At 31.1% G+C, this 567294-nt stretch overlaps 77 protein-coding genes, 2 long non-coding RNA genes and 2 other non-coding genes across 112 annotated transcripts; 39 read left to right on the forward strand and 42 right to left on the reverse strand.

Moving 5' to 3' along the window:
• The first annotated feature begins 7103 nt into the window (after positions 1–7103).
• Positions 7104–17583, forward strand: LOC130668141 (calcium-binding mitochondrial carrier protein Aralar1). 4 transcript variants are annotated; one of them, XM_057470270.1, is made up of 12 exons: positions 7104–7424; positions 10777–10833; positions 11457–11599; positions 11676–11791; positions 12801–13414; positions 13867–14061; positions 14132–14302; positions 14360–14500; positions 15209–15403; positions 15485–15587; positions 16030–16114; positions 17252–17583. In XM_057470270.1, exons 1-12 carry the CDS (start codon positions 7380–7382, stop codon positions 17439–17441), a joined length of 2055 nt encoding a protein of 684 aa, XP_057326253.1. In that variant the 5' UTR covers positions 7104–7379; the 3' UTR covers positions 17442–17583. The 4 variants fall into 4 exon arrangements, with proteins under 4 accessions (XP_057326253.1, XP_057326271.1, XP_057326245.1 ...); XM_057470288.1 differs by having other exon boundaries at positions 7105–7428; positions 16024–16114; XM_057470262.1 differs by having other exon boundaries at positions 7105–7424; positions 16024–16114.
• A 1397-nt stretch (positions 17584–18980) lies between these two features.
• LOC130675373 (scoloptoxin SSD976-like) lies at positions 18981–22972 on the reverse strand. Its single transcript, XM_057481009.1, has 7 exons — positions 22798–22972; positions 22556–22677; positions 20948–21035; positions 20708–20880; positions 20524–20621; positions 20367–20458; positions 18981–19397 (listed from the first exon to the last, which is right to left on the reverse strand). The coding sequence occupies exons 1-7, from the start codon at positions 22895–22897 to the stop codon at positions 19111–19113; spliced, it is 960 nt and encodes a 319-aa protein (XP_057336992.1). The 5' UTR covers positions 22898–22972; the 3' UTR covers positions 18981–19110.
• Positions 22798–28575, reverse strand: LOC130675379 (venom allergen 5.01-like). 3 transcript variants are annotated; one of them, XM_057481041.1, is made up of 7 exons: positions 28066–28575; positions 26801–26922; positions 25854–25935; positions 24905–25038; positions 24733–24833; positions 24574–24668; positions 22798–24499 (listed from the first exon to the last, which is right to left on the reverse strand). In XM_057481041.1, exons 1-7 carry the CDS (start codon positions 28142–28144, stop codon positions 24450–24452), a joined length of 663 nt encoding a protein of 220 aa, XP_057337024.1. In that variant the 5' UTR covers positions 28145–28575; the 3' UTR covers positions 22798–24449. The 3 variants fall into 3 exon arrangements, with proteins under 3 accessions (XP_057337024.1, XP_057337016.1, XP_057337005.1); XM_057481033.1 differs by having other exon boundaries at positions 24905–25053; XM_057481022.1 differs by having other exon boundaries at positions 24905–25065; positions 28066–28571.
• A 213-nt stretch (positions 28576–28788) lies between these two features.
• LOC130665028 (retinol dehydrogenase 12-like) lies at positions 28789–33288 on the reverse strand. The gene is made up of 6 exons (XM_057465275.1): positions 32942–33288; positions 30926–31004; positions 30593–30867; positions 30404–30523; positions 30050–30245; positions 28789–29336 (listed from the first exon to the last, which is right to left on the reverse strand). The coding sequence occupies exons 1-6, from the start codon at positions 33141–33143 to the stop codon at positions 29219–29221; spliced, it is 990 nt and encodes a 329-aa protein (XP_057321258.1). The 5' UTR covers positions 33144–33288; the 3' UTR covers positions 28789–29218.
• Positions 33289–33699: 411 nt separating this feature from the next.
• Positions 33700–34470, forward strand: LOC130678050 (uncharacterized). Its single transcript, XM_057485076.1, has 4 exons — positions 33700–33813; positions 33875–34111; positions 34186–34299; positions 34446–34470. Exons 1-4 carry the CDS (start codon positions 33728–33730, stop codon positions 34468–34470), a joined length of 462 nt encoding a protein of 153 aa, XP_057341059.1. The 5' UTR covers positions 33700–33727.
• A 1486-nt stretch (positions 34471–35956) lies between these two features.
• Positions 35957–37216, forward strand: LOC130675427 (uncharacterized). Its single transcript, XM_057481121.1, has 3 exons — positions 35957–36076; positions 36386–36622; positions 36692–37216. The coding sequence occupies exons 1-3, from the start codon at positions 35994–35996 to the stop codon at positions 36837–36839; spliced, it is 468 nt and encodes a 155-aa protein (XP_057337104.1). The 5' UTR covers positions 35957–35993; the 3' UTR covers positions 36840–37216.
• A 6969-nt stretch (positions 37217–44185) lies between these two features.
• Positions 44186–46652, reverse strand: LOC130675996 (uncharacterized). The gene is made up of 3 exons (XM_057481944.1): positions 46507–46652; positions 45911–46165; positions 44186–44412 (listed from the first exon to the last, which is right to left on the reverse strand). Exons 1-3 carry the CDS (start codon positions 46593–46595, stop codon positions 44259–44261), a joined length of 498 nt encoding a protein of 165 aa, XP_057337927.1. The 5' UTR covers positions 46596–46652; the 3' UTR covers positions 44186–44258.
• A 9928-nt stretch (positions 46653–56580) lies between these two features.
• On the reverse strand, positions 56581–122797 carry LOC130666495 (acetylcholinesterase-like). Its single transcript, XM_057467540.1, has 6 exons — positions 121379–122797; positions 84805–84947; positions 80445–80597; positions 71432–71595; positions 58640–58794; positions 56581–57156 (listed from the first exon to the last, which is right to left on the reverse strand). The coding sequence occupies exons 1-6, from the start codon at positions 122487–122489 to the stop codon at positions 57038–57040; spliced, it is 1845 nt and encodes a 614-aa protein (XP_057323523.1). The 5' UTR covers positions 122490–122797; the 3' UTR covers positions 56581–57037.
• On the forward strand, positions 63122–66099 carry LOC130666502 (lopap-like). 3 transcript variants are annotated; one of them, XM_057467552.1, is made up of 7 exons: positions 63122–63259; positions 63371–63501; positions 63791–63961; positions 64049–64961; positions 65038–65168; positions 65231–65401; positions 65487–66099. In XM_057467552.1, the coding sequence occupies exons 4-7, from the start codon at positions 64854–64856 to the stop codon at positions 65647–65649; spliced, it is 573 nt and encodes a 190-aa protein (XP_057323535.1). In that variant the 5' UTR covers positions 63122–63259; positions 63371–63501; positions 63791–63961; positions 64049–64853; the 3' UTR covers positions 65650–66099. The 3 variants fall into 3 exon arrangements, with proteins under 3 accessions (XP_057323535.1, XP_057323546.1, XP_057323555.1); XM_057467563.1 differs by having other exon boundaries at positions 63371–63431; XM_057467572.1 differs by lacking the exon at positions 63371–63501 and having other exon boundaries at positions 63128–63259.
• Positions 122798–142229: 19432 nt separating the features above from the next.
• On the reverse strand, positions 142230–146031 carry LOC130669968 (uncharacterized). Its single transcript, XM_057473139.1, has 11 exons — positions 145961–146031; positions 145167–145375; positions 144998–145084; positions 144822–144933; positions 144651–144750; positions 144445–144586; positions 143116–143243; positions 142832–142878; positions 142664–142778; positions 142451–142594; positions 142230–142380 (listed from the first exon to the last, which is right to left on the reverse strand). The coding sequence occupies exons 6-11, from the start codon at positions 144565–144567 to the stop codon at positions 142278–142280; spliced, it is 660 nt and encodes a 219-aa protein (XP_057329122.1). The 5' UTR covers positions 144568–144586; positions 144651–144750; positions 144822–144933; positions 144998–145084; positions 145167–145375; positions 145961–146031; the 3' UTR covers positions 142230–142277.
• Positions 146032–148321: 2290 nt separating this feature from the next.
• On the forward strand, positions 148322–150185 carry LOC130678221 (glucosamine-6-phosphate isomerase). Of its 2 annotated transcripts, none has more exons than XM_057485310.1 (5): positions 148322–148635; positions 148711–148843; positions 148906–149190; positions 149572–149930; positions 150025–150185. In XM_057485310.1, the coding sequence occupies exons 2-5, from the start codon at positions 148720–148722 to the stop codon at positions 150061–150063; spliced, it is 807 nt and encodes a 268-aa protein (XP_057341293.1). In that variant the 5' UTR covers positions 148322–148635; positions 148711–148719; the 3' UTR covers positions 150064–150185. The 2 variants fall into 2 exon arrangements, with proteins under 2 accessions (XP_057341293.1, XP_057341302.1); XM_057485319.1 differs by having other exon boundaries at positions 148322–148602.
• Positions 150186–150251: 66 nt separating this feature from the next.
• LOC130678231 (FGFR1 oncogene partner 2 homolog) lies at positions 150252–152229 on the reverse strand. The gene is made up of 3 exons (XM_057485332.1): positions 152097–152229; positions 151583–151971; positions 150252–151131 (listed from the first exon to the last, which is right to left on the reverse strand). Exons 2-3 carry the CDS (start codon positions 151967–151969, stop codon positions 150856–150858), a joined length of 663 nt encoding a protein of 220 aa, XP_057341315.1. The 5' UTR covers positions 151970–151971; positions 152097–152229; the 3' UTR covers positions 150252–150855.
• A 2290-nt stretch (positions 152230–154519) lies between these two features.
• On the forward strand, positions 154520–158841 carry LOC130678205 (regulator of telomere elongation helicase 1 homolog). The gene is made up of 3 exons (XM_057485284.1): positions 154520–154815; positions 154882–155350; positions 156381–158841. The coding sequence occupies exons 1-3, from the start codon at positions 154683–154685 to the stop codon at positions 158839–158841; spliced, it is 3063 nt and encodes a 1020-aa protein (XP_057341267.1). The 5' UTR covers positions 154520–154682.
• On the reverse strand, positions 158826–163390 carry LOC130678212 (T-complex protein 11-like protein 1). Its single transcript, XM_057485297.1, has 7 exons — positions 163147–163390; positions 162726–162843; positions 161327–161669; positions 160754–161269; positions 160166–160350; positions 159921–160087; positions 158826–159167 (listed from the first exon to the last, which is right to left on the reverse strand). The coding sequence occupies exons 2-7, from the start codon at positions 162800–162802 to the stop codon at positions 158920–158922; spliced, it is 1536 nt and encodes a 511-aa protein (XP_057341280.1). The 5' UTR covers positions 162803–162843; positions 163147–163390; the 3' UTR covers positions 158826–158919.
• Positions 163391–166422: 3032 nt separating this feature from the next.
• Positions 166423–174891, forward strand: LOC130668410 (sodium- and chloride-dependent glycine transporter 1-like). Its single transcript, XM_057470704.1, has 11 exons — positions 166423–166757; positions 168318–168554; positions 168934–169207; positions 169286–169444; positions 169526–169733; positions 170398–170569; positions 170641–170997; positions 171248–171457; positions 171519–171860; positions 171921–172131; positions 172994–174891. Exons 2-11 carry the CDS (start codon positions 168501–168503, stop codon positions 173137–173139), a joined length of 2133 nt encoding a protein of 710 aa, XP_057326687.1. The 5' UTR covers positions 166423–166757; positions 168318–168500; the 3' UTR covers positions 173140–174891.
• Positions 174892–175548: 657 nt separating this feature from the next.
• LOC130668422 (transmembrane reductase CYB561D2) lies at positions 175549–179292 on the reverse strand. 3 transcript variants are annotated; one of them, XM_057470731.1, is made up of 3 exons: positions 179102–179292; positions 178038–178288; positions 175549–176192 (listed from the first exon to the last, which is right to left on the reverse strand). In XM_057470731.1, exons 2-3 carry the CDS (start codon positions 178209–178211, stop codon positions 175668–175670), a joined length of 699 nt encoding a protein of 232 aa, XP_057326714.1. In that variant the 5' UTR covers positions 178212–178288; positions 179102–179292; the 3' UTR covers positions 175549–175667. The 3 variants fall into 3 exon arrangements, with proteins under 3 accessions (XP_057326714.1, XP_057326705.1, XP_057326696.1); XM_057470722.1 differs by having other exon boundaries at positions 179063–179292; XM_057470713.1 differs by having other exon boundaries at positions 179052–179291.
• Positions 179293–181477: 2185 nt separating this feature from the next.
• Positions 181478–183424, forward strand: LOC130678197 (uncharacterized). Its single transcript, XM_057485309.1, has one exon. It carries the CDS (start codon positions 181509–181511, stop codon positions 183378–183380), a length of 1872 nt encoding a protein of 623 aa, XP_057341292.1. The 5' UTR covers positions 181478–181508; the 3' UTR covers positions 183381–183424.
• Positions 183425–184545: 1121 nt separating this feature from the next.
• LOC130676065 (cytoplasmic dynein 2 heavy chain 1) lies at positions 184546–222574 on the forward strand. Its single transcript, XM_057482456.1, has 19 exons — positions 184546–184902; positions 208747–209420; positions 209489–209844; positions 209905–210125; positions 210189–210587; positions 210638–210879; positions 210955–213520; positions 213587–213830; positions 213904–214216; positions 214277–215044; positions 215113–215597; positions 215678–216401; positions 216456–216685; positions 216743–218400; positions 218456–218965; positions 219021–219734; positions 219793–220160; positions 220233–221199; positions 221922–222574. Exons 1-19 carry the CDS (start codon positions 184660–184662, stop codon positions 222516–222518), a joined length of 12279 nt encoding a protein of 4092 aa, XP_057338439.1. The 5' UTR covers positions 184546–184659; the 3' UTR covers positions 222519–222574.
• Positions 185685–187862, forward strand: LOC130677520 (uncharacterized). The gene has a single exon (XM_057484644.1). It carries the CDS (start codon positions 185744–185746, stop codon positions 187766–187768), a length of 2025 nt encoding a protein of 674 aa, XP_057340627.1. The 5' UTR covers positions 185685–185743; the 3' UTR covers positions 187769–187862.
• LOC130676754 (uncharacterized) lies at positions 189994–192179 on the forward strand. Its single transcript, XM_057483522.1, has one exon. The coding sequence runs from the start codon at positions 190028–190030 to the stop codon at positions 192137–192139; it is 2112 nt and encodes a 703-aa protein (XP_057339505.1). The 5' UTR covers positions 189994–190027; the 3' UTR covers positions 192140–192179.
• LOC130678270 (uncharacterized) lies at positions 194475–196408 on the forward strand. Its single transcript, XM_057485438.1, has one exon. It carries the CDS (start codon positions 194509–194511, stop codon positions 196369–196371), a length of 1863 nt encoding a protein of 620 aa, XP_057341421.1. The 5' UTR covers positions 194475–194508; the 3' UTR covers positions 196372–196408.
• LOC130678336 (uncharacterized) lies at positions 198704–200613 on the forward strand. Its single transcript, XM_057485533.1, has one exon. The coding sequence runs from the start codon at positions 198738–198740 to the stop codon at positions 200586–200588; it is 1851 nt and encodes a 616-aa protein (XP_057341516.1). The 5' UTR covers positions 198704–198737; the 3' UTR covers positions 200589–200613.
• Positions 202532–204469, forward strand: LOC130678430 (uncharacterized). Its single transcript, XM_057485650.1, has one exon. The coding sequence runs from the start codon at positions 202573–202575 to the stop codon at positions 204415–204417; it is 1845 nt and encodes a 614-aa protein (XP_057341633.1). The 5' UTR covers positions 202532–202572; the 3' UTR covers positions 204418–204469.
• On the forward strand, positions 206604–208542 carry LOC130678141 (uncharacterized). Its single transcript, XM_057485178.1, has one exon. It carries the CDS (start codon positions 206629–206631, stop codon positions 208501–208503), a length of 1875 nt encoding a protein of 624 aa, XP_057341161.1. The 5' UTR covers positions 206604–206628; the 3' UTR covers positions 208504–208542.
• A 2447-nt stretch (positions 222575–225021) lies between the features above and the next one.
• LOC130666360 (uncharacterized) lies at positions 225022–227070 on the forward strand. The gene has a single exon (XM_057467259.1). The coding sequence runs from the start codon at positions 225057–225059 to the stop codon at positions 226890–226892; it is 1836 nt and encodes a 611-aa protein (XP_057323242.1). The 5' UTR covers positions 225022–225056; the 3' UTR covers positions 226893–227070.
• An 881-nt stretch (positions 227071–227951) lies between these two features.
• LOC130675490 (uncharacterized) lies at positions 227952–230615 on the forward strand. The gene has a single exon (XM_057481229.1). The coding sequence runs from the start codon at positions 227992–227994 to the stop codon at positions 230557–230559; it is 2568 nt and encodes an 855-aa protein (XP_057337212.1). The 5' UTR covers positions 227952–227991; the 3' UTR covers positions 230560–230615.
• A 3577-nt stretch (positions 230616–234192) lies between these two features.
• Positions 234193–236855, forward strand: LOC130675527 (uncharacterized). The gene has a single exon (XM_057481273.1). The coding sequence runs from the start codon at positions 234237–234239 to the stop codon at positions 236814–236816; it is 2580 nt and encodes an 859-aa protein (XP_057337256.1). The 5' UTR covers positions 234193–234236; the 3' UTR covers positions 236817–236855.
• Positions 236856–248688: 11833 nt separating this feature from the next.
• On the reverse strand, positions 248689–259345 carry LOC130677202 (eye-specific diacylglycerol kinase). 3 transcript variants are annotated; one of them, XM_057483869.1, is made up of 8 exons: positions 257661–259345; positions 255395–255533; positions 253520–255314; positions 253301–253451; positions 252458–252808; positions 251790–252062; positions 251538–251701; positions 248689–250551 (listed from the first exon to the last, which is right to left on the reverse strand). In XM_057483869.1, exons 1-8 carry the CDS (start codon positions 258755–258757, stop codon positions 250502–250504), a joined length of 4020 nt encoding a protein of 1339 aa, XP_057339852.1. In that variant the 5' UTR covers positions 258758–259345; the 3' UTR covers positions 248689–250501. The 3 variants fall into 3 exon arrangements, with proteins under 3 accessions (XP_057339852.1, XP_057339861.1, XP_057339870.1); XM_057483878.1 differs by lacking the exons at positions 248689–250551; positions 251538–251701 and having other exon boundaries at positions 251920–252080; XM_057483887.1 differs by lacking the exons at positions 248689–250551; positions 251538–251701; positions 251790–252062 and having other exon boundaries at positions 252623–252803.
• Positions 259334–270919, forward strand: LOC130677422 (uncharacterized). Its single transcript, XR_008991599.1, has 2 exons — positions 259334–260134; positions 270640–270919. It is a non-coding gene; the product is annotated as an uncharacterized LOC130677422 (long non-coding RNA).
• On the reverse strand, positions 270700–281582 carry LOC130677313 (troponin T, skeletal muscle-like). 10 transcript variants are annotated; one of them, XM_057484034.1, is made up of 15 exons: positions 281423–281582; positions 279491–279533; positions 279264–279290; positions 278159–278179; positions 276188–276205; positions 275579–275606; positions 275395–275499; positions 273870–273966; positions 273761–273797; positions 273580–273679; positions 273285–273503; positions 272641–272733; positions 272479–272559; positions 272285–272363; positions 270700–271168 (listed from the first exon to the last, which is right to left on the reverse strand). In XM_057484034.1, exons 2-15 carry the CDS (start codon positions 279514–279516, stop codon positions 270939–270941), a joined length of 1161 nt encoding a protein of 386 aa, XP_057340017.1. In that variant the 5' UTR covers positions 279517–279533; positions 281423–281582; the 3' UTR covers positions 270700–270938. The 10 variants fall into 10 exon arrangements, with proteins under 10 accessions (XP_057340017.1, XP_057340025.1, XP_057340009.1 ...); XM_057484042.1 differs by lacking the exon at positions 272285–272363 and adding an exon at positions 271961–272039 and having other exon boundaries at positions 279264–279287; positions 281423–281580; XM_057484026.1 differs by lacking the exon at positions 272285–272363 and adding an exon at positions 271961–272039 and having other exon boundaries at positions 281423–281580.
• A 3756-nt stretch (positions 281583–285338) lies between these two features.
• Positions 285339–291034, reverse strand: LOC130677252 (twitchin-like). 2 transcript variants are annotated; one of them, XM_057483945.1, is made up of 7 exons: positions 290531–290624; positions 290292–290438; positions 289147–289350; positions 288937–289078; positions 288121–288320; positions 287896–288048; positions 285339–287026 (listed from the first exon to the last, which is right to left on the reverse strand). In XM_057483945.1, exons 3-7 carry the CDS (start codon positions 289227–289229, stop codon positions 285580–285582), a joined length of 2025 nt encoding a protein of 674 aa, XP_057339928.1. In that variant the 5' UTR covers positions 289230–289350; positions 290292–290438; positions 290531–290624; the 3' UTR covers positions 285339–285579. The 2 variants fall into 2 exon arrangements, with proteins under 2 accessions (XP_057339928.1, XP_057339921.1); XM_057483938.1 differs by lacking the exon at positions 290292–290438 and adding an exon at positions 290703–291034 and having other exon boundaries at positions 285340–287026; positions 290531–290618.
• Positions 291035–292263: 1229 nt separating this feature from the next.
• On the reverse strand, positions 292264–293802 carry LOC130677392 (uncharacterized). The gene is made up of 3 exons (XM_057484138.1): positions 293533–293802; positions 292543–292768; positions 292264–292474 (listed from the first exon to the last, which is right to left on the reverse strand). Exons 1-3 carry the CDS (start codon positions 293800–293802, stop codon positions 292326–292328), a joined length of 645 nt encoding a protein of 214 aa, XP_057340121.1. The 3' UTR covers positions 292264–292325.
• Positions 293803–294765: 963 nt separating this feature from the next.
• LOC130677415 (transmembrane protein 60) lies at positions 294766–295327 on the reverse strand. The gene is made up of 2 exons (XM_057484174.1): positions 295015–295327; positions 294766–294944 (listed from the first exon to the last, which is right to left on the reverse strand). The coding sequence occupies exons 1-2, from the start codon at positions 295228–295230 to the stop codon at positions 294768–294770; spliced, it is 393 nt and encodes a 130-aa protein (XP_057340157.1). The 5' UTR covers positions 295231–295327; the 3' UTR covers positions 294766–294767.
• A 1732-nt stretch (positions 295328–297059) lies between these two features.
• LOC130677375 (vesicular integral-membrane protein VIP36) lies at positions 297060–302164 on the forward strand. The gene is made up of 7 exons (XM_057484116.1): positions 297060–297343; positions 297567–297682; positions 299279–299476; positions 299557–299719; positions 300283–300449; positions 300537–300600; positions 301708–302164. The coding sequence occupies exons 1-7, from the start codon at positions 297223–297225 to the stop codon at positions 301857–301859; spliced, it is 981 nt and encodes a 326-aa protein (XP_057340099.1). The 5' UTR covers positions 297060–297222; the 3' UTR covers positions 301860–302164.
• An 843-nt stretch (positions 302165–303007) lies between these two features.
• On the reverse strand, positions 303008–303079 carry Trnae-cuc (transfer RNA glutamic acid (anticodon CUC)). Its single transcript has one exon. It is a non-coding gene; the product is annotated as a tRNA-Glu (tRNA).
• Positions 303080–303699: 620 nt separating this feature from the next.
• On the forward strand, positions 303700–307328 carry LOC130677236 (wolframin). 2 transcript variants are annotated; one of them, XM_057483927.1, is made up of 3 exons: positions 303700–303997; positions 304696–304800; positions 304867–307328. In XM_057483927.1, the coding sequence occupies exons 1-3, from the start codon at positions 303940–303942 to the stop codon at positions 307104–307106; spliced, it is 2403 nt and encodes an 800-aa protein (XP_057339910.1). In that variant the 5' UTR covers positions 303700–303939; the 3' UTR covers positions 307107–307328. The 2 variants fall into 2 exon arrangements, with proteins under 2 accessions (XP_057339910.1, XP_057339901.1); XM_057483918.1 differs by having other exon boundaries at positions 303701–303997; positions 304861–307328.
• Positions 307329–308252: 924 nt separating this feature from the next.
• Positions 308253–309191, reverse strand: LOC130678120 (uncharacterized). Its single transcript, XM_057485106.1, has 2 exons — positions 309138–309191; positions 308253–309017 (listed from the first exon to the last, which is right to left on the reverse strand). The coding sequence occupies exons 1-2, from the start codon at positions 309189–309191 to the stop codon at positions 308253–308255; spliced, it is 819 nt and encodes a 272-aa protein (XP_057341089.1).
• Positions 309192–311016: 1825 nt separating this feature from the next.
• Positions 311017–311088, reverse strand: Trnae-uuc (transfer RNA glutamic acid (anticodon UUC)). Its single transcript has one exon. It is a non-coding gene; the product is annotated as a tRNA-Glu (tRNA).
• Positions 311089–311315: 227 nt separating this feature from the next.
• Positions 311316–313291, forward strand: LOC130677397 (39S ribosomal protein L22, mitochondrial). The gene is made up of 4 exons (XM_057484150.1): positions 311316–311466; positions 311548–311773; positions 312716–312929; positions 313017–313291. Exons 2-4 carry the CDS (start codon positions 311567–311569, stop codon positions 313235–313237), a joined length of 642 nt encoding a protein of 213 aa, XP_057340133.1. The 5' UTR covers positions 311316–311466; positions 311548–311566; the 3' UTR covers positions 313238–313291.
• An 81-nt stretch (positions 313292–313372) lies between these two features.
• Positions 313373–315075, reverse strand: LOC130677409 (60S ribosomal protein L39). Its single transcript, XM_057484163.1, has 3 exons — positions 314925–315075; positions 314711–314814; positions 313373–313556 (listed from the first exon to the last, which is right to left on the reverse strand). Exons 1-3 carry the CDS (start codon positions 314925–314927, stop codon positions 313508–313510), a joined length of 156 nt encoding a protein of 51 aa, XP_057340146.1. The 5' UTR covers positions 314928–315075; the 3' UTR covers positions 313373–313507.
• Positions 315076–317012: 1937 nt separating this feature from the next.
• LOC130677300 (lipase 3-like) lies at positions 317013–320912 on the forward strand. Its single transcript, XM_057484001.1, has 8 exons — positions 317013–317389; positions 317479–317677; positions 318460–318571; positions 318659–318908; positions 319539–319709; positions 320297–320381; positions 320457–320599; positions 320718–320912. Exons 1-8 carry the CDS (start codon positions 317303–317305, stop codon positions 320895–320897), a joined length of 1227 nt encoding a protein of 408 aa, XP_057339984.1. The 5' UTR covers positions 317013–317302; the 3' UTR covers positions 320898–320912.
• A 1307-nt stretch (positions 320913–322219) lies between these two features.
• Positions 322220–327133, forward strand: LOC130677306 (lipase 3-like). Its single transcript, XM_057484013.1, has 7 exons — positions 322220–322962; positions 324403–324619; positions 324691–324805; positions 324881–325124; positions 326299–326545; positions 326618–326766; positions 326843–327133. The coding sequence occupies exons 1-7, from the start codon at positions 322861–322863 to the stop codon at positions 326993–326995; spliced, it is 1227 nt and encodes a 408-aa protein (XP_057339996.1). The 5' UTR covers positions 322220–322860; the 3' UTR covers positions 326996–327133.
• A 1530-nt stretch (positions 327134–328663) lies between these two features.
• LOC130677291 (lipase 3-like) lies at positions 328664–332272 on the forward strand. The gene is made up of 6 exons (XM_057483990.1): positions 328664–328851; positions 329528–329726; positions 329840–329954; positions 330536–330782; positions 330855–331098; positions 331911–332272. The coding sequence occupies exons 1-6, from the start codon at positions 328705–328707 to the stop codon at positions 332210–332212; spliced, it is 1254 nt and encodes a 417-aa protein (XP_057339973.1). The 5' UTR covers positions 328664–328704; the 3' UTR covers positions 332213–332272.
• A 751-nt stretch (positions 332273–333023) lies between these two features.
• LOC130677264 (lipase 3-like) lies at positions 333024–339021 on the forward strand. The gene is made up of 11 exons (XM_057483956.1): positions 333024–333273; positions 333337–333592; positions 333660–333732; positions 335354–335583; positions 335667–335755; positions 335824–335928; positions 335993–336191; positions 337051–337412; positions 337482–337640; positions 337705–337789; positions 338723–339021. Exons 1-11 carry the CDS (start codon positions 333166–333168, stop codon positions 339013–339015), a joined length of 1959 nt encoding a protein of 652 aa, XP_057339939.1. The 5' UTR covers positions 333024–333165; the 3' UTR covers positions 339016–339021.
• A 904-nt stretch (positions 339022–339925) lies between these two features.
• LOC130677193 (low-density lipoprotein receptor-related protein 4-like) lies at positions 339926–352881 on the forward strand. Of its 2 annotated transcripts, none has more exons than XM_057483846.1 (14): positions 339926–340063; positions 341529–341726; positions 341797–341997; positions 342066–342310; positions 342374–342557; positions 342654–342787; positions 343459–343564; positions 343644–343797; positions 343868–345234; positions 345301–345870; positions 345944–346455; positions 346521–346823; positions 346883–348862; positions 350675–352881. In XM_057483846.1, the coding sequence occupies exons 1-14, from the start codon at positions 340021–340023 to the stop codon at positions 350825–350827; spliced, it is 6150 nt and encodes a 2049-aa protein (XP_057339829.1). In that variant the 5' UTR covers positions 339926–340020; the 3' UTR covers positions 350828–352881. The 2 variants fall into 2 exon arrangements, with proteins under 2 accessions (XP_057339829.1, XP_057339839.1); XM_057483856.1 differs by having other exon boundaries at positions 350272–350817.
• A 452-nt stretch (positions 352882–353333) lies between these two features.
• On the reverse strand, positions 353334–358529 carry LOC130677225 (sorting nexin-25). Its single transcript, XM_057483907.1, has 4 exons — positions 357975–358529; positions 353981–356190; positions 353624–353906; positions 353334–353550 (listed from the first exon to the last, which is right to left on the reverse strand). The coding sequence occupies exons 1-4, from the start codon at positions 358227–358229 to the stop codon at positions 353497–353499; spliced, it is 2802 nt and encodes a 933-aa protein (XP_057339890.1). The 5' UTR covers positions 358230–358529; the 3' UTR covers positions 353334–353496.
• A 3811-nt stretch (positions 358530–362340) lies between these two features.
• Positions 362341–365498, forward strand: LOC130677272 (uncharacterized). The gene is made up of 3 exons (XM_057483969.1): positions 362341–362717; positions 362848–363349; positions 363858–365498. The coding sequence occupies exons 1-3, from the start codon at positions 362604–362606 to the stop codon at positions 365006–365008; spliced, it is 1767 nt and encodes a 588-aa protein (XP_057339952.1). The 5' UTR covers positions 362341–362603; the 3' UTR covers positions 365009–365498.
• Positions 365499–368167: 2669 nt separating this feature from the next.
• Positions 368168–371189, forward strand: LOC130677280 (uncharacterized). Its single transcript, XM_057483981.1, has 3 exons — positions 368168–368536; positions 368664–369165; positions 369252–371189. The coding sequence occupies exons 1-3, from the start codon at positions 368423–368425 to the stop codon at positions 370397–370399; spliced, it is 1764 nt and encodes a 587-aa protein (XP_057339964.1). The 5' UTR covers positions 368168–368422; the 3' UTR covers positions 370400–371189.
• A 696-nt stretch (positions 371190–371885) lies between these two features.
• On the reverse strand, positions 371886–379316 carry LOC130677365 (corticotropin-releasing factor-binding protein). The gene is made up of 7 exons (XM_057484110.1): positions 378018–379316; positions 375470–375560; positions 374627–374787; positions 373233–373440; positions 372939–373123; positions 372330–372438; positions 371886–372260 (listed from the first exon to the last, which is right to left on the reverse strand). The coding sequence occupies exons 1-7, from the start codon at positions 378129–378131 to the stop codon at positions 372100–372102; spliced, it is 1029 nt and encodes a 342-aa protein (XP_057340093.1). The 5' UTR covers positions 378132–379316; the 3' UTR covers positions 371886–372099.
• A 1700-nt stretch (positions 379317–381016) lies between these two features.
• LOC130677382 (uncharacterized) lies at positions 381017–383645 on the reverse strand. Its single transcript, XM_057484127.1, has 4 exons — positions 383499–383645; positions 382602–382915; positions 381542–381705; positions 381017–381437 (listed from the first exon to the last, which is right to left on the reverse strand). Exons 2-4 carry the CDS (start codon positions 382913–382915, stop codon positions 381130–381132), a joined length of 786 nt encoding a protein of 261 aa, XP_057340110.1. The 5' UTR covers positions 383499–383645; the 3' UTR covers positions 381017–381129.
• An 832-nt stretch (positions 383646–384477) lies between these two features.
• Positions 384478–390874, reverse strand: LOC130677218 (adenomatous polyposis coli homolog). Its single transcript, XM_057483896.1, has 3 exons — positions 390132–390874; positions 385169–388218; positions 384478–384874 (listed from the first exon to the last, which is right to left on the reverse strand). Exons 1-3 carry the CDS (start codon positions 390658–390660, stop codon positions 384629–384631), a joined length of 3825 nt encoding a protein of 1274 aa, XP_057339879.1. The 5' UTR covers positions 390661–390874; the 3' UTR covers positions 384478–384628.
• A 5688-nt stretch (positions 390875–396562) lies between these two features.
• LOC130677447 (ras-like protein 2) lies at positions 396563–401625 on the forward strand. Its single transcript, XM_057484214.1, has 4 exons — positions 396563–396946; positions 399397–399484; positions 399548–399759; positions 400267–401625. The coding sequence occupies exons 1-4, from the start codon at positions 396842–396844 to the stop codon at positions 400459–400461; spliced, it is 600 nt and encodes a 199-aa protein (XP_057340197.1). The 5' UTR covers positions 396563–396841; the 3' UTR covers positions 400462–401625.
• Positions 400802–404433, reverse strand: LOC130677438 (A-kinase anchor protein 9-like). Its single transcript, XM_057484204.1, has 2 exons — positions 403603–404433; positions 400802–402702 (listed from the first exon to the last, which is right to left on the reverse strand). The coding sequence occupies exons 1-2, from the start codon at positions 404263–404265 to the stop codon at positions 402190–402192; spliced, it is 1176 nt and encodes a 391-aa protein (XP_057340187.1). The 5' UTR covers positions 404266–404433; the 3' UTR covers positions 400802–402189.
• An 848-nt stretch (positions 404434–405281) lies between these two features.
• Positions 405282–407469, forward strand: LOC130677429 (cytochrome P450 9e2-like). Its single transcript, XM_057484192.1, has 2 exons — positions 405282–405427; positions 405490–407469. The coding sequence occupies exon 2, from the start codon at positions 405493–405495 to the stop codon at positions 407038–407040; it is 1548 nt and encodes a 515-aa protein (XP_057340175.1). The 5' UTR covers positions 405282–405427; positions 405490–405492; the 3' UTR covers positions 407041–407469.
• LOC130678129 (uncharacterized) lies at positions 407352–417717 on the reverse strand. Its single transcript, XM_057485118.1, has 14 exons — positions 417159–417717; positions 416355–416502; positions 416075–416281; positions 415816–416012; positions 415468–415706; positions 413874–414299; positions 413385–413797; positions 410863–411245; positions 410038–410185; positions 409825–409974; positions 409577–409761; positions 409268–409506; positions 407942–408364; positions 407352–407879 (listed from the first exon to the last, which is right to left on the reverse strand). The coding sequence occupies exons 1-14, from the start codon at positions 417690–417692 to the stop codon at positions 407465–407467; spliced, it is 4107 nt and encodes a 1368-aa protein (XP_057341101.1). The 5' UTR covers positions 417693–417717; the 3' UTR covers positions 407352–407464.
• Positions 417718–417948: 231 nt separating this feature from the next.
• Positions 417949–422088, reverse strand: LOC130669144 (uncharacterized). The gene is made up of 3 exons (XM_057471879.1): positions 421517–422088; positions 420691–420838; positions 417949–420618 (listed from the first exon to the last, which is right to left on the reverse strand). The coding sequence occupies exons 1-3, from the start codon at positions 422051–422053 to the stop codon at positions 420293–420295; spliced, it is 1011 nt and encodes a 336-aa protein (XP_057327862.1). The 5' UTR covers positions 422054–422088; the 3' UTR covers positions 417949–420292.
• A 1747-nt stretch (positions 422089–423835) lies between these two features.
• LOC130674794 (uncharacterized) lies at positions 423836–425985 on the reverse strand. Its single transcript, XM_057480214.1, has 4 exons — positions 425826–425985; positions 424793–425040; positions 424254–424697; positions 423836–424189 (listed from the first exon to the last, which is right to left on the reverse strand). Exons 1-4 carry the CDS (start codon positions 425979–425981, stop codon positions 423892–423894), a joined length of 1146 nt encoding a protein of 381 aa, XP_057336197.1. The 5' UTR covers positions 425982–425985; the 3' UTR covers positions 423836–423891.
• Positions 425986–430585: 4600 nt separating this feature from the next.
• Positions 430586–434684, reverse strand: LOC130673920 (FAU ubiquitin-like and ribosomal protein S30). Its single transcript, XM_057479138.1, has 4 exons — positions 434526–434684; positions 432025–432160; positions 431833–431888; positions 430586–430801 (listed from the first exon to the last, which is right to left on the reverse strand). The coding sequence occupies exons 1-4, from the start codon at positions 434598–434600 to the stop codon at positions 430670–430672; spliced, it is 399 nt and encodes a 132-aa protein (XP_057335121.1). The 5' UTR covers positions 434601–434684; the 3' UTR covers positions 430586–430669.
• Positions 434685–434738: 54 nt separating this feature from the next.
• On the reverse strand, positions 434739–437774 carry LOC130673912 (structure-specific endonuclease subunit slx1). 2 transcript variants are annotated; one of them, XM_057479132.1, is made up of 4 exons: positions 437481–437774; positions 437357–437408; positions 435973–436527; positions 434739–435022 (listed from the first exon to the last, which is right to left on the reverse strand). In XM_057479132.1, the coding sequence occupies exons 1-4, from the start codon at positions 437654–437656 to the stop codon at positions 435011–435013; spliced, it is 795 nt and encodes a 264-aa protein (XP_057335115.1). In that variant the 5' UTR covers positions 437657–437774; the 3' UTR covers positions 434739–435010. The 2 variants fall into 2 exon arrangements, with proteins under 2 accessions (XP_057335115.1, XP_057335111.1); XM_057479128.1 differs by lacking the exon at positions 434739–435022 and having other exon boundaries at positions 435146–436527.
• A 112-nt stretch (positions 437775–437886) lies between these two features.
• LOC130673968 (THO complex subunit 3) lies at positions 437887–439668 on the forward strand. The gene is made up of 2 exons (XM_057479197.1): positions 437887–438171; positions 438828–439668. Exons 1-2 carry the CDS (start codon positions 437983–437985, stop codon positions 439608–439610), a joined length of 972 nt encoding a protein of 323 aa, XP_057335180.1. The 5' UTR covers positions 437887–437982; the 3' UTR covers positions 439611–439668.
• A 140-nt stretch (positions 439669–439808) lies between these two features.
• On the reverse strand, positions 439809–442623 carry LOC130673973 (TD and POZ domain-containing protein 3-like). The gene is made up of 2 exons (XM_057479211.1): positions 442060–442623; positions 439809–441203 (listed from the first exon to the last, which is right to left on the reverse strand). The coding sequence occupies exon 2, from the start codon at positions 441201–441203 to the stop codon at positions 440358–440360; it is 846 nt and encodes a 281-aa protein (XP_057335194.1). The 5' UTR covers positions 442060–442623; the 3' UTR covers positions 439809–440357.
• A 1205-nt stretch (positions 442624–443828) lies between these two features.
• On the reverse strand, positions 443829–449522 carry LOC130667970 (uncharacterized). Its single transcript, XM_057469924.1, has 3 exons — positions 448161–449522; positions 445279–445780; positions 443829–445193 (listed from the first exon to the last, which is right to left on the reverse strand). The coding sequence occupies exons 1-3, from the start codon at positions 448272–448274 to the stop codon at positions 444658–444660; spliced, it is 1152 nt and encodes a 383-aa protein (XP_057325907.1). The 5' UTR covers positions 448275–449522; the 3' UTR covers positions 443829–444657.
• A 448-nt stretch (positions 449523–449970) lies between these two features.
• Positions 449971–453626, forward strand: LOC130667833 (uncharacterized). Its single transcript, XM_057469698.1, has 3 exons — positions 449971–452879; positions 452988–453308; positions 453414–453626. Exons 1-3 carry the CDS (start codon positions 452586–452588, stop codon positions 453561–453563), a joined length of 765 nt encoding a protein of 254 aa, XP_057325681.1. The 5' UTR covers positions 449971–452585; the 3' UTR covers positions 453564–453626.
• Positions 453627–478789: 25163 nt separating this feature from the next.
• Positions 478790–481132, reverse strand: LOC130670052 (uncharacterized). The gene is made up of 3 exons (XM_057473226.1): positions 480836–481132; positions 480244–480745; positions 478790–480158 (listed from the first exon to the last, which is right to left on the reverse strand). Exons 1-3 carry the CDS (start codon positions 480962–480964, stop codon positions 479014–479016), a joined length of 1776 nt encoding a protein of 591 aa, XP_057329209.1. The 5' UTR covers positions 480965–481132; the 3' UTR covers positions 478790–479013.
• A 3879-nt stretch (positions 481133–485011) lies between these two features.
• On the reverse strand, positions 485012–487307 carry LOC130669384 (uncharacterized). The gene is made up of 3 exons (XM_057472259.1): positions 487060–487307; positions 486471–486972; positions 485012–486385 (listed from the first exon to the last, which is right to left on the reverse strand). The coding sequence occupies exons 1-3, from the start codon at positions 487171–487173 to the stop codon at positions 485238–485240; spliced, it is 1764 nt and encodes a 587-aa protein (XP_057328242.1). The 5' UTR covers positions 487174–487307; the 3' UTR covers positions 485012–485237.
• A 1194-nt stretch (positions 487308–488501) lies between these two features.
• Positions 488502–490343, reverse strand: LOC130673756 (uncharacterized). The gene is made up of 2 exons (XM_057478934.1): positions 490216–490343; positions 488502–490130 (listed from the first exon to the last, which is right to left on the reverse strand). The coding sequence occupies exon 2, from the start codon at positions 490003–490005 to the stop codon at positions 488983–488985; it is 1023 nt and encodes a 340-aa protein (XP_057334917.1). The 5' UTR covers positions 490006–490130; positions 490216–490343; the 3' UTR covers positions 488502–488982.
• A 3772-nt stretch (positions 490344–494115) lies between these two features.
• Positions 494116–498575, reverse strand: LOC130668943 (uncharacterized). Of its 2 annotated transcripts, XM_057471515.1 has the most exons (4): positions 498269–498575; positions 496925–497426; positions 496670–496839; positions 494116–494760 (listed from the first exon to the last, which is right to left on the reverse strand). In XM_057471515.1, exons 1-4 carry the CDS (start codon positions 498380–498382, stop codon positions 494728–494730), a joined length of 819 nt encoding a protein of 272 aa, XP_057327498.1. In that variant the 5' UTR covers positions 498383–498575; the 3' UTR covers positions 494116–494727. The 2 variants fall into 2 exon arrangements, with proteins under 2 accessions (XP_057327498.1, XP_057327489.1); XM_057471506.1 differs by lacking the exon at positions 494116–494760 and having other exon boundaries at positions 495745–496839.
• Positions 498576–500304: 1729 nt separating this feature from the next.
• LOC130668589 (uncharacterized) lies at positions 500305–506041 on the reverse strand. The gene is made up of 3 exons (XM_057470950.1): positions 504680–506041; positions 501840–502341; positions 500305–501754 (listed from the first exon to the last, which is right to left on the reverse strand). Exons 1-3 carry the CDS (start codon positions 504791–504793, stop codon positions 500607–500609), a joined length of 1764 nt encoding a protein of 587 aa, XP_057326933.1. The 5' UTR covers positions 504794–506041; the 3' UTR covers positions 500305–500606.
• Positions 506042–507276: 1235 nt separating this feature from the next.
• Positions 507277–509292, reverse strand: LOC130672505 (uncharacterized). The gene is made up of 2 exons (XM_057477131.1): positions 508978–509292; positions 507277–508892 (listed from the first exon to the last, which is right to left on the reverse strand). The coding sequence occupies exons 1-2, from the start codon at positions 509279–509281 to the stop codon at positions 507745–507747; spliced, it is 1452 nt and encodes a 483-aa protein (XP_057333114.1). The 5' UTR covers positions 509282–509292; the 3' UTR covers positions 507277–507744.
• Positions 509293–511688: 2396 nt separating this feature from the next.
• Positions 511689–514043, reverse strand: LOC130663568 (uncharacterized). The gene is made up of 3 exons (XM_057462862.1): positions 513735–514043; positions 513143–513644; positions 511689–513057 (listed from the first exon to the last, which is right to left on the reverse strand). The coding sequence occupies exons 1-3, from the start codon at positions 513861–513863 to the stop codon at positions 511913–511915; spliced, it is 1776 nt and encodes a 591-aa protein (XP_057318845.1). The 5' UTR covers positions 513864–514043; the 3' UTR covers positions 511689–511912.
• Positions 514044–515840: 1797 nt separating this feature from the next.
• Positions 515841–517914, reverse strand: LOC130663642 (uncharacterized). Of its 2 annotated transcripts, none has more exons than XM_057462993.1 (2): positions 517757–517914; positions 515841–517668 (listed from the first exon to the last, which is right to left on the reverse strand). In XM_057462993.1, the coding sequence occupies exon 2, from the start codon at positions 516996–516998 to the stop codon at positions 515937–515939; it is 1062 nt and encodes a 353-aa protein (XP_057318976.1). In that variant the 5' UTR covers positions 516999–517668; positions 517757–517914; the 3' UTR covers positions 515841–515936. Both variants share the same exon structure in this region, with proteins under 2 accessions (XP_057318976.1, XP_057318986.1).
• Positions 517915–519480: 1566 nt separating this feature from the next.
• LOC130663576 (uncharacterized) lies at positions 519481–522226 on the reverse strand. The gene is made up of 3 exons (XM_057462874.1): positions 521919–522226; positions 521326–521827; positions 519481–521240 (listed from the first exon to the last, which is right to left on the reverse strand). The coding sequence occupies exons 1-3, from the start codon at positions 522030–522032 to the stop codon at positions 520093–520095; spliced, it is 1764 nt and encodes a 587-aa protein (XP_057318857.1). The 5' UTR covers positions 522033–522226; the 3' UTR covers positions 519481–520092.
• Positions 522227–524544: 2318 nt separating this feature from the next.
• On the forward strand, positions 524545–526424 carry LOC130663686 (uncharacterized). Its single transcript, XM_057463081.1, has 4 exons — positions 524545–524804; positions 524875–525206; positions 525954–526175; positions 526242–526424. Exons 1-4 carry the CDS (start codon positions 524750–524752, stop codon positions 526374–526376), a joined length of 744 nt encoding a protein of 247 aa, XP_057319064.1. The 5' UTR covers positions 524545–524749; the 3' UTR covers positions 526377–526424.
• A 1888-nt stretch (positions 526425–528312) lies between these two features.
• LOC130678158 (uncharacterized) lies at positions 528313–531065 on the forward strand. Its single transcript, XM_057485192.1, has 4 exons — positions 528313–528549; positions 529345–529743; positions 530225–530464; positions 530913–531065. The coding sequence occupies exons 1-4, from the start codon at positions 528475–528477 to the stop codon at positions 531063–531065; spliced, it is 867 nt and encodes a 288-aa protein (XP_057341175.1). The 5' UTR covers positions 528313–528474.
• A 257-nt stretch (positions 531066–531322) lies between these two features.
• LOC130663543 (TBC domain-containing protein kinase-like protein) lies at positions 531323–535332 on the forward strand. Its single transcript, XM_057462825.1, has 5 exons — positions 531323–533171; positions 533554–533813; positions 534222–534349; positions 534418–534586; positions 535122–535332. The coding sequence occupies exons 1-5, from the start codon at positions 531389–531391 to the stop codon at positions 535242–535244; spliced, it is 2463 nt and encodes an 820-aa protein (XP_057318808.1). The 5' UTR covers positions 531323–531388; the 3' UTR covers positions 535245–535332.
• Positions 535333–535472: 140 nt separating this feature from the next.
• LOC130663680 (snake venom serine protease BmSP-like) lies at positions 535473–537919 on the forward strand. The gene is made up of 4 exons (XM_057463065.1): positions 535473–535608; positions 536527–536867; positions 536930–537160; positions 537708–537919. Exons 1-4 carry the CDS (start codon positions 535551–535553, stop codon positions 537843–537845), a joined length of 768 nt encoding a protein of 255 aa, XP_057319048.1. The 5' UTR covers positions 535473–535550; the 3' UTR covers positions 537846–537919.
• A 97-nt stretch (positions 537920–538016) lies between these two features.
• LOC130663538 (protein broad-minded-like) lies at positions 538017–543193 on the forward strand. The gene is made up of 7 exons (XM_057462814.1): positions 538017–539974; positions 540293–540480; positions 540536–541057; positions 541122–541432; positions 541892–542069; positions 542127–542342; positions 542972–543193. Exons 1-7 carry the CDS (start codon positions 538027–538029, stop codon positions 543092–543094), a joined length of 3486 nt encoding a protein of 1161 aa, XP_057318797.1. The 5' UTR covers positions 538017–538026; the 3' UTR covers positions 543095–543193.
• Positions 542941–547952, reverse strand: LOC130663562 (putative apoptosis-inducing factor 1, mitochondrial). Its single transcript, XM_057462848.1, has 5 exons — positions 547728–547952; positions 545466–546812; positions 544247–544557; positions 543167–543456; positions 542941–543077 (listed from the first exon to the last, which is right to left on the reverse strand). Exons 1-4 carry the CDS (start codon positions 547816–547818, stop codon positions 543385–543387), a joined length of 1821 nt encoding a protein of 606 aa, XP_057318831.1. The 5' UTR covers positions 547819–547952; the 3' UTR covers positions 542941–543077; positions 543167–543384.
• Positions 547953–548649: 697 nt separating this feature from the next.
• On the reverse strand, positions 548650–554562 carry LOC130663612 (nucleosome assembly protein 1-like 1). 5 transcript variants are annotated; one of them, XM_057462948.1, is made up of 8 exons: positions 554427–554562; positions 552690–552849; positions 551872–552152; positions 551649–551802; positions 550365–550650; positions 550163–550282; positions 549170–549310; positions 548650–549026 (listed from the first exon to the last, which is right to left on the reverse strand). In XM_057462948.1, the coding sequence occupies exons 2-8, from the start codon at positions 552834–552836 to the stop codon at positions 549022–549024; spliced, it is 1134 nt and encodes a 377-aa protein (XP_057318931.1). In that variant the 5' UTR covers positions 552837–552849; positions 554427–554562; the 3' UTR covers positions 548650–549021. The 5 variants fall into 5 exon arrangements, with proteins under 5 accessions (XP_057318931.1, XP_057318913.1, XP_057318950.1 ...); XM_057462930.1 differs by having other exon boundaries at positions 548650–549310; XM_057462967.1 differs by having other exon boundaries at positions 548650–549310; positions 552690–552819; positions 554427–554550.
• A 1794-nt stretch (positions 554563–556356) lies between these two features.
• Positions 556357–564550, forward strand: LOC130663522 (transmembrane protein 131). Its single transcript, XM_057462789.1, has 6 exons — positions 556357–556736; positions 557317–557381; positions 558902–558930; positions 559007–559081; positions 559140–564027; positions 564097–564550. Exons 1-6 carry the CDS (start codon positions 556643–556645, stop codon positions 564175–564177), a joined length of 5232 nt encoding a protein of 1743 aa, XP_057318772.1. The 5' UTR covers positions 556357–556642; the 3' UTR covers positions 564178–564550.
• Positions 564551–564972: 422 nt separating this feature from the next.
• LOC130663701 (uncharacterized) lies at positions 564973–565712 on the reverse strand. The gene is made up of 3 exons (XR_008989238.1): positions 565588–565712; positions 565417–565519; positions 564973–565158 (listed from the first exon to the last, which is right to left on the reverse strand). It is a non-coding gene; the product is annotated as an uncharacterized LOC130663701 (long non-coding RNA).
• Positions 565713–567294: the final 1582 nt, after the last annotated feature.

A 567294-nucleotide genomic window follows, 5' to 3' on the forward strand; every position in this document is an offset into this window, starting at 1 on the left:
AACTTATGAGAAAATTTAAAGAGACAATTTTTGTAGGAAATTAAATTTCCTATAAAATTGGCCCTTTTCATTTTTGACGTATCTTCAATCCCTGGCCCACAATTTAAATTCCAAAGTTAAAAAAATTTTCCTTGTAAAATTATCATCTCAGAATCAATTTAAATTCCCAACTTTAAACTTGACAAAAATTACCTCATATTTTATTCTTTCACAGTTAAAGTTCTTAAAAAAAAAAGGTCTTTACGCCAATTACCGTTGCCCAATACGTACTTCTCGTATCGTCATCCCGGGCAAACCCCAGCCACGATCAAAGCTCCAACAAACAAGACCTAGTTACCTATTAATTTTGTTTGCTTACCGTAAACACCAAAAAAAAAAAACGTTTAACGACAGCGTTAACGAGTTTCGTCAACGAGGCTAACAAAAATAAATTTAAAATAAAAATTTTAATTAAACCAATTTTTCCTTTTTTTTTTACAATAAAAAAAAGTCTATTGTATTCAATACAGAATTAGGTCATATAGCTCGATGCACTTTAATGACGTACATAAATACTAGGTATATATATATGTATAGATATATAGAGAAGAGTGAGGCAAAATGAGACACCACTTTTTCAAAAAAAAATTTTTGTTGTGTTTATTACTAAGAAATTTAAGTTTTATGTAAATTTGAAAAATTAATAGTCGAAAATTACCAGCTATGACTTGAATATCGATATTCGATTTATTTTACATTCGTAGTTTAATTTTAATCCAGCTGGCGAAAAATGAATCATATATGACGAATTTCGGTATATAATCCTCGCATGCCTCATATGTATGGCAAATTTTCACATATGATCCATATATGTTCGATATGTGATTCATATACAGGCAAATTTCATATATGATCTACATGTAGTTCATATATGGTAATTTTTCATACATACTCTATATATGACCCATATGTGCTCTAAATATGCCCAATTTTCATGAGTGATCCACATATGATTCATATATTAACAATTTTTATATATGATCCATATGTACTTCATATATATGGTAATTTGCCATATATACTCTACATATGACCCATATGTGAGTGATATATACCCAATTTTCATATGTGATCTATATATGATTCGTATATAGACAGCTTTTATATATGATCTATATGTACGTCATATATATGGTAGTTTCTCATATATACTCTACATATGACCCATATGTGCTCTACATATGGTAATTTTTCATATAGGATCCGTATATGATTTATATAGACAATTTGAATATATGATCCACATGTACTTCATATATATGGTAATTTGTCATATATACTCTTCATATAACCCATATGTGAGTGATATATACCCAATTTTCATATGTGATCTATATATGATTCGTATATAGACAGCTTTTATATATGATCTATATGTACGTCATATATATGGTAGTTTCTCATATATACTCTACATATGACCCATATGTGCTCTACATATGGTAATTTTTCATATAGGATCCGTATATGATTTATATAGACAATTTGAATATATGATCTATATGTACTTCATATATATGGTAATTTGTCATATATATTCTACATATGACCCATATGTGCTCCAAATATGCCCAATTTTCATGAGTGATCCACATATGATTCATATATCGACAATTTTCATATATGATCCACATGTACTTCATATATATGGTAATTTGTCATATATACTCTTCATATAACCCATATGTGAGTGATATATGCTCAATTTTTATATGTGATCCATATATGATTCATAAATAGACAGTTTTTATATATGATCCATATTTACTTCATACATGGTAATTTTTCATATATATTACATATATACCCTATATATGATATACATGTGCTCTATATATGGCAAATTTTCATATATGATCCATATATGGTAATTTTTCATATATACTTCATATATGATCCATATGTGCTCCATATATGGCAAATTTTCACATGTGCTCCACATTTGCCCTACATATGCTCTATATGCCTCATATATGATCCAAATACCGCAAATTTTCATATATCTTCTATATCCGAGTAAATATAATTCATTTCCCACTGAAGGAAATTTTTCCAAGTATTAATATTTCACTATTACAGTTTTCCCAACCATGACAAACATTTTTTCAAAATCCTAACAGTCACATTACCCGTGACCAACTCGCCCCATATATTTTCTAGAGTACATATAAATATTTTCATCAATAAAAAATTTTTTTTATTTATCAAAATTGTATCTCATTTTCCTCGACTCTCTTCTACATATATATGTATATCTATATCTACATATATCTATATATATAACATTTGGCTGGATTTCTTCTCGCAATTATCTCCGGTTGCCTCAAGCAGTAATTTGGCTTTAGCTTATTTCTCTACAGCTTTACTTTACTCTTTATATTACTTACACTTGGGTTGACTTGGGTTAAATCTTAACTCAACTTAAATCTTTACGACATTCGCGGTTTTTTATTTTTATTATCAATATTAAATAAGAATAAACTCTCGAGTTAGCAAGTTAATACCTAAGGGTTCATAATTTGGATACCAAAAAAAAATATATATTTATATACATATATATACATATATATTTTAAATAAAAAAAAGAGTTTGAGATTAATCTTAAGCTTAAAATGTATAGAGAGGTGGGGGTAAAAGAGGAGAAGGGAGGGGGTAGAGTCAGAGGTAGAGGTAGAGAGTGGAGGGGAAAAGTAGGAGGAGAAGTGATTGGGGGACAATGGGTGGGTGGAGGGGTGACGAGGGTGGGAGAAGTGAAGAAGTAGGAGTGAGGGTGGGGAAGGGTGGAGAGGGTGACGAAGAAAGATTGTAGAGATGAAAATAAAAATAATATTTATTTTTCACTCTTGCAAAGTTAACTTGTACTTATTTTCAACCGGCACGGCATGGCACTGGTTTTACTTAACCCCCCTCTGGGTTCCTTAATACCTTAATTTTTTTTTATTTTTACAATCTTTATTTTTAATTACTGAGATTCGCAGAGATAAATCGGCTTGGGGGCATCGGACCTTATTACCGATACTTTTTTTTTATTTTAATTGAAATTAAGGACTTTTTTGGGGTTGCAGGGAAAATATTTATTTTGTTAATTAAAATAAAAATCGGGTTTTGAATATTTGGTTGATTTTTTTTATTAATATGATCAGGTACAGCATGTAATTTTGAACAATTTTTTTTTAGTAATCAATTAAAATTTTGAGATTTTTTTTTATGAAATTTAAATTTTGAGTTTTGGCTCTGTGCTTAGAAACTATTGTTTTTATACTGAAGTATGAAAATTAAGACTTCATATATTTTTTTTCGGAAAATGTGACTAATTTACTAGAAAAACTGTCTCATATATTTTTTCTCTCCGACCCATAGAAAAAAAGTTATAAATTTTTTAAATTCATAATTTTAACTCCCCAATAAAATATCGAAATCTTCATAATTTATTTTGACATAAAAATCAAATTTGACCCCCATAATATCAAAATTAAGACTCCATATATTTTTTTTATAAAAATATGATAAATTTACTAAAAAAACTGTCTCATATATTTTTTCTCTCCGACCTATAGCAAAAAAGTTATAAATTTTTGCAATTCAAAATTTGAACTCCCTAATAAAATACCGAAATCTTGATAATTTATTTTGACATAAAAATCAAATTTGACCCCCATAATATCAAAATTAAGACTCCATATATTTTTCTTCTAAAAATATGATACATTTACTAAAAAAACTGTCTCATATATTTTTAATCTCCGACCAATAGAAAAAAAGATATGAATTGAAAAACTTTTCCAATCAAACCAGAGGAAAAAAAATTATTCAATTAAAAAAAAAATTTTTTATAAAAAGGGACAGGACTGAAATAACTGGATCGATAAATGGAATGACACTTTAAAGTTTTATAAAAATTACAAACCGGACGAAGCGTGTTCGTGTACATGTACATTATTAGTATTATCGGATATCGGAAAATTATTCATGCGAATAAATATTGATTTTTCGGCTTATTTTAAACCTTTAAACTTGCCACCGAGATTAAATTTACTCAAACTACTTTTCCCCATTAACTAGAGGTTACTAAATTTATAAAAAAATCCCGCGCTTTAAATAATAAACTGGAAAAGCTAAAATTAATTATAGACTTAAACTTCAACAAGTTGCTGATATTTTATGCACGCCTTCAAATTCCGATATCTCGTAAACGATCGGGTCTATGTAAATTTTACCCGGCAATTATTTTGTGCAGAATTTAATTTCCTACAAGTTTTGTCATTACCCTAATTACCATATCTGTGATATTTTCCACATAATTTGGGTTTGAAACTTCCGAACACAAAAATTTAAATTCACACACAAAATTTTTTGACTTTCGTCATTTAAAATCATCATAACTCTCTTCCTATCAATCCTAGCTCAAACTACCTCATGACTTATTTTGTTCCCCATAGAATTTCCTACAAAATTATTCCTTACACTAATTGCTCTATCTCTCATATTTTCCCCATAATTACTCTTCAAAATTACCCAACTCCAAAAATATCAAATTTACACCCAATCTTCCGACTTCCTCTTCTAAAATTCCCCGTATCTCCTCTCCTATCACTCCCAGCTCAAATCATCTTATGACTAATTTTGAACCCCATAAAATTTCCGGCAAAATTACTCTTCACACTTTTTACTCTATCTCCCATACTTTCCCCATAATTACTCTTCAAAATTACCCAACTCCAAAAATATCAATTTTACACCCAATCTTCCGACTTCCTCCTCTAAAATTCCCCATATCTCCTCTCCTATCACTCCCAGCTCAAATTACCCCATTGCCAATTTTGATCCCCATAAAATTTCCTACAAAATCACTCCTCACACTAATTGCTCTATCTCTCAAACTTTCCCCATAATTACTCTTCAAAATTACCCATCTCCAAAAATATCAATTTTACATCCAATCTTCCGACTTCCTCCTCTAAAATTCCCCGTATTTCTTCTCCTATCACTCTCAGCTCAAATTACCCCATAACCAATTTTGATCCTCATAAAATTTCCTACAAAATCACTCCTGACCTCCATCCCTCTATCTCCCATACTTTCGCCATAATAACCTTCCAAAACGACCCGACCCAAAATCCCAAAAAAACCATCGCCCGCTTCTCCAAAAATCCCCCATATCTCCTCTCCTATCAATCCCACCGTAAATCACTCCCTTACCAATCTTGTAGCCCATTAAATTTCCCATAAATTCCATCCCTCGGCCATCTCCCAGCTCCACCCTGACCCGAACTTCCGTGAAACAAAAACCCACTACCCTTAAAAAATCGATATAAAAATAAAATAGCACAGATTTCCACATCACCATAGAGGTACTGTGCCATAAGATGCGTTCCCATTATTTTACATGGCGGGTTCCCCAGTAGGCCTACACCATGCTTAATTTAAATACCATAAATAAACTCCATTTCCACTAGTCCTTTTTATCGGACTAATAGCGCGAGTTTATAAATCGAATTTAAATTAAGAAAAAAAACCTGAAACATTAAATTATTTAAATTATGCCCTAATTTATTACTACGATTTTTATTTCTCAATTTTTTCTGTTCAATACTTTCAGATAATTCATTTATGATTTTCCATCATAATTATTTTTTTTTTATGAAATAATGAGTATTTTCTGCGCAAATAAAATTAAGCAAAGTTTTTTTTTGTTATCTTAAATCTAATGAATTCTTAATCTAGAGTAATGAAAAATAATTACCATTTTTACCTGACATTTTTAAGCTTTTTTTTATTACTTATATTTTTATATATTTTATATTTTTTTTTTCAAAAGCTTTCAATGCACTTACGATATATATTTGGATATATATGTATATATATATATTTTTTGATATATTTATCAATGAATAAATTGGTCGGAGCTGTGCAGATTTTTGATATTTTTGTTTTGTTTTGAGTGGACGCGAAAACCGCGACGCGGTTAAAATTGCCCGGCAATTTTAACCTGTCGATTAAAATTATAACGAACGATTGAATTTAAATTTTAAGTGTTTAACTATGGGAAGATAGTATATGTGTTGCGTATACGATATTTTGAGTGTACCGGCCGGTGCGACAACGTACAGTGAGCGTAATTGTTGAATTTTTAGAAAATATTTAATCGGTTATTGATTTTGTTTAAATTTCTTGAGCGCAAGTCCTGGCGCGTGCGTGTAAAATTTACGGGACCTTAAAAATTGAATTTGGAAGGGTGGGGGTAGAGCTGAGAGTGGTAGAGAGGGGGCTGGGTTGGTTGGTGGGGGAAGGGAGGGGTCAGGGAAGGGGAATTTGGAGCTTACTGGGAGATGGTACAGTAGTCGACGGTGGGTAAGAGAGAAAAGTGTCGGTAAGTCAGGAAAATGAGGTCTGGGAGGTTCGGTCTCAGGAGGTTTTTTGTAGGAAATTTTGTGTAGAACAAAAAAGGTAAGAGTTAATTTTTTTGTAACTGTGATAGTTTAGTGGGAATTTTCGGTTTTTGGTCGAGAGAGATGGAAATTTTTGGGAAATAGTTGATCGGTTTATTTTGGAGGGAAATTCTGGGAAAAGTATTGAGTTTTTGGGAAAATTGGTAGGGAACTTTTCGATAGGAAATTCTTGTGGCTACAAAAAAGGTAAGAATGTTTTTTTTTGTATCTGTGATAGTTTAGAGAGAATTTTTAATTTTCAGGAAAATAAGAAATTTTTTTCTCTACTCCAATAAAAATTACGAGGAAAATTTTGAAATTTAGGAAAATTTATAAGAAAATTTTTGTAAAAAATTGAATTTTCCCTCAAAATGTTAAGTTTGTTAACAATATAAATTTTCGTTGACTTCTTGACGAATAATTCAAATTTCCCGCCAGTTATAATTTTTAAATTTTCGCGGGATTCAAATATTCGCGCCTGCGCGTCAAAAAAAGAGCGCTACCTTCCGAGCTGTGGTCTAAAGTCTTTCCCTCCATCCTCCATCTTTAAATAAACCTAATAATAATCATATTACATGTCATATATTTGTATATATATACATATATATACATTACAGTAACTTGCGTTGCTTCCGTCCCGCACTCAAACACAGTTTGACTCAGAAACGTCACTCGCGCTCGCGTTATTTTTAATATTTATCCCACTAAAATTAAATTCAAACAAAAACAGACCGACTGCGATCCCCTTGACCCTCCCCCAATTTAAAAAAAAAGTTTCGCGAGTGCGTCGAGTTTAAAAAAATACTAGATCAATAATAAAAAACAAATTTTCTTTATCATCGATAATTTAATTTTTTAATAATAATAATAATTATTATTATTGTGATTTAATTAAAAATATTCTGTTCTTTTATGGGAATGTTTAGTGATTTTATTGTTAACGCATCCTGTCAAGAGGTAGGTAAGTTTTTTTTTTTATTTATAATTTTTTTTTTTTTTTTTTTTTTTTTTTTTTTTTATAAAAAAATGACTTTTTTCTAATAATTTTTTTCATCCTTGAGAGTAATGGAATGACACAAATATTGATTTATATATATCTATATGTATATATATATATTTTTCGAGGTCAGCGGAACTATCAATTGCAACCCTCTGATTGAATTTTTTTTTTTTCGAGGTCAAATTTTGCTAAAAAAAGTAGAATTCAATTTTTATACTGAAGTTACTGGAGGTCTGACAGTTTTTGAATTTTTTAAAAAACTAAACTGAAAAAAAAAATATTTTGAAAAATTGCACCTATAGTTTATTAAATTTCCTACATGTGTATTTTTTTAGTTTTTTTTTTTGTAATTTATTTGTTGAAAAAAAAAATCGAAAATTTGTAACTGGCTGCTAACTTCAGGATCAGAATTTTGAATACATATATTTCGTAAGTGATAAAAGATATGTAGATATCATGGGAGGTTTTTGGAAAGGGAATTTTGTAAGCTGTAATTTTTGATTCTTTATAAATTTTTTTAAAACCAACCGTTTAAAAGTTACAGTCAATTAATCATTAGTTAATCATTCATTATCTTTTTTTGACAAGTTTCTGATTAATGCCGTAAATTTGCGACTTTAGAAAATATATATATATAAATATATATGTATATATATATGTGTATATGGTATATATATATATATTATGTGTTATGTATAACTTATTGGAGTAAGTAAATTTTCTAAATATAGAATTAAAGCAACTGAAATTAATAAATATATAAATATATATATATATATATATATATATATATATATACCTTTCATGATAACTATATTTATTCAAGTCTGGGACAGTTATTTTGTTAACTTTGTTTATGATCTTCCTAAGCAATAATATTAATAAATCTGATAATGAGTACGAATGTATCAGGCATCAGACAAATTCAAAATTATAAATAAATAGAGTAAATAATTAAAAAAATAAAATTAAAAAAAAATGCACATTTCAAAATTTAAAAAATTAATAGGGTAGAAGTAGCATTTGTGGCCACTGCTCCATTTTTGGACATTTAATACTTTATTTTAAATAATGAAAACGTTAAAAAAAAAATTTCACTGCAAAAGTGTTATGAAAATATTTTCACACATCTAAAAAAATTAATTATGTTGTTGCGTATTTTACAAATTATTTTATTCAAAATTTCTAAGTGGCCAAAACTGGCCCTAAAGTGGCCAAAAATGGTACTTCTACCCCAAGTGCATTTTTTATAAATTTTTTTAATTATTTACAATTGAATGTTTAATTTTTATACAATTTTTAATTAAAAAATAAATTGATACATATATATACATATATATATGTACTCTGATTACGGAAGTTAAATCACTATTAAGTCATTAACGTAATATTTTAACGTCTAATAGCCTTGTAGAGATACTAAATATATATGTAAATTACGATAATTCAAGGTAATTTTATAAAAAAAAAATAATAATTCAATTGTCATATTTATTTAATTAAAAAAAAATATATATAAATATATATAGATATATATTTACAATAATAATATCAGATGTGATTATTATTATTTTGTTTTGATTATTTATACAAGTGATAATATGACCGTGATCTGTATTATGAGTTAAGAAGACTAAGACCCCCTGCAATTATATATATGACGTATATAAGCATATACATATATATATATATATGTTTGCGTATATCTCAAGTCGACTGGTGATAATGAATGAGAAAAAAGTCATAGATATAAAATTACACGTGTATCACATTATCACATCATACATATATACACATATATGTATATATATATATATATATATATATATATATATATATATATATATATATATATATATATATATATATATATATATATATACCCTGATTAAATAACTGGATTCGATCGAATTAAACAGAATTAAATTTTTAATTCAGATAAATTCTGTTAATTCGGTACCTAACTTAAAAATGAATTCTGTCTAATTCGGCAGGAAAACCAGAATTTGTCCGAATTAAAACGAATTTAAATGATTCTATTCGGTTTAATTCTGAATAATTCGAAAATAATTCTCCAATTTCTGGTTCTGAATCCGAATTAAACTGAATTAAAACGAATTTGAAATTTTTAAATCGGTTTTATTCTGTTTAATTCAAATTCAAATTTTCAATTCAGTTGAATTCTGTTTGCAGAATTCGACAGAATATAACAGAATTAAAATTTTTAATTCGCTCGAATTCAGTTGTTCAATCAGGGTATATACACATATATATACATATATATATACTTTTATTCTCATGTAGAGTAAAAATTTTATTTACATTACATAATTTTTACTACATAAATTTATAAACATATTTATACTCCGACTCAACCCTAATTTCCAGTCTCTCCCTCTCTCTCCCTCTCAATTAACCAGCATTCATTCTTCCCAATACAGAAACAGAATACCCACCGTCACCAACCAGCAGAGTAATTTATTGTCTACCATCATCGAACTATACCACTCGCAATATCGCGATCCCCATTTAATTCTCAACTCCACTCTACAGTTTACTAGCCACCTTGCCCTCGATACTAAAAATCCAACAAAATCTCTGTAAAAAAGCAAAACTAACCAGCCGACAGCCAGTCAGTAGCATTTCTGATATGATCCCTGCTACAATTCATTCCAATCCATATCTTATTCCTCGTTTCCTCGTTCCTCAGTTCCCCGTTTCCTCCTCCATTTTTTTACATTCATCGAACACAATTTACTCTACACTCTATACTCTACGTCATACATTACACATCATATATATACATATATTTACTAGTTACTAGTTAGTGTCGCGTGCATTGGCACCTTCATATAAATTTTATTTTTTTACTCCTAATTTTTCAAAATTTTTTTTACACTAAATCTTACAAGTTCATATATTTATATATTTATATTTATATATTTATTATGCCTTCAAAAGTACGTATGCAGTTTTTTTTTACATAAAAAAAGTTATGTCATGTGCACGTGACATTTAAATTTTTGTCTCAAAATTATTGGGCTCAAGGTCAAATATTTTTGAAAAAAAAAAAAAAAAATTTTTATTTTTTTCAAAAGTGACCTTGAAAATAATTGAGCCAAGTTCTTTAAGTAAAAAACGTGACCTTGCATTGCGATCATGAACCTGATGATTTAATTGTACAGCAGTCGAATTAAAAATAATTATTTTAATTGTCATTTAATTATAATTATTATTTTTTTTTAATTAATTGATTGATCGATTGATTGATTAATTAATTAATTGATGGGTTAATTATTTTTTTTTTAGGGATCTGGTTACTTGAAGAGAGCCAACACTGAACGTCTTCATGAAATATTTAATCAGGTATTTATATTTTTTATAAAATTGTTATTAATTTTTTATATATTTTTGTAACGAGGTCGAAGATCGATTGATAATTAATCATGTGGCGTAAATTGATAAGTGTAATGTAAATATAAAACATAATGGAAAAATTGAAAGTTTAAGTAAAAAAAAATTCATCTTTAAATTTTAATTTTTCATAAAAAAAAAAAAATTTTTTTGAGGCAAAGAAAAATGTTGGGGGGAATTTAATTTTTTATAAAAAAAAAAGAATTTTTTTGAGGTAAAGAAAATTTTTTTAAAAATATTGGCGAGAATTTGATTTTTTATAAAAAGAAAAAAAATTTTTTTGAGGCAAAGAAAAATTTTTAAAAAATATTGGGGGGAATTTAATTTTTTATAAAAAAAAATAATTTTTTTGAGCCAAAGAAAAATTTTTAAAAAATATTGGGGAGAATTTGATTTTTTATAAAAAAAAAAAAATTTTTTTTGAGGCCAAGAATAATTTTGAAAAAATTTTGGGGAGAGTTTGATTTTTTATAACAAAAAAACGAATATTTTTGAGGCAAAGAAAAATTTGAAAAAAATATTGGGGAGAATTTTATTTTTTAAAGGGAAAATAAATTTTTTTTTGAAAATTTCAGTATGCAACACAAGAAAAAAATGGCGAACGTTTTATGACCCCATCAGATTTTGTACGAAGTTATCTTGGACTTTATACAGATGCTGACTACAATCCAGATTCGGTTGCGCTGCTTGCGGGGATCGTTGACACATCAAAAGATGGGTATGAATTTATTTTAAAAAATAAACATATTTGTGGAAAAATTTCTGTTACTGATTATTTAAATTTATATTTACAGACTCATATCTTTTACTGAATTCCAAGCATTTGAAGGGCTTCTTTGTGTCCCAGATGCTTTATACAAAACAGCTTTTCAATTATTTGACACCAATGGAAATGGAATGGTTGCATTTGGTAATTTATTATTTATTAATTGTTGTTATTATTATTTCTCAAAAATTCATGAAAATTTGAACTCCCCATACTCGAATTAGTAAGATTTAATTATCCGTTTATGGAAATCTCTCAGGTCGCAAGCTCTCAAAAAGCTTTGCGTAATTAAAAGTCGAAAGCTCATACAAATTTCAATTCTTTAGGCTCAAATAAAAAGATTTCATAAATCTTTTATAAAAAATCTTCAAGGCGCGTGCTAACAAAGAAGCTCTACTAGTCCACAGTGACCCAAAGTCGCAAGCTCATGTAAATTTGAATTTCTGAGGCGTCAATTAATAAGAATTCATAATTTATTTGTAGAAATCTTACAGCACGCAAGCTCATAAAAAGCTCTACTAGTCCCTCATGACTCATAGCCGCAAGTCCGCGTAAATTTGAATTATTGAGGCCTCAGCTGATGAGAATCCATGATTTTTCTTTGTAGAAATCCTGTAGCGCACAAGCTCACAAAAAGCTCTACTAGTCCCCAGTAGTTGAAAGTCGCAAGCTCACGTAAATTTGAGTCACTGAGGCCTTAATTGACAAGAATCCATGTTTGTTTTTAGATATCTCGTAGCACGCAAGCTTACAAAAAAGCTCTTCTAGTCCTCAGTGGCCCAAAGTTGCAAGCTCACGTAAATTTAAATTACTGAGGCCTCAATTGATAAGAATCCATGGTTGGTTTTTAGTTATCTTGTAGTACGCAAGCTCACAAATAAGCTCTATCAGCCCCCCGTGACCCAAAGTCGCAAGCTCACGTAAATTTGAGTAACTGAGGCCTTAATTGACAAGAATCCGTGTTTGTTTTTTAGAAATCTTGCAGCACGCAAGCTCACTAAAAAGCTCTATCAGCCCCCAGTGGCCAAAAGTCGCAAGCTCATGCAAATTTGAGTTCTCGGGAGCTCAAATAATAAGAATTTTTATTTTACTCATCGAAATCTCTGACCACGCAAGCTCTCGCAAGCTCACCAAACTTTTTTATGTTCCTTAGATGAGTTCGCTGAGGTAATGAAAAAAACTGAACTCCACAGCAAAATGCCTTTCAATATGGACAGTAGTTTTATAAAGCTCTACTTCGGAAAAGATCGTAAGCGCCTGATAACCTACGGCGAGTTCAGTCAATTTCTTCACGACTTTCACGAAGAATACGCCACCGAGGCGTTCAAAAAATTCGACAAAGACGGGGCGGGATTTATATCGCTATCAGACTTTCAGGAAATAATGTTGAGTATAAAAAGCCATCTTCTGACAAAAGAAGTTAAAGAAAATTTAATAGCCGCCGCTACTACTGCCCACGGCGGGCGGAAAGTCAGTTTCCCTTATTTTATGGCCTTCAATTCTCTGCTGAATAACATGGAGCTGATCAAGAGAATTTATCTAAACGCGACCAATGGCCACAGGTACCAAGAAGTCACGAAAGAAGAATTTTTACACTCGGCTCAGATGATGTCGCAGATCACGCCATTGGAAGTTGACATCTTGTATCACTTGTGCGATTTGCTAGGCCAGTCAACTAAAATTATTTATAACGATCTGATTGCTATCACTCCGGAACAATATTTCAAACATATCACGAGACGATTAGCGGAAATAAAAGCCGTGTCTGTGAGTATTTTGAATTTTTATTCAATTTTTACTGCTGTCTCATACAAATTTTTTCATTTCCTTGGAGTTTTTTATTTTTTTCACGACTTGAAAAATTTTTTTTCAAAAAAAGAAGGGGTGGGAATTGTAGCTTATTAAATTCCGCGTAAAATGATATATATATGTCATATATTTAGTCTAGGGGAAGGGGCAAAAAAAATTAAAAAACGGCGGGAAAATTTTTTTTTTTGAAAATTTTGAATTTTTGGAGGGAAAAATTATTTTTTTTGGAAAAATTGAGGGTGGGAGGAAAAAGTTTAGAAAATTTTGAGTGAAAATGAGCCGAGGATCAGGAAAATTTGAGGCGGGGAGGGGAAGGGAAAAATTTAAAAAGCGCGGGAAATTTAAAATTTGAATTTTATTATTTTAAATCAGTGGCTTGGGGAAAAATTCTTATAAAATTTTACCTCTAGAGTCCAGACGAACGTGGAGTAGTGACTCAAATTCTCGAAAGCGGTTACCGATTTGTCCTGGGATCGATTGGTGGCGCAGTAGGAGCGACTGCAGTCTATCCAATAGATTTAGTGAAGACGCGTATGCAGAATCAGCGCACGGGTTCATTTATCGGTGAGCTGATGTACAGAAACAGTCTCGACTGCTGCAAAAAGGTATCACTACTTACCCACGTAAATCCTCAATTTAAACCCAGAAAAAAAATCTAACAAATTTTACCCACAGGTAATCAGACACGAGGGATTTTTCGGTCTCTACCGGGGCCTGGTTCCCCAGCTGATGGGCGTCGCTCCAGAAAAAGCCATCAAGCTTACGGTCAACGATTTTGTGAGAGACAAATTCATGGATAAAAACGGCAACCTCGAACTTTATGGCGAAATTATTTCCGGTGCATGTGTAAGTTTTTTAAAAAATATTTTTTTTATCAGAAATTTTATAATAATTCTTCTTTAGGCTGGAGGGTCACAAGTTATCTTTACAAATCCACTGGAAATTGTTAAAATCAGGCTGCAAGTTGCCGGCGAAATTGCTGGGACTCAAAAAGTTCGCGCGTGGGCTGTCGTCAAGGAACTGGGACTTTTTGGTCTTTACAAGGTAATTTTTTTTTTATTTAAATAAGATATTTGAGTCAAGCGGTAAATTTCCGTTTGTTTGAGTACCCACACGACCATATTTAAATTTCAAAAAATTTTTGGAAAAATTAAAAAAAAATTATGTATTTTCAAAGTAGACAAAAATTCCTTTGGAACGAGTACCCACAACCCCGTATTCAAATCAAAAAATTTTTCAAAAAAATTTTCAAAATACTTCAAGAAAAATTTTTTAAAAATTACATTTTTGGAAAGTAGACAAAAATTCCTTTGAAACGAGTATCCACAACCCCGTATTCAAATCAAAACATTTTTTTAAAAAATTTTCAAAAAACTTCCCAAAAATAAAAAAAAAAAAATTACATTTTTGGAAAGTGGACTAAAATTCCTCTGAAACGAGTACCCACAACCCCGTATTAAAATCAAAACATTTTTTTTAAAAATTTTCAAAAAACTTTAAGAAAAATTTTTTAAAAATTACATTTTTGAAAAGTAGATAAAAATTACTTTGGAACGAGTACCCACAACCCCGTATTCAAATCAAAAAATTTTTCAAAAAAATTTTCAAAAAACTTCGAAAAAAATTTTTTAAAAATTACATTTTTGGAAAATAGACAAAAATTCCTCTGGAATGAGTACCCACAACCCCATATTCAAATCAAAAAATTTTTTCAAAAAATTCCAAAAATCACTAATTCAAAAAAAAATTCAGGGAGCCAGAGCATGTTTACTTCGTGACGTTCCATTCAGCGCAATATACTTTCCAATGTACGCCCACACTAAGACAAAGCTCGCCGACGAAGGAGGTTACAACACACCCCTGTCACTTTTGTGTGCCGGTGCAATCGCTGGAGTTCCTGCAGCCGCTTTAGTTACTCCCGCTGACGTCATAAAAACCCGTCTCCAGGTAATTAATTTTTATCTCACAATTTTTCCTAAAAAAAAAATCCACGAGCCCGCGAAAATTTAAAATTCAAAAAAATTCTAGGTCGTAGCCAGAAAAGGACAGACGACTTACAGTGGACTCTTAGACTGCGCACGTAAAATTTATCGCGAGGAAGGTTTCAGAGCATTTTGGAAAGGAACGACAGGTAAAGATTCAAAATTAATTTATAAAAAAAAAAATTATTTATTTATCAGCAAAAAAAAATTTATTTTTAAGTCGCGATGAATTATTATTTTAATAAAATTATTTTTGTAAATTTATCTTACGGTTATAAAACAAAAATGGCCCCTTATCCTCATCTACTTCTACTTTTTATTTAAATATCAATTTGGCTTTTTTTAAATCAGTAAGTAAAAATTTATTAAAAAATTACAAATTAATGCCTGGAGTTTATTTTTATTCGTATAAATTTTTTTAATTTTATGTTCGTTCATTTCTGTCACCGTAAATAAAATTTTTAACATCAGTCTGTTTTTTTTTTAATTTACTAATTAGTGTCACTAAATAAAAATATTAATTACAATAGTGATAAGTAATTTTTGTTTTAATTAAATATTAAAATAATTGTGATAATTTGACAGCTCGAGTCTTCAGATCTTCGCCGCAATTTGGAGTCACATTATTTACGTACGAGTTATTGCAGAGGTTATTTGTCGTCGATTTTGGAGGCTCGTAAGTAGAGAAAAAAAAAATTATTTATACTTTTTTTAAATTTCCCGCGTAATTATTTTAAATTTGAAAAATTTATCGGTATAAAAGTTAGAAATTCAGGTACATATCGATATATGAAGATAGAGGATTTGATGCCCTTTAAAATGAGTACCTACAAGCCATGTTTATTTTTGATATTTTACAACAGATATATATAGTCTATATATAGAAATATAAATATATGGAGTATTAATTGGAAATAAATATGGCATGTGGGTACTCATTTTAAAGGGCATCAATTGAACTGTCGGTTGGAGTATTTATAAATTTTTTATATATATTTGTATGTCTATATATTTATATATTAATATATAGATATAGATAAATATATATGTGTAAAAATGTATGTCTGGAGATGGATAGAGATTTTGATGCCGTTTAAAATGAGTACCCACAAGCCATATTTATTTTTGATATTTCATAATAGATATATGTAGTCTATATATATAAATATAAATATATGGAATATTAATTGGAAATAAATATGGCATGTGGGTACTCATTTTAAAGGGCATCGATTGAACTGTCGTTTGGTGTATTTATAAATTTTTTACATATATTTGTATGTCTATATATTTATATATCAATATATAGATATAGATAAATATATATGTGTAAAAATGTATATCTGGAAATAGATAGAGATTTTGATGCCGTTTAAAATGAGTACCCACAAGCCATATTTATTTTTGATATTTTATAATAGATATATATAATCTATATATAGAAATATAAATATATGGAATAGTAATTAGAAATAAATATGGCATGTGGGTACTCATTTTAAAGGGCATCAATTGAACTATCTTTTGACGTATTAAAATTTTTTTTTATATATATTTCTGTCTATATATTTATATATCGATATATTTATAAATATATGAATGACTATAAAAATATAAATATGAGTTGGAAATTTAATGCCCTTTAAAATGAGTACCCACAAGCCATATTTATTTTCAATATTTAACAAGAGATATTTATATATTTATATATATATGTAAAAATAAGTAAAAAATAAATATGTCATGTGGGTACTCATTCAAAAGGGCATTTAATTTCCTATACAGACATATATTTGAAAATGTATATTTCTAGTCGACCAGCCGGATCCGACTTGAAAGTCCCATCGACTGGAGTAGCTGACGAAATGAAATCAAAGAACAGTGACCACATCGGCGGGTACGAAGTGGCAGTTCCTATTTTATCTGGTATCGAAACTAAATTTGGTCTGAGCTTGCCTCGATTCCAAGCTGCTCCACGACCAATCGTCAATAAAAATATTTAACTCATTAATTAATAATTATTAATTATCAAACAAAGTAATATATTTTTTTTTGCACCTAGTGCTTTCTTTCATTCATTTATAAAAATAATAATTAACGCCGTTACTGAGTTCGTAATTTTTCAAATTTAAAAAAAAAAATTAATATAATGAGAATTCGATTCCATACAATTTTTTTTATCGACAGTCGTGTGTTAATTAAAATGTAAATAATTAATAAATAAAACTGTAATATATAATTATTAATTAATGAACTTTTTTTTTTTTGAGTGAATGAGTACAAAAATTTTTAAATAAATAAATAAATTAATGCACGATTAAATTAGATAGTAAGTGCACGAATCAATAAAAAAAAATATTTAGAATTTAAAATATAAGACATAAAATTTTTTTTAAATTAAATGAATAAATTTTGAGTAAGTGGAATTTTTTTATTATTGACAATGATTTGTACATGTACAATAATTGGATGATAATAAATATCGTTATAAATATGTAACATTTATTTATTGAGATAATAATCAATTTCGTTGAATTTTAGGTTTGGTGGCAGTAGTAAGTTTTATCTATGGATTTTATTTTTTGCATAAGGTTTGAAGTGAGGGTGGTAGGATTTGTGATTTCCTGAAGAATGAGTACCCACATGATAGGGTTTTGGAAAAAAAAAATTTTTTTTGAAAATTCAAAAATTCATGGGTTTTTAGATTCATTACAAAATTTCCTCTGGAATGAGTACCAACAACCCAGTACTCAAATCAAAAGCAAACTCCAAACATTTTGAAAAACCAAAAAATTTTCAAAATTTCAAAAATTCATTTATTTTCGTGCTCGTCATAAAATTTCCTCTGGAATGAGTACCAACAACCCAGTAGTCAAATCAAAAGCAAACTTCAAAAATTTTGAAAATTGGAAAATTTTTCAAAATTCCACAAATTTATTCATTTTCGTGCTCGTCATAAAATTTCTTCTGGAATGAGTACCAACAACCCGGTACTAAAATCAAAAGCAAACTTTAAAAATTTTGAAAAACCAGAAAATTTTCAAAATTCCAAAAATTCATTCATTTTCGTGCTCGTCATAAAATTTCCTCTAGAATGAGTACCAACAACCCGGTACTCAAATTAAAAGCAAACTTCAAAAATTTCGAAAAACCAAAAAATTTTCAAAATTCCACAAATTTATTCATTTTCGTGCTCGTCATAAAATTTTCTCTGCAATGCGTACCAACAACCCAGTAGTCAGATCAAAAGCTAATTTAAAAAATTTCAAAAAACCTTAAAATTTTGAAAATTTAAAAAATTCACACGTTTTCGTGTTCATTACAAAATTTCCTTTGGATTGAGTACCAACAACTCAGTAGTCAGATCAAAAGAAAACTTTGAGAATTTGGAAAACCCAAAAAAATTTAAAAATTCAAAAAATTCATTTATTTTTACATTCAACACAAAATTTCCTCTGAAATGAGTACCAACAACCTGTATCGGAAATGAAAAAAAATAATTTAAAAAAAAAGTAAATAAATAATAAAAAGAACATGACGTGGTACTTTATGCACGATTTATTTAACAACTCTAGACTACCATGCAATACATATTTAACGCTACATCAATTTAACTTGAAAACATCATAACCGAGACTATTTTATAATTATTATTATTATCATGATTAATAATCAGTCACGCGATCTCCAGTAGTAGAAGATATTGTACATGGTATCAACTCTGAGATCTTTAACATAAACTCCGTCACGCGAACCGCGATCCTCAGGTGCTGCTACGATTGCATTTGATTGTCGGCGATCTTCCAGAGTGCTATCATCTTTTTCATCTTTTTCGTAAAAACCTAAATCTGCTGCCAAAGATTTCCGTGTTTCCATCGATGGCGGATAGCTTGAAATCGCCGAATTGATTGACTTATCATCGGAGTCTTCGCAAATTAAATCTTCGTGGTCGTTTTTACCTGCGGTAAGACAGAATCATTAAAGCTCTACCCTTTCCCTGAAGCTACTGCGGAAGCTTTGCACGAAAGCTTAAAAGCTCAACATACAATTTTTTGTCAAAAAATATTTTTTGCTGAAAAAACATTTTTTGATATTTTATGGCAGAGCTTGCGGGAGCTTGCAAGCTCTGCAAGCTTTTGAAAGTTCGGGGGTACTGAGGCACTTAAACAAATTCTGTGCACTGGGATAAGTTTATAAGAAGCTTTGATATTTATTATGAGCTTAGCAATTCCTGTGAGCTTTAAATGAGCTTTTAGATTTCCGTAAGCTCATAGTGAGCTTTGAGTTAATGACAGCCGATAAAAAAATTAGGAAGAATGTTGAAGTTTTTTGAAATTTTTGAAAAAGCTCGAAAATTGTTGCAAGCTCGCAGATATTTATGAACTTACGAGCTCAAAAATAGAGCCAATTAATTATCAGTAACGGCGTGAATCAAAAAATTTGCGAGCTTTCACAAAAGCTCATAGGTCGCAAGCTCACTGAGCTTGTGATTTTCAAGCTCACTAAGCTTGTGATTTTTAAGCTTATTGAGCTTGATTTTAAATTCACTGTATATGTGCTATAGCTGTTAGCTCACATGTGAGCTCAGTCGAGCTCAAAAGTGAGCTTGCGTCGTTTTGCACAAATTTCTGATATTTTATTCTCTAAATTCAAGTTTTATTAATGTCTAGTAATTCTGAATATCTTCGAGCTCTTTCACAAGCTCACGTTTATTCATAAGCATACGAGCTCAATATTGTATTCAATCAACTTTTAGGTCTCATATAAAAAATATCTGAGTTTGTACAACACTCTGCAAGGCGTGAGCTCACCGAGCTCGTTGAGCTCGCGAGCTCATTTTTACATTTTTTAATTTTTAATGCTCATTACTTCATATCAATTTTTGAGCTTTTGAGCTCGCAAATATTTTCAAAAAAGCTCATACTCACTACACAGCGCTGGGTAATTTACCGACGGACTAAAACCTTCTGGGCAGTTCAAATTTCCTTTATTATACGGAAGGTTGGCGAAAGTATTTCCACTAAAGAAAAATAGAGAAAATTAATTTATGACTTTTCCTAATTATTTTAATCAGAGTTTACTTACGCAGACCCATAGTGACACACATAGAGTCGGTAAGTGACGTTTTGGTCGCGATATCTAGTGAACCCGCAACCCACAAGGTAAGTGTTCGCCCACGCGAGCTTGTATAATGCCCAAAAAAATAAAAAACAAATATTTTCTACTAAATTACTGGTTAATAATAACTAATAATGATAATTATATTTACCTGAGTGTAATGTCCCGAATTCTGGACATCGGTCGGATTAATTGGATTGAAATGGAAGTAAATATTTTCGTCGAACCATTTTTGAATTTGGCGGGCAAAGTCTTTTTTGTCTGATGGGTGCAGAGATCTGCTGCGGGTTATGCCGATGTTTTGTCCGACCCTTCGGAATCTCTCTGATGATTAATTGATTAATTGATTAATTAATGGATTAAATGAGTGATTAATTGAGTGGTTAATTACCGACGCGACGATCTTCTTCTTTGTTGTGAGCGAACGTGCAGTGGTTGGCCCAGTCTTGGGCACCTTCGGCTAATTCGTCGTCCCAGTACTGGCCCAAAAATCAATTGACGGGTAAAATGGGTCAAGGTAAATTTTGAGAGTAGTATGGGGATGTGGGTACTCATTCCAGAGGAAATTTTATTTTTATTTTGAGTACAGAGTTAATTTTTGAATTTTTGAAAATTTTTCAAAATAAATTTTGTGACTCGAAACCTAGTCTTGTGGGTACTCATTCTTCTGCAAATTTTACTCTGAACTCAAAAATATCTATGATCATAACTTTTTTGAAATTTTGAGTTCCAAATTTTCAAAAAAATTTATTTGACCCAAAATGTAACTTGTGGGTACTCATTCTACAGGAAATTTCATTTTTATTTTGAGTACAGAATTAATTTTTGAATTTTTGAAAATTTTTCAAAATAAATTTTGTGACTCGAAACCTAGTCTTGTGGGTACTCATTTTTCTGAAAATTTTACTCTGAACTCAAAAATATCTATGATTATAACTTTTTTATTAATTTTGAATTCCAAATTTTCAAAAAATTTATTTGACCCAAAATGTAACTTGTGGGTACTCATTCTACAGGAAATTTTATTTTTATTTTGAGCACAGAATTAATTTTTGAATTTTTAAAAATTTTTCAAAATAAATTTTGTGACTCGAAACCTAGTCTTGTGGGTACTCATTCTTCTGCAAATTTTACTCTGAACTCAAAAATATCATTAATCATAACTTTTTTAAAATTTTGAGTTCCAAATTTTCAAAAAAATTTATTACCCCAAAATATAACTTGTGGCTACTCATTTTTTTGGAAATTAAATTCCTAATCAAATCGTACCCTCGACATAAAATTCCCGCCCCCTCCCTAAATTCTCTCCCAATTAAGGTCCCTTCGTATTCCCAAAATTTTTTGAACAAAGGAAAATTAAAATAAATATATAATAGTATGGAAATTGATAACTAATTTAAAACTTTCTCCAACTTCTAACTTCTAATTAATAATTTAATAATATCAAAAATAATAATAATATAGAGCAACACGTATGATTTAATGAAATGCGGTTTGTGGAAACTGTCAGACACATTACTGTAATCACTACTGTGGTTTTCATATATATGTATATATATATACACGTCCTATTACATATATCTACATATATGTACATATATTTTACATCTGGCATTCAAATATATATAATATGATTTCCGGTAGATTGACCACGCATTTCCACATGTCCATATTTTAAATTATAACACATTATTCATAGTCACATATATATATATATATATATATATATATATATATATATATATATATATATATATATCTAGTTGCATTGTAACATATAGAGAATTCAATGCACTTTAAAATGAGTACCCACACGACATATTTATTTTTAATTTCTATATATTTAATAAATATAAATATATGTATATATTTAACAATATATAGAAATATAAGTATATCATGTTGGTACTCATTTGAAAGGATTTTTAATTTTCTATACATCTAGATCAAAATATATGTATAAAATATATATATGTATACATATATATGTGAAAATTACCAGTTCTCGCATATTTGAGGCCGGAGGCTGTCCAGCAACAGATCCACTGGCGATTGAATTTCTCAGGTCGTTATGCATGCGTAGGATGTCCTCTTTTAAGTCACAGGAAATTCCTCCAGTTTCTAATTTTCATTATTTAAAAATTTGAAATTTTTTTGTCTCGAAAAATTAAAAAAATTATTACAGTAATTTTTAAACTGGTGGGAAATTATATTTTTAAAAAAATATTAATAATTACTCACCCAAAATTTCAACACCAGCACAATAAGTTTCCATTTCAGTGGCCCATGTTGACCCACAAATAATAAAAGCAAAAAAAAATATTTTTTCAAAATTTTTCATTTTTCGGTTCAGAAAATAAAAAAAAATCTTGAGCAAAAAAAAATGATTGACCGGCGACGAGATGAAAAATTGTTCGTCTTATATATATATGTGTATATATGTATGTATACATGTCATATATATATTTTATAGGTTGCAATTGGAATTGATTTGTCTTGTATTTTATAATCGGTAATAAAATTCGACATTTTAATTGTTTTTATTTATAAATACGTGACCAATAAAAAATATATTACCAATAAAAACAACATGGTTATATTTGTTTATAATTAATTAAGTAATTAATCAATTAAATTACTTTTATTTCCATTTAAATTGATTACAATCAAATTAGTAATAAAAAATTAAAATTTATGTTTTTTTAGTTACGGTTTGTCATTATGAGTTTGAGAGGATGTAACTTTGTAAGCATTGAGTTTTAGAGAATTTCTTATGAGGGAATTTTTGTAGAGAATTTAATCCTGAACAAAAAAGGTGTGAGTCAAAATTTCTGTATTTTCAAATTTTAATGAGTTATTTTGAGTTTAAAAGAAGGAAAGTCGAATTTAGTGGAAAAAAAGTTTTTGAAAGTTTGAGGGGCTGTAACTTTGAAATTTTTGAGTTTATGAAAATTTTTACAGAGGGAATTTTTGTAGGAAATTTAACTCTCTACAAAAAAGGTCTCTGTAAAAATTCCCAAAATCCCAACCATTTATGAGTTATTTTGAGTTTAAAAGGAGAAAAGTCGAATTTTGTGGAAAAACAATTTTTTTAAGTTTGAGGGGCTGTAACTTTGAAATTTTTGAGTTTATGAAAATTTTTACCGAGGAAATTTTTGTAGGAAATTTAATTTTCTACAAAAAAGGTCTCTATGAAAATTTCCAAAATCCCAACCATTTATGAGTTATTTTGAGTTTAAAAAGAGGAAAGTCGAATTTGGTGGAAAAAAAATTTTTGAAAGTTTGAGGGGCTGTAACTTTGAAATTTTTGAGTTTATGAAAATTTTTATCGAGGAAATTTTTGGAGGAAATTCAATTCTCTACAAAAAAGGTCTCTATAAAAATTCCCAAAATTCCAATCATTTATGAGTTATTTTGAGTTTAAAAAAAGGAAAGTCGAATTTTGTGGAAAAAAATTTTTGAAAGTTTGAGGGGCTGTAACTTTGAAATTTTTGAGTTTATGAAAATTTTTACAGAGGGAATTTTTGTAGGAAATTTAATTTTCTACAAAATAGGTCTCTTAAAAAATTCCCAAAATCCCAACCATTTATGAGTTATTTTGAGTTTAAAACTTAAAAATGAAATTTCCCTAGTATTTCCTCAAAAAATTATTTTTCTGTCTTTAAACCTCTCTACCATCCAAACTATCAATTTTATCACGAAATTCCTCATGACAAATTTTGTAGGAAATTTAATTCTCTACAAAAAAGGTCTCTTTAAAAATTCCCATAATCCTAACCGTTTATGAGTTATTTTGGGTTTAAAAATTAATTAGTGTAGACATGTTCTAGTAGTGCAACTTCCGGTAAATATATATCATTAATTATTATTATTATTATTATTATTATTATTGTTTAAAAAACATAACCACATAGAGCACCAAGATAATAAAAATTTCCTCGAGCTGCAACAAAATTTCAAAAATTAATTATTTAAAATTTTTTAATTTCAAATTAAAAAAATTTCTGATAAACTTACAACAGAGTCCCGCGTATCTGTTAGAAAAAGACAACCCATAGGCTGTGCATGAAGGCTGCCCAGATTGATATGGCGCGAATCCAAGAACGTTTCCGCTATTTTTAAAAATTCAATTTCTAATAAGTAAATAGTTTTTAAAATTTTAATTATCGTAATTACCTGGGTCCGTAATTACAAACGTAATTTTTGGTGTATCCTCTCGCGGGGTCGTAGAAAAATGTGTAGCCACAGCCGACTAAAAAAGTGTCGGCCCAGACAATCTGGAAATTTTTTTTAAATTACAATAAATTTAATTTTTACTCTGGGAATTAATTAATTTTTTTCAATTAACCTGCGTATAGTGCGCGGTATCACGGCCATAGCCTGTGTGATAGTACTGTACTTCATTGAACCAACCGGAAATTTGTCTTCGCCAATTTGGTTCTGCATCGTAAGGTCCTGGTGGTCTTGTTGTCCATGTACGGGCTATATTTTGTCCTACTGCGAATCTCCCTATATATATATGTATATATTTCAATGCGTAAAAGATAGAAAATTTGATGCCCTTTAAAATGAGTACCCACATGCCATATTTATTTTTAATAATTTATAAGACATATATATAGGTATACAAATATATGTTTGAAAAGAACATAAAATAAATATGGCATGTGGGTACTCATTTTAAAGGGCATTCAATTTTCTATCTTTTTATACATTCATACATATATATACATTTACATATATTTATATACTTATATATACTCATATATAAATAAATATATGAAATTTATGTAAATTTACAAAGACAGAGGATTTGATGCCATTTAAAATGAGTACCCACATGCCATATTTATTTTAAACAATTTATAAGACATATATATAGGTATACAAATATATGTTTGAAAAGAACAAAAAATAAATATGGCATGTGGGTACTCATTTCAAAGGGCATTCAATTTTCTATCTTTTCATACAATCATACATATATATACATTTACATATATTTATATACTTACATATATTCATATATAAATAAATATATGAAATTTATGTAAATTTACAAAGACAGAGAATTTGATGCTGTTTAAAATGAGTACCCACATGACATATTTATTTTTAACATGTCATAAATATCAAAATATATGATATAAATATAAATATATACATATAATATAATTGAAAATAAATATGGCATGTGGGTACTCATTTGAAAGGACATCAAATTCTCTATCTTTTCATGCATTCAAATATATATATATATATACATATATATATGTATATATATCAAAATTACTTACGAACATGTCGATTGTTATCATGAGATTCCGAGCATGTTTCCGCCCATTTCTGTGCTGTCGCCGCTAACTCATCATCCCAAATCTTTTAATTACATAAAAATAAAAAATAAGTACATAAATAAATTTATGATTAAAATTCACAATGCATTTAAATTGTCTCACAACAATAATTATTAAATATACTATATATATATATATATATTTAACATAAATTAAAAAAATTACAAGCGTTAAAAATAAAAATAAAATTAAAGCGCGCGACAAGTTAAATTTAAATGTATTTTAATCTTGGATTTAAATTTACAATTTAATCCATTAATGTATTTACTCTACTCGTTCCTCTTTTTACTCTCACTCTATTTTTTGTCAAGTGGAAAATAAAAATAAATAATTATTATTATGATTGGCAATGTTTACATTTTTTTTTTATTTGAATTAAAATTTTTTTTCTGACGGTGACATATTTTATAATTGTCATGTTATATTTTCTTTATATTTATTATTATTATGAGACGATATAAATTATTTTTTTTGGAGTTTCTAAAAGTATAAGCTTTAAAATGCTGATATCTTTGAAACTATTGATTTTAAAAAAAATTTCAAAGAATAACTTTTGATAGAAAATTAAATTTCCTACAAAAAATGTCTCTTTAAAAAATTTCCTATCTCCATTTTTTTAGGAGTTATTTAAGATTCAAACTTTCTAAATTAATTTATCTAAAATTTGAAAAAATTTTTTTTAACTTTGAAATTCTATAACTCGTTAACGATCACTTTTACGACAAAATGTGTAGGGATCAATCTTGTAGGAAATTAAATTTCCTACAAAAAATGTCTCTTTAAAAATTTTGATATCTCTTGTCTATAAGCCACAATTTCAAAAAATTCACTTCAAGTCATCAGAAAAATGCAAAATATCCCATGAAAAAATAAAAATCAATACCCACCATCTCCATCATATTTGCTGCTGGAGGCTGCCCATGGACTTGTCCTAATGCTATTAGCTGACGTAATCGATTGTGTTCATCCAATATAGTCTGTTTATCTTGACAAGATATTACTCCGGCCCCTTTTAGTATAAAATAAGAAAAAAAAACTAAAATTCCACGAGTAAAAAAATTTAAATATATACATATATGTGTATAATATATATGTCATGAACATGCGAGTTGTGATTTTTCCCACGACATAAATTCACAATTGATGTAACGCCTAGTGGCCGTGCCTTTTCCAATTTCCGTCTAAATATATATATCTATATATATATATATATATATATATATGTACATGTATACATACATACATTTATATTGGTCTAGTTATATAGAAAATTTGATGCCCATTCAAATGAGTACCAACATGCCATACTTATATTTACATATATATACATATATGTTTGTATATTTATATAAATATATATATGAATTATCAATTATACAAATAAATATGTCATGTGGGTATTCATTCGAAAGGGCATTTCATTATTTATTTTTTTTCCAAATGTGTTTATGAATAGAAATTTATATACATATATATTTATTGAGTATATATATATGAGTCATAAATTTTGAAATTAAATATATCATGTGGGTACTCATTTGAAAGGGCATTTAATTTTCTATTGATATATGTATATAAAAATATGTATATTCATATATATACATATATATAAATATATATATGTATATATATATATTTTTTTTTTTTTTTATAGAAAATTTTCAGAATAAAGTAAAAGATTAAATAAAGAAAAAAAATTTTGTTGTGATAAAAAAATATTGAGATAAAAATATAAATCCCTTAAGATCTACTTGACCTGGTAAGTATTTTTAAAATACTGTGTAGACACTCGTTGAGTCACACGATTATTCTTTACTGCATTTTGTAGTGCACTCTGTATAGGGTGTTTATTAATATATACTTATATATTTATATAAATATATATTTATTTATCTGTCGTGGGAGTTAAGTAGAAAAAGAGTTTGATAAAGTAAATGGGCTGTAACTTAAAAGCATTTGGGTCTAGAGTAAAAATGAAGAGGACTTTTTTTTTAGGAAATTAAATTTCCTACAAAAAGTGTCTAAATCATTTTTTCGTAAAACCAAGGGTTCAAAAGATATGAGCGTTTGAAATGAAAATTAGAAAAACTGGAAATTGGAAAAAAAATTTGATGGAAATAAAATTTAAAAAAAAAAAATGTTGAGTACTTACTCAGGATATTTTTGCCCAAACATGCTGATGAGAGAGACAGAGCTCCGGAAAAAATAACGAAAATAATAAAATGGCTCATTTGAAAAAAAAAAATTTTTTTTGACAGTTGAATTTTTTTCGAAAATAAAAATGAAAATTGATTGAACGTTAGTTCGAAGAATGTGTCGACAGGTTTGTCAAGTAAAATAGACAGGCTGGTGGATACATCGGCTTTATATCAATTCGATCGGCATCACGTGTGTCAAGGTGATGCTCAAATAAAAATAAAATAAAGTTAAATAGATGGGTGTGTTTTAGTGTTAGAATTTATTCCTTTAATTCTAATTTCTAGGATATTTACCAGTCATAAAATATATTTTTTTTCCCAGATTCTCGAATTTATTAGACCCGGAACAAAAAGGACAGTCTGATCACGTGGGCGTAATTAATGGCCAGTAATTAATTTACTTACAAACTCTGGTTACGACACGCGAAAATTCATTTTATTTTCTTCACAATTTATTTTTTTTCTTTGCTGGAGAAAGAATTCTAATTATTTCTAAATTCCACGAAAAAAAAAAAAAAAAAAAAAAATTACAATTTTGATTTTAAATACTATGGGGTCAGTGACTTATAATTACAAATTAAAAAAAAATTAATTATCTGTAATTAAAAAATTATTTATAAATTTTTTTATTTTAATTCAATAATTAAATTACAATCAATTAAATTATCATTAAAAATAATTTTAATTGTTACAGTAAAACTTTCATTTATATGTCCGTCTTCCCCTTCTTTTTACCTCACTTCCGACCGGTCACTATGGTAAGACTTCCCTTGCTTCTGTGCTTCCGTTGCTATGATGGCATTCCCCTCCACATGCTCGTTGCCATGGTAACGGCCCCTTCTACACGCTCGTTACCATGGTAACGCTCCCCCACGCGCTCATTGCCATGGTAACGCTCCCCCCACACGCTCGTTGCCACGGTAACGTCCCCCTCCACATGCTCGTTACCATGGTAACGTCCCCTTCTACACGCTCGTTGCCATGGTAACGCTCCCACTCTACGATCGTTACTATGGTAACGTCTAACTACAAGTTTCCCTTACTAGAGTAATAACCCCACTACCTACTTCTATCCCTACTAAGAATTTGTACTTTACATAGTTTAATTTATTTTAATGATAACAATGGCGAAGAATAATTTATTAGTTCTATAGTTTTGTTCCATAATTTTTCAGCTAAACTTGGACTCATTGCTCGTAGTGCCGGTGTTGTAACGTCACAGTTACTGAAAACATATTTTATATATATATGAATAAGTATATTATGTGGGTACTCATTCAAAAGCGTATTCAATTTCTGATATATTGATATATAAATATGTATATATACATACATAAATAAATATATCATGTGGGTACTCATTCAAAAGGGTATTCAATTTCTGATATAATGATATATAAATATGTATCTATACATATACAAATAAATATATCATGTGGGTACTCATTCAAAAGGGTATTTAATTTCTGATCCAATGATATATAAATATGTATATATACATATATAAATAAATATATCATGTGGGTACTCATTCAAAAGCGTATTCAATTTCTGATATAATGATATATAAATATGTATCTATACATATACAAATAAATATATCATGTGGGTACTCATTCAAAAGGGTATTTAATTTCTGATCCAATGATATATAAATATGTATATATACATATATAAATAAATATATCATGTGGGTACTCATTCAAAAGGGTATTTAATTTCTGATATATTGATATATAAATATGTATATATACATATACAAATAAATATATCATGTGGGTACTCATTCAAAAGCGTATTCAATTTCTGATATATTAATATATAAATATGTATATATACATATACAAATAAATATATCATGTGGGTACTCATTCAAAAGCGTATTCAATTTCTGATATATTGATGTATATATATATATGAAATGATAAATATAAATACATGTAATAAAGACCGGTTTGATGAGCAACTAGTGGACTGGTGGCACAGTAGATAGTAGTACCAGCACCTTGTTTGTTATTTTTTAAAATTGGCTCTATTAGAGCGGTCAATGAAGATGGGAAAAATTTATCCAAAAGTTCAGTTTTCACAAGAGATGGATCGACATCGTAGACGTGGATATTCGTTAAATTATTTTCTGTTAAATAAATAAAATATATTATCTATAAAATGAAATTATTACTATTATTTGAAAAATCTACTACTCCAAGTATCGATAGATTGAACTGTATCGATTACTCGAAAATTTGGTACATAAATTTTTTTAGTTAATCGATTGAATAAATAATATTTTACTTTGTAATTTACGTGTTAACTCTTGTGTGAACAACGAAATCGATAATTTACTTTGCGAGTACGCAAATACTGTACTGAATGGATTTTCTGTATTCAAATCGTCAAAATTTATGACTCCAACTGAAAAAAATTTTTTTATCAATTCTATTCTTTATATATATATAAATAAATGTGTGTGTATAAATTTACTATAATGTGAGAGCGAAGTCAAATTAATAATTCGCGCTTCATTAGATTTTGCTAGAGCAGGCAACAATAATAATGTGAATAGAAATGGCGACAAATAATTGGTCTGCAAATGAGTTTCGTATCCGTCAATTGATTTCATAAATTTATCAACGACGATACCAGCGTTGTTTATCAATATATCGATTTTTTCATAGTCATTGACTATTTTTTCCGCACAGTTGCGGACACTTTCGAAATTATTTAGGTCTAATTGGTAAATTATGAGATCGGCGGTTCTGAAAATTATAAGAATTTATTTTTGTTGATGTATTGAATTTTATTAATTTAACTTACGGGTTATTTGATTTTTTAATATCTTCAACGGCTCGTTGAGCTTTGGTGATATTACGTGATGGTATTATTACTTTTGCACCTAAAAATAATAACATTTAAAAAATACTAATGGCCGCTAGAATATAAATACTAGTCGTTAAAAGAACTAATCATCGATAGTAAATATACTAACTATTAAAAGTACTCATCACCATTAGTGAAAATCACTAACCATATTAATTAGTAAAAATACTAGTCATGGCTAATAAAAATACTAATCATTAAAAGAACTAATCATCGATAGTAAAAATACTAATTATTAAAAGAACTAATCAACGTTAGTGAAAATCATTAACCACGCTAATTAGTGAAAGTACTAATCATCGCCAATAAAAATACTAATCGTTAAAAGAACTAGTCACAGCTAATAACAAATGCTGATTATTAAAAGTACTAATCATCGCTAATAAAAATACTAATCATTAAAAGAACTAATTATAGCTGATAAAAAATACTGATGATTAAAAAGACTAATCAACGTTAGTAAAAAATATTATCCATACTAATTATTAAAGGTACTGATCGCCGTTAGTAAAAACTACTAGCTATACAAATTAGTAAAAGTACTAATCATCGCCAATAAAAATACTAATCATTAAAAGAACTAATCATCGATAGTAAAAATACTAACTATTAAAAGTACTAATCACCGTTAGTGAAAATCACTAACCATACTAATTAGTGAAAGTACTAATCATCGCCAATAAAAATACTAATCGTTAAAAGAACTAGTCACAGCTAATAACAAATGCTGATTATTAAAAGTACTAATCATCGCTAATAAAAATACTAATCATTAAAAGAACTAATTATAGCTGATAAAAAATACTGATGATTAAAAAGACTAATCAACGTTAGTAAAAAATATTATCCATACTAATTATTAAAGGTACTGATCGCCGTTAGTAAAAACTACTAGCTATACAAATTAGTAAAAGTACTAATCATCGCCAATAAAAATACTAATCATTAAAAGAACTAGTCACAGCTAATAACAAATGCTGATTATTAAAAATACTAATCATCTCTAATAAAAATACTAATCATTAAAAGAACTAATCATAGCTAATAAAAAATACTTATGATTAAAATAACTAATCAACGTTAGTAAAAATTACTAGCCATACTAATTATTAAAAGTACTCATCACCGTTAGTAAAAATTACTAGCTATACAAATTAGTATCTATACAAATTAGTAAAAGTACTAATCATCGCTAATAAAAATACTAATTATTAAAAGTACTAATTACCGTTAATAAAAATTACTAACAATACTAGTGATTAAAAGTACTAACCATCGTTAGTAAAAAAATACCAATAGAATAAAATTACCAATCACGAGTATCATTAAAAATACTAATTATAATAATCATTAAAAATACTAATCATGGTTATCAGGACAAATACTAATTAAAAGAACTAGTCACAGCTAATAACAAATGCTGATTATTAAAAATACTAATCATCTCTAATAAAAATACTAATCATTAAAAGAACTAATCATAGCTAATAAAAAATACTTATGATTAAAATAACTAATCAACGTTAGTAAAAATTACTAGCCATACTAATTATTAAAAGTACTCATCACCGTTAGTAAAAATTACTAGCTATACAAATTACTAGCTATACAAATTAGTAAAAGTACTAATCATCGCTAATAAAAATACTAATTATTAAAAGTACTAATTACCGTTAATAAAAATTACTAACAATACTAGTGATTAAAAGTACTAACCATCGTTAGTAAAAAAATACCAATAGAATAAAATTACCAATCACGAGTATCATTAAAAATACTAATTATAATAATCATTAAAAATACTAATCATGGTTATCAGGACAAATACTAATTGTACTGATCCTGAAAAATACTAATAATCTAAACAATTAAAACTACTAATAAAAATAAAATATATTGATCATCATAATCACCAAAAATACTAATAATAAATCAATAAATATATCAAGTTACCTCTCTGATAAAGAAATCTAGCAGTTTCTAACCCAATCCCAGAGGTCGCTCCAGTCAAAACAATTATTTTATCACTCAAATCAATATTTTTATCAATTTTAAAATCTTCACAGTAATCATTTAAAAATATCCCTTCACTCCAACCGGCCAAATTAGCAGCAATAATCATAATCCCAAGGAAATTAACAACAAATAATTTCATTTTGAGAAAAAAATAAAAACAGAATCCTAAAAAATAACGCGGACCAAATTCGCGACGAAGGAAATATAGAAGATTTTAATAATTATCGATGGGCGTTACTCTACATGAGGAACGTCAGTGTCCAAGTGATCATTGTCAAGTGCCATATGATCTTGAATGTTAATTATCGTCCTTTCTCTTCTCTGTTCAATGTCAGCCGCAGCATCTTTTTTCATCCTGGCAAATATTTTTCTACATACATACACTTATTTTTTAAATTGTGGCCAAACTATAAGAGATATCGCAAAAGTGAAAAGGATCAATTTTACAGGAAATTCAATTTCCTAAAAAAAAGTATCCTTATAAATTTTTCGTAAAGTTGATAGTTCAGCCAGAATTTAAATTACCAGCGATTAGGAAAAAAATTTCGGAGGTCGAATTTCGAATCTATAAAAAAATAATTTTTTAAAAATAAAATACTACTTCCGGTGAATTATTTTTATTGTTTTTTTAACCTTCACAAGACAAAACATTATAAATATGATACATATTTATTAACAAGACCTCAGTAAAGAAAAAAAAATTCACGGTCATAAGAAAAAAAAATGGATAAAAATTATAAATTATTTATTTTTATAATTATCTTGTGTATAATTAATTTAATAAGTGAAACAGATGCATGTACACCGAGGTATAGTTTTTTTTTATTGAACCAAAAAAATAAAAGTACTAATTTATAAAAAAATTGACAGCGCACCAGCGGAAACTGAAAATAGCAGCGCAATAATCGAGAGAACGGAATATTTAAAATTTCTAAGAGACGTAAATAAGGGAAGGAATAACATGAGACAAAAATTTAATAGAATTTGGTTCAGATATTTAGACTGCAATGGAACTTATGACCAAGAAATCGGAGACGTATTACAGGGCTTGTGTAATTATTGCGCGATGATAGTAAATGATTACAGTACAATTGAGTGGGATTGCATGTGAGTAGGAAATATAGCTCGCGAAAATGATATTTTTTCGTTACTAAAAATATTCGTTTTTTTTTTAAATTCAGGAATAAGTGCTACACGGGAATTGGACTTAGTGACTGTTCGGGTTACTATAGCAGAGAAATTGGAAAGACCGTAGAATATCTAGATGGTTTTGTAGAAAAGTTGAGTGGAAAAGAGCAAATTTTTATGACTTTCGATACTGAGTTGAATAAAAATTAACTTTTTTCTGCAAAAGTTCATATATTTATGGCCGTTTATCAGAATATGATAGTATGTGCTGATATATGACAATATATTCTCAAAATATGATGATATACGACAGTATATTGTCGTATATGACAATATAAGGCTGTATATGCTTATATATGATGATTTATGCTCGTATATGATAATATATGAGACTATATGTCAATATATGATGATATACGATAGTACATTGTCATATATGATCATATGTGGCTGTATATGCTTATATATGATAATTTATGCTCGTATGTGACAATATGTGGCTTTATATGCTTATATATGATGACTTCTGCTCGTATATGATAATATAGAAAACTATATGTGACTATATGATGATATACGACAGTATATTGTCGTATATGACAATATATGAAAGTATACATTAATATATGATATACGACAGTATATTTTCGTATATGACAATATGTGGCTTTATATGTTTCTGTATGATGACTCCTGCTCGTATATGTCGATATATGAAACTATATGTCAATATATGATGATATACGACAATATATTGTCTTATATGACAATATGTGGCTGTATATGCTTATATATGATGATTTATGTTCTATATGATGATATATGAAACTATGTTCCAAGATATGATAACATCTGATAATATATGACAGTATATTCTCATATTTGACGATATATGGCTTTATATGCTTCTATATGATCGTTTTTGCTCGTATATGACGATATGTGGCCTTATATTCTTATATATGATAATTTATGCTCGTATATGATAATATAGAAAACTATATGTGACTATATGATGATATACGACAGTATATTGTCGTATATGACAATATATGAAAGTATACATTAATATATGATATACGACAGTATATTTTCGTATATGACAATATGTGGCTTTATATGTTTCTGTATGATGACTTCTGCTCGTATATGTCGATATATGAAACTATATGTCAATATATGATGATATACGACAATATATTGTCTTATATGACAATATGTGGCTGTATATGCTTATATATGATGATTTATGTTCTATATGATGATATATGAAACTATGTGCCAAGATATGATAACATCTGATAATATATGACAGTATATTATCGTATATGACGATATATGGCTTTATATGCTTCTATATGATCGTTTTTGCTCGTATATGACGATATGTGGCCTTATATTCTTATATATGATAATTTATGCTCGTATATGATAATATATAGAACTATATGTTAATATATGATGACATACGATAATATATGCTTGTATATGATAAAAAAATTACAAAAATATAAAAAAATAACAAAAATTTATCTACACATATGTTTTTTGCTGTCGATTTATAAATAAGAAATCAATTGTAATTATTATTTATTTATCAGTATTTTCTATTTCTGTAAACATAAAATTTAACGAGTGGAATTCTTTATGTCTTTTTTATTATCAATTAATAGAATTAGAGCTATATTAGGTTTTTTTTTATCACTTTTTTTTTGACGTATTATCCAAATATATATATAGTATCTTAATTACTTCTGGGTTATTATAAATAGAGATAACAAAATAAAAATTTTCATGTTATCAAAAATTTTAAGCTGTTATCATATTGAGGTGATATCTGTTTAAATTTATTCCAATAAAAATGATTAAAAATTCATTATATTTTTTTTTTATCACAATTATTATTTTTTTTAATCTACACGATAGTCATCAGTGTTCGTCTCGGTAATTATTATTATTATTATTATTATTATTATTATTATTATTATTATTATTATTATTATTATTATTATTATTATTATTATTATTATTATTATTATTATTATTATTATTATTATTATTATTATTATTATTATTATTATTATTATTATTATTATTATTATTATTATTAGTATTATTATTATTATTATTATTATTATTATTATTATTATTATTATTATTATTATTATTATTATTATTATTATGATTATTATTATTATTATTATTACTATTAATTATAAAATATTCAAATTTTGACACTAAATAATTATAAAGCCAGGGAATACCGGAAGAAACCGAAGATAGTGTGATAATTGAGCGGTCGCCATTTTTAAAATATTTGCGTGATTACACCAAAATAATAAGTCATGAGCAAGCATTTAACAAACGATGGTTCCATTATTTGAAATGTAACGGCACTTATGACAAAGATGTCGGCGACGTACTGAGAGGATTATGTAGTTACTGTTCTACATTTAAATCAGATAATTTACGTCATCAGTGGGACTGCATGTAAATAAAACCTCCCAATAATTTATTCACTATTTTAATATCGGTTATGCAGACTTTATTTATTTATAGGAATCAATGTTACACGGGTTTACATTTTGGAGAATGTCTGCATGATTACAGAGAAAGAAGTGATGGTCAAGTTAAATTTGTTAGTAGTTTTGTGGAGAAACTCAGTGGATCTACGCCTCAATTCATGAGTCTTGCTACAATATTATAGAAAAATTTATAGTTTACTAAATAAATATTTATTAGAGCCAAAAAATGGGTATATGATTGCATTTGACATCTATATGACATTATATGACGATATATGACAGTATAAGATAATATATGACATTATATGACGATATATGACAGTATAAGATAATATATGACATTATATGACGATATATGACAGTATATTATAATATATGACATTATATGACGATGTAAGATAACATGTGACATTACATGACGATATATGACGGTATAAGATAATATATGACGATATATGACAGTATAAGATAATATATGACATTATATGACGATATATGACAGTATAAGATAATATATGACATTATATGACGATATATGACAGTATAAGATAATTTAAGCCAATATATGACGATGTGTGGTAGTATATGATCATATATGGTAATATATGCCAGTATATGATGATATATGAGAGTACATGGGAGTATATATGACATTATATAGATTATATGATAATTTAAGCCACTATATGACAATGTTTGGTAGTATATGAATATATATGGTGATATATGTCAGTATATGATGATATATAACAGTATATGATGATATATGACAGTACATGATAGTATATATGACATTATATAGTTTATATGATAACTTAAGCCAATATATGACGATGTGTCGTAGTATATGATCATATATGGTAATATATGCCAGTATATGATGATATATGACAGTACATGGTAGTATATATGACTTTATATAGTAGTATATGATAATTTAAGCCACTATATGACAATATTTGGTAGTATATGATTATATATGGTGATATATGTCAGTATATGATGATGGTGGTATATGACAGTACATGGAAGTATATATGACATTATAGTCCATATGATAATCTAAGCCAATATATGGCAGAATATGGTAGTATATGATTAAATATAGTAATATATGCCAGCATCTGACGATATATGACAACACATGGAGGTATATGATGATATATGACATTATCTGAAAGATATCTGACAGTTTCTGATAATATTTTATCAATGATTTGAAATAAAATTTTTAAAAAATATTCAAACCTCAAACATGTTTATATATGACGATATATGATATATTGAATTATATCCAGTCATATTTTTGACGTTTCCTGCCGTAATTTTATAAAAGAAAAAAAAACTTATATATAAGATTTTTTTTAAGACTCATAAAATACAAATTACAGTAATTGTATTTTAATAGTCTTTGTGACCGATGTTATCAGTAAAAATAAAAACATATATATTGATATCATTTAAAAACTTTTGATTTTACTAAACCTGACTTTAAATCTGTTTTAATTTATTATTAAAAAAAATGAGGGAATATTTATCAAATTTTTTTTTTATAACAATAATTATATATATTAACATTCATGGTGGCCATCAATGTTCAAAAAAGTAAGTGTTACATATTATTTTTCATTATATCGATATACTCTTATAAATAAATAATAATAAATTCATAGTTCGCACCGTGAAACTGTCGATACTGAAATAATCGAGACAACGCCACACTTGAAATATTTACGTGACTATAATAAAATGATAAGTCATGAACAAACATTTAATAGAGAATGGTTCGAATACTTGAAATGTCGTGGTACTTATGACAGAGATGTCGGTGACGTACTAAGAGGACTATGTAGTTTTTGTAAAACTTTTGGGTCTAATAATTTTGATTCCGAGTGGAATTGCATGTAAATACAAAACTTACTTATCGAATTACCAAATTGATATCAATAATCTTACAATTATTCATTTTTAAGGGACAAATGTTACACTACCTTGCATTTTGAAAAATGTTTACGAGATTACAGTGAAATGGCGGATCAGCCCATGGCACCTGTCCGACAGTTTGTTAAAAAACTCAGTGGAACTGATCCAGGTTTTCACGATTTTTAATCTTCAACACATTGGACAGCGATACTTTAATGTAGAAATGCATATAATTGTCAAAAAATAGGATATATATCGATATATGATCGTATATGTCGATATCTGGTCCCATAGGATGGTGACTATTTCTAATAAAAATACTTTTAGTACTTTAAAAAAGCTACAAATATGGTCATATATGATCATATATGATCATACATGATGATCTATGATCATATATGACGATATATGATCAAATATGACGATATCTGATCCTATAAAACGATATCTGAAACTATAAAACGATATCTGATCCTTTAAAACAATTACTATTTCCAATAAGAATACTCTTAGTGCTTCAAAAGCAACATATATGGTCATATATGATCATATATGACGATATCTGATCATATATGAAAATATCTGATCCTATAAAAGGTTACTATTTTCAATAAAAATACTCTTAGTGCTTCAAAAGCAACATATATGGTCATATATGATCATATATGACATTATATGATCATATATGACGATATCTGATCATATATGACGATATCTGATCCTATAAAACGGTTACTATTTTCAATAAAAATACTCTTAGTGCTTCAAATGCAACATATATGGTCATATGTGATCACATGTGACGATATCTGATCGTATATGACGAAATATGATCATATATGATGATATCGAATCCTATAAATCGGTTACTATATTTACTACAAATACTTTTCGTACTTCAAAAGCAACATATATGGCCATATATGACATATGTGACAATATATGATCATATATGACGATATATGATCTATGTGATGATATATGACGCTATATTGTGGTGATTAATGTTAATAAAATTACAGTTTAGTGTCAAAGCAACATATATGACCTATGTCATATAGCATCAGATGTGATCATATATGATCATTATTTGTAATATATTAAATCTATGCCATCATATACGACCATATATCGACATATATGTTCTTTTAACACTTTACTGGTATATTGTTGCGAATACTGATCGTCACATTGTATCAGATATCGTCATATTGCACTATGTACTGTCATATATCGCACATATACTGTCATATATCGTCATATACTGTCATATATCGTCATATACTGTCATATATTGTATTCAAATGATATTTTCCCGCGTAATTAAATTAAATTCCATCTGAAAAAATATTTCACGGCTATATGACGTCACATACGATCATATACTCTTTTTTTTCTGTATTCCTACGACTTATTGATAAAAATAAATATGAGAAGTCTATAAAAATTTATTTTTTTAAGTTTCCTGTCATATAAATTCTAATAAAAATTGTTTTTTACGTTTTTATTTTTAAAAAGTTATTAAAATTAACGACCGGAAATTTTTATATTTTAAAAATAATTATCGGATATTCGTTCCAATGACCCGTTGAATTTACAATTATAAATAAGTTTTAAAAAATATGATCAATCATTTTCTTCTCATCACTGACTTGAGCAGCAGTAAAACTCGAAAAAATGAATAAAAATTTATTAAATATATCTTTCATTATAATTTATATATTTTTCAAAATTCATGCAACTCATCAATGTTCCTCGAGGTATTTATTTTACTTTTTAATTACTTATGATTATTAATTTATGAGTTTTACAAGTAATTAAAAATTTTTTTTCAAGTTCACCCCCGCAGAAAAAAGTGGCACCCAAAGTTGTTGAAAAAATATCGATAAACACTACCGATATTATCGAAAGAACTCAGTACTTACGATTCTTGCGTCATTATGAGGCGATGACGAACCATCACGTCTTTGATGAGTCATATTTTTCATATTTGAAGTGCAATGGCACTTATGATATAGATATTGGTAAAGTATTGCATGGATTGTGTTCGTATTGCGTCGAATTGCAGCCGACTAAAAATAATGTTTTTTGGAGATGCATGTAATTATCACTGTTATTATTTATAATTCTTAAGTAATCGATGCTAGATTAGTCGATGAATCGATACAATCGATCGAACTAAAAAAAATCGGTCTATCGGTTAACCCTGCGGGCCAGCCCCAAAACTTCCCGCTGTTTTCGAGCTCGTTGAGCTCGAAAACATTATTGTGGATACATTTTCGAGCTCTTTATTAAGTTCTAGAGCTGATTAGATTTTAAAATCGAATGATTCAATTTTTCTGTAGATATCTGGAAAAAAACGTTTTTCACTATTTTTTTAATCAACGATATCTCGTAAACGAATTGACCGATTAAGACGGTTGAGGTGGCAATCGACGTGTTTTATTGAGGTCTTGAGCTGATAAAATTTTGGGAATGATTAGTTTTGTCGTTTCGACGATATTTGCAAAAAACCGTTTCCTACTTTTTCTTTCGTCGACGATATCTTTTAAACGGATTATCTGATTGAGATGTTCTTGGTGGCAATCGAAAGCTTTTATCGAGTTCTAGAGCTGATTAGATTTTGGAATTGATCGATCCAACAGTTTTCACAATATCCAAAAAAAAAATTTTTTTTTTTTTTCGTATTTCTTAAATATCTCAGAGTTCATTTGACTAAATGGTCTAGAATTTTTTTGAAAATCTAAGTTCAGAAAATATCTTTCGAATGCCGCAAGAACCATCTAAATCGGTTCATTCATCAAAAAGATATGAGAGGTTTACATCCACACACACACACACACACACACACACACACACACACACACACACACACACACACACACACACACACACACACACACACACATCCACACACACACACACACACACACACACACACACACACACACACATCCACACACACACACACACACACACACACACACACACACACACACACACACACACACACACACACACACACACACACACATACAGACATCGCTCTGAAAATGTCAGAAGAGCATCCTAGCACCTTCAAATGTCGACATATGATAAAAACCCGGTTTTTGAAAATCGGGGTGAAACCAATAACCTCGAATTTTTTGAAAATCGTCGATTTTCTCAGCGGGAAGTTAAAAATATTTTTTTATCAAATCGATAGATCGGGTTTTTATTAGAATCGCACGGAAAAAAACTTTTTGTAACCAGAAGACAAAAGAACTGTATTTGAAAATATTTGAAAAATTAAATCGTTTTTTATACGTCGATTCAAAACTATTCATTTTTATTTCCTCTTAAAAAACGATGTCGATTAAGTCGATTTAAAAGTATTCAAAAAGATTTAAAAAAAATTTTTTTGAATCGTTTCTTTTAATCAGGGAGTTGCCGGCTCCGAAGTAAGATGATATTGTTATAAAAATATTATGGCGTTTTCGTAACCAATCGACTAATCAGTTACGTCACAATTTCATTTGTTACCGTAAGCTTATCATGTTATCTCGTCTTCTGTTATGAGAACGAAACTTTTTTTCTTCGTGCGACATCTCAATTATGGAAGAAGGCGACAACTCGATTTTTTATCGTACTCAATATATCGATTTTTTATTAAAATTGATATCTCACTTTTTATCAAAATCGATAGCTCGATTTCTAAGAGAAGTCGATATCTCTACACTGTAAAAAATCTGGAGTGAATTGGGAGTGAAATTAAATCCGAATTCACTCCGGATTCACTCCACCACTCGGAGTTCCGGAGTTTTGAAAAAAATCACTCCGCATGCAGAGTGAATTGGGAGTTTTTTTTTAGCGGAGTGATCTCGGAGTGACGCGGATTTTATTTCACTCCCAATTTACTCCGGTCCGGAGTTTTAATACTTAAATAAATTTATATTAATTTATATGAAACTGCTAAACAATGTGTGTGTGTGCGTGTGTGCAAATGTGTGCATGTGTGCAAATTTGTGCGTGTGTGCATGTGTGCAAATTTTTGCGTGTGTGCAAATGTGTGCGTGTGTGCAAATGTGCGCGTGTGTGTAAATGTGTGCGTGTGTGTAAATGTGTGCGTGTGTGCAAATGTGTGCATGTGTGCAAATGTGTGCATGTGTGCAAATTTGTGCGTGTGTGTGTTCGAATGTGTGCGTTCGTGTGTGTGCGAGTGCGCGTGTGTGCAAATGTGTGCGTGTGTGCAAATGTGTGTGTGCGTGTGTGCAAATGTGTGCATGTGTGCAAATTTGTGCGTGTGTGTGTTCGAATGTGTGCGTTCGTGTGTGTGCGAGTGTGCGTGTGTGCAAATGTGTGCGTGTGTGCAAATGTGTGTGTGTGCAAATGTGTGTGTGTGCAAATGTGTGTGTGTGCAAATGTGTGTGTGTGCAAATGTGTGCATGTGTGCAAATATGTGCACGTGTGCAAATTTGTGGGTGTGTGTAAATGTGTGCATGTGTGCAAATTTTTGCGTGTGTGCAAATGTGTGCGTGTGTACAAATGTGTGTGTGTGCAAATGTGCGCGTGTGTGTAAATGTGTGCGTGTGTGCAAATGTGTGCGTGTGTGCAAATGTGTGTGTGTGCAAATGTGTGCATGTGTGCAAATGTGTGCATGTGTGCAAATTTGTGCGTGTGTGTGTTCGAATGTGTGCGTTCGTGTGTGTGCGAGTGCGCGTGTGTGCCTAAATATGTATGTGAGTATGTGTGTGCATATCAGCTGATCAATAATGTAATACGCGAATTTTTACTTCGATTTTATCGAGTGGAGTTATATTTTAATCATAACATTTTTAAAACTCCGCTCCGGAGTGAATTTCACTCCGAGGGGAGTGAATAATTAAAAATTCATTCACTCCGCGAATTTTTTACAGTGTATGTTATATTGAAATCTATATATCGATTTAATATTAATATCGATATATCTATCATTAAAATCGATAAATGTTTTTTTTTTCTAGGCATAATTGTTTCACGCCATTGAAATTCGGCCACTGTCTATCCAGTTATCAAGCGAGAATCGATCAGCCAATAGAACATATCGCATATTTTATTCAATTATTGAGTGGAAGCAAACCAAAATTTTCACCTTAATCTTCTCTTATAAATATCCATTTTTCATACATATATATACATACATATATATATCAATATATCAATGCTTAAAAAATTTAATTCCCATAATAAAAAATTAATATGACATATTTCTACATATTTTTCATTTTTTCTTCCCTCCATGGTTTAAAAATCCATTTTTTTCCAAATTACTATTTTATAGTTTTCAAATTCTTATCATACGTAAGCCATCGCACTTACAGAAAAATAATTAATTTATAAATATATATTTAGTTACTTATTTAATTACTTGATATAGAGAAATTAAATTTTTTAATTGCGTGAAAAAAACCCCAATAAAAAAAAACCCATTCCCCGTTATCGAAAAAAAAATAAAACGAGTCGTAAATTAAAACTAAAATTAGAATTTAAAAAATTGATATCAGATCATTAGTATTTTAATTAAAAATTAAAAATAGATTCTGTTTTTAATAAATTTTTATTGACGTCAGAACATATTTAAGTGGGTACTCATTCCAGAGAAAATTTTATAACAGTTACAAAAAAAATAACATCTCAAAATTTTATTTATTTTTTTTTTTTCACTTTTCAATATTCGAATCTTCAGTCATTTTAACTCCACTTAATTCTTCAATAATTAAGTTGGTCTCGTGTACGATGTTTCGGAATTCATCTGATGTATCGGCATGAAATTGTCTGCAGAGTTCGAATCGGTTTGTGGTAAAACAATCCCGCCTTTAAAAAAAAAAAAAAAAAAAATTTTATAAATGAGAAGATCCCCCATGAAAAAAATTTATAAAAAAATTATATATGTTGAAATATAAAAAAAAAATATTTTTAATATAAAAAAAATATATTAAAAATACATAAAAAATATATAAATATATATAAAATATGTATAAAAAATATATTTTAAATAGCTAACTTTTGGCCGATTTTCGTATATATTTTATATAGTTAAATATATTAAAAATATATCTTAGAATATATAAAAAATACATGTATAAAAATATATTTTTTATATTTTATTTTCTAGGTTGGTGATTAACTTAATAAAATATTACTAATATATTTTTTTTATATTTTAAATATAAGAAAAATATATTTTTTGTATATTTTTATACATGTATTTTTTATATATTCTAAGATATATTTTTAATATATTTAAAATATATAAAATATATACGATAATCGGCCAAAAGTTAGCTATTTAAAATATATTTTTTATACATATTTATATATTTTTAAAATATTTTTTTATATTTTAAATATAAAAAAAATATATTTTTAATATAAAAAAATATATTAAAAATACATAAAAAATATATAAATATATATAAAATATGTATAAAAAATATATTTTAAATAGCTAACTTTTGGCCGATTATCGTATATATTTTATATATTTTAAATATATTAAAAATATATCTTAGAATATATCAAAAATACATGTATAAAAATATACAAAAAATATATTTTTTTTATATTTAAAATATAAAAAAAATATATTAGTTGTATATTTTTAATTCAGCCAACAACCTAGGTAAAAAAAATATAGTAAATATATTTTTTATATTTCATTTTCTAGGTTGGTGATTAACTTAATAAAATATTACTAATATAATTTTTTCATATTTTAAATATAAAAAAAATATATTTTTTGTATATTTTTATACATGTATTTTTCATATATTCTAAGATATATTTTTAATATATTTAAAATATATAAAATATATACGATAATCGGCCAAAAGTTAGCTATTTAAAATATATTTTTTATACATATTTTATATATATTTATATATTTTTTATGTATTTTTAATATATTTTTTTTATAAAAAAAATATATTTTTTTATATTTTGAATGTAAAAAAAAAATATATTTGTTGTATATTTTTATACATGTATTTTTTATATATTCTAAGATATATTTTTAATATATTTAAAATATATAAAATATATACGAAAATCGGCCAAAAGTTAGCTATTTAAAATATATTTTTTATACATATTTATATATTTTTAATATATTTTTTTATATTTTTAATATATTTAAAATGTATAAAATATATACGAAAATCGGCCAAAAGTTAACTATTTAAAATATATTTTTTATACATATTTATATATTTTTTATGTATTTTTTTTATATATTAACATATATAATTTTTTTATAAATTTTTTTCATGGGGGGACATAAAAAAAAAATCATTTTTTTTTTTGTAATAATTACACGCAGTAGTACTGGACAGTTTCCATTTTTGGGTCGACTTCATAACAGTGATCACACATAGAAGTCAATATTGTCATGGCGTCGTTGTTAAAAATTCCTTTGCAGGATAAAGTATTGAAAAGTTGTAAATTATGCTGCCTGTTATGGTTTTTTGCACGACTTAGTGTCGAAGTCAGAGCAACTGAATTTTTAATAACTGAGTCTGTGATCGGCGCGTCATTTTCCCATTCATCAAATCTGTCAATGGCTGGTGCACTGAAAATTTATAAGCACTCATATTTTTTTTTTAGCCTAAATATAGTCTTGTGGGTACTCGTTCCAGAGGAATTTTTATACTGAACACAAAAACACAGTCATTTTTTTGAAAATAATTTTTTTTGAAATACGAATTTTGAAAAATTCGAATAGTCATGATGGTACTCATTTTAAAGGAAATGTCATGATTGACATGAAAATTGAATTAAAAAAAAAAAAAAAAGTTTTTTTGAAAATTCAAAATTTGAATTTTTTGAAAATTTGAATATAATGTTGTTGGTACTCATTCCAGAGGATTTTTCATAATAAATATAAAAAAAAAAAAAGTGTATAAAAAATACCTTGTCTGACATTCTTCAGTTGACTTCAATACGGAGACGAATATCAATAGTGAGAAAATTATGAACCTTTGACTTTTAATTCCCATCATATTTTTTTTTTAAATACAATTTGAAAATTTCCGTGAACAATTTTTTCGGCGCAATTCCTCGTCGGATAGGCTAGAAATAACAACTAATATGTGGGCTATTAAAAATTTTTAATTTATAGAGAAAAAAAAACCTATGTCAATTAAATTTTATTGTTATCGACTTGGAGCCACAAATCGAATTCGATCACTGGTTATTTTTATACTCTTAGATCATTGTACTATTTCGGTGATTAATTATACTTTAATCAAATAACATTATTAATATTATATTTTTTCAATTAAGAGTTAAGTGATTAACTAATGAAGTGATTAACTTAAAAATGTAAAGAAAAAAAACATGATATTTTGAGTTAAAATTGTCAGTAAACTATCGGAGATATGATAAAATTAATGGAGAGTTTTCTTGTAGAAAATGAAACTATAACAAAAATTTTATATAAATATATTATAAGTTTAATAATTAAGCGGATATTTCACAATTTAGAGTTATACGGGATAGAGTTTTCAAATATCAACAAAAATTATCATTTTGGATTTCACATATGATCATATCTGATATGTGATCATATATGATCGTATTTTATATGTGATAATATCTGGTATCTGATCATAAAAGATCATATTTAATATATGATAATATATGACCATATTTAGTATGCTCTTTTACGCTCATATGTGGCACGCGCACATACATGATCATATCTGATATATGATAATATCTGGTATGTGATCATATATGATAATATCTGATATATGATAATATCTGGTATGTAATCATATATGATCAAATCTGATATGCAATCATATATGATCATATTTAATACATGATAATATCTGATATGTAATCATATATGATCATATCTGATATATGATAATATCTGGTATGTGATCATATATGATCGTATCTGATATATGATAATATCTGGTATGTAATCATATATGATCATATCTGATATATGACAATATTTGGTATCTGATCATATATGACCATATTTAATATATGATAATATATGACCATATTTAGTATTAGTATGCTCGTTTATGCTTATATGTGGTATGCGCTCATATATGATTATATCTGGTATGTGATAATATATGACCATATTTACTATGTGCTCGAATATGCTCATGTGTGGTATGCACTCATATGTAATCATATCTGGTATGTGATTATATATGACCATATTTGGTATGCACTTATATATGATCATATCTGGTATGTAGCCATATATGATCATATCTGATGTGTGATAAATGATCATTGGTATGTGACAGCATTACATATTTGGTCATATATGATCATATATGATCACTGATTATATAGGACTATATCTGTTACGTGACCATATATGATTTTACTTGTTATGTGATCATATCTGTTACTTGATATGTATGATCATATCCGATAGTTGACCATATCGAATAATATCTAATACTAGATCATATATAACATTATATGTGAACACTAATTTCCGATCATATATAATCGTATCTGATATCATGGATCGTATCTGAATTATATCTGATCATATATGATGTTGTATAAAATCAGTTAGAATTTTTTTTGTCTTATTCAAAAAATATTAGTTAAAAAAATTTGTACACAAAACACAAATACACAAATTTTTAAAAAATGACAAGAAAAATTTTTGGACAGTAAAATTTTTATAAAAAAAAACGAAAACGAGTTTTCAAAAAATTTTTTATTGAAATTAAAAATAGAAAAATTAATTGCGGATATAAAAAAAAATACATATATTTCATTTTATTATTTTTGTCCCATTCAATTCCGCAGCCAAAAGTTCAAATTCGGTACGTAGATCAGTACCTACTGATTGACTGTAAATTTCAACGCACTTATGAAATTTATAAGATGAAAAACAATTTTCCCTAGAAAATTAGTTTTTTTTTAGTATTCTTTTTCAAAGAATGTCTTGATTATTTTTCTTTTTTTTAAAACTTACATGCATTTTCCTGGCAAAGCTCTAATAGACGGATGACCAAAAATACAATAATCACATAATTGGCCCAAAATAACTCCAACATTATCATTATATGTTCCTTTGCAATTTAGCATTTTGAATCGTAGAAATTCAAATTCATTACGATCGTTGGCTTGGCCGGTTGAGAGTAAACTCGAGAGGTAAATTGAATTTTTTATAATATCATCGACTGTCGGTTTTTTGATTGACTCCGAAGAACTGGAACTAGATAATTTTTTTACAATTTAAATATAGTCATGTGGGTACTCGATCGAGAGGAAATTTAGTGCCGAATACAAAAATAACGTTGATTTTTAAAATACTCAAATTTTCAAAAATTCGATTTCTGATTTTATTTTAAAATAATTTTAGAAAATTCCTTCAAAAAAATCAACAAGACAAAGCACTCAAATAATTTTAGAAAAAAAAAACGACAATTTGAAAAAAAAAAAATTTTCAAAATTTCGATTTTTCAAAATTTTTGGAATCTAAATATAGTCGTGTGGGTACTCGTTCCACCGGAAATGTTGCAAAGAGCTCAAAAAATATCACTTCAGACCACAAAAATTATTAGGGCTCACAAAAAGTTACCCATTAATCTACAAGCGAAATTAAAAATAAATGTATATTTAATAATAAATGACTTTAGTACCTTGACGAGCATTCTTCGGAGTATTTTGTTAAACAAAATAATATAAATATAGATGTCAAAAAAATTTTTATCACCATATTTTTTTTTTTTTTTAATATATATGACGTTACTGACGAAGTATTTTTATTCTCTGTTAAGACTATATATAATTTTATACGAAGTATTTTCCCACTATAAAATTAAATAGATCACCTTCTATTTTAGAAAAATTAATAATTTATCGCCTAATTTTATCAATTACTGTACAAAAAAAAAGTTTTTATGACTCCGAATTAATTACTTTTCAATTACTTTTTGATGATAAATTATTTTTTAGTGATAATAATTTTAAAAATAGCAAATAAAAAATAAAAAATTCGATTTTTTTAATTATTTATTTATCCATTTAATATATATATATATATGTATATATTTATATATATATTTATATATATTATTCTTAGCTACTATTACATTCACTATTACATACATTTTTTTTTTTAATATAATAAATTAATTAATTTATCGTATATATATTTAGGTTACTTATGTATACATATATATCTATATATATTAATATTATTGTTATTGTAATTCATTATAAAAAAAAAGGACATTAATAGTAAAAATAAAATAAATAATGGAAATCCAAAATACGGGAGAAAAAAAAAAGAAAAAAAAAAAATTACAGAGGTACAAACTTCATTAGAAGCCGAGATTGCACGCGAAGATCGTTGTGTTACGACCTTTAAAGCCTGTCGTAATTGACTATTATTATTATTATCATTTATCATTTATATTTATTCTTATACATATATGTTTTATAGTATATTTTCTATCTAATTATTTATATATATGTAGAGCGAGAAGGTAAAATTGATTAGAAATTGTCGATTGAGCCTTTGGCTCGGGCTACCAAGATGGAGCTAAACTCATAAAATTAGCCAATGTATATATTTTTTGTAAAATAACAAAAAAAGAATGAAATTTCACTACCGATTTTGGGGATATGAAGTTTTGGTAGCAAAAGCCGAAGGCTAATGCTGCCAATGTTGGCTGCAGAAGCCTAAGGTTACTTCTAATCCTTTCTTCAATGACCACGTTGATGAATTACATTGTCGCAATAATAAATACATCAAGTTTGTTACAGTAGCCGAAGGCTAATGCTACCAACGGCATAATAATTTAATGCCTTAAACAAATCTTCTGTTACTGGGTCCAAAGGCTAGTACTACAACTGACGACATACTCTAAAGGTCATTGCTACTATTTGGCAGCATTAGCCAATGGCTAATGATACTATTGGCAACGTAATCCAAAGGCTACTGTTACAATTCGTAACATAATCCAAAGGCTGCTGCTACAATTGGTAACATAATCCAAGGGCTACTGCTACAATTGGTAACATAATCCAAGGGCTACTGCTACAATTGGTAACATAATCCAAGGGCTGCTGCTACAATTGGCACCATAATCCAAAGGCTACTGCTACAATTGGTAGCATAATCCAAGGGCTACTGCTACAATTAGCAGCATAATCCAAAGGTTAATGCTACCATTGGCAGCATGAGCCTTTGGCTAATGCTACCAACACCTTCTATATACTCAAAATTTTACCTTCTCTTACTCTATATATATTTCCACAAAATTTTGTGCAACGTTCAAAATTTTTAAGATGGTCCCTGCCATTTTTTTTTTCTCCTAATTTCAATTATTATTTTTTCGCGTTACACAATTTATTTTATTGTTAATTATTATCATTATTTTATTCACAATAAAACTAACAAATTAAAATTATCATACATTTTAGTATTTTATAAACTAGCCAAGCATTTTCTTTATATTTTTAATTGGTTTTGTTTATTTATTTTTTTAATTTATTTAATTATTAATAACAAGCATTACACATTTGCTCATTAATTATTATTAGATATTTTTCTTTTTTTTAAATTATAAATTATTACAATTCATCATTTATAATTAATATCTAGTTGATAGTATCTTGCAAGCTCGACAGGAAATATAAATATATATATAATACATTTATTCATACATATTTATATATATATGTAGATATATATATTTATATATATATGATTTTTTACAATAGAATTTGCCTCATATAATTATATATTTAATACAATAGATTATTTTAACCCTCTGTGCACAGAAATACAAAATAAAATTACTGGCGGCCATTTTTAAATGACCGCCATTTTGAAACGAAACCGCCATTTTGTTGAGAATCAATCAGAATTTTGTTTCTTTAGAAAAAATCTAATTTCTGGCCGAAATATTGAAGATACATAAAAAATGTACTCTTGCAATTTTGTAGGAAATTAAATTTTCTATAAAAAAGTATTCATGCGATTTTTCTGTAAATTCGATAGTTAAGCCCGAGTATCGATTTAAAGATCGATAAAATAAAAAAATTTACGTACAGAGAGTTTATTATTTATATTTTATTCTGTCTTTTGACTTTGTAGAAGGAGTCGTGAGGATCAGCTACAATTATTATATATTTTGTAAAAAAAAAAAGTTATATATATTTATATATTTATTTTTTATATATTTTATACATAATTATTATCATTCATTTGATCCTCACAGATATCGAACTACGACTTTGTTTTTTAATATTTTTTTTTTTTTATTAAAAAAAAAAAGAAATGTTTTTTATATTTATATTGATTTATATATTTATTATATATATCATAAATATAGAATGCCGAATTCAAGCTCGTTATTTATCATTTATTGATTGTTGATTTTTTAATTCTATTTCGCGGGTGTGTCATAACTTTATATATATATTTTTTTTCTAATAGGAAATTTTGTGATCTACAAAAAAGGTCCTATCCCGCGAATTGATATTTTCAAAATTTAAAAAGTTACAGCATTTTTTTCAAAAACCGCGAAACTACTAATTAGTTTAAAACACTCATAATTTAAAAACTATCGATTTTAACGACTAAGTGCACAGGACCTTTTTTGTAGCCCATCAAATTTCCTACAAATATGTTTCCTTTAAAAAAATTAAAGACCAAAATTAACCTCCACTAGGCCGTAGCCAATTTTATTAAAACTTTTATATATTTTTACGCGCTCCCTAGCTTCCACACACTTCATCTCACATACTCGCGGCATAATACTTTTTTGTAGCAAATTTGATGTACTTTAGCCCTGCATAATTCAAAAAATAAAAAACCAACTTTTTTTTTTTTTTTAATTTTTGCGGGTCTTCTAACTTCCGAACCCTTGATCTCACAGACTCGCGGGATCGGACTTTTTTGTAAGAAATTTAATGTACTTTAAATCTGTGTACGTCAAAAGATTAAAAAAAACTTTTTTTTTACCCTCATAATATATTTGAACCAAAATTTTATAAAAAAAAAATTATTTATAACACACCCTAGTATATACAAGTACCCCATCCCGGTTATGATAAAAACACGTTTTATTTTATCTTGATGTTTAAAATAAAAAAAAAAATTAATAAAATAAAACAAAATGAGTGCATCGAAAGACAATGACACGTCGTAAAGTTTTAATTTACGTCTCACAAGTTCGTCTCGAGTCTCGAGTATAGAGCCGGCGTAAACAATGTTACGGTTTTTAGTTTTGTTTACTAACTTCTACACGATACAGAACAATACAATGCAATATACAATAGTACAACAAGGAGTTAGGTGTTTACGTGCTGCGAATCTCAGATAAGCTTTACAGTTTCATCTTTATTTGCTCGCTTTATTTTTTTTAATAATAATAATAATAATAATAATAATTATTATTTTTTTTGTTTACGGAAAATGAGAGACACAAACATGAATGATTTAGATTGTAATTACTTCGGGTATATCAGAGATAATGAGAATTATGAGCTAGTTGCTACATATAAATTTAATTAGCTTCACTTTCTAATTTTTTTTTCAAGTGGCCTCTAGTTTCCAAACATTTGATCCTACGGACTCGCGGTATAAGACTTTTTTGTGGGAAATGTATTGTACTTTTATCTTGCATTATTCAAAAAATTAAAATACTAATTTTTTTTTCGTTTAAATTTTCGCGAGTCTTCTAACTTTCGAACATTCGATCCCACAGACTCGCGGCATAATACTTTTTTGTGGCAAATTAAATGTACTTTGACCCTACTGGGTTAGAAAAATTAAAAAAAATTTTTTTCCAATTTTTGAATCTCGCGGGTTCTCTAATTTCTACGCATTTCATCCCACGGGCTCGCGGTATAATACTTTTTTGTAGCAAATGTATTGTACTTTAATCCTGCATTATTCAAAAAATTCCAATATCAAATTTTTTTTTTTCTACTTTTCGCGAATCTTCTAACTTTCGAACATTCAATCCCACCGACTCGCGGCATAAGACTTTTTTGTGGCAAATTTATTGTACTTTGACTCTGCATGGTTAGAAAAATTAAAAAAAAATTTTTTTCCAAATTTAAAATTTCGCGGGTTCTCTAATTTCTACGCATTTCATCCCACGGGCTCGCGGTATAATACTTTTTTGTAGCAAATGTATTGTACTTTAATCCTACACTATTCAAAAAATTCCAACATTAAATTTTTTTTTTTTTAATTTTCGCGAGTCTTCTAACTTTCGAACATTCGATCCCACAGACTCGCGGCATACGACTTTTTAGTAGAAAATGTAATCTACTTTAACCTGAGCTAGTCAGAAATTAAAAAAAAAATTTTTTTTACATAAAAGCCAGACGCGGGAAAAAAAACTTTGTATTAAAACAGGAAATAGTTGAAAGTTTTTCTTCAACAAACTTATGTTCATACAACACTAATTTCATATATTTTCCGAGATATCGCTCGTTATATTTCGAATTGAAATTATTCTTGAATATTATTATTATAAATTTTGTTATTAAAGTTTTTCAATACCGAGTAAATTTACATAAAAAGTTAAAAAAATATAGCGAGCAAACGGGACAATGAAAACTTATTTATTTATTTTTTATTATTATTTATTTTTTTTTTTTTATTTGGCAACAAAATTTAATCGATAAATTATCAATATTATTATAATTAATATTATTATTATATTCCTAATAATGTAAATAATCCGTTTTTCATAAACGAAAAAAAATTCTTATACATTTTAATATATCTTATAGTAATAAATATAAATTCAATTTTTTTTACAAAAAAAAAAAAATTAATATTTTTTTATCGTAATAATTAATTATCAATTATCATTCTTAGTCTACATACTCAGTCATAATAAACTTTTTTTTTAAAATAAAAAAATATTTCATCTTTCAAATTTGCACAGGCACTCAAAATTTTTTTTTTTTATCCAATTTTTCTCATAATTATTATTATTAATTAGATAATTAATTTTTTTAAATGTAATGCTCTATTTTGATGCACTAGTGATATGTGACAGGAAGTAAAGGCGGGTGAAGCTAATTTATATATGTATATTTATATATATAAATATATATAGGTGAGGGTAAGAAAAATTTTTTGCGGCCGATCAGTTTTTTTTACGAACCCTTAATTTTTTGTCAGCAGAAAATTTGCTCAGAAAAAAATTTTTTTCGACCCATTTTACCCCAGGTTCTAATTTCGATAATTGAAAAAAATTTTTATGGTGATTTTGAGAAATTAAATCAAAATATTTCGACAAAAAATTTAATTTTTGAGGTGACCATCTTACCCCTCTCATATATATGTATATGTATATTTATATAAGTGATTAATTAATAATTAATAGTAACAGAATATTTAAAATTTCAAAATTTTACAATCAATTATTTAAAAATTTTATAAATTTAATTAATTAATTAATTAATTAATTTAACACTAATTAATTTTTTTCTATTTATAAAATAATTTTATTCATCAACCAATCAAATAATTTTTAGTTTTATTTGTTAAGAAAAAAAATTTATGAGGTCCAGCCTCAGTAATTAATAATTTTTAATTACCAATTATGATTTTTTTTGTAATTAAAAAAAAAATTTTTATAATATATTTATATATATATAATTATTTCGTATTTTATTAGCAATAAATAAGTATAAAATAATATATATAATTATATTTTCTATATTTATAATATATTTTGTCTTTGACAAATTACACTAGGTCTATTATTTTTATATTTATATATATTTGTCATGTAACTATATATATATAAATATATATTAGGGTGAAAAGTAATTTAATTTCCATAAAAAAATGAAATATTGATATTAGTATTGGGTATCAAAGTTTTGGTAGCAAAAGCCAAAGGCTAATGCTGCCAATGTTTGCGGCAAGAGCTCAAGGCTCATGCTACCAAGTTTAAATAAGCCGGTAACTTCCGTCGACCTGGTAACTTTGCCAGAACTTCGTATTTGATACGCGACAATTTAATGGTGTCGTTTGCTGCACTAGCCGAAGGCCAATTTTAATTTTTTATCCAATAACTGGCTGGCATTTTTATCCTTTATTCTGTGGCCACGTTAATTAATTACACTATCCCATTCATAAATATACCAAGTTTGCTGCATTAGCCAAAGGCAACTGCTACCTAGGGTAGAATAATTGAAAGCCTCACCCTATTTTTCTGTTACTGAATCCAAAGGCTAGGACTACTCGCAGCATAATTTAAAGGTCAATGCTACTTTTTGGCAGCATTAGCCAAAGGCTAGTGCTACCAACGATAGAATAATTGAATGTCTTACGCAATCATTCTGTTACCAAATCCCAAGGCTAGTGCTATCACTGGCAGCATAATCTTAAGGTCAATGCTACTTTTTGGCAGCATTTGCCAAAGGCTACTGATACCAACGGTAGAATAATTTAATGCCATGCACTATTCTTCTGTTACCAAATCCCAAGGCTAGTGCTATCACTGGCAGCATTAGCCTTTGGCTAGTGCTACCAACGATAGAATAATTTAATGCCTTGCATTATCCTTCTGTTACCAAATCTCAAGGCTAGTGCTGCCACTGACAGCATAATCTAAAGGTCAATGCTACCATCTGGCAGCATTAGTCTTTGGCTAATGCTACCAATATTTAAAAAAAGAAGTTATTTAACCCTAATATATTCTCTATATATTCAATTACTTATTTTTTTACATTTTTTAAATTCTACGATTAAATATGGAAATAATAAACAAATTTATTAATATTTACTCTAAAATTATTATTTTTCATTAATTAATTATTAATATTAAAACATTTAATAAATATTAATTATATTCAACTTCATTAATATTTTTTTTTGTTATTTTTATTTTTTTAGGTGATATGTACCAAATGGAAGATTCAAGTTTACGCTTTTAATTAATTAATTTTCTTTTTTATATATATCTATATATATATTTTTTCATAATTTATTAATGATTAATAAATAATTAATAATTAAAAGCGTTTATTTATTTTTAGAACATTTATATTTGTCACTCTTTATAATCAATTAGGCATTAAATTATTAACTAATTAATCAATCAATTAATTAATTAATCAATTAATATAAATATTTATTTCAATTATTTATTTAAAAAATATTTTTATTTATTATTAATTAATATTTTTACTAAACTGTCTAATCTATACTAAAAAAAAATGGTTGTCAAATCCTACATCCGGATTAATGATCATCATTAATCATTAATCATCAATCATCATCATAATGATTTTTTTAAAAATCAAGACAGCAAATTCTGTCACTAAGTCGTTTGACCATTTAATATTTTGGTGCTTATTTAATTGTCTCGTTTAGTTCTGGTCTATTTGTTTTTTTTTGGTTAATTAATTTTTAGGTTATCAATGACCTGGAATTAATTATAATTCCCATTGTTATCGCGACCTAAATGACTCCAGTGAATGCTATCAGTGCAATCATCAGTAAAACGGTGGAACGCAACTTCCGTGCACCGGCAGAGACACTGGAGGCTATCGCGCCATTACAGGCCTCTGGTGATGGATCTGTAATTAATGAAATTGTTTAATTACACGATGAAAATTTTTTTGGGTTGTGGGTACTCATTCCAGAGGAAATTTCATCAGAAAAACTAATATATAGTTACTTTTTTAAAAAAACTAATTTTTTGAAAAATTGATTTTGGAAAATTTTGATGGTCTCGGAAACTAGGGTTGTGGGTACTCTTTCTAGAGGAAATTTGATGGAGAGTATGAATGCAGAGTCATTTTGAAAAAAAATTAAATTTTGAAAATTTTGATTTTTGAAATTTTTTTGGTTAATCAGAATGTGGTCATGTGGGTACTCGTTCTACTGGAAATCACACGGAGAACTCATAAATATGTAGTCTGTAAAAAAATTATTGTCCCCGTTGCCAAAAAGTAAAAGAATAATAATAACAATTTCCCAGTTGTTGTTTTTATTTAACAAGTAAAATTTAATGAGACAAAAAATTATTTAAGCCAAAGTATAATAAAATATTAAAAACAAAAGTAGACTAGGTCATCTCTAATTGGAACGCTCGTTATTTTATCATTTACTGATTTTTATGTCACGTCTTTTAAAAATAAAAAAATAATAAACTACTAGTGTATTCTTTTACTGGCACTTGGAAAAATTTTTTTTTTAACATGGCATTTAATAATGAAACCAGTGCCCACTCGACTGGCCACAGACAACTTAATGACGTACTTCTTCTCCCACCCCCACCCTCAACCCCCACTTTAATTCTCTCTCTCTCCCAACGTATTTATTTTGTCCGACACTATAAATAAAGAATTGATGTCAATCAAAACTGTAACATAAACCGATCAATCCTAGTATAAAAAAAAAAATCAGTTATTTATTTTTTTCGAACCGCGAAATGTCACCGCGAAATAATTAATTTCCATTATTTCTTACCCTTGTCGTGCTCAAAATCTAAAAACTTACGGGTCATTTTGAAGCTCATTCAATGTAAGATAGAGCCCATTTATGATTTTTTTAGAAAAAAATTTATTTGACCGCGAAAATTCAAATTTAAAAACCCGCGGAATTAAAAAATCATTTCGCGGTTTTTTAAAATCATTTTTTATCGAACTTATTATTATTAAAAAAATATGTTGTTGTATGTCATTTTACTCGACATTGAATATTCTACAAACTCTATATATTTATTTTGATGAAAAAAATTTATTTGACTGCCCAAGTCGCGTTTGAAGACGGAGGAGTTTTAAAAAATTCGAAAAAAAATCGTAGACTTGACTTTTCACCCCCATTATTATTATCATTATTATATTTATATTGACCAAGATGATAATATATGTTCTTAGTTAATATATATAAGATTGGGAATGAATAAAAAATTGAATTACGACAGTAATGTGATTTTAATGATAGAGAGAGGGAAGGGAAGGGAAGAAATTAGGAACTGATTTGAATACAAATTAATTTTCATGCTGAGGTATATATTTATATATGTCTATATATATATAGAGGGTGTATACATGCCTGGTACGCCTGCCAATCGTGGTAAAAATTCATTCCAGAATGCGCAAGCTGGAGACCGTGGTCCGGTCCCAAGTCCGGTTGTTTCTGCATTAAAAATATAATACTGAGGTTCGTCACGAGTGTAAGGTGGCCAGTCATCACCTTCTGTCGGTTTGCTGTAAAAATAAATTTTTTATTTTTTTTTTATAAAACTCAAAAATAAAATTTTTGAATTTTTGAAAACTCGTTAGTTTTGCGACTTAGTTCATGAAATGCCGATTAAAATGAGTACCCACACTGTATTTGAATAAATATTCAAAAATCATGAAAAATTGATTAATATTTAATTAATGAATTAATAAAATAATAAATGAATCAATTAATAGGCTGTAACTTTCGAACGGTTGATTTTAAAAAAATTTTGCAAGAGACAAAAATTGTAGCCTATTAAATTTCCTTTCCAACGATCATAAATTATATATATTTATCTCATATATATACCAAGATACTAATCGGTTTGTATGAAACTTTATTTTTCCTTGGATTAAAATGTTTTTAAAATAGACATCTGTTTATTTCCGGAAAATAAATAGATCGATCACTATTCTGCATGCGCAATCGTCTAAGTTTTATTTGTGTTCGAAAGCTATTTATCATCGGATTTAACCTGCATAGTTTTTTTCTTTAAATAAAATAATAAAAAGAATTCTAGCGAAGAGTAAAATGAGAAATAAAAATAAAAGAATGAGAAATACATGTGCGGCTCGAGTCTATATGTGCCACTTGGGAATTATTTCAAGAGAAATACTGTCGTTTAGCCACCTGCTATTTTTATTTTTTTTTCGATACAAAACTTATAATTTATTTATTTTCTCCTAATGTTTTTCTCGTTCCTTTATTAGCTTGTAAATCTTTTGCTGGTTTATTTATCCATAGAGAATTTTTCATTAGAAAAAAATCAAAATAAGTATAAGCTACTTTTACCCTGATGAAATTAACAAGTCACTTGAAACAATTTTTTTCAACTTAATCTTCGAATGAAAATATATTTGATGGCGTATTCATTTTTTTTTCTAATGGTTAAATAATAATAATATTTATGAATTAATTTTTTGTTAAGTTTCTTATAAAAGTAATACTGCGACCTAGTGCGCAAAATCCCGAGTAAAATGAGTACCCACACTCTTTTTCAGTACGGGCTTCTAATAATCAAAAACTTAATTAATAATAAATTAATCAATTAATCACTCAATAACCCGTTCATAACATAGTCATGTAGGTACTTATTTTACTCGTAATTGCATCTTCTATAGTCATATCCTACTATTTATTCAATCAAAAATTTTTAACTTCTAAAAACAATCGATTTATTGATTAATTAATTGTCAAAAAAAAAAAAATTTGCTCAATTTTTTATTAGATGACTAGTGCGACCTAGATCATGAAATTTCGATTAAAATGAGTACCCACACGACAGTTGAATAAATACTTTGTAAGTAAGTAAAGCACATTAATAATATATTAATCAGTTAATCAATTAGTGACCATTTCATAACAAAGTCATGTGGGTACTCATTTAACTCGTCTCCTCGCCTAGTATTCAAATATCCCACAAATTCATTTCGAAAAAGTCATCACAGGTCAACCGAATAAAAAAATGTCACTGTAAGTTGAATTATGCCCATAAATTTCACTAAATAAAAATTGAATATTTTTTTATTTCAAAAAATAATTAAGTAATATAATTTGATGGCTTAATTTTTCTTGATTGTTCTGTCCCGTCTCATTTTTATTCTGACAAAATATATTTGAACAAGTGGCTATTAAAATTAAATATATAAACCAGATATAATTCCGCGATACCTAGTCGTTTCTTTGACTGATCATTTAATTGAAAATGTTTTACGTCTTAATTATCATTTTATTAATCACAAGCGTTTTTGGTAACATTATTTTGCCCGGACCTTGTCCTAAAATAACTCCCTTTATATTTGATCTAGATAAAGTGAGTACTTTTAAGAGAAATTAATTATTCAGGTAGAATCGTTTTGTTCAATCAGTTACAGATCCTGTTTAATAATTTAATTATTTAGGTATCAGGAAAATGGTACGAGTACAAACGCAGTTCTAATGACGAGGGTAACTGTGAAAAATGCAACATCATAACAGTCAAGGAAATCAATCCAGATGAGTCATATCTTATCTACAATAGTTATTCATCAATGTAAGTCATATATATACATATATGAATATATATATTAGGGTGGTCGTTAAAAATTGAATTTTCTCAGGCGCCCCGAAAAAAGCTTTTTCGTAGTGAAAAAATACCTGGGGAATTTTTTTTTTTTTGTTTTAAGTAAAAAAAACACGTGCGTTGGGACGATCAAAGTTCATTTTTCGATACAGTCGCAGTTTTTTTGAAATATCTCATGAAATATGCAAATTAAAGGAAAAACTTATAGAAACAATTTTGTAGGAAATTAAATTTTTGACAAAAAAGGTCATGTTTGTTTTTTTTATATAATGTGTATTTACGAAGATATTTACAAAAAACTATTTTAGATCTTATCGAGCATTTTGTCTTACGAATGTTGAACAACTTTTTTCTACATATCTTCGTAAATACACATTATATGAAAAAAATGAACATGACCTTTTTTGTTAAGAATTTAATTTCCTACAAAATTGTTTCTATGAGTTTTTCCTTTAATCTGCATATTTCATGAGATATTTGAAAAAAACTGCGATTGTATCGAAAAAAGAACTTTGGTCGTCCGAAGGCACGTGTTTTTTTTACTTAAAAAGAAAAAATCAAATTTTCCAGGTATTTTTTCACTACAAAGAAGGTTTTTATAGGGCGCCTGAGAAAATTTAATTTTTAACGACCATCCTAATATACATATATTAAAAAAAATATTTAGATATTTTTGCTTTTTTTGAAAACTCATACTATAAAGATCGATAACTTCTAAGCTATTAAATTTATAAAGATTTTGTAAGAGACCTTATTTTTAGAAAATCGAATTTTCTATCGAAAAGCTCTCTTATAAAATTTTCATAACTATGTAAATTTAGAAGTTATAGATATTAATAGTTTAGAGGAAAAAAATAATGAAATTTCGATAATAATTAAACGTTTAATTTTTTTTTTAAGGATAAACTCAACAACAAAAATAGTTGGGAAAATTTCCATAAAAAATGATAAATTTCATGTCGCATACGAAATGCCAATTTTGGGAAAAACTGTCCTCGATTTCACGGTTCTTGAGACAGATCATGATAATTACAGCGTGGCATGGAATTGCCGAAAGAAGGGATCGAATCAGTAATAATATTAATTAATAAATTGATTGCTTAATTGTTTTACCAGAATATTATTTACGGTATTTCTTTTTTTTTAGTGTTGAAAAATACTGGGTTTTTTTGAGACATCCGAAGCCATGCGTAGACATCGACACAATAATACGTAATGTGTTTAAGAGACACCATCTCACTCCTCCGAGAATGATAACGATTAATAATGAAAATTGTTTCTAATGATTTTTATTTTTTGATAAGTCAAATTATGAAAATAAATAAAAAGTATTGATGAAAAAATATATAATGATTCTGAATTTATTTAAATATTTACGGCAAATAAACTTTTCATTGCAAAAACTTAAAATTTCAAAAACAACTGAATTTTTTTTTTCTATTCTGTATGAAACGAGATCTGCGACCTCGACCTTAAAATTCCGATTAAAACGAGTACCCACACGTCATTTTAATAAATACCTCTTAGGTATGAAAATTTGATTAATAATATATTAATCAATTAATCAATTGATGACCAATTCATAACATAGTCAAGTGGGTACTTATATAAGTCGCAATTTTTTCCTCTACACGAATATCTTACTCTTTATTAAATAAAAAAGTTTAACTTTTAAAATAATTGCTGCATATAATTAATTAATTAATTATTTTGAAGAAAAAATTTTTGCTCAAATTTTTTTCAAATGACTCGTGCGACCTAGATCATTTTATCCTGAATAAGTTGAATACCCACACTACACTAGAATAAAAATTTCTTAAGTACGTAAAGTTCATTAATATTATATTAATCAATTAATCAATTAATGACCATTTAGAAATATAGTCATGTGGGTACTCATTGAACTCGTCTCCTCGCATACTAGTCAAAGGTCCCACTAATATTTCTCACAAAAATTACTGTCTACCTTTGTAATAAAAAACGACACTTTTAATTAAAATATCCCGTCAGGATCCATATAGCCTAGTAATTTCTTAACTTATTAATTTAATATCAAACATTATCAGTCTTTTATTGCAATGTTTAATATCGAAACAAAATAATTGAATAACAAAGCTTAATATATTAATATTACTTCATTGTTTAATTACGTCTTGTCTGTTCACACTTAGCAAACGTGTGAAATATATTTGGACAAGTGCCTGCTAATAAAATATATAAACCAGCGTTATAGTTACGCGATAATTAGTCGCTAATGTAAGTAGACAGTCAAATAAAAAATGATTCGTGTCTTAATTATTTTTTTATTTATTACAACCGCTTTTGCTACAAAATTTAAACCCGGACATTGCCCTAATGTCACTGCAATTTCAGTCGATCTTACAAAAGTGAGTAGTAAATAAATCTATTAACTTATTTATAAGTGTCTTCAAAAGTGATCATTTAAAAATTACATAAATAATCCGTCGAATGGTTATCGCTGTTTTATATTTTTTTAGGCGTTTGGAACTTGGTACGAGTACAGTCGCAGTCGTGACAGATCGAATAAATTAGAAAAATGTAGTTATCTACAACTTAATAAACCTGAAGCATGCTCATCAATTACAGTTTATAATAGCATTTCTAAAGAGTAATTTTATAGTTCATATCTCTATATATATAAATATATATACACATTTTATAACTTAGAAAGACAGAGAAATGAATGCCCTTTCAAATGAGTACCCACATGATATATTTATTTTAAGATTATAATTTATATATATATATATATTAATAAATATAACTATATTTGTATATTAAGAAATAAGTATAGCTTGTGGGTACTCATTCAAAAGGATATTCAATTCCCTGCATGAATATATGTATAAATATATATATATATATATATATATATATATATTTATATAAAATTTCAGAATTAATGAACCTCTAACAATGGTAACTAATTTTACTGTATTCGATGGAAAGCTCGACATCACTTACAATTTACCAGTAGTTGGGAAAATGGTAAGAGAATTGACTATCCTTAATATAGATTACAATGACTACGTAGTAGGATGGCTATGTACAAACGTAGGAAGTAACCAGTGAGTTATTAATTTAAATCATAATCAATATTGTTATTATAATATACTATATATTAAGTAAAATAAATATTTCTGTCTGATTGACAGTACCGAGAGTGTTTGGGTGCTTACACGAGAAGCGAATCCTTCAAAAAATTACAACGACTTAGCGAAATGTGCGCTTAAGTCCTACGGGCTGAAGATGCCGAAGATGGTCAGGATGGATCAGAAATATTGTCCTTACTCGTGTCAGTACCTTTAATTCTTCGGGCATAAAAACTTTTTCATCATTTAATATTTTGTGTGTATATGAATTAATTAAGAAATGATTTATAAAAAAAAAAAACTTTTTCAGTTTTTTTCCTTATACATACTGCGACCTAGACCACGAAATGCCGATTAAAATGAGTACCCACACTACAGGTTAATAAATATTTATTAAGTAAGTTAAGCACATTAATAATTTTTTAATCAATTAATCAATTAATGCCTTTTCTATAATATAGTCATGTGGGTACTCATTTAACTCGTAATTTTGTCCATAACAAAAATTTGTATTTAATTATTAAAAAAAAAATTTCGGCTCCTTATTTTTCTCAAAAAACTTACCAGTGACAAATTTTTTAATTATTTTTGTTTACAATGAGAGTAAGCGATAATAGTTACCGTAAAAATGATAGGAAATATTTTTATAGAAAATTTAATTTCCAATAAAATTGTCCTTATACTTTTTAATGTAAATTTAAAATTTTGTCGGTTTTAATCGAAATTTAGGCCACAAAATTTTGAGTGACCTTAAAAAAATGTTCATACGTATATATATATTTATTTATTTGAACAAGTGAATAAAAATCAAATATACCGCAAATATATAAAAAAAAAAAAATCAAATTAACAATCAGTCGAAATAAAAATGTCGTGGGTCATAGTTATTTTTTTGTTAATCGCGAGTACTTTTGCTGAGCTTTTCAAACCTGGGCCCTGTCCTAAAATAACTGTCGATAAAATTGATTTGGACAGAGTAAGTACTTATTATCAAATTAATGAATAAAATATTTGAATGTCTCTGTAAACTTAAAAATTAATTAAATTATCAGGTGTCTGGTATTTGGTACGAGCACAAACGCAGTATCAATAATTGGGACGATTCCGATGAATGTGGTAAAATAACTTGGAATAAACCTGAGGCAGGCGTGTCGATTATTATTTACAATAGTTTATCAAAAATGTAATTTTGAATGTGGGATGGTATTTTTTTTTTTTTATTGAAATTTTCTTCATTTTTATTAGTCTTAATGTTACGTCGACGATGACCGTTGAAAGTAAATCGACTGAACAAGGCTTCATTTACCATTTGCCGATTGTTGGAAATATGTATCACGATCATTATATTCTTGGTACCGATTATGACAATTATGGGGTAGTATGGTTGTGTGAAAACTACGAACTAGAATCTATGCAGTAAGTTCATTAATTTTTTTTTTAGAGAAAAAAAAAGTATTCTGTTAAGAAGTTCTACAGACTCTTAATCAACATTTTCTTTTAGCATTGAAAAGTTCTGGGTTTTCACACGGGAGCCAGATTTTTGGATAGATATCGAAGATTCGATAAAAGCGGCATTCGATAGTCATAGACTCGAGAAGTCGAAAATGGTGACAATGAATAACCAAGAGTGTTCTCAGAAGTGGGACGATTATTTAGAAGATTAACTGTGCGACCTAGTTCATGAAATATCGAGTAAAATGAGTACTCACACTCTATATCAATAAATACCTCTAGTGTAAGAAAACTCTATTAATAATATATTAATCAATTAATGACCATCTCATAAGATATGCTTAGGGGTACTCTATTAACTCGTCAATCCTTCACCTAGACAAATATGTACCTCATTATTCAATAAAAATATTTTTATTTAAAGAATCGTGTTGCAAACAATTAATTAATTATTTTCAAAAATTTTTTTTTTCTCATTTTTTTAGCAAATAAATACTGTGACCTAGATCACAAAATGCCGATTAAAATGAGTACCCACACTATAATTAAATAAATATTTATTGAGTCAGTTAAGTACATTAATAATATATTAATCAATTAATGACCATCTCATAAAATATGCTTGAGGGTACTCTATTAACTCGTCAATCCATCACCTAGACAAATATGTACCTTATTATTCAATAAAAATATTTTTATTTAAAAAATCGTGTTGCAAACAATTAATTAATTGTTTTCAAAAAATTTTTCTTTCTCATTTTTTTAGCAAATAAATACTGCGACCTAGATCACAAAACCCCGATTAAAATGAGTACCCACACTATAATTAAATAAATATTTATTGAGTCAGTTAAGTACATTAATGATATATTAATCAATTAATGACCATCTCATAAAATATGCTTGAGGGTACTCTATTAACTCGTCAATCCTTCACCTAGACAAATATGTACCTCATTATTCAATAAAAATTTTTTTTTTTAAGTATCGTGTTGCGAACAATTAATTAATTATTTTCAAAAATTTTTTTTTCTCATTTTTTTATCAAATAAATACTGCGACCTAGATCACAAAATGCCGATTAAAATGAGTACCCACACCACAGTTAAATGAATATTGATTAAGTAAGTTAAGTACATTAATAATTTATTAATCAATTAATCAATTAATGACTTTTCTATAACATAGTCATGTGGGTATTCGTTTTACTCGTCGTTTAAAATCTTACAAATAATTGATAAAAAGACATTAAAATATTCATGACTAAATGAATTTTTAGTCTAATTTAAATTCATCTTACAAAATAGATTAGTATATATTTAAACAAGTGCATAATAAAGTAAAGTACATGAAGCCATTAAATAATTAATCGAGTTTGTCGTTAATTCGTCAAGTCATTTAGCCGAAAATGTTGTACGTCTCAGTTATATTCTTAATTATCACAAGTACTTTTGCTAAAAACCTAGAACCTGGACCTTGTCCTAATGTGACAGTACCTATAACCGATATTCATAAAGTAAGTAAGCATTTGGTAAAGTTTCGACGTTAAATTGTCGTAGAAATGCTAAATTACAGTTTATGACTGTTTGAACTTCTTATAGATTGTGGGAGTTTGGTATGAGTACAGTCGGAGCTGCAATATTGGAAATAGTTTCGATAAATGTCAACGTCTAGTAATTGATGAGCCAGTGCAGGGCTCATCAATGTCCATTTTCGAAAGCAAATCATTATTGTAATTATAATGTATATCAATGTATAGGAAATTAAATATGCTTTAAAATGAGTACCAACATGATATATTTCATTTTATATATTTTTCATATATTTGTATTCTTTTAAATATATGTTATCAAAAATTATTAATAGATATATCATGTTGGTACTCATTCGAAAGCGTATTCAGTTTCCTATTCAATAATATATATGTATATTTATATATTTTTTTTTTAATTCAGAAGTGACGTTAACACAACAATGGTGACTAATTTTAGTATGAACAATGATAAGCTCCATGTAAAATATTATCTACCTGTCATAGGAAATATGACAAGAGATTTTACTATTCTTGGTGTAGATCATGATAATTATTGCATTACATGGCGTTGTGTGGAAATAGGGTCCAGTCAGTAAGTGAATAATTATCATTTAAGTAAATAAATAAATTGTTTATTCATTAATATGTTTATCATTCATTTTAATTTTTAGCATCGAGACACTTTATGTTTTTAGTCGACAGCCAAATCCGTCAATAAATTTAGATGAATTAACGGCATGTGCACTTTTGACCTATGGCCTGAAGATACCGGAAATGGTAAAGATCGACCATGATAATTGTTGTTATTATTAAACTATAATTTCTTATTTCGAATATTTTTTATACAATTTTATGTCGATATCAAATTTAAAACCAATAAATTTATTTTATTCTGAAACCGAACACTTTTTTTATTTTTGTAAAAAAAAATTTATTTTGTTTTACATCTAAGACATACTGCGACCTAGATCATGGAAACCCAATTGAAATGAGTACCCACACTCTATATGAATAATGAACTCTACTATAAGAAAACTGGATTAATAATATATTAATCAATTAATAATAAATTAATCAATTAATGACCATTTCATAACATGATCATGTGGGTATTCATTTTACTCGCCATTTCACCCTCTATACAAATATCTTACTCATTTATTAATAAAAAATTTCCCGTACGATTAATTACAAAAAAAAATCATTTTAGATTAATTAGTAAAATATATCCAGTATAAGAAATATGTTTGAGACCCGATAGATTTTTTTTTTTTTCAAACATTCTTTATTAATTAAAAGTACATAATTAACTTGAAAATTAAAAAAAATATTAATACACATCACAGATTTAAAAACAACAATCGTTATCGATCCTGGCCATTTTCGGCATCTTCAGGCCATATTTTTTGAACGCACACTTGGTTAATTCCTTCAAATTTGCTGGCGGTTTTGGCCGTCGACTAAACGACCAAGATCTTTCGACACTAAAGAATTTAAACATAAATAATTTATTTTATTTTATACTAATTAACAGTATTAATTATTCGATAACTTACTGTTTCTTTCCAACGTTAACACAATTATATACCACGCAATAATTATCATAATCAATTTCCAGAATCGGAAATTTGTTGAATATTTTTCCCACAACAGGTAAATTAAAGTAAATTCCTGTACCTTCGTCGCTTATAAAGCTTTCGGCGACCATCGTTAGCGTCGTGTTTACTCTGATAAATATTCAAAGCTATTAATTGTCAATTAATCAGTTATTTTTTTAAAATTCAAACTTCAAATGACCATAACTTATGAATTAATGGTTTTATGAAAATTTTATAAGAATCCTTTTTTGTAGGAAATTTAATTTTCTATAAAATAAGTCCTAAAGTTAATCACTGTAACTTCGATAGTTCAGAAGTTATCGGCAGTTGAAGTTAAAAAAAAAATAAGAACTGAAAAAATTAGGAATTTTAAATTTCAAATGACCATAACTTATGAACTAATGGTTTTATGGAAATTCTATAAGAATTCTTTTTGGTAGGAAATTTTATTCCCTACAAAAAAGGTGCTAAGGTTAATCACTGTAACTTTGATAGTTTATAAGTTATCGGCAGTTGAAGTTCAGAAAAAGTTAAAAACTGAAAAAACGATGAATTTTAAATTTTAAAAATAATAAAAGTGAATTTAAATTTTTCAATTACAATTTTGAGTTCGTGGTATAGACAGCTTTAGTTACACCGTTAACGGGTTCATGCATGTAAATTTTATTACATCTGTCCAAATTTTGATAGATATTAGAACTGCGTAGAATTTCAAACCAATCTCCGGATGCCTAAAGAATTAAATATACAAGAAATTTTATGTAAAGTTTAAAATTATGTTTTGGATACTTAATAATTGTAGAATACTTGCTTTGCATAAATCAACTGGAGGCGCAGTGACATTAGGACACGGTCCAGGTTGAAGTTTTATAGCAAAAGTGCTTGTGACAAGTACATAAATAATCAAGACACGAAACATTTTTTAGTTTAATGTCTAGTTAAATTAACGACTAATTATCGCGGAATTATAACGCTGGTTTATATATTTTATTAGCAGGCACTTGTCCAAATATATTTCATACATTGGCAAAGTGTGAACATACAAGACGTAATTAAATAATGAAGTAATATTAATATATTAAGCTTTTTTATTTAATTATTTTGTTTTGATATTAAACATTGCAATAAAAGACTGATAATGTTTGATATTAAATTAATAAGTTAAGAAATTACTAGGCTATGGACCCTGACGGGATATTTTAATTAAAAGTATCGTTTTTTTATTACAAAGGTAGACAGTAATTTTTGTGAGAAATATTAGTGGGACCTTTGACTAGTACGTGAAGGGACGAGTTCAATAAGTACCCACATGACTATATTTCTAAATGGTCATTAATTGATTAATTGATTAATATAATATTAATGAACTTTGCGCACTTAAGAAGTTTTTATTCTAGTGTAGTGTGGGTACTCATCTTAATCAGGATAAAATGATCTAGGTCGCGAGTCATTTGGAAAACATTTGAGCAAAAATTTTTTCATCAAAATATTTAATCAATTAATTATATGCAGCAATTCTTTTACAAGTTAAATTTTTTCATTCAATGAAGAGTAAGATATTCTTGTATAGGGAAAAATTGCGACTTATATAAGTACCCACTTGACTATGTTATGAATTGGTCATCAATTGATTAATTGATTAATATATTATTAATCAACTTTTCATACCTAAGAGATATTTATTAAAATAACGTGTGGGTACTCATTTTAATCGGGATTTCAAGGTCTAGGTCGCAGTACTAATTGAGCTTGAAATTAAAACAAAAAATTTTTTCCACAAACGCCGATCCTAGTGTACGTACATTTTTTCTCTCAAACTTTTTCTTGCAAATTCGTAGATATAAAAATTTTTTTTTTTCTAACGATTGGGAAAAAACGTGCAATTGGTACACTTGTCTCTTGACAGAGTACACGTTCTAGTAAGACATCAGCTCAGAGTCACGTAGTATTAACTCAGGTGTCTTTTAGTACTTTTTATTGATTTTACGTGCGGAAAAAGTAAAAAAAAATTCATTTGTTTATTTGTGGTTTTTTTTTTCATTTTTTCTTTCCACAAATAAATATTATTGCACAATTTTTTACACTACAACTAACTTTTATTTTTCCTGAACTCAAAAATTATTTTAAAAGTCCGCGAAATTTTCAAATTCAAACTAAAAAAAATTCAATTTTTTTTAAATTTCTGATAAGTAATTTTTGTTTCGTATAAATATATATATGTTATTTATTTATATAAAATTTTTATCTACATTATATATAAGAAAAAAAAAATATACGAATGTAATAAAAGAAGAACGTGAACCCTAGTAAAGATACTAGGTAAATATAAACTGTTAAGACTCGAGTCGAGGGTTGGTTTTTTATCTTTAAAATAACGTGTCTACGGTTCATCTTATATCCCCTATAACACTATACTACACATATTTTTTTTTGCCTGGTTATATCTCTTTAAAGACTTTAATATATTATTTTTTTTTTATCATAAAAAGTAAATATTATTTTTTGCTGCTCAAAATTAATGTAACTTCCTAAATATCACTTTTACAAAAAAATTTATTTATACCTTTTTTGTAGACCACAAAATTATCTACAAATTTGTACTCATATATATTTTCGATATCTTTGATAGTTCAGTAGATATTTGAACAAAAAGATAAATAATCAATTTGATTTCGTGAAATTCAGGATTTTGAATTTGAAATTTAAAAAATTTAATTTTCTGACTCAAGTATTGGGTTTAGGAAAAAATTTATTGAATACTTTTTTGTAGAAAATTTAATTTCCTATAGAAAATTACTGAGATAATTTTGGTGTAAGTGCGATAGTTTGGATGTAATATCGTGATATAGATAAATAACTTACCCAGTGAAAGCGAAATTTGAAAATGCTGAAATTATTTTCATTGACAACTCGCGTTCTTTGTCAGTATATTTTAGTGACGTATTTAATGGGTGTCCAAATACATATTCAACTTCATCGCCGTGTACTACACCCATCCATTTACCCCACAAATTCGTGCTCGATCTCTGTAACATAAAACAATTTTTTTTTTAGTTTTCTATACAAAAAAAAAAAAAAATATACATATATATACATATATTTATATATAAAAGTGTAGAAAATTTTATAAGCTCTGAAATGAGTACCAACACGGTATATTTATTTTTATATATTTATTTGATACATATATCCTGACATATATATGAATAAAAAATTATCAAAAATATATACGTCGTGTGGATACTCATTTTAAAGAGAATTTGAATCCTCATTCATTTATGTAATAAAATATATATATTTATATATATGTATATATATATATATATTTTATTTTTTTATCTCATTTAATTTATTTTTATTTTTAGTGCACATTTCTAAAGAAGCCAATATTTCTATTTTATTTTATATATTTTTTTTATCACTACCGGGTTGAAAAGATAAAAGCGAGACGTGGAATAAAATTCAAGAATTCGCCTTAAAGAAGGATCAATCCTTCTCTCTTGAGTATCTAAACAAACATATAAATATATATATATATATGTATTATATAAATTGAAAAATTTTTCTTTATAAATAATTGAATTATAAAAAATAATTTTCTTTGAGCATTAAGTAGAAAAAAATAAATTGAGATAGAAAATTATCATCTTGAAAAAATTCTCATATATATAGATATATATGTAGATATTCTTCGATCTATACTGAAATTAATAATAATAATAATTCAGAAAAAAAGTTGACCGCAATTTATTTTTTTTTAAATTATTTGAATATTTTTCTATTGTTCTGTAATGAGCGTACATACTCATGATAGCAAACAATGATAAATATATATAAATATATAGGTATGTGTGTGGGTGGGTGGTTGCAAGTGGGGAGAGGGTGGAAAGTATTGAAGTTAAAATTCACATGCGGGCACAAAGCCACAAACTTTAAATGGATGCTTTTATTTGACCGCTTGATAGCGAGAATTTCATTATATTATCAAGCTTTCAGGAGGTAATTAAATATTTCATTAGAATTATAAACGAAAGTTTAATTAACTCATTAAAATATATAATTTACTTATTTATTTATTTATTATTGTAGAAATCTCCTCTTTCTTTGCCTTCCGTTTCAGCATAAATATTATAATCATACGTCATTCTGCTCGTTATTAAATTCTCTACAACTTTTGTCTGAAATTTTTTTTTATAAAAAATTTATTTCATCCCCAAAATCTCCTCCGATCCAAAAAGTTCAAAAATTCAAAAAACAGACTCCAATTCCGCGCCTTGGAAATTTTATTTTTCACCACTTCCGGTTCATAAAAATTATTATTGTTATACATGATTCTACTCGTCATTAAATTCTCTACAACTTTCGCCTGGAACTTTTTTTTCAAAAAAATTTAGTTCATCCCCAGAATCTCCTCCGATCCAAAAAATTCAAAAAATTAAGTCTCTAATTCCGCGCCTTGGCAATTTTATTTTTCTCTACTTCCGGTTGATAAAAGTCATCATTGTCATACATAAATTTACTCGTCATTAAATTCTCTACAACTTTCGTCTAAAACTTTTTTTTCTAAAAAATTTATTTCATCCCCAAAATCTCCTCCGATCCATAAAATTCAAAAATTCCAAAAATAGACTCCAATTCCGCGCCTTGGAAATTTTATTTTTATCCACTTCCGGTTTATAAAAATTATTATTGTCAGACATGAATTTACTCGTCATTAAATTCTCTACAACTTTCGCCCGAAACTTTTTTTTCTAAAAAATTTATTTCATCACCAAAATCTCCTCCGATCCATAAAATTCAAAAATTCAAAAAATTAAGTCTCCAATTCCGCGCCTTGGAAATTTTATTTTTCTCCACTTCCGGTTCATGAAAATCATTATTGTCATACATAAGATTACTCGTCATTAAATTCTCTACAACTTTCGTCCGAAACTTTTTTTTCAAAAAAATTTATTTCATCCCCAAAATCTCTTCCGATCGAAAAAGTTCAAAAATTCAAAAAATTAAGTCTCCAATTCCGCGCCTTGAAAATGTAATTTTTCTCCAGTTCCGGTTCATAAAAATAATTATTGTCATACATGAATTTACTCGTCATTAAATTCTCTACAACTTTCGTCTAAAACTTTTTTTTCTAAAAAATTTATTTCATCCCCAAAATCTCCTCCGATCATAAAATTCAAAAATTCAAAAAATAAAGTCACCAATTCCGCGCCTTGGAAATTTCATTTTTCTCTACTTCCGGTTCATAAAAATTATTATTGTCATACATGAATTCACTCGTCATTAAATTCTCTACAACTTTCCTCTGAAACTTTTTTTTCTAAAAAATTAATTTCATCCCCAAAATCTCCTCCGATCCCTAAAATTCAAAAATTCAAAAAATTAAATCTCCAATTACGCGCCTTGGAAATTTTATTTTTTTCCACTTCCGGTTCATAAAAATTATTATTGTCATACATGAATTTACTCGTCATTAAATTCTCTACAACTTTCGCCTGAAACTTTTTTTTCTAAAAAATTTATTTCATCCCCAAAATCTCTTCCGATCGAAAAAGTTCAAAAATTCCAAAAATTAAGTTTCCAATTCCGCGCCTTGGAAGTGTAATTTTTCTCCACTTCCGGTTCATAAAAATAATTATTATTATACATCATTTTACTGGGGATTAAATACCCTAGAACCCCCACCCCAAATTAAACCCTAAAAAAAATTCTTTCCCCTAAATTATACCCTCGATCGATTCCCCATTAAAACGACTCACTAACAAACCACCAATTCCTTTCCCCCTTCACTCCCTTTTCCGCGGCCCTGAACGTAAGAAAAAAAAAAAAAATAAAACTTAGGCAACACAAATCCAGTTATAAATTTTCCCCCAATCCAATAGACAATAATAATCCTTAGGGCAAACTTTGTCCTTAAGATTTTTATCAGAATTCGGTCTCGTGTTCCACGAGAAATTTCCCCGCGTCCCGCGATACGCGATCGCGTAAGCAACCGAGCCCTGGAATTTTCTACAGCTAAATAAAATAACTCAAGTCCAGATTATAGATTTCGAGTACCAGCATCAAGATAACAGTGATCTTGATATTAAAACATTTTTTTTTTAAAAGAATTTTGAATTTTACGCAGTCGCGTAAAATAAATTTGTTTATTTGTAAAATTATTTATAGATTTGATTTGATAATTAAATTAAATGAGCAGCGATAAGTGCGTGAATGGGTGCCATTAAGTTTATGGATAGGGTGAATAGGTGAGGTGGGGAAGGGTTAGGGGGAGAATAAGATTAGAGTAAGTAGCGGGTGAGTAAAGGCCTGAAGGCTTCGGCGGGTTAAGGAAATTCTAAACTCGGTTTAAAGGGAATTATCTAACTTTGAGAATGTTACTGTTACTGATACGGGTAATTACGGGTATGACCACCTTTTGTATACATATATATATATACATATATGTGTAGAAAATTTAATATGCTTTCAAATGAGTACCAACATCATATACTTCTTTTAAAATTTTTTTTCATACATATATATATACATATATAATATATATATTTTGAGAGAAAATTTAACGACCTTTAGAATGAGTACCAACATGGTATACTTATTTTTAAAATTCCAAAAGATGTACATATATTTTATTTTAAATGTATGAAAATATATGTTTATCTCATATATTAATAAAAAATAAGTATGTCATGTGGGTACTCGTTTTAAAGGGCTTTGAATTTCTTATTTAAAAAAATATATGTTTATCATTTTCATCGAAATACTCTCTCGAAAAATGGCATTACAGTTATATAAATTTTTTTAATTATTTTAATTCTCGCAATTTTATTAATTACGGCGGGAAGATCTGAGGCTTGGCCCACGGGGTCGACGTTTTTTTGCTCGACTAAAATATTCCGCTCTGAAAATTTTCTCCCTCCCCCTTCTCTGAAAATAACATATGCACCCAGCAGTCTGACACACTGGCACAGCGAGACTTAAATTTATAGCAAGTTATTGCCCAGAAACACAATTCTAGCAGAAATATCTGGATTTCTTGTCAGCGAAACCACTCGCGTTCTAACAAGATACCGCGTAATTTATGACTATACTGTTTATAAGCCCACGTGTGCTACCCGTGCACATTAAATACATCGTATATTATGTCCCTGTTATGATATGAAAATTTTCTTACCCATAGTTACACTTTTATATACTTTTTTATGTCTCACTATTAATAATCGCCTATTTTATGCCTTCAACTATTCCTTTTTTTTTTTTTCTACTTGTTTGGAGGGTGCCGACAAGTGTTACTTTCGCTCAGATAAGAGCTTCAGACACTCATGAATAAATAATAAATAATGATAATAATACATTCTTTTTTTTTTCGCGGATCCGCGGATTAAGTCCGCGGATCATTTATCAGCGCCATAGACTTTTTTTGGAAGCTAAAAAAGTGGGGAAGGAGCTGGGGAGAATGTCAATGAGCTAGAAATTTGAAAAAAAATTTTCGCGGGAAAATTTAAATTTTGGCGGGAAAATTCAAAATTCAAAAATTTAATTTTTGATAATTCTTTTTTTTACTGGATTTTTTGAAAAAAATGGGGGTTGTATCAGGTCATTTTACTCGGTATTAAACGCGCAATCACTTGAGCCATTAAATTTTATGTAAAAAAAATTTTCTCATACTTTTCTGTGCAGATTAATATAAATATATGAAAAAAAAAATTATTTTCCATTAAAAAACTTCAAATTCTGTAAAAGCTATTGCAGATATAAAAAAAATGTACAGGAACAATTTTGTAGTAAATTAAATTTCGCACAAAATAAGTATTTATGACTTTTAACATAGTTCTGATAGTTACCGCGTAATTTATATTTTAAGTCAAAAACTTTTTAATGAATAAGAATTTACGGATGAAAAAAAATCTTTAGGGTAAAAATTTTTAGTAATTAATCATTTAATAACTTTTGAGGTATTTGTGGTTTATTTGAATACCATGAGGTGTCGTTAAATATATACCTTCATATACATATACATATATAAGGAAATATAACCAGAACTAGAATAACTAAAATGGACAATTAAAGTCGGTATTTAAATTAAAACTTTGAAGTATTCAAGTGTTGGCTCAAAATCTTGGTATCCATTCAAAACTTTCCGTAACATATATCTCATATACATATATATGAAGTATATATGTATAACTTCAATAGCTTTGGGATCTCAGTAAACCGCGAAAAAGTTTTTTTTAGAGAATTTCAATTTTCTTTTTTTATTTCATCTCATGTGGATAAAAAGTTATTCCTTTGCATTTAGCGGGTGAATTTAATATTACGCAGTCACTCATTTTTCTTTTAAACTCTCTATGCTTCTTTGCGTTTTGTTAAACTTAAATAATAATTATATTTACTCATGTTATTAAAATTCCTTTAGATACTGAGTTTTTATTAAAAAAATTTTTTTCTTTTACAGGAAAAGTTACCGTTGAATTTTATTATTATTTCTAGAATTAAAGTTATTATCATTTTGCACGGAAAAAAATAATCGGTAACAGCTACTGGAATAACTGGTGGCAGCTACCGAAATAACTGGTTGCAGCTACCAAAATAATCGGTATCAGCTACCAAAATAATCGGTAACAGCTACCGAAATAATCAGTAACAGCTACCGAAATAATGAGTAACAGCTACCGAAATAACCGGTGGTAGCTACTGAAATAATCGGTTGCAGCTACCGAAATAATTGGTCGCAGCTACCGAAATAAACGGTGGCAGCTACTGAAATAATCGCTGGCAGCTACCGAAGTAATGAGTAACAGCTACCGAAATAACCGGTGGCAGCTACTGAAATAATCGGTTGCAGCTACCGAAATAATTGGTCGCAGCTACCGAAATAAACGGTGGCAGCTACTGAAATAATCAGTTGCAGCTACTGAAATAACTGTTGGTAGCTACCGAAATAATTGGTAGCAGCTACCGAAAATTGTTCGATTGCAGCTACCAATTATTGTGGTATCGGATACCGAAATAATTGGTAGCTGCTACCAAAAAGTAATCGGTAGTAGCTACCGATCGTTAATTAGTAGCTGCTACCGATTATTTTTTTCCGTGTAATTTTTAGTATTTTTCAGTCATCAGAACGTTAGTATTTTTTCCACCTTAGAAAATTTTCAATTTTTTCGAGTTTCGGCTCAAAGTTCCGATAAATTGAAAACGAAAATTTTCTTGAGCCAGGAAATCATTTTTTTCTGTCGTAAAATTTTTAAAAATTATTTAATAATCATAATAACTCAGTAACTATCAAATTTATGAAAAAACGTAATGAATATTTATTTTTAGTAAATTAAATTTTCTACAAAAAAGATCTCTACACATTTTCACGTAAGTTCAATAGTTTAGTAATTAACTACAGTAATTACAAGCTGACTTTCTTTCTCGTGGTTCTAGTGTTCATAAATAATATATATGTATGTATATATATATATAGACTTTTGTAAATTGATGGATGGAGGTTTAAGAACATTTAATTACAGCAAAATGGTGTATAATAACCTCCATAAATCTTCTGAGCAATTACTCAAAATAATTGAATAAAATCTTGTAACGCAATAATTAAAATAAATGTTTGAAATAAACAACAAAAATTAGACGAGTAAAATAATAAATAAAATAACAATATTACTTAAGTGAATCGGTTGAAAGTGTCTGCCGTGGATGATAAATTTAAAGACAAGATAACTCGACAGCAAAAGCTTTAACACAAAGAAGGACTGAAAGCCAGTAAGAAAATCCGCGATTTGGTCGCGGTCTTACAAGATTTAACTTGACATTTATGAGTAATGACATTTTCCCTCTTTGTCTTTACCTCTATCTCTGTCCTCATTTTATACTTTAACCATCTATTACTTTACCTCATTATACATAAATATATGTTACATTTTACCGCAAAGCAACCTCATCATCGTCATAATTTTAAAACCTTTTTAATTTTCTCGTGCACTTGATAAATTATCTAGTTTGTTAATTACTCGTTTACTTTATAAAAAAAAAAAAAAGTTAGAACAAAATTTTTTTTTTTGTGGAAAACAGTCGCTACAGTAGACCTAGTGGGAGTCCAAATGAAGTGGGGTCGTCGCTAGGGTAAGTGAAGTAGTGGGGAGTAAGGGTGGGAGACAAAAATTTTTTTTATTGGATGAAGAAATGAAAAAAAAAAAAATGAGTAAAATAATTTTTTTTATGAGGTACAGTTGCTATGGTAGTCGGAGTGGGGGTAGAGTGTAAACGGGGAGCGTTGCTATGGTAATTAACGGTAGTGGGGAACGTTGCTATGGTAACTAATGGTAGTAGGGAGCGTTGCTATGACTACTGACGATAGTAGGGAGCGTTGCTATGGCAACTGACAATAGCGGGGTGGGGGGGGGCGTTTCTATGGTAACTAACAGTAGCGGGGAGCGTTGCTATGGTAACTAATGGTAGTGGGGGGTGTTTCTATGGTAACTAACAGTAGTGGGGAGCGTTGCTATGGTAACTAATGGTAGTGGGGGGCGTTGCTATGGTAACTAATGGTAGTGGGGGGCGTTTCTATGGTAACTAACAGTAGCGGGGAGCGTTGCTATGGTAACTAACAGTAGTGGGGAGCGTTTCTATGGTAACCAACAGTAGTGGGGAGCGTTGCTATGGTAACTAATGGTAGTGGGGGGCGTTACTATGGTAACTAATGGTAGTGCGAAGCGTTGCTAGGACAGCTAATGGTAGTGGGAAGTGCTGCTATGACTACCGACGATAGTAAGGAGCGTTGCTATGGTAAGTAAAATAGGGGAGGGTAGTGGTAAAGAAAAAAATTGATTTTTCAAAATTTCTAGTACTTTTCAATTTCAATATTGAAGAAATAAATTAGAAAAAAATTATTTTCGGGAATTAAAAATTTTGGTTATTAATGAGGATTCAAAAAAAAATTCACTAGTAATTGATAATCAAAAAAATTAATTTTAAAAATTCGGTAATAATAAATGTTAATTTATTAATTTTATTTAATTAAAAAAATTTTTCACGAATCTAGTATCTCAATATTAATAAAAAATTTCTTCCGTTTACACAAATCGGAATGAAAAGAATAATTACCTTGTAAGCTTCAGCTTTATCTCTTGTTTAATAATTAATTTACTTTACTTCATTTTTTTTTTAAATATATCAAAGGAAAACTTCAGAGAATTTCATAAATTAGTCATGAATTTTTTTCTTGTTACAGTTGAATGAATTACTCGGTAAAGAATCAGTGATTTAATCACTAAAGTAATTTTTTTTTTCAATTTCCAAAAAAAAAAAAAATTTTTCATAAAAGTTGAACTGTTTTATTTGCGTACGTAACAAGATTCCTCTAGAGTAAATAGAGTTAATAGACATATATATAATATATAAATGTTGATGTTTACAGAATAAGCGCAAGCGCGCGTAGTGTAAACTTTTATAAAAAAGTAAGCGTTTGAAATGTAGCCGTGAGATAGAATAAAAATAGATAATATAAAAATAATAATGATAGTAATAGTGTGATAATAGAGATAAAAAAGTTGTACAGAAGCTGTCGCGCTTCATAAAAACTACTCCTTTTTTTTTTTTTATCATCGAACACTTTTAGAATTCAAATCAAAATTTCTCGTAAACTATCAGAGTTAGGCAACAAACTCTCAGAACTTTTTTTATAGGAAATTTAATTCCCTATAAAAAAGTTTTTGTCTTTTTTTTCGTATCTCTAATGGTTTGGATGGAATTTGAATTCAAAGATTCAAAGACAGTCAATTTTTGAAAATCGATGGCACGCGATATTGGAGTTCGATTTACATTATTAGTGTTAATTTTTTTGTTTACGTTATTGGTAATGGAAAAAAGTACTTACTTGTGTGAAGAAATAATAGTAGACCTTCATACCACGTTCAGCAAACAATTGAGCGAACAGTGTGGACGGACATATAAAAAAATAATCGCCTACAATATCAGCAATCGCTTTCTGATATCTGTAACCATCTTTAGGCCGTTCCCAATCGGTGTACTGTAACAGATAACAACAATTGTCTCTAATTAATCTCTGTACACAATAATCGTCTTAAAACATTCAAATTGCCGCTAACTACATCCGCAATTTTTTTTTTTATCTTTGAATCGACAAAAAAAAAATCACAGATTCAATAAAAATGCAGGGATAAATTTACATCGGAAGTATGAATCTTTACAAAAATGATTTCTATCTCTTAACATAAATCAAATATTTTATCATAAATTTAAAAATATATTTAGATTATTTTTTGAAAAGACGTCACTCGATACTCAAATAAAACTACATACATATATGACGCATGACATATATATTTTTGTGCAGGGAATTAAATGCCCTTTAAAATGAATACCCAGATGCTATATTTTATTCTAAATTCTTACATACATATATTTAGATATATATATAAATATCGCTTATAAAATATTTGTAATAAATATGGCATGTGGGTACTCATTTTAATGGGCATTTAATTCTCTACATACATATATATATAAATATATAAATATATAAATATATATATATATATATATATATATATATATATACATATATATATAAAATGATAAAAAATAAAATGGCCTTCAAAAAGAATACCCACATGCTATATTCAACTTTGATTTCTTTTATACATATATTCTCATATATTTCGATCTCGATATATATCTTGTAAAATATTAATAATAAATATGGCATGTGGGTACTCATTTGAAAGAGCATTCAATTCCCTACATATATATATATATAAAATTTGGATTTGCATAAAAAAGTAAAAAAAAATTTCATAAAACTATTCTGCATGTTCGACGTCTAATATCCTCATGTCTTTTCTTTCTACTCAACCCTTTACTCCCTCTACTCCCCCTCCCCCTTCTGACTCACACCCCTAATATCTTCACTTACATCTTTTTTATCATGACTTTTTACCCTCGTATGTCTCAATATTCGTTTTCTTCCATACTCTCAAAAAAAAAAATTCTCTACAATTTAAAAATTTTTTTTTTTGCGCTAATTACAAGAGAGTACTATAGACTTTAGTCAACTTGGCTAATGTATTTAAACTTCATTAAATAGGTTAAACAAAAAAATTCAGTGGCTAAAAAAATTTCAGAGTTAAGTGAAAAAAAAAATGTTTTCGATTAAATTAAAAGTAAGAGATCGTAATTTAAAAATTAATGAAATATATAATTACAAATCTAAATTGCGTGTGTGAAATCAGATGCCCTTGATTGTAAACACAGAATTAAATTACAGTGGCCTCTGGTGGCAATACAGTGTAAACATAAATATTTGTTGTGTACGTGACGTCATTGGTATTGAGAGTACTCAGGTAAATTTAATTAATACAATGTAAACAGAGTTTAATTGATTCGCAATTTATTATTTTCTGTAGCGAGTAAATTACGCAACAGCGAACAATTCCAAGCTTTTCATTTTGTATTAAAAATATACCACCAAATATATACAATAACTATACATCATATATGCTTATCGAATCGAAATTTTCCCGCCTACAATTTTTGTCTCTTTATAAATTTCCCTAAAACCGCCCCTTCAAAAGTTATCAGCCCGGGAAAATTTGAATTCAAAAAAAATTTTTTTTCCCGCCGGATTTTTATTTTTTAAAGTTAAAAATTTTGATTAAAAAAATTTTTTTCACTCTAGGTCACTACTCAGCTTTTGCCTACACACATTAAGCTTTCACCCAAATTTTTTTTTTTTACTCCACGTCAATTAGTCGCTTAGATATCGACGATTTTCCTTCGTGACATTTATGTCAGTGACATAAATGTCACGAAGGTAATTCTTAAATAACAGCAATAAATTCAATAGTAGACTCGAAATTAGCAATGAAACTTTTTTAACTGTAACAATAGACAATCAGTTAATACTCGATCAATTGTTTCGAAAAAAAAAAGCGATAATTGATAGACAGAAATAATAAAATAGTCAATAGTCAATTTTGAAGTAGGAATTATTTGCACACAAGCTGCACTTGATTACTACCATCAATTTTATGTTTCATATATATCTATACATATATATATAAAAGTTGAAATGCCCTCTAGGATAATGAAATAAGTTAGTACTTCTATTTCCGTTTTCTCTTCCCCCTCCCCCACCTACTCTACGCCACCCCCTTCTTCTTTCTCTTTACTTTCTCACATTCACCAACGCCCATTTCAATCGATTCAAATTCATTTAAACTATTAAATTCACACTAACAACACTTGCAATCTTTTTTCAATTTTATTCATTCGCTTTTTTTTTTTTTTATGAAAAAAAAAAATTAAATGAACTAATCAAAATATTTCTTATATTTGATATGAAAATTACTCGGTAAATATGAGAGATAGACAAAAATTTAAAGAGACCTTTTTTGTAGAGAATTAAATTTGTGATAAAAAAGTACTGATATGTTATTGTCATATTTTTGATATATAATAAGATATGTTGGTGGCAAACATTAATGAGCGAAATTTGAAGTTCGTTTTTCAATATTTTGGAAATTACTCTTTAAGAATGAAAGTTACGTTAAAATTACTCAGGGGCTTTTTTGTAGGGAATTAAATTTGCTACAAAAATTAATCGGACCATTTTTGCTGTAAATGTACAAGTTGAGCCGTAATGTTGATACAAAGAGAGAATAGAATTTTAGTAGAATTTTTTTTTTTTTGGAGTTAATTAATGTTGAATCATGTAAAGTACAATAAGTAATTTGTAAAATGTGTCTAGACTTAAGAACACACGAGACGTAAGCTAGTACGAGAGTAATGTCAGTACAATTACAAAGGAAAAAGGAAACTGAGCATTCTTAGCAAAGCTTGTCATTCAAATTCCCGCCGTTTTAAAAGAACAATGTCCACAGACCGGTTACTTACATGATTAAATTCTACCACCGAAAGCCTTAATTAACACTCGTTACCCAACAAAAATTTTTATAGCCCCATTCCAAACTCTAAAAAAAAATATCGACTGCTATTCTAAATTTTTCCTATTTTGAGCTCCACCAAATTTTTTTTTTTATAAAACTCATATTTTTATCTTAAGCTCTGTTAAATTCTGCGCAAAATGACCTACGATTACTTAAGATTCAATAAAACCAAAATTCCTAAATTTGAATTTAAATCGCGGGAACACAAAAAAATTCAAAAGGTCTCAAACATTTTTGTAATTTTTTTGGACTGATTATTGACAATCATCAATTTTTATCATCAATCATCAATCTACAGGCCCCTTAGTACCTATTCCATGGATTTTTATTTTTTAAATACCTTCAGAAGTACCCGAACTAGATATTTTTGAACTGTTACATTTATGTCAGCTAAAATCGTCAAAAATTGAAATTTCTCTAATTTTAAATTAAATTCAATTAAATTAGTTAATTTTTTTCTCAAATCACTTCTTGAACTCTGCAACCAGCCACAAATAAGCAAACAAGAATTTTTTCGCTAAAAAACATCCTTTTGTTAATAAAAATTGTTTTTTTTTTCAAAAAATGTAAAAGTCGATTAAAATCGTGCGTTAAAATATGACATCAACAGCAAAGGAAATTCGCTAATAAATAGACGTTAAAACAATAACAAACAAAAAGTCAATAATAAAAAAAAAAGATAACGATGGCCGTCTAGTCACTTTCGTTGAGCTTCCGCTCATTGTTTGCGTTCCGCTTTTTTTCTGCACGTTTATTCTTTTCTTTCTTTGTTATTCTGCTCTTTTTTTGTCTTTTTTTTAATTTTACGAAAGTTTGTACATGAGTTTTGTGCGCGGCTTCGAGAAAGAAATTGGACGCAACAACTTTTTTTTTTAGCTTTACTCGCGAACAATGAACATATTGTTCAAACATGCTCGTAAAAATACGCCAGTAAATATTCGGTAGAAACGAAAATAAAAATATTTTTTATTTACTGTTATTGTTTTTTCTTATGCTCATTGAACTTTATCTTTTTCATAAAAAAATTTAAAAAAACAAAACAACATTTTTTTTGAAATTTTTTTTTAAATCCTTAATTTTGAAAAAAAAAATATATCATTATAGGTCATTTTACGCGGAATCAGATACAGTATAGCCTCCAAAAATCCGTTTGTAAAAAAAAATTTTTCCCTAGTGGCTGTGACCAAAAATATAACTGTTACATTTATGTAACATATGAAATTTAATTTTTTTCTTAAAGAGATATGAAAAAAAACAAAAATTACTCACTTGGAAGGCAATAGCTTCTCTTTCGACGTCAGTCATGTTTTTGAAAATCGTGTTTATGATACTCAAAAATTTTTCTCGTTGCAGGAAACTCGGCTGGTCTTTTTCGAAGTAATCGATAAAATCGTAGAGTATAAAATAAGTTCCTGTAACAGAGTAAATTACAATAGTTACTACTATAGTTTTTTTTTACGCGAAATACGAAAATTAAAAAAAAATGACATAAATGTAATTTTTTAAAAATTTCAGTTCTCAGGAAATTTACCGTAAGATTGAAATTTTTTTTTCTGAAAAATTTTCTTATATTTTTATGTCTTCAATATGAAGATAATTTTTGTAGTAAATATTATTCTATTGCATGGAAAAAATTAATTTCTATTGGAAATGATCAAAAAATTTTTTTGAGAACTATATATTTATATATTTATATTTATATTTATATATATCATGATAGAAAATTAAATGCTTCTTAAAATGAATACCCACATGCCGTATTTATTTTCAATTTTTTTTTATACATATATTTTGATATATATAAAATATGAATATTCCTTATAAATTATTAAAAACAAACATAGCATGTGGGTATTCATTTCAAAGGAAATTCAACTCTCGACCTCTTTATGTATGCGTGTGTATGCGTGTGCGTGTGTGTCTGTAGATATATATATTTGATCGAGTAAATGTATGTGTAATAGAAAATCGAAGTAGAAACCCCTTAAGGAAATGGTTGAAAAAGATGTAAAGAAATGTACGGACTCGTGTTCAATCGATAAGAAAATAAAAGTATCTAGGAAAATGGGGATGCTCTTTCACCACCTGAAGGTACTTTACGTGCACTCTTTTTAGTTGGCTAGCGGAAAGATGCTTGTGACATATATTAGGTACAAGAAATGTCAACTCGTGCATTTGTATTCACAATATTCTAGGCTCTCTTTGTTTTCACAATTTCCTTACTATCTAAGAGTATTTCTCTTTGTCACTGGACGAGACAGAAATAACAAATTCTCATGAAATATTTTCAGTAGAAATAAAAAATTACGTAAATGTAACTTTTGAAAATTTATATTTCTGGCGATTAGTCAAAAACTTGAGACAATATTTGATCGAAATATTTATGAAAAGCTAAGTCTGGTCACGGCGTGTCAATTGAAAAAAAAAGTTATCGAAATTGGTCTACTAGTTTTCTAATTCAAATTTTTTGCTTCTAGCAACTGAATTTTTTTTAAGTTCCCAAGTAATCAACCGGTTTGACCAAAATTTTTTTTCCATCGATACGTCTCGTTCTAATTTAGAAGTCTAGAACTCAAAATAATTTGAAACTATTTTTTTTTTACATTAATTTTCAATTTTTTTTTAAAATGACATAAATGTAACTTCTTAAAAAATACTTTTTTAGCTCTGATTCAAAAACTAATGACAATATCAACTTGTAATATTTTTTTTATCTTAAGTTGGATCAAAGCGTATCGATTGAAAAAAAAATTGATTAAATTCGGTCTATTAGTTTCTGAGGAAAGCAAATTTAAAATTCTAAAAAAAAATTGAGATTTTTTATCCTAAAAAAAAATCAAATTAATTGGTCTCCGCAGAATTTCGGAGTAGTTAAACTATTACAACAAACCGTAACGTAAATTAGAAAATCCCTAAATCCATATACTCCTTTGGCCCAATAGCTTGGCTCACCACTCAATCAATTAATCCTCCTCAAAGCCTGTGAGATCTTGTTTCCTCACCATATACTAAACCACCAAACTATCCTCACCGCCGGTATACACTGAGTACTCGGGACTATAATATATATCTAGCCTCTAGACAACCCGAGACAACCCGACAGAAACCTAGAAGCTACGGCAAATTGAAATTAATGTTCAGTACTTCAGTAACATATCACGATCATCAGTAACGTCAACATCAGCTGCAGTCTACAGTCTGGGGCCTAAAGCTTACAGCCCTAGTGCTTATGCCGAACCCACTAACCAACAAGATGCAACAGTAACAGCAACAGCATACCACTCTTGAACAATAATGCTCGTTACGTATTGTCATCGTTATCTAGCTTATGATTATAATCATTATACCAAAATGTGTCTATCGTTTATCACAACCTGTCATTACAACCGACTATTCAATTCACTGGCAATGCATCATTATCACAATAAATCGTATTGATTTGTTTTAAATGTCATGTACACACTTACATTCATTTCACTCAACCGTTAATATTATTATTCAGGTTCGATGACATTTAGCTTGCAAGCTTTCAGGTTAAATATTAGTTTTTCCTGCAAGCTCGGTTATTTTTGCATTCCCCGGACTCTCTTCTACTGAAAACATTGCGAGCTTTCAAGACCGTGAGCTTTCTTGATGCGAGCTTGCAGCCTGAGCACTATGGGCGAATTTTCAGAATTAAAAAGTGTTATCACAATTTTTGGCAAAAAGTGGTCAGTTTCCAACGTCAAGCTTTCGGAGTTAAGACCGATGGGTTGGCCCCGAGCTTTATTGTCGCAAGCACGAAAACTCAGATATAGAAACATCTCATTTAGAACTTCTAAGGATCCATAAAAAAATTGAAGTTTGTTTTTTTGATAAATATAATTTGTACTCTTTGGATCGTAATTTCTTGTGCAAGCTCATTCATTTTTGAATTCTAGAGACCTTAAACTAAAGATTTCACTCTGAGCTTTTATCTTGACAAGCTTTAGGGGAATAAGCTTGCAGCTCAAGATATTTTATACAAAGTTTACAAAACTGTGCCAGAAATACACTGATTATACTGTGGAAAATGGGCTTGCGAGCTTCTAGCTCAAGAGCTTCCAGTTATCATCTGCGAAAGCCGCCTGACCTTCAATCATTTAATTATTAGCCAATGGTGTAATCAAATAAATCGTTTGAAAAATGAGCATCCTAAAATTTGAATTTTAGAGCTTTTGTGCTTTTAGCAGTCACTTTTAATCATGCTAACTAATATTGATTGCATCAACCGGTCAACTGCAGTATCTAAGCTGATACCACTCGACTATCATATCCAGTAATTATCCATGTAAATAATGAAGCTTGCAAGCTTTCAAGTTAATTATAAATTTTCCCTGTAAGCTCGCATATTTTCGAATTCCCCAGACCTAGTGCTTCACGTTAATGATCGAGCTTTCATGCTAATGAGCTTTCTAGCCCACAAGCTTGCAGTCGAAAAAAAATTTACTATTTTTTTTATTTTTATTTATGAACAAAAAGGCATCAGAGCTTCAATATTGAGTCAGACATTCAAAATTATCGGAGCGTTGTAATAATAGATTAGATTGGGTGGCCGTAAATGTTATCACATGCCACAATATTTGTACGCGTGTGTACATTTAAAATTATAAGCCGTGGCCAGAGAAAGTTATCGTAAAAAATTTTTTTTTACGAGAAATGCTTTCACTATTAAATAAAAATAATCTAACCCGAGTCAAAATTAAAACACTAATTCGAGCCTCAAAAACCTCATTTCTTTTGATGTTGTACCTACCGCTGAATGTGAAATACTATTTTGACCCTCACTATACTCAAAATAGGGTATGGAGGCCGAAATTCGTGTTTTAGAATAATATTTTCAACCTCCAAAACCTAAGATCGCTTTAAAACCCTATTTTTCGGTACTTCAGCCTACTAAGAGTATAAGTAGGTTAATTTTACGATTTCATGGAACATAGAATTTCGTCAATCTACAATTGTTGATCAACAATGTAAGGAAAAACATATAAAAAATATGTTTTTTACATAAACTTTTTATATTTCTTTTTCTATGTTGTTGATTAACAGAAAAACATATTTTTATATAATTTTTTGATATTTTGATAATTATATTTTTTATAAATTTAAAATATATTACGAATATATTTTTTTATCTCACTATACCTATATTTTTGTTATATTTACAAATATATTTTTATACATGTATTTTTTATATATTCTAAGATATATTTTTAATACATTTTTGAATATGAAAAATATATTTTTCTATAAATTTTTTTCATGGGGGTACATGGCCATATATAGAGCCTATATATTTTTTAAATAATTTTATACATAACTATATAACCAAAATTACACATATCACAATTACTTACACGCAGGATTATATAGCACACGAAAAAAAAATAAGAAATTTTTTTGTTATTACTAATAATAGATTTTCAATTATATTTTGCTGTTTCAAAAGTGAGTTATTCTTACAATCTCATATAGCACAAGTAAACTTAGCAGTCACTGTCGGTAGCGTAGCCTAGTCGTTAAAGCGTCGGTCTTTCGTTCGTTAGGTCCCGGGTTCGAATCCCACTGAATCGTGTGCGTTCGGTTGATATTTATAGCGTTTTTTCCCTAAATTAAAAATTTCTACTCGGTTAGAAATTAATATGATCGAAAATCTGATGCATCATCAAAAAAAAAAAAAAAAAAAAAAATACAGAAATGGCTCAATTTTTGCGTCTTCTCTTTCTAAAGTAATTTGATAATTTTAGTTATATTTTGTTCAAATTTCTGAAAATTATAATTAATAAATAAAAAAAGAATTTTAAAATTTTAAATTTTTCCTGCTCCCGGCAGCCATTTTGATTTCCATTCCTTCTCCTTTCCCTTCTTTCCCCGCACCTGATTCAAATTGTAGGCTTTGGAGGGTCATTTTAGGGTTCTGTAATACTAATTTCAGCCTAAACTTGGTAAAAGCGGACAAAAATACCAAGTTTAGGCTGAAATTAAGGTTTCGTTGTACAGCTTGGGCTTATCTAAAAAACTAATTTCAGCCTTCTTACCCTCGAGTAGAATTTGGAGGCTGAATCTAGTTTTTTAATTTTGACTCGGGAAATTACACATTTCTATCGACAAAAAATATTATCCACTCTACTCTAATATTGTACAGACCATTAACTTCTATAAATTTCTTAATGAAAATTCTCTGAATTCTTTAACGATTCTCTAACTACATGCTTCGTTATTCTAAGCACTAATTTCTAGTCTCTTAATATACCAGCCATCAGCTTCGTCCTTGAAACTTTTTTGTCATTATTGTTATTATAGTTATCGTTATTATTATCACAATAATAGACTACAGTATTTGAGTATTGAATAATTAAGTAAATTAAATTATATATTTATTACTATTCCTGTCCTGTCTCCAACTTGTCATGTCTGTTTATTGATTGAAGCTCCGACCTTATAAGCATAATCGTAAAATCGATAAAAACTTAACCTGGGTGTCTTGCAACAATTATCTAACGTCAATAAATAAATATATATATACATATTTTTATTTATGAATGTACAGAAGACGATGAATTGCCGTTTAAAATGAGTACCCACTGGCCATATTTGTCATATATACATATATACATATATATATTAGTATATATATTTTTGATGAAATATTGAAAATAAAAGCGGCATGTGGGTACTCATTTGAAAGGGCATTCAATTTTCTAATCAAATATATATGTATACATACACATATATGTGTGTATATATTCATATATAGATGTATGATACCACGTCCCAATTAAGCTTCAACCAATCCAATTACACCTACAGCTTCACTGACATAAGAATAAAATACATTCGCTACAAGAAAATCTTTAATTGACTTAAAAAAAAGTCCACAAAAAACTTAAACTAAAAATATCTGCAGCTTAGATTAAATATTATTTGTGAAAAGTAAATTAAAATATAAAGTATAGAAAATTTTCAAAGTCCTTGAGGATTTATATTTGATGTCTGTAATGCGAAGTTACAAAAATCATTTAATTTAAAAAAAAAATAATTGAAAAAAATAGAAATTACTGTGACGACGAAAATTGTTTCCTCAACTTTCTATTTATCTCAATCCTCTTATCTGAGGGTTGAGGTTGATTATGTAGTTGTGTGTATGTTGTAAGTTCGGACTATTTTCTACCATCTTCAATGTCTTTTCTTCTTTACAGTAAATACTTGAGTTTGTAGCAAACCTACTCTACTCAAACAACTCGAAGCTGATGCAATTTCAACTACTGTCGAGCTAAAGCACAAAACTTTCAACGTAAAAAAATAGTTAGTAATTTTTTTCTCAATAATTTTTTCCTCGCAAGCTTCTAATCAATTTACTATTTTTCTCGAAAGCTCGCGCATTTTTTAAATATACAGGCATCGAAGTACAGAATAAGTACTGAGCTTTCAAGCTTTCGAGCCTCCGCCTGAGCTTGTGAGTCTCGACTGCTGTTATTTTAAATGATGGATTTGACTGCCACTAAAATTGGTTGAAAGTTTATTTTTCACAAAAATTTTTTTGATCCGCAAGCTTTCACTCAGTTTAAGAAAAACGTCAAAAGCTCTTAGATATTCTGTATCTACGTGACCAGAACTACAATATAAGCTCCGAGCTTACAACTCCATAGCATTTTCCGAACTAGTAAGCTCTGAACTTAGTTCAAGTTTTAAAGCATAAGAAATCGATGCTCGGAAATTTTTATTGCGGTAATTTAAAAACAAATTTCCCGCAAGCTCTCACTCGATGCACTCAATTATTTAAAAGCTCTCAGATATTCGGATTCTACTGTCTCCGAACTATAAGATCAGCCAGGAGCTTTCAAGCTAAGCTCTCCTCATTGAAGGCATTTCAAAAAAAGTTTTCGAATTTTAATTGACACAATTAATTGTTCGCACTTACAGCGAAAGCTTTTGAAGAAACTTAATTATGAAAGCTCTATACGTGCTCAGAATATGTCTAAGGATGTAAAGAACCAACGGTAAAAAAATACCCAACTGAGAAAGCTCGGAATACTCAGGAGGGTCAGGTAAATTGGTGCGGTTCTACCTGAGTAATAATAAAAAAATAGAGAAACTGCTTTTTCTGTAGCTCAAGCTTTTAGGCTATTTGATGTTTTATCTCAGATGCTTCTAGGTATTTGAACTCTTGTACCGTACTTACGATTTCATGTCAAGCTTTCCTGACTAAAAGCTCCTTGGTAAGCTTAAATATTAGTAAATTTCAAATTTTTATTTCCTTATTTTCTATCAACTTTATTTTACAAAACTTATTGCAAGCTTTCGATCTTCTTATCGTTTTTTCGAAGGATCTTAACTTTTTCGACTCTCCACCATCTGCACTCGTGCTTCCAAGCCAAGATTTTACTACCGCAAGCTTCTTAACGTCGAGCTTGCAAACTTAAATTTTTTATTTTTAAATTTTTCTGTTTTACATTTTGAGCAAAACCTAATCGTAGCTTTCAAACTTGATGCAAGCTTCAAGGCTCTCCTTCATGTTTTCTCGCAAGCTCTTTAATTTTCGGACTCTCTGGTGACCCACCCTACGATTTACCACCGAGCTTTTGGGATCACTATGATTATTACGCTGAGCTTGCAAGCTCAGAGTTATTTTCCAATTTTATATTATTAGTCAAATTCAACTGATACTTTTAATTTTGCTGCAAGCTTTCGGCCTCGTTCTAATTTTTTCTCGCAAGCTCTCAGCTTTTCTGAGTCTCCGGCCTCTCCTACTGCGATTCCATATTGAGCTTTCAGGATCGAAAGCATCTCTGCGTGCTTGCAAGCTCGTTTATAATTTCGTTTGTAGATTTATGTTGCAGAGTTTAGACCAAAGCTTTTAAAATTTTGAGCTTTTGAGATTTAAAGTGATTATTTGTCCCGAATTTAAACGTTGAGTTGCGGTTTGTTTTTAAACAAAAGGTAAATGTAGTACGTACTTATAGTTAAAAGTTTAGTGTATTCAGTGGGAAGTAGGTTGGTAGTGGTCTACAGTGAATTTCTAGTGAATCGTTGTGTATATACGGGCATCGGGTATGATGGTCATGCTGGCGTGATAGTGAGGGTAAAACCGGGAGGTACGACCTTCTCACCTGCCTACAACCTACCCCCAGGCTCACCCAGCCTCTATCGATTCGACACCAGCAACTTGTTGGCTACCTCTAACACTTCCGTTGTGTTCGCTGGACTTTCTCTCCATCCCGAAATTATATATAACGTAATTTTTTTTTTAACATTCACTTTTTTATTTCTAGCTATTAATTATATTTTATCTCCGTGTTTTTGTTACCCGTGTAACAATTTTTATATTTTACGACTCTAAGTGATTTTTAAATATACGGCGGTTTTTTTTCTAACAAAGAAAACATTTTTGTTTTCGCAAGTTTTTTTATTTTTAGAACGGAAATTTACCGGTAGTTTATAAATTCACTTATTTTTATTTAATTTTCACCAATTTCGCTTTAGTTGTTGGTTTAATGCCACTTTCAACATAATTTTAATTTTGTTACATTTACGTCATAAAAATATTTATTTTTATTTTACTGCATTGCGGGGTGTAAATAGATAGTAAACCGTTGGTTAAACCATAAATGTCATTGCAGTAACGAAAAACATTTTTTTTTCATGACTTTTATGAAAATTCCATCTGTTACATTTATGTCATAAATTTTTTTTATCGAAATTTTTACACAAAAAAGTCGAAATATCGATCTGTGGCTCTCTTAAAAACAATATTCCTACCATACTAAGAAAAAAAATAATAATTTCCCCTGATTCTACACAAAAAATTTTAATCACATTTACGTAAACTTTTTTAAATACTCCCTCAAACATATTTATTTACCTTCCTCATATTAATGAAAAAATTATATTGAAACAATCCGGGATTGTTTTATTCGACTGTCATAAATAATTTTATTTTCACATAAAAAATTTTTTTTTTAATTACTTCAGTAAATAACAGCCGCATAAAAACATATTTAAATGTAAACAAAACAGACAATGGATAAAAATGGAGCTTTAAACATATTTTGAAACAATAAAAAAGTTTACACGGACTCGCGACCCACGGATGGGAAAAAATAAATTTTTTTTGTTTACTCGATTCAGTTCCACAAATGCAATAAAAAATGTCTTTTGATATATGAATACACATGTGTTGAAAGACTGTAGTAACTAAAGTTTTTTTTTTTTTTAACAAATGATCGCATTCAACTTGTCTGAGTAATTCCCAACGACAACATTTTTTTATTTCACATTATTTACAGCAGTTGGAAGCGTATCATCGATCCGAGCTATACATATACCTATACCTGCATTATATTATATTTTAAATAATAATAATTATTGTTATTATTATTCATTTATTTTATTCCATTTGTATTTTTTTTTTTTCAATAAAAATAAAAGGAAATTAATTGAATAGTGAATCTGAGAGATAAACTGAAATTTATGAGAATGAAATTGTAGGAAATTTAATTTTATGTAAAATTAGTTTACAGGACAATTATGGTACTTGTTATGACTGAGTGCGGACGTGGAAAAAATTAAATATGTACTTAAGTTGTACACTTTTAAATTTCCTTTCCAACGAGTACAAACAACATATATTTATCTATTATCAGTTTCACAAGAGTGTGAATCGACGGGATTAACCGAAAATGACCAATAAATTATTAACTGATGATTAAACGACTGTAATTTCTGAACAGTTGGTTTTAGAAAAAATTATAAAGAGACAAAAATTGTAGCTTGTTAAATTTCCGATCCAATGACCATAAACAACATATATTTTTTCCAGAAATCTTTTATGAAATCGCTTATTAAAGGCATTAATCAAAAATTCTCAAAAAATGATTAACTGCTGATTAATTAGCTGTAACTTTTAAACGGTTGGGTTTAGGAAAATTTATAAAGAGACAAAAACTGTAGCTTGTTAAATTTCCTTTCCAATGACCATAAACAACATATATTTATTTCATATAAATTTTCTGAAATCGTTAATTAACGGCATTTACCAAAAATTCTCAAAAAATTATTAAGTGATGATTAATTAACTGTAACTTTTAAACGGTTGGGGTTACGAAAATTTATGAAGAGACAAAAATTGTAGCCTATCAAATTTCCCTTCCAATGACCACAAACAACATATATTTTTTCTATAAATTTTTTATGAAATCGCTAATTGAAGGCATTAATCTAAAATTCTCAAAAAATGATTAACTGATGATTAATTGACTGTAACTTTTAAACAGTTGGGGTTGCGAAAATTTATAAAGAGACGAAAATTGTAGCCTATTAAATTTCCTTTCCAATGACCACAAACAACATATATTTTTTCTATAAATTTTTTATGAAATCGCTAATTGAAGGCATTAATCAAAAATTCTCAAAAAATGATTAACTGATGATTAATTGACTATAACTCTTAAACGGTTGGTTTTAGAAAAAATTATAAAGAAACAAAAATTGTAGCCTATTAAATTTCCTTTTCAAAGACCATGCACAAAATATATTTACCTCATATATTTCCAATGATTTATCAATATAATGTATGTAAATTTTTTCATCTCCATTACTCCCATTATTAATTACCATACTAATTATTATTAGTAGCAATAAATCGATTTAATTAAAATACCAATAAAAAATTTCGATTTATACTGCCATCGACCCCCAGGGACTTAAATATATTTTTTTTCCAATTTTGTTTAGTTTCTTTTATTTGAGTTCGATTTCTCTCCCCCTTCCCTGGTTCCTCTCGGGTGAATTTTCACTCGTTTCAATGCGATAATCGAATTTTTGTGACCTGGATTCTTTCGACAGCTTCAATTCTACTCTACTATATATCCACCTACCATTCACTACTCACTACTCACTAGCTTATAGTTTATCCCGTATTTATAATCTGTCAATTCTGTTATTTCTATTTTGATAAAAAAAAAAATCAACAAAATTAAAATTTTAATTAAAAAAAAAATCAATTGCATTCATTACGAAAAAAAAAATTTGACGTCAGATTGATAAATGAAAAATTTAAATGCATAAATTATTTTATCATAATAGAGTTTTATTATAAAGATATTACACTGATTATTATCAGACGGTTTATTTTCACGACCTTGATCTAAATATGGAATTTAATATTAATTTGAATTTAAATATAAATTTAAATTTAAATTCATATATAAATGTCAAGTAATTAGAGATTCTGTGAACCGAACAAAGACCGCGGGGGTTTGATATTATTTAAATGAGCAGACATTTAGTGTAAAGGGGGAAGGGGTAAAAGGAGGTTAATAATTTTTTTATGTTAATGTTACAAACTGTTAACACGCCGGCGTTTAAATGGATTTTATTATTTTTATTATTTCGGCAAAAGTTTATGATTATTTTTATTTATATATATACATATATATAACCCTTATAAATTCCTTCTGAAAAAAAAATCCAGTGGTCAAGTGTTCTCTTAAAAACTGCAAACCGCACTAGAACTCAGACATTTCAATGCTATTTCAAGTACCCAATTGTCATTCTTTTAAATATATATATATATATATGAGGTATACATACATATATATATTAGTAGAATAAAGACTGATGAACATCTACTCGACAAAAACGAACTCTTGTACTTTTTTTTTACTATCGGTCTTTATTTTTAATCTTTTGACTAGACATATATATATTTATATATAAATATTAGGGTGTTTCAAAAATAAAAAAAAAATTTGGAAAATCCAAAAGTGCACGCCATGTTATGTTTTTTGTTAAAAGTTAAATTTCGAATAAAATTGAATATTCCGCTCTTTTCCCATAGAAATTTCCATGGTAAATATACGGTAATAAAAGTAAAAAAAAAAAATAATAAGGAGAACATTCCTAATGAAAAATGGCGGCAGTGTGTGTTTGTTTACATGTAAGATTGCCGGTTTTAACCGTAATGATTTATTTTTAAAAAAACGAGAAGACCTACAGTAGTGATTTTCGAAAGGAACCTTCTTTGCTTATTTCTGAAAATTTTGAAAAAAAAATTAAGTAGTTTCGTCAAGTCGTTCTCGATATATCCGTACCACGCCGTTTTTTTGAATCACAGACTAATGGACGTCCACGATAAATTTTTTTTAATGAACTTTTTTTTATATTAATACATATTAGACAAATTAAAAAAAGTATCAGGATTATTTATTAGTGGTTCAGCTTTATATTGATGTGCTTCTCATAATGTGTAAGAGTAATAGAAAAAAAATATATGCACTTTAATGAGTGGAAATCGTGTGACCTTGACAGGTCGGTTATAAAGCACAACCTCTCCGCTTCGCTTCCGAGGCGTGCAATTGTTTTTTTTTATGGTATCTAAAAATTGAAAGTATAACTAAGAATAAAAATTTTGGTACTATTCCGAGCTCTTAATAATGATATTAAGGTTTGCCTCAATCTATTTTTCTATTTTCCATTTAAATAACACGGGAAAAAAAAATTTTTTTTTTTTAGAATTTTCCAGCTTGGAAACCAATCAATGGATTTTAATGCACAACAAATGTTTTTGTAGGAAATTGAACGCTCTACAAAAAAAGTCTCTTATCATTTTTTGATAAATCCTACTGTTCAAAAGTTACTTAAGCTTCAAGTCAAATTTATAGTAAATTTTGAGATTTTTTTACTTTTCCAGCGAAACTATCAGTCTTATCAAAAAATTCCATAGGAACTTTTTTGTAGATGATTTTATTCCTTACAAATTATTACGAATAAAGTTTTTCGAAATTCTGCGTTGTTTTCAAGTTATTTCCATTTCAATGTCAAGCTCTTAAAAAAATAGATTTCTGATTAATTTTAAGAGCTTGACATTGAAATGAAAATAAATTGAAAACAATGCGGAATTTCGAAAAATTTTATTCGTAATAATTTGTAAGGAATAAAATTACCTACAAAAAAGTTTCTATGACATTTTGTAATAAGACTGATAGTTTCGCCGGAAAAGTGAAAAGATCTCAAAATTTACTATAAATTTGACTTGAAACTTGAATAACTTTTGAACAGTGGGATTTATCAAAAAATGATAAGAGACTTTTTTTGTAGAACGTTCAATTTCCTACAAAATCATTTGTTGTGCATTAAAATCCGTTGATTGGTTTTCGAGCTGGAAAATTCTAAAAAAAAAAAAATTTTTTTCTTTTAGAAATTTTTGATGGCTCATTTTACAAAAAATTATTTTATGTAATTTTGAAAAAAAATAAAAATTAAGAATTTTTTACGGCCCATTTTACCTCAAATTATTAGAAATTTTTTATTACATCCGATTCCAAAAAAAAAATTAGCCGTCAATTTTCAAAATTTTGTACAAAAATTTTTTATGATAAAAATTTTTTTGCGACTAAAGGAAAAAAAATTTTTGAGGCGAATATTTAATTAAATATTCTGCGTAATAAAGATTATTAAATAAATATAATCACGCGTTTCGCGTATTGAGAAGCCGAAGAAGCGAGCACTCATTATTATTATATATATTATATATGTACGTATACACACGAGTAATTTTGATAGTTACACAAAACCACCTGATATGTAATGAGTTTTAAAAGGGCTCGAGGCATTTTCCAACATGTCCGTGGTATGTCCTGGTACAAAAGAGCTTTTATCATTCCCCCAGGTCATTTAGTGCTCCAGTCACTCGTATCAAAGCGTCATACATTTTGTTTGGTTTCTTTGTTAAAAACATATTTTTATCCTTTGATGGAAAATTTTTAATTCTTATTCACATATTTTTTTTTTCTAATACCTACTACAGATTGACGGGGAAGTCGCCCGAGTTCAAGTTGATTTTAATAATGGAGAAGAAAAAGTTGAGCGAAGATATAAGACGAGTGGAAGTGGATAGTGGGAAGTAAAGGGAAGAGAGTCGAGAGACATTTCCGGTTGCACTGGCATCCGGAATTGCTCGATGAATTATTCATCGGTTCAATATTACACCTGCTATATTGTGCGCTCGCTCGTTACATTATTGCATTCCGATGTCTTACTTTACTTTTTAATTAATTTATATTTTTTTCGGCAACTTTCAGTTTTTTTGAGCAGACAAAAATTTACCGAATTTTTTTTCATGTTTCGTGGTAAATATAGATGTAAGTTGTGAGTTATTAAATTTCCTTTCCTACGAGTACAAACAACATATATTTATCTGTTATCAATTTTACGAAATCGTTAATTGAGGGCATTAACCAAAAATGCCTAAAATTATTAACTGCTGATTAATTGACTGTAACTTTTGAACGGTCGGTTGTAGAAAAATTTTTAATGAGACAAAAATTGTAGCTTATCAAATTTCCTTTCCAATGACCATAGACAATATATATTTATCCCATATACATTTTCTGAAATCTTTAATTAACGGCATTAACCAAAAATGCCAAAAAAATTATTAACTGCTGATTAATTAACTGTAACTTTTGAACGGTTGGTTTTAGAAGAATTTATAAAGAGACAAAAATTGTAGCTTATTAAATTTCCTTTCCAATGACCATAGACAACATATATTTATCTCATATACATTTTCTAAAATCGTTAATTAACGATATTAACCAAATATTCTGAAAAAATTATTAACTGCTGATTAATTGACTGTAACTTTTAAACGATTAGTTTTAGAAAAATTTGTAAAGAGACAAAAATTGTAGCTTATTAAATTTCCTTCCCAAAGACCATAAACAACATACATTTCTTTCATATACATTTTATGAAATCGTTAATTAACAGCATTAACCAAAAATGCCCAAAAAATTATTAACTGCTGATTAATTGACTGTAACTTTTGAACGGTTGGGTTTAGAAGAATTCACAAAGAGACAAAAATTGTAGCTTATTAAATTTCCTTTCCAATGACCATAGACAACATATATTTATCTCATATACATTTTCTATAATCGTTAATTAACGATATTAACCAAATATTCTGAAAAAATTATTAACTGCTGATTAATTGACTGTAACTTTTAAACGGTTGGGTTTACGAAAATTTATAAAGACACAAAAATTGTAGCCAATTAAATTTCCTTTCCAGTAGAGGCAAAACCAGAATTTTTGGGGGTAAAATGGGTCACACATATTTTTTTTTAAATTGAGTAAAATGGGATTGAAAAAATTATTCTAACTATGGGGACATGAAATTTGTATGTAGAAAATTGAATCTAGCGGATTAATAAAATAAATAATGATATATTTATTGAAGTAAAGTTGACGTGAATGGAAGCCCTCAGCCCTTTGGTAACTTGATAAAATAATAAAGTAAATAACAAAATGTTGATAGTATAATGACATTAATATACAGAACTAAGTGTATAAAGTATGAATTATCATAATGAGGGTGTTGAAAGTTAAATCGAGGGTTATAAAGAGTATAGTCTAATCGTATCAGTGGGATCACAAGCTATCATCGTCATTTCCGGCGCCGCAACTCACTCTCGCAAAGCATTTTCTCATTCACTTGAGCCTCTTCCCACCTCCTCATGCGTCAACTTCCTTATTTTTAGTCATAAATTGTTGTGTTGTGTCTTCGGAACGTTCAATTCACTTTTTTTATCTGAGGCAAATTTTTTTTTCTATTTTTTTAAAAATATGATGACAACAAATTAGGTGGTATAATTATTGATTATCTAATTGAAGGCAATTTCCATGACAAATGAACTATTCTATTTCCTGTGTACTAACTGATATACTGTAGTTTATCAGACTAGTGCAGAGAAGAGAAGTAGAGACTAAACTATATTGCAATCTCCTGTACAATTTAATTTTCAACTTGTAATTTAAATTGTATGATGTAATTTTATGTACTAAGTGTATGACTACTTAGTCGTGTGTATGCAATTAATTGTATAATTTATTTTATGTAAATTATTATTAGATTTTTTTTTTGGAATCATCATTATCATTAGCACCGTAATCATCATGAAGATGATCATCGTGATGATGCTAATGATCGTGATAATCATCATGACGATGACCATAAAAATCATGATGACGATGACCAAAAAAATCATGATGATGATGAAAATGGTCATCATAATTGTCTTGATATTCATCATAATGATGATTATGATTATAATTTTCCTGATCATAATAATGATGATAATGATGATCATGTCTCTCATCATAATAATGATGATCATACCCTTGATCATGATAATGATAACGATGATGATAATCTTGATGATGATTATGATTTTCCTGACCATAATAATGAAGACAATGATGATCATGGCCCTAATCATGATAACGATGATCATCCCTCTGATCATGATAATGATGATCATCATGATTATCATGATAATCATGATCTTAATGATAATTTAATTTTCCTGATCATAATAATGATGATAATGCCCCTTATCATAATAATGATGATCATACTTCTGATCATGATAATGATGATCATCATAATGATTATGATGATGATGATCTCGATGATGATTATAATTTTCCTGAACATAATAACGAAGAAAATGATGATCATAGCGCTAATCATGATAACGATGATCATCCCCCTGATCATGATAATGATAATCATCATGATTATCATGATAATTATGATTTTAATGACAATTTAATTTTTCTGATCATAATAATGATGATAATGATGATCATGCGCCTCATCATAATAATAATGATCATGCCCCTGATCATGATAATGATGATCATGCCCCTGATCATGATAATGATGATCTTGATGATGCTCATCATGGCCCTAATTATGATAATGATGATCTTAATGTTAATTATAATTTTCCTGATCATAATAATGATGATAATGATGATCATGCTCTTCATCATAATAATAATAATCATACTCCTGATCATGATAATTATGATCATGCCCCTTATCATAATAATGATGATCATACTTCTGATCATGATAATGATGATCATCATAATGATTATGATGATGATGATCTCGATGATGATTATAATTTTCCTGAACATAATAATGAAGAAAATGATGATCATAGCGCTAATAATGATAACGATGATCATCCCCCTGATCATGATAATGATGATCATCATGATTATCATGATAATTATGATTTTAATGACAATTTAATTTTTCTGATCATAATAATGATGATAATGATGATCATGCCCCTCATCATAATAATAATGATCATGCCCCTGATCATGATAATGATGATCATGCCCCTGATCATGATAATGATGATCTTGATGATGCTCATCATGGCCCTAATTATGATAATGATGTTCATCCTCCTGATCATGGTAATGATGATCATCATGATTATTATGATAATGATGATCTTAATGATAATTATAATTTTCCTGATCATAATAATGATGATAATGATGATCATGCTCTTCATCATAATAATAATAATCATACTCCTGATCATGATAATGATGATCATGCCCCTGATCATGATAATGATGATCTTGATGATGCTCATCATGGCCCTAATTATGATAATGATGATCATCCTCCTGATCATGGTAATGATGATCATCATGATTATTATGATAATGATGATCTTAATGATAATTATAATTGTCCTGACCATAATAATGATGATTATCATGATCATCATCATTATAATCATTTTTATCGTTACTATTTTTTTATTTTAAAAAGCGGCCATAAATTTAAATATCTATTTGGATATAACTCTTTAATAGTCAATTTTACAATAAAATACAAAGGATACTTTATTTTAGAAAATTTGATCCTCTATAAATTCATAAGAATACATTTTTTCGATATCTTTGACAGTTAACTCGTAATTTAAAATCAAAGCCATCAATATAAAAAAATCACTAAAAATTAATTTTTTTATTTCAAATCCCTAAAATTTGAATTACCAGTAAACTATCAAAGATACCTCAAAAATGCCTGAACACAATTTTATATAAAATTAAATTTCCTACAAATTTTATCCCAAAAATTTTTTTTAATCTCCAGTAGTTTCAATGTAATTTTAATTATAACTTAGTACTTACGAACTTACTGAACACCTGCCTACGCATATATGCGTATATATGTACATATATGTATATATGAATGTATATAGACAATGATATTAATAACAACAAACATTAGCAATAAACTTATGATCTAATTACAGAAGCTATTCATCTAAAAAGTAACTTTAAACTACTTCAGCTCCGTAAACAACTTTGATGAATTTCCCTCATCCCTCTATCCCCCCTCCCACCCCTACCTCACAACCACTCGATACCCACTCAACTACCGTTTTCATCTTGTTAAACATATACATCTACATATACATCGCTTTATTTAATTATTCATTAAATTACAAGTGGCTCATCTTCATAAACTTCACTCTCTTCTTTTTTAAACTTTCCCGCCAATTTTTTTTTTAAACTTGAAAATTTTTTTTACATTCTATTTAATCTCTCCAATTAACTAATTACTTTATTACCTAATTCTTCAAACCTCATTAACGTTCAGAAATATTTGAAAAAAAAAAATAAAATGAATTTGAATTTCCCGCGCTAATTCCCGCCATTTTTGAATTATTTGCAGGCGAGCCAACTTTGAAATTTTGTAGTTGAAATTTTCGGGGGTTTTTATTGTTGTTAATTTAGAAAAAGAGGGTGAGAGGGTTTGTGGTAGATGTTGTTGAGAGCAACGTGTGGGCAGAAGGTCAAAGATGAGTTTAATTGGCGGGTAATTTGGACTGAGGCTAGAGGTAGAAGTTGGCGGAACTGGTGGCGCTGCGGTTGGGGAAAGTTTAGAAGTTTTCTCGGTTAAATTTGTTGGCAAGTTATTTATAATAATTGATAGTAATAGTTTTATATATATATATATATAAGTATATATATTTATATATTTATATGGATGTGTTTTTTCAATTATTTTTTTAAAACAACGAAAAATTTCCGAGGAATAAAATTTTTAATAAAAATCAACAATAAAAAAAATATATATATAAATATATATATGAATATCCCGGTTTGTTGATATGAAATTTAAATTCCGTTATATATTTAACATTCAAAGTGAATTTATTATGATGTGATTAAATTATTTAAATAACAGTCTATAATTTTGAATCCATTTGATTTTTGTTGGCTTTTTGATTTTTAAAAGGACGTCATGCAAATTGACGTTTGTATATATATTTTTATAAAATGTATGAGCTCATTGATGTTTGAAATGAATCAACGGATTTTTAAATTAAATTTAATCTCGATTCCGGGTATTTAACAACTCATGTGTGCTTTACTCGTAATAAAATCACGTGATCAAAACCATATATATATATATATATATATATATATATATATATATATATATATATATATGTGTGTGTGTGTGTATAGAATATTTCATGCCCTTTCAAACGAATACCAACAAGCTATACTTACTCTGAACATTTTTCATACATATATATATATTTACGTATATGTATATATATAAATTTTAAAAATAAGTATAGCTTGTTGGTACTCATTTTAAAAGAAATCAAATTTTCTGCTTATATATGTATATAAAAATATGTATATATGTATATATACATTCATATATGTATGTACATATTTTGAATATTAATAAATAAATATATCATGTGGGTATTCATATTAAAGAGCGTTAAATACTCTATCAAATATTCAAAAAATAATTCTAAAAATAATTTTTCCAAAATTCCTCTTAAAAAAAATAAATCGAATATTAAAGAAAAAAATTTAATTTAAATCTAGTCTCAGACCTCAAATCAGTCCAGAACTTTTCTTATTATACTTTATTTATTTATTTAATTCAAATTTTCGAATTAAAAATCTCATTAGTCGTAACATCTGCTTTAGACTCGCCCATAAATTAAATCCTTCGATAAGAAAATCAGCTCCATCTCCATCTCTATCCGAAGCTTCTGTGGAAACACAGCAGCTCTGCTGTATAGTGAACTTAGTTTAAGACATTTTGTGATTAAAAGTATGTCAAAGAGTCTCGGCAAGTGGAACAGGGATACGAGCTGAAGGGTTAAGATAGGGACGACGAGGATGAGGTTTGGAGTTAACGCGAGGGAAATTAATAGCAAGAAGAAAGAGGGTGAGAGAGAAAGGGATGATAGTTTAGGCTCAAGGGGTTGAGAAGCTGAATAGTAAGTAAATTGTTGGGGTAACAATAGAGTGCAATTTCCGGTGGCATACTACCAGACTCAAGTCCTCGGTGTCTTTTATCTGCTCTGGTTTATTTATTATATATGAATATATACATATATATTTTAACTAACAAGTATTTCCGAGACTCTTTCAGTTGAGAGCAACAATGGTTTTATTTATTTAGAATTTTTTACATAAAAGATTCAAGGGATGAAAACTTTTATGTACTTATGAAATTTTCTAGGGAATGAAATTGATAAATTTACATTTTTTAGCCATTAATAATAGGTGTCACGTGTATAGTTCGTTGATATGACGAAATACATAATTTTATTTCATTTTATTTTATAGAAAAAATATAAACGAGATTTTAAAATTTATTTGTTAAATTTTTACTTTAGAGGCTTTAACTCCCAAACGGTTGGTTTTAGAAAAAATTATGAAGATACAAAAGTTGTGGCTTATTAAATTTCCTATCCAATGACCATAAACAACATATATTTATCTTATTTACTTTTCCTGAAATCGCTAATTGAAGGCATTAATCGGAAATTATGAAAAAATTATTAACTGGTGATTAATGGACTGTAACTTTTGAACGGTTGGTTTTACAAAAATTTTCAAAGAATAGAAAATTGTAGCTCATTCAATTTCCTATCCAATGACCATAAACAATATATATTTATCTTATATACATTTCCTGAAATCGCTAATTGAAGGCATTAATCGGAAATTATGAAAAAATTATTAACTGATGATTAATCGACTGTAACTTTTAAACGGTTGGTTTTAAGAAAATTTTTAATGAATAGAAAATTGTAGCTTATTTAATTTCCTATCCAATGACCATAAACAACATATATTTATCTTATATCTTTTCTGAAATCGCTAATTGAAGGCATTAATCAGAAATTATCAAAACATTATTAACTGATGATTAATCGACTGTAACTTTTAAACGGTTGGTTTTAAGAAAATTTTTAATGAATAGAAAATTGTAGCTTATTAAATTTCCTATCCAATGACCGTAAACAACATATATTTGTCTTATATATTTTGTCTGAAATCGCTAATTGAAGGCATTAATCGGAAATTATGAAAAAATTATTAACTGGTGATTAATCGACTGTAACTCTTAAACCGTTGGTTTTAGAGAAAAGTGTAAAGAGACAAAAATTGTAGCTTGGTAAATTTCCTTTCCAAAAAGTATCAACAACATATATTTACCGTGTATATTTAAAGAGAAAACGAAAATAATGATGTGTAATTAATAATCGATTTCTCTGAAATAACCGTCTATTTATCTCTATTAAATAATTTAGTTAATAATGGAGCCTAAAAATAACTAATAAAACAACCAGAACAAGAACAACCCGGCAGCAATATCGCGAACGAGACGCAGATGTAAAGAGAAAATCAATATAAACCACTAATGCATTATCAACTAAAAACCAAGGACGAAAGGACATCCAGTGTCTATTTTTATTAAATTCACTCATATACCTTCGAGCTAAATTTTCTATTACTTTTTTTTTCGATTTCCAATTTTTCATCCGTCATTTTTAGTAGCGTTCTCCAGGCTCACAATAATTACTCGAATACTTTGGATTTTTTTATTAATAAAAAAAAAATTAATAATAAAAATTTTTAACATTCTAGCGTTCATATTTTATCGGAATTTTTATTACTCAACTTGGTTACGTCTGCCCACAATATATTTATATTTAAAATATATATAAAAACCACAGAAATTTTTATTTTTTGGTATTTTATAATATATATATATATATCTATATATATTGATATATATACATATGACTTTATATATAAATACAAAATTTAATTCTCTTTCAAATGAGTACCAACAAGCCATACTTACTTCTAACATCTAAAATATATATTTGTATATCAAAAATATATATATATTTTTTTTTGAATTATTAAAAATAAATATAGCTTGTGAGTAATCATTTCAAAGGGCATCGAATTCTCTTTCATATGAGTACCAACAAGCCATACGTACTTCTGACATCTAAAACATATATTTGTATATCAAAAATATATATATATATTTTTTTGAATTATTAAAAATAAATATAGCTTGTGAGTAATCATTTCAAAGGGCATCGAATTCTCTTTCATATGAGTACCAACAAGCCATACGTACTTCTGACATCTAAAACATATATTTGTATATCAAAAATATATATATATATTTTTTTGAATTATTAAAAATAAATATAGCTTGTGAGTAATCATTTCAAAGGGTATCGAATTCTCTTTCATATGAGTACCAACAAGCCATACTTACTTCTAACATCTAAAACATATATTTGTATATCAAAAATATATATATATATTTTTTTGAATTATTAAAAATAAATATAGCTTGTGAGTAATCATTTCAAAGGTCATTGAATTCTCTTTCAAATGAGTCCCAACAAGCCATACTTACTTCTAACATCTAAAATATATATTTGTATATCAAAAATATATATATATATTTTTTTGAATTATTAAAAATAAATATAGCTTGTGAGTAATCATTTCAAAGGTCATTGAATTCTCTTTCAAATGAGTCCCAACAAGCCATACTTACTTCTAACATCTAAAATATATATTTGTATATCAAAAATATATATATATATTTTTTTGAATTATTAAAAGTAAATATAGCTTGTGAGTAATCATTTCAAAGGTCATTGAATTCTCTTTCAAATGAGTCCCAACAAGCCATACTTACTTCTATCATCTAAAATATATATTTGTATATCAAAAATATATATATATATATTTTTTTAATTATTAAGAATAAATATAGCTTGTGAGTAATCATTTCAAAGGTCATTGAATTCTCTTTCAAATGAGTCCCAACAAGCCATACTTACTTCTAACATCTAAAATATATATTTGTATATCAAAAATATATATATATATTTTTTTGAATTATTAAAAATAAATATAGCTTGTGAGTAATCATTTCAAAGGTCATTGAATTCTCTTTCAAATGAGTCCCAACAAGCCATACTTACTTCTATCATCTAAAATATATATTTGTATATCAAAAATATATATATATATATTTTTTTAATTATTAAGAATAAATATAGCTTGTGAGTAATCATTTCAAAAGGTATCGAATTCTCTTTCAAATGAGTACCATCAAGATATACATTTTTCATATATTTTTTTAAATATATATGCTCACATATATTTTTAGAATTATCATAGATAAATGCGGCATGTAGGTACTCATTTTAAAGGGGAGGAAATTTCCTATTTCATGACGTAGTCGAGCATATACATTTATATATATTATATATATATATATGTGATTATTATTATCATTGTGTCAGACGTAGACAAGTGGGATGAACATGAAAATGTAGATGATGCAGGTGTTGAAAATAAACTACACGGTCAAAATGCTAAATGTTAAAGTTCATTTTCGTCATACTCTTAATCTGTCATAAATGCATGTAACATTTCACTTCATTTATTTTTTTTTTTCTTCTACTATCTAGTCGAGAGGTTTATTTTAAGAAGCGTTCGTGATCAGTTATTGTCTGACAGGATTAATTGATATATTATTTTTTAACCTTAAGTAAAAAAAAATTTCGAAAAAAAATTTTCCAAAAAAAAATTCAACCTCAAAATTGTAGCGGAAATAAAAATCCAATTATTTTTCAATCCTGGAATCCTATTTGATAAAAAAAAAATAAACGAAACAATATCCCAGAAAAAAAATTAATTACAGCCGCAGAAAAAAAGCAATTATCCCAATCAATTTTGACTCGTCAATTAACGAGCCCCAGTTCATCCAGTAGCAGTAGTAAAAATTCAATTATTCAAATAATAAAATGTAAAAAAAAAAAATAATAAAATTTACATAAGTGCATTGACAAATAAATAAATTTTCTGGACATTTACCTTTGGTTAAAATAAATCGATTTAGTAAGTGATTGAAAGGCCACGGGGTTACGGAGTGAAAAGTCACAACCACCTACACTTTACTCCCCCATCTATCCCCTCTAGAGAACACGGCTCGCCTACTATGACACGTCTAAGTAGTAGTGTAAGGTAAGCTCGCTGTACTAACGAAAGTATGAGCAAGTACTGTAACTACACTATGTTTTGCTAACAATTTTTTTCATATATATATAACTAGGTCGTATATATATTTTCAAGTATGTAGAGAGATAGATAACTTGTATAGACATGCAATTTTATATACCGGAAGTGTTTTTCTTTTTAACTATTTAGTTGTAAGTTCTCAGAGAGAAAAGAAAAAGGTTAAATGTCATGATGATTAAATATTTACTTTTTTCTTTTAATGTATTTTTCTTTTTAAATAAAAAAAGTAAAGGGTTGTATTTGAATTTAAAAAAAAAATGATGGCCCATTTGATCCGTCTCTGAATAAAAAATATCAATGCTTTATAAAATCCACGAGAAATTTTTTTATGGTCCATTTTACCCCAGATATAAAAATGCATAAGTCTCATTTTACCCACTAGAGAAAAATTGGATAATTGGTTCATTATACCCGCCCCCAAATTTATCTAATATTTTATACGGCCCATTTTACCCCAGAGTTTATAATTTAAAAGTCGACCATTTTAGCCCCAAAATTCAAATTTTATTTATGGTCTATCTTTCCCGGTGATCAAAATTATATGAGTGCCCATTTTCCCCACTATTAAAATTTTACTCCCCCATTAAGTTTCCTTGTGATAAAAAATTACCAATGGCCCATTTTACCCCGGTCAGTTAATGCCACTAATTGCTCATACTTCCAAATACTTCACTTAAATCCCCCGCCCCCCAATTTCCCTGCCTAAAATCTCAAAAAATCTGTCAGTCTACATATCTGTAACATTTGATTTTCCTCAATTTTCTTCTCAAAAATTTTCATTTCCACTAAATTCCACTGCATTTTCCTCAACTGAGTTCCCCTCTCCCACTTTTCCAAAAAAAAAATTCAAATATCCTAATTACATCACAAGTTACATTTATGTCACATAAGAATTTTCTTAAAAAAAAATTTCCATTTTCCTCTCGATTTTCAAAAAATTTTCCCGACAGCTTTTCCACCATATTTCACTAACCCTCCCTCCAAATTTTCCAGGCTAAAATCTCAAAAAATCTGTCACAGTCTACATATCTGTAACATTTGACTTTCCTCAATTTTCCTCTCAAAAATTTTCATTTCCACTAAATTTCACTGCATTTTCCTCAACTAACTTTCCCTCTCCCACTTGTCCAATAAAAATCTCAAAAATCCCAATTACGTCACAAGTTACATTTATGTCACATAAGAATTTTTTAAAACAAATTTTTTTCCATTTTCCTCTCCACTTTCCAAAAATTTTCCACTTGCAGCTTTTTTCCCATGAAAAAATTTCCTACTGGCCCCGCCTCTCAAAACTGACTGATTATTCCGAGCTGACATTTATGTAACACCGCATTTTTTGCCTATTGTCGGTAAAAAAAAAATATTTTGAATTTCTTATCCTCCAGATCTATTGTGCACTAGATACCCCGACTAATAGAGCCTCAAAAAAAAAATTTTTCACCACAGAAAGTCATATATTTCTAGAACTACATAAATGTAACAGTTATATTTATTAAAATATCTCGAGTTTGAATAATTAGATTTGAATTCTGACGCTTGGAGCTGAAGCGGGAGTTTTAACTGCAGCTTTTAGTTGACTTAAAAATATCAGGTATTCATATTTCATATATATGTGGTATATATTTGTTTTAAAAAATATAAAATTCATGAAAATGGAGTCTAGATGTTCAGTTAAGTTGCGAAATAAAATTACATCGGTAATGTAAGTTTGGCTCGTTCTTAATGCAAAGTAACATATATATACATATATACATACGTATATATAAGCCAGTGAAATATACTCGACCTACATCATCTTTATGTACGGCGGTAAGGTATTGCCGTAGAATCATGGCCTGGTAGCTGGTTACATTACTAGCAGCTGAATATTTTGGGGGATCCACTGATTGAGATGTTTGAATTATTCACGAGCTAAATTGGGGATTGCATTTATGTTACGACTTATATAGTTGACGCTTGACAGTCTTGGAAAAATGCTTCAACTTTTTTTTTATTTACACAAAATGGCCGTTTAGTCACTTGTTGACAAGGGGTAAAATCGGCTTGTTTGAAAAATATTTTTTATTATGGAGTAAAATCAGTTGGAAATTTTTTGGGGGGAGAGGGGGGGGGGTAAATGGACCGGCTATATAAATTTTAATGGTGGGGTAAAATGGGCCATTGATAGAAATTTTAATGCTGAGGTAAAGGGGACAGTAAAAAAATTTGAGGTTAAGGCTGAATTTGGCCACGTAAAAATTTCGTATTGGGGTAAAATGGACCACTGGAAAAAAAATTATCGATGGGGTAAAATGGGGCATCAAAAAATTTAAATAATTCAGTTAAATTTCCTGCTAGAAAAAATTTTAAATAAATATAACAGTTTACTTCTCTCAGTTTCCATGCTTAGAAAAAAAATATTTTTCTTCCGAATCCTATCTGAGCTACTTCCTAAACCTCATACCGAAAAAAAATAAAAAAGATCAAAGAAAAAATCTCAGCATCCCAAATCAATAGAATCTTAGACTCGGCAACAGGTTGCGCCGCGTTAAAAGTCTTCACAATAAAAGCTAAAGAAATTCAAACGTGAAATAAGCCTTAGATGAATCAAATGATCCGTAAATGCACATACTCTCACTGGAAATAATTTTAACGGTCTACCGCGTTTTCTAACCTCTTGATTACTTCGCTCTTCTCTCTTCCCTCTTCCCTTATAATTCGTACCTGCCCCCTGCCCTACACATACTACTTCTCTCCTCGCTCTAACTTACTCTTACTCCCAGCGCACCTTTTACCCCTCATTACTCAACCGCACCCCGCTATTATTTTTATCAAAAAAAAATTAACTTTATAGCTTTATATATAAATCGTGACTTAAAATCATTTATTTTTAGTTTTTTTTTTACTACTCGCCTCATTTATTTTAGCAAATCATTGAACTCAATCATTTTTAAATTATTTTCGCATATCGTAACTATGACTGAGATTAATTTCTCTCTCTCTCTCTATATATATATATATACATATATATATTGGACTTATCATAAAATGTCGTGAGATCTTTTTTGTAGACAATTTTATTTTCTACAAATTATCATTGATAAATTTTTTTCAAATTCTGCATTTTTTTCTAGTTATTTCCATTTTAATGCCAAGCTCCTAAAAAAGTAGTGTTCTGATCGATTTTAAGAGCTTGGCATTAAAATGGAAACAACTAGAAAACAATGCAGAATTTGAAAAAAATTTATCAATGATACTTTGTAGTAAATAAAATTGTCTACAAAAAAGATCTCATGACATTTTATGATAAGTCCGATAGTTTCGCCGGAAAAGTAAAAAGATCTCGAAATTTACTCTAACTTGACTTCGAGCTCCAATAACTTTTGAACAGATGGATTTATCAAAAAATGATAAGAGACTTTTTTTGTAGAGCGTTCAATTCCCTACAAAAATATATCCTGAACTTATCTGTTCAATAAGACATCACCGAGGTATAAAATTCCAAAATTAAAATTTTTTTTTTTCCCTTGTTATTTAAATGGAAAATAGAAAATCGTGAATCGCCACCTTCAAATATTAATATTAAGGTCTCATATTTTAACAGGGTCTTTGTCTAGAGATACTCTGTCGATTTTTCAATGTTCTTCAAGAAAAAAAAAAAAAGTCGATTTTTTGAGACACTCTAATATATATATATATATATATATATATATATATATATATATATATATATATATATATATATATATATTAAGTGATAGGAAATTTTACGCCCTTTCAAATGAATACCCACATGCTATATTTATTTTTCACAATTCAAAAAATTTATATGTCCGTATATATATTTCAATATATATAAATTTTGGAAAATATAAAAAATATAGCTTGTTGGTACTCATTTGAAAGAGCATTCAATTTTCTGCATTTCTACGTAAATATACATGTATATATTTTGATATATATATGTATATAATATTGGAATAGATTAAATATTAAAATAAAAAAAACGATATATTGGATTTCAAGTGATATCGACAAGCCATTTTATATTCGTTGGTTATGACAGATGTGACAGAATACGTTTCTTTTTTTTTTTTTTTGCTCCCACGGGGTATTGGGTACATAAATAATAGTATTGTATTATATATATGTAAAAATCAGTGATGGATTTTATCTGTAAATATTTGTCTATTTTACGTGCACGCTAATGGACATTGTTTGGGTAGATTGTGATTTCGGGGGTGGGAATGCAATTATAAAGGGTAGTTTATTTTATTTTTAATTTAACCTGATTGGGATAAGGGGTAAAGAGGCCACAGAACGTGATTCGGTGGTTTAAATTTCCAAAATGGGGTAAAGTTGACGGTAATTGCAAAAATGCTACTGTTACATTTATGTACGGGGAAGAAAAATATAATATTTATTTACAGCTTAAAGATCTAGTGAAATACAGAAATTTTTTCAGTAAGACACCGAAATCCAACGAAAGTTCTCGTATAAAAAATGAACAACCATCTGCTGGGCTACATAAATGTAACAGTCATATTTTAGCCTTTTTCTCCACTTCCTGTGGTCATTTCAGCAAAAAACTGAATATGTTGACCAAAGAAGGTCACTAGACTAAAATATCAACGAAACCATGAAACCCTCAGCCACAGAATTGAAATAAACAATAGTATAAATTTAAAGTATCGGTTAAAGTAATGCCTAAATTAAAGTATAGTGTGTTGGCTTGCGTCCAGATTCAACAGATGGGAACAATCAGCTTTACCCGACACTATCCAGGGACACATTGGACAGTACACCCTGTCTATACGGAGTTCAATACTCAATTGTATTAATGTTACAGGTGTCTTGACCTCTGGCCACTAAATATATAAATTACTAAATCACGTTGGCTCTGGCCTACGACCAAAAAAACGTTATGCTGATAATAATAATAATAAAGTTAATTTGATTGCTTTTGCTTTTATCGATCCAGACACATTAATCTTAAGAATATATATATATATATATATAAATGATGAAATAGAGTAGTACGCTATTGGTTAAATTGCCGGATTACGATTCAACCTCAGTTAAACGAGGTGCGGTCGATAAATTTATTTTACGTCTTACGTGCTTTCTATTCTTCGCTTAAACTGCAGAATATTTCGTTTTTTTATTCCTAACACTTATACTTGTTGATAAGCTTATTCATTATTTAAAAATAAGCGGGAAAATTCAAAAGTGACATAAATGTAACTAATTCTGTTTGAGGTATTCGGGCACTTCCGGTCATTCAAAAACACTATTTTGGGTGAAATTTCACTGAGAGCAGTTCTTAGAAGCTTTGTAGGCAATTTGAGCTATTAGTGAGCTCGAGCGAGCTCATGGAGAGCTTTTGGTTAAAATCAAAATTTGAAAAATTTTAGGGCTTCATAAATAGGGTAGGGAAATTAATCGACTTTGATTTGGAGAGTTTTGAATGATAGTAAAGTTAATTTGATTTTCGAAATTCGCGGGAAAATTTAAAAGTGACATAAATGTAACTAATTCTGTTTGAGGTGTTCGGGCACTTCCGGTCATTTAAAAACATAATTTTGGATGAAATTTCACTGAGGGCAGTTCTTAGAAGCTTTGTAGGCAATTTGAGCTATTAGTGAGCTCGAGCGAGCTCATGGCGAGCTTTTGGTCATAATCAAAATTTGAAAAATTTTAAGGTTTAAAAAATAGGGGAGAGAAATTAATCGACTTTGATTTGGAAAGTTTTGAATGATAGTAAAGTTAATTTGATTTTCGAAATTCGCCGGAAAGTTCAAAAGTGACGTAAATGTAACTAATGCGATTTAAGCCAATCGGGCACTTTTGAGTATTTTGAAAAATAAATTTCGATGAAATTTCATTGAGAGCTTCCTTGGAAAGCTTGATGAGCAATTTGAGCTCTTAATGAGCTTGCAGAGCTTTTAATTTGTCCATAATTTTTTGTAAACATGGTTAATTAAAAAGAAATGTAATTAAGGAAACAAAACTAAAAAATGAAAGAAAAGTAAAATATAAATTAATGAAAGCTCAGCATCATCAGCGTTGAGTGAAACAAAAACCTATACTAATTGCTTTTTGCCTCGGAAATTGAATCTTGCATTAAATCATCTGTAAATGTCACTGTGGAAGCTCCGAGGCTTAAATAAAGGCTGCTAGTAAAACAGGTTACACACGAGCATACTGTGTATGCTCGTGTGTACAATGCATTGTACTAGAAAATTGTTACAGAAACTATCAAAAGACTCTTTCCTCGTCATAAAACAAGAATAAGTAAAATAAGTTTCTTGATTCGCTTTTTCCTTTTTTTTTTCATCCTTTTATCTGTTTTCAGATGAATTCGTCTTTGTAAATTTTTTTTTACGCTTGATAGAACTCAAGGATATCTTCAGTGATATAATATCAAGAAGCTTGTATAAATTTTATGCAACTCGTAATTTTTTTTTTTATTTTTTTTAATAAAATATAGGTCACTTGGATTACGATTACTATTTTTATCTATAATTGTGACAATACGTCAGTTAAATAATATTTCTATTTTCAATAGCAGCAACCCCTTGCGACATTAAAAACATTCTGGATACACTCTGGAAATATTCTGGTAACACGATGCAACCATACGGACTCCAGAGTATTTCCAGAATGGTTTTGTGCCCTTTTCTGAGAGTGAACCCAGAGTATTTCCAGAGCGGATACGGAGTAAATCCAAAGTGTTTCCAGAAAGTATCCAGAGTGGATACATACTGACACCGTTATGCATCCACATTGAACACAAACTGATACCAAAGTGTTTCCAGAATGTTTCCAGAGTGGGATCAGAGTGAATACATACTCAAACCAGAGGGTATTCAGAGTAAATGAATACTGAAAGAAAAAAAAAATTTACCGAAATATATTATTTTAAGAATATTCAAGAGCATTTATTGAATACAATTATGTTTCTGGATTGTAAAAACAATTTTTCAAGAAAACAAAAATATTTGACATTATTGTCACAATGTAATATAGCATCTACTATATGACCGTCCAAACAGGCACTTGTCACTCTGTCAAATAACAGAGAAATACCCGTGACAGAATTATTTTTAAATATAGAATATAAAAACTCTGAAACACCTATCTAACCAGGAACAGGACAATCATAAGTTGGGCGCGATCTAGCGGCGAACACTGAACTACTTCCACTGCTGCTTAGCACCAGTGACTTTCTCCTCCTTAACATATATCTTCTCCCAGCAAATTTTTCTCTCAAGTCTTTCACATTAAAACCCGGGTCAAAGCAAAAATTTTTTTTTGGGATAAAAATACTTAATGAAAATAACAATTTTTAAAAAAACAATTGTTTCTTAAAAAATGTTTTTTATTGCTAAAAAGCGAATTTGCTAATTATTAATTTTTTTGTATTTATTAAAAAGTATTCATAAAAATTACTGTTATTCATAATTCCTTAAGCAATTGAGTTAGAGCTTCGGTTACAAGCTCGATTTGTTTAATGATTAATGGATAATGAAAAAGACTTGAAGTGTTGTAGTTGTGTCTTCAATAAGTTATTTTAATAACAATAGAGAAGAACAGAAAGGTAGCGACAAGTCCAAGTGTACAATAATTTAAAAAATTATATAAAAGATTAAAAAAAAATTTTTTCTACAAAATAAAACGCATGGTTATTTTTAGTATTTGAAAAAAATATTGCGTGAAAATTTATTTGTTTACAACAAATTGTTTGTTTAATAAACAAATAATAAATGAATGAAAAAAATTTTTTTTCTAATGTAACAGAACATGATTAATGATTATTTAAAAAAAATAATGGTTCTTTAATATTAATATTGAGTAAAAAAAAAAATTGTTAATTAGCTAAGGCGCTGTTTAGCAAAAGAAAATTTTTTTAAGAAACGATTTTTTTCTTAAAATTCCTTATTTTTATTAAGCGTTTTTTTCCCAAAAAAAATCTTATTAAATCTAATTAGCCATGTATTTGTTTATGACAATTATTTAAACAATGCAAGTAAAAATTTTTTTCAAATTATTGTTATGTAGCTTTCAGCAATAAAAAAACAAAATAATCAAAAAAGTAAATTTTCTTGATTGCTTTATTTACGTTTTTTATTTTTCAATGGCTTAGATTGTTAATAAAATCGAAATTTTTTTATTTTTTCACCAGCTATCTTTTCTAAACCCTTTCAAGAATAGCTTTAAGAAGTAAAAAAAATTCGGGGTTTTTAGTTTGGAAATAATCAGGGTTTTTATGTAAACTTTCAACAAGTAAAAATTAACTAATTAACAAAAGCATAGTTAATTAAAAAATTTGGGTTAAGATTGTTTTTCTGTGGATTATTATTGATTTATGAGTTTAGAAAGTACCTAATTTTTCTTTAGTCCTTAGTATTTAAATTTTATCGACTCTGAGCCCATTTTGAAAACACTTTGATTCCATTCTGGACTCACTGTGGGCCCATTCTGAAAACACTTTGATTTCATTCTGGATTCACTTTGAGTCCATTCTGAAAACACTTTGATCTACTCTGGATTCACTTTGAGTCCATTCTGAAAACACTTTGATCTACTCTGGATCAATTCTGAAACCACTTTGGTTTCACTCTGGAAAACGGGCACAAAACCACTCTGGGAACATACTGGACTTAGAATGTTTACATTCTGACTATGATTCCAGAGTGTTTCCAGAGTGGGTTGAAGGTCGCAAGGGCACTATGTCAATTTAAAAATATTTCTTTTTTTTTAATAACAGCATTATGTCAATTTAAAAATATTTTTTTTTTATAATAGCAATACTATGTCATTTAAAAAGTATCTTATTAAAATAATTTTTACTCTGTCATTTAAAGAATGTTTTTTTCAAAGTAGTAACACTATGTTATTCGAAAAATATTTTTTAATAGCAGCAATTTTATGCTAATTGCAAATTTTTTTTCAGAGATGTAACACTATGTCAATTTAAAAACTTTTCTTTCTTTTTATCGTAGCAATACTATGTCATTTAAAAAGTGTCTTGTTAAGATAATTATTGCAATATGTCTTCAAAAAACTATTTTTTTCGAAGTAGTAACACTATATCATTCGAAAAATATTTTTTTAATAGCAGCAACTTTATGCTAATTAAAAATATTTTTTTTCATAGTTATATCACTATGTCAATTTAAAAATATTTCTTTTTTTTAATAACAGCGTTACGTCAATTTATAAATATTTTTTTTTTATAATAGCAATACTATGTCATTTAAAAAGTGTCTTATTAAATAATTATTACACTATGTCTTCAAAAAACTATTTTTTTCGAAGTAGTAACACTATGTCATTCGAAAAATATTTTTGAATAACAGCAACTTTATGCTAATTGCAATATTTTTTTTCATAGTTGTAACACTATGTCAATTTAAAAATATTTCTTTTTTTTTAATAACAGCATTATGTCAATTAAAAAATATTTTTTTTTTAGCAACAGCATTATGTCAATTAAAAAATTATATTATTAAAATAAGTATTATACTGTAATTTTAAAGAAAAAATTTTCAAAACATTATCACTATGTGATTCAAAAAATATTTTTTTAATAATAGTGACTGCCGATTGTTTTTTTTATAGTTGTAACACTATGCCAATTTAAACTTATTTTTTTTAATGTTTTCATCTCTGCTATCAACAAGACTATTAAAGTACAATGCTGCGTAAGTCAACTCTGACGTTGCATCATTATCATAAAATTATATGTTTTGATAGTTTTCACTCAATTCTATCAGTAGCCACACTACAATAATACAAGATGACTATAATAAGACACTTATGATTGAAGTTTGACGTGTGTAGGGCTGTGTCGTCGGTAGTGTTGCTCATAGCAAAGATGTAATTGTGATTTTTTTTATAGTCGTAGCACTATGTCATTTCAAAAATATCTTTTTTTTTTGTTAATTGCAACACTATGTCATTTTTAAAATATTTCTTTCAACAGTTTCATCACTATGTCAATCAAAAAATAATTTTTTCAACAGTTTCACCACTATGTCAATCAAAAAATATTATTTTCAACAGTTTCACAACTATGTCAATCAAAAAATATTTTTTTCAAGAGTTTCAACTCTATGACATTTAAAATCTATCCTTCATTAATATCTGTGCGCTTTTGAAAAATATTCAACCTCTTCTATAAATAATTACTCCAATTAAATTTATAACATTTCTACCGTCTATTCAATAAAAAAAATTAATTATTACCAGTAATTAACAAAATCTATTTATAAACCAATTACAATTGGGTCACTATGTCATTTTATAAATATTGTCTTTCAATTATTAAGCCACTATGTCACTCGTAAGATATTGCATATCGATTACAGCCCACAATGACATTTTAAAAATATTCCGTCCAAAAATTACCATTAATCTGTGCTTGAAGCATCGATTAACGTTATATAATGCCCACAAAAAATATATATATACATAAATATACATAAATAGGTTGTATTGATCGATGAGTAAAAAAAGTTGTGCTTATGATCGTCAAGGGATTGAAAATGAGATTGGGTTATCTGGCTGTTCTACATTGACGACGATGAAAAGTCAAGATAGCTCAATGCTCAAGTTATACATATATATGAAAATATATTAAAAGAGCCTTTACAAAAAAAATACGTAGATAGCTTTTTATGAAAGATAAAAAAAAAACTAAGCCACTCCCTTACAATCTCATGTCGCTTATAATGTTATATCGTCCTCGTTATCGAATTTCATCAACAAGTAAACTCAACCTCGATCATTTAACCAGGTTATAATCGTGACCTTGAATTTGGTTGAATTTTTTTTTTTAGCTAACATATTAATGGGAAAAGATAAACCCGTAATCGAAATAAACGAAGTCACAATATGATGTATATATATTATACAATAAGCTTTTCTTAGTTATTGGATTACGGGGTTAAGCTGGATTTAAGCCGTGTCACTGTTGTATATGAGTAAACGGACTCGGACACAAGTGACCTATAGCTTTTCGATTTGTATTTATCCTAGTCATGGATCTAGTATCTAGCTTATTAATTAACTTCGCTGGATAATTTTAATGGCTTTATTATGTTGTAACCTGCGGACAGTGATATATTGAGTGCTACGTTTATGTCACATTAATCATATTTTTTTATTATGATAATTTTTTGTATAGTAAATAAGTTTATTGAACGGAAAAATATTTTTTTTTGGAATTTTACGTCAATGTTACATATATGTAACATTACGTTACATATATGTAGCATAATGTTACATGTCTCATATTTATTGTAGAGGTTCGGCAAATTTTCCCAAAGAAAAATTTAGCGGACCTGGAAATATGAACGTGAAATATTTTTTTATAAAATGTTACACATATGTAACATATATGTAACAGAACGTAACACATACGTAGCAGAACGTAACGCATATGTAACATATGTGTAACAGAACGTATCACATATGTAACATATATGTAACTGAACGTAACACATATGTAACACATATGTAACGTATATGTAGCATATATGTAACAGAACGTATCACACATGTAACATATATGTAACAGAACGTAACACATACGTAGCAGAACGTAACACATATGTAACAGAACGTAACACATATGTAACAGAACGTATCACATGTGTGACATATATGTAACAGAACGTAACACATATGTAACAGAACGTAACACATATGTAACAGAACGTAACACATATGTAACAGAACGTAACACATATGTAACAGAACGTAACATATGTAACAGAATGTAACATATGTAACAGAACGTAACATATATGAAACAAAACGCAACATACATGAAACAAAACGTAACAGAATGTAACATAGTGTAGTGTTTATGTAACTGAGTGTAACATACATGTAACCTTATGTGGCAAGCTGTAACATACATGTAACATTTTTGTAACAGAACGTAACATATATGTAACATTTATCACTGTGTATAGACACTAACTTTTAAAAAAATAATTGTTCCCGAAAATATGGACGGGTGACATTTAAAAAAAATATGTTACATTTCTGTTACATACGTGCAACCGAATTTTACGTATATGTAACACTTTGTGTGGCATTTCAAGACTTTTTTCAGCTAATTCTAGCTAAGCCTGCAAATAAGGGCGCCTAATATGTTTTAAAATATGTTACATTTGTTTAACATACTGTCACACATACGTAATAAAAATTTACGTATATGTAACACTTTAGTGGCATTTTGAGACTTTTTCAGCCAATTTTTGCTGGGCTTGCAAATATTGACATGTAATATTTTTTATAAAATGTTACATTAATGTAATTTATGTAACATATATGTAATACTTATTTTTAATTTTTTTTAATTTTCTTGAATAATGAATGAAATAATGCCTGACATAAAAAATTCCAAAATTAATATTAATGTGACAGAGTTCCCGAAATCATTTTCTTTTAATTTTTAATTAAAATTGCTCGAAAATATTCTGATTTAAAATAAAAATTTCATATTTCCGTTTTAATAATTCCTGAATAATTATGCAGAATTAAATAAAAAATTTACCTTCGTTCTGATTATTTCCAATAAGAATTTCAGTTTCCGCGAAATCAGCCTCTTTGAGCAATTCGAGAGGATGTTTTGGCAAAAAAACACCATCAATAGTAGGCGCTGATGGAAATCCTAAAATACCCCAGTAACTATTCCACTGTTGGACACTGATAGTCTTAGCATCGACGGACCTCAAACAGGCCATAACTCTGGCCGGATTGTCCATAAGCATGGTCGAGTTGCAGCCGCAGTCATCGACCAGTACTCTGGCCACATCCGTCGCCTTCTCAGCGGTCATGAAACTCCAAGGCGCATTTAAGGTCCCGCTCTGAAGCACTCCGCGTCTCACGAGTCCTCTAGTTACCGGGGAAATAAGATGCAACGACACGGAACCGCCTCCCGCGCTTTCACCGAAAATTGTTATCGCCTCGGGATCTCCACCGAATACAGCAGCGTTGGATTTTAGCCACTTTAGAGCCAATGCCTGGTCCCAGAGACCCATATTCCCGGGAGCTTCCTCATTCTGACCAAAGTACTTGTTCAAATACAAGAACCCAAATGCCCCAACCCGGTACTGGATCGACGCAATAATCGCGTTGCTGGTAACTGCCATCAAATCCGCGTCATAAACATCCAAGGTCGCGGTTCCGGTCATATATCCGCCCCCATAAATCCAAACTAGCATCGGCATTCCTCGTTTGTCATCACCCGGGGTCTCTTTATGACGAAGTCTGTATTTCTGTGGCACCCAAATATTCAAATACAGACAGTCCTCAGAGACATTGGTGTTGGGATTCCACATTTCCTCGCCTTCAAATCCCGGGAAATACTCGTAGCGTTCTTGAAAGCAACTGTTACTCAACGTAGTGGTGTTCAAAACTCCGTGCCAAGGCTCCATTGGCAGAGGCTTCCGGAATCGAAGTGGTCCGATCGGTGGCTTGGCAAAGGGCACGCCCAGAAAGACGTGGACTTCATGGTCCAGAACTGTCTTTGACGTGCCACGTATCAGCCCGCTGGTTGTTTCAACCACCATCGGGTCTGTACGTGAGTCGCGGGCACAACAGTTGGCTATTAGTCCTAGTAGTAGTTGTAGTAGCAGTAGTATTGACGGCTTTGTGGTAGTCATGATTCGAGTACGATGAAAATATTTATTACGATCAACAAGTTTGCTGGACCGGCTTGTTGATTAAGACCTTTTTTTATTTTCAACGTCAGTTTCTAGTCATTGCACTTTTTTTTCATTCAACACTATGTTTATTTACCAATTTTTTTTTTTTTGTTACACTACTATGTCGATTTAAAAATATTTTTTTTTCGTAATAACACTACTATGTTAATTTGCAATTATTTTTTTTTCAAAGTTACACTACTATGTCAATTTAAAAATATTTTTTTTTCGTAATAACACTACTATGTTAATTTGCAATTATTTTTTTTTCAAAGTTACACTACTATGTCAATTTAAAAATATTTTTTTTGGTAATAACACTACTATGTTAATTTGCAATTATTTTTTTTTCAAAGTTACACTACTATGTCAATTTAAAAATATTGTAATTTTTAAATTTCAACACTATGGCAATTTAAAAGTAATTTTTGGTAAGTGACACTACTATGTCAATTCAAAAGTGATTTTTAACAAAAGTTGCACTACTATGTCAATTTAAAAATATTTTATTTTTCAAGTTACAAGACTATGTCACTTAAAAATTATTATTATCACTAGGGACACTAAAAAAATTTTTGAAAGTGACAGAACTATGTGAATTTAAAAATATTTTCAAATAGTGAAGCTGTAAAAAAATTATTTATAATAGTAGTAGTCACTAAAATTTTTTTTTTTTTTTTAAGTATCAACACTATGTCAGTTTAAAAATATTTTTTTTACTATAGTAGTGATACTGTCACTAAAAATGATTGTTTTCGAACGCCGGGCACTAGAAAAAAATTTTTTAGTGACAATTAAAATTTTTTCGAGTTGCGACAATATGTCAGTTTGAAAATAAAATAAAAAATAAAATTCGGATTAGTATCTTATAAATAATTACAATATGTATCGTTAGACTTGAGCTGTTTATCGCGAACACGCGATACTGATACTACGACCGACATGCCGCGATGCACGGGGTCAACTGAACCAAGAGCTAGGCTACAAGGTGGATTGGTTTGTGTACATGAGTGGGTGTACGTTAGTACGTTCTTTTATGTGCCTGTGGGGGTACAAACTAACCGAGAGAACGAGATAGTGACTAAGTGAGTGAGTGAGTGAGCGAGTCACCGAGTGTTGGTTGGATTTGACGGTGAATTGTTAAGGGTAGGGAAGAAGCGTCGGCGCACGTTAACGTCTTTTACCTTCAATGTGAAGTAGAACTGCCACTGGGTTACTCTTACACAATTCAAGACTACTAACGCGTTTCTTTATTATTATTATTTACTTTAATTACCTTCCCCTTTATTTTTTATCTCAACTGATAATTTCTTTTTTTTGACATAAATGTAACAGATGCGTTTTGATGAATTTTCGGGGTTCCAAGGGTCAGATTTTAAAAATTCCAGGTTTAAATTTTAGGCGGGAGGCCTAAGAGAGAAGAAAGTTACTAATAATAGCCACAAAATTTAGAGGAACATTTTTTTCCGGGCTAGAAAAATTTTTTTTTCCGAAAAATTAAAATTAAATGCACGGTAATGAGTAAAGTAATTTAGAATAATTATGCTTTGAGTTAAGGCTAATTATGGCATTAATTGTGTATATGGATGGAATTTAAATGACATTAATTAAGTATTGTAATTTTGGGAATTATAATATTTCAGTTCTTTGAAACTGATATGAGACGGAATTCCGGTGAGTGTATTAATTTAAATAAAATTATGGTTTGTAACTTTATTTAGATGATGTAAGTGTTACATAAATTGCGTTATTTTGTTATAAGCAAAGACTTAGTTATTTTGATATTTTTTTCTTAGAAAAATATCTCACATAAATGCTCCATATATGTAACTTTCAGGTTCCACCCCTGAAAAATTACCTTCAAAAATTTGGAAACTCGAAATTATAAAATTACTTTTTTCAAAAAAATACGAAACATCTCAGAAAAAATGTTACACATATGTAACATTAAGAATGACACGCATACGTAACGCTATAAATGCTACATACACGTGACACTAAAGTAGCTACATACATGTAACACTAAAAATGCGACATACATGTAACGCTAAAATCATGCATACATGTAACACTAAAAACTTTTACATATACGTAACACTAAAAACTTTTACATATACGTAACACTAAAAACTGTTACATACATGTACCATTAGGAATGACACGCATACGTAACGCTATAAATGCTACATACACGTGACACTAAAATAGCTATATACATGTAACACTAAAAATCTGACGTACATGTAACGCTAAAATTATGCATGCTCGTAACCCTAACAACTGTTACATACATGTAATACTAAAAACGGTTACATACATGTAACATTAGAAACTGTTACATACATGTGACGCTTTGTGTAACATACTGGTAACCTTTTTGTTACATACACGTTTCATTTTTTGTGTTACTCACATGTAACCTTTTTGTTACATGCACGTCTCATTTTTTGTTACATACATGTCACATTTTTGTTACATACGCGGCTCATTTTTTGTGTTACATACACGTCCCATTTTTTGTTACATGCACATCTAATTTTTGTGTTACATACATGTAACCTTTTTGTTACATGCACGTCTCATTTTTTGTGTTACATACATGTGACCTTTTTGTTACATACATGTGACCTTTTTGTTACATACATGTAACCTTTTTGTTACATACATGTAACCTTTTTGTTACATACATGTAACCTTTTTGTTACATGCACGTCTTATTTTTTGTGTTACATACACGTCTCATTATTTGCGTTACATACATGTAACCTTTTTGTATCATATATGCTTATAATTTTTCGTTACATACATGTAGCATTTTTTGTGCGACACATGTGTAATAATTTGTGTCACATACTATATGTTACATGTGAAATCTAACAAAAATTACCCTTAAAAATCAAAAATTTTTAAAGCTTTGTCTAAATGTTTCTAGAGAATAATATCAAACATAAATGTTACATATATGTAACACTAAAATAATTCCACATATATAACCTTCAAATCCCAAAAAATTTGAAATCTCCATATCTGCCAACACATTTTACAAGAAAATAAAAAATATCTCACAAAAAATGTTACATGAAACATCAGTAAAACTTCCGCCCCAATTGAAAAAAAATTATTTCCCTATTATCTCGAAAAAAAACTAGCCCCAGGAAATAAAACAAACAATCTGCCCTGAATGCAGCATGTTTCCATTCAATTTGACACAATCCGTACTGTAAACCAATATTGCATTATATAATTCCATCGCCGACAAAGCTTGCACGCTACTAGACTACACGGCCACTGGATAGTAAAAAAAAATAAAGTAACAAAAAATAATATTTCAGGCCAAGTTAAAGGTCACTAATAGAATTAAATCGATGACCTCCAGCGCATCTCCCACGATGTCTTTATATGTTTTATTGCTTTATTTGTCTATCTACTATGTCAACTTATTTTTATTCCATTCCCTCAACTCACTCGCCCTCTTCTTCCCTTTCTCTCTCTCTCTCTTTCTCTCACTTTAAGTTATCACTGACACTCTTCAATATAATAATGATACAAATCGAGTATGAACGATTTAAATTGTCAGCGGAAGAGACTCGTTATGCCCTCAAGCTACCCGACCAATCGTTAGCCTGTTGGTCCACGATCATTGTCGAGATATTCGTACACACATTTATTATTTTCATGAGAGCGAGAAAATCGTTATCTTGCTCAAAATAATATTATGCATGACTCACACTACACTATTACCTATAATGAACCTCTATATGTAATATATCTATAGATATATATGTATATATGTGTGGATATATGATCAAGTCTCATGTTAATTCGGTACTTGAACAATCTCGATAATGTGACATTGGAATTTAATTAATTTACTTTAATGAGAGTCTATTTAATACTACAACTTCTGTAGTACTCCAATTAATAATTAAAATCGATAGAGAATTTATAAAATTAATCATTAAAATTTTTTTATCAATTCTCTTTCGAAAAAACCGCAGCAAGGGATAGGAAGTGGTTTGAGAGGGAATAACTTGTAAAGGGATGGTTTGGGAGAAAAGTTGACTGAAGCATTTTTGTGGGGAATTTTATGAGGAACAAAAAAGGTCATGTGAGTTTTTGAGGTAGGTGTGATAGGGAAGAAGATAGAGAGGATAGAAGGGTAAAGGAGAAAGGACTAGGGGGAACAGGAATCGCTTTGAGGTTTAGAAGGAAATTTTTGAGGAAAGGAGAAGAGATAGAGAAAAAAAGTACTGAAATGATTTTGTAGGAAATTTTGTGAGGAACAAAAAAGATTATGTGAGTTTTTGAGGTAGGTGTGATAGGGAAGAAGAATGAGAGGATAGAAGGGTAAAGGAGAAAGGACTAGGGGGAATAGGAATCGCTTTGAGGTTTAGAAGGGAATTTTTGAAGAAAGGAGAAGAGATAGAGAAAAAAAGTACTGAGATGATTTTGTAGGAAATTTTGCGAGGCACAAAAAAGGTCATGAGTGATTTTTACGTAACATCGGTAGTTTACCCCATAATTATGATTTTACCAAAAAATCCCTTTCCTTACGGACCTTTCACACTAAAACGTAAAACTCCAGCTAAACAATTGTAGATACAACAAAAACACTCATGACCTTTTTTGTTCCCCATAAAATTTCCTCTAAGAAAACCTCCAATGAACATATTTTCCTTAAATTTCCTTATAGCTGCACCAACTTTTCCATTTTCCCATGATAAAAAATAAGAATATGTCTATCTTACCCCACCTTCATTAATAAACTTCTTATTTCAACCCCACCACCCCTTTTTTATCTACCAATAAATTATCTTGCGAGCGTCAACTCTCTTTGGATTTCAAGCTCTTAAATAATTTCCCACAATGACAATTTTCCATTGAACGTCTCGGTGATTTTAAATTATTAGTTTGCTTTAGTTTGAATATGTAGATCGTAATACTTAACTACCCATACATTAACTTAAACCCGGTCTCTATCGACGGCCACTAATCATCAAAAAGTTTTCAGTCATCTCCGTCAGTAAAAATAAGCCCGAAAAAAACTAAAAAGAATAAAAAATAAATCGATGAGTGCAAGTCATAAATCACAAGATTGTACACTTTTTATAAGAACTTTAAAAACTATTTTATTTAAAATATAAAAAAACTAACTTTGAGTTTCATAAAAATCTATAAAGAATTTTAAATTGTCGTAGTTCTCTTTGCTCATTTTTTACGCGAAACGTGTCAGTGACATTTATGTCAGACTAATATCTAAAGTAGTTTATAATTAAAAAAAAAAAACTAGAGGAAATATTTCTTTAAGAAAAAACAAAATTAATTTATCGGAAATGCCGATCGTACTCACCCCCCACCAAGACCGCGAGCAACCATCTGGAATCGTATCAATTCAAATCCAAGTGGTATTCAAATCCAGCTGCACAACTCAACCATTACTGCAACTATCGGTGGAACTACGCGGTATATATTGAAATGTTACGGTGCATTTCAAGCTTGGATTTCGTGAATTTACTATTTAAATTGAGTTTTAAATATTGACAAGATGGTTGAATAATTATCCTCTTTTTTCTCATTTACTTGCAACTTTTTAAATTCGACTGGTACATTTATGTCATATATATAAATATATGTATATATATGAGGGAAAATTTTTCGTGTAATAGATACAGTAGTCGATGCCCTTTCATATGAGTACCCACATGATATATTTAAATACAAATATTCAAAATATATATATCAATATATATATATATATGTATATTTGAAAAATATTCAAAGTATGGCATGTTGGTATTCATATGAAAGGGCTTTAAATTTTATACACACACATATATATTTTCATATACATATATATATATATGTTTTATCCGAACCTTCAAATTTTGATATGAAGGATAAAAATTTTGTAAATGATTTAATTTTGGTTTTATTCGAAAACTATGGGATTTAGGAAGAAATTTGTAAAGACCTTTTTTGTAGGGAATTTAATTTCCTACAAAAAAGGTCTCTTTGATTTTTTATGTAAATTCAAAAGTTTATGAGTTATTTTGATTTTAAGACTGATGAAGAAATTTTGGTTTGAAGATTTATTGAAATGATGCTCAAAAAAAAAAATCAATTCTCAGATCAGAATTGCTGAGCAAAAAAAAATGTAATTAGAAATATCCATTAAAGCTGATTACTAAATCCAAGATCAATGAGCTCTCACAATAATTAATCTTCTTAGAAAAAATAATAATCCTTAACTATCCAGCGTAATTATAGTCACTCATCCACATCGCGATAGCTTATTACGCTGAGCTCAACATTGCAATACTCTTATCGTCCGAGAGTTAACTCTCAATGTTTTTAAATTAAAGCTCTTACACAAACATCAAAATGATACAAAGGTAGAAAGAAAAACGTAAAAAAAAGCCGCGAAAAGCCTGGTGGCTTCTCCAGAACCAGCAAACTCGAGACTCCTCTGACCCGGTAATTGCAAACGGGGCTAACTCAAAATAACCTAGGTCACCAACCAGGTCATTGTTTACGTCATTCGACATTGCAAACCTTTTTTCGGACAATTATTTACATCTTCATTACCCCCCACCCCTTTATTTACATTCCCCGGGTGCTTTCCTTCGCTATCTCGGGCGTTTTCAAAAACTTACATAAATATAACAGTCACTTTTTGGCCGTTTCGTGCCCAAAAATTATTCAAATTTGAAAAAATTTTTTTTCAACCGATTCTACGTCCAATTATAAGTCATAAATACTTTTAATATTAATTATTGAGTCGCGAGATATTTCAGTAAGGCCAAGAGTATAAAGCCTGGATTCGTAAGAAATCGATAGAACGACGCAACCTGCCACCTGCTGGCAGCATCCAATCCTGCAGGTCATTTTTTTATTTTGTATACTAATTTATTTATCGTAAAAATAATAATAATTATTTTTTTTGTCGTAGTAGGGGTGAGGGGAGGGGGAAAAATTTTTGAATAACGAATTTTCAGATAAATTCGAACGAAAATAAATATTCGAAAGCTGTATTATGGCAACTGACATTTCGATTCAAGTTCGGGTAAGTTATGATCGAGCTGTCAACATCAATGTTGCAGAGCAAATATAGGAAATATAGTCTTGCTAGAGGATTTAGGTGTCGAGAGTGAGTTTAACTGCTTTGAAATCATGGATCATTGTATTTTAATGGACTTTATAGTTTGAAATATCGTCTTGCAAGTTGGATTTAATATATCGGGTATATATTAGAGTGGCCCAAAATACCCACTATTTTTTTCCAGTCTCGTATGGAAATTTGTTGGTTTAAGATGTTGTAAGAACCCTCTCCAAAAATCAGCTTAATAAAAATTTTAAGGACAAAAATTTTGAAAATGATCGAAATTTGGGTTTTTGTTCCTTGGAATTCCAGGCAAAAGCTCTGATAATTTCAAACCTCGCTTGAAAATTTTTAAAGATTACGAATACGGACTTTTAGACGTTTCTGAGCGATATTTGAATATTAATATTAAAGCTTTTTATGTATAACAGTTAACAAGTCATATTTTTTCAATATATATACAAATATATATTTATGTAAGTGGACGTATTGATAGAGAATTGAATGCGCTTTAAAATGAATACCCACAAGCTATACTTTTAACATTTTTTGTAAATACTCATATATATATATTTATTAATATATATATAACTCTTTTAAATTTTTATGAATAAATATGGCATGTGGGTATTCATTTTACAGGGCGTTCGATTCTCTATCCATATATATGTAAATATATACATATACATATAATATATATTGACATATATGTCATTGTTATATTTATATAAATTTTTGATGTAAGAAATTTTTCTAAAAATTAAAAAAAAAATTTGTTTTAATATCACACATATGCCGCCCATAGAATTCGCTCGAAAAATTTACAACCCGACTTATGAATTTTTTAAAATAACTGTCGTATGTGTAATTTCATACAAATATACCATTCTATATATTTTTATACATCCTTAATACTTCCCGAATATTTATGTCTAATTTCCACTGAAAATTATTTGAACTTAGCCGACAAAATGAAAAAATGAAACTGTTACATTTATGTAAATTTTTTTTTAATTCATGAAAAAAAAATAAAGTAAACGTTGCAATATAATTTTTTATTTTACTTAAAGTTCCTTTACGCAAATGAACCATAAAAGTTTATAATAACTCAATAAAAGTTAAATAAAATATTATTTTAGAAATAAAAATCGCGAGTAGAAATCACGACTGTTAAATAGTTACTTTTGATGTTAAACTCAATATAGTTTAATCCACTGAGACAATTTCGCTGAAAAAAGTTACAACCGTCAAAGTAAAGAAAAAAAAAATAGTAGATTAATAAAAAAAAAATAAGAGAAATAGAGAAAAGAAGAAAGAAAGAGTTGAAGACGCATCACTTGACCTAGAAGGTAATCTGAAGACGGAGCTAGAGGGAAAAAAAAAATTCAAGATTCTTGGAAGCTGCTCAACCTGGCCAAACTTGTGCGAGATACGGATGGAAAATAAAAAGTTTCCAAGACAAGAGGGTGTGAGTAAAGGGTGGGAATTTGAGTGCGAGCGAGATATGACGGGAGTCATAGAGAGCGAACAGGAGAACGAGAGAAAGGGTAGGAAAAGTGAGATGGGAGGAGAAGGGAGAGAAATTGTGCTCCCGGCAGAGATATTGATCGGTTGGGTCACGCAACAGGCTGGTTGTCAGTTATACTCGACAGCCTCGCGAGCCCTATCCTGAAGGCCATCGTGCTTGAGAAGAGCTTGATGTTGATACTGGCGATACCAATTGTTGATAAGAGTGATAACGTGACGGAAAATAACAATAGGCTAATATAATTCGTTACGCTGTTGCGGAAAAATTATTATACATTTTTATTGTTTTGTTTAGATTGCGATTGAGATTTAAAACTGACGAATTGTCGAGGTAATTAATTTCACGCCCAGCTTTTATACAGCTTTTATTTTCTGAAAACGTTTTCATTGAAAAATTGGCCGAGTAATTTTTTTTTTCAATGGTAATTTTTGTTTAAAAAACGTCTAATGCTTCTAGGGGTGGAGCCTAGTAAGAATTATTTCGAAAAATTAATTTAGGAAAAAGTTTTCTTTGTTTGATTTGAAATTTTAAGTGAAATTTCAAAAATTTACGATTTTATTTAGACAACGTAATTTTTTTTATGAAGGATTTTGTCATAAAAAGTTGTAAGAAGGCTCTAGAAATGTCACCCCGTTGGAATAATTAAAAAAAATTAATTACAAAAAAAGTTTTCTTTGTTTAGTTTGAAAATTTGACTAAAAATTTGAATATTTTCAGTGATAACTCACTGCTATAATTTTTTCCACAGAATGTTTTGTATAGAAAATAGGCTTTAGGGTCCCAGAAGCTGCTCCCAGTGCCAAAAAAATACGGAACTCAATTTAAAAAAAAGTTATCGCCGTCCGTTTTTGAATTTTTGTGAAAAAATCAGCAAAATGCCAGTTTCGCTTGGTACAAAAATCACTTCAGTATCAAATTTTCTAAAAACATGTTCTTACGACTCCCCCCAAGGTCGAGAACTCAAACAAAATCAATTTTATACTTAAAAAAAAAATATGTCCTTATTCCCTAGTTTCTTTAGACTTTAACAAAAAATAACTTTTACCTAAAAAAAAATCACTAAAAATTTAAACTCCCCTGCGAAATTATAAATTATTAACTACCTCAGGGAAATTAAAGACACTAAAGATTCACGTTCAATACCCAGCGAATAAAAAATTCCCTCAATAACTTTTTTTTTTAATTTAAAAAAAAATTTCCATTAAACTGAATCAATTTAAGAAAAAAAACTAAATATCTTTTGAAAGGTAAGTAATTCACCGTCTCTTGACCCTGCGGCATTTCTAATATCGCATCCGGCCAGTAATCAAAGCAGCATTGATGTTAAATTTTCCCGTCATCAAAAGCTTGCTGCGTTTCACCCCCCCCCCCTTTTTACATACACCCTGAGACCTTAAATAACCAAGTAAAAAAAATCCCAAGCAAAATTACCGAGCACAAAGGCCGTGGGTCTAAAAAATATCGTCATATTCACTCAGAGTGACATAAATGTAACAGTTACTTTTTTTGCCTCACCGTCGGTTCTGATAAAAATAAATATGACTTAAAATTTTTTTAGGACACAGCAGACTCTTACCGAGTATTTAAATCACTTGGTTACATTTAATATTTATTATAAGAGCTGGAAATAATTTTAAAACCCACAGACGTCGATTCAGTTTATTTTAAGTCATATTCAAACCTTTTCATTTAGCATTCGTTTAATATCGATTTGAATTTATTTTTAAATATATAGGGATCGAAGTTAAGCTTTACTTAACGTAAGAATGTAAAATATATTTATAAATATACATTTTTTTTTAAGAAAAAGTAAAAATAAAAAATGCCGCAAGACGTCCGAGGTAATTTTTTTATAAATCCACAAATATCTCACGAAATATGCGGATTTGACAAAAACTTCACAGGAACAATTTTATAGGAAATTAAATTCTCTACAAAAAATGTTCTGTCAATTTTTCGAAAAAAATGTGTATTTCTAAAGATATTTCAAAAAAACTGCGGATTCGTAAAAAAATTCATTTGACGTCTTGCGGTTTTTTTTTATTTTCATTTTTTATGCAAAAAAAAAAAATGTCCGACGTGTTCTTACTCGAAAAATAAATTTTTTAGGGTGTATCTGGACAGGTGAATTTTTCCAGACGCTTCAATATATATTTCATTTGTTGAAATGTTACAATATTTTGAAAATTAGGTTAGCGTTGGGGGGCTGGGACTCGAACCAGATCAATGATAATCGAATTTCCCAGATATAGGTTATAATGGAATAGGTTTGTTGTTAGTACGGAGTTTAGCCATTTCCTGCATCTCTATACACACAATCGGCTGTTGGTTTATTCTAGTATCTCGTATATACTAACTAAGTTTCCTTAATTTCGTGTACTGCACTTTGTAAATAACAAGTGATTATATTTTACTGTTCACTTCATATCTTTAATTGTTTAGAAAATCTTCCAATTCTATTAAATTCAAAAATTTTTTTTTTTTTTATATTTTTCACAATAAAAAAAAATACCGTGGACGGGAATCGAACCCTGTACTTCCAGTTTACGCTTCGGAATTTTTTCCAATTTTTCCATGCTGGGAATTCCGAAAATTTAAATATGAAGACCAATTTTTACTGCATAGTAAAAATTAAAATTTCAAAAAATCTTTATACCGAAATTCCAAGTAAACAAACGACAATACAAAAAAATCATTTCTGAGAATTCGATAGGAAATTTCATGCCCTACAAAAAAGGTCCTTATGAATTTTCGTGTAACTCCACTAGTTTACTCGCTACTGCAATTTTAAGTGGTACACCTGAAATTTTTACCACGCATTTGAAATTTCCGACCTGCAAGACTTAAAATCGATATTCCGACTCAAGTATCAAAAATATGAGAAAAATATAAGAGACAAAATTTGTAGGAAATCAAATTCTCTACAAAAAAGGTCCTTATAAATTTTCATGTAACTCCACTAGTTTACTCGCTACTGCAATTTCAAGTGGTACATCTCAAATTTTTACCACGCACTTAAAATTTCCGACCTGCAAGACTTAAAATCGATATTCCGACTTAACTATCAAAAATATGAGAAAAATATAAGAGACAAAATTTGTAGGAAATTAAATTTTCTACAAAAAAGGTTTCTGTAAATTTTTGTCTAAACTCAATAGATAGCCCGCAATCTAAACTTTAATCTGAAACTCTGTGTAAATTTCCTCTAGTCTTGACAAGTAATAAAAGAAGCAATAAAAAAATAATTATTTATTAATTTATAAGATGCTATTTTTGTTAATTGACGTTGTTATTATTATTATAAATATTGATTAGTAGAAATATAATTTAATTCCAAGGATACTAGGGTGGCTTTTATTGATTGAGTATACAACGAACTTGCTGATACAATTACACACTCAAGTAAATTAATTAATTTTACTATAGCCAATCAATGTTTACGCTCTAATATATATCGCTTTATATATATACATATATATGGTCACAATATATATTTATTTTTGCCCTATATAATAATAATCACCCTACTTGTGTTAATAAAATTCAATTACAAATTTATTAACAATTAACTTATTTTTTCTCATATACTTTTCCTACGTCATACATTTATTTGTTTGATCAAATTTATTAATTCTATTTTAGAAATAATGAGAAATAATAAAAAAAATCAAAAAAAATTTTCTCTCGAAAATTTCTTACGCGACTCAGAAGTCTTGGGTTCGAATCCCGGTTGATTTTTGTTAAAAAAAAAAAAAAAAAAAAATTAACGAAGCCACGAAAATTAACCAGATTTTTGTTGAAATAAAATTCCCTGGAAAATTTTTTATTATAAATTTTTTTGTAATCCAAAATTTTCACTGTAAAAAATTATTATGTGATTAAAATTAAAATATCTACTAAACTATTGACTTTACAGAAAAATTTATAGAAACCTTTTTTGTAGATTATAAAATTTCCTACAAAATTAGTCTCTTAAAATTTTTTCATATCTTTGATATTTTGGTCAATATCAAAATTCAAAGATTGAAAAGTAAAAAAAATTGTCACTGCGTAGTAAAAATTAATTATGTACAGATTAAAATTTAAATATCTATAAAACTATTTACTTTACAGAAAAATTTATGGAGACCTTTTTTGTAGATGACAAAATTTTTAACAAAATTGGTCTCTTAAAATTTTTTCATATCTTTGATATTTTGGTCAGTATCAAAATTCAAAGTTTGAAAAGTAAAAAAAATTGTCACTGCGTAGTAAAAATTAATTATGTACAGATTAAAATTAAAATATCTATTAAACTATTGAATTTACAGAAAAATTTACAGAGACCTTTTTTGTACATCATAAAATTTCCTACAAAATTGCTCTCTGTAAATTTTCTCATATCTTTGATAGTTTAGTAATTAATAGCATTCAAAGTTTTAATACATATATGGTATGGCCATGAGATAAAAAATTGAAATAATTAAATGCTTTTATAGAATTTTTATATAAATATTTAATCAAGAATTATCTACTCGCCTTTCATAGAGTCGTCGAGGTGACTAAAAAGTTAAAACTAAAAATAAATAACGCTATCAGAATTTAATCCAATCGAATAGAGAACAGGTTAATATTGTGGCTTACGATACCGATGTTTAATGTTTCATACTGCCTAGATTTACATAATATTGTCATTGCAATAGTTATTTTGTGTACAGATAAACTTCATACCCATATACATATCCACACATTTATATATATATGGTCGTGATATACGATAGTGATATTTGTGTTCATAGAATTTATATTTTCATTAAAGACCACAATATTCCTTTCATTTATAATCAACTATTTTTATAATCTTTTTTTTTTTAGACCTTATACATTTATTGGTGCGTCATAAGATAGAGAATTGAATGCGCTATTGATAGAGTACCCACATGACATATATATATTTGATAAATTTTATATATATATAAATATTTATATATATCTTACAATATATGAAAAATAAATATGGCTTGTTGGTACTCTATCGAAAGAGAATTCAATTTCCTAATCGACAATCATATGTAAATATATATATTGTCATATGTATATTTTCCTAAATATACTCTGATATAAATTTTGAAAAATATAAAAAATAACTATGGCATGTTGGTACTCATTTTAAAGGGCGTGTAATTTTCTATCAAATTAAAATACATAAACATATATTTACATATATATAGATATATATATTAGCTCATAATATGTCAAAATAAAATTTTTATAATATTTTTCCTTAAATTATTCCTCAAATAAATTTTTTAAAAAATCGCTTATTATATATTTTCATCGGAAATTGAATGCTCTACAAAAAAGGTCCTCATCCGCGAATTGATATCTTTGATAGTTTATCAACTACAGGCCTTCAAACTTCCATCCGCGGAAAATTTAAAAATATCAGTTCTTTTTCTCGTGTACTTTTTTTATATAATTCGACCCAATATATTGAAATAAATTAGTTTTTAATATATATGTATGTCTATAATATATATGTCTATAATACTCATAAGTGAAAATAATAATATATAATAAAATAAATAAATATGACATATCGTGTGTAATGTCGTAGGTAACTATCTCGTAAAGAGATCGCGTGACATCTATAAATTATCATTATCATTATCATTTAGATTGTAATACCTACTCCTGTATATTCAATAACATGTTTCTATATAATTATTATTGAATTATTCATTCTCAACATATATAAAATTATTATCATTATTTTTTTTTATGAAGATATAATCGATTAATTAAGATATAATTCTTAAATGTATATATAACTCTTAAACTATCAAGTTTATGATAAAATATAATCAGTACTTTTTTATAGGAAATTTAATTTCCTACAATTTATGTCTGATATATTTTTACCGAATCTCTGATATTTTAGCCGTAATATAAATTTAAAGTATCAAAAATTATAAAAAGTGAGAAAAAAATTCTGATAAGAATTTTTGAATTTTAAAATTAAAATTCTGATGAAACTATGAGAGATATGGAAAAAATGTATCAATACATTTTTGTAGGAAATTAAATTTCCTACAACTTTGGTCTAACAAAATTTTACTCTAACTTTGATAGATCGGCCGTAATAATGAGTTTTAGTGGCCAGTAGACAAATGTATGAAATTTTTATGCAAAAAAAATTTTTGAATAAAAATAAAAATTTATTATTTAAATCAAAGCATTGATAGAATTTTTTATATACTTCTAAAGGCCAATAGGGTGAGTAAAAGGGAGAGGAAGTGAGAGAAAGAGGGAGGAAGTGATTTATTACCCGAAACACGTATCAAGGTATTGAGAGAAATAAATTTTTATGCTTCTCATGTCTAACATCAGATCTCTGTCATAAACTTGGGCACACAGTATATATTATATACATATATATGATACATATATGGCTGAGGAAATCCGCAGGGTTAAATTTATATAAATTAAATAAAAGAACTTGCGACTACCGAAGAAATTTTTAAAAAAAAGTACTCAGAGCTATAGACAGCTATGATTAGGTGAAGGGTTGAATTTAGAGGAAAATGTGTAGAATAAAAATTGTAGGAAATTTTATTTTCTATAAAAAAGAATTCTATAAAAATTTCCATAAGTCCAATACTTTCATTGGAATTTTAATTTTACGCACTAGCGTTTTAATTGGAGTTTAAATAGACCGCGAAAGTTTAATATATTTTGGAATTTGTATTGTGGCTAAAATATGAGAGATAGAGAAAAATTGTCAAGGAAAATTTTATAGGAAATTTAATTTCCTAAGAAAAGTGTCTGAGGTAAAAATTGCGTAGGTGGAGTAGTTTGAACGCTAGAGTGAAAAAACGTAAGGAAAGGGAGTGGAGACTTGAAAAGTGGTGGCAGCACTAGTCGAACAAGTTTTCTGAGCGACGGAGGCACAAGCGTCTTACCGACGGAAAGTAGCGGAAAAGTAGAGAGTCGGGTTAACAGATGACGCAGGGCGCGGGTGAAAATTTGAAAGTTTCACGATAATTCAAGCCGTCATTTCGTAAGCGACAGCCACCATTTTGTTCAAATTAACTAAAAAGCCGTCGATACTGTTTATAAATTCCTCCCACTCTCTTTCGTTCATGTCATCATTATTATTATTGATGTCATCTAAATCTACGTCTCTAAGTAACTTTTGAAACTCTTCAATTTCCTTCATGATTTCATTCCAGACCCGGAATTCTTCAGAGTCCTTGTCAGCGGTTCCATATTTTTCCGCAAGTGAGTGGACGTGGGACTTGATAATTAAAGAGTTTTTGAAAAGTTTACCCCATAGTTCGACAAAACGTTCATGATCATCATTATTGTTATCATTACCATCATTATTATTATAAATTATACGTCCTCCAATAACGCGAGGTGTGATATCATTTGATCTATCAATCCTGTAAATTTCATTCATTAAAAAAAATTATCATCTTTGAATAACAAAAAATTTCGGTATAAAAACAAAAACTTTTTTTTTGACGCTTCGCGATCGGAGTGAGCAAAAACGGACGCTCCGTGGATTATGTGTGTCATAATTGGCGCTCCGCGATTGAAATGTGTACATACTAAATGCTTCGTGACAAGAGTAGTAAAATTTGACGATTCGTGAATATCTAGTGTGAAATAATTGACGCTTCGCAAAAAGTATGTAATTGATGCTTCGCGATTGAAGTGTGTAATTTTTTTTTTTTTACGAGTGAGGTGTAAAAAAATTTATTGATTCATACTTACATGTGCAATAAACCATTAACGCCATCAAAATAATTTAATAATGTTGGGTTATATTTTAGAATCATTGCATTGGGATTATCGTTATCATCTTTATTATTAAATGTTTTCAAATAATATGCTAAAAAAAAAGTTTTCAAATTAATTTCTATTTTTACTGTTGATATTATTCTTAGTTTTATTAATTAATATTTATAGATTTACGTGTTATATCACAAATGAAATATAATTTTCTTTCCGATTTAGATTCTTCGTAACTACAAATCGGTGAACTGTAAAAAAATTTATAAAATAAAATTAATTTTTTCGACTTCCCATCAATTTTGACACTAATTAATTTTAAATTATTAGGAAATTTAATTTTGTATAAAAAAAGTATGAGGTAAATTTTTTTTTTATCTGACTAGTTTGTCTACCATTACTAAAAATTACTGTAATTATTCACCTCGTCATTGCAACTTGATAATCAGATGAAAAAGTAATTTTATTGTCGAAATATTTTTTCAGAGAACTGTCGACATCTTTTTTAAAATATATTCCATTTCTTTTTTTTTAACTGGTAGACCGAATTGTTTATCCTAGGAAAAAAAAAATTTTTTTTTGATCTCCAGAAACAACAAAAAACAATTAACATACTTGCGGAATGTCGACGTTATTTATTTTTATATATTTTCGTGGTATATTTAAAAATTTACAATAATCCGGATTTAAAAATATCATTGATACAGCATTCCAATAAATTAACATATTTATTGTAATGATTTCATTGGATCTGAAAAAAATTTTTTCCATGAGTTAAATTCGATATTTTATAGTTTAAATAATTAGTTATTAATAAAAACTTACAGAGATTGTTCATTGTCAGTTAATATATCAAGTTCAATATTTTTTTTATAATTGTGATTATAGAAATTATAAATATAGTTTTTAATTGCAAATTTAAGTGGATTTAAATGACCTATTAAATAAAAAACAAATTTATTGTAAATCGTATATAAATTGGCTCCAAAAGCCGAAGGCTAATGCTGCCAAAATTAATTGCAAGAGCCTAAGGCTAGTGCTACCATTGTGAATGTACAATCTTAAGACTATTGTCTCTGTTAATTACATAATCCGAAGGCAAATGCTACCATTGGCATCATAAGCCAAAGGCTAATGCTACTATTGGAATCGTAAGCCACAGGCTATTGCCACTATTGGCATCATACACCCAAAGGTAATGCTATTATTGGCATCGTAAGCCAAAGGCTAACGCTACCATTGGTACCATAAGCCACAGGCTAATGTCACTTTTGACATCGTAAACCAAAGGCTAATGCTACTACTGGCACCATAAGCCAAAGGCTAATGCTACTATTGGCACCATAAGCCAAAGGCTAATGCTACCATTGGAATCATAAGCCACAGGCTAATGCCACTTTTGACATCGTAAACCAAAGGCTAATGCTACTACTGGCACCATAAGCCAAAGGCTAATGCTACTATTGGCACCATAAGCCAAAGGCTAATGCTACCAATGTCATCATAATACGAAGGCTAATACTACCTCTAAGTATCATGAGACAAAAGCTAATATGACTATTGGCATCATGAGCCAAAGGATAATGCTATTATTGGCACCATAAGCCAAAGGCTAATGCTACCAATGTCATCATAATACGAAGGCTAATACTACCTCTAAGTATCATGAGACAAAAGCTAATATGACTATTGGCATCATGAGCCAAAGGCTAATGCTACCAACATTTTTAATTAAAAAAAAAAAAAATATTACTAATAATTACTTACTATTTAAAAATTCAAATGAATCTTTAAATTCAATTAATAAATGATTTCGACAAGTTTTCTTGGAAAAAAAATTTAATAAGAAACAATCATTTTCTTTACCATCTTCCATGTGACGTATCATATATTTATTATCAATAATACCATTCTAATAAATGTAATTTATTATTATTTAGTATATTAATTCATTGACGTAAATAATAAACTTATTTATACAAAAATATATATTTTTTTTTTGTACTTACAATAGAAAATTCAGGACTGAAATGAATTAATAACGATGTATGGGTATCGAAATTATAGTATGACTTTAATTCATTTAATTTCTTTTTTGTCTGTTAAAAAAAATATAAAGACCCATGAATTTATTTAAGCACTTAGTAGATAATTTATTGAAAATTTAAATATTCACTTACATTAATATCTTCTATACGTTGCATGTCATCAAAAAAATGGTAAATTGAATTTTGAATTTTAAAATTTTGACCAATAATTGATGGCATATCCAGAGAATTATTATCATTATTTATGATCGAATTAAATGTATAGAGATTATAGAGCAATAGTCTATTTTTAATAATTATATCATAGTTATTATTATTTTTTGATAGAATGACTTTTACTAATCTACAACTTGCAACTGGAAAAAATCGAAAATTTTAAAAAATTCGAGGAACAAAATTTAGAAGATAAAAAAAAATTGACTTACCTTCGTTTTTATTAATTCCATATTTTGAAAAAACGTATTCTTTGCAATCATAAATTTTTTCAAAATTATGATCGAAAAGCCCGTAAGCTGATGTAATAAATAAGTTAATCAATAAAAATATTAAATTTGTTGTAATCATATTTAAAATATTAATTTTTTTTCACTTGTAATTTAAAAAAAAATTTGTCGATGCAACCAGCGCTCAGACTGAAGATCATCATATTAAATTATTTTTAATTACCTAAAGTCAATTAGTAAGTGTGTCATGATTATTGATTTAGTTTTCTTATTATTGATAGTAATAATTATCATTACTATCAGTCTATGACCTTATAATATATTTAATTATTAATTAATATATGATAAAAAATTTATTATTATTAAAAATGGCTAATTAAAAGGAAAAAAAAAAAAAAATATATATATATATATATATATATATGGAAAGAGAAACGAATGCCCTTTAAAATGAATACCCACATGCCATATTTATTCATAACTATTTAGAAAAGTTATATATGTTAATAAATATATATATATAAATATTTCAAATAAATATCAAAAGTAAGTATAGCTTGTGGGTATTCATTTTAAAGGAAATTAAATTTCCTATCAATCTATATACCTACAAATATATAAATATATTCGTATATATATATATATATGTATAAATATGAAAATATTCGAGATAAGTATCGGTTGTTGGTACTCATTTTAAAGAGAATCAAATTTTCTCCTTATTCAGCTCATATATTTATATATTTATTAAAAAAAAAAACCAATTATTTGATTAAATTGATTTTATTTATTTTTGTTGTCTGTAAGTAAAACAAGTTTGAATTTTAACTTCTTAAAAATATGTCAAATATATCAAAATTTATGCGACAAATCTAATGGAACGACTAATTCTTCTCCTTCATCATCTGAGGCAATTAGCGGATTGCGTGAATTTTTATTGCTTACATTATTTCCTCTGAAAAATAATAGATTTTAAAAAATTTCCATTCGATCATTTATACATATTTATATATATATAAAATTACCTTATACTACTAACGAATTTTTTCGTACTCGCAAAATCATTTAAACTGTCATTACACCATTTTAATTGCTCATCGCTAAATCTATACCGTCTAGACATTATTCCACTGCATTCTTTATCAGCTTCAATGTATTTAACCCCCAGTCTAAATCGAGTTTGATTTTTTATTATGTAATTAATGAGAATTAATATAAAAATTTGCAAATGAACTTACGAATGTGCTAATTCACGTGCACCGATAGCATAATCCAGTAATGGCATATTATAATTCATTATTGCAATATTATATTTACGATTACGATTATCATCAGTTAATAATAATGTATATCCTACAAAATAATTAACAATTAGATTAAATTTTTTTTTATGTTTTTTTTAGTACCTTGTAAATCGCAATTATTATCTACGCCCCGTAAACATATTTTTGACCTACAAAAAAAAACAATATATATATATATATATATATATATTTGAATAGGAAATTCAATGCCCTTTAAAACGAGTACCAACAAGCCATATTTATTTTTGATATTATCCACGATTCACATATATATACTAGAATATATATAAAAAATTTGGAAAAATAAGTATGAAGTGTGGGTACTCATTTGAAAGGGCATTAAATATTTGGTATGAATATAATTATGGTTAGCTAAAAAAATTTACGCTGTCATCGCTATTTCGACATCGACGTTAGAACGAATTGACATACTATTATCAACAAAATAGTGTTTTAATGATCTATATATACTAAATAAAGTATTCAAATCATTAGGAAATATAATACCAGATGCCTATAAAAAAAAAAGTTTTTTTAATTTAGTTGAGATTTATCAGAGCTGTTGTAGAAGTAGACCCTGGTTAAAAATACTGATTGAAAAGAATTGAGAAGCGGCCACTCCATGCAAACTGTATATCTATATATACAAACAAAAAAATTGAAATCAATTGAAATTATTGAAAAGAATTCGAATTTCATCATTTTTAATTCTTTTCAATAAGTATTTTTAACCAGGGGAAGGGAATATGCCGTAAGATGGAAGCATGAGTTGACAGGTGTCTTAAAGTAGAATTACGGACATGTTTGTTGCCGTAAGATGGAAGAATGAGTTGAGAATTCACTGTAACAAATTTCTGGAGGAATATGAGTTGAGTTGTTGCCGTATGATGGAAGCAAGAGTGGGTTACATGGCCGTAAGATGGAAGTATGAGTTGACAGGTGTCTTAAGGTGGAATTACAGACATGTTAATTGCCGTAAGATGGAAGAATGAGTTGAGAATTTACTGTAAAAAATTTCTTATGGAATACGAGCAGAGTTTTTGCCGTACGATGAAAGTGAGGGCCGCTGGTATTGCCGTAAGATGGAAGAATGAGTTGAGAATTTACTGTAAAAAATTTCTGATGGAATACGAGCAGAGTTTTTGCGGTATGATGGAAGTGAGGGCCGGTGGTATTGCCGTAAGATGGAAGAATGAGTTGAGAATTTACTGTAAAAAATTTCTGATGGAATACGAGCAGAGTTTTTGCCGTATGATGGAAGTGAGGGCCAGTGGTATTGCCGTAAGATGGAAGAATGAGTTGAGAATTCACTGTAACAAATTTCTGATGGAATACGAGCAGAGTTGCCGTATGATGGAAGCGAGGGCGGGTGGTATTGCCGTAAGATGGAAGTATAAGTTTAGGGATCGCATGATAGAACTACAGTCGGGTGTGTTGCCGTAAGATGGAATCTTAGGGTGACGCGGTATCGTTGAATGCGAATGTGTGACACGCGTTGCTGTAAGATGGAAGCATAAGTAGAAATGTTGTCAGACGGGGGGAATAAGGGGGAAAGGTTGCCGTAGAATGGATGTGTGATCGAAAGGGAGTCGTTTCTGTGAGATAGGGGGAGGGGGGAATTTCCGTAAGATAGAATCAATCGAGAAAAGCGTTAGTATATTTATAAATATAAGAAGAATACCGTGACTTAAGTAATTGAAAAAATTTTTTTTTACCTTCGCAACATTAATACTTTTTATTTTAATATTAATATTTGGTAAATGTACTAATGTTTTATTAATACCAGAAAATAACATCGAAACTGCGTTCCAATACATCATAATATTCATCGTCAACATTTCCGTATCAATGTCTTCACTAAAAAAATTATAAATTAAAATTACTACAGACCATAGTCTAAGCGTTTTTTTTTTCAACCTACTGCTCTTTTGAGTAACCGACATTTATATTAAGATTTACATCTATTTCATTTTTATTACTGTTAATAATAGCCTGCCTCGGAAAATTGTCATAATAAAAGTCTAAGAAAGAAAATATATTATTATTGTTTTTCATTTGTATACATCTAAATATATGTCATTGATTTTATCACCTTCATATATATCCGTTGCATCTTTCAATTCAATAACAATATGTTTATTTTTTACTTGATTGTTATGATTATTTACTGTTCTTATATGATATTTATTGAAAAGTATACCGTTCTAAAAATTTATTTATTAATTTTTCAAATAAAAAAATTCCAAAATTTTTTTTGAAAATACTTACGACGGATAAATTTTTTTTCGATAATAATAATGATGTTTTTGTATCAAAGTCTCGTAATGAGTGCAGATTATCTAAAATATCATGAATCTAAAGAACAAAAGAATCATTTTTTATCATCTATCAATATCCATTATGATTAATAATATATAAAGGTAATGATGTTAATTACCTCATAATCTGTATAAATGTAAAACCTTCTTTTGCTTCTTTTGAATAATTGATTAATTTGAAATTCAGGACTTAAAATAGAATCTACTGATGAATTGTCATGAAATTCTATGTCGTAGTAATGGACATTATAAAACTGGTCAATTATTAACCAGAATTTGTTATTTTCTAATTCTTGTAATTTAACTTTTACATCTTGACAGTTAATCACTAAAAGAACAAGAAAATTCTCTAAAATCTTTCATCATACTTTTGATAGGAATAATGGCTGAACTATCAAAGATACGAAAAAAACATTCAAACAAAATTTGTAGGAAATTTAATTCTCTACAGAAAAGGTCATGACAAAATTTTCTGCAAACTCAATATTTAACGAGTTGTATTAATTTTTCACGTTAACCATATTTTAACAATATTTCAGAAGAGAATCCGAAATTTTCAAAGTTTAATTAGTGATATCTCATTCAATGAAAAAAAAAAGGAAATCGCAAAAGTACATACTGGACAGGAAATTCAATTCTCTACAATTTTGGTCCAGTGATTAATTACCGTACGACCAATTGTTCAAAAGTTACAGCCGATTAATCACTTGCTAGTCGATATTACGAAGATTTCTTACTGTTCTCGATTAATCGTCCGTATCTTCTAAACCATTGACTTAATGAGATTTTTCAAAGACATGAAAATTGTAGAGAACTAAATTTCCTTTCTAATAGTGACCTTAAACTTCTAATTAAGTTAATTACTCACTTAGATATCAGTCATTAATTAAGAAAAAAAATTTTAATTACTTACCTTCTTTAGGATCTAGCCCAAATTTTTTGTAGTTCTCATCAGTACATTCTGTTTTGATATTTTTAGTATCATGAAATAAAAAACAAGTGGTATGATCAATGAAAAATAATATGATTAATTTAAAAATAATTAAATAAATCATTTTAAATAAATTATAACGACTTTCACGGACTCAAGAACTAACGCCTTGCAGTGTCTGATATATAATTTTAAAATGAAAAAAAATTAATTGTAACTAATGATTAGATAATTAGTACCGAACACAATTATTATTATTATTTGTCATCACCTAAAACCGGAGGTAATTACGAGTAAAATGAGTACCCACATCAATATATTTAGAACACTGTCACATGATTACAAAATGGCGGCTTAATCGATTAACGAAAAACAAACTAATCACTCGTTCTAATTATATCGATGCGACTACTCTTTCAACGCAGAATTTCATCGGCTACTCAAAAATTTTATTTATTAATTTTTTTTTTCTAAAAAGAATCCAAAGTTATTTTTATTAGGCTCAAAAATTTTTTTTGGAAATTTTAACCTTACAGTCTTGTACTAGACTAAATTTCATGAACTTTGAGTACCCACATCAATAAATTTTATAAACTTCAAATTGGCCGTTAATAATTAATCAAAAAATTAATTAATGACCATCTCACCCAACTATAGCGATGTGGGTACTCATTCTCAGTGAAATTTTCCTCGCTTTTCAAAAATCCTACTCTTTAATGTCCCAAAAATTTTCTCTTCTCTCAAAATCAAAAATAGATCATTTTGCCCCTATAAGTGACAAATACAAAATTTATTAACCTTCAATCGTAACATAGCCTTGTGACCACTCATTTTACGGGTAATTTTATCACCTTTTCACTCCCACCACCCATGTTTAGAAAAAAAAATCCCACGTCATTAAATCATTTAGAAAAAAATTATTTATTCAACTTTTATAATTGATAACAAATACATGTTTTTATTTATTGTAAAAATTTATGTGACTTGCGTCGTCCCATTTTCTTCGTCGTTCATCATAAGTAACTAAAAAAAATATATAATTATAATTTAAAAAAAAATAAACAAAAAAAAATTCCTGTACCTTTAAGTTGTTTATTAGACAGCTCAATATTTTCTAACAATCTATCAACTGTCGATGTATAGTTTAATAATATATAAGTAACTGACGCAATCGCAATTAAAAAAATCAAACACGTAATCAGAAAAATTATATATTTTTTTCTTTCGTTCATTTTAAACTCATAAATTTTACTTCAATCTTTAATATTTACAATAATAATTGATAAAAAAATGCAGAGTAAAAAAAAGTTAACGACTGACTTCACTCGAGTTAAAAATGTTTCCCATCATTATTATTATTATCAAATTTTATCTATAAAAATGTCATTAACGCCTAGCGTAGATTACTCAGCACTCATGAAATGTCTATTAATTACGACCTCTAGTATTTTTTTTATCTATTTTTTTTATTTTTTTCGAAATGAATAAAAAAATTTCTCAAGATTACATAATTTTTTTTAAAGAAAGTAATTTGCGGCCAAGTAACTGGAGATAGAAAGAAAATTAATGAGACCATTTTTGTAGGAAATTTACTCCTCTATAATAAAGTTCCTTATAATCATACCTGAAAAATTGATAGTTTGGGCAGTAGGAATTTTTAAAGCTTGAAAAACCAAATTTTTTTCTATTTTTTAAACACTTGATATTTTTGTTCTTTTTACTTAACTTTTAAATTCAAATTCTGGCTGAACTTACAGAGGTATATCAAAAGTGATAAGGACCATTTTTGTAGAGAATTGAATTTCCTACAAAAAAGAAAGAAATGACTTTTGCCCAAAACTCGATATTTTAGACAGAAATCGAATTTTTAAAAAATTTGAGAAATTATTTTAAAAGTAATTTAACAAATAAATTAAAAAAAATTATTTCCTATCAAAAATATTAACTTTACGTAAATTTTGAAAGAGACCTTTTTTGTAGCCAATTAAATTTCCTACAAAATCATTCCTTATCAATTTTTTTCTATCTCTACTCCTTCCCTCTCAAAACTTCAAAAAACCTAAAAACCGCATTTTCATTTTTAAATTTGAATTCAAATTTAAGTATTTTCCCGCCTCCGCCATTTCGCGCGTTGCCAATTCCCCCGCCATTTTGTGATAACATACCGATAGCATTTACTGACAAATAAACATTTTTATTATTACAAATATAAACAATAATTTATTCTAATGATCAGAGGATTTGAAATTTTCAAAAGTTTCTTATTCACGAAATTTGAAAAATAAAAATGTCTGCCCCCTCTCCTTTTTATTTCTTTTGCTTGCAGTTTGCGGTAAAAAAAGATACTGGCACAGTAATTTCGACACTCCTTACATAAACAATACCTTAATAATAATAATAATTAAATATAAAAAAACTTTTTTTTTAAAATAATTCCGACATTTTCTTTTTATTTTAAAGAAGGCGTTTTTTTTTTTCGAGTTATCGACTTTATCAGTGCCCTCATTGCAAAAAAATAATAACAATTTCTAAGAACAATAGCTCTATTGAATATAAAAGATAATTAAAATTTTTTTTTTTTTTAAATAAATTTCAAATAAAAATTCGCTCATATATTTATTGAGGTCAGTGAACAGAAGTTGTTACACTTAAGCTCAGTAATAAACTTTTTTAAAAAAATCCCAAAATTTTGTGGTACAAAAATTCAAATAAATTTTTTTTTATTTTTCCAGAAAAAAAAAATGAGACTAGTAATTTGTGATACTGTTGATAATGTTTCTGAATGGTCAGCAAAATATGTGATGAAGAGGATCCACGATTTTGAGCCCAATGAAAATAAATATTTTGTCTTGGGTCTGCCTACAGGTAATTTTTTTTTTTTTTTTTTTAAATGAAAACTAATAATTATTTTAAAAATTCTTATAAAGGAGGAACGCCATTGGGAATGTATAAAAAATTAATAGAATATTATATGCAAGGAAAATTGTCATTTAAATATGTCAAGACTTTTAATATGGACGAATATGTCAATCTGCCGAGCAATCATTCGGAGTCATATCATTATTATATGTACCACAATTTTTTTAAACATATTGACATCGAGCCGACGAATGTCCATATATTAGACGGAAATGCCGAGGATCTAGAGTACGAGTGTCAGGAATTCGAGCGTAAAATAACTGAAGCTGGTGGTGTTGACCTTTTTATTGGAGGTAAAGTTTACCAGAAATTTTTTAGAGCTACCGGACCAATATTTTTTCAAAGTACGCGCCGAGACGCGTTGAATGAGTACCCACATGACTAGGTTCTGAAAAAGTTGTCACAGGCAATTTTTCGGCCGCCATTTTGTTTTTGAATTCCGGTTAAAAAAAAAGTGCTCGTAATATATCGATGTGGGTACTCAAACTTCTTGTCTCGACGTCCTGTACCTCATTCTATGTCTCACGAGTGTCAAAAAAATTTTTTTGAATTTCTCAAAATTTCCAAAACTCAAAAATTTTTTTTTTCTGAACCCTATGATGTGGGTACTCAAACTTCATGAAATCACCTCCTGAATTTAGGATAACTACTCATTGAACTATTAAATGAACCAGGTATCGGACCGGATGGTCACATCGCCTTCAATGAGCCAGGATCGTCTTTGGCCTCTCGCACGCGGGTGAAATCTCTCGCCCAAGACACTCTGGAGGCAAACAAACGTTTCTTTGACAACGACATCGAGAAGGTTCCCAAGCAGGCACTGACTGTAGGTGTCGGGACTGTAATGGACGCTAAGGAAGTAATGATTCTTATCACCGGCTCTCACAAAGCATTTGCGCTCTACAAAGCCATTGAAGAAGGTATCAATCATATGTGGACTGTCTCAGCCTTCCAGCAACATCCTCACGCTCTTTTTATCTGCGACGAGGACGCGACCCTTGAACTCAGGGTTAAAACTGTCAAATATTTTAAAGTAATTTTTTTTTCTATTTAATTAATTAATTAATTAATTAATTAATTAATTAATTAATTAATCAACCAACTAATTAAAATTTTATATTTTTCAGGCACTGAGTGACGTCCACAGAAAATTAATTGAAGACTAAGAATTTTTATTTTTTCTTTACCTTTGAAAATTTTTTTTTATGCCAATGAAAAATTTTTTGATTTAAAAAATTTTTTATTTTATTAATTGTAACGGTATAACAAATATATTTTTCATACTACAGTACAATTTGTCTTATTAATTAATATTAATATTAAAAATTAATTTTTTTTTTAAACCGCGAATTAATTCGCGGTTTTTTTTTTTTTTCAGTGATTCGAAGTCGCTATTTTTATAAGCTATATTTCAGTGAGTATTGAAGATAATTGAATGTTATGGGGGGTCATTGGAAAGGAAATTTAATTATCTATAATTTTTTATTGATTGAATTTTTTCATAAGACTGATATTTATCGAAATATGAGGCCCTGAAAGAAATAAAAGGGAGTAATTGGAAAAAATATGATATTTATATTTTGAGAAGCCGTAACTTTTTAAAAAACGATTTTAGGGAATTTTTTAAAGAGACAAAAATTGTAGGAAATTTAATTTTGAATAATTTTTGATTCTTTGAAAAATCTCGTAGGGTCAATACTTTAGGAGATATCGCTTATTAAAGGGGGCATTATAATAGAGCTATTGAAATTTTATAAAAAAATAATAATTGATCATTTAAATGGCGGTAACTTTGAAACGAATGACTTTAAAAATATTTATAGAGACAAAAATTGTAGCTTGTTAAATTTCCTTTCCAACGAACATATATAACGTATATCTGATATATTTTAAAAGATATCTTAGAATATAAAATAAATAAATAAAATTTTTACTTAGAACCCAAAAAAAAATATAAATTATAATTCCTCGTTATCGTTACTATCAGTCTGTGAAGTTTTGTTATCCTGCAAGACACTGACTGTAGTACCGGTAGTTGTCATGCTGATGCTATTGCTGCTATTTACAGACCCATAATGATTGGCAATATTAACCAGCTCTCTCAGTACATTATTTTCTTCTTTCAATTTCGATAAATTTTCTTTGTACTTTAACTCACTTTCTTCGTCTAGTGACGCAGCAACTCTCATAACTGCAGCCATTTCATTTATTTTCTCAGCTTGGTTGGTAATAATCTACAAAAAAAAGTACTTATTTTTCATTTTACTCAATCAGATATTTTTTTAAAAATAAATAAGTGCCAGATTCTTAAAGCCGATAAAATTTCCTGTAAAATGAGTACCCACAAGCCTATGTTTCGATAACACGCCTATTTCATAGATATATGGTATATATTAATATGATAATTAACTTCCGGTTTAAACCCCATCATGTGGGTACTCAAACTACTCGCCTCGACTTCCTCTCTCTTATCCCAAGATTCATTTACCCAAAAAATTAAATTTCAAAAAAATAAATTACGTGCGTCGATTTTTTTGGGTCAATTTTTCATGTCATCTAAATATATTGATGTGGGTACTCAAACAAACGGAAATCACCTCACAAATTCAAAGAACCAATCAGTTGTGGCGTCAAAGTTACCTACAGAACTCGACAACTAAAATTTACCTGACGTTTAATACTCACATTAGCATAGCGCGCGTTATAAATAGAGGACAAGTTTATTTTGTTAGATTTAATCAAGGAGGCAGTGTGCTGACGATATTTAGACATGATAAGCTCGATAGTATTCTGATGTTCCTCTAGTGCATTGCGGAGCTCGCGGTTCTCGGCCTGTAGCTCGCGCAAGTGTTTAGTCTCCTGCTGTATTCCCGCGATCAGGGCGTCCCTTGGCTGCTGTTTCGCCTCATTGTTCAGCACCTCGATCTCTTCTTGATACTGTTTCATATTGTCGATCTGGTTGCAGACCGACTGGATCTCGGTTATCAAATTGTCTGCAGTGTTTTCGTGGTCCGAAATACGGCCGACTAATTTTTTAGCGTCACAAATTATTTGCTGGACTGTCAGTGACATTTCTGAATTTTTATAATAAAATAATAATTTTTTTATCAAACATATTTTTTTTTTATTTAGAATCTTAACATATAATTGAGTTTGAAAAATTAAAATTCGAAAAAAAAATTTGCTTCTTAATTCTTACCTGCAATTTTGTTTTTTATTTTCTTGGATTTTTTTCTTATTTATTTATATTTTTGTTATTCTCAGGTTATGTTTTAATGTCAACTTATGATAATAATAATAATAATAATAACAATAATGATAACGGTGACGGTGTAATAAGACAGCAGCGCTCGATAAAAATTTTAATAAAAAATTTGAATTTTCGCGCCAGAATAATTTTTTAAATGAACGCTTGGCTAGAGCTAGAGCTAGAGCATTTCCGAATGCACCTAGACTAAAAAATTATACTAGAAATTTTATATTTTTATTATTTAATTCTTCTTAATATTTGCGCGGGAAATTTAAATATTTGAAAAATAAATTATTATTTAGAAACGAGAAAAATTAAAAATCGAGAGTCAAAATAAAATGGCGGCGGAATAATGATCCAGCAGTTAGCAGACAATCATCAATTTTTGGATTTTTTTCTCACCAAATCAATTGCAAAAAAAAAAAAAAACAAAAAAAATGCACGTGTAGAAAATAGAAAAATCTGCAAGTGCAATTTTTCAAAATATTTTTTTTTTTATAATTTATCATTATTTTTAAATTCCAAAAATTATTTGACGTTTGCTAACTTCAGTATCATGGCAGAATATGATAGAAAAATATTTAAAATTAAAAAAAAAAACACTTGAGTGTTTGAACAAACCTTGGCGGGGAAATAATATGCAGAAGGGTGTCCTAATACACTTGGAGATTTAAATTAAATTGCTCCAAGTGTATTGCAGCTAAAAAACGTCACTTAACTGCTATTTTCCCACCAGACGATGCCAGATGATTTTGCTCAGGAACGAGGAAGTTGTCAGCATCAGCATCAGCAACACTTACACTACCACTGAACACTTAACACTTTACACTAGCACTGAACTCTTAACACTTAACTGCACTAGAGACACTTTGCACAATTTAAATTTTACAGACACTCGACAATTTAATTAAACGATAACTATGAGCAATAAATTTAATGGATGATTCCGCGAATTAACTGCAGTATTGTTTAAATTCAAACGTAAAGAAGGATCTGGACTACTACTGGCGTCGATGATACTGACTGCCGCTATCGAACCGTCAGTTGAAACAAAGGAATCGAATTTGCGATTCATCGCCCGCCCCCACTCAGCAAAAATTTTAACGTCGAATACAGCGACGCGTAGTGGCGCCAACTTGGCGCGAAATTTAAAAATTGAAATTTAATAATTTTATTGAAATTTATTTGTCAATAATTATATTAATTTGAATAAAAAATATACTCGAATTTTTTTATTTTCATCAATAATTTGTTAATTATTTTTAATGTTTGCGCGGTAAATTTAAATTTTTGAAAAATAAATTATTTTAAATTGGGGAAAAATTAAAAATCGTAAGTCAAAATTAAATGGCGGCAGAATATGATAGAAAAATATTTAAAATATTGAAAAAAAAAACACTTGAGTGTTTGAACAAACCTTGGCGGGGAAATAATATGCAGAAGGGTGTCCTAATACATTTGGAGATTTAATTTAAATTGCTCCAAGTGTATTGCAGCTAAAAAACGTCACTTAACTGCTATTTTCCCACCAGACGATGCCAGATGATTTTGCTCAGGAACGAGGAAGTTGTCAGCATCAGCATCAGCAACACTTTACACTTCCACTGAACACTTAACACTTCACGACACCACAGATATTTTGCACAATTTAAATTAATAAAAGATAAAATTTACAATCACTGCACACTTTTACACGAATTAACTGCGATACTGTTTCAATTCAAACGTAAAGAAGAATCTGGACTACTACTGGCGTCGATGATACTGACTGCCGCTATCGAACCGTCAGTTGAAAGAAAGGAATCGATTTTGCGATTCATCGCCCGCCCCCACTCAGCAAAAATTTTAACGTCGAATACAGCGACGCGTAGTGGCGCCAACTTGGCGCGAAATTTGAAAATTTAAATTCTATAATTATTTAAAAATTTATTTGTGTCAATAATTATATTAATTAGGGTGTATCCGGAAATGATCTAGCTCTAGTTCTTATTATTTCTCAATTCATTTATTTTTTTTTTATAAATATTGTGTTGGTTTTTGTTTTTAATGTGAATTTTGTTGTTGTTGTAATTTTTTTTTTTTTTGTAAAATTAGTTTGAGTTGTTGTCGTTGTTGTTGTGACAGTTTTTATGTCAAAGCCCCAAATATCTCTAGTTATTTTTAAACTTTTTCAAAATTCAAAATTTCCCGCCATTTTGAACTTCCGCGCCTGCGCCCGCAAAATTTAAATTCCCGCCAATTCTGACATCCTAAAGTGATCAGCTGTACCCTGTACGTCAAACTTTTCTCATGTGTTCTTTAATTAACTATTAACAGTAATTAATTAACTGATTAATTAATAATAATAATAAAATTAAATTTAAAATAATGATAATAATTTTTAAAAAATTAATTGAAAATATTTGAATTCAAAAATAATAAAAGTGTTTTTAAGTTTGAGGTTATTTTAAAATCGTATGAAATAAATAATTTAATTAATTTAAAAAGTAATACGAATTTTAATTAGTGTGTTAATTAAATAATTAAATAATTAAAATGCCGGAAATAAAAATAAATAATATAATTGTTAATTTTCCATTTGAACCTTACGATGTACAAAAAACTTATATGTCAAAAGTTATCGAATGTTTACAAAATAAAAAACATGGAGTACTCGAATCACCTACAGGTAATTTTAATTAATTAATTAATTAATTAATTAAGTAAATTTTTAATTAATAAATTTATTTTTTAGGAACTGGTAAAACTTTGTGTCTTTTATGTTCATCATTGAGTTGGTTGATGACAAAGAAAGCGCATCTGCAGGCGCAGATGCTCGTCGGGGCTGTGGACAATCCGGAGTTTGGCGGTAAATTTTTTGAAAAATTAAAAAAAGACTTGGAGATGGCAAGTGGAGGTGGAAGTGCTGATGGAGATGGGAGTGAAGGTGGAGGAGGTGGAGGGGTGGGAAAAAGCCAAGGGTTCGGGTGGTCGCAGCCGAAGATCATTTACGCCTCGCGAACTCACTCGCAGCTGACTCAGGTGATGGGCGAGTTAAAGAGGACGAGCTTCAAGCATCTGAAGGTCGCAGTTATCGGATCGAGGGACCAGTTGTGTATTCATCCGGAGATTTCTAAAGAGAGCAACTCGGCTGATAAAATTCATCTGTGTCAGGCCAAAGTTAGGACGCGCTCGTGCATGTATTACAATAATGTGGAAAACAGGTAAGTTTTTATGTATTTTTTTTAGTTTAGTTAGAATCGGGAAGTGATTTCATGAAGTTTGAGTACCCACACCATTAGCTTTTGGTAAAGTCGAATTTCGAGTCATTATTAATTTTTGAAAATTATCATGCACTAATTTTTCATATATTGGTCAATACTCTGAGATTCAGGAGGTAATTTCAAGAAGTTTGAGTACCCACATCACTAGGTTTTGGTAAAGTCAAATTTTGAGTCTTTATTAATTTTTGAAAATGATTTTCTATTATTTTTTTGCATTTTGGTGAGTACTCTGGGATTCAGGAGGTAATTTCATGAAGTTTGAGTACCCACATCACTAGGTTTTGAGAAAGTCGAAATTTGAGTCATTATTAATTTTTGAAAATGATTGTCTATAATTTTTTTGAATTTTGGTGGGTACTCTGAGATTCAGGAGGTAATTTCACGAAGTTTGAGTACCCACATCACTAGGTTTTGAGAAAGTCGAAATTTGAGTCATTATTAATTTTTGAAAATGATTGTCTATAATTTTTTTGAATTTTGGTGGGTACTCTGAGATTCAGGAGGTAATTTCACGAAGTTTGAGTACCCACATCACTAGGTTTTGGTAAAGTCAAATTTTGAGTCCTTATTGATTTTTGAAAATGACTGTCTATAATTTTTTTGAATTTTGGTGAGTGCTCTGAGATTCAGGAGGTAATTTCAAGAAGTTTGAGTACCCACATCACTAGGTTTTGAGAAAGTCGAAATTTGAGTCATTATTAATTTTTGAAAATGATTGTCTATAATTTTTTTGAATTTTGGTGGGTACTCTGAGATTCAGGAGGTAATTTCACGAAGTTTGAGTACCCACATCACTAGGTTTTGGTAAAGTCAAATTTTGAGTCCTTATTAATTTTTGAAAATCATCATTTATTATTTTTTTCAATTTTTGTGTGTACCCTGAGATTCAGGGGGTAATTTCATGAAGTTTGAGTACCCACATCAATATATTTGGATTATCCATTAAAATACCAACTTACAAATTTTCCAGAAAAGAAGAAGCGATTTTCAAAGACACAATTTGCGACATCGAAGACCTAGTGAAAGCGGGAACAAAATTCAAATGCTGCCCTTATTTCATGGCCAAGGAGCTGAAACAGTCTGCAGACATAACATTCATGCCATACAACTACCTCCTGGACGCCAAAACCCGTCGCTCCCAGGCCATCGACCTGCAGAACCACATAATCCTCCTCGACGAAGCGCACAATGTCGAAAAAACCTGCGAGGAGTCAGCGTCCCTCCAGATCTCCAGCACGGACATCGCTCTCTGCATCGACGAGATCTCCTCAGTAATGAAGCGCCTGCTCGAGGAAGAAGAATCTCCCGACATCGGGTTCGACGACAAGGAAGCGCAGAAAGATTTCACCGCCGACGACCTCTGCCTCCTGAAGAGCATCTTCCTGGCCCTAGAGTCAGCCATCGACGCCCTGGTCATCAAAGAACCCAAGGGTGACACCTATCCCGGGTCATTCATCTTCGAACTCCTCGAGTCCGCGGAACTCACCTCCAAGGAACTCCAGGTCGCGGACAAACTGGACAAGATCGTCCTCTGGCTCTCCACGACCTCGACGTCGCCCTTCGCCCGAGCAGGTCGCGCGCTCCAGAAGTTCTCTGACTTTATCCGCACAGTCTTCACCAGCTCCGCGTCCTCAATGTCCCGTCACCGTGAGCGAATCCGCGACTGCTACAAGATCTTCATCACCCCCGAGCCCACCAAGTCCAAGAAAGACGGCTGGAACGCGACGAAACCCGTCAACCAATCAGCCAAGTTGATCAGCTACTGGTGCTTCAGTCCCGGGTTCGGGATGCGGCAACTCCTAGAGCTCGGTGTCCACTCGATCATCCTGACCAGCGGAACCCTTTCGCCCTTGAAGCCGTTCATCTCCGAACTGGGAATCCCCATCGACGTCCAACTGGAAAACCCCCACATCGTCGCGACCAAGCAAATCAGCATCGGGGTCCTGGGTCAGGGTCCCGACGGCCATCCTCTGAACTCTTCCTTCAACACCAGGAACGACCCCAAGTACATCTCCAGCCTCGGGAGGACGATCTTCAACTTCAGCTGCCTCATTCCTCATGGACTCCTGGTCTTCTTCCCCTCGTACCCGATAATGAAGAAGTGCTGCGACGACTGGCAGCAAACCGGCATCTGGAGTACCATCTGCGCTAAGAAGCCCGTCTTCGTCGAGCCTCAGGGTAAGGACACATTCAATGCCATTATCAATGATTACTATGCTAAGATTAGAGACCCAGCAGCCAGGGGCGCCATTTTTCTCGCGGTCTGCAGAGGAAAAGTCAGTGAAGGTCTTGATTTTTCTGACAATTACGGCCGCGCTGTGTTGGTAACCGGTCTGCCTTATCCGCCGATGATGGACCCCAGGGTCCTGCTCAAGCAGAAATATTTAGACGAGGTCAGGGTCAAAAACAAGGGAGGTCTAACTGGCGCCCAGTGGTACCAATTAGAGGCCTCCCGGGCGGTTAATCAGGCAGTGGGGAGAATAATTCGACATATTGGTGATTTTGGCGCCATTATTTTGTGCGACTGCAGGTTCAATGGCGCCCAGTTCAAGGAACATTTGTCCAAGTGGTTGAAGCCCTACGTCAAAAATTACAGTAATTTTGGGATGGTGACGAGAGAGCTGAGGGATTTCTTTAAAAATGTTGGGGTCTGTGTTCGAAATGAGCGCGAGGTATCGACAGTCGATAGGTTGCCGACGGTCGGTAGGCTACCGGCGGTCGGTAGTACAGAGGCCGGTAGTGCAGTGAGGGCTGGCAGGAGTGGGGGTGAAGTCAGGGAGGAAAATGTCGATCTGGGAGCTTACAAAAGTGAGGGTCAGGATAAAAGTGATAAGGGTACGATTAATTTTGTCACCAGCAAAGTTAAGGGCAACTGGAGTGGGAGGAGTTGGGAGGCTACGAAAGAAGAGGGCGACTCTGTTGCTAAGAAAAGGAAACTTAAGATACAGAAGTTCGAGGTTAATTATTTAGAGGCCGATAACTCAGTCGGTAAAATGGAATCGACGGTCGGTAAAACAGATTTTAATGTTGGGAGAGGGGATTTGAAGGCTGGGAGTGGGGGTAAGAGTAAAGGTGGGGGGTCTGGAAGGACGATGGAGACAGGAAGTGCCGGTAAGGAAGAAAATTCGGTAAATAGAGCGGGAAATTCAAATGGAAAAGTGGAAAAAAATGATGATAAGAAATCAATTGGACAGAAATATTTGAAAAGTGTAAAAAAATCGTTGACGAAAGAAAATTTTCAAATTTTTGCTAAAATTATTGAGAGTTATCGCGCTCAGGGTAATTTTAGTGAGTTGTGTAAGACATTGGAAAAATTATTTTTGGAAAGTGGAAAGGAAATGAAAGACTTGTTTGTGGGGTTCAAGACTTTTTTGAAAAAACAGCATATTGAGGAGTTTGATAATTACTGCAAGCGTTTTAAGTTGTTGTGATAAATATTTTTAATTGTTTATAAAATATATGTTTATAGTATTAATAAAGGAAATACGTGATTATTTATGAATAAATCTTTAGGCGTCCATTATTGCGTTGTCATGATTCATGGAGCCGAGAGTAGATTTTCGCTTTGAGATCTCGGTGGCGACGATTTCTTGGTAATAGTCCCCGAAGACGCTGCGATTGTGGGCGACTATTATGAAGAATCGAGCGGCTATGGAGGCGAGCTCTTCTTGGAGGGAAGAAAGACCTGGGGGTACTTGAGTTGGCACTGCGTTTTGGGATAAAATTATTTTTTCGAGGAATTGCCGGATTCTCAGATCTAAAAAAAAATTTTTTGTTTTAATTTTTTCTATCGATAATCGAATTTCGAGATATCGATAAATTTTGAAATCGATTTATTGTAAATCGATATATGAAGTTTTCTGAACAAAAATTTTTTCGATAATTGATTTTTGAAAATTCGATAAATCTAAAGTATTCTCAAAATCGATATATCGATCTATCGATATATCGATTTTTGAATTTCGAGATATCGAATTTGTACTTCAGATCGATTAATCGTCATAATTAAATAAATCAAGTCATTGACTATCAAATGATGAATTTTTATAATGATTACAGGATCGATACATTGAAATTCAATGAATCGATTGTAATCTCGAGGTATCGATTGTAACTTTGGGTTCGAGTTATTGACAAAATTAAATGAAAAATCGATTAATCGAAGTTCGAGATTCGAGATATCGATATTATATAAATCGATACATTGAAATTCGATTAGTCGATTGTACTCTCGAGGTATCGATTTCAACTTGGAGTACAAGTTATTGACAAATTTAAGTGAAAAATCAACTAATCGAAGTTTGAGATTCGAGATATCGATATCATATAGATCGATACATCGAAATTCGAGTAATCGATTGTAATCTCAAGGTATCGATTGTAACTTCGAGATCGAGTTATTGACAAATTTAATTTAAAAATCGATTAATCGAAATTCGAGATTAGATATATCGATATCATATAAATCGATATATCGAAATGAATTTTTCAACTGGAAATTTATACTCACTAACGAGTGATCGAATTTTATGGTCTTCATTTGTTAATTCCATGATTTGTCGTTCTAAAATCGATTCTGTTTCTTTATCTAATTCTTTATTATGAACTTCTTTCAAAATAACATTTATATCTTCTTTTATTTGAATCACTACATTGGGCATAATTTTTTCTAATTCTCTGAAAAAAATTCACAATCATACCATTTAATTTTTCATACAAATTCTAGTGAGAAAAAATACAAAAAATCGATCATACTTATTAGAATGAACTGTATCCAAGATAATATCCAAATGTTGCTTAACATTTTTCTTAAATTTATCAACATCTTGCATTAATCCACCGACTGTACTGCCGCAGATCAACAGTATCGATCCAATAATAGTCAATCTATTTATTTTATCTCTTAATTCTAACAATCGTCCCTGATCTAGCATCAGCGTCTAAAACAAAAACTATAATTATTCAAAATATAACTCGCTAAAATTTTTTTAACAACAAATGACTTTCATATTCCTATAGTTTACACGATTCCGCGTAGAATGAGTACCCACAACACTATATTTAAATCAAAAATTGATTTCATTAATTTATCAATTAATTAAACCGCGAAATGACATTTTAAAATTTTCTTTTTTAAACATAGTGATGTGGGTACTCAAACAAGAGGAAATCCGGTCACAAATTAAATGCTGAAGTCAAAAATTAAAAAAAACTTTTTTTCAAAAATAAAAATCATAATTTTTGAGTTAAAATTTTTCAAATCCAAACATAGTGATGTGGGTACTCAAACTACAGGAAATTACATCACGAATACATTAGTACTAATAAAAATTTCCAAAATACCTCAGCTTCTGGACAAGAGTCCCAGTTAAGCAGATCCAAATACGCTTCCGCTAGTAAATAATGCGTAACTTGCTTAAGTCCATTGACATCATTAGCACCTTCTATTTTTTTATCATCTAAATGCTTGAGTAGCCATCTCCTAGTGTTTTGCAAACCATCAGCCTGAATTTCTAAAAATTGGGCGAATTTTTTTTTCTCATACTCGATACTCGAGGCGACGATATTCGGCCGCATCATCGTGATTGTAAAATTAGCGAGGTCTAATTTCATCAGCTGCAGAGTCTCCATGATTCCCTTGAACGTGTCTACGATGTCAGTACATTCTAATAACTCCCGAATTTTATCATCGCGCACCGGCGCGCATATTTTGCTCATTAAATTTAAAACATAATGAGAGTAGTGAGTAAAATTCAAAACCCCTTTTTCCGCTTGTTGTTTTATCAGATCAATGTCTAATATTTCGCGTAAATTTTCACGAATTTTTTTATGATGAGGTAAAACTAAATCCTCTAGAGTCTGAAAATACAAAAAAAATTATTAAGAATTTTGAAATTTTTTAAAACATTTAATTACCTCGCGTATTTCGCGCAATAGCACCAACGCTTGAGTGTAATCCGGAGGGTCATCATTCAACTGCTGCTTTAGTAAATTCCAAAACGCATTGTGCATTATCTCCTTCACTTTTTTTTGCAATTTCTTGGTCTTGGTACCGTCATCATCTTGACCCTCATCGTCATCATTTCCGTAGCCATTTATGTCATTGCTAAATAACGCAGGGTCTAATTTGAAATTTTTATCAACAGCTATCTCGTGTGCCAGCGCCATATTTGTCATTCCATTTGCTGCGTTTATTATTTCGTCGAGTGATACAAATTTTGGCGGAGATGCTCCTGTTAGAAAATTTGCTGACCACTGCCTAATTGTAATAAATCATAGATATAAATATATATAAGTATATATTATGGTAGAGAATTTGATGCCCTTTAAAACGAGTACCCACATGCCATATTTATTTTTAATATTTTTTATTATAATATATATACAATATATGTATATATACATCATGCGTAAATCTATATAATGATAGAAAATTGAAAGCCCTTTAAAATGAATACCCACAAGCTATACTTATTTTCAATTTTTATTGTCGATATATACATATATATTTATTTATATATGTATATATGATGTAAATTATTGGAAATAAATATGACATGTGGGTACTCATTTTAAAACATATCGAATTCTCTACCATAATTAATGTACACGAAGATATGTATACATATATATATTGATATATATATATTTATATATATCATATATATCTATCCACATTTTTATATACATATTATAGTAGAGAATTTGATATGCTTTGAAATGAGTACCCACAAGCTATACTTATTTTCAATTTTTATTTTCAATATATACATATATATTTATTTATATATGTATATATGTTGTAAATTATTGGAAATAAATATGACATGTGGGTACTCATTTTAAAGCATATCAAATTCTCTACTATAATTTATGTACATGAATATATGTATACATATATATACATATTGATATATATATTTATATATATCATATATATCTATCCACATTTTTATATACATATTATAGTAGAGAATTTGATATGCTTTGAAATGAGTACCCACATGCTATATATATTTCGAATAAATTAAATCATATATTTATAAATATATATATATGTTGAAAAAAAATTTGAAAATAAGTATCGCTTGTGGGTACTCATTTTAAAGGGCTTTTAATTTTCTATCACGATATAGACTCATATACACAATATATTTGTAATATATATGTATATATGTCATCTAATATAAAATTTCCGCTTCCGGAAAAATTTTTTTCGTTCCGTACGTTCGATATACGATTCAAATTCACTACAATTTAAATCGAACGTCCCTTTAATAAAAAAATATTCATATTTTCATTATCAATTAATTACCTGTCCTTGTTATCATCACTAGATTTATTGATCCCTGACGATGATGATGGACTTGGGTCACTATTTTTATCCTCCATTTTTAAATAATTAAATAACAAAAAATTTTATCTTTAACTCACTGTAAAAAATATAAAATAATAAAATTTATTAGTCAAGACGTTTCATGTACGACGTAGTTCAACGAAATGATAAGTCGCAAATTTATTGTCTCTATTTAATCTTTTTAAAAGATGACTCATTTAAAAGACAACGTGACCTTTAACTTTATTTTGTAAAATAAAATCCTTGTTATGTCCTTTTATAAACAATCAAGGATATTCCCATTATTATCATCATTATTTAAAATTTTCTTTGTCTCTTTAAGCTTCCGGATTTAAAAAAAAAAAATTGAAAATTCATTTTTTTAAATTTTCAAACTTACCACCAATTTATTTATTTTTAATTGATAAATTTGAATATATTTTTTAACAATAAATATATAAGTATATGTATATATGTGTATATATTTTTTTAGAAATTCGAAAACTTGATTAATGGAAATTCGAATTTTATTAACAATAAAATTTAAAAAAATGTCAAAAAAAATTTTTAGTAAAAAAAATAAAATGATTATTAAATAAAATAAAAAATACTAGACAATTTAATAATAAACGGAGTCATGTTTCGATCTATTGTCACAAATGTACACAAATGGTTATATGTTGATGGGAACAGCTGTTTATTTTAGATATACTCGGGGATCAGTAGCTGCTGCCGCCGTCAGATAGATTTTAAAAATTGGCGGGAAAATTTGAAATTTAAAAATTTGAAAATTATTCACGCCGTCGCGCGTGAGGAAGGTCAATTTTTTTTGGGAAATTAAAAGAGTCTTGAGAATGGAATCCGAAATTTTTATGTATGGAAATTTTGCGAATTTAAATTTCGCGCCATTTAAGTTGTATGGTACAGAAAAAAAATTTGAATTTGAAAAATTTGTGTGTGAATTTGGATAGAGAATTTGAAGCCCTGTAAAATGAGTACCCACAACCCATATTTATTTTTAATAATTTACTATATGTATATTTATATATTTATTTATATATAGATATACATATATAAATCTTTTGATGAGACTAGAATATATATGGCATGTGGGTACTCATTTTAAAGAGCGCAGAATTCTCTATTTATTTATATACTTTAATATATATTTTTTGTAATATATTTATATATATATTTTAAATATATATAAATTTCTAAAATTTAAAAAATAAGTAGAGCTTGTGGGTACTCGTTTGAGAGGTCTTTAAATTCTCTACTTTTCTGTGTACCTAAAAATATATTTTTCAATAATTCTCTCCTTCATATATTTATATATTTATTCAAATATATACAAATTTTGAAAATTCCAAAAAATAAATCCAGTATGTGGGTACTCATTTGAAAGGGCATTAAATTCTCTACTTTTTTACTCACATAAATATATAAATATATATAAAAAAGTAATAAAAAATTCATTAACGTCATTTTTATTACAATGGCGTCACTAAAGATGTCACTAGTAGTAACAAAAAAAGTAAATGAAAAAACTGCAAGATTTAGAGGAAGACATTAAAGACAATATATTGACTCACTACCCACGCAAACAGTCTATCACTTTAATTACTACCGAGTTCATGAATGAAATAATCTATAAATAAATTTTTCTTTCTCCATTTTGCAAAACAAATTTATTCATGATAATAAAATTTAAAAAATCCATTTTGACCCTCGCGTTTTTCAAGTTTTACAAATAAATACTTCAGACAAAAGTCCGAAATTTTCAATGGCGTAGTAGATTTTTTTATCTCGTAACTTTTGAAGTTAATGAATTTTGAAAATTCGCCAGTTTTTTTTTTTTTTTTCAATTAGTAGTTAATTATTCTAATGAGAGACACTGAAAATACATTTGAGTTAACAATATAATTAACTAATTAAATGTACTTGATTATTTAATTCAACAGAAACACAACACACAATAAACTCAATGAAACCTTGACACCTCCGGCGACCTTGAGATAAAAATTACCTTCAAACATCAATTACCTCCCACTCTCAGACGCTTAAAAAACTGTTAAACTTCAAAAGATTTTATAAACATAAAAAAAAAAAAATATATAAATTCAATTTAAACTTTAAATTAAAATTACTCGTAAACTATCAAATCTACATAATAAACCAATTGACCTTTTTTTGTAGCAAATTTAATCCCCTACAATTTTTATTTCAACAAAAAAAGTGATGGGGCTGCTCATTAAAAAGTTACACTCCCATAAACAATTATCTATTTTTTTCCCCACGGAAATTTATTTTGAGGTTTGATAAAAATAGCAATATCTCGAAAACTATGGATTTTTTGACATTTGTTCTAGAGAGTTAATTTGTAGAGCATTAAATTTCCTTTTTTAAGAGTACTAACAACACCCAATTACTGTAATTACTACTCACAAATCCTTCAATTAATCAAAAATTTGTAGTTTTTTTTATTCAGGATTTTTGCATCCACTTAAAGTAACGATATCGAGAACTATCAATTTTTCGAAATTTTTCTAAGATACAAAATTTGTAGGTCACAAAATTTCCTTTCCAATGAGCACCAACAAACCCCAATTACTTCAAATACTCTTTACAATATTCCCAATTAATCAAAATATATACAAATTTCCTTAAAAATTTTGATCTCTACTAAAAAGAGCAATATCTCAAAAACTATCAATTTTTCGAAATTTTTCTAAGATACAAAATTTGTAGGTCACAAATTTTCCTTTCCAACGAGCACCAACAAACCCCAATTACTTCAATTACTCTTTACAATATTCCCAATTAATCAAAATATATCCCAATTTCCTTCAAAATTTTTATCTCTACTAAAAAGAGCAATATCTCAAAAACTATCAATTTTTCGAAATTTTTCTAAGATACAAAATTTGTAGGTCACAAAATTTCCTTTCCAACGAGAACCAACGAATCCCAATTACTTCAAATATTCTTCACAATATTCCCAATTAATTAAAATAGATCCAAATTTCCTTCAAAATTTTTATCTACTAAAAATACCATTATCTCAAAAACTATCAATTTTTCAAAATTTTTCTAAGATACAAAATTTGTAGGTCACAAAATTTCCTTTCTAACGAGCACCAACAAACCCCAATTACTTTAATTACTCTTTACAATATTCCCAATTAATCAAAATATATCCAAATTTCCTTCAAAATTTTGATCTCTACTAAAAACAGCATTATCTAAAAAACTATCAATTTTTCAAAATTTTTCTAAGATACAAAATTTGTAGATCATAAAATTCCCTTTCCATTGACCATATTGACAATCAATTTATCTTCAGTATTCTTTGAAATATTAGCTATTAATCATCAAAACTTCAAAAATTAAAGTAATAATTACTTTGATTAATGAATATATACATCCATATATATACATTTTAACTTGTCGACGTCAGTATCCACTTTGAGTGCAAGGGCAATGAGGAGGAATGGGTTTGCATGTATATCTATGTATAAATATATATATATATATATATATGTATATGTTAAAAGAGAAGATGAATAGACGTAGAGTAGGGTAAAATGAGGAGGTTGAGAGTGCAAGGTTTAGGGTAGGACGCAGCTCGCAGGAGCAGTAATATCGATCTCAATGGATTTAAACCCTCAACACAAAACTCACTCTCTACTGAGTCTCAGTATCTCAGTATGTCTATATTACAGTCTGTTAGTGTGTCACTATTTTCATCAACTTGCTCTAAATATCGTGATTTTAATTCATAGTCGAGTATTTTTTGTTCATTATTATTGACACTAATAATAATAATAATAATTAGTAATTTTTATTTCGATATTTCACTGAGAAAATATCAGATGATAAATGAATGTAAGCCAGATAACTTAAAAAAAAACTATTTTGTGATTTAACGCATCGGTGACTTGGGAGTGAAAGTGAATGATGATAAAAAATCAGTTATTTTGAGTTTTATTTACTGGGAGGGAAATGTCGAAGGTAATTTTTAAAAATAGATTTTGTTTTTTCGGTTATTTTTTTGGGGGGTGGGGGTGGTTTTGGGAGATTTTAAACTCGGGGATTGGCAGGCAGAGATAAGATTGAGACGAAGAAATAAAAATAATACTTTTATTAAGATAAAATTTCGGGGGTGGTTTAGGGAAATAGTAATTGTGGGGGTGGTTTTTAGCCCGGGGTACTTGGGATTGATTATTTCGGTGGGATGTGAGCTGGAGAAGAAATTTACAGCCGGTTCTTGTGCCTAGAGACGAAATTTGTGATATTGTTCCCGGTGGGTGCATTCGGATTTCGCGTTTTTGCGGTCTAGGGGTTGGTTTATGAGTGAGTTTTTTTTTAATTCTGGGGGATTGATGTTCGGAGTAGTGGACTCTGTTGAAAAAATTTTGATTCGATGGTTTTCGGCCAAATGCTTCGGATTTTCGTTTTTCTGGAAGAAGGGTTCCTTTGAATTTCGAGGTTTCATTGGGTGAAAGGGTCGATGTTCGAAAGGGTTTCATTAAAATTCGGTTGGATTGATGTTCGGTGCAGTAGACTCTGTGGGAAAAATGCCAATTCGTCGGTTTTTGACCAAATCCTGCGATTTTGAGTTTTTCTGACAGAAGGGTTCCTTTAAAATTTTAGTTGTTTTGAGTTAAAATTTCGGTTTTCATCGTGAAAATGCCATGTGATTATTAGTTTTCATTGTAAAATCGAGATTCAAAGAACAATTGAATAGTTTTGAATATAAAATCTATGAAAGTTGACGTTTTTATTCAAAATCACGAATTCGGATTTTGGGGTTTTGGTAAATTAGGTCAATTTCCACTGCGGAGAGCCGTTTAAATCGATTGTTTCAATAGAAAACAAAGTAACCAAAGTGTTAACTAATAATATTAATATAAATTTATAAGAATCGATTTCTTTACCTAAGGGTGTCATTAGATTCCATTAATAGATTTTCATTATAAGCTTTGAAATTCCTCCAGCCGCAAATTAGGGTACTTATCACACAAAACACTCATTCGCTCAATAAATTTTATCAAAATTTTAATTTTTCTCTTACAACCCGCGTCCAAATTTCCAATTTTCAATTTCGACTAAAAAATTTTATTTTTCACGCGTCAACAGTTTTTTTTAAATTCCCAGTGTAATTTTCCGGAAAATGTTTACCCTACTAAAATTTGATTACTGTTTTTTTTTTGGGAATGAATTTTCTAAAAATAAATTTATCTTGAAAAAAAGTCGGGGTGAAAATTTCAAAGGCTTAAATATTTAAATTAAAAAAAATTAATCGCGTGTGAATGAGTGTTGCTGTTATAAGTGAAGGTGATAATGACTGTCTAAAATGTCTAGGTCAAGGGAAAACCATTACCATCTAGTACATAATCATAATTCTTCTTCAAGAATTTTTATTTTTTTTTTTCATGAAAAATAAATATTGTTGCATAACATATTATATCATAAGTGTATTAAATAGAGTTATTGGAATTTTATTAATCTAAAATTTAAATAAGTTATACATTTACTGTTATCATATAAATTTTTGTTATTAAATTATAGGTGACATGAGAATTTAATTTAAATTCAAAATCGATTGAGACAAATATATGTTATAATTAGTGATAATTAATAATGAAACGACGAAGAGTGTAAACAAATGTTAATTAATAGTAATAACGATAAATTAATTAATTAATTGATAAATACATAAATAAATAAATGAATTGGAAAATTTGAAATAATATGAGAATGGAGGATTCATCACCAAGAATACGTCCTTATCTCGAGTGTTGGGATGTAAGTACAGAAAAAATATATATATATATATATATATATATATATATTTTTTTTTATGTAAATGTATATCTATAGAGAGAGAGAGATCATAGCCACTAGACTATACCGGAATATAATATATATGTATTATATATGTATATATGTGTATATATATATGTTTGAGTGGATGAATAGATAGAGAATTTGATGCCCTTTAAAATGAGTACCCACATGAGGTAGTTATTTTTAATATACTAGAAGATTGATATATATTTGATTATATAAATGTATGAGGTAAAAAACTCAAAAAATAAATAGGGCTTGTGAGTACTCATTTGAAAGGGCATCGAAAACTGAGTTGAGTCACATATATATTATTGTGTTGGTGATATTTTTTTAGGAAACACAAGACAAATTACAGAACGAGGATAAATATTCAGTAGCGAATAGTCAAGCGCCATTGCAGGATGGTGAAGATGAGCATCCAGAGCGTGGTACCTGGACGGGAAAATTTGATTTTTTATTGTCGTTGCTCGGTTACAGCGTGGGACTGGGCAACGTTTGGCGGTTTCCGTACTTGTGTTATTCAAATGGCGGTGGCGCGTTTTTGTTACCCTTCACGGTTATGTTGATTATCGCAGGATTACCTTTAATGTTTATGGAACTATCTTTAGGTAACGATCAAACATTTTTTCCTTTAGACCCACGAATCCACTTCGCCACCCACTAGAGAAAAAAATTTTTTATTTCAGGCCAATACGCAAGTTTAGGTCCCGTGGCAGCTTACAAGCGATTTTCACCCCTACTTCGTGGTCTAGGCTACGGAATGGTTCTAGTCAGCTCAATAGTAATGCTCTACTATAATTTAATAATTGCCTGGACACTTTACTACATTTTTGCCTCCGTAATCGGTAATTTTAATCAATTAATCGCTCCCATAACCTAAAAATTTAAAAGTTACAGAAATGTAACAGACAAAAAATTTTATTTAGGTGGCAGTAAAGTTCCCTGGAGTGATTGCGCGCCAGAATGGAGTACTGAAGACTGTATTGATCCTCAGAAATCAGAAGATTGTCTTAATAATAATAATACTTATTACAAACGTAATTGTTTAAATTCAACTCAAATGTCGGCAATGAATTTAACTGTCGACAATATTACGTCCGCGTTAAGGCGCCCACCTGCTGAAGAATATTTCGAGTAATTTTTTTCACTATTAATTATTTACTCACCTAATTAATCGATTTGTTAATCAATTAACCACTCAATTGCCTGATTAATCGATTTATTAATTAATTAATCATTCAATTGGCCCATTAACCGGCGTATTAATCAATTAATTATTCGATTGACCCATTTATCGACGTTTTAATTAACTAATTAACGATTTCATGAATTAATCGAACAGCTGATTGGTTAATGAAACAGTAAATGGATTAATTAATCAACTCATTGATTAATTGAAACATTAATCCCTTTATTAATTAACCTTGATCGATTAATAAACGAATGAATCGAGAAAAAATAGGTTGATTAATCAGTTAGTCGAACGATTCATCGATTACATAACATACCGACCAATGAACCGAACTATTAATTGATTAATCACGGCGTTAATGAATGAATTGAGTCATTGGCCAATTTGTCAGCCCATTAATCGATTAATTAAGCAGTTAATTAAGTAAGCAGTCTATTGGTAGTTCAATTGATTGAGCCATTAATCGATTAATCATCCTGTTAATTGATTAATCAGCGCATTAATTGATTTATCAGCCTTTTAATCGATGCATTGAGTTGTTAATTAGTTGATTAACTTACCAATTGATTGAGTAACGCATAAATTTGTAATTAATAATGATTTTAGAAACAATGTACTGGGAATTAGCGAAGGAATTGAATTTACTGGAACAATTAGAACTCCAATGGCGGCTTGTTTATTACTCGCCTGGTTAATTGTGTTCCTTTGTTTGAGCAAAGGAGTCCAAAGTTCTGGAAAAGTTGTTTACTTTACTGCACTTTTCCCTTATGTAGTTCTGGTAAGTACTTTTAGAAACTGACTTGAAAAAAAAAAAAATTTTTTTCTAATGTTTCATATTCTTGACTGCAGATCGCGCTATTTATCCGCGGGATAATGCTGCCCGGAGCCGACGAGGGTATTTTGTTTTACTTAACACCCGACTGGCGGCGCTTGGCATCCGCAAAAGTCTGGGGCGACGCAGCAGTACAGATTTTTTTTGCCCTCAGTCCGGCTTGGGGTGGATTAATCACACTCAGTTCGTACAACAAATTCGATAATAATTGTTACAAGGACTCTCTGATAGTAGCAGTCAGTAATATCGGAACATCATTTTTCGCGGGTCTGGTTATTTTCTCAGTAATTGGATTTCTTGCGCATGAATTAAATGTCCCGGTGGCCTCGGTCGTTGACCAAGGCGCTGGACTAGCATTCATTGTCTACCCGGAGGTGAGGATTTTAGCGAAAACAATTTTGAGTTGTACCATTAGATCTATTATCAAATTTCCGCGAGTTTGAGTACCCACATCACCATATTTTGACCATTAACCATTTTGGGCCCAATTTAACCATCCCATGACCATCTCACTCAAACCTATCGATGTGGGTACTCTATCTACTCGCCGCCACCTCACTTACACGACCCCACCCTCCATTTTACCCCAAAAAAATCTCAGCCACCAAAATAACCACTTTTCAGGTCGTAGCTCGCTTACCAATAGCGCCAATTTGGTCCCTGCTCTTCTTCGTTATGCTTCTGACTCTAGGCTTGGATTCACAATTCGCGCTGATGGAAACTGTAACTACTGCCATATTGGACGGGATTCCCGCGCTACGTAATTTCAAAGTCTGGGTCGTTTTGGGCGTTTCCATTTTTGGTTACTGCGGAGGCATTATTTTTACTACTAACGTAAGCTCCACATTATTTATCACAATTTATAATAATTTATTTAAACTATGCAACTTTTTAGGCGGGAATGTATTGGCTCCAATTAATGGACAAGTACGCAGCTAATTGGTCAGTTTTATTAATCGCAATAACGGAATGCATTTTAGTAGCATGGGTCTACGGCGCAGATCGTTTCCTAGACGACGTTCAGCTCATGATTGGTCCACGCAGTAAATGTTGGAAATTTTTCTGGAAGTGGATGTGGAAAGTCGTGACCCCAGCGGCATTATTTTTTATTTTGTTCTTTAATTGGGTCGAATATGAGCCGCTCACTTACGGGACTTACATTTATCCAAAATGGGCAGATGCCGTAGGATGGCTTGTTGGTCTATACCCCGTTTGTGTCATTATTGTGCTGGCACTCGTAAGTAAAACAGAAAAAAAACAATTATTAGATAAATTTTTTCAATGAATTTTTCTTCAGTTCCAATTAAGGAAACCAAAACGAAGAGCTTACGACGATGATGACGATTTCGATGATCCCAAGACCTCAACAAGTACTGAAACTGTACGAGGATATCCGGACAGTATTTGGGGACGTGCGAGAATGCTCTTACAGCCAACATCTGATTGGAAACCGGCATCACAGAATTCTGTTACTCCTTCGAGGACTCTAACTAACCCACACTCATTAGGTAAGTGAACTTCTTATTAAATTAAATCGTTATTCACTACCATGAGCCGATAAAAAAGTTTGATCGGTCGGTATCAAGATTTGAATGCTGATAATACAGTTTACTTAGTCGGTATTGAGATCTTAAGGCCGGCAAAAAATTATTTCTGCGCATGAGTTGTATATTGTCCAATGAAACATTTTAACAGATCGGTAATTAGATACACGGGTCAATAGAACAATTTGCGCAACCGGTAGTGAGATTTCAGGCTGGTAGACAGTTATTTGATAAATAAGAAGAAAATTGTTCTGTACAATACTTCAGTAGTTGGAGAATCAGAATCATGGGTCAGTAAAATAGTCGGATTGACCAGTATCGAGATCTGAATGCCGATAAAACAGTTGATTTAGTCGGTAGTGATCTCTGGAGGTTAATATACCAGATTTGTATCCAATCAGAAGCGTGTAGTCTAATAAAATATCTTGATAGATCGATCATTAGATTCGTGGGCCGATAAAACAGTTGGCTCGGCCGGTAGTGAGATTTTAGGCTGATAGAATAATTTTTAGGAGAGTTAGAAGTATGTAATCCAATAAAATACTTCAGTAGAACAAGATTCAGTTTAATAGGTCGGTAGAATAGTTTAATCAGCCAGTACTGAGATCTGAAAGCCGATAAAACAGTTGATTGGTCGGTACTGATGTCTGGAGGTTAATATACCAGATTTGTATTTAGTCAGAAGCATGTGATTGAAAACATTTAAGAAGATCGGCCAATAACTTTGAGATTTTACTCGGCCGGTAGTAAAATTTCCATAGCCGATAAAACAGTTTTTACTCCCGTTATAAAATTAGCTAAAAAAATAATCTGTGCTGCATTTCAGGCCAGCATGGTTATGAATCAGTACACGATACAATAATTCTCGTTAATGGACAGCCGGTAATTCAGCCGCCATCTTCAAAATTACCTGGCCCTTCAATTCTAAAGAACTCAAGCAAAGTTGACTTGATAACATCCCAGCAAGTCTGATCTACAGTCCAGTTCTTCTTTACTTACCGTAGGTACTTTTCTGTTTTACCGGCAGTCGGCAACTAAACGAATAGCGGTTTGTAATAAAATACTAAACATGATAAATTATTGTCCGTGTATTTTGCTCATTAGATATAAAAAAAGATTGAAAACTCATATATATATATAAATATAGATATGCAGTTTAGGTGTTAGTTTATTGTTCTGAAAATTAACGAACTATAGATTTATTTTTTTGAATTTTTTTTACAATAAATATTTTGAAGAGGTTGTATTTAATAAATGTCAATATATATAAATACCTCTTGCTTATAAAAAATGCCGATGGACTGTAAATAGTTTTATTGAAAAAAAAAAAAAATAATAATAATAATGATAATTTAAAGAATATATTTATTTTATTATATTGAAAAAAATATATATACATATATACGAGCTCATTTGTATAAAACGTACAAATATTATTTAATCCTTAAAATATATATAAATATGTTCAAACAAAAATATATAAGTACCCCGACATGTTCATATATTGATATATAAATATATATGTATTTGAATGTATACAAAAACATAATGATAATAATTGTTGTTTTTATGAATGAAAGTGCATGTTTTTACGTGTTAGAGTTAATAATAATTATAATGATAAATAATTAATAATAATTGTAAAAAAAAAAATGTTCATATTTATATGAGTTATTTTTTTAGAATTTTTTTAAGTGAAAAGAAAAATCTATAGTGATTTTATTGTTGACTTTATAAATTTTATTTTCACGGTTAATTATTTTAGATCTTGGTAATTATCGCGGGTCGATAATTAAGATTGTAGTTGGTATTAAAGTGGGGGTTTGATATGTTTTTATGCAGAGGATAAGACGGCAGTTGATAACACATTTTTTACTGAGTCAGTAATTAATTACAGTCGGTAAAAAAAATTTTTTTTGGTTAAGTTGGTAGTTAATTACAGCCGTTACTAACTCGTTAACTCAGCCGATAATTGGTTTCAGTCGGTGAAATATTTTTTGTCAGCTGGTAATTAATTACAGCTCTCATTGGAATTTTTTTACTGTCACGGTAATTAATTGCAGTCAATAATAAATTTTTTAACTCAGCCGGTAATTAATTGCAGTCGGCAAAATATTATTTTTAAGCTGGTAATTAATTACAGCCCTTATTCAAATATTTTTACTGTCATGTAATTAATTGCAGTCGATAATAAATTTTTTAACTCAGCCGGTAATAAATTGCAGTCGGTAATTATTTTTGAGCTGGTAATTAACTACAGCCCTTATTTGAATATTTTCACTGTCATGTAATGAGTTACAGTCGATAATTAAGTTGCTACTGAGTCGGTAATTAACGAGGTACCCAAAAAAATCGTGAGTCGGTAATTAATTACATTCAATAATAATTTTTTACTGGACCTGTAATTAATTACAGGCTTCAAAAAATATTTTTACTCAGCTGATAACTGACTGCAGTCAATAAAAAAAATCTTAGTGAGCTGGTAATTAATTACAGTCGATAATGAAAATTTTTACTGAGTTCCAGTTGATAATTAGTTACTGTTGATTTAGAAAATAATTAATCATCACTTATGTATAGACGCTTAATATATTATTATATAAATATAATAATATATTTATGAAAAAAAATTCAAAAAAAAAAATTGTGAATGCTTATTGTGACTAAATTAAATTTGAAGCAAAAATCAAATGAATATTAAAAATAAATTGATCAAAAAAAAAATTAAAAAACTGATGATTGATAATAAAAATTATTATTAAGTACAAATCCCACAATTTGACTAGAATAATTAAATTCATTGGTTTTTTTGTGATTGAAAGATTAATAATTATCAATAGATAAGAATTAAAATAAACAAAATGCCTGAAAATCAACCCTGACCTCGTAAAAAATATACTTATAGTTAATGTTATTGAAATAAAAATATATATACATTGTAATTATGACATGTAATTGTTGTTAGAATACTTTAAAAAAAAATAAAGTATAATTTAATTTTACTTATCGTTATTTATCATTTTCGTACTCACCACATACATTTTATGAAACTTTTACACATACCTTTCAATTCCTCGGTAAATTTCCTCTAGTTCAAGTACCCACAAGCCTATATTCAAAAACATGTAATTTTGATTAATTAACCGAGTAATTAATCACACTTATTAATCACATTTTTAAATGTACTTTTGTGGGTACTCATTTTACGCAGAATTTCATTGCCACTCCCCTCATAATAATTATTTAGCCCAAAAAAATTTTCCTTTTAGGAAAAAATAAAAAATCATCATTTCGACCCTCAAAAAAAAATTTTACCCAAATATGGTCATGTGGGTACTCATTCTACTCGTCTCTCCACCAAAAATAAATATCCACCATCAATTTTTCTTATAAATAAAATTTTATTAAAAAAATATTTAACTAATCATTTATTTTTACAGAATAAATTTTTTGTTAATTAATTATATAGATACAACAAAAATTAAAACATTTATACTAATTTACGCGGCTTGAGTCTGTGATGGTTTTAAAATAACGCGTGACCTTGAAACCGCACCAATTATGGGTTTGAAAAGTAAGAAAATAGCAGCGAAAAAAAAACATGCGAATGAAATATCTCTGCCGACATCAGTGCCAGGGAATGAATGTTTGTAAGTACCATTAATAATTGTTGCAATGAATATAATAGTAATTGTGATGCCACCGAATGCATGGGCGACTTTTATTAGGACCGGCCTTACTCGGGGATACAGCCAACGCGTATTATTGGCAATAATACCAAATCCTGCTACCACGCAGGAAATAACAATAGCACTGAGTCCTAATTGCCCATGGGTTGTACTAAAATGATATTTATTAAGGCGGTTTTTATTAACGACCGCAATTATCAGCCCAATTCCCATCAGCGTTAATCCTGCGGTTATCAATATCCAATGAATTGTTATTCTATTGGCACGTGTGACTCGTGATACCAAATTTGTCTCTCCGGATATTGCGAATATTCCTTCAAATATCAGCAATCCCACCTGGACATAAGAAATTTTTTTAAAAACTCAATAAAAATCTTAAAATTTATTTTTTATTCTTATCTTGTATATTCAAGCTTTGGACGCTGATTGCAGGCTTACTATTGGAGATATGATAAAAGTGATGAGGAACAATCTTGTAGGAAATTTAATTTACTACAAAAAAGGTCTCTTATAATTTTTTTGTAATCTCGATAGTTACGTCAGAATTTTTATTTTAAAGTCGGAGTTCAAAATTACTGTTTTAGAAAAGTAGAAAAATTTTTTGAAATTTGAAATTTAAATTCGGGCGGAAATATGAGAGATATGAAAAAAATGCATAGATGTAATTTTGTAGAGAATTTAATTTACTACAAAAAAAGTAAGGTGCAATTTTCATGTAAACCCAGTTATTCAGCTAGAATATTTGATTTTTAAAAATGATTTAAAATCTCGAGAGGGCGGGAAATTTTTGAATTTTAAAAAGTTGTAATTTATTTTATTCTTTATTTTGTGGGAAATTTATGTAAAAAACTGTGAGCTTATCTTGGCTAGAGTAATTAAGTGAGAGATTATCAAGTAATTGAAGATAACAAGGCTACTATTTAATTTTATCTAATCATGAGGACAAAAATAATTTTTTTTATCTACTTGTTGCCTAAATGTATCAGACAATGGCTGCATAATCATTTTTTAAAAAAACATTTGAATCTTTAAATGTAATCACTATAATTTAAGCTGATAATTTAATTATACGTATCATTACCTCTAATCTTTCTACTCACTACCAAAATTGCAGCAAAATTTCATCAAAATTCTCAAAATCCTCGTCAAATTTCCGTTAACCCGAGTACCCACAACCCCATAATTAAAATCGATAAAATTCGATCGATTAATCGATTAATTAATTTCATATATTATTGACTATTTTTAAATATACTCTTGTGGGTACTTATTTTACGCAGAATTTTATTTCATATCTTCCTCCACTACTCATGTGAGTGAAAAAAAATTTATTCCCTGAAAAATCCCAAAATAACGATTTTATTTTTTTAAATCCCAATTACTATCTTACGACCATTTTACGAAAAAATACTAATGTGTTTCTTATCTCTTAATCTCCAGAGCTTAAAACAAACTTTGAGAATTTTATTTTCTTGAATATTTCAATTAAAACTTCAAAATTAAATTCCCTCTAGACTCTAATATTAAAAATTCTGAATTTTTTAATTCCTCTTGAGCTTAAAATTAAAATTACTCTTCAACTATGCAAGATATCAAAAAAATGACGGGAAGTAATCTTGTAGCTCTTGAAATTTCCTACAAAAAAGGTCTCTACAAACTTTTTCATAAATCCAATAGTTTAGCCGCTAGGGCTTTATATAGATATGACTTTTATAAGAAATTTCCAAATTTGAGTTCCTCTAGACTTTTAATTTAAAATTACTCTCAAAATATTAAAGATATCAAAAGAATGATGAGGAGCAATCTTGTAGCCCTTGAAATTTCCTAAAAAAAAGGTCTCTACAAACTTTTTCATAAATCCAATAGTTTAGCCGCTAGGGCTTTATATAGATATGACTTTTATAAGAAATTTCCAAATTTGAGTTCCTCTAGACTTTTAATTTAAAATTACTCTCAAAATATTAAAGATATCAAAAGAATGATGAGGAGCAATCTTGTAGCCCTTAAAATTTCCTACAAAAAAGGTCTCTACAAACTTTTTCATAAATCCAATAGTTTAGCCGCTAGGGCCTTAGATAGCTACGGTTTCAATAAAAAATAAATTTCAAATTTTTTTTCTTATTTTTTCTCCAATTAAAAAAAAAGCGCGTATGCATACATGTTAAAAAAAAATTCACTTACCCCAAGAACCGTCAGAATCGGATGCCAAGAAAAAAATGAGTACTTAATAAAATAAACAACAATAATATAAAATACTGGAATTAATAACAACACATGTGTTATTACTGTCACCACAATATTTATCATTCCCGGACTATTAATTATTTTCTCAACATTTCCTTGTTCGCTCGTCATTTTACTGTTTATCAAATCCGCTTGTTATCAAAACTATGACATATAAAACAGCTCTTCTGTCAGTACAGTAGCGATTTCTATAAATGAAAAATGAACGAGGAAAATTAACTCTCAGGAAAAATAATATTCTATTACATATAATTTACATAAGAATTTTTTCGTGACTCACGCGTCTCGACATGTATTATTTATTATCATTATTTAATTACAATAAAAAATAACGACAATGGAATTATAATTTTTCTAATTCCTCTTCAATCTATAGATTAACTAAAAAATTTAATCTGACATATTTTTTAGGGAATTTAATTCCCATTTTTCATTTCTTAGCAAATGAAAATTCAAATTTCCCAGAAAAAAATTAAATTTTTACGAAAAATATTAAAAATTTTACTAACTTGACATTCAAATCAAAATTACAGCGAAAATATCACTGTTACAAAAAAAATATAAGAATAATTTTTTGTAGGAAATTTAATTTTCAACAAAAGTGACAGAGCTCATTTTCCAAAAATTTTCACTCCTTGTCCCAGAATTTTAATCCCAAAGATTGCGGCTCAAAATCTCTATTCTCTCCCAGCTCCTAATTATTTAAAAAATCGAAAATTCCCGCGAAACTATTCAAAATATCAAAAAATTTTACATGAATGAATTTGTTCCTCATTAAATTTCCTACAAAAAAGTATTTGACTTTTTTTCTCTAACTTCAATAGGTATCAAGTTATTTGCATTTAACCAAAAAATATTTTTTAAAGTCCGACGTGAAGACTCAAATTAATAAAAATGTCGTAATTTAAATTCCATGCATTCCACTTAGAGTCAGTACTCAGCAATACGTACATAGTACTCACGACATGCGACCTCGTGCAATTTTCCTTGTTATTATTTACCTCCTTTTCTTTGTTACAAAAAAAAAAAAAACTTTTTTATTTTAACCCGCGATTTTTTAAAAATATTCAATTTTATTTTTTTTTTTTTTAAATACAAGTAAAAAAAAATTTTATACTTCAATAATCATAATTAGAATAATAATTAATAAAATAAACGTCCGTTTAATAGAGAGGCAACGCGTCGACTGAAAACTTCGCTCGTATACAAGGCTACATAATAATTATTATTATTATTTTTTTTTTATCTTCTTGGGTATATTTCAACACATATATGTCCATATACTATGGAGCTATAGTGCAATAAAGATGAGAGCGGATAGGCTACAATTGACTCATTCATAAATCGCAGCTGCGGTCAAGATCGCGGTCGAAGCCGCGGTTTGATTTAAAGAATTTTTTTTTTTTGTTATTCAAATCTTTAAAACTAACATTGAATTAAGATGTGAATGATGCCCTGATTTAAAACATACTAGGTTTACTTTTTTTCATTTTGATGGCGGGAACCGAAAATTTTGATTTGAAAAATGAAATTTTTTTTAAACAAGGAATTTTGGGTTTAGTATTGGAGATTTGGTAAAAGTTGTAAGGAAAGAATTTGTAGGAAATTAAATTTCCTATCGAAAAGGTCCTGAGAAAATTTTGTGTAAACTTGATAGTTTAGACACTAGGTCTTTATGTCAATAGATTTAATGTAAGAAAATGAGAATAGGCAATTTTTGTGATGGTAGGGTTTAAAATTAAAGTTTTTACATTCAATTAGTAGGTTTTTTAAATTGAAGTTCATTTTCAAAATCAAAAGTCGAGTACAGTTTAATTCTACATATTAATTCACATCTTTGTACTCACGACTTGCTTGAAATAAAATGTTATTATTTTTTTCTGATTCCCCGGGAAATTTCCTCTAGTTTGAGTACCCACAACCCTAATTTTAAAATAAATGAATTTCGATTAATTAATCGATTAGTTAATATCACTAATTATTGACTATTTTCAAATATACTCTTGTGGGTACTCATTTTACGCAGAATTCCATTTCAAATTTCCCTGTGCCCTTAAAATCTAAATCACACCAAATAAAAGCTTACAAGTTTCGATAAAAACTACAAACTCACTATTAGATTTTCAAGTCATTTTTTTTTTTTCACACTTTACTATAGAAGATAAAATTAATACAGTCGATACGCGTTACAAGTCCGACAACTTCTATTTCTATTGAAGACTTTACCTTTCCATGACCATGGAAATAATCATGTCCGCACTCCCAATTTATAAAATTTGAAAATTACCTTCTGATTTCCCGGAACATTTCCTCTAGTTTGAGTACCCACAACCCTAATTTTAAAACAAATGAATTTTAATTAATTAATCGATTAATTAATATCACTAATTATTGACTATTTTAAAAAATAATCTTGTGGGTACTCATTTTTCGTAGAATTCCATTTCAAATTTCCCTGTGCCCTTAAAATCTAAATCACACCAAATAAAAGCTTACAAGTTTCGATAAAAACTACAAACTCACTATTAGATTTTCAAGTCATTTTTTTTTTTTCACACTTTACTATAGAAGATAAAATTAATACAGTCGATACGCGTTACAAGTCCGACAACTTCTATTTCTATTGAAGACTTTACCTTTCCATGATCATGGAAATAATCATGTCCGCACTCCCAATTTATAAAATTTGAAAATTACCTTCTGATTTCCCGGAACATTTCCTCTAGTTTGAGTACCCACAACCCTAATTTTAAAACAAATGAATTTTAATTAATTAATCGATTAATTAATATCACTAATTATTGACTATTTTAAAAAATACTCTTGTGGGTACTCATTTTACGTAGAATTCCATTTCAAATTTCCCTGTGCCCTTAAAATCTAAATCACACCAAATAAAAGCTTACAAGTTTCGATAAAAACTACAAACTCACTATTAGATTTTCAAGTCATTTTTTTTTTTTCACACTTTACTATAGAAGATAAAATTAATACAGTCGATACGCGTTACAAGTCCGACAACTTCTATTTCTATTGAAGACTTTACCTTTCCATGACCATGGAAATAATCATGTCCGCACTCCCAATTTATAAAATTTGAAAATTACCTTCTGATTTCCCGGAACATTTCCTCTAGTTTGAGTACCCACAACCCTAATTTTAAAACAAATGAATTTTAATTAATTAATCGATTAATTAATATCACTAATTATTGACTATTCTCAAATATACTCTTGAGGGTACTCATTTTATGCAAAATTTCATTTCAAATTTCCCTGTACCATCGAAATCAAAAATACTTTTTTCAAGTCACTTATTAAAATTAAATTCCCCCCCTTTTTTTTTTTTTTTTACCCTTTATTATAGAAGACAAAATAAACATTTTGCGCTCACTCAAAAAAAAGTCCCATGTTGTTCATCGCCATATTACTAACAGTGATTTTCATAATCGGCGCAATAGTTTACTGGTCGCAACCCCTCGAAGAACCAAAAGTAGATTCTTCACCAATCCGAAATATATTTGTAAATGACTCCGATGATAAATTCTTCGACGGAGACGTAAAAGATTTCATCACCGAGTTAAAAAATTCATTGTCAAAAAATCCACTCCTACCCAAGCACGCAGATTTATTTAACAATTACAACACCGATTTCACTGAAGCCTACGGAAGATATTTCGTTGATAAAAACGTACCTAAAATTCGGGAAATCTCTTTCTTTGGTATCGCGATGATTTCAAAATATGTGGAGACTAACAGAAAAATTTATTTATCTGTCGCCGAAAATCTTATAAAAAATACAAACGAAAAATTAAACCAAATAAAGATGAGTAATCAAGAAATACCATGGGACATTGATTGGTACGATATTTCCGTTTCACTAACGCGCATGCTCGCAACGTATCAATTAACTGACGGTAATGAAGAACTTAAACGAAATTCTCACAATATAATTATCGAAATAATTCCGAAAATTAACGAATCATTGGGCTGGACCGTACAGGGACTCGAACTTGCTTCAATTTCGGTCCCCAGATTAATTACTAATTTCATTAATGAACCTGAAAAATTGTACCGCGATCTTGAATTGGGTATAATTCCGAGCATTGTTAATGAAATATGTACAGTTGTTTACAACCCCGGCACTACCGGCGATGGAATTTATTTTGACGGCTCGTCTGTAGAAAATGGTGTCGCGACTTTTGAAAATTTATCAAAGTTCAGTGAATTTTATACTGTTACATTTCGAACCCTATATTATTCCGTGGACGTCGATAAGTTTGTTACTGAAACATTTGACAAAATCCTTCACCCGTCGATGGATTTTATACCTTACGGATTATTTGGAGTCGAGCCAAAAATAAATTGCACTGAAATTTTGTCAAACAATTGGCCAAATTATAAAAGAAAATCAAAATTTGGCGTCAATATATTTCCTCGTATTGGTCTCGGTGCATTTAAGTCATCAAATTTTGTATTTTCATTGCGCGTCCAACGCCCGGACCTCGCGATCTACGAAAGTGATCCGAAAAATTTTGAATTTCCCGCGGGATGGGTTCAAATGCGTAAATTATATCTTACAAAAGTTGAATACCGTAAATATGAAAATGAAATGAAATGGCCTGAGCTTAAATTACAACCGGGCGTGATATCTTTTGCTGATGATAATTCAAATGATTTTAAAGAATTGAAATCTGAATTTGGCCGCCAGCGATATATTTACGAAAATGTTAAGTCGTTAATTGGACATTTGGAAAATTTGGGAAAATCGGTGATGTATTGGAGGAATGAATATAATTTTCATGTTTACCAAAATGTTGACATAATTGAGTTTGGAATTTGCACTGAAAACGGTTTAGTTATGAGATATGACGTCAATAATAAATCGAACAGGGTTTTGAAGATAAAATTGAGTGATGACGATATTGCTGGAAATTTGATGCACTTTGACGGTAAATTCTTCGAGATGAATTACAGCGACGGTGTGGTAACGATGGAAAAAAATTCTAGAGAAGTATTAAATTGGCGGCAAGTTTTCGACCTGGATGTTAAACCTTGGGACGTTAATTTGGACAGAACGGAACAACATATTTCCTTCTCGATTGATTCTGACGATTATGTGATTGAGTCTTATGACGATTATCACGTTGTCAGACGCAATGGGGATTTGACACTCGCTGGAAGTTTCAAGACGTTTAGTCAAACAATTATTAATCATTCGGATAGAGGAAATAATTATCAGTTTCAATTGGACGGTGCTACACTTATGTATCGGCTGTAATTTATAAATTTGAATATTTATGAGATTTATTTGATTATTACGATTTTTTTTTAGCTTAGGTATTTTTATGGAGGTCGTAGTGGGCAAAGTGGAGGATTTAAGAGAAAGTTGATGAGGACTTTTTTGTGGGAAATTTTAAGGGCTACAAGATTGGTCCTTATCATTTTTTCAATTTCTTTGATAGGTTGAGAGTAATTTTGATTTGAAATTTTAGAAATTTGGGAATTTCTATTTCTTTTGATAACTCTATATCTATAAAAGGTCCTAGCGTCTAAGTTTTAAGATTTATGTAAAAGTTGGTAAGGGCTTTTTTGTAGAGAATTTTAAGGGCTACAAGATTAGTCCTTATCATTTTTTCAATTTCTTTGATAGGTTGCGAGTAATTTTGATTTAAAGTTTTTGAAATTTGGGAATTCCTATTTTTTTGAAAAACTTTGTATCTATATAAGGTCCTAGCGTCTAAACTTTAAGATTTATGTAAAAGTTGGTAAAGGCTTTTTTGTAGTGAATTTTAATGGCTACAAGATTAGTCCTTATAATTTTTTCAATTTTTTCGATAGCTTGAGAGTAATTTTGATTCAAAGTTTTAGAAATTTGGAAGTTCCTATTTTTTTGAAAAACTTTGTATCTCTATAAGACCCTAGCGTCTAAACTTTAAGATTTATGTAAAAGTTGGTAAAGGCTTTTTTGTAGAGAATTTTAAGAGCTACAAGATTAGTCCTTATCATTTTTTCAATTTCTTCGATAGGTTGAGAGTAATTCTGATTCGAAGTTTTAGAGATTTCAATTTAGGAATTTTTATTTTTTTTATATACTTTGTATCTCTATAAGGCCCTAGCGTCTAAACTTTTGGATTTATGTAAAAAGTATAAGATACCTTTTTTGTAGAAAATTAAATTTCCTTCAAAAAAGGTCTCTATCAATTTTTCTATAAGTTCAATACTTTTGATGTTAGAAGTTTTTTAAGGTAATGAAAAATTTTTGGAAAAAATTTGATATTACGAAAAGTTTAAAAAATATTTTTTTTCAATTATTTCCTTTCATATAATACACGTGTTATTATTATCGAGGGTTCGCCGCACGTGTTTAGAGCGAGAGAAAAAATATTACGTGCGTTGCCATGACGACAAAAAGGATAACAATCAACACTCTGGCTGAATCGTTACCTGTTAATTCGTGCAGTTCAGTTTTCATTTATCCTATGCGTAATAAATAGTTGATATGACACGTAGTTGAGTGTAAATTTGTCTAGAACGTGATACATTATAAATAATATAAAATGCTGGTGACTGATAAAAGAGAAAATTTTATTTTGTCAACTGCAATCAATTTTTTCGGAATCGACGTTAAAAAAAGTGCCTTCGACTTATTGAATCCCGAGGATCACGCGGTGTTGGATAAATTTCTAGATACTGCAAGCAATCGGAGTATTTGCGCTGGAAAATGCGACGGAAATGAAGACGGAGGTTTAAAATTGACTAGCGAGCCCCAGGCTGCCAAAAAATGTCTGGTATTTTTTAAGGTATTCATTTGCTCAATGACGTGATTCGTTCATATTTTGGCCAACTAATTGGAAAAAATTTTACGCGATAACCCAATAAGTTCCAGAGCTAATTGGGCTTTGAGGTTTTTAAAACAAAGAGTCTCCCGAATTCAGTTTTTTACTCTTCCGGTCCCGATATCTCGGGACCTAATTAAGTTACTGACTTCTGCAAGGGCTCAAAAGACTCGTCATTGAACACTCTAAGGCCTAAGTACCATCACGACCCTAGTTTTCAATTACAATCACTTAGCAGTGACATTAAAAAATGTCACATTTTGAACAGAGTCGCTAACTTCTGTGATTTATCATTTATTTCTACTGATTTTTGGAATTAACCGATAAAAACTATAGTTTCATTCTATTCTACATAGTTTTAGCTGTAATTTAAAAAAAAAAAGTTCCAATTATCTCAATTAGTTCATTAGATAATCGCACCCAAAGATTCAAAAAATCACGCCTGTGAAAACCGACGAAAACTTCCGTCGCGGATATCGCGTTACCCGATCCAATGACCAACTTCTACTAGCGTTCAATGAATTCCTTATCAAATTCCCTAACTCCTTAGTACCGAATTTAATCATTTTTTTTAGCATCAACGATAGTCATCGCGACGGCATATGGCCAATATAGAAATTACTCTTTCGAAAAAAATTTATGAATATTGTCATAGATTTATAGATCTTTCTAGTGTCGAGTAACTCAATACTCATTTCTTATCAGAAATCATCGACTTTTATCTGAAATAAATTTTCATTTTTTATTCGCCTTATTATAGAAGACGAACGAGTTATGCGATTATTTAGAATCAAATCTAAAAAACATGACGACAAAGGCTTTATTCATATCTGTAATAGTAGTTATTGCAACAGCATTGTGCATTTTGTTTATTATTATTACAACTTCATCAAATAGCGACGATAAATCGCATGGGGACCAACAGATAAAGGCGAGTGGATCGAATAGTGAACCAGGCACAGTTGAAACTAATCCAAATAGCGGCGATAAATCGCATGGGGACCAACCAACAAAGGAGAATGGATCGAATAGTGAACCAGGCACAGTTGAAACTAATTTAAATAGCGGCGATAAATCGCGTGAGGACCCACCAGCGGTGGTAGAAAAATTGATGATTGATCAAAATGTAGGTGAAAAATATAAAACACTGGCGACCGAGTATTCCAATAACATAGCGACAGCATTCCAAAATAAATTCATGGAAACTGAAGACGGGGTGTTGAGACCAAATACTTCAGAACTCAGTAATTTTGGAATCAAATTGTTATCAATGTATCAATTAGACAATAAAAAGACCGAGTATTTAACGATCGTTGAAGATGTGATAAAAAAAATGGAAGAAAAACTAAAGAGTTTAGGCAGCATGAACAAAATCCCTTGGAAGGATAATTGGTATGCTTTGTCCATCACATATCCTCGTATGCTCGCGATGTACGAGTACATGGGAAACAATAAAGAGATTAAGAGAATTTGCCACGACAGAATTGTAAAATTAGTGCCCAAATTAAATAAATCATTAGGCCATGAACGATTTGGTCATCACATTGTCCTTATGGGGATTCCACGTTTATTAACGAATAAATTGAACGAACCTTCTCAATACGAAAGAGATATAGCATCACCGGAATTCAAAACTCTTCAAAAAGAGTTGAATAAAGAGTTCAATACAGGTACTGGGGTACAAAACGGTATTTATCAAGACTATTCGTGTATTCATGATAACGACGTCGCGACATTTTCAGCGATACTCGCACTGGGAGGGTTTTGTGTTGATATGTACACTTGGCTCGGTTATGAATCGACACTCGTGGATTCTGTGAAGAAAATATTAGACAAAACGATCCATCCGAATTTGGATTTTATAGCCTACGGTCTGTTTGGCCGGGAACCAAACATAACTTGTAAGGAAGTTTTAGATACGCATTGGCCAAATTACATAAGAAATAAAAATTTTGATGTAAATATATTTCCTTTCATTGGTCTCGGCGTATTCAAATCAAAAGATTTCATATTTTCGATACGCGTTCAACGTGACAATATTGCTGCCTACGAATTTGATATGTCGTATCAGGAATACGCTCTTGGATGGATTCAAATGCGTAAGTTATATCTCGTGGGAGTTGATTATAGTTCATATGAAAGTAAAATGGAGTGGAAGGATCTAAAACTACAACCGGGCGTAATTTCATTTGCTGATGATAATGATAATAAATTCAATGAATTTTATACTGAAGATCCTAAGACTGTTATCTCACGTTCATGTCAAAACATTGAATCATATATTGGACATTTGAAATCTCCTAGTGACAAGAAACTACTGTACTGGTTCAATAAATATAAATTTGAATATTTCTATGGAAAAGATGTTGTAATTTCGGAAATCGGTGTTTGTACAGACAACGGTTTAGTTATGCGTTATGAAATTAAGAACAATTCTGGTAAGACATTGAAATTGATATCAAAAGACAAAGATATTGGTGAGAAAATGCATTTTAAAGCTTCTAATGATCCCGGTACAGAAACTTCTATCCCTAGCAGCAAAGAACCGGTAACAGTTAATTGGTATCAGCTATTTAAAGAAAACATTGAGCCTACAACAGTTAATTGGAATGATGCATCGAATTTCATGTCATTCACCTTTGAAGGCGACACTTATTCAATTGAACAGCCTGCGAAATATCATATTGTCAAATGCAATGGTACAATAATACTCGCGGGTAATCATCACAGTTTTCGTAAAGACACTATAACTCATCGTGATACGAGTGGTAAAACCATAACATTCGAAAGAGATCCTAATACACTTATGTTTCTACCTCAGAAAAATTAATTAATGATAAATTTATATGAACATTTAAGAGATTGATTACAAATAAAATTTTTTTCGCCGATTTGGTGGAGCCCAAATTTGAAGATATCAAGCATGTAAACTGTTGGACTTGAATAAAAATTGATAAGAGTATTTTTTTAACTTCTCGCTAAAAAGTCGGCAATTTTCGAAAAATTCGGGAAGTATCGGTTCCATGATTAACGATCGGTAGCTACTGCTGATTATTTTTCAGTAGCAGCTACCGATATAAGTATGATTACCCTATCAAAAAATGGCCAGTAGACATCCGAAATGCGGTGAATAGATTTCTTGTTGGCTAAACATTTTAAAGTTTTAAAACAAAACTCAATTAAAAATCACTCTTTCTTGACATACTTCATAAATTTCCAGTTTAAAAACTCTTAAAAACAGAATTATGGAATTTTGGCCATAACACAAAAATCAATCTTGTAGACGTAATAGGGATATTACGAAACGCGTGTATGCCCAAAAAGGCGTGACAACGGTCTTCTGTAAAAAAGGACCCTCGCAGATTTGAATCACGGTGGAAACACCGTGAAAGTGTAAACACCGTGGATCCACCGTGGTCACACGGTGGGTTTCTTCCATTTCACCACTGGGTATACACAGTTGTTATGTCCGCCGCTTAATTTTTAATTATTTATCCGGGATTTCTCCCTTTGGTAGCGATAGTAATTTTTGGACAAGCGGGTTGGAGGGTGCGGACAACAATAAAGAATACGAGGAAGAAATTATCTTTCTATAATTTATTATTTATAGTGGATCTTTTCGAGAATTAAGAACCCAAACGTCTTCGAAGAGACTGGTGCTCTTGTTTAAGCCAAAAGTATTTTATGATGATAGAAAAATAGCTCTTTCACCTACCTTTCGATGTCAATTCTTCTAGTGCGGCAGCTACTATCCCTCCAGGACTAAACAGCTCACTCGACCTTCCTGAGGGTTGGTAGAATGGGTGCGGCTGGGTTGGTAGGATGATATCTTATGTACTACTTTCGAATGAAACCACAAGGTTGGAGTGATGAACTTGATCTTTTATTAATTATTTCAAATTACAACGTTTTTACTGAACGTCACTTGTTCACTCTAGTTTTTCACAACTTTATATTTAACTTATATTATTTATCCTTAACAGATATTTTTATAAGATTTTAATTTATTTTTAATGCGTCCTTTTACACACCCGAAAAGTGGTTTTATGCGCAAATAAACTCGGCACGAGATGGAATCGCAAATTCACGTGATTTGCGTCACTGGTTCGATCGTACCGGATGGTTTTTAAAATCCGACAAATATTGTACTAGACGAACGATTACTACAGTTGCGTCAGATCGAATTTTACATCAATATTTGAGGATTTTTAATGGAATGTTTAAATCCTTTACTGACTTTTCAACGCCTGGGGCGGATTCTTGCCGTAAGGTTATTAGAATTTAGCAATCTTTGACTATTTCTTATTGACTTTTCGACGCAGATGCGGATTCCTGCAATAAGAATTAGTCTAGATTATTTAAGAAGTGCCCTATTGACTTTTCAACGCAGATGCGGATTCCTGCAATAGGGTTTAAGTTAAATATTATTAAAAATCCTCTTATTGACTTTTCAACGCCTAGGGCGGATTCCTGCAATAAGAGTACACGAAATTTCGACGTTCGAATATTCGCGGACCGTAAGTTTTATGAACCGACTAGCCCTGAGCTATGGGTGCTCAGGCTTTTTATAAACTTTGGTTGGTGATTTGATGGGGAATTTATAATCATTGTCATTGGTGGAAAGTGACGACAGTTTATTATTTATTCGTTAAACTTATTGGAGGTGTCTTCCCACTATTCTTTGCCGCATAAAAAGGTGAAAAAGCTGACGCTGTGTTTTCGCGCGCTTTTCAAAGAGGAGCTGGGAAATAATTATTTTAAATAATTATCAAAATAAAAAAAAAATTTATTTGGACATAACACAGTATATCCGCTGTGATTACGCGGTGTATCCACCGTGATTCCACGGTGGCTTTGTGCTATTTCACCACCGTGTTTCCACCGTGATTCAAATCTGCGAGGGGAGGCAAACTTCGGTCTCGTTACATTAATTAATCATTAATCATTAATTATTAATCATTAATAATTAATCATTCATTTCTCATCATAAATTTAAGATCTTAGATTAATGAATGTTTTTATTTTTTATTTGCTTTATTATAGAAGAAAGATTTATTAACTTGTTCGGTAGCGAATCTAAAAAAACAATATGGATCTTCTTTTCTTAATGTTCGTTATAGAAATTATTATAACATTATTGTGCATTTTATTTATAGTTCGTATAACTACTCAACCAGATCGTTTCTATGAGCAGCCTAAAGACAGTACGGTTCTTCCCGTGCCCGAAACAAAACCTACTGAGCCAGAAATTCCCGATAAGCCGTCTACAGACCCAACGGATCTTCCCTCGCCCGAAAGAGGCCCTACTGAGCCAGAAATTCCCGGTGAGCCGTCTAAAGACCCAACGGATCTTCCCTCGCCCGAAAGAGGCCCTACTGAGCCAGTCATTCCCGATGAGTCACCCAAAGACCCATTGGTGCGGATTAGAAAATCTATGATTACACTAAACGTAGATCCGACGTGTGCACCACTTGCAGAAACGTATCTCCAAAATATGGAGGCATCATTCAAAAATATATTCATGCACAACAAAAAGATGAAAAAACTTGACAAAATAATGGAAGTACCAAAACCTGGAGAAATCGGTACCTTCGGAATTGGATTGTTATCATTGTACCTATTGGATAATAATAAGACCCAGTATTTGAAAATCGTTGAAGATTTAATAGTAAAAATAGATGAACAACTAGAGAAAGTAAAACATTATAAGAAACCATTATTATTTATACCTTGGGAAGAAAATTGGTACTACTTTTCCGTTACCTTGAATCGTATGTTCGCGATGTACGAGTACATCGGAGAAAATAAAGCAATAAAAGACATTTGTCACCGTAGAATTATTCAGATAACACCGGTATTGGATAGATCATTAAGCCACCCACGGTATGGCGTCAACCTCGTCTATCTTGGGATTCCACGTTTGTTGACAAATTATTTATACAACCGTCGGCTTTATGATTCGGAGGTAAAATCACAATTATTTATAAATATGAGTGAAAAATTGAGTATACACTTCAATCCTGATACAGTCATAAAAGATGGTATTTACCAAGACTATTCGTGTATTTGTCACACAGTTATTCCGAATTTCTCATATCTATTCACAGTTGGGGGTTTTTATATCAATGTATACCGTGCGCTCAATTTTAAAGCAACTATAAGTGAGGTTGTAGAGAAAATATTAGACAAAACCATCCATTCGAAATTGGATTTCATAGGTTACGGTATGTATAACCGGGATCCAAGAATAACTTGCAACCAAACTTTAACCGAGCACTGGCCATTATACAAAAGAAGTCCAGATTTTGACGTACATTTATTTCCATTTATCGGTCACGGTGTATTCAAATCACCAAATTTCATATTTTCGTTGCGCGTTCAACGTCAGGGCATGGGTGCCTACGAATTCAGTAAATGGGTTCAAGAATACGCTCATGGATGGATTCAAATGCGTAAATTATATCTCGTGGGAGTTGATTATAGTTCATATGAAAGTAAAATGGAGTGGAAGGATCTAAAATTACAACCGGGTGTCGTTTCATTTGCTGACAATCGTCATAATAGATTCGATGCATTTCGTACCTCGGGCGAAAATGACACTATTCCAAGATACTGCGAAAACATCAAATCTTTTATTGGACATTTGAAAAATCATAAGAATAGAAAACTATTATATTGGTTTAATAAATATGAATTTCATGCTTTCTATGGACCAAAGGTTGAAATATTTGAAATCGGTGTCTGTACAGACAATGGTTTGGTTATGCGTCATGAAATTAAGAATAATTCTGGTAAGGAATTGAAATTGATTGCAAAAGACAAAGATATTGGTGACAGAATGCATTTTAAAGCTTCTTCTAATGATTCCGGTACTGGAACTTCTATCCCTAGCGGCAAAGGACCGGTAAAAGTTAATTGGTATCAGCTATTTGATGAAAACATTAAGCCTACAACAGTTGATTGGAGTGATGCAAATAATTCTATGTCATTTAACTTTGACGGCGATAAGTATATAATTGAACATCATGGTAAAGGGCGTGGTCAATATCACATTGTCAAATGCAATGATAAAATAATACTCGCGGGCAATTCGAGTAGTTTGCGTGATAGCAGTTTTACTCATTACGATACAACGAGTAATGAACGTATATTATTTAAAAGAGATCCTGTTACACTTATGTACCTTCTCAAGGAAAGTTGATTAATGATACATTTATATGAACATTTGAAAGATTGATTACAAATATATTTTTTTTTGCCGACTTGGTAGTGACCAAATTTGAAGATATCTAGCAGCTAAACTACTAGTCCTTTGGCCGTTATTCTTATGGCTGTATGCAAAATCAGGTCGATAAGATTCGTCAACGAGTACTTATGTAATTTGATGCGAGGAAACCGAATTTGATAATTAAAAAGTTCTACGGTGGTCCAGTTTTTTGTTGTAAACAATTTAATTGTTTAAACTTAAATTACAAGAATACTATAATTGATAGCTCTTGAATAATGACAAAATTATCTTTTTTGCATCAAAATACACAAATAATGCCGGAGTCATCTTTCGTCTATCTCTATTATTTATTAAGATATTAGTCTAGTCAACATGTGCCTTTTGGGTCAAAGTTTTTTATTCGCCTCGGAAAATTATGATCGAGGTGTCATTCGATTCGTCATCGCATCTAGAAGCTTTTTGAAAAATTTGGAGTGGGGCGCGAAAAAATTACAAAAGTTATAAACAATTTAGTAAAAAAAAAAAAGGGGGTTTTGTTTTTTGCGAATATCTCAAAAAGCATTCAAAATTTTTGAAATTTGAAAAAAGATCCAAAAAGAGGAAGAAATTTCCTAAAAAAAAGTCCTACCTCCCGGAACTCTAGGACCAATATTTATAATTTTTCTAGAGGGTTGAAAATACGGCCGAAAACAGGAACTCTCGCTTGCGTAAGCTCCGCCCACTTCGGACTAATAAAAAAATATTATTTAAACTAATGAAATATGAAAATTAAGAAATAAAAAAATGCAGGCACCTACAGGATAGATCAATGAACAATAATCCGGCGATCAAAAATTTTTATCGCGATTTTTCAATTAGTTATCCATTAATTAATTAACAATTTTTTGTAGCATGAACATCAACATTGAAAGTGCAATAATTGTTAAACTTTTAATCTGGAATTTTTTTCCTTTCATGGAGCTATTTTCCAAAGGCTATAGAATAGATTCCCGCTGGAAAAATTAAAAAATTGTTAATTTTCACTTTGTTATTAACAATTTACTGATGTAAAAAATTATCAACCTCGATTAAACATTGAAAAAAATATTTTTTTTATAATATTGTTATGGGTCCGTTTTCTTATGATCATAAGCCACTGAAAAATGATTTTTAATAATTTTTATCCCATATTGTTTAAAAAATTGTTATAAACAAATGCGTTGTTTATAAGATAATCAGAATTTTTTTTTTCATAACACAATCTTTGATGAAAATTATGATTTAAAAAAAAAAAAACCGTTTCTTAAAAAAATTTTTTTATTACTCAAAAACGCATTTGTTAATTAACTATTTTTTTCTACCACTTGTTATGAAAATTAAGGAACCTTTTTTTCTTTAAAAATCATAATTCATCTTGCTTTTTGATGTCTGAAAAAAATTTTTTTATTTTATTCAAATTTAAATTGTTTATACAATAAACAATTTGTAATAAACAAGTGAATTTTTAATTTATATTTTTTTTTTACTCTAAAAAATAAAACAATAACAGCCCAATATCAACTTTGTTAAAAAAATTGATTTTTCGATTTTTTATTTAATTTTTAGTTATTTTGTATATTCAAACTTACCTTTCGCGCCTGCTTTTCTTTGTTTATTATTAATATTACTTATAAACTATTGCAGATACAACAAATTCATCAAGACTTTTTTTTTTCTCAATTAGCTACTCAACAAATTTGTAACAAAAATAAAGCTCTAACTTAATTATTTATATAATTTTTTTGCAATTATTTATAAAAATTTAAGAAAAAAATTTTTTTTTGTTTTTAAAATAGCAATATCTCATTAACTATAATAAATACGACAAAAGTTACTTATATCTTTTTCATTCTGCATTAGTTCATTAACAAATTGAGCTCCTAGCTGAGGCTGTAACTGTATAATCTTAATAATTATGAATAAATATGTTAGAATAAAGAAAAAATTTTATTCATTAAACCCACCGTAAATTACGGTAAATCGGTATTTTACGGTGGATTACCGTAATTTACCGTAATTTGGGTCCGTTAGGGAGTGTCATAGATTTATAGGGCGTTCTCCCTATCAAAAATTCCCATCGGATCCACTCAAATGGATCAAAAAGCGCATAGAATCCTCCAGACTTGTATTGGTTTTTAAGCGGCTTTTGACCCATTCTAATGGATTCTGTGGGACCTTTTGGATAGGGCTAGTCTCAAGTAATTCGATACTCATTTCTTATCAGAAATCATCGACTTTTATCTGAAATAAATTTTCATTTTTTATTCGCCTTATTATAGAAGACGAACGAGTTATGCGATTATTTAGAATCAAATCTAAAAAACATGACGAAAAGGACTTTATTTATATTTGCAATAGCAACTATTGTAATAGTATCGATCATTACATTCATTGCATTCCGCACTAATTCAAATGCTCCGTTGGCACCGATGAAAAGTGTTTTAATCGATAGAGAGATAAAAGAAGAACATAAGGAAATTGCAGAAAAGTATCATGGAAATAAGGAGACTATATTCAAGACCGAACTTGGGGAAAAGATAGAAAAAGTCGTTCCGTTCGGAATTGCGCTGTTATCAATGTCCCAATTGGACAATACAAAGACTCAGTATTTAGCAGACGTAGAAGATTTAATACGAAGAATAAATACAAAACTAGGAGGGCCAGTAAGTAATGATCATACAATACCTTGGGCTGATGATTGGTACCACTGTTCCGTTTCATTGACTCGTTTGCTCGCGATGTACGATTACATTGGAAAAGATAAAGAAATTATAGACATTTGTCACCGTAGAATTCTTGAGATAATACCGAAATTAAATCAATCATTAGGCTGGGTCCGGACAGATCATTACGTCATCTTATTAGGGATTCCACGTTTATTGACACTTAAAAAGCACAGGCCGGATCTATATGAAGTAGATATAGGAACAAATGAGTTTATAGAGCTTCAAAAACAAATTACTTTAAAACCCAGGACAGATAATTTAGTAAAAAATGGTACTTATCAAGACTATTCGTGTATTCATGATAAGAAAGTCGCAAGTTTTCTAGCGGTAACTGAACTCGGAGGTTTTTATCTCAATGCATATCACACGCTCGGTTACGAAGAAAATAGAAGTCAGTTCGTAAGAAAATTATTGGACAAAATTCTCCATCCGGAATTGGATTTTATACCCTACGGTCTTTTCAGCCGGTATCCAAAAATAGTTTGGGATAGAGAATTAAGAAATCGTTGGCCAAATTACATAAGAAATATAAATTATGACGTAAATATATTTCCTTTCATCGGTCTCGGTGTATTCAAATCAGCAAGATTTGTATTTTCATTGCGCGTTCAACGTACAGGCATCGCTGCTTACGAAAGCGATAAAAAAAATCAACAATTCGCTCTTGGATGGATTCAAATGCGTAAATTATATCTCCTGAGAAATGATTATAGTAAATATAAAGATAAAGATGGAAGTGTAATGAAGTGGGATAAACTTAAATTCCAACCGGGTGTCATTTCATTTGGTAATGCCTCATATGATAATTTTGAAAATTTCAAAAATCCAAACGGAACCGACGGTCCTTTCGTTCGTTCAAGTTTTTGTCAAGAGATTGAATCATATATTGGACATTTGAAAACTCGTAGTGACAGGAAACTACTGTACTGGTTCAATAAATATAAATTTGAATCTTTCTATGGAAAAAATGTTGTAATTTCGGAAATCGGTGTCTGTACAGACAACGGTTTAGTTATGCGTTATGAAATTGATAATAATTCTGGTAAGGAATTGAAATTGATATTAAATGACGAAGATATTAATTACGAAACTGAAAAAATGTATTTTGAAGCTTCTCCTAAAGATCCCGGTACAGGAACTTCGATCCCTAGCGGCAAAGGACCGGTAATAGTTAATTGGTGTCAGCTATTTAATGAAAACACTGAGCCTAAAACAGTTGAATGGAATGATGCATTGAATTCTATGTCATTTACCTTTGACGGCGATAAGTATATAATTGAACATCATGGTAAAGGGCGTGGTCAATATCACATTGTCAAATGCAATGATAAAATAATACTCGCGGGCGATTCGAGTAGTTTGCGTGATAGCAGTTTTACTCATTACGATACAACGAGTAATGAACGTATATTATTTAAAAGAGATCCTGTTACACTTATGTACCTTCTCAAGGAAAGTTGATTAATGATACATTTATATGAACATTTGAAAGATTGATTACAAATATATTTTTTTTTGCCGACTTGGTAGTGACCAAATTTGAAGATATCTAGCAGCTAAACTACTAGTCCTTTGGCCGTTATTCTTAAGGCTGTATGCAAAATCAGGTCGATAAGATTCGTCAACGAGTACTTATGTAATTTGATGCGAGGAAACCGAATTTGATAATTAAAAAGTTCTACGGTGGTCCAGTTTTTTGTTGTAAACAATTTAATTGTTTAAACTTAAATTACAAGAATACTATAATTGATAGCTCTTGAATAATGACAAAATTATCTTTTTTGCATCAAAATACACAAATAATGCCGGAGTCATCTTTCGTCTATCTCTATTATTTATTAAGATATTAGTCTAGTCAACATGTGCCTTTTGGGTCAAAGTTTTTTATTCGCCTCGGAAAATTATGATCGAGGTGTCATTCGATTCGTCATCGCATCTAGAAACTTTTTGAAAAATTTGGAGTGGGGCGCGAAAAAATTACAAAAGTTATAAACAATTTAGTAAAAAAAAAAAAGGGGGTTTTGTTTTTTGCGAATATCTCAAAAAGTATTCAAAATTTTTGAAATTTGAAAAAAGATCCAAAAAGAGGAAGAAATTTCCTAAAAAAAAGTCCTACCTCCCGGAACTCTAGGACCAATATTTATAATTTTTCTAGAGGGTTGAAAATACGGCCGAAAACAGGAACTCTCGCTTGCGTAAGCTCCGCCCACTTCGGACTAATAAAAAAATATTATTTAAACTAATGAAATATGAAAATTAAGAAATAAAAAAATGCAGGCACCTACAGGATAGATCAATGAACAATAATCCGGCGATCAAAAATTTTTATCGCGATTTTTCAATTAGTTATCCATTAATTAATTAACAATTTTTTGTAGCATGAACATCAACATTGAAAGTGCAATAATTGTTAAACTTTTAATCTGGAATTTTTTTCCTTTCATGGAGCTATTTTCCAAAGGCTATAGAATAGATTCCCGCTGGAAAAATTAAAAAATTGTTAATTTTCACTTTGTTATTAACAATTTACTGATGTAAAAAATTATCAATCTCGATTAAACATTGAAAAAAATATTTTTTTTATAATATTGTTATGGGTCCGTTTTCTTATGATCATAAGCCACTGAAAAATGATTTTTAATAATTTTTATCCCATATTGTTTAAAAAATTGTTATAAACAAATGCGTTGTTTATAAGATAATCAGAATTTTTTTTTTCATAACACAATCTTTGATGAAAATTATGATTTAAAAAAAAAAAAACCGTTTTAAAAAAAATTTTTTTATTACTCAAAAACGCATTTGTTAATTAACTATTTTTTTCTACCACTTGTTATGAAAATTAAGGAACCTTTTTTTCTTTAAAAATCATTATTCATCTTGCTTTTTGATGTCTGAAAAAAATTTTTTTATTTTATTCAAATTTAAATTGTTTATACAATAAACAATTTGTTATAAACAAGTGAATTTTTAATTTATATTTTTTTTTACTCTAAAAAATAAAACAATAACAGCCCAATATCAACTTTGTTAAAAAAATTAATTTTTCGATTTTTTATTTAATTTTTAGTTATTTTGTATATTCAAACTTACCTTTCGCGCCTGCTTTTCTTTGTTTATTATTAATATTACTTATAAACTATTGCAGATACAACAAATTCATCAAGACTTTTTTTTTTCTCAATTAGCTACTCAACAAATTTGTAACAAAAATAAAGCTCTAACTTAATTATTTATATAATTTTTTTGCAATTATTTATAAAAATTTAAGAAAAAAATTTTTTTTTGTTTTTAAAATAGCAATATCTCATTAACTATAATAAATACGACAAAAGTTACTTATATCTTTTTCATTCTGCATTAGTTCATTAACAAATTGAGCTCCTAGCTGAGGCTGTAACTGTATAATCTTAATAATTATGAATAAATATGTTAGAATAAAGAAAAAATTTTATTCATTAAACCCACCGTAAATTACGGTAAATCGGTATTTTACGGTGGATTACCGTAATTTACCGTAATTTGGGTCCGTTAGGGAGTGTCATAGATTTATAGGGCGTTCTCCCTATCAAAAATTCCCATCGGATCCACTCAAATGGATCAAAAAGCGCATAGAATCCTCCAGACTTGTATTGGTTTTTAAGCGGCTTTTGACCCATTCTAATGGATTCTGTGGGACCTTTTGGATAGGGCTAGTCTCAAGTAATTCGATACTCATTTCTTATCAGAAATCATCGACTTTTATCTGAAATGAATTTTCATTTTTTATTCGCTTTATTATAGAAGGCAACGAGCTATGCGATTATTTATAATCAAATCTAAAAAACATGACGAAAAGAGCTTTGTTTATATTTGCAATAGTAACTATTGAAATAATATCGATTATTATATTCATTGCATTCCGCACTAATTCAAATGCTCCGTTGGCACCGATGAAAAGTGTTTTAATCGATAGAGAGATAAGAGAAGAACATAAGGAAATTGCAGAAAAGTATCATGGAAATGAGGAGACTATATTCAAGACCGAACTTGGGGAAAAGATAGAAAAAGTCGTTCCGTTCGGAATTGCGCTGTTATCAATGTCCCAATTGGACAATACAAAGACTCAGTATTTAGCAGACGTAGAAGATTTAATACGAAGAATAAATACAAAACTAGGAGGGCCAGTAAGTAATGATCATACAATACCTTGGGCTGATGATTGGTACCACTGTTCCGTTTCATTGACTCGTTTGCTCGCGATGTACGATTACATTGGAAAAGATAAAGAAATTATAGACATTTGTCACCGTAGAATTCTTGAGATAATACCGAAATTAAATCAATCATTAGGCTGGGTCCGGACAGATCATTACGTCATCTTATTAGGGATTCCACGTTTATTGACACTTAAAAAGCACAGGCCGGATCTATATGAAGTAGATATAGGAACAAATGAGTTTATAGAGCTTCAAAAACAAATTACTTTAAAACCCAGGACAGATAATTTAGTAAAAAATGGTACTTATCAAGACTATTCGTGTATTCATGATAAGAAAGTCGCAAGTTTTCTAGCGGTAACTGAACTCGGAGGTTTTTATCTCAATGCATATCACACGCTCGGTTACGAAGAAAATAGAAGTCAGTTCGTAAGAAAATTATTGGACAAAATTCTCCATCCGGAATTGGATTTTATACCCTACGGTCTTTTCAGCCGGTATCCAAAAATAGTTTGGGATAGAGAATTAAGAAATCATTGGCCAAATTACATAAGAAATATAAATTATGACGTAAATATATTTCCTTTCATCGGTCTCGGTGTATTCAAATCAGCAAGATTTGTATTTTCATTGCGCGTTCAACGTACAGGCATCGCTGCTTACGAAAGCGATAAAAAAAATCAACAATTCGCTCTTGGATGGATTCAAATGCGTAAATTATATCTCCTGAGAAATGATTATAGTAAATATAAAGATAAAGATAAAATTGTAATGAAGTGGGATAAACTTAAATTCCAACCGGGTGTAATTTCATTTGGTAATGCCTCATATGATAATTTTGAAAATTTCAAAAATCCAAACGGAACCGACGGTCCTTTCGTTCGTTCAAGTTTTTGTCAAGAGATTGAATCATATATTGGACATTTGAAAACTCGTAGTGACAGGAAACTACTGTACTGGTTCTATAAATATAAATTTGAATCTTTCTATGGAAAAAATGTTGTAATTTCGGAAATCGGTGTCTGTACAGACAACGGTTTAGTTATGCGTTATGAAATTGATAATAATTCTGGTAAGGAATTGAAATTGATATTAAATGACGAAGATATTAATTACGAAACTGAAAAAATGTATTTTGAAGCTTCTCCTAAAGATCCCGGTACAGGAACTTCGATCCCTAGCGGCAAAAGACCGGTAATAGTTAATTGGTGTCAGCTATTTAATGAAAACACTGAGCCTAAAACAGTTGAATGGAATGATGCATTGAATTCTATGTCATTTACCTTTGATCGCGAGAAGTATTCAATCGAACAGCATGGTAAATATCACATTGTAAAATGCAATAATGAAATAATACTCGCGGGTAATTCGAGCAGTTTGCGTGATAGCAGTATTACTCATTACGATACAATGAGTCATAAACATATATTATTCGAAAGAAATCCTGATACACTTATGTATAAACCTCACAAAAATTAATTAATGATTAATTTATATGAACATTTAAAAGATTGATTACAATTATTTTTTTTTTGCCGATTTGGTGGAGCCCAAATTTGAAGACATCAAGCATGTAAACTATTGGACTTGAATAAAAATTGACAAGAAACTTTTTTGTAGGAAATTTCAAGAGCTACAAGTTTGTTTCTTATTTTTTTTCGGATAGCTCTGGTTTTTTAGACAGAATCTAAGTTTTACGGTAGTACGAGCGGGAGGCATGGTAGGGATAGGCTGCTCTGAGCATGCGGTAGCATTCGGGCGCAGTTCATAGTTTGATGTTTCGTGTAATGCCTTTAAAGTGTCAAATGTTATGTTATTAAATAATACATCAATTAAGAAACAACAATCTAGAAATCATAAATTAAAAATTATAAATAAAATAAATAAAATTTTCGTAAAGACTTAACCTCCAAAATATTAAATTATTTACTACCTCTTTCAATGATGTGTACGGTCCCTCGCGGTTTTGCGAATGCCGTAAAAATGCCGTAAATTTTCGGCATTTATACACATGCCGTTAATTTACCGTAATAATTTGGTAACAATATGGTTATATTGGGCAGTTTTTTTGCTGTACTTATACTGTAGAGTTACCAGATTATTATAGTAAAATTACTATAAAAATGCCGAACTTTTACCGAAAAAATGCTATATAAATACCGCAATAATGCGATAATTTTATAATAATAAAATCGTATTTTTTTGGTAATTATACCGTAGATATCCTGCGATTTTGCCAGATTTATCCTGATATAGTGAAAAATTGTAAAAAATTTGGTTTTATTTTATATTTGCTTCTGCGGTTAAAATCATCGAAAATGTGCCAAGTGTAAAATTTTATATTTTATTCTATTAGTTCACACATTTCTTATTGAAACAAAAGAATGTAAGTGAAAATAAGAATCCGGGAAAATTGAGGTTTTCAATTTTCTTAAGTTTGTTTGTATAGATATAAATACAATTAGTGTCAACTTTTGAATAAGCGATTTGGCATAATGGTAAACAGATCAGGCTTTAAATCATTAGGACTCGGGATCGAGCCCACGAGATGGCGGGTTTTTTTTTTTTTTTTTTTTCATGACAGTTATTGTACATATAACTTTATAATGTTATACATAAGTATATATAATTAAATAAAATTTTATATAATTATATATAATTTTTGTTCCGGGTAGAACGGTTTGATGCTGCAAAAATGCCGAAAATATGCTGTATAATTACGGTTTTAATGCTGTTAAAATGTATTTTTTCTGTTTTATTACCGTAAATATTCTGAATTTTTTTCGTAAATTTTTGGTAGTAATGCGGCAAAAAAACTGGCCAAAATAACTTGAATAATACCATATTTATGCAGTATTTATACCGTATAATTCCGGTATTATTTCGGTATTTCCAAAACCGCGAGGGAATTCATATAAAAAAAACTCAAGCCCTTTATTCATAATTGCCTTGGGGCTCGTACTACCTTAATAGTAATTAACCGATAGAAATTATACTTTTGTTCTATTCTACATGATTTTAGCTGTAATTTAAAAAAAAGTTCCAATTATCTCAATTAGTTCATTAGATAATCGCACCCAAAGATTCAAAAAATCACGCCTGTGAAAACCGACGAAAACTTCCGTCACGGATATCGCGTTACCCGATCCAATGACAAACTTCTACTAGCGTTCGATGAATTCCTTATCAAATTCCCTAGCTCCTTAGTACCGAATTTAATCATTTTTTTTTCGCATCAATGATAGTCATCGCGACGGCATATGGCCAATATAGAAATTGCTCTTTCGAAAAAAATTTATGAATATTGTCATAGATTTATAGATCTTTCTAGTGTCGAGTAATTTAATACTCATTTCTTATCATAAATCATCGACTTTTATCTGAAATAAATTTTCATTTTTTATTCGCCTTATTATAGAAGACGAACGAGTTATGCGATTATTTAGAATCAAATCTAAAAAACATGACGAAAAAGACTTTATTTATATTTGCAATAGCAACTATTGTAATAGTATCGATCATTACATTCATTGCATTCCGCACTAATCCAGAAGGCGAGTTGGACCCGATAAAAACAGCTATGATCAGTAGATTCATAGATCCAAAATATGCAATAACTGCGGAAAAGTATCATGAAAATCCCGCGAATACATTTAAAACCGAACTCAAGGAACAATTATATGAAGTCGTAGACTTTGGTATTGCGCTGTTATCATTGTACCTATTGGACAATACAAAGACTCAGTATTTAAAAGACGTTGAAGATTTAATAAAAAGAATACATGACAAAATAGAAGGGCCAGTAAGCGAAGATAAAAAAAAGCGTTGGGATGAAAATTGGTACTATTATTCCGTTTTATTGAATCGTTTGTTCGCAATGTACGAGTACATCGGAAACAATAAAGACATCATCACGATTTGTCACGAAAGAATTATTCAGATAACGCCGAAATTAGATACCTCATTGGGCTCTGAGTTCAAAGGTAAAAGTGACATTCTTCTCGTAGCGATCCCACGTTTATTAACACTCAGGAAGAACGAGCCTGAGAAATATGACATAGAGACAAAATCAGAATCTTTTGATAATCTTAGAGAACAAATGAATTTGAAACTTAGGACAGATAATGATATACACAATGGTATTTATCAAGACTATTCGTGTATTCGCGGTAACGCCGTCGCGACTTTCTCAGGAATAAACATTCTGGGAGGTTTTCATCTCAACGTATATCGCGCGCTCAAATTTGAAGAAAATATAAGTACTATTGTAGCGGAAATATTTAACAGAATTCTCCATCCGAAATTATATTTTATACCCTACGGTCTATTTGGCCGGGATTCGAGAATATCTCGTGAAATTTCATTAAAAACGCAGTGGCCGAATTACGAAAGAAACCAAAATCTTGATGTAAATATATTTCCTTTCATTGGTCTCGGGGTATTCAAATCAGAAAAATTTGTATTTTCGGTGCGCGTTCAACGTCAGGGCATCGCTGCCTATGAGTTTGATAAATGGAATCAGAAATTGGCACTTGGATGGATTCAAATGCGTAAATTATATCACACAGAAGTTGATTATAAATCATATGACAATAAAATGGAGTGGGAGCAACTAAAAGTTCAACCGGGTGTAATTTTATTTGCTACGGACAGCGATAATAATTTTACAGCTTTCACAAGTGACCAAGAATATTACACTATTGCAAAAGAATGTGGAGAAATAAAATCTTTTATTGGACATTTGAAAACTCGTAGTGACAAGAAAATACTGTACTGGTTCAATAAATATAAATTTGAATCTTTCTATGGAAAAAATGTTGTAATTTCGGAAATCGGTGTCTGTACAGACAATGGTTTAGTTATGCGTCATGAAATTAATAATAATTCTGGTAAGAAATTGAAATTGATATCAAAAGACAAAGATATTAATGACAAAACTGAAAGAATGCATTTTAAAGCTTCTTCTAATAAACCCGGTTCAGAAACTTTTATCCCTAGCGGCGAAGGACCGGTAACAGTTAATTGGTATCAGCTAGTTGATGAAACCATTGAGCCTAAAATAGTTAATTGGAATGATGCAAATAATTCTATGTCATTTAACTTTGACGGCGATAAGTATATAATTGAACATCATGGTACACAGCGTGGTCAATATCATATTGTCAGATGCAATGATACAATAATACTCGCGGGCAATTCGAGTAGTTTGCGTAAAGACAGTATTACTCATCGCGATACAAAGAGTAGTAAAGATATATTATTCGAAAGAAATTCTGATACACTTATGTATAAACCTGAGCAAAGCTAATTAATTATACATTTATATGAACATTTAAAAGATTGATTACAATTAAATTTTTTTTTGCCGATTTGGTAAAGGCCGATTTTGAAGGTATCTAGCTCATAAACTGTTGCGAAAGATCAAAATTGATGATAGTATTTCTTTAGATAACTTCGAGACTGCAAGAATCGATCTAGAGATTTAAGCTAGATTCTTACATGGATTTTTTTTTGCATGGGGTAATCATACTTATGCATATATCAGGGTGGATTATTTTCTCCCACTTAAAAATGTTGTTGTGAAGATTGAAAAAAAATCCCCTGCGAATTTCAGCCCTTGATTGAAATTTTCCGGCGATTGCTTGGAATCAGGGCTCACCACATTTATGAACGTGTTTTTATCTTTAACACTAGATATCTATCCGGACCTTACAATCAGGGTGTACATAATTGGAAAAAATAACATAAATCATGCAAATTTTCAAAAATAAATATTTTCTAATATATAAATATGTAATTTTATATAATACCGTAAGAAGGACGGTAGCGATAGAAAGGTCGAACTAAGATTGTTCACATCGCGCGGACCATGGAGAAAGACTGCAATGACTCGAAGTCTCACTGAGCATGGACTGAAAAGCATTGCAGTTGCAAAATCTAGCTTCTCTCGCCTCACTCAAGAATTCTCATTGGCCAACTCTTAACTTTAACCCCTCTCCTCTCAATCAAGTCATCTCATTGGAGCGCAGATACCGACTTTTCCCCCTCCAAGGAGAACATTCTGGAACCCGACTCTCGGGTATAAAAGAAGGGGATCTGAGAGCGGCAGCGCATTCATTCTTGATCAGTCCAACTGGAAAGAATACTCTTCAGATAGCGAGCAAGGCTATCAGCTGTAACTAACTAGTAGATACTTAAGCGATCAAGGCTTGAATATTCTCTAGCTACTTCTCAATAACAATAGTTTTTTTCAGAACTAACTTTCAAGTTGTCTTAGCTCTTTTCAGAGCTAGTCAACCAGACCTCCAAGTCAAACATAACATCTCGCCATCTTAACGGTTCTTTTAAGAACCAACTCATCGTCATCTCAAACTCTTAACGCAATACTCAACGGTCTTTCTCAAGGCCACAACGACCTTTTTTAACCCTTCAGAACATACGTCTCCCGTACCACAGTCATTGCTATCGTGATGAGAGAAAATCTCACGACTATTGCGCAAGCGCCAAGAGCAAAATTTAAAAAATATTTAAACAATTATAGGTTATATATCAAGCAAAATACAATATATAGTATCATTTATTTGAATACTAAGAATTAAATAATAATTCTTTACAAATTATTACTTTTTGTATTTTAATTAAAATACTGGTATACAGGTACACTTGTAAACAACTTTTAGAATACTGTTTATTTGTATATCTATATACATTCAAAATAGCGGCTAGAAACCACGGAGACAGCCGAAATGAAACGAAGTCATACGAACAGCAATTTTTTTGTGCCTGACTTAACTCACGCGATGAGAGAAACTCTCACAGTTAATAAACAAATAATTTTTTTTCTTTATTTTTCAAGTTAAAAAAATTTTGGTTTTTTAGTATCATTTAGAGCATTAAATTTTAGTAAGGTAAAAAAAGTTTCAGGGGGTCGTTCCATTTGAATTTAGAAAGAAAAAAAAGTTTTAAAAAAAGTGTGAGAGAATCTCTCTATACGATGGTTCCAAAGGGTTAAGGCCACCAAATTTATAACGTAATACTTCGCTTCAATAGAGTTAACTATCTAACCGGCAGACTATTCCTCAAACAAAGATTTAAAAAATTTTTAAACTCTTGTAATAATGAAAATCGGCATATTTGTGTTATTTCAACACTCTTAAGGTGTAAAACAGCTCATCTAACATTTTGTTGCAAGTAGTTTGGACGGTCTCCGTCTCCTTTTGCCAGTATAGTGTTTGGCTGAAGCCCACAACACTGTTTTACGCCAGCGCGTACTAGTAAGAGATGTAGTCTAAGGCAAAAATGCGTTAACATAGAAACGGTTACCGTATAAATTTCTCTCCGTGTATCGAAATTAGTAAGGTTTTAAAAAATTATAATAAATTTATAGAACATTCCAGTGTATCGTTATTCGATACTTATTTGTTATCATAAATTATCGACTTGTTATTTGAAATAAATTTTTATTTTTATTTGTCTTATTATAGAAGACGACGAGTTCTGCAATTATTTAAAAAAAATCATGAAAAACATAAAAAAAGTAGCTTTGATTACACTTATAGTAGAAATTATTGTAATAGTATTGTGCATTTCATTAAATGTTCTCAAATCTCCTTCAGATGCAAAGTTAGAGCGGATAAAACGATGCTTGATTGATAAATTGATAAATCCAGAAGATGAACAAAAAGCCGCCGACTATATTGGCCATCTGCAGGATTCATTTCAAGCCAAATTTATGGAGACAGTAACGTTCGAAGATTCAACAGAAACTATAGTAAGACCAAAAACTGGAGAGCTCAGTGACTTTGGAATCGCATTGTTATCAATGTATCAATTAGACAATAAAAAGACCGACTGTTTAACAATTGTTGAATATTTAATAATAAAAATGGATGGAAAACTAGGAAATCTGATAAGTATAAAGAACGTTCCACCTTGGCGCGATAATTGGTACAGTTTTTCCGTTTCATTTACTCGTATGCTAGCGATGTACGAGTACATCGGAAAAAATAAATTGATAAAAGATATATGCCACAGAAGAATTGTTGAGATAACGCCGAAATTAAATCAATCACTAGGCTCGACTCACGAACATGTCAACTTTGTCTATATAGCGATCCCACGTTTGCTGACGAATTATTTATACAACCATCCGCGTTTTGAAGAGGAAGTAAAATCAAATTTATTTTCGGAGCTTGATAAAGAAATGCAAACACACTTCAATTCAAGTAACGATGTAAAAAATGGTATTTATGAGGACTATTCATGTATTTGTCACCATAATATTCCAAGTTTCTCATATATAACTACACTTGGGGACTTTTATATCAATACGTACAGGGCGCTTGGTTTTAAATCGACTATAGGGAGTTCTATAATGAAAATACTTGATAAAGTTATTCATCCGAAATTGGATTTTATACCCTACGGTCTGTTTAGCCGGGAACCAAAAATAGGTTGTACAGGAATTTTAAAAAGGTTCTGGCCGAATTACGAAAGGAATCCCAATTACGACGTAAATATATTTCCTTTCATTGGTCTCGGGGTATTCAAGTCAGAAAAATTTGTATTTTCGGTGCGCGTTCAACGTGAGGGCATCGCTGCCTATGAGTTTGATAAATGGAATCAGAAATTCGCTCTTGGATGGATTCAAATGCGTAAATTATACCTCACGGAAGTTGATTATAGTTCATATAATAATAGAATACAGTGGGAGCAACTACAAGTTCAACCGGGTGTAATTTCATTTGCTAAGAACAACGATAATAAGTTTACAGCTTTCACAGATAAAGCCCGCACTTACACTCTTCCGAAATCCTGCGAAAACATCAAATCTTATATTGGGCATTTAAGTAACCATAAGAATAAAAAACTATTGTACTGGTCGAATAAATATGAATTTCATGCTTTCTATGGACCAAAGGTTGAAATATTTGAAATCGGTGTTTGTACAGACAATGGTTTAGTTATGCGATACGAAATTAAAAATGAGTCTCGTAAGGATTTGAAATTGATATTAAATGACAAAGATATTCATTACGGAACTGACGGAATTCATTTGAAAGCTTCTCCTAATGATCCTGGTACAGGAATTCGTATCTCTAGCGGCGCAGCACCGGTAAATTGGTCTCAGCTATTTGATGAAACCATTGAGCCTAAAACAGTTAATTGGAATAATGCAAATAATTCGATGTCATTTACCTTTGAAGGCGACAGTTATTCAATTGAAAAGCATGATAACTATCATATTGTCAAATGCAATGATAAAATAATACTCGCGGGTAATTCGAGCAGTTTGCGTAACGGCAGTATTACTCATCGTGATAAAACGACTAATAAAAATATAATATTCAAAAGAGATCCTGATACACTTATGTATCTCCCTGAGCAAAGCTAATTAATTATACATTTATATGAACACTTGAAAGAATGATTACGATTAAATTTTTTTTTGCCGATTTGGTAATGGCCAAATTTGAAGATATCCAGCAGCTAAACTACTGGATTTACATGAAAATTTATAAGAATCTTTTTTGTAGAAAATTTTAAGAGCTACAAGTTTGTTTCTTATAATTTTGTAGGTATCTCTGATGGTTTAGCCAGAAAATAAGTTCTAATAGTAACTCTTTTTTCTTTTAAGCTGAGATCATCTCAGGTAACGGTCGATAACTTCCACGATCTCGTCCAAGTGGCATCGACAATCGGGAATCCTGGATCGACGTTCCTTGAATCAGTGCGTCAGGTATGGAACCCAACGCTTCAGTCATCCGGAGTCACTCTAACCTGCTTGAAAAAGATCGAAGAAGACATTCTGGGTCCACGAGACCCAGAGAGCCTGCAGGAGGAAGAAACTCACTGGCGCCAAAAGTTTGAACATTCGAAAAAAACCAGCGAGAAAAAAGCGATACAGGATGCTATTAAACTGATCCAAGACATCAGGACCGAGCTGGAAACAGCAGCGACCTCTCGCGATGGTCTGTCGGGTTTAGAGGAGACTATAGAAATAATCAGCGGGTACATAGATGATCTATGGAAACTGGAGACCCCGATTTATACTGAAGCAAAAATGAAGACGCTCCTCAATATAATCGGGCGCGAGATTCTGACGTTAGTTCAATTACTCCTAAATGAAGTCACTCACAAAGATTCGAGATCGAAAGATGAAGCAACTTGGACAGCTTCATCAATCTGCGAGAAGTGGGTGTCAGCTTGCGAACGTCACACTAGTTTGTTTTGGCCACATCAGTCCTTACATCCTTGGAAGGGTTCTCCAGTCATTCCAGCCGAGTGTTCACAGATTGGGGATCGCCTAAAGTAAGTCATCTGACTTTCAGTCATTGGATGCTACCAATTGCTTAATCAATTGATCATTTTTCTTCCAGACAAACCGCAGAAATACGACTCCAGTATCGGCAGTTGACGCGTCTGCTGACTGACTCCGAACGCCAGAGTCTTGATACCGAAAATCTCCTTCACCAATTCGAGGATTACAAGACGCTCTTTGATCTCGAGAAAACTATGGAATGGGAGCGAATCAAGCGCAGATTTGAAGAAAATCTAGCGCCAGCTGAAGAACGTGTCACTGAAAAATTGAAAAAACAATTGGCCGAAATAGATACGCCAGTTGTTTTGATCTCTGAGGTCGAGCGTTATACTGAGTTGATAAAGCGCCCAAGGATCAAACAAAATCTACGAACAGAGCGTGAGAATTTATTTTCTGCCATTGATGACATCATAGGTAAGTCCTAATGCACCAACGCGTCATAGCCTACAGTCTAAAAAGTATCTTATTTTCTAGAAAATTATCAATCAGGTCCAGATGTTAAAGAACTTCTTGATACTCCACATATACTCCAAGAAGTCCAGGCTGCACGTTACGCTGAAAATAAACTAAAAAACTTAGAAAAACTCTCTAAAGAATTGCTAAATGATCTGCCGAATTACAAACCCGCTACCGAACGAATCCACGTGGCTGCGCGTGAAGCCGAAACTAAACGCGCGCACCTAGTGGAAGCGTGGGTAAGTTACGCGCTACCAGTGCGCATGCGTCTTATAAATTTTCAACTCCTTGAATGTTCATAGATAAAAGACACCCAACAGTCAATTGCCATAAAGGAACTGACGCTTGGAACAGACTCAGCAGTTGTAGAACTTGTCGGCACTAGTATGATGAAGGTCAACTACGATCCGCGACTAATGACTCTGATCAAAGAGGCACGAGCGCTTTCGGGCCAGGGTATTGAGCTGCCACGCGAGATAAAAAGTCTTGTGGAACGCGCAGGCGCGTTGGCAGGCCGCGCACGCGAGTTGCAGAAGATCGCCAACTTTCATAATACGATTGGCGACCGTATGATAGCCTCACAGAGACCGTTGATGCTGACGACGGCCATGGAGTTCGCGCGTGCGGTTCAAGAACAGAAGGGAGTCGTTTGGTCCGACTTGCACGCTATCGATGTCTATATCACTCGGCTCAAAGAATATGTAAGTAGCTTTAGGCTTTTGGGTCACGAGCTACAAGTTTTTGGTTTCAGGTTCAAAAATTCGCAAGACAGAACTCCGAACTCGCTTCTAAGCATATCTACTTGAGGGACCTGGTCGCTAATTTGTTGAAAGGCGAGATCGTTAATTTGATCGGGAGTCAGGTCGCGTGGAAGGATACGCTCAAAACTATGAGGAGCGTTGTTGATGATGTGGATGCTAATTATGGGAATACCAAGGCCTGGAAATTGCATTGGGACCGCCAATTGTTGAAAGTACTCGACATAGCTTATCGGTAAGTATATTTCAAGTAAATTCTCTATAGCTATTACTAATTTTCATGCTTGTTGGCAAAACTACTTGTTTCTAGGGCGGCGTTACCAAATTTAGTTAAAAAACTACCAGAAATTCAGATCGAATTGATATTCCGTGACAATAAGCTACAATGGCGCCCAACAGTTGAAGAACTTCGGGCTAAAATATATTCGGCTATCAAACGTTTTCTTTCGATTCCACTTAACTTCCGTGGCGTTGGAAGCCCACAAGATGCTAAATTTAGTATCATTGTTGAAAAAAATGCTTACTTATTTGGCGGAGTTTATAAAGATGCCGAAGCGGCCATTGAAACACTAAATGCAGTCAAGTTGAAGTGGATGCCACTGGCTGAACCTGCGACGGCAGATATCGCTGACAAGCTGAAAGGAAAACCACCGAAAGAATGGGAAAAAGCTTTCAAGGACGCGAAACAGTGGGCGCAACAAATTGGAAAACTACGTGGAGGAGAAATTAAGTTATGGTGTTTTGCTATTGATACCGCGACGACGCGCAATGATTTAGAATCAGCGACGCGTCGTACGTGGGATCGGTTGTCAACGGAATTACGCGCTGAGGCAGCAGAGCGATTGGTGGCCTGCGTAGATTTCCTTGGCTTAGCAGGCCGAGATCTAGACCATCGTCCTAAAGATATTGAAGAAGTTGCGTTGGCTTATGAGGCCCATCGGAGAATAGAACGAGACACTCCGCGCATTGCTGCAGAGCTTGAATCTGCAACGGGGCTCGCACGAATTATGGCAGCTTGGACACGTGAAAAGTTGGACGGGCTCTCTGGTGCTCATGCTGCATGGGAAAGTCTCGCAGATCGTTTGGAACGACATAAGATGATTGTAGCACGTCACGTGGATGATGCGAAATTAAATCTGCGTCATCGTGCAGCTGCGCTGAAAGATGAACGCGAACGCTGGGAAACCCGTTGGTCCTCCAAGCCGGATATAGTTACCGTTGACTGGATCGCCGGAATGCGCGAACGCTGGACTTTGTTGGAAGATCAGCGTGACTCTGTTATCACTGATTGCCAGCGTGTTGGTCTTGACGTTGCTGAAATTTTTGATGATGAATCACCAGAGGTCTCGCGACGTCTGGAAGCTGAGTTAGAAGCCGAAGAATCTAATTGCCGGTTCCAGGAAGAATTTATTCAGGAGTTAGATGGTCAGTTGTCCGAAGAATGGACTGTTGCTCGACGTCGCCTTCCACGATTTCATGACTGGTTGGATTCGTGGCGCGAGCGTATCAAAGTTCAAGTAAAGGAGCCTCGAACAGAAGCTACGGAGATAGATACGTTTGTTGGAAAGCGTCTTCGAGAGCTGCGTCACGCTGCTGAACTTGTCCAGCTTGTACGTGGCGACGAGCTAGCTGATGAACACTGGAGTGACCTAAAGAAACTTCTAGGTCTCGAAGTAAGCATACGAGACATGACTCTAGGCAATTTGATCGATGTTGCATCTAAAATTGAAGACAATGTTGAAAAAGTACGCGACGTAACTAAACGCGCGTTAGCGGAAAATGGAATACGCCAAGCAATTGTTGAGTTAGAGGCCTGGGAATCTACGGCTTCTGTTCAACTTCAAGACGCCAAGGACAGCAAGGGGCGAGACATTTTGTTGATGGGCGAATACGGGGAGTTACTGTCACGCGTGGGAGAGCTAAAGTTACTTATTGAAGGTGCTAAGGGTGCTGCAGGTTTCGAAAGATTTGCTGCGCGTGCTGGCCGCTGTGAATCTGCGCTCTTTGAACTGGAGGAACGCGTTAAAGTACTAGGCACCGTGCAACGTAAGTGGGTTTATCTCGAACCAGTTTTCAGCAGTGGGACCGTAGCGACACCAGCAAATGACAACGGAAAGTGGTCTCGTGCAGACAAAGAGTTTCGATACTTTATGAGTGAAGTGTCACGTGATCCACGCGTTCCTTCACTGCGTCGTTTACCCATGCCAGCGTTAGTTAATCTGAAAGACCTACTAGAGCGATGTCAGCGGAGTCTTGATGAGTTCCTTGAAGATAAGCGCGCTGCTTATCCTCGCCTTTACTTCTTAAGTGACGAAGATCTTCTTGAATTGATCTCGGGAAGCAGCGCTGGTCTAAAAAGTCATTTGCCTAAGCTCTATCAAGGAATTGGTAGTGTGGACATCCAAAATGGCGCTATAGCAGCTATTATATCCCCGGAAGGTGAAGTTCTGACCCTGATGCAGCCCGTTGATCTCGCAGACTCACTGCCATCTTGGCTGAGGAATCTAGAAGACGGAATCCGTGCTACGCTTGCCAACAATCTTGACCAATGTTACCAAGACCGCTCGCTAGAACCCACGAAATATCCTAGTCAGATTTTGTTACTTACAGAGCGAATCCATTTCACAGAACGCTGTGAGGACGCTGTGCGTAATGGAAAAATAGCTCTGAAGACGTTGGTCGAGCATTTGGAAGCCCAGAGAACTGAATTCCGAACTCTAGAAGACGCGAATGATCAGCTGACTGCTTTGAAAGCACGCAGTCTCTTGTTGGAGACGGTCCATCACCTGAATATCGTGCGTAGCTTGATAAGTGTCGTAGAGACCGGTGGCAATACTTCTTGGACCTGGAACCGGCAGTTGCGGTGCTACAAAACGGTAAGTTGAAATTTTTCATTCAATATCTTGAATTATGAACTTTGATCACCATCTTTCGGGATTTAGAACCAAGGACCGGTTGTTAAATGCGCCGGAGCTGAGTTCCAGTACCGCTTTGAGTATCAAGGCGCGGCCATTGGTCTAGTGCGTACGACTCTTACAGAAAAATGTTTCCTCGCGTTGACTCAGGCCATGAAACTAGGACTAGGTGGCAGTCCGACTGGTCCAGCAGGTACTGGAAAAACTGAGAGCGTTAAAGCGTTAGCTTCTATATTAGGACGGCTGGTTTTAGTATTCAATTGTGATGAAGGTTAGTTGTTTCTAGATCATGACAAGGTCATAAAAGCTCGTCGATACGCTAAAGAATGCTGTTGGTTCTCTAGGGATGGATGCGAGCAGCATGAAGCGAATTTTGGGTGGTCTCGCTCAAGCAGGTGCCTGGGGATGTTTCGACGAGTTCAATCGCCTTGAAGAAAAAACTCTTAGCGCAGTAGCGATGCTAGTCCGGCCTTTACAGCAGAGCCTGCGAGACAGCCTATCGCATGTGCAACTGGGGGATCAAAAAATCGCGCTCGATCCTCATTGCTGTGTCTTCATAACCATGAACCCAGCGGGTAATGATTATGGAGGCCGTAATAAACTTCCTGACTCACTAGCGCGTCTTTTTAGACCTATAGCTATGGCACATCCTGATCGGTAAGTCAGAATGTGAACTTGTAGCAACAAATTATAACGCTTACAATTTATTTTTTCCAGCTACGATATTGTAAAAGCACTTTTAGAGTGCGCAGGCTTTCAAGAAGCATCAACTCTAGCTGAGCAGTTGGTAGAAACTTTGGACATTGCAGAGAAGCTTCTTACGTACCAGCCACACTATGACTGGGGTCTTCGCGCTTTGAAGTCGGTCTTAGATTCTATTTCATCTTCCCCCGTTCAAGACGAGCGCCAGAGACTTTTGCGAGCCATCAGATCTTCGACTGTGCCCAAACTAACGGAGGAAGACACGATCAAGTTCAATCAGATCCTTCAGGACGTCTTCGTAAATCAAGATTTCAAAAATCAGCCTTCTCAAGACCAGCAGGCACTGCGCAATATTTTAGAAGATATTTGCCGTGCGCGTAATTTGACTGAAGATACTGCGGTTCGTTGCGAACAGCTCTACGACCAATTGCGGAGCCGAACGGGCGTCGCGATTGTCGGGCCACCTGGTTGTGGCAAAACTCTTGTGAGAAAAGTACTTTTTGAAGCTCTAGTCAAGCAAGGAGACAATTTAAGAGAGACAAATATATTTCCTGGCGCTATTCCCAAGATACAGCTGTTGGGACGCGTTGACTCACAAACCAGAGAGTGGAAGGACGGTCTTTTATCAACAGCAGTGACTTCTGTTGCCGACGAATCACTGTGGATAGTTTTAAATGGTGATGTAGAGCCTGTTTGGGCAGAAGCGTTGAATTCTGCACTTGACGACAATCGGATACTGACCCTAGCGAGTGGCGTTAGCATCAAACTCAACCCACGCGTTAGGTAACGTCATGAAGTCATAGACTCCAGCAAACTGTTTAAATTTAATAAAATTTCCAATTTGTCCACAGATTCATTTTTGAGACCCATCAGTTGGCTGGCGCAAGTCCTGCGACCGTTTCGCGACTCGGCGTACTTCATTTAGCGGCGATGCCAGTGTCTTTGTTGCTCTCGTCCACAGTTCTCGATCCTCTGCCCTCTGTAGTAAGACAAATTGCCGATAAATTACCGGTTGTAGTGGAACGGGCGCTGGAGAACGAGAATTCTGAAGACACTGCATCGCGCGCAGGTTTAATTAACGCACTGTTGCCTCATTTTCAATCTACGGCTACGCTTAACTCAGTAACATACGCGCTGCTGATGTCAATGTGCTTTCAAGTTGAGAAACAAGACGCGCGGAACGCATTAGGGAATTTTATTTATCAGACTTTAGATTCCTGGTGTCCAGATCCACAGCGTCCGCTTGATGTTGTCTATAATCGAGAGATCGATCGTCTAGAACCATTTGGCGAGCAGACCAGGCTGATTGATGATGAAACTCCTGTTCTAATCACAAGTAACAGTTCATTTCTAACGCGTGTTTCAAAATCATCCAAATAGAGCGTAGTTTTAATTTTCGTGATTTCTAATTTCTAGATATCCTAGATCGTGGGCTCATGACTATTTTACCCTGGATAGAAGCTGGGCAGCCTACACTACTCCGTGGGTCACGTGGCTGCGGCAAAAGCAGCCTGATAACTGCAGCTCTCCATGCGCTGAAGGACAAAGACTCAGCAAGTATCGTCTACGGGTCATCATTGTTTGGCAACGCGGACCTGATAAATCGACTCAAGAGATCTTGTGTACGCGTAGAATCAGCGAATGGACGTGCGTATAGACCACGTACTGGCTCTAAGATAATTTTGGTCATCGAGGACTTGCATCTTGCGGCGAAAACTCTGCAGGAACTTCTCCGTCAGCTGCTAGAAGACAAAGGGTTCCATGAAGAAGACCTAGAGTTTGCAAGTTTACCTGTCACTGTTCTATCGACTGCTGATAAATCAACTCATCTCCATCCGCGGCTCAATGCCCTGCTATCAACTCACCAGCTAATGCCTCCAACGACCGGTGATCTCCAGGCGATCATTGAGGTTCACTTGAAACACGCGCTCAAGAAGATCACGTCTGTTGAATCCGGGTCTTGGGTCTCATTCTTGGCGTCGGTCATGCAGGACTCGATTTCAGCAGTCAAAGAATTTTCGTGGACTTCCAAAGATCTGAGTCGTTGGGCAGAAACCCTCCAGAATTATCCGACGCCTGAGAACCAAGAAGACATCGCCCGCTATCTTCTAGATGCCGGTGTCCATCTATTCTACCCAAGGTAAGTCACGTTATTTTGATCATATGCAGATAAAAGAGAACTTTTTGCTTACAGATTGAGTCGAAAGGACCAGTCACGTTGGAAGTCGACCCTAAAACTAAAAATACCTGACCTGAAGACTGAAAACGACAATCTGTATATTTGGCGAGGTGGGAACGCAGTTCTTAGTCCTCTGGCTCCAGAATCTTGGAAGCAGGAGATACAGAACGTGATTGCCAAGTGCCTACGCGAAGGTGAAGCCATAGGAACTGTACTTTCCGATCATCTGCTTCAAATGACTGCCAGTAAGACTCAACCCAATCAACGCTCAAGTTTCAAATACTAATTTTTAAATTTCTTAGCTATCAGCTGGTCATTTGGTGCCGGATTTCGGGGGCTGGTGATGGCAGGACGTCCTGGAGGTGGCAGAAGATCAGCAGCACGATTGATAGCTTCAGTGTCTTCGTTAAAACTGATCGACTCAGGCCCAGGTCGTGGAAGAGTTTCTATCAAGGCAGCGGTTCAATCAGCGGGCATTGATGGGGAGCCAACATTACTACTGCTAGAGGAACATCATCTGCGTGAAAAAGGCGTGAGTAATCTTGCTGGCGCCTTAGTATCACGAGGAGAAATCCCAGGTCTTATGGCTCCTGATGAACTGGACTCACTGGTAGCGCCTTTGACTGACCTCGCACGAAAGGAAGACTTTACTGGTGGTCTTGATCAATTTCTGTACCACCGCCTACGCAGTTTCCTACGTGTCGTGATCATTCTGGACTCCACAGACTTGAATAGCATGGCCGTGCTGCAAGACGCGTTGGTGATCTCTGAGACCCCTAACGCCGAGTGGTGGACTCTAGAGTCCCGCCTCCAAGATCTCGGAGTCCAAGTGATCCCAGAAGCTTCAGACTCTCCAGAATCAACTTCTGGTCTCAAACATTTGGTAGAAACTCACCTGCATGCTCCACGTGCTCAGCAGTCTCCAGCACGCTTTTACGCGCTTCTGAATTCTTGGCGCGAACTTCGCACATCCTGGACCAGGGACGTAGAATCAAAAATCTCTAGTTTGGAGGCAGGGATTGGAAAACTTAAGGAAGCGGGTGATAAAGTCGCTAAGCTAGAAGACGAGGCCTCTAGACAGCGCAAAGAGCTGGAAGTACAAACAGGCCGAGCTAATGCAGCATTAGAACAAATCACTGCTACAATGCGTGGCGCTACTGGGCAACGTGGAGAAATGACGAGTTTGAAAGCCAATACTGAAAAAGAGAGTGTTGAACTTGCGCGTCGCAAAGTCGCTATTGAAAGCGAGCTTTCTAAAGTTGAGCCTTTAGTTGAGGCAGCCTCTCACGCAGTAGCAAACATCAATGCCGACGCTTTGGCCGAGGTTAGATCACTACGCGCACCTCCCGCGGCAGTTCGCGATGTCTTGGAAGGCGTCTTACGTCTTATGGGTATCAAAGACACGTCTTGGAACAGCATGAAGATATTCCTAGCGAAGCGTGGGGTCAAAGATGAAATCAGGACCTGGGACGCGCGACGTAGCACCTCGGCAAGTCTAGAAGCCGTTCAAAAACTCGTCAAAGAACGTCCAGAGTCGTTTGAAGAAAAGACTGCACGCCGCGCTTCAGTAGCTGCAGCTCCATTGGCTGCATGGGTGCTCGCTAACCTTCAGTATGGTCAGATTCTCCAACAAGTCGCTCCTTTGGAACGCGAACAGCGTCAACTGTCTGACAAATTAGCCGCAGCTGAAGCTCAAATAGACAAATTATCAGAGGGACTGAATTCAGTTGAGTCGCGCGTTAAGCAGCTTCAGGAACAGCTGGCCGAGCATTCTCGTGGCGCTGCTGCGCTTCAAGTCCGCTCGGAAGCTACCGAAGCTAGCCTGAAAACTGCCCGTGCGTTGTTAGAAAAACTGGACGCGGAATACCGCGACTGGGAACAGCAATTAGAGATGCTGACCACGCGAAAGACGAGATTGGATGTCGAAGCAGCTAATGCAGCGACGCTGCTCGTCTATTCGGTAAGTATCAGCTTTAAGTATCGATATTATTGATCTGAATAATCAAAATTGTTAGGAATCAGCCAAAGATGACAAATGGAGGCGCGAAGTCATTGATCTACTGGCTTCCGAACGCGAACGCCTTATTTGGCGGGCTCAGGACCTACCAGCAGACTCTGTCAGCATCGCGGGCGCAATCTGTGCGCTTCGTGGTCCCTTAGTGCCTCTATTTATTGACGCAAGTGGCGTTGCTGTCAATTGGCTGAAGCTTAATCTAGAAAATCAGCTTGAAGTTACGAAGCCAAGTGATGCCAAGTTCCTAATGACTCTAGAACTGGCAGTACGCTTTGGCAAAGCGTTGCTGGTTGAAGAAATCGTTGAGTTACCGTCGATTCTACTTCCGTTACTCCGGAGAAGATCGCTGAGACTCGGCGACAGGATTCTCAATGTCCAAGGAGGGTTTAAATTATTCTTAGCTACCAGACGCGATGAAATTGATTCCCTGCCACGCGAAGCTGATGCCGTGCTGTTCAAAATTACCCTGGGTGCTGGCACCCGTAGTTTAGCTGAGCGCTTCGTCGAGAAGGTAAGTTCTGGTATGTCGTTATTACAAAGTATTCTAATCGTTATCTTGGATTAAGGCGCTGCTGCAAGAGACTCCAGAGCTGGACAAGCAGCGTCGCGAAGCTCTGGAGCTGGAAGAAAAGCTCGCAGGTGAGCGCGATCAGGCACGAGTGGACCTGCTTGCTCAATTAGCTAACGCGCGTGGCGAGGATCTGCTTCAAGACACTTCTGAGTCTACGCCGAACTCTCTGCTGTCCTCACTGGAAGCCACGCAGGCCAAAGCCAAAGAAATAGCTCGCGCGTTGGAACAAAATAGTCAAAGACGCGACCAAGTGACTCAACGCGCGCGTGAGCACGAAAAATTAGCGAAGTTTGCCGCTCAGTTGTTCAAAACGGTCAAGTCGCTCGCGCTTCTCAACTCACTCTACGTTTTTAGCGTCGAAGCGTACACGGAAATTTATCTAGAGGCTGAGAAATACCGGAAGCAGTTAGTCGATGTAGATAAGAAAGAAGCCGAAGGTCTTATTGAAAAGAAAATGATCGCGTTGACTCTCAATTACTGCACCAAAGCTTCGTATCGCAAAGATCGATTACCCCTCGCACTTTATCTCGCTCTGATGATCTATCCGGTCTCAGACAATGAACGCCATCTCTTGTTTAAAGACTCCGCGATTCTAAGCCCTCTCACGCAAGACAAAGACCTCGCGCATGACAACGATGCATCCATCCCCGACTGGGTGCCGGAAGAACGGAAACCTGCTATGCGCGCTCTGGTTTCTTCAATTCCGCAGGTAAATATTCTCTTAAGCTCCCACTTATTCGAGACTTATGGTGCGTTTTACTGCTTAGCTGGCGCAGAGACTTCGCAATGAATGGCTAGACGACTTGAACACAATTTACAAGGACACGGCTTGCAGTTCATTCCAAAAGTTACTGATAATCCAGGCATTGAGACCCGACTATCTCAATACTGCGTTAACGAAGTACGTGACCGAGAAGTTGAGCATCAAAGACCTGGCGCCCAGTGCCTGGACACTGGAATCTGTAGTCGAAGGCCAGAAACGCCCGGTTCTGTTTCTGCTGTCACCTGGGGCGGATCCAGGTCCAGAATTGAGCAATTTGGCCAAGCGTATGGGGGTCGCTGGTGGATTTAGTGAAGTCTCGTTGGGACAGGGTCAAGTTGAACAGGCAGAAATGATGATTGACAATTCCTGCAGGTTAGATTTAGATTTTCAAAGGTCAGGGTTCTAAGTAGAACTTTTAGGTGCTAAAAATAACTTTTGTTACAGAAATGGCGGATGGATTCTTCTCAGTAATCTCCAGTTAGCCTTAAATTGGCTTCCCAAGTTGGAAAGTATTCTCCGAAATACTCCACAACATGAATCAACTCGAATCTGGTTGACTACCGAAGAATGTACGGGATTCTATCCCGGACTAGCGGGTCTGTGTTTAAAACTCGCGTACGAGCCACCAGAGGGCGTGAAGCGCAACCTCAAGAGATCGCTGCGTCAATTGCAGAGCTACAGGCCACAATCTAAAGACTCCGAGGGTATTTTCGTGTTGGCCTGGTTGCATGCGGTCCTTCAGGAACGCAGAAAGTTTGTCCCGCGTGGCTGGATCCGCGCTTACGAATGGAACGAAGCTGACTTGGAAGCTGCGCGTGAGCTCGTAGTTAATTACGCGCTCAAGTTCAATCCTGCTGCGCGCCTAGACTGGGAAGAGGGCCGCGGGTTGTTGGATATCGCGATTTATGGAGGAAGATTGCAGGACCGGTTCGATATGAGGGTTTTGGAAGCTATCATACAAGATCTCTGGTCCCAAGATGTCTTCCAAGGACGCCGAAGATTAGGGAAACTCATCAGTGTACCTGAGGCTTGTAAGAAAGATTCTATGAGAGTTATCGATCAACTGGCAGATACTGACGATCCGCTAGAAATATTTGGGCTACCGGCGAACGCGCTTAGAGCTTGGGAACGATCTGCAGCAGAGATCGTTATTACTGATCTGAAAGGCATGTTCGATAAATCTGTTAATACACCGGACAAAAAGTTATCGAAAAAATCTGATACTAAATTACAACGTGACCTAAAAAATTACTATGAACAATATTCATCATCGCTTTCTAAAATAAAAGTAACAACGACACCAACAAATCATCCAATTGAACAATTTTTCAATAATGAAACTCGCAATTATAATAAATTACTATCTAATGTAAGAGAAGATATCATCAACAATAAAATAATTACCTCAAAAGTAAGTCGATTATTTATAACCTCGAATTTACTGATGAAAATGTCATACGTTGGCAGCATTAGCCTTCGGTTTCTGCAGCATAATTTGCAGCATTAGCCTTTAGCTAGTATAGTAAACTTAGTAGCACTAATTTACGGTTTGTGTAGCAAAATTGGTAGCACTAGCCTTTGGCTTATGCAGCAAACGGTAGTATTAGACAAAAACTATTATAAAATTTGGTAGCACGAGACTAAGGCATTAGCAGAAGCATTGGTAGCTTCAGCCTTTGGCTTGTGTATAAGAATGGCAGCATTACCCTTTGGCTTATGCAAACTTGGTAGTATTGGTCGAAAACTATTACAAAATTTGGTAGCACAAACCTTAAGCATAAGCAGAAACGTTTTTAGCTTCGGCCTTTAGCTTGTGTATAACATTGGCAGCATTAGCCATTGGTTACTGTGGCAAAATTTACAGCATTGCCCTTTAGTTAGTCTATCACACTTAGTAGCACTAGTTTACGGTCTGTGTAGCAAAATTGGTAGCACTTACCTTTGGTTTACGCAGCAAACTTGGCAGTTTCAATCAAAACTTAACACAAAACTTGGTAGCACGAGCTTAAGGCATTAGCATATGCATTTTCTGCTTTAGCCTTTGGCTTACGTATAAGATTGGCAGCATTAGCCTTTGGCTACTGCAGCAAACTAAAAACTTTCTTTATTTCTAACCAATAATTTTTGTTTCAGACACCAAAAAAATGGCTTGACTACTGGCCATCAGGTTCCAAAGAAATTCTATCATTTATCAACGATCTGATAGCGCGCAGCAAATTTTTGTCATCAATAAATATAAATAATCTTCTCATAACCTCAAACGAATACAAAAAAATAAATATTATAAATTTAAGTTACTTATCCCGTCCCAAAGGTTTTCTAGCAGCAGTAAAACAATTCACAGCACGAGAATTATCCATTGGATTGAATGAATTAACTTTGAAGGCCGTCTGGCTGGACAATAACGAACTAACTTCTCAAAAAACTTCAAGCCATGATAAAGGAATTATTATCAACGGTTTACTAATTACAGGAGCAACAATCAGTAATGGAAATTTGGTTGAAGTAAATGATAAATCGTCGGCTGTCATCAATACTCCTCTATGTTTATTGAAATACGTCCGCGGTGATAATTACGTCACTAGCAAACAAGACGAAGGAATTGAGATACCGGTTTACAATAATCTACAGAGAGATGAACTGATTTGCTCATTGAAGGTTAACTGTAGCAGAGATCGGTGCAATGAGTGGATCAAAAGAAATGTTATTATTTATTTAGGTCTTAATTAATTGTTTATATGTAAGGAAAAATTGTAGAAAATATAGGGACCAAATAAAAAAATTTATGATACTAAATCTGTAGTTTCACAACGACCCTTCTGAACATGGGGTGAGGTTTCAAGGTTAAGTATCAAAGGGTTAGAAAGTTTTATGTAAATCTGCATCTCAAGTCTTGATCCTTTAGGGTCAGAGGATCTTGAAACGTCTACGTGTGAGACTAGTCGGGAGAGCGCGAATCGTAGAGTCCCGTGAGCGTGTATGAGTGACATGTGAGAGTAGTAGTGTGCCTGTGAGTACCCTTCTACTCGTTTGAATCTCGCGCTGCGTTCATCGACAGTGCCGTACCCTAGTAGCAATGGAATTGGGCAAGATTCTTTGGCAAGATACTTTGAGAAGCACTTTGTAAACAATTAGACAATTCTCGACCAAGACACTTGATCAAAATTCTTTATCGAGACTGGCGGCAGACTTGGGCCAGTCTGTGACCAGAATTTGACCAGATTCTTGGCCCAGAGTCTTGACATAGACTTGCGCGAGAAACGCAAAAGACGACGAGTGCGCACCTATTTCCCTCCTTTCCACTTGAATGTGAAAAGTATAGTATTTCAGTGGTTCTCATTTATAGTCTAGTGAACAAGTTTAGAAATGTTATTTTTTAACGATTACGCATTGAGTTTGTAGTAATGCCTAGAAAAATTGATTTCCAGAATTTTCTAGCACTTAAAAAATTTCGAAATTCTTCTAATAGATTAAGATGAATAATTAAAATTATAATTAAGGGGAGTAGAATTCCGGAAGTTGTGACAATTTTATAAAAAATTGCTTGGTCTTTAATAATCGTTTTTTAATTTTACGCTTCCTCTATTAATTTTTGAGTTATTGCTAATAATCAGTCTCTCGTTTTTTCTATTTGATTTTGACTTATAAAAATTGCTATTTATATTTATAAAAAAAATGTCTTGTCAAATTTAATGACGAATTCAATAAGCTGCCACTCGTATTTTTAAAAAAACTAGGTTAATTTTCTACAGAAAACTCACTTCTCGACTACAGTATTGTAAATGAAACTAATGTAGAATGAGAACCTCTACTCTATGAGATAGTCCCAAAGTTTAACAATAGATGGCTCCAGACTTCTGGTCAAATCTTGACCACAGTCTGGCTCAAGTCTTGACCAATAATCTTGGTCAAGAATCTGGACCAATTATTGTACAACTCTTGATCTAAAATCTTTCTAACGTATCTTGATCCATGCTGGCCCAAGGCTTTTACCAAATTGCTACTAGGGTAGATAGTATTGTTGACGTAAGGAAATAGTCTCCGAAAGTAAGGTTAGAAAAATTTATGAAACTTCATACATTGCTATGTATGCCCTCGCGGTTTTGCGAATGCCGTAAAAATGCCGTAAATTTTCGGCATTTATACACATGCCGTAAATTTACCGTAATAATTTGGTAATAATATGGTTATATTGGCCAGTTTTTTTCCTGTACTTATACTGTAGAGTTACCAGATTATTATAGTAAAATTACTATAAAAATGCCGAACTTTTACCAAAAAAATGCCGTAAAAATACTATAAAAATGCCGAACTTTTACCGAAAAAATGCTATATAAATACCGCAATAATGCGATAATTTTATAATAATAAAATCGTATTTTTTTGGTAATTATACCGTAGATATCCTGCGATTTTGTCAGATTTATCCTGATACAGTGAAAAATTGTAAAAAATTTGGTTTTATTTTATATTTGCTTCTGCGGTTAAAATCATCGAAAATGTGCAAAGTGTAAAATTTTATATTTTATTCTATTAGTTCACACATTTCTTATTGAAACAAAAGAATGTAAGTGAAAATAAGAATCCGGGAAAATTGAGGTTTTCAATTTTCTTAAGTTTGTTTGTATAGATATAAATACAATTAGTATCAACTTTCGAATAAGCGTTTTGGCATAATGGTTAACAGATCAGGCTTTAAATCATTAGGACTCGGGATCGAGCCCGCGAATTGGCGAGTTTTTTTTTTTTTTTTTTTCATGACAGTTATTGTACATATAACTTTATAATGTTATATATAATTATATATAATTAAATAAAATTTTATATAATTATATATAATTTTTGTTCCGGGTAGAACGGTTTAATACTGCAAAAATGCCGAAAATATGCTGTATAACTACGGTTTTAATGCTGTTAAAATACCGTATATTTTCTGTTTTATTACCGTAAATATTCTGAATTTTTTTCGTAAATTTTTGGTAGTAATGCGGCAAAAAAACTGGCCAAAATAACTTGAATAATACCACATTTATGCAGTATTTATACCGTATAAATCCGGTATTATTTCGGTATTTCCAATACCGCGAGGGTGTAAGGTAGGGATCTAAGCTGTATTCCCACGTGGATTTTTTAAATAGAATTTCTCAAGACGATGCTACTAGAGTAACATCTAAATTTTGTTATAATCTGATTACTAATTAGATTTCAGAATAAAACAATAATTAAAAAAATTTTTCTTCTGTTATATTAGAAGACAAAAAACAATTAATGATGAAAATATCGAATACTGTAAAACTCCTACTTGCGTTCTGCGCATTAGCGCTTTTATGTTACGTATTATTTCCAAAATCTCCTATTGACGAAAGTAGTTATGATCACAAGTATAAAGTAGAACTAGCCCTGATCAACCCAAAACTAATGACTTTGAGTAACCACCAAGAAATATTCAATGAATACCAAACGGAGTCTTACTTACAAACATTTAACAAACATTTTATGGAAGGCGATGTACCCAAAGTAGGAAAAATCGCGTCATTTGGTATCGCGGTGCTGGCAAAGTACGCCGAGGACGACCATTTGAAGGAATATTTGCGCGTAGCAGAAGATCTGATCCGAAAAATAAACGGCCAATTGGGCGCCATTAAAATAGGATCCGATCAAAAGGTTCCTTGGGGCGGTAATTGGTTCGATTTTTCTGTTTTATTGACACGGATGCTCGCGATGTACGAATATCTCGGAGAAGATAAAGAAGTAAAGACGATTTGTGGCCGTAGAATTATCGAAATAATTCCGGAACTGAACAAATCATTGGGCTGGACACGCAGCGACTTTGAGTTTGTTTATATTGCGATCCCGCGTCTGATGACTAATTATCTCAACGATCGCAAGTTGTATGACTCGGAACTTGAAGATCAAAAAGGCCTATTTGGATCGCTTAGTAAAGTTTTTAACCTAACCTACAATACTGAGGATGACGGCAAAGATGGTCTGTATCGGGACGGTTCATATCTTTACCACAGTGTGGCGACTTACTCATATTTAGCATCGCTAGGAAATTTTTATGGGACCGTCTACCGGGCTCTCGGTTTTGATGCTAACATAGATGCCAAAGTAATTGAACTATTTGACAAAATTCTTCATCCAGACATGGATTTTATACCCTACGGTCTGTTTGGTCGGGAGCCAAAAATAACTTGCACAGATATTTTGAAATATTACTGGCCAAAATATAGAAAAGATGCTAAATTGGGCGTCAATATATTTCCTTATATTGGTCTCGGTGTATTCAAATCATCAAAATTCGTATTTTCGTTGCGCGTTCAACGGCCTGACATTGCGGCCTACGAAAGCGATCCGGATAATTTTGAATTTCCCGCGGGATGGATTCAAATGCGTAAATTATATCTTAAAGGAGTTGATTACAGTGAATATAAAAATGAAATGAAATGGCCTGAACTTGAATTACAACCAGGTGTGATATCATTTGTCGATGATGAATACAATAAATTTGAAAATTTGAAACCTGTAACCGGCTCATTGGCACATTTATACCAAGGCGCTAGATCCTACATCGGACATTTGGCTGATGATGATAAAAACTTGTTATTTTGGATCAATAATTATAAATTTGATAAAATTTATGGTGATTCCGAGGTAATGGAATACGGAATTTGTACCGATAACGGTTTAGTAATGCGTTATTCTGTAGACAATAAACTAGGGGGTCGTGAATTGAAACTAAGAGTAAAAGACGATGATATTAAAGACGATTCCCGAATGCATATTACAACAGTTCCAGAATTAGATGAAAACGGTTGCTTTGTTTTCCGATCAAGCGAGCGGTATTTTTGGCGCCAAGTGTTTGATATAAACGTTGAACCTACTACAATATATATTGATTCGATAAATGGTATTTCATTCCAATTCAATAAAAAACACTTTGAAATTCGTTTAAGTGATGACAAGTGCCACTATACTATTAAACGTGGTCCTAATTTAATTCTTGCTGGCGGCTGGCATAGCGATCCTAATAAAACGTATGAGTTAAATGGTAAGAATTTCATAAGAAATCCGGATACCATGATGTATGAACTCGTTGAATAATTAAATATATATTCATTGGAAACGAATTTGTAATATTTTTTTTGTTTTGCTTCAAAGAAACCAAGGGAGGCAATGATCGTTCATTTGAGTCATGGGTTTGGATTGATTCTAGTTCCATTGCCCAAGACTCATAACGCCCATTCTGAGTGGTTAAGAATTCTAGTCGTATAACGCTCGCCAAAAAAGACTCTTTGGTTGCAAGAACTGGAAAACTGGCCACGATCGCCGGTTGACTTTTTTTTTTTTTAATACTTTCCTGTATATAAGAGGGCTATCTATTGGTCACTTCCTGGCGGATTTTTCGACTAAAGATGCCACCTAGGCAGGAAGTAGGGGCATCGCGCACGTATTCCTAAAATAGGTCAACAAACGGCTCCTGTGAAAGGGGTTCGGCGAGTGGGCAACCCCCGCCATTTTGTGCCTTAAAACATCATGGCGGCCACAAAAAGCTCGCAGATTAGAGATCACTAAGTGATGGATGAGAGCAAGTGTTTATAATGGCGTGTTCGAAATCTTGGTGATTATATTCCTAAGTGGAGATAGCCCTTATGGGTTGGGGAAGAACTTGGGCACCCCACCACTAATCCTAAGCAAGCAGTTGACCAGAGCTGAAGTCTGGTACCATGGGGGATCCATTCCAAGCCCCACTTCGACCAGAGATGGGAGGAGTGTTTGGGTCCGAATGAGGTCGGTCTCGTGGTGGTTGTTGGTGAGACATCCACATGCAATGCATGCCTAATGGGTAAGTTAATGTGAGCTTATGCTCACATTTCGCTTTTATAATATATGGTAGTGTTAAAGATAGGGACCACACGCAACGCGAGTATGCCCAAAAGGGCGAGGTATCGGCTTCCGGTCGGCGGAGGCGGACTTAGGTCCCGTTACATTAATTAATTGTGAAAGGGGTTCAGCAATCGAAAGTAAAGGATCATTAAATAGCATATTTACATCAATCAATTATTCTCCCATTTATTTACTGACTTCTAATAGATCATCAACTTTTCTAAAATAAAAATTTTTTTTTATTTTTTTTTTGCTTTATTATAGAAGACTAAATCGATAAATTCAATTAGCAAACAATAACTAATAATAAGTTACGATGATGACTGCGACACAATGGTTTATATTACTTGGTGTCACTATAATTATGGCTGCGTTAATAATCTATTCTAAAAAGTCATATCACCAACATGGCGGATCAGAAAGAGGTAATTCGAACGAAAGAGAAACAACAAATTTGAATGAGCCATCGAAGCAAAAGGATGTTGCCGTTGTGCCAAATAAACCAAATTCTGATCATCAAGCACCTGGTACTAATTCAGATGAACCGGAGATTGTAAAACCAGCGGCAAATACAAATCCAGATCCGACTAAACCAGCAGAAGTGAAACCAGCCGATGTGCAGACAGGATCAAACTCTGATCATCGAGCACCTGGTACTAATCCAGATGAACCGGAGATTGTAAAACCAGCGGCAAATACAAATCCAGATCCGACTAAACCAGCAGAAGTGAAACCAGCCGATGTGCAGACAGGACCAAACTCTGATCATCGAGCACCTGGTACTAATCCAGATAAACCGGAGATTGTAAAACCAGCGGCAAATACAAATCCAGATCCGACTAAACCAGCAGAAGTGAAACCAGCCGATGTGCAGACAGGACCAAACTCTGATCATCGAGCACCTGGTACTAATCCAGATGAACCGGAGATTATAAAACCAGCGGCAAATACAAATCCAGATCCGACTAAACCAGCAGAAGTGATACCAGCTGATGTGCAGACAGGACCAAACTCTGATCATCGAGCACCTGGTACTAATCCAGATGAACCGGAGATTATAAAACCAGCGGCAAATACAAATCCAGATCCGACTAAACCAGCAGAAGTGATACCAGACATAGAAGAAGAAAGTAAATTACCCGAAGTCAATGACATAGAAGATGACAAAACATCGCGGAAACAAAAATTAAGAAGGGCACTAAAGAATGATTTAACACTGGAAAATGGATACGAAACCATAGTTACCGGAATGGACGAAGATAAAGACACAACCTTTCTTGAGAACTTCACTGACAGTGATGATGTTATGACGATGAAAATTAACGAAGCTTCGTTGTTTGGCATCGCACTTTTGTACAAATACGCTTCAGACAACACGTTAACGAAATATTTAGGAGTTGTTGAATTTCTAATCGAACATATAGACGAGGAACTTCCAAAAGACAAAATCGAAAATTACCAGACTACAATCTGGGACTTTGATTGGTACGATATTACCGTTTTGTTTGCACGCATGCTGTCAATGTACGAATGCCTCGGCGAAACTGAAGCTGTACTAAAAATTTGTCGCCGTAGACTTACCGAAATGGGGCCAAAGTTGGGCGAAGGAACCGGACGGGCACCCGAAGGCGTCGATCTTGTTCATGTAATGATCCCGCGTTTGATCACCGATTATATAAACGACTTTAATTTGTATACAGATGAGATTAAAACAGACATATTTACACGCTTCCGTAAAGTTTTGGATGCATCCAAAATCGCAGATGACAATGGTGAAGACGGTTTGTATTACGACGGTTCTTATGTTTATCAAAAAGTAGCAACTTTCTCAAATTTAGCGAAATTAGGGAGCTTTTATATAAACATGTACCGCGCGATGGATAACAGTACAGAGATCGATGGCGTTGTAGTGAAATTATTCGACGAAATTCTTCATCCAGACATGGATTTCGTACCCTACGGTCTGTTTGGTCGGGAGCCTAAAATAACTTGCACAGATTTTTTGAAACTTTACTGGCCGGATTATAAAAGAAACGCCACATTGGGCGTCAATATATTTCCTTATATTGGTCTCGGTGTATTCAAATCATCAAATTTCGTATTTTCGTTGCGCGTCCAACGGCCTGACTTTGCGGCCTACGAAAGCGATCCGGATAATTTTGAATTTCCCGCGGGATGGATTCAAATGCGTAAATTATATCTTAAAGGAGTTGATTACAGTAAATATAAAAATGAAATGAAATGGCCTGAACTTAAATTACAACCGGGTGTGATATCATTTGTCGAAAATAAATACAATAAATTTGAAAATTTGAAACCTGTTACCGGCTCATTGGCACATTTCTGCCAAGAAGTCAAATCGTACATCGGATATTTGACCGAAGATGATAAAAACTTGTTGTTTTGGTTCAATAGTTATAAATTTGATAAAATTTATGGTGATACCAAGGTAACGGAATACGGAATTTGTACCGATAACGGTTTAGTAATGCGTTATTCTGTAGACAAGATAATAACGGGTCGTGAATTGAAACTAAGAGTAAAAGACGATGATATCAAAGGCGATCCCCAAATGTTTATAGACACATCTGAAAGTTTGGATGAAAACGGTTCCATTGCTTTATCATCAACTAAAGATTATCATTGGCGCCAAGTGTTTAATTTAAACACTGAGCCTACCACGATTTTAGAAAAAGGTTCATTCAAATTCAATGGAAAACTCTTCGAAATTCTCAAGAAGAGCGAAACCCACTATGTTATTAAACGTAATAATAATTTTATACTTGCCGGCAGCTCGATAAGCAATCCCTTTGAACTGACTCATTTGGAAAATATTAATTTTCTGAGGAATCCCAATACACTGATGTATGAAGTCCATGAGTAATTCGATATATATATTGGAAATGAATTTATAACATTGAAATTTTTTATTTTTCATTAAATACATCAAGGGAGACAATGATTGATCATTTGAGTAATCCTTTAAAAAATCCTATAGGTTCTTATAACTGTAGGTTAGGGTGTCCGTTATTTCCCTGATTAAAAAAGTGAATTGAAAAGTATTGAAAAAGATGAGAAATGAATCCTTTCGAATACTTTCTATACCCCAAGATTTTCATTTTGACATAAAATGAATACTTTTCAATCCCAAAATAATAAAAGAATTTCTGAACTTCCGAGGAATTGAAAAAGATTCAAATGAATTGAAATTTTTGAATCTTTCCGAATCCTTCTCAATACCTAAATTGAAATGATGAAAGATTGAATTCTTTTCAATACTTTCGACTTCCACTTTGGAATTGGAAAGTATTCAAACGATCGAAATTTCAATTCCATTTAATACTTTCCAAAACCGCCGAGGGATTGAAACGAATTGAAATAATTTTCAATACTTTTCAATTCACTTTTTTAATCAGGGTTACCAAATTAGATTTTTTTTCTTGGCCATAATATAAATCATTTATTTGTGATCCAAAAATAATAAAAAAGTTTGTTCTAATGCCGTTTAATCCCGCCTAAGTAATAATACATTCCTATTTTAGTACAATGAGCATAATTTCATTACTCGCTTAAAAATAAGTGTACAGCAATGACTAATACATATTTTTGTAAAAAATTAGCCGCTCTTCAAAAAATGTCTCTTATGTTTTTTTCGTGAATCCAACCATTTGAGAGATATTGAAGGTCAACCCTGATTAAAAAAGTGAATTGAAAAGTATTTAAAATTATTTCAATTCTATTCAATCCCTCGGCGGTTTTGGAAAGTATTGAATGGAATTGAAATTTCAATCGTTTGAATACTTTCCAATTCCAAAGTGGAATTCGAAAGTATTGAAAAGAATTCAATCTTTATCATTTCATCATCGGATTATTTAGGTATTGAGAAGGATTCAGAAAGATTCAAAAATTTCAATTCATTTCAATCTTTTTCAATCCCACACATGACCCGAAATGTGAAATTATTTAGGTATTGAGAAGGATCACGGAAAAAATTTTTTTGTGACCACAAGATAAGATAACTTACGGTAACAAAATTCTGCCTTAATATACGGATAACGAAGCATTCGTTGGGATTATAATGTTTTTGTAATGCTAGCAAATTCTTCGTTGGGCCAAGCAATGGTTTGTAACTGTAACAAAACTGTTGTGTTCCAATAAAAAAACTGATTTGTTAAAGTAACAGATTGAATTTGTAGCATTAACAAAAAATTTTGTAATCATAAGCTAAGATTACTTACGGTAGCAAATGCCTGCTTTAAAATACGACGATATTATTATAATAAACATCATGTGTTCTCATAACAAATCGACTTCTTAATTACGACACCAATTCATTTGTTACTATAACAAATTGATTTGTTACCGTAAGCTAATCATGTTTGTCATATTAACAAAATTTTTCGTTATCCCGTCTTTTGTTATCAGGACAAAATTTGTTTTTTCCGTGATTCAGAAAGATTAAAAATATCAATTCATTTGAATCTTTTTCAATTCCTCGGAAGTTCAGAAATTCTTTTATTATTTTGGGATTGAAAAGTATTCATTTTATGTCAAAATGAAAACCTTGGGGTATAGAAAGTATTCGAAAGGATTCATTTCTCATCTTTTTCAATTCACTTTTTCAATCAGGGAAAATTTGATTTGTTCAAAAAAATTGGCGTTTTTGTTTGAAATTTTATTACTCTGACACATGGACATAAAGTTAAGCTCTATGATATTTCTTGTAGGAAATTTATCGCTCTTCAGAAAAGGTTTCTTACACTTTTTTCGTAAATCCAACCATTTAAGTGATATTGAAGCTCAAAATCGATAGATTTAAAAAACAATATTGTTCGATTAAAACTCTACAACTCTTCAGCAAACAGATATATACTCAGACATCGCAGCTCATGTATATCTGAAATAGGTGAACAAACGGCTCCTGTGGAAGGGGTTCCGCCCGAGCTGTCCTCCATCTTTGATTTGGCTTGAATAATTAGAGCACCTCTAGGCTCGGGAAAGTAGAAAATCTATCAGGGGATGAACAAGCGGTTAATGGTTTGTTGGGAACCCGAAAGAAACAAGTGGAGGAAGCCCTTTACATAGGGTATTTTAACTGGGTGTCTTCTCAGGAAGGCAGGGGAAGAATCCACGGCCCCTGTTGAACAAGTGGTATGTCGACCAATACATGGAATTGGTACTATGGGCAAATTCATCCAAACCGGCAAAGGGAAACCGAAGCTAGGATTTGATGGGAACGGACTCGTAGTGGCTGTTAGTTCGGCACCCACACGCAAAGGATCTCTGATCCTAAGGGTAATAACATCCGCCAATATTGAGCTTGATCAATGTTTCGCATTACGATAGAAAAAAAAAGATTTCGCAGCCCGAGTAGGCCCATAAGGGCGAGGTATCGGCTTCCGGTCGGCGGAGGTGGACTTAGGTTCCGTTACATTAATTAATTTACATAGGGTATGAGAAGAAGTTGCACCTTACCACTAATCCTACGCAACCATGTTGACCAAAGCTTCACGAGTGGAATACCTCCGCCATTTTGTGCCTCAAAACATCATGGCATCCACAAAAAACTCGTAGATAAGAGATCACTAGGTGATGGATGAGGGCAAGCGTGTATAATGGCGTGTTCGAAATCTTGGTGATTATATTCCTAAGTGGAGGTAGCCCTTATGGGTTGGGGAAGAACTTGCGCATCCCACCACTAATCCTAAGCAAGCAGTTGACCAGAGCTGAAGTCTGGTACCATGGGAGATCCATTCCAAGCCCCACTTCGACCAGAGATGGAAGGAGTGTTTGGGTCCGAATGAGGTCGGTCTCGTGGTGGCTGTTGGTGAGACACCCACATGCAATGCATGCCTAATGGGTAAGTTAATGTGAGCTTATGTTCATATTTCGCTTTTATAATATATGGTGGTGTTGATTATAAAAATAGGGACCACACGAAACGCGAGTATGCCCAAAAGGGCGAGGCCTCGGTTTCCGGTTGGCGGAAGCAGACTTAGGTCCACGTTACATTAATTAATTAATGTTGACCAAAGCTGGTGGGAGTCTGATACCACGGGGGGCCTATCCAAGCCCACTGCGACCAGAGTCTCTTTATTTCCTGAGATGGTAGTAGTGTTTGGCCCGAAAGAGGTAGAACTAGTGGTGGCTGTGGTTATATACCACGCGCAATGAAGATTTTTGATTATACCTCCGGTTAATGTCCACCTTAGTCGTCACTTGATTATATTTTTCGACTAAGAGTGTTGTCTGGGTGGAAGATGGGGATGCTACGCAACGCGAGTATGCCCAAAAGGGCGAGGTATCGGTTTCCGGTCGGCGGAGGTGGACTTAGGTTCCATTAATGAATTAATTTGTGGAAGGGGTTAGGCATTGAAAGTAACTGATCATCAAATAGCTGCCTTACATTAATCAATTATTCTCTTATTTATTTGTTGACTACTAACAGAACATCAACTTTTCTAAAATAATAATATTTTTTTTATTTTTATTTTTCTTTATTATAGAAGACTAAAACGATAAATTGAATGAGCAAACAAAAACTAGTAATAACTTATTACGATGATTGCGATAAAATGGTTTATATTACTTGGTGTCATTATCATAATGATAACTGTGTTTGTAATCTATTTTGTAAAGCCATTTCAACAAAATGGCGGATCAGAAAGAGGTAATTTGCACGAAAGAGAAACAACAAATTTGAATGAGCCATCGAAGCAAAAGGATGTTGCCGTTGTGCCAAAAGAACCAAATCCTAATCATCCAGCACCTGGTACTAATCCAGATGAACCGGAGATTATAAAACCAGCGGCAAATACAAACTTAGGTCCGACTAAACCAGCAGAAGTGAAACCAGCCGATGTGCAGACAGGACCAAATCCTAATCATCCAGCACCTGGTACTGATCCAGATGAACCGGAGATTGTAAAACCAGCGGCGAATACAAATCCAGATCCGACTAAACCAGCAGAAGTGAAACCAGCCGATGTGCAGACAGGACCAAACTCTGATCATCGAGCACCTGGTACTAATCCAGATGAACCGGAGATTGTAAAACCAGCGGCAAATACAAACGCAGGTTCGACTAAACCAGCAGAAGTGAAACCAGCCGATGTGCAGACAGGACCAAACTCTGATCATCGAGCACCTGGTACTAATCCAGATGAACCGGAGATTGTAAAACCAGCGGCAAATACAAACGCAGGTTCGACTAAACCAGCAGAAGTGAAACCAGCCGATGTGCAGACAGGACCAAATCCTAATCATCAAGCACCTGGTACTAATCCAGATGAACCGGAGATTATAAAACCAGCGGCAAATACAAATCCAAATCCGACTAAACCAGCAGAAGTGATACCAGACATAGAAGAAGAAAGTAAATTACCCGAAGTCAATGACATAGAAGATGACAAAACATCGCGGAAACAAAAATTAAGACGGGCACTAAAGAATGATTTAACACTGGAAAATGGATACGAAACCATAGTTACCGGAATGGACGAAGATAAAGACACAACCTTTCTTGAGAACTTCACTGACAGTGATGATGTTATGACGATGAAAATTAACGAAGCTTCGTTGTTTGGCATCGCACTTTTGTACAAATACGCTTCAGACAACACGTTAACGAAATATTTAGGAGTTGTTGAATTTCTAATCGAACATATAGACGAGGAACTCCCAAAAGACAAAATCGAAAATTATCAGACTACAATCTGGGACTTTGATTGGTACGATATTACCGTTTCGTTTGCACGCATGCTGTCAATGTACGAATGCCTCGGCGAAACTGAAGCTGTACTAAAAATTTGTCACCGTAGACTTACCGAAATGGGGCCAAAGTTGGGCGAAGGAACCGGACGGGCACCCGAAGGCGTCGATCTCGTTCATGTAATGATCCCGCGTTTGATTACTGATTATTTGAACGATACCGCTGTGTATAAAGCTGACATTAGAACAGACATATTTACACGCTTCCGTGAAGTTTTCCATGCAACCAACAAGACAGTTGACAATGGCAAAGACGGGCTGTATCGAGACGGTTCATATGTTTGTCAAAAAGTAGCAACTTTCTCAAATTTAGCGAAATTAGGGAGCTTTTATATAAACATGTACCGCGCGATGGTTTGCAGTACAGAGATTAATGGCGTTGTAGTGAAATTATTCGACAAAATTCTTCATCCAGACATGGATTTCGTACCCTACGGTCTGTTTGGTCGGGAGCCTAAAATAACTTGCACAGATATTTTGAAACTTTACTGGCCGGATTATAAAAGAAACGCCACATTGGGCGTCAATATATTTCCTTATATTGGTCTCGGTGTATTCAAATCTCCAAATTTCGTATTTTCGTTGCGCGTCCAACGGCCTGACTTTGCGGCCTACGAAAGCGATCCGGATAATTTTGAATTTCCCGCGGGATGGATTCAAATGCGTAAATTATATCTTAAAGGAGTTGATTACAGTAAATATAAAAATGAAATGAAATGGCCTGAACTTAAATTACAACCGGGTGTGATATCATTTGTCGATAATAAATACAATAAATTTGAAAATTTGAAACCTGTTACCGGCTCATTGGCACATTTATGCCAAGAAGTCAAATCGTACATCGGATATTTGACCGATGATGATAAAAACTTGTTGTTTTGGATCAATAGTTATAAATTTGATAAAATTTATGGTGATTCCGAGGTAATGGAATACGGAATTTGTACCGATAACGGTTTAGTAATGCGTTATTCTGTAGACAAGATAATAGCGGGTCGTGAATTAAAACTAAGAGTAAAAGACGATGATACGAAAGACGATTCCCGAATGCATATTGAAACATCTGAAAATTTGGATGCAAATGGTTGCTTTGCTTTGTCATCAGCAAAAGATTATTACTGGCGCCAAGTGTTTGATACGAGTGTCGAACCTACTGAAATAGTCAAAAATTCTAAAGAAAGTATTTCATTCACATTTAATAAAAAACACTACAGAGTTGATTCAATTGACGACTGCTACTATACTGTTAAATGTGAGGATAATATAAAACTTGTCGGCAGCTCACGAAGCAATCCTAACGACGTATATACATCAAATGGTACGACTTTCAAAAGAAATCTTAATACGATGATGTATGAAGTTACTGTATAATTTACTGGAATAATTTGGGATTAATTTATTGAAATATTAGAATTACAATTTTTTCATTGATTGATAATTGAGATTAATATTGATGATTTATTGAGATTAATTAATTTTTAATTTTTTTTTTAATAGAATTTGTCTGAATTGGGGTCTAATTCTATTTGAATATCGAGATTTCCCATAGACTTTTCATAGATTTTCTGGAGAGTTTCTGTGAATTTTCCAGAGACTTTCCAAAGAGATGATCGATAGACTAATGATAAAAAACTGACAAATAACGAATTTCAAGTAGTAGGAGTTTAATTTTTTTAGAAACTAAAGTTATTTTTAAAGCCGACGGAAAATTCCCTCTAAAATGAGTACCCACGTCAGTATATTCAATTCTCAAATAAATAGCCAAAATAAATTTTGAAAAAAATAATAATTTTGAAAAAATGAAATTTACTCTCACATTCCGCTTAAAATTTCCTTTAAAATGAGTACCCACATCACTATGAGTGCGTTCCACTAAGCGTTCACAACGATCAAAATATTTCTTCAGCCGTTCCACATGACGACCACGATCGTTGTGGTCGCGACGAAAACGTCACTAATGACGTCATTATTTTCGCTCACGCCAAGCTCACAAAGACCCATCTTAAGAGATGGGTCGGTGGACGTTGAGAAATTTAGCTTCCAATATTCTAAACTTAAACATGGCGACAGAAAAAATTGTCTTATATGATTCGGAAAGAAATACGTTAGTGGAAGCTTATAAGCTAATAACTATTAATTACATTCTCATAATTAACAATACGTGGCCTAAGTTTTCGCTTTTCACGATCGTAATTTCGTAAAATTGCATCCCACTCTTCATCTGAACTAGATGAAGTACCTTCTGAAGCATTATTGCGATGCACCAAAAAATATCCAACTGTCGCCGTAAAAGACATTTTGATTATATTTAAATGTAAATTATATAAATACCCTTCTAAAATGAAACATAAAAAATTAAATTGTATATTTTTTTTAATTGCATCAAGTTAACTAATAGTTATTAAAATTTATTATTACGACTTACAAATCGTGACCTAACCTTTTCAAGCTCCTGCTTTATGTTTTTTCAAACTCGCCATGTTCCGTCGAAAACGGAAGTCCGGAGACAATTGTCATCATAATAATATTTAAAATTTAAAACATTTAAACCGGTCTCCATCTAGCGGTGTTAAAAACCATCTCGTCGCCAACTCGGGTCGCATCGCGAACGCGCGCGCTAAACATAGCGTCGGTTTCTCAGTGCATCTTCGTTGCACTCACGCCTTCAGTATATCTCTGTTGTTTGGGTGTCTGAATTTTTCCGTTCCGTCGAAACGACGACCCGGCGTCACCGCGTCTTTTCGGCAGTTGACCACAAGTCTTCACGCTGTCCACACTTACTGTGAACGTTCTTTTCGCTACATTGCCAAGCCAATATTAAAATTAATAATAATTATTAATTATTTGATTATCAATTACGATTTCGTGCCATCGTGCCAAGATAAGTATTAATTAATACGGTTTAATCAGTTTTGCTAATTATTTCGTTGAGTTTCACTAATATTTCGGGAATTGCATAAAGACCGGGTGTTTTATTACGTCGTAGTAAAAACAAGCCGGGACTTGTTGCGCGTGGGTCTCACCCATCAAACATCGAATATTTATTTGTGTTACTATTAATTATTCGGTAAGATTGAATTCGTTATTTAATATTAATATTCATATTAATATTAAATAATAATCGACTCAAATAATATCGAATAGTTAATAACTATTATCTCACATTAAATTCCGTCAATTCATCGATCTGTTCGGGTACAGTTTAATTACCCTGCAATAATTACACATTAATAATTATCATATATACGTGATAATCATATAACAAATAAAACCAAAAATTGAATTTGTTCGCGCTTTAATTATCATCAACGCATTTGGCCGTTGTCATACAATACCATATACAACTTCATTCGTACCATAGCCGCGTGCTAACCACAGCCATCAATCCAATTGATGAGAATTTAATTAACCACAGCCATCAATCCAATTGATGAGAATTTAATTAACCACAGCCATCAATCCAATTGATGAGAATTTAATTAACCACAGCCATCAATCCAATTGATGAGAATTTAATTAACTGCAGTTAAATAACAATCTGTTACAAATCGTAAGAACAATTATAATAATAATTTAGCGTCATAATATTGTCATTGGAATATCCCACTACAATTTTGACTTCTCAATTCGTACCGCCGATCTGATCAATCGGTAACATCGTCGCGACGCATCTCATAACACAAACATTTAACGACGCAATCGTTATCGACTGAAAGCTTTCACTCATTCGCTCGCATTAGTACCAAGTACTACTTTACTGTCCCACAGTGGACTCTTTAACATCGCATTAGTACCAAGTACTATTTTACTGTCCCACAGTGGACTCTTTAACATCGCACTAGTACCAAGTACTATTTAACTGTCCCACAGTGGACTCTTACCATCGCATTAGTACCAAGTACTATTTAACTGTCTCGCAGTAGACTCTCTATCATCCCAGTACACATTGACATACACACATACACACACATTTCTACATTTCATTTTGTATCAATTGTTCAACGAGTTACCCTCATTCTCATTATCTTAACATTCTCAATCTTTTCACTGTATTTCTTCAAAGGGTTTTATGCCGTAGCGCTTTCCCTATTTTTTTGGGTCAAAATATATTCTTCGAATTTGATATACCCAAACCACGAGTTTTATTAAATAATACCTGTCATATCCTACCTATCATTATAAGAAGTTAATTACATTCCGATTACTAATTTAATTTAATTTACAGGTAAATTTAGATTTTAAATATAAAATAAAAATAAAAAGAAAGGGAACATTTTCCCACAAACATTTTGGTGCCTCCTGTGAGGTAACTCGATTGGACAATTAAAATATATTCAGGAAAATATATTCAAATAAATATCAATACTCAGTGTGGATAAAAAATTGATCAAAACGCCATTCATATTACCGACTCGTTGACACCGCCGCATCTAGAGGATCATCTGCAGTGAAATCCAGCTAAGTTCAAAATTTATTAAACATTTATTCGCCATTGGCAGTATTTTTCATTATTATCATTCATTCAATTCAACACTGATTCTATAATTTGATTTGATTTCAATTTAATATCATTTAATTCTTATTACAATCGGATCACAATACTTAATTTTTGTCATAAATTTACTGAGTTTTTCAACTCATCATAAACGAGTGAATCTTACTATTCATATTTAATTATTTAATTTTAATATATTTTCAATATTTGATTTCATCATATTCGAATTATTGTCTTATTTCGGATTGAGCTGTGCAATTCTGGGATTACATCAATTATTTGTCGCAAGACCATTTAATTGTTGCGATCAGTGAATTGCTCAAGTCTTCGAAGTATAAAGTAACCAGAATATTAAATTAAAATTGCTAAGTCGATTGACTAATCTGATCCCGTCAATTATTTGATCTGAGGATCATTTCATTGTAGTGATCATCGGGGTCAATCGATTACGTTAATTAATTATATTATAATTCTTCGCGATCAATTGGGGATTTGGACTGTCTGACTCTTGGGATCGCCTAAATTATTTGAATTTATCGGTTAATTACGGTGATTTGCGAGTCGTGCAGTCGAATTTCTTCCAATCTCATTATCATCAATACAACTTGAATCTCAATACCCAGTTTTAAATATCTAATTATTAAAATGACGGACCAGAAAGGAGACGAGACCATTTCGCCGATCGAGAGGAGACGTAACATAGCAGCATGCTACGTTGATCAATTAGTCGATTCAATAAATAGCCAACAAATATCCGATTTGCGAGCACGATTACGATTCGAACGCGTCACGGTTGCATTTCGCGAATACGAAGAGCTTTTCAACGAATTGATCGCGTGTCAACCTCTGGCAGCTGAATCAGAACACTTCACAAATGTATCCGATGGATATTACGGTATTGCTGAACATCTCGCGAAAGACGGCCCTCTCGCGAATAGTACAATTCTCGGGAATTCAACTCAAACTGAAAAACAAACTTTACAAAGACTGCCGGTACCGCAACTACCCACTTTCTCCGGGGATTACAACGAGTGGATATCTTTCTCAAACTTGTTTCAGAGCATTATTGATCGACGCGACGATATTGCCGATATTATAAAATTTCAATATTTAAAAACGAGTCTGAAGGGAGAGGCCGCGCAACGGATTATACATTTACAGGCTTCGGATGCCAATTATCAAGTAGCTTGGTCCATCCTTAAGGGAACTTATGAACTTAAGAGGGTATTGAGAGGCAAACACATCGGGGCGATATTTAATCTCAAAAAACCGGAAACGGCTAACCCAGCCACCCTTGGACACATACTCAACACTGTACGACAAAATCTAACATCCCTCGAAACGCTTAGATGCCCACCAAATCATGAATGCTTTATTTGGCACATTGAAAGGATTTTACCGGATCTTATTGCTGAAAAATGGCAAGATACTCTTAAACCAGACGATTCCCCTACTGTTGACGATATGTTCACATTTTTAGAAACAATTATTTCGCGCATGCACACTAAATCCGTGTCTAATTCTAACAAGAGTAATACTAATAAACGACATTTTATCGATTCTTCAAATGAATCCAAGGCATGGAGAAACGTTGAAGGAAATCGCGTCTTTTTTACTACATCCAAAATTTGTGAATATTGTCGGGCTACCGATCATTGTTTATACCAATGTGGAGAATTCGATAAATTAACTGTACCTAAACGATGGGAGTTCGTGAAACTACGTAACCTCTGTAGAAATTGTCTTGGCAAATATCATTCCCCGTGTACATCCAAGGCGCACTGTAAACACTGTCAACGATTCCATCATTCAAAATTACATTCTTTGTATCCATCAAAATAAAGGCGATTATAATCTTTGGATATGTGGAAGTAATCTATAGTTTGGACGCTGTAATATAGAATTCCATTGTTGTGAGGATTCAATTTCCATAAAGTTATTGAATACTTCCTTCCACGATCTTCATATAGGCAAGTTACGGATCGATATTGGGGGTCCAATGATGAGTGATGGGAGCCAGACGAATTCGTTTCTGTTGAAGAAGAAACGATCGTTTGAAATTTTCTTCTTTTTCTTTATTTCTCTTCGTATTATTGGCTGTAGGATCCATTTTTGTTGTTGACGTTTCGAGATCATTTGAAGAATTTGTCACTTCAGCAGAAAGAAACAGCTTCTGCGAGTTTTTTCGCTTGCGTTTATTTTTGATCGTTTTGTAGTTACAGAATCCATTTTTATTTATTTCTCACTAGACTATTTAATAAAAATATGAATTTATGAGAAAATTTTTCGGTATAACCTTTACAATGTCACATATCAAGGATATTAATTTGTTACCTTCTTATTCACGACTTTAAAAAAAATTTAAAGGCGTTCAGGTGTTTTCTTCGGTTTTTGAAACAATGAATTAACGATAATTATTTATTGTTAATAAATGAACTTTAACAATCAACGCGATGTAATAGCTTCAGCTATTAATTATTCATTGCATCTGCATGATTCGTTTCTGAATATACACGTTCCAAGATTTCTGAAGATTTTGTATTTATTAACGCGGGAAAACAGTATCGTCAACCTTGTGAGTAAATGCACACTTATTCACGATAGATAGGACAAGCGTATTAATTGACTCTACCATTAATGCAAGTTATCGGAACTTCATCCTGTATCACCATCGCTCTCTTACAGTCCGGTAAACAAAAAATTTGATCCATTTCTTTCGCTTTACTTGAGTCGGGTATAGGAAATGACCGTGAATTCTCTCAAATATATTTCAAACGCGTGATCGACTTCAATCTTTGACATTCGAAGAAATAACTCCGTCGACCTTAGACATCACGATTAGTTTAAACTATAAGCCTCTCTATACTCTTACTACTGATCAACAGGATCTTATAACTCTTTCTACTGTCGACATCCTAATCAGTAAAAATTACATCTCTACCTGATCCTGATTTATTTTTTGTACCAGATAACCCTCTACTTGGAGATTTCTCACCAAGGTTATCCAGAACGTCTGGAAGTGCTGACAACTCGAGTATCTACATGGAATGCAAACGTCAAAAATGGAGCCATTACTGAGGTGCATCCAGGAAGCGACGGTGTCATACGAGTCGTCGGGGTCAAACATCACGAGGAATTTACACATGAAACACTCGGAGATTCTGTTCATTAATACCCAATACTTGAACTACTTAATAATAATTGCCATAAATTATTTAAAATTATAACATATTGTAAACACTCATACACTATTTACACTACTTACACTCATACACTATTTACACTACTTACACTACTCTCACTCATTCATATTCGCATCTCGCGGGCGGGAGCGTGTTCCGTCGAAAACGGAAGTCCGGAGACAATTGTCATCATAATAATATTTAAAATTTAAAACATTTAAACCGGTCTCCATCTAGCGGTGTTAAAAACCATCTCGTCGCCAACTCGGGTCGCATCGCGAACGCGCGCGCTAAACATAGCGTCGGTTTCTCAGTGCATCTTCGTTGCACTCACGCCTTCAGTATATCTCTGTTGTTTGGGTGTCTGAATTTTTCCGTTCCGTCGAAACGACGACCCGGCGTCACCGCGTCTTTTCGGCAGTTGACCACAAGTCTTCACGCTGTCCACACTTACTGTGAACGTTCTTTTCGCTACATTGCCAAGCCAATATTAAAATTAATAATAATTATTAATTATTTGATTATCAATTACGATTTCGTGCCATCGTGCCAAGATAAGTATTAATTAATACGGTTTAATCAGTTTTGCTAATTATTTCGTTGAGTTTCACTAATATTTCGGGAATTGCATAAAGACCGGGTGTTTTATTACGTCGTAGTAAAAACAAGCCGGGACTTGTTGCGCGTGGGTCTCACCCATCAAACATCGAATATTTATTTGTGTTACTATTAATTATTCGGTAAGATTGAATTCGTTATTTAATATTAATATTCATATTAATATTAAATAATAATCGACTCAAATAATATCGAATAGTTAATAACTATTATCTCACATTAAATTCCGTCAATTCATCGATCTGTTCGGGTACAGTTTAATTACCCTGCAATAATTACACATTAATAATTATCATATATACGTGATAATCATATAACAAATAAAACCAAAAATTGAATTTGTTCGCGCTTTAATTATCATCAACGCATTTGGCCGTTGTCATACAATACCATATACAACTTCATTCGTACCATAGCCGCGTGCTAACCACAGCCATCAATCCAATTGATGAGAATTTAATTAACCACAGCCATCAATCCAATTGATGAGAATTTAATTAACCACAGCCATCAATCCAATTGATGAGAATTTAATTAACCACAGCCATCAATCCAATTGATGAGAATTTAATTAACTGCAGTTAAATAACAATCTGTTACAAATCGTAAGAACAATTATAATAATAATTTAGCGTCATAATATTGTCATTGGAATATCCCACTACAATTTTGACTTCTCAATTCGTACCGCCGATCTGATCAATCGGTAACATCGTCGCGACGCATCTCATAACACAAACATTTAACGACGCAATCGTTATCGACTGAAAGCTTTCACTCATTCGCTCGCATTAGTACCAAGTACTACTTTACTGTCCCACAGTGGACTCTTTAACATCGCATTAGTACCAAGTACTATTTTACTGTCCCACAGTGGACTCTTTAACATCGCACTAGTACCAAGTACTATTTAACTGTCCCACAGTGGACTCTTACCATCGCATTAGTACCAAGTACTATTTAACTGTCTCGCAGTAGACTCTCTATCATCCCAGTACACATTGACATACACACATACACACACATTTCTACATTTCATTTTGTATCAATTGTTCAACGAGTTACCCTCATTCTCATTATCTTAACATTCTCAATCTTTTCACTGTATTTCTTCAAAGGGTTTTATGCCGTAGCGCTTTCCCTATTTTTTTGGGTCAAAATATATTCTTCGAATTTGATATACCCAAACCACGAGTTTTATTAAATAATACCTGTCATATCCTACCTATCATTATAAGAAGTTAATTACATTCCGATTACTAATTTAATTTAATTTACAGGTAAATTTAGATTTTAAATATAAAATAAAAATAAAAAGAAAGGGAACATTTTCCCACAAACACGCCATGTGTAATGTTTACATCAACATCAACGGTCCGTAATCCGTTCCACTTGAGTTTATGATTGTAACGCTCGCAAACAAGTGGAACGGGGAAAACCGCGGTCGTGAGCGTGATCATTGTGAACGCTTAGTGAAACGCACCCCTGGTGAAAATTTTTCGGACTTCTGTCTGAAAAACTCAGTTCTAGAGTTCTAAAGACTTTTTCAGAGTTCTGAAGACTTTTTCGGACAAAAGTCCGAAAAATTTTCACCAGGGACCCTATATTTAATTTTCAAACAAATGTATAAAATAAATTTTGAAAAAAATAATAATTTTGAAAAAATGAACTTTACCCTCATATTCCGCTTAAAATTTTCTCTAAAATGAGTACCCACATCACTATATTTAATTCTCAAAGAAATTTCAAAACAAACTTTGATAAAAATAATAATTTTGGAAAAATTAAATTTACTCTCACATTCCCTTTAAAATTTCCTCTAAAATGAGTACCTACATCACTATATTTAATTCTCAAAGAAATTTCAAAAATAAATTTTGAAAAAAATAATAATTTTGAAAAAATGAACTTTACTCTCATATTCTGCTTAAAATTTCCTCTAAAATGAGTACCCACATCACTATATTTAATTCTCAAAGAAATTTCAAAACAAACTTTGATAAAAATAATAATTTTGGAAAAATTAAATTTACTTTCCCATTCCCTTTAAAATTTCCTCTAAAATGAGTACCTACATCACTATATTTAATTCTCAAAGAAATTTCAAAAATAAATTTTGAAAAAAATAATAATTTTGAAAAAATGAACTTTACTCTCATATTCTGCTTAAAATTTCCTCTAAAATGAGTACCCACATCACTATATTTAATTCTCAAAGAAATTTCAAAACAAACTTTGATAAAAATAATAATTTTGGAAAAATTAAATTTACTTTCCCATTCCCTTTAAAATTTCCTCTAAAATGAGTACCTACATCACTATATTTAATTCTCAAAGAAATTTCAAAAATAAATTTTGAAAAAAATAATAATTTTGAAAAAATGAACTTTACTCTTATATTCTGCTTAAAATTTCCTCTAAAATGAGTACCCACATTACTATATTTAATTCTCAAAGAAATTTCAAAACAAACTTTGATAAAAATAATAATTTTGGAAAAATTAAATTCACTCTCCCATTCCCTTTAAAATTTCCTCTAAAATGAGTACCCACATCACTATATTTAATTCTCAAAGAAATTTCAAAAATAAATTTTGAAAAAAATAATAATTTTGAAAAAATGAACTTTACTCTCATATTCTGCTTAAAATTTCCTCTGGAATGAGTACCCACATGACCATATTTAAATCCCTGATTAAAAAAAAAAAAAAATTCAAAAGCAGTAAAACCAATGAAATTTGGATTCATTCCAGTACTTTAAATTTTCTCTTATGGAACTTCAACATTGTAGATCATTTTCAATTCTTTTTTTACATCTGGGATCCCACATAAAAAACATTTTTTTTTTTTTTAGATTTTCTTTATTTCATATTTCTTATACAAGATAATTGTTGTTTGCAATTGGTGTTGTTGATAAATTTATTTATAATTATTATTATTAAATTATACATTAAGTAGTCGAATTTAATAATTTCAATAAACTCTAGCTTGGAAGATCGACTCAATGATTGTCCAATATTTTAATATATATATATATAATTTTTTTTTATATATATATTTATATTCATATTTTTTAAATTCATTTATTTATCATATTTATTGCTGTATAATTACATAAAATAATAATATATAATTTAACAATTAAATTATAATAAAATCATAACAACAATAACAGTTATAATAATAAGAGTATTCGTGGCTGACTTTCCAAGTCAAGAGTTTTATAAATGGTCTTACAATTAAACATTTAAATACCAAAGTATAAGAAGGCAATACTGTGTAGACTTTTTTTCTAATTATTATTTATTTATTTATTTATAGTTATTTTTTTTTTTTAATAATTTATAGTTTAATTAAAATATCATTAACAAAAATTAATTAAAAATAATTAATAATTAGTATGGAGTAGAAGGCATTACATTTTTTTTTTTTTAAGTACAATTTTTATATATTTTAAAACCTGGCAATTTTATAATATATATATAAATAATCTAGGATAAGAAAAAAAATTACGGCTCTAGTCTAAATTCTAGGCCTCGATCAATTCTAAATTTTATTTTATTTAATATTTATATTTATTTATAATTATATGTATAGTAATTTATTTAAATTATTTATTTAAAATCTAGCGTATACACATGATTGTACACAGCAGGAACTATATTTAAAAACTAGTGTCTTTTATTTAAATGTAATTTTTTTTTTACTTATTAATGGTGTTTTTTTACGTAGGAAGATTACAAAGAATTAATTATTTATTATTATTATTAACTTTTTTTATTATTATTATAATTTTCCTTAGTTTTTTAGGTGTACAAATTATTTTGCTTCATTAGCCGAAGGCTAATGCTACCAATGTTGATTGCAGAAGCCAAAGGCCAATGCTACCAATGTTTGTCACATAAGCCAAAAGCCAATGCTATCAAAGTTTGTTACATAAGCCAAAGGCCAATGCTACTAATGTTTGCCACATAAGCCTAAGGCTAATGGTACTAATTTTTATTAAATGAGTCGAAGGCTAGTGCTACCAATGGTGATTACATAAGCCAAAGGCAAGTGCTACCAATGTTTGTCACATATGCCTAAGACTAATGCTACCAATGGTGATTACATAAGCCAAAGGCAAGTGCTACCAATGTTTGTCACATAAGCCTAAGGATAATGCTACCAATGGTGATTACATAAGCCAAAGGCAAGTGCTACCAATGTTTGTCACATCTGCTTAAGGCTAATGCTACCAATGGTGATTACATAAGACAAAGGCAAGTGCTACCAATGTTTGTCACATAAGCCTAAGGATAATGCTACAAGTTTCTAACAAATAAGAAGGTTAATGATAACAATGTTAATCATACAAACCCAAGGCTAACGCTACTAATAATTGTTACATAAGCCAAAGGCTAATGCTTTTAATGTTTGCTTCATAAGCCGAAGGCTAATGTTACCAATATTTGTTGTGTAATGAATTAAATTAAATTCAAATAATAAAGTAAATATTGACTATATCGTATTAATGAATTAATTGTTTTCTTCTCAAGCCAAAGGCTACTGCTACCACTTTAATACATCAATTGAAGACTAATACTTTACCTTTCCGCCATAATTAAGAGGTTACTGCTACTATTAGTTTTTATAATTCAAAGGTTAAAATTACTACTGGCAGCATAAGCCAAAGGCTCATGCTACCATTGGCAGCATAATCCAAAGGCTAATTCTACAATTTTTGTTTGTCTTATCACCAGAATCTAATGATACTAGTTGGTGCTATAATACAAAGGTTTTTGTTGCGATTGGCACCATTAGCCATCGGCTAATGCTACCAAAAATATTTGTACACCCAATTTTCAATAAATAATTCGTAGTTATAATTTATAATAATAATAGTACAGTAGTCATAGCAATAGACCGTCTTTTTAATAACTAATTGGTGTTCATACATTGATCCCCATTTATTATTTTTTTTTATTACATTTTCTGCTAAATTTTTTTTTTTTTTTTTTTTTTTTTGGCCAATTGGAATTTTTTTTTTAGGTTACGTTTATTTGTTTGGTTTTTTTTGTTATTCCGCCATTTTGTTTTGTTCCTTCTCGCCATTCCATTAAATAAATAGAAGTCTAGTGATTGAGGTTTTTTTTAAGATAATAAAATTTTTTTTTTGTAAAAAATTTAGTAGATAAATGGAATTTTTTAAAAATAAATAAGAAAATTTATAATTTTTTTTTTTTCACGATTTAAAATTTTAAATATTAAATATTTTTTTAAAGTTAATTTGTAGGTTTTTAGTCATGGATTTTTTGGACAAAATTTAAAAATTTAAGTTACAAAAAAATCCCGCGATTTATAGAAATTGAAAAAAAGCGGGAAATTTAAAAATACTTGAAATTTTTAGAAAAAATTTTAAATTTGAATTCTTTTTTTAAATTGGTTCTGATATTTTTTTTTAAATATATGAGATTCTAAAATAATTGTATTTTATATAATATATATATGTATTTATATTTTTAGAAATATATCGATATGTATTTTTTAATTTCATTTTTTTATTCAAAATAAAATTTGAAAAAAAAATTTCTTTTTTTAAAAATCAACGATAATAAATATAATTAATTACTAAATTAATCATGTAATTAATTATGTAATTAATTGTAATCAAACTTTGTCTTTCCGCACATTCTCATATATTTTATGAGGTTTGATTTTTTGTTTGTTTTTAAGGTAAAAATTTATATTTTCATTTATTCTGGCCAAACTATTGAGATTAGATAAAAATCGCACGAGATCTTTTTTGTAGAGAATTTAATTGTCTACAATTTTATTCCAGTAAATTTTTACCGTATCTCTGATAGTTTCGCCAGAATATTAATTTTAAAATGAAATTATCAAAATATTCGTCAAACCTCGAAATATTTCTTAATCAATTAATTAATTAATTAATAAAAAAAAATTAATTGATATTTAATTGTGAGCTCAAAATAGAGGATACTCATTTATAAATTTAATTATCTTTTATTTGAAATCCTAATTAATTAATACGACAAAGATATGCGACAAAAAAAATCTTTGCGACTTTTTTTTTTATTTTGTCTTCTACTTCTTTAAATATTTATGTATAATTAATTTAATTACTTAAGTCTATATAAATTTTACGTATGCCCTGTGTTTGAAAAACAATTACTCATATATATATACATATATATATATATATATATATATGTATTTGAGTCCATATTGTAATAGAGAATTAAATGCCCTTTAAAATGAGTACCCACATGCCATATTTATTATAAATATTTTAAAAGTCATATATATATATCAATAAATATATATGTATATGTTATAAAAAAAATTGAAAATAAGTATAGCTTGTGGGTATTCATTTGAAAGGGCATTCAATTTCCTATCATTCTATACGATTATAGATGTATACATATATATATTTATGGATATATATATGTATACACTTTACTGTATCACGTTATCTTAAATAATTAATTGTTTATTTAATAAATATAAGAGGAATTAAAATCCGTGATGTCGATTATTATTAAAAAAAAATATATATATATGTTTATATATGTATATATGTAATAGACACATATATACAAATATAGTTATATATTTATATGTGAGTGTATAATTAAAAATATGATGATGAGACGTCGTGTAATATAAATAGATTTTAATGGAATAAAATATATGCCTATATATCTATTGAGAAAGATATCGATAATAATTAAGTGTCGTTAGTGTACCTCAATAGGTCAGGGAAGATTCAGCATGTCTTCAGTATCTAAATGAAATTGTTCTTGACCTGAAATATGAAAGTTTTCATTGAATTAGAAATTTATTGATTTTATTTTAAGTTTTTTATTTTTTAATATAAGAAATAAAAAAAATTTGAGTTTTTAAATCGAATTTTTGTTAGGGATTTTCGAATCGATTTATCGAAATTCGATTATTCAGAATCGATATATTAGTATCGATTTATCAAATTTTTAATGATCGATTTTTGTTAGGTCGATGTGGAGAATCGGTACATAAATTTTTACAATCGATATCTCGAATGCAAAACTTGATATCTCGAATTTTTATAATATATCGATTACAAAATTTAATATTTTTAATTTTTATTTCAAATCGATATTATTTTTTAAAATCGATATCTTAAAGTAATTAATCGATATCTCGAAATAAATAATCGATATATCGATTCAAAAAGTCGACATCTCAATTTTTTATTAAATATATCGATTCGAAAATTTGATATTTTTTATTTTTATTTTAACTCGATATCTCGAAGTAGTTAATCGATATCTCGAAATAAATAATCGATATATCGATTAAAAAAATCGATATCTTAATTTTTTATTAAATATATCGATTCAGAAAATTCGATATTTTCGATTTTTATTTTAAATCGATATCTCGAAGTAATTAATCGATATCTCGAAATAAATAATGGATATATCGATTAAAAAAATCGATATATTAATTTTTTATTAAATATATCGATTCAGAAAATTCGATATTTTCGATTTTTATTTTAAATCGATATCTCGAAGTAATTAATCGATATCTCGAAATAAATAATCGATATATCGATTCAAAAATTTTATATTTTATATTTTTATTTTAAATCGATATATCGAATTTATAAATCGATTTTTTAAAATCAATACTTTTATTTTTTTACCAATATCTTGATTTTTAAATCGATACATTAATTTTTTCAATCGATATTTTTAATTCGAATAAAAATGTAATTTAAATTTTAAAAAACCAAATATCAATAATTACTATGTAAATAAGCAGCGAGATCTCGATCGTCAGACGTCAATGCCAAGTCACGTGGTGTAGCACCATGACGATCTCGTATAGTCAATGTCGCACCACCAGCAACTAACATGCAACAGATAGTACGACGTTTTTGTTGTGCTGCTTTGTGTAGCGCCGTTTGTCCTCTGTAATCGATAATCAATAATCAATTATTTATTAATTAACTTTCTTAATCCGATATCATTTGAATTATTTAAACGGACATCAGCTTACTTATCATTGTCAACCATATTGAGTATAGTTGGTGGCGCGCATGCTATCAAATACCTAACAATGTCTTTGTATCCATGTCTGGCAGCAAGATGTAGAGCCGTTTGTCCATTAGCGTCTATTGATAGCAATGAATATCCATGTTGATGTAGTTCTCTCAGGGTTTTCAGATCACCGGTTTTGGCGGCACGAATTATACCATCCGACGGCTTTTCTAATAGTGCACTAGTGCCTAATTGAACTTCTGGTGATAGACTAAAAAGCCTGTCTCGGGCACTGAAAATATTTTATTGCCTGTCCAAAAATCGTTAACTTCTTCTTAAAATCGGTAGTGAAAAGTTAAATTCGTTAGCGATTTATTAACAAATCATCACTCAAAATCTTTTACATTTAAATTTATTGTAAAAATTAGTAATTTTATGGAAGATCGGTTACAAAAATCTACATTACCGATGACCTGATATAGAAATCGGCACTTTTTTTTTAATGGATCGGAGTTAAGATAAATTCCAGACCTGATCTGACTAAGAAATCGGTAGATTTCAAAAATATCGTTAACGGAGATAATTTATTTTTCAACCGATTTGAAAAAATAAAAAAATGAACCTTTTTAAAATTGAAAAATAATAATAATTCACAGAAGATCGGCATAAAAAAAATGGTAATCTCACCTGATATAAGCAGAATTTCCTTGATTAGGTCGTTCAGGAGCAGAAGTTGATTTAGAGGAACTCTGTTTAGGTTTTTGTTCTTTTTTTTGTACACTATCCTCATTAACATTATCGTTATCAGATTTATGATGCTGTCGTTGTGTTACTTGACTATCCTCATCTACATTACCCACTACCGGCTTAATACTTTTATTTATACTCTTAGTTAAAACTTTTTCATTTTCTACATTACGCTCATCTAAATTAATACTTTTACCCTCTACATTAATACTTTCATCCCGTTGAATACTTTCAGCTTTTGGTGGTTCAGGTGCTTTCGTTTTCGTCTTTAAAGTATTCTGACGTTCTTCGCTACATCAAATTTTATAAAAAGTAAACAAAAAATTCAAAATAACCCCATTAATTTTTATCAGTCACTAAAATTACTCACCAGCAAGGTTGCAATAAACTATAATACTTTAATCACTTATAACTTCTGAAAGAATCATTTTACAGAAATTTTCATAGAAACCTTTTTTGTAGGAAATTTAATTCTCTATCAAAAAGGTCCTAAGAAAAATTACCGTAGGACTGACGGTTTAAAAGTTACAAGAAGTTCAAGTTAGGAATTTCCTTGAATTTTGAGGACTAGTAATTAAACTATCGATAACTTCTTAATTAATCATTTTATGACAATTTTGTAGGAATAATTTTTTGTAGGAAATTAAATTTCCTGTAGAAAATGTCCTTAGAAAAATTACGATAGGAGTGATAGTTCATGAGATGAATGAGGTCCAATCGAGGCGAGGAAAAAAAATATTGCAACCCTGCCCTCTAGTGAGTCGGAATGAAACATAAAGTCACCTGGGTGTAGCGGCGTCTACTTTAGCTGCATCCTCGGTATGACTCGCTACATCTTCTTCCAGAACAAACACCGCTTGAGAAGCGACGTCCGTTACGTAGTGCAACTGTTCCTGGGCGCGATCGATCCTGAAGAATCGTTCGGCCGTGCAGGCTAACAAACAAGCAAATTATTAACCAGGAAGATCTGTCTGGATGTAAGACAAGAACCGAGTAACTTACAGTCAAGAAAACAGGAGTTGTCCATATTGTAATCCTTAGCCAGCAGCTTCCTGAGCGACTCCAAGTCCATGGTTGCGTCGAGGTCCAGAGGTTCGGGAGTCAGAGGGACAGCAGCACCAATAAGTCGATCCTTATCCGAGTGAAAAGTCTCATAATCTCTCATCTTGATTCTCATTATCTGCAGCTTCAAGCTCTCGAGTTTGTCACCTTGGGTTTTGGCCGTAGATTTCCCGCGGCTCTTCACCAGCATGGTCGCCTGGTTGAGGAGCTTTATCTCCATGATTGAAGGTAAGACACGACAAGCTTCTCCATCAACTTGCATGGGGATCGTCCTGGTGGTGACTAATCGCGCGTGGCTGCACTGAGCAATTGGGGTTCCGTGACCACCAGCCTGCAGCAGCGGCAACTGGTAGGTAGTCAACCCCACGATTTCTAGAAGCCCGTCGGATGTCGAGGGTTCCTTGGTCCCAGAACCTCCGCCCCAGGGACGAGTTCCGCCGCCGTAGGATGGAATATTCAGGAAAACTATCGCGTGGACCCGATGTTCCTTCAACTTTGGCGTGACATCCTGCCCGTCACACTCCAGGGTAACGTATTCGGACAAATCCTTCCACTTGCGACGGACTAAATCCTTTCCGCCCATTTGCCCATAAAACATTTTGTTCCGAAACCGCGAATTGAATTTTTCCGGATGAGCTTCGCGCGCTTCGTGGAACTCTAACGCGATGTGCGCGTCGACTCCCAGAGAAAAGTAATTATTAACGACATTGAGGGGTAAGTTTTCTTTTGCTCTGCTGTCATCCTCCGAAGCAGTCGCATCTGGATTTTTTTCAACAGTAACTTTCCACCGGTCTAGAAGCGCCGTGTCACTTTCCCCGATATTAGTTAGGATTTTAGCAATTGGCTCGTCTGTGTAACCTCCGCCCCAGCCTAGAGCACGCGCAAGATCGTTTCCAGTTCCCAGAGGAAGGACTCCGACCGCAGGTGGGGGAAATACGCCAATGAAATCTAGAACTGAAAGGACCCATCCAACGGTTCCGTCTCCCCCGCAAGCAAGGATTCGTAAATTGGGAACTTTGTGGAACAATTCAAGGCCCATTTTAGGTCCACCCTGCGATAAATCGAAAACCTGCCTAGGGTTCAGTAGCCACTGGAACTTTTGTAGCAATTTCAGGCCCTGGTTACCTCCGGATTTGGGATTTATAAAAACGATAACGGGCCTTAGCGCTGGGGAGGGAATGGGCTTGACTACCCAGAGTTTCTCTTTCACTTTCTCTTTGTCTTTGTCTTTCTCTTTTGAGTCATCCGACGATCCATCTTTGCTTTTGGAACGCGTGGAACCATTTTCGTCGGCTGTTTCGCCTTTCGTTGACTTTCGTTTTCGCGGGGATTTACGAAGGCTGCTTTTGAAAAGACCTTTGCGGGGGAGCTTGACGATCCAAGCGGGCGGAACGATGATAAGACCGTGGATCCCTAAGTCACAGTTCTCCCCAATTTTCTCAACATTGAAGCATGACTCCCGGTTGTGGTACGCGGACTTGCACCAGCTGCAAGAAACGGCAACGATTTCTTTCGAGCTGAAGGACAGTTTTGATTGAAAAGCTTTTGAACAGTTGGCGCATTTGCCTTTTTGGGAACGTCTATGGACCCAGTGATGCTGCGTCGACGTTTCTTCACGGTATTGTCTTACGTCAACGTCACGGAATGATGACTTGCATAAAAAATTTAAACTTGAAGCGCAGAGAGTATGCGCTACTACCCGGCATGCTGAACATTTAACTCGTGGCCCATGTTTCTGAACAAATTCATTCGGAAAATTTAGTCGAGTTCTAGATCCACCGAAAGAAAACTCAGGTAAATTAAATTTCTACTTACCGTGCAGTCATTTACGTAACAGAATTCACCGGAAGCAGATGTGCTTACCCACAGATGCTCCCCATTTATTGCATCGGCGCTCCAATCAGGAATCGAACGCAATTCGCGGCTACTAGATGCCCCGGAATCACCCCGTCCTCTACAATAATTAAGAAAAATTTTTTTAATTAAATTTACGGGCCAACTATTGAAAATACGGTAAAAATGCACGAATACAATTTTGTAGAGAATTAAATTTCCTACAAAAAAGGTCTGCTGCAACTTTTCGATAGACTCAATATTTTAGCCAGAATATTCATCCAAAGTAACTTCGAAAAATTTCAAAAATACTCTAGTTAAATTTTTCCAAAGTGCCAAAGTAAAAATTAAATTTCTGGAGAATCTATCGAAGATACGTCAAAAATGCATAGAGACAATATTGTTCAGCGTAAAATTCTCTACAAAAAAGGTATCTTGCAACTTTTCGGTAGACTCAATATTTTAGCCAGAATATTCATCCAAAGTGACTTCGAAAAATTTCAAAAATACTCTAGCTAAATTTTTCCAAAGTGCCAAAGTAAAAATGAAATTTCTGAAAAATCTATCGAAGATACGTCAAAAGTGCATAGAGACAATATTGTTCAGCGTAAAATTTTCTACAAAAAAGGTTTCCTGCAACGTTCTGGTAGGCTCAATATTTTAGCCAGAATATTCATCCAAAGTAACTTCGAAAAAATTTAGCTTAAGTACTGTTGAAATTTTTCGAAGTGCCAAAGTAAAAATGAAATTTCTGGAAAATCTATCGAAGATACGTCAAAAATGCATAGGGGTAAAATTGTTCAGCGTAAAATTCTCTACAAAAAAGGTGTCGTGTGACTTTATCATAAAATCAATAGTTTCGTCAGAATACGAGTTTCACGTAATATTCTAAAAGGTAATGATAAAAATAAATAGCAAATGCGTAGTAAATAATTATTTCTTATTTACTTTTGAGTAAAATATAAAAAAGAGGGTTGCCTAGGGCACTTAACTTTGTACTCAGTATTATTAACTCAACTCTAGTCTTTTTTATCTTTAATAATAAGTATTACCCACCCACTTACTCTCCCTTCTTTTATACGTTAGTTCTCGCTCAGCCTCGAGCCCTCAGTCCGCCGCCCCTAGTCTCGAATTCCCAGCCCCTTGCTACCCTAACTTGCACAATGAATAACGGAATAACTCAACAAACGAGCTCAACAACTAGTTTTTGCAAAGTTTGCCAATTCAATTTAGCAAACGTTGCTTCACTAGTAACCCGCCTTACCCGCTTTGTGTACGCAAAAGTCATTTAAAGTGGTTAAGGCTATAAAAAGTTAAACTTAATAAATAATAATAATAACAGTAATTATTTAAATTTACTTTTTAAATAATAATTTAATTATTTTTAGTGCAGTATAATAAAAAATAAACAAAATAATGATATGGTTTGTGAGTTAATTCAAAGGTACATTAACGAGTTTTTAGTCTACTTATCTATCGGGGGATCAAACAAAATTTAATTACGCTTCTGAAGGCTGACAAGTACTTAACGTCAGTTTTTTGGGGGAAATATAAATAGATTACGTGATTTTATGGATTTTTAGGGGAAAATAAGTAGTGGATTATTGTTCTTGACGTCATTTCACGTTAAATGAGTACTCACATGACTAAGAAATTTTTCCAAAGAAATTAACTTTTTTTTTTTATTTTTTCAAAAATTTAATTTTCAAATTCAAAGTCTGTGTTACATGAGTAGTCTAGTGATATTCTAGACGTCATTTCACGTAAAATGAGTACCCACATGACTAAGAAATTTTTCCAAAGAAATTAACTTTTTTTTTTTATTTTTTCAAAAATTTAATTTTCAAATTCAAAGTCTGTGTTACATGAGTAGTCTAGTGATATTCTAGACTTCATTTCACGTAAAATGAGTACCCACATGACTAAGAAATTTTTTCAAAGAAATTAACTTTTTTTTTTTATTTTTTCAAAAATTTAATTTTCAAATTCAAAGCCTGTGTTACATGAATAGTCTAGTGATATTCTACACTTCATTCCACGTAAAATGAGTACCCACATGACTAGGAAAAAAAGTCAAAAAAATTTTCAAAATTAATTTTGAAATTTTTTTTTTAACATTTCCTAGTCATGTGGGTACTCATTCGACTCGGCATCAATTGAAGAGTAATAAAAAACTATCATAAGATAAAATCCCGGATCGCAAACATAAAAAGAAAAAAGCCATTCCAAAGATCCTAAACGTACCCACCCTCTTCTGTCGTCTTTAACCGGCAGCAAAGCTGTGTATCTTGTCTGCTGGTCAGTCGGGAGAACAATGTCAACACTTTTGGACCTGGTGTTCTGTTGGGGAACTGCCAAGCATCCGCTGTCGTCACTTTGGCAGCTCTTGGCGCTATTGAAACACGAGTCGACCGAAGCAGCGCGATCCCTCTTCAATTCCGGTACCGTAAGAAAGATATCCCTGACCACGAGCTTGGCTTTCTCAACCTCTTCGTCATCTCCGTCATCATCCTCGTCATCGTCATCGTCATCAGGGCCCAGAATTGACGGGAGATCAATCGGGAAAGTGGTAAGCGCTTCCTGGCGTGATAGTCTCCTAGGTCGATCCATGGGAACAAACTCGACTTTTATACCCTCATCAGAACTAGCATCCACGTCATTGTATGCATCAAAATTCATAAGCGTCACTCGTATCTCAGGGCTGCCTTCCCTCTGGGCTTCATTGTCATCATCCAGAGCTGACTCGGATCTGTCAGAAGCATCAGAACGCGGGAGATCATCATCTGCGTCGTAATCATCCGGGTTGTCATATGCCCTGAGGTGCCCGCTACCGGTTGAATCATCATCCGAATCAGTTTTGTCAGACAAATATAGCCTTTTGTATTCCTCGACACAGATGCAGTGATAGCAGGTCGCTGGCACACTTATCAGATCACTCTTACGCGAGGCAGCTGACATTGATGACCGTGATGACGTTGGCAGCAATGATGTTTTTTCGTACATGTCAAATGACCTCGATCTCTGATTAGTCTGAAGCTGGGGAACGCGTAGCGTTGATTTTTTCGGGTCCAAACTGTGCCCTGGACTACCAGGAGTCGGTCCAAGACCTGAGCCCAATCCTGGACCTGGACCTTGACCGGGACCAGAACCTGGACCCAAGCCCAAAGTCCCACTAGCACCACCTGTTTGACGCATTTCTTTTTGATCAAATCGTTTGACTTCCAACTGAATTTCATCGAACGAAGCCGAGCGAACTTGTTTTGGAACTTCTAAACTCGATTGTGATTTCATTTCCGCTCCAGTCGGGGTACGCGACCTCTTGAAGGTCGAACGCAATTTCCGCATTATTTTTTATAAACTCAAAAGTTATTTTCAGTAAGCCTGACCCTTCGTACACTAATTTAATATATTCTACTGTTGTAAATATTAACTTAAGGATAATGTCTGCGGAATTATTTATTTCCGCTTCCTTCATAAGTGTCACGATTTTTCTGCCCATTCTAAATTATACATTTACGTTTATTTCGATTTAATTATTTATAAAATTACAATTGGTCGTAAAAATAGTTTAGTTGGACCATTTATTATTTTAATTGGTTATCATTTAATTGGTTAAATTGGTCCCTAAGTGTATTGTTTATCACACGATTCGTTGATACGGCGCTTGAATTTGGCATTTTGTTTAAACAATAACTATTATTCTATAAATCACTCAACACTAATAAATACAATCATTGAAATCCACGAGGCTTAGAACCTCGTGGTCATTTAGCACCATAACTTTAAGCAAAAGAAGTGATCACTAGTTTATTTCCTGAATATTATCTACAACATTTATTATTATTACTATTAATATTATTACGATTATAATTGTTATTATTGAGATGTTTGTAGTCAGAAAGTATCAGAATGAATGACAATATCGTCCGCAAGACTTGAGAGTACTCATGACACCAGTATTTAGTATCAGCAGAAACCAGTAGTACGCCACCCTCTACCTCCCACTGGGAACATTACCACCACTACGGGCATAATATCCACTGGCAGCATCATCACCATCGATCCAGAGTTATCCTAGTGCTCAGAACAGCCCCGTACTTACACAAACTTCAATCCCCGGCTGATAACTTTAAAAACGGATTTTAATAAACCATTACCGGAAGTTATCAACGTGGCACGTAGCGATCGTACATTTAACCAAAAAAATTCATTAACGGGCACTTGGGTATCACTATCACCCACATGGGGAATCAATTTCAAATCAATCTGACACTTAGTTTATACACAGGGTCAATTTTTCCAATTTCGATGACTACCTTTTCGGAAGGGGTCCAATTTCAAATGGTTGAATTGTCAATTTTTATATTAATTGATGATATTTAGTGAGTCGGAAGTGGATTTTTGGATGAAAGAGAGTAGATTAAGACGAGTGGATTGTTAATATCTGTCACGGGGGTGATAATAGGGTGAATAGCGTCCCTGTTGTCCCGACGCATGTGCAGACACACCTTTTATTTCTACGGTCTATGTGTTGCTTTATGTATTGGATGATCCTGGGGTATTTATGTTGATATTAAGCTGAGGTATTTTCTCATATAGGTCATGTTATTTTAAATTCATTGTTTTTTATTCAAGTAATCAGAAAAAAAAAAAATTTTATTATTTTTGTGATATGAGTGGAAATTTCGGATGAAATTGGATTTAGGCAGTCAAGATATTGAGGTAATAATTTTATTTTTTTTTTTTTTTCGCCTGAAGCACATCGCAAAAAATATGTATACATATATATTTTTTCATGGTTAATAATTAAATAATTTATTTATTTTATTCTTTTGAGTTCAGGGGCGCGATAAATATTTATGTCACTAAAAATTATTAATATATATGTGAAAATAAAAAATATAAAAGTAGGTGATAATAAATAATAAAAATGAAATAGAGATCATGCACGAGATGGTTCTTTGCACGCACGCAACAAATTTGTTTTTTTTTTTTTATTATTTATTGTTATTTGTTTGTTTATTTATTTGTTTAATAAAATACTTTGAGCTTTGAGTTGCCAGTTGATAAAGTGGAAAAAAAAAATATTTAAAAAGTTTTCGGGCGAAATAATAAATGGATTTAGGTAAAGAAAAAAATTAATTAAATTGAGATGAAATATTTTAACAAAAAAAATTTAATTAATTAGAGGAGTTCATTTCTGATACAATCAACTTCAAAGGCGACGGGATTTAATTATTAAGGGCAATTTTTTTAATTAAAATTATTTTAAGTTTTTTTATCCATAGATTTTGGAATTGGGGTGAGATTTTTTTTGTAATTACAGCAGAGGCGGGATAGTAATTTTCAAATAAAATTATAGTATTGCAAATCTCTTTTTCTTTACTTGGGTTAAATATAAACAATTTTATTAGTGATTTTTTTTTAATAAAGAGAACAAAAATTCTACTTTTTTTTTTGAGGTTTAGAGGTACCGCTTCGCCCAACGTTCCTCCAAATATTTCATTCAAACTATATATACATTGTATATATATGTAGATAGATCATAGCCATTAGACCATACCGGAATAACATATATATGTATATATATGTAGATAGATCATAGCCATTAGACCATACCGGAATGACATATATATGTATATATACGTAGATAGATCATAGCCATTAGACTATACCGGAATAACATATATATGTATATATATGTAGATAGATCATAGCCATTAGACCATACCGGAATAACATATATATGTATATATACGTAGATAGATCATAGCCATTAGACTATACCGGAATAACATATGTATGTATATATATATGTAGAGAGATCATAGCCATTAGACCATACTGGAATAACATATATATGTATCATATATGCATAAATATGTAGAGAGATCATAACCATTAGACTATACCGGAATAACATATGTATGTATATATATGTAGAGAGATCATAGCCATTAGACCATACCGGAATAACATATATATGTATCATATATGCATACATATGTAGAGAGATCATAACCATTAGACTATACCGGAATAACATATATATGTATCATATATGCATAAATATGTAGAGAGATCATAACCATTAGACTATACCGGAATAACATATGTATGTATATATATGTAGAGAGATCATAGCCATTAGACCATACCGGAATAACATATATATGTATCATATATGCATACATATGTAGAGAGATCATAACCATTAGACTATACCGAAATAACATATATATGTATCATATATGTATATATACGTAGATAGATCATAGCCATTAGACTATACCGGAATAACATATGTATGTATATATATATGTAGAGAGATCATAGCCATTAGACCATACTGGAATAACATATATATGTATCATATATGCATAAATATGTAGAGAGATCATAACCATTAGACTATACCGGAATAACATATATATGTATCATATATGTATACATATGTAGAGAGATCATAGCCATCAGACCATACCGTAATAACATAATATATATATATATATATATATATATATATATGAATGTATGTATGAATATATGTATATGTAAATATAAATATAAATATGTATATGTATATATATGACCCGAGGGTATAATCTCATAAATTTGAAATTTTACACCGGATGTGTTATCAGTTTTTTTTATATATATATTTATCGAATTTATATTAATATAAAACAAATTAAATGATGAATAATAATTATTACTATTGGAGATAAAATTTTTTGTTTTTGCCGTAAAAAATAAAATATTATTGATAAAAATAAAAATAGTAACAATTATTATTTATTTGTGTACAGGTAAATTGAATTGCTATAAATAAAAATAATCTACTTTAACTTGAAGATAGTTAAGTTATTTATTTTTAAAATCGATACTTTGGTAATTACTTATATATTTTTTATATATTAATAACTTTGATAGGTAAATTATTGATTATTTTTAAAATCATTTATGTTATAAAAGTTTCAAATTCAATTAATGGCTAATGTATTGAAAAAAGTCTGAATAAAAAACAAAGTTTTAAAGTTTAAATTAAAAATATCAAAGAACTATCAGAGCTACGATAAAAAGTCATAGATACTTTTTTATACAGAATAAAGTTGTCTACAAAAAAGGTGTCTTGTGTTTTGTTGATAAATTTAATAGTTTAGTAATAAATTAAGTTTGAAGTGTAATGTAAATAAATTTCTATTTAAGTGAGCTCGAAAATTTCAAACCTTTTTCTTAATGGCTCAACCCGATCTTCACGGCACACAAAATTAGTTCCCTCCTCAAATTGTACGTGTTGTCCTAGCTCCGGTGATATCCCCAGTAACCTACAATGCACACGAGATTTACTAATTTTTTTATTTTTTTTCTTATAAAAAAAAAAAAAATAAATAAATGAATAATTCAAAAAAATTTGTAATCTTTCATTTAAAAAAAAAAAAAGTGTCAACTAAACAATTAAAAACTCGTGTACATTGAAGATTATACAAAAAAATAACAATAAAAATTCCAAAGCCATTTCAAAAATTTGACTTTTTCCCTGGCGATTTAAGAAAAAAATTTTTTTTTTTTTGGAAAATTTACTTTTTCTCAATCTTCGTTAAATTTCCTTTTAAATGACACCCAACAACATATATATTAAAAAAAAAAAAAATTCACTCAAATTTTTTTGGATCTTTTGAATTCATAATTCGCGCGCCAAATAAATATGACTTTTGATCGCCAAAAAATTTTTTTTCAATAAATAATTAATCTGACCTCCAAGATTAGTAAATTCCCTACAAAATGACCTACGATGATATACATTTATATAAATATATATTTTTTCAAACAGTAATTCAAAATAAAATTGTCAATTTTTTTTTTTAAATATGTATATATATTTATATGAAGGGTATTTTTAAAAATGAAATCGATAGCAGGTATCGAGACACAAATCTTTGTATAATATATATGTGTACACATATAGAATAAAAAATATATGAGAAAATAAAAAAGATAAGGGATGAAGTTTTATACTTTTTTTTTATAAATAAAAATACGATAAATTTATAAAGAAAAATGTATAGGTTGTAAAATATATAAAGTATAGGGTTTGTTGGGATATATATAGAGTTAGTATAAAGAGATAAAAGTATGACAATAAAAGTATATATATATATTTTTATAAAGGTCTGAAGAGATTACTGAAGATGACAGATCGAGTGATCGATTCAATTGTCCCTTTATAATCCTGGGTTTTGTTATCATTGGTACTATTTGTGATAATGGTATTGTTTGTTTTTGTTTTGTCAATGTTATTGTTGTACTTAAAAAATAAATTGTTATTAGTACTATTATTGTTTATTTTATCCATGGAAAATTTCCCGTTTCGCAGTTTCGCTCCGTCGACCGCCTTTTCAAAGGATATTTCTTTGCGAATTGCGCGTAATTACAGGTCATTCAAAAGGAAATTTAATGGGCTTGAAGATAAAAACAACGAGATTTGAAAAAAAATTTTATTTGGACCGGAAGTCATATTTATTTGGACGAAGTTCGGAAAGTTAGAAAAGTGATTTTTGATAAATTTTGTTTGGTAATTTTTTTAAGAGCTTAGTATTCATATAAATTATCGTTGTTATAGCTCATTTTACGCAGAATTTGATCCTCTTCGAGGTACACCCGTTAATTTTTTTGAGAAAAATTTTTGCAAGCCTCAAAATCGTAAAGAAATGTCAGAAAAACTAAAATTTCCAAAATTAGGCTTTTCTAATTTATTGTTTTTAATTACTTTAATTAGGTCAAATTAATTATAACTCCAGCTCATTTTACGCAGAATTTAATCATCTTTGAGGTACACCCATTAATTTTTCTAAGAAAAATTTTTACAAGCCTCAAAATCATAATTAAATGTCAGAAAAACTAAAATTTCCAGAATTAGGCTTTTCAAATTTATCGTAATTATTGTGTTTAATTGCTTTAATCAAGTCAAATTAATTATTATTACAGCTCATTTTACGCAGAATTTAATCCTCTTTAAGGTACACCCATTTGTTTTTCTAAGAAAAATTTTTACAAGCCTCAAAATCATAATTAAGTGTCGGAAAAACTAGAATTTCCAAAATTAGGCTTTTCAAATTTATCGTAATTATTGTTTTCAATTGCTTTAATGAGGTCAAATTAATTATCATTACAGTTTTTTTTTACGCGGAATTTAATCCTCTTTAAGGTACACCCATTAATTTTTCTAAGGAAAATTTTTACAAGTCTCAAAATCATAATTAAATGTCAGAAAAACTAAAATTCCCAAAATTAGGCTTTTTAAATTTATTGTAATTATTGTTTTTAATTACTTTAATTGGGTCAAATTAATTATCATTACAGCTCATTTTATGCAGAATTTAATTCCTTACAAGATCCACTATTCGTTTTTCTAAAAAAAAAATTTTCCAACCCTCCAAATCGCATTAGAATTAAAAAAAAATTCAAAATTTTCCTTGTTACGAAAAAAATTCCCAAATTTTCTTAATAAATTACAATTAAACAAATTACTTACACATCGCAATTGAAATCGACAACTCTGTACACTCCCCCACTATCACTAATGCCATTAGCATGATCATTATTATCACAACAATAACAATTATCTATATTATTTATTTTAATCCTCAAACAATCGAAGCATTTACCTAATTTGACTTTCATATTTTCCCGGGTATATTAATCCCTAAGTAATTAACTTAATAATCACATCACTAATTAATTATTCAACTGCGATAATTTATCGGCAAAATTGACTACGGTCATTAAATAATTCATGTTTTTCGTTAATTTTAGTTTCAATCCTTTACCGCCAAAAGCCAAATGAGAACTGATCGAAAATATTTAACCGACAACAAAAAAAAGAAACTAATAATTATGCTAATTAGCTATTACTAACTTGTTTGTTTCAAGGATAAATATAAATAATAATATGTAATGAAATTATAATTATTGTTATTATTATTATTTAGTATTAAGTCCAAGGAAAAAATTGTTATTGAAAATAACCGGTTTTGTATAGAAATAATTTTTTTTTTTATTATGAATGTCAAGGTTAGTGATGTAAGTAAAAAAAATATATATATATATATTCGAATAGATATTATGATAGAGAATTAAATGCCCTTTGCAATGAGTACTCACATGATATATTTATTTTCAATAATTTAATAGTCATATATTTATATATGTTAACAAAAATATATATGTAATGAAAATAATTAAAAATAAATATGACTTGTGGGTACTCATTTTTAAGGGCAGCAAATTTTCTGTCTTTTTATGCATGAATTTATATATATATATATATATATATATATATATATATATATATATATTTGAGTATATATTACGATAGAGAATTAAATGCCCTTTGCAATGAGTACTCACATTATATATTTATTTTCAGTAATTTAAAAGTCATATATTTATATATGTTAACAAAAATATATATGTTACAAAAATAATTAAAAATAAATATGACTTGTGGGTACTCATTTCAAAAGGCATCAAATTCTCTATCTTTTTATGCATTAATTTATATATATATATATATATATATATATATATATATATATATATATATATATATATATATATATATATATATATTTGAGTACATATTACGATAAAGAATTAAATGTCCTTTACAATGAGTACCCACATCAATATATTTTTTTCAATAATCCAAGTTATATATTTATATATATTAATAAACATATATATATGTTACAAATAATTAAAAATAAGTATGGGTTGTAGGTACTCATTTTAAAGGTCATTCAATTTTCTGTCTTTATATGCACTAATATATAGGTATTTATATATCAATGTATATATTTGTTATCAAATGTATATCTCGTGTTTTTAGCCTTCATTTATTTTATACCTGTAATTAGATATAAATTTATACGCTCAATAGTTTTGTTATTTATGTAATGGAATTTCGTGTGAATGTATAAATATGTAAATATGTGGGTATATATAAATATATGAACATGGGGCGTGGGAGAAGTAAGTGAATGGATGACTCAGGTAGTTTTGTTGAGTAATTATGTCGTAATAATTACCGGTGATTTGTTTAATTCTTTTATTATTTTTTTTTTTTTTTGCTTATCTGACATAAAAAATGTTTTTATTTGAAAGCTATTCATAATGATAATGACATGGGTATTGTACGTGGATACAAAGTATTTATGGCTGACTAATTAGATAAAGAATTTTAATTACTATTGATTATTTTTTTTTATCTGTGGGGTAATTTGGGAAAGCTAGTAATTTGATAAGAACTTAGATAAGAGTTCGGAAGCGTGGGATTCAATTCTGAGGGACTTTAGAGAAAAAGTCTCAGGAGCTTTTTTGTAGAGAATTCAACGAGCTACAAAATAGTTTCTCATAAATTTTTTGATATCTCTGATAGTTTCCCCAGAATTTAAATTCTACCAAAAAAAAACTCAAATATTCTCTTTTTTGGAAACAAATTAATTTTTGAAAAATCCCACAGCCCAAACTATCAGTCGGATTAAAATTTCTCATAAGGCTTTTTTATAGAGAATTAAATTTCCTACAAATTAATTTCTTATCACCTAAGCCCTATCTCTCAACGTTTACTCAGAAAATCAAATTTTATTAAAAAAAAAAAAAATATTCTCTTAATATTCCTCTACCAAAAATTTTTTTTTCTTAAAATATTTTTATCACCAAAACTATCAGACTTACGTCAAAATCCATCGGATACTTTTTTATAGATAATTAAATTCTCTACAAAATCACTCCTTACCTCCCAAGCTCTATCTCTGACCGTTTTGCCACAATTTCTCTTAAACGAAATCCGCGAAAAAAATTTTTATTCTCCAAAAAAAAAACATCAAAATTCGGTCTCAAATAATTTTATAAAAAAAAAAAACTCACCCCTCATTATCACTTTCCGCCATAATAAAAAAAAAATTTTATAGCCGACACTCAAATTTCAAAATTAAAACTCAAACTCAAACTTATTTATCATTTATTAATTAATTAATTAATTATTAATTGAATTAGTATATAAATATTGTAACTGATCATCGATAATAATAAAAAAATAAATAATAAATATATAATATATATAAGTTTTAAAATGATGTTGAGTTTACAATAATATAAATTACACTAACGTTGAAACAAGACTACGGTATTAACGTTTACTAATTTATATGGCTTCGGATATGAAGCCTAAATAATTCCAGAAAATTTTATTATTATTGTTATTATTATTTCGATAATAATAATAATAATAATAATAATTACGATGACAAAATACTACAGTAGTAAATAAGTAGCAGTCATGGACTTTTCATTGGAATTTTTAAATCTTATAAATATATGTATATATATATTTATTGACAATACTGTTTATTTTATTAGATGAGTTTTAAAAAGATTAGTTTTGTATTTACGATACACGTGATAGTCATGTGTGAAAAAATATATATGAGAACTTATTTAGTTGAATATTTATAGTGATAAATTTATTGCGGTAGGAATCTTTGAATCCTTATTAGAGGAGGAATAATGTTTTAATTACTCGGGATTCAAAGTTAAGTCCCGTTATAATTTTGGGCCTAAGGATTTATGGAGAAATTAAATTTACTGGGAGTCGACTGACTTAAGTTTCAAATTTTTGGAAAAAGTATAGAAGTTACAGGAAAATTTATGAGGACTTTTTTGTAGGAAATTTTATCAGCTACAATTTTGGTCCTTATGAATGTTGGGGTAACTTGGACAGTTATGGAGTTATTTTAATTTTAAGATTTAAGAAAATTTGGAGCAGGTAAAATTTGCTGTCAAAAATGTCAACTGACTTTAATTTCAAAATTTTGGAAAAAGTATAGAAGTTACAGGAAAATTTATAAAGACTTTTTTGTAGGAAATTTTATCAGCTACAATTTTGGTCCTCATGAATTTCGAGGTAACTTGGACAGTTATGGAGTTATTCTAATTTAAAGATTTAAGAAAATTTGGAGCAGGTAAAATTTGCTGTCAAAAATGTCAATTGACTAATTTCAAAATTTTGGAAAAGGGATTGAAGTTACAGGAAAATTTATGAGGACTTTGTTGTAGGAAATTTTATAAGCTACAAATTTGGTCCTCATGAATTTCGCGCCATATTTGATAGATTATGAGTTATTTAAATTCAAAGATTTAAGAAAATTTGGAGTAGGTAAAACTTGCTGTCAAAAATGTTTACTAACTTTAATTTTAAAATTTTGGAAAAGGGATTGAAGTTACAGGAAAGTTTATACAGACTTTTTTGTAGGAAATTTCATAAGCTACAAATTTGAACCTTATAAATTTCCGTCTAACTTTGATAGTTTTGGAGTTATTTTAATTTAAAGATTAAAGAAAATTTGGAGCGGGTAAAATTTGCTGTCAAAAATGTCAACTGACTTTAATTTCAAAATTTTGGAAAAGGGATTGAAGTTACAGGAAAGTTCATATAGACTTTTTTGTAGGAAATTTTATAGGCTACAAATTTGGTCCTTATGAATTTCAGGCTAACTTTGATAGATTATGAGAAATTTGAAAAAACTCTAATCAATATTTAAATCCATCAACTAGAAATTCGAATTTCCCGCGTAAAATTTTCTAATGCCCACCAATAATTTAATTGCTTATTCCCTCATCTCTCATTATTTTTTTTTTTTTTAAATAATAATAAAAAAATTACCTCATAGATTTATTCGCCAGCTTCAGTCAACTTCTCATCTTTCCCTTTCTCATAACGTCTTTAATTACTCCCTCATTGTCTTTGTTCTGAACAATTAAAAATTTTTTCTTCTCACTACTTATTATTTTTTTTTTAAAACCTATTTTTTGAGCTATTGTTCCATTTTCTATCACAACCATTTTATTCAACTTTTTTTTATTCACACAAACAAAAACTTTTAATCCTTTAGAAAATTTGAAATTATTCACTGATTTTTTTTACAAAACTTCATTATTTAAAAAAAAAAACTTGCGCGCACTTTATTTATTTATTCAAATATTTTAAATTTAAACGACTGATTTTTGAGGTTAGAAAAATATCAAAATGATTTTACTAAATATTATTAAAAATAAATTCAAGTTATATAATTTTATAACTGAGGTAATAAATTTATTTTAAAAATATACACATGTATATGTATGTATATAATTTATGAGCTAATATATCACAGAATTAAATCACTTATTTATATATTTATTTGTCGTTTGGATTTTAAAAGTATGTTTATTTACTTGGCGATTTAGAGCCAGTAGTCGATGGAAATCGAACGCGGCCATTTTTTTATTTTTTGGCGGGAAAATTTAAATATTCAAATTTTTAATTTTTGTTTTTTTTATGTAACATATATATATTTGAATAGAGAATTAAAAATGCATTAAAATGAATACCCACAAGCTAAACATATTTTTAAAAATATATACTTCATATTTATTAAAATATATATGAATTATGAATAATATCAAAAATATATATGGCATGTTGGTATTCGTTTTAAAGGGCATTAAATTCTCTATGCAGTTGTAAACTTCAATTTAAATATATGAATGTATATACATATATATAAATATATATACATATACACCGAATATGATTTAACGTCGGAGTTAACAGAGGTAATTTTTTCAGACAACATGAATAAGAAAAATGAGAAGAGAAGTGAAAGACGAGTGAAATGAGTACCCACAAGCTAAGCTTTATTTTTATAGATTTTTAAAAATATATACTTCATATTTATTAAAATATATATGAATTATGAATGATATCAAAAATATATATGGCATGTTGGTACTCGTTTGAAAGGGCATTTAATTTTCAATACAGTTGTATAGTTTAATTTATGTATATACAGATATATATAAATATATATGCATATACACGGGATATGATTTAGAGTCGGAGTGAAAAGGAAAATTTTTTTCAGACAACATGAATAAGAAAAAAGAAAAGAGAAGAGAAAGACGAGTAAAATGAGTACCCACAACATCATATTCTGATAAATTGTCATATATTGATAAATATATTAATTATAAGTATGAATTACACTTCCGGTCTTAACATATTGATGTGGGTACTCATTTTACTCGCCTTTGCTTCCTCTTCACATTTCTGTGTTTAATTTTATATAAAAAATGAATTTGTAAGAAATAATTATTATTATTACGATAATTAGTTTTTTTTTCAGAACACAGTGATGTGGGTACTCAAACTACAGGAAATCGGTGTGAAGGTATCAATGAAAGTCTTATAATATTTTATAATTTTTTATTAATTATGACATACAATAAATAAATAATTAATATTTGTTGAATTAAAAAGCCGTAAATTTTTTTTTGTTTTAATATTTTTAATTAAGATGACGATGAATTTAATGTTCGTTACTGTTACTGTAATTATAGTGTAATAATAATAATTATAATGTAATAATAATAGTAATAATAATAATAATAATAATTATAGTAATATTGAGAAAAAAAATGAAGTTTATTCTTCTTCTTCTTCTTCCTCTTCCTCCTCTTCTTCTTCCTCTTCCTCTTCTTCTTCTTCCTCCTCTTCTTCCTCTTCCTCTTCTTCTTCCTCTTCCTCGCCTTCTTCTTCTTCCATTGCGGGCTCTAGATCCTCGTCGGCGGCTGCCTTAACATCCTCTTCTTCAGGTGATTCGGGATCTTCCTTCTTCTTGCCTGGTCTCTCTCCAAACCATTTTGGTAATTTCGCTATAAATTAATTCATTAATTAATCAATTAATCAATCATTAATCACTCTATTAATCAGATCATTAATAAATTTATTAGTTGGAATTTTTGGATCTTTATTGACAAAAAATTTCGATTTTATTTACTCGGGATTCAAAAGTTACTTTTTTATAAGTCCCATTTTAATTTTGGGCCTTACTTATGATTTTTTATTTACAAACAAAAGTAGTTTGGGATAAGTTATTAATCATTTTTTCGATCAGACAAGTAAAAAATTAATAAGGCCCATTTTTTATTTTGGGCATTATGGGTCTTATGAACAGTTTATCATCAAATTATATATATAAATGGATTCTAAATGCCAATTATAAATTTTTGTATTTAAATTCATTAAAAAATCTCACTAGGGCCCAATATAATTTTTGGGCCTTATATTTTAATATATGTAAAATTTCTGGTACTAGTAATCCATGAATTTGATTTTCAAAAATATTAAGGGTCTTTATAATAAAAATAAATATTTTGGGCCTTACGGTGAATTTCTTATAAGGCCTTCTACTAGTTTTGGGCCTTGACTTTTTACTAAATAGCTACAACAATAATGAATATAAATTTCTACACCAAAAGACCGGAAATTGCCAAAAAATCATAAGGCCCAAAAATGGGCCTTACTTCCAATTTCCAGTCTCCTGGTCCCCAGACTCTTGTATTCCCTCAAAATATCCGTTAAATTTTCTCCCCACCCTTCCCATCACCATAAGGCCCAAAAAATATGACTTATTAATAACAAAAAACACATCGAAGAGTACATACTCTTCTGGCGACCAAGGAATTGTTCCTTCTGTTGGGTCCACTCCTTCTCCTTGGTCTCCTTCAGCAAGTCCGTCAGGCCCTGTAACCAATCAGGCCCACATGCAAGGGATAACAAGGATTCACCCACACATAATTTAACAATTAACAATAAATATTAACAATAATAACATTAATCTCCATAAAAATAAACAGTCCCCGAACAAAATATTTATTTAGGTCCCAAATCATGCTCATGAGTCCCCACTATTAATGACAGGGTATTGGGCATTGGTAAATCGATTTATCGATAACAAAACGCGTTACGTGGGACTCATATTAACTCACTTTTCGTACGCTTCATAAATTGTTCTGTTTTTTGCTTCCACAATTTCTCGTTCAGTTCAGCTAACGCCGTATCATAACCCTATTTTAATTTCATTAATTTATTTAACCAACTATCGATTAATCACCTAGCCGAGTCATTAATGAATAATTAATAATAAATAATTTATTTAATTAACTTAAATTAATAAACTTACGCCTTCGAATAACTTTTTCTTGTCGTCGTAAGATCTTGTGTCGACACGACGTTCATATTTTGATGCCACTTGGATCTTGGGCTGTTAATAAAAGTAATTATTAATGGTTGGGTCCTATCGATTAATGGGCCCATAATTATTATAATTATTTATGAGACTTACGGGGTATTTTCCAGTTAAGGCTTCGGGGTCGAGACCTTTCTTCAGAGCTTTATGCCTCAATTGTTGTTTCTGTCGCTCCTTCAATTCTTTTAACTGTAAAATTAATGGGCCCGTTAATTGATTAATCGATTAATGGGCTCATTAATAGTTAATGGCAAAGGGTTTGAGTTCAGGATATGGAATTTTTTTAATTTTGAGTTTTACCCTAAGGTAAAAAGGGGAGTAAGAAGTTTGAAAGTTTAATTAGGGCCTTATACATTTTTTGGGCCTTACTGTCAGTTTTGGGGTCAAAATTTTTTCTATTAATTTTTCGTCTTCTACATTGAGAGTTAATTCATGAAAATATCTAATGAGGCCCAAAAAAATATGGGCCTTATTTTAAATTTTGCTTAAAATATTTAAAAAATTAAGTTCTAGTAAACAAATAGATAAATTGTAAATAAAAATAGATTTGTCCAAAATTTGTAATAAGGCCCAAAATTATTTTTTGGGCCTTATGATATTTGTTTAATTTATGATATAAATACGATCATTTTTCTCAAAAAATTTAATGAATCGACTTCTGTAAGCATAAGGCCCAGAATAAATCGATATGGCCCTCGACTTGGACGGGAGTGGGGAGATGAGGTACAGTAATTACTTACATCATAATCCTGACGCTTTTGACGTTCTTCCAAGTCATATTTTTCAGTTTCAAGTTTAACAATTGTTTCCCACAAATCGTTGGCTTTTGCGCGTAATCTCTCGATAGACAAATTTTCGACTTCGAGAGGCTTAATACGAATCGATAGTGATATTTTTTTCTCTTCTTCTAATTGTTCTTTTGTTTTGTTACGTTCCAATTGCGCTGACGACATGTTTCCCTGAATAAAGAAAAATCATTTAATCAATTTATTGATTAATTAATAAATTAATCAATTAATAAAAGTAATTAATTACAATATCTTTTTTGTTGATTGTAAAGTTGGGTCCTTTTTTGCTTTGATCCTTCATCGCTTGCATCATAGCTTGACGTTTTTTCTCTGATTCTTCAAGACGTCTATAAATTAATTAATTAATTGATTAATTAATTTGATTAATTAATGAGAAATTTAATTTGAATAAAGATAAAAAAAATTACCTTCTCTTTTCTTCCTGATCACGTTGTTTCTTTTCCTCTGTAATTAAAATTTATGAGATATTTGGTGGATTAATTAATGAATCGATTAATCGATTAATTGATTAATTACCAATTTCACGTTGACGACGTTCTTCTTCTTCCTTCTTCTTTTGGGCCATTTTTTTCTCTTCCTCAGCACGGCTAACTTTACGCTTCGCTTGCTTTTCCTGCAAGACAAGACAAGAAAAAAAATTTACTTTTGGGCCTGAGAATTCGATGATTTGCTAGAATTTTCTAGGAGTTTGTACAGAAACTATCTAGAATGTTAATAGAAATCTAGAAGATTGAAAGGAATTTAAAAACTTTCTAAGAGATTGTAATTTTTCCCGTGAATGAAAAATTTTTTGGACCTTCTAGAATATTCATAAATTTTCCAGAAGCTTCTAGAAAATGAAAAAAAAGAAACAAGTTTTCAAAATGTCTGGATACTCGAAAATATTTATTAACCTTCTGGAATATTTCTGAAAGTTTTTTGAACTTTCTAGAATATTGCTAAACTTTCTAGAACCTTTTGGAAAATTTTAAAAAAATATTTATAATGTTTGAGAAATTGGAAAAATTCAGTAACCTTCTAGAAGACTTCCGATAGTTTTTTGAACTTTCTAGAATATTTCAAAACCTTCTACAAGCTTCTAGACAATTTTAAAATATTCTAGAAAATTTTAAAACGCCTGAAAATGAACAAAAATCTAATAACCTTCTAGAATATTCGAACGAAAATTTCAAAACTTCTATAATATGTTCAAACTTTCTAGAACCTTCTAGAAAATTTGAAAAAAAATGTCTGAGAATTTGAAAAAATTCAGTTATCTTCTAGAAGATTTCCAAGCTTTTCAAAGTTTCTAGAATATTTCAAAACCTTCTACAAGCTTCTAGAAAATTCACAAAAATTCTAGAAAATTTTGAAAGATCTGAAAATTATAGAAAAATCTAATGAGCTTCTAGAATATTTGAAAAAAAATTTTCAAAACTTCTAGAATATGTTTAAACTTTCTAGAACTGTTTAGAAAATTTGAAAAAAATGTCTGAGAATTTGAAAAAATTCAGTCATCTTCTAGAAGATTTCCAAGCTTTTCAAAGTTTCTAGAATATTTCAAAACCTTCTACAAGCTTCTAGAAAATTCAAAAAAATTCTAGAAAATTTTGAAACACCTGAAAATTAAAAAAGAAATCTAACAAACTTCTAGAATATTTGAAAAAAATTTTCAAAACTTCTAGAATATGTTCAAACTTTCTAGAACCTTCTAGAAAATTAAAAAAAAATGTCTGAGAATTTCAAAAAATTTAGTTATCTTCTAGAAGATTTCCAAAAGTTTTTCAAACTGTCCAGAAAATAACAAAAACTTCTACAAGCTTCTAGAACATTCAGAAAAATTCTAGAAAATTAAAAAAAAGTCTAACAACCTCCTAGAATATTTAAAAAAATTTCAAAACGTCTAGAATATGTTTGAACTTGCTAGAATCCTCTAGAAAATTAAAAAAAAATGAAAAAACTTCCAAATAATACAAAAATTCTGAATCAACATGAAAAATTCTGGAAAAAATTTTCTTTCTCCTTCCCAACAGTCCAAAGACTAATTAAAAAAAATAATAACCTTCAATGTCTTAAGTTCTTCCTCTTCCTTGGCCCTCTGCTTCCGCCACTCCATAATATATTCCTTGAGTTGTTCATCGAGATCGCTTCTTTTTTGCTCTTGTCTCTACCAAAAAAATTTAACCCCCATTAAAAAAAAAACAATTCTTTTTTTTCTCTCAAAATCTTTTTAAAAAATTTCTTACCTTCATAAATTCCGGGTTATCGGACTCTCTGATTTGAAAAATTCATGAAAAAAAACAATTTTATTTTTTAAGCAAAAAAATTATAAATTTATTAATTTCATGTTATAAAAAAAAGCCTTAAATAAAAATTAATTATTTTTTTTTTTTAACAATTAAAGCGTAATTATTTATTAACAATTACAGCTGCGGGATATGGAGCTGAAGAAATGGAGGTTTCTTTTTTTATTCAATGGGCGGTTAATTTTTTTTTTTCTTTTGGTGGTTTAATTACAGTAATTAAAAATAAAAACAAAGGGTTTCAATTAATAACACGGGACACATAATTATCGTGTTGGTCCTTAAAAATTAAAATTCTGCGTAAGCTAGAAAAATAAATAAATAAATAATAATTATGATTATTATTATTATTATTGTGGATGATGTTTTATTTACAAAGGGTAAAAAACCCTTTTCGTAGGGTTGTGATTGGTGGGAGTAAAAAAAAAATAAATCTGAAATTAATTAATAAATTATGTGATTATTTATTATTTACAATAAATAAATAAAATAAATAAATTAAAATTGCGTTTGCGATATTTTTATTTTTGCGATTTTTCGATCAAAACTTACTTTTGGGACGCCCTACCCCTACAAAAAAGAGAAATACAAGGATTAATATGAACTTATGAGTTTTTTTTTAATTTAAAGCAGATTGATTATTTGATCAATTTTATATTTTTAATTACAAAATTAAATTTTTTAAAGTTAAGAAATCGTAAGAGAATTAGCGGGAAATTTCAATTTTTTGGAAAAATCGATTAATCGATCATCGATTAGTCGTGAAATCGATTAATCGATTGAGTGGAATGTAATTCGATTTTTTTTAAAGGAAATTGGCTGGTTTACAAAAAAAATCGATAATCGATTTAAAGATCGATAATCGATCATGGATTCAATAATCGATTACTAATGGTATGGTTTGTGATTTGATTGAAATAGGGAAATCAGTTGATTTCTAAAAATAATCGATTATTGATTATAAAATCGATCATCGATTAGTTGTGGAATCGATTATCGATTAGCTGTGAATTCGATTAATTGATTGTGTGAAATGTGATTAAATTTTTTTTTGAAGGAAATTGGCTGGTTTAGAAAAAAAATCGATAATCGATTTAATAATCGATCATAGATTCAATAATCGATTATTGATGGTTTGGTTTGTGATGTGATTGAAATGGAGAGATTGGTTGATTTTTTAATATAATCGATTATTGATTATTAAATCGATCATCGATTAGCTGTGAAATCGATTTATCGATTGAGTAAAACGTGATCTTATCATTAATAATCGATGATCAATCTAATAATCGATCATCGATTTAATAATCGAATATCGGTGGCGTGGATTGTGATTTAATCGGAATGAGAAGAAATTGGTTGATTTTTAAAAATAATCGATTTTTGTTTATCAAATCGATCATCGATTATTAAATCAATTATCGATTGAGTAGATTGCGATTTATTCTCGTTGGAACGATATCTTCTCACTAACAAACAATCGATTATTGATTACTAAATCGATAATTAATTTAATAATCGATTATCGATTAATTTAATGATCGATTACTGATTAATTTCATGATCGATTATCGATTAGGTATGGAATTGATTCATCGATGAATTGAACCGCGATCGAATTTCGTCCGAAATATCGATTTATAAAAAAAATAGCTAATCAATTTTTAATCGATAATCGATTGAACGATCGATAATCGATCAATTGAAAAATTGACTAATCGAATGAGTAGAATGTTTTCTAATTCATTAGTTTGAAAAAAAAATCGATAATCGACAGTCAATAATCGATTATTTTATGCCATAGAAATTTTGCCTTCATCTCAAAGTCGACGGATCGAATCCCGATCGCACTTTTTTTTCTTTTTTTTTTTTTTTAAATCAACCGAAGATCAAATTCCTCAATCTGCTTTATAAATTAATCCAAAAAATGATAAAAAAAAACATAATACCCTTTTTTAGTTTTATTTTTTTTTTAAGTATTTTTAAAAAGGAGTAAAATGAAAGGACGATTATTAAAGGACAATAAATGCGGCTTTTTGTTTAACCATCGACACAATTAGCGACAACAATTGTTTATATATTCGCTAAATAATAGTATATATAAGTATATATTGTTTGTTTTGATTTTTTATTTGTTTGTTTGTTTAATTTAAAAAATGTAAGAAAAAATCAAAAACAACAAAATAAATAATTAAACGAAACAAAATTATATACAAAGCGTCTTATGCGTTTGTCAGCGTTAGCAACAATATTGTTTTTTTTGTCTCTTATATTTTTTTAATGTTTAATTATCAGCTGGAATAAATTATTATTATTATTATTATTAATTATTATTAAGTATTAATTAAACAATTAAGGCGATAAACTTGTAAATTCAGCGAAACGAATTGTCGTTTTAAATAAATACATTGTTTTTAATTGCGACAGCTTGTTCTTGTTTTATATATTTTTTAATTAAAATAATAAATTTTAAACAAAAATAAAATAAAGCCGAGGCAAAGTGACAGACGAACTGTAACTTACTCGATCTTCTTCTCAGGCTGCCTTTTATTGTCAACAATAGTCGCATTGCATCGATTGGCGTCGTTGGATTTTTTTTTTTTTTTTTTTTTTTTATATATAATTTTTTTTTTTTTTTGGTTTTGATTTTTTATTTTTTTTCAGTCGTGGTAATGGAAAAAGAGAGAAAGACCAGAGTCAGTAATTGGCTTTGTATAAATGTGTGTTAGTAAATTTTTCTAATAGAGTAACCGAATTGGAAAAAAAAAACGAAAAACTGATTTTTGGGGAAGTAATTAACGATAATTTGATTGAGTAACTAGTGGTGGCCATACAGAATTTCGAGAGGAACAAAACAAAAAAAAAAATTTTCAAATCGGACCAGTAGATGATGAGATATTGAGATTCCGTAAATCCGTACGGGAAAATGTACGGATGTACGGATTCCATTTTTTGGGTTCTAGTTTGAATTTGGAGATGAAAAAAAATACTGGGTATGTTAATTCGAGTGTGCTGAGTACGATAGGGTCATTTTTGAGTAAATTTGAATGTATGGAGTAAATGTTTTATGTAAATTTAGTGGAAATATGAGTGGATAGTGGGTCGTAGTCGAAATTTTGTGGGTAATTTTAGATTTTTATGGGAAATTTGTAGTTGGTATATATTTGTGGTATATTTATATATAAATATGTATACATATTTATATATTTTGTTATTTTGTAGTGTAATGAAAATTATCCGGTCACTCTATTTTTATATAAGAAACACACGATCTAATTTTAAATTTAACTAGACTTAATATATATATATATACATATGTATATTAATATATGTATATTAATATATATATATATATATATATATATATATATATATATATATATATATATGTATATTAAGTCTAATTAAATTTTCTATATTTTCTAATCAAAAAAAAAATCTCAATAAATTTTGATAAAATTTTTTTTTTTTTCAAATTTTTGTAATGTCCCTAATTTTTTTAAAATTTTAAAATCCATGATGATGATGAACTTACTTCCTGTAAAAATTAAGTAAAACAAAAATTTTATAAAAAAAAAAAAAATGATTTTTTCTTTTTTTTAGTTTAAAAAAATAAAAATAAACTTACACTTCTTCGACTTCCTCTTCCTCGCTGCTGTTTTAAAAAGGACGAAAAAAACACATAATTAATAAACAGTAACATGCGACGGTGGGACAAATATTTAAAAATTTAAATAAAAACACAAACTGGGTATTGAAAAATTCAAAATCGGGACTGACATTAAGGGAGACATTTATTTTTTAAAATTTGAATTTTTTTTTGAAAAAAAAATTGTTATAAACAAAAATACTCACGAGTATTGTTCCTCGTCGTCAGACATGTTTGTTATTTAGTTTGCTGTAAAAAAAAAAAAATTAAAATTTTGAATGAAAAAAAATTAATTTAATATTGACTTGGGTTTAATTGATTAATGAATGAATTAATTAGCGATAATTAAAACGAAATAAGTAATTGGATACGGTGAGATAAGTATTGCTTGAACCGATGCTCTATAAGGCAAGATCCACCTCCAAATCGTAAACTCTAATTTTAAACTAACGCGGTAACGCGCCCGGTTGGTTAGCTTGGGCTTAGCTTCACTCAGGCTGTCTCTCTCAATTTTCAAAAATAAAACTATCGGCTGTATTTATACACAATTGTTTCTCGACCTATTTTCTCATATTTCGTCTTAGATTTCAACTTTAAAATTTATTTTAATAACATTATTTATGTAGATTTTAATTTATGGGTAATTTACTCTCCTTTTTTTTTTTTAGGGAGAGGGAACGTATTGTCAATAATTTGAAGTGGAATTTTTAAAAATCGTAAATTTCTTCTGTGATCCCACAGAAAATTTAAAAAAATTACTGGAGTAAAATATATAGGATTTTTTTTTATTTTCAAAATTCCCCAGAATGATTAAATTAAAAATTCCTCATATTTATCAATGAAAATTTTAATGTTAATTTTTGGATTTGAGAGAAAATTTTTAAATTTGATTACTCGTGATATACAAAATTACCCACAGGCTAAAAATTTCTCATACTTAAAAATTTGCCATTTACTCGAATAAACTCAGAAAACTTTCATTCATAAAAATAAAATTTTTTAATTTCCCGGAACTCAAAATTCCCCATGATTTAAAAATTCTCTATATTTTTTGTAAGAGAAATTTTTTATTATTTTTAAGAAATTTAAGAACAGATCGCAAATGGAAGTTTAAAAATTCCCCAGATGTTAAAAATTTATGTAAATTTCCCCATATAAAATAATCTCCGTTATTTTCTGACCCCGATTGTCATAAAATTATTATAGTAATTTTTTTAAATTTCTTTAGTTTAAAAATTCCTCATAATTAAAAAGTCCTCATACTCAAAAATTCCCCATTTTTTCAAATTCCAATTTTTTACATCATCCTAAATTTTTGTAACAAAAATTTTTACATCCCAATGTTTTAAAAATTCCCCATAGCAAATTCCTCAGAAACTCAAAATTCCCCATATTCAAATAATTACACAAAATAAAATTTCTTGTTGATTTTCCTCTTTACATCTGCCTCATATTTTTAAAAAATTCCCCATAATTTCAAAATGCCTCAGAATTGAAAAATTCCCCATACTCAAAAAATTCTTATACTTAAAAAAAATTCACAAAATAAAATTTTAAAAAATCCTTCCACTTTTCAACTTTTAAAATTTTTTTACAAAATTCCCCATAATTTCAAAATTCCTCAGAATCTAAAAATTCCCCATACTTAAAAAAAATCCACAAACTAAAATTTTTTAAAATTCTCTCACTCCTCAACTTTCAAAATTTTTCTACAAAATTCCCCATAGTTAAAAAATTCCTCAGAATCTAAAAATTCCCCATAATTATAAAACTTCTACAAACTAAAATTTTTAAAAATTCTCTCACTCCTTAACTTTCAAAATTTCTCTACAAAATTCCCCATAGTTAAAAAATTCCTCAGAATCTAAAAATTCCCCATACTTAAAAAAAATCCACAAACTAAAATTTTTAAAAATCCTTTCACTCCTCAACTTTCAAAATTTTTTTACAAAATTCCCCATAGTAAAAAAAAAATTCAATCACTCACATACAGAATTAAAAATAAAACTATATCACAAAAAATATAACCGATCACATTTTAAAAATTCACCATCACTTAATTCTAAAATTTACATAAATCTTAAAATTAAAATTCAAAATGCTACAGAAAAAAAAAAAATTAATCATTTAAAACTTACACTTATGGAAAAAAAAAAAAATTAAATTCCCTTGCGGATGGACGGGAAAAAAAATATGTATGCACAGAACAAAGATTCCCGGTGGAATGTGGAGTCCGCGACAGCAACAGCGGCTCTAAGAGCACACACAGTCCTCACATAAAACTACTGAGTAAGTCGATCTAAGTAAAGAATAATTCCACCACCCGTTTATTTAACTAACAGCGATCCTCGCCTTCTTCGTCGTGCATTAGCTCAGTTAATTTTAGATCAACACCATCCTCACTAACTCAAACTTATTCTTACCCCTCACCCTCCATACCCTCCCAAGACCCGCGAGTCGTACCCGCGACCCGCGAGATTTCCCCCTCTAATTTATTTTCAATAGTAACTGTATAAAATATATAATAAATATAACGATACTATTTTAGTAAATTTAAAAATGGTTTCAGTATCACGATTTCAAAATAAATTTTTTTTTGAAATTTTTTTTTTTTGATTTTTTTTTTTCTAAAAAAAAAACCTGAGTCAATTTAATTATTCAATAAATTTGTATTTTGTTTCGTTTTTTTTTTTTTGGTTTTTTGTGTGAAGAAAAAAAAATTTTCGGGTGAAAGAAGAGAAGTTTACAAATGGGGCCGCCATATTTGGCCTCGATTATATTTTTGTATGTCGTGCCAAAGTATTATTACGTGTGTGATGATAGATGTTTATAGATTATTTAAAAAAATATATATAATAATAATTAATATGAAGAAATAGAAAAAAAATATATTGGGTGTGGGTCGAGTTTGAAATAACGTCAGTTCTAACTCTCGTAGAAGTAAAAAAAAATTTTTAATTCAAAGTTAGAAACTCATGCTTCTAATTCGCGTGATTAAAAATTAAAAAAAAATTTATTAAATTAATTAGTGGGTATCAAAAGACGTGAGAAATTTTTTTAAATTGCCGCGCTCTTTTTGACTGAAATATTCAAAATCTGGAGACTGAACTATGGAATACATTTTTTTTTTACTGCACGGAATTTATTACCGAGATACCAACGAATAAAATTTTTACTATGGGGAATTTTTGAAAAATTAAATGAGGAAATAAAATTACCGCTTCTGATGTTTGGTATAATTGGCTTCTTGAAGGGACGTATCCTACAACCGAACCTCAGCTGACCGGACTCTTTTTTTCCTCCAAAGCCTCCGCCTGGAAAAAATAAAATAAAAATTTTAATTTACAAAAAAATTTAATTACTGTACTGAGAGTAACTGAAAGAAAATTTTGTATTTGAGTATTTCAATAGATGTAGAATTTGATGCTGTTTAAAATGAGTACCCACATGCTATGTTTATTTTTAGTAACTAGAATAATTTATATATATTTTTAATAAATATACATATATGTTGAGTTTGTAAAATATTAAAAATAACTGACTTCTTGGTTCTTATTTCACAGAGAATTAAAAGCCCTTTTGTATGAGTACTCACATGCCGTAGTTATTTTTTACAACTCACGGACATATATGTATATCTAATAAATATACATATATGAGAATTTTATAATATATTAAAAATAAGTGTGACTTGTTGGTACTCATTTTGAAGAGAATTTAAAGCCCTGCAAAATGAGTACCTACGTGGCATACTTATTTTTTATAAGGCACAAATACTTATATATATATTTGTAATAAAAATATATATACGTTAATTTGAAATAATATCTAAAAATATGACTTGTTGGTCACTTTGAAGAGAATTTAAAGCCCTTTAAAATGAGTACCTACATGACATATTTATTTTTGATAATTTATATTTATTCATATATATATTTTAAAAATATACATATATGAGAAATTTGTAAAATACTAAAGTATGACTTGTTGGTACTCATTTCATAGAGAATTTGAAGCCCTTTAAAATGAGTACCTACATGACATATTTGTGATGATTCATAATCATTCATATATATTTTTTAAAAATATACATATATGAGAATTTCGTACAATATTACAGTATGGCTTGTTGGTACTCATTTCAAAGAGAATTTGAAGCCCTATAAAATGAGTACCTACATGACATATTTATTTTTGATAATTCATATTTATTCATATATATTTTTTAAAAATATACATATATAAGAAATTTGTAAAATACTAAAGTATGACTTGTTGGTACTCATTTCATAGAGAATTTGAAGCCCTTTAAAATGAGTACCTACATGATATATTTGTGATAATTCATATATATTTTTGTTAAATATACATATATGAGAATTTCATAAAATATTAAAGTATGGCTTGTTGGTACTCATTTTAACGGAAATTTAATTTCCTATCATTCTGTCAAACTATATACCATATATTTATATATATTTATACCTAAACGTCTAGGTTTCCAGTTTTTCATAGTTCGCCCTCGTTCCCGGTCCACAAAAATCATAGATCCATTGCACAAAGTATCATTTAATTTACGTATCGCCCTATCCGCTTGATCATCAGTTGCCATTTCAACAAATCCATAGCCTTGGGGCTGTCCCGTTACCACATCAATTATTATTTTTGCTGTTTTTACTTCTCCTACAATTGAAAAATGCTAAAAAACATTCAAAAATAATTAAATTCCTCTTAATTATTCACTAATTAATTTACTTCCTAAATATTTTATTTTTACTCTCAAAAAAAATTTTTTTATATTTGGCGGGAAATTTAAAAATTCAAAAATAATTAAATTCCTTTCTTAATTATTCCCTAATTAATTTACTTTCAAAAAATTTTATTTTTACTCCCAAAAAATTTTCTTATATTTGGCGGGAGATTTAAAAATTCAAAAGTTAAGAAAAAAATTAATTAATAAAATACTTACGTCAATTAAATGCTGGCGATTAGTTTTAGGACTAAGTCGTGATACAAATAAAGTTGACGATGGATAAGATTTTAAATTATGCGGTGGTTCGTAATGTGAATTAATTGCACGAGTAATTGCTCTATCATGAGGTTCAGTATCAGTGCCATCAATACTTCCTGCTTTTAATGGGTCATATTCTTTCAAATATGGGCTCCAATTTTTAAATCTATCACTCTAATAATTAATTAATAAATTAATTAATTAAATTTGCACAGTAATTAGTAATTAATTTTTTTATAACCTCACTTACCATTTTTTTTTTTAAATTAAATCCAAGTTTCAATTATTTTAAGTTATTATTTTTTTTTAAATAATTAATAATTAATTTTCAAATAATTATATAATTTAATTACTTTATTTGTTTACAGAAAATTTTAATTGTCAGCTGAGACAAGTGACAAGTGACGAGAGAGGCGAGGAGTAGACTGAGCTCGAGCTGGTGGCGCTGCTGGGAATTTTCAAATTCAAAAATGGCAGCGCGCGGGAATTTAAAAAAAGGCGGGAAATATTTAAAATTTGAATTTTTAAAATTGGAATATATTTTTATTTATTTTTTATACATTTTAATATAATTATTTTTATAATAATAATAAAGAGATATATATTAGATCTAATATAAATATATATGTAATAATATGTATATATATATTTGTAAATGTAATTGTAAATATAAGAAAAAAATGGATAATTAGTTGGGAAGATTTTTTGTAATTTTTTAGTAGAAAAAAAATTATTAAATTTACTTGGGGGTAAAATGGGCCAGTAAATAAAAATTTAATTTTTTTTGTCATTGAATTTTTTTTTTAATTTCGGTGTAAAATGGACTACTAAAATTTTTAAATTGAAATTGGGGTAAAATGGGCCCATTAAATTTTTTTTCAACTTACGGGCATAAAATGGGCCCAGGAAAAATTATTTCTTATTTAGGCTGAGGTTTTTTCAAATTTTTAGTACAAAAAAACATTCAAATTTCTAATCCATTTTACCCCGGCAATAAAAATTAAATAAGATCAAAATTAATATGAGCGCCCATTCGTTGCAACGCAAGTATCGTATTGACGGCTTTGACCCACCGTTTCTTGATGACGTATCTCTTGAGTCTAACCTTCGAGATCGGGTTCTCCAGAGCCAATGCCAGCCACCGATGCTCTTGTAATTGCCGTGCACTGGGTCTTTTACTGCCAACACAAAACTCATAAATTTCATATTCAAAATATTCACCCCTTCCCTATTTATTTTTCCCGCTAAAAAAAATACCGGTCTCCAGTAAAAAAAAAAAGGGACTCAAGTATCCCGGGAATTTTGAACGGTTTGAAAATACCGCGCCAAAGAGTTCATGGACTGACGGCCAATGCTCTCGTCGTTCCAGTCGACGCTTATCGACTTCCTGGGCAACGAATTTACCCCCCGCGCTCGAGGCTCGTGGTCCCACTCGTCCAGCAATTTTAACAGCAAATTTTTTGCGCTACTGGGCTCGTCTAGATTCATTGTCTTGTGCAAATTTTCTAGGTTAGTAATCCGCGGAACATCACGACAAGTTTCCCCGAATCGATGCTTTGCTCTCGATTTCCTCCATGGCGGCGTTAAATCGATATCTTCTTCTCTATCGAATCGATTTAACTTAAACTCCATTAATTCTTCCTTCGACTCCTTGTAAATTTTACTGGGGTTAAATTTAGTGCCATTTAATTTTCTATCTCGAGTTATTGCTGTCAGTTTTTCATTTATTTCATTCGTGTCATTCACATTTTCTGTCATCGATAATAAACGGCCAGATTTAATGTCAAGATGGCCGACTTTTTTCGGCGCCATTTTGTCGGTAATATTGCCCCCTATCGTTTGAGTACCATCACCCATATTCGATGCCACGTGGCCAAATTTTTTCAGTCCCATATTGTCGGCCATTTTCCCCCCTATCACTTGAGTCCCTTGAGTCCCATCACCCGCATGGCCAATTTTGTCCGCCATTTTGTCAAAATTTTTATTGGCCATATTGCCACTAGCTTTCGGTCTGATGTTCCCACTATTTTTTTCCACATGACTGATTTTGCTGTCCGCCATTTTGTCATCAACTTTGGATTCGATGTAAAAATTTTGTTTTCCCGCCATTTTGTCGGTCGCTTTACCACCGACGCGGGCCTTAATATCAACATGGCCGAAATGTTTGCCCGCCATTTTGTCAGCACTACTTGCCGCCATTTTGTCGACGGCTTGATTGCACGTTATCGACCTCAGATGCTCGGATAATTTTATTATTTCCTCAGCGATGATAATTTGGGACGCAGGGTCTCGGGTGTAAGAATCCTGGGCCTGACCCTCGGATGCCCGCCGCTCAAATGTGAGGTTGGGGACATTCAGGTTTAATCTATCGTCGAATACTGAGTCGGAGGTCAAGCTGCAAATGCTCTCTGGTGGTGACGGACTTTGACCTCGCAACGACATCGACTCCTGTCTGTCCCTTTCCCCCACCACTGTGCCGTTGTCGTCAAATAAATATGGACTATTCGGGTGATCCCGCCATCTTTCGACGAATAATTTCAAATTGTCTTTCGTCACATCTAATTCACTCTTCACTTTTTTATTATTATTGTTAATTAGAGGCAAAATCGGCTTGACAATTTCTTTCTTCTTCTTCTTTTTGCGTATGGGGGCGTCATTTTTGGGCCTTGTAGAGCTCGATTTTGGCGCGAGCCAACGGTGCCGCCGGCACTGATGCGCTGTCAGGCGTTTTCTGTAAATTTTTTTCAATCCAGTAATTTCTTTTTTTATTTTTTGAAAATTTTTTTTGTCTTTCGTGCTCTTCCTGTTTAATTTGAAATTGGCGGGAATATTTTTTAAATTTGAAAAGTTCATCAGATGTCGCCTCTGGTGCCGATTAATGAATTTGAATTTTTTTTTTGGAGATCGATATTTTTTTTATTAATATTAATTATTAATTGCAGCTATGGGTAATTAATTTAATTACTAATTAATATTAATTAATTATTTAGAGTCACGAAAGACAAAATTTGGTTAATTGTTAGTTTTATTTTATTAATATTACGTTAGTTTATTAATTCATCATTAACTGGCGAAAATTGCCGAAGATACCCGAAGATAACCGAAGATACCCGAAGTTAAAAAAGTCATATTTTTCAGTAAATTTTGACTCTGATGAACGAAATTAATCGTAAATTTTAATTTTTTCGCATTTCCGAAGATTTCCGAAAGTAGCCGAAGATACCCGAAGTTAAAATTTTGATATTTTTCAGTTAATTTTTACCGTAATTAATGAAATTACCCATCAAAATGTTTTTTTAATTATTTTCAAAAATTTCCGAAGGTACCCGAAGCTTACCGAACATACCCGAAGGGTCAATTTTTGAATTTTTAGCTGAAATTTGACAACTAAAAATATCTTTTGGGATTTTCCGATTGTTACCGAAGACTTACGATCGTACCCGAAGTAAAAAATTATGATTTTTGAATTTAGCTATCGGCAATTTTTTATTTAAGCAATTAAATAAGTTAAAAGCTTAGGAACATGTTCTATTAATTATTTATTAATAAGACATGCATATGAAAAATTAATTGTATGAAAAAATAATAAATAAAACTTACTCTTTGTCTTTAACTAATAAGCTGCGTATAAAATCTTTGGCATCTTCTGAAATATTATTAAAAGCTTCATGATCAAAATCATATTTAGCTATTGTAACATTAGCCATTGTTTCAACATCAGTATCTCCCATGAAAGGTGATAATCCTGACAATCTAAAAATTATAGATTATGTAGTTATGAGAAAATAAAAGTAAAAAAAATTATTAAGCGAGCAAAGTAATTACAGGACATAGCAAATGACTCCAATACTCCACAGATCAGTACCAAAGCCGATTTGATCAAAATTAACGACTTCTGGAGCGACAAATTCTGGAGTGCCGAATAATACTTGTAATTTTTTACGTGGATCGTACTGTCGTGCTAGACCAAAGTCTATTATTTTGATGCGGTTACCTTCTTTGGTGAGGCATAATATATTTTCTGGCTACAACATAGTAAAAATATAATTATTTCAAGAAAATAGGGCTTCGAAAAAAATATCGACGCTCGTGATATTTCATCATAAGTGTCTGCAATTAATTTTTTATATAAAATCAGGTTGAGGGTTGAATTTGTGGAGCGATTTCCTCTAGTTTGAGTACCCACATCAATAGGTTTTGAAAAAAAAAAAAATTAATTTCCAAAAATTCATTATAAAAAAAAAAGGTGATTTTTTTTCCAAAATTGTTAAATTTTTCTAAAGAGGAATCGATGCCAAGTAAAATGAGTACCCACATCAATATATTTAATCCACAATTTCATTAAAAATCCAAAAATACATTTTTTTGAAAATTAAATGACAAATGACTATTTTTTTAAAAAGTTACCTTGTGGGTACTCATTTTACTCCTCTCCTCTCCCTCTTTTCATTCCACCCACTCATCGAATCCAAAAAAATTTCTAATAACCTCCAAACCCAAAAAACCCATTTCACCCCATCTAAACAATCCAATGACCATCTTACCCAAACATATCGATGTGGGTACTCATTTAACTCGTCACCTTCTCCCCAAAACATCCCTCCCACTCATTTTACTCCCAAAAATTTTTTTTTCACAAACCTTCATATCCAGATGCAAAATATTCTGCGAGTGTACAAACTCAATCCCCTCGCAAATTTGTCTCATAAAAACCGCGCAGCTTCTCTCGGTCAATACAAAATCATCATCTATGACCCTCTCGAACAATTCCCCACCTTCAATCCTAGAATTCGAAATTTCAAAGTAATTTTTTGTTTTTAAATTTTTACCGCCGTAAAAAAAAAATCTTACAATTCCAATACAACGTAAAATTGTTTTCCAGTATCAATAGCGTCATACAATTGAATCAATCTCGGATGCTGTAACCGTCGCATTATTTCAACTTCACGTTCTACTGAACGTCTGTCCTCTTTTTTTGTTGTGTTGACTATTTTTACAGCTAATTTCAAATTATTTTTTTTATCGTTACATAAATATACTGTACCAAATTTACCCCTGTAAAAAAAATTTTTTTTTTGTTCAAAAAAATTCAAAATTCAAATTAAAGTTTTTTTTTTTTTTTTTTTATTTTTATTTATATTTTTCATTAACTTCGGAATGTCAAGTGCATTAGTGTTAAAGTTTAAATTCCATTTGAATTTAATTGGCACGCCTTCACTTTCAACTTGTCATTCATTTGATATGTATATATATATGTAATATATATACATATATATTGAATTTGGTATGTAGTAAAACATCAAGTTGTGTATACACGTGTATTTATTTATAGAAAAAGACCTTGATTAACGTTTTAAAACATTACCCCTGAATTATTGTTATATATTTTTATATATATCTTTCATAAATTTCACATTTTTTCGATATCGATGGATTTTTTATTTTCAAACACCGATAACTCGAAAGCTATTGAGTTTTGGGGAAAAATCAATGAGTCATTTTTTGTAGGAAATTTTGGGAGCTACAAAAAAGGTCATGAGAAATTTTTTGATAAATGTGCTAATTTATGAGTTATGAGGAATTTTGGCTACGAAACCAGGAAATGAGTAAAAATTAGTGGGAAATATTTCAAAGTCGAATTGTGACTCAGGAACTGGAGATAAGGAAAAAGTTAAAGAGACCTTTTTTGCGGGAAATTAAATTTTAAAGAGGAACTTTGAGTTTTTTTTTGAAAAAATTTGATAAGAGAGTCAAAATTTTGGTTTTAAGGAGAAAAGAAGTCGATTTTTGGAGTATTTGGAAAAAATTGATTTATGAGTGAAGAAAATTGAAAATTTTGGGAGAAGGATTGAATTTAAGAAAAAGTTGCACTGAACCTTTTTTGTAGCCCTTCAAATTTCCTACAAAAAAGGTCCTTACAATTTTTTCCTCAAACCCACAACTTTCGCTAAAATTTTCATTCAAAGTTCAAATGAAATAAAATTTTCAATTTTTACCAAAACCACTAAACTTTTGAGACTTAAATTCAAAATTCCACCAAAACCACAGAAGTTACGAAAAAATCTTATGAGACCTTTTTTGAAGCCCTTTGAATTTCCTACAAAAAACCTCCTGTCAATTTTTTTCCTAAACCCATAACTTTCCTGTCAAATTTAGAAAATAACAAAAATTCCTTAATAAAAAAAAAATAAATATATAGATATATATATATATATTTATAAAAATTCAACTTTACCGCCCAAGCTCATCTTGTAGATCATAATCGCTATTAAAATCAACGCGTCTCACTGTAACATCTTTATAAGGAAATGCTGGTTCGATTTCTACAAAAAAAAATTTTTTTAATTTCAAATTTTTTTTGTTTTTTTTTTTTTCGAAAATAAAAAAAAAATAAAAATAATAATTACCACCAACAGGATCACTTTCATCCACATGAATCATTATGATTGAAAAATAAAATTAATTAATTAATCAATCGCGATCAATTAATTAAAATTAATTGGCCAATTAATCAAAAAATCATTTTTCTTATAAAATTAACAAATAAAATTTAATTTTCCACTTGTAATTTTATTGACTTAATTAAAATGTTTGATGATTTATTAGTTAATTAATTTGATAATTGATTTATTAATTAAATAATAATAATAATCGTTAAATTATAAAATATATATTAAAATAAAAGAGGCTGAGTCTCGAGTTGCTCAGAAGTCTGAACACGACACAGACGAATTTAGATTTTCCGACCACGGGATTCAGCCCGTGGATTCTTCACAAATCACGTGACTCATTTATTCCTATATATATATATTTAATAAATATCTATCTATATATATGTATGTATATATATTCATTTTGCTTGACTTACTAACAGACAAATACATGAATCAATTTTTTTTTTATTTTTAATTATTTATATCAATATATATACCGCGGGTACTTTAAATGGAAATTGTGGGAAAACTATTGGAGATATGGAAAAATTTTAAGAGAGCAAAGTTGTGAGAAATTAAATTTCCTATGAACTTTGTAGGAAACATTTTTCTGTATCTAGGATATTTACGGGGGAATTTGGGACCATTGGGAAAGAGATTTTTGTAGGAGGAATTCGGTATTTTATGGGACGGAGTTTGAAAGGAAATTCTGGGGAAATTATTGAGAATATGGAAAAATTTTAAGAGAGCAAAGTTGTAGGAAATTTAATTTACTACAAGATTTGTAGGAAACGTTTTTTTGTATCTGGGATATTTAGAGTAGAATTGGGGATTATTGGGATAGAGATTTTGGTGGGAGAGACTTTGGTTATTTTCTGGGAGAGGAATTTTAGGGAAATTATTGAATAATTATTGAATAATTTTGATAGTAATTATTATGTATGAACTAGTTTAAAATAATTAAAGAAATTGGAAAAAAAATTTTTGAACTTTGTTTTTGTCTTTAGAATAAAAATAATGGCACAGTTGGATCTGTAGACAAATTCCCTCGGATTTGAGTACCCTGATGGATATATTCAGGTGACAAAAAAAAATTTCAATAAATTATAATTTTGAAAACCAAAAAATAATTTTTATAGTAAAATTGATCATCGTATTTTATAGAGAAGGCGATGGCGAGTAAAATGAGTACCCACATCAATATATTTAAATAAATTTTATTTTGGCCACCATATGATTAATTACTGAACACGTTTATTAGTTAATTAACCATCTATGACCATCTTAACCAAAAATACTGATGTGGGTACTCATTTTACTCGTCTCGCTCTTCCCGACTGATCCCCCTCACCCATTTTACCCCAAAAAATTGTAAACTTTCCCAAAAATGAAAACGGGCCAATTTGCCCGAGGTAAACTAATTAAGAACCATCTTACCAAAACATATCGATGTGGGTACTCATTCAACGCGCAATTTCCTCAAATTATCAGCTATGACTCTCAAATTTCAAAAAAAAAAATTCTCGACTCAGAATTATCTTTTTTAATATCCTTTATTTTTGAATAATATTACAAATGATAGTATAAACTTAAAAATTAAACAAGCTGGTCTTTATTTAATTGGTTATATACTTGAGGGAAATCATTATCACATCCTTGAGGAGACGATGGCGTTTCGGGCCTTGAGTATGTTATTATTGGTACATTGTCTTTGGTAGATTTAAATGACCTCGAGTCTTCGATATCTATTAATAAAAATTTGTTTATTAAAATTAATTAGTAATTAAATTAATCATGTCGTATGATAACTTACCGGGTTTGCGTTTTCTTTTCGTAGTTACGAGTAAATAAAGTGCGATTCCAACAAGTACGAGCATTATTACCATGAGTGTACGAAGTAACGTCACCTCGAAGTCACTTTCCCAGTAGTAGTCATTTTTGTTGACAATTAATTCGATAGTGTGGACATTGAACTTTGAATGATTCTCAATACTGCGAGATATACAGTGATAAAAACCTGACTCACGTGTCGATACGCTCTAAAAAAAAAATTATGTAAAATGGGACAGTGGGACAAAAGTGGGGCATATGACCCAGTGAGCGAATTATGAAAAATTAGCTCAGGGTGAAAAGAGAAAAAAATTGGGGAAAAAAATTAATGGACCACTTGGGACGAAAGTGGGACACTGGGACACACGCGTCCCATTAGTTATCGTTCGTTTAGTACTAAAAAAATTCATGATAATATTAATTTTACCTTAAGGTACGAAGTGGTCCTCTTGGGACACTGGGCCAAGTTTGTCCCAATAATAAAACAAATTAATTTTCGGTGCTCAGTAATGATAAGACTGATTGGGATAAAAAGTCACTTGAGACATTGGGCTAGGGCTGTCCTACAATTGGTCCACTGTCCCAATATTGGGCCACTGTATCAAAATTGTCTCAATAGTAAACAAATTATAGTTTTACTGCCCACTAATTAGAGTAAGTGGAATAAAAAGGTTACTGGAGATCTAGGACAAAAGATGTCCCACTGTCCCAAAATTGGCCCAGTGTCCCCATAATTGAAAAAATTATTTTTATTATCCATTAATATTTACAGCAAATCTAGTAAAAAATGTAAAATACTAGACTACTGTCCCACTATTAATCCACTGTCCCAATATCGGACCACTGTCCCAATAATTAAAAAGACATTTTTCACTGTAGAGTGAAATTGATATAGAGACCGAATGAACTAAAAAATATGACTTGGGACACTGGGCCAATATTGGGCCATACAAAAATGAATAAAAATACTTACCCATATATACAATTTACCAGTTAGGACTTCATAGTTATATTTATCATTATCATAAGAACTATTTGGCCCAACAATATTATTATGATTGTCAATTACTTTCCAGAACATAAATCGATGATTATCATCATTACTCTGACAGAGCAACGTCGCCTGCTTGCCCGCATTGACTCTCGCTACACTCGTCGATCCATAACTCGACTCAATAACCAACAAACTTATTAAAAATATAATTAATAAATTATATTTTAATGAATAAGAATAATTAATCATTCTAAATGAATAAAATAACTAAATTATCTCCAAGATCTCGGGGTAGACTAAAAAATTTTCTAATCCCTCTCTTTTACTGTCTAAATGTCATTATACAAGAATAAAGTATTCTAGGCCGTGTTTATTTATTTAAAACATGTCATTGGCATATTCCCAACGTTTTAAAATAAAAAATACAAGTAACATTATATAATAGATAATTATCACCCAGCACATATACTTATATTTTGCGAACCAGTTCAGTCTGACAGAACTAACTCATACTCTACTGAATTACTCGCAAAATTTCCTCAAGTTTGAGTACCCACATCGCTATGTTTTGGTGACATTAAAAAATGGCCCAAAAAAATTAAATGGCTCAAAATTTTTTTTTTTCTCAAACTCTAAATAAAAAAACACTACAACCAGTCATCAGAGCGCGCACTGCCGAGTAGTTTGAGTACCCACATCAATACATTTAGACTAAAAAATCATCAGGTGACAAATGGGCCATTTTCAAAATCATCGATTACCGCATTTTCAAAATATAGCCTTCCGGGTACTCATTCGACGCGTATTGGCACCAACTTTTTGTATCTCACATCCATTTTGCTAAAAAAAAATCCCTGAACGAAAAAAATCAAAAAAATCCATTTTCAAATCCTTGGTCACCAAAATATCTATCCAGTGACCAACTTACCCAAACATATTGATGTGGGTACTCATTCAACGCGTATTGGCACCAACTTTTCGTATCTCACATTAATTTTGCTACGAAAAAATTCCCGAACAAAAAAAATCCATTTCCAAATTCTTGGTCACCAAAATATCGATCCAGTGACCGACTTACCCAAACATATTGATGTGGGTACTCATTCAACGCGTCTTGGCCTCAATGATAAGAATACGTGATGAAAAAACATGAAAGTATTGATTGTTAAAATTAACAGCAAGTTTTTATTACAGTACATTTTAAAAAAAACATCTCAGTATCTCGAGTGTTGGATCAAATGAACAAATACATCAATCGTCAATGCAGGTAAAAGTAACCAGAATGGTGACAAGACAGCTTTTGCTGGTAAATTTAAATAAGGAGCTTCTAATCTTAAACATATTAATATCTGTACGCTTAATTTTAATAATACTGCAATCATATGCCAGCCCTGGAGAAGAAAAAAAAATTTATTAGTGACCTAAATAAATCAATTAGTTGAGTAACAATTAAGTGATTACCTTCCGCCTTAAACAATTAGTGGTATTATGATTATTTTTACAATGGGACACCATATTAAATATAATATATATCAATAATATACAGTCATATACCCACATTGGTATAAAAACAATAAACCAATTCCATAATATGCGTTGGTCTAATCTTAGAACTAGTAGAATTAAAAAAATTAATAATTCGAACCATGTAAATAATGCGCGATGTAACACTGCCATTATTTAATTACTATTTAAATTAATCACATTTTTTATTTTTTTTAATTATTACTCTTTTTCTTTTAGTTTATTTTTTTTTTTAATTTACGCCATTTTTAAAAATATCGAATTTCGGAGTTCGATTAATCGATTGTTGGTGAGGTCGATGTATCGAACACATAATGTATCGATTGTGCGTGTGGTTCGATGTATCGAAGACTGCAGCAAAGAAAACGCTTAGAGCGGCAGTGGAAGTTAGAGGAACTTATGGCGGGAACTTTTGAAAATTCAAATAGAAAAACTTCTGATTGAATCTGATCAATATCCAATTGAGGGTGTAAGAGATTTGATCGGAGTTTGTAATATGAAAATATTTATTTTTTATATATTTTTATTGAGGAATCAGATTTAATTGAAAGTTCGTCCAATAGATTATAGATTAGATTCAATCGTGAATTTCAAATTGACACCCATTAAAAATTTTTTTCTCAGATTCTACCAAAATTGTTAATTAGTCACGTTCAATCAAAAGTTTTTTCCAATAGATTTTTGAAAATACTGGAGGAAAAAAAATTATTAGAGTCCTAGACTCTCAACAAGACCATGTCGATGCACGGAAAAAAATGAACTATATAAATTGAGAATTACAAGTAATATAATGATAAAGTGATCAGTAAATACCATCATTTTAAATAGTAATTTTTTTATTTGTGATTAAAACGTGAATAATTTCAGGATAAGTATGAAAATTTATTGTCAATGTAAGAAATATCACCATTTGAACTTTAAAAATCGTAACTGATACTTAGAAAATAGACGACACGTATTATAAAATTTACTATTTGAATGTTAAAATTCCCCATATTGACAACCGGGTTCCGGGTTGTAATTTCAAATAGTAATTTTTAAAGTTTATTTTTTTCCGTGTGTCATCTCGATGTCTGTTGCTATGTCTGTCTATTTAATATTTTATTTTTATTTCGCCTTCGGATTATCATCCGACTTCATTTCTGAGGCCCTTTCGATGTAAAATAGTGGAAAATCCTAGAGAAAAAAAATTATTAGAGACCTGGAACAGTCTCAGACTCATGTGTATGGGCATCTGTGTGGGCATGTGTCTACACAGAAAAGGTTTTTTTGGGACAAGAAAAAATTTCCATTATGAAATGAAAACGAAAATTTTCTTGCCCCAAAAATTTTTTTCTTGACTCAAGAAAATTTTTTCTCGCCCCAAGAAAATTTTCGTTTTCAATTCATACTGCGAAAAATTTCTTAGGACAAGAAAAAATTTTCTTGGCGTAAGTTAAAGTTTTTTGCGCCAAAAAATCCTTTTTTTCTGTGTAGCATGTGTCTAAAATCTGCTTTGTCTGTCCTCAAAATTTTTTTTCTGTCATTTTGCCTTCTGATTATCATCTGACGTCAGTTTTGAGGCCCTTTCAATGTAAAATAATAGAAATCACTCATGTCAAAGACTCATCAGAGTCCTAGATACTTGACAGATCAATTCTGATGTCATTGGATTCGATCGAGAATACAAAATTCACTCCGATTTAAAATTTTTCCTCAGATTCCATCAGAATATTCAATCAGGGACCCAGATTTCCCGAAAATCTTCGTATAGATTTTCAATTTGATTCAATTGTAATTTTCCGATCGACTCTGATGAAAAAATTTCCTCAGATCCAATCAGAAGTTTGAAAATCCGCCAATCCGAGTCACCTCTTACCCACACCCGTTAATATCCAATCCTCTGCGTACCAACGGAGCTAAAATAGCCATAGGTCATTTTAGTACCCAATCACGTCGTGTCGTCACCTGATTCGTCAAAAAAAAAATAAATAAAATCACAGATCTTCAAGTCTAGTGGAAGTAAAAAAAAAAATTAAGCCGCATGTCAGTGAACCACAAACACAAACTCAATAATATTTTTACTCAATCACATATTAATTATTAACTCAATTAATTAATAACCAGTAATTTATTTATTTATTCAATTACATATTAATACAAATCATGTATTTCTCATCATACTTTTATATATTTATAAATATTGTGATACTTGGGGTTGAATCTACGGAATGGAATACCCATGATTTCATGAAACGCGAGCATTCATTAGTTAAACCATATCAAGGTAATTTATATATTTACATATTTTTATATATATGTTATTTTTTTATGGGTTCATATATTTTTTTATAACCTTGTACTTTGTAGTGATAAATTTTATTGCGTAGTTCCGTCGGAGGTTATGACGTTGGCATTTTTATATCAATGATTTATGTCATATATATATTTATATATATATGTATTGAATGAATATTATGTGATTGATGATATATTTTTTAAATTTACAGGAATGGGAATGACGATACCGTACTGGGATTTTTTGGGAAGTACGATTGTGACTAAAAATTATATCAGACTGACGCCGGACTTGCAGAGTCAGCAGGGGGCAATATGGAATTCTGTGGTAATTTTTCAGGATTTTTTTATGGGGCATTTTGTGGGAAAATTTTTTTGAAAGGGGAAATTGGTTGGTTGATTTTTAAAACTTTGGATTGAGCGGGAGGAGGTTTGGATTTTTATGGGGAATTTTTATTTTTATGGGGTATTTTTAGGTTATGGGGTAGCTTGGGTGAAGGGTTGAGTAGGTGAATTTTTATAACATTCAGTTTGTGGAAGTATTGCAATTAAAATTTTTATGGGGAATTTTGAGAATTTTTATGGAGAGATTGTATGGGAAAATTTTTATAATATTTAGTTTGAAGTAGAAATTTTTGAAGAAATGAAAAAAAATTTATGGGGAATTTTAATTTTTATGGGGCATTTTAAGAGTTTTCATCGAGGGATTGTATGGGTAAATTTTTATAAAAGTCAGTTAAAGGAAGAAGTATTGGAATAAAAATTTTTATGGGGAATTTTGAAAATTTTTATGAAGGGGTTGTATGGGAAAATTTTTATAATATTTAGTTTGAAGTAGAAATTTTTGAAGAAATGAAAAAACATTTATGGGAAATTTTAATTTTTATGAAGCATTTTAAGAGTTTTCATCGAGGGATTGTATGGGTAAATTTTTATAAAAGTCAGTTAGAGGAAAAAGTATTGAAGTATTAAAATAAAAATTTTTATGGGGAATTTTGAGAATTTTTATGGAGGGGTTGTCTGGGCAAATTTTTATAATATTTAGTTTGAAGAATAAATTTTTAAAGATATGAAAAAAAATTTATGGGGCATTTTAATTTTTATGGGGCATTTTAAGAGTTTTCATCAAGGGATTGTATGGGTAAATTTTTATAAAAGTCAGTTAGAGGAAAAAGTATTGAAGTATTAAAATAAAAATTTTTATGGGGAATTTTGAGAATTTTTATGGAGGGGTTGTCTGGGCAAATTTTTATAATATTTAGTTTGAAGAAAAAATTTTTAAAGAAATGAAAAAAAATTTATGGGGCATTTTAATTTTTATGGGGCATTTTGAGATTTTTTATCACGGGATTGTATGGGTAAATTTTTATAAAAGTCAGTTTGAGGAAAAAATTTGTAAATTATTGGAAGACAAATTTTCTATGGGGAATTTTAATTTCTATAGGGTATTTTAAGGTTATGGGGTAGTTTGTATGAGGGGTGGAAAAGGCAAATTTTTATAACATTCAGTTTGAGGAATAAGTATTGAAGTAGTGGAATAAAAATTTTTATGGGGAATTTTGAGAATTTTTATGGAGAAGTTGTATGGGAAAATTTTTATAATATTCAGTTTGAAAAAGAAATTTTTAAAGTAATAAAAAAAGATGGATGGGGCAGTTTAATTATTGTGGGTTATTTTAATTTTTATGGGACATTTTGAGAATTTTAATGAATAAGTTCTATAGGAAAATTTTTATAAATTCTAGTTTGAGGAGGAAGTTTTCAATTAATGGAATGAAAAATTTTATGGTGAATTTTTATTTGATGGGGATTTTTTAATAATTTTTATTAGGGAATGAAATGGGAAATTTCTAAAAAATTTATAGTGAGGAAAAATTTTATGGTGAATTTTTATGAGTGACAAATTTAAAAATTAAATTTCTAGCCCTGCAACGTCCGTAACTGGAACCTAGAAGTCCACTTCAAAGTCCACGGCAAAGGCCGCGACTTATTCGGCGACGGTTTCGTAATCTGGTACGCCAAAGACCGCATGGAATCTGGGCCCGTATTCGGCAACAAAGATTTCTTCCACGGGCTCGCTGTCATCCTCGACACTTACAGTAACCACAATGGGCCCCACAACGTAAGTCCCAGCCAACTGACCCCTAATATTTGCTCATCTCCCCACCCCCAACTAACCAGCTAATAAAAAAATCTTCTCAGCATCAACACCCCTACATATCTGCGATGGTTAACAATGGGTCCCTCCACTACGACCACGACCGAGATGGTACCCACACTCAATTAGCCGGTTGCGAAGCCAAATTCCGCAATCTAGACTACGATTCTCACATATCAATCAAATATGAAGGAGACACACTCACAGGTAACAAAAAAATTCATTTAAAAAATTAATAACTCAATCCGTTTTCCAATCGCCAAAATCGGCCCCAGTAACTTTGGGTCCTTACTCGGGCCCAAATCACCCGATTTTCAAAAAGTTGGCCTCTAATTACAGAGCGTCACCTCCCGAGAAGTTTGAGTACCCACATGACCAACTTGCCTCAGTTACCCTCAAACTCACCGCGGCCAAATTAATTCGCGGTTTTTCGCGGTTTCGCGAGTTGGCTTTAAATCTTCATATCTCCGGAACTAATCGAGCTAGAAACTCGTTCTTGGGCTCAAAAAATTCTTTACTAAATTCTCTACAATCTCAGGACCTCCAAAATTTTTATTTTTCAATTTCTCCATTTTTTATCGATACTCGAAGTATAGAAAATTTTTTTTTTTCAATTTTGACTCAAAACTTGTTCTGCAAAACTCATCAGTTTTTTTTTTCAAAGCCGCGAAATTTAAATTTGACCGCGAAATTTAAAAAATAAATTTTTTGTATGTTTTTTTTCTTTTAAATTGACTAATAATCTAATTATTTTAATTAATTTTAATTAGTATCAACGGACATAGCTAATAAAGCAGCATGGAAAGAATGTTTAAAAGTAAACGGTATTAAATTACCAACGGGTTATTACTTTGGGATATCAGCAACTACTGGTGATTTATCAGATAATCATGATATTTTATCTGTCAAATTGTACGAGCTAGATTTACCTGATAGTGTAAGTGATTAATTAAATATATGAGACAATAATTTTTTAATTAATTTATCTTTTAAAAGTGAAATAATAATTTTTTTTCTTTTACAGGCAAAAGACACTGAGGATAGATCGAATATTATTCCGTCCGCGACGTTCTTCGAATCCCCACGTGGTAATTTTTCATAAATATTTTAATTTTTTTTAATTAATTAATTAATTGAGTGATCAATTATTGAGTGATTTGCTCAGAGAAAAGGAAATGAAAACTTTGAATTTAAAATACGGCTAAACTATGGGGAATTTCGAAAAAATTCACTGAGATAATTTTACAGGAAATTTAATTCTCTTTAAAAATGGTCCTTATCATTTATTTCCTAAATCTCATATTTTGATAAATATAATTAATTTTTAAAAACTCATTACAAAAATTTAGTGACAATTTTATCTACTTAGAAGTTTTTGGTTTAAAATCAAAATTTCGGCGCAAATATTCAAGATAACGAAATAGTGACAAGGACCATTTTTGTAGCTAATTAAATTTCCTACAAATTAAGTCCTTATAAATTTTGTCCCAAGTCCAATAGTTAGCTCACAATTTTAATTTAAAACAATTTTTAAATAATTTCTGTAATCTCTAGTAATAATTATTAATTTTCTATACTTGAAATTTAAATTCCGGCAAAATTATCACAGATATCAAAAAATTTATGAGGACTATTTTTATAGCTGATAAAATTTCCTATAAATTAAGTCCTGACAAATTTTGTCCCAAGTCCAATAGTTCGCTCACAATTTTGATTTAAAATAATTTTTAAAAAATTTCCATAATCCCTAGTAATAATTTAAAATTTTCTAAACTTAAAATTGAAATTCTGGCTCAACTATCACAGATATCCAAAAATTTATATGGACCATTTTTGTAGCTGATAAAATTTCCTATAAATTAAGTCCTTACGACTTTTGTCCCAAGTCCAATAGTTGACTCAAAATTTTCATCTAAAGTAATTTTTTAAAAATTTTTATGATTCCTAGTAATAATTTGAAATCATCTACACTTAAAATTTAAATTCTGACTAAACTATCACAGATATCCAAAAATTTATATGGACCATTTTTGTAGCTGATAAAATTTCCTACAAAAAATGTCTCTGTAAATTTTTCTCTAAACTCAATAATTTCCCCAGAAATTTGAATGTAAACTCAGCTGAGATAATACTTTCGAAATTACTAATAAATTAATTAATTAATTAATGATCTAATTAAATTTTTTTTGTTACAGATCACGTTGACGATCCAAAGCCATCATCATTAAGTGGAATAAAAATATTTTTACTAATGTTAGTCGCCTCCATAGCAATAATAGCCTGTGTCGTCATTGGAATAATGTTTTATCAAAAGCATCAAGAAAATAGTCGTAAGAGATTTTATTAATCAATTAATCGATTAATAATTTAAATAGATAATTAATTAATTAAAATCATTCATTAAAAAATTTTATATTTTTCATGTAAATAAAATATAAATACAATAATTAATTAACCAAATGGAAATTAATGAAAAAAATCGTGGGTTAGATAAAAAATTTTTTGAGTTCGAAAAAAAAATCATAATTAAATAATAATTAAATTGACTGATTAATAAATTGTTGAAAATAGTCGCCATTAATTGTGTGAATGTTAATTATGAGACTTGTAATTAATAATTATAAATTAATAATTAATGTACTGGTAATTGTGTGTAATTTTTTTCTTATTTAATTGTACAATTAAAAAAAATATGATAATTAATCAATCGATTAATTGAACGGAATTTTTACAATTTAATTTAAATAAATTGTGTCAAATAAAAATTTACTGTGAGAAATTCAAATAAAATGCTGCTGCCAAATGCTAAGTGAAATAATTGTTATTATAAATAAATAAATATTGTGATTATGGTTAAGATTATTGATTTTTTTTTTTTAGGAGAGAAAGTGTGAAAAACGATTGGTATGTTTTAATTTGCTGTGATTTTAAGAAAAAAAAAAATTTTATGTAATGAAACTATCATTTTTTTTAGAGTAAAATTTTTGAATATTGTTTTGTATAGTAGATTGTTGTAGTGCATGGAATTCTGAGTAAAATGAGTACCCACAAGCCTAGGTTCTGAAAAAAAAATTTTTTGATTAGTAATTAATAATTTTGATTAATTAAAAATGATATATTTTGAGTATGGGGTTGTGGGTACTCGTTAAACTGGAAATTTAACGGAGAGTATGGTAACGATACACGTTTTCAATTCAAAAGTTTTAGACAAAAATTTTTTTGAATAATAATTAAAATTAATTAGCAAATTAATTTTTTGATTTAAACCCAGGCTTGCTGGTACTCATTTTACTCGGATTTTTACGTAGAATAAATTCCACATATTTGTTATATATTATTACTTGTTGTATATTAGTATATATTTTTAGTTTGTGTATAATTTTATATTTTTTTAATCAGTTACGTCAATGAAAAAATATTTTAATTTTGTTTAAGGAAATGAATGTAGAAAATCTTTTTAAAAAAAATGTAAATTGAAAAAAGAAAAAATAAATTTTCCGGTACCGGGAATCGAACCCGGATCGCCTGGGTGAGAGCCAGAAATCATAGCCACTAGACCATACCGGAGATAACAATTTTGCACAGTTTTGCAAATTTATACTTGCACTTACTATTGCCTTCAATAATAGTAAATTTCTTCTAAAAATTTAATGTCTAACCTAGTAATTAGTAGTACATTTAACAAAATGAGTAATTTACCATAAAAATATCATCTTTTATGGCCAAAAAGAGTTTATTTAGATTAATTTTAACTTCATGTTTAAAAATGGCGGCAAAAATATATATATCTGCATATACATATATATGAATAGATAGAGAATTAAATGCCCTTTCAAATGAGTACCCACATGCTATATTTATTTTTAATTAATTTAAATATATATATATTTATACAAATATGAATTACTATATATATGAAAAAAAGTATAGCTTGTGGGTACTCATTTTAAAGCGTATAAAATTCTCTACTCATATAAATATATGAATTTATTTCAAAATTCGATATCTTTGTTAATTAAAAAAAAAAGATTTTTTACAATAATTATTTATATTTCAAAATAAAAAATGCAGGTGTCTCTAGTTTTGAATTACTAAAAAACATTCTAACCTTTTTAACTTCGATTTATCAATAACTCGATATATTTATTTTTCGATATTCGATATATAAAAAAAGTATATTTTCGAAACAAAGTAACCTTCAAAGTAAACAAATATTATTGTTTACCTGTTTAGTCAAAAATATATAAATATAATTAGTTATAATAATATATATCAATTTGAATAACAATAATTACGGTTGTTAGTATAAATATGTGTAACTTTTAAGTGAATGACAAATAATTAGTGTAGATATGAATATCTATTTGAAATTAATAATTAGTGGATTTAATTAGACGAAGTAGATTTTATTTTTAAAAAAATATAAAATGGCTGGAGTTGTTCCAATGACGGGGAAACCATTTAGGAAACAATGGTTCTTACGTGGTAATTATTTTTTATTTTAATTAAAAAAAAAAAAATCAGCGGCAAAATTCGAAAAATTGAAATTTTATTTTTTCATTTATTTTCAATAAGAAATTGATGGTTTATATATATGTATATATATATATATATATTTCGGTCATATCGATTTTTAACCCGGACTTATTGGCCTGAAAATTTTCCCGCGCTTTTTTAAAATTGAAAATTCATAGATTTCATTAGGACTTTATTTGAATTCATTTTTCTCGGAAACTATCGAATTTATGATAAAACTCACAGAGACCTTTTTTGTAGAAAATTTAATTTGAAACAAAATTATTTCAGTAAAATTTTGTCGTATCTTTTATAGCTCAGCCAAAATTTGCGCCCAAAGTCTAAGAACATTTAAAAAATTGAATAAAAAATTCAGATTAATTTCCTAGGAAAATTATTTGGGAAATATCAAAGTTACGATAAAAGTCAACGATAAACTTTTTGTAGAAAATTAAATTTCCTATCAAATTGTATTCATTGACTTTTGTCGTATCTTCGATAGATGAGCCAGAAATTTCATTCAAAGATTAGAAATTTTAAATGGCGCGAATTTTGAAATTTTTCGGTTCACTTAAAAATCGCGGGTAAATTTTGAAAAGGAAAATTATTGGGCTGAGCTTTTAGGAAATAAAATTTCCAAGTTATTGCTTACTGAGGTTTAACTTTAGACGGACCACGAGGGTCACTACGAGGACTGCGTTCCCAGTTGGCCGAAGACGGCTGCGCTGAGTCCCAAGTAGTCTTGGCAAAGAAGCTGCTGGAAGAGCACTGTGGTAAGTACTCATGAGCCTTAAATCCAACTCTCTCGTAAAGAGATAAAAATAATCTGTTAGACCTAGATGTCGATACGGAAGAGAACGCGAAGCTGGCAGTCTACTGGCTGACCAAAGCCTCAGAGCAGGGAAACCTGGAGGCGACGAAACTTCTGCACCAGTGTTTCACCAGCGGGCATGGAATAACTGAGCACAATTACCATGACGCCAAGCGATGCCTGGACATGTCTCAGCAAGAGAAGCTAGCTAGACACGCAGCCCGCGCTCTCTTCACGACCCTCGCCAACGGGGAAGACTACATAACCTCCGAGCAACTCCTTCGGCAGCTAACGACAATCCAGTCCCACTTAGAGACGCGTTCCCTCGAGTACCCGGACTCGGAACTAGAGAAAATAACCGAGTCAGTCTTAGTCTCTGCAGCCTCAAGTTACTCCCGTGGTCTCTTGCCCTCCCTGGCCCTCAACAGTCAGCTGGCTCTTAATTCCTCCCAGATCTGCGACTCTCCACTTCTTCAGCGAGTATTCACCCACCCCTGGAGCTCAACCAAGTGCTTCTACCACTGGCTGCTGTCATACTTGACCCAGAAATGCTCCCTATCAGCCCTGACATCTAGAACGTTTACCCTCCTCCTGGTCCTGACTTACTGCCTCTTCGGAACCGAGTCCCTAGTCCTTTTCATCCCCATGGCCACTTACTACCTCTCCTTCATCATAATGGTGATCGCAACCTTCCAGATGCTTCACACCACCACCCAATTATCGACTTTCAGGACCTGGTCCAACCTCTTCATCAGCTACAACGAGCGACTCAACCCCCAGGAAGCCGAGTACCAATTCTGCCGTAACAACCTCAAGCCCTACGGTCACTTCTTCCTAGCCCTGCTCCTCAATCTCATGATCTATCCAGTCATAGCCCACCAATGGACACCTCAGTCAGAATTTACAGTCATCGCGTTCACCCTGACCTTGATAACCCTCGTAAACTTCTCTACCCGTCAGGCTCGATGGCCAGATCTTTTGGTTCTCTTTAGTTTCGCGGTCCACGTGCTGGCAAAGTATCCCTACGAAATGGACATCGTGGTAGCCCAGACCTGGCGGTTCCTTGACATCCGTGTCCCCACGTTCGCTTCGTACGTCGTAGGAAACTCGATCGAATTCTGCCTCAACTTCCGCGCGGTCTTCTATCTTCTAATTCCCGCGATATTTTTGAAACTCGCGGCCCGCGATGGCTGGAAGGGGACCTACCAATTACTGATTCCGCACTGCGTTACCTTGAGCTGGTGGCAAATCGCGATACTGAGTAGCCAAGGGGCGACTTGGTACGGGCTGATTCGCGCAGCATTGGCCCTAGTGGGAATGGTCTTTTTCCTGCCAATTGTAGGAATCGCTTCCGTTCTCTTGCCAGTCATAGCCCTCACGAAATACCTTGCGGATAACGATATGCGAATGCGCGTCGTAACGGCTCTTCTAGGCGGCGCTCCGTTCTTCGTTTCCTGGTACCTTAGAAGATTCAATTGGCTGAACAAAGTCCAGGTCATTGCAAGCTGTCTAGCCGCGACTTTTCTCATCTGGCAAGGCCTCGCAACCTTTTCAGGCGACCAAGTTGACGAGTATCCGGAAGAAGGATTGACTTGGGAAATGTATCAGAATTACTGCCACCAGCCGGTTTGGGAAGAAGTCCCCAAGGTCCAGGTCCAGGTCGCCTGCGACGAGTTGACCAACTTGCCCGTCCACTGGGAGGGTTACGTTACGGACATAAAGCTCAAAAGAGTCCACAATAATCTCAGGGACTTGATTTTCCTGATCCCTGATGACTTGGGCCGGAAGCTCATGTGCCTCTTTGGTGACAGGACCGGAGGCTGCGAATCTCTAGAGGGCGCGAGGCGGAAAAATTGCGAACTGCTCAGCAAATTGAGGGCCAGGGACTCCTGCCATGTCGACAAATGGAATCGGTTCGAGTTTGAGATCTACGTCAAGATGAAAAATGGACTCTGGGGAAGTAACGCCGAGATCGTGTTGCTTGCGGGCCATGAGTTTAAAAACTTCAGTTTGAATATTTATCCTGGGGACAAGGTTAAGTTTAGGGGCAGGTTGGTCAATAGGGGGGAGAGGGAAAGTTTGTTAGGAGGAATGAGACCACATGTTTGGTTAGATGAAATCCAATGTCTACTTTGCCATGTGAGTGATTTGAAATCTTGCAGGAGAGAGGGCGTAAGAGTAGGAATTGGTGATCTACTGGGAATTTTTATCACGGGAGTCAAGACTGTACTTAATTTTGTATTAAATCCTTTGGTTATTTTTAAATAGTAAAAAAATGACCGCGGAGTAGAAAATGGCGGTTAAAATTTTTTATTTTAAACTGTAAATTTTAATTACAACTGTAATTAACTTAAGATGTTGATTATAAAAATTGCCATGTGAAAAAAAAATTTTTTTTTTTCTGTAGAATTGAAAAAAATTGTAATTGTAATTGTATAAATAATTGTAATTAATAACTGTACTAATTGATCTAGTATTCGATGTGCCTTTTGTAATATTAATAAACAATTATTTTTATTTAAAAAAAAAACATTACTTTTTAAGCTGTTACTCAAAAAAAAAATTACCAACTTAAAATTAAAATTCTGACCAAACTATCGAGTTTACATGAAAAGTCATAAGGACCTTTTTTGTAGAGCATTAAATTTCCTAAAAATTAGTTCCTTATCATTTTTATCATATCTCCCATACCAATTGGTATAGGAGATATTATTTAAAAAAAAAACATTACTTTTTAAGCTGTGTTACTCAAAAAAAAAAATTACCAACTTAAAATTAAAATTCTGACCAAACTATTGAGTTTACATGAAAAGTCATAAGGACCTTTTTTGTAGAGCATTAAATTTCCTAAAAATTAGTTCCTTATCATTTTTATCATATCTCCCATACCAATTGGTATAGGAGATATTATTTAAAAAAAAAAACATTACTTTTTAAGCTGTTATTCAAAAAAAAAAATTACCAACTTAAAATTAAAATTCTGACCCAACTATTGAGTTTACAAGAAAAGTCATGAGAACCTTTTTTGTAGAGAATTAAATTTCTTAAAAATTAGTTCCTTATCATTTTTATCATATCTCCCATACAAATTGGTATAGTAGATATTTTTATATAAAAAAAAAAAACATTACTTTTTAAGCTGTTACTCAGAAAAAAAATTACTAACTTAAAATTAAAATTCTGACCAAACTATCGAGTTTACAAGAAAAGTCATGAGAACCTTTTTTGTAGAGAATTAAATTTCTTAAAAATTAGTTCCTTATCATTTTTATCATATCTCCCATACCAACACCACAAATAAACTCAGAAAACAAAATTTCACTTTTTTTGATTTTTTATTTAAACTACAATAAATATATAAAAATATCACTGATCATTAATATCCAAATTTTAAAATTACATTTACTACACTATTTAGTAATGAAAGGATTTCAACCTCCTGGTTCTATTTACCAACTTATAAAATTTACAAGTCAATAGATCGCAATATTCCTTAAACATTTTGAAGCTCTCGACCACAGAGGGCAGATTAGAAATGTTCAATTTCATTAAATCACTTTGAGTTTCATCACAAGGGTTGAATAAGATGTCATAATAAGTGCTATTAACGTCTTCACTAATTCCCATTCGTTTCATGCACTCGATTTCGTAATAACACTGACTTCTTAGCTCATCAAATTGTCCATCTTCCCTGACCGACGCAATATTACTGTCACAGACATACAAATCAGCTTCATGAAATCTAACAATATGTTCTTTGATCACTTTCACGGCCCTAGTGGCGCCCACTTTTACCGCCAGCTCCAGCGGGGTTAGTTCGCCATTTTGATTAACGCGATTAATCGACGCGCCAAAGCAGAGCAGTGACTTGACAACTTCGCTGTTCCTTTTATGGATGGCCACCTGCATTGCCGTCAGTTGCCGGCCATCAGTGGACACTTTGACTGGATGGTTGACGTTGACTCCTGAATTGATCAGCAGTTCGACGATTTCCGGTTTGTAAAATCTTGATCCAGTAATCGCATTATAAAGAGCCGTGCAGTTGCCGGGAGTACAAAATTTATTAACTTCTGCGCCTGCTTTCAGTAATTTTTCAACTGCGTAACTGTTGTGACGTTGAGCTGCGACGTGAAGGGCAGTACCCCATACTTCTGTCACGATATTTACGTCACGATTTTTCTTTAGTAATTTTTTAATCAATGACCTGTTGTCAAAATAAATTGATAGTTGCAAAATTGTTGGGTCGCCGTACAGAGAACAAGAAACTCGTTTATTCGCATCGGTAATTTTGGCAAACACCATCGACCAATACTGACGGCGTAGTTTTTTTAACTCTGACACTTGAGAACACATGGTTGTTGAGGGTTCAAAATTTTGAGATTTCGTGATGTCGCTCATTTGAAAGACGCACAGCAACTGAAAAGGAACTTTGTCCTGCAACGAAGATTGGGTCTGGCTTGGACTGGAGTAGTGGGGGAAGGGCACTAATGACGGGTCCTACCGATGAGTCTAGACTAAATATTTACGGCAGGTCAGTGTGGCGCTATGGGTTTAAAGAACACGGACAATAGGTAATGGACGTAATTATAAGAAACCGATTGGGTTTTTCACACAACAAATACTATGTGGATTTAAAGTATCTTTAATTATTTTCAAATAGTTAAGTGTGATGGTAATAATTTATTTTTGATTGACGAAAAATTTTGAGTGAAAAAAGAAACGAATATATTGAGTGGGACATTTTTGAATTTTTTTTTTTACTACACTGTAAAAAATAAGGGGTAAGTCCAAGTGGTGTAGGGGTTAAAATTTGCGGTGTTAAATTTCAACACCGGAAGCGGTGTTAAAATAACACCGCTGCTGGTGTAAATATTTTTTACCGGTGTTAAAATATTTTATTTAGTGTGCGCGCATGTGTTTTTGAGTGTGCGTGTCTATGTGTGTATATGTGTGTGTGCGCTCGTGAGTTTGAGTGTATGTGTGCGTGTGTGAAGATATTTTTTGAGTTTTATAACCTTTCCAAAGTTAATGTTGGGAGCAATGACGCATGCACTGTACTTTGTATTATAATCTATAGTATATTAGCCCTTAAGGTTCTAATTATTCTTCTTTTGTATTGTGGTTCAGTTCGCCTCAATAAACGAAGCAGAGTAGACATACGTCTAATAATCAGTAGTTATTATTTCACACGTCCCATTGAATCCAACAGTTAATACTCTGAGCGGACGCAGTTTACCCGGCTTTTACACCGGTATTTTAACACCGGCGAATTCCGCCTCCTACACCGGTGTAATTTTATTTTAACACCGCGCGGAGCTCAAATGAGTGCATTTTTAACACCGCTCTTTTTACAGTGTAACAATTATAGTTAATTAATTAACCAAATAATTTTTTGATTTAAATATAGGCTTGTTGGTACTCATTTTACTCAGAATCACTTGGAGAAAAATATCACCATGTGTAAGTTTCATATATATCAGAATATAAATATATCATAAAAATAAATGAAAATAAATATGACTTGTAAGTATTCATTTTAAAGGGTTTTAAATGCCTTATTATTGTTGTACATATATATGTATATATATATGTCGGAGATGAAAGAATACCTGGACTTTGCCTAGGATTTTGGAGTCTCAATTATATCTAGTAAACTTAATCCTATTACGATTTTCTTTTCGTAATTATTTAATGACAGTAAGCTTAGACTCGGAATATCACACCTGGGCTTCAAACGTATTCATGATCAGAGGATAGCAGGGTATAGAATATGAAGAAGGCAGTAGTCAATTCATTAGTTAATGAGGTATAGCTTCTTCGTATCCTTTAAACATTTACCTTAAGTTTTGACACAAAGAGTAATAATTTTTGTTCTTTTACAGACAGTCGATGAGTGACGTCATTACAAAACTACTGATCGTGTATTTTTAGAAACCATAAATCTATCTCAGCAGGATCGAAACACTGACGTCCTTTTTAAAAATCAGTCACGTCAATCAAAATTTATTGTCTTGTTCTTTGCTACACTAAAGATCTTTGGATTTAGAGATTTTGTTTCCGAGAGAAACTCAGCCGAAAATATCTGATAACTTTTGTTATAATGAATGTATAAACTAAATTTAATATGTAGATTAAAAAAAAATATGTCAATATTTGAATGTAAAAAATGGAAAAAAATTTCCGGTACCGGGAATCGAACCCGGATCGCCTGGGTGAAAGCCAGGAATCATAACCATTTGACCATACCGGAGTGACAATTTTTAGCCATTTGGTGATATATGAATATCCAAAAATATCAATTGATCCAAATGAGCGAAAAAAAAAGAAAATTTCTATTGAAATTTCGCTTTTCTATCATCTATTTGATGAATTATCAATTATTTAAATCAGCAACTCATTTAATTTAATGATATCACGTTTTTTAAATTTGAAAATTTGAATTTTCCCGCGCGAAATTTAAATTTGAAATATTACCGACAGAGCTCTCTGTAGTCGATTAGAGTCATTATTATTATTTTTTGGGAGTTCTAACCTCAAACTAATGATTTGAATTTTATTTATAAATAAATAATTAAAAAAAAGAGAATATAAATGAATGATTGATTGGTTTAATCTTTGAATTAAAGAAGTAAGTGTTTGTCAATTAATAATTAATGGAGTATATAAGTAGTCTTTGTTGGAATAATAAGTTTGTATTGTTATTTTGCAGTTAAAATAATAGAATAAAGATGCAGGGTCTGAAAAATAATCTAATGGGTTTGATAAGAAATGATTTTGGATTGACTAGATTGAGTACTAAATTATTGCCCGCTGGGTTTCATACTACGGCGAGATGTAAGGAAGAAGAACAGGAAAGAGAGGGTCCAAAGAAATGGTTAGAGTATAATAAAGTTATTTTGCCTCCTCAGAAACCCGACGAGCCTCGGAGACCAGCGGTAAGTTTGTTTGGAAAAATATAACTATGAAAATTTGATTTTTTGGGAGACAAAAATTTTTTTTTGGAAAATTTGTTCGGTAGTTTTGTAGAGCGTTGGGAGACGAGTAAAATGAGTACCCACAAGCCTATATTTAAATTATAATATTTTCGAGTCATATATTTATTAATTAATGCTGACCTTTAATTATTTAAAAAATTAATTTATCCAAACCTAGTCATGTGGGTACTCATTTAACTCAGAATGCGTCGCTTTATAAGAATCTACTCGTGATTTTGTTGCTTACATACTTTCAATCCATAGAAAAATTCAAATTTCAATCATACATTCCTAAAAAAATTTTTTTTCTTGTAAAATTGATAACTTTTTTTCAAAGTACGCGAAATTCCAAGTACATTGAGTACCCACAAGCCTATATTTAAATTATGATCTAATCGAGTCATATATTTATTAATTAATGCTGACCTTTAATTATATAAAAAATTAATTTATCCAAACCTAGTCATGTGGGTACTCATTCAACTCAGAATGAGTCGCTTTATAAGAATCTACTCGTGATTTTGTTGTTTACGTCTTTTCAATTCATGAAAAAATTCAAATTTCAATTATACATTTTTTTAAAAAAATTTTCCTTTTGTAAAATTGATTTCTTTCTCTCAAAGTACGCGAAATTCCAAGTACATTGAGTACCCACAACCTTATATTATTTTTCAGCCCTTTTAATTCATCCTTAACTTAATTAATCTGCCCTTACATTAATCAAAAAATTAATTTATCCAAACCTAGTCATGTGGGTACTCATTCAACTCGGAATTCTCTTCTCTTCACCATACAGCTTTTAAAAATTTTCTAAAAAAATTTCCATAGCAAAGAAAATCAAAATTTTTCTGATTTCCAATTTTTTTTGTTATATTATTAATAAGAAAGTTTTTTCTTTTCTAGTTTGTATGTCACATGAAGACAAATATCAAGTACAGTCCAAAAACCATGTGGTACATCGCCGTATTGGTCCGTGGTCTGTCTATAGATGAAGCAATTCGTCAATTAAGTTTTCTGTGTAAGAAAGGCGCAGTAGCTGCTAAAGAAACTCTATTAGAAGCCCAACAGATTGCTGTCGAACAACATAATGTTGAATTCAAAAGTAATTTATGGGTTTGTAAGTATTAAAAAAAAAAAAAAATAAAACCGAATTAAATTACAAAACTATAATTCTTAAAAAATAAATTAAAAATTATTTTTTCAGCTGAATCATTTGTTGGCAAAGGAATTTCAATCAAAGGTATCCGTCGACATTCTCGTGCACGTGTGGGACGTATCGACTACCGACATGTTCATTATTTCGTAAAATTAGAAGAAGGCAAACCTCCGAAGAATTATTATTTACCTGAGCCACCAACTCAAGATGGTTTACTTGATGATTGGCTTGAAAAAATGCGCAAACGTAAAATTATAAATACATTGTAAAAATTTTTATACATTTTATCCATTAATTAATAAATAATTAATTAGAATATTTAATTACTTTTGTCTTATGATTTTTTTTTGAATAAAATGAGAAAAAGGAATTATGGATTGGAGATCTGAAGTAATTGATAAGTATTTCAATTGTTTAAATTATTGTAATTTATTCCATTGATGACACGGAAAAGTTGTAATAAGTTGAACAGATATTAATTTAATTAAAAAATTAATTAATAGAAATCCATATGATGAAATGGAATCAAGTGTCACTGCTTACAACTTCAACTTTGTTCTTCTCCAATGACGCCTCTTGGCGTTGTATCTAAAAAAAAAAAGTGGAGATAATAATTAGTTGGGTTGGTAAAAGAATTGTGTTTTTTGGAAAATGGGTATGATATTTTGGTTCTGCGTTCGATGCCGAGTAAAACGTGTACCCACATGCCTGGGTTCAGAAGAAAAATTTTTTAGATCATTAAAAGTAATCAATTAATTAATTACATATATGTAGATCAAAATATAGGCATGTGGGTACTCATTGCACTGGAAATTTTATAAACTACACTAATAAAGTAACTAGTTAAAAAAAAAAAATTTTTTCCTAAAAAATTAAAAATTGCAGCTGATGACTGGAATCATTTTTTTGTTACAAAATTTTTTTTTGGAAAATCTATGATTTGGTTCTTAAAGTTCATCAAATTTCCAGTAAAATGAGTACCCACAACCTAGTATTCTAAACACAAAATTTTAATGATTAATAATAATTACACGAAATTAATTATAAATTATCGAATTAATTTTTTTACCAAAACCTAAGGGTGTGGGTACTCATTCTACTCGGAATTTTAATAAGTGCAAGAAAAAGTCATCTATTAAAAAAAAAATTGATTTGAAGTAAATTTCAAAAGTATCAAGAGTTGATTCGATCAATTATTTAATCGAATTCTCATTTTTGGTTCAAGTGAATACTTTATTTGGACTGTGCGTGAAATTTCCTGTAAAACGAGTACCCACAACCCTATGATTAAAAAAAAATTTTTTTTTAATTAATTAATCAATTTAATTATCAATAAATCACTTGATATTTTTTTTAATCGAAACCTGGGCATGTGGGTACTCATTCAACTCGGCATCAGCTATAACTCAAGAATACTGAACTTAAATTACTCATATATTTATATATAAACAAATATATCAAAAAAATATCCAAAAGTTACAAAGATCCCAAAAAATTTTTGTGAGTGAAATTAAATAAATTTAAATATTAAAAAAATGTATATATTCTTAAAATGTATAGACATATATATATTTGTATATATGTTTTAGTCAATAAATTCTAACCTCAAATTTAACTTTTAGTCAAAACCAAAATAAAGTTTTTAGGAAAAGAAAAAATTATATTGCAATTAATTAATAAATTAGTAAAAAATATATAAATATATATATGTATAATTATAAATATATAAATAGTAAAATTACCTGATGGTGTTACCAGTTCGCATTCTCACCCATTGGGGAATTGGACGATTTTGTTTCAATTTTTTAGCGAGTTTACGCTTGATAATAAATGTCTTGTGTGCCGACTATAAAAAATAGATAATTATTTATTAATAATTAAAAATTATTTTTATTATTTATTATAAGATGTCAGAGAAATCATCGGATTATTTATTTAAATAAAAATCAGACTTACCATTTTGTCTCGTGGGTCGTCACGTAAAGAAACAGTAAGAGAAGGAGAGGAAAGATAGAGACAGACAAACACAAAAATGGCGCCGGTTAGATTTTCAAGCGCGCGCAGGAAATTAACTGCGCGGTTTTTACTGCGCAGGCGGGAAAGTTTGAATTGTTTGAAAAAATAAAAGTTGGTGCGTTCTGTGGAAATTAATTTTGGTATTCGATACGCACGCGAATTCAAATGCACAAGAGAGATTTTATCGAATTGAAATTGAGATCGATAAATCGTAAGATAGGAAATCGATAAAGTATCGAAATTTTTTTTTTGTACACAGAAAAAAAAAATTCTGGACTGAAGGTAAATATTTTTGATTCAAGAATATTTTTTTGGAGACCGAAATTTTCTCAGAAAAAATAGAAATCTCCGACCAAGACGAATTTTTTTTAACCAAGACAAATTCTCTTGGCTCAAGAAAATCTCGACTCGGTTCCCGAAAACGTTTGTCTTCAAAAATATTTTCTGGACTCAAGATAACTTTTTTTTCTGTGTACTTATGACATGACAGGTAAGGGGGAGGGGAAGAGAGTGACGACTAAATTTTTTAGTTGAAAATGGCCCGTAACTTTTTATCTATTGGAAATAACTCACAACAATATAAACGTTTTTTGTTCATTATGATGTCCTCTAGTAGGGGGAACCCCAAAAAGTCCTGAGCAAAATTTATTTTTCGAGTAATTGACGTCGGGCAGATGAGGCAGACGCGGGCAGATAAAACTGTCTATGGATTTTTATGAAGAATGGCCTGTAACTTTTTCCCTGTTGGGAATAACTCAGCACAATATAAACGTTTTTTGTTCATTATGATATCCTCTAGTAGAAGAAACCCGAAAAAGGCCTACGAAGAATTTTATTTTCAAGTTCAGACCCATTTAACAATAAGTGAACATGGAGGAAGATACCGCTGTCTATGTAATTTTATGAAGAATAGCCCGTAAATTTTTCCCTGTTGGGAATAACTCGGCACAATATAAACGTTTTTTGTTCATTATGATGTCCTCTAATAGGAAAACCCCAAAAAAGTCCCAAAAAAAATTATTTGTTTGACTTCCGTTACCACGAATGGCCAGGGAGGATCAGGAAGGACCCAGTCCATGTATTTCTATTAAAAGTGGCCCGTATTTTTTTTTCTTTTGGAGATAACTCCATATAATATAAACGTTTTTATAATACGTTTTTATAAACGTTCGTTATAATGTTCTCCAGTAGAAAAAAATTAAAAAAGTCCTGAATAAAATTTATATTCTGACTTATGACCCATATCAGGACAAATGAAGATGACACTCTCGATGTAATTTTATAAAAAGTGACCGTCACTTATTTGGTGTTAGAAATAACTCCACAGAATATATATATGAATTTCATGGCCAAAAAATCAAAAGTTTTTTCGTAATCAATAAAATAAAAAAAAATTAATAATAATAATTTAGACACTAATTGATGGTAATTTATGTCAATAATAATTTTAATAAATAAACGATATTACTTATCATTAAATTATGAATACTTATACTAATAAATATGTCTTTATTATGATTTGAATATTTTAATATGTAAATTCCAAAGTGATGACGCCCGACCTTAAAAGTAAAAAAAATTTATACTGATAAATATAAACACTTCCTACGTTTTAAAATTAGCTATCTATTTGTTTACATACTCAAGAAGGTTCATATATTTCGATTCATGATCTTATGAAATATAGAAATGTATATCTATACATACATGCATATTTCCAAAATTTACTAAAATGCAGTTATTAATTTTAAAAATAAAATAACTCCGTAACTTATGACTTTAAAAAAAAATGGTCTGAATATTTTTCACAGGAAATTTAATCCTCTATAACTTTATCTCAGTGCACTTAAGCCGTATCTTTGATACTTTCCCCACAATTTGAATTTTAACTTCCCCGTGTCCAATTTCTGAAGAATCAAAAATTCAAAAATCTTTTTATGCCTAAAAATCGAAATTCTATCAGAACTATCACAGATATCGAAAAATTGATAAGAATAAAACTTGTAGCTCTTTAAATTTCCTACAAAAATGGTCTCTGCACTTTTTTACCTCAGACTCTTAGTTCCTGAGTTATTTGAATTCAAAGTCAATTTTACTTCCTGTGGATTTATTATCATTATAATTATTATTATTATTATTATTATTATTATTATTATTTATTTTTTTTGAAGTGCGGGAAAACGTGTTAAGTGACTGGATAGTATATATAAATACATTTTAATAAGTAAAAGTATTAGATGATTTTAAAAATTCACTCTAAGCGCGTCTGGAATTTATTTTTCATTTTTGTCAAAAAAAAAAATTAAATAAAAACAATAATGAAAATTAATTACTTATTAATTATAATTATCATAAGTGTGTTAAGTGTAAGTGATACTAAAGTTGTAAATAAATTAAAAACTTTTGTAAGTAAAATTAATTTTTTTTTGAATTTCTGAGGATCAAAAACTTTTTTATTGAAATTCTCATTTGATTTTTTTTTTTTTAAATTAAGATCGATCTCGTAGAAGAAAGTGGATATGTAGGTGAGGAACACAAAGTGAAAACAGAGGACGGGTATGATTTGATAGTGCACAGAATCTCTGGCGGGCCTTTGAGTCCAGTTAGATTTGGAAAACCAGTTATTTTATTACTCCATGGGCTTATGGGCGCATCTGACGTGTGGGTCTTACGTGGACCTGCTCAAGATATTGGTAATTTTTTTTTTTTTTTCAATTATTTATCATTTTTTTGGAAACAAAATTTTTTGGTAATTTCGGAATTTGTTTTTTTTGAGAAATTTTTGCGGTGAAAAAAAAGTTTGTGGTGAATTTTACGGTTAATTTAATAGAGAATGAGATGCATGATTTTGATTTTGAAAAAAAAATTTTTGGTACGTGAATTTTTAATTTTAAAAAAAGTGGAAATTTAAAAATTGGAGGGAAAATAACTTTGAGTTGCTCTAGTGTCTAAACTATTGAATTTATGAAAAAAACTAATGAAAAGTTTTTTGTAGGAAATTTAATGCTGAATAATTTTAATTCTTGTCATTTTCGATGTATCTGTGATATTTTAGCCGCAATTTTAATTTTAAAGTTAAAAAATAAGTTGCGATATTTATCTTCGCGGTCTATTTTTCTTTTATTAGTTTGTGTGTGCGGTAAAAAATTAAGGTCTCACTGACGTAAATTACTCAGAATTTAATGCACTACAACCTCCATGCCTCATTTTTTTCGAAATAAAAACTTTTAATTCATAAATTTAAATTTTAAACCCCGAGAAAAAAATTTTCTTTTCAAAGCCAAATATTTTTTTCACTTCAATATTTTTTTTACTCCCGTTCGAATCAGAAAATTAATAAAAGTTGTAGGTCATTTTACTCGGAATTTAATGCACTACAACCTCCGCACATCATTTTTTCAAAATTAAAAACTTTTAATTCATAAATTTCAATTTTAAACCCCAGAAGTCTGAATTTTTTACTTTTGATCCCCAGCATATTTACTAGTCGACCAAGACTACGACGTCTGGGCAATAAATGTACGTGGTAATTACTACTCTACATTACACACGAACATTACCGAAAATTCTACCTACTGGAACTTTAGGTACTGACTAATTTTTGTATTTTTTTAAATTTAATTTGGGAGAAATTTTTTCTGATCGAAATTTTATTTTTTTAAATTAATTAATAGTTGGCATGAAAATGGAATGTACGATGTACCAGCAACGATAAATTATATATTGTCATTAACAAACCAAAGCAAATTGTCGTTAATCGGACACTCGATGGGTGGAACTGAAATTCTCGTTTTATTATCAACGAGGCCTGAATTTAATAATAAAGTTAATATTGCAATAACATGGGCACCTGCTGCAACAGTTACTCATGACATACCCGGTTTTTTTCCAAATTTTTTGTTTCAACATGCCAATGAAGTGACAGTAAGTCTTGTATTTTTTTTTATAAAAATTTTCAGAATTTCGGGATTTTGGAGTTTAAAAATTCCTAGCGTCTAAACTATTGGAGTAAAAAAAAAAGTCATGGGGACTTTTTTGTAGGAAATTTAATCCTCTATAACTTTAGTCCTTATGACTTTTCTCATATTATTGATATTTTGGCTGCAATTACGATTTGAAGGGTAAAAAAAAATAATAAATGGAGTGAATCTGGGGACAAAAATATATTTTGACTTTTTTTGGTCCTAGCGTCTAAACTATTGGAGTTGAAAAAAAAGTCATAAGGACTTTTTTGTAGGAAATTTAATCCTCTATAACTTTGATCCTTAGAACTTTTCTTATATTTCTGATAGTTTGGCTGATATGACGGTTTGAAGAGTAAAAAAATAATAAATGGAGGGAGTCTGGGGACAAAAATGTATTTTGATTTTTTTTGGTCCTAGTGACTAAACTATGGAGTTTAGAGAAAAAGTTAAAGACACATTTTTTGTAGAAAATTTAATTCTCTATAAATTTATTTCAGTGAATTTTAACCGTATCTCTAATAGTTTAGTCGCAATTTTAATTTTAGTGCCAAGATAAGAATGATATAAATTTTTTTTGTTTTAATTACAGAATTTATTTAATGAATATAATTTATATCAATTATTGCCACGAGTTACTACTAGAAGATCAAATTTATTAAATATATTATTTAATTTATGTTGGAAATTAAATATTAAATCATTTTGTTTTAAATTAATTGATTATACTCTAGGATTTCGGAATCTTGATGATTTAGAACTTGTAAGTATTCATTTTATCAATATCTTATATATATAGATATACATATATATTTATATATATTTTTGAATAGGAAATTCAAAATGCTCTGAAATGAGTACCCACAAGCTAAACTTATTTTTATATATATTTTTAAAAATATATAGCTCATATTTATTCAAATATATGTCATTGAAATTATTAAAAATAAATATGACATGTTGGTACTCATTTTAAAAGGGACGAAATTTTCTGTATTACTAAACAGTTTATATATAAATATATACATCTATATATATACATATACATATATATAGATATAGATATATATATCTCTATATTTACATATATATTTGAATAGGGAATTGAAAATGCATTAAAATGAGTACCCGCAAGCTAAACTTATCTTTATATATTTTTAAAAATATATAACTCATATTTATTGACATATATATGAATCATTGAAATTATCAAAAATAAATATGTCATGTGGGTACTCATTTTAAAGGGCACGAAATTTCCTGTACTGTTGTGTAATTTAATTTTCATATATATTTATATATACATATATATTTGATATTTTTTAATGAGCAATTAATAATTATTTTTAGTCGTCAATATTACGTATAAAAGATCATTATCCACAAGGAACTTCACTAAAAACATTTTTACACTACGGACAAATATTTGCCAGTCGTTTGTATTAATTTAATTAATTTATTAATGACACTGTTTATTTGGGTAATTAACTGGATTAATTTTTTTTTACAGGCAGATTTCAACAGTATGATTACGGAAAGATGGTTAATTTGATAAAGTACAATGATATCAAACCACCGGAATATTTATTGAGTAGAATAACGACGCCAGTTATTATTTATTATGCTCGCGATGATCGATTAGTCACTAAAGAGGTAATTACTTATATTTTACCTAAGAGTAAATTATATATGTAATATGAATTGGAAATTTGATGAGCTTTTGAATGAGTACCCACACGCTATACTTATTTTCATATTTTTTTTTTTTCAGGATGTCGATTTATTGTTGAAAAAAATTCCAACTGCAATTGCCAAAGAAGTACCGAGCGACGATTTTGGACACCTCGATTTTATTATTTCAAAAAATACCAAATCATTAATTTATGACAGGGTAATAGAGGATTTATATTCTTATAGAAATTATTATTATTTAACAAATAATGTAAAATAATTGTTATAGAAAATATATATATATTTATAATTACTGTAAATAAATTGATTTTTAATCATGTTTTATTTGAAAAAAAAATTTAATTTACTTTAGGGGTGATACGGTCATGGGGTCTATGAAAATTTATTTTTTGAACATGGGGTTGTTGGTACTCATTTTACAGGAAATTACATTTCCTATAACACCCCGAAGTCAGATTTTAATTATCTAGATTCAGTAATTTGTACGTTCGAAATTTAATATCCACCGTTTTTGAATAAAAAACCTTTTTTTCAAAATATGGGGTTGTTGGTACTCATTTTACAGGAAATTACATTCTCTATAAGCCCCCGAAGTCGGATTTTAATTATCTAGATTAAGTAATTTGTACGTTCGAAATTTAATGTCCACCGGTTTTGAATGAAAAACCTTTTTTTCAAAATATGGGGTTGTTGGTACTCATTTTACAGCAAATTACATTTTCTATAAGCCCCCGAAGTCAGATTTTAATTATCTAGATTCAGTAATTTTTAATTTCGAAATTTAATCTCCACCGGTTTTGAATGAAAAACCTTTTTTTCAAAATATGGGGTTGTTGGTACTCATTTTACAGCAAATTACATTTTCTATAAGCCCCCGAAGTTAGATTTTAATTATCTAGATTCAGTAATTTTTAATTTCGAAATTTAATCTCCACCGTTTTTGAATGAAAAACTTTTTTTTCAAAATATGGGGTTGTGGGTACTCATTTTACGTGAAACTGACTTCTCTACACACCCCTGCAATCCGATTCCAATTATTTTTATTCCTATACTCAAGCGGTCTCACTTTAGTTTCCAGCATTTGCGGCTAGAAATTTTTTTTTTCAAAATATATCGATGTGGGTACTCATTGGACGCAGAATCAAGTCCTCTACACTCTCCCACAGTCAATTTCCAATTATCATCATTTAATCACGAACGCGCTTACATTCAATTCTCAGCCATTTTCCCAAAATTTTTTTTTTTTAAATATATTGATGTGGGTACTCATTCAACGCAGAATTTTATGCTCAGAAATAAAATCCCAATTTTCTTTCAATCAAAAAATCTTGTCCCCATCAACCCTCCCCCCGCTTTTCCAAAAACTCGAAGTTAATGATCAAAATTTCCAACCACTTCATTTTCAATTCCCCCAAATTTCTAAATCTTATCTCCACTTCCAAGAAATTTTTTGTTTCTAATCACCCCCTCCCCCTTTTTCTACAAAAAAAACCGCGAACTCGCGTATCAAAATCCCTCATGCAAATAAATCACTTTTATCACCAAAAGAAGCCATAAATAAAATATTATTCCACAAAATAAAGTTAAATAAATAAATATATAAATATATATTGATGCAATCGACCTTGTAACGCGAGCCACCGTCCTCTTTAGCAAAACGATCGCGTAATTTCGCAAGTGCATTCAATGAAACTTATAGAGAATGTATCCAGCAGTTAAACACTTTTATATTCTATTCAGTCCGGCCGGCCGGCCGCTTAATTAATCCCATTTATTTATTTCATTATTACAATTATCCATTAATTTTCCCATCCTCTAATTACTTACTTCTATTAATTACTAATTATCAGTGGGTCAATCACTGGGGGTCAACTAATTGGGACTAGATTACGGCTAGAGGAATTTTTTGATAAAATGTCCCTGACATGGTTTCAAGTTCATTTGCAACAAACTGCAAATATTTATGTAAAAGGGTGTTATATATATATGTATATTTATATATATGAGTATTTAGAAAAGTGTTGAATTGAGAAGGGGAGAGAGATTGTTAATCAGTGGTATTAGAAAATAGCGTTTGGTTGCTGAAACACGTGTCGCTGGGCTGGAGCTCATTTACTTGGGCTGGAGGTGTTGCGTCGCGCAACGCGGCTTAAGATTGAGATTGAGTTGTAGCATTATATATATAGATAATTTTAAACGCAGAGTCATTGTACTTGTTCGCCATGGGATCGAGAGCTGGTGTCTTGGCGGTCTGGTTGATCGTTTTCGGTGACGTTCGATTTTGCTCGGGGCTCGATCAGAATCCCAACACGGATTTGCTTACGGTAAGTTGGTTTTTTGTTTTTTTGGGTTTTTTAAGGGTTGAGGGAGTGTATGTGGGGTAATCAGTGGCTGTTGAAGTGGAAGATTTGATTAGAAATTAGTTTTAGAAGAAATTTTTGAATTTGGCGGCAAGAGGCCTTTGGGAGAATGAATAGAAATTTGAGATTTTTGGTGATTATGCGAAAATTTTTGGGTGTAATTGAAGGTGTTTGTTGGTAGATGGTGTAATTAGTGGGTAATGAAGTGTAATATTTGATTAGGTGAGCAATTTAGAAGGAATTTTTGAATTTGGCGGAAAGAAGCCTTCGGGAGAATGAATGGAAATTTGAGATTTTTGGTGATTATGCGAAAATTTTTGGGTGTAATCGAAGGTGTTTGATGGTAGATGGTGTAATTAGTGGGAAATAGTGTAAGATTTGATTAGGTGAGCAATTTAGAAAGAATTTTTGGATTTGGCGGAAAAAGGCCTTTGGTGTAATGAATGGAAATTTGAGATTTTTGGTCATTATGCGGAAATTTCCGGGTGTAATTGAAGGTATTTGTTGGTAGATGGTGTAATTAGTGGGGAAGGGTGTAATATTTGATTAGGTGAGTAATTTAGAAGGAATTTTTGAATTTGGCGGAAAAAGGCCTTTGGTGTAATGAATGGAAACTTGAGATTTTTGGTGATTATGCGAAAATTTTTGGGTGTAATTGAAGGTGTTTGATGGCAGATGGTGTAATTAGTGGGTAATGAAGTGTAAGATTTGATTAAATGAGTAATTTAGAAGGAATTTTTGAATTTGGCGGCAAAAGGCCTTCGGGGGAATGAATAGAAATTTGAACATTTTGGTGATTATACAGAAATTTTTGGGTGTAATTGAAGGAGTTTGTCGGTAGATGGTGTAATTAATGGGTAATGAAGTGTAATATTTGATTAGATGAGTAATTTAGAAGGAATTTTTGAATTTGGCGGAAAAAAACCTTCGGGAGAATGAATGGAAATTTGAAATTTTTGGTGATTATACAGAAATTTTTGGGTGCAACCGAAGGTGTTTCATGTTGGGTAGGGTAATTAGTGCTAACGGAGTGTAAGATTTGATTAGATGAGCAATTTACAAGGAATTTTTGAATTTGGCCGAAATAGATATCTGGTGGAACGAATGGAAATTTGAACATTCGGTGATTATGCAGAAATTTTTGGGTGTAATTGAAGGTGTTTGTTAATTAATAGTGTAATTAGTGGGTAATGAATTCATAGAAATGATTAGAAAGGCAGTTAGTAGTTAAATTTTGAATTCGGTCAAAATAGGCCTTCGGGGGAATGGATAGAATTTTGAGGTTTTTTGTAATCACTCGGGTGTAATTGAAGTTCTCAGATGGCAGAAAGAGTAATTAGGAGCCGATGAATGGAAAGATAATTTATAAATTTTTTTACGCTTTAATCGGCACTTTAATTGCAGCCAGATTTAATAACCAAATACGGATATCCCGTCGAAGCGCACAGAGTAGTAACCGAGGATGGTTACATTCTCGAAATGCATAGGATCCCTTACGGACGATTCGAAAATCGGCGAGTGCTAAAATCCTCGAGGTTCAACCGGTCTCCAGTTCTTCTGCAGCATGGGCTAGCTGGCAGTTCTGCGGACTGGGTTCTAACTGGTCCAGAAAAGTCTCTGGGTAATTTAAAAAATTAGCGTACTTGTACATATATTTTTTTACCTCCTAGTCATATATTTTTATCAAAACAGCTTATATGCTTGCCGATGAAGGCTACGACGTCTGGTTAGGAAACAATCGTGGGAACATTTACTCGCGTCATCATCGTAATTTGTTATCAACTAATCGCACATTCTGGGACTTCAGGTACAATTAGTATGACTACTTTCAAATTTTAAGTTTAATTTAATAAATAAATTAATTAATTCGGCGTTTTTTTAGTTTTCACGAATTGGGAATTTACGATCTGCCGGCTATGATCGATTATATATTGGAATTAACGTCGAGATACAATCTGCTGTATGTCGGGCATTCACAAGGCACTACGCAATTCTGGGTAATGACCTCGAGTAGGCCTGAGTACAATGACAAAGTAAGTCTGGCAGTTGGCCTTGCACCCGCAGCATACACTAGTCATATGCGGGGACCAGTTACGACACTTGCTAAGTTGACATACTTTGGTGTGGTAGGTTATATTCTGCTGTTATTAAGATAAAAAATTAATTTTTAAGGGTGGGGGTAAAATAGCCCGGTAACTTGAGAGTTTGGAAAATTACTGTGGGGTTGTGGGTACTCATTCCAGAGGAAATTTTACGTAGTACATAGAAATACTTGAAATTGTGGAAAAAAGAAAAATTTTAGATTTTTAAATTTTGTTTTTTTTTTCGATTTGAATTTTGAAATTGGAATAATGGGATGTGGGTACTCGTTTGAGAGGAAATTTGATGGAGAACTCAAAATTACTATCGGTTTTTAGAAAAAAAAAATTTTGGATTTTTAATTTTTAATTTTTTTTTGATTAAAAAAATAGTGATGTGGGTACTCATTTGAGAGGAAATTTGATGGAGAACACAAAAATACACTCAATTTTGAGAAAAAAAAAATTTTGGATTTTTAATTTTTAATTTTTTTTTTGGATCAAAAAAATAGTGATGTGGGTACTCATTTGAGAGAAAATTTGATGGAGAACACACAAATACACTCAATTTTTAGAAAAAAAAATTTTGGATTTTAAATTTTGAATTTTTTTTTTGATTAAAAAAATAGTGATGTAGGTACTCGTTTGATAGGAAATTTGATGAGGAACACAAAAATACTATCACTTTTTAGAAATGAAAAATTTTGGATTTTAAATTTTGAATTTTTTTTTGATTAAAAAAATAGTGATGTGGGTACTCATTTGAGAGGAAATTTGATGGAGAACACAAAAATACTATCAGTTTTTAGAAAAAAAAAATTTTGGATTTTAAATTTTGAATTTTTTTTTGATTAAAAAAATAGTGATGTGAGTACTCGTTTGAGAGGAAATTTGATGAAGTACACAAAAATACTATCATTTTTTAGAAAAGGAAAATTTTGGATTTTAAATTTTGAATTTTTTTTTGATTAAAAAAATAGTGATGTGGGTACTCGTTTGAGAGAAAATTTGATGGAGAACACAAAAGTATTATCAGTTTTAAGAAAAAAAAAATTTTAAATTTTAAATTTTGAATTTTTTTTTGGATTGAAAAAATAGTGATGTGGGTACTCTATCTACAGGAAATCAGATCCTAAACACAAATCCAAAGTCATTTCTTGGGAAAAAAATTCGAGATGGCCATATTGTCCTCTTTTTATCTCCATTGATTTGTAATTTTCAGTGGGTAGGTGAGAGATTCGGTTACCCTGAGTTCGGGTCTCGGTCTCCCTGGGGCAAGTTCGTTGGCAACTTAGTCTGCCACGGAGGCGCGCCGACGCAGTTTCTCTGCAGCAACATTTTGTTCTTAATCGCGGGGTACAGTCAAGGAGAGTTAGACGCAGGAAACCTGACGGTCATAATTGGCCACGTGCCTGCGGGCGCCTCCTGGAAGCAGTTCGTCCATTTCGGCCAGGGTTTTATTAATCCTGGTAATTTATTTTTAAAATTTTTATTAAAAAAATTAAACAATCAACTGATTTGAATATTTTTTTTATCTGAAGGACATTTCCGAGCGTTTGATTATGGAGAAAATAATGATAAAAATTTAAAACTTTACAATTCATTGATACCACCAGATTATCAACTTGAAAAAATAAAAACACCTATCGCACTTTACAGTAGCGATAACGACTGGTTAGCAACACCTGAGGTAATTGAACTTAAAAATTAAAAAACTATTTAAATAAAATTTTTTTTTTCAATTTAAAATTTTTTTTTTATTCTAGGATGTCGACTTATTACGATCCAAGCTACGCAATATTGTGATGGACTACAAAGTAGAGGGCAGACTTTTCAATCATTACGATTTCCTGTGGGGCAATTCGGCACCTGAATTATTATACCAGCCAATTATTAGATTATTCCACAAATATCGATGACTTTATTTTTAAACAATTAAATGTTGGATGAAAAAAAAAAATTATGCATTTATTGTTTCTAGTCAGAGTTGTTTTGTTTGTTATTATCAAAATTTCTGCTAAATTTTGTTGATTTGTAATAAAAAATAATAAAGTATTATAGAGAAAATTGTTTTCATTTTTGGAAATTCTTTCTGGGTGTATTCTATCTTTATTTACGGCTAATCTATTAAAGATATCACAAAAATGCACTGGAATAAAATTGTAGGAAATTTTATCTTCTACAAGTTTGTACTCATTTATTTTTACCGTATCTCTAATAATTCGCCTACAATTTTAATTTTAAAGTCGCCTGTCTTCGAAATTTGAAAATAAAAATTTCAAATTCTACATTTCTATCTTTATAAATTATTTACGGCTAATCTATCAAAGATACGGCAAAAATGTACTGGAATAAATTTGTAGGAAATTTTATCCTCTACAAGTTTGTGTTCGTTCATTTTTACCGTATTTCTAATATTTCGGCTACAATTTTAATTTTAAAGTCACCTGTCTCCGAAATTTCAAAATAAAAATTTCAAATTCTACATTTCTATCTTTATAAATTATTTACGGCTAAACCATCGAAGATATCACAAAAATGTATTGAAATAAAATTGTAGGAAATTTTATCCTCTACAAGTTTGTATTCATTCATTTTTACCGTATCTCTAATAATTAGGCTACAATTTTAATTTTGAAATCTTCTGTCACCAAAATTTCAAAATAAAAATCCCAAATTCTATGTTTATATCTATATATATTATTTACGGTTAAACTATCAAAGATATCACAAAAATGCACTGGAATAAAATTATAGGAAATTTTATCCTCTACATATTTGTATTCATTCATTTTTACCGTATCTCTAATAATTAGGCTACAATTTAAATTTTGAAATCTCCTGTCACCAAAATTTCAAAATAAAAATCCCAAATTCTATGTTTATATCTATATATATTATTTACGGTTAAACTATCAAAGATATCACAAAAATGCACTGGAATAAAATTATAGGGAATTTTATCCTCTACAAATTTGTATTCATTCATTTTTACCGTATCTCTAATAATTAGGCTACAATTAAAATTTAAAAACCACCTGTCTTCAAAATTTCAAAATAAAAATCCCAAATTCTACATTTTTATTTATAAAGACTAATTACTGCTTAAATATAAAAAATATCACAAAAACATATCGATACAATTTCTTTCCTTTTGCACTCCAACAAATTAATCCAAACTGTAACTTCATTAATTGATTAATTCATTAATTAATTGTTCAAAAATTTGCTGTTACACAAAATAATTTTTTTTGAGCAATGGTCAGTAAAATAAAAAAAAATTTTTTGAGGTCAATTAATTATAGAATTTTGATTAATCACCGATTAATTGACTGATTAATAGGTGGGGTAAATTTTTTAAATACGTAGAAATTAAAAAAAATGGAGATGAAGATGAAATCTGAGATTGATTGGTATTCAGGTTGATTTGTTGATATAGATAATTTAATCATTAATAATAATAATAATTGAGTATTGTTGTGATAATAGCATGAGATGAAGAATTTGATTGTTTTCAATATTATTTATCTAATCAATGTCTTTAATCGATACGATTGTCATGAATATTGTGTATAAATAACATGTAATTGCAGTGTTTATTTGTAAGTACTTTGAATTACCGACGACAATGTTTTGTGGAATTTTTGGAGTTTTCATCATCGGAGCCTTGGGGGTACAGGCGCTGGAAAATAAGACTTATGATGATGAATTATTGCGGTTTCCGCACCTAATGGGCGCCTCTGCTGATTATAACGTTGATGCTGATTTGGGAGCTGTAAGTCTTTAATTTTATTATTTTTGAAAAATAAACGTGAGATTGGTTGAGAGTTCGGTGTGCTCGGTTGTTTGAGTACCCACATGACTATGGTTTGAGTTCAAAAAAAAATTTTTGATTTTTGAAAAACCCAGAAAAAAATTGACAATGAGTAACTTCTATTTATGAGATGGAAAAATTATCAAATTCCTTTTGGAATGAGTACCCACATCACTATATTTAAGTAAAAAAAATTTTCAGAAGAAAATTCCTTGAATAAATTATTTTCAAAAATTTTGTTTTTCTTAAATAACTCAATTTTCATCTAAATCAGTCAATTCCCTTTGGATTGAGTACCCACACCACTATATTAAAGTAAAAAAAATTTTCAAAAAAAAAATTCCTTGAATGAAATTTTTTTCAAAAAACTTTTTTTTTAAAATAACTCAATTTTCATCTAAATCAGTCAATTTCCTCTAGATTGAGTACCCACACTACTATATTTAAGAAAAAAAAATTTTCAAAGGAAAATTCCGTGAATGAATTTTCTTCAAAAAATTTTTTTTTTCAAAAATAACTCAATTTTCATCCAAATCAGTCAATTTCCTCTGGATTGAGTACCCACATCACTATATTTCTTCACAAAAATTTTATTTCATTACCCAGTTAATAAATTTTTAATTTTTTTAAATAAAAGAGAGAACTGATAGCAAAGTACGGTTACAACGGAGAAAGTTATCGTGTGACAACAACCGATGGCTACATACTAGAGATGCATCGCATCACTGGCCCGAAATCCAATAAAGACCCCGCGAACAAACCGGTCGTATTTCTGATGCACGGGATACTCAGTAGCTCCGTTGACTGGGTTATTTCCGGCCCCAACAAAGCTCTAGGTACTTAAATAATCATAAGGAGAAAAAAAAAAAAAATTTAAAGAATAAAAAAAATTGACTTTCTTTATGTTTTTTTATAAAACCTTAAAATTTTAATTGTTTTTGTTATCTAGCATATATATTAGCCGACCAAGGTTACGATGTATGGATGGGTAATGCCCGCGGTAATCATTACTCGAGATCACATGAGTGGTTATCAGTTTTAGATAAAAAGTACTGGCAATTCAGGTAATTAATAAGTTACTTTAATTACCAGTTGGAAATTAAGACGCCGATTTTTGCTCTTTAAAAAATTCATAACTCCAAGAGATCTTGTTATTAAGAAACGATTTTTTTTTTATAATTTTCCTTATTAAATTCCCTTTCCAACGAGCCCTAATGAGTTGAATTTCGATCAATAATTACCGAGGAATTAATTAATTAAACTAAAAATTACGCAAAGCGGTTTTTTCTAATTTTATTTTTTTTCATTTATTTTAATTAATTACTCACTAATTATCTACCGATTTTAACTTCATCGTAGATCGTTTTAAAGGGAATTTTCCAAGGAATTTAAAAAAAAATAACCGGAGTCTTAATATATCTAACGTGGGAAGTTATGAATTTTTAAAAAGTTCAATTTCAGTGAATTTGACTCAGAGAAATTTTGAGTTGAGTTGATTAAAAATTAATAACTACTTCCGGAATAAGTTTGGAAAGTTGATTTAATTTTTGTATTATTCCTCATTAAATGAGCTTCAAAATGAGCTACAACAAGTCATACTTTGGTCAATAATTACTGGGTAATTAATAAATTTACTTTTATACAGTTGGCATGAAATCGGAATTTATGACTTACCGGCGATGATCGACTTCGTAATTAATGCAACAAGGGTTGAAAAATTATTTTACGTGGGTCATAGTCAAGGTACAACAGCATTTTTTGTAATGGCATCTACTTTACCGAAATATAACGACAAGATAATATCAATGTCTGCATTAGCGCCGATCGCTTTTGTCGGACATATGACGAGTCCATTTTTCCGAATTTTTTCGACAATTGATTCCGCGGTGGCTGTAAGTTGAATATTAATATTATTGATAATAATAATAGTAAAGTGAAGAGTAGTTAATTGTTAATAATTACAGAATGCAATGAATGTAATGGGAATATATGAGTTCCAACCGACTGAGCAATTTATGAAAAAAGTTAAAGCGGTAATTTGTGACTCCGAGGCTTGGACTCAACCGATTTGTGAAAATGCTTTATTTTTAGCCGCTGGATTTGGCTCTGATCAGATGAACAGAACTTTGTTACCGGCTATTTTGGGTCATGTACCCGCTGGGTCGTCGGTAAAACAGTTTCTTCATTATTCTCAGCTTGTTAAGTCACGTGAGTATAAACTGATTATTTAGGGTTTCATTTTTGGAGGAGGGTAGGGCACGTGATTTCCTGTAGAATGAGTACCCACATCGATATATTTTGAGAAAAAAATTTTTTTTTTGAAAATTTTTTTCGAAATTTTGGTTAAAATCATTATGATATTCTCATCTGTTGTCTTATTTCCGGTAGAATGAGTACCCACATTGATATGTTTTGAAAATTTTTTTTTTTCAAAATTTTGAAATTTTTTTTGAAATTTTGATTAAAATCATTATGATATTCTTATTCGTTGTCTCATTTCCTGTAGAATGACTACCCACATCGATATATTTTGACAAATTTTTTTTTTTGAAAATTTTGAAATTTTCCTTGAAATTTTGGTTAAAATCATTTTGATATTCTTATTTGTTGTCTTATTTCCGGTAGAATGAGTACCCACATTGATACATTTTGAAAATTTTATTTTTTTGAAAATTTTGAAATTTTTTTTGAAATTTTGATTAAAATCATTATGATACTCTTATTCGTTGTCTTATTTCCTGTAGAATGAGTACCCACATCGATATATTTTGACAAATTTTTTTTTTTTGAAAATTTTGAAATTTTTTTTAAACATTTTTGCTAAAATCATTATGATTTTCTTATTCGTTGTCTCGTTTCCTGTAGAATGAGTACCCACATCGATATATTTTAATAAGAAATTCTTTAAAGAATATCAAAAATTGAAAAAAAAATTTTTTTTCGAAAAATCACCACTGCCATATTAAAAATAATTGAATTTCCTGTAGAATGAGTACCCACATGATTATATTAATTTTCAGATCAATTCAGACAATTTGATTATGGATTATTGGGAAATATTCGTAGATACGGTAGATTTACTCCTCCGGAATACGATCTTTCAAAAATAACTACACCCGTAGTACTTCATTACTGTATCAATGACTGGCTGTCGAGTGTAATAGATGTTCAGACGTTGAGCAAAAAATTACCGAACGTACATGGCAAGATGAAAGTACCCCATCCGCCATTTGGACACTTGGATTATTTATATGGCGTTCAAGCAGATAAACTTATTTACGAAAAAGTGCTTAGTATCATAGAGCCAATGAGAAGTCGATGAAATTTTCATGTATTTAAACATTCAAATAAAAGAATTTCCTCAAGAAAAAAATAACGAAAATAGCCAATTTTTTTGTCGATTACCAAAGTGTCCTATTTCCCTAGTAATTATTGAATTTATGTAAAAATCGATAAGGACTTCTTTTGTAGGAAATTAAATTCTCTACAAAATTGGACTCGTGTAATTTTGTGGTATCTCTGATAGTTCAGCTGTAATTTGAATTTTGAAAACGTCTTTATAAATATTTCAAAAAATTTTCAATGAAACATTAATAGATCTCAACTATTTTATATATATAGGGTAATTACGGCCAAAATATCAAAGATATCACAAAAATTCATTGAAATAAAATCGTAGGAAATTTTATCCTCTACAAGTTTGTATTCATTCATTTTTACCGTATCTCTAATAATTCGGCTACAATTTTAATTTTAAACACAATTTTAAAAATAAAAATCCCAAATTCTACATTTCTATCTTCATAAATTATTTACGGCTAAACTATCAAAGATATCATAAAAATTCACTGAAATAAAATTGTAGGAAATTAAATTTCCTAAAAAAAAGGTCTCTTATATTTTTTACATAAACCTGATAGTTAGGCTATAATTTACATTTGAAAATTAAATAAACATATTGACGTTATTTTGACGAAGAAATTGATGCGATTCACTTTTAATAATAAATTTTATATTTTTTTAACATCTAGTATTTTATTTATACTGTACAATAATCGGTTTCAAGTAACGTCAGATCAAAAAGTTCATATTACTGATCATGTTTTAATGTCATTATTTTTCAGTGTCATTAAGGTCGCGATAACGTTCAGACACAGTAATCACAAAAAAACAAATTTGTTTTTTATTTTTTACAAAAAAATAACGGGCAGTTCCAATAAAAAAAATTTTCTGCCATTCTTTGATTATAATTAATTTTTTTTTTATTAATTTGTAATGATTAATTATAAATTAATAATTTTTATTTACTTACAAGTGTTAACTAATTTTGTCGTAACATATAGAATTAGTAAACGTCATGCTGACGATAATTATAATTTGGAGGTAAGAAATTTTTTTTGTCTGTAGTATAAAAAAAAAAACAAAAACAGAAATTTCGTTTTTCAGCGGCAATTTGAAATCTTACAAGATTATAAATTAGAACGTTACGTTTTTCCGGAAGTAATACCGAATTCTGACAGCGAAATAAATAATTATGATGAATTAAATTCGACTATAGTTTACCGACTTCGAAAAGAAAAAAAATATATTTTAGATAATAATAATGATGATGATAATTATATCAAAGGTATAATTTTACTACGTCAAGGTTTTGAGTGTCATTTGAATAATTGTTGTGTTAACAAATTGCAGATGGCCGTTGGTATGTAATTCGAATGAAAATAATAATAATGATAATGATAATGATAACGATTTTGAATTTTTTCTAGCGTATTTACTTGTCGATCAAGGTTATGATATATGGCTGGGTATTGACAATAAAAGTGATAAAAATTTAACGATGTAAGTTATTTTTATTTTTATTGTCGTTAATTGATAACGTAACGGCGGAAAAAACAAAAAAATAAGAAGCTTTTATATTTGGACAGTAGTCTAGTATTTTAAAATTTAAAAAAAGTAATTCAAACCGTTTGGCGGGAAAAAATACTGAAAAACATATATGAGTATATATGAAGCCTAATATCTGATTAAATACAAAAAAATTTGTATCTGATCATATATGACCATATATGAAAATTAATATCTGATCAGAAATAATATATGTTCCTAGATAATCGTATATGATCATATGTGAATCTTTCTATCTGATCTTATGTGATAAGTAACGTTATCTGATCATATATGACGTATATAATACTCATATGATCATATATGGCAATTGAATGATCATATAAGGCATATGTGACACTAATCCCTGATCAGATCCAACATATGGTTTTATCTGATCATATATGACATAAATTGACCATATCATTATATGTATGATCCCATACTTGATCCATATAAAATAATTCAATTCATTGGATCATATATTAAAGACAGATGATAGTCTTATCTGATACTCTAAACACTCATATGTACTCACAAATTATCACATATGACCATATGTAATTGTATGTATTCATATATGGAAATATATAATCGCATAGGATCATATGCGATCATATATGCTCACATGTAACCATATACTATTATATGTGACCATATGTCGTCATATGTGATCGTATGTGATCATATATGGTCATATGTGAACATATATATGGTCATATGTGAACATATATATGGCCACGTGTAACCATATACGATTATATGTGACCATATATGGCCATATGTGATCATATACAATTATATGTGACCATAGGTGGTCATATACGAATATATGTGACCATATGTGGTCATATGTGATCATATATGGTCATATGGGATCATATATTGCTATGTGTAACCACATACGATTATATATAATCATATGTGGTCATATGTGATTATATATGGTCATATACAATCATATATGGTTATTTTTAACCATAAATGGCCATATGTGATCATATACGATTATATGTGACCATATGTGATCATATACGACTATATGTGACCATATGCGGTCATATGTGATCATATATGGTCATATGGAATCATATATGGCTATGTGTAACCACATACGATTATATATAATCATATGTGGTCATATGTGATTATATATGGTCATATACAATCATATATGGTTATTTTTAACCATAAATGGCCATATGTGATCATATACGATTATATGTGACCATATGTGATCATATACGACTATATGTGACCATATGCGGTCATATGTGATCATATATGGTCATATGGAATCATATATGGCTATGTGTAACCACATACGATTATATATAATCATATGTGGTCATATGTGATTATATATGGTCATATACGATCATATATGCTTATTCTTAACCATAAATGGCCATATGTGATCATATACGATTATATGTGACCATATGCGGTCATATACGAATATATGTGACCATATATGTTATTTTTAACCATATATGGTCATATGTGATCATATATTTGCATATATGGTCTTCTTCAATCACATATATATGATCAATCAATTTATTTGATTTTTCAGAGATGAATTAATAGAAAATGAAAATACAGATAAAATAGCCCAATATATATTATTATCGACTGGTCAATCAGAATTGATTGTAATGGACAATAATAATAAATCCAATAATATTTATGAAATTTCTTCTAACATTATTGATGTGGATAATGACTCAAGAATATCCAAATGGTGGAATGGAGTAAAAAGTTGGGTCGTAGGTGTTTATCGCACTGGAAAAAATTATGTAACAAGTAAATAAATTGGCCCTGATTCATTTTCTGTAATAAATTTTTCAAAACGTATTGGTGTGTGTGTGTTTTTTTTTTTACTATAGGTAGTTACGAAGCGAGGATTAATGATATGAATGCAATCGGTCAGAAAGTCGATCATATATTGGAAAATAAAGCAATCGATGGTGTAAAGGTAATTTTACAAAAAATTGAAACCTTTTGAATGAGTATTCACATCGATATGTTTGACAAACTTTTCAGGAAAAAATATTAAATGCCTACGGAATATTTACTTCGATGTTACCAACACTGAAAATTGATATTTTTTCGAAATTAACTAACGATCCGGATACTGATTTGAGTACGGTAAGATAAACGATTTCTAACTGTAGTGAAAAGTATTTATTTATTGAGACATATCTGTATAAAGGCACAATTGATTAAAAAATATGGCTACGATTGCGAGACCCATTTAATTATAACAAAAGACGGCTATATATTAACATTGCACCGGATAAGTGGAGGTAAAAAATACCCACCGAAGGCTGGCAAACCGGTGGTCTATCTTCAGCATGGACTCTTATCTGATTCTGCTAGTTGGATCCTTACTGGACCTTCACATGGCTTAGGTATAAAAATTCATATTAAAGACTTTTCTAATCTTGTTTAGTAAAAAATTTCCTCTCGAAAGAATACCCACATCCCCATATTTCGATCGCATGGAAAAACTCAAAAATTGAATTTTTCAAAAAAATTTATTTTTCGAAAAAAAAGCTTCAGTATCTTGTTCAGTATTAAATTTCCTTTGGAAAGAGTACCCACATCCCTATGGTTTGATCACATGGAAAATTTCAAAAAATGAACTTTTCAAAAAAATTTGTTTAGCGAAAAAGAGCTTCAGTATCTTGTTCAGAATTGAATTTACTCTAGAAAGAGTACCCACATCCCTATATTTCGATCACATGGAAAAACTCAAAAATTGAAGTTTTTAAAAAAATTAATTTTTCGAAAAAAAGCTTCAGTATCTTGTTCAGTATTAAATTTCCTTTGGAAAGAGTACCCACATCCCTATGGTTTGATCACATGGAAAATTTCAAAAAATGAACTTTTCAAAAAAATTTGTTTAGCGAAAAAGAGCTTCAGTATCTTGTTCAGAATTGAATTTACTCTAGAAAGAGTACCCACATCCCTATATTTCGATCACATGGAAAAACTCAAAAATTGAAGTTTTTAAAAAAATTAATTTTTCGAAAAAAAGCTTCAGTATCTTGTTCAGTATTAAATTTCCTTTGGAAAGAGTACCCACATCCCTATATTTTGATCACATGGAAAATTTCAAAAAATGAACTTTTTAAAAAAATTTATTTAGCGAAAAAGAGCTTCAGTATCTTGTTCAGTATTGAATTTCCTCTGGAAAGAGTACCCACATCCCCATATTTCGACCACATGAAGAAATTAAAAAAATTGAAATAATAATTGATCTCACAGGTTACGTACTAGCTGATGAAAATTACGATGTGTGGATGGGTAATTCCCGTGGCACGACACATTCACGCGCACACGTTAATTTAACAACTGACGATCCACTATTTTGGAACTTTTCTTTCAATGAAATCGGACTTTATGATTTGCCAGCAATAATTGACTATACATTAAACATAACTGGTGAGAAAAAAATTGATTACATCGGACACTCACAGGGCACTAGCGTATTATTTGTTTTATTGTCCGAACGCCCTGAATATAATGAGAAAATACGTAAATTTGTTGCTTATGCCCCTATTGCTTTCGTCGGAGACGTACAGAGCCCCATTATAACGGCCCTTGTTCCAGCGGAAAAAAGAACTGCGGTAACTATCTCTATTATTTTATTTTTTTTTTTTTACTTAAACTAATCTTCAATTTATTACTAATTACAGAAATTAATTAACTATTTTCAAATAAACGAATTACTGTCTGCCAACTCTCTGCTAACGAAATTTGTCCGCGGACTCTGCGTAGCCAGGACTTTTTATCGTATTATTTGCACCAATGCCTTCTTTTTATTGAACGGATACGACTTAGACCAAATTAATAAAGTAATTTTTCAATTTTCGGAGCCTTTAATTTTATTTAATTTACTATAATTTTAACTTTTTATAGACTAAGATACCAGTTCTTTTGGCGCATTTACCAGCAGGTGGTTCAACCAAACAAATAATTCATTACGCCCAGGAAATAAATTCTAGTGAGTTCGATAAATTTTTTAAAATAAAAGAAATTTTGATCGCGATGTAATTGTGGCACAATTGGGAATAACTACTTATATATGATCATATATGGCCGGACAATTCGGATCAGACATAAAAAATTATGTCATTTGACTGTTCATAGTCATATGTGATCATATATGATCATCTTTGGCCAGATATGAGCATATATAAGACCATACATGAGCATATTTATGACCATATTTAGTCATATATGACTATTTATGCTCATATATGGTCATGCAAGGTCGTAGATGATCATATATGCTCACATATGATCATATATGTTCACATATGATCATATACGAACATATATGATCACATACAACCACATGTGATCACATATGATCACATACAACCACATGTGATCACATATGATCACATACGAACATATATGATCACATACAACCATATACGATCACATATGACCATACGTGATCACATATGATAATATACGGCCATATATATTATCACATGTGCCCATATATAATCATATACGACCATATATAATCACAAATGACCATACATGATCACATATGATAATATACGGCCATATATGATCATATACGACCATATATGATCACAAATGACCATACATGATCACATATGAACATATACGGCCATATATGCAATCATTGAGGTCAAATATGATCATATATGGTCACATATGCCCATATATGATCATAAACGACCATATATGATCACATATGACCATATATAATCACATATGATCATATAGGTCATATATCATCATATACGATCATATATACTCACATAAGACCATATATGATCATATACGACTATATGTGATCACATATGATCATATTTGACCGCGAATGATGATCATGGGGTCATATATGATCATATGTAATCGTATATGAAAAATTTTCATGAATAATTTTTTTTTTCAGAAAAATTCAGAAAATTTGATTACAATCCTGAAGAAAATATAAAACTATACGGGCAACTAGAGCCACCAGAGTACAAACTAGACAACACAAGAATCCCCGTTGCATTAATGTACGGCCCAAATGATCTACTCTCTGTTCCAACGGACGTGATTCGATTGTCCCATGAACTAAAAAATTTACAGCTAAATTACTCAGTCCCTTACGCGCAATTCAATCATCTAGATTTTACATTCGCTATGAATGCTCCCGAATTAGTATATCGTCCCACTTTGGATTTTTTAAAATCCGATTAAATTAATTTTACCATCCTCCTGATTCTATTTTAGGCTTAATTATTTTTAATTAATTAACAAGAAGCAGTTACCGTATGATTATTACACAATAACTTTATAAGATTATTTAGAGTTATATGATTACTGGAAGTAATTAATAGAGTAAATGAATCATTGATATTCAATAAATTGATTCTACATCTATTTATGATCATATATATCAGTATATATGATCATAGATGGTCATAATTTTTTTTTACAGCTTCAGATATTTAGTATTTTTTTTTTGTACGTCAAAGTCAATGTATGACTTTTTAAATTCTTTTGTCATATATATTATATTTAGGATCCACTTAATATTCATCCCAATTCAGACGAAAAAAAAGTTTTATCATTCAAATATCATTATATAGATATATATCTATATGATATTAATGGTACCTGCGCTTGCGTAACTTCCCCCGTGATATGTCGGAGCCACCCCGTCAGTGTATTGCAAAATTTTGCTCTGATCACATCTGCTCTCTCGTTCGATTTATCCCCTCATTGTATATCTGGACCAGTCTATTTCATCAACATTATCTATATCAATTATCCAATAATTATCCACGCCCTGATTCAAATCAACAAATCTAATCTGAATAAATATATAAATTACCAAATAAATATATAAAGAGTTTTAATTTTAAAATAGTAATAAAAAAACTGTTTTTCATTTCTTTGTGTCGTAATAAATGATTGATTTATTGTATACTGCAAGTAATAAAAGCAAAAAATTATTGAATAAATATCTGACCGAATTTTTTTACTGCATACTGTGTCAAGTGCGCAGCCATGGAATCACAAAAATTTAATTTTTTAAAATTATTTATAATTTATTGAATTTTATTTAAAATTATAAATCGAGTATTCAAAGTGACAGTGAATGAAGAAACAGATGAAATTTTTCTAATCAAAATGCCGTGAGGACTATTTCGTAAATAAGTTATTTAAATTTTAAAAATCTACTGTACGTCGGAGATCGCTATGTCAACAATGATGCGAGTAATTATCATCTGTGGGCTGCTAGGTAATTTTGAAAATTTATTATCTATTTTATATTTTAAGAATCAGCGAAAATGGAAAAAATTTTTCACTGGAAATTAATCGATTTATTATTATTTTTTTTTTATTGATTCTAAGGGTTGTAAGTGATACCAAAAGGTCATCCGTAAGCTATAGATGACATTTAAAAATTATCTGTTACAAATTTATTCACTTTTCCTCAAAGTTCAAATTCGGTCGGAATTGGCCGACCGGGTTTTTAACGATTTTCTAACGATAAGTCGTTTAATTTGGTTCCAATCCATGATGAAATTTCTCTTTACCCTCTTTCTTAACGCCCTACGTTGCAATATTGATTAAAAAAAACAAAATTTTCAAGTAAATGCCAAAAATTCAAAAATTTTACCGAAATACGCTACCCTTCTGTGCGGGGATTTTTGTTTACATACTTATCAACTAAATTGGTTTGTATCCCATCTTTATATGATTAGGGACTGGGAAAAATTGCGAAACGATACCAATCTACGCATAAAAAGACCGCGAAATTACGAAAAATCGAAATTTTGACCACGAACCGAAAACTTCCTTATTGGAAACAAAGGTCTCAATAAAAATTTCTTAACTTTATTAGACTTCCCTCGTACTTTCTATCAGTACCTCCAATATTTACAGTGGTCACAATTGATTTTTGACAGCGGAAATGCTAAATTACCGATTTCGACTTGAACGCCTTATCGCGGCAAAAGTTGACCCATGCCCACTGATACAAATCACAGAGTCCAGTTCTTTGCTTTTTCATTCTGTAAGTCTGTAGGGACTAAAATTTACCCTGCAAACCTCGAAAATTAATGGAATTAAAGAACTAAAAGGAAATTTATCGAAATTAGTGATTTTCAAAAAAATGTTATTAGCGGCTATAAATGTTTTATAATAAAATATCCGGTTAAAAATTTATTTATGACAATAAAAGAGGGTGTGTGTTGAACAAAGAGTATATCGATTGATAGGTAAGCGCAGGCGTGGATGACATTAGTGTTGAATGAAAATTTTTGGCTATACCCAGCAAGATCTCGAGTCATTCATGGACCGTTGGACAACGACTCGAGCCAGAATATATATATACTAAATTTCCCCTCTGCCCGAATCCCTAATCCGTTTGTTATATAGGTAGCACACTAATACAAGCCACTCGAATTACTCCGACTAAAATCGATCCGAAACACCTACACTACCTTTAAATATGTCGTCATAATATTTCCTATTTAAACGAGTACATTACAATATAGTCTAGAGAGTTTCTTATTATAAAACACTTTAAGCGACGTCATTGAATCCTGAAAGGTTTATTAATAGATCTTCATAGTCGTGCGCTATCAATAATTCCAACGGAAATGCCATTAAATGCTATCGTTTTATTTATTTTCGTAGATGGATTTAATTCTTTATGCTTGATTTATATTAAGGATTTATGAATGTTGTCATGCTTATAGGATATCTTAATGCTGAGGAAACGTCAACGTTCATTCCAGTAAATCGTGGTGCTGCACGTCAAATGTTTGGCAGTGGTAACTTACGTCAACCTGCTACAGGAGCTCCTGATTCGGGAATGACTACTCCGAAGTCGTCGTTCCAGGAGACTAAGGATCGGGGATCCAATAATGTCAGGCATGACAAGGGACGGAAGCCTGGTATTATTCATGAGAAACTATTCCAGGATTTCGGGTTAGCAGATCTAGTTTATTTTGTAATTCCTTTTAGGGCGAGATGGTTACAATGGCAACGGGTATAATAGGGGGTCCAAGTATCCAGATTTCTACCCACGGTTTCCTGGGCCGGATTACGATGAGCCTTTTGACGTTCCCAGTTATAGGAATGGAGCTCCAGTCAATGGGATCTACACACAAGGCAGACCTGGTGGACGAGGCGTAGATCGATCACGACCTGGAATTTATGACGGAGGTATCGAACATTCAGCGATTGGGACCTTGCTGAGACTGGGCCTTTGCTTAGATATTTTATTTTTTCAGTCTACGGAGAGCTGCCTGATAGAATGAGGATCCATCATGGCCTATCACGTGGCCACGGTGTAAATCCCGCTGGAGTTGATTCAGATCGTTTCGACCCTGACCAGAAGAGTCTGATCCATGAGCTAGATGACGAAAGTGACCTCAACCCGGTCTACATACCCTGCACTTATGATTGTGACAACGATCAATTTCTATGTGTCAGCACTTGCAGCTGCATCAATTTCAATCATCGCTGTGATGGTTCCGTAAGTCTTTGGTTCCATTCTCTCATAAGTCCTAGATTCTTATAAAGAGACTTTGGGTTGCAGGCCGATTGTGAGAACGCAGAGGACGAAATGGAGTGCGAGAACGTTTACGAATCACGTCGGTCTAACGGCACATGCAGTGGGGAAAAGAAAATCCTGTGCCCAGAATCAGGAATTTGCATTTCTGAGCAGTGGTTATGTGACGGCGATGATGATTGCGGTGATTACTCGGATGAAAGTCACTGCGGTAGGTTACTACGTTATTTACAACGCCTACATTTAGTTTCTGAATGCAAAGTAAGCTCAGCCCTAGGGCGTAACGTCAATTTATTTCCAATTTTAGGTGATAAGAAAAATTGTACAGCTGATCAATATGAATGCCGAAATGGGCTCTGTATACCGGGATCATGGCGCTGTGACGGTGAAAATGATTGTCGTGATTTTTCAGATGAAGAAAACTGCGGTGGTAAAAGGCAAGTTATTCAATAGCTCAATGGTTTAAAAATAGTACTAGTCTATCTATCGCCACCTACGTTATCTTCCTACGCGAGTTATCTAATACTTGAGTACTTATATAAGAGCCAATTTATTGAACGTTATCACGTTTTAAGTCATCTTATTTGTATGGATGACTCAAGTGTCTATTATAATGGCTCAGGTGAAATGCTCAATGCATTGCTATTTTTAGACAATATTTTTAAAATTACATCACTGACTACGTCATGGTCGACGTAGGGCTCTAGTAGGTGATCACCGATGTTAAGTAGGCGAGACGTTCACTACTTGGATGGGTGACCGCTTAGCCATGCGTTGGGCAGGGGCGGAATCACTGCCGTCTGACGAGGCTCGAAGGACCAGTGATCGCTGAAATGTCAAATTTCGACGACTATTGGGACTTTGTCTGTCACTGACTGCACTGGCGTGGGTTTTCCCTGTGGTTGAGGTGAGGTACAAGGCACGATGTAGTACAGAAGCACGTCCGTCGACAGCCGCACGGTAGATAAAGTGGAATAAAATAAAATGGGCGGATAATCTGCTTCTAGACCAATGGGTTGAAGCAGTGAATATAAAAACGAGATCACTGGTGATCAATTTAAACCCACGGGTTTATCTAATCTAGGGTAATAATTAGTCATTATTGCAGGCAGTGTAAAGAAGATGAGCATACGTGCCCTGAGGGCTCGTGCATTCCCCGAAAGTACGTTTGTGACGGTGATGCAGACTGTGAAGACGGCTCTGATGAACTGAAATGCCGTGAGTTCATTTACGGTCGTTATAATGCAAACTTGACCTTTAACCCTTAAAGCTTTAAGCCTTAATAATTTATTTCTAGACGGAATACGTGAGGTAGTTTGCGATGCAAATCACTTTGAGTGTGCGACGCCCAAATGTATTCGCAAGGAGTTTAGATGCGATGGAACTGATGATTGTGGGGACGCTAGTGACGAGGAAGGCTGCTTTGAATTCTGCAATGCTAATCAGTTTAAGTAAGTTTGCTTATGACTAGCTTTGCCTGGATAGTCTTGATCCCAAATCAATAATTGGTTAAACTTGCAGATGTATCAATGGGACGTGTATCAGCAAAGCGTTTGTGTGTAATGACCACTGGGACTGTAAATCTGGTGAAGATGAAGCTGTTTGCAAAACTGCACCACCCAAAAGCTGTGGCCCGGACGAATTCACTTGTACCTTTGGCGACTGTATTCCGAAGATTTGGGTGTGTGACGGCGCTCCGGATTGTACGAATGCCGCAGACGAGGAAGGCTGCCTTACGACCTGTGATGCTACGGAGTATCTCTGCAAGGCTCCTACGCCTTCGAATATGTCAACAAATCAACATCCGCATGTTACTCCCTACTGCATTGCACGTAAACACTTGTGTGATGGCTTGGCCGATTGTCCTTTGAAGGAAGATGAGAAGGATTGTCCCAAGCGACGTAATTGCACTTCTACGGACAAGTGCACTCAACACTGCGTCTTGACGGTCACAGGAGAGAAAACTTGTTCATGTGACGTAGGGTTTACTTTGGCAAAAGATAATGCGACATGTCAGGATATTGACGAATGCGCGTTTACTAGGGAACCAGTCTGCAGTCAAGTCTGCCACAATACGATGGGTTCGTTCGTTTGTGGATGCATTATTGGGTATGTCCTGAGACCAGACTTGAGGACATGCAAGGCAGTAGGTGGCAATCCTAGTCTTATATTCACAAACCGGGTGGAAATACGTAAAGTCAGTCTGGAACCTTCATCGGCGTCTAAGTACACGCCGATAGTCAAGGGTCTGCATAACGCAATTGCTATGGACTATCATTATGACCGAGGCATAATCTATTGGTCAGATGTCTCCTTAGATGTCATCAAAAAGGTCTATGTAAACGGCAGCAATCCGGAAGATGTCATACGCTGGGGTCTGGAGAGTCCTGGAGGCATAGCTATTGACTGGATCCATAACCTTCTCTTCTGGACCGACGGAGGAACCCGTCGAGTTGAGGTTCTAACTTTGGACACCCGAATCCGACATGTCCTTATCTCTAATGATCTAGACAAACCCCGAGCTATCGCCGTCCATCCACACTACGGCTACGTTTTCTGGACAGACTGGGGTCCTTCGCCTAAAATAGAACGTGCTGATATGGATGGTACTTCCAGACTTGCTTTGATCACGGACTCGATCACTTGGCCCAATGGACTAACCATCGACTACCCGACTGACAGAATTTTTTGGACCGATGCCAAGCATCGGGTCATAATGTCCGCGAAGCTCGACGGTACCGATAGAAAAAAAATTCTTAGTAAGGGTCTGCATCATCCATTTGCGATTACTGTCTTCGAAGACACGATTTACTGGACCGACTGGCATTTCAAAAGTATCTCGTCAGCTAACAAAGAAACGGGACACGGATTTAAAACCATACGGTCTGGTAAGTTTTTAGAACTAATCAAACCTTTGTCGGGCTTATCAGTATGCTAATTTTGGTAATGTTTAGGTCTACACTTTCCCATGGATCTGCACAGCTATCACAAGCAGCGTCAACCCGCATACCCCAATCACTGTGGCAATAACAATGGTCGGTGTTCTCATATGTGTTTGCCCAACAGTGCAGGCTACAGCTGCGTGTGTCCCGTCGACTTGAAGCTAAAACGCGATGGTAAAAACTGCGCTGATGACAATTTCCTTATTCTTGCACGTAAAAGAGACCTACGATTGATTCCCGTGGACAAACCGATGCGTGCTTTTGATACCGTGATTCCGGTGGATCACGTCCAGAGCGCGGTAGCTTTAGCCTGGGACTCAGATGACGATATGGTTTACTGGACTGACGTAGAACTAGACACGATAAGTCGTGCGCACTTGAACGGTACTAATCAGACGATAGTTATCAGTCATAATCTTGAGTCCCCTGCTGGGTTGGCCTTGGACTGGATCACCAAGAAGTTGTACTGGACTGACGCGGGTACTAATCGTATTGAGTGTTCTAATTTGAATGGCAGCATGAGAACTCTTCTCATTTACGAAGGACTGGATAAGCCACGTGATATCGTCGTGGATCCAATCGGTAAGTCTAGTCCTCTGATTCCTTTTCTTGCTGTGCTATGTGTTTAACTCCTGAAAAATGGTATTGGTTGCAGCTGGACACATGTACTGGAGCGACTGGGGAGCTAAGCCGAAGATAGAACAAGCTTCGATGGACGGTAGCAACCGCCAAGTGCTTATTAGTGAAAAACTCATTTGGCCAAATGGGCTAGCCATTGATTTCGAAATGAAACGGCTCTACTGGGCAGATGGTGGAATGAAAAGCATCGAGTACATTGACCTCGAAGGCAAAGGAAAACCAGTACGTGTTCATTCGGACTTGCCTCATCCATTTGGGCTAGTGATTTATCAAAACAAAGTCTACTGGACTGATTGGGATACCAAAAGTATCCATCGTGCTAATAAAGACACTGGAAGTAATTCCGTGGTCGTAAGATCCGAGATTTCAGGGTTGATGGATGTGAGAATGTTCCACCGAAATCGGACCGTAGTTCCTAATCCTTGTGGTAAAGATAATGGAAAATGCTCCCATCTGTGTCTGCTGACCTCAAAAAGCATTCAGCCGCAGAGGTACTCATGCGTGTGTCCTACTGGCCTAATTCTTGAGGTTCGTATTAACCATTCAAATTTATCGCTTTACATATTTATATTATTTCATTCCATTTGTTCCAGCCTAATTCAAATAAAAAGCAATGCAGGAAAATTCCGAATACTTTTATAATCTTCGCGCATCGCGTTGACATACGATTTATATCCTTCGACACAGATTACCGTGTCGACGTAGCTCTGCCTATAAATTTCTTGATAAATGCAACGGGTGTAGACGTCGACCGAAAGACCGGCCAGATTTATTGGACGGATCCTGGCGCAGATATCATCAGCCGGGCGAGCTTCGATGGAAAGCATATAGAGACTATCATTTCTTCAGGGATCGATACTGTTGATAGCTTGGTCGTGGATTCGATTGGCCGGAAGGTAAAATCCGTTCACAAAACCGTCATTCGTTGAATAATCATTCTTTTATTTGCTTGCAGCTTTATTGGACAGACGCTGGACTAAACAGCATCGAAGTATCTGAGCTAGATGGCAGCAACCGCAAAGTCTTGATCTGGTCGGGTCTTGACAATCCGCGAGCGATCGCACTTCACTATAAGCTCGGGCTGATGTTTTGGACAGGCTGGGGTCAGAACGCGAGGATCGAACGCGCTAATATGGATGGTCAGGAACGAATGACTGTAATCTCAGAGGATCTCGTCTGGCCCAATGGATTGACGGTTGACGTGGCCACGAACAAGCTCTACTGGAACGACGCTAAGCGAAAAGTTATCGAATTCTCGGACCTAGATGGGACGAATAGAAAAGTCCTGGTAAAAAGTGTCCAGCATCCTTACGGACTGGCTTTGATGAATGGATTCATATACTGGAGTGACTGGATGACTAAAGCGATTCATCAGGCCAACAAAACTACCGGCGCTGATGCTAAAATTCTCGTGGACAAGTTGGACGGAATAATGGACGTTCATACCATCACGCCTAGAGATACCGACGATGTCCAAGACGCCTGTATCAAGAAGAGGTGCAGTCATCTATGCCTCCGAAATCCTCACGGTGCTTCTTGTGCCTGCCCAACAGGAATCCTGGGATTCGGACAAACGCTTGATAACTGCCACGAGTTTCCCATTAATTCCCTTTTTTTAACTGGCCAGAAAGGTCTCGCACGCATATCACTAGACACTCCGGAAATGAGGGACATAACTCTCCCAACGGATGATAGAATCGTTCAACCAGACTCGGTTGACTTCTATTGGAACGAGCATATCATATTCTTCGCTGACGAGTCATACAGAGGCAATGGGAACAAAGTGATTCGCTCTGGCAAAATGAGCAAGATCACTGATGGATTCCCGGTTGTTACCGAGAAGTCGGACTCGTACTTCCTGTTTGCCGTGGACTGGATCAGTGGAAACATATATTTCACAGACCAGCGAAGAAGTACCATTGAAGTTATTCACAGAGGGGGATTCAATCGAATGACTTTGATCAATGACACTGAGGATACCGAGCACTGGTTCGCAAGTATCGCTCTGTTCCCTAAGCTGGGCTACATCTTCTGGTGCAGGCTGGGCAAGAATTCAAACATACAGAGGGCGTATTTGGATGGCAGTAATCGCCGAGTGATTGTTTCTAATAATTTGGCGGATCCTAATGGACTGACGATCGATTACGATAATCGGAAGCTCTATTGGGCGGACATGAGGAACAATAGGATTGAAATGTCTGACCTCAATGGGAATTACAGGGTCCAGTTGATCGCGGCTGCTGATAATCCTTACGGGCTGACTTTGCTTGGAGACTACATCTACTGGATCGGTCATCTTGGAACCAGTTCGAGTTTGAAGAGGGCAGATAAGGCGACGGGAAGCAATAGAATAAATATACGGACTTCCATGTCGGTGATCACGAATATCAGAGCAGTATCGGCTAGTCTGCAAAAGGGATGGAATCCTTGCGCTGAAGGAAATGGCGGATGCACGCACTATTGCTTCTTTGTTAAGAAAAATTACACGTGCGCTTGTCCAGTTGGTGCTGAAAATGACTTTTCGTGTTCGGTTAGGCCCAAAAAGTGGGTTCCTATTAGAAAACCGGGAACTGAAAATGACCCGGACTATGACCATGACGAGGACGAAAGGCCTGTGGAGGTGATTCCTAAGACGACTTATCGGGAAAAAGACGACAAGTTTTTGAACAATAAAAATGTTAAGAACAAAACGTACACTACCATGACCATAACGATTGTCGTCGTGGTAACGATCACTATTATTATAATTGCTGCTATCATCTACTTGGTCTGCCAGAGAAAACCTAAGCAGGAAAAATACATGTACGGAAAAAGAAGAAATGTCATGACCTTTTCAAACCCAAATTATAATGCTTCCGCAGCGGACAGTGTCGCCAATTCAGCAGGGACGGAGAAAAAAGGCATTTGGAAAAGACTCAAATACGACAGTTCGCAGGTATGACATTTTTGTTGAAGTTTTTTTTTATTTGATCTGTTGAAGCATAAAACGAATTAGAATTTTTGAAAATCACTAAAATTGAATTTCCGGGGGAACTATTAGAGATACGATAAAAATATATGAGATCAATTTTATAGGAAATTAAATTTCCTACAAAAAAGTATCTATTACTTTTTTTTATAAGATCAATACTTAAGACCGAATTTTGAGCCAAAGTACCGGACCATGTAAAATTTGAGACAGGAGTATATATGATCATATCTGATGTATATGATCATATTTGATAAAACATAAGTTTATTTGATCAGGTATAAACGGCATATATGATCATATAAATGTCATTCATAAACATGCGAATATCATATAAAATCAGATAAGGCTACTTTTCGTATCTGATCAGATATGAGTGTTCATATATGGTCATGTATCGCCAGATAAGATCATTTTCTGGTGAATGATCAGATATGATCATATATAATCATTTGAATGTCATATATTATCAGATACAGTCATTTTTCATGTCTGATCAGCCATATGAGTGTTCATATATGGTCACATATAACCAGATAAGATCATATATAATCATATGAATGTCATATATGATCATATGAGTGTCAGATATAATCAGATACAGTCATCTTTTATATCCGATTAGCCATGAGTCATCATATATAGTCACATATAACCAGATAAGATCATATATAATCATATAAATGTCATGTGATCATATAAGTGTGAGATATAATCAGATACAGTCATTTTTTATATTTGATCAGCCATGAGTGTTCATATATGGTCATATATGACGAGATAAGATCGTATAAATGTCATATGTGATCATATAAGTGTCAGATATAATCAGATACAGTCACCTTTTATATCCGATTAGCCATGAGTCATCATATATAGTCACATATAACCAGATAAGATCATATATAATCATATAAATGTCATGTGATCATATAAGTGTGAGATATAATCAGATACAGTCACTTTTTCTATCCGATCAGCCATGAGTGTTCATATATGGTCATATATGACGAGATAAGATCATATAAATGTCATATGTGATCATATAAGTGTCAGATATAAACATATTCAGTTAGTTTTCGTATTTGATCAGACATAAATGTTCATATATGATTATATATGGTGATTTTAGAATATCATCAGATGTTAGTGTTTATATATGACCATATCTGGATATTTTATTTGGAATATGGCTTAAAAAAATGAATACAACCGAAAAATATGCAATCTAAACTGTAACATTACGCTTCAACGGATTAAATACTAAGAAAAAAAACATATTTGATGAAAATCAAATGCGTTACTTTTTTTTTTCATTTTCCTAACCTAAAAAACATTGAATTATTGATAACTACAAACGGATTTAAAAAAACTAGAAAGTTAACTCAGCGAATGTCGAATACCCGGTTAAATTGCAACACTTGCCATTACATTTTATACAAATGAATGAGACTGAGACAACGTAGTGGCGGTTCGAGGAGATTCCATTGGACGAGTCATCGACCTGAATCTCCTGCCAACAATAAACTTAATAATTAGTCAAATAAATATATACATATATAACAATAATAATCATTGAAAAATATATATATATATATTTATATATTTTTATTAAAACGAATGACAATATTGATAGGCCACGATTTTTGTACTAACTGGGAATTCGAATTTAAGACTGAGTTATTTTATTAAAAATGAAAAAAAAACGTTTTTATGAATTTATTGGGATATAAATTTGAGTAATTAGATTTGAGGAATCAATAATTCGATGTATTATAGGAAAGAGTTTATGAAGATAATGGACAGACATCGAGTCCGGAAGTAACTTCACTGATACCGCCATCAGCAACACCCAGCAGCAGTAGAGCGCCATCTATCACTCCGAGAGAGACATCGCCATCTTTGATACACATCACCCACATCGCGGGTTAATTTATCTGTAGTTATTAAACTAATTGACCGTTTTTTATCGAAAAAAATTATTTGTTGTCTGCTACAGTGAACTTTTACGTTGATTTCGTTCTTTTTAAATTTTTTTACGCGTCGATTTTTAAAAAAAAAATTTTTTGAGTATCAGTTTATAGATTTATGTATATATTACATTTCGTAAATACTTAATTAATTTTTTTGGTGTTGCTAGTAATTTTATACCAAGTAAATAAAATTAATTTATATTTTTGTAGCAAAATATAAAGAGCGGGATTACTGTGAAGTATAAAAATATATGTAAAGAAAACAACCAGGTGTAATATGTATATTTTTTCTATGACAATTAGTGGGTATTTGAATAATTGAAAGATAATTAAATATTTTTATCTGACTGGATTATAATTTCTTTGTCCCAGCGGGCCTAGGACATAAATTTTTCTTGTGAAAAAGTATTTATTGGTTTATTTATTTAAATAATTGATTAATTAATTAAGAACACCAATTTTTTTAAATAATTAGATGGGCAAATAATTTTATTTGGCATAATGAAAAATAATTAACAGGGATTTATAAATAAATAATCAATAAGTATTATAAAGTTTAAAATTGTGTAACGAAATATCGGAAATTTTAAATGTAAAAAAATTTTAATGTTTAAATTTGAATACTGTACTGTTGATAATTATTTTTTTTTTGTAAAAAAAATTTTATAGAGCTCAAGGATTTATTGTGATAAATTAGTTACAAATTTTGATTTCTATTCGTGCAAAAATGATCAGATATGATCATATGTGAGCATTATAAATATGACGTATAAGTTTCATATATGTCAGCTGTAGTTATATATGATCATATGAGTGTCATAAATACAATATATGATCATGTGAATATCATAAATATGACATATTATCATGTGGGGTCATACATGATCATGTGAATATCATAAATATGACATATTATCATGTGGGGTCATATATGATCGTATGTGTCATATATGTCATGTGTGGTTATATGTGACCATTCTAGCGTCATATATAATCATATAAGTGTTATAAATACGATATACGATGAAGTGAAGTCATATATGATCGTATGTGTCATATGTGGTCACATATGACCATTCGAGCGTCACATATAATCATATAAATGTCATAAATACAATATATGATAGGATAAGGTCCTATATCATCGTATGTGTCATATATGACATATGTGTTCACATATGACCATTCGAGCGTCATATATAATCATATAAATGTCATAAATACAATATATGATGGGATGAGGTCCTATATGATCGTATGTGTCATATATGACATATGTGTTCACATATGACCATTCGAGCGTCATATATAATCATATAAATGTCATAAATACAATATATGATGGGATGAGGTCCTATATGATCGTATGTGTCATATATGACATATGTGTTCACATATGACCATTCGAGCGTCATATATAATCATATAAGTGTCATAAATACGATATATGATAAAGTGAAGTCATATATGATCATACGGTTGCTATAAATACCATATATGGTCATATGGGATCATATTAGCGTCATATATGATCATATTAGTGTCATATATGCTCGAATATGGTCATGAATATCATATATGAACACATGAGTGGTAATATGATCATATAGTGTCATACATAATCGTAAGGGTGTCAAAAATGTCATATATGGTCATATGAGTGTTATATATCATACTTGATCATATATATGTGCTATATAATTATATGAGTGTCATATATGATTAGATTCAATAATTTTTTCTCGGATAATTTGATGAATTACAAAAAAAATTAACAACCGCGTGCAGTCCACGCAAATGAAGTTTATAATTTGACTTGAGTTGGTAAATTAACCATTTTTTTTTTATTTTATGTAATCTCCTAAATTAAAAACGAGATTGATGTTGATAAATTTCGAAACGGCTCATTTCAAGTTATCGAACTGACATCTCGTTGTTTTAAAAAAAATCATATATATTAATATGATAAAAAGGGCGTAAGATAAATGGTTTATGGTGCCAAAGTGATGATAACTATTTAAAGACTATGTGTAAATAAAAAAAAAGATATATATAATAAGTTAACATGTGGAAAATATGAATTCTTCGTGTTTAAAGAAAAAAATATCCAAACTATGTATTGTAATATTTGTATAGCCGTTAAAAAATAACTATTATTACTATTATAATTATTATTATTAATTTTAGTATATAAATAAATAAGAAAATTGTTTATTGATCCGTCGTATTGCCTCCTTACGACGTTTAAATACAAGAATAAAAAAATAAATATAAATATTATTGAAAAATTATCTCGTGTGTTTTTACTCCTATTATTTTTGAGCAATGAAAAAAAAAAAAAAAAAAAAAAAATGACTTTACCGAGACCTGGATTCGAACCGCGAACCTCTCGGTTGCCCAAGAAATTTTATTCAGGATAATGAATTCGAGCCAAATGTTTAACTTTATATATTTTATTTAGTCACAAAAAAATAAATATAAGATATATGTGGTGACATAAATATATATATATATACATATATATTTATTAAATGCATATTTAAATGGTCAAAAATTATTTACAAACATTAGCACATCTAGTAGATTTCATAATAAAATACTTTGTAGGTTAGAAATTATCATAAAAAATTACTGGTGGTGAAGTTCTGGAAATATTTCATACAATACAACTTCAAAAATATCCTGAAACAAACAAAGTCAATTTATTTATCATTCTACATATAAGTAAACGTGTACTTTTACAAAAAAGACTCACGTAAAATAATTGTTTGTTGAGATTGACGTTTTGCAGAGTGTCAAATACTTTGGTAGCACCTTTCTGCGCACTTTGGGCGCCAACGAGACTAGCCAACACCTCAGGAATGTTGTTAAGAAATTGTCTTCTGGCTTCACCGCGAGTTTTAAGTTTTTCTTCGTCGGTTCTAGCCGGGGTATTGGGCGCCAGTTGCCCATTCGGCCACCACGATTTGGTAAATAGTTGGATGTAGTAATTTAGCATCGGCTCGGAAAAGACCCAAGCTACTGTATCACGAACTTGCCTGAAAATTTCATGACAATAAGTTCTGAAAAAACTATAACTGGGGTAAAATACCAGGTATTGATGAAAAGTCACCTATTTATTGTCCGGCCATAAGTTATCTGTACGAAAGTGATCAGAGACTTTCTTAGCCACCTAAAGACCCCTCTCAGGTCAAAAATTTCTCCAACGAGAGCGTAAAGTGGTTCGGCGATTGCGTCCTTGCCTACGGCCAAGTCCGCGGCTCCCGATCGACCGATTTCTGAGTCCTCTAGCAGCAATGAATAGTCATCATCTTCGTCCTTTTCTCTAGAATCCCCGCTGCCGGATCCTCCTTTGAACAGGGTCGCTAGTGAGAACCTCGACTTCTTCGGCGAGGGCGTCACGTGCTTGAGATGCTCAGAACTGGGACTTAGGAAACTGTACAGTGCTTCGCTTTGGTTCAACTTATCGTCTTCCAGCACGAAATTAACGTAACGCTGTATCTGGTTCTTGGCCTTCTCCAATGCGTTCCTATCAGTCTTGCCGAAAAATTTCAGTGGCTGACTTGGCAGCTCGTAGTTCTTTACATTGGTGCACACGAGCCTCAATTTGCGATGCAGTTCATGGAACTCTGGTAGTTTTCGAAACACGACCCATCCGGTAGAAATCCCGTCGTCGTTTTCTTCCTGTGCCATGTGAACAACTAGAATAAACTGCGGAGGGTCACCATTGTCTGGAATCTCTCCGCTCTGAACATCACAACGCCATTTGCCCAAATGCTCTGCCCACATCTCAGTATGGGTGAGATGGGCCTCAAGTTGTCGCTTTTCGCCTTGAAGCCACTCAACCTCTTTGGCCAGAATACTCAGCACGCGGCTTTCGGGCTTCAGAGATGACTTCAACGCCTGCAAAGCTTGCATCTTGTTGTTCAATTTCTCTGCCAACTGATCCAATTTACTGCGCGCGTAATTCGAATGCTCGCCAACCAAAGTCGTTTCATTGACTACGCAGTCGTTAACACGCTCGTCGACTAATAAATCTGTTCGCTCAACCAGTAACGCTTCTTGCATCTGTTTGTACTGCTCGCTAACCAGAAACGAGGAGTAATATTTGTCTTCAATGATCTTGACAACGTCATCTTGGACCTGGTAAAAAATTTGCGGGCCTTTGTCTCCCATCAGAAAAGCTTCCATACATTTGCGGACGCTCTTGTCAACTTTTATTTCGGCCGTGGGTGATCTGATGTAAGTGTAGAAAATTTCGGCGCCCAATTGGTGCCAAGATGACTTATCAGCAGCCCGAAGTTCCTGGACTGCTGCCCAATAGCCGATGAGGCCTTGACTAGAGACACTTTCGAGAAAAGCCGTGAGGAAGCGACGACCCACGACGCTTTCGAGGATTATGGCCAAGGGAATCACGCGTTCGGTTGAGTCTTGGAGGCAGTCTTGAATGGGATAGCCGTCCCAACCAAGTGATTGCATGTGATGCTCGCAAGTGGTCTTAGCAAAGGTCAACTGGCTGATGTATCGCTTGAGTTTCCGTCCCTGGATGACGTCAGCCTTATTGGAACCCGATGGTGCGTCCAAATCTAGGCCCTGAGCTCTTTTGACGTTTTCGATTGTCGTCGCTTGCATTATTTCCGTCACGATGTTGTAGCGAATGTGTTTGAGGACTTCTAGGTCACGCGAGCTCTTTATCATCCGAATGAAATCCTCAAAGGACTCGGCGTACTCATAAGTTTTGCGATGCATTGCTTCGGCCAATTGCTGCTGCTCGATGTACGCCAGGATCTTCAGATTTATGTAGTCCGGATCGGTTATCAAATCGATGGCAGGTTTTATTATCCTGTGGGTCAGGACTTCGCGCAGAATGAACTTTGATGGAGAAAGAGAGTAACTGCGTGGCAGAAAATAAGTTATGAAGAGGGTAGAGATTGCTCGAAGGTAGTCCAGTTCCGTGGATGAAGACATCAGATGGGGAGAGAGAATGAAAATGGGATCAGAGCCTTCGCAGACTGCGGATTGGGCAATCCGGATCTTTTCAAAGTGAAAGGTCACTTTGTTTACGATACTTGAGGCAATGAGTTTCGTGTGATCAATTTTCGAGAGCCGGGTATTGAGGGTTTGGAGCGCGATCCAGAAGTCTTGTTTCATTGTCAAAAGTAGCTCGTCCGGAAAAACCGTGATGTCAGTCAGCCATGATTTTATGAAATCCCGGAAGATTAGGTCTAAGAGATTCTGCAGTGAACTATCGACCGGACGCGTAAAGATCATTGGGTACTTGTTTTGGCGTTGGATTGTTGATACTTTTGGTTCATAGCCTTTCTGTATAGAAACATTTCTTTAGTAATTCCACTTTATGTCGACTTTCAGTCGAATTCCTTCAAAGCTGCTCTCCCTGTCCCTACAAGATTGATAAGGATGTAATTTTTTCTCATCCCTACAACATTTGGCCAACTAACTTCCCGTTACCTGGTATACAATGGCTGCATTCGTCCCTTCTACATGAAGGATTCCATGCGTCTATCATGTTCGCAAGGAATTATTCATTACAAAGGGACAAATTCAGCCGATTTGAAACACCCGCCAGATGTAGGTTTCATCAAACTCTTGATGAAATGATCTCACGCGTGCGCAAACATCATTTTTTCTTATGGTAAATTTTGTCTGCGCAAATGTGAGCTCTCAAGAGATTGATAGAACGAAATTAGCCAGGGAACGTTAATACCGATGTGCTGGAAAATTAGAGAAGGGGAACTTCGGCCAGAGCAACTTCGAAGGAATTCTGCTGTACTGTCAAACTCCTGTAGTATCGAGTCTACAAATGTCAAGGGTGAGTGCTCATATGCCCCCATTCTCACAATTTCGATGACTGTCCCATTTTCGAGACGTCCCCAGACTTTATATAGAAAACAATATAAAGAAACCAGGATCATTTCTCTTTTTATTTGGATAAGAGACTTCCTTAATTAATTCTTGGACCCTGGTCTCAAGGACTCGACATTACAGAAATTAGACTTTTCATATATATACACGGAAAGAAAATTATGGGAAGTTTTCCTATGCATTATGGGAATGGTTCCCATAATGGTATGGGAATAGTACCTATACTACTATAGGAATGGTTCCCATATATTATGGGAACCATCCCCATAATAGTATGAGAATAGTTCCCATACCATTATGGGAATGATTTCCATAATGATATAGGAATGGTTCCCATAATATTATAGGAACCATCCCTATAATATCATAAAATTCTTTTTTTGCACAATAATGTAGAAATTTCCCAAAATTTGAATTTTCTTGAATGTTTTGTGCTGACAAAAAATTCTTATTAAAAATTTTAATGTTTTTTTGCCAAATACGATTTTTTTTTCAATGTTTGAATTTTTGTTTGTATGTTTAAAAATATTTCTGTGTATTGTAGAAGTGATTACCACACTTCTTTAAATTAATTTTTTCATGATAATATGGGAACCATTCCCATAATATTATAGGAATGGTTCCTATAATAGTATGGGAACTATTCCCATAATATTATGGGAATGACTCCCATAATGGTATAGGAACCATTCCAATTGCATTATGGGAATCATTCCCATAATATTATGGGAATAGTTCCCATACTATTATAGAAACCATTCCCATAATATTATGGGAATGGTTCCTATAATTTATGGGAATGGTTCCTATAAATTATAGGAACCATTCCCATAAATTATAGGAATGATTCCCATAATATTATAGAAAGTATTCCTATAAATTATCGGAACCATTCCTATAATTATAGGAACCATTCCTATAGTGTTATGGGTATCATTCCCATAATTATAGGAATTATTCCTATAATTATGGGAATCATTCCTATAATTATAGGAACCGCTCCCATAATTTATGGCCGTAATTCCTATGATGGTATAGGAAAAAATTTCACAAAATTATGGGAACCGCTGCCATAATTTTCTTTCCGTGTAGGATCATTTCTCTTTTTATCTGGATTATAAGAGACTTCCTTAAGTAATTCTTGGATCCCTGGTCGCAAGGACTCGACATTACAGGAATTGGACTCTTTATATATGTAGTTTTGATAATTAGAAAATAATTACCATTAACATGGTACGGAATGCATCCAATTCGACAGTAGTTTTCAATGTATTTATACCAGTCTGATGTTTTGGTGAAAACGCGATTTGTATCAGCACAATAACTAAAGGACCGATGACACTGCATGACAATGTCAATAAAAAAAATATTAACACCGAAAAAAAATGTTTCCATCCCGTCAACAAAACCGCGAGTAGAACAACGGAAACTGATGATATTATTAATGTTCTGCTTAACTTATTTGTTATGACTTTCATTTTTATCGTAATTTAGTCAGTTGTTTCACTCGACACACAACTTATTGATTTTCCGGTATTTCTTGTTTTATTTACAATTCTCGGCATCGCAAAATTTAAACGATAATTCAAATTTGTCACCGAATATGAGAATATTTGAATATGTTAAGAAATGAGTCAGCCAATTGATTTTGGTTTAATTTTATAAATTAATGGAATCGATTCCGAGAACTAATACTTTATATTATTGTGACGAAAATTGTGAATAAGGTTATTAGTAGGCGCGTTCTTATGTTTTTGTGATAGTTAACGCATGTGTTGTTGAAATTTTAATGCGCAAATGCAATAGAATGGCTGTTGTTATTCACATTCTGGTGGTGGATCGAATTTCATCCTGACCGTGTGGTTTCGTTGGTAAAAAGTCGCCGCGGATTTCAATAGATGGCGGCAAAATATCAATTGATGGGAGTTAGAGCTATTGTCCAAAAGACATTCGTTCGAAGCAAAATATTCATAAACTGACGAATTGTTGATTACACTGTTAAAAATAACACCGGCACACAAAAAAAAATAAGTTGTCTGTACTTTTGACGGGACCAATTTATTCCCATGTATTTTGACCCGCTGAATCCGAATCCGAGGTCCGTTTAACCCGTACACCCTCAGATTTTTAGAAAACTTTAAAAAACCTCAAAAATACACAAAAATCGACCGTTTTTTAAATTTATAAATTTTTTTAACCCTAACTAAGCATGATTTTTATGTATTTCGGTCCTCCACATACTAACCTGAAGTTTATTTAAAACATTAGCCATTTAAAGTCTGAGTAAATTCCAAAAAAACCCCAAAAAATTGCAAAAAAGCAAAAAAATTCTTAGTGTTGTGATGAAAAAAATTTTTTGAAGCATATTAAAATTTTTTTATGTTTTCGGCCAAAATATTTTTTATATATATATATATCACAGATCGAACAATATGATTTCTTTTATTTATTTCGATTTAAAAAATGATTTTTGTTATACCAAATTTTATTTTTTTCGATTTTTTGGGAATTTTTGCCATTTATTTAAAATTTTAGAGATGTCTGAGCCATGGATGTTCGAGAATTATATGTGACAGATAAACATACATGAAGATAATTATTTATTTAGCCCTATAAAATTTTTTCCATCACAATACTAAGAATTTTTTTGCTTTTTTGCAATTTTTTGGGGTTTTTTGGAATTTACTCAGACTTTAAATGGCTAATGTTTTAAATAAACTTCAGGTTAGTATGTGGAGGACCGAAATACATAAAAATCATGCTTAGTTAGGGTTAAAAAAATTTATAAATTTAAAAAACGGTCGATTTTCGTGTATTTTTGAGGTTTTTTAAAGTTTTCTAAAAATCTGAGGGTGTACGGGTTAAACGGACCTTGGATTCGGATTCAGCGAGTCAAAATACATGGGAATAAATCGGTCCCGTCAAAAGTACAGAGAACTTATTTTTTTTTGTGTGCCGGTGTAATTTGAAAATTACAAGACAAAAGGAATTGAATTTTCATAACTAGATATTTGAGTTGTATTTTCAATAAAAAAAGCTTTAAATTTAATATACGTAATTTAATAATTAAGCTGGTATTCAAAATTAATAAAAAAAATATGAATTTTAATAAACGTAGGGGAGGGTGGGGCAGAGCGGCCCCCCTAAGCCAATTATTATTTTTTGTGGCTTCAACCATATGATCACTTTACTTTTGTCCTATTTCGAACAAATTTATGGACATTTTGCCAAAATTCTGAAAAAAATTTTTTTTTTTTGTGGGGCAGAGCGGCCCCCCTTCAAAAAGTGATAAAAAAAATTTTTTTCGTTTTTTTTTTTTTAAATTGTTTTCATCATTAAGAATGTATTTCTTTCTCTTGACAACTATTTTTGGTTTTATATTACTCGAAAAAAATTTTTTAAAGCGTAAAAAATCGTTCACTCTCGATTACCTTAATTACTAATTGTTATTTAATAAAAAAAAAAATCAATTCTATAATTTTACTTTATTTCAAAAATTTATCAAGTAAAAAAAAAAATTTAATTTTTATAAATTTTTAGTGACCAAATTTGCCTCTTACAAAAAGAAACGGCCGAAAAATATGAAAAAATAATTTTTTCGAAAGTTTCGGCTGGTCCATTTTGCCCCAGGTGTTATGCGTAGGGCTAGAAATGTGGAATTATAATCATTTTTTTTTAATTTGACGATAAAAATATGAAAAAATCACTTTTTCAAAATTTTTGGCTTGTCCATTTTGCCCCAAATGTTATGCGTAGGGGTAAACATGCGCAAACATATCGGATTTATAGTAATTAGTCGAAAAAAAACAAATTTTTTTTTTGGTCAAAATTTCAGGGGGGCCGCTCTGCCCCACCCTCCCCTACTGAAAATTTATACTCGATTTTTAAATTTTCAAAGCAAGTATTGAAAATTCTAAAACATATATTGAATTTTAATAATTCTATTTGAAATTTCCTAATACTTATTTGAAAATTCAAAAAAAAGTATTTGAAAATTCAAAAACGTGTATTTTAAATTCTATATGAAATTAGTAATGAAATTTCAAGCACAAATGTATGTGTTTATTGCGTTCTAGACAATTTTTGAAAATTCAAAAAATTTTTTTTACAGTGTAGGATATTTTGTCGAAAAACGAAAAAAACACAACTAATGAATGAGCTAAAACCATAAACTGTAGTATTGCTACTAATAAAAATTTAAGAGACGAAATAGTGTCGAAAAAAATAATTTTGAATGCAAAACACATCGAAATAAAATTTACAGAAAATAATTAATTGCAGAATTAGAAGACTAGGGTGACTCGACTAATAAATGGAAGACTGCCGATAATTAGAAGGAAAATATTTTGATTTATTTCATAAATAAAATTATATTCTACTCGGTCATGGTAAAAATGCACTTAGACGACTTGTTTATATATTAGTCGATAATATTTATGACAATTACGAGGCTTTTAGTTTACGGCCGCATGCAAGATAATGGTGGTTTTAAAAAGAGAAAAGTAAAATGATGGAAATATTGAACGGTTTATAAGCTATTATTTGAATATATATTTCCTAATCTCAAGGCTAATTATTGCATCAAATTTAATCGATTGAGATTATATCAGTAATTTGATGTTCAATTGATGGTCGTAAAATTCGTTTACTGCAAAGTAAACAGAAATAAATTTAGCTTTGAAAATACACTTAGGTTATGAAGAAGAAGATCAAGTCATTGTGTCTACGAATTGACTTCGATAGATTTATAAGCTTTGAAAAAATATTCATAATTATTAACGAGTGATAAAATGCAGTATTAGTTTCTGAATAAATCAATACTGTTAGAAGTAATTATTGGCTCGAAGGCCATAGTCAGAAGGAAGAAGAACTGGCGATCCATAGAACTAAAAGCAAATACATGTAATACTATTGATCGTCACACAATAGAATTTAAGTTTACTTTTTTACTATTACTTTAAGCGAATTTTTGAATATAAAATTTATTTTATATTGAACGCTAGTTCCCTAGTAATCGAACGATAATAGTAAATTCGGCCATTTTTCTACGGAAATGGACCTTCAAAGTTGTGGCGCCCAAACAGCGTGGAAGGATATTTTGCTATTGCTGATTCTTGTTCCTAAGGGTCAAATAAGATAAACAAAGAAATGAATAAAAATATGTTTAAGAATAAACAAAATAATTAAATTCAAACCCTACTAACAAATGGCTTGGGAAGCAACATTTCGTACAAACTTACAAAGACAAATATGAATAGGTTCATTACGGCAGTTTTTTTATTTCTAAAGTCGCATTATTTTTTACTATTATAAAAGTATACGTTTTTCCAGAATTGTATTTTTTATAAATCAATACTATTCCAAGCAGTTATGAAACTTCTAGTATACAATTACATGCAAAAAGAAACGGCGATGTGGCAAAACAAAGCCAAAATGGCCACCGGAATTGATCGAAATGTATGCGCACGCTTGTCATTTGACCACGTAAGCTTATAGTAGCCAATAGCTTTGTTCTCCAGTCCCTTCTTCTCGAATAATATCTTCGCGAAAATGGGGAAGTATGCAAATATCGTTTCCGCGCAGGTCGAAATTTCGTCAATATATATACACCTCCTCGACGGGAAGAAATCATTAATTCGAAAAAAACCGTCAAACATAGTTGTTACTATTAAATCAAATAATTATCCTTTAATTGTTCAAACAAAGTGATATCAGACAGCTGTCTTACAAATATCGGCTAATTTATTTATTTAGACCTTATTGTAAAATTAAAACAATTTCATTTTTTTAAATTCAATTTCGAGTCAATTTAATAATTTAATTGTTGTAAAAATTTAATAAAAATAATCACAATGGTGTTGATAAAGAATATTATTTTGAGTGCATTGTTCGCTAGTGTTTCGTGCTACGAATTTAAAATTTTCAATTTATCACCAAAAATCCCTCCAATCACACACACAAATATGGTAACTAAATATTTATTGAATTACATATTTTTCTCAATTCTATTATTACTTTTACTGACGTTTTTTTTTCTTTAAGTTATTTTTATTGTTCATAATAATTTTAATAAACTTTTTGTTTATTTTCCAACAGGCTCAACTTTTTGAACTTTGTTATGCAAATACATCAAATCCAATAGCCATTACTGAAAATTTGGTAGAGACATTTCACAAAAATTTGTCAATTACAATAATGGCACCTGTCATTGTCATCAACGAAAATTTTATTGCCAAAGACATTCAACTGTACTATCCAACCTATCCAATGTATATTTTATCAGTGCCGAGTGGTAGAGATTTGTTGGAAATCTTTAAAAAATTGTACATTTCACCGCTATGGAGTAAAAATTCAAAATTTTTTGTGATCCTCGAAACTGAAGAACCTTGCGCGCAATTATGGGAAATTCTTATTACACTGTGGTGGTATGGAACGTTATCATGTGTCGTGGTGTGCTCCAACACCGGTAATGAATCCAGTCTCTATACTGTGAATCCCTTTGTAAACCAAGCACCCGATGCTTGGGTTGGAATTAATGAAAAGTTTTTTGACTGGCATAGACGACAAATATTTTTTTACAATCAACCTTTTACTAACGGTAAATACTATTATTATTATCATCATTATTATAGTTTTTGTGACAGACACTTAAAATCTACGACATTTAGCGCCTATAGCCGGCAGCTAAAAATATTAAATAAGATCCACTTGCTAAAAAAGATACCTAATTGTTCTAATAGTGACGTCATCATCGGATCAAAAAATATTTTTTGGTTACATGTGCGATAGCAAACGACCAAAAAATATCGAAGTAACTTAACGAGCCATCTTGTGACAAAATTTATCATCATTTTAATTCGTTCACTTACCGACTTCTCTCTAATTTTCAACAAATACTCAAAACAATCTTACCAAATATGTAAATATACGCGGATTTATAACCTGCCAATTATAGGCACTAAATGTAGTAAATTTCAAATATCTGTCACAAAAACTAATGTATTTATCTAGTACAATCGAGTCTAAGACGCTCGCACTCGATAGATAAACTACTATATCATTATTGCTACCCTAACTAATAAAACATGAACTTAATTTTTTTTCAGATTATAAAATATGTGAGACTCTCTTTTTCGATAAAACTAAAGTTCTTGGTGGCTATCCCGTTAACATAGCTGCTATGGGAAAAAATACACCTGTAATGTTTGATGACATATTTGGTTCTTTAAACATGACTCAAAACGTCAGGTACTTCGAACCTATTAATCGGGTAGGCAAAACCATAGTAGCAGATGGAAATTGCGATATCGCTACAGTATTTTATGAACTAGGCGATTTATATCGAGATGAACACATAGTGCCTGTGCCTTTCGAATTGTCTTTTATCATAGTAACACAAAAGGCAAATTTTCAATCAGCGTCTTCTGAAATTGCGAATGTAATCGATATTAATGGAGCGATAGCGATAATTCTTCTTCTTCTTGTAATCACCCTCATGATTGTTTTGCACAATAAGTATCAGATCGGATTAGCTGTTCTGGATGTCCTGAAGCTGCTGATGAGTATGGGAATCGATGCACCTCTCGATCGGCTCGCCATGAAAATCACCTTCTTCACGGGGTTTTTTTTTGTTTTTTTATTTAGTCCATTGCTTGAGGGACAATTATTTGCCGTATTAACTCGCCCGCCAACTTACAACATGGAGTCCCTTAAAGACTTGTACGATCACAAGTATCACGTCTATTTTGAGAATGTCATTCTTGATGATATTTTAGAAGAGCAATTATGGAAAACTGTTGAGGATATGAAATACTTACATCCCTTGTACGCATACAACAGCGCAGACAAATGTTTGAAACTAGCTATGGAAAATAATACCGTCGCGTGTATATTTCAAGATGCTAAACAAATTAACAGTGCTCTTAAACAGAACTTTCATATATCTAAACATTTTACGTTGAAACATAACTATTTCCTTCATACGCGTAAGAAATGGGCTATGACGGATCGACTTAATGATAAAGTGTCAAAGCTAAAAGAAGCTGGAATTCTAGATGACGAAGTAAAAACTGTCGTGCAGTATGCACTGAAGAAGATTAAAGCTAAGGAAAGAATTAAAAAAATCGTTGATTATCAAGAAATTGACGCTGTAGATTTAACGAATTTGTATGTATTTATGGCATTTTTCCAGTTTTTGGCGGTTATTGTTTTTGGTATTGAGTATATTGTCGGACGTTATCGCCGCCCAAGACAATAAAAAATAAATGTCCGTTAACTTAAAAAAATGTGTGTTATTAATAAGTGCAGTGTCGTGTAATCGGTTTAATAAATTCGATCACTGAAATTGTCTATCGATCACAAAATTTAATGTCGATTCATTTTAATTAAATATTTTATCAACTATCGACTTACACAATTCGTGAGTGTGAAATCAAGATTTGACTGTCGGCTGTTTATTCCATACTAAGATTTATCAAAGTGACCCCTTACATAATTTTTGAGTATTTAAATATTATTTTAAAGACTGCAATAATTATAATAATAATAAAAAATATATTTTTCTTAACTTCCAAGTCATGGTGTGATAGTTTTTGTGTTTCTCTCTAAATAATGTATGGAAATTGTATTTTAAATAAAAAATATGTATTTTATATTTAAGAGATATAAATCTACTTATATATTTTCGCTATATGGAATTTATCAAACAAAAGTATATAAAAATGTAACTGAGGACAATAAAATTTTTGAACCGCGTGAAGAAAAAATTAAGAAAATAATAAAAAAAAACAATTTATTTTAAATATTTTATTAATTTATTTTCAGTTAAAGTTTATATCAACAAAAGTTCATTATTTTCACTACAATATTAATTACATATATTAATACTTTTAATAAATATACTAATCAAATAAATAAAAATATCTAGTACAGAGATTCATATATTTTTAGTTTTTCAGTTAAATAAATAAATAGAAATTTTTTATCAATATTTAGAATCTAATATATATATAACATATATATACGTATATTTAATTTCTGTTTATTTATGTCAGTTGACGTTGTATCTCATATATTTCTAAGCGTCATCGAGTACTGGAAGACCGCAAATTAAATTTGAGTTGAGAATTTCTTCTTCGACGGCCGGTCGAACGAAGACGCTGACTGAGTTGTCGAAAAGTCCACTCGATATTAATCGAATTGCTGTCACTCCACATCCAATTAGCTTATAATTACGATCTAGGGAGTTATTGTATGAATATTTAATTGTATTTTCCATGTAAAAAATAAATATTTTGTATTTACGAGTTATATAAATCTACTTCTTCAGTAGGTTTATATTTAATGCGCAAATGCAATAGAATGGCTGTTGTTATTCACATTCTGATGATGGATTGAATTTCATCCTGACCGTGTGGTTTTGTTGGTAAAAAGTCGTCGCGGATTTCAATAGATGGCGGGGAAATATCAATTGATGGGAGTTAGAGCTAACCGGTGATCATGGCCGAGCAATCTAAGGCGTAAGACCTAGGCTTCTCGAACTTGATCACTGGCCAGGCGTGGGTTCGAATCTCAGCGGTTGCCGAAAGAATTTTTCACACAAAGAGTGTGAGGTCTTTCGGTCCTGAGGTTCGTCCGGTCACCGATCCATGAATTTGATCTGGTTTCAAAATTGAATTTGATTGGGTTGGGTGTGAATTTAATCCGGATATGAATTCGTCTCGATTGGCTAAATTGGGTATGCCCAAGGTCTTCTAATATACACATATATATATATAAATACTGAGAAAAAAAAAAAGTAAGAGCTGTTGTCCAAAAGACATTCGTTCGAAGCAAAATATTCATGAAGTGACGCGTAGTCGAGTAGAATATTTTGTCAAAAAACGAAAAAAACACAATTAATGTATGAACTAAAAGCATAAAACTGAGTACGAATACTAATAAAAATTTAGGAGACGAAGATTTTAGAAAAAAAATTTTTGAAAGTAAAACACATTGAAATAAAATTTACAGAAAATAATTAATTGTAGAATTAGAAGACGAGGGTAACTCGACTAATGAATGGAAGACTGCCGATAATTAAATGGGAAATATTTTGATTTATTTCGTAAATACAATTATATTGTACTCGGTCATGGCAAAACACACTTGCACGACTAGTTTATATATTAATCGATAATATTTATAACAATTACGAGGCTTTTAGTTTTACATCTGCATGCAAGAAACTGGCGATTTAAAAAAAGAATAGTAAAATAATGGAAATAACTCAAGGGCACAAAAAAAATTTTTGAGATTTTGTTGAATTTAAGTTAACAATTAGTTGACTTAAATTCATGATAACAAATTATCGTTTTAAATTTACCATAAAATCAACAATTATTTTTGTGACGGTTAGGAATAGATGGAAATATTTAACGGTTCATAAACTATTATTAAAATATTTCTTTCCATTGTAATTTCACGAACAGAAGTAAGTTTAGCCTCGAAATATTTTTAGGTCGTGAAGAAGAAGATGGAGTCACTGTGTCTGCAATAAACTTTTTGTCACCGAATTGACTTCAATAGATTTATAAGCTTTGAAAAAATATATATAATTATTAACGAGTTATAAAATGCAGTATTAGTTTCTGCATAAATCAATACTGTTGGAAGTAATTATTGGCTCGAAGGCCATAGTCAGAAGGAAGAAGAATTGGCGATCTGCAGAACTAAAAGCAAATACATGTAATACTATTGATCGTCACACATTTGAATTTAAGTTTACTTTTCAACTATTGCGTTGAGTGAATTTTGAAATATAAAATTTATTTAATATTCAACGCTGGATATTCAGTAATCGAACAATAATAGTAAAATTAGCGAATTTTCTACGGAAATGGGCATTCAAATTTGTAGCGCCAGCCCAAATAGCGTGGAAGGATATTTAGCTATCGCTAATTTCTGTCCCTAAAAGGGTCCAATTAATTAAAACAAAATCAATAACAATATATTCAAGATTAAACAACATAATTGAATGCAGAGCCTACTAACGAAAAGCTTAGGGACCAACAATTTGAACAAATTTGCGAAGACAAATTTAAATAGGTCTATTGTGGCAAATTTTTTACTTATAAAATGGCATCATTTTTTGCCATCGTAGATATACGTTTTTCCAGAATAGTATTTTTCATAAATCAATATCATTCCCAGTGTTATGAAACTTCTAATCTACAAATATATGCAGGAAGAAACGGTGATGTGGCAAACCAAAGCTAAAATGGCCACCGGAATTGATCGGAATGCATGCGCATGCTTGTCATTTGACCACGTAAGCTTATAGTAGCCAATAGCTTTGTTCTTCAGTCCCTTCTTCTCGAATAATATCTTCGCGAAAATGGGGAAGCATGCATATATCGTTTTCGCGCAGGTCAAAATTTCGATGATATATATACTCCTCCTCGACGGGAAGGAATCATTAATTCAAAAAAAACCGTCAAACATAGCTATCACTAATAAATAAAATAATTAATTTTTAATCGTTCAAACAAAGTGATCAGACGGCTTTTTCAAAAATATCGGCTAATTTATTTATTTAGATATTATTACAAAATTAAAACAATTAAATTTTTTTAAATTCAATTTCGAGTCAATTTAATAATTTAACGACAAAAATTTAATAAAAATAATCACAATGATGTTGATGAAGAATATTATTTTGAGTGCATTATTTGCGAGTGTTTCGTGCTACGAATTCAAAAACTTTAAATTATCATCAACAAATCCTCCAATCACGCACACAAATATGGTAACTAAATGTTTATTGATTTATATACATTGTTATTAATTTTCCTATTACCATTACTGAAGTTTTTTTTCAGTTGTTTCTATTGTTCATAATAATTATAATAAACTTTTTGTTGGTTTTCCAACAGGCTCAACTTTTTGAACTTTGTTTTGCAAATACATCAAATCCGATAGTCATAACTGAAAATTTGGTAGAGACATTTCACAAAAATATGCCCATCACAATAAGGGCACCTGTCGTTATCATCAACAAAAATTTCATCCGCAAAAACATTCAGCTGTACTATCCAACTCATCCGATGTATATTTTATCAGTGTCGAGTTATGGAGAAATGTTTGAACTCTTACAAAAATTGATTCATTTACCGTTCTGGAGTCAAAAATCCATATTCTTTGTGATCTTCGAAACCACAAGAGCTTGCGAGCGTTCATGGGAAATGATCTACGCACTGTCAATGGCTGAACTGTTATCATGTATCATAGTGTGCTCTAGAACCGGTAATACAACCAGCCTTTATACTTATAATCCATTCACAAGACGAGCACCCAATCCTTGGGTCGAAGTCAACTTCGATTTGGTTGACTGGCGCGGACGACCATTGACCCTCTACAATCAATCTTTTTCAAACGGTAAATGCCTATTCTTATTACCATAATTATTAACATTATTACTATCATAATTAATAAAACACAAACGATTTTTTTTTGTTTTATAGATCATAAAATTTGTGAGACTCTCCTTTTTGACAAAACAAAATTTCTTGATGGCTATCCTGTTATCATTGCCGCACAAAGTAAATTATCGCCATTGATATTGAATTACACATTTACTTCATTAAACATGACCCAAAAAGTGATAAACTTGAATTCAGACGACTCGATACATCTGTCAGTAATAAATAGAGTTTGCGATATCAGTCAACTATACAGTCCGAATATCGACCCTCGTATTGTACATACGGTGCCAGTGATTACCGAAAAATCTTATATCATAGTAACGAAGAAAGCAAGTTATCTATCAGCAGTTTATGAAATTGCGCATGTATTTGATATTAATGGAGCCATAGCGATAATTTTTCTTCTTCTTTTAATTACCCTCTTGATTGTATTGCACAATAAGTATCAAGTCGGATTGGCCGTTCTGGATGTCCTGAAGCTGCTGATGAGTATGGGGATCGATGCACCTCTCGATCGACTTGCCATGAAAATCACCTTCTTCACGGGATTCTTGTTTGTTTTTTTATTTAGTCCATTGATTGAGGGACAATTATTTGCCGTATTATCTCGCCCGCCGACTTATAACATGGAGTCCCTCAAAGACTTGTATGATCATAAGTATCACGTATATTGTCCGGAGATAGTCCATAAATACATTTTAGAAGAGCAATTATGGAAAACTGATGAGGATATGAAATACTTACATATTGCAACCCCATACAACAACGAAATAATAAATTGTTTTAAACAAGTTTTCGAAAATAAGAAGGTCGCTTGTATCTTTGAAGAAGTCTTGATAATTGATGCCATTGTTATAAAAAATTTGCATATATCAAAACGTTTTATGTTGAAAAGATCAGGTTTTTATCAAGCGAGAAAGTTTTGGGCTCTGGCAGATCGATTTTATCATAAATCATTAAACATACAAGAGGCAGGAATCGAACTTAGGATGCGGCGACAAATCGGAAGGACATCAAGGAAGAAGCTGAAAGCTAAGGAAAGACTTAAAAGAATTGCTGATTATCAAGAAATTGACGCTGTAGATTTAACATATTTATATGTATTTATGGCATTTTTCCAGTTTTTGGCGGTTATTGTTTTTGGTATCGAGTATATTGTCGGACGTTATCGCCGCCCAAGACAATAAAAAATAAATGTCCGTTAACTTAAAAAAATGTGTGTTATTAATAAGTCCCTAGTAGAAACGTAATCAAGTATCTGGCCAGTAACTGGCTAGTTTAACTAGACTTAAGCTAGGAACTGGCTAGTATAATATCCAGTAACTGTCTAGTAACTGGCCAGTTTTACTAGATAGCAAATAAAACATGGCGACTCTTGTTGATCTTAAGGTTATTGAGTATTAAATATTGATTTTATTACAATTAAAAATTATAATAATAACAACAATAATAATAATAATAATAATAATAATAATAATAATAATAATAATAATACACGGAAAAGTTATAAAATTTATTTATTAATTTATTATATTATATTTTTAAATATAAAACGAGAAACATTAATAACATAAAACGTCGATTTTTTTAACTTCATCCATTTTTTAAAATATATTACCGATTATTTTTATTTTGAAAGACACAATTTTTATTTTTTGTTAATTATTTGTATTGTTTCTTGATGTTTACTAAATATTATTCAACTTACAGGTTAAAGTGAAAAAATAAACATACACATACACTAGTATAAGTAGAACATCAGTGTGACCAATGTTTACGATTCAGTTATAGGTGGCGCAACTTCCAGTTTTTACCTAGTTTCACTAGCCAGTTACTGGATAAGATTGCTGGCCAGTTACTAGATATGAACGCTAGCCAGATACTAGACTTAATCGAGTAAAAAATTGAACATTTCTACTAGGGGTGCAGTGTCGTGTAATCGGCTTAATAAATTCGATCACTCCCTAGCGGATCCGAATTACGGTAAATACAGTGATTTACCGTAATTTACGGTGCCTAGCATAATTACCGTAAATTACGGCAATTTGCCGTAATTTGCCGTATATTACCGTAATTTACGGTAATTATGCTAGGCACCGTAAATTACGGTAAATCACTGTATTTACCGTAATTCGGATCCGCTAGGGCTGAAATTGTCTATCGATCACAAAATTTAATGTCGATTCATTTTAATTAAATATTTTATCAACTATCGACTTACACAATTCGTGAGTGTGAAATCAAGATTTGACTGTCGGCTGTAAATTCCATACTAAGATTTATCAAAGTGACCCCTTACATAATTTTTGAGTTTTTAAATATTATTTTAAAGACTGCAATAATTATAATAATAATAAAAAATATATTTTTCTTAACTTCCAAGTCATGGTGTGATAGTTTTTGTGTTTCTCTCTAAATAATGTATGTAAATTGTATTTTAAATAAAAAATATGTATTTTATATTTAAGAGATATAAATCTACTTATATATTTTCGCTATATGGAATTTATCAAACAAAAGTATATAAAAATGTAACTGAGGACAATAAAATTTTTGAACCGCGTGAAGAAAAAATTAAGAAAATAATAAAAACAAACAATTTATTTTAAATATTTTATTAATTTATTTTCAGTTGAAGTTTATATCAACAAAAGTTCATTATTTTCACTACAATATTAATTACATATATTAATACTTTTAATAAATATACTAATCAAATAAATAAAAATATCTAGTACAGAGATTCATATATTTTTAGTTTTTCAGTTAAATAAATAAATAGAAATTTTTTATCAATATTTAGAATCTAATATATATATATAACATATATATACGTATATTTAATTTCTGTTTATTTATGTCAGTTGACGTTGTTTCTCATATATTTCTAAGCGTCATCGAGTACTGGAAGACCGCAAATTAAATTTGAGTTGAGAATTTCTTCTTCGACGGCCGGTCGAACGAAGACGCTGACTGAGTTGTCGAAAAGTCCACTCGATATTAATCGAATTGCTGTCACGCCACATCCAATTAGCTTATAATTACGATCTAGGGAATTATTGTATGAATATTTAATCAACAATTTCTATACGAGCAGCAGAGAGGAAGAAACTTTACCTGGTTTTGAATTCAAACCACATACGGAGTCGAGTAGCTCGAATTTAGATGTATCTAATCCGTTACTACCACCAATTAGTACTTGGTCTAGTAGTCTTCGCTTATCGCACTGTAAATTAATTATATAATATATATTCATATATATTTGTATGAAAGTACGGGGGCGTTCAAAAATTTCTTTGTGTTTTTTGTCAATAAGTGCCGGAAAAAAATTTTTATTCGAAAATCAATAGATAGATTTTTGTAGGAAATTTAATGCCCTACAAAAAAGGTCCTGAGAGTCAAGTCTGTAAAATTGATAGGAAAAAAGTTAGAGGCTTTTGAAGTTTCAAAAATATTTTTGATTTTACCAAAATTTCTGACATTTATTTTTCAAACTTCCAAGTGCTGTAACTTTTTTCCTTTTGATCTTAACAACAAAACATATGAGACCTTTTTTGTGGGGAATTCAATTTCCTATAAGAGCCTTGCAGTCAAATTTGAAACAAAAATTTTTTTGAAGGCTGAGAGACAAAAAACAAAAGACAAAATTTCGATACGAGAAGAACGACTCAAAAATTGTCTTAATATACGCATATATTTTTTAGATATATATAAATATATAATTACATGATGAATAATTCCTGTATCGATTTGTCGTAAATAAGGCAAACCTTCAAGTCTTTTAGTACCAACATTCAAACTAATAATTTGTAACGCCGATGGATACACTGTTGCAAGAGTACAATTTTTACGTTCGCCATAATTGCGAAGCGTAAATGTGTCCATAGTACTGTTAACCAGTATATTACAGGCTGGAAATCAAATAGCATGTCAAGTATAGAATATAAATACATAAATTAATATATAGACTGCAATAGCAATAAATATTTTTTCTATTTTTCTGTTACTACCAACACTTACGATACGGATTTTTACGATAGCGTACAAACAATGTGAAGCCTTTGCCTTTGAATGGTATGCGATATTGTATGAGTGCACTGTTCTGTGAGCTTATAAATGTATGGCTCACATGCTTGCCGCAGAATTCGGTGATGCGGTTTTCAAATGGTAGTTCGTGGTCGTTTGGTGGAGGGAAAAATTCACCGTTGAGTTCCCAACCATCGACAAACTAAAATTATATGGAATTAATTTATTTGCTATTAATTATAAAAGAGAATGTGCATTGTTATGTTTATTTGAATTCATCAGTACTTGAATATAATCATATATGATCATATATGTCAATATATGATCATACTTGATCTTATACGTTGATATATGATCATCTATGATCTTATATGATTATACATAATTGTATATGATCATATATGACCATATGGGTCATTTATGGCCACAGATGACCATATATGATCATATATGACCAGATAGGTCATTTATGGCCATATATGATCATATATGGAGTTAGACTCTTAGATGGTTGCTACATAACTGATCATATATGGTCATATACTACCATATATTATCATATAGGGAAATGTGTGATCATATATGACCAGGTATGACCGCATATAATTATACGTAGCCATATATATGATCACATATGATCATATATGACCAGATAGGTCATTTATGACCATATATGATTATATATGGAGTTGGGCTCGTAGATGGTTGCTACATAACAGATCATATATGCTCATATACTACCATATATTATCACATAGGGACATGTGTGGTCATATAGAGCCACATGTAATCATATACGGTCATACGTGGCCATATATGATCACATATGATCAGATAGATCATTTATGGCCATATATGGAGTTAGACTCGTAGATGCTTGCTACATAACTGATCGTATATGGTCATATATGACCATATACTATCACATATTATCATATAAGGACATGAGTGATCGTATATGGCCACGTATGACCGCATATGATTATAGTTCGCTCTATATGATCACATATGACCATATATTATCATATAAGTCATATATAAAATCACATATGATCACTTTCTTATATGTGATCATATCTGATACTATTTATGATTATATCTGATTTTATGCATAAGTAAAATATATATATTACCATGGACTATCATATGTACTATTATATATGATCATATACGGGCATATATGATCAGATACGATCATTTATCATAATATCTGATCGCCTATGTGTTCATATATGATTCCTACCACAAATGGATCACAGATGTAAAGGTATAGAGAAATTATAAAAATATTTAACTATTTCTGTTGTAATTTTACAAAATAGTTATAAAAAAAATGTCTTTGTTTGATTTAATAATAAAAAGGAGTTCAAAAAAATAAAAATTATTACCGATACGAGGCCATCTTGTTCACAAGGTACATCAAAAGATAAAAAGTTCAATTCAACTTTTTTATCTGGATCTGTTATTAAATAAACACCACAGACTGTCGGGTCGTTGTTTGTTGACTCGTATGTAAATTTACCGCTATCTGATGTTACAAATATACAGTCTGCAAACAGTAATCACAATACATAATAACAATAATTACTAACAAAAATTCCTATTACTTTCAAATTCATACAATGAAAACTAAAAACCGATATTACAGCCAACCTATCAGAAATACGATAAAAATATATCAATAGAATTTTATAGAGAATCAAATTGCCTTCAAAAAAGTATTCCATGGATTTTGTCATAATCCCCATACTTTAAAAGATATGATTAAATTTACTCAATAAAAATTTACGTTTCATCCCTTACTTCCACCCCTTTCACTAGCGAACTTTATAAATGTCATATATATATAATTTCCAAAAAAATAAACATAATTTCAGATGCGAAATCATGGCCCGGATAAAAAATTCCATTATAAAAGGATTTAGAGGTTTATTTATATATGATAAATAAATATGAGAATTAGATTCTTAATATTAAGATAAAATTTTCAAATTTTCACTAGAGATTTATCATTTAAATCCTTAAGTCTTAAATCCATTATCGAAAACGATTCCTCTGTGTGTTCAGGATAAATGATAATGTCTATATATGTATATATATATAGATATATATATATAGGTCAAGGATCCAGCGATTTTATTATTTAAGTTCAAACTTTGAACTATTGAAATATTTTTTAGTTTAACTGAAATAGTTTTTAGTTTTTTTTTTGAAAAAAAATTTTGACTCACCTGAAATAATTATAGACGGAGGAACTATTTTACTCACGCCTTTGAATATATAATTAGTCAATGGATTATTTATCACTGAGTCGGAAGTTATCTGTACAAAAAAAATTATTTATTAATTTTCGTGGATTAAAAACTCAAAAAAATCGAATTTGTAAAATTTTTAGAACTTAGTCTAGAAATTAATAGTCAAGTGGAACTTTCTTTGAATTCTCTGGAGTAAAACTGAGTCGGAGTCAATTATGTGAAAAAAAAATTCATAAAATTTTTTTTCGAGAGAATTTTAATGAAAAATTAAATCATGTAAATTTTGAATTATTTTTCGCTGAATTATTTGTGATCAAATTATCCCATCTTACCCTAGATATAAACAATTTTTTTCCAAATTAATTGAAATAAAAAAAAAAATTTAATTTCCTTGTATTTTATTTTTTTTTATTTTTTTAATTATTTGTTTTAATAGACAGACGGGTCTACTATATATATATATATATATATATATATATATGTCACATTGATTAAAGGATATTTTAGGATTGCAATGAGTGTTGTTAATTTTTTCTTGTCTCTCATCTCCAGCGAATCGATATAAGTTATATATATTGGCTAAGTATATATAGACATAAATTTTTTTTTTTTTATAAGGAATTAAAAATAATAATAATAAAAATGATAATTATTGATTTCTTTTTCTTTTGGGTATTAAATTGGAATTTCCGTGATATAGAAAGGTATAAATGAGAGAAATGTAAGAAATGGGGATTACCGTGTGCGTCAGACGGAAATTACATCTTAAACGAGAATCTTACAAGTTAGTAATTTAAATTGACAGATATTCCCATACGGTTTTGTCCCCGAATCGTTATTAAGCCGAATAGATATCCTAGGAATCACGTATCACGTCATATAGATATATTTCCAAGAAACTTTCAACTTAGATCATTAGATTGCTCCTGAGTAATAAATTTCTTTTTTTTTATATATTTTTATATATATTTCATATACTTTTTTTTTATTTGAAATGAATTTTGAGAAATCTAGATTATTTTGTGGTCAGTTTTTTTCGTTTGACAGCAAGTTTTTCTACGAAGGATTTAAAAAATTGATGTTTCAATTTATGGATTTTATAGGAAATTTAATTGGCTACAAAAAAGTATTGATTGAAATTTTTGATAAAATCAATAGTTTACCCGAAAAAATTAATTTTTCAAAAGTCTAAAATTAAAATATCAATAAGCGACTTTTTCCGGGCTTAGAACTTTGAACCTCTGTTACTTTAGAAGCAAGTGAAGTAATTAGACATTTGAGTAGTGAAATTTGGAGGAAATTTTATCGCCTACAAAAAAGTATTCGGTAAAATTTTCTCTAAATTTAATAGTTTAGACTCTAGAATTAATTATTTAACTGGAAGAAAAAAAAATTTCGTGATTTTAATTTTTACGTAATTTTAAATGTTTAGTACTTTGAAAGTAATTGATTAAATTTCATATTTAAAAGCACTAGTCGATAGGAAATTTTATTGGCTACAAAAAAGTATTGATTGAAATTTGTGATTAAATCGATAGGTGAGGAGCTACAATCGATTTATGAATCAGCGGACTTAGAAATTAAAAAAAAAAATTATCTTTGATGAAAAATTGAATACTTCCATTAAAAATAATGGATTTTGTAATTGAGAAGATTATAAAAATGCTTAGTGTATTTTCAAATTGATTATTAATAAAAAGATATAACGCCAATACTCAGTATAAATTTATTGTAGTTGCACTCAAAGTCAATATTGTTTATTGATTTTTGATTAAATATTGGAAACTAATATACACCAGACTAATAACTTATTGATAGACAATGCACACTGTAATTTACATCGTAATTATAATTACATCGCAATAAAAACAAATATTTAAAAATTTAACTTTTATTTTTCAAATTTTTAAATCGAATATTAACTCTTTCATTTTATTTTTTAAATAACTCGAAAACTATCAAAGTTACAAGAAAATTCAATCAGACCTTTTTTGTTCAGCATAAAATTTCCTACAAAAAGTTACTCTATCACTTTTCCATAAAACCCATATTTCAAAAGTTATGACCCATAACTCCATAAAAACATTTTTTTATCCCCTAGCGATTTAAAATTTTTTCTTTTTTCAAAATTATCTCATTACCAATCAAGTTTACAAAAAAATTTAATCAGACCTTTTTTGTTCAGCATAAAATTTCCTACAAAAAGTTTCCTCATCACTTTTCCATAAAACCCATATTCCCAAAGTTATGACCCATAACTCCATAAAAACATTTTTTTATCCCCTAGCGATTTAAAATTTTTTCTTTTTTCAAAATTATCTCATTACCAATCAAGTTTACAAAAAAATTTAATCAGACCTTTTTTGTTCAGTACAAAATTTCCTACAAAAAACTCTTTTACCACTTTTCCATAAAACGCGTTCCCCCAAAGTTACAGCAATAAAAAAGTTCCAACTTGTCACCAACGAAAAAAATTTTTTTTCTCCAATAAAAAATTCAAAAAAAAAATAAAACAAGTACTTACCTTACTTACAGGTATGCGTCGTTCAGGTAAAATAATACTGGCATAACTTTTATTGATGATAAAAAATTGAAAGATAAAGATAAAGATAATTGCCCCGCGTTTGTGTGGTTGCATTTTAAATAAATAATTCAAATAAAATAACTGACGTTTATGATATCAATTTATCTTTATACTTCGTATTAAACTTTGTTTATTTACTTACTAATAAATTAACTAAGTGACTAAGTAACTTTTTTTTTTTGTTGATTATTATAATTTTTTTTTACGTCAATTAGATTAATTTATAAAAATTGTAAATTAACCGACGACAGAAATGATAAAGATGTTTATTTATTTAAAGATTTATGACAATTGATCTCTTGTATTACTTACATATATATAAACTATATATATGTACATATATGTCCTGTTAATTTCAGGAGACAAACGTGTCTGAAGCGTCGCGACGCCTGACGTGTCTTTTTATACGCGAGGATTTGTTCTCACGCGCATACCCCAATTATATATGACTAGTTTATTATTATTATTTTTTTTCTTTTTTTCATCAATATTTATTTACTTTTCATTTATTTTGTCATTTTTTTTTAGATTGCAATTGAATTTTTTTGATGAGATTCGAGTAGAGAAAAAGTGTATGACTTTAAATGGCTATAAGTTGGACAGTGATTAGGGTAATTAGAAGTTTGAGGAGGGTTTTGGAAAGGAAATTTTGTGAGCTACAAAAAAGTATTGATTGAAAATTTTGATAAATTTGATAGATTGAGAGGAAAAATTTATTTTTTGAATGAATAAATTGCGGGAAATGAGAGAAGGGGAAAGTGTTGGACTTTAAATTGTTGTAAGTAGGAAAGTAATTGGAGTAATTAGAAGTTTTATGAGGGTTTTGGAAAGGAAATTTTGTGAGCTACAAAAAAGTATTGATTGAAAATTTTGATAAATTTGATAGATTAAGAGGAAAAGTTTGTTTTTTGAATGAATAAATTGCGGAAATGAGAGAAGGGGAAAGTTTTTGACTTTAAATTGTTGTAAGTAGGAGAGTAATTGGAGTAATTAGAAGTTTTATGAGGGTTTTGGAAAGGAAATTTTGTGAGCTACAAAAAAGTACTGATTGAAAATTTTGATAAATTTGATAGATTGAGAGGAAAAGTTTGTTTTTTGAAAAAAGAAATTGCAGATGAGAGAAAGGAAAAGTGAAAGGTTTTGATATTTTGTATTTTAGAAAGGATTGAAAAAATGAGGGGGGATCAGGAGTGAATAGAAAATTTTGTCGCGACAAAAATAAAATTTTGAGTTTACATTTTTTCTGTTTTTAATAGAAAAAAATAAAATAAAAAGTGAAAATAAAAAAGTCAAAATTTTGTGAATTGAAAATATTTGAATTTAAAAAAAAAATCGAAGTCAAAAAACAAATTGAAAAATTGTCTCATAAAATTAATTTGAAAAAAAAAAATTGTGTAAATTTTTATTGATCCAGTCTAATTTTAATTCATTATATATAAAATTCTAATTATTTTGTCATTTTTGCTAATAATTGATTATTATTAATATAATAAATTTTTTTCTGACCCCACTGGATTAATTGAATAAATAAAACACTTGTATCGAATTTCACTTAAACAATAAATTAATCTATCAATATTCAATATATATTTATTCACTCAATGATTAAGTAGCCACGAAATTAATAAAAAAAACGAAGATGTTAAATATCGCAAGTTTACAAATAAAATGAAAATGAATGAAAGCAACGTCATGATTTTAAACGTAAATATAAAAAAAATAATTGATAATAAGATTAAGTTTTATATTTTTTTATCTTTCATATTGTTGACATACTTCTATTTATATATATCTGTACCTATATATATGTATGAGCTAATGATTAAAAAATTATTTTATCTAACACTAAATTACAAACGTGATTTAGACAAATAAATAAATTAATTAAATCAATTAATGAAGAATTTGTTTACTTTTTTTTTTTTTAATTGTTTGACAAATGACTTTGTTTACGGGAGTTAATCCTTAAATCTTGTTTGTGTAGAAAAAAAAAATAAAAGAATATAAGACAAGAAAAAAATTAAGGGAGGGCAAAAAATAATATCGAGCTGATGAAGTCAATTGTAATTTTTTTATTTGATGGGTTGAGTAAATATTAAAAAAAAAAATAAATTAAATGAGTAAAGGGTGAAATTGGCGTTTTTAGAAGAGGGGGAAGTATGAGATAGGGGTTATGCAAATGAATTGTTGAAGGAGATTGTGGAGGAAGTGAGGGGAAGGTAAGAAGAGATTTGAGGGATTAGTAAAATAATTTGAAGAAGTATTGATAGAATTTCAGGGGATTATTTGAATTTTTGAATTATTGTTTGATAAGAAGCGAGTTGATGGTGATTGGAAATTTTTAATTAGTGTCGGTTTCAGAAACGTGGGAATAAGATTAATTTTTATAAATTTTTTTAATAGCAAAAAATTCCACTGGCTATCAAATTTAATTTTTTTAATGGCAAAATTTTCCACTGGCTATCAAATTTAATTTTTTTAATGGCAAAATTTTCCACTGGCTATCAAATTTAATTTTTTTAATGGCAAAATTTTCCATTGACTATTAAATATATTTTTTTAATGGTAAAAAATTCCATTGACCATTAAATTTAATTTTTTGAAAAAAAAATGTCGAGTAATGAATTCAGTTTTGAGTAAAAAAAAAAATTTTGGTGTGAAACCAATATATTTTGACAGATGATTGGATTCTGAGTAAAATGAGTACCCACATGCCTATAATTAAAAAAAAAATTCGGTAATTGGTTAATTAATTAACGAAATTAATTTTGAATTAAACATAGGGTTGTTGGTACTCATTTTACTTGGGATTCGAAGCACTTCAATAATAACTGATCAATTTTACAAAAAAATTGATTTTTGAAAAAAAAGAATTTTCAAAAAAATTCTAGAAGGATTTTGAATTTTTGCCGCTTAAAAAATAATCAACTCAGTTCTGTTGTATCATATATTCATATTTATTAACATTATCACACTTATAAACTACACAAATAAATTAAATAAATAAATAATTTAATGAATAAATAAATAAATTAATTAATTAATTGATTAATTAATGACGAGCATAAGCAGCATAAGGTAACTCGAATGGCCCTAATGGTTCCGGGCGACTGCTGCGTTCGTGCCATCCATCGGAAACAGGTGCGTGATATAACCCATAATTAACTCCATTGGTTGCGATTTTTTTTAACCCCTGAATTGACGATAACATCAAAGCTAATTTTGCAAGAAGAAGAGCTTTGCCTCCTAGTACTGCGAGAAATTGGAATCCCATTGGTATCAATACTGATCCCATTACCAAAACTCCCATCATTAACATGGGCATCAAATGGTTACGTCTTCTGTGATGGCGTCTTCGCCCTAAAATGGCGAATTTCAAAATTTATTGGCGGGAAAATTTAAATTTAAAAAGAAAATAGGGTTTTTAAAATTGATTGAGTTCAAGGTTATTTTTTTACTTTTACCTTCGATGACGTCATTTGAACTTGAATCAACAAATGCCTCAGGATTTATAATTCGGTCGATATCAATTTTAATGACGTGGGTTTTAAATAATCGGGCAAACCGACTAAATACTATTTGTGGCCATGTTTTACCAGCAGCGCGAGCTGCATTAAATGACTCACTTCTGTAATTATTTTTAGTTGTAATTAAATAGAAAAAGAAAAAAAAAACAGATTGCCGATTGGTGGGTTCAAAATGTACGGAGACTTCAAATCGGTATAACTTTTGAAATTATGGAGATAATTTAACTTTTAATGAGGTTAATGGATAGGAAATTTAATGAGCTACAAAAAAGTATTGATTGAAATTTACTCTAAAATTGATTTTTCACCGATAATTAGTCAGTTTTTGATCAGAAATAATCAAAATATGAATATCAAAAATAATTACTTGGCTTCAAGTACTCATAATTTTGAACCTAATTACTCTAAGTACTCGTCAAGGCATTGAAAAAATCGTAAATTTAATTGCCTACAAAAAAGTACTGATTGACTTTTTCTCTAAAACCAATAGTTTTTCTGTAAATAATTAATAATCAATTGAAAAATGTCCAAAATCAAAAATCAAAAATTATTACTTCAAAAATTTTGACTATTACTTAGAGTACTTATCAAAAAACATCAAAAAATCGTAAATTTGATTGCCTACAAAAAAGTATTAATTGACTTTTTCTCTAAAATGAAAAAATCCCCCGTAAAAAATAAAAAACCGAAAATTGAATGAAAAATAATTTTTAATTAAAGAAAAATGATCATTAAATTTTTGAGATTGACATTAATGACATATATTTCCCTAGGTATTAAAACTAACGGCTTGTAGCGTGTTAATAATTACTATTGACTTCCGATCTTGGGAATATTCTAGGTCACTACCGACTACTGACATATTCAGTTCATTTATTGCGTGATTTTTATATTTCAAATTCTGTTAGCAAATATCCCACCAAAAACGGCATTTTGCACTCTTATTACTGCATAAATAATTGTATCAAAATATATATATATTGGTATTTATATTTACTTGTAATCAGTTGAATTTTTCTCATCAAATTTAACAAAGTCGACGCCGTTCAAAACAGGAATTGTTTCTTCGGAGAAAAATGCATCCATTGCAATGACAGCACGTTTTTGCAAACAGTATTTCAAATTATCCAAAAATTCATTTTTTTCATTATTTATATGATTATTGTTATTATTGTAATTATTCGCACAATTTTTTAATAATCTATTCAAACTGTCAGACCAACTTTCCGATTCCTCGGCACTACTTATTATTAATAATGAACTTATTACTACATAAATTACTAATGAGTAATTATACAATCGTTGACACATCTAAAAATAGTGCAAAAAAAAATTTTTTTAATTTTTTTTTTGAGAAAAATTTGTTTTCTTAAGCTTCCAAGGGACCGGAAGTAGTGAATTTATGAAAAAAAACAAAATTTTAGGCTCTAATTTCTTGTGGGTTCAGTAGGAATACAAATATGTGGATATTTATTTTTTTTCAAACGAAAGTTAAAATTTTTTAGTGGCGCGAAATTTAAACAGAAATTTTTTTTGAAAAAATTTTTTCAAAAAAAATTTTTGATATTTTTGTGTTACAGAGAACTCTGTTACGAGTTATTTGAGCCCAAACACGAGCAATTTATTTTTTCAACTTCTCATTCAAATTTGAACCGCGATCGATTTCGCGGTTTTTTATTTTTCACTTTAAATTTGCAGTAAAATTTAAACTAATTAACATACAGAGCTCTGATTGCGCTCAAAATACTCATTAATCTTTTCTCTTTACCCTCAACCCGAATTTTCGATGACACCGGAAGTTTAAATAAAAAAAATTAATTTAAAAACATAAACTCACTTTTGGAAATTCGCGGTCCCTTTGAATAAAATTGTAAGTTAATTAAATTTAATTTACCTTTGGATGATTAATGACACAGATAATTAGTTAATAAATAAACTTTAATGTTAATAAAAAAATATGTATATATATATATATATGTATATATAAATAAAATATATGATGCTAACTATGAGACATCCGAAGACTCAATGGTATAAATACCGAACTTTTCAGTTATTTATGTACGCAAATAGGCTAATATGTCACTTATTTAACCGTACTAGCAAAAAAAAAATATATAGATATACTTATTGATATATATTAATATGTATAGGTATTTAGGTATGTATATATTTATATATTTGTAAGTAGATTAGATTGGATGGCGAATAGGAGGCAGAGAAAAAATGAAAAAAAAATAAATAATGAGGATCCAGGGTAGCGGTCAAGCGACTGAACTTTATGTTCGCCCGACCCTAACATATAATTGTGATATGGAATAAAAATGTAATTCATAAATTATAGAGTTGGATTGTCATTTTTATTGTTATCAATTTATTCGATATATAATTTACCTATTTAATCAGTCAGTAAGTCAGCTAAAGAATTTTTTAAGTAAATATGTCCCAGATTAAAAGTTTGAATATTTTGAGAGAAAGTCAATTTTTGAGATAAATTTTGTGAGAGAGTGACAGGGGGCAGGATGACGAGTAAAATGAGTACCCACATGACTAGGTTTTGAAAAAAAAAATTTGAGGTAATTAATATTGCTAATTAATTAGTGAAATTAATTTTGGATTAAACATTGGGTTGTTGGTACTCATTTTACTTGTAATTCGAAGTACTTTGAGAATAATTGAAAGATTTTTCAAAAAAATTAATTTTTTAAGAAAAAAAAGTTTTAAGTGATAAATTAATTTTTTAATTTTCGCTGTAAATTTTTTTTTTAATTCCACTAATAAGTTTTAGAGAAACTTCATAAAATTGAGAGTAAAGAGGACTCGTAACTCAATAGAAAAAATAAATAATAATTTTAATAAATTTTTTTATTGTATAAAAAATTAAATCGATTACAAAAAAAATATTTTTACATCATTTACTAATAATCACAGTAATTTAACTTACTATTATTATTACATTTATAATTAAAATAACACCTATTTTAATTACTAATTATTAAATATATGAAATTACTTATATTAATATTATTCAAAATTTGAATTTAATGATAAATTGCTAATGCCCGAAATAACTGAAAAATTACAAGGAGTGTCTTCAGTTTCAAAGTTTGAAGTTTCGTCAGTTGATGACACTATTGGATCGTAATTTTTCAATTGAACAAGATGCCGGGGTGAAAATGTCCTCGGAGACAATGTCGCCCCATTGATACTCGGATACAGACGCCGTGGTTCGTCATTGAGTGGCGAGTAACTTTTAGTCATACCAGAAGCCTTGAAAAAAAAATCAGTCAAGATTAAATTAAAAATAAATTTTACCACTGAATTTGTGAGAAAATTTCCGCTAGTTTGAGTACCCACATCGATATATTTTAAAAATATCAATTTTCATAAATATATCATCCATATATATATGACAAGAACAACTTATTCGTAATATATCGTTGTGGGTACTCATTCAACGCGCAATTTCATCAGCTATTCAGTCCCCCTAGTGACAAATCCCTCAAGCTCTTGACTTCCAAAAAAAATGTCAATTTAACCTGCGCAGTATTTCTAAAAAATTACCTTAGGCATGCCAGAGCGTATGCACTCAGCCAGAATATCTTCTTCTTCATCTTCAGACAAACTTAAGCTGTCCACCGACCTCGGCGATTTGAAACTCTGATCAATCGGGCCATCGAAATCCTCCTTGATCCCTTCCTGTCTGGAAGTCGTCGCCTTATCAGTCAAGACGCAGCCTTTCGGCATCGCCGACTCAATACATTCCGCAAGAATAGCATCGTCGTCATCTTCCTCCTCTTCAACGCTATCGAACGAATTGTTCCCCTCTTCCTCCTCCTCCTCTTCTTCCTCTTCTTCATCTTCTTCCCTATCCATGTCCCCAAATTCCCGACGTTTCATAAAAACCTCCGCTTTAGCAGTCGGACTAATGCACTTAGACATCCCCGAAGCAATGCACTCATCCAGAATCTTTTCATCATCCGAACTGTCGTCCGTCAGACTTCCGTCATTACCGACAGCGTTATCCCCTTCCCCTTCCTCCTCTTCCGGCTTCTCAAAGTCTTCTAAAATACTCGGCATCGACAGGGCCGATAAGTTGGACTGTGACCCTACCGGCGAAATTTCTGCCGGAGTGTCTTCCGTGCAGTAGACATGAACGGAATCATCAGAAGCGTCAGCTTTGCCCTTTTTAGGCGAACTAACGACTCTGTCAGTTTCCAACCGGTCTAAGGTAGTGCTCGTTTGATAACGAATCAGATTACTGGTTCCCAAGCCATTACCGCTGCCCAATTTCGCCAAATTTTCTCTATAATGATTATTGTGCATCCCAATGTTGATGCAGGCCGCCAATATTTCGTCATCGTCATCCGAAACCTGGTCATCGGCTTTCTCTTCCTTGATTCCCTTGTTCCGTCTCGAAATCAACCCGGCTCTAGGTTTCTGTTCCACTTCCTGCTCCCGTTCCCTTATCGGATCCTGTTCTGGATCCTGATCCTGATCGAGTTCTACCTTCAGCGGCGGGTCGTCATCAATCGTGAGCGAACTCAAACTAGTGGCGGCACTGAATTCTATTGGCGTGTTCTCTTCTTTGAATGCCGCAGTGGCATCTTCGAAGACGCCCCTCTTCTTGGGAGAGTAACTTTTCAAAAAGGACCGAGGGAACTCTTTAGTCCGCGGGCTTGGAGGTACAGTTTGGGTCGGAGAGTCTGGTAGCTCACTTGGGGAAATGATTCCACTGGTCATGCGACTGAAATCACTGATAATAGAACTGTGATCGTCTACGGAATTGGCCTCGAACCCGCTCAAGGAACCTAGAGAACTGCTGCGAGAAAACATCAGCGGGGTTTCTTTTTCGTCGTAATGATCCTCGGCAGCAAAAGTTACGACTTTTGGTTCCTTGTCATTCTTTTCCTCTTTGTCAGTCTGGTCCAAGTCCGAACCAACGTCCAGACTTGGATTGACATCTAGGGGATCTGGACTGAGGTCATGGGAACTAGCGTTCAAATCCGGTCCCTCTAGGCTTGCATCTAGATCTGGACCATTCCCACCAGGTCCGGGAGCCTTTTCCGTCTGCTCGGGATCGCACTTGGACGCGAGGGAACTCAGGGAATTTACCCTTGAATGGGAGTAGAATTCTTCTTTGTCCTTAACCTCCTTTTTGGTGACCTTCCGGTCGTCTTTGTCGTCCACCCTCAGGTCGGACATGGACGTGGCCGTGGAAAAGTTCCTCGGGGTTTCGTAGGGAGTTCCCTCAGTGCAATAAGTCTTGACACTGTCTTCGTTCGGCTGGAAGAACGGCCGCGGTTCGTGTTCGTCTTCACTTTCCTGATCGTCTTCCGCATAACGGAGGCTGTAGTCCGTCGGCTGATCTAAGTCAGTCTCTGCGTAATCGCCATAGGCTTTTATTTTTTCCCGCTTTTGTTCCAAATACTTCTTGCTGTAATCAATAGGCTGGTCCCCTTCCTCGTAAGCTTCCGTATTGATTCCGTAAAACCGTTCCCGTTTTTCTAGGCCAAAAGTGTGCTGACGAGCGGACAGGAGGTTCCGTAGGGTAGCGTTGGCGCCCATGGAAATCATTTTGTGCTGGGAATGGACTAGGGGTCTTAATATTTGGACGGTTCCTAAATCCCAGAGGGTTTTCTGGTCAGTTGGGCACCTGGCGGACAGGTTCCAAAGGGTTCCACATACGTTACTAACTACGGTCAGGCTTGGGGAGCTCAGCAACTGGACTAGGACATGCAGAGTCCTCTTACGTCGTAAAATTTTCCGGTAGTTTTCCTCAATTGCCACGTGGCTCGAAATGTTCCTTAGAATTCCTCCGGCGTTTTCGACCAACGCCAGATTACGTTCGCTCGTGTCCTGGGGGTTCAGTAACTCGACTAAGAAATTAAGGGCGCCATCTACGGCGCATATTTCTGCTTTATTGATGGTACAGTGGGCGGAAAGGTTCCACAGGGCGGATAGAATTGATCTGAGGGTGGCCTCGCATTTGCTGATTATCGCAGACTCCATTAGGATTTTAACGGTTCCGGACTCACGGAGCATGCGCTTTGAATTGTTATCTGCGCGCCATGATAGGTTACGTAAAACAGACGCGGTTACTTGGTGGGCTTCTTCACTGGGGCTGCGTAATTGGGTGACCCAGGCCCTGAGGAACCCGGGAAATGAACAAAGCAAACTTTTGTTTTTGTTGTCATCGCACGTCAGGTTGGTGAGAATCTGACCTGAGTATTTGCGGACCTCAAGACAGCAGGGACTCGTTGTCTCGGGACTGTAGATTTGGTGGTCGGTTTTAATCAACTCGGCAATTGCGTACAAGCCCCCCATTTCGCTGATGGTGCGACGGTGAATTGGGTGGTGCGATAACTTGGTCAGGTCTGAGAGAGCTACCAGGGGATGGCTATGGGGCTGCTGCGGATGCTGGGGTGATTTAGAGGCAGACTGCGAGTATTCTCTGATTCGCTCTAGTAGGGTTAGGATGCGAAGTTCTTGGTGGTTTAGCGTTTTGTCTTCGGTTGCGCAGATTATGTTGTAGAGGGCGCGGGTCGCGCTAAGACGGACTGAGAGGTTTTTGTCGGGAGCGTGGATTAAGCGGACTAGTAATGAAAGACATCCTGGAATTTAATGATAAATTATTATTTTTTTTTTTTTTTCTCTACTAAAGAAGTATTTGTTAATTTTTGAATGGGTTATGAGTTCCAGAATTGTTGGAAATTTTTATCACTCGGAAATTATTGAGAAATTTTTTGTAATTAATCAGGATTTGGATATAATTTTTGTTTTTGAAATTCGCACTGAATATTTTTATTTTATTCGAATAGTGCGGAAATTACGAATATTTTCTATGGATTTTCTATCAGTAATAAAATTAATTAATAATCAATTAATTTATTTAGAATTCGAATACTTCGAATAATTAGAATTCTTTGAAAAACTTAAAAATTGACGGATAATTCAAATAAATTTAAAACTTACGAATAATTCGAATATTTCGAATGATTCAAAAATTAAAAATTACTCCAAATTCATCGAATACTTCGAATTCTTTGAATAATTTAAAAATTGACGAAAAACTGAATGAAAACTTACGAATACTTCGAATGATTCAAAAATTTTTAATTACTACGAATAATTTGGAAATTGACGAATAACTGAAATGAAAATTTACGAATACTTCGAATGATTCGAAAATTTGCAATTACTCAGAATTCATCGAATACTTCGAATCATTCTAATTCTGTGAATAATTTGAAAATTGACGAATAACTCAAATGAAAAATTACGAATACTTCGAATAATTCAAAAAATTTTAATTACTTCGAATTCATCGAATACTTCGAATTATTTGAATTCTTTCAATAATTTAAAAATTTGTAATTACTTCGAATTCTTCGAATAATTTAAAAATTGACGAATAACTCCAATGAAAACTCACGAATATTTCGAATAATTCGAAAATTAACTAATAATTCAAAAACTAACGAATATTTCAAATAGCTCAATAATTAGCGTATTTTCTACTCCTTATAATTATCAAACATTTTATGATCCTGAAGTTAGCAGACAATTTAAAATTTTTAGGTTTTTTTTTTAACAATTAAATTTGAAGAAAAAAAAAAATTAAAAATATGCACATGTAGAAAATTTCATATTTTTTTTTTTTATAATTTACCGTCTAAAAAAAGTCCAAAAATTATTAGACGTCGGCTAACTTCAGTATCATAAAATTTTATGATCCTGAAGTTAGCAGACAATAAAAAATTTTATGATTTTATTTTGAACAAATAAATTTGAACAAAAAAAGAAACTGAAAAAATGCACATGTAGAAAATTTCAAAGACTACAAGTGGAATTTTTTTAAATATTTTTTTTTTTTATAATTTACCGTCTAATTAAAGTCCAAAAATTATTAGACGTCGGCTGATTTCAGTATCATTAAATTTTTTCACTTCTATAAAAACAAAAAAAAATTATCTACCAAAAATAATAAAATTTTAGTGAATTTCAAAAACTTCTGACATTTTAAATAATTTCCCAACTTTTGAAAATAATCATAAAATTCTAAAACTCAAGTTTCCTACAAACTAAAATAAAAATGATCCCAAAGTTAGCAGACAATTTAAAATTTCCGGATTTTTTTTAACAAATAAATTACAACAAAAAAACTAAAAAATGCACATGTAGAAAATTAAAAAAACTACAAGTGCAATTTTTTAAAACATTTTTTTTCTCATAATTTATTGTTTAAAAAATAAACCAAAATTTATTCGACGTCGGCTAACTTCATGATCATAAATAAAAATAAAGTCATCATATGATCCTGAAGTTAGCAGACGATTAACAATTTTTGAATTTTTTTTTTTTCACCAAATAAATTGTAAAAAAATACACATGTAGAAAATTAAAAAAGCTACAGGTGGATTTTTTTAAATATTTTTTTTTTTTTAATTTATCATTTTTTTTAAATTAAAAAATTATTAGACGTCGGCTAACTTCAGTATCATAGTCATCATCATCATCAACTTACCAGACTCTCGCATCAGCAGACAATTATCAGCAGAATTACTCAAAGACAACAGAGTCATACTGGTGTCCTGCTGACCCGTGTTATCATTCATAAGCATCCCCAGCAAATTGAATATCATGTCCTTCTTAACGTCATACTTTTCCGCCAAATTTTCATTGTCATCAGTAAGCTCTGGGTTGTCAGCATCGTCCTCAGACTGCATTCCGTTGCTCGTCGACGTGAAGCTCATGACACTCGCCAGGACTTCGCTGCCATTCCCATTCTGATTCTGGTTCCAGGTCTCGCGTTCCATTGGCCAGGTTCCGTGATACAGAGCCGGAAGTCTTCCTCTTGCCAGCAACATGTTCCTAGATCCTGTTCCTGAAGTCCCTAATCCTGATTCTGACCCTGGTCCCGATCCTGACCCCGATCCAGACCTCGGATGACGTATCGAGCCATCAGCTTCCAATTGTCTTGTCTTTATATTATCCAGGTTTCCAATACTCGTATAAGATGGACAGGGTCTCAATCCCTTATCACTCCAGGACATTTTTTTTTTTTTTTAATTTATATCATTTTATATACTAATAGTTTTTTAAATTTAAATTACCACTTACTTTTTTTTAAATTACGCACCAAGTAAACACTTTATTTTTTTTTAACCGGTAAATTTTTTTTTTTTTTAATTTATTGTCATTATGTTGTAATAATAATAATAATAATAATAATAATAATTATTGTTATTATATTTAATAATGTCAATATTGACATTTGTATATTTATTATTATTGTTTGAGGTTATGCTAGACTGCTTGGATAAAAAATGTATCAGAATTTTATATTATCGACGAGTGATAAAATCTGCACTCGAAAATACTCGAGCTTTAGACCCCAGACTAAAAAATTGTACTAGAAATTTTATATTTTTGTCATTTAATATTTGCGCGGGAAATTTAAATATTTGAAAAATAAATTATTAGAAACGAGAATAATTAAAAATCGAATGATCTTGAAGTTAGCAGACAATTCAAAATTTTTGGATTTTTTTTTGAACAATTAAATTCGCAGAAAAAAAAAAACTAAAAATATGCACATGTAGAAAATTTAAAAAACTACAGGTGCAATATTTTCAAATTTTTTTTTTATGGTTTATCGTCTAAAAAAAAAATCAAAAAATTATTAGACGTCTGCTAACTTATGATCCTGAAGTTAGCAGACGTCTACTAATTTTTGGATTTTTTTTTAAACGGTAAATTTGGAAAAAAAAAAAATTTGAAAAAATTGCACTTGCAGTTTTTTAAATTTTCTACAAGTGCATATTTTTAGATTTTTTTTTTTTTGTGATTAATTTGCCAAAAAAAAACTCCAAAAATTTTTAATTGTCTGCTAACTTCAGGATCATGCTAACTTCAGTGTCATAAAAATCGAAAGTCAAAATAAAATGGCGGCAGAATAATGATCCAGAAGTTAGCAGACAATCAACAATTTTTGGATTTTTTTTTCACCAAATCAATTGCAAAAAAAAAAAAACTAAAAAAATGCACGTGTAGAAAATAAAAAAATCTGCAAGTGCAATTTTTCAAAATATTTTTTTTTTTATAATTTATCATTATTTTTAAATTCCAAAAATTATTTGACGTTTGCTAACTTCAGTATCATGGCAGAATATGATAGGAAAATATTTAAAATTAAAAAAAAAAACACTTGAGTGTTTGAACAAACCTTGGCGGGAAAATAATATGCAGAAGGGTGTCCTAATACACTTGGAGATTTAAATTAAATTGCTCCAAGTGTATTGCAGCTAAAAAACGTCACTTAACTGCTATTTTCCCACCAGACGATGCCAGATGATTTTGCTCAGGAACGAGGAAGTTGTCAGCATCAGCATCAGCAACACTTACACTACCACTGAACACTTAACACTTTACACTAGCACTGAACTCTTAACACTTAACTGCACTAGAGACACTTTGCACAATTTAAATTTTACAGACACTTGACAATTTAATTAAACGATAACTATGAGCAATAAATTCTATGGATGATTCCGCGAATTAACTGCAGTACTGTTTAAATTTAAACGTAAAGAAGAATCTGGACTACTACTGGCATCGATGATACTGACTGCCGCTATCGAACCGTCAGTTGAAACAAAGGAATCGATTTTGCGATTTAACCGCCCCCACTTTAGCAAAAATTTGAACGTCGAAAACAGCGACGCGTAGTGACGGCAACTTGGCGCGAAATTTAAAAATTTTAATTTAATAATTTTATTAAAAATTATTTGTATCTATAATTATATTAATTATAATTAATATAATTATATTATATTAATTATAAAAATTGTAGTTTGAATTTTGGCGCGGAATTTCAAAATTGACATTTAATAATTTTATTAAAAATTAATTACATCAATAATTATATTAAATATAAATGATACTGAAGTTAGCAGACGTCTAATAATTTTTGGATTTTTTTTTTTAGACGATAAAACACAAAAAAAAAATTTTTGAAAAAATTGCACCTGTAGTTTTTTAAATTTTCTACGTGTGCATATTTTTATTTTATTTTTTTGCAATTGATTTGTTGAAATCCGAAAATTCAAAAATTTTTAAATGTCTGCTAACTTCAGGATCATTAAATATAAAAATTAAAAAATTGCGGAATTTGAATTTTGGCGTGGAATTTTCTCTTTTAAAAATGTAAAATTTTTTTTTTTTTTTCTATTGAGTACTTGGATAATTTATAAGATGATTGTCTAAATAATTAGTGGTAATTTTCTTGAGTACAATTTAAGTAGAAAATTTTTTTTTAAGAATGCGAGAAGAAATTTTTGAAGGGAAAATTTAAAAAATTGAAATAATAAAATAAAAATTAAAAATTCCAAAGTATGAAAAAAAATAAAAATCGCGCAATAATTCATCGTTCAGCATCAGCGTCAGTATCATCAGCACCAGCATCAGCACCAGAATAAATTCAAAATTTTAAATTTTAGGTTAGTGTCAAATTATTACTCACTTCACTCACTACTTATTTAAAAAAAACAATTTAATTAATTAACACAAACTAATTATTTATTATTCACACTAATAATAATAATAATTATTTTTTCAAAAAATTTCACTTATTTCACTCACTCCTCACTGGTCTCTACTCACTTGTCACTTTTCACTAATTAATTTAAATTATTTTTCTAAAAAAATCTATTAATTAAATCAAATTATTTATTATTTACAATAATAATTAATTAATTTAATTAATTAACTAATTGTTCTACGCCGGGTTAACGTTCCAAGTTTATTACATGCGATGGCTGCTTTAGTTCTAACGAATTTTCTCTCCTACTTCAGCGACTGCGCAGAAATTTGAATTCCACCAACTGCGCGTGCGCGTCAGCCTTTAGGAGTCGGAACACTCGGTCGCGAGAAAAACGTATGATAGTTGTGTTGATACACATAAAAAATATATATTTACATATTTATTAATTATATATCAATTATTTAATTAAAGTCATTAATTAAAAGTCAGTGTAATCAATTATTTAAATAAAAAAGTGTTTAAGTGACAAGTGACAAGTGAGTGATTTAATTTGTGCTGTGAAAAAAATTTAGTGTCATATTTTTTTATATATATATATTTATATAGATTAAATATCAAGGTATTTATATTAATTGTCATTTAATTTAAAATTAATTTACTGTTGAGAAAATAATTAATTAATCAATTAATTTTTTATTTTTTTGTTCCAGGAAATGGAGTTGGAGTTTTTTGCTGCGCTGGTGAGTCAACTTGTTGCTTTTGATTCATTTTATTGTTTTTTGTCTGCACTTTTTTTTTTTGAGTGTCAATTTTAAAAATTCGTAATTGTATTGAAGAATTTTTTAATTATTTTTGCCGTGTCACCATCGGCCATTTTGCTGAAACCGGACCTAGTGGTAAAATTTATTTTTTGAATTTTTGGAAGCTCGGCTTTGAATGAAATAGACAAAGAAATTCATGAGTTTTGGATAGAAAATTTGTTGTTGGGTTCAGGAAAATTAAAAAATTTTTGATGCTTCTTAATTTGAAACTGGAAAAATTAATAAACTAGGAGTTGAGTTCCATTGTTCTGGGGATCAAACGCAAATATTATTGTTAAATATTTAGCTTGAGGAAATTGATCGCGTGGATCGCGTACTGATGTCTAAGTCTGGCATCGTTGGATAGATCGAGCTCTGCATGAAGGAATGGAGACTTTTAACCTGTTGGAGTTATGGTCATGGAACATGAATATTTTGTGTAGATCTTAGTGTGCACTGGAAGATTAGATCATGATTTAGTGTCAGATTAATTTTATTTCTGTATGGAAGCGGAACTCTGGAACCTTGTGGTAGTTTTGGGTCTGGGAACATCTTTTGGACCACTAGCGAGTCTATCGTAGCCCCTGTTATAGCAAGACCTGGTAGGAGAAACCCAAAGAAGATCAGAGAAAATTTATTTTTCGAGTCCAGACTCATATGAGGAGGAATAGGGATGGGTGATGACACTGTCTCTGCATTTTTATGATGAGTAGCCTTTAATTTTTTTTCTGTTGGGAATAAACCAACACAACATAAACGTTTTTTGTTCATTATAATGTCCTCTAGTAGGAGACACCCAAAAAAAACCTGAGAAAAATTTATTTTTCGAGTAATTGACGTCGGGCAGATGCAGGCAGATGCGGACAGATGACACTGTCTCTGCATTTTTATGAAAAATGGCCTGTAACTTTGCTCCTGTTGGGAATAACTCCAGACAATATAAACGTTTTTTGTTCATTATGATGTCCTCGAGTAGGGAAAACCCAAAAAAGTTATGAGAAAAATTTATTTTTCGAGACCAGGCCCATATGAGGATAAATGAAGACAAATTAGGATAAATGGAGATGCTTTTCTATGAAGAGTAGACTGTAACTTTTTCACTTTTGGGAATAACTCAGCACAATATAAACGTTTTTTGTTTATTATGATGTCCTCTAGTAGAAAAAACCCGAAATAGGCCTACGAAGAATTTTATTTTCGAGTTCAGACCCATTTAACAATAAGTGGACATGGGAGAAGATGCCGCTGTCTATGTAATTTTATGAAAAGTAGCCGGTAAATTTTTCCCTGTTGGGAATAACTCAGCACAATATAAACGTTTTTTGATCATAATGATGTCCTCTGGCAGAAAAGACTCTAAAAAGTCCTAAGAAAAATTTATTTTTCGAGTTCAAACCCATATGCAGATGATGGCGATGGGTGAAGATGACACTGTCTCTGCACTTTTATAAAGAATGGCCTGTATCTTTGTTCCTGTTGGGAATAAACCAACACAACATTAAAGTTTTTTGTTCATTATGATGTCCTCTAGTAGAGGAAACCCCAAATGTCCTGAAAAAAATTTATTTTTCGAGCCCAGGCCCATATGAGGATAAATGAAGATGAATGAGGATAAATTAGGATGATACTGTTTAGGCATTTTTATGAAGGCCCGTAACTTTGCTTCTGTTGGGAATAACTCGGCACAATATAAACGTTTTTTGTTCATTATGATGTCCTCTAATAGAAAAAACCCAAAAAAGTCATGAGAAAAATTTATTTTTCGAATTCAAACCCATATGCAGATGGTGTAGATTGGTGGAGATGCCGCTATCTATGTAATTTTATTAAGAGTAGCCCGTAAATTTTTTCCTGTTGGGAATAACTCAGCACAATATAAACGTTTTTTGTTCATTATGATGTCCTCTAGTAGAAAAAACCTTATAAAGTCCCGAGAAAATTTAATTTTCCGAGTAATTGACGTCGGGCAGATATGGGCAGATGATACTGTCTCTGCATTTTTATGAGGAATGGCCTGTAACTTTGCTCCTGTTGGGAATAAACCAACACAACATAAACGTTTTTTGTTCCTTATGGTGTCGTGTAGTAGGAGAATCCGCAAAAAGTCCCGAGCAAAATTTTATTTCTGACTTATGACCCCTGTGAAGATGACTCTGTTTATGTGTTTTACGGAAAGTGACCGTCCGCATGTCCATTTTAGCCCCTGAACTAGCTGGACCCACTACAAAACCATTTTTTCGCGCCCTCAGTCTCTTCTCCAACTTGAAAATTTCAAAAAATCTCTACCACCCATCGCTTCATCCTCTTCTGCGATTCTCTCAAACACCTCGCGGGTTTTCCCGGTCGTATTCTATAACGCCATCTATATTTCCAATGAAAACCTCCTCCACACTCGAAGACGATGGTAAGGATGTCATACCATCCAAGATGAGTGATCGCGAGCACCAATCAGCAGCTTCTTAAAGTTGCCACCACTGCAACCTTGAGAATTAAATACATTTTTAACTTAAACATGTAGCTCATAGCATTCACTCCTCTCCACATCTTATATATACAAATATATATAAATATATATACATATATACATAAATATATCAAGTTTAGTGTTAGTATATCACGCATCAAGATAAAGCCATGTTTATAACGTCATAAAATATTTATAATTTTTTACATAATAATTAAAATCGAAACTCCGATTGGAATTTTTTTCAAATTTTCCCAGACTTAAAATTCAAAAAATTTCATATTTTTTTTTTTTTACTCGTTTTTAAAATTTTGACATTCGTGTCTGTGTTGATAGTAAAATTATTTGAAGTTTAATTAAATTAAATTAAATTGAATAAATTTTTAATTTTTGTAAAAAAAAAAAAAGTTTTTGGTTTTTTTTTAAAAATGTCGAGAAACGGTGAAAGACAAAGTTATGCACAAACTTATAAATTAGTTGTTGTTGGTGGTGGTGGTGTTGGTAAATCTGCAATTACAATACAATTTATACAAGTAAGTAAATTTATATTTTTTTTTTGGAGTATACATTTTTTTATTTAAATTTTGGAGCTCAAATTTTTTAATTCAAATTTTGGAGCTCAAATTTTTTAATTCAAATTTTGGAGCTCAAATTTTTTTATTCAAATTTTGGAGCTCAAATTTTTTTATTCAAATTTTGGAGTCAAAATTTTGTATTATTTTTTTAAAAATTTCTAATTTAAATTAAAAAAAAAATTGGAGTAACAATTTTTGTTTTTTAATTAATGGGGTAATTAGGTAACAAGTAAAATTTAATAATAATGATAATAATCGTGGGTGTAATTTCGTAAGAAAATTTATGGGTGTGCGTAGGTTTTTTTTATTACATATTTACATTACACATTTATAAAATATCTATATATATAGATAGATATATATTTATATTTCAATGTCTGAATAAACAAAACTCGTGAAAAAAAAAACTTATTAAGAAAAATTACTAATTACTCGTAAGCAATTGACTTTAGGACTAAGTACCTCAGGAGCAAATTTGTAGGAAATTTAATTCTACACAAATTACTACTGATATATTTTTATCGTATCTATGATATTTTAGCCAGAATTTGAATTTCAAGGTACAGAGTCTCTAAAAATCTTTTCTAATTTCCCAGTTAAAAATTTGAAATTGCGTTAAAAATTACTCGTAATCCCCCCGTCAAAAATTTATTACGAAGGATGTAATTTGTAGGAAATTTAAAGAGCTACAAAATTTAACTCATACATTTTTATCATATCTGCGATAGTTTCGCTTGAATGTTAATTTGAAGATAAAAAAATTTTTTTTAGATTTTATTTATTTCCTCTAATGAGTTCAACACTTAAATTAAAAATTGTAATTAAACTATCGAAGATACGGTAAAAAGTGACTGATATGAATTTGTAGAGAATTAAATTTTCTAAATAAAAGGTTTCTTTGTGTTTTTACGTAAAGTCATTGGGTAATGAGTTATTTAAATTTCAAAGGGAAAAATCATTCATATAAATAATGAATGATTAAATCTAATTTTAAATATAAGCAAATAAATTTTCACGGACATCTAACGTAATTGTTGGCAATATTCCATCTTACATATATATACAATAACATTAAAATTAATTTTATCTTGCTCTAGAATCATAAATTTAAATAATAACATTACAGTAATTATGTTTTTATTTTTTACTAGAAAAAAATTTAATTTCTCTGCCTGGAAATGTTTAGAATTTTTTTTTATTCAAAATTTAAAAAATAAAAAAAATAACAAAAATTGTTTATACAGACATTTAAAGCTCAGCTTAACTTATTCTATTTTTAACATTTTGCGGGTGTAACTAGTGTAATGTATAGTCATGACTCATGCTTAATAATTCCGTCAAATGAAATGAAAAAAAAATTTCATCAAAATTCATTTTTGAAAATTTAATAATTTTTAACTTGGAAACAAATTGCAATAAAAATATGAAATTGGTCTCATGTCAAAGATCAGACTTCCGGCTACAATTTTCACAACTCAGTCGTCTGATTTCAGTCATAAATTTTCGAGATATCGAAATTTAAATTCTTATAGAAAGGGAATAATTTTTTTTTTGATCAATGAAATTTTTTTTTTTTATGACAGATCAGATCTGAATAAATTTCATCTCGTGGGTGAATTCAACCCACGGTTATTTCATCAATAGTTACATGTTTTTATTTTAATTTGTCATTAAAGAAAAGAAAAAAAAGTGACAATAAAATGAAGAGAAATTTTACATTTGAATGCTTCTTTAAAAGGAGCTTAGAGTGATACATATGTATATAAATATAAGTAGTGATTTAAATGCTAGATCACGTAAAAATTAATATGAAATAAATCGCGAAATTATTTAAAATTAAAATTACTCATAAAATATAAGATTTATGAGAAAAAGTATTGAGTACTTTCTTGTAGGAAATTTAATTTGCTACAAAAAAGTTCATATACATTTTTATCGTATCTTTGATAGTTTCCTCACAATTTCAATTTCTAGTCATAATTTTATGCTTCAATAGTTTGGAGCCGACTAATTTCGATAAACTTTTTTTTAAATTGAAATTTCTTCTAAAGTTTCAGAGATATCATAAAAATGCACAGAACAAAATTTATAGAGGATTAAATTTCCTACAAAAATGACTCAGTGCATTTTTGTCATATCTCTGATACGTTGGCCATAAATTTAATTCTTAATGTATGAAATGTATGAAAAATTGATTTTTTATTTTTAAATCAAAATTCTGGACCAACTTTCGAAGATACGATAAAAATGTATAGAGACAATTTCGTAGGAAATTTAATTCTCTACAAAAAAAGTCCAGAAGAACTTTTCCATAAAGTTGATAGTTTCAAAGTTATGGTGATTTAAAAATTTAGTTTTAATTATTTTGTAAAAAATTAATTAAAAATAATAATAATATTTTTTTATAGAGTTATTTTGTAACAGACTATGATCCAACAATTGAAGATTCGTATACAAAACAATGTGTCATTGATGATGTACCAGCAAAACTTGACAGTAAGTAAATAAAATTCAAAAAAAAAAAAAAATTAAATTAATAAAATTTTTTTTTTTCTCTAGTTTTAGATACTGCAGGGCAAGAAGAATTCAGTGCAATGCGTGAACAATATATGAGAAGTGGCGAAGGATTTTTACTGGTATTTTCAGTAACAGATCATTCGTCATTTGACGAAATTTCAAAATTTCATAAACAAATTTTACGAGTTAAAGATCGCGATGAATTTCCAATGCTCATGGTTGGTAATAAAGCTGATTTAGATCATCAAAGATATGTAAGTATACATATATATACATTTTTTTATATTTTTATATCAATTAATTTTACTACGCAATTAAAATTTTTGATCCACCCACGAGTCAGAATTCAAATTTATTTTCAATTCAAAATTCTGGCTAAACTATCGAACTTACAGCAAAAATGCACCTATACAATTTTGTAGGAAATTTAATTCTCTACAAATTCATTTCTATACATTTTTATCATATCTCTGATAGTTTATCCAGAATTTAAATTTCAAACCCTAGATCTCTGAGCTCGAGTTCAAAAAATCATTTTATTAAAATTTTTATTTAAAAATTAAAATTACAGCCTAATTATCAATGATATCACAAAATTGCACATAAACAATTTTGTTGGTAATTAAATTGTCTACAAAAAAGTATTCTTTCATTTTTAACGTAAGACTCATAGTTACCGCGTAATTTGAATTTTAAAGTAAAAATAGATAGCAGTGATATTTTTTTTGATTAATTAATTAATTAATTAATTAATTTTTTAGGTTCAAGTTGATGAAGCACAAAACTTAGCTCGGGTATTAAAAATACCTTACATTGAATGCAGTGCTAAATTACGAATGAATGTTGACCAAGCGTTTCATGAACTCGTGAGAATCGTTCGTAAATTTCAATTATCTGAGCGGCCGCCTTTGAAGCCTAATTATAAGAAAAATAAAAAAAAATGTTGTATGTTATAATTATAATTATAATTAACAGCCTTTTTTTTATTTTATTTTAATTCAATTTATTATTTTTAATTAACAATTAAATCTTAACTCTTAACTCTTAATTAATTATTAATTATACGAGGAATTTTATAATGAAAAGGAAATTTTTTTATTGAAATTTTTCCAGGAAAAAAAAAAAATTGATATAAAAATTTATAAATTTTTAAGTCGCACAAAATTTTTAACAATCGACTGATTTTTAATCGATTTATAAATAAATATATTAAATATTTTTGATACATTTTTAAAGAAATTTATGGAGAAAAATATTTTGAAATTTATTTATGAGAATTTTTTTTTTATTAGAAAATTTTTAATCATTAAATTTACAAAAATAAAAAAAAATGCGGGGGTGGATTTATTTTAAAGATCAGAACTTTGGTTAAAATTTTCACTACTTAGTGAATTTCGATTATTTTTATTGCAGTGTAAAAAATTCGGTGTAAATTCGGAGTAAATTGAAATTTTTTTTCAACGAAGAAATTTCGAAGTGATGAAAATTTCATGGAAATCTGCATCTATTCTGATTCGGAGTCTGATGTTACAAAAAAATCCCCTCTGGAGTAAATGTACTCCATCCTGGAGTTCAAATGTTATAATTAATCTTCCTCTGGAGTAAATTTTACCCAAATGCGGAATTTTACTCGTGAATTAAACTTCGATCCGGAGTAAATTTACTCCAATTCCAAGTTTGAATCTTAACTTTAATCTCTGGAGCAAATTTCACCCAAATTTTAAATTTAACTCTTGAATTAAACTTCAAACCGGAGTAAAATTACTCCAAATTCAAGTTTAAATTTTAACTTCAATCTCTGGAGTAAATTTACTCCAACACGGAGTTCAAATGTTAACTTTCATCTTCCTCTGGAGTGAATTTTACCCGAATGCGGCATTTTACTCTTGAATTAAACTTCGATCCGGAGTAAATTTACTCCAATTTCACAGTTTAAATGTGAACTTTAATCTCCGGAGTAAATTTCACCCAAATTCAGAATTTTACTCTTGAATTGAACTTCGATCCGGAGTAAATTCACTTCAATCTGGAGTTCAAATCTTAACCTCAATCTCCGGAGTAAATTTTACCCGAATCCGAAATTTTACTTGTGAATTGAACTTCGATCCGGTGTAAATTTACTCCAACTCAAAGTTAGAATTTTAACTTTAACCTCTGGAGTAATTTTACTCCAATCCGGGGTTCAATTATTAACTTTAGTCTTCCTCTGGAGTAAATTTTACCCAAATCGATAATTTTACTCTTGAATTGAACTTCGATCCGGAGTAAATTTACTCCGAACCGGAGTTTTAATAGTAAAATTAATTTCCTCGAAGTAAATTTTACTCCAATCTGAGGTTTAAATTTCAAAAACTCCCATCCGGAGTAAATTTCACTCCGGAATAAGTAAAAAAAAGTCATCCTTTAAATCCACTCCTCATTTGCTCCGGATTTACTCCGACTTTAACCTGCGTTTACTCCGCAATTTTTTTACAGTGGGAGGTATCGAATTTTTGAGTAAAAAATATTTTTTTATTAACAAAAAATATTCACTGCCTAAATTATTTTTATATATATAAGTATACAATTTATATAAATATTTTATTAGATAAAATTGACATGGGTTTAGTTAATTAATTAATAAATTAATTAATAATGTAATGATAATAATAATAATAATAATAATTAATAAATAAATAATAGTTTTAAATATTTTTTTCATGTAAAATAAAATTTGTTTTAATTGCATTCATTTTTTGCCTTAATAATTTCAATTCTTTCAATTGCCGCGCAATTTTTTTAATCCACTTTTCATGTTGATTATTAATTATCGCAAAGTACTCATTATTTTTATTTAAATAATTATAATTTAAATTACTGAGTACAATTTTTAGAGTAGAAATTTTATTACGCGTTTTACTTTTTTGTAATTCGAGTTCTAGAATTTTTTTGTTCAACTCCAAAGACTCGAGTTTTGATTTTTGAATTTTTGTCGCAACTTCGCGGGCCTGGGAATTGACTACGCGGATTTTTGTGATCACTTTTTTTTTTCGAGAGAGAAGATTTTTTAGTTGGAGATTTTTTTGGTCAAACTGCTGGAGGTAAAAATATTTTTCAGCTTCTAGACGCTCGTAGTCCATTTTTGTGAGATTTGAATTTTTTCTTATTATTGATTTCAAATTTTCGTGCGTTATCTGCAAATCATTGCGTAGTTTTATCTGGAAATTATGCATTTTACCCTTAAAATTTTATGGAAAAAAATGACAAAAGGGTAAAATGGACAGTGGAATTAAAGATTAATTTTTTTTATTTAACGTCGGGGTTGAATTCTGACTAAACTATCGAAGATACGGTAAAGATGTACAGAAACAAACTTATAGAAAATTAAATTTCCTATAAATTTGTTCCCATACATTTTCATTGTATCTTTGATAGTTTAGTCAGAATTTTAATTCAAAGTCTGCGATCTTAAATTAGGAAATTTCAAATTCATCTAAAAGAAATTTTTGATTTTAAATCAAAATTCTGACTAAACTATTAAAGATACGGTGAAAATGTACAGGAACAAACTTATAGGAAATTAAATTTTCTATAAATTTGTTCTTGAACATTTTCATTGTATCTTTGATAGTTTAGTCGGAATTTTAATTCAAAGTCCGCGATCTTAAATTAGGAAGTTTCAAATTCATCTAAAAGAAATTTTTGGTTTTAAATCAAAATTCTGACTTAACTATCAAAGATACGGTAAAAATGTACAGGAACAAACTTATAGGAAATTAAATTTCCTATAAATTTGTTCCCATACATTTTCATTATATCTTTGATTGTTTAGTCAGAATTTTAATTCGAAGTCCGCGATCTTAAATTAGGAAGTTCCAAATTTATCTAAAAGAAATTTTTGATTTTAAATTAAAATTCTGACTAAACTATCAAAGATACAATGAAAATGTATTGAAACAAACTTATCGGAAATTAAATTTCCTATAAATTTGTTCCCATACATTTTTATCGTATCTTTGGTATTTTACTCAAAATTTCAATCCAAACATAAAATTTCCTCACCTCCTGTCCATTTTACCCCAAAATAATCAAAATTGCTCTCTGTAAAAAAAACTTACATACGTAAGCCGATACTTGGAGATTATTTTCATTTTTTCCAACTGTCTATTAATAATTTCCTGAATTTTTTTATTTAAAAAATTTTTACCCCCACCCCGAGAATTTTCTTGAATATTTTTCTCCCTCTCCGCGATTTCCATAATCAGCTCATCGGCCTCATTACTCTTCTTAATTATTTCCTCCCTTATTTCCCTGAGTTCTTCTTCTGAATTTTCCTCAAACCTCTCAAACTTTTTCTTAAATTTATCAAATCTCTTTAATTGCTTGCAATAATAATCCATCTCTTCTTCACCCCCACCCTCACTGTCATCAAAACCAACCCCCTCACTCATAACATAAATCATTTGTTTTCTACTGAAATACTCGATCAAGTATTCAGTGAGCCAGAAATTTTTATACCGAATCGCTTGTTCATTTTTTTTATATTCCACTAATTTATTCACCATTTCCTCCCGGTTCGCACTCGACTCATCGTCGGTAATTGAAATTGATGACAATAAACTATTGTCATCGTAATCGGAATCAGTTTGTAATTTTTGTGAACTCGATGATGAATTTTCGTAGTCAATTTCTGTTTGTGGGGGTGAGAGGCCCAATTTATTTAGAAGCTTCGATATTTCTGATAAATTTGGATTCCATTCGGAATCTTCGTCATCAGACATTTTTTTTACAATACTAAATATTTTACGTTACTAAGATTTTATTTGATCAATAATATGACATATATATCATATATATTGGGAATGTGCGAATTTTACTATTCGATTCAAAATTTGAATCGAAAAATTTGAATTGTTCGTAAATTTGTGAATAATTCGAATCCAATTATTCGTTAATTTTCGAACTATTTTTGAATTTTCGTATCATTCTTAAATTTTCGAAGTATTTGGAAATTTCCGAATTATTCAAAATTTTCTAATTATGGGTAAATTTTTTAATTCGTAAATTTTCAAATAATTGAAACTATTCCGATTATTCGTCAATTTTCGAATTATTTGTGAATTTTTGTATCATTTTAAAATTTTCGAAGAATTTTGAAATTTCCGAATTATTCAAACTTTTCTAACTATGGGTAAATTTTTTAATTCGTAAATTTTCAAATAATTGAAACTATTCCGATTATTCGTCAATTTTCGAATTATTTGTGAATTTTCGTATCATTTTTCAATTTTCAAAGTATTTGGAAATTTCCGAATTATTCAAACTTTTCTAGCTATGAGTAAATTTTGTAATTATCCGTAAATTTTCGAATTATTCAAACTATTTTACGCATAAGTAAATTTTTGATTATTCGTAAATTCTCAAATAATTCAAACTATTCCAATTATTCGTCAATTTTCGAATTATCCGCAAATTTCGAATTATTGAAACTGTTTCAATTTTTTGTATTTCTTTTGAAATTCAAAACCTCATAAATAATTCCAATTTTCAATTCAAATTTCTAATTCAATTTGACACGAACAATTCTCTATTCAATTTTTCAAAAAAGGTTTTACTCAAAATAACAGTAAATTCTATAATTTCCATAAATATATATAGTGAAAAAATTTTTTTTTGTATTCTCATAAATATATATATCACTCACACTCAAATAATCTCCAGATACAATAATCCCCCCACGACATATCAACTCCATTCCCCCCCTCTCTAACTCACACTCGTCCGCGGTAATCTCATATTACCTACTAGTTATTTCATCATCATTACGTAACAGTACGTCGCGTAATAAACATCAAAGGTCACCCGTCTTATCTCTACTGATCTAAATAAAACAAAAACATCAAATATTTCCGTAAAACCGTCGAAAAATATCTGAAAAAAACCGTAAGTATCAAAAATTTATCAAAAAGCCTCAAAATATCATTAACATCTGAAAATTGTTCCAGAAAATGGACGTTCTGATGATATTGATAGCAATATTAGTAACAATAATATCATACTACGTAATAAATCAATTAACATACTGGTCAAGTCGGAAAATTCCTCATCTCCCGCCAGTTCCTATTCTGGGCAACATGATGGTTTCCATGATCTTGAAACGTCGATCGCCCGCGCAATTCACCCTAGAGTTATATAAAAAATTTCCCTGCACTTCTTACGTGGGTCTGATGAGCTTCAACACCCCGGTGATTCTGATAAACGACCCCGAGTTGATAAAAGAAGTTTTTATCAAAAATTTCGACAACAATCCGGACCACCTGAGCTTCATAACCGAAAAATTTGACCCCATTTTGGGGACTAATGTGTTTTCACTTAAGGGTGACAGGTGGCGGCAAGTAAGAGGTGCATTGACCCCCACTTTCACTGCGACAAAAATGAAGTTTCTGTTTACGCTGATGGAAAAAGTTTCCGCAAACGTAATCCATTATTTGCGGAGCCATCCTTCGGAATGTCAACAAGTCGACACGAAAGATTTGTTCACCAGATACGCTAATGACGTAATTGCAACATCGGCATTCGGTTTGTCCGTAGATTCGTTGGAAAACCGTAAAAATGAATTCTATTTACGAGGCAAAGATGCCACGAATTTGACCGGATTTTTGCGAATTTTGAAGTTCATGATGGGGGTCATGTTCCCCCGGCTGATGAGATGGTGCGGGCTGACTTATTTGAGCAAAGGAACCAACAGATTTTTCATCGATTTGATTCATCAGACGGTCGAGACTCGAGACAAAGAAAAAATAGTGAGACCGGATATGATCCATTTGCTGATGCAAGCCAGGGATCAGGTCAAAGACTTCAAAATAACGATCAATGACATCGTAGCTCAGGCTTTTATATTTTTCCTCGCGGGTTTCGATACCACATCGACCACCATGGGGTTCATCGTCCATCAGTTGGCTTACAATCAAGATGTCCAGGAAAAATTGCACGCGGAAATCGTGGAATTGATAAAAGATGACAATACTGAGATCACTTATGAATTATTGGCCAAAATGAAGTATATGGAGATGGTTATTTACGAAACTTTGAGGTTTTTTCCACCTGTTGTCCTCCTAGATCGGGTCTGTGTCAAGAAATTCAAGCTACCGCCCCCTAGGGTCGGAAATTCGAACTCGGAGGCGGGAAATTTGAATGGGGAAGTAAATACTGAAGGCCTTACGGTTGAAAAAGGGACTGTTGTGTGGGCGCCAGCATTTGCGCTGCAGAGAGATGAAAAATATTTCCCGGAACCGGATAAATTTGACCCCGAGCGTTTTAGCGAAGAAAACAAGGGGCAAATTGAACAATGCGCGTACATGCCATTTGGAGTCGGCCCTAGGAAGTGCATTGGTGAGAGATTCGCCATGATGGAGATGAAATTGATAATCGCGAGGCTCATCAAGGATTTCAAGGTCAAGCCGTGTGAGAAAACTAGCAGAGAAATTGTTTTCGATGGAAAAAGCTTGAATTTGGTTCCCAAAGGCGGGATCTGGGTCAAATTTGAAAAACGATAAGACGCTAGGTTACTTTTTATACTTTTTCATGAATAGTGGGGTAATACGGAGAGTTTTCGGACGCGATTAAAGTAGAAAATGAAGTTTTGATGTTCGACTATCGATATATTTTTATATTTTTGAGGTTGAACTGGCCAAGAAAATTTCCGATAGCTGAATCCAAAAATCGATAAAAACGAAAAAATTTTTCATTGACTTCTCCCTTTGCCGGAAATTTTTTTTTGGGAAAAATAGAAGGAAAGTCGGAGGATTTGGAAATAATTTGGGAAAGTAGATATGAATTTTGAACTGTATTTGGATAAATTTATTTTATTATGTTGTTGTGTGTGACAGCAATATGTAGAAATGTATGTAAGTAAATGTAACATATGTAAAAGAATTTTTTACTAATGAATAAAATTTAATAAATCGATACCTATGAAAATTAAAGAGAGTAATCGTCCAAATTGTCGAAAAATTCGTTAGCTACTTTATGGGGAAATTCAATCATATCCTTGATTGCATCGGCGAGGTTGCAATCATAGTCTGAGGAAGTAGGACGTGGATGGATTTTTTTTTTTTTTTCACCGACTGGGAGTTGGTACAAATTCAGAGGGACAGATCTGAGAGCCAAGAATCCTCCGGAGCCTTTGTTGCCACGATGATAGAGCCCGAGTCCTTGGAGAGGAGTCAGAGGACTGCCTACGGCTTCAGAAGCGTCCAAAAAGGGTACAGTAGATTGACCGGCGTCCTTGCGAAGGTCTGATGGGCGGAATCTGATGAACTGATCGGGGCTGGACAGTTGATTGTTTTCTGATGACTTGAGTGGGTTGTCCGGTTCCTCGAGGACCAACTCACGTCTTTGTAAAAGAAAAATTCATGTAAATAACTATAAAAAGGTTAAATAGTTTGGGTCAAGTACCTGTTTCTGGCGCCAGCGGAAACCCAAGTCGGCTTGTAATACTCTGAAATGCGACCGGTCGCGAAATCGAATCGTCTGATTTGGATCTGCAACTCGATGGCACACTGTCGGGAAATGCGACAATCGAGCGTGTCAGCGTAGTGTAATCCCACTCCAGTGACGATGTAGTCTTTGTACACCGTTAGATCGTCAAGATAAACTACCGTAGGATGACCGTAATCTTTTCCCAACAAGAGGGTCTTCATGTTTCCGTAGTATGATTTTACGTAGAACTTTTTTACGCTTTCGCTGTAATCGAAGTCTTCAAGTGGCTTCCATGCTGCTGATGACTGATCGATTTTTCCGCCCGGCAACAATATTGCTTCAGCTATTTGGAGATGGACCATGTAGTCTTTTTTAACGAATTTTACTCCTACGACAACTCTAGAGAAATAGATAAACATGAATCATTTATTTTTATAGTCAAAATTCATTAAAAAATAACGAGTACGTAAAAATTATAAACTAGATCATATTTAATACGATCTCTGATACTGCATTGACACTACGCTAAGTCACATTGTATCAATTCCCTGTCAATGCAATTACTTTAAACGGTTTTATTTCTAATTTATACCCTGAGACTGCATTGACACTACAAGAGCTTGCATTTAATAGATTTTGAGAAACTGCATTGATTCTCCACGAAAATTACCTGGAAGCTTATTATTACATAATCATTCTATGTTACTGCATTGACACTACATAGGCTTGCGTTTGATAGGCTCTAAGACACTGCATTGACTCTATATGGAAATTACCTGGAAGCTTACAATTAAATAATCATTTCATATTGCATTGACACTACACAGGTTTTATTTAATAAGCTCTCTGACACTGCATTGACACTACGCTTAGTCACATTTTATCAATTCTCTGTCAATGCAATGACTTTACACGGTTTTACTTCTAATTTTTCTCCTGATACTGCATTGACACCACATGGGCTTGCATTTTATAGATAACAAGACACTGCATTGACTCTAGATCAAAATTACCTGGAAGCTTACAATTAAATGATCATTTTATATTGCATTGACACTACACGAGTTCTATTTGATAAACTCTCTGATACTGCATTGACGTTAAAAAAGCTTTTATACTGAGATTTTTCTTAATTGACAGACTTGATCATCACTTAATTACATTTCATTACTGCATTGACACTATAAGCTTACTTTTGATGAAATTCTCAATGCATTGACAGTATCTGCTGATAGTTGATCTTTTTACACTGCATTGACACTACTCTAGTATTTTAAGGATAAATATAAAAAATAATAGTACCTGTTATTAGCTACGTCCGCAATCTGTTTCCTAAAACTCATCGCCGTGACCACGTGGTCATCATGTTTAGGTTTAGCGACACATGTGCACACACAGTAGTCACAAGGCTCCGAGTAGTATGACCACGAATTCATTTTCCTGTTAACTGACGTCAGTTCTCCGTTGCAAACTGTATTGTCACCAAATTTCAATGCAGCATCATTATTTCCGAACCATTCGTAGCGCCGTTTCCCGTCATTCTAATGAAAAAAAAAATTATCAAAGTGACTTTACGACCCCGAAAACCAAAAAAGGGCAAAATGGACATACCGATTTGCAAATGTCTAATTTTGAAGAAACATAAACGCAATGTTCGAATTTTTTACACTCGGTATTTTTATTGACTTGGAAAATTCGCTGGAGATTACAATCGTGGGAACATGTCCCGCCTGATAAATCTCTTTCATTTATTATTATTGACTGATACATTTTTTCTAGTTCAATATAGTTGCCAGCTGATGGAAAAAAAAATTTATAACCTCAATTTTTAAAAAAATTCAAAAAAATTGTCATCTTACGTAGTGGCGGTTTAGGAGTTGATGGTTTCGATTGACATTTATCTTTGAAATTTAAATATTCGTTGATCAATAATTCTGTTAGATAATCAAAACCGTCGAGATTTTTGATTAAAATTTTTTTCATTTCGTTTATTTCATCACTCATGCACTCTGTGTTAAAAAAAAAAAATTAGTCATTAATTTCAAAGGCCAATTATTTAAATCGATACGTACTATTACGACAGAGGGAAGTAACAGACAATTTGAAGGCCGCAACAATAAATCGCTGAAGGTGAGATTTCAATATTCGCTGAATAAATTCTATGAGACTGTCTTCTATGGTTGATATTATCTCACATGGCTTTATTTTACTAGCATATTGCTAAAAATGGAAATAAATTTGTAAATTATGAGGAAATTGTAAAAACGCAGCAGAGAAAATACTCAAGTTTTGGGAGTTTGAGAATTTTTTTCGAAAAACTAGTAGGATATTCTTGTTGCTGATAAAATTTCCTGTAAAATGAGTACCCACATCGATATATTACGTCGAGGTAATTGCGGCCGATTTTGAGAACCGAAAATTCGAAAAAATGAATTTTGAATTAGTATTAAAAATTTTTTAAAAACAACCTCTAGTAATTTAAAAAATTACACGTACAATGAGCGCCAACAATCCATTACGTAAAATCGTTAATTAATTAATTGATTAATAAATCATTAATCCTCCGATTGATTAACATACCCACCGAAATATGACGATGTGTGTACTCATTCAACTCGCGCCTTCATAATCTACCGCCCTGTTCTATTTATTTACAAAAACCAAAGAAAAAAATAAATTTCCCACCCGGAAAACCCATAAAACAAGAAAAATTTTAAAGTCACCCAAACATATCGATGTGGGTACTCAAACTCGCGGAAATCGGGTCACGAACACAGTAGTGAGTTCAAAAATCATTAAATAAATCATCAGTAACAACCCAACCCGGTAACTCTCTATCGCGCCCAATCAAACTCCCCAAAACTTATAAAATCTTTGTCATAAATGCCCGTTCTTACCGCCATTTTGTTTTTAACAGTCATCACAAAGTCAGCATAAACTCTATTAATATCTCCTTCACGAAAATCCATGTCGACTCTGGACTTCCAGTCAAACATCAAGTCCATGTGAGCGCAAATAGGAGCCCCGATCCTCGGATCACCTCCGTTATAATCAATAAGCGCGTAATTATTAAGCACCTCCCAGTAGTTTCTTATTCTTATCATCTTGTTCGTCATTTCAAAAGAAATTTGTCTTTGGCTACTCCACTCATAGTCATTCACTTTATCAATGATAACTTTCCCAGGAAATTCACTCGCTTCCTTTTCAACTAATTCGTTCTTAATCATCATTGCCTTCATATCTCTCATGATTCCTTTTAACTTCTCATTCCTTTGCTCCTCTGACAATAGAAATTCATACACAGTACAATTGCGTCGCGTTTTCGATTCAATTTCATTCATAAATTCCGAAAACAATTCCAAATTCGTTGGTGCTTTTCCATCTCCTCTTGCTCCATTTATTTTTATTGTTAAAAATAACAAAAGTATCAAATTTAAATAAAAACACTTCATTTTTTTTATGGGAAAAATATTTCTAAATTTTTTATGTCCGCGCTTCCGGGATTTTTTTAATTTACTGATTTTTTATTGCGGCAAAAAGTAGAACAGTACTGATAAGTTAATAATAGTAATGATCGTTAATTAAAAATATTTAATTAAAAAAAATGATTTACTGGAAGAGAAGTCAAAAAAACAAGTTTTTTGTCCACTAATTGGATTTTAATTAACGAAGAGATAAGTCATTTTTTTTCGTTATCGACTGACTGATAAAAAATTAATTAGTGACCTATTGCTCTAGTAAAGCAAAAATAATTTTTTTTTTAAATTTAAAGATAATTTTTTGTTAAAAAAATAAATTATATGGACTATAACTCATAACACTGTCCATTTTATCCATTAAAAATTTTTGAGAATCACTTCACACTTCAAAAGTATCCCATGGCCATTTTGCCTCTTGTTTATTCAAAAAATTTTCATTACCTGATTTTACACCTTAAAAAAAAAAAAAAAATTCTGGCCCAAACTACCCCATGCCCATTTTTATTAAAAAATTTTGACGGCAAATTTTTGTGACCAAAATTATTCTATGACTATTTTGCCCCAGTCATTTAAAAAATCACTAGGCAGCCCATTTTACCCCATAAATTTATTTAAAGAATAAATTTTGACCCGAATTACCCCATGACCATTTTGCCCCTAAAATTTTGAATAATAAATTTTCGTGGCCCAAACTACCCCATGTCCATTTTTATTTAAAAATTTTGATAAGAAATTTTTGTGACCATTTTGCCCCAGTCATTTAAAAAATCATTAGGCAGCCCATTTTACCACATAAATTTATTTAAAGAATAAATTTTGACCCGAATTACCCCATGACCATTTTGCCCCTAAAATTTTGAATAATAAATTTTCGTGGCCCAAACTACCCCATGTCCATTTTTATTAAAAAATTTTGACGACAAATTTTTGTGACCAATTTTATTCTATGACCATTTTGCCCCAGTCATTTAAAAAATCACTAGGCAGCCCATTTTACCCCATAAATTTATTTAAAGAATAAATTTTGACCCGAATTACCCCATGACCATTTTGCCCCTAAAATTTTGAATAATAAATTTTCGTGGCCCAAACTACCCCATGTCCATTTTTATTTAAAAATTTTGATAAGAAATTTTTGTGACCATTTTGCCCCAGTCATTTAAAAAATCATTAGGCAGCCCATTTTACCACATAAATTTATTTAAAGAATAAATTTTGACCCGAATTACCCCATGACCATTTTGCCCCTAAAATTTTGAATAATAAATTTTCGTGGCCCAAACTACCCCATGTCCATTTTTATTAAAAAATTTTGACGACAAATTTTTGTGACCAATTTTATTCTATGACCATTTTGCCCCAGTCATTTAAAAAATCACTAGGCAGCCCATTTTACCCCATAAATTTATTTAAAGAATAAATTTTGACCCGAATTACCCCATGACCATTTTGCCCCTAAAATTTTGAATAATAAATTTTCGTGGCCCAAACTACCCCATGTCCATTTTTATTTAAAAATTTTGAAAAGAAATTTTTGTGACCATTTTGCCCCAGTCATTTAAAAAATCATTAGGCAGCCCATTTTACCCCATAAATTTATTTAAAGAATAAATTTTGGCCCAAATTACCCCATGACCATTTTGCCCCTAAAATTTCAAATAATAATTTCTCGTGGCCCAAACTACCCCATGTCCATTTTTATTAAAAAATTTTGAAAAGAAATTTTTGTGACCATTTTGTCCCAGTAATTTAAGAAATCACTAGGCAGCCCATTTTACCCCTCAAATTTATTTAAAAAAAAAATGGCGGCCCAATTGACCCCTTGTTGCAAAAAATAAAAAAATCGAGTCCATAATTAAATTTAAAATAATTTATTAATGAATTATTTGACAAAACTTACAATTAAAAATTATGTTCTACAAAAAATAACTACTGCGCACTCATATTACGCAAGTTTTTAAAAAAGTCATGCGTCAATTCAAACGGAAATTTAGCGACATTTCCAAGAAACTGGAAAAAGCCCATTCTGCCTCCAAAGCCGGGGTTGCTATTTGAAGGAGGCGCATTTTTGTTGACAGCAGAGGTAGTGTAGGAACGTGAATCGAAATCGTAGACTCTGAGGGCCAAGAATCCTCCGGAGCCTTTGTTGCCACGATGATAGAGCCCGAGTCCTTTGAAAGGCATCAGAGGGCTGCCTGTAACTTCAGAAGCGTCGAAGAAGGGTACAGTCGATTGCCCTGCGTCCTTACGGAGGTCTGACGGGCGGAATTTGACGAACTGATTAGTGGTTGACAGTTGGTTGTTTTCGTATGACTTGAGAGGGTTGTCGGGTTCCTCGAGGACCAACTCACATCTATGTAACAGAAAGATTTATATAAATAGTGATTTAAATGGCTGAGATATAAATTTTGGATAATCGGGGCCAGTACCTTTTACTGTTGCCAGCGGAAACCCAACGCGGCTTGTAGTTATCGGAAATGTGGCCCTCCGCGGAATCGAATCGTCTGATCTGGATCTGCAACTCGATGGCGCCCTCTTGGAAAACGGGACAATCGGGCGAGTCGCCAGCGTAGCGGAATCTCACTCCGGTGACGATGTAATCAGTGGGTGCCATTACGTCGTCGAGATTTATTGCCGAAGGATGACCGTAGTCTTTTCCCAGGGAGAGGGGCTTCATGTTTCCGTAGCCTGATTTTACGTAGAACTTTTGTTCGCTTTCGTTGTAATCGAAGTCTTCAAGTGGCTTCCATGCTACTGATGACTGATCGATTCTTCCGTACGGCAATAATTTTGCTTCGGCTATTTGGAGATGGACCATGAAGCCTTTTTTAACGAATTTTACTCCTACGACAACTCTAGAGAAATAAATAAACATAAATCATTTATTTTTATAGAAAAGATTCATTAAAAAATAACGAGTACATAAAAATTATAAACTAGATCATTTTTAATACGATCTTTGATACTGCATTGACACTAAGCTAAGTCACATTTTATCGATTCCCTGTCAATGCAATTACTTGACACGTTTTTATTTCTAATTTTTACCCTGATACTGCATTGACACTACAAGAGCTTGCATTTGATAGATTTTATGTAACTGCATTGACTCTACATGGATATTACTTGCAAGCTTACAAGTAAACGCTTATTTGACATTACATTGACCCTACACGGGTTCTATTTGATAAGCTCTCTAATATTGTATTGATACTAAATTATTTCAATCCTAGAAGATGCTCTGTTTGCATTGAGTCTACAGAAAATCTCAGTTTGAATGAATTTTCTGCTACTGCATCGTCACTTTATTAACTTGCAATTAATATGCTGCATTGACATTTATAAAAAAACTGTCATTTGGCATCCTCGTATTTATCACACCTGGTCATTGTTACTCAAATATTTTTATTGCATTGACACTAAAGAGACTTATATTTCCCATTTCTTCCGAGTCTACACACTAGATCATACTAAATTTGATATTTCAACTGCATTGACACTAGAACAGCTTATATTAAAAAAAATTCAATTTACCCATCCGGTTATAAATAAATTGAGTTTTTGTACTGCATTGATACTAGAGAGACTTATATTTCCTATTTTCTCCGAATTTACACACTAAATCGTATTAAATTAAATTTTTAGTTGCATTGACACTATAGCAGCTTATATTCAATATTTTTTTGAATTTGCCCACTCAGTCATGACTAAATCGAGTTTTTGTACTGTATTAACAATACCGTGACTTATATTTACAGTTTTCTCTTAATCTACACACTAGATCGTACTAAATTGAATTCTTTAACTACATTGACACTATAACAGCTTATATTCAACAGTTTTTTTTTCAATTCACCCATCCGGTCATAATTAAATCGAGTTTTTGTACTGCATTGACACTACAGAAGCTTTAATTTCCCAATTTTTAGAAATCTATTCACTAAATCATACTAAATCAAGTTTTTTCACTGCATTGACATGATGCTATCTAACGCAAAATATAAAAAAAAATAGTTACGTTACCTTTCGTTATGAAAATCTGTAACCTGTTCCCGGAAACTTATTGCCGTGAGAACATGGTCGTCGCGTTTAGGCTTAGCGACACATGTGCAAACGCAGTAATCACAAGAATTCATGGTAAATGATGTCCAGAAATCGCTTACACTTGAGAAGGAAGTCGTTCTACCATAACAAACATTACCGTTGCCATATGTTGCGCCATCGTCGGTTTTGAACCACTCATAGCGACGTTTTTTATCGTTCTAATAATCAGAAATTTCAAATATTTTTCAATTACCGACAAAAAAAAATTTGGTGACAGAGCACTACTACGCTTCGCGTTTGAGGTGCGCAATTCTACAATAAACTTACCGCTTCACAAACGTCATATTTATTCGATATAAATTTGCATTCCAGATATTTTTTGCACTCTCCATTTGTATTAAGATCGGAAATTTTACTGAGATCGCAATTGTGGGAACATGATTGACTTTTCGATAACTCTTTCTCATTTACGATTTTTGTCTGATAAGCTCTTTCTAATTCAATGTGATTATAATTCTTGACGCCTATTTTCAAAAAATTGGAAATTAAAAATTTGAAAATAATTTTAAACAAAAAAAAAACTTACCGGGGCCAGGTTTACCGCAGGGGTAGGTATGATCGCAGGGGTCAGGTTGACCGCAAGGGTAATAATCACAAGGTCCAGGTTTCGGCGCGTCACATTTTTTGATAAATTGCGCGAAACCTGCCATAGTTTTCATGAGCAACTCTTGATAATCGTGAATAGTTTTCATGAATTGTTGTTTCAGTCCCGCGATTTCGTTGCTGATGCAGGCTATGAATAAAAAAATTTATTAATTACTTTGACTACTGAGGAAGTAATGAAAGATGTGATTGAAAATACGTACATTCTCTACATTGTGATTTAACGGAGAGTTCGAAGGCGGTCAAAATAAATCTTTGGATGTGAGCTTTTATTCCTTGTTGGAAAAATGCAACCATCTCTTCTTTCAACGTTGATTTTATTTCACATATATTTATTTTACTGGCATATTTCTGAAAATGGAAGTAAATTTGAAAATTATGAGAAATTTGTAAAAACGCAGCAGAGAAAATACTCAAGTTTTGGGAGTTTGAGAATTTTTTTCGAAAAACTAGTAAGATATTCTTGTTGCTGATGAAATTTCCTGTAAAATGAGTACCCACAACGATATATTACGTCGAGGTAATTGCGGCCGATTTTGAGGACCGAAAATTCGAAAAAATGATTTTTGAATTAGTATTAAAAATTTTTTAAAAACAACCTCTAGTAATTTAAAAAATTACACGTACAATGAGCGCCAACGATCCATTACGTAAAATCGTTAATTAATTAATTGATTAATAAATCATTAATCCTCCGATTGATTAACATACCCACCGAAATATGACGATGTGTGTACTCATTCAACTCGCGCCATCATAATCTACCGCCCTGTTCTATTTATTTATAAAAACCAAAGAAAAAATAAATTTCCCACCCGGAAAACCCATAAAACAAAAAAAATTTTAAAGTCACCCAAACATATCGATGTGGGTACTCAAACTAGCGGAAATCGGGTCACGAATACAGTAGTGAGTTCAAAAATCATCAAATAAATCATCAGTAACAACCCAACCCCGTAGCTCCCCAAAACTTGTATAAAATCACCGCCATTATTTCCCATTCTTACCTCCATTCTGTTTTTGATAGCGTTTATAAATGTAGCATAAACTGCATTGATATCTCCATTGCACAATTCCGCGTCAACTATTGACTTCCAATTAAATTGTACGTCCACGTTATCACAAGGTCCCCATCCAACCATCAAAGAACTTCCCTCATAATCATTTACTTTCGAGGACTGATCCAGCGCCTTCCAGTAGTTGCTTATTTTCCTCATCATATTCGTCAGCTCATAGGAATACTCGAAGTAGTCAAACTTTTCGATGATCGATTTCCACGGAAATGTTTCCGTTCCATTGTTGTATTTAAACTCGCACATTATTTTGTTCATATCCTTCAGAGTATTCATTACCGCAAACCTTCTTTGGAATCTTGTGGCCGGATAATCATACACACAATTACTTTTTAATTTTAATTCAATATTATTAACAAAATTCATCGTATAAGAGTCCAAGTCTGTGCTCGTAAATATTTCTTTCATAAACCCCTGGCTATTTTTTATTACAAAAAGTAAAATAAATATGAATTTTAATGCCGCCATTACAATTAAAATTTTTAAATTTAGACCGAACTAAAGAAAAACTTAAACTGACTGATGAATTTAATTAGCGGCCGCGACTTTTTATACGCGATGATTTAATAAAAGTAACGTTTGATTAATCTTTTAGTAAATATATATTTCGTGGTAGTGATAAAAAAATTTAATGTTTAGGGTAAATAGGGATTAAAATAATTAGAAACACGAGTCATATTTTTTATTGATATATTTTTTTAGATTACTTTATTTAAGTTGGTTATTATTTTTTTTTTATTAGAGCTTGTTTGCTTTTGTGATTGCGGGTGAGATGCGACGTGATAAGAATGAGGCGTTGGATGAAATAGTCACCGTTAGATAGGAGATTAAGAGTTTTGTTAGAGATTTAGAAGGTCAATTTAAGGTTTGGGAAATACGTGAGGGATTTGGGTTTTTTTTTAAGTCAAGGTGAGTTCGGGTGAGGAATTGAGGCCAAGGATTGATTCTTTTAAATTTTAGTTGTGTAGATTTGGAGGAATTTTTAAAAATATTTATGGGACCCCATGGAAATATATTTTGAATCATTAAGAATCCATGAGAATCTACGGCAGTTCATGGGAATCAATTTGATATCCATGAAAATTTATAAATATCCATGGGAATTCATAGGAATCAATTCCAAAAGCCATAAGAATCAATAAAAATCCATAGGAATCCATGGAAATTTGTAAGAATCGATTTCAAATCCGTAAAAATCAATAAATTTTACCGCCCTGTTCTATTGATTTATAAAAACCAGAGAAAAAATAAATTTCCCACCAGGAAAACCCATAAAACGAAAAAAATTTTAAAGTCGACCAAACATATCGATGTGGGTACTCAAACTCGCGGAAATCGGGTCACGAATACAGTAGTGAGTTCAAAAATCATTAAATAAATCATCAAAAACAACCCAACCCAGAAACTCCCTATCGCGCCCAATCAGAAATCCATAGGAATCCATGGAAATTTATAGGAATCAATTCGGAATCCATAAGAATTAAGAAAAATTGATAAAAATTTACAGGAATCAATTTCAAAAGTCATAAGAATGAATGAAAATATATATAAATTTATGAGAATCCATAAATTTCCATAGAAAGTTGTAGGAATCAATTCTATTTCATTAATAATTTATAAGAATCAAGTTCTAATCTATAGAAATCCATGGGGATTCATCAAAAGGAAAAAAGATTTCATTTGGATGCATTACGGATCAGAGTCAGCTATGGGAATCAATTTTGAATCCATGATAATCCATAAACATTAGAGTGACCCAAAAAAACCTACTGCTTTTTTAACTTCCCGCTAAGGAAATTTCAAATTTTCAAAAAAGGGAAGTTATTGTTTTCACCCGATTTGCGAAAATCGAAATTTCATCAGATGTCGAAATTTTGAGGTCCTAGAAAGCTATTCTATTTCCGGATGGACGTCCGTCCGTGTGTGTAAACTTTTTTTGTCCGACGATATCTTTGGAACGAATGAACCGATTTGAACGTCTTTTTGGCAATCGAAAGAGTTCACCAAAACTTAGAATTGATTAGATTTTGGAGTAGATCAGTCATGTAGTTTACGAGTTATACGAAGAATAAAAATTAAAAATTTTTTTTGTTTTTGGTTTTTTGCGTATAAATTATAAACCACTTGCCCGATTCGTCTCAAAATGTATTTAGTTTCAAGTCTTGTTGAGCCCTTTCGATTGTCACCAAAAACGTTCAAATCGGTTCATTCGTTCCAAAGATATCGTCGGACAAAAACTATAATTTTTAGTGAAGGTATGTTTTACCGGCCTAACAAATTTTTGAGCTCGAGCTCAAAAATTTATAAGTTATAATGATTCCGAGCTCCCTGAGCTCGAAAACAGCGGGAAGTTTTGGGGCTGGCCCGCAGGGTCAGGTGGTTTAGCAGCTATAGTTTATATTTGTGAAATCATGACTACGCTGATAATTTCAGCCCAAAATTTAAATATTTGAACCTCGCTCAAAAATTTTGAATGTTTCCGAGTGCTGTCTTTTGGACGTTTTCGAGCGACCCTTGAATACTAATAATAAACCTTCTGAATTTTTTCGCTATCAATTTGTATCATAATGAATAAAAATATAACCCGAGAAATAGAAATAATAAATTATGTACATACGTTTTTATTTTTTAATTCAATTTTTGGAATTTTTGTTTATTCTAAACTTACCCAATTTTATTGTTTAGGATTGTCCTGCATAATTTTGGTTACGCAGAAGTTTTTTTTTAGTGAAATAAAAATAATTGAGTTATTCAAAAATCCAAAAACTAATTCAAAGTATTAATTACATATTATCAGTTAATATTCAAAATTTTTGAGCGCCGTTTGAATATTTTAATTTTGGGCTGAAAATTTTGATCATTTTTGATATTTTCAAAATTCGTGAGCGACCTATTGATAATTTTTTATTAAGCTGATTTTTGGAGAGGCTTCTTAAAACATCTTATACCAACAAATTTCTATAAGAGGCTCGAAAAATGGATCACTCTAATAAACATCCATGGGAATTCATAGGAGTCATTTTAAAATCCATGCGAATCTGTAATGACTTACAATAATTAGTGGGAATTTATAGGAATTGATTGAAAAACCGATGAAAATCCATAGAAATGGATGGAAATCTACGGCGGGCAGAGATGAAGTTGGGGGCAGGTTCAGATTCCAGGCAGAGGTGAGGTTGAAAACAGAGGTAGGGTTGAAAGCAGGGTAGAGGTTGAGGACAGGGTAGAGGTTGAGGGCAAGGTGTAGGTTGAGGGCAAGGTGTGGGTTTTGGCACTTGACATTTTTTAATGAACTGCGCGAAACCTGCCTCAGTTTTTTTTCGCAACTCTTGATAATCGTGAATAGTTTTCATTAATTGTTGTTTCAGTCCTGCGATCTCGTTGCTGATGCAGGCTATGAATAAAAAATTTATTAATTACTTTGAATACTGAGGAAGTAATGGAAGATGTGATTGAAAATACATACATTCTCTACATTGTAAATTAACGAAGAGTTCGAAGACGGCCAAAATAAATCTTTGGAAGTGAGCTTTTATTCCTTGTTGGAAAAATGCAACCATCTCTTCTTTCAACGTTGTTTTTATTTCACATATATTTATTTTACTGGCATATTTCTGGAAATGGAAATAAATTTGAAAATTATGAGAAATTTGTAAAAACGCAGCAGAGAAAATACTCAAGTTTTGGGAGTTTGAGAATTTTTTTCGAAAAACTAGTATGATATTCTTGTTGCTGATGAAATTTCCTGTAAAATGAGTACCCACATCGATATATTACTTCGAGGTAATTGCGGCCGATTTTGAGAACCGAAAATTCGAAAAAATGATTTTTGAATTAGTATTAAAAATTTTTTAAAAACAACCTCTAGTAATTTAAAAAATCACACGTACAATGAGCGCCAACGATCCATTACGTAAAATCGTTAATTAATTAATTGATTAATAAATCATTAATCCTCCGATTGATTAACATACCCACCGAAATATGACGATGTGTGTACTCATTCAACTCGCGCCATCATAATCTACCGCCCTGTTCTATTTATTTACAAAAACCAAAGAAAAAATAAATTTCCCACCCGGAAAACCCATAAAACAAAAAAAATTTTAACGTCACCCAAACATATCGATGTGGGTACTCAAACTCGCGGAAATCGGGTCACGAATACAGTAGTGAGCTCAAAAATCATTAAATAAATCATCAGTAACAACCCAACCCAGTAATTCCCTACCGCGCCCAATCAAACTCCCCAAAACTTGTATAAAATCACCGCCATTAATTCCCATTTTTACCTTAATTTTGTTTTCAATAGCTTTTATAAATGCAGCATAAATTGCATTGATATCTCCATTGCACAATTCCGCGTCCACTATTGACTTCCAATCAAGTTTTACGTCCACGTTATTACAAGGCCCCCATCCAAACAGCACAGAACTTCCCTCATAATAATTTACCGCCGAGGACTTATCCAGCACCTTCCAGTAGTTGCTTATTTTCTGCATCATGTTAGTCAGCTCTGAAGAATACTCGAAAGAGTCAAGTTTTTCGATGGTCGATTTCCAATAAAATTTTTCCGTTCCATTGTTAGATTTGAACTCATTCATTAGTTTGCTCATTTCTTTCAAAGTATTTACAACCGCGAACCGTCTTTCGATTATCGCTGCCTGATGATAATCGTACACACAATTACTTCTTAATATTGATTCTATATAATCTATATTATTCATCATATAATAACCCGAGTCTATGCCGGCAAATATTTCTTCCATAAATCCCTGGGTATTTTTTATTACAAAAAGTAAAATAAATATGAATTTAAACGCCGCCATTTTATTTGAAATTTTTAAAATTAGAGCGAACTAAATTAAACAAATTGTAACCGACTGATGAATTGAATTAGCAGCCCGACTCTTTATACGCGATGATTTCGTGGAAGTGATAAAAAAATTTAATTACTAGGGTAAATAGAGGATTAAAATAATTAACAACAAGAGTTATATTTTATAATGATTTATTTTTTTAGATTACTTTATTTAAGTTGGTTAGTTTTTTTCGCTTGTTTGCATTTCTGATTGCTGGGTGTATGGAATGCGGTGCGATAAGGATGAGACGTTTGCGAAAATAATCTGCGTTAGATGGGAGATGAAAAGTTTTATTAAAGATTCAGGAATTAAATTTAGGATTTGGGAAATACGTGAGGGATTTGGGTGTTTGTTTGGGTTTTTTTACGTGAAGGTGAGTTCGGGTGAGGGATTGGGGTGAAGAATTGATTCTTTAGAATTTTAGTTGTGTAGATTTGGAGGAATTTTTAAAAATATTTATGGGACCCCATGGAAATATATTTTGAATCATTAAGAATCCATGAGAATCTACGGGATTCAATTTGATATCCATGAAAATCCATAAATATCCATGGGAATTCATAGGAATCAATTCCAAAAGCCATAAGAATCAATAAAAATCCATAGGAATCCATGGAAATTTATAGGAATCAATTTCAAATCCGTAATAATTTAGAAAAATTGATAAAAATGAATAGGAATCGATTTCAAAAGCCATAAGAATCAATGAAAATCCATAGAAACCCATGGAAATTTATAGGAATCAATCTCAAAAGTCATAAGAATCAATAAAAATCCATAGGAACCCATGGAAATTTATAGGAATCAATTTCAAATCCGTAAGAATTTAGAAAAATTGATGAAAATTAACAGGAATCAATTTCAAAAGCCATAAGAATCAATAAAAATCCATAGAAATCCATGGAAATTTATAGGAATCAATTCTAAATGCATAAGAATTTAGAAAAATTGATAAAAATCAACAGGAATCGATTTCAAAAGCCATAAGAATCAATAAAAAACCATAGGAATCCATGAAAATTTATAGAAATCAATTCTAAATCCATAAGTATTCAGGAAAATTGATGAAAATTAATAGGAATCAATTTCAAAAGCCATAAGAATCAATAAAAATCCATAGGAACCCATGGAAATTTATAGGAATCAATTTCAAATCCGTAAGAATTTAGAAAAATTGATAAAAATTAACAGGAATCGATTTCAAAAGCCATAAGAATCAATGAAAATCCATAGAAATCCATGGAAATTTATAGGAATCAATTCTAAATCCATAAGAATTCAGAAAAATTTATAAAAATTAACAGGAATCGATTTCAAAAGCCATAAGAATCAATGAAAATTCATAGGAACCCACGGAAATTTGTAAGAATCAATTCCGAACCCGTAAGAATTCAGAAAAATTGATAAAAATTAACAGGAATCGATTTCAAAAGCCATAAGAATCAATGAAAATTCATAGGAACCCACGGAAATTTGTAAGAATCAATTCCGAACCCGTAAGAATTCAGAAAAATTGATAAAAATTAACAGGAATCGATTTCAAAAGCCATAAGAATCAATGAAAATTCATAGGAACCCACGGAAATTTGTAAGAATCAATTCCGAACCCGTAAGAATTCAGAAAAATTGATAAAAATTAACAGGAATCGATTTCAAAAGCCATAAGAATCAATGAAAATCCATAGGAATCCATGGAAATTTGCAGGAATCAATTCCATTTCATTAACAATTTATAAGAATCAAGTCCTAATCTATAGAAATTCATGGGGATTCATAAAAAGGAAAGAAGGTTTAATTTGGATGCATTATGAATTAGAGTCAGCGAATTGAGAATTAAACAATGGAGACATGTCGAAGTCAAATATCCGGAAGGCTAAATAGCCACCGGAGCCTTTGTGCCAAAGGTGGAAGAGTCCAAGGCCCTGGAGAGGAGCTGCGGGTGTAAAGCTCGTATCCCTTCCATCAAAAAAGGGAACCGTCGACTGTCCAGCGTCTTTCCTCCAATCAGAAGCGCGGAATCGCACACTCGTGGCTGTCATCACACTTCCCCCTTCTTCCGGGGCATTCCTCGGGTCGTCTGGGTTCTCTAGTACCAACTCACCTCTGCAAATAACGACATTAATTATCCCACAACTTAAGTATCTGTGCCCGAGATTCAAAATCTAACCTCAAAGTTTTATAATCTGGAGTAATCCACCAAGAATTATTGTGATTAAGTAGCCGGCCTTCGACAAAATCCAACTTCGTCACTCGTATCTGCATTTCAATGGGTCCACGTTTCCGTTTTGGTGACCAAATTGAGTCCCAGGTGAATCTACATCTTACTCCCGTGACCACGTGATAGTCTGGAGCCTTTACGTCATCCAAGTTAACGGTTTCCGCATGTCCGTAGTCACTTCCCAGTCTCATTGGCAAATATTCTACTGTTCTACCTAACTCGCTTTCTCTTTCAGAAACGAGATAATATCTACCCTCCATTTCATTGAACTCAAATCGTTCAAGCGGCCGCCATCTTGTCGTGCTAATTTTACCATATGGCAACAAAAGTCCTTCTTGTATTTGAAGGTGTATCAAACGATCATTTCTAACAAATCTTATACCCGTGACTACCCTATAATTTTATTAAAATATTTTTCGAATATGACTAATAATTAATAATATTCAAATAATAATAATAATAATAATAATAATAATAATAATAGTAACCGATCATTATAAATATCTGAGATTTGATCCCGGAAGCTTATCGCCGTGATAATATGATCTGAACGCTTGGGTTTTTCCACACATGTACAAATACAGTAATCACAATAATACCCGTTGTACCACAGAAACTCACTGTTGACTTTTGTAATTTTTCCTTGACATATATTATTTTTTTTAAGACTCATACTTTTACCGTATATGTTACCATCGTAATCTTTAATCCATTCATATCTTCTTGAACTGTTTTTCTAGAGTACAAATAAGTTGATAGTAAATTTAATTACTTTCGAAGTACATTAGACAAGTAGATTATGAATAATTCAAAAAAATTTTCAATTTTCAAATTTTCCGTTACCGATTTCTGGGAAACGGGACAACTGATTCTAATGGCGCTGGTAGGAATCAACGAAACTCGATATTAAGAACATCTGACCCAATTTTTAAACCCATTGGATGCCTCAGTTATTAACCATTCGCGAAAACACCAAAAGTAGGCTATTTTCAAAATTTTGCGGTACCGATATCTTTGGACGAACACAACAGATTTCAACAATTCTCGTAGGAGTCGAAAGAGCTTATTAGCCTTCAAATCTCAGCCAATTTTTAAACCAATCTGACAAGTAGTTTTCGAGTTATCCCCAAAAAACGCTTTTTCCCAAATTTTTCCGGGTGGAATAACTCAGAATCTACTCGACCGATCGAGTTCGGTGATATACCAGATCTATGTTGCAATAGACCCCTTCGATTGACCCACACCCGGTTTTCGGTTTTCGATTACACAAAAAGTTTGAAAATTTTCGCAAACGGATTCGCGTCGCGCGCGCGTAAAACGGTTCAAAAACATTCAGAATAATTTCCCAAGGCCCCGAAATGTCAATAGCTGTTCAGATCTCGATTACCCAGAGTCGGTTCGAAGCCAATAATTTTGTTTCTCACAGAAAATTAACGTTTTAGTGTCAAAAATCGAAATTCGCCAAAATGCAAAATTTTAACGCATTGAAAATTTTTGATTTTTAATAGGATATTTTGTTACCTCATGACAAATATCGAAACCACTCGATACATATCGACAGTCAATAGCTTTTGGACACTCTGTATTTTTAAATTTATCTCCAATACTCTTGAGATCACAATTATGACGACAAGGTCTATTAGAGCTACTTAGACTTCTTTCCTCAATTATTCTCATCCGAATCATACCTTCCAATTGAATATTCAAAGTATCATTTTCTAAATAACAAATAAGTTAATTAATTTGTGAAAATATCGAAAATTAATCATACAATAAATAAACAATAACTTTTTTCTTCGGCTTTTTGTGGACATGCGTACAAATAATGCGTCAATTTGTGAAGGGACTTCCCAATTAATTCGATGTAATTTACTGATTCATTAAGAAACCTCGAAGTTATTTCATTCGTTTCATTAAAATTCGACGCTGGAATTTTTTCATATTTTTAATTAATAATTAATGAGGGTTAAATATTTTCAAATATTACTTGTATCGCGTTTGCACAACGCAGTTCCAAGGTATGAGACGATAAATCTGCGTAAATTTGTTTTCATAATGAATTCAAAGTACATGTACAAGCCGTGGCGTAATGAAGGCGTTGAGCCGCAAAAATTGTGATCAAGTTCGTTCTAGAATTTTTGTTAAAAGTCATAGATTACAGAACTTGAAAAAAATTTATTAGAAATATAAGAATTTCATTAATAATCTAGATTTTTTTGAGATTCCAGAAGTCAAAATAAATTTTTCTAGAGAATTATGGAAACTTTCGACACTTTCTAGAAGATCATTTAAGTTCTTTTTGAGATTCGAGAAGTTAACAAAAATTTTCTAGAGAATTAAAAATTTTTCTAGACGATTATTAGTTTATATGGAAATTCTAGAAGTTACGAAAGAATTCCTAGAAAATTCATTATCCTTCAAAATGTTCTAGATAATTTTTTATTTTGAAGATTCTATGAACTAAACAAAATTTTGTAGAGAATCAAAAATTTGCTTTATTTTCTAGAAAATTTTTTACTTTACGTAATATTCTAGAAGATTATGTTTGAACTTTTAGACTAGAGAATATTTTCTAGGAGACTTTTAACTCTTCCGAATTATCTAGGAAATTAATTAAGCATTTGAAGATACTAGAAGTTATAGAAAACTATTCTATGAAATTTTTTTCAGCCTTTAAACTTTCTAGGAGATCATTTAAGTTAATTTTAAAATTCTAGAAGATTTTTAACTCTTCAGAATTTTCCAGGAGATTATTAACATCTAGTCTAAGATTCTAGAAGTTATAAAAAACATATATCTAGATCATTTTCTAGTCTTCAGAATTGTCTAGAAGATTCATACCCATAATTACTTTTCAAGCTGCAAAAAATTTTCTAGAAGATTTTTAACTCTTCCCATTTATCTAGTTAATTATTCAAGCATTTGAAGATTCTAGAAGTTATAGAAAACTATTCTATGAAATTTTTTTAGTCCCTAGAACTTTCTAGGAGATTATTTAAGTTAATTTTAAAATTCTAGAAGATTTTTAACTCTTCAGAATTTTCCAGGAGATTATTAACATCTAGTCTAAGATTCTACAAGTTATAAAAAACAAATCTAGATAATTTTTCAGTCTTCAGAATTGTCTAGAAGAAACATACCCCTAATTACTTTTCAAGCTGAAAAAAATTTTCTAGAAGATTTTTAACTCTTCCCAATTATTTAATTAATTATTCAAGCATTTGAAGATTCTAGAAGTTATAGAAAACTATTCTATGAAATTTTTTAGTCTTTAAACTTTCTAGGAGATTTTTTAAGTTAATTTTTAAATTCTAGAAGATTTTTGACTCTTCAGAATTTTCCAGATCATTAACCTCTAGTTCAAGATTCTAGAAGTTATAAAAAACAAATCTAGATAATTTTCCAGCCGTCAGAATTGTCTAGAAGATTCATACCCGTAATTACTTTTCAAACTTAAGATTTCCATTTTTAAACTTTAAAATACAAATAACTACTAAACTATCAAAGATACATAAAAATTACTTATGACACTTTTTGTAGCTCTTTAAATTCTCTAAAAATTACTTCTGATAACATTTTCCCCTAAACCCAACCCTTCGGCCACAAACTAACGATAAACAAACAAAAATATCATACCTCCCAATATTTCCAAATTTCTTCCATGTAAGCTCTCAAGTCCTTCGCGCTGTCCTCGTAAAATTCCTCTGGTCCAAACAACAATTTATTATCCATCAACACAGTAACATACTTACAATAATTATCGACATTAACAACCCCTGTATCGTCATTTTTTAAAAAAACATTAGGAAGTTGGTGATAAAAATAAACAACAGATGCGTAAAAAATGTAAACTTTTGAATTCAAATAATTCAAACTTATCAACTCATTACTCCTGCGCGTATGTATGTACTTGATTAATAAATTATGATATTCATCCCACGGCAATACATACTCGGACATACGGAGCGACATAAATTTTATACCAGTAATCATTTCAGAAACACTTTTTAAAAAAAATTTTATTTTCTCGGTTCCATTTAAATTTGAATTGACGAGAGATTGAGTTGTCAGCTGGTACTTGAAGTCCACTTGATAAATAAAAGTATCGATATATTTTTTAATCGACTTTATGTCATGTATATCTGGAAGTCTTAATAAATTTGCATATATTGACGATACTAATATAAAAATAATTATACTTTTGAGAAACATTTTTTTTTTGTTAATTTCGCGGTCGATACGCGGGCGCGATCAAAAATAGATTAACAGATTTATTTTTTTTTCCTTATATATAGATAAATATATTTAATTGGCTCGGGAATCATTAAATGCTGGGTTTTTTTTTTTTTTTTTTGAAAATTATTTATAGAAATTTTTAAGAGATAAAAATTTAACTGGTTAATAAATAAAAATAGTAACAATTTTTTGAAAATTTACTATGCGTTTAAATTCAATGAGGGATATCTTGGAATATAAGAGAGATAAATATATGTTGTGTATGATCTTTGGAAAGGGAATTTAATTTCCTACAATTTTGGATTCTTCATAAATTTCCGTAGGACCGACGGTTCAAAAGTTACAGCCGTTTTAAAAATATTTTTAAGAAAATTTAATTAATTTATTGGAGTTGAGACTTTAATTGTTGATGTCCTAAAAATATGAGAGATAAATATATGTTGTATATGTTCGTTGGAAAGGAAATTTAATTTCCTACAAATTTTGATTCTTTATAAATTTTCGTAGGACCGATGGTTCAAAAGTTACAGTCGTTTTAAAAAATTAAAAAATATTTTTAGAAAAATTTGATTAATTTATTGGAGTTGTGATTCAGGATCAATATCTTGGAAAATATGAAAAATAAATATATGTAATATATGTTAGTTAGAAAGGAAATTTAATTTCCTACAATTTTTGATTCATTATAAATTTTCGTAAGACCGATGGTTCAAAAGTTACAGCCGTTTTAAAAAATATTTTTAGGAAAATTTGATTGATTTATTGGAGTTGTGATTTAAGATCGATAGCTTGGAAAATATGAGAGATAAATATATGTCATATATGTTCGTTGGAAAGGAAATTTAATTTCCTACAATTTTTGATTCTTTATAAATTTTCGTGGGACCGACGGTTCAAAAGTTACAGCCGTTTTAAAAAATTAAAAACTATTTTTAGAAAAATTTTGTTGATTTATTGGAGTTGTGATTCAAGTTATCGATATCTTGGAAAATATGAAAAAAAAATATATGTTGTATATGTTCATTGGAAAGGAAATTAAATTTCCTACAAATTTTGACTCTTTATAAATTTTCGTAGGACCGACGGTTCAAGAGTTACAGCCGTTTGAAAAATTGAACAATATTCCCATAAAAATTTTATTACCGCAATTACTCATTATATAAATTTATAACTCGAAATTCCAGACAAATAAAAGTATGATTTCATCTATTTTATGATAACAATAGCAATGATAAAATTTTATAAGACTTTTTTTTAGAAAATTAAGTGGACTACGATAAATTCACGAGGTCGAACCGCGAGAGAGTTCGATAAAAATAATTCCTCTTTTTTTCTGGTTCCCGCGAAAAAATTCCGTAACCACTTGATAAATAAAAACAATCTTTTATTAATTTACACTCGGTATTATTACTCAATTAGATCCTATTCTTATCAGTCTTGTCGTTAATTTCTTACGAAACTTACAATTACTGTAGCAAGTACTTACAAATATTTCGTTTATTAATTTTTTTTCTACTTCCTGTTATTGCTGTCGCAAATAAAAATCTTTTTTGTAATTAGTTATCGTCATTGCGATCATTAAATAGATGAAATCATACTTTTATTTATCATAGATTTCAAATCATAAATTTATATGACCAGCGATTAAATTTCGGTGGAAATAATTCGAATTTTTTAAAACGGCTGTAACTTTTAAACCGTCGGTCCTACAAAAATTTATAAAGAGTCAAAAATTGTAGGAAATTAAATTTCCTTTCCAATCAACATATATAACATATATTTATCTCTCATATTTTTGAAGATATCACCAATTAAAATCACAACTCCAATGAATTAATTAAATTTTCTTAAAAATATTTTTTAAAAGGCTGTAACTTTTAAACCGTTGGCCCTACGAAAATTTATGAAGAGTCAAAAATTGTAGGAAATCAAATTTCCTTTCCAACGACCTCCTTAAACATATAATTATCTTATATATTTCATGCGATATTCAATTAAAAAGTTATCGTAATTTGAATGGTAAATTAAAATGATTAAAAAAAATATTTTTTTAAAATGTTTATTTTATTTTCATAGCTTAGCAAAAAAAATTATAATTGTTAAGCCAATTTTAATAATAATAATTATATTTATGTGTTGGGGTTGGCATTTGGTCCACGACGACGTCCGAAAGTTGGTACAACAGTCACGAAGCGACGGTTGTATTGAATACGTCTCTTAGCACGTCCAGTTTTCTTCTTCGATTTTTCTTGTTTCTCAACCTGAACAAAAAAAAAAATTCCAATTAAAAATAATCCGATTATTTAATTAATTAATTAAATTCACTCGTTACCAAAAAATCACTTGGATTTCAAATTACGTCTTAACTAATAAACTTATCAAAAAAATGATAAGAGTCTTTTTTATACAGAATTTAATTCTCTACAATTTTATCTCAGTACATTTTTACCGTATCTTTAAAACTACACCCCCAATTTTAAATTTAAAGTTTAAATTTCAAAAACTGCTAACAATTTTTCCGTGAAAATTTGTAAAAATTGCAATTAGACTTAAACTACTACTCCTACATAAAAGTGCCGCAGACATTTTTTGTAGATAATTGAATTCTCTACAATTTTATCTCAGTACATTTTTACCGTATCTTCAAAACTACACCCTCAATTTTAAATTTAAAGTTTAAATTTCAAAAACTGCTTAAAATTTTTCCATGAAATTTTGTAAAAATTACAATTACACTTAAACTACTACTCCTACATAAAAGTGCCTTAAACATTTTTTGTAGATAATTTAATTCTCTACAATTTTATCTCAGTACATTTTTACCGTATCTTCAAAACTACAACCGCAATTTTAAATTTAAAGTTCAAATTTCAAAATCTGCTTAAAATTTTTCTATGAAATTTTGTAAAAATTACAATTACACTCAAAATATTACTCCTACATAAAAGTGCCTCAGATATTTTTTGTAGATAATTAAATTCTCTACAAATTTATCTCAGTACATTTTTACTCTATTTTCAATACTAGCCTCACAATCTCAACTCAAAACTAACAAGTCCGCAAAAATCGATAAAAATTGAAATTTAATAAAGAAAAATAATTTTTTTTTTAATTAATTAATTAATGTAACATATTTATGAAAAGCCAAGTTTATTAATTAATCAAGACTTCACTTTAAATTGTCATTTACTATCACGCTAATTTCTTACTGCACTTAGAGAATTTTTTTTTTACCAAGTACAGCTTAGATCATTTAGCGTTTTAATTAATTACCAAAATTAAAGTTAATTACCTTTGGTGTTTGTCCCTTTACTTTACCAGCACGAGCCAATGAACCGTGAACTTTACCTATTAAACAAAAAATTAAGAAGTTTATTAGTAAAAATTATAAATAATTCAAGACTCAAAAAATTTTTTTCTTTTCATAAAAAAAATTCAAGATTAGAAAAATTAATTATTGTAATTAATAAATTAAATAATTTACCTCCGAGAAGTGGAACATTGAAGTCCAAATCCTTTGATGGTAAATCGCTGATTATGGTTTCTTCAGTCAGTAGACTGCCATTGCAGTGCAATGTAAATTCAGCTGATTCAAATTTACCAGCTTCCAAAATCTTAGCCTATTAATTTAATAAAAAAATAATAATAATTAGTAAAATTAATTACAAGTTTATTATAATTATTTAAAGTATAAGAATTTTTTTTTAATTTTAATTTTACGCGCGAAATTTATTCAAATTTTAAACAAATTAAAAGTCATCAGTTTGTAAGTAAAAAAAAAAAAACAGAAGTTTTTGAAATTCAAATTTTAGGCGCAAAATTTAAAAAAATTTAAATTTTACCCGCCAAATTTAATGACATTTTAAAAAATTAATTTTTATTGGAAATGATTAACTTGTAATTAAAAAAAAAAAAAGTAGAATTTTTTGAAATTTAAATTTTACGCGCCACTTTTAATTTAAATTATAAACAAAATTTTGATTAAATTTTAAACTAAAATTAATTGAAAACTTGAATAATTAAAAAATTAATAAATTAATTGTATTAGATCAATGATAGACTCATAGATTAATTAAATAATCTATAATTATCCTGATATCTAACTTTAATTTTGCATTAATGCTCTTACTGAAATTATTATTATCATAATCCAGGTTATCAATTTAATGCATCATTTTTTATTTTATTTCTAAAACTCAATTTAAATTTTCAACAGTAAAATTTAAATGATACTGAAGTTAGCCGACGTCTAATAATTTGTGGATTTTTTTTTAAACAATAAATTATTAAAAAAAAATATTTTAAAAAATTGCACCCATAGTTTTTTTAATTTTCTACATGTGCATATTTTTATTTTTATTTTTTTTTTAAATTAAGTCGTTGAAACAAAAATTCGAAAATTTTCTACTGTCTGCCAACTTCAGGATCATAAATTTAAATCAAATCATTACAAAATTAATTACTGAATAATTTATAATTATAATCAAATAATTTTATGTTACCGATAAATTTTTATGATACTGTAGTTAGCCGACGTCTAATAATTTTTAGATTTTTTTTTTAACGATTAATTTTAAAAAAAAATATTTGAAAAAATTTTACTTGTAGTTTTTTTAATTTTCTACATGCGCATATTCTTAATTTGTTATTTTTTGTAATTTATTTGTTGAAAAAAAAATCCGAAAATTCTTCAAGTGTCTGCTAACTTCAGGATCATGAAATTTTTCATGAGTGAATGCAGCAGACATCAGACAAATTTGAAATTATAAATAATTTAAAAAAAATCTTCACTTGATTATAATACTGAAGTCAGCAGACAATTAAAAATTTTTTGATTTCTTTTTTGAACAATTAAATTTGAATAAAAAAATAAAATAAAAATATGTACATGTAGAAAATTTAACAGACAAGTGCATTTTTTTAAATATTTTTTTTTTTCTAATTTATCGTTTTTTTTAAATCCAAAAATTTTTAGACGTTGGCTAATTTATGATCCTGAAGTTAGCAGACATTTAAAAATTTTGAATTTTTGTATTTCAACAAATCAATTGCAAAAAAATAAAATAAAAACATGCAGACGTAGAAAATTTAAAAAACTACAGGTGCAATTTTTTCAAAAATTTTTTTTTATGTTTTATCGTCTAAAAAAAAATCCAAAAATCATTAGACGTCTGCTAATTTCAGTATCATGGCTAATTTCAGTATCATTACTTGATTATGATTTTGAACTGAACTGATGAGTGTGAATGTAGCAGACATCAGACAAATTGAAAATCATAAATAAATAGAGTAAATAATTAATAAAATAAAATAAAAAAAAATGCACTTATTAATATTTGAATTTTTTAGACGCGCATTTTTTAAAATTTAATTTTATTAATTATTTACTCTATTTATTTATAATTAAAAATTTGTCTGATGTCTGCTACATTCACACTCATAGTGAACTGACGTCTTATCATTTTTGAATTTTTTTTTTAGCGATAAATTATTAAATTAAAAATATTTTCAAAAACTGCACCTGTAGATTTTTAAATTTTCTACATGTGCATTTTTCAATTTTCTTTTTTTTTTAATTTTTTTGCTAAAAACAAAATCCAAAAATTTTTAATAATCTGTTAACTTCAGGATCGTACTATGATAGTAAAGTTGGCAGACATTTGAAATTAAAAAAAATTTTTTAACAGATAAATAATGAAAAAAAAAATATTTCTAAAAAAATGCACAAGTCGAAAATTTGATAAACTATACGTGCAATTTTTCAAAATTTTTTTTAATATTCATGTCTTTGTTAAAAAAAAATCTAAAAATTGTTAAATGTCTGCTAACTTTATTGTCATATCGTACTTGATTTACTTATAATTTTAAATTTCTCTGATGTCTGCTGCATTCACACTCATGATTTTTTTAAAAACCACAAATAAAATTTTTTTGCGGGAAAAAAAATTATCAACTAGTAAAATTATTTAAAAAATAATTTACTACCTTAAGATTTGCAATCGTCTCATTGTCCTGGCACTCAAGGACGAGTGTCTCCTGTCCGTGAATAAATAATTGCATTTTTATTTTTTTCTATTCCTTGAAAAATAAAAAAATATAATTAATTAATTAATCAATAAGTCACTGATTAAAATTATTTCTATTATTAATTACGCAGTATAAAATTTTTATTATCAATAAAATAAATAGAAAAAATTACAGTAAATTTTTGAGGTTAAAATTGCAATGACATGTGGTTAAAAAAAATAATTTTAGTATTCAATTCCAAGGAAATTACTGCAGTTTTTAAATTACTAATTAATTTGAGTAATTAAAAATTTACTTTGCAATTTATTTTTATTGTTTATTGATAATAATAAATAAAAAAAAGGAGTGGAATTAAAACCACGTTACCTTGTGATCAGGAAAATGCCGTAAAAGAAACATGGCCGGAAGTTCACTTGGCAAGTTAACTTTTTTTTTGTTGCAAATCAAATGAGGAACTGAATTAATTAAAATTATTAATTAATTATGGATTTTTAAATTTTGAAAAAAAGTTTTTTATTTTTTCTATAAGTTTTTTATTGATAGGAAATTCAAATAAATTTATTTTTGTTTTTTTAAATTTAATTTGGCTTCGGTATTTGAAATGGCGGTGGCGGGAAAATTTAAAATGTTTAAATTACGAAATTTAAATGGAATAATTTTATTTAATTAATCAAAAAATAAATAAATGAATACTAAATTATAAAAATTAATTACAAAAAAAAAAATTGATAATCTTTTCAAAAATAATTACAGTAATTAAATTAATTAAAATAAGAATTATAATTTACAATTTTGTATGACTCAGAGTATGAACTTAAAAATTCTGTACTGACGAAACTATCAAATTTATCAGAAAATTGATTAGGACTTTTTTTGTTCAGAATTAAATTCCCTACAAAAAAGATCTCTTACATTTTTTCTGTATCTCCAACATTTAATCCACAATTGGGATTTAAAGCCGCGGGAAATTTAAATTTCTACCAGCAGAAAAAAACTTTATAATTGAAAATCAAAATTCTGCCTAAAGATTCAAATTTATCAAAAAATCGATCAGGACTTTTTTGTTCAAAATTAAATTTCCTACAAAAAAGGTATCTTACATACTTTTTGTATCTCTATTATTTAATCCACAATTGGGATTTAAAGCCGCGGGAAATTTAAATTTCCACCAGCAGGAAAAAAGTTTATAATTTAAATTAAAAATTCTGCCTCAAGTTTCAAATTTATCAGAAAATTGATGAGGACTTTTTTTGTTCAGAATTAAATTCTCTACAAAATTATCTCAGTACATTTTTACTCTATTTCAATAACTTGAGTCAGAAATTCAAAAAAACTCCAAAAAAATAAAAATATCAAAAATTAAATTAATCAATTAGTAAGTTCGTATTAATTAATCGATACTAACATAACATCCTAATTTTTTTCTAACAATGTCACCCCACAGAACTAATCTATCACACGATGGACAAATTCCATTTATAGGAAGAATTTTTTTATCTTTTTTTGTAAATGAATTTCCTAAACAAATAATATGACTAATTAATTTACAATTTTTATACACACACTCAACTCTGTCATTAACGTCGACATTTTTTTTACATAGATAACAATTACTAAAATTACTGATACAATTAATTTCCTCTAAATCATCAATTTTATCTTGATCTCCATTTATTTTATTTTTTTTCTTCATTTGTTTTTCGACCCATCCTATTTTTCTGGCCTCAATTGCTCCGTACTGAATATTCATGTGCTGGGGAAATTTGAGTTTCAATAAATAGTCACTTGAAAATTTTAAATCGAGCCATTGAATTGTCAGCGGGAGTCGAAACCAGGGAGAGACTTTTAGCATTTCCGCTACTGAAGTTATCAAATAATTAACTTGAGTTTGATTTGATTTTTTTTTTGACAAGTGACGAGTGTGCAGACTAAGATCCAAATGCTGCCACGCCCATTCAAACTGTAATTAATAAAAATAATGAATCAATTTATTTATTTAGTGAGTAAAAAAAAATATGAAAAATTTTTACTAGACTTAAAAATGTAATTACGCGTAAAATATTGAATTTAATGAAAAATTATAAGAGACATTTTTTATAGAGAATTTAATTTCCTACAAAAATGTCTCAGTGCATTTTTGTCATATTTTTGATAGATAAGCCAGTATTTAAATTTTAAGTGTCAGAAATTTAATTTTCAAATTTAAATTTAAAAAATTGACCGCGGCACTTAAAATTGTAATTACGCGTAAACTAATGAATTTTATGAAAAATTATAAGAGACATTTTTTGTAGAAAATTTAATTTCCTACAAAAATGTATCAGTACATTTTTGTCATATTTTTAATAGATAAGCCAGTATTTAAATTTTAAGTTTTAGAAATCTAATTTTTAAATTTAAATAAAAAAAAAAAAATTGATCGCAGAACTTAAAATTGTAATTAAGCGTAAACTATTGAATTGAATGAAAAATTATAAGAGACATTTTTTGTAGAGAATTTAATTTCCTACAAAAATGTCTCAGTGCATTTTTACTGTATCTCCAATAGATCCGCGTTAATTTAAAATTAAACTGCCGCCTTCTTCTCTATTCTTTTTTCAAAGTACAAAAAATTAAATTACCCGAAATCTAATTACGGATTAAAAATTAATTAACATCAAAATTTTCTATTCAAAACCCAAATAATTAATAACTGATCCCCAAAATTATTAAATCCAGTCCGCAAATAAATTTCCATGATCGCTAAAAATTTAAACAATTCAAATTTTTTAAATTTCCCGCGTACTTACTCGGAGCGCCAATCGAGAATTAGGGAAGCCATGAATAATTAAAACCATGTTCCTGTTAAAAAATGAGAAACTAATTAATTAATGAATAAGTTAATCAAGTGGTAAATTAATTAATTAAAATTACCAGGGCCCTTTATTGCTCGTTTTTTTCGCGCCACCAAAATCAAAGCCCGCATTATGACGTTTCAATCTTCTTACAGGATCAACAGTATAACCTATATACGTACGTCCCTTAAACTTTACATTTTCACAGTACAGTAAATAAACTCCATTAAATTTTTCAATTACTGCACTTTCCATTTTTTCAATTATTTTTCCTGTCACTTCAAATCAAATAAAATTCAAATTAATTTTTTAAATTTTTTATTTCAAAATTCACATGTTTATTTACAATTTTCAAATATATACAATATATCAAGTTACAATTTTCAAATGTATACAAATTTATCAATTGTCGGTAACTTTTAAATTGCGCATGTAAATAATTTTTTACCGCGCATGCGCAAGTAATTTTTTTTTTAACCTCAAACTTAAAATTTGTAAACAAAATTTAAAAAAAGTTTTTTTTTTACGTTTTTGTTAATTAAGTAGTTAATTAATTAATTAACAGTAATTAGAAATAAATAATGACGAGTAATAACAGTACGCGTGTGGATGATTTGATAAATTTTTTTAAATCTCACAATAAAATAAAAGAACAACAAACACATTCGGCAAAAGTGCACAGTGTAGGTTGGAGTTGTGATGGAAAATATTTAGCATCTGGTTCATTCGATAAATGCATTTGTATTTTTTCATTATCACCTGATCGACTGGTAATTATTTTTAATTATTATTATTATTTTTTAAATTTGATTTGCCGAAAAATCGCACAGGAATTTTTCTTTAATTTTCGCTCTTTAGAATCCCGAAGCCGGTTAATTTTTAAATTTATTAATTTTTTAAATTTTGCCGCGTAATTTATAATTTTTAATTTTGATTGTGAAATTAATTGTTATTTTTTAATTACAAGTTTTATTTATTTTCTGGTTTTATTTTGGAGGTTAAGTTTTTTGGCGGGAAAAATTTAAATCGCGGGAAAATTCAAATTTAAAATTTGACAGAACTTTCATAGAAGTATAAAATATTGTTTTTTATCGCAGAAACATTTGAAAATAAATTTTGAATTCTATTTTCAAAATAAATTTCAAAAATGCGCGGGAAAATTAAAAAAATATTTATAAATTTTTAAATTTACTTTAAATTAAAATTCTAGGGAAACTATGAAATTTAGAGAGAAAAGTAAAGATACCTTTTTTTTAGGAAATTTAATTCTCTACAAAATTATGTCAGTACATTTTTGTCGTACCTTCAATATTTTAGTCAGAATTCAAATTCAAAGCTCTGTCCTCAAAATCTATTAGTTTAAATTCCGTGCGATTTTCAAAATTAGGTTTTAAATTTCTAATAAATAAATTGTTTGGCCAACAAGAAACAAGAAACGACATTCCGTGGTCATGGTGGAAGTGTCGATCAGCTCTGTTGGCACGCATCTAACCCCGATCTCCTCTCAACCGCCTCAGGTGACAAAACAGTTCGTATTTGGGACACTCGTTCCCAAAAATGTACCGCGAATATCAGCACCCGGGGGGAAAATATCAACATATCCTGGTCCCCAGACGGCAACACAATAGCTGTCGGTAACAAAGAAGATCTCGTGACATTCATCGACACTCGATGCATGAAAATTCGCGCCGAAGAGCAATTCAACTTTGAGGTTAACGAAATTTCTTGGAACAAAGACTCGGACACATTTTACCTGACAAATGGCCAAGGCTGCGTCCATATTTTAAGTTACCCCGACTTGGAGTTACTGCACGTCATCAAAGCCCACCCTGGAACTTGCATTTGCATCGAATTCGACCCCACCGGGCGTTACTTCGCAATAGGATCCGCGGACGCTTTGGTCTCGCTCTGGGACGCGGATGAGTTGTGCTGCCTCAGGACATTTTCGCGGTTGGATTGGCCAGTGAGGACAATCTCCTTTTCCTACGATGGCCAGCTACTGGCCGCTGCTTCCGAGGACCTGGTTATCGACATCGGGGAAGTGGAAACTGGTGAAAAGGTTGCAGATATTCCAGTCGAAGCGGCTACTTTCACGGTCGCTTGGCATCCGAAGCAGTATTTGCTAGCGTACGCTTGCGATGATAAAGATAATTATGATCGAAAACGCGACGCTGGAAGTTTGAAAGTCTATGGATTTCCTAATGAATAATTTATAAGTTATCGATTGTACTTTGACTTAATTATTAATAAAATTATAAGTTTTTTTTATACGAATGTGTGTTAGTTTAGTAATTAGATTCATGTGGGGCAAGTGTGCGCAAAATCATTCATTTCGGACTGAAATGCATGGGTTTGCGAATTCTTACCCACTGCGCACACTTGCCCCACATGACTTTACTCATTTTTAAGGTTAAATTTAGTAAATTATAGTATTATGTCTTTAGTAGCATTGTCTTAAGCAACTCACCCTACAAAAACCCTTCAGCGAATTCCTTACGGCAAAATCTGTAGAAAAAGTCCGCAGTAATTCTTCTAAATAAATAAATAAGGGCGTGAAATAAAATTTAAAGATCGTAATTTTGTTTAAATAATTCGACAATTATTTTAAAAAATTTACTATCATTTTTTTTAAAACTAAAATTTTTTTATGAAAAAATAAACAATATTTGCGATAGAAAATTTATTTTATCAAAAACTTATTAAGTAAACAAATTTATATAGTAATAGTAATATATATATATGATATAGATATAAATTTGAGTTTCATATATAGAAATATCTTAATTATATTGATAAAAAAAAAAGGAACTCGTGAAAAATTATTTTTGCCCTCGGCAAGTTTCGAACCCTGGTCGATGCGCATTCATCTCTTATCTTTTTGCGAGCAATTATTTTGCTTCCCAAATTAAGGCCTCGGCATTTATTCCAATAAATGCTATCGCATGTTGTTGCAATATCACTGAATTGTTATTTTTGCCTGCTTCATAAACATTAAATACATTGTTAAATTTTTAATCACTATAAATTCACAAGTACTTTTCAATTTATCAATTTGGTACATTTCTGCAAATTCAAATAATTTCAATGCAACTTTATCATCAACTTCAGCTTTGTCTAATTTACCCTGGTAAAAAAATAAAAGTAATTCTTCCATGATATCAATGTCAATATCCTCAAAGGTAATTGAATTTTCTATAGATTCTTTCATTTTAGTGGTGAGCATCTTATAAAACACTGGACTCTGGTTAGCAATTATATTTTTGTGAGCAGGAAATTCAGTGTCTTTAACTTTAATTACCATATCACTGAATTCAGTGTTTTTATAATTATTTTTCATATGTTTACACATATCTGGAAAATACAAATCATCAACGAATCCGTGCCAGGTTATTGAACAAACTATTGTGACATGATAATAGTGCCAGTTCTTGCCGATTAAGCACGAGCGAATATTAAAGCTTTCAGTTCTGTCATCGCCACATGCATCAAAACTAACGGGCAGTAAGATTTCATTGAAAACTACATGTGTTTTCCAATCAAATATACGCTGAGTTGATACCGTCCCATTAACTGTAGTTAATTTAATAATCGAAACTGCCTGCCTGCTGTCATCACCACTTTTTGATACTGCGGCAATAATATATTTTTCACTGTTATCCAATTTAACCGAAATATTAAAATCTATATCAGAAACATTTTCTATTTTGAAGGCATTTGATTTTTTCCATTCTTTTTGATTTAACAATTTAAAACATGTCGTAAATACAAATGTATTAATTCCTTTTTTAATTACTTTATCCATCTATATTCGAAAACAATCAATCTATTATTATAATTATCAATATAAATATATTTTGATATATTATATAAGAGAATAAAAAATTTTTTTACTATCCCGATGAAAAAAGATTTTATACAATTGTATAGAATTATATATCAATTATATATGAACTATATATAATTATATATAGACTATATATAATTGGATAGAAAAAATGGCCCGATCCAATTGTATACAATTTGTATAGAAATTGTATACAATTCTATACAAATTCTATACAATTCTATACAATTCTATATAATTACATAGAATTGTATATAATTTGTATAAAATTGTATATAATTATATAGACTTGTATACAATTTGTATAGAATTGTATACAATTTCTATACAGTTGTATACAATTGAATCGGGCCATTTTTCGTATATAATTTTATACAATTGTATAAAATCTTTTTTCATTGGGATTTCACTTATAGGGGGGTCGAGCAAAATGGTAAATTTTTCCCATAGATTTTTAAATAATAAAAATACTAAAAAATTGTAGCAAATCATAAAATAACGATTTTAAATTATTTGTAATGGTTTAATATTTTAAATAATTTTAAATCATATTTTTTAATCAGAAAATTAAATCACTTATTTATGAAAATTCTTCAATTTTTTTTACAGATCGATCGAACATTTAAACAAAACTTGAATAATATATAATTTATTTCATAAAAAAAAACTTTTTACGTAAATAAAATTCTGCACCTTAGGTCGATTAAAAATAATTATAATTACGATTAAAAGAAATGCTTAGGTGCTTAATTTATCCGGCCCTCCGATAATTATTATTATTTTTAAAAAATTAAAAGTTATTTTTTTTACTTACATTTATGTCGTAGAGTTAATATATTAATTTTCTTGTTTATAACTTAGATTATTATATACATTTACTTAATTCATTTATTTAAAAAATGTCATTTATATTAAATTATCCACCACACTTATAAAATAAATTATTTTCAAGACTTAACATAAATGGTTCCCGTTGAACTGAATGTTATCTAAACTATTCAAAAGCACGTCCGCTAATGAGAAGTATGATCTCACTGTCGATGCTGTGTAACGTGAAACCAGTGTTTTCTTTTTTTTTTTTTTACGTTATACTTTGGGCATGGTGTCAACCATAAATTTTAAATTCTTAAAAGACCCTGACGATACAAACGCTTGGATAAGATTTTTATTTTCATTGTATTCGAAGGCGACAACGTTCGATAAGATACTCAAAACTAAATATATATATTTTCATGAAAATGATGCGATTTTAGAAATAAAAAATGGCCATAATAGACCTATTTTTATTTATTTGTAAGCTTGTATAAAATGCTGGTCCCTCTAAGCCATTTGTTAGTTGGGTCTGTATTCAATAATTTTGTTTATTGTTAAATATATTTTTATTAATTTTCTATTAACGAATTGGACCATTAGGAAAAAGAATCAGCAATAGCAAAATACTCTTCCATATGCTATTTGAGCTGACGCCGCAATTTTGAAGGTTTATTTCCGTAGAAAAATGACCAAATTCATCTATATCATTCGATTACTATAGAACCTGTGTTAAATATTAAAAAAATTTTATATTTTAAAATTCACTAAACGCAATAGTTAAATAGTAAATTCAAATTGAAATGTGTAACGATCAATAGTATTACATGTATTTGCTTTTAGTTCGACAGATTGCCATAGTTCTTTTTGCTTCTGACTATGGCCTTCGAGCTAAATAATTATTTCTAACAGTATTGATTTATACAGAAACTAATACTGCATTTTATAACTCGTAAATTATTATAAATATTTTTTCAAAGTTTATAAATTTATTGAAGTCGGTTCGTTGACAAAAAAACTATCGCCGACACAATAATGACTATCTTCTTCTTCATAACCTAAGAATATTTCGAAGCTAGATTTACTTCTGTTCACTTCGCAGTAACGAACTTTACAACCATCAATTGAACATCAAATTAATGATATAATCGCTGTCGAATTAATTTGATGCAATTATTAGCTTTGAGATAACAATGAATAGAAACCCCTCGAAACCGATATTCTAAGACAGAATTCTTATAAAATAATTTTCTGTTCAAATAGTAGCGTTTGCCTTAAAAAGAATTTATGCCCGATTTTTTTTTTTTTTTTTTTGTTTTTTTTTCAAAGCTTTTAAAAAGTATTGAGCGACCACTTAATCTTAAGTTGTTGAGCTCAAAATTTCGGTGATTATATATTTTCACCATATACTTACCTTTCCAAAGCTGACAGTAAAAAAAAAAATATTTTTGATCCATTCTCATAAATATAATGACAAAAAATAATACGATCAATAGTGTAACATGTTTGTGCTTTTAGTTTAACGCATCTCCATTTCTTCTTTCACGTGACTGATACCTAGACCCTCCATTATAACTTTCAAAGTAATCGATCAGCAGAAAAAAAAAACTTCACATAGTAACAACAACTAAAAAAAATTAATAACGATAATATTTATAACATAGGAATGAAGAAATGATTAAAAAATGTATTTTCATATTATTTTTGATTTTTATTAATTAATCACAATTTTTCTAATTTTTAATTGATTTTACAAAAATTTTATAAGCGGTTACTTTGATAGATATTAATATGGAATAAACAGCCGATAGTCAAAAAATTGATTACACACCGACAAATTGTGTAAGCTGTTAGTTGATAAAATATTTGATTGAAGTAAATTGACGTTAAATTTTGTGAATGATAGACAATCCAAGTGATCGAATTCATTAAGCCGACTGCACTCATATTAATGACTCACATTTTTTTAAGTTAATGGATTTTTACCTTTTATTGTCTTGGACGGCGATAACGTCCGATAATATACTCAATACCAAAAACAATAACTGCCAAACACTGAAAGAATGCCATAAATACATATAAATACGTTAAATCTACAGCGTCAATTGTTTGATAATCAACGATTTTCTTAAGTCTTTCCTTAGCTTTTATCTTCTTCAGTGGATTCTTCAGGGGAACTTTACTTAGTCGATCAAAGATCCCGGATTCTTGAAAGTTTAATCCTTTATGGTAAAATCGATCCGCCAGAACCCAATCGTGAGTCGTCTGATAAAAACCTGATGCTTTGAGCATGAAACGTTTTGATATATGCAAATTTTTTTCGACAGCATAGTTAATTAATACTTCATCTGGAAGTATACATGCAACCGTATTATTTGTGCTGACTCGTGTCAAACAATCGCCCAAAAAGTCATAGGAATCTTCTGAATGCAAATATTTCTCGGCCTCAACAGTATTCCATAATTGCTCTTCTATAATATGATCCGCAACTATCGATGGACAATATACGTGATACTTATGATCGTACAAGTCTTTAAGAGACTCAATGTTATAAGTTGGCGGGCGAGTTAATACGGCAAATATTTGTCCCTCAATCAATGGACTAAATAAAAAAACGAAAAAAAAATCCCGTGAAGAAGGTGATTTTCATGGCGAGACGGTCAAGGGGTGCATCGATCCCCATACTCATCAGCAGCTTCAGGACATCCAGAACAGCCAATCCGATCTGGTACTCATTGTGCAATACAATCAAGAGGGTAATTAGAAGAAGAAGAAAAATTATCGCTATGGCTCCATTAATATCGATTACATTTGCAATTTGATAAGACGTTGATAAAAAATTTGCCTTTTGTGTTACTATGATAAAATTTATTTCGCGCTCCAGTGGCACTGTGCCTACACTACGAGGGTCCATATTATATTTGTATGAGGTAACGATATCGTTATATCCAAACTCTATTGACCGAAACAATTTTAGGACATTATCATTAAAGTAAGTTACTTGTGGAGTCATGTTTAAAGAATTAAATATGACACTAAGTAGCAAATCAGTATTATCATAAGTTGCGGCGATATTAACGGGATAGCCATCCAGAAATTCAGTTTTATCGAAGAAGAGAGTCGCACATATTTTATGATCTGCAAAAAAAAATGAAACGTTCGTGTTTTATTAATTATTGGGGTAATAATGTTAATAATTATAATAATAAGAAAGGGGATTTACCGTTTGAAAAAGATTGATTGAAAAGAAACACTGGTCGATTTTCGAAGTCAAAATAATACATGTTAGTGTTGACCCAAGGATCGGGTGCTCGCTTTGTGAATGGATTATAAGTATAAAGGCTTGTTTTATTACTGGTTCCGGAGCATGCTACGATACTTGACAAGACTTTGAACTGCCACAGTCTTTCGAGAATTTTCCATGAATGTACGCAAGGTTTGTTGGTTTCGAAGATCACAAAAAATTTGGATTTTCGACTCCATGACGGTGAATGATCTAATTTTAATAAGAATACGAAAATCTCCTCAGCACTCGACACCGATAAAATATACATCGGGTAAGTTGGATAGTATAGTTGAATCTTTTTGGCGATGAAATTTTTGTTGATGATAATGACAGGCGCCTTTATTGTAATGGGCAAATTTTTGTGAAATGTCTCTACCAAATTTTCTGTTACAGCGATTGGATTTGACGTATTTCCAAAACAAAGTTCAAAAAGTTGAGCCTGTAGGAAAACAAACAAGCAAAGAAAAAAACTTCAATAAATGTACACTGTAACAAATCACCGGGGTAAGTCCAATCGGTGTAGGTGTTAAAATTATCGGTGTTAAATTTACCCCCGAAAGCGATGTTAAAATAACGCCGCTGCCGGTGTAAATATTCTGTACCGGTGTTAAAAAAAATTCTCCGGTGTTAAAATAACACCGCTGCCGGTGTAAATATTCTAGACTGGTGTTAAAATAACGCCGCCGCCGGTGTAGATATTCTTTACCGATGTTAAAATATTTTACTTTGTGAATATTTTTATTTACTCGATCACTATACTTGTTAATAAATGATATTTTTTATTAATTTCCATGAAGAACTGACATTTTTTGTGTTTTATAACACCGGCACACAAAAAAAAATAAGTTCTCTGTACTTTTGACGGGACCGATTTATTCCCATGTATTTTGACTCGCTGAATCTGAATCCGAGGTCCGTTTAACCCGTACACCCTCAGATTTTTAGAAAACTTTAAAAAACCTTAAAAATACACAAAAATCGACCGTTTTTTAAATTTATAAATTTTTTTAACCCTAACTAAGCATGATTTTTATGTATTTCGGTCCTCCACATAATAACCTGAAGTTTATTTAAAACATTAGCCATTTAAAGTCTGAGTAAATTCCAAAAAATCCCAAAAAATTGCAAAAAAGCAAAAAAATTCTTAGTATTGTGATGGAAAAAATTTTATAGGGCTAAATAAATAATTATTTTCATGTATGTTTATCTGTCACATATAATTCTCGAACATCCATGGCTCAGACATCTCTAAAGTTTTTAATAAATGGCAAAAATTCCCAAAAAATCGAAATAAATAAAATTTGGTATAACAAAAATCAATTTTTAAATCGAAATAAATAAAAGAAATCATATTGTTCGATCTGTGATATATATATAAAAAATATTTTGGCCTAAAACATAAAAAAATTTTAATATGCTTCAAAAAATTTTTTTCATCGCAATACTAAGAATTTTTTTGCTTTTTTGCAATTTTTTGGGGTTTTTTTGAATTTACTCAGACTTTAAATGGCTAATGTTTTAAATAAACTTCAGGTTAGTATGTGGAGGACCGAAATACATAAAAATCATGCTTAGTTAGGGTTAAAAAAATTTATAAATTTAAAAAACGGTCGATTTTTGTGTGTTTTTGAGGTTTTTTAATGTTTTCTAAAAATCTGAGGGTGTACGGTTTAAACGGACCTCGGATTCGGATTCAGCGGGTCAAAATACATGGGAATAAATCGGTCCCGTCAAAAGTACAGAGAACTTATTTTTTTTTGTGTGCCGGTGTAATCTTTAAAGTTAATACTCGAAGCGGACGCAATTTACTCCGCTTTTACACCGGTTACCCTGATTTAACACCGGTATTTTTAACACCGGTGAATTACTCCTCCTACACCGGTGTAATTTTATTTTAACACCGGGCGGAGTTAAAATGAGTCCATTTTTAACGGTTCACTGCGTTTTGGTCCCAAAACATTTCATCCCCGACAATTCATCCTCGCGACGATTCATGACAATGACAACTTACACTTAGACAAATAATACCCGATAATTTACCTGTCGGACAATTGATACTTTAATAAAAATATTAAATACAATAAACCAGCTATAAATATTGTTAATTATAAACATTTTATCAATATAATTTTAATACACACTTTCTCATAACCACATCATTTAGCACCATAGTACATAATCGATCGTTAATAATTCTTTACTTTATATTAATAATAAAATATTATCTCTTAATTACTTATTAACATTAATTTTTAGCGATCAATATAGGTAACTAATTAGTATCACAATTGCTTAAGGCACTTATATAAAACAACTGAATATACAAGACAACATAATATCCAGAAGTCGCGATATTTGACTACATTTAAATAATTTTTTAGATAATATCGTTATTATTATTGTAATTATTCTTATTATTATTATTATTGTTGTTGTTTCAATTAAATCATTGGGTTACTAAACTCAAAGTTACATAATATTCGGTTGATGGAAAAAAGTATAGATAATTTTTTTTATGGATTTGATGTGCTTGATAATAGTACAAATATTGATTAAAATAAAAAATGATTAGAAATAATTATCAATATAAGGTAGATTGTCATGGTTAAGATGTCATAAGATGAACAGTCGTCGGGATGATTTATCTCACAGATATATTGTCGGGGATTAATTGTCCGAGGATGATTAGTCGTGCGGATAATGTGTCGGGGATGAAATGTTTTGGGACCAAAACGTGTGACACCATTTTTAACACCGCTATTTTTACAGTGTAAGAGGATAAATAATGACAGTATATAAATCAATAAAAATTTATTTACCATATCTGTGTATGTGATTGGAGGATTTTTCGGTGGTAAGTTGTCGTTTTTTAATTCGTAGCATGAAACACTTGCAAACAATGCACTCAAAATAACATTCCTCATGAACATCATTGTTATTATTATTATCAAATTTTTACAATAATCAAACTATTAAATTGTTTCAAAATAGAATTTGAAATAATTAAATTGATTTAGTTATATAATAATATCTAAATAAATAAATTGGCCAATATTTATAAGACTGCTGTCTGATCACTTTTTTTGCGCAGTTAAAAAATAATTATTTTATTTAATAGTGACAACTATGTTTGACGAATTTTCTCGAATTAATAATTTCTTCCCGTCAAGAAGGAGTATATACATTGTCGAAATTCCGACATGCGCGGAAACGATAGTTGCATATTTTCCTATTGTTGCAAAGATATTATTCGAGAAGAAGGGACTGGAGAACAAAGCTATTGGCTATCATGAGCTTACGTGGTGATAAATAGAGAGCGTGCGCATATAATCCGATTAATCCTGGTGGCCATTTTAGCTTTGGATTTCCACGTCGCAATTCTTCTCGCATATAATTGTGGCCTAGAAGTTTCATAATTGCTTGGAATGATATTGATTTATGAGAAACAAAATCCGGAAATACGTATTTTTACAATAGTTGAAAATGGTGCGATTCTAGAAATAACAAAAAAAGGCTATAATAGATATATTAATTTTTTTTTGTAAGTTTGCATAAAATGCTGGTCCCTCTAAGCCATTTGTTAGTTGGATCTGAATTCAATAATTTTGTTTATTCATAAATATATTTTTGTTAATTTTTTTTCAACTAATTGGACCATCAGGAACAAGAACCAGCAATAGCAAAACGCAACTTTGAAGGTCTATATCCGTACAAAAATGACCAAATTCACTATTACCATTCGATTACTATGGAACCTGCGTTAAATATTAGATAAAGTTTATATTTTAAAATTTATTCAACGCAATAGTAAAAAAGTAAACTTAAATTGTAATGTGTGACGATCAATAGTATTACATGCATTTGCTTTTAGTTCTATGGATAGTCAGTTCTTCTTGCGTCTGACCATGGCCTTCGAGCTAAATAATTGTATTGATTCATACAGAAACTAATACTGCGTTTTATAACTCGTAAAAAATTATGAATATTTTTTCAAAGCTTATAAATCTATTGAAGCCAATTTGTTGACAAAAAAATTATCGCTATCACAACAACTCCATTTTTTTCTTCATAACCTACAAATATTTCAAGGTTAAATTAATTTATGTTCACTTAACAGTAAATGATCCTTACAACCAATAATTGCGACGACAAATTTATTATCGTCCTAATAAACGTTTTGTTTTCAGTTCAATGCCGAAAAAAATTTCTTGTGTATACACATATTTATAAATACATCTCTTTCTTTGCCATCAATTTATTATATTTGGATAAATATTAATAGGAAATATAATTTATCAATACTTATTTGAATTCATTTAGTCCATAGCAATTAATCACCAAATAATAGACATTTTTAATGTCACTAGTTGGTATTCAAAAATGTATTTTTGTGAGACACTTGAAATGTACGACATTTAGCGCCCACAGCCGGCAGCTAAAAATATTAGATAAGATACAGCTGGTAAAAAAAATACCTAATTGTTCTAATAGTGACGTTATCAACTGTCACGATCGGAGTGAGTGAAGGCGACGGGCGAAAGGGTTATTTTATTAATTTATCATTTAATATCGGAATACCGAATTATCTCGTTCTATAACTCAACCAAGGAGTTCGATTGAACCGTCACGTGGCTAGTGTGAGAACGTATGAGTGATTGGGCACCGATTATTAAATTATAAGTTATAAAATGAAATTATTTTTATTCTGTCATCCAACCAAGGAATTCGGCTCACGTGGCTGATATAAGAATGTTTTTAATTTCTTATTATTTTATAGCTTATTTGTCTATTCGTACCGAGCGGATGTACTATAGACTGTCCCGTTTAATGACCTGCGTGGCGTTAGGGTAGGTCCGGGATTTCCGAGCGAGAGGGATGTTGGGTCGGTGAATATGGGCCCTCGAGAAGACCGTGTTCTTTCTCCGTCTTACTTAAGTTTACTATGACTCAAATTACAAGCACTTGAATGCCGGAGAAAAAGGATAGTAAATGAAAAGACGAATGTATATAAAAAAACATGTGTAGTATATTGACAGGTTAAATTTTACATAAAAATATAATTTTAGACTTACCCAGAAGGGTTGATATACCTGCACACACACTCACTCCAAATTCACCAGTTTGAATTTGTGCACACAGGAAATTACAATGTTTATGATGGTTTTATTGAGATTCACAGGTTGAATCTATTCAAATGAACGCACTGCACGCTGAACCGAAAGGCCGGCTTTGCCTTCGAGTGAATTTGCTATGATTTTTAGGTTTTTATTAGCTGATTTAACTATTCCCGAACAAGAACTCCGATTTGGACGTCACGTGAAGGGGTTTAATTAATTTAAACGCGAACTCAAATGATTTTATTTTAGGTATCCAACCTAGGAGTCCAGATGCCTAGGCGAAGGACCTCACGAGGAAAGGTTTTAAAGATAAAATTTAAGTCGCGTAATTTAGAATTTTTAGTAAAAGAATCGAATTGCGATTATCGATCTAGGAGTCCGGTTGTGGAGCGTCACGAGAGCGAATTTTGAAGTCGACTCAGTGAGTCTTACTCGCGGATGGATCCGACAAAGGTTTTGATTAAAAAGTAAAGACTTTTGATGTTAAATTTCAATATTCAAGTCCGTTTATCGATCTAGGAGTCCGGTTGCCTGGGCTGTGGACCGTCACGAGAACGAATTTTGGAATCTTGCTCGCGGATAGATCCGACAAGGGTTTTAGTTGCGGCGGTAATGACTGACTTTGATTATTTTTCATGGGTTTATATAGCAAGGGTTTAATAGAAAAGTGGGGCTGAATGATGTCACATCTCTAAGACAAAAGTGGGTTAAAAAAAAAAGGGAGAAAAATAAAATAGAGAAGTTTTGATTTTTGACAGCTGGGAGTAAAATATGAGGTTCAAGGGGTCACGGAATTTTGATAGCGACCGGATGCAGATAGAAAAATAACTCCGTGGTGGACCGTGGGATACCTTAAAAACAATGTCTCTTTGACAAATATATGATGACATTTATTACCAATAATTTAGATGCCCTCAAAGAAAAATAATTTTAGAAACAAAAATCAAGAGGGAAAAATTTCTTTTGGTAAAAAGGGAAAGAGAGGTTTCGCGGGGTGTCGTGAGACTTGGTCTCCATATCAAATATATGATGACTTTTACGATCAATATATTATGTACTCTAGAAAAATATAATTATTTTAAAAACAAAATAGAGAGGAAAAATTTTTGGTGATAGAAAAAAGTACCGAAAAGATCCATGGGGTACCGTGGGACTTGTTGGTCATAGTCATAAAAATTTAAATCGAACTAGATCAAGGAATTATCTTGATGAATTTATGTGACATTTACGATGACATTTACGGTGATCTAAGGGACTCGCGGCAGACATCTGGAAAACATTGGGTCGGCGGACTCATAGCAAAGGGCCGGCCATAGCGATGCAGCTGTGCATAGAGAAACACATAGTTTCTTATTTTGTTACTCTTAGTCTTTTTATCTTTCTTACTCTTTTAACTTGACCATTCGTTTTCACATACCCTTGCAATGGGAATTCATAGCAAACCCAAAATGAGCTAGATGAACACATATGTATACAAAACAGTATACAAGTGAATACATGTATCTGTTCGTACATAATAATATATTATTATGTTGGGTGTGCTTTGAATTACCCAGGCTGATTTAATTAAATAAATAAGAAAAGAAAATTCTTAAATCTAAGTATGGTGGAGTGGTGATTCAGGTGTACCGATTGTTACATCTCTACCCCCAGAGTCGTCATCGCCCTCGATGACTTTAATTTATGCAAAATGCTTAAATATAAGTAATTAAAACTGGTCAACATGAATCACCAATCAACAAAATACAAAAATATTAATTATTTAAGAAAATTATGTTGGGGTATATATATATATATATATATATAAAACTCTTGGGATAAGACGATCATTGCATGGTGTTCGTCTCAAGTTGCGTCGGTCTCCTTTCTTCCCCCTCTTTCTTAAGGGATAGTTCATTCGGGGTGTTGGTAGTATGTTTCAGTTGTTTTAGGCATTTTCGTTCCTTAATAGATTTTCGTTTTGGTGGTGGAAACTTCTTCGGCTTGATTGGTCCTTCTCGACTCCTACCCTTCTTGACTTTTCGAGTCCTCCGTGGATTTAAATAGCCGTGATTTTTCCTTTAACGTCATTATCAGTTTTCTCTTGTCGTGACAAGTCAAGTGTAGTGGAAGTTTCAAGTGTAAATCATGAGTTCAATTATAAAGGAAGAGGTTGACTTAGTGGAAGAAATCGTTGTTGAAGAGATTCCAGCTTCTCAACCGGACGAGCCAATCTCCCTCGTGATGTCGGGACCTGTCGAGGTGGGGCCCGCTGTACAGGAAATTCAGGTGTTCGCGCCGGCATCGTCATCGGGATCCACGGTCACTGTGTACCAGATCGAGGACCGAGAAGATCAGGTGTATCGGCCTGATACATCGCGATACGAGCGATGGGTTCGATGTCCAGAGCCGACTGTGCAAGAACCTGTACAGATTACTGAGGTAGCTATTATTGTTATTATTTATTCTTTATATTTATTGATGTTCTTTTAAATTTCTTTTTGTCGTTCCATAATGGTTTTATTTATGATGTTTGTCGTTTATTCGCAGCCTCAACTGTCCACTTCAGGGTCGGTGAAACGCTCGGCAAAAAGGATTCGGGGCCCGCGTGTGGTTCCAGCGAAAAGAGCCTGCCCACCAGCGAGAGGGAAGTTTTTGGAGCTGGGGCGCGTGTACGTAGCTATGGGGGACCCGAAGATCGTCAGGGTCCCATTCAGAGTGACATTCGTTGAAGGTCACATGTATCCGATCCCTTTCTGCGATCCGCTGGTTGGATTGCTGTCACCCATGACATCAGTCGAAGCCAGCTGGTTGGTGTCAGCGATTCCATGGACCCTCATGGAACATTTTGAGTTTGAAACCATAGTGGCGGTAAGTTTTGAGCAAATATATACATACGTACGCATGCGCATACACAATACACGTATATACGCGTTTTGTTTCCTTATTTTTAATTTCAATATTCTTGTGTTACAGTTGGTAGCGGGATTGTGTCCGGTCCATTTATGGAATATCCTGGAGATGGCACCTCTTCGAGTCAGAGCAGTTCTGGAAGAGTTCTGGGAGGAGTGCAAGCCGTCAGTGCCTCTCTGCGTATATTGTGGCCAGGGCCATGTCACTTCATGATGTGTTTCTTGGAACGTATATTTTGTTGGATATTTTATATTTGTATACACAAATTTTGCGTTATTTTAATAAAAAGAAAATGATCTTGAAATGTATTTGTAATTTAACTAGGTTAAGAATTCCTTGAGTTCCTTTTTCCTTTTAATTGATAATTCTAGTATTAAGTTGGATTCGTTGATTTTGTTTCGTCGTTTTCCATTGCTGGTCGTCGTTGGTTCCAATTTCTCTCCGCACCAAATTTTTCGTAATGTAATTTGATTTTGTAATTTGCAACATATATAAATATATATATCGGTAACATTTCCTTCTTTTACATGATAACTTATAAGTATTTTCCAAGTATTTTGTACTATACTTCAAGTTATATAATACGATATATGATTCCTTCACACAGGTCGTGTATTGGATCTCAATGGTTATTTTTAAGCTGGTTTCTTTTAGTTTATTTTGTGTAAGATTTTGGATCAAGATTGTGGCCTTTTATCCTTGTCTCGTGTTATGAGAGAAGGTAAAGGTTGCAAAATTCTCTTCTATTAAATTCATTTGTTTTTACTGGCTGGTAAGAACAGTGAATTTGTATGGCTGGTGATGATTCGTTGCCCCTTTTGTTTCGTGATGGTGGTATACGTAGATCCGTGAATGCAAGAAGGATGAGGAGTATCAAAGAGCCGTTGCAATGGGTGTTATGTTTGAAAATTTTTCTTTCTTGTTGCTCACATAAAATTTTTCCCTTTTGGGAAAAAGATGGGACGTTGAGGCAAGCACGCTTGCTTCAAGTGGCCCCTCTGAATCTTCTTTCTTGTCGTCGTCATCGTGTGTTGGTGCATATGGCAGGTTCATTGGCTGCTCATGGGGGTTTTCCGGACTGAAGAGGGGTCCGGGGAAAATGACTGAGGTCATGGTTATCCCTCAAACTACATTCCCGTTAATGGTTGTTATACTTATAGCTAAGATTATAATACACAACTTGATAATTGGCAAGTAACTTATTGTTACTTATGTTATTATATATAAAAAAAAATGATTATAATAAAAATTATTGTTTTAAATAAATTTTTATAGTATGTTTTATAAATTTTCTTCCCTGAGTGGCTTGTATGCTCTTAGTTCCTTACACTATTCGTTTACGTATTAGATTGTGCGATTAAAGTAACAAACCTTAAATTTAGTAACTTATATATACTTAGTCACTGTACTTACTTAACATTAGTTACAATATTTTTATAGTTACTGTTGATACTGAATTTATGTTTATACCATTACTACGGATTTTTATTTCGATTATATTCCTTAACATTTACTATTTTAGTAACGTAATAATTTAAAATTTTCTTATTAGACCTAATCATTAATTGAAGGTCATGTATATATATATCTATATACATATATATATATATATATGTATATACATACATAGACACATAAATATAAGAAATTGTACGTATATATATATTTTTTTTTTTGTGTTTTTATTTTATTTTATTTTTATTTTTTTTTTTTTTTTTTTTTTTTTTTTATTCTCAATAATCGGTTTATACTTAAATATGGATATATATATATACCTATGCATAACTTACTTATAATTTCTGATTGGTGCCGGGAGGCTTCAGAAAGACGTAACTATGATTAAAACTATAGTATACATATCTATATATATATATTCTTACAGATATTTTTTTAGATACTTATTCTAAATTACTAAAATAAATCTAACTAAGAATCAATGCAAGTTAATCCTAATTCTTATCTATTATGACATTTTGTCAGAGTAATTATAAAATGAATTTAGCTGCTTTATTGTAGGGCTTATGAATTATGTATATTATTATTATAATGTATATGTTGCTAGCAAATTAATTTATACGAGATTATATATATGCATTATTATTATTATTAATTTTTTTGTATTTTGTGGATTATTCCTTTTGTAATGTTTTTTTTTCCTTTTTTTTATATATATATATTTATATAATTATTGTAGTATTACTTAATTCATCCCTTAGGTTATAACTTATTTCTGAATTACTTATATGGTTTTATTACCAGTGCATTTTTAAATTCTAGTATTTTAATTTACATTATACTTAGTCACTGTTTTTGTTACAATATTTCCTTGACATTTCGTCAAAGTCAAAAAGTGAAAATATTGTTTTTTCTCTTTTGTTTATCTAATTAGTTTACTTAATATCTATAAAATATTTATGGTATGTAGTACGCGCTATCTTAGTATTTTACATTATTCATTTAGATTTTATTATTAAATTAACAAACAAACAAAATTCTTTAAGCTAAATTATTAACTATAGTACTGTTTAATGGCTACTTCACTTATGATATACATATGTGTTGGTTAATAATATACTTTGCTTTCTTATTGCTATGTCTACGATAAAATCCACAAATAGTTTACATAGAAAAGATAAATAGTGATGCGATGATTACCGGGCCAAATAAATTTCATATTTAAATCGTATTATTTATCGTCTATATTGATATATATGTTTATGTGTATTGATAACATATGAAGCTAATACTAGAAATAAAAGAACTTATATTTTTTTTTTTTTTTTTTTTTTTTTTTTTTTTTTTTTTTTATGATTTTATGATTTTTCTTTTTCGTATACAGTTTCCAAATTAAGTATAGGTAAAATATTTGAATATGTACCTATTTGTACCCATGAAGGAGTTTTTAAGAACTACTTAATCATCATCATGAGTAATAATATAAACACATATTAGCATGCATTATTGTTAGCTGATTAGTGTGTATGTAGAGTATTGTTAGTGTCTAATTAATATATTTTTGAGTTTTCCGACTTTTCGATAAAGTCTTTAATAAGGGTTAGTGTTTCGACAAATTATGATTAATTTAGTTAATTTATGTATATTGTTTTATATTTATAAGTATTGTTAGCTCATCAAAAATATGTGTTTTATTATAGGTTAGTAAATAAGAAATTAAGGATTATATTTATTATATGTATATGTTTTTTTTTGTTTTCTTAAAAATTTCTTTCTGTTTTTAATTTTTTTTTGTTTGTTTTTTTTTTCTTTTTTTTTTATTATTATCAATTTTTGTAATATTAGTACATGCAAGTTTAAGAACGTTAGTAGTTTTAGTATGTAAATCTTATGTATAAAGTGCTGTGTTTTGGTGCGTTCTTGACTTACCTTAGTGATCGACTTACAGTCAACTGGTTGTTTTTGGTACGTCTTTTCCTATGGGGTGTTTTGATACGAGAATACCGTCTTAAAGCTCGCCTTAGATTGTTTTGCTTTTTGACTGGTCGACGCCAATGTTGTACTTTTCTCCTTTTGGTATTATGATTCCCATTCACAATTGAATTGGAGGAACTGGATTCTACATCATCAAGGTACTCTGGTAATCTTGCTTGATTTTGAGGCGTCGGGTATGGATGGTAACGAAGTCTTTCGTGGTTTGAAGAAGTTGATGGCGAGGAGTATTGCAAGTTGATAGGCATATGGCGCGCAAGATCTTCTCTCTCGTTGCTCCAAGATACGAGATCGTCGAGTATTTGGGGAAATGAGAATGCTTCTTGTAGGTCAGTGGTAAAAGATTCAAAAGGCTGCCTATAGTTGTCAATTATCGCATCTAGATAGATCTGCGTGCTTTCTCGCTGATAGAAGTGTCCCACCATCAGTAAATTTATCAATCTGTAAGCACAGTTAATTGGATAACTAGTAGATGGGTCTATGTTGTCAGTTGCCCATGGTATTTCTTCAAACAGCCGTGGTAGGTCGAGGTTAGAAAGAGGATAAACGTACTGGGTTCGAATTTTCTTATATTTGCGTTGCCTTTTCAGAAAATGATGACTGCGCCAGTAGTTTTTCATGACTTGACCTTTGATAACTTCACTTCGGGCTATGATCCATGCGGCTTGTATTTCCTCATAGCTAGGCTTGATATTATCGGTGGTTTTTACGAGCAAAGGCCCATAAGGGATACAAAAATCTGCTTCTAAAGTCCGTGGATTTGGATGTTCCTTATATCGATCACTGCGACGTAGACGTCTTAAGGCTCTAAGGCACATACGTCGATGCCAATGGTCTCGTATTACAATTAAAGAGACGAGGTAGATGAACATCATATCGACACCAAGAGGGCGACTTTTCGAAGAGTATCCGTCTGTTATTTCGTGAGGCATGTTGTTCGTTTTATAAAGGAAAGGTTTTTGATTGATGATCTCGTACCCACTGTCTTATGCAGATAGCATTAGTTAAAGCACAGTAATAATTTTTCTTAAGCCCGTGAGTCGTACAAGTGGTTGATGAGGTGCGGATTACGTCAAACTTAGGACACTTATAGTCTTTAATCTCTAAGTTTACTATGTCACGATTCAGGATCTTTTTTAGATACGTAGCTTTAATTGATCCTTTAGTGTAGATTTTTCTTGCGTTTTTAGCGTAATTTTCAAGGATATTTATTACTTCTTGGAGTTGAGTATCACCGTCTTCCCAATGAATACCGTGATGTTTCTTAGTTACCCAGTCGTTTCTTTGTTGATTACGTGGTGTCAGTTTATGATATGGAAATGGCTGTTCTATTATCCAGTGGCCTAAAATATCTTCAGTAGTGACAACCAAGGCAACTTCCTTCGGGATGAATTCTTCTTTGTTATTCCAAAATCCTTGGATGTCAATCACTATATCCATACTATTTTACAGTAGTACTACCTTAATTTATTTTCCAAAGAAAGAAAAAGAACGTGTCTCGTAATTCGTCGAATTGATTATAAGCTGAACTTCTTTGATAACTGACAGGTGTACAACGATACAATAAATTCTCTGACCAGTAAATTCGCAAATAGCTATTTCTGAGAGCCTTATTTTCGCCAGCTATGCAGGCGTTTTCAAGATCTTCGTGGCTTAATGAAGAAGGTTTTCTTATCTTATATGGTTGCAAATATTTTTCGTAAAGTTTAAGATCTGTCGTTGGATCAAAGTCGTGAGCTTCGTTGTTGAAAAAGTCTTGGTGTATTAGGTCGTTTCTGGATCTTAGATGTTGTCTAAATGCTCGCTTAACTTGTGCTGATCTCCAGAAATTTCGAAGGATGAAATGAGCAGTTAGTCGATGGAAATCTTCGAAACCTCTTTGGTACTCAGATTGTATTTGACGTTCGTTTATACGAGCGTCTCGCTCTTGGTCAGTGTCGAGTCTGTTTTCGATGAGGCCTTTACACATAATTCATCGTTATGTGTTGAGGACGTCGAAGGTAAAACTCCGATTATTACTTCAAGATTTGGGTCAACCCCTTCGTCGACTAGGATGCTTCTTCGGTAAGTAGACTGAACGTTTATCACAGGAGAATCATTCCTAGTATAACAAAGAAATAGTTCGTAAGTTAGTTTGCGTGTTAGAAGAATTAAATACACCGTTAAGACTAATGTAATAACTAATATTCCATGCAGGAAATAAAGTTGCAATTCTTCATGCGTTTCGATGGGATTGACAAGTTGTAGTTCTTGTTCTATTTGTTTTAAGGTGTAGTCGTAAGAAAGAAACCCATAAGAATCGATGAGAGATATGGGTATTGGACTGTCATCGTTATAATTCACTGAGCTGAGGGGTTTATATTTACGAATTCCGGGAAATAATTGCGTTATATTAAGTCCGATCTTCGGTTGAGGTTGTAGCAGGACTGTAGAGTCTTCTGATCCAAATAGAGTGATATAACCGACTCTTGCAGAATAGCCAGAGCTAAGAGTTAGGGTTCCCATACCGGATAATTTTACGTATTCGGTGGAACTCCCATGATGTAAAACTTGCAACAAGCTTAAATGCGGTATGGAGTATATCCACCCTTTTACTTCCTTTAAGGCTTTCCAGAACAAATAATGAGTCTTGCTCAACCTGATGTCACATTTGCTAAATGAATCGAGTCTTGAATTTGCGAATATATCGGCTTCACATGAAGGATGGATAGCCGTTTCGTATATTACAAAATTGGGTTGGCAGATATAAATATTTCTTAATTCTTGACATTGCTTAAGTTCGTCTTCTTGAATTAATGTGTACCATTCATGATTCGAGGATATCATCAAATAGTCGGCTCGTGGCTGTATGTAAGCAGATCCCTTAGTATTATTTCCGAAAATTTGATGGACTGGATAAGGATGGAGTCTGTACAGATTGTATTTGAGTAACTGCACTAAGGGCAGGCGGAGTGTCAGAAATAGTTTACCCTCGAAAAACTTGAAATCGAACTTTATTAATTTGGAGGCCTTCTCGTTATAAAGATCTTCTGTTTTTATGGGGATTTGATACTGTGGATTCTTGTCAAGAAACATTTCCATAGCCTTAGAAATCCTTTTTGGGCTAAGAAGCTGTGGTGGGAATTTTCCGACCAGAATGAGGTTTATCGCTTCGATGACGTTTTTCATGAGATTAAGATAATCCTCGAAGCAAGCTTGGGTATGCATGCTCCAAGTATTTAGGCGTTCGATGTACATTGAGTGTGATATGTTTTGTTCTGTTAGTGGACCAGACATTTTCTTGATAGGCTCCGAATATATATGGTAGTCTTTGTGTTGGAATGCTAGCCGTATCACGTCCTCATATAGGTCGGATTGGGTAATTTGCTTTTTATTTTCAAATATCAACGCCTTAACTGATGTAGAAGCAGTCATGATTTCATCAAATTTTTGGAGGTAATCTTGGAGGAGGGCTTTCGTATTTTCATTGGTAGGTGAAGAGTGATTGTTTACTTGATCTGGATCAATTAGTTGTCTTATTATCTGTATCTGTCCGAATAATTTTCGAGACATGCGTTTGTAGTCTTCGAACCTTATGTAGTGTCGGCATTCCGATTCTGCAATCGATGTCATACAATCTTGATAGATTCCAAGAATTCCCATGTCTGTAACGGAAGGAATTTGTTGTTCAAGGAAATCCAAGTCCACTATGGTGGTTAGTTTCCATTCATCTGGGGTAAAATGAACATCCTTCACATGCTCGTAATAGAGTCCTGCGCTGGGTTCCATTGGTCTTAGATGGACTGCACTTCCTTTTGCGTTGAACGCAATGGCGATGATGTTTATGAGGATCCATTGTAATGTCGCCATGTTGTTTGCTAAAAGTAGTTATTTTTTTTTTAAATTCTTACTGTATTCTTGAAGTTCGAGACAACTTATACTAATCTTAAAATTAACTTAAAGAAATGTAGACGTGCGGCATGCATGGGATTAGTTTGGAAGTTGTCGTGTATTCTCATTTGGACCCTGGGGTTCTTCAGAGTTAGCTTCTCCAGTAATGTTAGACTGGGTGTTAACCGTTCGAGTTCTAGGGGCAGCATAAATAACTTCCCTAGTGTGATCGGGTGGTACGTAGGGCAAGTACGGATAGATAGGTCGAATATTATTCACTTCTTGACATTCCTTTGTTTGTGATGGCTCTACATCTGTAGGTGCAGAGCTTTTTCCGGTCTTTGGTAGATGTAAAAGAAGGTTGGTTACAGAGTCCCAGAGTGCTCCTATTAGCCACACGCTCCATCCATAAACAGTGTGTAGGGCATAGCCGTGAATTAAAGTGTCCATTGCGAATTTTATCGCTTTAAACGTGAGATAAACTCCAAAGAGCGTTACACTAAATGTTCCTACGGTGTTGAAGAAATTATATACTTTTCCCCAAGCTTTCGCGAGAGACAATCTGATGGCTTCTTCATCTAGTAGATTATTAATTTTGATGCTGTTATCGGCCACGTATTGACCTGTCGCTCCTCTGGCGATAGTGTTTAATACCGCAGTTCGTTCCAACGGGAACATCATGTAGTCTTTAAGTTTCACAATGTCGTTGTCAGAATAAATACCGCCTGTGGCCAATCCTTGGGCTGGGATGTACTTCCAGGAATGATTTGTTGAGGCAGTTAGCTGTTCTGGATTTGGGACTGATGATAATTTCGGGTTCAATTCATACCATGAATCTTCTAGTCGATACATCGGCGCTAATAGAGGATTACAGTCTATTTGCGTTCCAGTTTTGACTAATATGTGGGTTCGTGGCAACATATAGAATGTATCATTACCTCTGAGTACAGGCAGTTCTTGATAGCATTCTTTCGTCTCTCGTCGCCTTACGTCAACAGCTATGCACTTGGCAAACCTTATTACTTCGCCTGACACGTGTGCGATGTATCCAGGCTTCTTCATGAACTGGAATGCAAATTCGTCAGGTGCTAAGGTGGCTAAAATAAGTGCATTTTGTAGGACTTTCTTTTCGAGTTCACATTCTTGCCTGATCATGTCGTGGTAGAGCATCATAACTTGACTTTGTACATGCCGCTCGAGGTAAACAAATTTCGTATTTACGTATGTGAAAAGATCCATCGATTTTGTATCTATATGATTAGCATCATGGAAAAATTCACTGTTGTCGGAATCTAGTATAAAAAGTCTCGGATGCTCGGTCTTGATTAACTTAGTTGCACAGTTGGAAATTTGGCCTTTAGCTGTTAGTGCAAATGTCACACCTCCGGTAGTGACAGAATATACTTCCTCTCTGAATTTTTGGTTGACATGATCTTGTATTTTGTTGGCGTTTCCTTCGTAGAGTATGGAAAACTTGCGTGAATTACATTGATCTGGAGGTAGCAAGTCCCAGAAGGTATTTCCTCCTTCGATATCCATACATTTTCCATGTTGATACTTGCAACGCACTCCAGATCTTAATATCACTTCATTTTGATCCAAATTGACGGGAGTATAGTAATCCTGTAAGGTGAAAGTGGCATATCCAGTTACGGTAACGCCGTCCCATTTACCATAAGCGTCGGAGTATGTTCCTCTATGACACCAACCACCGGCCGTGAACGACCCTGCTAGTGTGACTGGGAACCTGGTCGTCGCATTTTTCTGGATACCTGCATGCGTTGCATCTCGATACATGAAGAGTCCGGTTTCATGGATTGTCTTACAAGTTTCGTGAGTTAACTCGTGAACAAATTCCATATTATTGTTTACTTCTCCGAATAGATGATCAATGTCTCCGCAATGGTAGATGGTACGCTGGATAGTAAGTTTGCATTGAATAATTTTAATACTTGCAAAACTAGTAGATTGCAGCAGCTGAACTCGGGTGTCTTTTATTGTTGGTTTTCCGATGGGTATGTTGCAATCTTTAATATCTAATAGGGATAATGAAGTGACGTTTATCGATGGGGTCCCGCAATCGTAAGCGATGAACCCGTACGCCAGTTGGATCGCTGATGTTAACCAGAGAATAAACTTCGCAAGCTCCATAGTGTACAGTTGAGCTTACTTGGTTACCTGTAGTAATTTATTTAACTAAAACATAATGATTAGTAGAACAAGTAGGGAGTAATAATTATGTTAGTCAGATTGGGTATCAGTATTAGAATTAGTAGAGTTTCTAGTATTACATATTTTTAACTTATCTAAGTGTTTAAGTGATCGTTTGCCCTTTTCATCTTCTATTATAGCTGTATTATTGTCTAATAATTCAACTATAACATACGGGCCTTTATAATGTGAATCGAATTTACCCTTTCGTGGCTCTTTAATAGCGTAAACTTGATCTCCAACATTCAAAGTACTGGGGTTCAAGTGAGCGTCATAGTAACGTTTAGAACGATGTTTGGATTTAATTAGACTAGAGGACGCGAATTGTCTCATGTCATCCATACGGTTGACTAGATCATGTAAATATGAGCCATAAGTTTCGGTTTTATCAGGTGGTGGAAAAGAACTAGGTATACGGGCTCTTTTACCGTATATAAGTTCAAAAGGAGTGAAATTGGTGGATTCGTGTACCGAAGTATTATATGAAAACGTTGCGAAAGGAACAAGCTTGTCCCAGTCGTCATATTTATTTACGTAATGTTTAATAAATTCTGCCAACACGATGTGACTACGCTCTAGGGCTCCATTCGTTTGTGGATGATATCCTGAGGTAGTTACCTGTTTAATTTTAAAGATCTTAGCCAAATGATGAAATATTTTACCAACAAATGATCGACCTTGATCGCTCAATATTACGCGAGGTGAACCAAACTGAATTATTACATGTCGTGCAAGTGCATCTGCAATAGTTTCAGCTTTTATGTTGGGAATTGGTACAGCTATACAATATTTTGTGAGATTGTCTTGTATCGTCAAAATATGCATATTGCCTGATGGTGTTAAGGGCAATGGGCCGACTGTATCGATTGATATTTTATCGAATGGTTCTGCCGGAGTGTCAGTGATTATCATCGGCTCTTTAGTCTTGATTCGGACTAATTTTTGCTCTTGACAACTTCTACAGGTTCGAATGAATTCTGTGACGTCATCTCGCATGTTAGGCCAGTAGAAACGTTCACGGATTCTTCGATATGTTTTGGTAATACCCTTATGACCACCGGTCAAACTTTCGTGATATTCTGCGATGATATCTTGGCGGGCGTCTTCGTCTGGCATTGTTACACTTCCGTGACAAATGGTTAGTGAACATTCGCAGTCGTTGATGCATTCTTTAAAAAGGTCAGTGACGACTGATTGACTTAAACTTTCTAACATATCTCCAGGCTTTGAGATTCGTAGTGTTTTTATATTGTAATGGCTTAATACGTTTTTAACGGTTTTTAGTACATCTTTTAACTCTTGTATAGAAAAAGAATCAAAGTGGTTTTTCTTCAACACGGCACTGAGGATTTTATGCTTACCGTGTGGTGTTATAAGTACTTGATTAATTTTTGGCTTTTTCAATTTTAAATCGTGAGGATCTATTTTGTCTGTCTCTATTAATAGTCGTGATGTAATAGTTGTAAATTCACAGTCGGCGGAGATAAAGTGTAAATAATTATCTCTGAAGTATGTCAGATTTTCATTAGATGTGTGCAGGGTTAATTTATTCTCATTGTCTTTCATTCCAGGATAGAACAACTCACACGGAACAGTATCAGCTACGGATTTTCTTCGTATCGGTGGTAGTTGAACTTCTTCATCCGTACCTGTACTTGAAGGACTTTCATGGATAGGCGGTAAATCAGCCCATCGTCTACTTGCTGCTCCTTGCGGTATTCTCTCCTCAACTTCTGATCCTGATGTTGATCCTTCAGAAGTAACTGCAGGAGTTGATCGTCCTGCAGGATGTCGAAAGGTTATACCAGATGGTCTGCTTAGTTGAGGTTCTGGTATTCTAATGGGAGCTTCCGTTCGAGGGGACTCATATGATGGGTTCTCACCACGTCGATCCCAGTAGTAATTTTCATTTTCTGAAGACGGTCCAGGTGACATTTCAACAACATTTTTAGGCAACGATTTTTGAACAGGTTCAGTTAGTGGGGGAGTTTCTTCATCTTCCCGATTATCTACATATGTTAGTTGATAATCGGTCGCTCGAGTTTTCGTGGACAAAGGTCCTGGTTTGTCAGAACTTTTTGAGGGTGGAACACGATTAGTTGTGAGACTAGGGAAAGCACTACTCCTACCGTGAGCTACTGGTGGTACTGGAGCCGTGGTTTGCGTAGTCTGTGACTGCTTTGGAGGTCGACCAGGCTTACGTTTTTCTGTTTCAGGTATTGGAATTCGAGCGATGGTCTTTGCACGCTGAATTGGAGGTGGCGGTGCTAATGAAGGATTACTCGCTAATCTTCGTAACCTCACTCTCTCACCTATAGTGCTAGCGTTTGCTATTGCTGCGTTTGTGGCAGATGATCGCAATCGCTCCAAATGTTTGGCGATCGAGCTAGATTGTCTTGCAGCTGTGTCAGTTTTGCCCGCAGGTAATATCATGACAACAGGATTTCTTGATAATGCATCTGCATTCAAATTTAATCGACCTGGCTTGTAGTAGAAAACATACTCGTACTCTCTGAGCCTTGTTCTCCATCGGACTAAACGTTGTACAGGTGGCTTGACAGAGTCGATCCATTTTAATGGTTCGTGATCACACACGAGAGTGAATCTCCGACCGTACAGGTATGGTCGAAAATGTAGAATACCGTAAATGACTGCTAAACACTCTTTCTCGGTAGTCGTATAATTTCTTTCTGCCGATTTGAGTAATCTCGATAAATATGCTATCGGTCTGTCTTCGCCAATTTTTCCTTGACTCAGTACGGCGCCAATAGCAAGATCTGAAGCGTCAGTAGTAAGTATGAAAGGTTGAGAAAAATCGGGATATTGTAGAACTGGTGTTGTGCATAATGCTTTACGCAAGTCGTCAAAACTCTCTTGTTGAGCAGAGGTCCAGACGAACGGATTATCCTTCTTTAGTAGTTCTGTTAGTGCTTTTGCACGGCCCGAGAAATTTTCGATAAAACGACGATAGTATCCGGCTAGGCCGAGAAACTGCCTGATATTAGTTACTGTTTTAGGTCTTGGAAACTTCTCGATAGCTTCTGTTTTCTTTGGATCTGGACGTACACCACCATTGCCAATAATATGACCAAGGTAGGCGACCTCAAGATTTAAAAATTCACATTTGTCAGATTGTAGAACTAGATTAGCTTGATCTAATCTATTGAAAAGTCGTCGGACACGTTTGCCGTGCTCTTCGAGTGATGATGCGAAAACAACAACGTCATCTAGATATACGAAGAGTTCAACGTCTTGTAGACCTAGAAGAACTCTGTCCATAAGTCTCTGGAAGGTAGCTGGGGCATTCTTCAGTCCAAATGGCATTCTATTATATTCATAGTGGCCATTAGGTGTACTGAATGCAGTTTTCTGTTGGTCTTTTGGATCCATTTTAATTTGATGGAAACCACTAGCCAAATCGAAGACTGAAAAATACTTAGCTCCTCCAAGTCTGTCAAGTATTTCGACTATGTTTGGAAGAGGGTAAGCATCGCCAATGGTTTTCTCATTTAACTGACGAAAATCGATAACCATACGCCAGCGCTTATTGCCTTTGGAATCTGGTTTCTTTGGAACTATCCAAAGAGGTGAATTATATGGAGAAACAGATTCGGTTATTACACCGTCATTCAGCAATTTATTCACCTGTCGAGCAATCTCTTCTTTATGAACAGGTGGGAAACGATATTGTCTGACAGATATAGGAACTTCGTCTACAGTCGGAATAGAATGTGTCATCATTGTTGTAGCTGGGAGATCGTCTCCAGGGAGATGAAAAAGAAGCGGAAATTCTCTAATGAGTTCATGTACATGCTCTCTTTCCAGAACGTTTAAATGATCAAGTCGGAGACTAGCACATATTCGCTCAAATCTATCTTGATCGGTTTCTGGTACGTCACTTTCTTCGGAGTCGTCAAAGAAATCTTCAGAGCTACCATCACAATCGAAGGGAATAATCTCTTGTGGAGGTATAACTAATTCTATATCATCTTCATAGGCATTAATTGCATGAACGTAGCAAGTGTTATTATGGTTTGTAACCAGAGCATTACCAATAAAAATATTCTCGCGAGTTTCTACACGGGGCAAAAATCCAGTTTTCAAATCTGTTTTGCAAAGATTAATTGGAACTACCGTACGAGTTCGAGCTTTTAATACGATTATTGAGGGTTCGTCTTCTGATTGAAGTGTGGTTACTTGTGATGTGTCAAATGGTTCACCGTTAGTATTTTCAAGCGGAATCGGATGTATAGGCTCGGAATCGGCGACTATAGTATTGTGATGAAAAGATATTTCGACCTTTTCATTTGTTAGAAAGTCAATACCTATTATTCCGTCGGTTGGAATAGGTAGTGGATTCTCGAGAACGTGGAATTTCTCGGGATTTGAGAAGAATGTGATTTCTGTTGTACCCAGAGTATCAAGTCGTTCTGTAGTGATCCCTTTTATAGATACAGAGTCCCAGGTATCGATTACTGTGCGAGGGGCCAGTGCGTCCTTCCTAATTACATTTATATCAGCACCTGTGTCGACTAAGAAACGAGCTTTGCCGTTTCGCAACTCAGGGGCTGTTAGGGTAACGACTGGTCCTCTACCCTGGACTTCGGACCACATTATGAATTTTCGACTGTTAGGAATCTGATTGTTGGTGGACGCGCTTCCGTGGGGTTCGCGCTGTTCGGCGTCGCGTCGTTCCGTCGAACCGCGTTGGAGTTTAAAAGCTCCTTAGGAGGTGCAGGGGAGTTTGGTCTTGAATTGTTTTGTTGGTTTTGTGGATTACCATTATTATTGTAATTCCCGTAATTATTTCTGTTGTAATTATTGTAACCATTGTTGCTATACCTCTGATTATTATTATTATCATAGTTGTTGCGATTATTATAATAATTAGGATTACTGTTAGTAGGGTTATTCTGATTATTATCCGGTGGTGGATAATTGTGGTAGTATGGTGTATTATAAGGTGCTGGAGGTGGATATGCTCCAGGAGGTGGGTATTGGTAAGGCATCGGAGGTATATATGGCATTGGAGGGAAATAACCCGGTGGAGGATAATATGGATAATAATTCCCAGGTGATCGACTTCGCGGACGGTAAGGTGAGTTACTACGCTCAGGATAGTCGCGTTTATCACGTGGTGGTGTTGTATCTCTAACTGGAGATCTACTATATGAATTAGAAGATCTAGTATTGTCTTCGCGAGCGAATCTAAACGGAATTGTGTTTCGGCGTTCTTCGTCCTGAAAGCTTACTGTTCGAGTTCTACGCGGTAGATCAAGATTTGCGGATTCAGATTGCGCGTACGCTAAATAATTAGAGTTACGATGAGAGCTACCTCTCAGGTCTTCTTCGAGCCGTAATGCGATTTTATATGCATCGTCGAGAGTACCAGGATTTTGCACGCTTACTCCGTATATTAAATCGTCTGGTAGTCCGCGTTTGAATGACTCGAGTGCTAGACCGTCTAGCATTTTCTTCATCGCAGTCACCTCGACATCATTATTAAAGCTTTCGTTTAATGCGGTTACTGCATTAGCGCGAATTTTTTTAATTCGGGTATAATAGCTTAGAATTGACTCGTTTTGTTTAAGTCGTATAGCTTGAATATCCGCGCAGTATTGTGGATACGTTTTCTTGGTGGCAAAATATTCCTTAAGCGCGTCTCTAAGAGTATTCATTGTATTAATTGTTTTATCCGCGATCGCGTCTCTAGCTGTATCCTTAAGTTTGGACTTAACTCCGTTAAAATAGGTATTTTCGAGGTTTTCTGGTACAATTGTGAGACCATTTTCTACGTCTTGTAAAAACGCTTGTAAGGGCATGTTTTTACCGTCAAAAGTCGGGACTTGCATTAACGCTTGATGTAGCGTCATACTTTCCCCGAGGGACGTGATCATTTGATCTGTTATATTTGCATGCCGGGTGATATTATTGAGTTGTTGGTCGACTTCATTATTATTAACTAGTCGGCCCAACCTGTTATTGTTAATTCGTGGTGGCGGAATATTTTGGGCACCTGGTAGAGGATCTTGGTTATCGTCTACTCCGTCATGACCATCCATTTCGATTAATTATATGAGAGGAGGTTATAAGAGTAAAAGAAATAGGAAAAGTGAGAATCCTGGTAATTATTAAGAAGCTAGCAAGGAAAAGGGATATTTACGCGAGTAAAAGGTTACGCTGATCAAAACAAAAATTTATTTATTAATTAATTGTTACCAAATTTAAATAGCCTTGTATTTAATTTATAATTGTTTATTGTAAAGTAATTAATGTTGGAAGTATTTTAATTATTCAGATATAGGTGTTGTGTCTGTTTGTGTTTGTTTATCCCTAGTTGTAGGATTGTTGTTGATACTACTGTTGGGTGAATTATCTTCTTCCTGAAGTTTTACAGTTTGTGTTAAATTTTTCCTTTTTACAGGATATGGTCCCACTGCTCCCTTATCTAATATTGCTATTAATTTTCGTATTTGATATTTTCTTCCAGCGCGTTTTCTGGTTCTCATTAGATAAAGTTTAGTTGTGTGTCAAAAATAAAAATTAAATAAGTTTATTTTATGGAACTACAATTATTTTCCTCTTCCGGATGTAGGTGATTTATTTCCTGATTTTGTGAATTATTTGCTGGATTTTGTAAGGATAGTGGTATTGTCACGGGAGTGTATGGTAACTCTCCCCTATGGTATATTGCAACTAATTTTCGCAACTGATATTTTCTACCAGCGCGTTTTCCCCGTTTCATTCGGTAGTTCTAAGTTGTGCGCACAAGGTACTTTTCACAATTGCTCCATAGATCAATTAAAAAGTAAGAATACTAAAATAACTGATCTGACGAAATATTACAAATTTTTATGTCTTCTTGAAAATGAGTGAGTTAGTGGAAAATGAATGAACCGCCTGGAGTGCAGCAAGAAGTCTGCGCAATCCCAATTGATTCGATGAAAGATTGAATAGAATTCGACAAGAAGTCTGCGCAATTCTAAGCAACCGTAATTAATGAGATGAATAATGAGTGGGTAATGAATGATTCAAGGTTTAACAAAAATACTTGCAATTTCGGGTGCAAAAGTTTACCAGTTGTTTGTACGCAAAACTCAGCAGTATTATAAAATGAAAGAATAGACTTATCCTTAGAAAACCACAAATTATTTTCACTGAAATTGACTCTAAGTTCAATAATTGAATTTATCTGTAATAAATTGAGTTTTCGTCTAATATTTGCATACGTGGGTCAAGAGGCGACAATTTGTAATTGAATTTCAAAAATCTTTTAGGTATATCGACTGGTATAAGTTTGTAGTTAATAAAATTTTTTGATCTGTTAGCGAGTAAATATTTTTTTATAAAAGGGCACGATGGTGCGTCTTCTGCGATTGCAATTAATCTTTCTATGTGAAATTTTATTTTTGTTTGTTTAGTGCGTTTTAGTGTCGATAAGTTAGGCATAAACGTGTAATATTAATGATTTGTGTAGCTAATAAAATTGTAGGCAACAATAAATTGCAAGAGTATTTGAATTATTATGAAGTATTAAAAAAAAATGAATAAAGTATTAAGATTGGGAGTTCGGAACTTTTCAAGAAGTTTTATTTTTAAATGTAATAAAAGTTAGAAAAGATTTTCAAAAATAAAATTGTCAATAGTTTTAAGAAAAGAATAATTAACCTTTTGATTACACAGAAAAATTTTACAAGAAAGATTTTCAGAAATAATTTTGAATTTTTATTCCAGGATTTTATTTTAATAAGATTAAAATGAAGATTAATATAGAAAAAGGATGTCAGGTAGGGGTTAAAGGTTACTGGGTATAATTCTTGGAAAGGATTTCGGAATGATGTTGACGTGTTTCGAATTTTCCACGATAAATAATTATTTTCTTTTTTTTCTTTTTCAGCGAAATTATTTTAAAATTGAAATGATTATAATAATAATTGCAAGGAAATTAAATGAGAGTTATTTTTACTTTAAGAAAAATATCAAAAGAAAAATTTCGCTTTTAAATACAGATATTTTAAATTGCAAAAGAAAATTTGTCAAGAAATTTTATAGAGAAATTTCTTTTGAACAATGAAAAGAAAAATATTTTGGATTTTAAATTTCAAATTTTCAATGTGTAGATTTTTAAATTCGAGAATTTATCGAATTTATAAAATTTTGAGAATTAAATATGTACTTAATAATTACAAGTTGAAATTTAACTCGGAAATTTCAACAAGGCAGGACGTTGGATTTTTTTTAGATTTATAAGAATCGAATAAAATTTAAGAATTTTAATAAAAGAACAATTCACCAGCGTATCCCACCGCTGTCACCAAATTTTTCGACTGTCACGATCGGAGTGAGTGAAGGCGACGGGCGAAAGGGTTATTTTATTAATTTATCATTTAATATCGGAATACCGAATTATCTCGTTCTATAACTCAACCAAGGAGTTCGATTGAACCGTCACGTGGCTAGTGTGAGAACGTATGAGTGATTGGGCACCGATTATTAAATTATAAGTTATAAAATGAAATTATTTTTATTCTGTCATCCAACCAAGGAATTCGGCTCACGTGGCTGATATAAGAATGTTTTTAATTTCTTATTATTTTATAGCTTATTTGTCTATTCGTACCGAGCGGATGTACTATAGACTGTCCCGTTTAATGACCTGCGTGGCGTTAGGGTAGGTCCGGGATTTCCGAGCGAGAGGGATGTTGGGTCGGTGAATATGGGCCCTCGAGAAGACCGTGTTCTTTCTCCGTCTTACTTAAGTTTACTATGACTCAAATTACAAGCACTTGAATGCCGGAGAAAAAGGATAGTAAATGAAAAGACGAATGTATATAAAAAAACATGTGTAGTATATTGACAGGTTAAATTTTACATAAAAATATAATTTTAGACTTACCCAGAAGGGTTGATATACCTGCACACACACTCACTCCAAATTCACCAGTTTGAATTTGTGCACACAGGAAATTACAATGTTTATGATGGTTTTATTGAGATTCACAGGTTGAATCTATTCAAATGAACGCACTGCACGCTGAACCGAAAGGCCGGCTTTGCCTTCGAGTGAATTTGCTATGATTTTTAGGTTTTTATTAGCTGATTTAACTATTCCCGAACAAGAACTCCGATTTGGACGTCACGTGAAGGGGTTTAATTAATTTAAACGCGAACTCAAATGATTTTATTTTAGGTATCCAACCTAGGAGTCCAGATGCCTAGGCGAAGGACCTCACGAGGAAAGGTTTTAAAGATAAAATTTAAGTCGCGTAATTTAGAATTTTTAGTAAAAGAATCGAATTGCGATTATCGATCTAGGAGTCCGGTTGTGGAGCGTCACGAGAGCGAATTTTGAAGTCGACTCAGTGAGTCTTACTCGCGGATGGATCCGACAAAGGTTTTGATTAAAAAGTAAAGACTTTTGATGTTAAATTTCAATATTCAAGTCCGTTTATCGATCTAGGAGTCCGGTTGCCTGGGCTGTGGACCGTCACGAGAACGAATTTTGGAATCTTGCTCGCGGATAGATCCGACAAGGGTTTTAGTTGCGGCGGTAATGACTGACTTTGATTATTTTTCATGGGTTTATATAGCAAGGGTTTAATAGAAAAGTGGGGCTGAATGATGTCACATCTCTAAGACAAAAGTGGGTTAAAAAAAAAAGGGAGAAAAATAAAATAGAGAAGTTTTGATTTTTGACAGCTGGGAGTAAAATATGAGGTTCAAGGGGTCACGGAATTTTGATAGCGACCGGATGCAGATAGAAAAATAACTCCGTGGTGGACCGTGGGATACCTTAAAAACAATGTCTCTTTGACAAATATATGATGACATTTATTACCAATAATTTAGATGCCCTCAAAGAAAAATAATTTTAGAAACAAAAATCAAGAGGGAAAAATTTCTTTTGGTAAAAAGGGAAAGAGAGGTTTCGCGGGGTGTCGTGAGACTTGGTCTCCATATCAAATATATGATGACTTTTACGATCAATATATTATGTACTCTAGAAAAATATAATTATTTTAAAAACAAAATAGAGAGGAAAAATTTTTGGTGATAGAAAAAAGTACCGAAAAGATCCATGGGGTACCGTGGGACTTGTTGGTCATAGTCATAAAAATTTAAATCGAACTAGATCAAGGAATTATCTTGATGAATTTATGTGACATTTACGATGACATTTACGGTGATCTAAGGGACTCGCGGCAGACATCTGGAAAACATTGGGTCGGCGGACTCATAGCAAAGGGCCGGCCATAGCGATGCAGCTGTGCATAGAGAAACACATAGTTTCTTATTTTGTTACTCTTAGTCTTTTTATCTTTCTTACTCTTTTAACTTGACCATTCGTTTTCACATACCCTTGCAATGGGAATTCATAGCAAACCCAAAATGAGCTAGATGAACACATATGTATACAAAACAGTATACAAGTGAATACATGTATCTGTTCGTACATAATAATATATTATTATGTTGGGTGTGCTTTGAATTACCCAGGCTGATTTAATTAAATAAATAAGAAAAGAAAATTCTTAAATCTAAGTATGGTGGAGTGGTGATTCAGGTGTACCGATTGTTACATCAACAGATCAAAAAATATTTTTTGGTTACATGTGCGATAGCGAATGACCAAAAAATATCGAAGCAACTCAACGAGCCATCTTGTGACAAAATTTATCATCATTTTAATCATCCCTGATTAAACAACTGAATTCGACCGAATTAAAAATTTTAATTCTGTTATATTCTGTCGAATTCTGCAAAACATAATTCAACTGAATTGAAAATTTGAATTTCAATTAAACAGAATAAAACCGATTTCAAAATTTTAAATTCGTTTTAATTCAGTTTAATTTGGATTCAGAACCAGAAAGTGGAGAATTATTTTCGAATTAATCAGAATTAAACCGAATAGAATTATTTTAATTCGTTTTAATTTTGACAAATTCTGGTTTTCCTGCCGAATTAGACAGAATTCATTTTTAAGTTGAGTACCGAATTAACCGAATTTATCTGAATTAAATAGAATTAAAAATTTAATTCTGTTTAATTCGATCGAATTCAGTTTTTTAATCAGGAATCACACTTACTGACTTCTCTCTCATTTTTAACAAATCGCGTGCCAAATGCCAAAAGGGCGTATTACAGCAGTTAGATAGGGTTCCATGCCAAAAGGGCGTATAAAAAAATTTTTTTTTGTTATTCTTTTTAGAATCGCTCGAAACGTAAAGATCTGCAAAAAAAATGTTTGACGTACTGACGCCAAAGGGGGGTATCTAAAGATATACGCCCTTTTGGCTTTGGAATTTTTTTTTTATTTTTAGGCTTAGAACATGTTAACAAAACGATTGGCACCAAAAACAAAAAAATTATACGCCCTTTTGGTTCTTCAAAGCCAAAAGGGCGTATAACTTTTATACGCCCTTTTGGCATTTGGCACGCGAAATTCTCAAAACAATCTTACCAAATAAATAAATAAATCAGAGTTATAACCTGCCATTTATAGAGACTAGATGTAGTAAATTTTGAATATCTGTGAAAAAATTAATGTATTTATCTAGTACAATCGAGTCTAAGACGCTCGCATGTTGGTACCCTAGCGTTCGGCTCGGGCACCAATCTTCACTCCTCGCGTCTTACAAACGATCACATGATAGATAACCTACAAATTTGATTATAATCATAATTATTACAGTTCCTTAAATAATATTTAAATGCTAAAAAATTATGTAAGTAGTCACTTGAATGAATATTATTAAATAGAGAATAAAGCCGATAGCCAAATATTTGATTTCACACTCACGAATTGTATAAGTCTACAGTTGATAAAATATCTAACTAAAATAAATGGACCTTAAATTTTGTGAATGAAAGACAATCCAAGTGGTCGAATTTATTAAGCTGGTCACACGCGACTGCACTTATTAATAACACACATTGTTCGTAAGCTAATGGATGTTTATTTGTTATTGTCTTGGACGGCGATAACGTCCGATAATATACTCAATACCAAAAACAATAACTGCCAAACAGTGGAAAAATGCCATAAATACATATAAATACGTTAAATCTACAGCGTCAATTGTTTGATAATCAACGATTTTCTTAAGTCTTTCCTTAGCTTTTATCTTCTTCAGTGAATTCTTCAGGGGAACTTTACTTAGTCGATCAAAGATCCCGGATTCTTGAAAGTTTAATCCTTTATGGTAAAATCGATCCGCCAGAACCCAATCGTGAGTCGTCTGATAAAAACCTGATGCTTTGAGCATGAAACGTTCTGATATATGCAAATTTTTTTTGACAGCATCGTTAATTAATGATTCATCTGGAAATATACATGCAACCGTATTATTTGTGCTGACTAGTTTCAAACAATCCCCGAGTGAGTCATGTGAATCTTGTGAATGCAAATATTTCTCGGCCTCAACAGTATTCCATAATTGCTCTTCTATAATATAATCCTCAACTATCGATGGACAATATACGTGATACTTATGATCGTATAAGTCTTTAAGGGACTCAATGTTATAAGTCGGCGGGCGAGTTAATACGGCAAATATTTGTCCCTCAATCAATGGACTAAATAAAAAAACGAAAAAAAATCCCGTGAAGAAGGTGATTTTCATGGCTAGACGGTCAAGGGGTGCATCGATCCCCATACTCATCAGCAACTTCAGGACATCCAGAACAGCCAATCCGATCTGATACTCATTGTGCAATACAATCAAGAGGGTAATTAGAAGAAGAAGAAAAATTATCGCTATGGCTCCATTGATATCGATTACATTTGCAATTTGATAAGACGTTGATAAAAAATTTGCCTTTTGTGTTACTATAATAAAATATATTTCGCGCTTCAGTGGCACTGTGCCTACACTACGAGGGTCCATATTATATTTGTATGAGGTAGCGATATCGCTATATTCAAACTTTATTGACCAAAATAATTTGTGAATATTATTACCAAAGTAAGTTACTTGTGAAGTCATGTTTAAAGAATTAAATATGACATGGAGTAGCGTATCAGTATTATCATAAGTTGCGGCGATATTAACGGGATAGCCATCAAGAAATTCAGTTTTATCGAAGAAGAGAGTCTCACATATTTTATGATCTGCAAAAGAAAATGAAACGTTCGTGTTTTATTAATTATGGGGGCAATGATGTTAATAATTATAGTAATAAGGAAGGGGATTTACCGTTTGAAAAAGATTGATTGAAAAGAAACACTGGTCGATTTTCGAAGTCAAAATAATACATGTAAGTGTTGACCCAAGGATCGGGTGCTCGTCTTGTGAATGGATTATAAGTATAAAGGCTTGTTTCATTACTGGTTCCGGAGCATGCTATGATACTTGATAACACTTGAAACCGCCACAGTCTTTCGAGAATTTCCCATGAATTCACGCAAGGTTTGTCGGTTTCGAAGATCACAAAAACTTTGGATTTTCGATTCCATAACGGTGAACGATTCAATTTTACTAAGAGTTTGAACATCTCTTCAGCACTCGACACTGATAAAATATACATCGGATAAGTTGGATTGTACAGCTGAATGTCTTTGGCGATGAAATTTTCGTTGATGATAACGACAGGCGCCCTTATTGTAACGGACAAATTTTTTTGAAATGTCTCTACCAAATTTTCAGTTATTGCGATTGGATTTGATGTATTTGCGAAACAAAGTTCAAAAAGTTGAGCCTGTTGGAAAACAAACGAAGAAAAAAACTTCAATAGTTGTAATAGAATAAATAATGACAATGTATAGATCAATAAAAATTTAATTACCATATCTGTGTGTGTGATTGGAGGGTTATTTAGTAGTAAGTTGCCGTTTTTCATTTCATAGCATGAAACACTTGCAAACACTGCACTCAAAATAACATTTCTTATCAACATCATTGTTATTATTTTTATTAAATTTTTACAATAATTAAACTATTAAATTGTTTCAAAATTGAATTTAAAATAATTAAATCGATCTAATTTTAAAATAATATCCAAATAAATGAATTAGCCAATATTTGTAAGACTGCTGTCTGATTACTTTTTTTGCGCAATTAAAAAATAATTATTGTATTTAATAGTGACGACTACGTTTGACGGTTTTTCTCGATTTAATAATTTCTTCTCGCCCGGAAGGAGTATATATATTGCTGAAATTTCGACATGCGCGGAACCGATATTTGCATGGTCTCCTATATTCGCAAAGATATTGGTCGAGAAGAAGGGACTGGAGAACAAAGCTATTGGCTACTATAAGCTTACGTGGTCAAATGAAAAGCGTGCGCATAAATTTCGATCAATTCCGGTGGCCATTTTGGCTTTGGTTTGACACGTCGCCATTTCTTCTTGCATAGAATTGTAGACTAGAATAGTATTGATTTATGAAAAATACAGTTCTGGAAAAACTTATATTTATAATAGTAATAAATACTGCGATTTTATAAATAAAAAAATTTCTATAATAGAACTATTTATTTTTCTTTGTAAGTTTGTATAAAATGCCGGTCACTCTTCCTGGTTAAAAATACTGATTGGAAAAAATTGAGATGCGGCCACTCCATGCAAACTGTATATCTATATATACAAACAAAAAAATTGAAATTATTCAAAAGAATTCGAATTTCATCATTTTTAAACCTTTTTACTCAGTATTTTTAACCAGGGCTAAGCTACTTGTTTGTTGGGCCTAAATTCAATAAGTTTGCTTATTGTTAAATATCTTTCTATTAATTGTTTTTCAACTAATTGGACCATTAGGAACAAAAACTAGCAACAGCAAAATACTCTTCCTCGCTATTTGGGCTGGTGCCGCAACTTTAAAGGTCGATTTCCGTATAGAAAAAAGACCAAATTCACTATTACTATTCGATTACTATGGAACCTGCGTTAAATATTAGATAGATTTTATGTTTTATAATTCACATAATGCAATAGTTAAAAAGTAAACTCAAATTGAAATGTGCGACGATCAATAGTATTACATGTATTTGCTTTTAGTTCGACGGATTGCCAGTTCTTCTTGCTTCTGACTATGGCCTTAGAGCTAATAATTACTTCTAACAGTATTGATCAATACAGAAACTAATACTGCGTTTTATAACTCGTAAATTATGATAAATATTTTTTCAAAGTTTATAAATTGAAGTCGATTCGTTGACAAAAAAACTATCGCCGACACAATAATGACGTAATCTTCTTCTTTGTAACCTAAGATTATTTCGAAGCTAGATTTACTTCTGTTCACTTCGCAGTAACGAACTTTACAACCATCAATTGAATATCAAATTAATGATATAATCTCTGTCGAATAAATTTGATGCAATAATTAGCCTTGAGATAACAATGAATAGAAACCACTCGAAACTGATATTTTAAGATATAATTCTTATTAAATATTTTTATAAAATTAAAATAATTTTCTGTTCAAATAGTAGCGTTTGCCGTAGCACAAAAAAATTTGAAAAGAATTTTTGCCCAATTTTTTTTTTTCCAAGCTCGAGTTTCTGAGCTCAAAATTTGGGTGATTATATATTTTTACTATATACTTACTTTTTGAAAGCTGACAGTGAAAAAAAAAAATTATATTTTTGATCCATTCTCATAAATATAATTGCAAAAAATATTGTGATCAATAGTGTAACATGTTTGTGCTTTTAGTTTAACGCATCTCCATTTCTTCTTTCACGTGACTGAAACCTAGACCCTCCATTATAACTTTCAAAGTAATCGATCAGCAGAAAAAACAAACTTGACATAGTAACAATAACTGAAAAAAATAATATTTATGACATAGGATTAAAAAAATAATTAAAAAATGCGTTTTCACATTTTTTTTGGTTTTTATTCACTGATCACAATTCTTCGTATTTTTTAATTGATTTTACAAAAATTATGTAAGTGGTTACTTTGATAAATATTATTATGGAATAAACAACCGATAGTCAAAAGTTTGATTTCACACTCACAAATTGTGTAAGCTAATAATTGATGAAATATTTGACTGAAGTAAATTGACGTCAAAATTTGTGAACGATAGACAATCCAAGTGATCAAATTCATTAAGCCGAGCACGCGCGACTGCACTTTTATTAATAACACACATTTTTTTAAGTTAACGGATGTTTATTTTTTATTGTCTTGGACGGCGATAACGTCCGATAATATACTCAATACCAAAAACAATAACTGCCAAACACTGGAAGAATGCCATAAATACATATAAATTCGTTAAATCTACTGCGTCAATTATTCGATAATCAACGATTCTACTATGTCTATTTTTAGCTTTCAGTTTCTTCCGTGATTTTATTCGGCGTGTTGGGGAAACTTTCATTCCTGACTCTTGTAGGTTCAACGATTCATGGTAAAAGCGATCCATCAGAGCCCAAAATAGATGCGTATGATAAAAACCTGGTGTTTTCAGCACGACTCGTTGTGCTATATGCAAATTATGTTTAACAGCGTAGTCAATTAGTTGCCAATCTTGAGCCATACATGCAGCTCTATTATTTTCGATAACTTTTTTCACGCAATCGCCTATGGGGTTCAATTCGTGAATGGGGTGTAAGTATTTCATATCCTCGTCAGTTTTCCATAACTGCTCTCCTAAAATATATTTACGGAGGCCCGACATATAATATACGTGATACTTATGATCGTACAAGTCTTTAAGAGACTCCATGTTATAAGTCGGCGGGCGAGTTAATACGGCAAATAATTGACCCTCAAGCAATGGACTAAATAAAAAAACAAACAAAAATCCCATGAAGAAGGTGATTTTCATGGCGAGACGGTCAAGGGGTGCATCGATTCCCATACTCATCAGCAGCTTCAGGACATCCAGAACAGCCAATCCGATCTGATACTTATTGTGCAATACAATCAAGAGGGTAATTAGAAGAAGAAGAAATATTATCGCTATGGCTCCATTAATATCGAATACATTTGCAATTTCATAAGATGCTGATTGAAAATTTGCCTTTTGTGTAACAAAGATAAAAGATGATTCTTGCATAAATGGCACCGTGTGTAAAATACCAGGATATGAAATGCCCACGGTAAATTGTGTCAAATCATAATTTCGATTGAATAGTAGTTTTAGTACCTTTGTGAAATTATGGAAATCAAGGAGTATTGTTTGTCGAGTCATGTTTAAAGAATCAAGCATGGTATCTAAATTTGTAGATTTTCTGAAGTTTGGTGAGCCGATTTTAACGGGATAGCCATCAAGAACTTTAGTTTTATCGAAAAAGACAGTCTCGCATATTTTATAATCTGGAAAAATAAAGAATATTTTCGTCGTTTATTAGCTAAGATAGTAATAATGATAATAATTATGATGATAAGAAAGAGTATTTACCGTTTGAAAAAGATTGATTGTAAAGGGTCAATGGTAGATTACGTCGGTCGAGCCAACTTCTATTAGTTTCGACCCAAGGATCGGGTGCTCGATTTGTGAATGGATTATAAGTATACAGACTGGTTTCATTACCGGTTGGAGAGCACACTACGATACATGATAACAGTTGAGCCAACCACAGTTCGTTGAAAATTTTCCATGATCGCTCGCAATGTTTTTCGGATTCGAAGATCACAAAAAATAGGGATTTCAGACTCCATAACGGTGAAAAAACCAATTTTGACAAGAGTTCGTGCATCTCCTGAGCACTCGACACCGATAAAATATACATCGGGTAAGTTGGGTAGTACAGCTGAATCTTTTTGGCGATGAAATTTTCGTTGATGATAATGACAGGCGCCTTCATTGTAATGGGCAAATTTTTGTGAAATGTCTCTACCAAATTTTCAGTTATTGCGATCGGATTGGATGTATTTGCAAAACAAAGTTCAAAAAGTTGAGCCTGTTGAAAAAAAAAACAAACGAAAAAAAACATCAATCGTAGCAATAGGATAAATAATTACAGTATATAAATCAATAATAATTTAGTTACCATATCTGTGTGTGCGATAGGAGGGATTTTTGTTGATGAATTGGAGTTTTTTAATTCGTAGCACGAAACACTTACGAACAATGTGATCAAAACGATATTCTTTGTCAACATCATTGTTATTATTTTCATTAAATTTTTACAATTAAATTATTAAATTGACTTGAAATCGAATTTAAAATAATTAAATCGTTTTAATTTTATAATAATGTCTAAATAAATGAATTAGCGAATATTTGTAAGACTGCTGTCTGATCACTTTTTTTGCACAAGTAAAAAATAATTATTTTATTTAATAGTGACAACTATGTTTGACAATTTTTTTCGAATTAATGATTTCTTCCCGTCGAGGAGGGTTATATATACTGACGAAATTTAGACATGCGCGGCAACGAGATTTGCATACTCTCCCATTTTCGCGAACATATTATTCAAGAGGAAGGGACAGGCGAACACAGCTATTGGCTACAATAAGCTTACGTGGTGAAAAATGAAGAGCGTGCGCATATTGTTCGATCAATTCTGGTGGCCATTTTGGCGGTAGTTTGCCACGTCGCCGTTTCTTCTTGCGTATGATTGTAGACTGAAAGTTTCATAATTACTTGGAATAGTATTGATTTATGAAAATTACAATTCTGGAAAAATGTATTTGTAATTATAATAGTTGAAAATGATGTGATTTAATAAAAAAATGGCCATAATTGACCTATTTATATTTCTTTGTAAGTTTGTATAAAATGTTGCTCCCTTCAAGCCATTTGTTAGTTGGGTATGAATTTAATTATTTTGTTTATTCTTAAATAGATTTTTATTAATTTTTTTTTTAACTAATTGGACCATCAGGAACAATAATTAGCAATAGCAATAATATACCCTTTCACGCTATTTGGGCTGGTCCCGCAATCTTGGAGGTCCATTTCCGCAGTAAAATGACCGAATTTACAATTGTCATTTGATTATTAAGTATGCAGCGTTAAATATTAATTGAATTTAATATTTTAAAATTCACTAAACGCAATAGTTGAAAAGTAAACTCAAATTGAAATGTGTGACGATCAATAGTATTACATGTATTTGCTTTTAGTTCTACGGATTGCCAGTTCTTCTTGCTTCTGACTATGGCCTTCGAGCTAAATAATTACTTCTAACAGTATTGATCTATACAGAAACTGATACTGCGTTTCATAACTCGTAACAAATAATAAATATTTTTTCAAAGTTTTTAAATCTATTGGATTCAACTCGTTGACAATAGAGTTATCGCTGACACAATAATGGCTATCTTCTTCTTCATAACCTAAGAATATTTCGAAGCTAGATTTACTTCTGTCCACTTCGCAGTAACGAACTTTACAACCATCAATTGAATATCAAATTATTGATATAATCCCTGTCGAATTAATTTGATGCAATAATTAGCCTTGAGATAACAATGAATAGAAACCCCTCAAAATATAAATTTTAAGATGTAATTTTTATAAAATAATTTTCGGTTTAAATAGTAGCGTTTGCCGTTGCCCAAAAAAATTTGAAAAACATTTATGCCCGATTTTTGTTTTTTTTTTTAAAAGCTTTTAAAAAGCGTTGAACGACCGCTTAATCTTGAGTTTTGGATTGAAAAAATTGCGGTGATTATATATTTTTACTATATACTTACTTTTTGCAAGCTGGCAGTGAAAAAAAAATAAATTCATTTTCGATCCGGACTCATAAATATAATTGCAAAAAATAATGTGATCAATAGTGTTACATGTTTGAGCTTTTAGTTTAACGCATCTCCATTTCTTCTTTCACGTGACTGAGACCTAGATCCTCCATTATAAGGTTCAAAATAATCGATCAGCAGAAAAACAAACCTCTCATAGTCACAACAACTGAAAAAAATTAATAACAATAATATTTATGACACAGGATTGAAGGAATACATGAAAAATGTACATTTACATTGTTTTTGGTTTTTATTAATTAGTCACAATTTTTCTAATTTTAGATTGATTTTACGAAAATTATGTGAGTGGTTACTTTGATCCCATCGAAATCCCATAGAAAATATAGACCCAGCACTCGGTGTTGTGAGAAAAAAAAAAAAATTTTTTTTTAACTAATCGGACCATTAGAAACAAGCACCAGCAACAGCAAAATACTACTCCGCGCTATTTGGGCTGACGCTGCGACTTTGAAGGTCGATTTCCGTATAGAAAAATGACCAAATTCACCAATACCATTCGATTACTATGGAACCTGCGTTAAATATTAGATAAAGTTTATATTTTAAAATTTATTCAACGCAATAGTAAAAAAGTAAACTCAAATTGAAATGTGTGACGATCAATAGTATTACATGTATTTGCTTTTAGTTATACGGATCGCCAGTTCTTCTTGCTTCTGACTACGGCCGTCGAGCCAATAATTACTTCTAACAGTATTGATTTATACAGAAACTAATACTGCGTTTTATAACTCGTTAATAATTATAAATATTTTTTCAAAGCTTATAAATCTATTGAAGTCAATTCATTTACTAAAGAATTATCGTCGACACAACAATGAATATCTTCTTCTTCATAACCTAAGAGTAATTCGAGGCTAAATTTACTTCTGTTCACTCTGCAGTAACGAACTTCACAACCATCAATTGAACATCAAATTATTGATATAATCTCTGCAGAATAAATTTGATGCAATAATAAGCTTTGAGATGACAATGAATAGAAACCACTCGAAACTGATATTTTAAGGGGGTATTCTGGTCTAGAAAAAAAAAAAAAACGATTTTTTTTTTTTCATGTTTTCATAGTTTAACTATTTAAGAATATGTCTACGAGAGGATTTTTCAAAATTCAAATTATTTTCGGAGAAATAAGTATTTTGCTGAGCTGGCATCCAAACCAGTTGGGCTGCAACTAATCGAACAAAAGACATAATGGATTCTCCGACTACCTGAATCTATATTTCTTAGTAAGCCCTTTTGTTCCTATATATATATATATATATAACGAGGAAGGTCCGATGTATGCAGCAGGAATGGCAGATTGAATAAATGTAAGTTAAAAATATAATTTTATGACTTAACCTGCAAAAATTTTACTTGAAACTTTAAACGCGTTTTTCTCAGAACTGTCTTTTTGAATCTGATACCCATGATTTCACAGGTTCTACCGAACCGATTTACTTGAAATTTTAAGAGAGTCTTCTTTAGGGACTTGTCTATAGTCAGAACTACGGCCATCCCCAAATTTTCATTTTTACTATTTTTAAAAAATCGAAGAATGTCCAAAAAAGTGGTACAAAAATTTTTTTTTTCATTAGGCAGTCGCCATTTTGTCAAAAAATTTTTTTCCAACTTTTCCGTAGTTCCGGCCATTGCGACATTATTACAGATTAATAATCTTCCTTATTTTTTGGTTTCAGATTGCTAGGAGAGTTAAGATCGTGGGTATGGTCAAGCACCAAATTTTTGAGACTTCCCACTTTATCAGCTGATAATTAACTGAATTTTGAATTTTTTTTACTTTTTAATTTTTTTTTGTATGCTTCTCATGTGAATAAATAATATATAAAAAAATTTATAGTTAAAATATTGCTTGCTTTTTTTTTACAGCACTTCAAAAATTACCTAAAATTCATGCCTCTAGACCAGAATACCCCCTTAAGATATAATTCTTATTAAATATTTTTATAAAATTAAAATAATTTTCTGTTCAAATAGTAGCGTTTGCCGTAGCACAAAAAAATTTGAAAAGAATTTTTTCCCGATTTTTTTTTTTTCCAAGCTTGATTTTCTGAGCTCAAAATTTGGGTGATTATATATTTTTACTATATACTTACTTTTTTAAAGCTGACAGTGAAAAAAAAATTATATTTTCGATCCATTCTCATAAATATAATTGCAAAAAATAATGTGATCAATAGTGTAACATGTTTGTGCTTTTAGTTTAACGCATTTCCATTTCTTCTTTCACGTGACTGAGACCTAGACCCTCCATTATAACTTTCAAGGTAATCGATCAGCAGAAAAAACAAACCTGACATAGTAACAATAACTGAAAAAAATAATATTTATGACATAGGATTGAAAAAATAATTAAAAAATGCGTATTCAAATTATTTTGGTTTTTATTCACTGATCACAATTTTTCGTATTTTTTAATTGATTTTACAAAAATTATGTAAGCGGTTACTTCGATAAATATTATTATGGTATAAACAACCGATAGTCAAAAGTTTCATTCCACACTCACAAATTGTGTAAGCTGATAATTGATGAAATATTTGACTGAAGTAAATTGACGTCAAAATTTGTGAACGATAGACAATCCAAGTGATCAAATTCATTAAGCCGAGCACGCGCGACTGCACTTTTATTAATAACACACATTTTTTTAAGTTAACGGATGTTTATTTTTTATTGTCTTGGACGGCGATAACGTCCGATAATATACTCAATGCCAAAAACAATAATGGCCAAAAACTGGAAAAATGCCATAAATACATATAAATACGTTAAATCTACAGCGTCAATTGTTTGATAATCAACGATTTTCTTAAGTCTTTCCTTAGCTTTTATCTTCTTCAGTGAATTCTTCAGGGGAACTTTACTTAGTCGATAAAAGATCCCGGATTCTTGAAAGTTTAATCCTTTATGGTAAAATCGATCCGCCAGAACCCAATCGTGAGTTGTCTGATAAAAAGCTGATACTTTCAGCATGAAACGCTCTGATATATGCAAATTTTTTTTGACAGCATCGTTAATTAATTCTTCATCTGGAAGTATACATGCAACCGTATTATTTGTGCTGACTCGTGTCGAACAATCGACGAAAAAGTCATAGGAATCTTCTGAATGCAAATATTTATCGGCCTCAACAGTATTCCATAATTGCTCTTCCATAATATGATCCTCAACTATCGTTGGACAATATACGTGATACTTATGATCGTACAAGTCTTTAAGGGACTCGATGTTATAAGTCGGCGGGCGAGTTAATACGGCAAATATTTGTCCCACAAGCAATGGACTAAATAAAAAAACGAAAAAAAATCCCGTGAAGAAAGTGATTTTCATGGCGAGACGGTCAAGGGGTGCATCGATTCCCATACTCATCAGCAACTTCAGGACATCCAGAACAGCCAATCCGATTTGATACTCATTGTGCAAAACAATCAAGAGGGTAATTAGAAGAAGAAGAAAAATTATCGCTATAGCTCCATTAATATCGATTACATTTGCAATTTCACTAGATGCCGATAGAAAATTTGCCTTTTGTGTTACTATAATAAAATATGCTTCGCGCTTCAGTGGCACTGTGTCTACACTACGAGGGTCCATATCGTATTTGTATGAGGTACAGATATCGTTTTTTTCATTCTCTATTGACCAAAACAATTTATGAATATTATTACCAAAGTAAGTTACTTGTGAAGTCATATTTAAAGAATTAAATACGACACGAAGTAGGAAATCAGTAGTGCTATAAGTTGCGGCAATATTGACGGGATAGCCATCAAGAAATTCAGTTTTATCGAAGAAGAGAGTCTCACATATTTTATGATCTGCAAAAAAAAATGAAACGTTCGTGTTTTATTAATTATGGGGGCAATGATGTTAATAATTATAATAATAAGGAAGGGGATTTACCGTTTGAAAAAGATTGATTGTAAAGAAACACTGGTCGATTTTCGAAGTCCAAATAATACATGTTAGTGTTGACCCAAGGATCGGGTGCTCGTCTTGTGAATGGATTATAAGTAAAAAGGCTTGTTTCATTACTGGTTCCGGAGCATGCTATGATACTTGATAAAACATTAAACCCCCACAGTCTTTCGAGAATTTCCCATGAATTTACGCAAGGTTTGTTGGTTTCGAAGATCACAAAAAATTTGGATTTTCGGCTCCATAACGGTGAATGATTCAATTTTACTAAGAGTTTGAACATCTCCTGAGCACTCGACACTGATAAAATATACATCGGATAAGTTGGATAGTAAAGTTGAATGTCTTTGACGTTGAATTTTTTGTTGATGACAATGACAGGCGCCTTTATTGCAATAGGCAAATTTTTGTGAAAAGTCTCTACCAAATTTTCCGTTATTGCGATTGGATTTGATGTATTTGCAAAACAAAGTTCAAAAAGTTGAGCCTGTTAGAAAACAAACAAAGGAAAGAATTTCAACAGTGGTAATAGAATAAATAATGACAATGTATAGATCAATAAAAATTTATTTACCATATCTGTGTGTGTGATTGGAGGGTTCTTTAGTGGTAAGTTGCCGTTTTTTACTTCATAGCATGAAACACTTACAAACAATGCACTTAAAATAACATTCCTCATGAACATCATTGTTATTATTATTATCAAATTTTTACAATAATCAAACTATTAAATTGTTTCAAAATAGAATTTAAAATAATTAAATTGATTTAATTCTATAATAATATCTAAATAAATAAATTGGCCAATATTTATAAGACTGCTGTCTGATCACTTTTTTTGCGCAGTTAGAAAATAATTATTTTATTTAATAGTGACAACTATGTTTGACGAATTTCCTCGAATTAATGATTTCTTCCCGTCAAGGAGGACTACATACAATGTCGAAATTCCGACCTGCGCGGAAACGATATTTGCATATTTTCCTATTGTTGCAAAGATATTATTCGCGAAGAAGGGACTGGAGAACAAAGCTATTGGCTACAATAAGCTTAGGTGGTGAAAAATAGAGAGCGTGCGCATATAATCCGATTAATCCTGGTGGCCATTTTAGCTTTGGATTTCCACGTCGCAATTCTTCTCGCATATAATTGTGGCCTAGAAGTTTCATAATTGCTTGGAATGATATTGATTTATGAGAAACAAAATCCGGAAATACGTATTTTTATAATAGTTGAAAATAATGCGATTCTAGAAATAACAACAAAAGGCTATAATAGATATATTAATTTTTTTTTGTAAGTTTGCATAAAATGCTGGTCCCTCTAAGCCATTTGTTAGTTGGATCTGAATTCAATAATTTTGTTTATTCATAAATATATTTTTGTTAATTTTTTTTCAACTAATTGGACCAACAGGAACAAGAACCAGCAATATCAAAATACTCTTCCATGCTATTTATGCTGACGCGCAACTTTGAAGGTCTATATCCGTACAAAACTGACCAAAATCACTATTACCATTCGATTACTATGGAACCTTCGTTAAATATTAGATAAATTTTATATTTTAAAATTCACTAAATGCAATAGTTAAAAAGTAAACGCAAATTGAAATGTGTGACGATCAATAGTATTACATGTATTTGCTTTTAGTTCGATGGATGCCAGTTCTCCTTGCTCCTGACTTTGGCCTTCGAGCTAAGTAATTACTTCTAACAGTATTGATTTATACAGAAACTAATACTGCATTTTATAACTCGTAAAAAATTATGAATATTTTTTCAAAGCTTATAAATCTATTGAAGTCAATTTGTTGACAAAAAAATTATCGCTATCACAACAACTCCATTTTCTTCTTCATAACCTAATAATATTTCAAGGTTAAATTAACTTTTGTTCACTGAACAGTAAATGATCCTTACAACCAATAATTGCGACAAATTTTTTATCGTCCTAATTAAAGGTTTGCTTTCAATTCAATGCTGAAAAAAATTTCTTGTGTAATAACATCTCTTCCTTCTCCATCAATTTATCATATTTGGATAAATATTAATAGAAAATATAATGTATGAATACTTATTTGAAGTTCTTTAGTTCATCGCAATTAATCACCAAAAAATAGACATTCTGAATTTTACTAGTTGGTTAAGAAAAATGTATTTTTGTGAGACACTTGAAATGTACGACATTTAGCGCCTACAGCCGGCAGCAAAAAATATTAAATTAGATACAGCTGGTAAAAAAGATACCTAATTGTTCTAATAGTGACGTTGTCAACAGATCAAAAAATATTTTTTGGTTACATGTGCGATAGCAAACGACCAACAAATATCGAAGTAACTCAACGAGCCACTTGTGACAAAATTTATCATCATATTAATAATTCCACTTACAGGCTTGAATAGACAATCCAAGTGATCGAATTTATTGAGATGGTCACACGCGACTGCACTTATGAATAACACACATTGTTCTTAAGCTAATGGATGTTTATTTGTTATTGTCTTGGACGGCGATAACGTCCGATAATATACTCAATACCAAAAACAATAACTGCCAAACAGTGGAAAAATGCCATAAATACATATAAATACGTTAAATCTACAGCGTCAATTGTTTGATAATCAACGATTTTCTTAAGTCTTTCCTTAGCTTTTATCTTCTTCAGTGAATTCTTCAGGGGAACTTTACTTAGTCGATCAAAGATCCCGGATTCTTGAAAGTTTAATCCTTTATGGTAAAATCGATCCGCCAGAACCCAATCGTGAGTTGTCTGATAAAAAGCTGATACTTTCAGCATGAAACGCTCTGATATATGCAAATTTTTTTTGACAGCATAGTTAATTAATACTTCATCTGGAAGTATACATGCAACCGTATTATTTGTGCTGACTCGTGTCGAACAATCGACGAAAAAGTCATAGGAATCTTCTGAATGCAAATATTTCTCGGCCTCAACAGTATTCCATAATTGCTCTTCTATAATATAATCCTTAACTATCGATGGACAATATACGTGATACTTATGATCGTACAAGTCTTTAAGGGACTCAATGTTATAAGTCGGCGGGCGAGTTAATACGGCAAATATTTGTCCCACAAGCAATGGACTAAATAAAAAAACGAAAAAAAATCCCGTGAAGAAGGTGATTTTCATGGCGAGACGGTCGAGAGGTGCATCGATCCCCATACTCATCAGCAGCTTCAGGACATCCAGAACAGCCAATCCGATCTGATACTCATTGTGCAATACAATCAAGAGGGTTATTAGAAGAAGAAGAAAAATTATCGCTATAGCTCCATTAATATCAATTACATTTGCAATTTCATAGGATGCTGATTGAAAATTTGCCTTTTGTGTTACTATAATAAAATATGCTTCGCGCTTCAGTGGCACTGTGTCTACACTACGAGGGTCCATACTGTATTTGTATGAGGTAGCGATATCGTTTTCTCCACCCTTTATTGACCAAAATAATTTGTAAATATTATCAGTAAAGTAAGTTACTTGTGGAGTCATGTTTAAAGAAATAAATATGACATCAAGTAGCAAATCAGTATTGCTATAAGTTGCGGCAATATTAACGGGATAGCCATCAAGAAATTCAGTTTTATCGAAGAAGAGAGTCTCACATATTTTATGATCTGCAAAAAAAAATGAAATGTTCGTGTTTTATCAATTATGGGGGTAATAATGTTAATAATTATAATAATAAGAAAGGGTATTTACCGTTTGAAAAAGATTGATTGAAAAGAAACACTGGTCGATCATACAAGTCCAAATAATACAAGTGAGTGTTGATCCAAGGATCAGGTGCTCGCTTTGTGAATGGATTATAAGTATAAAGGCTTGTTTCATTACTGGTTCCTGAGCATGCTATGATACTTGATAACACAGTAAACCGCCACAGTCTTTCGAGAATTTTCCATGAATGTACGCAAGGTTTGTCGGTTTCGAAGATCACAAAAAATTTGGATTTTCGACTCCATAACGGTGAATAAATCAATTTTGAGAGAAGTCTGTACATGTCCATATAATTCGACACTGACAGAATATACATCGGATAAGTTGGATTGTACAGCTAAATGTCTTTGGCGATGAAATTTTCGTTGATGATAACGACAGGCGCCATTATTGTAACGGATAAATTTTTTTGAAATGTCTCTACCAAATTTTCAGTTATTGCGATTGGATTTGATGTATTTGCGAAACAAAGTTCAAAAAGTTGAGCCTGTTGGAAAACAAACAAAAAAAAAAACTTCAATAGTTGTAATAGAATAAACAATGACAGTATATAAATCAATAAAAATTTATTTACCATATCTGTGTGTGTGATTGGAGGGTTTTTTAGTGGTAAGTTGCCGTTTTTCATTTCATAGCATGAAACACTTGCAAACACTGCACTCAAAATAACATTCCTTATCAACATCATTGTTATTATTTTTATTAAATTTTTACAATAATTAAACTATTAAATTGTTTCAAAATTGAATTTAAAATAATTAAATTGATTTAATTTTATAATAATATCCAAATAAATGAATGAGCCAATATTTGTGAGACTGCTGTCTGATCACTTTTTTTGCGCAATTAAAAAATAATTATTTTATTTAATAGTGACAACTACGTTTGACGGTTTTTCTCGATTTAATAATTTCTTCCCGCCCGGAAGGAGTATATATATTGCTGAAATTTCGACATGCGCGGAAACGATATTTGCATACTCTCCTATTTTCGCGAAGATATTATTCGAGAAGAAGGGACTGGAGAACAAAGCTATTGGCTACTATAAGCTTACGTGGTCAAATGACAAACCTGCGCATAAATTTCGATCAATTCCGGTGGCCATTTTGGCTTTGGTTTGACACGTCGCCATTTCTTCTTGCATAGAATTGTAGACTAGAATAGTATTGATTTATGAAAAATACAGTTCTGGAAAAACTTATATTTATAATAGTAATAAATACTGCGATTTTATAAATAAAAAAATTTCTATAATAGAACTATTTATTTTTCTTTGTAAGTTTGTCTAAAATGCCGGTCACTCTCCCTGGTTAAAAATACTGATTGGGAAAAATTGAGATGTGGCCACTCCATGCAAACTGTATATCTATATATACAAACAAAAAAATTGATATTATTCAAAAGAATTCGAATTTCATCACTTTTAAACCTTTTTACTCAGTATTTTTAACCAGGGCTAAGCTATTTGTTTGTTGGGCCTAAATTTAATAAGTTTGCTTATTGTTAAATATCTTTCTATTAATTGTTTTTCAACTAATTGGACCATTAGGAACAAGAACTAGCAACAGCAAAATACTCTTTCTCGCTATTTGGGCTGGCGCCGCAACTTTGAAGGTCGATTTCCGTATAGAAAAAAGACCAAATTCACTATGACCATTCGATTACTATAGAACCTGCGTTAAATATTAGATAGATTTTATGTTTTTAAATTCACATAATGCAATGGTTACAAAGTAAACTCAAATTGAAATGTGTGACGATCAATAGTATTACATGTATTTGCTTTTAGTTCGACGGATTGCCAGTTCTTCTTGCTTCTGACTATGGCCTTCGAGCCAATAATTACTTCTAACCGTATTTATATGTATTGATTTATACAGAAACTAATACTGCGTTTTATATAACTCGTAAATATATAACTCGTAAATTATTATGAATTTGTTTTAAAAGCTTATAAATCTATTGAAGTCAATTCATTTACTAAAGAATTATCGTCGACACAATAATGACTATCTTCTTCTTCATAACCTAAGAGTGATTCGAGCTAAGTTTACTTCTGTTCACTCTGCAGTAACGAACTTCATAACCATCAATTGAACATCTAATTATTAATATAATCTCTGCCGAATAAATTTGATGCAATAATTAGCCTTGAGATAACAATGAATAGAACCCACTCGAAACTGATATTTTAAGATATAATTCTTATAAAATATTTTTATAAAATTAAAATAATTTTCTGTTCAAATAGTAGCGTTTGCCGCAGCACAAAAAAATTTGAAAAGAATTTTTGCCCAATTTTTTTTTTTCCAAGCCTGATTTTCTGAGCTCAAAATTTGGATGATTATATATTTTTACTATACACTCAGAAAATTAAATGATTGCAGTTACTATCTATTTATGGTAAAATTTTTTACCATCAACCCGATGGTAGTGACAACTATCTGGATGATTGTATAAATCATATTTATGGTAACTGTTACAATCATGTATGTTAATTAGAGATAGTTACAGTTATCATTTTAAATAGTTGTATTTACGATCTAGATGGTTACAGTTACCATCAGAAATTGTAGTAGTTACCATTAAAGATGATTACAGTTACCATCTAAGACAATTAATGATGTTACCATTAATGATGTTCTTGTCAGCATTGGATGTCATGAACCCTTACCATACAAAATAGACGACCTTGTTCAAGACATTAAATGGACAAGTTTTCAGAATGATAGAATAACAATTAATTCAATTATAATGAAACCGTCTGACGAACCATCATTTTACCAAGTTAAAAAAATACTAAATGTCAACAATGGCCAAATTTTATTCATTACCCAGTACTTGGATGATTGTTATTTCGATGAACACACTCAATCATTCAAAGTTATTAACAGAAGCTCTCTCGCTTGGAAATTTTTATTTTATGCTGATATTGAAGACTGTACAGTAACTTATTTCAATATTTTAGACAATCAAGTGTACATAACTAAATTATGGGTTTAAATAATTGTAAAAAATAAATAATTGTCATTTTTTTGTAAAAATTTTATAAATAAAATTTAAGTATGTTTGTCATCATATTTGTAATCAAAAATTTATAATTTTGCACCAGTACTTGAAAATTATTGAATTTTTGATCAATTTTTTTTATAGCATTTAATAATTTTTTTTTTCTTTATCACTGTTTTTATCAGTGATAAATTTTTATCAGTGATAAATTATCACTATCCTTGATAGGAAACATTATTATCCTGATGGTAAATATTACCATCCTGATAGTAGCTGTAATCATCTTAATGGTTACTGTTATCATCCTGATGGTAACTGTTACTATAAAAAATGGTAACTGCAATTATAACAAATTGTAGCACTAACCATCTTTACACTGAAAGATTTTTTAATCATCCTAGATGATTGCAGCTACAAATTTAGTATGATAACTCCAATCATTTATTTTTCTCCGTGTATACTTACTTTTTTAAAGCTGACAGTGAAAAAAAAAAAATTATATTTTTGATCCATTCTCATAAATATAATTGCAAAAAATAATGTGATCAATAGTGTTACATGTTTGTGCTTTTAGTTTAACGCATCTCCATTTCTTCTTTCACGTGACTGAAACCTAGACCCTCCATTATAACTTTCAAAGTAATCGATCAGCAGAAAAAACAAACTTGACATAGTAACAATAACTGAAAAAAATAATATTTATGACATAGGATTGAAAAAATAATTAAAAAATGCGTTTTCAAATTTTTTTGGTTTTTATTCACTGATCACAATTTTTCGTATTTTTTAATTCATTTTACAAAAATTATTCAAGCAGTTACTTTGATAAATATTATTATGGTATAAACAACCGATAGTCAAAAGTTTGATTCCACACTCACAAATTGTGTAAGCTGATAATTGATGAAATATTTGACTGAAGTAAATTGACGTCAAAATTTGTAAACGATAGACAATCCAAGTGATCAAATTCATTAAGCCGAGCACGCGCGACTGCACTTTTATTAATAACACACAATTTTTTAAGTTAACGGATGTTTATTTTTTATTGTCTTGGACGGCGATGACGTCCGACTATATACTCAATACCAAAAACAATAACTGCCAAACACTGGAAAAATGCCATAAATACATATAAATACGTTAAATCTACAGCGTCAATTGTTTGATAATCAACGATTCTACTAAGTCTATTTTTAGCTTTCAGTTTATTCCGTGATTTTATCAGGCGTGTTTTGAAAAATTTCATTCCTGACTCTTGTAGGTTCAATGATTTATGGTAAAAGCGATCCATCAGAGCCCAAAATAGATGCGTATGATAGAAACTCGGTGTTTTCAGCACGACTCGTTGTGCTATATGCAAATTATGTTCAACAGCGTAGTCAATTAGTTGCCAATCTTGAGCCATACACGCAGCTCTATTATTTTCGATAACTTTTTTCACGCAATTGTCTATAGGGTCCAATTCGTGAATGGGATGTAAGTATTTCATATCCTCATCAGTTTTCCATAATTGCTCTTCTAAAATATTTTTACGGAAGGAAGACATATAATATACGTGCCCGGGAAAAAATGATTTTGCCTAATCATATATGATTATATATAATCATATATGAAGTTATGTATAATCATGCATGATTATATATGGGGTCATATATAATTATATATAATTATATATGACCCCATACATAATTAGATCTGATCATACCTGGCTGTTATAAGCCCATATATAAGTCTATATATAATCAGATCTGATTATATATAAGTCTATATATAATTAGATCTGATCAGATCTGATTATATATAAGTCTATGTATAATTAGATATGATCATACCTGGCAGTTATGACCCCATATATAATCATACATAAGTCTATATATGATCAGATCTATTTATATATAAGTCTATATATAGTTAGATCTGATCATACCTGGCTGTTATGACCCCATATATAATCATGTACAAGTCTATATATGATCAGGTCTGATCATATATGAGTCTATATATAATTAGATATAATCATACCTGGCTGTTATAACTCCATATATAACCATATATGAGTCTATATATGATCAGATCTGATCATCTATAAGTCTATATATAATTAGATATAATTATACCTAGCTGTTATAACCCCATATATGATCATATATAAGTCTATACATGATTAGATCTGATCAGACATGATTGATAAAAACCCATATATAATTAGATATAGGCCTATATATAATTAGATCTGATCAGACGTGACTGATATAAACCTATATGTAGTTTTATATGTCTATGATTAAATCTGATCAGATTTCATTGATATGAAACCTATAAATATTTAAATATATATATATATATATATATATATATATATATATATATATATATATATATATATATATATATTAAATAATATGACAATTTTTTAATATCAATGTTATTAAATTTTTATTCTGTCAACTATCAATCAAACTTAAATTCCCAATACTTAAAAAATGTTCAAAGGTTTCGGCAGTAATTTAAAAGTATAAAGTATCAATTTGATTATTTGAGTTAAGTAATGCCATAAACGTTTCTTAATTGTAAGTGTATAACAGACTAGAGGATCAGACTGCAAACCATCGATAACCAAAGTTAAGCAGCATCGGCGTTGGACATTAATTGGATGGGTGACCTCGTAGTAAAATAATTGTCGATGGTTAATAATTTTTTTTTTTTTTTTTATTTAATTTTAACCGACATTGATATTGATGAAGACAATAAATCCTAATTAAACTACTTAATTAATAATTTACAGATATTCTAAATGAGATTCTAAAAATGACTATTCGTTCATGCATGATTATATATAATCATATATGATCATGTATAAACAGATCAAGTTATGTATGATCAGACCTGGCCAATTTTTGGATCTGATCATATATAGACAATTATGCATGATCATATATGATTAGGCAAAATCATTTTTTCTCGGGTGATACTTATGATCGTACAAGTCTTTAAGAGACTCCATGTTATAAGTCGGCGGGCGAGTTAATACGGCAAATAATTGTCCCTCAAGCAATGGACTAAATAAGAAAACAAACAAAAATCCCGTGAAGAAGGTGATTTTCATGGCGAGACGGTCAAGGGGTGCATCGATTCCCATACTCATCAGCAGCTTCAGGACATCCAGAACGGCCAATCCGATTTGATAGTTATTGTGCAATACAATCAAGAGGGTTATTAGAAGAAGAAGAAGAATTATGGCTATGGCTCCATTAATATCGAATACATTTGCAATTTCATAAGATGCTGATTGAAAATTTGCCTTTTGTGTAACAAAGATAAAAGATAATTCTTGCATAAATGGCACCGTGTGTAAAATACCAGGATATGAAAAGCCCAGGGTAAATTGTGTCAAATCATAAGTTCGATTGGATAGTAGTTTTAGTACCTTTGTGAAATTATGGAAATCAAAGAGTATTGTTTGTCGAGTCATGTTTAAAGAATCAAGTATGGTGTCCAAATTTTTAGATTTTCTTAACTTTGTTGAGCCGATTTTAACGGGATAGCCATCAAGAACTTTAGTTTTATCGAAAAACAGAGTCTCACATATTTTATAATCTAAAAAAATTCAAAATATTTTCGTCGTTTATTAGCTAAGATAGTAATAATGATAATAATTATGATGATAAGAAAGAGTATTTACCGTTTGAAAAAGATTGATTGTAAAGGGTCAATGGTAGATTACGTCGGTCGAGCCAACTTATATTAGCTTCGACCCAAGGATCGGGTGCTCGTTTTGTGAATGGATTATAAGTATAAAGACTGGTTTCATTATTGGTGTTGGAGCACACTATGATACATGATAACAATCCTAACTGCCACAGCACATCGAGAAATTCCCATGAATGCACACAATGTTTTTCGGGTTCGAAGATCACAAAAAATACGGATTTCAGACTCCATAATGGTGAAAAAACCAATTTTGATAAGAGTTCGGACATCTCCGTAGCACTCGACACCGATAAAATGTACATCGGGTAAGTTGGATAGTACAGCTGAATCTTTTTGGCGATGAAATTTTTGTTGATGATAATGACAGGCGCCCTTATTGTAATGGGCAAATTTTTGTGAAATGTCTCTACTAAATTTTCCGTTATGACTATCGGATTTGATGTATTTGCAAAACAAAGTTCAAAAAGTAGAGCCTATTGGAAACCAAATAAACGAAAAAATTGTCAATAGTAGCAATAGGATCAATAATGACGTACACTGATAGAAAAACTATCTTGATTCAAGAAAAATTTTTTCTTCAAAATGTGGTTCTTGTTCTAAAATTTTTAATTGTTTTAATTCAAGAAATGAGTCCTTGAACCAAAAAATTGAAATTCTCGGATAGAGAAAAAAAATTCTTTGTTTGAGAATTTGATTTTTCGATGAAGCCTTTTTTGTTTTGAAACAAAATTCTGACATATTTCGTTCAAGAATTTCTTGCTCTTGGATTAAGATAGGCAAAATCTAGGTTTAAGACATTACCGACTCGTTTCGAGAATGGCGCGGTTTTTAAATCAAGATATCAATTTACTCAGCTTGAAAAAAAAATTTTTTTTTTATTTTAAAAATAAAAAGTTTTAAAGTGATTTTTTAGGACTACATTCATTTACTTCAGATATGTTCAAGTAGAAATTTATTTTTAAAAAAAATTTTTTTTTCATTACTTTAAAAACATCTTCTATCAAGGAATTATTACTTGAACCAAAAATTAAAAGTTCTTAAAATAATAATACGACATTTTTAGTTGAAGACAAGTGGTCTTGCTTGAAGAATTCAATAGTATCGATTGAAGATAATATAGTTTCGGGTCAAGACACGAGAGTTATCCATCGAAGATACAAAATCTATAGAGCCAAGAAAATCTAAATCAAGACAAGAATTTCTTGAAGCAAGACAATTGGTTTTCTTCAGAAATAAATTCTTGGCTTAAGAAAATATTTCTTGAGTCAATATAAATTTTCTATCAGTGTATATAAATCAATAAAAATTAATTTACCATATCTGTGTGTGTAATTGGCGGATTTGGTGATGATAATTTGAAGTTTTTGAATTCGTAGCACGAAACACTGGCGAACAATGCACTCAATATAATACTCTTTATCAACATCATCGTGATTATTTTTATTAAATTTCTACAACAATCAAATTATTAAATTGACTCGGAATTGAATTTAAAATAATTAAATTGTTTTAATTTTGGAATCACGTCAAAATAAGTGAACTAGCCAATATTTGTACGACTGCTATCTGATCTCGTTTTTGCACAATTAAAAAATAATTATTGTATTTAATAGTGACAACTATGTTTGACAGTTTTTTTCGAATTAATAATTTCTTCTCGCCCGAAAAGAGTATATATATTGTTGAAATTTCGACCTGCGCAGGAACGATATTTGCATATTTCCCCATTTTCGCAGCGATATTATTCGAGAAGAAGGGACTGGAGAACAAAGCTATTGGCTACCATGAGCTTACGTGGTGATAAATAAAGAGCGTGCGCATATCGTTCAATCAATCCTGGTGGCCATTTTGGCTTCGGTTTGCTACTTTACCATTTCTTCTTGCATATAATTGTATACTAGAAGTTTCATAACTGCTTGGAATAGTATTGATTTATGGAAAATGCAATTCTGAAAAAACGTATATTTATAATAGTAAAAAATTATGCGAGTTTAGAAATAAAAAAATGGCCACAATAGACCTATTTATATTTCTTTGTAAGTTTGTATAATATGCTGGTCCCTCTAAGCCATTTGTTAGTTGGGTCTGAATTCAATAATTTTGTTTATTCATAAATATATTTTTGTTAATTTTTTTTCAACTAATTGGACCATCAGGAACAAGAACCAGCAATAGTAAAATACTCTTCCCCGCTATTTGGGCTGACGCTGCATCTTTGAAGGTCGATTTCCGTATACAAAAATGACCAAATTCACTATTACCATTCGATTACTATGGAACCTACGTTAAATATTAGATAAATTTTTTATTTTCAAATTCACTCAACGCAATAGTTAAAAATTAAAGTTAAATTTTAATGTGTGACGATCAATAATATTACATGCATTTGCTTTTAGTTCTATGGATGCCAGTTCTCCTTGCTCTTGACTATGGCCTTCGAGCTAAGTAATTACTTCTAACAGTATTGATTTATATAGAAACTAATACTGCATTTAAAACTCGTTCAAAATTATGAATATTTTTTCAAAACTTATAAATCTATTGGAGTCAATTCGTTGACCAAAAAATTGTCGTAATCACAACGACTCCATTTTCTTCTTCATAACCTACAAATATTTCAAGGCTGAATTACCTTCTGTTTACTTAACAGTAAATGATCCTTACAACCAATAATTGCGACAAATTTTTTATCGTCCTAATAAAAGTTTTGTTTTCAATTCAATGCTGAAAAAAATTTCTTGCGTAAAAACATCTCTTTCTTTTCCATCAGTTCATCATATTTGGATAAATATTAATATCAACTATAATTAATTAACACTTATTTGAATTTGCTTAGTCTATGGCAATCAATCACCAAATAATAGACATTTTGAATTTTACTAGTTGGTAAACGAAAAAAAATTTTTTAATTTTAATTCAACACTAAAAAAATTTTTTTTTTGTCTATAGTTATGATTTATTCAATAATATAATAATAATTTATAACTCTAAGTGATAAACAACAAGCTTAGAAGAGCAAAGATTTATGTATAATTATAATTCTAACTCGCAAAATCTTTTTATAAATCACAAAGTAAATAATTAAATTTTTCCCCTCTATACCTCCACAAAAAATTAAACTCCCACTCTATTAAGCGCGTAAAAAGTTGTACCTTTTCTAACTATATCTACTTTATACATCAATTAATTCGTTAGGAGTCAATAAATTATATGGAATCATGGTGAAGTCGGAGATGAATTAATTCTGGGGTGCCACAATAAGATAATTATTTTTTTTACAAAATACAATTTACATTCATTATTTAGAGATAAATTCACACAATATCACAACACAAACGGAAGTAAGAAACATGTATATTTGATTGGTATTATAATTATGACAGTCCCTTAAATAATATTTAAATACTTAAAAATTATGTTAGTAGTCACTTTGATAAATATTATTAAATATAGAATAAAGCCGATTGTCAAATGTTGGATTTCACACTCACGAATTATGTAAGTCGATAGTTGATAAAATATCTAATTAAAATAAATTGACCTTAAATTTTGTGAATAAAAGACAATCCAAGTGGTCGAATTTATTAAGCCGATCACACGCGACTGCACTTATTAATAACACACATTTTTTTAAGTTAACGGATATTTATTGTTTATTGTCTTGGACGGCGATAACGTCCGATAATGTACTCAATACCAAAAACAATAATGGCCAAACACTGGAAAAATGCCATAAATACATATAAATACGTTAAATCTACCGCGTCAATTGTTTGATAATCAACGATTTTCTTAAGTCTTTCCTTAGCTTTTATCTTCTTCAGTGAATTCTTCAGGGGAACCTTACTTAGTCGATCAAAGAACCCGGATTCTTGAAAGTTTAATCCTTTATGGTAAAATCGATCCGCCAGAACCCAATCGTAAGTCGTCTGATAAAAACCTGATACTTTCAGCATGAAACGTTTTGATATATGCAAATTTTTTTTGACAGCATCGTTAATTAATACTTCATCTGGCAATATACATGCAACCGTATTATTTGTGCTGACTCGTGTCAAACAATCGCCCAAAAAGTCATAGGAATCTTCTGAATGCAAATATTTCCTGGCCTCAACAGTATTCCATAATTGCTCTTCTATAATATGATCCGCAACTATCGATGGACAATATACGTGATACTTATGATCGTACAAGTCTTTAAGAGACTCAATGTTATAAGTTGGCGGGCGAGTTAATACGGCAAATATTTGTCCCTCAATCAATGGACTAAATAAAAAAACGAAAAAAAATCCCGTGAAGAAGGTGATTTTCATGGCGAGACGGTCAAGGGGTGCATCGATCCCCATACTCATCAGCAGCTTCAGGACATCCAGAACAGCCAATCCGATCTGGTACTCATTGTGCAATACAATCAAGAGGGTAATTAGAAGAAGAAGAAAAATTATCGCTATGGCTCCATTAATATCGATTACATTTGCAATTTGATAAGACGTTGATAAAAAATTTGCCTTTTGTGTTACTATGATAAAATTTATTTCGCGCTCCAGTGGCACTGTGCCTACACTACGAGGGTCCATATTATATTTGTATGAGGTAACGATATCGTTATATCCAAACTCTATTGACCGAAACAATTTTAGGACATTATCATTAAAGTAAGTTACTTGTGGAGTCATGTTTAAAGAATTAAATATGACACTAAGTAGCAAATCAGTATTATCATAAGTTGCGGCGATATTAACGGGATAGCCATCAAGAAATTCAGTTTTATCGAAGAAGAGAGTCTCACATATTTTATTATCTGCAAAAAAAAATGAAACGTTCGTGGTTTATCAATTATTGGGGTAATAATGTTAATAATTATAATAATAAGAAAGGGGATTTACCGTTTGAAAAAGATTGATTGAAAAGAAACACTGGTCGATTTTCGAAGTCAAAATAATACATGTTAGTGTTGACCCAAGGATCGGGTGCTCGCTTTGTGAATGGATTATAAGTATAAAGGCTTGTTTTATTACTGGTTCCGGAGCATGCTATGATACTTGACAAGACTTTGAACTGCCACAGTCTTTCGAGAATTTCCCATGAATTTACGCAAGGTTTGTTGGTTTCGAAGATCACAAAAAATTTGGATTTTCGACTCCATGACGGTGAATGATCTAATTTTAATAAGAATACGAAAATCTCCTCAGCACTCGACACCGATAAAATATACATCGGATAAGTTGGATAGTATAGTTGAATATCTTTAGCGATGAAATTTTTGTTGATGATAATGACAGGCGCCTTTATTGTAATGGGCAAATTTTTGTGAAATGTCTCTACCAAATTTTCTGTTACAGCAATTGGATTTGACGTATTTCCAAAACAAAGTTCAAAAAGTTGAGCCTGTAGGAAAACAAACAAACAAAGAAAAAAACTTCAATAGATGTACACTGTAAAAAATCACCGGGGTAAGTCCAATCGGTGTAGGTGTTAAAATTATCGGTATTAAATTTACCCCCGAAAGCGATGTTAAAATAACGCCGCTGCCGGTGTAAATATTCTGTACCGGTGTCAAAAAAAATTTTCCGGTGTTAAAATAACGCCGCCGCCGGTGTAGATATTCTTTACCGATGTTAAAATATTTTACTTCGTGAATATTTTTATTTACTCGATCACTATACTTGTTAATAAATGATATTTTTTATTAATTTCCATGAAGAACTGACATTTTTTGTGTTTTATAACACCGGCACACAAAAAAAAATAAGTTCTCTGTACTTTTGACGGGACCGATTTATTCCCATGTATTTTGACCCGCTGAATCTGAATCCGAGGTCCGTTTAACCCGTACACCCTCAGATTTTTAGAAAACTTTAAAAAACCTTAAAAATACACAAAAATCGACCGTTTTTTAAATTTATAAATTTTTTTAACCCTAACTAAGCATGATTTTTATGTATTTCGGTCCTCCACATAATAACCTGAAGTTTATTTAAAACATTAGCCACTTAAAGTCTGAGTAAATTCCAAAAAATCCCAAAAAATTGCAAAAAAGCAAAAAAATTCTTAGTATTGTGATGAAAACAATTTTATAGGGCTAAATAAATAATTATTTTCATGTATGTTTATCTGTCACATATAATTCTCGAACATCCATGGCTCAGACATCTCTAAAGTTTTTAATAAATGGCAAAAATTCCCAAAAAATCGAAATAAATAAAATTTGGTATAACAAAAATCAATTTTTAAATCGAAATAAATAAAAGAAATCATATTGTTCGATCTGTGATATATATATAAAAAATATTTTGGCCTAAAACATAAAAAAATTTTAATATGCTTCAAAAAATTTTTTTCATCACAATACTAAGAATTTTTTTGCTTTTTTGCAATTTTTTGGGGTTTTTTGGAATTTACTCAGACTTTAAATGGCTAATGTTTTAAATAAACTTCAGGTTAATATGTGGAGGACCGAAATACATAAAAATCATGCTTAGTTAGGGTTAAAAAAATTTATAAATTTAAAAAACGGTCGATTTTTGTGTGTTTTTGAGGTTTTTTAATGTTTTCTAAAAATCTGAGGGTGTACGGGTTAAACGGACCTCGGATTCGGATTCAGCGGGTCAAAATACATGGGAATAAATCGGTCCCGTCAAAAGTACAGAGAACTTATTTTTTTTTGTGTGCCGGTGTAATCTTTAAAGTTAATACTCCAAGCGGACGCAATTTACTCCGCTTTTACACCGGTTACCCTGATTTAACACTGGTATTTTTAACACCGGTGAATTACTCCTCCTACACCGGTGTAATTTTATTTTAACACCGGGCGGAGTTAAAATGAGTCCATTTTTAACGGTTCACTGCGTTTTGGTCCCAAAACATTTCATCCCCGACAATTCATCCTCGCGACGATTCATGACAATGACAACTTACACTTAGACAAATAATACCCGATAATTTACCTGTCGGACAATTGATACTTTAATAAAAATATTAAATACAATAAACCAGCTATAAATATTGTTAATTATAAACATTTTATCAATATAATTTTAATACACACTTTCTCATAACCACATCATTTAGCACCATAGTACATAATCGATCGTTAATAATTCTTTACTTTATATTAATAATAAAATATTATCTCTTAATTACTTATTAACATTAATTTTTAGCGATCAATATAGGTAACTAATTAGTATCACAATTGCTTAAGGCACTTATATAAAACAACTGAATATACAAGACAACATAATATCCAGAAGTCGCGATATTTGACTACATTTAAATGATTTTTTAGATAATATCGTTATTATTATTGTAATTATTCTTATTATTATTATTATTGTTGTTGTTTCAATTAAATCATTGGGTTACTAAACTCAAAGTTACATAATATTCGGTTGATGGAAAAAAGTATAGATAATTTTTTTTATGGATTTGATGTGCTTGATAATAGTACAAATATTGATTAAAATAAAAAATGATTAGAAATAATTATCAATATAAGGTAGATTGTCATGGTTAAGATGTCATAAGATGAACAGTCGTCGGGATGATTTATCTCACAGATATATTGTCGGGGATTAATTGTCCGAGGATGATTAGTCGTGCGGATAATGTGTCGGGGATGAAATGTTTTGGGACCAAAACGTGTGACACCATTTTTAACACCGCTATTTTTACAGTGTAAGAGGATAAATAATGACAGTATATAAATCAATAAAAATTTATTTACCATATCTGTGTATGTGATTGGAGGATTTTTCGGTGGTAAGTTGTCGTTTTTTAATTCGTAGCATGAAACACTTGCAAACAATGCACTCAAAATAACATTCCTCATGAACATCATTGTTATTATTATTATCAAATTTTTACAATAATCAAACTATTAAATTGTTTCAAAATAGAATTTGAAATAATTAAATTGATTTAGTTATATAATAATATCTAAATAAATAAATTGGCCAATATTTATAAGACTGCTGTCTGATCACTTTTTTTGCGCAGTTAAAAAATAATTATTTTATTTAATAGTGACAACTATGTTTGACGAATTTTCTCGAATTAATAATTTCTTCCCGTCAAGAAGGAGTATATACATTGTCGAAATTCCGACATGCGCGGAAACGATAGTTGCATATTTTCCTATTGTTGCAAAGATATTATTCGAGAAGAAGGGACTGGAGAACAAAGCTATTGGCTATCATGAGCTTACGTGGTGATAAATAGAGAGCGTGCGCATATAATCCGATTAATCCTGGTGGCCATTTTAGCTTTGGATTTCCACGTCGCAATTCTTCTCGCATATAATTGTGGCCTAGAAGTTTCATAATTGCTTGGAATGATATTGATTTATGAGAAACAAAATCCGGAAATACGTATTTTTACAATAGTTGAAAATGGTGCGATTCTAGAAATAACAAAAAAAGGCTATAATAGATATATTAATTTTTTTTTGTAAGTTTGCATAAAATGCTGGTCCCTCTAAGCCATTTGTTAGTTGGATCTGAATTCAATAATTTTGTTTATTCATAAATATATTTTTGTTAATTTTTTTTCAACTAATTGGACCATCAGGAACAAGAACCAGCAATAGCAAAACGCAACTTTGAAGGTCTATATCCGTACAAAAATGACCAAATTCACTATTACCATTCGATTACTATGGAACCTGCGTTAAATATTAGATAAAGTTTATATTTTAAAATTTATTCAACGCAATAGTAAAAAAGTAAACTTAAATTGTAATGTGTGACGATCAATAGTATTACATGCATTTGCTTTTAGTTCTATGGATAGTCAGTTCTTCTTGCGTCTGACCATGGCCTTCGAGCTAAATAATTGTATTGATTCATACAGAAACTAATACTGCGTTTTATAACTCGTAAAAAATTATGAATATTTTTTCAAAGCTTATAAATCTATTGAAGCCAATTTGTTGACAAAAAAATTATCGCTATCACAACAACTCCATTTTTTTCTTCATAACCTACAAATATTTCAAGGTTAAATTAATTTATGTTCACTTAACAGTAAATGATCCTTACAACCAATAATTGCGACGACAAATTTATTATCGTCCTAATAAACGTTTTGTTTTCAGTTCAATGCCGAAAAAAATTTCTTGTGTATACACATATTTATAAATACATCTCTTTCTTTGCCATCAATTTATTATATTTGGATAAATATTAATAGGAAATATAATTTATCAATACTTATTTGAATTCATTTAGTCCATAGCAATTAATCACCAAATAATAGACATTTTTAATGTCACTAGTTGGTATTCAAAAATGTATTTTTGTGAGACACTTGAAATGTACGACATTTAGCGCCCACAGCCGGCAGCTAAAAATATTAGATAAGATACAGCTGGTAAAAAAAATACCTAATTGTTCTAATAGTGACGTTATCAACAGATCAAAAAATATTTTTTGGTTACATGTGCGATAGCGAATGACCAAAAAATATCGAAGCAACTCAACGAGCCATCTTGTGACAAAATTTATCATCATTTTAATCATCCCTGATTAAACAACTGAATTCGACCGAATTAAAAATTTTAATTCTGTTATATTCTGTCGAATTCTGCAAAACATAATTCAACTGAATTGAAAATTTGAATTTCAATTAAACAGAATAAAACCGATTTCAAAATTTTAAATTCGTTTTAATTCAGTTTAATTTGGATTCAGAACCAGAAAGTGGAGAATTATTTTCGAATTAATCAGAATTAAACCGAATAGAATTATTTTAATTCGTTTTAATTTTGACAAATTCTGGTTTTCCTGCCGAATTAGACAGAATTCATTTTTAAGTTGAGTACCGAATTAACCGAATTTATCTGAATTAAATAGAATTAAAAATTTAATTCTGTTTAATTCGATCGAATTCAGTTTTTTAATCAGGAATCACACTTACTGACTTCTCTCTCATTTTTAACAAATCGCGTGCCAAATGCCAAAAGGGCGTATTACAGCAGTTAGATAGGGTTCCATGCCAAAAGGGCGTATAAAAAAATTTTTTTTTGTTATTCTTTTTAGAATCGCTCGAAACGTAAAGATCTGCAAAAAAAATGTTTGACGTACTGACGCCAAAGGGGGGTATCTAAAGATATACGCCCTTTTGGCTTTGGAATTTTTTTTTTATTTTTAGGCTTAGAACATGTTAACAAAACGATTGGCACCAAAAACAAAAAAATTATACGCCCTTTTGGTTCTTCAAAGCCAAAAGGGCGTATAACTTTTATACGCCCTTTTGGCATTTGGCACGCGAAATTCTCAAAACAATCTTACCAAATAAATAAATAAATCAGAGTTATAACCTGCCATTTATAGAGACTAGATGTAGTAAATTTTGAATATCTGTGAAAAAATTAATGTATTTATCTAGTACAATCGAGTCTAAGACGCTCGCATGTTGGTACCCTAGCGTTCGGCTCGGGCACCAATCTTCACTCCTCGCGTCTTACAAACGATCACATGATAGATAACCTACAAATTTGATTATAATCATAATTATTACAGTTCCTTAAATAATATTTAAATGCTAAAAAATTATGTAAGTAGTCACTTGAATGAATATTATTAAATAGAGAATAAAGCCGATAGCCAAATATTTGATTTCACACTCACGAATTGTATAAGTCTACAGTTGATAAAATATCTAACTAAAATAAATGGACCTTAAATTTTGTGAATGAAAGACAATCCAAGTGGTCGAATTTATTAAGCTGGTCACACGCGACTGCACTTATTAATAACACACATTGTTCGTAAGCTAATGGATGTTTATTTGTTATTGTCTTGGACGGCGATAACGTCCGATAATATACTCAATACCAAAAACAATAACTGCCAAACAGTGGAAAAATGCCATAAATACATATAAATACGTTAAATCTACAGCGTCAATTGTTTGATAATCAACGATTTTCTTAAGTCTTTCCTTAGCTTTTATCTTCTTCAGTGAATTCTTCAGGGGAACTTTACTTAGTCGATCAAAGATCCCGGATTCTTGAAAGTTTAATCCTTTATGGTAAAATCGATCCGCCAGAACCCAATCGTGAGTCGTCTGATAAAAACCTGATGCTTTGAGCATGAAACGTTCTGATATATGCAAATTTTTTTTGACAGCATCGTTAATTAATGATTCATCTGGAAATATACATGCAACCGTATTATTTGTGCTGACTAGTTTCAAACAATCCCCGAGTGAGTCATGTGAATCTTGTGAATGCAAATATTTCTCGGCCTCAACAGTATTCCATAATTGCTCTTCTATAATATAATCCTCAACTATCGATGGACAATATACGTGATACTTATGATCGTATAAGTCTTTAAGGGACTCAATGTTATAAGTCGGCGGGCGAGTTAATACGGCAAATATTTGTCCCTCAATCAATGGACTAAATAAAAAAACGAAAAAAAATCCCGTGAAGAAGGTGATTTTCATGGCTAGACGGTCAAGGGGTGCATCGATCCCCATACTCATCAGCAACTTCAGGACATCCAGAACAGCCAATCCGATCTGATACTCATTGTGCAATACAATCAAGAGGGTAATTAGAAGAAGGAGAAAAATTATCGCTATGGCTCCATTTATATCGATTACATTTGCAATTTGATAAGACGTTGATAAAAAACTTGCCTTTTGTGTTACTATAATAAAATATGCTTCGCGCTTCAGTGGCACTGTGTCTACACTACGAGGGTCCATACTGTATTTGTATGAGGTAGCGATATCGTTTTCTCCACCCTTTATTGACCAAAATAATTTGTGAATATTATTACCAAAGTAAGTTACTTGTGGAGTCATGTTTAAAGAAATAAATATGACATCAAGTAGCAAATCAGTATTGCTATAAGTTGCGGCAATATTGACGGGATAGCCATCAAGAAATTCAGTTTTATCGAAGAAGAGAGTCTCACATATTTTATGATCTGCAAAAAAAAATGAAATGTTCGTGTTTTATCAATTATGGGGGTAATAATGTTAATAATTATAATAATAAGAAAGGGTATTTACCGTTTGAAAAAGATTGATTGAAAAGAAACACTGGTCGATTTTCGAAGTCCAAATAATACATGTGAGTGTTGACCCAAGGATCGGGTGCTCGCTTTGTGAATGGATTATAAGTATAAAGGCTTGTTTCATTACTGGTTCCGGAGCATGCTATGATACTTGATAACACAGTAAACCGCCACAGTCTTTCGAGAATTTTCCATGAATGTACGCAAGGTTTGTCGGTTTCGAAGATCACAAAAAATTTGGATTTTCGACTCCATAACGGTGAATAAATCAATTTTGAGAGAAGTCTGTATATGTCCATATAATTCGACACTGACAGAATATACATCGGATAAGTTGGATTGTACAGCTAAATGTCTTTGGCGATGAAATTTTCGTTGATGATAACGACAGGCGCCATTATTGTAACGGACAAATTTTTTTGAAATGTCTCTACCAAATTTTCAGTTATTGCGATTGGATTTGATGTATTTGCGAAACAAAGTTCAAAAAGTTGAGCCTGTTGGAAAACAAACAAAAAAAAAAACTTCAATAGTTGTAATAGAATAAACAATGACAGTATATAAATCAATAAAAATTTATTTACCATATCTGTGTGTGTGATTGGAGGGTTTTTTAGTGGTAAGTTGCCGTTTTTCATTTCATAGCATGAAACACTTGCAAACACTGCACTCAAAATAACATTCCTTATCAACATCATTGTTATTATTTTTATTAAATTTTTACAATAATTAAACTATTAAATTGTTTCAAAATTGAATTTAAAATAATTAAATTGATTTAATTTTATAATAATATCCAAATAAATGAATGAGCCAATATTTGTGAGACTGCTGTCTGATCACTTTTTTTGCGCAATTAAAAAATAATTATTTTATTTAATAGTGACCACTACGTTTGACGGTTTTTCTCGATTTAATAATTTCTTCCCGCCCGGAAGGAGTATATATATTGCTGAAATTTCGACATGCGCGGAAACGATATTTGCATACTCTCCTATATTCGCAAAGATATTGGTCGAGAAGAAGGGACTGGAGAACAAAGCTATTGGCTACTATAAGCTTACGTGGTCGAATGACAAGCCTGCGCATAAATTTCGATCAATTCCGGTGGCCATTTTGGCTTTGGTTTGACACGTCGCCATTTCTTCTTGCATAGAATTGTAGACTAGAATAGTATTGATTTATGAAAAATACAGTTCTGGAAAAACTTATATTTATAATAGTAATAAATACTGCGATTTTATAAATAAAAAAATTTCTATAATAGAACTATTTATTTTTCTTTGTAAGTTTGTATAAAATGCCGGTCACTCTTCCTGGTTAAAAATACTGATTGGAAAAAATTGAGATGCGGCCACTCCATGCAAACTGTATATCTATATATACAAACAAAAAATTGAAATTATTCAAAAGAATTCGAATTTCATCACTTTTAAACCTTTTTACTCAGTATTTTTAACCAGGGCTAAGCTACTTGTTTGTTGGGCCTAAATTCAATAAGTTTGCTTATTGTTAAATATCTTTCTATTAATTGTTTTTCAACTAATTGGACCATTAGGAACAAAAACTAGCAACAGCAAAATACTCTTCCTCGCTATTTGGGCTGGCGCCGCAACTTTAAAGGTCGATTTCCGTATGGAAAAAAGACCAAATTCACTATTACTATTCGATTACTATGGAACCTGCGTTAAATATTAGATAGATTTTATGTTTTATAATTCACATAATGCAATAGTTAAAAAGTAAACTCAAATTGAAATGTGTGACGATCAATAGTATTACATGTATTTGCTTTTAGTTCGACGGATTGCCAGTTCTTCTTGCTTCTGACTATGGCCTTAGAGCTAATAATTACTTCTAACAGTATTGATCAATACAGAAACTAATACTGCGTTTTATAACTCGTAAATTATGATAAATATTTTTTCAAAGTTTATAAATTGAAGTCGATTCGTTGACAAAAAAACTATCGCCGACACAATAATGACGTAATCTTCTTCTTTGTAACCTAAGATTATTTCGAAGCTAGATTTACTTCTGTTCACTTCGCAGTAACGAACTTTACAACCATCAATTGAATATCAAATTAATGATATAATCTCTGTCGAATAAATTTGATGCAATAATTAGCCTTGAGATAACAATGAATAGAAACCACTCGAAACTGATATTTTAAGATATAATTCTTATTAAATATTTTTATAAAATTAAAATAATTTTCTGTTCAAATAGTAGCGTTTGCCGTAGCACAAAAAAATTTGAAAAGAATTTTTGCCCAATTTTTTTTTTTCCAAGCTCGAGTTTCTGAGCTCAAAATTTGGGTGATTATATATTTTTACTATATACTTACTTTTTGAAAGCTGACAGTGAAAAAAAAAAATTATATTTTTGATCCATTCTCATAAATATAATTGCAAAAAATATTGTGATCAATAGTGTAACATGTTTGTGCTTTTAGTTTAACGCATCTCCATTTCTTCTTTCACGTGACTGAAACCTAGACCCTCCATTATAACTTTCAAAGTAATCGATCAGCAGAAAAAACAAACTTGACATAGTAACAATAACTGAAAAAAATAATATTTATGACATAGGATTAAAAAAATAATTAAAAAATGCGTTTTCACATTTTTTTTGGTTTTTATTCACTGATCACAATTTTTCGTATTTTTTAATTGATTTTACAAAAATTATGTAAGTGGTTACTTTGATAAATATTATTATGGAATAAACAACCGATAGTCAAAAGTTTGATTTCACACTCACAAATTGTGTAAGCTAATAATTGATGAAATATTTGACTGAAGTAAATTGACGTCAAAATTTGTGAACGATAGACAATCCAAGTGATCAAATTCATTAAGCCGAGCACGCGCGACTGCACTTTTATTAATAACACACATTTTTTTAAGTTAACGGATGTTTATTTTTTATTGTCTTGGACGGCGATAACGTCCGATAATATACTCAATACCAAAAACAATAACTGCCAAACACTGGAAGAATGCCATAAATACATATAAATTCGTTAAATCTACTGCGTCAATTATTCGATAATCAACGATTCTACTATGTCTATTTTTAGCTTTCAGTTTCTTCCGTGATTTTATTCGGCGTGTTGGGGAAACTTTCATTCCTGACTCTTGTAGGTTCAACGATTCATGGTAAAAGCGATCCATCAGAGCCCAAAATAGATGCGTATGATAAAAACCTGGTGTTTTCAGCACGACTCGTTGTGCTATATGCAAATTATGTTTAACAGCGTAGTCAATTAGTTGCCAATCTTGAGCCATACATGCAGCTCTATTATTTTCGATAACTTTTTTCACGCAATCGCCTATGGGGTTCAATTCGTGAATGGGGTGTAAGTATTTCATATCCTCGTCAGTTTTCCATAACTGCTCTCCTAAAATATATTTACGGAGGCCCGACATATAATATACGTGATACTTATGATCGTACAAGTCTTTAAGAGACTCCATGTTATAAGTCGGCGGGCGAGTTAATACGGCAAATAATTGACCCTCAAGCAATGGACTAAATAAAAAAACAAACAAAAATCCCGTGAAGAAGGTGATTTTCATGGCGAGACGGTCAAGGGGTGCATCGATTCCCATACTCATCAGCAGCTTCAGGACATCCAGAACAGCCAATCCGATCTGATACTTATTGTGCAATACAATCAAGAGGGTAATTAGAAGAAGAAGAAATATTATCGCTATGGCTCCATTAATATCGAATACATTTGCAATTTCATAAGATGCTGATTGAAAATTTGCCTTTTGTGTAACAAAGATAAAAGATGATTCTTGCATAAATGGCACCGTGTGTAAAATACCAGGATATGAAATGCCCACGGTAAATTGTGTCAAATCATAATTTCGATTGAATAGTAGTTTTAGTACCTTTGTGAAATTATGGAAATCAAGGAGTATTGTTTGTCGAGTCATGTTTAAAGAATCAAGCATGGTATCTAAATTTGTAGATTTTCTGAAGTTTGGTGAGCCGATTTTAACGGGATAGCCATCAAGAACTTTAGTTTTATCGAAAAAGACAGTCTCGCATATTTTATAATCTGGAAAAATAAAGAATATTTTCGTCGTTTATTAGCTAAGATAGTAATAATGATAATAATTATGATGATAAGAAAGAGTATTTACCGTTTGAAAAAGATTGATTGTAAAGGGTCAATGGTAGATTACGTCGGTCGAGCCAACTTCTATTAGTTTCGACCCAAGGATCGGGTGCTCGATTTGTGAATGGATTATAAGTATACAGACTGGTTTCATTACCGGTTGGAGAGCACACTACGATACATGATAACAGTTGAGCCAACCACAGTTCGTTGAAAATTTTCCATGATCGCTCGCAATGTTTTTCGGATTCGAAGATCACAAAAAATAGGGATTTCAGACTCCATAACGGTGAAAAAACCAATTTTGATAAGAGTTCGTGCATCTCCTGAGCACTCGACACCGATAAAATATACATCAAGTAAGTTGGGTAGTACAGCTGAATCTTTTTGGCGATGAAATTTTCGTTGATGATAATGACAGGCGCCTTCATTGTAATGGGCAAATTTTTGTGAAATGTCTCTACCAAATTTTCAGTTATTGCGATCGGATTGGATGTATTTGCAAAACAAAGTTCAAAAAGTTGAGCCTGTTGAAAAAAAAAACAAACGAAAAAAAACATCAATCGTAGCAATAGGATAAATAATTACAGTATATAAATCAATAATAATTTAGTTACCATATCTGTGTGTGCGATAGGAGGGATTTTTGTTGATGAATTGGAGTTTTTTAATTCGTAGCACGAAACACTTACGAACAATGTGATCAAAACGATATTCTTTGTCAACATCATTGTTATTATTTTCATTAAATTTTTACAATTAAATTATTAAATTGACTTGAAATCGAATTTAAAATAATTAAATCGTTTTAATTTTATAATAATGTCTAAATAAATGAATTAGCGAATATTTGTAAGACTGCTGTCTGATCACTTTTTTTGCACAAGTAAAAAATAATTATTTTATTTAATAGTGACAACTATGTTTGACAATTTTTTTCGAATTAATGATTTCTTCCCGTCGAGGAGGGTTATATATACTGACGAAATTTAGACATGCGCGGCAACGAGATTTGCATACTCTCCCATTTTCGCGAACATATTATTCAAGAGGAAGGGACAGGCGAACACAGCTATTGGCTACAATAAGCTTACGTGGTGAAAAATGAAGAGCGTGCGCATATTGTTCGATCAATTCTGGTGGCCATTTTGGCGGTAGTTTGCCACGTCGCCGTTTCTTCTTGCGTATGATTGTAGACTGAAAGTTTCATAATTACTTGGAATAGTATTGATTTATGAAAATTACAATTCTGGAAAAATGTATTTGTAATTATAATAGTTGAAAATGATGTGATTTAATAAAAAAATGGCCATAATTGACCTATTTATATTTCTTTGTAAGTTTGTATAAAATGTTGCTCCCTTCAAGCCATTTGTTAGTTGGGTATGAATTTAATTATTTTGTTTATTCTTAAATGTATTTTTATTAATTTTTTTTTTTAACTAATTGGACCATTAGGAACAATAATAAGCAATAGCAATAATATACCCTTTCACGCTATTTGGGCTGGCCCCGTAATCTTGGAGGTCCATTTCCGCAGTAAAATGACCGAATTTACAATTGTCATCCGATTATTAAGTATGCAGTGTTAAATATTAGATAAATTTTATGTTTTAAAATTCACATAATGCAATAGTTAAATAGTAAACTCAAATTTAAATGTGTGACGATCAATAGTATTACATGTATTTGCTTTTAGTTCTACGGATTGCCAGTTCTTCTTGCTTCTGACTATGGCCTTAGAGCTAATAATTACTTCTAACAGTATTGATCTATACAGAAACTAATACTGCGTATCATAACTCGTAACAAATAATAAATATTTTTCCAAAGTTCATAAATCTATTGAATTCAACTCGTTGACAATAGAGTTATCGCTAACACAATGATGGCTATCTTCTTCTTCATAACCTGAGAATATTTCGAAGCTAGATTTACTTCTGTCCACTTCACAGTAACGAACTTTACAACCATCAATTGAACATCAAATTAATGATATGGTCCCTGCCGAATAAATTTGATGCAATAATTAGCCTTGAGATAACAATGAATAGAAACCACTCGAAACTGATATTTTAAGATATAATTCTTATAAAATAAGTTGCCCAAAAAATTTGAAAAAAATTTATGCCCGATTTTTGTTTTTTTTTTAAAAGCTTTTAAAAAGCGTTGAACGACAGCTTAATCTTGAGTTTCTGAGCTCAAAATTCCGGTGATTATATATTTTTACTATATACTTACTTTTTGAAAGCTGACAGTGAAAAAAAAATTATATTTTTGATCCATTCTCATAAATATAATTGCAAAAAACAATGTGATCAATAGTGTTACATGTTTGTGCTTTTAGTTTAACGCATCTCCATTTCTTCTTTCACGTGACTGAAACCTAGACCCTCCATTATAACTTTCAAGGTAATCGATCAGCAGAAAAAACAAACCTGACATAGTAACAATAACTGAAAAAAATAATATTTATGACATAGGATTGAAAAAATAATTAAAAAATGCGTTTTCAAATTTTTTTGGTTTTTATTCACTGATCACAATTTTTCGTATTTTTTAATTGATTTTACAAAAATTATGTAAGCGGTTACTTTGATAAATATTATTATGGAATAAACAGCCGATAGTCAAAAGTTTTATTCCACACTCACACATTGTGTAAGCTGATAATTGATAAAATATTTGACTGAAGTAAATTGACGTTAAAATTTGTGAACGATAGACAATCCAAGTGATCAAATTCATTAAGCCGAGCACGCGCGACTGCACTTTTATTAATAACACACAATTTTTTTAAGTTAACGGATTTTTATTTTTTATTGTATGGGACGGCGATAACGTCCGATAATATACTCAATACCAAAAACAATAACTGCCAAACACTGGAAAAATGCCATAAATACATACAAATTCGTTAAATCTACAGCGTCAATTATTCGATAATCAACGATTCTACTAAGTCTATTTATAGCTTTCAGTTTCTTCCGTGATTTTATCAGGCGTGTTGTGAAAACGTTCATTCCTGACTCTTGTAGGTTCAACGATTCATGGTAAAAGCGATCCATCAGAGCCCAAAATAGATGCGTATGATAGAAACTCGGTGTTTTCAGCACGACTCGTTGTGCTATATGCAAATTATGTTTAACAGCGTAGTCAATTAGTTGCCAATCTTGAGCCATACACGCAGCTCTATTATTTTCGATAACTTTTTTCACGCAATCGTCTATAGGGTCCAATTCGAGAATGGGATGTAAGTATTTCATATCTTCATCAGTTTTCCATAATTGCTCTTCTAAAATATATTCACGGAGGCTCGACGTATAATATACGTGATACTTGTGATCGTACAAATCTTTAAGGGATTCCATGTTATAAGTCGGCGGGCGAGTTAATACGGCAAATAATTGACCCTCAAGCAATGAACTAAAGATGAAAACAAAGAAAAACCCCGTGAAGAAGGTGATTTTCATGGCGAGACGGTCGAGAGGTGCATCGATCCCCATACTCATCAGCAGCTTCAGGACATCCAGAACAGCCAATCCGATCTGATACTCATTGTGCAATACAATCAAGAGGGTGATTACAAGAAGAAGAAAAATTATCGCTATGGCTCCATTAATATCGAATACATGTGCAATTTCATAAGATGCTGATATATAATTTGCCTTTTGTGTTACTATGATATAAGATAATTCTTGCATAAATGGCACCGTGTTTAAATAACCAGGACATGAAAAGCCCAGGGTAAATTGTGTCAAATCGTAAGTTCCATCGGATAGTAGTAATAGTGCCTTTGAGAAATTTTGAGAATCAAAAAGTATTGTTTGTCGAGTCATGTTTAAAGAATCAAGTATGGTATCTAAATTTCTAGATTTCATTAAGTTTAGTGAGCCGATTTTAACGGGATAGCCATCAAGAACTTTAGTTTTATCGAAAAACAGAGTCTCACATATTTTATAATCTGAAAAAATTCAAAATATTTTCGTCGTTTATTAGCTAAGATAGTGATAATGATAATAATTATGATGATAAGAAAGAGTATTTACCGTTTGAAAAAGATTGGTTGTAAAGGGTCAATGGTAGATTACGTCGGTCGAGCCAACTTATATTAGTTTCGACCCAAGGATCGGGTGCTCGATTTGTGAATGGATTATAAGTATACAGACTGGTTTCATTATCGTTGTTGGAGCACACTATGATACATGATAACAATCCTAACTGCCACAGCGCATCGAGAAATTCCCATGAATGCACACAATATTTTTCGGGTTCGAAGACCACAAAGAATGAGGATTTTAGACTCCATAACGGTGAAGACAGCAATTTTGATAAGAGTTCGAACATCTCCTGAGCACTCGACACCGATAAAATATACATCGGGTAAGTTGGATAGTACAGCTGAATGTCTTTGGAGATGAAATTTTCGTTGATGATAATGACAGGCGCCTTTATTGTGATGGGCAAATTTTTTTGAAATGTCTCTACCAAATTTTCAGTTATTGCGATTGGATTTGATGTATTTGCAAAACAAAGTTCAAAAAGTTGAGCCTGTTGGAAACCAAATAAATAAAAAAATTGTCAATAGTGGCAATAGGATAAATAATGACAGTAAATTAATCAATAAAAATTAATTTACCATATCTGTGTGTGTGATTGGAGGATTTGTTGATGATGATTTGAAGTTTTTGAATTCGTAGCACGAAACACTGGCGAACAATGCACTCAATACAATACTCTTTATCAACATCATCGTGATTATTTTTATTAAATTTCTACAGCAATTAAATTATTGAGTTGACTTGAAAGTGAATTCAAAATAATCAAATTGTTTTAATTTTATAAAAATGTCGTAATAAATGAACTAGCCAATATTTGTAAGACTGCTATCTGATCTCGTTTTTGCACAATTAAAAAATAATTATTTTGTTTAATAGTGACAACTACGTTTGACAGTTTTTTTCGAATCAATAATTTTTTTCCGTCGCGGACTACATATATTGTTGAAATTTCGACCTGCGCAGGAACGATTTTTGCATATTTCCCCATTTTTGCAAAGAAATTATTGGAGAAGAAGGGACTGGAGAACAAAGCTATTGGCTACCATAAGCTTACGTGGTGAAAAATGAAGAGCATGCGCATATCGTTCGATCAATCCTGGTGGCCATTTTGGCTTCGGTTTGCCACGTCGCCGTTTCTTCTTGCATGGAATTGTAGACCAGAAGTTTCATAATTGCTTGAAACAGTATCGATTTATGAAAAATACAATTCTAAAAAATGTATATTTATAATCGTAAAAAATACTGCGATTTTAGAAGTAAAAAAATGGCCATAATAGAACTATTTATTTTTCTTCGTAAGTTTGTATAAAATGCTGGTCACTCTAAGCCATTTATTAGTTGGGTCTAAATTTAATAATTTTGCTTATTGTTAAATATATTTTTATTAATTTTTTTTTAAATTAATTGGACCATTAGGAACAAAAATCAGTAATAGCGGAATACTTTTCACGCTATTTGGGTTCGCCCCAGCTTTAAAAACCCATTTCCATAAAAAATTGACCGAATTTACTATGTTCATTCAAATACTATGGAACCTGCGTTAAATATTAGATAAATTTTATGTTTTAAAATTCACATAATGCAATAGTTGAAAAGTAAACTCAAATTGAAATGTGTGACGATCAATAGTATTACATGTATTTGCTTTTAGTTCGACGGATTGCCAGTTCTCCTTGCTCCTGACTATGGCCTTCGAGCTAACTAATTACTTCTAACAATATTGATTTATACAGAAACTAATACTGCATTTAAAACTCGTTCAAAATTATGAATATTTTTTCAAAGCTTATAATTCTACTGAAGTCTATTCTTTGACAAAAAAATTATCGTAATCACAACGACTCCATTTTCTTCTTCATAACCTACAAATATTTCAAGGCTAAATTACCTACTGTTCTCTTAACAGTAAATGATCCTTACAACCATTAATTACGTCGGCAAATTTTTTCTCGTCCTAATAAAAGTTTTGTTTTCAATTCAATGCTGAAAAAAATTTCTTGTGTAAAAACATCTCTTCTTTTCCCATCAATTTATTACATTTGGATAAATATTAACATCAACTCTAATTTATCGATACTTATTTAAATTTATTTAGTCTATGGCATTTAATGACCAAATAATAGACATTTTGAATTTTACTAGTTGGTAAACGAAAAAAAACTTTTTAATTTTGATTCAACACTAAAAAAATGTTTTTTTGTCTATAGTTATGATTTATTCAATAATATAATAATAATTTATAACTCTAAGTGATAAACTACAAGCTTAGAAGAGCAAAGATTTATTTATAATTATAACCCTATTTTGCAAAATCTTTTTCTAAATCACAAAGTCAATAATTAAATTTTTCCCCTCTATACCTCCACAAAAAATTAAACTCCCACTCTATTAAGCGCGTAAAAAGTTGTACCTTTTCTAACTATATCTACTTTATACATCAATTAATTCGTTAGGAGTCGATAAATTACTTGGAATCATGGTGAAGTCGGAGATGAATTAATTCTGTGGTACCTCAATAAGATAATTATTTTTTATATAAAAGACAATTTACATTCATCATTTAGAGATAAATTCACACAATATCACAACACGAACGGAAGTGAGAAACATGTATATTTGATTAGTATTATAATCATTACAGTCCCTTAAATAATATTTAAATACTTGAAAATTATGTTAGTAGTCACTTTGATAAATATTATCAAATATAGAATAAATCCGATGGTCAAATGTTGGATTTCACACTCACGAATTGTATAAGTCTACAGTTGATAAAATATCTAATTAAAATAAATTGACCTTAAATTTTGTGAATGAAAGACAATCCAAGTGGTCGAATTTATTAAGCCGAGCACGCGCGACTGCACTTTTATTAATAACACACATTGTTCGTAAGCTAATGGATCTTTATTTGTTATTGTCTTGGACGGCGATAACGTCCAATAATATACTCAATACCAAAAACAATAATGGCCAAACACTGAAAGAATGCCATAAATACATATAAATACGTTAAATCTACAGCGTCAATTGTTTGATAATCAACGATTTTCTTAAGTCTTTCCTTAGCTTTTATCTTCTTCAGTGGATTCTTCAGCGAAATGCTACTTAGTCGATCAAAGATCCCGGATTCTTGAAAATTTAATCCTTTATGGTAAAATCGATCCGCCAGAACCCAATCGTGAGTCGTCTGATAAAAACCTGATACTTTCAGCATGAAACGTTCTGATATATGCAAATTTTTTTTGAGAGCATAGTTAATTAATACTTCATCTGGTAATATACATGCAACCGTATTATTTGTGCTGACTCGTGTCAAACAATCGCCGAAAAAGTCAAAGGAATCTTCTGAATGCAAATATTTCCTGGCCTCAACAGTATTCCATAATTGCTCTTCCATAATATGATCCTCAACTATCGTTGGACAATATACGTGATACTTATGATCGTACAAGTCTTTAAGAGACTCGATGTTATAAGTCGGCGGGCGAGTTAATACGGCAAATAATTGTCCCTCAAGCAATGGACTAAATAAAAAAACGAAAAAAAATCCCGTGAAGAAGGTGATTTTCATGGCGAGACGGTCAAGGGGTGCATCGATCCCCATACTCATCAGCAGCTTCAGGACATCCAGAACAGCCAATCCGATCTGATACTCATTGTGCAACACAATCAAGAGGGTAATTAGAAGAAGAAGAAAAATTATCGCTATGGCTCCATTGATATCGATTACATTTGCAATTTCATCAGATGCTGATAGAAAATTTGCCTTTTGTGTTACTATGATAAAATATATTTCGCGCTTCAGTGGCACTGTGTCTACACTACGAGGGTCCATATCGTATTTGTATGAGGTACAGATATCATTTTTTTCAGTCACTATTGACCAAAACAATTTGTGAATATTATTACCAAAGTAAGTTACTTGTGGAGTCATGTTTAAAGAATTAAATACGACACGGAGTAGCAAATCAGTAGTGCTATAAGTTGCGGCAATATTGACGGGATAGCCATCAAGAAATTCAGTTTTATCGAAGAAGAGAGTCTCACATATTTTATGATCTGCAAAAGAAAATGAAACGTTCGTGTTTTATCAATTATGGGGGTAATAATGTTAATAATTATAATAATAAGAAAGGGTATTTACCGTTTGAAAAAGATTGATTGAAAAGAAACACTGGTCGATTATAGAAGTCAAAATAATACATGTTATTGTCGACCCAAGGATCGGGTGCTCGCTTTGTGAATGGATTATAAGTAAAAAGGGTTGTTTCATTACTGGTTCCGGAGCATGCTATGATACTTGATAACACTTGAAACCGCCACAGTCTTTTGAGAATTTCCCATGAATTCACGCAAGGTTTGTCGGTTTCGAAAATCACAAAAACTTTGGATTTTCGGCTCCATAACGGTGAATGATGCAATTTTACTAAGAGTTTGAACATCTCCTTAGCACTCGACACCGATAAAATATACATCGGATAAGTTGGATTGTACAGTTGAATGTCTTTAGCGATAAAGTTTTCGTTGATGATAATGACAGGTGCCCTTATTGTGATGGGCAAATTTTTGTGAAATGTCTCTACCAAATTTTCCGTTATGACTATCGGATTTGTTGTATTTGCAAAACAAAGTTCAAAAAGTTGAGCCTGTTCGAAAACAATCAAACAAGGAAAAAAAATTCAATAGTGGTAATAGGATAAATAATGACAATGTATAGATCAATAAAAATTTAATTACCATATCTGTGTCTGTGATTGGAGGATTTGTTGATGGTAATTTGAAGTTTTTGAATTCGTAGCACGAAACACTGGCGAACCATCCACTCAATATAATAGTTTTTATCAACATCATTGTTATTATTTTTGTCAAATTTTCACAATAATTAAACTATTAAATTTTTTAAAATTTGAATTTAAAATAATTAAATTGTTTTAATTTTATAATAATGTCTAAATAAATGAATTAGCCAATAATTGAAAGACTGCTGTCTGATCACTTTTTTTGCACAATTAAAAAATAATTATTATATTTAATAGTGACGACTACGTTCGACGGTTTTTTTCGAATCAATGATTTCTTCCTGTCAAGGAGGACTATATATATTGTCAAAATTTCGACCTGCGCGGTAACGATATTTGCATATTTCCCATTTTCGCGAAGATATTATTCGAGAAGAAGGGACTGGAGAACAAAGCTATTGGCTACCATAAGTTTACGTGGTGATAAATAAAGAGCGTGCGCATATCGTTCGATCAATTCTGGTGGCCATTTTGGCTTCGGTTCGCTACTTCACTATTTCTTCTTGCATGGAATTGTAGACTAGAAGTTTCATAATTGCTTGAAACAGTATCGATTTATGAAAAATACAATTCTAAAAAATGTATATTTATAATAGTAAAAAATACTGCGATTTTAGAAGTAAAAAAATGGCCATCATAGAACTATTTATTTTTCTTCGTAAGTTTGTATAAAATGCTGGTCACTCTAAGCCATTTATTAGTTGGGTCTAAATTTAATAATTTTGCTTATTGTTAAATATATTTTTATTAATTTTTTTTTAAATTAATTGGACCATTAGGAACAAAAATCAGTAATAGCGGAATACCTTTTCACGCTATTTGGGTTCGCCCCAGCTTTAAAAACCCATTTCTATAAAAAATTGACCGAATTTACTTTGTTCATTCAAATACTATGGAACCTGCGTTAAATATTAGATAAATTTTATATTTTAAAATTTACTAAACACAATAGTTTAAAAGTAAACTTAAATTGAAATGTGTGACGATCAATAGTATTACATGTATTTGCTTTTAGTTCGACGGATTGCCAGTTCTTCTTCCTTCTAACTATGGCCTTCGAGCCAATAATTACTTCTAACAGTATTGATTTATACAGAAACTAATACTGCATTTTATGACTCGTTCAAAATTATGAATATTTTTTCAAAGCTTATAAATCTATTGAAGTCAACTTATTGACAAAAAAAATTATCGTAATCACATCAACTCCATTTTTTTTTTCATAACCTAAAAATATTTCAAGGCTAAATTACCTTCTGTTCACTTAACAGTAAATGATCCTTACAACCATCAATTGCGTCGGCAAATTTTTTTCTCGTCCTAATAAAAGTTTTGTTTTCAGTTCAATGCCGAAAAAAAAATCGGTCTGTCAGTTGACCCTGCGGGCCAGCCCCAAAACTTCCCGCTGTTTTCGAGCTCGCTGAGCTCGAAAACATTATTGTGAATATATTTTCGAGCTCTTCGAGCTCGCAAATACTTTTGTATGCCATTGTTTTGTAAAAAACCATTTTTTAGCATTTCTTTCTTCCACGATATCTCGCGAACGAATTAACCGATTTTGTTGGTTGAGGTGGCAATCGACGCGTTTTATCAAGTTCTAAAGCTGGTCGAATTTTGAAATTGATTTATTCAGCCGTTTTTGAGAAATTTCAAAAAAACCAAGGAAAAAATTTTTTTTGAATTCTTTCGTCAACGGTTTCTCTTGAACGAATAAACCGATTTTGATGGTTGAGGTGGCATTCGACGCGGCTTATAGAGTTTTAGAGCTGATTAGATTTTGGAATCAATCCATCGAGCAAATTGGAAGTTATTCAAATAAAACATTTTTAAAAAAATTTTATTTTTGAAATATCTCTGAACGCACCCTACCGATTAAGTTCAAATTTCTACGGCCTCAAGACATTAACAAGCCGCGTCGAATGACACCTCAACGATCAAAATCGGTTCATCCGTTCAAGAGTTATGAATATTTACATACATACATACGTACGTACGTACGTACGTACGTACGTACGTACGTACACACATACATACACTCGGACATCATCGTGAAATTAGTCAGGATAGCTTCCTAGGACCTCGAAACGTCGACATCTGATGGAAATTCGATTTTCGTAAATCGGACCGAAACCAATAACTTCCCGAATTTTTGAAAATTTACAATTTTCTTAGCGGGAAGTTAAAAATTTCTTGCGTAAAAACATCTCCCTGATTAAAACAAATGATTAAAAAGTATTTAAAATGATTTGTTTTTTAATCATTTTAAATACTTTTTAATCCTTCAAATCATTTCTAATCCTGTCTCTTATGGACATTTAACGTGTGAAATCATTTTTAATCATTTTGTTTAATCAGGGCTCTTTTTTTTCCATCAATTTATTACATTTGGATAAATATATATATCAAATATAATTTATCAATACTTATTTGTATTTATTTAGTCCATGGCAATTAATTACCAAATAATAGACTCGAAAAATATTAGAAAAAAAACACTTGTATAGATAAATTCAAACAAAGTAACGATTTCAACCTTGACATTAAATCAAACAAACAACACATTCAACTCATATGTTTTATATGTCCAATTATTAATAACCACATATTTTTTCAATGCTGATAAGATATTTTAACAGGCAATGACACTATTTGTCATGCCATTGATAATAAACAATACAAAAAATTTCGTATAAATAAGCGGGAAATCGAAGGAAAATCATAGTCGGTATTAGAATAAAGCTTCGGAAGTATCGAAATAATTCAAATAATATGTCCGTTAAATTTTTAATTGTCTGTGTTCTCGTTTCTTTTGCTGCTGCGCAAGGTAGGATTTTTTTGTTCATAAATTTAATTTTATTTATTTGAATTTATTTGTATTTTTAATTGAAATGCAGACGATCTTTATGAGCAGCATGCTGAGTATCCGAGTGGTATAAATGATTTTAATTATCGAGACACTTATAACTATCGTTGGATGACGATAAAATATGTGGGGATGCGATTCCCTGATTCGGTGATCGTTAGCGAGGAGAATGGATCCAATTACTATGGGTGCGTTGGTGTGCCGGTCAGCAAGAAGCATGTGCTGATTGCTAGGTCTTGTAGGATTGGTTTGAATAAGAGGTTGGTGGCGGTCGCTGCTGGGGCTGTCGATTGGGACCAAGAAAATTCGTACCGTAGAGTTGAAAAAGTTGATAATGTTGGGGATAATTTGGCTGTTGTTACTGTAAGTGACATCGAATTTGTTTATTCGATTATCAAATTATTAATTCGATATATCAATTCCATAATTCGAGATATCGATTCATCGAATCATTAATTCAATATATCGATTCCATAATTTAATATATCGATTCCATAATTCGATGTATCGATTCCATAATTCGATGTGTCGATTCCATAATTCGAGGTATCGATTCATCGAATCATTGATTTGATGTATCAACTCCGCAACTCAATATATCGATTCTATAATTCAATGTATCGATTCCATAATTCGATTGATCGATTTATTAATTCGATTGATCGATTTATTAATTCGATTGATCGATTTATTAATTCTATATATCGATTCCATAATTCAATATATCGATTCCATAATTCGATGTATCGATTCCATTATTCGATTGATCGATTCTATAATTCGAGGTATCAATTCATCGAATCATTAATTTGATGTATCAACTCCATAATTCAATATATCGATTCTATAATTCGATGTATCGATTCCATAATTCGATATATCGAAATCTGGATTGAAAGTATCGAATAAAAAATTCGATTTATTGAAATTGATTAAAAAATCGATGTATTGATATCGATATCTTGAACTCAATCGGAATCGATTTCTCAAAACTTATAATAAATTGATAAGTCGAAATCGATAAAAATTTGATTTATCGAAATCAATAAGAAAAAAAATCGATTTATAAAAATTCAATTATTCAAAATTAAAATTAAATTTGTATTTTAGTTACAAAATGAAATAACTGAAAATATTCAAATCTTTACTTTACCTTCGTCAAATATTCAAACCAATGACGTTTATGAATCATTCGGATGGAGCTCAATGTGTCCCGGTGTCATGGGAAAAAACCGCAAAGGAACTTTCGACAGATTAATATCGATTATTGACCAAGAAAAGTGTAGAACTATTGATCAAACTCTCGCATGTGGACAAGATAGTTCACGAAAAGTAATTTTTTTAAATCAGAATTTTTAAATTAATAACAATAAAAATTAACTATTTTTTTATTAATAGGTCGGTAAATCATCACCAATTGTCAATGGTCGTATTATCGTTGGATTCACTAAGTTTGAATGCTCAGCAAGGGGTGGCGTCATCAAAGTATTTCCATTTGTTAATCAAATTAATAATATTATTGAAAATAATTAATAATTAATAAATGAAAAATATGTTAACAAAAATGTATCTAAATAACAGTGCCAATAAATACCTGAATTTTAATCAAAAAAACTTTTTCTTTCTTGGAAAACAAATTTAATTAACTCGCTAATCACATGGTTAATATATGATTAATCGACTTATGATTAAATTGAATATCATATTCTCGTACCTGGTAAAATTCCCAGTAAAATGAATACCCGCAACTATACATTACGACAAATAACTTATTAATCATTTTAACCATTAATTAATGATTAATGCACGAATATTTGTATGCAAAATTTTTCTGGTGAAAAATGAGTAGCATTCTTGTGTTCTGATTAGAATTTCCAGTATAATAAGTACACGCAACGGTACATTATGGCACATGACCAATTAATCATTTTAATCATTAATTAATGATTAATGTCCATTACTTTTGAACCAAAAATTTTTTAACGGAAAAATAAGTAGACTTCTTACATTCTTGATGAAATTCCGCGCAAAATTAATACTTACGACACCATTTTCAAATTTTTGTTAATGTCATTAACTAATTAAATGATTAATGGCCAGGTTCGACTTTTGATCGCCAATATTTTTTAAATATATCGATGTAGGTACTCGTTTTACTCGAAATTTACTCAATAACAACAAGAAAATATCGATTTAAAAAAAAAAAATTTAGAAAAAATTAATTATGATAATAATAATAATTAACTGGATTTTTTTTCATCGAAAATGTAATGATGTGGGTACTTAAATTTCATAAAATTACATCACGAGTTTCCCAGTATTACTTTTTTATCGATAACTTTCATGTCATTAAATACCGATTTAAAGTAATTATAAACTATTTTTAGTCAAAAATAAAAATTTAATTAAATTATAATTCGGTAATTTTTTTTTTATTATAAGATTTAACGACAAAGCATAACCTTGAAGTGTTATTGACTTCTAAAAAAATTATTTAATTACTTTTCAAAGATAAAAATAAATTAGTTCGAAAAAAAAAAATTTATCTTCAGTAGTCACCTAAACTTTCTTGAAACTGCAGCTCTTTCAATGATCATGATTAAATTAATAATCACTTTGGCTCTTCTAAATTTAATTACTGCCGAGAGTAAGTACTGAAAAAAAAAATCAAGAAATTTAAATTTTCCAATTTTTGTAGCAAAACGATTTGTCAGTTTGCATTGAAATTGAAACGGGATTTAAATTTTGATGCCTTTTTTAAATTCCCGCAAAAATTTTTAAAATTGATTAATTTATTTTTGAGAAATTCATTCTAGGCACGGAAGTCTTGAGCCGTTGGTCAGCAATTAAAAAAATCGCCGATCGTTTCCCAACGGCGGCAATTATCGTTGAGTCGAGCGCAATAGACTATTCCGGCTGTATCGGAGTACCGATATCGGAAAGACACATCATATATTCAACCCTCTGTCATAAAGTCGATGTCAATAAGTCCGCGGTTATCGTAAATGATGCCGTTGATTGGGATAATGAAAATTCTTACCGATCTGTTGAAAGTTCGCGGGTCTTCGGAGCTCACATAGCGCTTTTGACGGTAAATGATCAATAACTTTTAAACTAATCGACTTATGACAAAATTCACAGAGACCTTTTTTATAGAGAATTTAATTTTCTATAAATTCATTTCTGTACATTTTTATCATATCTGTGATAGTTTACCCATAATTTGAATTTGAAGTTTAAGAAAATAGAATTTTTTTACGAAGTCCCCAAAAATAAAATTCTTATTTATTTAAAATTAATATTCTGGCTAAACTTTCAAATTTACAGAAAAATTTGTAGATATCTTTTTTGTAGAGAATAAAATTTCCTATAAAAAGTGTGAATTACATTTTTGTCATATCTTCAATAGTTTAGCAGTAATTTGAATATTAATAATTATTCATCAATTTTTTTTGTCCAGCTAAAAAATAAAATAAAAAAAAATATAACTTTGTATAAATTATCGCCATCTTTTTTGGAATCGAGTTATAACCTGACGTCATTTGGTCAACGTGCATGCTGTAGTTATAATTTTTCAATCAATGGTCTGGAAGCTGGTGAAAATTTATTAGAACAAAACGTAACTCGTTACATGGAATGTTTTGATACCGACACCGATCCGAATTCAGTTAGAATTTGTCGGCCTAAATCTCTAGATATTGCGTCAGTAAGTAGAATTTTATACTAAAAATAAGTTATCAATCCTCATATACATTGAATTTAACCTATTATTAATGAATTAATCTATTAATCAAATGATTAATCAACTTTATGAAAAATTAAACTTGATAATTGTATAGCTGGCGAAATTTCCAGTAAAATGAGTACCCACAACAATAAATTACGACACATGACTCATTAATCATTTTAATCATTAATTAACGATTAATGTCCTAATATTCATCTGAAAAATTTTTCCACCGAAAAACGAGTAGCTTTCTCGTATCCTCATCAAAATTTCCAGTGTAATGAGTACACGCAACCATACGTTACGACACATGACCCATTAATCATCTTAATCATTAATTAATGATGAATGTCCATTAAATTTGAACTAAAAATTTTGTTACAGAAAAGTAAGTAGACTTCTTACATTCACGATAAAATTACGCGCAAAATTAGTACTTACGACACTATTTTCCATTTTTTGATAATGTCATTAATTAATGAAATGATTAATGGCCGGCTCTGACTTGCGATCGCCATTTTTTTTTAAACAAATCGATGTGGGTACTCATCTTACTCGGAATTTCGTCCATAACAACGAGACAATAATAATTTTTAATAAAAAAAACTTTGAAAAATTAATCATTATAATAATTAACACAATTTTTTTTTTTAACGAAAATATAATGATGTGGGTATTCAAACTTCGTGAAATTGAGTCACGAGTCCAACGTTTACTTAAAAAATACTGATATATTTTTTTCATAAATTTTATTAACTAATTTTTGGCATACAGGTTGAGGGTGGATCACCAGTAATTGATAACAATTACACGATCTATGGATTTATAGAAAAAGAATGCAAAATAATAAATAAATTTCATCAAATTGCTCCTTATTTTGAGGGCATTAACGCGATAATTAATCGCGATTTAAATCGTCGGCAGTTAAAAATAAAAGAAATTACTCGAAGATTTACAAAATCAGCCATCATTATTACTAAAGATGATGATAATGGATGTCTAGGTGTACCGATAACACAACGACACATAATTTATTCGAAATTATGCAACAAAATTGATTCCAATGCACAGGTTGGGTCAATTTTCGTCGCGAGCTTTAATTGGGACGCAAATACTTTATATCGGCCTGTAAAAAAACGCCGAGAATTCGGTGGTAATTTTATTCTTTTGACGGTAAGTTTAAAATAATTATTAATTACATTATTTTAAAAATATAAAATGGCGGGAAAATTTAAAATTTGATTTTTTTTTAAATTATTAACTTTGAAGGACCGTTGCTAGGAAACTATGGAGTTTATGAAAAAAGTTGTAAGGACCTTTTTTGTAGAGAATTTGAAGAGCTAAAAATTTGTATTCTTATAAATTTTTCGTATTTTCAATATTTCAGCCGTAATTTGGAATTTAAGTAACAGAAAAACAATTTCAAGATCTTTTTCATGATCAAAAATTTTTTTTGAACTTTAAATTCAAATTCTGAGTAAACTATTAGAGATACGATAAAAATATACTGACATAAATTTGTAGGAAATCAAATTTTCTATCAAAAAGGTTCTCATCACTTTTTATGTAACTTCATCAGAAGCCGAGATAATGGATAAAATTTTTAAAAAACTTATTTAAGTTCAATAAATAATTTTTAAATTTTTTCTTGAAGCTTGAAAACGATATCGAAAAAACGATACCCCTCTATAAATTACCATCAGTCCAACTACAGTCTCATGATGAATTATTATCATTTGGTTATACTGCATCTTGTTATAACGACGGCGAGTATTCACAAGAAGGAGACGATCCATTTTTTCGCAAAACTGTTTATTATGATCCAAGTGGGGTCTTAACTCCTAGACAATATTTACATAATCACTATTTATTCCAATACAGTTATTATCTGCAGGTTCGTTAATTTTTTTACTATTTCATAAAAAAAAAAAATTATTTGGAATTATTCATTGTATCAAGTTTTTAGGATAACAGATATCTCCGTTATTATTGAAGATAAATGTATATCATTGGAGGTCATTGGAAAGGAAATTTAATATCCTATAAATTTTGTCTGATAGCAAAATTATGTAGGATATATATTTTCAAAGATAAAGTCATTTAAAACAAAAAATATGTTCATTACTATTTTCCAATTCTTTTAAACGGCTGTAACTTTTGAACCGTCGGTCCTACAGAAATTTATAAAGAGTCAAAAATTGTAGGAAATCAAATTTCCTTTCCAATGATCATATACAACGTATACTTATCTCTCATATTTTCCAAGATATCACCACTTAAAATCCCACACAGTAAATTTAAAAAAAAAAATAATTACAATAATTAACTTAATTAAATTACAGATGAGCAAAGGATCGCCGATTGTCAATAGAGATAACAACATAATCTTCGGATTTGCAGAATTTGAATGCGCCACTTTCGGTTCCTTCAAATCCATACTAAATTACTCTCTTTCAATAACCGACGCTGTCTTACAAGATTCATTAAATAATTAATCCATTAATTATTTCTATTAAATAAATTAATAATAATCAAAACTTTACTTATTTACCCCCCCCCTTCCCACCCCAACCTTTTTACTTCCCTAATTACCTAAAAAATCTTCAAGAACTCTAAATTCGAATTTCAAATCTCCCGCGTAAATTCAAAATTCAAATATTTCCCGCTGAAATCTTCCGGGTTGCATTTTTACCCACCAGCGCAGTCACTAAAGGGATTTCCCTCTTTACCAGCCTCCCCGAACCCCAGATCGTCATTTGTTGTTATCTGTTTCCATAACCTGGTTATCAAAACAAATAAAAAAGTGAGTGAGTTAAAAATGTGCCCCGCGATATTAGACAACGAGGAGCGTAGTCTCGGGGGTATGACTTTTTTCGCCCAAAGTCACCCAACAGAACTCTGTGGTAGCAATGGACTGCCCGTAACCCCAAATTCCATAACAATTTACGGTAAATCGCAATTTCTAAAGACAATTCGTCACCAAAATTTGTCGTCGTACCTCGATATAGTCCGCGGTAAACACGAACGGACGATTGTGGTCGCGGAATACACAGGGGCGCCATTGTCCGGTCACATAACCAACGAAAATTTAACTTGGGCCACTATTAAGTACATCGCGTACCAATGCCTGTCCGCACTGACCCACATCCACGACCTGGGTCTGACCCACCGGCACCTGAGTCCCGAAAATATTCTGATTACCAAAAATCACGACATAAAACTTTACAACTACGGGCTCTACTTCATGACCGATTACGGCCGGAATGTGAGTTTCCCTATCGGGTACCCCAAGTACACGGCGCCCGAGGTCTTTCTCCATGACCAGACGGTGGTCAGTAGTCCCAAAGTCGACAGTTGGTCCATCGGCATGATCATTGCCGAGCTACTGCTCAAAAAGTCCTTGTGGCCAAACCTAAAACTGGCCCAGTGCCTGTGGAAGCTTCTGAGTCTCCTTCAGTCCGAAAACGGAATCTTTGAACGGCTGGCCCGTGAGTGTGACTCCCATGATATTTACAAATCAATACCCCAAGATCTGCGGCAATTCGTAGAGGCCGCACTGGAGGTTAATCCGTCGAAACGTTTGGGCGCCAAGGAACTTTTGAATCTCCCGCTTTTCAAAGACTTGAGGTCAGGGGACGCTGCAGATGATGACGAGTTCATAGACGTGGTTACACGCAAAATGGACGACTATTACTATCTATGGCAACTCGCTGGTGGCGACATGACAGTCGAGTTAAAAAAACAGGGACTCATTAGATCACGACCGCCCATTTTGTCGATACCGAATTTGATTATTTTGCTGGGTCAGATGTTCGGTCGGCGGGACACCGCGGGTCTGCTGGACCTACGGGTGGTAAAAGTCCCCCTGGATACTTTGAAACAGCGACTGTACCACGTGCCCTACATAGCGAACTGCCCGAAATTGATGACCGAAGCTGACCTTAAGCTACAGGACGAATTGACCAGTTCGACTTCTAAGCTTCCGCTGATCATCCGCGAGAGGGATACCGAGTATCAGTTTTATAGGTTAGTTTTGTATGAGAGACTTCTGCAGGGGTACCCGGTAACACGGACGGCCATTTTGAGAGAAGCTCACAAGGACATTCCGCCACCGGTCAGGGGTAAAGTTTGGGCGGCTTTGCTGGGAGTTGTTGGGGACATTCAGAAGAGGTATGAAAAAATTGACAAGGAAACCCCGACCCACACTGACAGGCAGATTGAGGTCGACATTCCTAGATGTCACCAGTACAGTGAGCTGCTGTCCTCTGGCGCGGGTCATGAGAGACTACAGAGGCTACTGAAGGCCTGGGTTAGGAATAATCCGCAGTACGTCTATTGGCAGGGACTCGACTCACTCACGGCGCCATTTTTGTATTTGAATTTTAACAACGAGGCGAGGGCGTTCGCGTGCCTGGAAGCTTTTGTGCCCAAATACTTGCATCAGTTCTTCCTGAAGGACAACAGTAAGGTCATTCAGGAATACCTGGGAAAGTTTTCGCAGATCATTGGGTTCCATGATCCGAAACTGGCCAATCATTTGAAGGGAATCAATTTTGTGCCGGAATTATTCGCGATTCCTTGGTTTCTTACCATGTTTTCACGTAAGTTATTTTTTTACCGGCGGGGAATTTTTTTTATTTAAAAAATTCAAATTTTTGAAAGTTCCCGCGCTAGTAAATTTTTGGAAAAACTAGAAAATTATTTTTGAAAAAAATTCTATGGCCTCAAGCGATAAAAAATTTGAAATTTTTCTCCACAGTATTTTTTTTTTTATTAAAAATTTAAATTTTATCTAGTTGGCGCCATTTTGATTTCTTAGGCCGCCATTTTGTTTTGAATGAAAATGTCTATGAAAGTAGAAGTTTTTTCGGTTTTTGATGACGTTAATGTTCAGTAAATGAAAAAATGAATTTTCAAAAAAATTTTTTCCAAAAATTGTCCAATTGAAATTTGGAAAAAAATTTTTTTTTTTTTTTGTTACAGATGTATTTCCGTTGCATAAAATTCTTCACTTATGGGACAAATTATTACTAGGAGACTCATCATTTCCTTTGATGGTCGGCCTGGCAATTTTGAAGCAACTGAGAGATTCGTTACTGACCTCCGGTTTCAACGAATGCATTTTATTATTCTCAGACTTACCGGAAATAGACATTGAATTATGTGTCAAAGATTCGATGGATATGTACAATAATACACCTACTAGTATTACTTACCGTAAATATCAGTATGACCAATCAAAAGTAAGTGAAATAATTAAATTCCATCGAAAAAAAAATCCCAACTTATTAAAATTAAAATTCTGACTAAACTATCAAAGATATGACAAAAAGTAAAGAATACAAATTTGTAGGAAATTAAATTCTCTACAAAAAATGTCCTTTTCAATTTTGCCGTATCTTTGATATTTCATGAGAAATTCAATTTTTAAGAAGACTGCGATAAAAATATTGATCACGGGGTAACAATTTATTATTTTCTGTACTTGGAATTAAAATTCTGACTAAAGTATTGGAGATACGAAAAAAATGCACTGATACAAATTTGTAGAGAATTAAATTTCCTACAAAAAATTATTGAGTGACTTTTTTATTGGACCAGAAGTTTGGCGGTAAAATAAATATGAAATAAAAGAAATATTTTTTGTGCAGGCGAATAATTGGAAGGAGCCAGAAAACGGAACTGAAAATATGCCGAGGATCAGTATCGATGATTTTATGTATTACTATGACAATAAACGTGACAAATTAATAGTAGTTGATATCAGAAATAATATACAGTAAGTTTAAAAAAAAATTTTTAGATTTGGAATCTTAATTTTTTACGGATTTTTCTTTTTTCTTTTAGATATGAGCGAGGAGCAGTGAAAGGAAGTATAAATATACCATTCACTAGTGTACAGTTGTCTCATACGAGCATAGAGACACTAGGAAGCCAAGCAAAAATATTAATTGATCATGAAAATAATAATCGGGTTGTGGTTATTATTGGTCCGCATGATCAAAATAATGCTTTGGTAAGTTTTAGTATTTGAGGCGTGTAGAGGAAATGGAGACGAGTAGTTTGAGTACCCACATCGATATGTTTGGGTCTGATTTTTAAACCGCGGATTTTGAATAATTAACTCGCGGGTGAAACTACTCACGAATCAATTTTTCAGAATATACTCTTGTGGGTACTCATTTTATAGGAAATTTTGTGCTCTCTCGAGAGATCATACCCAGTTTTTTCAAAAATTGTTTTTTCCTATTTTCAAAATTTCTTTTTTTTCGTTTTTTGATAAAAATTACACAAACCACGTCAGTGCATAGAGGAGGTGATGCCGAGCAGTTTGAGTACCCACATCAATATAATTGAACCGGAAGTACCATAAGTATTTTATATATATTTAAACATATATGTGAAATCATTGATTAATGACTTTGTTAAAATATAGTCATGTGGGTACTCATTCAACGCGGAATTTGATCAGTAATTCAGATACCATAGTCATATATTTTTAAAAAAATTATCACTCAACATATCACAGTAATTTATAATTTTTTTTTCAGTTTGCCGAATTTTTGATAAAATGTAACATAGCAGGAGTATGCTCTCTACAGGATGGTATTTATGCCCTCAGATCAAAGTGTCCAAATATTCTGGTATCAATACGTGACCAAATATTTGTATAAATTAATTATATATACATATATATTTATATATTTTTATATAAAATATTTTAATTGTAAATTTAAAAAATATAAATAATTTTTCTTTTTATTATCGTTATCATCCATGGGATTGAAACCTTGATCTCTAATTTATTTTAACCCCTGGTTTATTCCATTAAATAGTCATATATTTATTACATAATTAATATTTTTTTTTTATAATTATTTATACATAAGTGATACTTATAATCTGATATATTTCACTTATAAAGACGACATCGATCATAGAGGCAATTTATTAAATATAGATTTTACTTTCTTTTAAAAATGATTAAAAAATTTTTAATTATTTTTTTTATTATTAAAATTACCACCGCTAATCATGGTAAGTTCAATTTGTTTTTTTTTTTAATTAGTATTAATAATTAAGATATAAAATATGTATTTTTTAATTACGGGAGTTAATTAGTTGACTTAAAAATATTTTTATTAAAAAAAAAAACGTGGATTGATTTTTTTTTTTTAATTAGCTGTAACTTTTAAACCGTTGGCCCTACGAAAATTTATAAAGAGTCAAAAATTGTAGGAAATTAAATTTCCTTTCTAACGAACATATACAACATATATTTATTTCTCATATTTTTCAAGACATCACCAATTAAAGTCACAACTCCAATAAATTGATTAAATTTTCTTAAAAATATTTTTAAAACGGCTGTAACTTTTGAACCATTGGCCCTACGGAAATTTATAAAGAGTAAAAAATTGTAGGAAATTAAATTTCCTTCCCAACGAACATATACAACATATATTTATCTCTCATATTTTTCAAGACATCACCAATTAAAGTCACAACTCAAATAAATTAATAAAATTTTCTTTAAAATATTTTTAAAATGGCTGTAACTTTTGAACCATTGGCCCTACGGAAATTTATAAAGAGTCAAAAATTGTAGGAAATTCAATTTCCTTTCTAACGAACATATACAACATATATTTATTTCTCATATTTTTCAAGACATCACCAATTAAAGTCACAACTCCAATAAATTGATTAAATTTTCTTAAAAATATTTTTAAAACGGCTGTAACTTTTGAACCGTTGGCCCTACAAAAATTTATAAAGAGTCAAAAATTGTAGAAAATTAAATTTCCTTTCCAATGATCATATACAACATATATTTATCTCTCATATTTTTTAAGCTACTACCAATTAAAGGCACATCGATAGTAAATTATCAGTCATTTTTACAATTTTTATTTATTATTATTATTATCAACAACAAAAATTCTGTCATTAAAGAAATACCAAGAGATCAGTGCACAGACGAATTAAGCGAAATAGTCCTCGATGAAGCCGCCGCGAAAGGGTTCGCGCGTGTAAACGGCGCCGACGGTATCGAGAACACAACCAACCTCGTCTTTATAGCAAACACCCAGGGCTCGCCTCAATATTATCCATGCCCAGGAGTTCTCTTATCAAAAACACACGTACTTACATCAGCACATTGCACCGTCGACGATCATGTGCTCGTCATAACCGGTTACAAGTTCAATTTAGACGAACAAACCGAAGAATTTATTAACACGACCGTCAGTCAAGTTATTCAAGTACCCGGTGCTTCGAATCTCATAATTCTCAAGGTAATTTTTATATAAATTTTTTATAATTTAAAAAAACTAAAAAAAAAAATTTGAAAATTTAGATGGCAAAAGAACTTCGTGATGACAATGAACGGAAAATTCTTGAATTGCCAACGAGAGATTCAGAAGTAGAGAAAATTTACAAAATCGTTGGCTGGAGTTTTACTCCAGGTCGCGATATTTTCTTTGACCCTTTTCTTATTCATGAGGGAGACGCTAAAGTTACTGATACAGTTTCCTGTACGAGGACGAACAGCGACGAGTTGTGTATGGAGTTAATAAATACAACTGAGGTAAAAAAAATTTTATTCAATACATTTTTTAGTTTTTTCTTTTACTGGAATCAAAATTTTTCAAAACCGACAACTGGGTGTTGTACAGAATGCGATGACGAGTAAAATGAGTACCCACGTCAATATGTTTTGACGCAAGTCATTTTAAGTCAAAATTTTTTTTTTTTAATTATCAATTTTCGAATTAAAATTTTATTTATCCGAACATATTGATGTGGGTACTCATTTTTCAGGAAATTTTACAAGGATTACAAAAATCACGTTAATTTAAAAAAAACATTATTTTTTATTTTTATTTTTATTTTCTTGTCAAATTACATGAGCGCCCAACAGCTTACATATATCGACTCCTCACACAATTACGAGTCACTAGAGTACCCACATCACGTACTTCTATTAATTATTAATTTTCATAACAATTAATCAACAAATTAATTAACTAATTATCAATTGATCAAAAAATATCGATGTGGGTACTCATTCCACAGGAAATTTTACCAAAAATTCAAATATTAACTTCTTTTTATTTTATTAAAATATCCTTTAGGAATACAATATGATCATCGGGTCACCGTTGATTCAAAACGACCAGATTATGGGCTTCACTCACTTCAATTGCAACACAAAAGGACCAGTCACAAAAGTATTTCCATACGTCGACGAAATAAAAAAAATTATTTCATAAAAATATAAATTACAAATATTTTAATTTATATCTGTCATGTCTCTAATAAATAAAAATATATATAGTTATATAGATATATACACAATACATGTGTTATGAATACCTCAATATGTTCCGTATCCTAGCAACCGCGAGCACAACACAACACAAAAACATCAATACCCTCAGTAACACGTGAGTGATGTCAGAGTTGACACCGTCTGTTAAAAAATGGCTTCAAAAAACCATAAAAGACGATTTTGCATCGGAAATAACCTCAAAATTACACCGAGAAATCGATATCGAGAGTATCGTTAGCGACCTAACCTCGACCAAAGACCTAAAGAAAATTTTAGAAGCCACAAAAGTCAAATTACAGTCTGAGTCACTTGATCCTGATGAAGTACCGCGAAGTCCGTTGTCCTTCAGCGAACTCAGCGACACCTGGAGTCCGTTCAAGCCTCAAACGGACATATCACTACTCCTAGACAATCTTTCATCTTCAAAACCAAACCACGTGCGTCTAGGAAGTTACGAATCACTTATGGAATGCGACTTCACGAACTTCAATGATGAAGTTTTCAAGTCACTGCTGTCGGCACTTCAACAAGGCCTCGCTGACCCAAGTCGCCCCGTGTTCGAGTCGAGTTTGAAAGTTCACGCGAAGTTGCTGCTGACTTCACGCGCGCATGAAGTCTACACAAATTTACTTGCCAGTTACGAGACCGAGTACTTCGGAAAAAAATTGAACGAGTCGCTACCGAATTTGAACATCGGCGTGAACTTCAAATTATTTTTACACGAAAAATTGTTCCGCGTTTTGTATCTTATTGTCGAGTACCAAAAAGAAGTACTGAAGTCCATGCGGACACCGGATCGTGCTTCAGAAGAAATGATCGAACAATTTTTGATATTTCTGAGCTCGCAGAATTCAAATAATTCCGTAACTAAGACGCTTTCGACCCTGAACTTCATTTCGGTTCTTGACCCCAGCGCCACCTGGTCGCGAAAATGGATGCACAGTTTTGCGACCCGTAAAATTTTTATAAACGCACTGGCCAAGTTGCCAAATTTATTAGAAATTATTTTGAAATTAGTGGCCGCGGGTTTTGAAAACCCGCCATCTTTGATTACGTTTTCGACACAGACGATTTTCATTTTCGGGGAGACTATAGAGACGCTGACGTACTTCCATGGGGTGAATTTACTGGGCCAGTTGTGCGGGACATCGAATGGGAGGCAAGTGATCGCTGAAGTTGGGACCGAAATGGAGACGCCTTCGGCCCCGGACTTCTGCAAGCGATTGATTGGATGTTTGAATCAGTGCGCGCTATCGTCGACGGCCTCGAGAGTCGTCTACAGTGAACTGAGACGGGCTTTGAAGTCTTTGTTGCAGCCGACATTTCCGGTAGACAATTGGCTGTTTCATGCGGCGCTGAATCCGCTGATTAAGGGCCGGGGCGCAGGATCGGGCGCCAGAATCTGGGGCCACACGGTCGACATCTTGATGTTCATGACGGATTTACAAGATGGCCGGGCGTTTTTACTGGAGGGGAGAGCGACCAGCTCGGGAGGGAAGGAAATGCCGCCTGTGGAGATGGTGATCATTCACTGCGCAGATCTCCTGAGGCAGCCGTTCGCGGTCATGGACGTGGGGTTGGTCGTTGATATTTTTAAGTTCATGGAAAAATTTTACGACACGGAGGAAGTGGGGGAAGGAATCAAAAGTTTATTGGGGGCGCTGGAATTTTTTTACAATAAAATTGACAAGTTTTCTATTGGGTACGAAAACTGGACCCAGCAATTGGACGCGGGGGCTAAAAATTTGATGATTAAGCTCGCGGTTAATCCCCGGGGGCTGGAAATGCTGACGGAGTTCCCGACGGTTTTAGAGGAACTGGTTCGTGGGGCTATTAATCCGTTGAAACATTCTTGGGACTCGTGTGAAACTGTTTGTTTTATCAGCGCCGCGGGATTCTTTCATCAGGCGAGAGGAATTATGAGGCAGCTGGTGCCGCAGACTTTTTCGATGCTGCTGGAAGATATTTGTGGGAATTTAGAGGAGAGGGAGAAGTTTTTCGAGCCCTGGGATCAAGACAATGTGAAGAAATTTGTTCATATTGTTGCGCTCCTGGGTTTGAATACTGAATGTGAGTATTTGGGGATTTATCGTCGTGTTCTAGAGAGTTTGGGGTAAAATGATCAGGGTACTGTGATTCGGAAGGAAATTTGCTGAAGTTTGAGTACCCACATCGATATATTTGGTGAGGTGGTCTGAAGTACGAAATTACGGCTGCGAAGTTCGGTGTGAAGTACGATGGAAATTATTTTTTTGTAGTATAGGGTTGTGGGTACTCATTCTACGGGGAATTTTGGTGGTTTTTAGAGAATCGTACTCGCGGGAAGCTAAAGATATTTTTTGATATTTTTTTATGGATGATTTATTAGAATGAGATTTGAAATTTTAGGTTATAGTATTTTTGCACTGGATTCTGGAGATTACAATGAAGAAGAGTATCCACGAAGTTTTTGTGAACTGATAACGCATTCGATGATCGAGGGATCGATTTATCATGAATTAGGTCTTTTGGTACTGGAAGCAATGATCTGGAATCTGGATATTTTGATCCATTTGATGCATACTTACGATCTTCAGGTAATTATTGCAAAACCTCTAGTGTAAAAAAAAATTAATCGAAATTTTTGTCCAGACGAAACTTCTTGAACTTCAAAAAAACTGTCGAATTGAAGTTGCGAAGTACGAAGAAAAAACAGAAGACGATAGTGAGTTTCGAGAAGATTCAAATTATTTAGAAAATGAAGTACGTGAAGTTCATGAAGTACGCGAAGTACGTGAAGTTTATGACGGATATGAGATTTATAGAATTGAAAGCGAAGTACCTGAAGTTGATGACACAAGTGAAGTACCTGAAGTACGTGAAGTACATGAAGTTTACGCAGTAGACCAAAGTGCTTATTTGAGACACAGAATTTTATGGAATTCATATTTTATAAAACATAAACTTAATTGGGCAGTAACTGATCCAGAGAGGATTAAAATTTTTGATTCATTTCCGCCTGAAGTTGATGAAGATTTTTCACGTGACCGGCGAAGTTCGGAGTCTGAGTCGGAGCTGAATGAACTTCTCAGTGAATGCAAGCCGGGATTCCGCGATGTTTCTTGGGCATCGCAGATTAAGAAGGCGCACAAAAATTCACCGAATCCTCTGAAGGTATGAAATTTTTTCAAATTGAAGTTCGTGAAGTTCATGAAGTTTATGATTAATTATGTTGTAGCATGCGACGGTAATAAATCTGCTGGAACAAATGGAACAGGCGATACCGACCGTCGAATGGGTTGACGTTTTCAAATGGGATGAAAAGTCCGCGTACTTCTGGCTCCCGGAGGAAGAGATCGGGTTCGATTTAGCAATCAGGTTCGCTGAGGATCACTGCGTACTAGAAGATCCGCTCAAAGCCAAAGAAAATTTGAAGGAAGTTTTTGGAAAAGTGCATGGATTTATCCAGTATGAGAAGGACGGAAAATTTAGAGGCTTTGACTGGTTCCTGAGCACCGTCTTCGTCATTTGTGACGGGAACGTCGAAAAGTAAGTTTTCACAAAATTTTAGGCTAAATTTACAAAAACGATTCTCGTGAACTCCACGCGTTTTTCATCAGGGTTCAGCGGTAGGGAAAAATGACTTCCGGGGTTGAAATGAGGAGCAAATTTCCTGAAGTTTGAGTACCCACAACCTTATATTCAGATCGCAAATTTTTAATCGATCGATTAATCGATTTATAAGTGCTTTCTCCAAATATATCGATGTGGGTACTCATTTTACACGGAATCACGTCAATTGTTCAAAAATAAAGTCAGTTTTGAAGAAAAAAAATTTTTCAAAATAAAAAATGGAAAAGTTTGAATTTTGAGTCTCAGATTGAAAACTTTTCTTACATTTTCAAAAGATATTTATACCAATTAATTACAATGAAATTGTAATTTTATCTTTTAAATAAAGTTTCGCAAATTCATCATCGACTCATAAATTCATCAATTTAATTACAGATGTAAGGGATTTGTTAAACAGTTGGTACGTTTTCCGTCGGCAATTTACATGTGGAGGACACTCGGTCTAGTATTCGATGCAAATAACGAACAAGAAAATGCCACGCAATTTATTATCGCCCAGCATATTGAAGCAGTTGTTAATCAAGAGCTACCGAGGATTAATTATTCCCTCAAAGTAATTAACAGTAAAACATGTCTGAGTGTTTAAGAGTAATGAGATAATTTATTTCAGAAAGAATTTGGGATTAAATGGTGGATTGTCTCCGACAGACTGCTGACGCAGATTTTCTGGGGCATTTTGGAATGGGACGAGATACTTAATTTTATAAGCATCTGTTTGATGAACCAACCAGACTATATTGTTTATTATGGTGTGTCTTTACTGCAGCACTGCGAGCCGATAATTATTAATGATATGATTGAAAAAAAATCTTGGCCTGAGTGTCTGGTGAGTTTTCATATATTTTGTTAAATTGCGGGTAAAATATTGGAGATACGATGAAAATGGACTGAAATAATTTTGTAGAGAATTTAATTTCCTTCAAAATTGACTCTGAGGTATTTTGAGCTAGAGTTGATAGTTCAGGAGATAGAGATCAATATAGATTGATAGATTTTATGGGAATTTTTTGTGAATCAATAGATTTTTATTCAAAATGGAAATTGCGGGTAAAATATTGGAATTAGGGCAAAAATTGACTTAGATAATTTTGTAGAGAATTTAATTTCCTTTAAAATTGACTCTAAGGTATTTTGAGCTAGAGTTGATAGTTCAGGAGATAGAGATCGATATAGATTGATAGATTTTATGGGAATTTTTTGTAAATCGATGGATTTTTATTTAAAATGGAAATTGCGGGGAAAATATTGGAGATGAGGCAAAAATGGACTGAGATAATTTTGTAGGAAATAAAATTCTCTACAAAAAAGGCCCTCATAAATTTTTTGATAAATTTGATAGTTTAGCCAGAAATAATATTTAAACTTACCCAGTATTCAAATAATTTATTTTACCGCCATTTTTTAAATTTATCAGATTCTTAATTTAAAAAATTAATTAATCATAATTATTTTCAGAATCTAAGTGAATATAAATGCCATAATTATCTTGGATTCATGGACCGTTTGGCTAAGAGACATCGAAATAAAATTCTTCCAGCGTTAACTCAACGGATATTAAATTCTGAAGAAGTAAATTAATTAATTAATTAAAAATTATTAAATAATAAATAAATTTAGAAGAAAAATTGTTAATAAAAAAAAAATTCTTACCACGAAATTAAAGAAATTTTTTTCAAACCCTCAAATTAAAAGAAAGAATTTAATTAATTACTAATTTTTTTTTTATTTAAATGCAAATTTTTTACGATCATCGAACATGATTAAGTAATTATATAAATACATATATATTTTTTAAAAATTATTTTATGTACAACTTCCGCTCATTCTCACTTTCATACCTGAGTTAATTATAAAAACTATAATAATAATTAATCTTCGTGAATTGTAAATAACTTAGCTATCTCATTTATTTCATCTAATTTTGTTCCTCTTGATAATACCTGTGGAATAAAAAATTTATTATTTATTTTTGTAAAATTCACAGACGTTAAACTGCCTGAAATTCGCTCATAATATTTTTTAAAGACATTTTTAGATGAATTTTTGAAAAGCTGACGGAATTTCACGTGGAAAGAGTACCCACAACGCTATATTTCGAGTAAGTGTTAATTATTTATTTTTTTGATATTTTGAAATTAAGTTTTTCGAAATTTCTTTTGTTATAAAAATTTTGCAGCAAAATGAAAGGTACAGATCGAAAGCTTATGGAATTCCACGTAAAATGAGTACCCACATCACTATATTATGATCAAGTGATGAATGATTCATTTAATTACTAATTAATTTTCAAAAAATTAATTATTTTCGATTGCAAATTTTATTTTTCCGAATATTAGTGTGGGTAGTCATTGCACTCGTAATTACATCAGCTATCACACAAAATTGTCAATTTCAAAAAAAAAAATCAAAAATCAATTTTTTTCAAAATTCCAAAATTTGATTTTTTGATTAAAATATATTGATGTGGGTACTCAAACTTCATAAAATTTCATAACAAATCTAGTGATAAAGTCAAAAATCTTCAAAATTTTGAATTTGACTAGAATTGCTATTTTTACTTCCGGTTTATTTTTGCAATCGAAACATATCGATGTGGGTACTTAAACTATAGGAAATTTTTTCCTCTATTCATCTGTGCTACAAATAACTCATACAAAATTACTGGAAAAATTATTCAACTCGATTTAATGTTTGTAATGTTTTAAAATTAATAAGAAAAAATAAAATTACCTGTCTTGCGATAGACATGCGGTTGAAAATATTCCATAATACGATTCCAACTACTGTGTCTTCTTTTAAGTAAAAAATAACTCCTCTTCCGTAATCATCTCCTGATTTATTGTCATTGGAAATATTATTGTTATTACTATCTTGAGTTTGTGATACTAATTGTGGAACTGTAGTACTTTCATCGTTAGATACTCCATCTTTTGCAAATATTCCTACGGTAGGTAACAATGAGTCAATTATACCAACGGCTTCGTAACCAACTTCCGGTCCTAAGTCACTCCAGAACATCGATTGATGCAAATATGGTTTACCTGCATTCAAATAAATAATTTAAAATATACATCTTACTTTGAATTAAGTTTCTGTCGAAAATTACGAATTTACGAAAAAATTCACTGAGACCTTTTTTGTAGAGAATTGAATTCTCTACAAAAAAGGTCTCTGTCAATTTTTCGATAAATCTAATATATACGGAGATATTACAAATTGAAATCTTATTAAATATATTTTTAAAATTATTTAAATTTTATCTGGCCCATTTGACCCATAAGTCCCATTTGTCCACCTAGAGCCCATTATGAGGCCCTAAGGCCTGTTTTTTTACTACAAAGTATCCCTATTATTTTTCTACTCTTGAGTCAATCACAAAAAATTTTAAGACGACAAACTGGCCCATTTTATTTAATAAGGCCCATTTTTAACAAAAAATTTCCTAAGTCTCTTAGACCCTAAACTAAACTATGAAAATCCAAACTGACCCATTTTACTTCACAAGGCCCATTGACAATTTAGGGCCCAAGAAACTATATAAGACCCATTTTTACCCACAATGTCACCCCTACCCTTAACTGACCCAAAATACAAACTGACCCATGTTACCTTCATAAGTCCCATAAGGCCCATTTTTTACCAAAAACTTTTCTTACCCCTCTCGAATAAATTAAAAAAATTCAACTGACCCCTTTTACACCACAATGCCTATCGACGTTTTAGGGCCCAGGAAAATATTTAAGGCCCATTTTACCCACGATTTTACTCCCTGCCCTTAACTGACTCAAAATACAAAATTCAAACTGGCCCATTTTACCTTCATAAGTCCCAAGTTTCATGAGTCCCATAAGGCCCATTTTCACCAAAAATTTTTCTTACCCCTCTCGACTAAATTAAAAAATTCAACTGACCCATTTTACGCCACAAGGCCCATTTCCCTCCAACTTACCAGCACCAGTCATATTTTCCCCCGCCAACCTCCCAGAGACGACCGCATGGTCATGATGCTCGACCCTCCTCCTCCCCAGCCTCACATCGTAGAAACTAGCGGCATCTCCAGCGACCCAGACATCCTTCCTCGCCTCCAGCTCCGCATTGACCAAAAATCCTCCCATCTTCTTATCGACCTCCAGCCCACTGGTAGCCGCCAACTCCGTATTGGCCTCAGCGCCAACGGTCACCACGACCGCATCAGCATTAATAGTCTTCCCACTAGTCAGCATCAACTTCAACTTCCCCTCCTCCGTCTTGTAGCCCTTGACCTCCTCCCTGGCCACCGAAATGACCCCCTCCTTCTCCGACTTCCTCGTCGTCCATTCGCTCAAGTACTCAGGCAGTGTCTGCGCCATAATAAACTTCTCCCTATAGATCTGATAGACGTTTTTCTGAAGCTCCGACAGATGGCGCGCCAACGAGCAGGCCAACTCTGAGCCCAAGAATCCTCCCCCGATGATGACGATGTCCTTGACCGCGGGGTTCTTCACCCGTTCCGCGAGTTTCATGAAGTCGTCCTTGGTCCTGAAGGCCATCACTTTGTCTCGTACTTCATCCGGTACATCTTTGAATACTTCCAATTGCTTGGGCGTCGATCCAGTGGCTATCAGACACTTGTCGTAACTTATCTCAGTTTCGTCTTCCAAGATGGCGACTTTGTTGTAGACGTCAAGTGAGGCAACTTTCCAGCCGCTCGCGACTGCGATTCCCCCCTTGTCCGAGTTCATCAAATCTTCCACTGACTGGAAGAACTCCTTCGGCTCGTAGTAAAGACTTCGTTCCGTTCCGTTCCATTGTTTGAATGACAAATCCGCGGGAACTTGATTCTTATCGTACCATAGTTCTTTGGACAATGGCGGACGCATGTAAGGAAAATCTTCTTCCTCACTGATAATAAGAACTTTTGCCGTGGGGTCTTGCGATTTTATGTAACGGAACGCTGAGAATGAAGCGGTACCGCCACCTATCAGCAGGTACGGAACGTTTTGGGGAAGGGAGGAAGATAAGGCGGGAGATTTTGAAGGAGATTTTGAAACTTCGGGCGGAGTGGGGGCTGGAGGCTTCTCGGCACGGGACCGATTAATAAAAGTATAAGCGAGGCCGGTTATTAGAAGTGACGCTGCGATCTGCTTCCACCATTTTGTGATGGAGTTATTGTGGTTTTCGGATGGAGGAATTTTCCCGCAGATTTCTTCGCACTCGGGGGGGAGCTTGTTCCCGGGTGTTTTTACTGGACATTCTGGCGGAGGAGTTGAAGATTTTGGAGTTTTTTTTATAAATGTTCGTACGTTGGGTGGATACCCTAGAATTTTTATTTTTTGGTAAATTTTTTAATTCTGCAGCTGGTGAAAAGTTGGGTTTGTTAATAAATGAAAAATTTCTGAGTAAATTGAGTAGAGTTTTTGAAAAGTTGATGCGATTCCGCGTAAAATGAGTACCCACATCGATATGTTACGATCAAGTTTTCAAAATTTGGTTTTGGGGTCAATTTATAATTTTTTTTTGAATTTTGGGAGATTAACAAAAATTCAGTAAAAAATGGATAGAATTTTGGAGCAGCTGGTGGATTTTCGTTAAAAATGAGTGGTCACACGACTATATTTTGAAAAAGTGATAATTTGAATTTTTCAAAAATCAAAATTTTTAATTTTGAATTGATTTTTAAAACATATTCATGTGAGTACTCATTTAACTCGCAAGTCTGAGCAGAATTAGAAAATATGGATGATTTTTAAAAAAGTTTACAAAATCGAAAATTTTATAATTTTGAAAAATTTTTGATTTCGTAACCTAGTGATGTGGGTACTCAAACTCCATGAAATATCACAAGGAATTACTCTGTGTCATTCAAATTCCAAAAATCAAATTATTAGAAAAAAAATTAAAGAATTTTTGAGTAAAAAATTTTTAATTTAAAAATATATCATGTGGGTACTCAAACTTCATAAAATTTCGTTCCGAACTCCGGAATGAAGTTCAATTTTAATTTAAAATTTATTACAAAGAACAATTTATTACAATGACAAGCAATCACGAACTGCGTATTCGATAACTGCTCCAAAAAATAAATTTAAAAGTGAATAAATTCTAGGCAATTATTCTAATTTCAAATTTTCAAGGCAATAAATTTATAGCGGAAACAATAAAAATTATTTATTACTCAGTTATTGTTATTATTGTGGATAAAACAGAGGTTAGAATGAAGAATTAAACTCACCGACAATCACACTAGTGCTTTGAATACATTTTAAATTACTGTTTCTTGTAGCGCGTAATAGTTGTCCAACTATTTTACTGCAGCTCAACATTTTAATTTTTCAAATTAATACTATTGTTAGTCATAAGTTAATTATTTAATTAACATAAAAATTTATTTTATAAAAATCACGTTCTTATTTCTTTGTTCTTTTTTATTTACTCCAACTCCACAACATGACGCGCTCTCTATAATAAAAATTCTAAATGGCCGTCTTCAATCTGCTGCGCGTGCGCAGACGCCCAGAACGCATGCGCGGGCAATAAGAAATTCGGCGCCAAAATTCAAACTACGAAAACCAATCGACACTTTTTCTTAATTTGTTCAAAGTCAATTTCTGTCTAAAGTTACAGAGTTACAAAAAAATTTATAGAGACCTTTTTTGTAGAGAATTTAATTCCCTACAAAATTGTCTATATGCATTTTTATCGTAACTATGATAGTTTACTAGAAATTTGAATTTATAATTTTCGAAAATTAAATTTTCGTCTTCATCAAAAAACTTCTAAACTTTTCTTTGATAAAAATCAAAATTTCCAGTAAACTATCAAAGATACGATGAAAACTCACATAAATGAATTTGTAGAGAATTGAATTCTCTGTAAAAATGGTCCTCATAAATTTTTCGATAAACCCAATACTTTAGTCAAAATTTCCATTTAAAATAAAAAATAATTTATAATTTTTCTAAAATAAATTTTTTCAAACTGAAATTTAAAATTGCTGCCAAAATATCAAAGATGCAAAAAAATTTGTAAGAACAAATTTTGTAGCTCGTAAAATTCCCAACAAATCAATTTCTCTTCACTTTCACTCTATCTCCAATATTACGTCCGCTATCGCTCTTAAAAAATAACTAAAAGGAAAAATAAAAAAAAATAAATTACAAAATTGAATTTTTTTATTCGATACATCGTAAACAAACAATTATAATTGAAATGAATCAGAAACCAGTTTCTTTTATTACATCATATAAAATAACATTTTTGTTTATCTATTTTTTTTTTCTATGTACTATTAATTAAACGTATGGAATTTTTTTTTCTTTCAATAAAAAAATAAAAAATACTAAAAAATTTAAATGGCAAGTCTAATTGTTTCTATTATTAATATTATTATTATTATTATTATCAATATTAATTTTTTGTTATAAAATAGCTGCTCCCAAAATTTCACCAGAGACAAATAACTCACAAATTTTTAAAAATCGGAGCCCAAAACGAATTTATATTTTATAGTTTTTAAAATTCAATGCTCACTCTAGAGACAAAATTAAAAAAAAAAAAAAGAATAATTAATTTTTTTAAATTGTAATTAAAAAAAAGTTCATATAAATTTTTATGGCAAAAAGATAATTAATGACGATTACTGCTGCTTGCACTCAGCAGTTTTTTGATCCGCACCTGTTCTGTTATTTTTATCATTTGATGGAAATTCATTGTCATCGTCATCTTCTTCTTCATCATCATCATCATCATCGTTTTCATCATCGTCGTCATCGTCATCGTCTTCGTAATCATCACCTTCGTCTTCTAAACCTTCACCTAAAAAATAAATTCAAATTTGAATTTTATTTCCTGCTTATTTTATAAAAATTTCAAGTTTTAAATCTTTAAATTCGATTACTGTCTTAACTAATCAAGATACGGAAATTTTTAAAGAAACCTTTCTTGTAGAGAATTTAATTCTCTACAAAAAAGATTGACATGAATTTTTTGATAAATTCAATATTTAACCCGCAATTATAAAATTAAAGCTGAGAAATTGAAAGCTATGAAACTTGACACAAAAATTTTAATTTAAAATTTAAACTAATGATTGTTTTGTAAATTGGGTTGGATTTTTGAAAAGTTGGCGCGATTCTGCGTAAAGTGAGTACCAACATCGATATATTTCGATCAAGTTCTCAAAATTTTACTGTAGGGTCAATTAATGACTTATTTTTGATATTCTTCATATAATAATTGTTTGGCACACAAATGATTCTGATATTGGAGTAGACAATTCAATTCTGCGTAAAATGAGTAATCACATGAGTATATTTTAAAAAAGTGATAATTTTAGTATTTTCAAAAATTAAAATTTTGGAATTTAAGTCATTTTTCAAAATATATCGATGTGGGTACTTAAACTTCTTGAAATATCAATACGAATCTACTGGAGGTGTCAAAACATAAAAAAAAAAATTTTTGAAAAAATAAATTCCAAATTTTCCACTTCAAAATTTGTACACCAGCTTAAAAATTTAATTACTGCCTCAAATATTCAAGATACGGTAATTTTTATAAGGACCATTTTTATAGAGAATTTAATTCTCTACAAAAAAGGTCTCTATGAATTTTTTCATAAACTGAATAGTTTGGCTCAAAAATAAAAAAGGAAACTTAAAAAATTACCTGTGTAGTACAAGACAGCACGTGGGACGATACGTTCTCTTATATAGTGACCAATTTCAAAGTCACTGGTCAATAAAGCTTTCATATCTTCATCGATGTCAACTTCAGCATCATCTGGTACTAAAATAATAAAATAATTAATTAATTAATTAGTCAATTGATTAATAAAATTGAAAATAAATCAAATATTCAATTGACTTACCAACAGGTGGAGTAAAGAAGTTGAAGAAGGAATCATTCTGAACTGTTTTAGTGACAGTACGCACATGGCCACGTGATTTATGTTTCTGATTTTTTTTAATTGTTTTGACTGTTACGTTCTTTCCTTTTTTCCAATCAATGGTGCAACCCTTGCTCTTGTAAATTTCTGGCCCTTCAAAACTGAATGGATCATTTTTCTCAGGGACACATTTCATCAAATATTCTTTTGTAAGAACTGAGTTTGAGAAGTATTCATTAGGCTCGAAGTGGAATTCCAAAATGAAACCCTGAAAAAATACATAAATTTATTAGTTTGCACTCATAATTTTGATTTAAATTCCAATTTACAGCCAAAGTTACACAGCTATGATAAAAATGAACATAGACATTTTTGTAGCTCTTTAAATTCTTTACAAAAAAGGTCCTTATAAATTTTCCCATAAGTCAAACCATTGCACCCAAAATTTGAATTTAAAATAAAAAAAAAATTTCACCTAAAACTTCTATTCAAAATTTTTCATTTGAAATTCAAATTCCCGCTAAAATATCAAAGATACAAAAAAATTAATCAGACCAATTTTGTAGCTTTTAAAATTCTCAACAAAAAAGTTCCTCATAAATTTTCCCATAAGTCAAACCATTGACCCCAAAATTTGAATTTAAAGTAAAAAAAATTTTATCCAAAACTTCTATTCAAAATTTTTCATGTTTAAAATTCAAATTCCCGCTAAAATATGAAAAATACAAAAAAAATTAATCGGACCAATTTTGTAGCTTTTAAAATTATCAACAAAAAAGTTCCTCATAAATTTTCCCATAAGTCAAACCATTGCACCCAAAATTTGAATTTGAAGTAAAAAAAATTTTATCCAAAACTTCTATTCAAAATTTTTCATGTTTAAAATTCAAATTCCCGCTAAAATATCAAAGATACAAAAAAATTAATCAGACCAATTTTGTAGCTTTTAAAATTTTCAACAAAAAAGTTCCTCATAAATTTTCCCATAAGTCAAACCATTGACCCCAAAATTTGAATTTAAAGTAAAAAAAATTTTATCCAAAACTTCTATTCAAAATTTTTCATTTGAAATTCAAATTCCCGCTAAAATATCAAAAATACAAAAAAAATTAATCAGACCAATTTTGTAGCTCTCAAAATTTTCTACAAAAAAGTTCCTTATATCCCTTCCTCTAAACCCAACCATTGTCTGTAATTTTGACTTTTCCTTCAACTCCAATTTCTAAACCAAATCCCAGGGCATAAATTAAAAAAAAAATTAATTACCATCGGGTCAGACTCTAGGAAAATAACTTTGATGTCATAAAGATGTTTGAGAATAGGTTCGTCATGTTCCTGCACCATTTCGTCGAGCATTCCCACGTTTTTGAAGATCGTAAGCCAGAATTCGGGGATTCCTTTGACGGCATCCGTTTCCATTCTGAAAATAATTAAAAAAATAATTAATTAAAAATAAAAAACCAAATAAATTAAAAAAGTGAATACATACTCATCTGTTTTATCTTTAACTTCTTCAATCTTGACCTTCTCCTTAACATCGTTTGCGATATCGTCTTCCTCATTATCAGTTTCCCAAACGGACTCTTCGTCAGTGGGCTCGTAGATACCGGATACAATATTGCTGCGTTTGTCGTGTAATTCAGCGCACATTTTATTGTACTTGCACTCAAGTAAATGAACTTCTTCATAAAATTTAGCCTCAATATTTACTTGCGCGAGTTGTAATTGTTTGAGAGCTTTCACGCGTCTTTTAACTGGAGCCGGCAAGTTCTAAAAAAATTTTAATTTTTAAAATTAATTACTAATTTACATAAATTTCAACTGGACAAAAAATTTTGTGTAAAAATTTTCCAGGTAAACGTGAATTAAATTTTTTTTTTAATGTAATTAAGAATTTTTTTTTTCTTAGCGGTAAGTAAATTTTTAAAACGCAGTAACTTTTTAAATTTTGGGTTTAGGTAATTTTTGTAAGAGACAAAAATTATAGGAAATTTAATTCTGTGTAATTTTGGTATCAGTGAAAATTTTTGTAGCAATGATATTTTAAGAGATAAAGAAGCACAAGCCACTTACAGTCACTACGTGACGAAAAAATTTTTTAAAATTTTACTGCATGTAGAAAATTTAAAAAATTACAGGTCCAATTTTTTCAAAATTTTTTTTTTTTATAATTTACTGTCTAAAAAAAAATTCAAAAATTATTAGACGTCGGCTAACTTCAGTATCATGATAAATTTTACTTATTTTTTTATTGTGTAGGGGGTTAATTAATTTATTAATTAATTAATTGATTGAATGATAACATACCTCTAGAATATTGCCAATTTGAAAACGATTTTGTAATGCAGCCAATAAGTCTGGTCTGTTCATAATTACGTTACTGATTCGGATATTGTCACTATCTTCAATAGACTCCATGTCGCTGTCCTCAGCAACTCTTTCTGAATCAGTCATTCCACTAATTTAACTATTTTTATTATTAGTTAAAAAAAAAAAAATTAAAAAAAAATAAGTAAGTAAATAAATTAATTTTGTTATTCTAATTAAAAATTTTAATTATTATGTTTGTTAATTAGGAATTAATTTTTCTCAAGGAAATTTTTGATACGAGACTGGGGTAAAAATCTACGGAATTTTTTGTGATAAAATTTACTAGATTATTTTTGAATTTTTTAAACATAAAAAAGTGCAATTGTTTAAAATTTTAATTACGAGTGACTTTGAAGGAGAATTGGAGCTTAAGTATTGGAGATACGGTAAAAATTGTGAGAATCAATTATGTAGGAAATTTAATTCTCTACGAAAAAGGTCTTTGGTAATTTTTTCTTAAATTCAATATTTTAATTGGAATTTTAATTAAAAGTAATTTATAATAAAATTCTTAGTCATGAATTAATTAATTAGACTTTAAATTTAAATACTGCCTTAATTATCAAAGATATCAAAAATATCATGAGGACCATTTTTGTAGGAAATTTAATTCTCTACAAAAAAGGTCCTCAGTAATTTTTTCGAAAATTCAAAATTTCAATTAGAATTTTAATTAAAAGAAATTTGTAATAAAATTCTTAGTAACGTGAATTAATTAATTACACTTTAAATTTAAATACTGACTTAATTATCAAAGATATCAAAAATATCATGAGGACCATTTTTGTAGGAAATTTAATTCTCTACAAAAAAGGTCTCTATCAATTTTATCAGAAATTCAAAATTTACTTCACAATTTTTAAATTTCTTTCAGAAAATTAAAAATTTGCAAGTGCAGTAGAAAAATTTAAATTTGAATTTCAAATTAAAATTCAATTAAAAAAAAATAATTACGCAGCAAAATAAAAATGATTACTAGTAAATTAAATTTAAATTCAAACATTTAAAAATAAGAAAAAAATTTAATTTTTAATTAAAAATTCTACGAATTACTCAAGTACTCAAATAAAATTCTGTTTAAAAGAAAATGAATTTCTCCCCCTCAAAATAAATAAATCAATTACCAGACCTCAAATAAATAAACTAATTAAAAAAAAAACTTTTCACTTTCTAACCTCAAAATCCGCTAAATTTAAAATTTTCCAACCGCGTAATTAATAAAACTTCAAATTCAAACTCTAATTGCACAGAGAAATAAAAGATTTATGTAATTAAATAAATTAATTAGCACTCAGTTACTTTCCTAATATTAATTACTATTCAATTAATTTGAATTTGCGAATTTACAAAAACGACACCGCCATTATGTGACAAATTTTTTTTTCTTTTATTGTTTTACTTTAGTTTAAAATTTTTGTCGGCAAAAAAACTTAATATTTACAATTAGTAATTTATAATTAATGTAATTTAATTAAACAGTTGATTTATTTAATTAATAAAATTAAATTTAATTGACGAAAAATTAGCACGCACATGGACTCTTTGTTTGATTTTATTTTTCATTTAAACAAATTAATATTTAAATTTACGGGCAATTATTTTAATTAGTACTGAGTGATTAATAATTATTAGTTGATTAGTTAATTATTTAAATAATAAATTAATTTTACTCACCGGAAAACGGACTAAAGAACGTGGTACCAAATTGTCGTAATTAATTGTGTGGTCCTGAGTTCAGGTCAGTAGCTTCTGCTTCTGTGGTTTGTGTGAGAGTGAGACTAGAGAGAGTAATTTTCCGCACTGACGGTAGAGTGCAGCGACACCAAAAGTTTGTGGTTTTTTTTCAAAGCCTCAATTCTTTCAAGTTCCCGCTATTTTATTTGTCTTTTGTTTTTTTCTTCTTTTTAAATTATTTTTAAATTTTTGAATGATTGGCGGGTAAATTATTAATTTTTAAATTGGAAAGTAATTAAAAATAATTATTGTTTTATTATTTAAGTAATTTTAAAGTTTGTGAGGTTAAATCTGCATGCGGAAACGGGAAAAGGTTAAAAATTAAAAACGGCGGGAAAATTTAAAATTCAATTTGTGAAATTCACTTCGGAGAGGAGTTTTGAAAATATTATTAATAAAAAATAACTCCACTAAATAAAATCGAAGTAAATACTCGCGTTTTACATTACTGACACGCACATACATATTTAGACACACACGCGTACTCGCACACACACGCACACACGCGAACACAGGCACGTAGGCATTTGCACACACCCGCACATCCGAACACACGCACACACACACCCGAACACTCACAAGCACACATTCGCGCACACGCACACCTGAACACACACTCGCACCTACACACATTGTTTAACAGTTTAATATAAATTAATATGATCCAGAAGTAACCAGACAATCAACAATTTTTGGATTTTTTTTTCACCAAATCAATTGCAAAAAAAAAAAAAAAACTAAAAAAATGCACATGTAGAAAATGAAAAAATCTAAAAGTGCAATTTTTCAAAATATTTTTTTTTTTATAATTTATCATTTTTTTTAAATTCCAAAAATTATTTGACGTTTGCTAACTTCAGTATCATAAATTATGAGCGTGAATGTAGCAGACAATCGTCCATTTTTTAAATTTTGGATTAAATGAATAAAATGTAAGTGGAGTAAAAATTTTAAAAAAGTATATATAGATAAATGTGGAATCCATACGCGCATTTTTTTAAATTTCATTATTTTAATTAATTTATTTATTTAATTCAAATTTAAGAATTGTCTCATGTCTGCTACATTCACACTCATCATAAATTAATATAAATTTATTTAAGTATTAAAACTTCTTATGTAAAATTTTTCTTATGTACCCATTTTTTCAAGTTTCCGCTATTTCGTTTGTTTTTTGTTTTCTTCTTCTTAAATTATTTTTAAATTTTCACATGACTAGAGAGTAAATTATTAATTTTTTTAAATTTCAAAATAATTAAAAATAATTATTGTATTATTATTTAAGTAATTTTCGAGTTTGTGAGATTAAATATGCATGAAAACGGGAAGAGAATAAAAATAAAAAACGGCGGGAAAATTTAATATTTAATTTTAAATAATTTTTTTTATTGCACAATCTTAAGTGTCAAAAATATATTTTTTTTTATAGTTAATAGTTTTTAAAAAAATTCAAAAACTGTCAGACGTCCGCTAACTTCAGTATCAATTTAATTTAAAATTTAAATTTTCCCGCGCAAATGCCAGCGCCCCAGTGAAATTTCAGGCCGTCATATTGCAGCTGAGTTCAACTTTATCGAGTTTTATTTTTGGTAGGGTCGCTTATGACTGAATTGTATATCTACCGACTGTACATCTCATCAATATATCTAACTTATATATATATATATATATATATATATATATATATATATATTTGTTCTTAATAATACAAACGTGAACAGCATTAGTGTATTATTTATATAAGTATTAGTAGTGTGTTATATATTTATCATCATCATCATATATATATATATATATCATAAATGCATATAATCGATATTGTGAAACTTAAATATATAACCAGCAAAATCCTCGAGAATGATTATTATAATAAATATAAAACATGTCTTAAAATATGATATTAAATAATAACAATGATATAATAATAAAAAAAAAATATTCAAAATTTTATAAAAAAAAAAAAAACGTAATAATATCGGAGTAATTAAAATAAAAAACCAGAAGTTTATTTGAAATTTTAAATAATTTAAAAATTAATAACTTGACAATGAATTTAAAATAAACAATAATTCAAAAAAAAATACAAGTGTTCTGCTGAATTTATTTATTAGATAACAACAATAAGTTATATATTTAACAATAACATATTATTTATTATGATTGATAAACGTGTTTGCTGTTACTTGTTTTTGTTAATATTTTTCGAATCCGCACTTCTTACACGACCGTCTTTTCATGGTCATAATAATGGTAAGATTTTTTATTTTAATTATTAGTTTTTTTTATGATGAAGTTGACAGGGAATTGAGTTTTCGAATTTTTTTTTTTAAAAAGTTGATTCAAAAAAATGGAAAACTAAAAATATGCAGATGGAGAAAATAAAAAAAAAAAATTGGTGGGATTTTTCAAAATAATTTATTGGTTTTTTAAAAAAATGAAAAAATTAGTCGGGTAACTTCAGTATCATTTTTTTAGACATTTATTCATTTAGAGGAATTTTTTTTTTTTTTTAATTAAGGAGTTGATAAAATAATTTTTTAGTGGCTTTTGTTATCTGATTAGAATTTATGTTATGGCCACTAATTATTAATGACGATTTTTTTTATTTGATGGTTTAGTTTTTTTTTTTTTTTTTTATTACACGCTAAGTGATTTAGATTATTTTTTATAAAAGGTATCAGTGGATTCAAGGTCACGTGAGACCTTGATATTTATTATTTGTTAGATATATTTATTTGTATGTGTGCGTGTGCATGTGTGTGTGTGTGCGTTTTTATTTAGTGTATTTTTAAATTTTAATAGAATTTTAATTGATGATTTTTTGTTTCAGCTTTTGTTCAAGATGAGAATGACGTCCAATATTTATTGGATAATATTCCAATATCGATGCATAAGGTATAGATTTTTTTTTTTAAGGAAATTTAGATCTAATTAATGGAATTAATGGAAATGTTTAATGGAAATATTAGATTTTGTAGAAAATGATAAATTTTTATGAGCGTAAGTGTAGCAGATATCAGACAAATTTTTAATTATAAATAAATAGAGTAAATAATTAAAAAATAAAATTTGAAAAAAAGGCGCATTTAAAAAATTGAAAAATTAATAAGTGCATTTTTTTTTTCATTTTATTTTATTAATTATTTACTCGATTTATTAATAATTTTTAATTTGTCTGGTGTCTGCTACATTAACACTCATATGAATGCAGCACCAGACAAATTTGAAACTTTAAATAAATAGAGTACATAATTAAAAAAAAAATATTCTTAAAAAATGCACTTGTGAATTTTTAAATTTTTTAAATTAGCATTTTTTTTAAATTTGATTTTTTAAAATATTCACTCTATTTATTGATAATTTTGAATTTATTTGATGTCTGCTGCATTGACACTCGTAAATTTTTGGGTATTTAATTTTTTTAGAAAAAAATAATTTAGATCCAATTTTAAGTAGATCTGATAAATTTTTTTGGGTCTTAGATTTTATTTAGAAGACAGTAGTAAATTTTTTGAGTATTAAATTTTATTAGAAAAATATGGAATTCAGATCCAATTTTAAGTAGATCTGATAAATTTTTTTGGGTCTTAGATTTTATTTAGAAGACAGTAGTAAATTTTTTGAGTATTAAATTTTATTAGAAAAATATGGAATTCAGATCCAATTTTAATTAGATCTGATAAATTTTCTTGAGTATGAGATTTTATTTAAAAGACAGTAGTAAATTTTTTGAGTATTAAATTTTATTAGAAAAATAAAGAATTCAGATCCAATTTTAAGTAGATCTGATGATTTTTCTGGGGTATTAGATTTTTTTTAAACGAAAATAGTAAATTTTTTAGTATTAAATTTTACTAAAAATAAACGGAATTCGGATCCAATTATTATTAGATCTGATAAATTTTTTTGGGCATTAGATTTTATGTAACGAAAATAATAAATTTTTGGGCACTCAATTTTATTAGAAATTAATGGAATTCAGATCCAATTATTATGAGATCTGATAACATTTTTTTAGTATAAGATTTTATTTGATAAAATAGTAAATTTTGGGTATTAAATTTTATTAGAAAAATATGGAATTCAGATCCAATTTTAATTAGATCCAATTTTTTTTCAAGTAAAAGATTTTATTTTAGATCTGATTAAATTTTGATATACTAGATTTTATTTAGACTAAGAATTTATCACCAAATTCAAAACTTCCCAGTTCCCAAACTATTGGATCTACATAAAAAATCACAGATACCTTTTTTGTAGAGAATTAAATTTCCTACAAAATTGTCTCTGTCCATTTTTCTCCTATTTCCACCAAATCACCCAGAATTTCCATTCAAACCTAAATCACCATTCCTAAACCTTCATATAAAATTTTCTTAATTAATAGATTTCTAATAAATCCGTATATTTTCCAGGAATTTACTAACTCCGTGCATGGATCTGGGTAAGTTCTCTCCCCCATAAATTATCCGCAATCTCTACAATATTCTTATTTAATTCTCTAAATATTTCCTCAACAGAGAAGTGGACGACAAATTACCAGATTCGCTTCCTTACATTAAATTCGAGCCCCACATCCTCGACTTCAAAGAAAGGTAACAGAAATCATAATTTTTCTAATGACCCCTTACAATAACGTCCACAAAATTACAGACAACTTGGAGTACCGCATCAAGAAACAGTGACGCTGATAAATAACGACCAGAACCGAACGATCCACTTGACATCAATATCAGGAAGTACGCAACACTTCCACTCTTCATTTTTCCAGGACAAAGTGATCCCGCCATTGGGGAACACGAGCTTCAATGTCGTGTTCTTAGGCCGGGAGGAAGGGGAAATTGACAGCCATCTTCTGATCCATACTTCTGACGGGACCCTTAAGTACCACGTGAAAGGCCTAAGTGTCAGCTCCCCCTACCGGTTGCGTCCCGTCATCGGCGCGAAGTTGCCCCTGAACGCTTCATTCACGCCCCTAATTTACATGCACAACCCGCACAGCGAAACGATCCAAGTAGTTGAGGTCTACAGCAGTGGCGGGGAATTCCAACTGGAATTACCCACCGGTGAGGCCGAAGGTCCGCGCGAGTTATGGGAAATTCCCGCCTACCAAACGAAGCCAGTGATCCGGTTGCACTTCAATGCATACATGGAAAAAAATCACACTGCGTTCGTTAGATTCAAAATGAACAATAGCGCAGAGGTAATGGTCGTTGCTGTGGAAATAGAAGTGGGAAATGGCGCGGGAATCCACTGGGCTGGACAGAGCGCGTGGATTAATTTCGGAGTCGGGGGATCGTTGCAGTCGCCGCTAAATTACCCGATAGTGCTTCGGAATTCGGCGAAAAAACCCGTTCGCGTGTTGAATGTCATCAGCACTCCGATATCTAAGGCGTTGAAGATAAATTTTGAGCCAGTGACCATTCCCCCGGACGCGGAAAATCCCGTCACGGTGGGAACGCTGACGTACGACTGGAAAAATGCATTAGACCTCAAGCATTTAAGAGGAAAACTGGTGATAAAAAGCCTCGGTCCTGGCGGATCTAATCAGAAAATATCCATCCCCTGGACTGCGGAAGTTATTCAGGGAGGGCTTGAACTCAACGCGACTGTAACTCATTACTGCGCCCCCTATTCTCACGAGCCGCGTAATTTCAGTGTAGTAAATCGGTTCAGTGTTCCTCTGGCCATAACCAACGTAACACTGGCTCCCTCTGCGCGTGCGTTGTTCAAACTGAGTAACTTTAGCCCGCGAATTTTAAAACCGGGTGAAAAACTAACGCTTTTTACGCTGACGCTTCAAAAAAATAGCAAAGATGACGACAAATTAGAGTCTTCTGTTTACATTTACTCGAATGTCACGACCACGGTCGTTCCTCTGCTGATTTACAACGGCAAGGTTAATAAAATAATACCCGTCGAGTACGACGACGACCAGCAGCGCGGGGTCATGAATTTCGGGACCGTCAGCAGCGGGACCGAAAACGAGGCGGTCTTCGCATTAGAAAATAAGAACCCAGTAAACATCGAACTCCACGGCTGGGGTGTCAATATGCCCGGAGCAGTCCTAGAGTTGATGGGCTGCCAGTTTGGGCCGACGGAACTCTTCAACAAAGGGCTCCGTAACATAACCGCGTGCGCAGTAAGCGGCAGTCAAAATATAAAGCCCAATTACTTGGCGATTTTCAAAATAAAGGTCAAAACACCAACAGTCGAGGAAGACACCATCGTAGGCGACGTATTTGTGCGCACGACCTACGAGAGGTTGACGATTCCCGTTTACATGCGAGTGGCCCATGGCAAAATTACGCTGAAGCGCCTGACCTTCACTGACTGTTTTCCCGGATCAGTTTGCACGCATGCGTTAAAAATTCACTCATCTTTCGGGCGGCCAATGCGCGTCCTCTCAATCGGACCGACAAATAAAGACGCGAGGGTCCACTACCTGCCTCTGGAGCAGACGACCATCATTAGCAAGGGCGAGAACAATGTCGGGACCATAGTAATCGACACCGCCATCACTTGCAAGCAGAATTGCTACCTAGGGCTCTCGCTGAACACCACGACGGGGAACCAGTGGCTGCAGACAATGAGTCTGCCATCCCACGCACGGGATCTTGATCTAAATCTCCTGACCGCTCGGTACAATCGGTACCTCAACACCTCTAGCAATGACACGATTGATAACATCACCATGAAGCTGGAAACTACTGAAGTGAGAGGCTACAAGTTTAATATCAACGTCCGCCCGAACTGGCCCTCGCTGATTTTCGGCGAAAGCCATTCGGGCAGCAAACAAACGACCAATAAGAGCGTAGTGAGCTTTCCGCTGACCCAAGTGGGCAACACGACCTACAAAACCCTTAGAATTTATAACCCCAGTACCAAAGTTGTCGTGGTCCAGTTGGTAATGGACTGGCTGTACCCCCAAGGGCAGCGACTTTACCATTTGCTGCCCGGGAGATTCAAAACGCCTTGCAATGACTGCACGGCTTCAGACGATTTCAAATTAGCTGACGACAGCGAACTCTGTGAGGAAGAACGCAGAAAGTTTGAAGCCACCTGGAATATTGTTGTAAAAAAGCACTCAGTGGCGCTGGTGCTGCAGCCCAATGCCACGCGTATCATTAAGATTTCCTACACACCAAAATCGTCAGGTCTGACGACTGGATTACTGTTTATACGTAATAATTTAACTGTTTTAGAGGTGGTCCGTTTTGTAGGCCGCGGTGGTTACGCGCAGTTTAAATTTGGAAACCGGAAACCCAACTCGCCTACGCCGTTGCTCTTTGAGTTGTCCGACAAGCATCTGAGAGACTGTGAGCGCGAGCGCTTGCGCAAGAACCCAGTTCCCAATTTGACTGTAAAGCGATCGTTTACTGCCCGAAATACCGGAGAACTCCCAATAAATATCTATGGGTTTTACATAAACGGGCTTGAGTGCGTGGGCTATGGGTTCAAAGTTCTCAATTGCGAATCCTTTGTCCTGCATCCCAATGCGACGCGTAAAATAGACATTGCCTTTACCCCCGACTTCACGCTCGCGCGTATCGAACGCCAGCTCATGATCTCCACCAGTTTGGGGACTGATCTAGATGAAAAAAACAATTTGACCCGTGGAATGGTCAAACTGACCCTTCTTACAACCGTTCCCATGCACAGTCTCGAGTTGTGTTCGCGGGTCATTATCCGGCCATCTTGGGAACGTCCGGTTCAATGGGCCGCCATTAGTCTGTCTTGTATTCTGCTGATCTGCGTTCTCGCGATTTCGTTTTTGGAAGCCGACAGGATTCTGCGCAATGCGCTGATCACTATGTCGCGAAATAATACAGGGGTCGTTCAGCCTCCGTTAGATCTAAGATCTTTGGCGGTCGCTAGGGAGAAAGACGACAAAATGGCGGGTAAGAAACGGGAAGAGCCCGACTGGTCGCTCATGAACGTTCCTAAGAAAAAAGACAAGGATCTTAAGGACCTCAAAGAGGTTAAGGACAAAGACAGAGAGCGTAACTCGAATTTCAAGATCCCTGATTGGTCTGCAGAAGAGGAGAGACGGTTCAAGATGGACATGCAGATGAAAGATGAAAAAATGATGCTGTTAGATGAGGACGAGGTTGTTGTGAAAAAAATAAAGAAGAAGGACGAAAAAAGTCCAAAGTCTCTGAAGGAGGACAAGCGCAAGCACAATAGTAACAATAGTAATAATAATAGTAGTAACCATAACAATAGTAATAGTAACAGTAGCAATAGTACGTACAAAAAATATGAAACTAGTCAAAAAATATCTTACTCGGAGGAAGAAACTTCTTCGACAACAACCGAAAGCTCTTTGCAAGACGACGCGTTGAGCAAAGAACCGAACCCGCCAAAAGTTGAGAAGGTCGGTAAGAAAGTTCCCGCTAAAAAGACCGTCAGCAAGAGCGCAGTGACCAGGGCACCGGAACGGGCTCAGGTCCAGGTTCAGATCCAGGACTTCAGGGACAACTACGAGGGGGACTGTGACGACGACGACTATTTCTACGAACAAAATGGCGCCGTTAATGGCAACGGAACCTGCAAGGAACGGGAAAATGTTAACAAATGGCGGACGAACACGAATAAAGGCAAGAGAGAGGTCAAGAACGCGGTGATGGACAAGCAGGTGAAGAAGGTCGTGCCTAAGAAGGACAAGATGACTCAGAAACGTCGGAATGACAAGACGAAGGTCAACTTGATTGATAACAAAGATGTCGGGGGAGGTAAGACGGCTGTTCAGGCGACGGTCGTTGCGCCTCCGCCGCCATGTTGGGGCGAGAATAGGGCCAAGTTTAGTGATGTCGTTGCACGCAGCACTGAGTGCGCATATCCACGGGTAGATAAGCCACCGATTAATATTAAGGGCAAGATGGAGGATAAGAAAGACAAGAGGTCGGACTATTTTGATGTTAAATTCAATGGGTCGGGTCATGTACCGTCACATGGGCAGGTTCATATTCATGCGCAGAAGCAAGCAGACGCTTTGGCACTTGCGCACAAACAAACTGAAGCACTGGCACATGCGCAGAAACCAATGGGACCGCTTACTCATGCGCAGACCTTTAAATCTAGGTTAGGAAGGGAGGAAAACAATCTGAGTTCGATATTGAACACGCCGTCTAATAGTTACTTTATAAACACATTTGAGACGAATTATGAACCGGAACTGGTTCCGTATGACGATTTGCCGGAAACGGATGAGCCGCTTGTGGAATTGGAGAGCCTGGAAGAGGACACTAGGGCCGGGTTGTGGACCGACAAGAGTCCGATGATGGGGCTGCTGGACGCAAACTACGCAGGCCTGGAACCAGTTAAGGCGGACAAGTTGGGCAACGGGATCGAGGACTCGTTGAAAGACAACTGGCTCACTGTCGAGACCAATTGGGAGCCGCTTTACACTCGGGGGGCGGTGGGGGAAGAACGCAGTGGGGTCTGGGGGGTCAATACCGGGGGGGTTTGGGCTGCGGCTCCTTGGGGTGCGCCGACGCCACCTAGTGGACAAATCAACACTACGGAGCAGGATGTTCAGGTAATTTATCATTTGATAAAAGTAAGAAGGGGCAATATGGGTCACTTATTTAATTTTTTTTTGTTCCAGGAACGTTCTGGTTTTGATCCCTTCAGATCGCTCAGTACAATTTGGACACCAAATACAAGTTGGGATACGAAAAAAGAATAATTATATTATTTATTATTTGTTTAATTGTGTTTTGTTTTTAAATAAAAAATAAGTAAGCGTTTATGTGATAAGATTCATTTGATATGATTGTATCGAGCTGGTTGTGATACTCGAGGGTTAATGTCATTTTTTTTTTTTTTAATTATTTAATGCGATTTATGTAATCGTACACTTGTTAATTTATTATTGAAATAAATTTTAAAAATTGGTCGAGTGAAATAATTCAATTGTTGCATACTCGCATTCGTTTTAAATTTTTGATTGGATTGGAGTTTGTAAAAAAAAAAATCACTACACTTTGTAAGTTTGGAAAATAGAAAATTTTCAATTGCAATTGATAAAAAAAAAAATAAAAAAAAATTTTGATGATAATTTACTTGACATTTAATTACTTACCTGCTGTCATTTTAATTCTGTTAGAAAGTTTATGGTTTAAAATTTAATTTGTGGCTCAACGACTGGAGATATCGGAAAAATGTACTGATACAATTTTGTAGGCAATTAAATTTCCTACAAAAAAGTATTGATTAGTTTTTTACGTAGGTTCAATATTTAGCTCGTAATTACAGGTTAAAGTTGTCGGTACGAAAATTTTCCCATGGAGTAGATCTTATTTTTAGTCTTGACTTAAAAAACGAAATTCTGATCAAACTATCAGAGATATGGTAATTTATGCAGAGACCATTTTTTAGAGAATTAAATTCTCAACAAAAAAGGTCCTGAGCAATTATTACCTAGACCTCATAGTTCAGACACTAGGAATTTTTGAATAAAAAATTTTTTTTCAGTTTTGATATTTTTTATTTATTGGGACAATTTCACTCAAACTAAAGAACTGCGTATTCATTATTCTTATTGTAGAACATTATTATCATCACTTATTTTTATAAATAATTATTTCCAGTGAGAAGTTAAATTGGTCATACATTTTAATATTATTTCGTCGCAACGCAGACCAGCACAACATCCTATCAAATCGCACTAAAAAATATTAAGTTTGAGAAAAAAAAATAAGTATAGAGTATATATCTGAATAGAAAATTGAAAACGCTTTTAAATGAATACCAACAAGCCATACTTATTTTTTTATATTTTTGAAGACATACATATATTTATAGTGATCAAAATATATATCAATATTTTTATTTAAAATAAAATATGGCATGTGGGTACTCATTTTAAAGGGCATTTCATTCTTTATCTATTTATATATATATATATATATAAATATTTATGTACCTGTTCACCGCCACGTGCACACGGTGGTAAGATAGCAGATGAATATTCAAAAATGAATAATAATCCGATTAAAAAAAATATTGAAATTTTAAACATTTTTAGTCTGAAATAAAAAAATTTAATCTGATGAATAAAAATTTATAAAAAAAATTTTAAATAATTAAAACTTACTTATGATGAATTATCACTGGGAACTTGACCGCTCGATTGAAGCGCGGGCTCTGATTTGCAAAGAAAATGTGACTGGTCTAAACCTCAGTCTATTGATAACAAATAATCTCCAAAAATATATAATTTATTTAGATAAGATTATCAATAGGGAGAGAATTTTTAATCAATTTCTTTGAATGCTTGATAAATTTAAATTAATGAATAATCGATTGTTTTTTTTTTTCATCGCATTTTTTTCAAATTTTATCATAATGGGTCGTATTCAAATTATATATTTTTTTTGCCTTCAAAGAAATCCACAACCGCTTAATTAATAAGTAATTAAATGCATTAATAATTAAATTTACTCATATTTAATATTGAGAAAATGATTTAAATTTCTTATAAATAATATTATATATAAATATATTTATAAAAAATGATATAATCAATAGTGTAACATGTTTGTGCTTTTAGTTTTAACGCATCTCCATTTCTTCTTTCACGTGACTAAGACCTAGACCGTCCATTATAACTTTCAAAGTAATCGATTTGCAGAAATAACCAACCTTACATATTATTAATAACTGAAAAAAAACAATAACAATAATATGTATGACATAGAATTGGAAAAATAATTAAAAAATTTATTTTCAAATCATTTTTTATTTTTATTAATTAATAAAAATTTTTCAAATTTTTAATTGATTTTCATTACAAATTTGAAAATATTTAAATTACTCATCATTAGTCATTACTTATAAATTATGATTAATTACTTGAATCAAAAAATTACTTGGAATCGTGGTCAAGTTTGAGATTAATTAATTCTGTGGTGCCGCAATAAAATATTTATTTTTTATATAAAATAAAATTTACATTATTTCGAGATAAATTCAAAAATTATCACAACACGACTTGAAAGTTGAGGAAAATATATATTTTTTTATTAACATAATTACTGCAGTCTCTAAACTAATATTTAAATACTCAAAAAATATGTAAGCAGTTACTTTGATAATTCTTAGTATGGAAATTAACAGCCGACAATCAAAAGTTTCATTTCACACTCACAAATTGTGTAAGCTAATAATTGATAAAATATTTAATTCAACAAAATTGACCTTGAATTTTGAAAACGAAATATAATCCAAGTGATCGTATTTATGAAGCCGAGCACACAGGACTGCACTTATTAACAAACACAATTTTTTAAGTTAACGGATGTTTATTTTTTATTGTCTTGGACGGCGATGACGTCCGACAATATACTCAATACCAAATACAATAACCGCCAAGAATTGGAAGAATGCCATAAATACATATAAATACGTTAAATCTACGGCATCGATTGTTTGATAATCAACGATTTTTTGAATTCTCTCCTTAACTTTCTTCTTCTTCAGCAATCGTTCTATGTGTATCCTCTTTCTACCATTTATGTTTCCCGATTCTTCTATGTCTAATAATTTGCGGTAAAATCGATCCGCCAGAGGCCAAAATGAATACGTACTATAATAATCTTCTTTTTTCAGCATAAAACGTTTTGATATATGCAACTTGTGTTTAACAGCGTAGTCGATTAGTTCCCAATCTTGAAATATACACGCGACCTTGTTGTTTTTGATTAGTAGTTTCAAACAAGCGTCTGAGCCAACAACTGTGTCTAAGCGATGTAAGTATTTCATATCCTCATCAGTTTTCCATAATTGCTCTAGTAAAATTTCA

The sequence above is a fragment of the Microplitis mediator genome, chromosome 1, assembly GCF_029852145.1.
Source record: "Microplitis mediator isolate UGA2020A chromosome 1, iyMicMedi2.1, whole genome shotgun sequence".
In the NCBI taxonomy this organism is placed as follows: Eukaryota; Metazoa; Arthropoda; class Insecta; order Hymenoptera; family Braconidae; genus Microplitis; species Microplitis mediator.

Excerpts from the sequence above, each read along its gene's own strand:
- LOC130668141 (XM_057470262.1), top strand. The coding sequence starts at position 7,380 with ATGGGAATGTTTAGTGATTTTATTGTTAACGCATCCTGTCAAGAG. Across the intron at positions 13,415-13,866 it reads CGGAAATAAAAGCCGTGTCT|AGTCCAGACGAACGTGGAGT; the intron begins GTGAGTATTTTG and ends TTTTACCTCTAG. Across the intron at positions 14,062-14,131 it reads GTCTCGACTGCTGCAAAAAG|GTAATCAGACACGAGGGATT; the intron begins GTATCACTACTT and ends TTTTACCCACAG.
- LOC130675373 (XM_057481009.1), bottom strand. The coding sequence starts at position 22,897 with ATGAAAAATTTTGAAAAAATATTTTTTTTTGCTTTTATTATTTGTGGG. Across the intron at positions 21,036-22,555 it reads CCTCAAATATGCGAGAACTG|TACTGGGACGACGAATTAGC; the intron begins GTAATTTTCACA and ends TTTTTGGGCCAG. Across the intron at positions 20,881-20,947 it reads AGAAGAAGATCGTCGCGTCG|AGAGATTCCGAAGGGTCGGA; the intron begins GTAATTAACCAC and ends ATTAATCATCAG.
- LOC130675379 (XM_057481022.1), bottom strand. The coding sequence starts at position 28,144 with ATGAGCCATTTTATTATTTTCGTTATTTTTTCCGGAGCTCTGTCTCTC. Across the intron at positions 25,936-26,800 it reads CAGCAAATATGATGGAGATG|ATTTGGGATGATGAGTTAGC; the intron begins GTGGGTATTGAT and ends TGTAATTAAAAG. Across the intron at positions 24,500-24,573 it reads CAGATACGCGGGACTCTGTT|CTCGAGGAAATTTTTATTAT; the intron begins GTAAGTTTATCA and ends ATTTTGTTGCAG.
- LOC130665028 (XM_057465275.1), bottom strand. The coding sequence starts at position 33,143 with ATGAAATTATTTGTTGTTAATTTCCTTGGGATTATGATTATTGCTGCT. Across the intron at positions 31,005-32,941 it reads TAGATTTCTTTATCAGAGAG|GTGCAAAAGTAATAATACCA; the intron begins GTAACTTGATAT and ends TATTATTTTTAG. Across the intron at positions 30,868-30,925 it reads ATTAAAAAATCAAATAACCC|AACCGCCGATCTCATAATTT; the intron begins GTAAGTTAAATT and ends TATAATTTTCAG.
- LOC130678050 (XM_057485076.1), top strand. The coding sequence starts at position 33,728 with ATGGATAAAAATTATAAATTATTTATTTTTATAATTATCTTGTGTATA. Across the intron at positions 34,112-34,185 it reads ACAATTGAGTGGGATTGCAT|GAATAAGTGCTACACGGGAA; the intron begins GTGAGTAGGAAA and ends TTTTAAATTCAG. Across the intron at positions 34,300-34,445 it reads GAAAAGTTGAGTGGAAAAGA|TATATTGTCGTATATGACAA; the intron begins GCAAATTTTTAT and ends GATATACGACAG.
- LOC130675427 (XM_057481121.1), top strand. The coding sequence starts at position 35,994 with ATGATTAAAAATTCATTATATTTTTTTTTTATCACAATTATTATTTTT. Across the intron at positions 36,077-36,385 it reads AGTCATCAGTGTTCGTCTCG|CCAGGGAATACCGGAAGAAA; the intron begins GTAATTATTATT and ends ATAATTATAAAG. Across the intron at positions 36,623-36,691 it reads CGTCATCAGTGGGACTGCAT|GAATCAATGTTACACGGGTT; the intron begins GTAAATAAAACC and ends ATTTATTTATAG.
- LOC130675996 (XM_057481944.1), bottom strand. The coding sequence starts at position 46,595 with ATGATGGGAATTAAAAGTCAAAGGTTCATAATTTTCTCACTATTGATA. Across the intron at positions 46,166-46,506 it reads ACTGAAGAATGTCAGACAAG|TGCACCAGCCATTGACAGAT; the intron begins GTATTTTTTATA and ends ATAAATTTTCAG. Across the intron at positions 44,413-45,910 it reads ACTGTCCAGTACTACTGCGT|GCGGGATTGTTTTACCACAA; the intron begins GTAATTATTACA and ends TTTTTTTTAAAG.
- LOC130666502 (XM_057467552.1), top strand. The coding sequence starts at position 64,854 with ATGTCGTGGGTCATAGTTATTTTTTTGTTAATCGCGAGTACTTTTGCT. Across the intron at positions 64,962-65,037 it reads ATAAAATTGATTTGGACAGA|GTGTCTGGTATTTGGTACGA; the intron begins GTAAGTACTTAT and ends TTAAATTATCAG. Across the intron at positions 65,402-65,486 it reads TACGAACTAGAATCTATGCA|CATTGAAAAGTTCTGGGTTT; the intron begins GTAAGTTCATTA and ends ATTTTCTTTTAG.
- LOC130666495 (XM_057467540.1), bottom strand. The coding sequence starts at position 122,489 with ATGACTACCACAAAGCCGTCAATACTACTGCTACTACAACTACTACTA. Across the intron at positions 71,596-80,444 it reads ACTATTATTTCTTCACACAA|AGATCGAGCACGAATTTGTG; the intron begins GTAAGTACTTTT and ends TTTATGTTACAG. Across the intron at positions 57,157-58,639 it reads ACGATTGGCAGGCGTACCAG|ATCCATCACCAGAGGCCTGT; the intron begins GCATGTATACAC and ends CATTAATTACAG.
- LOC130669968 (XM_057473139.1), bottom strand. The coding sequence starts at position 144,567 with ATGTTGACGATGAATATTATGATGTATTGGAACGCAGTTTCGATGTTA. Across the intron at positions 142,779-142,831 it reads TAATAATTGCGATTTACAAG|GATATACATTATTATTAACT; the intron begins GTACTAAAAAAA and ends ATTATTTTGTAG. Across the intron at positions 142,381-142,450 it reads AAATTCGTTAGTAGTATAAG|AGGAAATAATGTAAGCAATA; the intron begins GTAATTTTATAT and ends ATTATTTTTCAG.
- LOC130678221 (XM_057485310.1), top strand. The coding sequence starts at position 148,720 with ATGAGACTAGTAATTTGTGATACTGTTGATAATGTTTCTGAATGGTCA. Across the intron at positions 149,191-149,571 it reads TGTTGACCTTTTTATTGGAG|GTATCGGACCGGATGGTCAC; the intron begins GTAAAGTTTACC and ends TAAATGAACCAG. Across the intron at positions 149,931-150,024 it reads AAACTGTCAAATATTTTAAA|GCACTGAGTGACGTCCACAG; the intron begins GTAATTTTTTTT and ends TATATTTTTCAG.
- LOC130678231 (XM_057485332.1), bottom strand. The coding sequence starts at position 151,969 with ATGTCACTGACAGTCCAGCAAATAATTTGTGACGCTAAAAAATTAGTC. Across the intron at positions 151,132-151,582 it reads ATAACGCGCGCTATGCTAAT|ATTATTACCAACCAAGCTGA; the intron begins GTGAGTATTAAA and ends TTTTTTTTGTAG.
- LOC130678205 (XM_057485284.1), top strand. The coding sequence starts at position 154,683 with ATGCCGGAAATAAAAATAAATAATATAATTGTTAATTTTCCATTTGAA. Across the intron at positions 154,816-154,881 it reads AGTACTCGAATCACCTACAG|GAACTGGTAAAACTTTGTGT; the intron begins GTAATTTTAATT and ends TTTATTTTTTAG. Across the intron at positions 155,351-156,380 it reads TACAATAATGTGGAAAACAG|AAAAGAAGAAGCGATTTTCA; the intron begins GTAAGTTTTTAT and ends CAAATTTTCCAG.
- LOC130678212 (XM_057485297.1), bottom strand. The coding sequence starts at position 162,802 with ATGGAGGATAAAAATAGTGACCCAAGTCCATCATCATCGTCAGGGATC. Across the intron at positions 161,670-162,725 it reads AGTGATGATAACAAGGACAG|GCAGTGGTCAGCAAATTTTC; the intron begins GTAATTAATTGA and ends TATTACAATTAG. Across the intron at positions 159,168-159,920 it reads TAAAATTCGATCACTCGTTA|ATCTGAGAATCCGGCAATTC; the intron begins GTGAGTATAAAT and ends ATTTTTTTTTAG.
- LOC130668410 (XM_057470704.1), top strand. The coding sequence starts at position 168,501 with ATGAGAATGGAGGATTCATCACCAAGAATACGTCCTTATCTCGAGTGT. Across the intron at positions 170,998-171,247 it reads CATTCATTGTCTACCCGGAG|GTCGTAGCTCGCTTACCAAT; the intron begins GTGAGGATTTTA and ends ACCACTTTTCAG. Across the intron at positions 172,132-172,993 it reads AACTAACCCACACTCATTAG|GCCAGCATGGTTATGAATCA; the intron begins GTAAGTGAACTT and ends GCTGCATTTCAG.
- LOC130668422 (XM_057470731.1), bottom strand. The coding sequence starts at position 178,211 with ATGACGAGCGAACAAGGAAATGTTGAGAAAATAATTAATAGTCCGGGA. Across the intron at positions 176,193-178,037 it reads CGATTCTGACGGTTCTTGGG|GTGGGATTGCTGATATTTGA; the intron begins GTAAGTGAATTT and ends TCTTATGTCCAG.
- LOC130678197 (XM_057485309.1), top strand. The coding sequence starts at position 181,509 with ATGTTGTTCATCGCCATATTACTAACAGTGATTTTCATAATCGGCGCA.
- LOC130676065 (XM_057482456.1), top strand. The coding sequence starts at position 184,660 with ATGCTGGTGACTGATAAAAGAGAAAATTTTATTTTGTCAACTGCAATC. Across the intron at positions 213,521-213,586 it reads AGTTGCGGTGCTACAAAACG|AACCAAGGACCGGTTGTTAA; the intron begins GTAAGTTGAAAT and ends TTCGGGATTTAG. Across the intron at positions 218,401-218,455 it reads CGACGCTGCTCGTCTATTCG|GAATCAGCCAAAGATGACAA; the intron begins GTAAGTATCAGC and ends CAAAATTGTTAG.
- LOC130677520 (XM_057484644.1), top strand. The coding sequence starts at position 185,744 with ATGACGACAAAGGCTTTATTCATATCTGTAATAGTAGTTATTGCAACA.
- LOC130676754 (XM_057483522.1), top strand. The coding sequence starts at position 190,028 with ATGGATCTTCTTTTCTTAATGTTCGTTATAGAAATTATTATAACATTA.
- LOC130678270 (XM_057485438.1), top strand. The coding sequence starts at position 194,509 with ATGACGAAAAGGACTTTATTTATATTTGCAATAGCAACTATTGTAATA.
- LOC130678336 (XM_057485533.1), top strand. The coding sequence starts at position 198,738 with ATGACGAAAAGAGCTTTGTTTATATTTGCAATAGTAACTATTGAAATA.
- LOC130678430 (XM_057485650.1), top strand. The coding sequence starts at position 202,573 with ATGACGAAAAAGACTTTATTTATATTTGCAATAGCAACTATTGTAATA.
- LOC130678141 (XM_057485178.1), top strand. The coding sequence starts at position 206,629 with ATGAAAAACATAAAAAAAGTAGCTTTGATTACACTTATAGTAGAAATT.
- LOC130666360 (XM_057467259.1), top strand. The coding sequence starts at position 225,057 with ATGATGAAAATATCGAATACTGTAAAACTCCTACTTGCGTTCTGCGCA.
- LOC130675490 (XM_057481229.1), top strand. The coding sequence starts at position 227,992 with ATGATGACTGCGACACAATGGTTTATATTACTTGGTGTCACTATAATT.
- LOC130675527 (XM_057481273.1), top strand. The coding sequence starts at position 234,237 with ATGATTGCGATAAAATGGTTTATATTACTTGGTGTCATTATCATAATG.
- LOC130677202 (XM_057483869.1), bottom strand. The coding sequence starts at position 258,757 with ATGCGGAAATTGCGTTCGACCTTCAAGAGGTCGCGTACCCCGACTGGA. Across the intron at positions 253,452-253,519 it reads CAACTCCTGTTTTCTTGACT|CCTGCACGGCCGAACGATTC; the intron begins GTAAGTTACTCG and ends CTTGTTTGTTAG. Across the intron at positions 250,552-251,537 it reads TCTCGCTGCTTATTTACATA|GTCAAGAACAATTTCATTTA; the intron begins GTAATTATTGAT and ends TTCATATTTCAG.
- LOC130677313 (XM_057484034.1), bottom strand. The coding sequence starts at position 279,516 with ATGTCTGACGACGAGGAACAATACTC. Across the intron at positions 272,560-272,640 it reads CCTTAACTGGAAAATACCCC|CCCAAGATCCAAGTGGCATC; the intron begins GTAAGTCTCATA and ends TTTTATTAACAG. Across the intron at positions 271,169-272,284 it reads ATTTATGAAGCGTACGAAAA|CGAAATTACCAAAATGGTTT; the intron begins GTGAGTTAATAT and ends ATTAATTTATAG.
- LOC130677252 (XM_057483938.1), bottom strand. The coding sequence starts at position 290,736 with ATGATTCATGTGGATGAAAGTGATCCTGTTGGTG. Across the intron at positions 288,321-288,936 it reads TTTTGCATCTGGATATGAAG|CCAGAAAATATATTATGCCT; the intron begins GTTTGTGAAAAA and ends ACTATGTTGTAG. Across the intron at positions 287,027-287,895 it reads TTATTAGTTAAAGACAAAGA|AAAACGCCTGACAGCGCATC; the intron begins GTAAGTTTTATT and ends AAAAATTTACAG.
- LOC130677392 (XM_057484138.1), bottom strand. The coding sequence starts at position 293,802 with ATGATTAATTATTCTTATTCATTAAAATATAATTTATTAATTATATTT. Across the intron at positions 292,769-293,532 it reads CTGGTAAATTGTATATATGG|AGCGTATCGACACGTGAGTC; the intron begins GTAAGTATTTTT and ends TTTTTTTTTTAG. Across the intron at positions 292,475-292,542 it reads GAAAAGAAAACGCAAACCCG|ATATCGAAGACTCGAGGTCA; the intron begins GTAAGTTATCAT and ends TTTTATTAATAG.
- LOC130677415 (XM_057484174.1), bottom strand. The coding sequence starts at position 295,230 with ATGGCAGTGTTACATCGCGCATTATTTACATGGTTCGAATTATTAATT. Across the intron at positions 294,945-295,014 it reads CTAATTGTTTAAGGCGGAAG|GGCTGGCATATGATTGCAGT; the intron begins GTAATCACTTAA and ends TTTCTTCTCCAG.
- LOC130677375 (XM_057484116.1), top strand. The coding sequence starts at position 297,223 with ATGTATTTCTCATCATACTTTTATATATTTATAAATATTGTGATACTT. Across the intron at positions 299,477-299,556 it reads ACCACAATGGGCCCCACAAC|CATCAACACCCCTACATATC; the intron begins GTAAGTCCCAGC and ends AAATCTTCTCAG. Across the intron at positions 300,450-300,536 it reads AGCTAGATTTACCTGATAGT|GCAAAAGACACTGAGGATAG; the intron begins GTAAGTGATTAA and ends TTTCTTTTACAG.
- LOC130677236 (XM_057483918.1), top strand. The coding sequence starts at position 303,940 with ATGGCTGGAGTTGTTCCAATGACGGGGAAACCATTTAGGAAACAATGG. Across the intron at positions 303,998-304,695 it reads GAAACAATGGTTCTTACGTG|ACGGACCACGAGGGTCACTA; the intron begins GTAATTATTTTT and ends GTTTAACTTTAG. Across the intron at positions 304,801-304,860 it reads GCTGCTGGAAGAGCACTGTG|ACCTAGATGTCGATACGGAA; the intron begins GTAAGTACTCAT and ends ATAATCTGTTAG.
- LOC130678120 (XM_057485106.1), bottom strand. The coding sequence starts at position 309,191 with ATGTGTTCTCAAGTGTCAGAGTTAAAAAAACTACGCCGTCAGTATTGG. Across the intron at positions 309,018-309,137 it reads GCCGTCAGTATTGGTCGATG|AAAAATCGTGACGTAAATAT; the intron begins GTGTTTGCCAAA and ends AAATTACTAAAG.
- LOC130677397 (XM_057484150.1), top strand. The coding sequence starts at position 311,567 with ATGCAGGGTCTGAAAAATAATCTAATGGGTTTGATAAGAAATGATTTT. Across the intron at positions 311,774-312,715 it reads ACGAGCCTCGGAGACCAGCG|TTTGTATGTCACATGAAGAC; the intron begins GTAAGTTTGTTT and ends TTTCTTTTCTAG. Across the intron at positions 312,930-313,016 it reads CAAAAGTAATTTATGGGTTT|CTGAATCATTTGTTGGCAAA; the intron begins GTAAGTATTAAA and ends TTATTTTTTCAG.
- LOC130677409 (XM_057484163.1), bottom strand. Across the intron at positions 313,557-314,710 it reads CGAACTGGTAACACCATCAG|ATACAACGCCAAGAGGCGTC; the intron begins GTAATTTTACTA and ends TTTTTTTTTTAG.
- LOC130677300 (XM_057484001.1), top strand. The coding sequence starts at position 317,303 with ATGAAAATTAATTACTTATTAATTATAATTATCATAAGTGTGTTAAGT. Across the intron at positions 319,710-320,296 it reads ATCTTGATGATTTAGAACTT|TCGTCAATATTACGTATAAA; the intron begins GTAAGTATTCAT and ends AATTATTTTTAG. Across the intron at positions 320,382-320,456 it reads CGGACAAATATTTGCCAGTC|GCAGATTTCAACAGTATGAT; the intron begins GTTTGTATTAAT and ends TTTTTTTTACAG.
- LOC130677306 (XM_057484013.1), top strand. The coding sequence starts at position 322,861 with ATGGGATCGAGAGCTGGTGTCTTGGCGGTCTGGTTGATCGTTTTCGGT. Across the intron at positions 325,125-326,298 it reads AGTTGACATACTTTGGTGTG|TGGGTAGGTGAGAGATTCGG; the intron begins GTAGGTTATATT and ends TGTAATTTTCAG. Across the intron at positions 326,546-326,617 it reads CCAGGGTTTTATTAATCCTG|GACATTTCCGAGCGTTTGAT; the intron begins GTAATTTATTTT and ends TTTTATCTGAAG.
- LOC130677291 (XM_057483990.1), top strand. The coding sequence starts at position 328,705 with ATGTTTTGTGGAATTTTTGGAGTTTTCATCATCGGAGCCTTGGGGGTA. Across the intron at positions 329,727-329,839 it reads CGGCCCCAACAAAGCTCTAG|CATATATATTAGCCGACCAA; the intron begins GTACTTAAATAA and ends TTTGTTATCTAG. Across the intron at positions 329,955-330,535 it reads AAAAAGTACTGGCAATTCAG|TTGGCATGAAATCGGAATTT; the intron begins GTAATTAATAAG and ends ACTTTTATACAG.
- LOC130677264 (XM_057483956.1), top strand. The coding sequence starts at position 333,166 with ATGATTAATTATAAATTAATAATTTTTATTTACTTACAAGTGTTAACT. Across the intron at positions 336,192-337,050 it reads TGGACCTTCACATGGCTTAG|GTTACGTACTAGCTGATGAA; the intron begins GTATAAAAATTC and ends TTGATCTCACAG. Across the intron at positions 337,413-337,481 it reads CAGCGGAAAAAAGAACTGCG|AAATTAATTAACTATTTTCA; the intron begins GTAACTATCTCT and ends TACTAATTACAG.
- LOC130677193 (XM_057483846.1), top strand. The coding sequence starts at position 340,021 with ATGTCAACAATGATGCGAGTAATTATCATCTGTGGGCTGCTAG. Across the intron at positions 345,871-345,943 it reads TATCGTCGTGGATCCAATCG|CTGGACACATGTACTGGAGC; the intron begins GTAAGTCTAGTC and ends TATTGGTTGCAG. Across the intron at positions 348,863-350,674 it reads TCAAATACGACAGTTCGCAG|GAAAGAGTTTATGAAGATAA; the intron begins GTATGACATTTT and ends GATGTATTATAG.
- LOC130677225 (XM_057483907.1), bottom strand. The coding sequence starts at position 358,229 with ATGAAAGTCATAACAAATAAGTTAAGCAGAACATTAATAATATCATCA. Across the intron at positions 353,907-353,980 it reads TATGGCCGGACAATAAATAG|GCAAGTTCGTGATACAGTAG; the intron begins GTGACTTTTCAT and ends TGAAATTTTCAG. Across the intron at positions 353,551-353,623 it reads TCAACAAACAATTATTTTAC|GATATTTTTGAAGTTGTATT; the intron begins GTGAGTCTTTTT and ends TGTTTGTTTCAG.
- LOC130677272 (XM_057483969.1), top strand. The coding sequence starts at position 362,604 with ATGGTGTTGATAAAGAATATTATTTTGAGTGCATTGTTCGCTAGTGTT. Across the intron at positions 362,718-362,847 it reads CAATCACACACACAAATATG|GCTCAACTTTTTGAACTTTG; the intron begins GTAACTAAATAT and ends ATTTTCCAACAG. Across the intron at positions 363,350-363,857 it reads CAATCAACCTTTTACTAACG|ATTATAAAATATGTGAGACT; the intron begins GTAAATACTATT and ends ATTTTTTTTCAG.
- LOC130677280 (XM_057483981.1), top strand. The coding sequence starts at position 368,423 with ATGATGTTGATGAAGAATATTATTTTGAGTGCATTATTTGCGAGTGTT. Across the intron at positions 368,537-368,663 it reads CAATCACGCACACAAATATG|GCTCAACTTTTTGAACTTTG; the intron begins GTAACTAAATGT and ends GTTTTCCAACAG. Across the intron at positions 369,166-369,251 it reads CAATCAATCTTTTTCAAACG|ATCATAAAATTTGTGAGACT; the intron begins GTAAATGCCTAT and ends TTTGTTTTATAG.
- LOC130677365 (XM_057484110.1), bottom strand. The coding sequence starts at position 378,131 with ATGCAACCACACAAACGCGGGGCAATTATCTTTATCTTTATCTTTCAA. Across the intron at positions 373,124-373,232 it reads CTATCGTAAAAATCCGTATC|CCTGTAATATACTGGTTAAC; the intron begins GTAAGTGTTGGT and ends TTTGATTTCCAG. Across the intron at positions 372,261-372,329 it reads TGGTTTGAATTCAAAACCAG|ATCGTAATTATAAGCTAATT; the intron begins GTAAAGTTTCTT and ends ATAATTCCCTAG.
- LOC130677382 (XM_057484127.1), bottom strand. The coding sequence starts at position 382,915 with ATGTGTCAACGATTGTATAATTACTCATTAGTAATTTATGTAGTAATA. Across the intron at positions 381,706-382,601 it reads AAAAATTCAACTGATTACAA|AAGTGAGTCATTTAATGCAG; the intron begins GTAAATATAAAT and ends AAATAATTACAG. Across the intron at positions 381,438-381,541 it reads TTCAAATGACGTCATCGAAG|GGCGAAGACGCCATCACAGA; the intron begins GTAAAAGTAAAA and ends TCGCCATTTTAG.
- LOC130677218 (XM_057483896.1), bottom strand. The coding sequence starts at position 390,660 with ATGTCCTGGAGTGATAAGGGATTGAGACCCTGTCCATCTTATACGAGT. Across the intron at positions 388,219-390,131 it reads TCTGCTGATGCGAGAGTCTG|GATGTCTTTCATTACTAGTC; the intron begins GTAAGTTGATGA and ends ATTAAATTCCAG. Across the intron at positions 384,875-385,168 it reads TACGCTCTGGCATGCCTAAG|GCTTCTGGTATGACTAAAAG; the intron begins GTAATTTTTTAG and ends TTTTTTTTCAAG.
- LOC130677447 (XM_057484214.1), top strand. The coding sequence starts at position 396,842 with ATGTCGAGAAACGGTGAAAGACAAAGTTATGCACAAACTTATAAATTA. Across the intron at positions 396,947-399,396 it reads TTACAATACAATTTATACAA|AGTTATTTTGTAACAGACTA; the intron begins GTAAGTAAATTT and ends ATTTTTTTATAG. Across the intron at positions 399,760-400,266 it reads ATTTAGATCATCAAAGATAT|GTTCAAGTTGATGAAGCACA; the intron begins GTAAGTATACAT and ends TTAATTTTTTAG.
- LOC130677438 (XM_057484204.1), bottom strand. The coding sequence starts at position 404,265 with ATGTCTGATGACGAAGATTCCGAATGGAATCCAAATTTATCAGAAATA. Across the intron at positions 402,703-403,602 it reads CCAAGTATCGGCTTACGTAT|ATAAAACTACGCAATGATTT; the intron begins GTAAGTTTTTTT and ends CATAATTTCCAG.
- LOC130677429 (XM_057484192.1), top strand. The coding sequence starts at position 405,493 with ATGGACGTTCTGATGATATTGATAGCAATATTAGTAACAATAATATCA.
- LOC130678129 (XM_057485118.1), bottom strand. The coding sequence starts at position 417,692 with ATGGCGGCATTAAAATTCATATTTATTTTACTTTTTGTAATAAAAAAT. Across the intron at positions 416,282-416,354 it reads TAAATCACAATGTAGAGAAT|CCTGCATCAGCAACGAAATC; the intron begins GTACGTATTTTC and ends TTTTATTCATAG. Across the intron at positions 408,365-409,267 it reads GCGGACGTAGCTAATAACAG|AGTTGTCGTAGGAGTAAAAT; the intron begins GTACTATTATTT and ends CTATTTCTCTAG.
- LOC130669144 (XM_057471879.1), bottom strand. The coding sequence starts at position 422,053 with ATGGCGGCGTTTAAATTCATATTTATTTTACTTTTTGTAATAAAAAAT. Across the intron at positions 420,839-421,516 it reads CTATTGAAAACAAAATTAAG|AAATATGCCAGTAAAATAAA; the intron begins GTAAAAATGGGA and ends TTCCATTTCCAG. Across the intron at positions 420,619-420,690 it reads TAATTTACAATGTAGAGAAT|CCTGCATCAGCAACGAGATC; the intron begins GTATGTATTTTC and ends TTTTATTCATAG.
- LOC130674794 (XM_057480214.1), bottom strand. The coding sequence starts at position 425,981 with ATGAGAATAATTGAGGAAAGAAGTCTAAGTAGCTCTAATAGACCTTGT. Across the intron at positions 425,041-425,825 it reads GTTTCGATATTTGTCATGAG|AAAAACAGTTCAAGAAGATA; the intron begins GTAACAAAATAT and ends TTTGTACTCTAG. Across the intron at positions 424,698-424,792 it reads TCAGATATTTATAATGATCG|GGTAGTCACGGGTATAAGAT; the intron begins GTTACTATTATT and ends ATAAAATTATAG.
- LOC130673920 (XM_057479138.1), bottom strand. The coding sequence starts at position 434,600 with ATGCAATTATTTATTCACGGACAGGAGACACTCGTCCTTGAGTGCCAG. Across the intron at positions 432,161-434,525 it reads AGACGATTGCAAATCTTAAG|GCTAAGATTTTGGAAGCTGG; the intron begins GTAGTAAATTAT and ends TTAAATTAATAG. Across the intron at positions 431,889-432,024 it reads CAATGTTCCACTTCTCGGAG|GTAAAGTTCACGGTTCATTG; the intron begins GTAAATTATTTA and ends TTTGTTTAATAG.
- LOC130673912 (XM_057479128.1), bottom strand. The coding sequence starts at position 437,656 with ATGGAAAGTGCAGTAATTGAAAAATTTAATGGAGTTTATTTACTGTAC. Across the intron at positions 437,409-437,480 it reads ACGAGCAATAAAGGGCCCTG|GAACATGGTTTTAATTATTC; the intron begins GTAATTTTAATT and ends ATTTTTTAACAG. Across the intron at positions 436,528-437,356 it reads ATTCTCGATTGGCGCTCCGA|TTTGAATGGGCGTGGCAGCA; the intron begins GTAAGTACGCGG and ends TATTAATTACAG.
- LOC130673968 (XM_057479197.1), top strand. The coding sequence starts at position 437,983 with ATGACGAGTAATAACAGTACGCGTGTGGATGATTTGATAAATTTTTTT. Across the intron at positions 438,172-438,827 it reads CATTATCACCTGATCGACTG|AAACAAGAAACGACATTCCG; the intron begins GTAATTATTTTT and ends TTGGCCAACAAG.
- LOC130673973 (XM_057479211.1), bottom strand. The coding sequence starts at position 441,203 with ATGGATAAAGTAATTAAAAAAGGAATTAATACATTTGTATTTACGACA.
- LOC130667970 (XM_057469924.1), bottom strand. The coding sequence starts at position 448,274 with ATGATGTTCATGAGGAATGTTATTTTGAGTGCATTGTTTGCAAGTGTT. Across the intron at positions 445,781-448,160 it reads CAATCACATACACAGATATG|GCTCAACTTTTTGAACTTTG; the intron begins GTAAATAAATTT and ends GTTTTCCTACAG. Across the intron at positions 445,194-445,278 it reads CAATCAATCTTTTTCAAACG|ATCATAAAATATGTGCGACT; the intron begins GTAAATCCCCTT and ends TTTTTTTTGCAG.
- LOC130667833 (XM_057469698.1), top strand. The coding sequence starts at position 452,586 with ATGAGTTCAATTATAAAGGAAGAGGTTGACTTAGTGGAAGAAATCGTT. Across the intron at positions 452,880-452,987 it reads AACCTGTACAGATTACTGAG|CCTCAACTGTCCACTTCAGG; the intron begins GTAGCTATTATT and ends GTTTATTCGCAG. Across the intron at positions 453,309-453,413 it reads AGTTTGAAACCATAGTGGCG|TTGGTAGCGGGATTGTGTCC; the intron begins GTAAGTTTTGAG and ends CTTGTGTTACAG.
- LOC130670052 (XM_057473226.1), bottom strand. The coding sequence starts at position 480,964 with ATGAAAATAATAACAATGATGTTGACAAAGAATATCGTTTTGATCACA. Across the intron at positions 480,746-480,835 it reads CTATCGCACACACAGATATG|GCTCAACTTTTTGAACTTTG; the intron begins GTAACTAAATTA and ends TTTTTTCAACAG. Across the intron at positions 480,159-480,243 it reads CAATCAATCTTTTTCAAACG|ATTATAAAATATGCGAGACT; the intron begins GTAAATACTCTT and ends TTATTTTTCCAG.
- LOC130669384 (XM_057472259.1), bottom strand. The coding sequence starts at position 487,173 with ATGATGTTCATGAGGAATGTTATTTTAAGTGCATTGTTTGTAAGTGTT. Across the intron at positions 486,973-487,059 it reads CAATCACACACACAGATATG|GCTCAACTTTTTGAACTTTG; the intron begins GTAAATAAATTT and ends GTTTTCTAACAG. Across the intron at positions 486,386-486,470 it reads CAATCAATCTTTTTCAAACG|ATCATAAAATATGTGAGACT; the intron begins GTAAATCCCCTT and ends TTTTTTTTGCAG.
- LOC130673756 (XM_057478934.1), bottom strand. The coding sequence starts at position 490,005 with ATGACTCCACAAGTAACTTACTTTACTGATAATATTTACAAATTATTT.
- LOC130668943 (XM_057471506.1), bottom strand. The coding sequence starts at position 498,382 with ATGATGTTGATAAAGAGTATTATATTGAGTGCATTGTTCGCCAGTGTT. Across the intron at positions 497,427-498,268 it reads CAATTACACACACAGATATG|GCTCTACTTTTTGAACTTTG; the intron begins GTAAATTAATTT and ends GGTTTCCAATAG. Across the intron at positions 496,840-496,924 it reads CAATCAATCTTTTTCAAACG|ATTATAAAATATGTGAGACT; the intron begins GTAAATACTCTT and ends GAATTTTTTTAG.
- LOC130668589 (XM_057470950.1), bottom strand. The coding sequence starts at position 504,793 with ATGATGTTCATGAGGAATGTTATTTTGAGTGCATTGTTTGCAAGTGTT. Across the intron at positions 502,342-504,679 it reads CAATCACATACACAGATATG|GCTCAACTTTTTGAACTTTG; the intron begins GTAAATAAATTT and ends GTTTTCCTACAG. Across the intron at positions 501,755-501,839 it reads CAATCAATCTTTTTCAAACG|ATAATAAAATATGTGAGACT; the intron begins GTAAATCCCCTT and ends TTTTTTTTGCAG.
- LOC130672505 (XM_057477131.1), bottom strand. The coding sequence starts at position 509,281 with ATGGACATATACAGACTTCTCTCAAAATTGATTTATTCACCGTTATGG. Across the intron at positions 508,893-508,977 it reads CAATCAATCTTTTTCAAACG|ATCATAAAATATGTGAGACT; the intron begins GTAAATACCCTT and ends TTTTTTTTGCAG.
- LOC130663568 (XM_057462862.1), bottom strand. The coding sequence starts at position 513,863 with ATGAAAATAATAACAATGATGTTGACAAAGAATATCGTTTTGATCACA. Across the intron at positions 513,645-513,734 it reads CTATCGCACACACAGATATG|GCTCAACTTTTTGAACTTTG; the intron begins GTAACTAAATTA and ends TTTTTTCAACAG. Across the intron at positions 513,058-513,142 it reads CAATCAATCTTTTTCAAACG|ATTATAAAATATGCGAGACT; the intron begins GTAAATACTCTT and ends TTATTTTTCCAG.
- LOC130663642 (XM_057462993.1), bottom strand. The coding sequence starts at position 516,998 with ATGAAATCTAGAAATTTAGATACCATACTTGATTCTTTAAACATGACT.
- LOC130663576 (XM_057462874.1), bottom strand. The coding sequence starts at position 522,032 with ATGATGTTGATAAAAACTATTATATTGAGTGGATGGTTCGCCAGTGTT. Across the intron at positions 521,828-521,918 it reads CAATCACAGACACAGATATG|GCTCAACTTTTTGAACTTTG; the intron begins GTAATTAAATTT and ends GTTTTCGAACAG. Across the intron at positions 521,241-521,325 it reads CAATCAATCTTTTTCAAACG|ATCATAAAATATGTGAGACT; the intron begins GTAAATACCCTT and ends TTTCTTTTGCAG.
- LOC130663686 (XM_057463081.1), top strand. The coding sequence starts at position 524,750 with ATGTCCGTTAAATTTTTAATTGTCTGTGTTCTCGTTTCTTTTGCTGCT. Across the intron at positions 525,207-525,953 it reads ATAATTTGGCTGTTGTTACT|TTACAAAATGAAATAACTGA; the intron begins GTAAGTGACATC and ends TTTGTATTTTAG. Across the intron at positions 526,176-526,241 it reads GACAAGATAGTTCACGAAAA|GTCGGTAAATCATCACCAAT; the intron begins GTAATTTTTTTA and ends TTTTATTAATAG.
- LOC130678158 (XM_057485192.1), top strand. The coding sequence starts at position 528,475 with ATGGAATGTTTTGATACCGACACCGATCCGAATTCAGTTAGAATTTGT. Across the intron at positions 528,550-529,344 it reads AATCTCTAGATATTGCGTCA|GTTGAGGGTGGATCACCAGT; the intron begins GTAAGTAGAATT and ends TTTGGCATACAG. Across the intron at positions 530,465-530,912 it reads AATACAGTTATTATCTGCAG|ATGAGCAAAGGATCGCCGAT; the intron begins GTTCGTTAATTT and ends ATTAAATTACAG.
- LOC130663543 (XM_057462825.1), top strand. The coding sequence starts at position 531,389 with ATGTGCCCCGCGATATTAGACAACGAGGAGCGTAGTCTCGGGGGTATG. Across the intron at positions 534,350-534,417 it reads GATATCAGAAATAATATACA|ATATGAGCGAGGAGCAGTGA; the intron begins GTAAGTTTAAAA and ends TTTTTCTTTTAG. Across the intron at positions 534,587-535,121 it reads ATGATCAAAATAATGCTTTG|TTTGCCGAATTTTTGATAAA; the intron begins GTAAGTTTTAGT and ends TTTTTTTTTCAG.
- LOC130663680 (XM_057463065.1), top strand. The coding sequence starts at position 535,551 with ATGATTAAAAAATTTTTAATTATTTTTTTTATTATTAAAATTACCACC. Across the intron at positions 535,609-536,526 it reads AATTACCACCGCTAATCATG|AAATACCAAGAGATCAGTGC; the intron begins GTAAGTTCAATT and ends CTGTCATTAAAG. Across the intron at positions 536,868-536,929 it reads CGAATCTCATAATTCTCAAG|ATGGCAAAAGAACTTCGTGA; the intron begins GTAATTTTTATA and ends TTGAAAATTTAG.
- LOC130663538 (XM_057462814.1), top strand. The coding sequence starts at position 538,027 with ATGTCAGAGTTGACACCGTCTGTTAAAAAATGGCTTCAAAAAACCATA. Across the intron at positions 539,975-540,292 it reads CCTGGGTTTGAATACTGAAT|GTTATAGTATTTTTGCACTG; the intron begins GTGAGTATTTGG and ends TTGAAATTTTAG. Across the intron at positions 542,343-542,971 it reads AATCTTGGCCTGAGTGTCTG|AATCTAAGTGAATATAAATG; the intron begins GTGAGTTTTCAT and ends AATTATTTTCAG.
- LOC130663562 (XM_057462848.1), bottom strand. The coding sequence starts at position 547,818 with ATGTTGAGCTGCAGTAAAATAGTTGGACAACTATTACGCGCTACAAGA. Across the intron at positions 546,813-547,727 it reads AAGCACTAGTGTGATTGTCG|GGTATCCACCCAACGTACGA; the intron begins GTGAGTTTAATT and ends TAAAAATTCTAG. Across the intron at positions 544,558-545,465 it reads GGAAAATATGACTGGTGCTG|GTAAACCATATTTGCATCAA; the intron begins GTAAGTTGGAGG and ends ATTTGAATGCAG.
- LOC130663612 (XM_057462930.1), bottom strand. The coding sequence starts at position 552,836 with ATGACTGATTCAGAAAGAGTTGCTGAGGACAGCGACATGGAGTCTATT. Across the intron at positions 552,153-552,689 it reads AAATTGGCAATATTCTAGAG|AACTTGCCGGCTCCAGTTAA; the intron begins GTATGTTATCAT and ends AAATTTTTTTAG. Across the intron at positions 550,651-551,648 it reads TCCTAGAGTCTGACCCGATG|GGTTTCATTTTGGAATTCCA; the intron begins GTAATTAATTTT and ends GTATTTTTTCAG.
- LOC130663522 (XM_057462789.1), top strand. The coding sequence starts at position 556,643 with ATGATTGATAAACGTGTTTGCTGTTACTTGTTTTTGTTAATATTTTTC. Across the intron at positions 556,737-557,316 it reads TTTTCATGGTCATAATAATG|CTTTTGTTCAAGATGAGAAT; the intron begins GTAAGATTTTTT and ends TTTTTGTTTCAG. Across the intron at positions 559,082-559,139 it reads ATCCTCGACTTCAAAGAAAG|ACAACTTGGAGTACCGCATC; the intron begins GTAACAGAAATC and ends ACAAAATTACAG.